The following is a 576716-nucleotide window of genomic DNA, read 5'->3' on the forward strand; positions in this document are numbered from 1 at the left end:
ATGCAGGCACCCCAACGTCAACTCCCTACGAGCTGCTATCGAGTCAGAATTCGCGACAATTAAACGCGACCAGTTGAAGTCAGCGTGCTCGCGCTTTAGAGCAAGAATAGAGCAGGTCATAGAGGCAGAGGGTGGTTACATAGAATAAAAGTTCTCAGCAAGGACCCTTTAAATGAGATATAACAACATTTTCATGTGTTTTTGTGTATTGACTTAAATAAACAACTTTCTGCACAAAACTTCTTTTGTCCGGATTCTAACGGCGCACCCTGTATAACGTTACACGTTAGCACGAAATAGTATATAACGTTATACGTTAGCACGTGATAGTATATAACGTTATACGTTAGTACGTATTAGTTTATAACGTTATACGTTAGTGCGTAATAGTATATAACGTTATACGTCATTGCGTAATAGTATATAACGTTATACGTTAGTACGTAATAGTATATAACGTTATTCGTCATTACGTATTAGTTTATAACGTTATACGTTAGTACGTAATAGTATATAGCGTTATACGTCATTACGTATTAGTATATAACGTTATACGTTAGTACGTAATAGTATATAACATTATACGTTAGTACGTAATAGTATATAACGTTATACGTCATTATGTAATAGTATATAACGTTATACGTTATTACGTAATAGTATATAACGTTTTACGTTAGTACGTAATAGTATATAACGTTATACGTTATTACGTATTAGTATATAACGTTATACGTCTTTACATAATAGTGTATAACGTTATACGTTAGTACGTAATACTATATAACGTTACACGTTAGTACGTAATAGTATATAGCGTTATACGTCATTACGTAATAGTATATAACGTTACACGTTAGCACGAAATAGTATATAACGTTATACGTTAGCACGTAATAGTATATAACGTTATACGTTAGTACGTAATAGTATATAGCGTTATACGTCATTGCGTAATAGTATATAACGTTATACGTCATTGCGTAATAGTATATAACGTTATACGCTAGTACGTAATAGTATATAGCGTTATACGTCATTGCGTAATAGTATATAGCGTTATACGTCATTACGTATTAGTATATAACGTTATACGTTAGTACGTAATAGTATATAACATTATACGTTAGTACGTAATAGTATATAACGTTATACGTCATTACGTATTAGTTTATAACGTTATACGTCATTGCGTAATAGTTTATAACGTTATACGTTAGTACGTAATAGTATATAACGTTATACGTTAGTACGTAATACTATATAACGTTATTCGTCATTACGTATTAGTTTATAACGTTATACGTTAGTACGTAATAGTATATAGCGTCATACGTCATTACGTAATAGTATATAACGTTATACGTTAGTACGTAATAGTATACAACGTTATACGTTATTACGTATTAGTATATAACGTTATACGTCTTTACGTAATGGTGTATAACGTTATACGTTAGTACGTATTAGTTTATAACGTTATATGTTAGTACGTAATAGTATATAACGTTACTCGTCATTACGTATTAGTTTATAACGTTATACGTCATTACGTATTATTTTATAACGTTATACGTTAGCACGTCATACGATATAACGTTATACGTTATTACGTATTAGTATATAACGTTATACGTCATTACGTAATAGTATATAACGTTATACGTTATTACGTAATAGTATATAACGTTATACGTTAGTACGTAATAGTATATAGCGTTATACGTCATTGCGTAATAGTATATAACGTTATACGTCATTGTGTAATAGTATATAACGTTATACGTTAGTACGTAATAGTATATAGCGTTATACGTCATTGCGTAATAGTATACAACGTTATACGTCATTACGTATTAGTATATAACGTTATACGTTAGTACGTAATAGTATATAACATTATACGTCATTACGTAATAGTATATAACGTTGTACGTTAGTACGTAATAGTATATAACGATATACGTCATTACGTATTAGTATATAACGTTATACGTCATTACGTAATAGTATATAACGTTTTACGATATTACGTATTAGTATATAACGTTATACGCTATAAGGTAATACTCAATAACGTTATTCGTTAGTACGTATTAGTTTATAACGTTATACGTTAGTACGTAATAGTATATAACGTTATACGTTAGCACGTAATACGATATAACGTTATACGTTATTACGTATTAGTATATAACGTTATACGTCATTACGTAATAGTATATAACGTTATACGTTATTACGTATTAGTATATAACGTTACACGTTATTACGTAGTAGTATATAACGTTATACGTCATTACGAATTAGTTTATATCATTATACGTTAGTACGTAATAGTATATAACATTATTCGTTAGTACGTATTAGTTTATAACGTTATACGTTAGTACGTAATAGTATATAACGTTATACGTCATTACGTATTAGTTTATAACGTTATACGTTAGTACGTAATAGTATATAGCGTTATACGTCATTGCGTAATAGTATATAACGTTATACGTCATTGCTTAATAGTGTATAACGTTATACGTTAGTACGTAATACTATATAACGTTACACGTTAGTACGTAATAGTAAATAGCGTTATACGTCATTACGTAATAGTATATAACGTTACACGTTAGCACGAAATAGTATATAGCGTTATACGTTAGCACGTAATAGTATATAACGTTATACGTTAGTACGTATTAGTTTATAACGTTATACGTTAGTGCGTAATAGTATATAACGTTATACGTCATTGCGTAATAGTATATAACGTTATACGTTAGTACGTAATAGTATATAACGTTATTCGTCATTACATATTAGTTTATAACGTTATACGTTAGTACGTAATAGTATATAGCGTTATACGTCATTACGTAATAGTATATAACGTTGTACGTTAGTACGTAATAGTATATAACGTTATACGTCATTACGTATTAGTATATAACGTTATACGTCTTTACGTAATAGTATATAACGTTATACGTTAGTACGTAATACTATATAACGTTATTCGTCATTACGTATTAGTTTATAACGTTATACGTTAGTACGTAATAGTATATAGCGTTATACGTCATTACGTAATAGTATATAACGTTATACGTTAGTACGTAATAGTATACAACGTTATACGTTATTACGTATTACTATATAACGTTATACGTCTTTACGTAATGGTGTATAACGTTATACGTTAGTACGTATTAGTTTATAACGTTATACGTTAGTACGTAATAGTATATAACGTTACTCGTCATTACGTATTAGTTTATAACGTTATACGTCATTACGTATTAGTTTATAATGTTATACTTTAGTACGTAATAGTATATAGCGTTATACGTCATTGCGTAATAGTATATAACGTTATACGTCATTGCGTAATAGTATATAACGTTATACGTTAGTACGTAATAGTATATAACGTTATTCGTCATTACGTATTAGTTTATAACGTTATACGTTAGTACGTAATAGTATATAGCGTTATACGTCATTACGTAATAGTATATAACGTTATACGTTAGTACGTTATAGTATACAACGTTATACGTTATTACGTATTAGTATATAACGTTATACGTCTTTACCTAATGGTGTATAACGTTATACGTTAGTACGTATTAGTTTATAACGTTATACGTTAGTACGTAATAGTATATAACGTTACTCGTCATTACGTAATAGTTTATAACGTTATACGTCATTACGTATTAGTTTATAACGTTATACGTTAGTACGTAATAGTATATAACGTTACTCGTCATTACGTAATAGTTTATAACGTTATACGTCATTACGTATTAGTTTATAACGTTATACGTTAGTACGTAATAGTATATAACGATATACGTCCTTACGTATTAGTTTATAACATTACACGTTAGTACGTAATAGTATATAACGTTACACGTTAGTACGTAATAGTATATAACGTTATACGTTAGCACGTAATACGATATAACGTTTTACGTTATTACGTATTAGTATATAACGTTATACGTCTTTACGTATTAGTTTATAACGTTATACGTTAGTACGTAATAGTATATAACGTTATACGTTAGCACGTAATAGTATATAACGTTATTCGTCATTACGTATTAGTATATAACGTTATACGTATTTACGTAATAGTATATAACGTTATACGTTAGTACGTAATACTATATAACATTATTCGTCATTACGTATTAGTTTATAACGTTATACGTTAGGACGTCATAGTATATAGCGTTATACGCCATTACGTATTAGTTTATAACGTTATACGTTATTACGTAATAGTATATAACGTTATACGTCATTACGTATTAGTTTATAACATTATACGTTAGTACGTAATATTATATAACGTTATTCGTTAGTACGTATTAGTTTATAACGTTACACGTTATTACGTAATAGTATATAACGATATACGTCCTTACGTATTAGTTTATAACATTACACGTTAGTACGTAATAGTATATAACGTTACACGTTAGTACGTAATAGTATATAACGTTATACGTCATTGCGTAATAGTATATAACGTTATACGTTAGTACGTAATATTATATAACGTAATTCGTCATTACGTATTAGTTTATAACGTTATACGTCATTACGTATTATTTTATAACGTTATACGTTAGTACGTAATAGTATATAACGTTATTCGTCATTACGTATTAGTTTATAACGTTATACTTTAGTACGTAATAGTGTATAACGTTATACGTCATTACGTAATAGTATATAACGTTATACGTTATTACGTAATAGTATATAACGTTTTACGTTATTACGTATTAGTATATAACGTTATACGGTATAAGGTAATACTCAATAACGTTATATATTAGTACGTATTAGTTTATAACGTTGTACGTTAGTACGTAATAGTACATAACGTTATTCGTCATTACGTATTAGTTTATAACGTTATACGTCATTACGTATTAGTATATAACGTTATACGTTAGTACGTAATAGTATATAACATTATACGTGAGTACGTAATAGTATATAACGTTATACGTTAGTACGTAATAGTATATAACGTTATACGTTAGTACGTAATGGTATATAACGTTATACTTTATTACGTAATAGGATATAACGTTATACGTTAGTACGTAATAGTATATAACGTTATACGTCATCAGGTAATACTATATAACGTTACACGTTAGTACGTAATAGTATATAACGTTATACGTTAGCACGTAATACGATATAACGTTATACGTTAGCACGTAATACGATATAACGTTATACGTCATTACGTAATAGTATATAACGTTATACGTTATTACGTAATAGTATATAACGTTATACGTTAGTACGTAATAGTATATAGCGTTATACGTCATTGCGTAATAGTATATAACGTTATACGTCATTGCGTAATAGTATATAACGTTATACGTTAGTACGTAATAGTATATAACGTTATACGTCATTACGTATTAGTATATAACGTTATACGGTATAAGGTAATACTCAATAACGTTATTCGTCATTACGTATTAGTTTATAACGTTATACGTTAGTACGTAATAGTATATAGCGTTATACGACATTACGTAATAGTATATAACGTTGTACGTTAGTACGTAATAGTATATAACGTTATACGTCATTACGTATTAGTTTATAACGTTACACGTTAGTACGTAATAGTATATAACGTTATACGTTAGCACGTAATACGATATAACGTTGTACGTTGCTACGTATTAGTAAATAACGTTATACGTCTTTACGTAATAGTATATAACGTTATACGTTAGTACGTAATACTATATAACGTTATTCGTCATTACGTATTAGTTTATAACGTTATACGTTAGTACGTAATAGTATATAGCGTTATACGTCATTACGTAATAGTATATAACGTTATACGTTAGTACGTAATAGTATACAACGTTATACGTTATTTCGTATTAGTATATAACGTTATAAGTCTTTACGTAATGGTGTATAACGTTATACGTTAGTACGTATTAGTTTATAACGTTATACGTTAGTACGTAATAGTATATAACGTTACTCGTCATTACTTATTAGTTTATAACGTTATACGTCATTACGTATTAGTTTATAACGTTATACGTTAGTACGTAATAGTATATAACGTTATTCGTCATTACGTATTAGTTTATAACGTTATACTTTAGTACGTAATAGTATATAGCGTTATACGTCATTGCGTAATAGTATATAACGTTATACATCATTGCGTAATAGTATATAACGTTGTGCGTTATTACGTATTAGTATATAACGTTATACGTTAGTGCGTAATAGTATATAACGTTATACGTCATTGCGTAATAGTTTATAACGTTATACGTCATTACGTAATAGTATATAACGTTATACGGTAGTACGTAATAGTATACAACGTTATACGTTATTACGTTTTAGTATATAACGTTATACGTCTTTACGTAATAGTGTATAACGTTATACGTCATTACGTAATAGTATATAACGTTATACGTTATTACGTAATAGTATATAACGTTTTACGTTATTACGTATTAGTATATAACGTTATACGGTATAAGGTAATACTCAATAACGTTATACATTAGTACGTATTAGTTTATAACGTTATTCGTTAGTACGTATTAGTTTATAACGTTACACGTTATTACGTAATAGTATATAACGATATACGTCCTTACGTATTAGTTTATAACATTACACGTTAGTACGTAATAGTATATAACGTTACACGTTAGTACGTAATAGTATATAACGTTATACGTTAGCACGTAATACGATATAACGTTGTACGTTATTACGTATTAGTATATAACGTTATACGTCTTTACGTATTAGTTTATAACTTTATACGTTAGTACGTAATAGTATATAACGTTATACGTTAGCACGTAATAGTATATAACGTTATTCGTCATTACGTATTAATTTATAACGTTATACGTTAGTACGTAATAGTATATAGCGTTATACGTCATTACGTAATAGTATATAACGTTGTACGTTAGTACGTAATAGTATATAACGTTACACGTCATTACGTATTAGTTTATAACGTTACACGTTAGTACGTAATAGTATATAACGTTATACGTTAGCACGTAATACGATATAACGTTGTACGTTATTACGTAACAGTATATAACGTTATTCGTCATTACGTATTAGTTTATAACGTTATACGTTAGTACGTAATAGTATATAGCGTTATACGTCATTGCGTAATAGTATATAACGTTATACGTCATTGCGTAATAGTTTATAACGTTATACGTTAGTACGTAATAGTATATAGCGTTATACGTCATTGCGTAATAGTATATAACGTTATACGTCATTGCGTAATAGTGTATAACGTTATACGTTAGTACGTAATAGTATATAGCGTTATACGTCATTACGTAATAGTATATAACGTTATACGTTAGTACGTAATAGTATACAACGTTATACGTTATTACGTATTAGTATATAACGTTATACGTCTTTACGTAATGGTGTATAACGTTATACGTTAGTACGTATTAGTTTATAACGTTATACGTTAGTACGTAATAGTATATAACGTTACTCGTCATTACGTATTAGTTTATAACGTTATACGTCATTACGTATTAGTTTATAACGTTATACGTTAGTACGTAATAGTATATAACGTTATTCGTCATTACGTATTAGTTTATAACGTTATACTTTAGTACGTAATAGTATATAGCGTTATACGTCATTGCGTAATAGTGTATAACGTTATACGTCATTGCGTAATAGTATATAACGTTATACGTCATCAGGTAATACTATATAACGTTACACATTAGTACGTATTAGTTTATAACGTTATACGTTAGTACGTATTAGTTTATAACGTTACACATTAGTACGTATTAGTTTATAACGTTATACGTAAGTACGTATTAGTTTATAACGTTATACGTTAGTACGTAATAGTATATAACGTTACTCGTCATTACGTATTAGTTTATAACGTTATACGTCATTACGTAATAGTATATAACGTTACACGTTAGCACGAAATTGTATATAACGTTATACGTTAGCACGTAATAGTATATAACGTTATACGTTAGTACGTATTAGTTTATAACGTTATACGTTAGTGCGTAATAGTATATAACGTTATACGTCATTGCGTAATAGTATATAACGTTATACGTTAGTACGTAATAGTATATAACGATATTCGTCATTACGTATTAGTATATAACGTTACACGTTATTACGTAATAGTATATAACGTTATACGTCATTGCGTAATAGTATATAACGTTATACGTTAGTACGTAATATTATATAACGTAATTCGTCATTACGTATTAGTTAATAACGTTATACGTCATTACGTATTATTTTATAACGTTATACGTTAGTACGTAATAGTATATAACGTTATTCGTCATTACGTATTAGTTTATAACGTTATACTTTAGTACGTAATAGTATATAGCGTTATACGTCATTACGTAATAGTATATAACGTTATACGTTAGTACGTAATAGTATATAACGATATACGTCATTACGTATTAGTATATAACGTTATACGTCATTACGTAATAGTATATAACGTTATACGGTAGTACGTAATAGTATACAACGTTATACGTTATTACGTTTTAGTATATAACGTTATACGTCTTTACGTAATAGTGTATAACGTTATACGTCATTACGTAATAGTATATAACGTTATACGTTATTACGTAATAGTATATAACGTTTTACGTTATTACGTATTAGTATATAACGTTATACGGTATAAGGTAATACTCAATAACGTTATACATTAGTACGTATTAGTTTATAACGTTATACGTTAGTACGTAATAGTACATAACGTTATTCGTCATTACGTATTAGTTTATAACGTTATACGTCATTACGTATTAGTATATAACGTTATACGTTAGTACGTAATAGTATATAACATTATACGTGAGTACGTAATAGTATATAACGTTATACGTTAGTACGTAATAGTATATAACGTTATACGTTAGTACGTAATGGTATATAACGTTATACTTTATTACGTAATAGGATATAACGTTATACGTTAGTACGTAATAGTATATAACGTTATACGTCATCAGGTAATACTATATAACGTTACACGTTAGTACGTAATAGTATATAACGTTATACGTTAGCACGTAATACGATATAACGTTATACGTTAGTACGTAATAGTATATAACGTTATACGTCATTACGTAATAGTATATAACGTTATACGTTATTACGTAATAGTATATAACGTTATACGTTAGTACGTAATAGTATATAGCGTTATACGTCATTGCGTAATAGTATATAACGTTATACGTCATTGCGTAATAGTATATAACGTTATACGTTAGTACGTAATAGTATATAACGTTATACGTCATTACGTATTAGTATATAACGTTATACGGTATAAGGTAATACTCAATAACGTTATTCGTCATTACGTATTAGTTTATAACGTTATACGTTAGTACGTAATAGTATATAGCGTTATACGACATTACGTAATAGTATATAACGTTGTACGTTAGTACGTAATAGTATATAACGTTATACGTCATTACGTATTAGTTTATAACGTTACACGTTAGTACGTAATAGTATATAACGTTATACGTTAGCACGTAATACGATATAACGTTGTACGTTATTACGTATTAGTAAATAACGTTATACGTCTTTACGTAATAGTATATAACGTTATACGTTAGTACGTAATACTATATAACGTTATTCGTCATTACGTATTAGTTTATAACGTTATACGTTAGTACGTAATAGTATATAGCGTTATACGTCATTACGTAATAGTATATAACGTTATACGTTAGTACGTAATAGTATACAACGTTATACGTTATTTCGTATTAGTATATAACGTTATAAGTCTTTACGTAATGGTGTATAACGTTATACGTTAGTACGTATTAGTTTATAACGTTATACGTTAGTACGTAATAGTATATAACGTTACTCGTCATTACGTATTAGTTTATAACGTTATACGTCATTGCGTATTAGTTTATAACGTTATACGTTAGTACGTAATACTATATAACATTATTCGTCATTACGTATTAGTTTATAACGTTATACTTTAGTACGTAATAGTATATAGCGTTATACGTCATTGCGTAATAGTATATAACGTTATACATCATTGCGTAATAGTATATAACGTTATACGTTAGCACGTAATAGTATATAACGTTATACGTTAGTACGTATTAGTTTATAACGTTATACGTTAGTGCGTAATAGTATATAACGTTATACGTCATTACGTATTAGTTTATAACGTTACACGTTAGTACGTAATAGTATATAACGTTATACGTTAGCACGTAATACGATATAACGTTGTACGTTAATACGTATTAGTATATAACGTTATACGTCTTTACGTAATAGTGTGTAACGTTATACGTTAGTACGTAATAGTATATAACGTTATACGTTATTACGTATTAGTATATAACGTTATACGTCTTTACGTAATAGTGTATAACGTTATACGTTAGTACGTAATACTATATAACGTTACACGTTAGTACGTAATAGTATATAGCGTTACTCGTCATTACGTATTAGTTTATAACGTTATACGTCATTACGTATTAGTTTATAACGTTATACGTTAGTACGTAATAGTATATAACGTTATTCGTCATTACGTATTAGTTTATAACGTTATACTTTAGTACGTAATAGTATATAGCGTTATACGTCATTGCGTAATAGTATATAACGTTATACATCATTGCGTAATAGTATATAACGTTATACGTTAGCACGTAATAGTATATAACGTTATACGTTAGTACGTATTAGTTTATAACGTTATACGTTAGTGCGTAATAGTATATAACGTTATACGTCATTACGTATTAGTTTATAACGTTACACGTTAGTACGTAATAGTATATAACGTTATACGTTAGCACGTAATACGATATAACGTTGTACGTTAATACGTATTAGTATATAACGTTATACGTCTTTACGTAATAGTATATAACGTCATACGTTAGTACGTAATACTATATAACGTTATTCGTCATTACGTATTAGTTTATAACGTTATACGTTAGTACGTAATAGTATATAGCGTTATACGTCATTACGTAATAGTATATAACGTTATACGTTAGTACGTAATAGTATACAACGTTATACGTTATTATGTATTAGTATATAACGTTATACGTCTTTACGTAATGGTGTATAACGTTATACGTCAGTACGTATTAGTTTATAACGTTATACGTTAGTACCTAATAGTATATAACGTTACTCGTCATTACGTATTAGTTTATAACGTTATACGTCATTACGTATTAGTTTATAACGTTATACGTTAGTACGTAATAGTATATAACGTTATTCGTCATTACGTATTAGTTTATAACGTTATACTTTAGTACGTAATAGTATATAACGTTATACGTTATTACGTATTAGTATATAACGTTATACGTCTTTACGTAATAGTGTATAACGTTATACGTTAGTACGTAATACTATATAACGTTACACGTTAGTACGTAATAGTATATAGCGTTACTCGTCATTACGTATTAGTTTATAACGTTATACGTCATTACGTATTAGTTTATAACGTTATACGTTAGTACGTAATAGTATATAACGTTATTCGTCATTACGTATTAGTTTATAACGTTATACTTTAGTACGTAATAGTATATAGCGTTATACGTCATTGCGTAATAGTATATAACGTTATACATCATTGCGTAATAGTATATAACGTTATACGTTAGCACGTAATAGTATATAACGTTATACGTTAGTACGTATTAGTTTATAACGTTATACGTTAGTGCGTAATAGTATATAACGTTATACGTCATTACGTATTAGTTTATAACGTTACACGCTAGTACGTAATAGTATATAACGTTATACGTTAGCACGTAATACGATATAACGTTGTACGTTAATACGTATTAGTATATAACGTTATACGTCTTTACGTAATAGTATATAACGTCATACGTTAGTACGTAATACTATATAACGTTATTCGTCATTACGTATTAGTTTATAACGTTATACGTTAGTACGTAATAGTATATAGCGTTATACGTCATTACGTAATAGTATATAACGTTATACGTTAGTACGTAATAGTATACAACGTTATACGTTATTATGTATTAGTATATAACGTTATACGTCTTTACGTAATGGTGTATAACGTTATACGTCAGTACGTATTAGTTTATAACGTTATACGTTAGTACCTAATAGTATATAACGTTACTCGTCATTACGTATTAGTTTATAACGTTATACGTCATTACGTATTAGTTTATAACGTTATACGTTAGTACGTAATAGTACATAACGTTATTCGTCATTACGTATTAGTTTATAACGTTATACTTTAGTACGTAATAGTACATAGCGTTATACGTCATTGCGTAATAGTATATAACGTTATACGTCATTGCGTAATAGTATATAACGTTATACGTTAGCACGTAATACGATATAACGTTGTACGTTATTACGTATTAGTATATAACGTTATAGGTCTTTACGTATTAGTTTATATCGTTATACGTTAGTACGTAATAGTATATAACCTTATACGTTAGCACGTAATAGTATATAACGTTATTCGTCATTACGTATTAGTTTATAACATTACACGTTAGTACGTAATAGTATATAACGTTACACGTTAGTACGTAATAGTATAGAACGTTATACGTTAGCACGTAATACGATATAACGTTGTACGTTATTACGTATTAGTATATAACGTTATACGTCTTTACGTATTAGTTTATAACGTTATACGTTAGTACGTAATAGTATATAACGTTATACGTTAGCACGTAATAGTATATAACGTTATTCGTCATTACGTATTAGTTTATAACGTTATACGTTAGTACGTAATAGTATATAGCGTTATACGTCATTACGTAATAGTATATAACGTTGTACGTTAGTACGTAATAGTATATAACGTTATATGTCATTACGTATTAGTTTATAACGTTATACGTCTTTACGTAATGGTGTATAACGTTATACGTTAGTACGTATTAGTTTATAACGTTATACGTTAGTACGTAATAGTATATAACGTTACTCGTCAGTACGTATTAGTTTATAACGTTATACGAAATTACGTATTAGTTTATAACGTTATACGTTAGTACGTAATAGTATATAACGTTATTCGTCATTACGTATTAGTTTATAACGTTATACTTTAGTACGTAATAGTATATAGCGTTATACGTCATTGCGTAATAGTGTATAACGTTATACGTCATTGCGTAATAGTATATAACGTTATACGTCATCAGGTAATACTATATAACGTTACACATTAGTACGTATTAGTTTATAACGTTATACGTTAGTACGTATTAGTTTATAACGTTACACATTAGTACGTATTAGTTTATAACGTTATACGTAAGTACGTATTAGTTTATAACGTTATACGTTAGTACGTAATAGTATATAACGTTACTCGTCATTACGTATTAGTTTATAACGTTATACGTCATTACGTAATAGTATATAACGTTATACGTAAGTACGTATTAGTTTATAACGTTATACGTTAGTACGTAATAGTATATAACGTTATACGTTAGTACGTAATAGTATATAACGATATACGTCATTACGTAATAGTATATAACGTTATACGTCATTACGTAATAGTATATGACGTTATACGTTAGTACGTAATAGTATACAACGTTATACGTTATTACGTATTAGTATATAACGTTATACGTCTTTACGTAATAGTGTATAACGTTATACGTCATTACGTAATAGTATATAACGTTATACGTTATTACGTATTAGTATATAACGTTATACGTCTTTACGTAATGGTGTATAACGTTATACGTTAGTACTTATTAGTTTATAAAGTTATACGTTAGTACGTAATAGTATATAACGTTACTCGTCATTACGTATTAGTTTATAACGTTATACGTCATTACGTATTAGTTTATAACGTTATACGTTAGTACGTAATAGTATATAACGTTATTCGTCATTACGTATTAGTTTATAACGTTATACGTTAGTGCGTAATAGTATATAACGATATACGTCATTACGTATTAGTACATAACGTTATACGCCATTACGTAATAGTATATAACGTTATACGTTAGTACGTAATAGTATACAACGTTATACGTTATTACGTATTAGTATATAACGTTATACGTGTTTACGTAATAGTCTATAACGTTATACGTCATTACGTAATAGTATATAACGTTATACGTTATTACGTAATAGTATATATCGTTTTACGTTATTACGTATTAATATATAACGTTACACGCTATAAGGTAATACTCAATAACGTTATACGTTAGTACGTATTAGTTTATAACGTTATACGTTAGTACGTAATACTATATAACGTTATTCGTCATTACGTATTAGTTTATAACGTTATACGTTAGTACGTAATAGTATATAGCGTTATACGTCATTACGTAATAGTATATAACGTTATACGTTAGTACGTAATAGTATACAACGTTATACGTTATTACGTATTAGTATATAACGTTATACGTCTTTACGTAATGGTGTATAACGTTATACGTTAGTACGTATTAGTTTATAACGTTATACGTTAGTACGTAATAGTATATAACGTTACTCGTCATTACGTATTAGTTTATAACGTTATACGTCATTACGTATTAGTTTATAACGTTATACGTTAGTACGTAATAGTATATAACGTTATTCGTCATTACGTATTAGTTTATAACGTTATACTTTAGTACGTAATAATATATAGCGTTATACGTCATTGCGTAATAGTATATAACGTTATACGTCATTGCGTAATAGTATATAACGTTATACGTCATTACGTATTAGTTTATAACGTTATACGTTAGTACGTAATAGTATATAACGTTATACGTTAGCACGTAATACGATATAACGTTGTACGTTATTACGTAACAGTATATAACGTTATTCGTCATTACGTATTAGTTTATAACGTTATACGTTAGTACGTAATAGTATATAGCGTTATACGTCATTGCGTAATAGTATATAACGTTATAGGTCATCAGGTAATACTATATTACGTTACACGTTATTACGTAATAGTATGCAACGTTATACGTCATCAGGTAATACTATATAACGTTACACATTAGTACGTATTAGTTTATAACGTTATACGTTAGTACGTATTAGTTTATAACGTTATACGTCTTTACGTATTAGTTTATAACGTTATACGTTAGTACGTAATAGTATATAACGTTATACGTTAGCACGTAATAGTATATAACGTTATTCGTCATTACGTATTAGTTTATAACGTTATACGTTAGTACGTAATAGTATATAGCGTTATACGTCATTACGTAATAGTATATAACGTTGTACGTTAGTACGTAATAGTATATAACGTTACACGTCATTACGTATTAGTTTATAACGTTACACGTTAGTACGTAATAGTATATAACGTTATACGTTAGCACGTAATACGATATAACGTTGTACGTTATTACGTAACAGTATATAACGTTATTCGTCATTACGTATTAGTTTATAACGTTATACGTTAGTACGTAATAGTATATAGCGTTATACGTCATTGCGTAATAGTATATAACGTTATACGTCATTGCGTAATAGTTTATAACGTTATACGTTAGTACGTAATAGTATATAGCGTTATACGTCATTGCGTAATAGTATATAACGTTATACGTCATTGCGTAATAGTGTATAACGTTATACGTTAGTACGTAATAGTATATAGCGTTATACGTCATTACGTAATAGTATATAACGTTATACGTTAGTACGTAATAGTATACAACGTTATACGTTATTACGTATTAGTATATAACGTTATACGTCTTTACGTAATAGTGTATAACGTTATACGTTAGTACGTAATAGTATATAGCGTTATACGTCATTACGTAATAGTATATAACGTTATACGTTAGTACGTAATAGTATACAACGTTATACGTTATTACGTATTAGTATATAACGTTATACGTCTTTACGTAATGGTGTATAACGTTATACGTTAGTACGTATTAGTTTATAACGTTATACGTTAGTACGTAATAGTATATAACGATATTCGTCATTACGTATTAGTATATAACGTTACACGTTATTACGTAATAGTATATAACGTTATACGTCATTGCGTAATAGTATATAACGTTATACGTTAGTACGTAATATTATATAACGTAATTCGTCATTACGTATTAGTTTATAACGTTATACGTCATTACGTATTATTTTATAACGTTATACGTTAGTACGTAATAGTATATAACGTTATTCGTCATTACGTATTAGTTTATAACGTTATACTTTAGTACGTAATAGTATATAGCGTTATACGTCATTACGTAATAGTATATAACGTTATACGTTAGTACGTAATAGTATATAACGATATACGTCATTACGTGTTAGTATATAACGTTATACGTCATTACGTAATAGTATATAACGTTATACGTTAGTACGTAATAGTATACAACGTTATACGTTATTACGTTTTAGTATATAACGTTATACGTCTTTACGTAATAGTGTATAACGTTATACGTCATTACGTAATAGTATATAACGTTATACGTTATTACGTAATAGTATATAACGTTTTACGTTATTACGTATTAGTATATAACGTTATACGGTATAAGGTAATACTCAATAACGTTATACGTTAGTACGTATTAGTTTATAACGTTATACGTTAGTACGTAATAGTACATAACGTTATTCGTCATTACGTATTAGTTTATAACGTTATACGTCATTACGTATTAGTATATAACGTTATACGTTAGTACGTAATAGTATATAACATTATACGTGAGTACGTAATAGTATATAACGTTATACGTTAGTACGTAATAGTATATAACGTTATACGTTAGTAGGTAATGGTATATAACGTTATACTTTATTACGTAATAGGATATAACGTTATACGTTAGTACGTAATAGTATATAACGTTATACGTCATCAGGTAATACTATATAACGTTACACGTTAGTACGTAATAGTATATAACGTTATACGTTAGCACGTAATACGATATAACGTTATACGTTAGTACGTAATAGTATATAACGTTATACGTCATTACGTAATAGTATATAACGTTATACGTTATTACGTAATAGTATATAACGTTATACGTTAGTACGTAATAGTATATAGCGTTATACGTCATTGCGTAATAGTATATAACGTTATACGTCATTGCGTAATAGTATATAACGTTATACGTTAGTACGTAATAGTATATAACGTTATACGTCATTACGTATTAGTATATAACGTTATACGGTATAAGGTAATACTCAATAACGTTATTCGTCATTACGTATTAGTTTATAACGTTATACGTTAGTACGTAATAGTATATAGCGTTATACGACATTACGTAATAGTATATAACGTTGTACGTTAGTACGTAATAGTATATAACGTTATACGTCATTACGTAATAGTATATAACGTTATACGTTAGTACGTAATAGTATACAACGTTATACGTTATTTCGTATTAGTATATAACGTTATAAGTCTTTACGTAATGGTGTATAACGTTATACGTTAGTACGTATTAGTTTATAACGTTATACGTTAGTACGTAATAGTATATAACGTTACTCGTCATTACGTATTAGTTTATAACGTTATACGTCATTACGTATTAGTTTATAACGTTATACGTTAGTACGTAATAGTATATAACGTTATTCGTCATTACGTATTAGTTTATAACGTTATACTTTAGTACGTAATAGTATATAGCGTTATACGTCATTGCGTAATAGTATATAACGTTATACATCATTGCGTAATAGTATATAACGTTATACGTTAGCACGTAATAGTATATAACGTTATACGTTAGTACGTATTAGTTTATAACGTTATACGTTAGTGCGTAATAGTATATAACGTTATACGTCATTACGTATTAGTTTATAACGTTACACGTTAGTACGTAATAGTATATAACGTTATACGTTAGCACGTAATACGATATAACGTTGTACGTTATTACGTATTAGTATATAACGTTATACGTCTTTACGTAATAGTATATAACGTTATACGTCTTTACGTAATGGTGTATAACGTTATACGTCAGTACGTATTAGTTTATAACGTTATACGTTAGTACCTAATAGTATATAATGTTACTCGTCATTACGTATTAGTTTATAACGTTATACGTCATTACGTATTAGTTTATAACGTTATACGTTAGTACGTAATAGTATATAACGTTATTCGTCATTACGTATTAGTTTATAACGTTATACTTTAGTACGTAATAGTACATAGCGTTATACGTCATTGCGTAATAGTATATAACGTTATACGTTAGCACGTAATACGATATAACGTTGTACGTTATTACGTATTAGTATATAACGTTATACGTCTTTACGTATTAGTTTATATCGTTATACGTTAGTACGTAATAGTATATAACGTTATACGTTAGCACGTAATAGTATATAACTTTATTCGTCATTACGTATTAGTTTATAACATTACACGTTAGTACGTAATAGTATATAACGTTACACGTTAGTACGTAATAGTATATAACGTTATACGTTAGCACGTAATACGATATAACGTTGTACGTTATTACGTATTAGTATGTAACGTTATACGTCTTTACGTATTAGTTTATAACGTTATACGTTAGTACGTAATAGTATATAACGTTATACGTTAGCACGTAATAGTATATAACGTTATATGTCATTACGTATTAGTTTATAACGTTATACGTCCTTACGTAATGGTGTATAACGTTATACGTTAGTACGTATTAGTTTATAACGTTATACGTTAGTACGTAATAGTATATAACGTTACTCGTCAGTACGTATTAGTTTATAACGTTATACGAAATTACGTATTAGTTTATAACGTTATACGTTAGTACGTAATAGTATATAACGTTATTCGTCATTACGTATTAGTTTATAACGTTATACTTTAGTACGTAATAGTATATAGCGTTATACGTCATTGCGTAATAGTGTATAACGTTATACGTCATTGCGTAATAGTATATAACGTTATACGTCATCAGGTAATACTATATAACGTTACACATTAGTACGTATTAGTTTATAACGTTATACGTTAGTACGTATTAGTTTATAACGTTACACATTAGTACGTATTAGTTTATAACGTTATACGTAAGTACGTATTAGTTTATAACGTTATACGTTAGTACGTAATAGTATATAACGTTACTCGTCATTACGTATTAGTTTATAACGTTATACGTCATTACGTATTAGTTTATAACGTTATACGTTAGTACGTAATAGTATATAACGTTATTCGTCATTACGTATTAGTTTATAACGCTATACTTTAGTACGTAATAGTATATAGCGTTATACGTCATTGCGTAATAGTATATAACGTTATACGTTATTACGTAATAGTATATAACGTTTTACGTTATTACGTATTAGTATATAACGTTATACGCTATAAGGTAATACTCAATAACGTTATACGTTAGTACGTATTAGTTTATAACGTTATACGTTAGTACGTAATAGTATATAACGTTATACGTTAGTACGTAATAGTATATAACGATATACGTCATTACGTAATAGTATATAACGTTATACGTCATTACGTAATAGTATATGACGTTATACGTTAGTACGTAATAGTATACAACGTTATAAGTTATTACATATTAGTATATAACGTTATACGTCTTTACGTAATAGTGTATAACGTTATACGTCATTACGTAATAGTATATAACGTTATACGTTATTACGTAATAGTATATAACGTTTTACGTTATTACGTATTAGTATATAACGTTATACGCTATAAGGTAATACTCAATAACGTTATACGTTAGTACGTATTAGTTTATAACGTTATACGTTAGTACGTAATAGTAAACAACGTTATACGTTATTACGTATTAGTATATAACGTTATACGTCTTTACGTAATGGTGTATAACGTTATACGTTAGTACTTATTAGTTTATAAAGTTATACGTTAGTACGTAATAGTATATAACGTTACTCGTCATTACGTATTAGTTTATAACGTTATACGTCATTACGTATTAGTTTATAACGTTATACGTTAGTACGTAATAGTATATAACGTTATTCGTCATTACGTATTAGTTTATAACGCTATACTTTAGTACGTAATAGTATATAGCGTTATACGTCATTGCGTAATAGTATATAACGTTATACGTCATTGCGTAATAGCATATAACGTTATACGTTAGTACGTAATAGTATATAACGTTATTCGTCATTACGTATTAGTTTATAACGTTATACGTTAGTACGTAATAGTATAGAGCGTTATGCGTCATTACGTAATAGTATATAACGTTATACGTTAGTACGTAATAGTATATAACGTTATTCGTCATTACGTATTAGTTTATAACGTTATACGTTAGTGCGTAATAGTATATAACGATATACGTCATTACGTATTAGTACATAACGTTATACGCCATTACGTAATAGTATATAACGTTATACGTTAGTACGTAATAGTATACAATGTTATACGTTATTACGTATTAGTATATAACGTTATACGTGTTTACGTAATAGTCTATAACGTTATACGTCATTACGTAATAGTATATAACGTTATACGTTATTACGTAATAGTATATATCGTTTTACGTTATTACGTATTAATATATAACGTTACACGCTATAAGGTAATACTCAATAACGTTATACGTTAGTACGTATTAGTTTATAACGTTATACGTTAGTACGTAATACTATATAACGTTATTCGTCATTACGTATTAGTTTATAACGTTATACGTTAGTACGTAATAGTATATAGCGTTATACGTCATTACGTAATAGTATATAACGTTATACGTTAGTACGTAATAGTATACAACGTTATACGTTATTACGTATTAGTATATAACGTTATACGTTAGTACGTAATAGTATATAACGATATACGTCATTACGTAATAGTATATAACGTTATACGTCATTACGTAATAGTATATGACGTTATACGTTAGTACGTAATAGTATACAACGTTATACATTATTACGTATTAGTATATAACGTTATACGTCTTTACGTAATAGTGTATAACGTTATACGTCATTACGTAATAGTATATAACGTTATACGTTATTACGTAATAGTATATAACGTTTTACGTTATTACGTATTAGTATATAACGTTATACGCTATAAGGTAATACTCAATAACGTTATACGTTAGTACGTATTAGTTTATAACGTTATACGTTAGTACGTAATAGTATACAACGTTATACGTTATTACGTATTAGTATATAACGTTATACGTCTTTACGTAATGGTGTATAACGTTATACGTTAGTACTTATTAGTTTATAAAGTTATACGTTAGTACGTAATAGTATATAACGTTACTCGTCATTACGTATTAGTTTATAACGTTATACGTCATTACGTATTAGTTTATAACGTTATACGTTAGTACGTAATAGTATATAACGTTATTCGTCATTACGTATTAGTTTATAACGCTATACTTTAGTACGTAATAGTATATAGCGTTATACGTCATTGCGTATTAGTTTATAACGTTATACGTTAGTGCGTAATAGTATATAACGATATACGTCATTACGTATTAGTACATAACGTTATACGCCATTACGTAATAGTATATAACGTTATACGTCATTGCGTAATAGCATATAACGTTATACGTTAGTACGTAATAGTATATAACGTTATTCGTCATTACGTATTAGTTTATAACGTTATACGTTAGTACGTAATAGTATAGAGCGTTATGCGTCATTACGTAATAGTATATAACGTTATACGTTAGTACGTAATAGTATATAACGTTATTCGTCATTACGTATTAGTTTATAACGTTATACGTTAGTGCGTAATAGTATATAACGATATACGTCATTACGTATTAGTACATAACGTTATACGCCATTACGTAATAGTATATAACGTTATACGTTAGTACGTATTAGTTTATAACGTTATACGTTAGTACGTAATACTATATAACGTTATTCGTCATTACGTATTAGTTTATAACGTTATACGTTAGTACGTAATAGTATATAGCGTTATACGTCATTACGTAATAGTACATATATAACGTTATACGTTAGTACGTAATAGTATACAACGTTATACGTTATTACGTATTAGTATATAACGTTATACGTCTTTACGTAATGGTGTATAACGTTATACGTTAGTACGTATTAGTTTATAACGTTATACGTTAGTACGTAATAGTATATAACGTTACTCGTCATTACGTATTAGTTTATAACGTTATACGTCATTACGTATTAGTTTATAACGTTATACGTTAGTACGTAATAGTATATAACGTTATTCGTCATTACGTATTAGTTTATAACGTTATACTTTAGTACGTAATAGTATATAGCGTTATACGTCATTGCGTAATAGTATATAACGTTATACGTCATTGCGTAATAGTATATAACGTTATACGTTAGTGCTTAATAGTATATAACGTTATAGGTCATCAGGTAATACTATATTATGTTACACGTTATTACGTAATAGTATGCAACGTTATACGTCATCAGGTAATACTATATAACGTTACACATTAGTACGTATTAGTTTATAACGTTATACGTTAGTACGTATTAGTTTATAACGTTATACGTTAGTACGTAATAGTATATAACGTTACTCGTCATTACGTATTAGTTTATAACGTTATACGTCATTACGTAATAGTATATAACGTTATACGTTAGTACGTAATAGTATATAACGTTATTCGTCATTACGTATTAGTTTATAACGTTATACTTTAGTACGTAATAGTATATAGCGTTATACGTCATTGCGTAATAGTATATAACGTTATACGTCATTGCGTAATAGCATATAACGTTATACGTTAGTACGTAATAGTATATAACGTTATTCGTCATTACGTATTAGTTTATAACGTTATACGTTAGTACGTAATAGTATATAGCGTTATGCGTCATTACGTAATAGTATATAACGTTATACGTTAGTACGTAATAGTATATAACGTTATTCGTCATTACGTATTAGTTTATAACGTTGTACGTTACTGCGTAATAGTATATAACGATATACGTCATTACGTATTAGTACATAACGTTATACGCCATTACGTAATGGTATATAACGTTATACGTTAGTACGTAATAGTATACAACGTTATACGTTATTACGTATTAGTATATAACGTTATACGTCTTTACGTAATAGTCTATAACGTTATACGTCATTACGTAATAGTATATAACGTTATACGTTAGTACGTAATAGTATACAACGTTATACGTTATTACGTATTAGTATATAACGTTATACGTCTTTACGTAATGGTGTATAACGTTATACGTCATTGCGTAATAGCATATAACGTTATACGTTAGTACGTAATAGTATATAACGTTATTCGTCATTACGTATTAGTTTATAACGTTATACGTTAGTACGTAATAGTATATATCGTTTTACGTTATTACGTATTAATATATAACGTTACACGCTATAAGGTAATACTCAATAACGTTATACGTTAGTACGTATTAGTTTATAACGTTATACGTTAGTACGTAATACTATATAACGTTATTCGTCATTACGTATTAGTTTATAACGTTATACGTTAGTACGTATTAGTTTATAACGTTATACGTTAGTACGTAATAGTATATAACGTTACTCGTCATTACGTATTAGTTTATAACGTTATACGTCATTACGTAATAGTATATAACGTTATACGTTAGTACGTAATAGTATATAACGTTATTCGTCATTACGTATTAGTTTATAACGTTATACTTTAGTACGTAATAGTATATAGCGTTATACGTCATTGCGTAATAGTATATAACGTTATACGTCATTGCGAAATAGCATATAACGTTATACGTTAGTACGTAATAGTATATAACGTTATTCGTCATTACGTATTAGTTTATAACGTTATACGTTAGTACGTAATAGTATATAGCGTTATGCGTCATTACGTAATAGTATATAACGTTATACGTTAGTACGTAATAGTATATAACGTTATTCGTCATTACGTATTAGTTTATAACGTTGTACGTTAGTGCGTAATAGTATATAACGATATACGTCATTACGTATTAGTACATAACGTTATACGCCATTACGTAATGGTATATAACGTTATACGTTAGTACGTAATAGTATACAACGTTATACGCTATTACGTATTAGTATATAACGTTATACGTCTTTACGTAATAGTCTATAACGTTATACGTCATTACGTAATAGTATATAACGTTATACGTTAGTACGTAATAGTATACAACGTTATACGTTATTACGTATTAGTATATAACGTTATACGTCTTTACGTAATGGTGTATAACGATATACGTCATTGCGTAATAGCATATAACGTTATACGTTAGTACGTAATAGTATATAACGTTATTCGTCATTACGTATTAGTTTATAACGTTATACGTTAGTACGTAATAGTATATATCGTTTTACGTTATTACGTATTAATATATAACGTTACACGCTATAAGGTAATACTCAATAACGTTATACGTTAGTACGTATTAGTTTATAACGTTATACGTTAGTACGTAAAAGTACATAACGTTATTCGTCATTACGTATTAGTTTATAACGTTATACGTCATTACGTATTAGTATATAACGTTATACGTTAGTACGTAATAGTATATAACATTATACGTGAGTACGTAATAGTATATAACGTTATACGTTAGTACGTAATAGTATACAGGGTGCGCCGTTAGAATCCGGACAAAAGAAGTTTTGTGCAGAAAGTTGTTTATTTAAGTCAATACACAAAAACACATGAAAATGTTGTTATATCTCATTTAAAGGGTCCTTGCTGAGAACTTTTATTCTATGTAACCACCCTCTGCCTCTATGACCTGCTCTATTCTTGCTCTAAAGCGCGAGCACGCTGACTTCAACTGGTCGCGTTTAATTGTCGCGAATTCTGACTCGATAGCAGCTCGTAGGGAGTTGACGTTGGGGTGCCTGCATTTATTAGTTTGTCTCTCGATAACGCCCCACACGTAATAGTCCAATGGGTTTAGGTCGGGACTGTTAGGAGGCCAGAAATCTTTCGACCAAAACATGTCCACATTGTCAGAGAGCCAATTTTGAACAAGATGACTTGTGTGAGCAGGTGCGCCATCTTGTTGAAATAAATACGGCCTTCCAGAAGCCGTAATTTCCATCCACGGCTTTATTACTGTCTTCAGGACCTCCAAATAAACCTCCTTTGTGATTCTTTCGCCTTTTTGGAAGAAGTGCGGAGGCATGACGTCGCCCTCACTTGAGACAACGCTGAACTTTTCTCGCCGGAGAAGGAGAACCCTTCTCGAACCACTCTGAGGCTGCGTATCTCTTAGCAATGTCGTATACCGTCGATCTTGGGTAGCTAAAGAATTTTATAATTTCGACCGGCGTTCTCCCGGCGCGAAGACTTTCTATAATCGCCGCTCTTCTATCGTATTCCGGGTTTTGCTTAACGAGTTCTGTCATTTTGAGGTTATAGAAGACTTATTGACATATTTAACTAACTTCAGAGTCAATCAGCACAAACATCTGAATTCTAATATGGTGGGAACTACAAATTGAATTCTGTCCGAATTCTAACGGCGCACCCTGTATAACGTTATACGTTAGTACGTAATGGTATATAACGTTATACTTTATTACGTAATAGGATATAACGTTATACGTTAGTACGTAATAGTATATAACGTTATACGTCATCAGGTAATACTATATAACGTTACACGTTAGTACGTAATAGTATATAACGTTATACGTTAGCACGTAATACGATATAACGTTATACGTTAGTACGTAATAGTATATAACGTTATACGTCATTACGTAATAGTATATAACGTTATACGTTAGTACGTAATATTATATAACGTAATTCGTCATTACGTATTAGTTTATAACGTTATACGTCATTACGTATTATTTTATAACGTTATACGTTAGTACGTAATAGTATATAACGTTATTCGTCATTACGTATTAGTTTATAACGTTATACTTTAGTACGTAATAGTATATAGCGTTATACGTCATTACGTAATAGTATATAACGTTATACGTTAGTACGTAATAGTATATAACGATATACGTCATTACGTATTAGTATATAACGTTATACGTCATTACGTAATAGTATATAACGTTATACGTTAGTACGTAATAGTATACAACGTTATACGTTATTACGTTTTAGTATATAACGTTAAACGTCTTTACGTAATAGTGTATAACGTTATACGTTAGTACGTAATAGTACATAACGTTATTCGTCATTACGTATTAGTTTATAACGTTATACGTCATTACGTATTAGTATATAACGTTATACGGTATAAGGTAATACTCAATAACGTTATACGTTAGTACGTATTAGTTTATAACGTTATACGTTAGTACGTAATAGTACATAACGTTATTCGTCATTACGTATTAGTTTATAACGTTATACGTCATTACGTATTAGTATATAACGTTATACGTTAGTACGTAATAGTATATAACATTATACGTGAGTACGTAATAGTATATAACGTTATACTTTATTACGTAATACGATATAACGTTATACGTTAGTACGTAATAGTATATAACGTTATACGTCATTACGTAATAGTATATAACGTTATACGTTATTACGTAATAGTATATAACGTTATACGTTAGTACGTAATAGTATATAGCGTTATACGTCATTGCGTAATAGTATATAACGTTATACGTCATTGCGTAATAGTATATAACGTTATACGTTAGTACGTAATAGTATATAACGTTATACGTCATTACGTATTAGTATATAACGTTATACGGTATAAGGTAATACTCAATAACGTTATTCGTCATTACGTATTAGTTTATAACGTTATACGTTAGTACGTAATAGTATATAGCGTTATACGACATTACGTAATAGTATATAACGTTGTACGTTAGTACGTAATAGTATATAACGTTATACGTCATTACGTATTAGTTTATAACGTTACACGTAAGTACGTAATAGTATATAACGTTATACGTTAGCACGTAATACGATATAACGTTGTACGTTATTACGTATTAGTAAATAACGTTATACGTCTTTACGTAATAGTATATAACGTTATACGTTAGTACGTAATACTATATAACGTTATTCGTCATTACGTATTAGTTTATAACGTTATACGTTATTACGTAATAGTATATAGCGTTATACGTCATTACGTAATAGTATATAACGTTATACGTTAGTACGTAATAGTATACAACGTTATACGTTATTTCGTATTAGTATATAACGTTATAAGTCTTTACGTAATGGTGTATAACGTTATACGTTAGTACGTATTAGTTTATAACGTTATACGTTAGTACGTAATAGTATATAACGTTACTCGTCATTACGTATTAGTTTATAACGTTATACGTCATTACGTATTAGTTTATAACGTTATACGTTAGTACGTAATAGTATATAACGTTATTCGTCATTACGTATTAGTTTATAACGTTATACTTTAGTACGTAATAGTATATAGCGTTATACGTCATTGCGTAATAGTATATAACGTTATACATCATTGCGTAATAGTATATAACGTTATACGTTAGCACGTAATAGTATATAACGTTATACGTTAGTACGTATTAGTTTATAACGTTATACGTTAGTGCGTAATAGTATATAACGTTATACGTCATTACGTATTAGTTTATAACGTTACACGTTAGTACGTAATAGTATATAACGTTATACGTTAGCACGTAATACGATATAACGTTGTACGTTATTACGTATTAGTATATAACGTTATACGTCTTTACGTAATAGTATATAACGTTATACGTCTTTACGTAATGGTGTATAACGTTATACGTCAGTACGTATTAGTTTATAACGTTATACGTTAGTACCTAATAGTATATAACGTTACTCGTCATTACGTATTAGTTTATAACGTTATACGTCATTACGTATTAGTTTATAACGTTATACGTTAGTACGTAATAGTATATAACGTTATTCGTCATTACGTATTAGTTTATAACGTTATACTTTAGTACGTAATAGTACATAGCGTTATACTTCATTGCGTAATAGTATATAACGTTATACGTTAGCACGTAATACGATATAACGTTGTACGTTATTACGTATTAGTATATAACGTTATACGTCTTTACGTATTAGTTTATATCGTTATTCGTTAGTACGTAATAGTATATAACGTTATACGTTAGCACGTAATAGTATATAACGTTATTCGTCATTACGTATTAGTTTATAACATTACACGTTAGTACGTAATAGTATATAACGTTACACGTTAGTACGTAATAGTATATAACGTTATACGTTAGCACGTAATACGATATAACGTTGTACGTTATTACGTATTAGTATATAACGTTATACGTCTTTACGTATTAGTTTATAACGTTATTCGTCATTACGTATTAGTTTATAACGTTATACTTTAGTACGTAATAGTATATAGCGTTATACGTCATTGCGTAATAGTGTATAACGTTATACGTCATTGCGTAATAGTATATAACGTTATACGTCATCAGGTAATACTATATAACGTTACACATTAGTACGTATTAGTTTATAACGTTATACGTTAGTACGTATTAGTTTATAACGTTACACATTAGTACGTATTAGTTTATAACGTTATACGTAAGTACGTATTAGTTTATAACGTTATACGTTAGTACGTAATAGTATATAACGTTACTCGTCATTACGTATTAGTTTATAACGTTATACGTCATTACGTAATAGTATATAACGTTCTACGTAAGTACGTATTAGTTTATAACGTTATACGTTAGTACGTAATAGTATATAACGTTATACGTTAGTACGTAATAGTATATAACGATATACGTCATTACGTAATAGTATATAACGTTATACGTCATTACGTAATAGTATATGACGTTATACGTTAGTACGTAATAGTATACAACGTTATACGTTATTACGTATTAGTATATAACGTTATACGTCTTTACGTAATAGTGTATAACGTTATACGTCATTACGTAATAGTATATAACGTTATACGTTATTACGTAATAGTATTTAACGTTTTACGTTATTACGTATTAGTATATAACGTTATACGCTATAAGGTAATACTCAATAACGTTATACGTTAGTACGTATTAGTTTATAACGTTATACGTTAGTACGTAATAGTATACAACGTTATACGTTATTACGTATTAGTATATAACGTTATACGTCTTTACGTAATGGTGTATAACGTTATACGTTAGTACTTATTAGTTTATAAAGTTATACGTTAGTACGTAATAGTATATAACGTTACTCGTCATTACGTATTAGTTTATAACGTTATACGTCATTACGTATTAGTTTATAACGTTATACGTTAGTACGTAATAGTATATAACGTTATTCGTCATTACGTATTAGTTTATAACGCTATACTTTAGTACGTAATAGTATATAGCGTTATACGTCATTGCGTAATAGTATATAACGTTATACGTCATTGCGTAATAGCATATAACGTTATACGTTAGTACGTAATAGTATATAACGTTATTCGTCATTACGTATTAGTTTATAACGTTATACGTTAGTACGTAATAGTATAGAGCGTTATGCGTCATTACGTAATAGTATATAACGTTATACGTTAGTACGTAATAGTATATAACGTTATTCGTCATTACGTATTAGTTTATAACGTTATACGTTAGTGCGTAATAGTATATAACGATATACGTCATTACGTATTAGTATATAACGTTATACGTCATTACGTAATAGTATATAACGTTATACGTTAGTACGTAATAGTATACAACGTTATACGTTATTACGTATTAGTATATAACGTTATACGTGTTTACGTAATAGTCTATAACGTTATACGTCATTACGTAATAGTATATAACGTTATACGTTATTACGTAATAGTATATATCGTTTTACGTTATTACGTATTAATATATAACGTTACACGCTATAAGGTAATACTCAATAACGTTATACGTTAGTACGTATTAGTTTATAACGTTATACGTTAGTACGTAATAGTATATAACGTTATTCGTCATTACGTATTAGTTTATAACGTTATACGTTAGTACGTAATAGTATATAGCGTTATACGTCATTACGTAATAGTATATAACGTTATACGTTAGTACGTAATAGTATACAACGTTATACGTTATTACGTATTAGTATATAACGTTATACGTTAGTACGTAATAGTATATAACGATATACGTCATTACGTAATAGTATATAACGTTATACGTCATTACGTAATAGTATATGACGTTATACGTTAGTACGTAATAGTATACAACGTTATACGTTATTACGTATTAGTATATAACGTTATACGTCTTTACGTAATAGTGTATAACGTTATACGTCATTACGTAATAGTATATAACGTTATACGTTATTACGTAATAGTATATAACGTTTTACGTTATTACGTATTAGTATATAACGTTATACGCTATAAGGTAATACTCAATAACGTTATACGTTAGTACGTATTAGTTTATAACGTTATACGTTAGTACGTAATAGTATACAACGTTATACGTTATTACGTATTAGTATATAACGTTATACGTCTTTACGTAATGGTGTATAACGTTATACGTTAGTACGTATTAGTTTATAAAGTTATACGTTAGTACGTAATAGTATATAACGTTACTCGTCATTGCGTAATAGTATATAACGTTATACGTCATTGCGTAATAGCATATAACGTTATACGTTAGTACGTAATAGTATATAACGTTATTCGTCATTACGTATTAGTTTATAACGTTATACGTTAGTACGTAATAGTATAGAGCGTTATGCGTCATTACGTAATAGTATATAACGTTATACGTTAGTACGTAATAGTATATAACGTTATTCGTCATTACGTATTAGTTTATAACGTTATACGTTAGTGCGTAATAGTATATAACGATATACGTCATTACGTATTAGTACATAACGTTATACGCCATTACGTAATAGTATATAACGTTATACGTTAGTACGTAATAGTATACAATGTTATACGTTATTACGTATTAGTATATAACGTTATACGTGTTTACGTAATAGTCTATAACGTTATACGTCATTACGTAATAGTATATAACGTTATACGTTATTACGTAATATTATATATCGTTTTACGTTATTACGTATTAATATATAACGTTACACGCTATAAGGTAATACTCAATAACGTTATACGTTAGTACGTATTAGTTTATAACGTTACACGTAAGTACGTAATAGTATATAACGTTATACGTTAGCACGTAATACGATATAACGTTGTACGTTATTACGTATTAGTAAATAACGTTATACGTCTTTACGTAATAGTATATAACGTTATACGTTAGTACGTAATACTATATAACGTTATTCGTCATTACGTATTAGTTTATAACGTTATACGTTATTACGTAATAGTATATAGCGTTATACGTCATTACGTAATAGTATATAACGTTATACGTTAGTACGTAATAGTATACAACGTTATACGTTATTTCGTATTAGTATATAACGTTATAAGTCTTTACGTAATGGTGTATAACGTTATACGTTAGTACGTATTAGTTTATAACGTTATACGTTAGTACGTAATAGTATATAACGTTACTCGTCATTACGTATTAGTTTATAACGTTATACGTCATTACGTATTAGTTTATAACGTTATACGTTAGTACGTAATAGTATATAACGTTATTCGTCATTACGTATTAGTTTATAACGTTATACTTTAGTACGTAATAGTATATAGCGTTATACGTCATTGCGTAATAGTATATAACGTTATACGTCATTGCGTAATAGTATATAACGTTATACGTTAGCACGTAATAGTATATAACGTTATACGTTAGTACGTATTAGTTTATAACGTTATACGTTAGTGCGTAATAGTATATAACGTTATACGTCATTACGTATTAGTTTATAACGTTACACGTTAGTACGTAATAGTATATAACGTTATACGTTAGCACGTAATACGATATAACGTTGTACGTTATTACGTATTAGTATATAACGTTATACGTCTTTACGTAATAGTATATAACGTTATACGTCTTTACGTAATGGTGTATAACGTTATACGTCAGTACGTATTAGTTTATAACGTTATACGTTAGTACCTAATAGTATATAACGTTACTCGTCATTACGTATTAGTTTATAACGTTATACGTCATTACGTATTAGTTTATAACGTTATACGTTAGTACGTAATAGTATATAACGTTATTCGTCATTACGTATTAGTTTATAACGTTATACTTTAGTACGTAATAGTACATAGCGTTATACTTCATTGCGTAATAGTATATAACGTTATACGTTAGCACGTAATACGATATAACGTTGTACGTTATTACGTATTAGTATATAACGTTATACGTCTTTACGTATTAGTTTATATCGTTATACGTTAGTACGTAATAGTATATAACGTTATACGTTAGCACGTAATAGTATATAACGTTATTCGTCATTACGTATTAGTTTATAACATTACACGTTAGTACGTAATAGTATATAACGTTACACGTTAGTACGTAATAGTATATAACGTTATACGTTAGCACGTAATACGATATAACGTTGTACGTTATTACGTATTAGTATATAACGTTATACGTCTTTACGTATTAGTTTATAACGTTATACGTTAGTACGTAATAGTATATAACGTTATACGTTAGCACGTAATAGTATATAACGTTATATGTCATTACGTATTAGTTTATAACGTTATACGTCCTTACGTAAGGGTGTATAACGTTATACGTTAGTACGTATTAGTTTATAACGTTATACGTTAGTACGTAATAGTATATAACGTTACTCGTCAGTACGTATTAGTTTATAACGTTATACGAAATTACGTATTAGTTTATAACGTTATACGTTAGTACGTATTAGTATATAACGTTATTCGTCATTACGTATTAGTTTATAACGTTATACTTTAGTACGTAATAGTATATAGCGTTATACGTCATTGCGTAATAGTGTATAACGTTATACGTCGTTGCGTAATAGTATATAACGTTATACGTCATCAGGTAATACTATATAACGTTACACATTAGTACGTATTAGTTTATAACGTTATACGTTAGTACGTATTAGTTTATAACGTTACACATTAGTACGTATTAGTTTATAACGTTATACGTAAGTACGTATTAGTTTATAACGTTATACGTTAGTACGTAATAGTATATAACGTTACTCGTCATTACGTATTAGTTTATAACGTTATACGTCATTACGTAATAGTATATAACGTTCTACGTAAGTACGTATTAGTTTATAACGTTATACGTTAGTACGTAATAGTATATAACGTTATACGTTAGTACGTAATAGTATATAACGATATACGTCATTACGTAATAGTATATAACGTTATACGTCATTACGTAATAGTATATGACGTTATACGTTAGTACGTAATAGTATACAACGTTATACGTTATTACGTATTAGTATATAACGTTATACGTCTTTACGTAATAGTGTATAACGTTATACGTCATTACGTAATAGTATATAACGTTATACGTTATTACGTAATAGTATATAACGTTTTACGTTATTACGTATTAGTATATAACGTTATACGCTATAAGGTAATACTCAATAACGTTATACGTTAGTACGTATTAGTTTATAACGTTATACGTTAGTACGTAATAGTATACAACGTTATACGTTATTACGTATTAGTATATAACGTTATACGTCTTTACGTAATGGTGTATAACGTTATACGTTAGTACGTAATAGTATAGAGCGTTATGCGTCATTACGTAATAGTATATAACGTTATACGTTAGTACGTAATAGTATATAACGTTATTCGTCATTACGTATTAGTTTATAACGTTATACGTTAGTACGTAATAGTATATAGCGTTATACGTCATTACGTAATAGTATATAACGTTATACGTTAGTGCGTAATAGTATATAACGATATACGTCATTGCGTAATAGTATATAACGTTATACGTCATTGCGTAATAGCATATAACGTTATACGTTAGTACGTAATAGTATATAACGTTATTCGTCATTACGTATTAGTTTATAACGTTATACGTTAGTACGTAATAGTATAGAGCGTTATGCGTCATTACGTAATAGTATATAACGTTATACGTTAGTACGTAATAGTATATAACGTTATTCGTCATTACGTATTAGTTTATAACGTTATACGTTAGTGCGTAATAGTATATAACGATATACGTCATTACGTATTAGTACATAACGTTATACGCCATTACGTAATAGTATATAACGTTATACGTTAGTACGTAATAGTATACAATGTTATACGTTATTACGTATTAGTATATAACGTTATACGTGTTTACGTAATAGTCTATAACGTTATACGTCATTACGTAATAGTATATAACGTTATACGTTATTACGTAATAGTATATATCGTTTTACGTTATTACGTATTAATATATAACGTTACACGCTATAAGGTAATACTCAATAACGTTATACGTTAGTACGTATTAGTTTATAACGTTATACGTTAGTACGTAATACTATATAACGTTATTCGTCATTACGTATTAGTTTATAACGTTATACGTTAGTACGTAATAGTATATAGCGTTATACGTCATTACGTAATAGTATATAACGTTATACGTTAGTACGTAATAGTATACAACGTTATACGTTATTACGTATTAGTATATAACGTTATACGTCTTTACGTAATAGTGTATAACGTTATACGTCATTACGTAATAGTATATAACGTTATACGTTATTACGTAATAGTATATAACGTTTTACGTTATTACGTATTAGTATATAACGTTCTACGTAAGTACGTATTAGTTTATAACGTTATACGTTAGTACGTAATAGTATATAACGTTATACGTTAGTACGTAATAGTATATAACGATATACGTCATTACGTAATAGTATATAACGTTATACGTCATTACGTAATAGTATATGACGTTATACGTTAGTACGTAATAGTATACAACGTTATACGTTATTACGTATTAGTATATAACGTTATACGTCTTTACGTAATAGTGTATAACGTTATACGTCATTACGTAATAGTATATAACGTTATACGTTATTACGTAATAGTATATAACGTTTTACGTTATTACGTATTAGTATATAACGTTATACGCTATAAGGTAATACTCAATAACGTTATACGTTAGTACGTATTAGTTTATAACGTTATACGTTAGTACGTAATAGTATACAACGTTATACGTTATTACGTATTAGTATATAACGTTATACGTCTTTACGTAATGGTGTATAACGTTATACGTTAGTACTTATTAGTTTATAAAGTTATACGTTAGTACGTAATAGTATATAACGTTACTCGTCATTACGTATTAGTTTATAACGTTATACGTCATTACGTATTAGTTTATAACGTTATACGTTAGTACGTAATAGTATATAACGTTATTCGTCATTACGTATTAGTTTATAACGCTATACTTTAGTACGTAATAGTATATAGCGTTATACGTCATTGCGTAATAGTATATAACGTTATACGTCATTGCGTAATAGCATATAACGTTATACGTTAGTACGTAATAGTATATAACGTTATTCGTCATTACGTATTAGTTTATAACGTTATACGTTAGTACGTAATAGTATAGAGCGTTATGCGTCATTACGTAATAGTATATAACGTTATACGTTAGTACGTAATAGTATATAACGTTATTCGTCATTACGTATTAGTTTATAACGTTATACGTTAGTGCGTAATAGTATATAACGATATACGTCATTACGTATTAGTACATAACGTTATACGCCATTACGTAATAGTATATAACGTTATACGTTAGTACGTAATAGTATACAATGTTATACGTTATTACGTATTAGTATATAACGTTATACGTCTTTACGTAATAGTCTATAACGTTATACGTCATTACGTAATAGTATATAACGTTATACGTTATTACGTAATAGTATATATCGTTTTACGTTATTACGTATTAATATATAACGTTACACGCTATAAGGTAATACTCAATAACGTTATACGTTAGTACGTATTAGTTTATAACGTTATACGTTAGTACGTAATAGTATATAACGTTATTCGTCATTACGTATTAGTTTATAACGTTATACGTTAGTACGTAATAGTATATAGCGTTATACGTCATTACGTAATAGTATATAACGTTATACGTTAGTACGTAATAGTATACAACGTTATACGTTATTACGTATTAGTATATAACGTTATACGTTAGTACGTAATAGTATATAACGATATACGTCATTACGTAATAGTATATAACGTTATACGTCATTACGTAATAGTATATGACGTTATACGTTAGTACGTAATAGTATACAACGTTATACGTTATTACGTATTAGTATATAACGTTATACGTCTTTACGTAATAGTGTATAACGTTATACGTCATTACGTAATAGTATATAACGTTATACGTTATTACGTAATAGTATATAACGTTTTACGTTATTACGTATTAGTATATAACGTTATACGCTATAAGGTAATACTCAATAACGTTATACGTTAGTACGTATTAGTTTATAACGTTATACGTTAGTACGTAATAGTATACAACGTTATACGTTATTACGTATTAGTATATAACGTTATACGTCTTTACGTAATGGTGTATAACGTTATACGTTAGTACTTATTAGTTTATAAAGTTATACGTTAGTACGTAATAGTATATAACGTTACTCGTCATTGCGTAATAGTATATAACGTTATACGTCATTGCGTAATAGCATATAACGTTATACGTTAGTACGTAATAGTATATAACGTTATTCGTCATTACGTATTAGTTTATAACGTTATACGTTAGTACGTAATAGTATAGAGCGTTATGCGTCATTACGTAATAGTATATAACGTTATACGTTAGTACGTAATAGTATATAACGTTATTCGTCATTACGTATTAGTTTATAACGTTATACGTTAGTGCGTAATAGTATATAACGATATACGTCATTACGTATTAGTACATAACGTTATACGCCATTACGTAATAGTATATAACGTTATACGTTAGTACGTAATACAATGTTATACGTTATTACGTATTAGTATATAACGTTATACGTGTTTACGTAATAGTCTATAACGTTATACGTCATTACGTAATAGTATATAACGTTATACGTTATTACGTAATAGTATATATCGTTTTACGTTATTACGTATTAATATATAACGTTACACGCTATAAGGTAATACTCAATAACGTTATACGTTAGTACGTATTAGTTTATAACGTTACACGTAAGTACGTAATAGTATATAACGTTATACGTTAGCACGTAATACGATATAACGTTGTACGTTATTACGTATTAGTAAATAACGTTATACGTCTTTACGTAATAGTATATAACGTTATACGTTACTACGTAATACTATATAACGTTATTCGTCATTACGTATTAGTTTATAACGTTATACGTTATTACGTAATAGTATATAGCGTTATACGTCATTACGTAATAGTATATAACGTTATACGTTAGTACGTAATAGTATACAACGTTATACGTTATTTCGTATTAGTATATAACGTTATAAGTCTTTACGTAATGGTGTATAACGTTATACGTTAGTACGTATTAGTTTATAACGTTATACGTTAGTACGTAATAGTATATAACGTTACTCGTCATTACGTATTAGTTTATAACGTTATACGTCATTACGTATTAGTTTATAACGTTATACGTTAGTACGTAATAGTATATAACGTTATTCGTCATTACGTATTAGTTTATAACGTTATACTTTAGTACGTAATAGTATATAGCGTTATACGTCATTGCGTAATAGTATATAACGTTATACATCATTGCGTAATAGTATATAACGTTATACGTTAGCACGTAATAGTATATAACGTTATACGTTAGTACGTATTAGTTTATAACGTTATACGTTAGTGCGTAATAGTATATAACGTTATACGTCATTACGTATTAGTTTATAACGTTACACGTTAGTACGTAATAGTATATAACGTTATACGTTAGCACGTAATACGATATAACGTTGTACGTTATTACGTATTAGTATATAACGTTATACGTCTTTACGTAATAGTATATAACGTTATACGTCTTTACGTAATAGTGTATAACGTTATACGTTAGTACGTATTAGTTTATAACGTTATACGTTAGTACCTAATAGTATATAACGTTACTCGTCATTACGTATTAGTTTATAACGTTATACGTCATTACGTATTAGTTTATAACGTTATACGTTAGTACGTAATAGTATATAACGTTATTCGTCATTACGTATTAGTTTATAACGTTATACTTTAGTACGTAATAGTACATAGCGTTATACTTCATTGCGTAATAGTATATAACGTTATACGTTAGCACGTAATACGATATAACGTTGTACGTTATTACGTATTAGTATATAACGTTATACGTCTTTACGTATTAGTTTATATCGTTATACGTTAGTACGTAATAGTATATAACGTTATACGTTAGCACGTAATAGTATATAACGTTATTCGTCATTACGTATTAGTTTATAACATTACACGTTAGTACGTAATAGTATATAACGTTACACGTTAGTACGTAATAGTATATAACGTTATACGTTAGCACGTAATACGATATAACGTTGTACGTTATTACGTATTAGTATATAACGTTATACGTCTTTACGTATTAGTTTATAACGTTATACGTTAGTACGTAATAGTATATAACGTTATACGTTAGCACGTAATAGTATATAACGTTATGTCATTACGTATTAGTTTATAACGTTATACGTCCTTACGTAAGGGTGTATAACGTTATACGTTAGTACGTATTAGTTTATAACGTTATACGTTAGTACGTAATAGTATATAACGTTACTCGTCAGTACGTATTAGTTTATAACGTTATACGAAATTACGTATTAGTTTATAACGTTATACGTTAGTACGTAATAGTATATAACGTTATTCGTCATTACGTATTAGTTTATAACGTTATACTTTAGTACGTAATGGTATATAGCGTTATACGTCATTGCGTAATAGTGTATAACGTTATACGTCATTGCGTAATAGTATATAACGTTATACGTCATCAGGTAATACTATATAACGTTACACATTAGTACGTATTAGTTTATAACGTTATACGTTAGTACGTATTAGTTTATAACGTTACACATTAGTACGTATTAGTTTATAACGTTATACGTAAGTACGTATTAGTTTATAACGTTATACGTTAGTACGTAATAGTATATAACGTTACTCGTCATTACGTATTAGTTTATAACGTTATACGTCATTACGTAATAGTATATAACGTTCTACGTAAGTACGTATTAGTTTATAACGTTATACGTTAGTACGTAATAGTATATAACGTTATACGTTAGTACGTAATAGTATATAACGATATACGTCATTACGTAATAGTATATAACGTTATACGTCATTACGTAATAGTATATGACGTTATACGTTAGTACGTAATAGTATACAACGTTATACGTTATTACGTATTAGTATATAACGTTATACGTCTTTACGTAATAGTGTATAACGTTATACGTCATTACGTAATAGTATATAACGTTATACGTTATTACGTAATAGTATATAACGTTTTACGTTATTACGTATTAGTATATAACGTTATACGCTATAAGGTAATACCCAATAACGTTATACGTTAGTACGTATTAGTTTATAACGTTATACGTTAGTACGTAATAGTATACAACGTTATACGTTATTACGTATTAGTATATAACGTTATACGTCTTTACGTAATGGTGTATAACGTTATACGTTAGTACTTATTAGTTTATAAAGTTATACGTTAGTACGTAATAGTATATAACGTTACTCGTCATTACGTATTAGTTTATAACGTTATACGTCATGACGTATTAGTTTATAACGTTATACGTTAGTACGTAATAGTATATAACGTTATTCGTCATTACGTATTAGTTTATAACGCTATACTTTAGTACGTAATAGTATATAGCGTTATACGTCATTGCGTAATAGTATATAACGTTATACGTCATTGCGTAATAGCATATAACGTTATACGTTAGTACGTAATAGTATATAACGTTATTCGTCATTACGTATTAGTTTATAACGTTATACGTTAGTACGTAATAGTATAGAGCGTTATGCGTCATTACGTAATAGTATATAACGTTATACGTTAGTACGTAATAGTATATAACGTTATTCGTCATTACGTATTAGTTTATAACGTTATACGTTAGTGCGTAATAGTATATAACGATATACGTCATTACGTATTAGTACATAACGTTATACGCCATTACGTAATAGTATATAACGTTATACGTTAGTACGTAATAGTATACAATGTTATACGTTATTACGTATTAGTATATAACGTTATACGTGTTTACGTAATAGTCTATAACGTTATACGTCATTACGTAATAGTATATAACGTTATACGTTATTACGTAATAGTATATATCGTTTTACGTTATTACGTATTAATATATAACGTTACACGCTATAAGGTAATACTCAATAACGTTATACGTTAGTACGTATTAGTTTATAACGTTATACGTTAGTACGTAATACTATATAACGTTATTCGTCATTACGTATTAGTTTATAACGTTATACGTTAGTACGTAATAGTATATAGCGTTATACGTCATTACGTAATAGTATATAACGTTATACGTTAGTACGTAATAGTATACAACGTTATACGTTATTACGTATTAGTATATAACGTTATACGTTAGTACGTAATAGTATATAACGATATACGTCATTACGTAATAGTATATAACGTTATACGTCATTACGTAATAGTATATGACGTTATACGTTAGTACGTAATAGTATACAACGTTATACGTTATTACGTATTAGTATATAACGTTATACGTCTTTACGTAATAGTGTATAACGTTATACGTCATTACGTAATAGTATATAACGTTATACGTTATTACGTAATAGTATATATCGTTTTACGTTATTACGTATTAGTATATAACGTTATACGCTATAAGGTAATACTCAATAACGTTATACGTTAGTACGTATTAGTTTATAACGTTATACGTTAGTACGTAATACTATATAACGTTATTCGTCATTACGTATTAGTTTATAACGTTATACGTTAGTACGTAATAGTATATAGCGTTATACGTCATTACGTAATAGTATAGAACGCTATACGTTAGTACGTAATAGTATACAACGTTATACGTTATTACGTATTAGTATATAACGTTATACGTTAGTACGTAATAGTATATAACGATATACGTCATTACGTAATAGTATATAACGTTATACGTCATTACGTAATAGTATATGACGTTATACGTTAGTACGTAATAGTATACAACGTTATACGTTATTACGTATTAGTATATAACGTTATACGTCTTTACGTAATAGTGTATAACGTTATACGTCATTACGTAATAGTATATAACGTTATACGTTATTACGTAATAGTATATAACGTTTTACGTTATTACGTATTAGTATATAACGTTATACGCTATAAGGTAATACTCAATAACGTTATACGTTATTACGTATTAGTTTATAACGTTATACGTTAGTACGTAATAGTATACAACGTTATACGTTATTACGTATTAGTATATAACGTTATACGTCTTTACGTAATGGTGTATAACGTTATACGTTAGTACTTATTAGTTTATAAAGTTATACGTTAGTACGTAATAGTATATAACGTTACTCGTCATTGCGTAATAGTATATAACGTTATACGTCATTGCGTAATAGCATATAACGTTATACGTTAGTACGTAATAGTATATAACGTTATTCGTCATTACGTATTAGTTTATAACGTTATACGTTAGTACGTAATAGTATAGAGCGTTATGCGTCATTACGTAATAGTATATAACGTTATTCGTTAGTACGTAATAGTATATAACGTTATTCGTCATTACGTATTAGTTTATAACGTTATACGTTAGTGCGTAATAGTATATAACGATATACGTCATTACGTATTAGTACATAACGTTATACGCCATTACGTAATAGTATATAACGTTATACGTTAGTACGTAATAGTATACAATGTTATACGTTATTACGTATTAGTATATAACGTTATACGTGTTTACGTAATAGTCTATAACGTTATACGTCATTACGTAATAGTATATAACGTTATACGTTATTACGTAATAGTATATATCGTTTTACGTTATTACGTATTAATATATAACGTTACACGCTATAAGGTAATACTCAATAACGTTATACGTTAGTACGTATTAGTTTATAACGTTATACGTTAGTACGTAATACTATATAACGTTATTCGTCATTACGTATTAGTTTATAACGTTATACGTTAGTACGTAATAGTATATAGCGTTATACGTCATTACGTAATAGTACATATATAACGTTATACGTTAGTACGTAATAGTATACAACGTTATACGTTATTACGTATTAGTATATAACGTTATACGTCTTTACGTAATGGTGTATAACGTTATACGTTAGTACGTATTAGTTTATAACGTTATACGTTAGTACGTAATAGTATATAACGTTACTCGTCATTACGTATTAGTTTATAACGTTATACGTCATTACGTATTAGTTTATAACGTTATACGTTAGTACGTAATAGTATATAACGTTATTCGTCATTACGTATTAGTTTATAACGTTATACTTTAGTACGTAATAGTATATAGCGTTATACATCATTGCGTAATAGTATATAACGTTATACGTCATTGCGTAATAGTATATAACGTTATACGTTAGTGCTTAATAGTATATAACGTTATAGGTCATCAGGTAATACTATATTACGTTACACGTTATTACGTAATAGTATGCAACGTTATACGTCATCAGGTAATACTATATAACGTTACACATTAGTACGTATTAGTTTATAACGTTATACGTTAGTACGTATTAGTTTATAACGTTATACGTTAGTGCGTAATAGTATATAACGTCACTCGTCATTACGTATTAGTTTATAACGTTATACGTCATTACGTAATAGTATATAACGTTATACGTTAGTACGTAATAGTATATAACGTTATTCGGCATTACGTATTAGTTTATAACGTTATACTTTAGTACGTAATAGTATATAGCGTTATACGTCATTGCGTAATAGTATATAACGTTATACGTCATTGCGTAATAGCATATAACGTTATACGTTAGTACGTAATAGTATACAACGTTATACGTTATTACGTATTAGTATATAACGTTATACGTCTTTACGTAATGGTGTATAACGTTATACGTTAGTACGTAATAGTATATAACGTTACTCGTCATTACGTATTAGTTTATAACGTTATACGTCATTACGTATTAGTTTATAACGTTATACGTTAGTACGTAATAGTATATAACGTTATTCGTCATTACGTATTAGTTTATAACGTTATACTTTAGTACGTAATAGTATATAGCGTTATACGTCATTGCGTAATAGTATATAACGTTATACGTCATTGCGTAATAGCATATAACGTTATACGTTAGTACGTAATAGTATATAACGTTATTCGTCATTACGTATTAGTTTATAACGTTATACGTTAGTACGTAATAGTATATAGCGTTATGCGTCATTACGTAATAGTATATAACGTTATACGTTAGTACGTAATAGTATATAACGTTATTCGTCATTACGTATTAGTTTATAACGTTGTACGTTAGTGCGTAATAGTATATAACGATATACGTCATTACGTATTAGTACATAACGTTATACGCCATTACGTAATGGTATATAACGTTATACGTTAGTACGTAATAGTATACAACGTTATACGTTATTACGTATTAGTATATAACGTTATACGTCATTACGTAATAGTATATGACGTTATACGTTAGTACGTAATAGTATACAACGTTATACGTTATTACGTATTAGTATATAACGTTATACGTCTTTACGTAATAGTGTATAACGTTATACGTCATTACGTAATAGTATATAACGTTATACGTTATTACGTAATAGTATATAACGTTTTACGTTATTACGTATTAGTATATAACGTTATACGCTATAAGGTAATACTCAATAACGTTATACGTTAGTACGTATTAGTTTATAACGTTATACGTTAGTACGTAATACTATATAACGTTATTCGTCATTACGTATTAGTTTATAACGTTATACGTTAGTACGTAATAGTATATAGCGTTATACGTCATTACGTAATAGTATAGAACGCTATACGTTAGTACGTAATAGTATACAACGTTATACGTTATTACGTATTAGTATATAACGTTATACGTTAGTACGTAATAGTATATAACGATATACGTCATTACGTAATAGTATATAACGTTATACGTCATTACGTAATAGTATATGACGTTATACGTTAGTACGTAATAGTATACAACGTTATACGTTATTACGTATTAGTATATAACGTTATACGTCTTTACGTAATAGTGTATAACGTTATACGTCATTACGTAATAGTATATAACGTTATACGTTATTACGTAATAGTATATAACGTTTTACGTTATTACGTATTAGTATATAACGTTATACGCTATAAGGTAATACTCAATAACGTTATACGTTAGTACGTATTAGTTTATAACGTTATACGTTAGTACGTAATAGTATACAACGTTATACGTTATTACGTATTAGTATATAACGTTATACGTCTTTACGTATTGGTGTATAACGTTATACGTTAGTACTTATTAGTTTATAAAGTTATACGTTAGTACGTAATAGTATATAACGTTACTCGTCATTGCGTAATAGTATATAACGTTATACGTCATTGCGTAATAGCATATAACGTTATACGTTAGTACGTAATAGTATATAACGTTATTCGTCATTACGTATTAGTTTATAACGTTATACGTTAGTACGTAATAGTATAGAGCGTTATGCGTCATTACGTAATAGTATATAACGTTATTCGTTAGTACGTAATAGTATATAACGTTATTCGTCATTACGTATTAGTTTATAACGTTATACGTTAGTGCGTAATAGTATATAACGATATACGTCATTACGTATTAGTACATAACGTTATACGCCATTACGTAATAGTATATAACGTTATACGTTAGTACGTAATAGTATACAATGTTATACGTTATTACGTATTAGTATATAACGTTATACGTGTTTACGTAATAGTCTATAACGTTATACGTCATTACGTAATAGTATATAACGTTATACGTTATTACGTAATAGTATATATCGTTTTACGTTATTACGTATTAATATATAACGTTACACGCTATAAGGTAATACTCAATAACGTTATACGTTAGTACGTATTAGTTTATAACGTTATACGTTAGTACGTAATACTATATAACGTTATTCGTCATTACGTATTAGTTTATAACGTTATACGTTAGTACGTAATAGTATATAGCGTTATACGTCATTACGTAATAGTACATATATAACGTTATACGTTAGTACGTAATAGTATACAACGTTATACGTTATTACGTATTAGTATATAACGTTATACGTCTTTACGTAATGGTGTATAACGTTATACGTTAGTACGTATTAGTTTATAACGTTATACGTTAGTACGTAATAGTATATAACGTTACTCGTCATTACGTATTAGTTTATAACGTTATACGTCATTACGTATTAGTTTATAACGTTATACGTTAGTACGTAATAGTATATAACGTTATTCGTCATTACGTATTAGTTTATAACGTTATACTTTAGTACGTAATAGTATATAGCGTTATACATCATTGCGTAATAGTATATAACGTTATACGTCATTGCGTAATAGTATATAACGTTATACGTTAGTGCTTAATAGTATATAACGTTATAGGTCATCAGGTAATACTATATTACGTTACACGTTATTACGTAATAGTATGCAACGTTATACGTCATCAGGTAATACTATATAACGTTACACATTAGTACGTATTAGTTTATAACGTTATACGTTAGTACGTATTAGTTTATAACGTTATACGTTAGTGCGTAATAGTATATAACGTCACTCGTCATTACGTATTAGTTTATAACGTTATACGTCATTACGTAATAGTATATAACGTTATACGTTAGTACGTAATAGTATATAACGTTATTCGGCATTACGTATTAGTTTATAACGTTATACTTTAGTACGTAATAGTATATAGCGTTATACGTCATTGCGTAATAGTATATAACGTTATACGTCATTGCGTAATAGCATATAACGTTATACGTTAGTACGTAATAGTATATAACGTTATTCGTCATTACGTATTAGTTTATAACGTTATACGTTAGTACGTAATAGTATATAGCGTTATGCGTCATTACGTAATAGTATATAACGTTATACGTTAGTACGTAATAGTATATAACGTTATTCGTCATTACGTATTAGTTTATAACGTTGTACGTTAGTGCGTAATAGTATATAACGATATACGTCATTACGTATTAGTACATAACGTTATACGCCATTACGTAATGGTATATAACGTTATACGTTAGTACGTAATAGTATACAACGTTATACGTTATTACGTATTAGTATATAACGTTATACGTCTTTACGTAATAGTCTATAACGTTATACGTCATTACGTAATAGTATATAACGTTATACGTTAGTACGTAATAGTATACAACGTTATTCGTTATTACGTATTAGTATATAACGTTATACGTCTTTACGTAATGGTGTATAACGTTATACGTCATTGCGTAATAGCATATAACGTTATACGTTAGTACGTAATAGTATATAACGTTATTCGTCATTACGTATTAGTTTATAACGTTATACGTTAGTACGTAATAGTATATATCGTTTTACGTTATTACGTATTAATATATAACGTTACACGCTATAAGGTAATACTCAATAACGTTATACGTTAGTACGTATTAGTTTATAACGTTATACGTTAGTACGTAATACTATATAACGTTATTCGTCATTACGTATTAGTTTATAACGTTATACGTTAGTACGTATTAGTTTATAACGTTATACGTTAGTACGTAATAGTATATAACGTTACTCGTCATTACGTATTAGTTTATAACGTTATACGTCATTACGTAATAGTATATAACGTTATACGTTAGTACGTAATAGTATATAACGTTATTCGTCATTACGTATTAGTTTATAACGTTATACTTTAGTACGTAATAGTATATAGCGTTATACGTCATTGCGTAATAGTATATAACGTTATACGTCATTGCGTAATAGCATATAACGTTATACGTTAGTACGTAATAGTATATAACGTTATTCGTCATTACGTATTAGTTTATAACGTTATACGTTAGTACGTAATAGTATATAGCGTTATGCGTCATTACGTAATAGTATATAACGTTATACGTTAGTACGTAATAGTATATAACGTTATTCGTCATTACGTATTAGTTTATAACGTTGTACGTTAGTGCGTAATAGTATATAACGATATACGTCATTACGTATTAGTACATAACGTTATACGCCATTACGTAATGGTATATAACGTTATACGTTAGTACGTAATAGTATACAACGTTATACGTTATTACGTATTAGTATATAACGTTATACGTCTTTACGTAATAGTCTATAACGTTATACGTCATTACGTAATAGTATATAACGTTATACGTTAGTACGTAATAGTATATAACGTCACTCGTCATTACGTATTAGTTTATAACGTTATACGTCATTACGTAATAGTATATAACGTTATACGTTAGTACGTAATAGTATATAACGTTATTCGGCATTACGTATTAGTTTATAACGTTATACTTTAGTACGTAATAGTATATAGCGTTATACGTCATTGCGTAATAGTATATAACGTTATACGTCATTGCGTAATAGCATATAACGTTATACGTTAGTACGTAATAGTATATAACGTTATTCGTCATTACGTATTAGTTTATAACGTTATACGTTAGTACGTAATAGTATATAACGTTATACGTTATTACGTATTAGTATATAACGTTATACGTCTTTACGTAATAGTGTATAACGTTATACGTTAGTACGTAATACTATATAACGTTATACGTTAGTACGTAATAGTATACAACGTTATACGTTATTGCGTATTAGCATATAACGTTATACGTCTTTACGTAATGGTGTATAACGTTATACGTTAGTACGTATTAGTTTATAACGTTATACGTTAGTACGTAATAGTATATAACGTTACTCGTCATTACGTATTAGTTTATAACGTTATACGTCATTACGTATTAGTTTATAACGTTATACGTTAGTACGTAATAGTATATAACGTTATTCGTCATTACGTATTAGTTTATAACGTTATACGTTATTACGTATTAGTATATAACGTTATACGTCCTTACGTAATAGTGTGTAACGTTATACGTTAGTACGTAATACTATATAACGTTACACGTTAGTACGTAATAGTATATAGCGTTATACGTTATTACGTAATAGTATATAACGTTACACGTTAGCACGAAATAGTATATAACGTTATACGTTAGTACGTAATAGTATATAACGTTATACGTTAGTTCGTATTAGCTTATAACGTTATACGTTAGTGCGTAATAGTATATAACGTTATACGTCATTGCGTAATAGTATATAACGTTATACGTTAGCACGTAATAGTATATAACGTTATACGTTAGTACGTATTAGTTTATAACGTTATACGTTAGTGCGTAATAGTATATAACGTTATACGTCATTGCGTAATAGTATATAACGTTATACGTTAGTACGAAATAGTATATAACGTTATTCGTCATTACGTATTAGTTTATAACGTTACACGTTAGCACGAAATAGTATATAACGTTATACGTTAGCACGTAATAGTATATAACGTTATACGTTAGTACGTATTAGTTTATAACGTTATACGTTAGTGCGTAATAGTATATAACGTTATACGTCATTACGTATTAGTTTATAACGTTACACGTTAGTACGTAATAGTATATAACGTTATACGTTAGCACGTAATACGATATAACGTTGTACGTTATTACGTATTAGTATATAACGTTATACGTCTTTACGTAATAGTATATAACGTCATACGTTAGTACGTAATACTACAGGGTGCGCCGTTAGAATTCGGACAGAATTCAATTTGTAGTTCCCACCATATTAGAATTCAGATGTTTGTGCTGATTGACTCTGAAGTTAGTTAAATATGTCAATAAGTCTTCTATAACCTCAAAATGACAGAACTCGTTAAGCAAAACCCGGAATACGATAGAAGAGCGGCGATTATAGAAAGTCTTCGCGCCGGGAGAACGCCGGTCGAAATTATAAAATTCTTTAGCTACCCAAGATCGACGGTAATTTAATTTTGTTGTGGGCAAAACCAAATTTCCAGCAAGTGTTCACGTTTTGAGCGTTGTCTCAAGTGAGGGCGACGTCATGCCTCCGCACTTCTTCCAAAAAGGCGAAAGAATCACAAAGGAGGTTTATTTGGAGGTCCTGAAGACAGTAATAAAGCCGTGGATGGAAATTACGGCTTCTGGAAGGCCGTATTTATTTCAACAAGATGGCGCACCTGCTCATACAAGTCATCTTGTTCAAAATTGGCTCTCTGACAATGTGGACATGTTTTGGTCGAAAGATTTCTGGCCTCCTAACAGTCCCGACCTAAACCCATTGGACTATTACGTGTGGGGCGTTATCGAGAGACAAACTAATAAATGCAGGCACCCCAACGTCAACTCCCTACGAGCTGCTATCGAGTCAGAATTCGCGACAATTAAACGCGACCAGTTGAAGTCAGCGTGCTCGCGCTTTAGAGCAAGAATAGAGCAGGTCATAGAGGCAGAGGGTGGTTACATAGAATAAAAGTTCTCAGCAAGGACCCTTTAAATGAGATATAACAACATTTTCATGTGTTTTTGTGTATTGACTTAAATAAACAACTTTCTGCACAAAACTTCTTTTGTCCGGATTCTAACGGCGCACCCTGTATATAACGTTATTCGTCATTACGTATTAGTTTATAACGTTATACGTTAGTACGTAATAGTATATAGCGTTATACGTCATTACGTAATAGTATATAACGTTATACGTTAGTACGTAATAGTATGCAACGTTATACGTTATTATGTATTAGTATATAACGTTATACGTCTTTACGTAATGGTGTATAACGTTATACGTTAGTACGTATTAGTTTATAACGTTATACGTTAGTACGTAATAGTATATAACGTTACTCGTCATTACGTATTAGTTTATAACGTTATACGTCATTACGTATTAGTTTATAACGTTATACGTTAGTACGTAATAGTATATAACGTTATTCGTCATTACGTATTAGTTTATAACGTTATACTTTAGTACGTAATAGTATATAACGTTATACGTCATCAGGTAATACTATATTACGTTATACGTTATTACGTAATAGTATACAACGTTATACGTCATCAGGTAATACTATATAACGTTACACATTAGTACGTATTAGTTTATAACGTTATACGTTAGTACGTATTAGTTTATAACGTTATACGTTAGTACGTAATAGTATATAACGTTACTCGTCATTACGTATTAGTTTATAACGTTATACGTCATTACGTAATAGTATATAACGTTACACGTTAGAACGAAATAGTATATAACGTTATACGTTAGCACGTAATAGTATATAACGTTATACGTTAGTACGTATTAGTTTATAACGTTATACGTTAGTGCGTAATAGTATATAACGTTATACGTCATTGCGTAATAGTATATAACGTTATACGTTAGTACGTAATAGTATATAACGATATTCGTCATTACGTATTAGTTTATAACGTTATACGTTAGTACGTAATAGTATATAGCGTTATACGTCATTACGTAATAGTATATAACGTTATACGTTAGTACGTAATAGTATATAACAATATACGTCATTACGTATTAGTATATAACGTTATACGTCATTACGTAATAGTATATAACGTTATACGTTAGTACGTAATAGTATACAACGTTATACGTTATTACGTATTAGTATATAACGTTATACGTCTTTACGTAATAGTGTATAACGTTATACGTTAGTACGTAATAGTATATAGCGTTATACGTCATTACGTAATAGTATATAACGTTATACGTTAGTACGTAATAGTATATAACGTTATACGTCATTACGTATTAGATTATAACGTTATACGTTAGTACGTAATAGTATATAACGATATACGTTAGTACGTAATAGTACATAACGTTATACGTTAGTACGTATTAGTTTATAACGTTATACGTAAGTACGTAATATTATATAACGTTATTCGTCATTACGTATTAGTTTATAACGTTATACGTCATTACGTAATAGTATATAACGTTATACGTTAGTACGTAATAGTATATAACGATATACGTCATTACGTATTAGTATATAACGTTATACGTCATTACGTAATAGTATATAACGTTATACGTTAGTACGTAATAGTATACAACGTTATACCTTATTACGTATTAGTATATAACGTTATTCGTCTTTACGTAATAGTGTATAACGTTATACGTTAGTACGTAATAATATATAACGTTATACGTTAGTACGTAATAGTATATAACGTTATACGTTATTACGTATTAGTATATAACGTTACACGTTAGCACGAAATAGTATATAACGTTATCCGTTAGCACGTAATACTATATAACGTTATACGTTAGTACGTAATAGTATACAACGTTATACCTTATTACGTATTAGTATATAACGTTATACGTCTTTACGTAATAGTGTATAACGTTATACGTTAGTACGTAATACTATATAACGTTACACGTTAGTACGTAATAGTATATAGCGTTATACGTCATTACGTAATAGTATATAACGTTACACGTTAGCACGAAATAGTATATAACGTTATACGTTAGCACGTAATAGTATATAACGTTATACGTTAGTACGTATTAGTTTATAACGTTATACGTTAGTACGTAATAGTATATAACGTTATACGTTAGCACGTAATACGATATAACGTTATACGTTATTACGTATTAGTATATAACGTTATACGTCATTACGTAATAGTATATAACGTTATACGTTAGTACGTATTAGTTCATAACGTTATACGTTAGTACGTAATAGTATACAACGTTATACGTTATTACGTATTAGTATATAACGTTATACGTCTTTACGTAATGGTGTATAACGTTATACGTTAGTACGTATTAGTTTATAAAGTTATACGTTAGTACGTAATAGTATATAACGTTACTCGTCATTACGTATTAGTTTATAACGTTATACGTCATTACGTATTAGTTTATAACGTTATACTTTAGTACGTAATAGTATATAGCGTTATACGTCATTGCGTAATAGTATATAACGTTATACGTCATTGCGTAATAGTATATAACGTTATACGTTAGTGCGTAATAGTATATAACGTTATACGTCATCAGGTAATACTATATTACGTTACACGTTATTACGTAATAGTATACAACGTTATACGTCATCAGGTAATACTATATAACGTTACACATTAGTACGTATTAGTTTATAACGTTATACGCTATAAGGTAATACTCAATAACGTTATACGTTAGTACGTATTAGTTTATAACGTTATACGTTAGTACGTAATAGTATATAACGTTACTCGTCATTACGTATTAGTTTATAACGTTATACGTCATTACGTATTAGTTTATAACGTTATACGTTAGTACGTAATAGTATATAACGTTATTCGTCATTACGTATTAGTTTATAACGTTATACGTTATTACGTATTAGTATATAACGTTATACGTCTTTACGTAATAGTGTATAACGTTATACGTCATCACGCAATAGTATATAACGTTATACGTTATTACGTAATAGTATATAACGTTTTACGTTATTACGTATTAGTATATAACGTTATACGCTATAAGGTAATACTCAATAACGTTATACGTTAGTACGTATTAGTTTATAACGTTATACGTTAGTACGTAATAGTACATAACGTTATTCGTCATTACGTATTAGTTTATAACGTTATACGTCATTACGTATTAGTTTATAACATTATACGTTAGTACGTAATAGTATATAACGTTATTCGTTAGTACGTATTAGTTTATAACGTTATACGTTAGTGCGTAATAGTATATAACGTTATACGTTATTACGTATTAGTTTATAACGTTATACGTTAGTACGTAATAGTATATAGCGTTATACGTCATTGCGTAATAGTATATAACGTTATATGTCATTGCGTAATAGTTTATAACGTTATACGTTAGTACGTAATAGTATATAGCGTTTTACGTCCTTGCGTAATAGTATATAACGTTATACGTCATTGCGTAATAGTATATAACGTTATACGTTAGTACGTAATAGTATATAACGTTATTCGTCATTACGTAATAGTGTATAACGTTATACGTTAGTACGTAATACTATATAACGTTATACGTTAGTACGTAATAGTATACAACGTTATACGTTTTTACGTATTAGCATATAACGTTATACGTCTTTACGTAATGGTGTATAACGTTATACGTTAGTACGTATTAGTTTATAACGTTATACGTTAGTACGTAATAGTATATAACGTTACTCGTCATTACGTATTAGTTTATAACGTTATACGTCATTACGTATTAGTTTATAACGTTATACGTTAGTACGTAATAGTATATAACGTTATTCGTCATTACGTATTAGTTTATAACGTTATACGTTATTACGTATTAGTATATAACGTTATACGTCTTTACGTAATAGTGTGTAACGTTATACGTTAGTACGTAATACTATATAACGTTATACGTTAGTACGTAATAGTATATAACGTTATACGTCATCAGGTAATACTATATTACGTTACACGTTATTACGTAATAGTATACAACGTTATACGTCATCAGGTAATACTATATAACGTTACACATTAGTACGTATTAGTTTATAACGTTATACGTTAGTACGTATTAGTTTATAACGTTATACGTTAGTACGTAATAGTATATAACGTTACTCGTCATTACGTATTAGTTTATAACGTTATACGTCATTACGTAATAGTATATAACGTTACACGTTAGCACGAAATAGTATATAACGTTATACGTTAGCACGTAATAGTATATAACGTTATACGTTAGTACGTATTAGTTTATAACGTTATACGTTAGTGCGTAATAGTATATAACGTTATACGTCACTGCGTAATAGTATATAACGTTATACGTTAGTACGTAATAGTATATAACGTTATTCGTCATTACGTATTAGTTTATAACGTTATACGTCATTACGTATTAGTTTATAACGTTATACGTTATTACGTATTAGTATATAACGTCATACGTCTTTACGTAATAGTGTGTAACGTTATACGTTAGTACGTAATACTATATAACGTTATACGTTAGTACGTAATAGTATATAACGTTATACGTCATCAGGTAATACTATATTACGTTACACGTTATTACGTAATAGTATACAACGTTATACGTCATCAGGTAATACTATATAACGTTACACATTAGTACGTATTAGTTTATAACGTTATACGTTAGTACGTATTAGTTTATAACGTTATACGTTAGTACGTAATAGTATATAACGTTACTCGTCATTACGTATTAGTTTATAACGTTATACGTCATTACGTAATAGTATATAACGTTACACGTTAGAACGAAATAGTATATAACGTTATACGTCATTGCGTAATAGTATATAACGTTATACGTTAGTACGTAATAGTATATAACGATATTCGTCATTACGTATTAGTTTATAACGTTATACGTTAGTACGTAATAGTATATAGCGTTATACGTAATTACGTAATAGTATATAACGTTATACGTTAGTACGTAATAGTATATAACAATATACGTCATTACGTATTAGTATATAACGTTATACGTCATTACGTAATAGTATATAACGTTATACGTTAGTACGTAATAGTATACAACGTTATACGTTATTACGTATTAGTATATAACGTTATACGTCTTTACGTAATAGTGTATAACGTTATACGTTAGTACGTAATAGTATATAGCGTTATACGTCATTACGTAATAGTATATAACGTTATACGTTAGTACGTAATAGTATATAACGTTATACGTCATTACGTATTAGATTATAACGTTATACGTTAGTACGTAATAGTATATAACGATATACGTTAGTACGTAATAGTACATAACGTTATACGTCATCAGGTAATACTATATTACGTTACACGTTATTACGTAATAGTATACAACGTTATACGTCATCAGGTAATACTATATAACGTTACACATTAGTACGTATTAGTTTATAACGTTATACGTTAGTACGTATTAGTTTATAACGTTATACGTTAGTACGTAATAGTATATAACGTTACTCGTCATTACGTATTAGTTTATAACGTTATACGTCATTACGTAATAGTATATAACGTTACACGTTAGAACGAAATAGTATATAACGTTATACGTTAGCACGTAATAGTATATAACGTTATACGTTAGTACGTATTAGTTTATAACGTTATACGTTAGTGCGTAATAGTATATAACGTTATACGTCATTGCGTAATAGTATATAACGTTATACGTTAGTACGTAATAGTATATAACGATATTCGTCATTACGTATTAGTTTATAACGTTATACGTTAGTACGTAATAGTATATAGCGTTATACGTAATTACGTAATAGTATATAACGTTATACGTTAGTACGTAATAGTATATAACAATATACGTCATTACGTATTAGTATATAACGTTATACGTCATTACGTAATAGTATATAACGTTATACGTTAGTACGTAATAGTATACAACGTTATACGTTATTACGTATTAGTATATAACGTTATACGTCTTTACGTAATAGTGTATAACGTTATACGTTAGTACGTAATAGTATATAGCGTTATACGTCATTACGTAATAGTATATAACGTTATACGTTAGTACGTAATAGTATATAACGTTATACGTCATTACGTATTAGATTATAACGTTATACGTCATTACGTAATAGTATATAACGTTATACGTTAGTACGTAATAGTATACAACGTTATACGTTATTACGTATTAGTATATAACGTTATACGTCTTTACGTAATAGTGTATAACGATATACGTTAGTACGTAATAGTACATAACGTTATACGTTAGTACGTATTAGTTTATAACGTTATACGTAAGTACGTAATAGTATATAACGTTATTCGTCATTACGTATTAGTTTATAACGTTATACGTCATTACGTAATAGTATATAACGTTATACGTTAGTACGTAATAGTATATAACGATATACGTCATTACGTATTAGTATATAACGTTATACGTCATTACGTAATAGTATATAATGTTATACGTTAGTACGTAATAGTATACAACGTTATACCTTATTACGTATTAGTATATAACGTTATACGTCTTTACGTAATAGTGTATAACGTTATACGTTAGTACGTAATAATATATAACGTTATACGTTAGTACGTAATAGTATATAACGTTATACGTTATTACGTATTAGTATATAACGTTACACGTTAGCACGAAATAGTATATAACGTTATCCGTTAGCACGTAATAGTATATAACGTTATACGTTAGTACGTAATAGTATACAACGTTATACCTTATTACGTATTAGTATATAACGTTATACGTCTTTACGTAATAGTGTATAACGTTATACGTTAGTACGTAATACTATATAACGTTACACGTTAGTACGTAATAGTATATAGCGTTATACGTCATTACGTAATAGTATATAACGTTACACGTTAGCACGAAATAGTATATAACGTTATACGTTAGCACGTAATAGTATATAACGTTATACGTTAGTACGTATTAGTTTATAACGTTATACGTTAGTACGTAATAGTATATAACGTTATACGTTAGCACGTAATACGATATAACGTTATACGTTATTACGTATTAGTATATAACGTTATACGTCATTACGTAATAGTATATAACGTTATACGTTAGCACGTATTAGTTTATAACGTTATACGTTAGTACGTAATAGTATACAACGTTATACGTTATTACGTATTAGTATATAACGTTATACGTCTTTACGTAATGGTGTATAACGTTATACGTTAGTACGTATTAGTTTATAAAGTTATACGTTAGTACGTAATAGTATATAACGTTACTCGTCATTACGTATTAGTTTATAACGTTATACGTCATTACGTATTAGTTTATAACGTTATACTTTAGTACGTAATAGTATATAGCGTTATACGTCATTGCGTAATAGTATATAACGTTATACGTCATTGCGTAATAGTATATAACGTTATACGTTAGTGCGTAATAGTATATAACGTTATACGTCATCAGGTAATACTATATTACGTTACACGTTATTACGTAATAGTATACAACGTTATACGTCATCAGGTAATACTATATAACGTTACACATTAGTACGTATTAGTTTATAACGTTATACGCTATAAGGTAATACTCAATAACGTTATACGTTAGTACGTATTAGTTTATAACGTTATACGTTAGTACGTAATAGTATATAACGTTACTCGTCATTACGTATTAGTTTATAACGTTATACGTCATTACGTATTAGTTTATAACGTTATACGTTAGTACGTAATAGTATATAACGTTATTCGTCATTACGTATTAGTTTATAACGTTATACGTTATTACGTATTAGTATATAACGTTATACGTCTTTACGTAATAGTGTATAACGTTATACGTCATTACGCAATAGTATATAACGTTATACGTTATTACGTAATAGTATATAACGTTTTACGTTATTACGTATTAGTATATAACGTTATACGCTATAAGGTAATACTCAATAACGTTATACGTTAGTACGTATTAGTTTATAACGTTATACGTTAGTACGTAATAGTACATAACGTTATTCGTCATTACGTATTAGTTTATAACGTTATACGTCATTACGTATTAGTTTATAACATTATACGTTAGTACGTAATAGTATATAACGTTATTCGTTAGTACGTATTAGTTTATAACGTTATACGTTAGTGCGTAATAGTATATAACGTTATACGTCATTGCGTAATAGTTTATAACGTTATACGTTAGTACGTAATAGTATATAGCGTTTTACGTCCTTGCGTAATAGTATATAACGTTATACGTCATTGCGTAATAGTATATAACGTTATACGTTAGTACGTAATAGTATATAACGTTATTCGTCATTACGTAATAGTGTATAACGTTATACGTTAGTACGTAATACTATATAACGTTATACGTTAGTACGTAATAGTATACAACGTTATACGTTATTACGTATTAGCATATAACGTTATACGTCTTTACGTAATGGTGTATAACGTTATACGTTAGTACGTATTAGTTTATAACGTTATACGTTAGTACGTAATAGTATATAACCTTACTCGTCATTACGTATTAGTTTATAACGTTATACGTCATTACGTATTAGTTTATAACGTTATACGTTAGTACGTAATAGTATATAACGTTATTCGTCATTACGTATTAGTTTATAACGTTATACGTTATTACGTATTAGTATATAACGTTATACGTCTTTACGTAATAGTGTGTAACGTTATACGTTAGTACGTAATACTATATAACGTTATACGTTAGTACGTAATAGTATATAACGTTATACGTCATCAGGTAATACTATATTACGTTACACGTTATTACGTAATAGTATACAACGTTATACGTCATCAGGTAATACTATATAACGTTACACATTAGTACGTATTAGTTTATAACGTTATACGTTAGTACGTATTAGTTTATAACGTTATACGTTAGTACGTAATAGTATATAACGTTACTCGTCATTACGTATTAGTTTATAACGTTATACGTCATTACGTAATAGTATATAACGTTATTCGTCATTACGTATTAGTTTATAACGTTATACGTCATTACGTAATAGTATACAACGTTATACGTTATTACGTATTAGCATATAACGTTATACGTCTTTACGTAATGGTGTATAACGTTATACGTTAGTACGTATTAGTTTATAACGTTATACGTTAGTACGTAATAGTATATAACGTTACTCGTCATTACGTATTAGTTTATAACGTTATACGTCATTACGTAATAGTATATAACGTTACACGTTAGAACGAAATAGTATATAACGTTATACGTTAGCACGTAATAGTATATAACGTTATACGTTAGTACGTATTAGTTTATAACGTTATACGTTAGTGCGTAATAGTATATAACGTTATACGTCATTGCGTAATAGTATATAACGTTATACGTTAGTACGTAATAGTATATAACGATATTCGTCATTACGTATTAGTTTATAACGTTATACGTTAGTACGTAATAGTATATAGCGTTATACGTCATTACGTAATAGTATATAACGTTATACGTTAGTACGTAATAGTATATAACAATATACGTCATTACGTATTAGTATATAACGTTATACGTCATTACGTAATAGTATATAACGTTATACGTTAGTACGTAATAGTATACAACGTTATACGTTATTACGTATTAGTATATAACGTTATACGTCTTTACGTAATAGTGTATAACGTTATACGTTAGTACGTAATAGTATATAGCGTTATACGTCATTACGTAATAGTATATAACGTTATACGTTAGTACGTAATAGTATATAACGTTATACGTCATTACGTATTAGATTATAACGTTATACGTTAGTACGTAATAGTATATAACGATATACGTTAGTACGTAATAGTACATAACGTTATACGTTAGTACGTATTAGTTTATAACGTTATACGTAAGTACGTAATAGTATATAACGTTATTCGTCATTACGTATTAGTTTATAACGTTATACGTCATTACGTAATAGTATATAACGTTATACGTTAGTACGTAATAGTATATAACGATATACGTCATTACGTATTAGTATATAACGTTATACGTCATTACGTAATAGTATATAATGTTATACGTTAGTACGTAATAGTATACAACGTTATACCTTATTACGTATTAGTATATAACGTTATACGTCTTTACGTAATAGTGTATAACGTTATACCTTATTACGTATTAGTATATAACGTTATACGTCTTTACGTAATAGTGTATAACGTTATACGTTAGTACGTAATACTATATAACGTTACACGTTAGTACGTAATAGTATATAGCGTTATACGTCATTACGTAATAGTATATAACGTTACACGTTAGCACGAAATAGTATATAACGTTATACGTTAGCACGTAATAGTATATAACGTTATACGTTAGTACGTATTAGTTTATAACGTTATACGTTAGTACGTAATAGTATATAACGTTATACGTTAGTACGTAATACGATATAACGTTATACGTTATTACGTATTAGTATATAACGTTATACGTCATTACGTAATAGTATATAACGTTATACGTTAGTACGTATTAGTTTATAACGTTATACGTTAGTACGTAATAGTATACAACGTTATACGTTATTACGTATTAGTATATAACGTTATACGTCTTTACGTAATGGTGTATAACGTTATACGTTAGTACGTATTAGTTTATAAAGTTATACGTTAGTACGTAATAGTATATAACGTTACTCGTCATTACGTATTAGTTTATAACGTTATACGTCATTACGTATTAGTTTATAACGTTATACTTTAGTACGTAATAGTATATAGCGTTATACGTCATTGCGTAATAGTATATAACGTTATACGTCATTGCGTAATAGTATATAACGTTATACGTTAGTGCGTAATAGTATATAACGTTATACGTCATCAGGTAATACTATATTACGTTACACGTTATTACGTAATAGTATACAACGTTATACGTCATCAGGTAATACTATATAACGTTACACATTAGTACGTATTAGTTTATAACGTTATACGCTATAAGGTAATACTCAATAACGTTATACGTTAGTACGTATTTGTTTATAACGTTATACGTTAGTACGTAATAGTATATAACGTTATTCGTTAGTACGTATTAGTTTATAACGTTATACGTTAGTGCGTTATAGTATATAACGTTATACGTTATTACGTATTAGTTTATAACGTTATACGTTAGTACGTAATAGTATATAGCGTTATACGTCATTGCGTAATAGTATATAACGTTATACGTCATTGCGTAATAGTTTATAACGTTATACGTTAGTACGTAATAGTATATAGCGTTTTACGTCCTTGCGTAATAGTATATAACGTTATACGTCATTGCGTAATAGTATATAACGTTATACGTTAGTACGTAATAGTATATAACGTTATTCGTCATTACGTAATAGTGTATAACGTTATACGTTAGTACGTAATACTATATAACGTTATACGTTAGTACGTAATAGTATACAACGTTATACGTTATTACGTATTAGCATATAACGTTATACGTCTTTACGTAATGGTGTATAACGTTATACGTTAGTACGTATTAGTTTATAACGTTATACGTTAGTACGTAATAGTATATAACCTTACTCGTCATTACGTATTAGTTTATAACGTTATACGTCATTACGTATTAGTTTATAACGTTATACGTTAGTACGTAATAGTATATAACGTTATTCGTCATTACGTATTAGTTTATAACGTTATACGTTATTACGTATTAGTATATAACGTTATACGTCTTTACGTAATAGTGTGTAACGTTATACGTTAGTACGTAATACTATATAACGTTATACGTTAGTACGTAATAGTATATAACGTTATACGTCATCAGGTAATACTATATTACGTTACACGTTATTACGTAATAGTATACAACGTTATACGTCATCAGGTAATACTATATAACGTTACACATTAGTACGTATTAGTTTATAACGTTATACGTTAGTACGTATTAGTTTATAACGTTATACGTTAGTACGTAATAGTATATAACGTTACTCGTCATTACGTATTAGTTTATAACGTTATACGTCATTACGTAATAGTATATAACGTTACACGTTAGCACGAAATAGTATATAACGTTATACGTTAGCACGTAATAGTATATAACGTTATACGTTAGTACGTATTAGTTTATAACGTTATACGTTAGTGCGTAATAGTATATAACGTTATACGTCACTGCGTAATAGTATATAACGTTATACGTTAGTACGTAATAGTATATAACGTTATTCGTCATTACGTATTACTTTATAACGTTATACGTCATTACGTATTAGTTTATAACATTACACGTTAGTACGTAATAGTATATAACGTTATTCGTTAGTACGTATTAGTTTATAACGTTATACGTTAGTGCGTAATAGTATATAACGTTATACGTTATTACGTATTAGTTTATAACGTTATACGTTAGTACGTAATAGTATATAGCGTTATACGTCATTGCGTAATAGTATATAACGTTATACGTCATTGCGTAATAGTTTATAACGTTATACGTTAGTACGTAATAGTATATAGCGTTATACGTCCTTGCGTAATAGTATATAACGTTATACGTCATTGCGTAATAGTATATAACGTTATACGTCATTACGTATTAGTATATAACGTTATACGTCATTACGTAATAGTATATAACGTTATACGTTAGTACGTAATAGTATACAACGTTATACCTTATTACGTATTAGTATATAACGTTATACGTCTTTACGTAATAGTGTATAACGTTATACGTTAGTACGTAATACTATATAACGTTACACGTTAGTACGTAATAGTATATAGCGTTATACGTCATTACGTAATAGTATATAACGTTACACGTTAGCACGAAATAGTATATAACGTTATACGTTAGCACGTAATAGTATATAACGTTATACGTTAGTACGTATTAGTTTATAACGTTATACGTTAGTACGTAATAGTATATAACGTTATACGTTAGCACGTAATACGATATAACGTTATACGTTATTACGTATTAGTATATAACGTTATACGTCATTACGTAATAGTATATAACGTTATACGTTAGTACGTATTAGTTTATAACGTTATACGTTAGTACGTAATAGTATACAACGTTATACGTTATTACGTATTAGTATATAACGTTATACGTCTTTACGTAATGGTGTATAACGTTATACGTTAGTACGTATTAGTTTATAAAGTTATACGTTAGTACGTAATAGTATATAACGTTACTCGTCATTACGTATTAGTTTATAACGTTATACGTCATTACGTATTAGTTTATAACGTTATACTTTAGTACGTAATAGTATATAGCGTTATACGTCATTGCGTAATAGTATATAACATTATACGTCATTGCGTAATAGTATATAACGTTATACGTTAGTGCGTAATAGTATATAACGTTATACGTCATCAGGTAATACTATATTACGTTACACGTTATTACGTAATAGTATACAACGTTATACGTCATCAGGTAATACTATATAACGTTACACATTAGTACGTATTAGTTTATAACGTTATACGCTATAAGGTAATACTCAATAACGTTATACGTTAGTACGTATTAGTTTATAACGTTATACGTTAGTACGTAATAGTATATAACGTTACTCGTCATTACGTATTAGTTTATAACGTTATACGTCATTACGTATTAGTTTATAACGTTATACGTTAGTACGTAATAGTATATAACGTTATTCGTCATTACGTATTAGTTTATAACGTTATACGTTATTACGTATTAGTATATAACGTTATACGTCTTTACGTAATAGTGTATAACGTTATACGTCATTACGCAATAGTATATAACGTTATACGTTATTACGTAATAGTATATAACGTTTTACGTTATTACGTGTTAGTATATAACGTTATACGCTATAAGGTAATACTCAATAACGTTATACGTTAGTACGTATTAGTTTATAACGTTATACGTTAGTACGTAATAGTACATAAGGTTATTCGTCATTACGTATTAGTTTATAACGTTATACGTCATTACGTATTAGTTTATAACATTATACGTTAGTACGTAATAGTATATAACGTTATTCGTTAGTACGTATTAGTTTATAACGTTATACGTTAGTGCGTAATAGTATATAACGTTATACGTTATTACGTATTAGTTTATAACGTTATACGTTAGTACGTAATAGTATATAGCGTTATACGTCATTGCGTAATAGTATATAACGTTATACGTCATTGCGTAATAGTTTATAACGTTATACGTTAGTACGTAATAGTATATAGCGTTTTACGTCCTTGCGTAATAGTATATAACGTTATACGTCATTGCGTAATAGTATATAACGTTATACGTTAGTACGTAATAGTATATAACGTTATTCGTCATTACGTAATAGTGTGTAACGTTATACGTTAGTACGTAATACTATATAACGTTATACGTTAGTACGTAATAGTATACAACGTTATACGTTATTACGTATTAGCATATAACGTTATACGTCTTTACGTAATGGTGTATAACGTTATACGTTAGTACGTATTAGTTTATAACGTTATACGTTAGTACGTAATAGTATATAACGTTACTCGTCATTGCGTATTAGTTTATAACGTTATACGTCATTACGTATTAGTTTATAACGTTATACGATAGTACGTAATAGTATATAACGTTATTCGTCATTACGTATTAGTTTATAACGTTATACGTTATTACGTATTAGTATATAACGTTATACGTCTTTACGTAATAGTGTGTAACGTTATACGTTAGTACGTAATACTATATAACGTTATACGTTAGTACGTAATAGTATATAACGTTATACGTCATCAGGTAATACTATATTACGTTACACGTTATTACGTAATAGTATACAACGTTATACGTCATCAGGTAATACTATATAACGTTACACATTAGTACGTATTAGTTTATAACGTTATACGTTAGTACGTATTAGTTTATAACGTTATACGTTAGTACGTAATAGTATATAACGTTACTCGTCATTACGTATTAGTTTATAACGTTATACGTCATTACGTAATAGTATATAACGTTACACGTTAGCACGAAATAGTATATAACGTTATACGTTAGCACGTAATAGTATATAACGTTATACGTTAGTACGTATTAGTTTATAACGTTATACGTTAGTGCGTAATAGTATATAACGTTATACGTCACTGCGTAATAGTATATAACGTTATACGTTAGTACGTAATAGTATATAACGTTATTCGTCATTACGTATTAGTTTATAACGTTATACGTCATTACGTATTAGTTTATAACATTACACGTTAGTACGTAATAGTATATAACGTTATTCGTTAGTACGTATTAGTTTATAACGTTATACGTTAGTGCGTAATAGTATATAACGTTATACGTTATTACGTATTAGTTTATAACGTTATACGTTAGTACGTAATAGTATATAGCGTTATACGTCATTGCGTAATAGTATATAACGTTATACGTCATTGCGTAATAGTTTATAACGTTATACGTTAGTACGTAATAGTATATAGCGTTATACGTCCTTGCGTAATAGTATATAACGTTATACGTCATTGCGTAATAGTATATAACGTTATACGTTAGTACGTAATAGTATATAACGTTATTCGTCATTACGTATTAGTTTATAACATTATACGTTAGTACGTAATAGTATATAGCGTTATACGTCATTACGTAATAATATATAACGTTATACGTTAGTACGTAATAGTATATGACGTTATACGTTATTACGTATTAGTATATAACGTTATACGTCTTTACGTAATAGTGTATAACGTTATACGTTAGTACGTAATACTATATAACGTTATACGTTAGTACGTAATAGTATACAACGTTATACGTTATTACGTATTAGCATATAACGTTATACGTCTTTACGTAATGGTGTATAACGTTATACGTTAGTACGTATTAGTTTATAACGTTATACGTTAGTACGTAATAGTATATAACGTTACTCGTCATTACGTATTAGTTTATAACGTTATACGTCATTACGTATTAGTTTATAACGTTATACGTTAGTACGTAATAGTATATAACGTTATTCGTCATTACGTATTAGTTTATAACGTTATACGTTATTACGTATTAGTATATAACGTTATACGTCTTTACGTAATAGTGTGTAACGTTATACGTTAGTACGTAATACTATATAACGTTATACGTTAGTACGTAATAGTATATAACGTTATACGACATCAGGTAATACTATATTACGTTACACGTTATTACGTAATAGTATACAACGTTATACGTCATCAGGTAATACTATATAACGTTACACATTAGTACGTATTAGTTTATAACGTTATACGTTAGTACGTATTAGTTTATAACGTTATACGTTAGTACGTAATAGTATATAACGTTACTCGTCATTACGTATTAGTTTATAACGTTATACGTCATTACGTAATAGTATATAACGTTACACGTTAGCACGAAATAGTATATAACGTTATACGTTAGCACGTAATAGTATATATCGTTATACGTTAGTACGTATTAGTTTATAACGTTATACGTTAGTGCGTAATAGTATATAACGTTATACGTCACTGCGTAATAGTATATAACGTTATACGTTAGAACGTAATAGTATATAACGTTATTCGTCATTACGTATTAGTTTATAACGTTATACGTCATTACGTATTAGTTTATAACATTATACGTTAGTACGTAATAGTATATAACGTTATTCGTTAGTACGTATTAGTTTATAACGTTATACGTTAGTGCGTAATAGTATATAACGTTATACGTTATTACGTATTAGTTTATAACGTTATACGTTAGTACGTAATAGTACATAGCGTTATACGTCATTGCGTAATAGTATATAACGTTATACGGCATTGCGTAATAGTTTATAACGTTATACGTCATTACGTATTATTTTATAACTTTATACGTTAGTACGTAATAGTATATAACGTTATTCGTCATTACGTATTAGTTTATAACGTTATACGTTAGTACGTAATAGTATATAGTGTTATACGTCATTACGTAATAGTATATAACGTTATACGTTAGTACGTAATAGTATATAACGATATACGTCACTACGTATTAGTATATAACGTTATACGTCATTACGTAATAGTATATAACGTTATACGTTATTACGTAATAATATATAAAGTTTTACGTTATTACTTATTAGTATATAACGTTATACGCTATAAGGTAATACTCAATAACGTTAAACGTTAGTACGTACTAGTTTATAACGTTATACGTTAGTACGTAATAGTACATAACGTTATTCGTCATTACGTATTAGTTTATAACGTTATACGTCATTACGTATTAGTATATAATGTTATACGTTAGTACGTAATAGTATATAACATTATACGTTAGTACGTAATAGTATATAACGTTATACGTTAGTACGTTATAGTATATAACGTTATACGTTAGTACGTAATGGTATATAACGTTATACGTTAGTACGTAATAGTATACAACGTTATACGTTATTACGTATTAGTATATAACGTTATACGTCTCTACGTCATAGTGTATAACGTTATACGTCATTACGTAATAGTATATAACGTTATACGTTATTACGTAATAGTATATAACGTTTTACGTTATTACGTATTAGTATATAACGTTATACGTTATTACGTAATAGTATATAACGTTTTACGTTATTACGTATTAGTATATAACGTTATACGCTATAAGGTAATACTCAATAACGTTATACGTTAGTACGTATTAGTTTTTAACGTTTTACGTTAGTACGTAATAGTACATAACGTTATTCGTCATTACGTATTAGTTTATAACGTTATACGTCATTATGTATTAGTTTATAACGTTATACGTTATTACGTAATAGTATATAAAGTTTTACGTTATTACGTATTAGTATATAACGTTATACGCTATAAGGTAATACTCAATAACGTTATACGTTAGTACGTATTAGTTTATAACGTTTTACGTTATTACGTATTAGTATATAACGTTATACGTTATTACGTAATAGTATATAACGTTTTACGTTATTACGTATTAGTATATAACGTTATACGCTATAAGGTAATACTCAATAACGTTATACGTTAGTACGTATTAGTTTTTAACGTTTTACGTTAGTACGTAATAGTACATAACGTTATTCGTCATTACGTATTAGTTTATAACGTTATACGTCATTACGTATTAGTTTATAACATTATACGTTAGTACGTAATAGTATATATCGTTATTCGTTAGTACGTATTAGTTTATAACGTTATACGTTAATACGTAATAGTATATAGCGTTATACGTCATTACGTAATAATATATAACGTTATACGTTAGTACGTAATAGTATATAACGTTATACGTTATTACGTATTAGTATATAACGTTATACGTCTTTACGTAATAGTGTATAACGTTATACGTTAGTACGTAATACTATATAACGTTACACGTTAGTACGTAATAGTATATAGCGTTATACGTCATTACGTAATAGTATATAACGTTATACGTTATTACGTAATAGTATATAACGTTATACGTCATTACGTAATAGTATATAACGTTATACGTTAGTACGTAATAGTATACAACGTTATACGTTATTACGTATTAGTATATAACGTTATACGTCTTTACGTAATAGTGTATAACGTTATACGTCATTACGTAATAGTATATAACGTTATACGTTATTACGTAATAGTATATAACGTTTTACGTTATTACGTATTAGTATATAACGTTATACGCTATAAGGTAATACTCAATAACGTTATACGTTAGTACGTATTAGTTTATAACGTTATACGTTAGTACGTAATAGTACATACCGTTATTCGTCATTACGTATTAGTTTATAACGTTATACGTCATTACGTATTAGTATATAACGTTATACGTTAGTACGTAATAGTATATAACATTATACGTTAGTACGTAATAGTATATAACGTTATACGTTAGTACGTAATAGTATATAACGTTATACGTCATTACGTATTAGTTTATAACATTATACGTTAGTACGTAATAGTATATAACGTTATTCGTTAGTACGTATTAGTTTATAACGTTATACGTTATTACGTATTAGCATATAACGTTATACGTCTTTACGTAATGGTGTATAACGTTATACGTTAGTACGTATTAGTTTATAACGTTATACGTTAGTACGTAATAGTATATAACGTTACTCGTCATTACGTATTAGTTTATAACGTTATACGTCATTACGTATTAGTTTATAACGTTATACGTTAGTACGTAATAGTATATAACGTTATTCGTCATTACGTATTAGTTTATAACGTTATACATTATTACGTATTAGTATATAACGTTATACGTCTTTACGTAATAGTGTGTAACGTTATACGTTAGTACGTAATACTATATAACGTTATACGTTAGTACGTAATAGTATATAACGTTATACGTCATCAGGTAATACTATATTACGTTACACGTTATTACGTAATAGTATACAACGTTATACGTCATCAGGTAATACTATATAACGTTACACATTAGTACGTATTAGTTTATAACGTTATACGTTAGTACGTATTAGTTTATAACGTTATACGTTAGTACGTAATAGTATATAACGTTACTCGTCATTACGAATTAGTTTATAACGTTATACGTCATTACGTAATAGTATATAACGTTACACGTTAGCACGAAATAGTATATAACGTTATACGTTAGCACGTAATAGTATATAACGTTATACGTTAGTACGTATTAGTTTATAACGTTATACGTTAGTGCGTAATAGTATATAACGTTATACGTCACTGCGTAATAGTATATAACGTTATACGTTAGTACGTAATAGTATATAACGTTATTCGTCATTACGTATTAGTTTATAACGTTATACGTCATTACGTAATAGTATATAACGTTATACGTTAGTACGTAATGGTATATAACGTTATACGTTAGTACTTAATAGTATACAACGTTATACGTTATTACGTATTAGTATATAACGTTATACGTCTCTACGTCATAGTGTATAACGTTATACGTCATTACGTAATAGTATATAACGTTATACGTTATTACGTAATAGTATATAACGTTTTACGTTATTACGTATTAGTATATAACGTTATACGTTATTACGTAATAGTATATAACGTTTTACGTTATTACGTATTAGTATATAACGTTATACGCTATAAGGTAATACTCAATAACGTTATACGTTAGTACGTATTAGTTTTTAACGTTTTACGTTAGTACGTAATAGTACATAACGTTATTCGTCATTACGTATTAGTTTATAACGTTATACGTCATTACGTATTAGTTTATAACGTTATACGTTATTACGTAATAGTATATAAAGTTTTACGTTATTACGTATTAGTATATAACGTTATACGCTATAAGGTAATACTCAATAACGTTATACGTTAGTACGTATTAGTTTATAACGTTTTACGTTATTACGTATTAGTATATAACGTTATACGTTATTACGTAATAGTATATAACGTTTTACGTTATTACGTATTAGTATATAACGTTATACGCTATAAGGTAATACTCAATAACGTTATACGTTAGTACGTATTAGTTTTTAACGTTTTACGTTAGTACGTAATAGTACATAACGTTATTCGTCATTACGTATTAGTTTATATCGTTATACGTCATTACGTATTAGTTTATAACATTATACGTTAGTACGTAATAGTATATATCGTTATTCGTTAGTACGTATTAGTTTATAACGTTATACGTTAATACGTAATAGTATATAGCGTTATACGTCATTACGTAATAATATATAACGTTATACGTTAGTACGTAATAGTATATAACGTTATATGTTATTATGTATTAGTATATAACGTTATACGTCTTTACGTAATAGTGTATAACGTTATACGTTAGTACGTAATACTATATAACGTTACACGTTAGTACGTAATAGTATATAGCGTTATACGTCATTACGTAATAGTATATAACGTTATACGTTATTACGTAATAGTATATAACGTTATACGTCATTACGTAATAGTATATAACGTTATACGTTAGTACGTAATAGTATACAACGTTATACGTTATTACGTATTAGTATATAACGTTATACGTCTTTACGTAATAGTGTATAACGTTATACGTCATTACGTAATAGTATATAACGTTATACGTTATTACGTAATAGTATATAACGTTTCACGTTATTACGTATTAGTATATAACGTTATACGCTATAAGGTAATACTCAATAACGTTATACGTTAGTACGTATTAGTTTATAACGTTATACGTTAGTACGTAATAGTACATACCGTTATTCGTCATTACGTATTAGTTTATAACGTTATACGTCATTACGTATTAGTATATAACGTTATACGTTAGTACGTAATAGTATATAACATTATACGTTAGTACGTAATAGTATATAACGTTATACGTTAGTACGTAATAGTATATAACGTTATACGTCATTACGTATTAGTTTATAACATTATACGTTAGTACGTAATAGTATATAACGTTATTCGTTAGTACGTATTAGTTTATAACGTTATACGTTAGTACGTAATAGTATATAACGTTACTCGTCATTACGTATTAGTTTATAACGTTATACGTCATTACGTATTAGTTTATAACGTTATACGTTAGTACGTAATAGTATATAACGTTATTCGTCATTACGTATTAGTTTATAACGTTATACATTATTACGTATTAGTATATAACGTTATACGTCTTTACGTAATAGTGTGTAACGTTATACGTTAGTACGTAATACTATATAACGTTATACGTTAGTACGTAATAGTATATAACGTTATACGTCATCAGGTAATACTATATTACGTTACACGTTATTACGTAATAGTATACAACGTTATACGTCATCAGGTAATACTATATAACGTTACACATTAGTACGTATTAGTTTATAACGTTATACGTTAGTACGTATTAGTTTATAACGTTATACGTTAGTACGTAATAGTATATAACGTTACTCGTCATTACGAATTAGTTTATAACGTTATACGTCATTACGTAATAGTATATAACGTTACACGTTAGCACGAAATAGTATATAACGTTATACGTTAGCACGTAATAGTATATAACGTTATACGTTAGTACGTATTAGTTTATAACGTTATACGTTAGTGCGTAATAGTATATAACGTTATACGTCACTGCGTAATAGTATATAACGTTATACGTTAGTACGTAATAGTATATAACGTTATTCGTCATTACGTATTAGTTTATAACGTTATACGTCATTACGTAATAGTATATAACGTTATACGTTAGTACGTAATGGTATATAACGTTATACGTTAGTACGTAATAGTATACAACGTTATACGTTATTACGTATTAGTATATAACGTTATACGTCTCTACGTCATAGTGTATAACGTTATACGTCATTACGTAATAGTATATAACGTTATACGTTATTACGTAATAGTATATAACGTTTTACGTTATTACGTATTAGTATATAACGTTATACGTTATTACGTAATAGTATATAACGTTTTACGTTATTACGTATTAGTATATAACGTTATACGCTATAAGGTAATACTCAATAACGTTATACGTTAGTACGTATTAGTTTTTAACGTTTTACGTTAGTACGTAATAGTACATAACGTTATTCGTCATTACGTATTAGTTTATAACGTTATACGTCATTACGTATTAGTTTATAACGTTATACGTTATTACGTAAGAGTATATAAAGTTTTACGTTATTACGTATTAGTATATAACGTTATACGCTATAAGGTAATACTCAATAACGTTATACGTTAGTACGTATTAGTTTATAACGTTTTACGTTATTACGTATTAGTATATAACGTTATACGTTATTACGTAATAGTATATAACGTTTTACGTTATTACGTATTAGTATATAACGTTATACGCTATAAGGTAATACTCAATAACGTTATACGTTAGTACGTATTAGTTTTTAACGTTTTACGTTAGTACGTAATAGTACATAACGTTATTCGTCATTACGTATTAGTTTATAACGTTATACGTCATTACGTATTAGTTTATAACATTATACGTTAGTACGTAATAGTATATATCGTTATTCGTTAGTACGTATTAGTTTATAACGTTATACGTTAATACGTAATAGTATATAGCGTTATACGTCATTACGTAATAATATATAACGTTATACGTTAGTACGTAATAGTATATAACGTTATATGTTATTACGTATTAGTATATAACGTTATACGTCTTTACGTAATAGTGTATAACGTTATACGTTAGTACGTAATACTATATAACGTTACACGTTAGTACGTAATAGTATATAGCGTTATACGTCATTACGTAATAGTATATAACGTTATACGTTATTACGTAATAGTATATAACGTTATACGTCATTACGTAATAGTATATAACGTTATACGTTAGTACGTAATAGTATACAACGTTATACGTTATTACGTATTAGTATATAACGTTATACGTCTTTACGTAATAGTGTATAACGTTATACGTCATTACGTAATAGTATATAACGTTATACGTTATTACGTAATAGTATATAACGTTTCACGTTATTACGTATTAGTATATAACGTTATACGCTATAAGGTAATACTCAATAACGTTATACGTTAGTACGTATTAGTTTATAACGTTATACGTTAGTACGTAATAGTACATACCGTTATTCGTCATTACGTATTAGTTTATAACGTTATACGTCATTACGTAATAGTATATAACGTTATACGTTAGTACGTAATAGTATATAACATTATACGTTAGTACGTAATAGTATATAACGTTATACGTTAGTACGTAATAGTATATAACGTTATACGTCATTACGTATTAGTTTATAACATTATACGTTAGTACGTAATAGTATATAACGTTATTCGTTAGTACGTATTAGTTTATAACGTTATACGTTATTACGTATTAGCATATAACGTTATACGTCTTTACGTAATGGTGTATAACGTTATACGTTAGTACGTATTAGTTTATAACGTTATACGTTAGTACGTAATAGTATATAACGTTACTCGTCATTACGTATTAGTTTATAACGTTATACGTCATTACGTATTAGTTTATAACGTTATACGTTAGTACGTAATAGTATATAACGTTATTCGTCATTACGTATTAGTTTATAACGTTATACGTTATTACGTATTAGTATATAACGTTATATGTCTTTACGTAATAGTATGTAACGTTATACGTTAGTACGTAATACTATATAACGTTATACGTTAGTACGTAATAGTATATAACGTTATACGTCATCAGGTAATACTATATTACGTTACACGTTATTACGTAATAGTATACAACGTTATACGTCTACAGGTAATACTATATAACGTTACACATTAGTACGTATTAGTTTATAACGTTATACGTTAGTACGTATTAGTTTATAACGTTATACGTTAGTACGTAATAGTATATAACGTTACTCGTCATTACGTATTAGTTTATAACGTTATACGTCATTACGTAATAGTATATAACGTTACACGTTAGCACGAAATAGTATATAACGTTATACGTTAGCACGTAATAGTATATAACGTTATACGTTAGTACGTATTAGTTTATAACGTTATACGTTAGTGCGTAATAGTATATAACGTTATACGTCACTGCGTAATAGTATATAACGTTATACGTTAGTACGTAATAGTATATAACGTTATTCGTCATTACGTATTAGTTTATAACGTTATACGTCATTACGTATTAGTTTATAACATTATACGTTAGTACGTAATAGTATATAACGTTATTCGTTAGTACGTATTAGTTTATAACGTTATACGTTAGTGCGTAATAGTATATAACGTTATACGTTATTACGTATTAGTTTATAACGTTATACGTTAGTACGTAATAGTATATAGCGTTATACGTCATTGCGTAATAGTATATAACGTTATACGGCATTGCGTAATAGTTTATAAAGTTATACGTCATTACGTATTAGTTTATAACTTTATACGTTAGTACGTAATAGTATATAACGTTATTCGTCATTACGTATTAGTTTATAACGTTATACGTTAGTACGTAATAGTATATAGTGTTATACGTCATTACGTAATAGTATATAACGTTATACGTTAGTACGTAATAGTATATAACGATATACGTCACTACGTATTAGTATATAACGTTATACGTCATTACGTAATAGTATATAACGTTATACGTTATTACGTAATAATATATAAAGTTTTACGTTATTACTTATTAGTATATAACGTTATACGCTATAAGGTTATACTCAATAACGTTAAACGTTAGTACGTACTAGTTTATAACGTTATACGTTAGTACGTAATAGTACATAACGTTATTCGTCATTACGTATTAGTTTATAACGTTATACGTTAGTACGTAATGGTATATAACGTTATACGTTAGCACGTAATAGTATATAACGTTATACGTTAGTACGTATTAGTTTATAACGTTATACGTTAGTGCGTAATAGTATATAACGTTATACGTCATTACGTATTAGTTTATAACGTTATACGTTATTACGTAATAGTATATAAAGTTTTACGTTATTACGTATTAGTATATAACGTTATACGCTATAAGGTAATACTCAATAACGTTATACGTTAGTACGTATTAGTTTATAACGTTTTACGTTATTACGTATTAGTATATAACGTTATACGTTATTACGTAATAGTATATAACGTTTTACGTTATTACGTATTAGTATATAACGTTATACGCTATAAGGTAATACTCAATAACGTTATACGTTAGTACGTATTAGTTTTTAACGTTTTACGTTAGTACGTAATAGTACATAACGTTATTCGTCATTACGTATTAGTTTATAACGTTATACGTCATTACGTATTAGTTTATAACATTATACGTTAGTACGTAATAGTATCTATCGTTATTCGTTAGTACGTATTAGTTTATAACGTTATACGTTAATACGTAATAGTATATAGCGTTATACGTCATTACGTAATAATATATAACGTTATACGTTAGTACGTAATAGTATATAACGTTATACGTTATTACGTATTAGTATATAACGTTATACGTCTTTACGTAATAGTGTATAACGTTATACGTTAGTACGTAATACTATATAACGTTACACGTTAGTACGTAATAGTATATAGCGTTATACGTCATTACGTAATAGTATATAACGTTATACGTTATTACGTAATAGTATATAACGTTATACGTCATTACGTAATAGTATATAACGTTATACGTTAGTACGTAATAGTATACAACGTTATACGTTATTACGTATTAGTATATAACGTTATACGTCTTTACGTAATAGTGTATAACGTTATACGTCATTACGTAATAGTATATAACGTTATACGTTATTACGTAATAGTATATAACGTTTTACGTTATTACGTATTAGTATATAACGTTATACGCTATAAGGTAATACTCAATAACGTTATACGTTAGTACGTATTAGTTTATAACGTTATACGTTAGTACGTAATAGTACATACCGTTATTCGTCATTACGTATTAGTTTATAACGTTATACGTCATTACGTATTAGTATATAACGTTATACGTTAGTACGTAATAGTATATAACATTATACGTTAGTACGTAATAGTATATAACGTTATACGTTAGTACGTAATAGTATATAACGTTATACGTCATTACGTATTAGTTTATAACATTATACGTTAGTACGTAATAGTATATAACGTTATTCGTTAGTACGTATTAGTTTATAACGTTATACGTTATTACGTAATAGTATATAAAGTTTTACGTTATTTCGTATTAGTATATAACGTTATACGCTATAAGGTAATACTCAATAACGTTATACGTTAGTACGTATTAGTTTATAACGTTTTACGTTATTACGTATTAGTATATAACGTTATACGTTATTACGTAATAGTATATAACGTTTTACGTTATTACGTATTAGTATATAACGTTATACGCTATAAGGTAATACTCAATAACGTTATACGTTAGTACGTATTAGTTTTTAACGTTTTACGTTAGTACGTAATAGTACATAACGTTATTCGTCATTACGTATTAGTTTATAACGTTATACGTCATTACGTATTAGTTTATAACATTATACGTTAGTACGTAATAGTATCTATCGTTATTCGTTAGTACGTATTAGTTTATAACGTTATACGTTAATACGTAATAGTATATAGCGTTATACGTCATTACGTAATAATATATAACGTTATACGTTAGTACGTAATAGTATATAACGTTATACGTTATTACGTATTAGTTTATAACGTTATACGTCTTTACGTAATAGTGTATAACGTTATACGTTAGTACGTAATACTATATAACGTTACACGTTAGTACGTAATAGTATATAGCGTTATACGTCATTACGTAATAGTATATAACGTTATACGTTATTACGTAATAGTATATAACGTTATACGTCATTACGTAATAGTATATAACGTTATACGTTAGTACGTAATAGTATACAACGTTATACGTTATTACGTATTAGTATATAACGTTATACGTCTTTACGTAATAGTTTATAACGTTATACGTCATTACGTATTAGTATATAACGTTATACGTTAGTACGTAATAGTATATAACATTATACGTTAGTACGTAATAGTATATAACGTTATACGTTAGTACGTAATAGTATATAACTTTATACGTCATTACGTATTAGTTTATAACATTATACGTTAGTACGTAATAGTATATAACGTTATTCGTTAGTACGTATTAGTTTATAACGTTATACGTTAGTACGTAATAGTATATAACGTTATACGTCATTACGTATTAGTTTATAACGTTATACGTTAGTACGTAATAGTATATAGCGTTATACGACATTGCGTAATAGTATATAACGTTATACGTCATTGCGTAATAGTTTATAACGTTATACGTTAGTACGTAATAGTATATAGCGTTATACGTCATTGCGTAATAGTATATAACGTTATACGTCATTGCGTAATAGTATATAACGTTATACGTTAGTACGTAATAGTATATAACGTTATTCGTCATTACGTATTAGTTTATAACGTTATACGTTAGTACGTAATAGTATATAGCGTTATACGTCGTACGTAATAATATATAACGTTATACGTTATACGTTATTACGTATTAGTATATAACGTTATACGTCTTTACGTAATAGTGTGTAACGTTATACGTTAGTACGTAATACTATATAACGTTATACGTTAGTACGTAATAGTACATAACGTTATACGTTAGTACGTATTAGTTTATAACGTTACACGTAAGTACGTAATAGTATATAACGTTATACGTTATTACGTATTAGTATATAACGTTATACGTCTTTACGTAATAGTGTGTAACGTTATACGTTAGTACGTAATAGTATATAGCGTTATGCGTCATTACGTAATAGTATATAACGTTATACGTAAGTACGTAATAGTATATAACGTTATACGTCATTACGTATTAGATTATAACGTTATACGTTAGTACGTAATAGTATATAACGTTATACGTTAGTACGTAATAGTACATAACGTTATACGTTAGTACGTATCAGTTTATAACGTTATACGTAAGTACGTAATAGTATATAACGTTTTTCGTCATTACGTATTAGTTTATAACGTTATACGTCATTACGTAATAGTATATAACGTTATACGTTAGTACGTAATAGTATATAACGATATACGTTATTACGTATTAGTATATAACGTTATACGTCATTACGTAATAGTATATAACGTTATACGTTAGTACGTAATAGTACATAACGTTATTCGTCATTACGTATTAGTTTATAACGTTATACGTCATTACGTATTAGTTTATAACATTATACGTTAGTACGTAATGGTATATAACGTTATTCGTTAGTACGTATTAGTTTATAACGTTATACGTTAGTGCGTAATAGTATATAACGTTATACGTTATTACGTATTAGTTTATAACGTTATACGTTAGTACGTAATAGTATATAGCGTTATACGTCATTGCGTAATAGTATATAACGTTATACGTCATTGCGTAATAGTTTATAACGTTATACGTTAGTACGTAATAGTATATAGCGTTATACGTCCTTGCGTAATAGTATATAACGTTATACGTCATTGCGTAATAGTATATAACGTTATACGTTAGTACGTAATAGTATATAACGTTATACGTTATTACGTATTAGTATATAACGTTATACGTCTTTACGTAATAGTGTATAACGTTATACGTTAGTAGGTAATACTATATAACGTTATACGTTAGTACGTAATAGTATACAACGTTATACGTTATTACGTATTAGCATATAACGTTATACGTCTTTACGTAATGGTGTATAACGTTATACGTTAGTACGTATTAGTTTATAACTTTATACGTTAGTACGTAATAGTATATAACGTTATTCGTCATTACGTATTAGTTTATAACGTTATACGTTAGTACGTAATATTATATAGTGTTATACGTCATTACGTAATAGTATATAACGTTATACGTTAGTACGTAATAGTATATAACGATATACGTCACTACGTATTAGTATATAACGTTATACGTCATTACGTAATAGTATATAACGTTATACGTTATTACGTATTAGTTTATAACGTTATACGTTAGTACGTAATAGTATATAGTGTTATACGTCATTACGTAATAGTATATAACGTTATACGTTAGTACGTAATAGTATATAACGATATACGTCACTACGTATTAGTATATAACGTTATACGTCATTACGTAATAGTATATAACGTTATACGTCATTGCGTAATAGTATATAACGTTATACGTTAGTACGTAATAGTATATAACGTTATTCGTCATTACGTATTAGTTTATAACGTTATACGTTAGTGCGTAATAGTATATAACGTTATACGTTATTACGTATTAGTTTATAACGTTATACGTTAGTACGTAATAGTATATAGCGTTATACGTCATTGCGTAATAGTATATAACGTTATACGTCATTGCGTAATAGTTTATAACGTTATACGTCATTACGTATTAGTTTATAACTTTATACGTTAGTACGTAATAGTATATAACGTTATTCGTCATTACGTATTAGTTTATAACGTTATACGTTAGTACGTAATAGTATATAGTGTTATACGTCATTACGTAATAGTATATAACGTTATACGTTAGTACGTAATAGTATATAACGATATACGTCACTACGTATTAGTATATAACGTTATACGTCATTACGTAATAGTATATAACGATATACGTTATTACGTAATAGTATATAACGTTTTACGTTATTACTTATTAGTATATAACGTTATACGCTATAAGGTAATACTCAATAACGTTAAACGTTAGTACGTACTAGTTTATAACGTTATACGTTATTACGTAATAGTACATAACGTTATTCGTCATTACGTATTAGTTTATAACGTTACACGTCATTACGTATTAGTATATAATGTTATACGTTAGTACGTAATAGTATATAACATTATACGTTAGTACGTAATAGTATATAACGTTATACGTTAGTACGTTATAGTATATAACGTTATACGTTAGTACGTAATGGTATATAACGTTATACGTTAGTACGTAATAGTATACAACGTTATACGTTATTACGTATTAGTATATAACGTTATACGTCTCTACGTAATAGTGTATAACGTTATACGTCATTACGTAATAGTATATAACGTTATACGTTATTACGTAATAGTATATAACGTTTTACGTTATTACGTATTAGTATATAACGTTATACGTTATTACGTAATAGTATATAACGTTTTACGTTATTACGTATTAGTATATAACGTTATACGCTATAAGGTAATACTCAATAACGTTATACGTTAGTACGTATTAGTTTTTAACGTTTTACGTTAGTACGTAATAGTACATAACGTTATTCGTCATTACGTATTAGTTTATAACGTTATACGTCATTACGTATTAGTTTATAACGTTATACGTTATTACGTAATAGTATATAACGTTTTACGTTATTACGTATTAGTATATAACGTCATACGCTATAAGGTAATACTCAATAACGTTATACGTTAGTACGTATTAGTTTATAACGTTTTACGTTATTACGTATTAGTATATAACGTTATACGTTATTACGTAATAGTATATAACGTTTTACGTTATTACGTATTAGTATATAACGTTATACGCTATAAGGTAATACTCAATAACGTTATACGTTAGTACGTATTAGTTTTTAACGTTATACGTTATTACGTAATAGTATATAACGTTTTACGTTATTACGTATTAGTATATAACGTTATACGCTATAAGGTAATACTCAATAACGTTATACGTTAGTACGTATTAGTTTATAACGTTTTACGTTATTACGTATTAGTATATAACGTTATACGTTATTACGTAATAGTATATAACGTTTTACGTTATTACGTATTAGTATATAACGTTATACGCTATAAGGTAATACTCAATAACGTTATACGTTAGTACGTATTAGTTTTTAACGTTTTACGTTAGTACGTAATAGTACATAACGTTATTCGTCATTACGTATTAGTTTATAACGTTATACGTCATTACGTATTAGTTTATAACATTATACGTTAGTACGTAATAGTATATATCGTTATTCGTTAGTACGTATTAGTTTATAACGTTATACGTTAGTACGTAATAGTATATAGCGTTATACGTCATTACGTAATAATATATAACGTTATACGTTATTACGTATTAGTATATAACGTTATACGTCTTTACGTAATAGTGTATAACCTTATACGTCATTACGTAATAGTATATAACGTTATACGTTATTACGTAATAGTATATAACGTTTTACGTTATTACGTATTAGTATATAACGTTATACGCTATAAGGTAATACTCAATAACGTTATACGTTAGTACGTATTAGTTTATAACGTTATACGTTAGTACGTAATAGTACATACCGTTATTCGTCATTACGTATTAGTTTATAACGTTATACGTCATTACGTATTAGTATATAACGTTATACGTTAGTACGTAATAGTATATAACATTATACGTTAGTACGTAATAGTATATAACGTTATACGTTAGTACGTAATAGTATATAACGTTATACGTCATTACGTATTAGTTTATAACATTATACGTTAGTACGTAATAGTATATAACGTTATTCGTTAGTACGTATTAGTTTATAACGTTATACGTTAGTACGTATTAGTTTATAACGTTATACGTTAGTACGTAATAGTATATAGCGTTATACGTCATTACGTAATAATATATAACGTTATACGTTATTACGTATTAGTATATAACGTTATACGTCTTTACGTAATAGTGTATAACGTTATACGTCATTACGTAATAGTATATAACGTTATACGTCATTGCGTAATAGTATATAACGTTATACGTTAGTACGTAATAGTATATAACGTTATTCGTCATTACCTATTAGTTTATAACGTTATACGTTAGTGCGTAATAGTATATAACGTTATACGTTATTACGTATTACTTTATAACGTTATACGTTAGTACGTAATAGTATATAGCGTTATACGTCATTGCGTAATAGTATATAACGTTATACGTTATTACGTAATGGTATATAACGTTTTACGTTATTACTTATTAGTATATAACGTTATACGCTATAAGGTAATACTCAATAACGTTAAACGTTAGTACGTACTAGTTTATAACGTTATACGTTAGTACGTAATAGTACATAACGTTATTCGTCATTACGTATTAGTTTATAACGTTATACGTCATTACGTATTAGTATATAATGTTATACGTTAGTACGTAATAGTATATAACATTATACGTTAGTACGTAATGGTATATAACGTTATACGTTAGTACGTTATAGTATATAACGTTATACGTTAGTACGTAATGGTATATAACGTTATACGTTAGTACGTAATAGTATACAACGTTATACGTTATTACGTATTAGTATATAACGTTATACGTCTCTACGTAATAGTGTATAACGTTATACGTCATTACGTAATAGTATATAACGTTATACGTTATTACGTAATAGTATATAACGTTTTACGTTATTACGTATTAGTATATAACGTTATACGTTATTACGTAATAGTATATAACGTTTTACGTTATTACGTATTAGTATATAACGTTATACGTTATTACGTAATAGTATATAACGTTTTACGTTATTACGTATTAGTATATAACGTTATACGCTATAAGGTAATACTCAATAACGTTATACGTTAGTACGTATTAGTTTTTAACGTTTTACGTTAGTACGTAATAGTACATAACGTTATTCGTCATTACGTATTAGTTTATAACGTTATACGTCATTACGTATTAGTTTATAACGTTATACGTTATTACGTAATAGTATATAACGTTTTACGTTATTACGTATTAGTATATAACGTTATACGCTATAAGGTAATACTCAATAACGTTATACGTTAGTACGTATTAGTTTATAACGTTTTACGTTATTACGTATTAGTATATAACGTTATACGTTATTACGTAATAGTATATAACGTTTTACGTTATTACGTATTAGTATATAACGTTATACGCTATAAGGTAATACTCAATAACGTTATACGTTAGTACGTATTAGTTTTTAACGTTTTACGTTAGTACGTAATAGTACATAACGTTATTCGTCATTACGTATTAGTTTATAACGTTTTACGTCATTACGTATTAGTTTATAACATTATACGTTAGTACGTAATAGTATATATCGTTATTCGTTAGTACGTAATAGTATATAACCTTACACGTTAGTACGTAATAGTATATAACGTTATACGTTATTACGTATTAGTATATAACGTTATACGTCTTTACGTAATAGTGTATAACGTTATACGTTAGTACGTAATACTATATAACGTTACACGTTAGTACGTAATAGTATATAGCGTTATACGTCATTTCGTAATAGTATATAACGTTATACGTTATTACGTAATAGTATATAACGTTATACGTCATTACGTAATAGTATATAACGTTATACGTTAGTACGTAATAGTATACAACGTTATACGTTATTACGTATTAGTATATAACGTTATATGTCTTTACGTAATAGTGTATAACGTTATACGTCATTACGTATTAGTATATAACGTTATACGCTATAAGGTAATACTCAATAACGTTATACGTTAGTACGTATTAGTTTATAACGTTATACGATAGTACGTAATAGTACATACCGTTATTCGTCATTACGTATTAGTTTATAACGTTATACGTCATTACGTATTAGTATATAACGTTATACGTTAGTACGTAATAGTATATAACATTATACGTTAGTACGTAATAGTATATAACGTTATACGTTAGTACGTAATAGTATATAACGTTATACGTCATTACGTATTAGTTTATAACATTATACGTTAGTACGTAATAGTATATAACGTTATTCGTTAGTACGTATTAGTTTATAACGTTATACGTTAGTACGTAATAGTATATAACGTTATACGTCATTACGTATTAGTTTATAACGTTATACGTTAGTACGTAATAGTATATAGCGTTATACGACATTGCGTAATAGTATATAACGTTATACGTCATTGCGTAATAGTTTATAACGTTATACGTTAGTACGTAATAGTATATAGCGTTATACGTCATTGCGTAATAGTATATAACGTTATACGTCATTGCGTAATAGTATATAACGTTATACGTTAGTACGTAATAGTATATAACGTTATTCGTCATTACGTATTAGTTTATAACGTTATACGTTAGTACGTAATAGTATATAGCGTTATACGTCGTACGTAATAATATATAACGTTATACGTTATACGTTATTACGTATTAGTATATAACGTTATACGTCTTTACGTAATAGTGTGTAACGTTATACGTTAGTACGTAATACTATATAACGTTATACGTTAGTACGTAATAGTACATAACGTTATACGTTAGTACGTATTAGTTTATAACGTTATACGTACGTACGTAATAGTATATAACGTTATTCGTCATTACGTATTAGTTTATAACGTTATACGTCATTACGTAATAGTATATAACGTTATACGTTAGTACGTAATAGTATATAACGATATACGTCATTACGTATTAGTATATAACGTTATACGTCATTACGTAATAGTATATAACGTTATACGTTAGTACGTAATAGTATACAACGTTATACCTTATTACGTATTAGTATATAACGTTATACGTCTTTACGTAATAGTGTATAACGTTATACGTTAGTACGTAATAGTATATAGCGTTATGCGTCATTACGTAATAGTGTATAACCTTATACGTAAGTACGTAATAGTATATAACGTTATACGTCATTACGTATTAGATTATAACGTTATACGTTAGTACGTAATAGTATATAACGTTATACGTTAGTACGTAATAGTACATAACGATATACGTTAGTACGTATTAGTTTATAACGTTATACGTAAGTACGTAATAGTATATAACGTTATTCGTCATTACGTATTAGTTTATAACGTTATACGTCATTACGTAATAGTATATAACGTTATACGTTAGTACGTAATAGTATATAACGATATACGTTATTACGTATTAGTATATAACGTTATACGTCATTACGTAATAGTATATAACGTTATACGTTAGTACGTAATAGTACATAACGTTATTCGTCATTACGTATTAGTTTATAACGTTATACGTCATTACGTATTAGTTTATAACGTTATACGTTAGTACGTATTAGTTTATAACGTTATACGTTAGTACGTAATAGTATATAGCGTTATACGTCATTACGTAATAATATATAACGTTATACGTTATTACGTATTAGTATATAACGTTATACGTCTTTACGTAATAGTGTATAACGTTATACGTCATTACGTAATAGTATATAACGTTATACGTCATTGCGTAATAGTATATAACGTTATACGTTAGTACGTAATAGTATATAACGTTATACGTTAGTACGTAATAGTACATAACGATATACGTTAGTACGTATTAGTTTATAACGTTATACGTAAGTACGTAATAGTATATAACGTTATTCGTCATTACGTATTAGTTTATAACGTTATACGTCATTACGTATTAGTATATAACGTTATACGTTAGTACGTAATAGTATATAACATTATACGTTAGTACGTAATAGTATATAACGTTATACGTTAGTACGTAATAGTATATAACGTTATACGTCATTACGTATTAGTTTATAACATTATACGTTAGTACGTAATAGTATATAACGTTATTCGTTAGTACGTATTAGTATATAACGTTATACGTCATTGCGTAATAGTATATAACGTTATACGTTAGTACGTAATAGTATATAACGTTATTCGTCATTACCTATTAGTTTATAACGTTATACGTTAGTGCGTAATAGTATATAACGTTATACGTTATTACGTATTACTTTATAACGTTATACGTTAGTACGTAATAGTATATAGCGTTATACGTCATTGCGTAATAGTATATAACGTTATACGTTATTACGTAATGGTATATAACGTTTTACGTTATTACTTATTAGTATATAACGTTATACGCTATAAGGTAATACTCAATAACGTTAAACGTTAGTACGTACTAGTTTATAACGTTATACGTTAGTACGTAATAGTACATAACGTTATTCGTCATTACGTATTAGTTTATAACGTTATACGTCATTACGTATTAGTATATAATGTTATACGTTAGTACGTAATAGTATATAACATTATACGTTAGTACGTAATAGTATATAACGTTATACGTTAGTACGTTATAGTATATAACGTTATACGTTAGTACGTAGTGGTATATAACGTTATACGTTAGTACGTAATAGTATACAACGTTATACGTTATTACGTATTAGTATATAACGTTATACGTCTCTACGTAATAGTGTATAACGTTATACGTCATTACGTAATAGTATATAACGTTATACGTTATTACGTAATAGTATATAACGTTTTACGTTATTACGTATTAGTATATAACGTTATACGTTATTACGTAATAGTATATAACGTTTTACGTTATTACGTATTAGTATATAACGTTATACGTTATTACGTAATAGTATATAACGTTTTACGTTATTACGTATTAGTATATAACGTTATACGCTATAAGGTAATACTCAATAACGTTATACGTTAGTACGTATTAGTTTTTAACGTTATACGTTAGTACGTAATAGTACATAACGTTATTCGTCATTACGTATTAGTTTATAACGTTATACGTCATTACGTATTAGTTTATAACGTTATACGTTATTACGTAATAGTATATAACGTTTTACGTTATTACGTATTAGTATATAACGTTATACGCTATAAGGTAATACTCAATAACGTTATACGTTAGTACGTATTAGTTTATAACGTTTTACGTTATTACGTATTAGTATATAACGTTATACGTTATTACGTAATAGTATATAACGTTTTACGTTATTACGTATTAGTATATAACGTTATACGCTATAAGGTAATACTCAATAACGTTATACGTTAGTACGTATTAGTTTTTAACGTTTTACGTTAGTACGTAATAGTACATAACGTTATTCGTCATTACGTATTAGTTTATAACGTTATACGTCATTACGTATTAGTTTATAACATTATACGTTAGTACGTAATAGTATATATCGTTATTCGTTAGTACGTAATAGTATATAACCTTACACGTTAGTACGTAATAGTATATAACGTTATACGTTATTACGTATTAGTATATAACGTTATACGTCTTTACGTAATAGTGTATAACGTTATACGTTAGTACGTAATACTATATAACGTTACACGTTAGTACGTAATAGTATATAGCGTTATACGTCATTTCGTAATAGTATATAACGTTATACGTTATTACGTAATAGTATATAACGTTATACGTCATTACGTAATAGTATATAACGTTATACGTTAGTACGTAATAGTATACAACGTTATACGTTATTACGTATTAGTATATAACGTTATACGTCTTTACGTAATAGTGTATAACGTTTTACGTTATTACGTATTAGTATATAACGTTATACGCTATAAGGTAATACTCAATAACGTTATACGTTAGTACGTATTAGTTTATAACGTTATACGATAGTACGTAATAGTACATACCGTTATTCGTCATTACGTATTAGTTTATAACGTTATACGTCATTACGTATTAGTATATAACGTTATACGTTAGTACGTAATAGTATATAACATTATACGTTAGTACGTAATAGTATATAACGTTATACGTTAGTACGTAATAGTATATAACGTTATACGTCCTTACGTATTAGTTTATAACATTATACGTTAGTACGTAATAGTATATAACGTTATTCGTTAGTACGTATTAGTTTATAACGTTATACGTTAGTACGTAATAGTATATAACGTTATACGTCATTACGTATTAGTTTATAACGTTATACGTTAGTACGTAATAGTATATAGCGTTATACGACATTGCGTAATAGTATATAACGTTATACGTCATTGCGTAATAGTTTATAACGTTATACGTTAGTACGTAATAGTATATAGCGTTATACGTCATTGCGTAATAGTATATAACGTTATACGTCATTGCGTAATAGTATATAACGTTATACGTTAGTACGTAATAGTATATAACGTTATTCGTCATTACGTATTAGTTTATAACGTTATACGTTAGTACGTAATAGTATATAGCGTTATACGTCGTACGTAATAATATATAACGTTATACGTTATACGTTATTACGTATTAGTATATAACGTTATACGTCTTTACGTAATAGTGTGTAACGTTATACGTCATTGCGTAATAGTATATAACGTTATACGTTAGTACGTAATAGTATATAACGTTATTCGTCATTACGTATTAGTTTATAACGTTATACGTTAGTACGTAATAGTATATATCGTTATTCGTTAGTACGTAATAGTATATAACCTTACACGTTAGTACGTAATAGTATATAACGTTATACGTTATTACGTATTAGTATATAACGTTATACGTCTTTACGTAATAGTGTATAACGTTATACGTTAGTACGTAATACTATATAACGTTACACGTTAGTACGTAATAGTATATAGCGTTATACGTCATTTCGTAATAGTATATAACGTTATACGTTATTACGTAATAGTATATAACGTTATACGTCATTACGTAATAGTATATAACGTTATACGTTAGTACGTAATAGTATACAACGTTATACGTTATTACGTAATACTATATAACGTTATACGTTAGTACGTAATAGTACATAACGTTATACGTTAGTACGTATTAGTTTATAACGTTATACGTACGTACGTAATAGTATATAACGTTATTCGTCATTACGTATTAGTTTATAACGTTATACGTCATTACGTAATAGTATATAACGTTATACGTCATTGCGTAATAGTATATAACGTTATACGTTAGTACGTAATAGTATATAACGTTATTCGTCATTACGTATTAGTTTATAACGTTATACGTTAGTACGTAATAGTATATAGCGTTATACGTCGTACGTAATAATATATAACGTTATACGTTATACGTTATTACGTATTAGTATATAACGTTATACGTCTTTACGTAATAGTGTGTAACGTTATACGTTAGTACGTAATACTATATAACGTTATACGTTAGTACGTAATAGTACATAACGTTATACGTTAGTACGTATTAGTTTATAACGTTATACGTAAGTACGTAATAGTATATAACGTTATTCGTCATTACGTATTAGTTTATAACGTTATACGTCATTACGTAATAGTATATAACGTTATACGTTAGTACGTAATAGTATATAACGATATACGTCATTACGTATTAGTATATAACGTTATACGTCATTACGTAATAGTATATAACGTTATACGTTAGTACGTAATAGTATACAACGTTATACCTTATTACGTATTAGTATATAACGTTATACGTCTTTACGTAATAGTGTATAACGTTATACGTTAGTACGTAATAGTATATAGCGTTATGCGTCATTACGTAATAGTATATAACCTTATACGTAAGTACGTAATAGTATATAACGTTATACGTCATTACGTATTAGATTATAACGTTATACGTTAGTACGTAATAGTATATAACGTTATACGTTAGTACGTAATAGTACATAACGATATACGTTAGTACGTATTAGTTTATAACGTTATACGTAAGTACGTAATAGTATATAACGTTATTCGTCATTACGTATTAGTTTATAACGTTATACGTCATTACGTAATAGTATATAACGTTATACGTTAGTACGTAATAGTATATAACGATATACGTTATTACGTATTAGTATATAACGTTATACGTCATTACGTAATAGTATATAACGTTATACGTTAGTACGTAATAGTACATAACGTTATTCGTCATTACGTATTAGTTTATAACGTTATACGTCATTACGTATTAGTTTATAACATTATACGTTAGTACGTAATAGTATATAACGTTATTCGTTAGTACGTATTAGTTTATAACGTCATACGTTAGTGCGTAATAGTATATAACGTTATACGTCCTTGCGTAATAGTATATAACGTTATACGTCATTGCGTAATAGTTTATAACGTTATACGTTAGTACGTAATAGTATATAGCGTTATACGTCCTTGCGTAATAGTATATAACGTTATACGTCATTGCGTAATAGTATATAACATTATACGTTAGTACGTAATAGTATATAACGTTATTCGTCATTACGTATTAGTTTATAACGTTATACGTTAGTACGTAATAGTATATAGCGTTATACGTCATTACGTAATAATATATAACGTTATACGTTAGTACGTAATAGTATATAGCGTTATACGTCATTACGTAATAATATATAACGTTATACGTTAGTACGTAATAGTATATAACGTTATACGTTATTACGAATTAGTATATAACGTTATACGTCTTTACGTAATAGTGTATAACGTTATACGTTAGTACGTAATAGTATATAACGTTATTCGTCATTACGTATTAGTTTATAACGTTATACGTTAGTACGTAATAGTATATAGTGTTACACGTCATTACGTAATAGTATATAACGTTATACGTTAGTACGTAATAGTACAGGGTGCGCCGTTAGAATCCGGACAAAAGAAGTTTTGTGCAGAAAGTTGTTTATTTAAGTCAATACACAAAAACACATGAAAATGTTGTTATATCTCATTTAAAGGGTCCTTGCTGAGAACTTTTATTCTATGTAACCACCCTCTGCCTCTATGACCTGCTCTATTCTTGCTCTAAAGCGCGAGCACGCTGACTTCAACTGGTCGCGTTTAATTGTCGCGAATTCTGACACGATAGCAGCTCGTAGGGAGTTGACGTTGGGGTGCCTGCATTTATTAGTTTGTCTCTCGATAACGCCCCACACGTAATAGTCCAATGGGTTTAGGTCGGGACTGTTAGGAGGCCAGAAATCTTTCGACCAAAACATGTCCACATTGTCAGAGAGCCAATTTTGAACAAGATGACTTGTGTGAGCAGGTGCGCCATCTTGTTGAAATAAATACGGCCTTCCAGAAGCCGTAATTTCCATCCACGGCTTTATTACTGTCTTCAGGACCTCCAAATAAACCTCCTTTGTGATTCTTTCGCCTTTTTGGAAGAAGTGCGGAGGCATGACGTCGCCCTCACTTGAGACAACGCTCAAAACGTGAACACTTGCTGGAAATTTGGTTTTGCCCACAACAGGAACATCTTCGAGATTGTGGGCCAGCCAACGGTCGTTCCTCCGATTCACTTTGGCATCCACCCGGCGCGAAGACTTTCTATAATCGCCGCTCTTCTATCGTATTCCGGGTTTTGCTTAACGAGTTCTGTCATTTTGAGGTTATAGAAGACTTATTGACATATTTAACTAACTTCAGAGTCAATCAGCACAAACATCTGAATTCTAATATGGTGGGAACTACAAATTGAATTCTGTCCGAATTCTAACGGCGCACCCTGTATATAACGATATACGTCACTACGTATTAGTATATAACGTTATACGTCATTACGTAATAGTATATAACGTTATACGTTATTACGTATTAGTTTATAACGTTATACGTTAGTACGTAATAGTATATAGTGTTATACGTCATTACGTAATAGTATATAACGTTATACGTTTGTACGTAATAGTATATAACGATATACGTCACTACGTATTAGTATATAACGTTATACGTCATTACGTAATAGTATATAACGTTATACGTCATTGCGTAATAGTATATAACGTTATACGTTAGTACGTAATAGTATATAACGTTATTCGTCATTACGTATTAGTTTATAACGTTATACGTTAGTGCGTAATAGTATATAACGTTATACGTTATTACGTATTACTTTATAACGTTATACGTTAGTACGTAATAGTATATAGCGTTATACGTCATTGCGTAATAGTATATAACGGTATACGTCATTGCGTAATAGTTTATAACGTTATACGTCATTACGTATTAGTTTATAACTTTATACGTTAGTACGTAATAGTATATAACGTTATTCGTCATTACGTATTAGTTTATAACGTTATACGTTAGTACGTAATAGTATATAGTGTTATACGTCATTACGTAATAGTATATAACGTTATACGTTAGTACGTAATAGTATATAACGGTATACGTCACTACGTATTAGTATATAACGTTATACGTCATTACGTAATAGTATATAACGTTATACGTTATTACGTAATGGTATATAACGTTTTACGTTATTACTTATTAGTATATAACGTTATACGCTATAAGGTAATACTCAATAACGTTAAACGTTAGTACGTACTAGTTTATAACGTTATACGTTAGTACGTAATAGTACATAACGTTATTCGTCATTACGTATTAGTTTATAACGTTATACGTCATTACGTATTAGTATATAATGTTATACGTTAGTACGTAATAGTATATAACATTATACGTTAGTACGTAATAGTATATAACGTTATACGTTAGTACGTTATAGTATATAACGTTATACGTTAGTACGTAGTGGTATATAACGTTATACGTTAGTACGTAATAGTATACAACGTTATACGTTATTACGTATTAGTATATAACGTTATACGTCTCTACGTAATAGTGTATAACGTTATACGTCATTACGTAATAGTATATAACGTTATACGTTATTACGTAATAGTATATAACGTTTTACGTTATTACGTATTAGTATATAACGTTATACGTTATTACGTAATAGTATATAACGTTTTACGTTATTACGTATTAGTATATAACGTTATACGTTATTACGTAATAGTATATAACGTTTTACGTTATTACGTATTAGTATATAACGTTATACGCTATAAGGTAATACTCAATAACGTTATACGTTAGTACGTATTAGTTTTTAACGTTTTACGTTAGTACGTAATAGTACATAACGTTATTCGTCATTACGTATTAGTTTATAACGTTATACGTCATTACGTATTAGTTTATAACGTTATACGTTATTACGTAATAGTATATAACGTTTTACGTTATTACGTATTAGTATATAACGTTATACGCTATAAGGTAATACTCAATAACGTTATACGTTAGTTCGTATTAGTTTATAACGTTTTACGTTATTACGTATTAGTATATAACGTTATACGTTATTACGTAATAGTATATAACGTTTTACGTTATTACGTATTAGTATATAACGTTATACGCTATAAGGTAATACTCAATAACGTTATACGTTAGTACGTATTAGTTTTTAACGTTTTACGTTAGTACGTAATAGTACATAACGTTATTCGTCATTACGTATTAGTTTATAACGTTATACGTCATTACGTATTAGTTTATAACATTATACGTTAGTACGTAATAGTATATATCGTTATTCGTTAGTACGTAATAGTATATAACCTTACACGTTAGTACGTAATAGTATATAACGTTATACGTTATTACGTATTAGTATATAACGTTATACGTCTTTACGTAATAGTGTATAACGTTATACGTTAGTACGTAATACTATATAACGTTACACGTTAGTACGTAATAGTATATAGCGTTATACGTCATTTCGTAATAGTATATAACGTTATACGTTATTACGTAATAGTATATAACGTTATACGTCATTACGTAATAGTATATAACGTTATACGTTAGTACGTAATAGTATACAACGTTATACGTTATTACGTATTAGTATATAACGTTATACGTCTTTACGTAATAGTGTATAACGTTTTACGTTATTACGTATTAGTATATAACGTTATACGCTATAAGGTAATACTCAATAACGTTATACGTTAGTACGTATTAGTTTATAACGTTATACGTTAGTACGTAATAGTACATACCGTTATTCGTCATTACGTATTAGTTTATAACGTTATACGTCATTACGTATTAGTATATAACGTTATACGTTAGTACGTAATAGTATATAACATTATACGTTAGTACGTAATAGTATATAACGTTATACGTTAGTACGTAATAGTATATAACGTTATACGTCATTACGTATTAGTTTATAACATTATACGTTAGTACGTAATAGTATATAACGTTATTCGTTAGTACGTATTAGTTTATAACGTTATACGTTAGTACGTAATAGTATATAACGTTATACGTCATTACGTATTAGTTTATAACGTTATACGTTAGTACGTAATAGTATATAGCGTTATACGACATTGCGTAATAGTATATAACGTTATACGTCATTGCGTAATAGTTTATAACGTTATACGTTAGTACGTAATAGTATATAGCGTTATACGTCATTGCGTAATAGTATATAACGTTATACGTCATTGCGTAATAGTATATAACGTTATACGTTAGTACGTAATAGTATATAACGTTATTCGTCATTACGTATTAGTTTATAACGTTATACGTTAGTACGTAATAGTATATAGCGTTATACGTCGTACGTAATAATATATAACGTTATACGTTATACGTTATTACGTATTAGTATATAACGTTATACGTCTTTACGTAATAGTGTGTAACGTTATACGTTAGTACGTAATACTATATAACGTTATACGTTAGTACGTAATAGTACATAACGTTATACGTTAGTACGTATTAGTTTATAACGTTATACGTAAGTACGTAATAGTATATAACGTTATTCGTCATTACGTATTAGTTTATAACGTTATACGTCATTACGTAATAGTATATAACGTTATACGTCATTGCGTAATAGTATATAACGTTATACGTTAGTACGTAATAGTATATAACGTTATTCGTCATTACGTATTAGTTTATAACGTTATACGTTAGTACGTAATAGTATATAGCGTTATACGTCGTACGTAATAATATATAACGTTATACGTTATACGTTATTACGTATTAGTATATAACGTTATACGTCTTTACGTAATAGTGTGTAACGTTATACGTTAGTACGTAATACTATATAACGTTATACGTTAGTACGTAATAGTACATAACGTTATACGTTAGTACGTATTAGTTTATAACGTTATACGTAAGTACGTAATAGTATATAACGTTATTCGTCATTACGTATTAGTTTATAACGTTATACGTCATTACGTAATAGTATATAACGTTATACGTTAGTACGTAATAGTATATAACGATATACGTCATTACGTATTAGTATATAACGTTATACGTCATTACGTAATAGTATATAACGTTATACGTTAGTACGTAATAGTATATAACGTTATACGTTAGTACGTAATAGTACATAACGATATACGTTAGTACGTATTAGTTTATAACGTTATACGTAAGTACGTAATAGTATATAACGTTATTCGTCATTACGTATTAGTTTATAACGTTATACGTCATTACGTAATAGTATATAACGTTATACGTTAGTACGTAATAGTATATAACGATATACGTTATTACGTATTAGTATATAACGTTATACGTCATTACGTAATAGTATATAACGTTATACGTTAGTACGTAATAGTACATAACGTTATTCGTCATTACGTATTAGTTTATAACGTTATACGTCATTACGTATTAGTTTATAACATTATACGTTAGTACGTAATAGTATATAACGTTATTCGTTAGTACGTATTAGTTTATAACGTCATACGTTAGTGCGTAATAGTATATAACGTTATACGTCCTTGCGTAATAGTATATAACGTTATACGTCATTGCGTAATAGTTTATAACGTTATACGTTAGTACGTAATAGTATATAGCGTTATACGTCCTTGCGTAATAGTATATAACGTTATACGTCATTGCGTAATAGTATATAACGTTATACGTTAGTACGTAATAGTATATAACGTTATTCGTCATTACGTATTAGTTTATAACGTTATACGTTAGTACGTAATAGTATATAGCGTTATACGTCATTACGTAATAATATATAACGTTATACGTTAGTACGTAATAGTATATAACGTTATACGTTATTACGTATTAGTATATAACGTTATACGTCTTTACGTAATAGTGTATAACGTTATACGTTAGTACGTAATACTATATAACGTTATACGTTAGTACGTAATAGTATACAACGTTATACGTTATTACGTATTAGCATATAACGTTATACGTACTTACGTAATGGTGTATATCGTTATACGTTAGTACGTATTAGTTTATAACGTTATACGTTAGTACGTAATAGTATATAACGTTACTCGTCATTACGTATTAGTTTATAACGTTATACGTCATTACGTATTAGTTTATAACGTTATACGTTAGTACGTAATAGTATATAACGTTATTCGTCATTACGTATTAGCTTATAACGTTATACGTTATTACGTATTAGTATATAACGTTATACGTCTTTACGTAATAGTGTGTAACGTTATACGTTAGTACGTAATACTATATAACGTTACACGTTAGTACGTAATAGTATATAGCTTTATACGTCATTACGTAATAGTATATAACGTTACACGTTAGCACGAAATAGTATATAACGTTATACGTTAGCACGTAATAGTATATAATGTTATACGTTAGTTCGTATTAGTTTATAACGTTATACGTTAGTGCGTAATAGTATATAACGTTATACGTCATTGCGTAATAGTATATAACGTTATACGTTAGTACGTAATAGTATATAACGTTATTCGTCATTACGTATTAGTTTATAACGTTATACGTTAGTACGTAATAGTATATAGCGTTATACGTCATTACGTAATAGTATATAACGTTGTACGTTAGTACGTAATAGTATATAACGTTATACGTCATTACGTATTAGTTTATAACGTTACACGTTAGTACGTAATAGTATATAACGTTATACGTTAGCACGAAACATGATATAACGTTGTACGTTATTACGTATTAGTATATAACGTTATACGTCTTTACGTAATAGTATATAACGTTATACGTTAGTACGTAATACTATATAACGTTATTCGTCATTACGTATTAGTTTATAACGTTATACGTTAGTACGTAATAGTATATAGCGTTATACGTCATTACGTAATAGTATATAACGTTATACATTAGTACGTAATAGTATACAACGTTATACGTTATTACGTATTATTATATAACGTTACACGTTAGTACGTAATAGTATATAACGTTATACGTAAGTACGTAATAGTATATAACGTTATACGTCATTACGTATTAGATTATAACGTTATACGTTAGTACGTAATAGTATATAACGTTATACGTTAGTACGTAATAGTACATAACGTTATACGTTAGTACGTATTAGTTTATAACGTTATACGTAAGTACGTAATAGTATATAACGTTATTCGTCATTACGTATTAGTTTATAACGTTATACGTCATTACGTAATAGTATATAACGTTATACGTTAGTACGTAATAGTATATAACGATATACGTTATTACGTATTAGTATATAACGTTATACGTCATTACGTAATAGTATATAACGTTATACGTTAGTACGTAATAGTACATAACGTTATTCGTCATTACGTATTAGTTTATAACGTTATACGTCATTACGTATTAGTTTATAACATTATACGTTAGTACGTAATAGTATATAACGTTATTCGTTAGTACGTATTAGTTTATAACGTTATACGTTAGTGCGTAATAGTATATAACGTTATACGTTATTACGTATTAGTTTATAACGTTATACGTTAGTACGTAATAGTATATAGCGTTATACGTCATTGCGTAATAGTATATAACGTTATACGTCATTGCGTAATAGTTTATAACGTTATACGTTAGTACGTAATAGTATATAGTGTTATACGTCCTTGCGTAATAGTATATAACGTTATACGTCATTGCGTAATAGTATATAACGTTATACGTCTTTACGTAATAGTGTATAACGTTATACGTTAGTACGTAATACTATATAACGTTATACGTTAGTACGTAATAGTATACAACGTTATACGTTATTACGTATTAGTATATAACGTTATACGTCATTACGTAATAGTATATAACGTTATACGTTAGTACGTAATAGTACATAACGTTATTCGTCATTACGTATTAGTTTATAACGTTATACGTCATTACGTATTAGTTTATAACGTTATACGTTAGTACGTAATAGTATATAACGTTATTCGTTAGTACGTATTAGTTTATAACGTTATACGTTAGTGCGTAATAGTATATAACGTTATACGTCCTTGCGTAATAGTATATAACGTTATACGTCATTGCGTAATAGTTTATAACGTTATACGTTAGTACGTAATAGTATATAGCGTTATACGTCCTTGCGTAATAGTATATAACGTTATACGTCATTGCGTAATAGTATCAGTTCCCTTTCGACTGTCGAAGAGTGTAGACGTGCCTTGTGCCCGGAGCGGTCTCTCCGTCGAAATCGGACGTGGAAAAAAGTGCCCCCGAAAGTGCGAACAGCGGGGAAAACAAAACAATGCAACGAGTGCCACCGCTCAGGATATCAAACAACGGTGAAACATACGCCATATACAAAACCATGGAAACCCATGAATGCACAGAAACCGAAATGGATATGACTCAGATGAGTGACGAGAGAAACACCACCAACAACGATCTGACACAACAAGACGAAAGCTGGAAGCTCGTAACTCCCAGCAAAAGAAGAAAAATTACAACAAACGCAAATACTAGGAGGGCTGCAGAAACAGTAAGTAAGCAGTGGCTCCAAGAAATCCCACTACAAAACCCCTTCAGCATACTACCACAAGAGAAGGAACCAGAAACAACTGAAACAACTGAAAAACCAATAACACACAACCCCAAACCACCGCCAATATACATCGATGCGCAAATAATAGACCCCCTCCTCGAACTGCTAAACAATACGGCAGGCAAAGAAAACTACTGAATAAAACAATTAAAACTGGACCAGGTAAAAGTGCAAACCAACGCCCCAGAAACCTACAGAAAAGTGGTAAAAGTGCTAAAAGAAAAAAACGCCGGGTACCACACCTACCAGCTCAAAACTGACAAAAGCTATAAAGCAGTTATCAGAGGGCTACACCCAAGAACAAACACAAGCAACATATGCGACGAACTAGCCAAAATCGGACACCAGGTAAGAGCAATAAACAACATAACGAGATTTGACACCAAACAACCACTACCGCTGTTCCTAATAGAACTAGAACCGAACAAAAACAACAAGGAAATCTATGACATTAAACAAATCTTAAACACAATAATCACAGTCGAACCACCCAGACAAAAAAAAGACATACCTCAGTGCATGCGGTGCCAACAATATGGGCACACAAAAAATTACTGCAACAGAAACCCGGTGTGCGTCAAATGCGCAGGAAAGCACCTGACAACTTACTGCCCATATACGGGAAAAATAAAAGAGGTAAAGTGCTACAACTGCAACGGAAACCACCCAGCCAGCTACAAAGGCTGCCCAGCCAGAAAAATACTCCAACGTAAATTGTTTCCGCCGCTTAGAAGCAGGACATATAACTACCACCACACACAACAAGACAGGGCAGAAGCTGAGACACCAATTAAAGTACAGTACGTAATGAACAACAACCACAACAATATCAACACCACTGGCAGTCGAAGCTACGCGCAAGCAACCAAGGAAGTAACACCCGTAGCCAACCAAAACCACAACAACAACACCAACGACGCTACAGAAATAAAAGAACTATTAAAACAATCCATCAAAAGCACCGACATGTTAACAAGAACGATAAGCGAACTAAACGAAGCATTCAAGCAGCAATCATTACAAATCACAGCTATGATACAACTGATAACAACCATGCTAAGCAAAAAGTAAAAACGGACATACTAAAAATAGCTGCCTGGAACTCTAACGGTCTACAACAAAGGGCCATTGAAACCAAAGCATTCCTATACCACAACAACATAGACATACTACTTGTATCGGAGACGCATTTCACAACAAAAAGCTACACAAAAATACCGCACTATACCATATACGATACCAAGCACCCCTCAGGAAAAGCACACGGAGGAACCGCAGTGATAATAAGAAACGATATTAAACACCACCTACACAGTCAAGTTAGTAAAGAACACATACAAGCAACTACCGTTACCGTACAAACTAGCAGCAACCGTCTACAGCTGTCAGCAGTATATGCACCACCGCGACACAAAATTACAACACAAATGTGGGAAGAATACTTCCAACAACTAGGCGACAAGTTTATCGCAGCAGGAGACTACAACTCAAAGCACACAACATGGGGATCAAGAATCACTACACCTCGAGGCAGAACCCTGGAAAAACACACCAGGAAAAACAATCTCAATATATTATCCACAGGAAGACCGACATACTGGCCGACAGACCTGAGCAAAATCCCTGACCTACTCGACTTTGCAGTCACAAAGGGATTAAACGGAAATAAAATAAATATAGCATCCAGCCTCGAGCTTAGCTCCGACCATACACCCATAATAATAACATACAGAAACAAGCCAATACTCTACAACAACTCAGAGACGCTATGCAACAAATCCACTAATTGGCAAACCTTCAAAGAAATAATCGAGAGCAAAATCAACTGCAACATCCCACTGAAAACGCCCCAACACATCGAACAAGCTGTAACAACACTTACAGAAACTATACAAGAGGCAGCACGGGCAACCACAAAACCAGAAACTACCACTAGACAAACAAAACAAATCCCATCTGACATCCTCGAAAAAATTAGAGATAAAAGAAAAGCGAAAGCAAAATGGCAAAAACATAGAACAAAAGAAAACAAAAAACACCTAAACAAACTTGCAAAGGAAATAAAAAACAAAATAAAAGAGCACAACAACAACGAATTCACAAAGTTCATAGAGTCACTATCTGCACACGAGAACTACAACTACTCACTATGGAAAGCCACAAAAAAAATAAAGAAGGCGATAAAACCAGCCCCAGCAATCAGAAAAGCAGACAACACATGGGCAAGAAGCAACGAAGAGCAAGCCGAAGAATTTTCCATCCACCTATGCAACACATTTACACCACACAACATCAATAACAGCAACCACAATAGCCATACGGACGACGACGCGATAGCCACTAGCACTGCAATCGACAAGCAATACACCATACCCAAAACAACAGCACAAGAAATAAGAAACATAATAGAAAAAACAAAAAACAACAAAGCACCAGGAATCGATCTAATCAATGGCAAAATATTGAAAAACCTCCCTCCAAAAGCGATACGGTTAATTACAATAATATTCAATGCAATACTAAGAATACAATATTATCCTGCATTATGGAAACAGGCACAAATCATAATGTTACCCAAACCAGGCAAAGACCCACATGAAGCAACATCCTACAGACCAATATCACTACTCCCCGTGCTCTCCAAAATACTAGAAAAAGTAATATACGCCCGACTAAAACCAATAATAGAGAAGGAAAAACTAATACCAGACCATCAATTTGGATTCAGAAATAAACACTCCACCATAGAACAAATGCACAGGCTTGTCAACGAAATAATACACACAATAGAAAACAAACAATATTGTACAGCCCTATTCATGGACATAGAGAAAGCTTTCGACAAAATAAACCACGAAAGCCTAATACAAACAATCAAGAAACAATTCCCGGAAAAAATATACCAAATAATAAAATCATACATAAGCAACAGAACCTTCACAGTAAAAATCAAGGACGCACACTCCGAAGCAAAAGACATCAAAGCAGGTGTTCCACAAGGAAGCGTCCTAGGACCCATACTATACACATTATACACGGCCAACATTCCAACAACTACCAATAGCAAAATACTGACATTCGCGGACGACACAGCCGTGCTAGTCAGGCACACTAACCCTGTAATAGCAGCCACAATACTACAAGAGCACATCACAAAAATAGAAAAGTGGCTACAGGACAAACAAATCAAAGCTAACCCTGACAAATGCAACCACATTACATTCACATTGAGAAAACAGATAACACCAAACATCTTCCTGAACGGCACGCAAATAACACAAACAAGGCAAGTCAAATACCTTGGACTTCACATAGATACACACTTCACATGGAAACAGCACATCAAATCAATAATAGACAAGATACAGATAGCAAGGAGACAAATGTACTGGCTAACAAGCCGAAAATCCAAACTAAGCACAGAAAACAAACTGAAAATATACAAAATAATCATAAAGCCAATCTGGACATACGGAATTCCACTATGGGGAACAGCAGCAATGAGCCATATAAACAAAATAGAAACAATCCAAGCCAAAATCCTTAGAACAATGGTAAACGCCCCGTGGTACGTTAGAAACGAGGACATAAGGAAAGACCTCGGAATACCAACGGTCAAGGAGGAGATTACCAGATTCGCAACAAGATACAGAACAAGAATAGAAACACACCCGAACCATCTGGCAGCTGAAACGTGCAACACAACAAACATCGTAAGAAGACTAAAAAGGAAACACCCAATAGACCTCATAAAAGATATAACTTAGAAAAAACGAAGCTGGCACCCCGCTGGGGGTAGCCGCCCACATGCTATATTATTTTTTATTTATATTTTTTTTTCTTCACCAACAAGATATAACACTTTACCAAATGTCCGCAAGGACAAATTGTAAAATAACCAAAATAAAATAAAAAAAAAAAAAAAAAATTGCGTAATAGTATATAACGTTATACGTTAGTACGTAATAGTATATAGCGTTATACGTCATTACGTAATAATATATAACGTTATACGTTAGTACGTAATAGTATATAACGTTATACGTTATTACGTATTAGTATATAACGTTATACGTCTTTACGTAATGGTGTATATCGTTATACGTTAGTACGTATTAGTTTATAACGTTATACGTTAGTACGTAATAGTATATAACGTTACTCGTCATTACGTATTAGTTTATAACGTTATACGTCATTACGTATTAGTTTGTAACGTTATACGTTAGTACGTAATAGTATATAACGTTATTCGTCATTACGTATTAGTTTATAACGTTATACGTTATTACGTATTAGTATATAACGTTATACGTCTTTACGTAATAGTGTGTAACGTTATACGTTAGTACGTAATACTATATAACGTTACACGTTAGTACGTAATAGTATATAGCGTTATACGTCATTACGTAATAGTATATAACGTTACACGTTAGCACGAAATAGTATATAACGTTATACGTTAGCACGTAATAGTATATAATGTTATACGTTAGTTCGTATTAGTTTATAACGTTATACGTTAGTGCGTAATAGTATATAACGTTATACGTCATTGCGTAATAGTATATAACGTTATACGTTAGTACGTAATAGTATATAACGTTATTCGTCATTACGTATTAGTTTATAACGTTATACGTTAGTACGTAATAGTATATAGCGTTATACGTCATTACGTAATAGTATATAACGTTGTACGTTAGTACGTAATAGTATATAACGTTATACGTCATTACGTATTAGTTTATAACGTTACACGTTAGTACGTAATAGTATATAACGTTATACGTTAGCACGTAACATGATATAACGTTGTACGTTATTACGTATTAGTATATAACGTTATACGTCTTTACGTAATAGTATATAACGTTATACGTTAGTACGTAATACTATATAACGTTATTCGTCATTACGTATTAGTTTATAACGTTATACGTTAGTACGTAATAGTATATAGCATTATACGTCATTACGTAATAGTATATAACGTTATACATTAGTACGTAATAGTATACAACGTTATACGTTAGTACGTAATAGTATATAGCGTTATACGTCATTACGTAATAATATATAACGTTATACGTTAGTACGTAATAGTATATAACGTTATACGTTATTACGTATTAGTATATAACGTTATACGTCTTTACGTAATGGTGTATATCGTTATACGTTAGTACGTATTAGTTTATAACGTTATACGTTAGTACGTAATAGTATATAACGTTACTCGTCATTACGTATTAGTTTATAACGTTATACGTCATTACGTATTAGTTTGTAACGTTATACGTTAGTACGTAATAGTATATAACGTTATTCGTCATTACGTATTAGTTTATAACGTTATACGTTATTACGTATTAGTATATAACGTTATACGTCTTTACGTAATAGTGTGTAACGTTATACGTTAGTACGTAATACTATATAACGTTACACGTTAGTACGTAATAGTATATAGCGTTATACGTCATTACGTAATAGTATATAACGTTACACGTTAGCACGAAATAGTATATAACGTTATACGTTAGCACGTAATAGTATATAATGTTATACGTTAGTTCGTATTAGTTTATAACGTTATACGTTAGTGCGTAATAGTATATAACGTTATACGTCATTGCGTAATAGTATATAACGTTATACGTTAGTACGTAATAGTATATAACGTTATTCGTCATTACGTATTAGTTTATAACGTTATACGTTAGTACGTAATAGTATATAGCGTTATACGTCATTACGTAATAGTATATAACGTTGTACGTTAGTACGTAATAGTATATAACGTTATACGTCATTACGTATTAGTTTATAACGTTACACGTTAGTACGTAATAGTATATAACGTTATACGTTAGCACGTAACATGATATAACGTTGTACGTTATTACGTATTAGTATATAACGTTATACGTCTTTACGTAATAGTATATAACGTTATACGTTAGTACGTAATACTATATAACGTTATTCGTCATTACGTATTAGTTTATAACGTTATACGTTAGTACGTAATAGTATATAGCATTATACGTCATTACGTTATAGTATATAACGTTATACATTAGTACGTAATAGTATACAACGTTATACGTTATTACGTATTATTATATAACGTTACACGTTAGTACGTAATAGTATATAACGTTATACGTAAGTACGTAATAGTATATAACGTTATACGTCATTACGTATTAGATTATAACGTTATACGTTAGTACGTAATAGTATATAACGTTATACGTTAGTACGTAATAGTACATAACGTTATACGTTAGTACGTATTAGTTTATAACGTTATACGTAAGTACGTAATAGTATATAACGTTATTCGTCATTACGTATTAGTTTATAACGTTATACGTCATTACGTAATAGTATATAACGTTATACGTTAGTACGTAATAGTATATAACGATATACGTTATTACGTATTAGTATATAACGTTATACGTCATTACGTAATAGTATATAACGTTATACGTTAGTACGTAATAGTACATAACGTTATTCGTCATTACGTATTAGTTTATAACGTTATACGTCATTACGTATTAGTTTATAGCATTATACGTTAGTACGTAATAGTATATAACGTTATTCGTTAGTACGTATTAGTTTATAACGTTATACGTTAGTGCGTAATAGTATATAACGTTATACGTTATTACGTATTAGTTTATAACGTTATACGTTAGTACGTAATAGTATATAGCGTTATACGTCATTGCGTAATAGTATATAACGTTATACGTCATTGCGTAATAGTTTATAACGTTATACGTTAGTACGTAATAGTATATAGCGTTATACGTCCTTGCGTAATAGTATATAACGTTATACGTCATTGCGTAATAGTATATAACGTTATACGTCTTTACGTAATAGTGTATAACATTATACGTTAGTACGTAATACTATATAACGTTATACGTTAGTACGTAATAGTATACAACGTGATACGTTATTACGTATTAGCATATAACGTTATACGTCTTTACGTAATGGTGTATAACGTTATACGTTAGTACGTATTAGTTTATAACGTTATACGTTAGTACGTAATAGTATATAGCGTTATACGTCATTGCGTAATAGTATATAACGTTATACGTCATTGCGTAATAGTTTATAACGTTATACGTTAGTACGTAATGGTATATAGCGTTATACGTCCTTGCGTAATAGTATATAACGTTATACGTCATTGCGTAATAGTATATAACGTTATACGTTAGTACGTAATAGTATATAACGTTATTCGTCATTACGTATTAGTTTATAACGTTATAAGTTAGTACGTAATAGTATATAGCGTTATACGTCATTACGTAATAATATATAACGTTATACGTTAGTACGTAATAGTATATAACGTTATACGTTATTACGTATTAGTATATAACGTTATACGTCTTTACGTAATAGTGTATAACGTTATACGTTAGTACGTAATACTATATAACGTTATACGTTAGTACGTAATAGTATACAACGTTATACGTTATTACGTATTAGCATATAACGTTATACGTCTTTACGTAATAGTATATAACGTTATACATTAGTACGTAATAGTATACAACGTTATACGTTATTACGTATTATTATATAACGTTACACGTTAGTACGTAATAGTATATAACGTTATACGTAAGTACGTAATAGTATATAACGTTATACGTCATTACGTATTAGATTATAACGTTATACGTTAGTACGTAATAGTATATAACGTTATACGTTAGTACGTAATAGTACATAACGTTATACGTTAGTACGTATTAGTTTATAACGTTATACGTAAGTACGTAATAGTATATAACGTTATTCGTCATTACGTATTAGTTTATAACGTTATACGTCATTACGTAATAGTATATAACGTTATACGTTAGTACGTAATAGTATATAACGTTATTCGTCATTACGTATTAGTTTATAACGTTATACGTCATTACGTATTAGTTTATAACATTATACGTTAGTACGTAATAGTATATAACGTTATTCGTTAGTAGGTATTAGTTTATAACGTTATACGTTAGTGCGTAATAGTATATAACGTTATACGTTATTACGTATTAGTTTATAACGTTATACGTTAGTACGTAATAGTATATAACGTTATACGTCCTTGCGTAATAGTATATAACGTTATACGTCATTGCGTAATAGTATATAACGTTATACGTCTTTACGTAATAGTGTATAACGTTATACGTTAGTACGTAATACTATATAACGTTATACGTTAGTACGTATTAGTTTATAACGTTATACGTTAGTACGTAATAGTATATAACGTTATTCGTCATTACGTATTAGTTTATAACGTTATACGTTATTACGTATTAGTATATAACGTTATACGTCTTTACGTAATAGTGTGTAACGTTATACGTTAGTACGTAATACTATATAACGTTACACGTTAGTACGTAATAGTATATAGCGTTATACGTCATTACGTAATAGTATATAACGTTACACGTTAGCACGAAATAGTATATAACGTTATACGTTAGCACGTAATAGTATATAATGTTATACGTTAGTTCGTATTAGTTTATAACGTTATACGTTAGTGCGTGATAGTATATAACGTTATACGTCATTGCGTAATAGTATATAACGTTATACGTTAGTACGTAATAGTATATAACGTTATTCGTCATTACGTATTAGTTTATAACGTTATACGTTAGTACGTAATAGTATATAGCGTTATACGTTAGCACGTAACATGATATAACGTTGTACGTTATTACGTATTAGTATATAACGTTATACGTCTTTACGTAATAGTATATAACGTTATACGTACGACGTAATACTATATAACGTTATTCGTCATTACGTATTAGTTTATAACGTTATACGTTAGTACGTAATAGTATATAGCGTTATACGTCATTACGTAATAGTATATAACGTTATACATTAGTACGTAATAGTATACAACGTTATACGTTATTACGTATTATTATATAACGTTATACGTTAGTACGTAATAGTATACAACGTTATACGTTAGTACGTAATAGTATATAACGTTACTCGTCATTACGTATTAGTTTATAACGTTATACGTCATTACGTATTAGTTTATAACTTTATACGTTAGTACGTAATAGTATATAACGTTATTCGTCATTGCGTATTAGTTTATAACGTTATACGTTATTACGTATTAGTATATAACGTTATACGTCTTTACGTAATAGTATATAACGTTATACGTTAGTACGTAATACTATATAACGTTATTCGTCATTACGTATTAGTTTATAACGTTATACGTTAGTACGTAATAGTATATAGCGTTATACGTCATTACGTAATAGTATATAACGTTATACATTAGTACGTAATAGTATACAACGTTATACGTTATTACGTATTATTATATAACGTTATACGTTAGTACGTAATAGTATACAACGTTATACGTTAGTACGTATTAGTTTATAACGTTATACGTTAGTACGTAATAGTATATAACGTTACTCGTCATTACGTATTAGTTTATAACGTTATACGTCATTACGTATTAGTTTATAACTTTATACGTTAGTACGTAATAGTATATAACGTTATTCGTCATTACGTATTAGTTTATAACGTTAGACGTTAGTACGTAATAGTATATAGCGTTATACGTCATTACGTAATAGTATATAACGTTATACGTTAGTACGTAATAGTATATAACGATATACGTCACTACGTATTAGTATATAACGTTATACGTCATTACGTAATAGTATATAACGTTATACGTTATTACGTAATAGTATATAACGTTTTACGTTATTACTTATTAGTATATAACGTTATACGCTATAAGGTAATACTCAATAACGTTAAACGTTATTAGGTACTAGTTTATAACGTTATACGTTAGTACGTAATAGTACATAACGTTATTCGTCATTACGTATTAGTTTATATCGTTATACGTCATTACGTATTAGTATATAATGTTATACGTTAGTACGTAATAGTATATAACATTATACGTTAGTACGTAATAGTATATAACGTTATACGTTAGTACGTTATAGTATATAACGTTATACGTTAGTACGTAATGGTATATAACGTTATACGTTAGTACGTAATAGTATACAACGTTATACGTTATTACGTATTAGTATATAACGTTATACGTCTCTACGTAATAGTGTATAACGTTATACGTCATTACGTAATAGTATATAACGTTATACGTTATTACGTAATAGTATATAACGTTTTACGTTATTACGTATTAGTATATAACGTTATACGTTATTACGTAATAGTATATAACGTTTTACGTTATTACGTATTAGTATATAACGTTATACGCTATAAGGTAATACTCAATAACGTTATACGTTAGTACGTATTAGTTTTTAACGTTTTACGTTAGTACGTAATAGTATATAACGTTTTACGTTATTACGTATTAGTATATAACGTTATACGCTATAAGGTAATACTCAATAACGTTATACGTTAGTACGTATTAGTTTTTAACGTTTTACGTTAGTACGTAATAGTACATAACGTTATTCGTCATTACGTATTAGTTTATAACGTTATACGTCATTACGTATTAGTTTATAACGTTATACGTTATTACGTAATAGTATATAACGTTTTACGTTATTACGTATTAGTATATAACGTTATACGCTATAAGGTAATACTCAATATCGTTATACGTTAGTACGTATTAGTTTATAACGTTTTACGTTAGTACGTAATAGTACATAACGTTATTCGTCATTACGTATTAGTTTATAACGTTATACGTCATTACGTATTAGTTTATAACATTATACGTTAGTACGTAATAGTATATACCGTTATTCGTTAGTACGTATTAGTTTATAACGTTATACGTTAGTACGTAATAGTATATAGCGTTATACGTCATTACGTAATAATATATAACGTTATACGTTAGTACGTAATAGTATATAACGTTATACGTTATTACGTATTAGTATATAACGTTATACGTATTTACGTAATAGTGTATAACGTTATACGTTAGTACGTAATACTATATAACGTTACACGTTAGTACGTAATAGTATATAGCGTTATACGTCATTACGTAATAGTATATAACGTTATACGTCATTACGTAATAGTATATAACGTTATACGTCATTACGTAATAGTATATAACGTTATACGTTAGTACGTAATAGTATACAACGTTATACGTTATTACGTATTAGCATATAACGTTATACGTCTTTACGTAATATTATATAACGTTATACATTAGTACGTAATAGTATACAACGTTATACGTTATTACGTATTATTATATAACGTTACACGTTAGTACGTAATAGTATATAACGTTATACGTAAGTACGTAATAGTATATAACGTTATACGTCATTACGTATTAGATTATAACGTTATACGTTAGTACGTAATAGTATATAACGTTATACGTTAGTACGTAATAGTACATAACGTTATACGTTAGTACGTATTAGTTTATAACGTTATACGTAAGTACGTAATAGTATATAACGTTATTCGTCATTACGTATTAGTTTATAACGTTATACGTCATTACGTAATAGTATATAACGTTATACGTTAGTACGTAATAGTATATAACGTTATTCGTCATTACATATTAGTTTATAACGTTATACGTCATTACGTATTAGTTTATAACATTATACGTTAGTACGTAATAGTATATAACGTTATTCGTTAGTAGGTATTAGTTTATAACGTTATACGTTAGTGCGTAATAGTATATAACGTTATACGTTATTACGTATTAGTTTATAACGTTATACGTTAGTACGTAATAGTATATAACGTTATACGTCCTTGCGTAATAGTATATAACGTTATACGTCATTGCGTAATAGTATATAACGTTATACGTCTTTACGTAATAGTGTATAACGTTATACGTTAGTACGTAATACTATATAACGTTATACGTTAGTACGTATTAGTTTATAACGTTATACGTTAGTACGTAATAGTATATAACGTTATTCGTCATTACGTATTAGTTTATAACGTTATACGTTATTACGTATTAGTATATAACGTTATACGTCTTTACGTAATAGTGTGTAACGTTATACGTTAGTACGTAATACTATATAACGTTACACGTTAGTACGTAATAGTATATAGCGTTATACGTCATTACGTAATAGTATATAACGTTACACGTTAGCACGAAATAGTATATAACGTTATACGTTAGCACGTAATAGTATATAATGTTATACGTTAGTTCGTATTAGTTTATAACGTTATACGTTAGTGCGTGATAGTATATAACGTTATACGTCATTGCGTAATAGTATATAACGTTATACGTTAGTACGTAATAGTATATAACGTTATTCGTCATTACGTATTAGTTTATAACGTTATACGTTAGTACGTAATAGTATATAGCGTTATACGTTAGCACGTAACATGATATAACGTTGTACGTTATTACGTATTAGTATATAACGTTATACGTCTTTACGTAATAGTATATAACGTTATACGTACGACGTAATACTATATAACGTTATTCGTCATTACGTATTAGTTTATAACGTTATACGTTAGTACGTAATAGTATATAGCGTTATACGTCATTACGTAATAGTATATAACGTTATACATTAGTACGTAATAGTATACAACGTTATACGTTATTACGTATTATTATATAACGTTATACGTTAGTACGTAATAGTATACAACGTTATACGTTAGTACGTAATAGTATATAACGTTACTCGTCATTACGTATTAGTTTATAACGTTATACGTCATTACGTATTAGTTTATAACTTTATACGTTAGTACGTAATAGTATATAACGTTATTCGTCATTACGTATTAGTTTATAACGTTATACGTTATTACGTATTAGTATATAACGTTATACGTCTTTACGTAATAGTATATAACGTTATACGTTAGTACGTAATACTATATAACGTTATTCGTCATTACGTATTAGTTTATAACGTTATACGTTAGTACGTAATAGTATATAGCGTTATACGTCATTACGTAATAGTATATAACGTTATACATTAGTACGTAATAGTATACAACGTTATACGTTATTACGTATTATTATATAACGTTATACGTTAGTACGTAATAGTATACAACGTTATACGTTAGTACGTATTAGTTTATAACGTTATACGTTAGTACGTAATAGTATATAGCGTTATACGTCATTGCGTAATAGTATATAACGTTATACCTCATTGCGTAATAGTATATAACGTTATACGTTAGTACGTAATAGTATATAACGTTATTCGTTAGTACGTATTAGTTTATAACGTTATACGTTAGTACGTAATAGTATATAACGTTATTCGTCATTACGTATTAGTTTATAACGTTATACGTTAGTACGTAATAGTATATAGCGTTATACGTCGTACGTAATAATATATAACGTTATACGTTATACGTTATTACGTATTAGTATATAACGTTATACGTCTTTACGTAATAGTGTGTAACGTTATACGTTAGTACGTAATACTATATAACGTTACACGTTAGTACGTAATAGTATATAGCGTTATACGTCATTACGTAATAGTATATAACGTTACACGTTAGCACGAAATAGTATATAACGTTATTCGTTAGTACGTATTAGTTTATAACGTTATACGTTAGTACGTAATAGTATATAACGTTATACGTCATTACGTATTAGTTTATAACGTTATACGTTAGTACGTAATAGTATATAGCGTTATACGTCATTACGTAATAATATATAACGTTATACGTTAGTACGTAATAGTATATAACGTTATACGTTATTACGTATTAGTATATAACGTTATACGTCTTTACGTAATAGTGTATAACGTTATACGTTAGTACGTAATACTATATAACGTTACACGTTAGTACGTAATAGTATATAGCGTTATACGTCATTACGTAATAGTATATAACGTTATACGTCATTACGTAATAGTATATAACGTTATACGTTATTACGCAATAGTATATAACGTTTTACGTTATTACGTATTAGTATATAACGTTATACGCTATAAGGTAATACTCAATAACGTTATACGTTAGTACGTATTAGTTTATATCGTTATACGTTAGTACGTAATAGTACATACCGTTATTCGTCATTACGTATTAGTTTATAACGTTATACGTCATTACGTATTAGTATATAACGTTATACGTTAGTACGTAATAGTATATAACATTATACGTTAGTACGTAACAGTATATAACGTTATACGTTAGTACGTAATAGTATATAACGTTATACGTCATTACGTATTAGTTTATAACATTATACGTTAGTACGTAATAGTATATAACGTTATTCGTTAGTACGTATTAGTTTATAACGTTATACGTTAGTACGTAATAGTATATAACGTTATACGTCATTACGTATTAGTTTATAACGTTATACGTTAGTACGTAATAGTATATAGCGTTATACGTCATTGCGTAATAGTATATAACGTTATACGTCATTGCGTAATAGTTTATAACGTTATACGTTAGTACGTAATAGTATATAGCGTTATACGTCATTGCGTAATAGTATATAACGTTACACGTTAGCACGAAATAGTATATAACGTTATTCGTTAGTACGTATTAGTTTATAACGTTATACGTTAGTACGTAATAGTATATAACGTTATACGTCATTACGTATTAGTTTATAACGTTATACGTCATTGCGTAATAGTATATAACGTTATACGTCATTGCGTAATAGTTTATAACGTTATACGTTAGTACGTAATAGTATATAACGTTATACGTCATTGCGTAATAGTATATAACGTTATACGTTAGTACGTAATAGTATATAACGTTATTCGTCATTACGTATTAGTTTATAACGTTATACGTTAGTACGTAATAGTATATAGCGTTATACGTCGTACGTAATAATATATAACGTTATACGTTATACGTTATTACGTATTAGTATATAACGTTATACGTCTTTACGTAATAGTGTGTAACGTTATACGTTAGTACGTAATACTATATAACGTTACACGTTAGTACGTAATAGTATATAGCGTTATACGTCATTACGTAATAGTATATAACGTTACACGTTAGCACGAAATAGTATATAACGTTATTCGTTAGTACGTATTAGTTTATAACGTTATACGTTAGTACGTAATAGTATATAACGTTATACGTCATTACGTATTAGTTTATAACGTTATACGTTAGTACGTAATAGTATATAGCGTTATACGTCATTACGTAATAATATATAACGTTATACGTTAGTACGTAATAGTATATAACGTTATACGTTATTACGTATTAGTATATAACGTTATACGTCTTTACGTAATAGTGTATAACGTTATACGTTAGTACGTAATACTATATAACGTTACACGTTAGTACGTAATAGTATATAGCGTTATACGTCATTACGTAATAGTATATAACGTTATACGTCATTACGTAATAGTATATAACGTTATACGTCATTACGTAATAGTATATAACGTTATACGTTAGTACGTAATAGTATACAACGTTATACGTTATTACGTATTAGTATATAACGTTATACGTCTTTACGTAATAGTGTATAACGTTATACGTCATTACGTAATAGTATATAACGTTATACGTTATTACGCAATAGTATATAACGTTTTACGTTATTACGTATTAGTATATAACGTTATACGCTATAAGGTAATACTCAATAACGTTATACGTTAGTACGTATTAGTTTATATCGTTATACGTTAGTACGTAATAGTACATACCGTTATTCGTCATTACGTATTAGTTTATAACGTTATACGTCATTACGTATTAGTATATAACGTTATACGTTAGTACGTAATAGTATATAACATTATACGTTAGTACGTAACAGTATATAACGTTATACGTTAGTACGTAATAGTATATAACGTTATACGTCATTACGTATTAGTTTATAACATTATACGTTAGTACGTAATAGTATATAACGTTATTCGTTAGTACGTATTAGTTTATAACGTTATACGTTAGTACGTAATAGTATATAACGTTATACGTCATTACGTATTAGTTTATAACGTTATACGTTAGTACGTAATAGTATATAGCGTTATACGTCATTGCGTAATAGTATATAACGTTATACGTCATTGCGTAATAGTTTATAACGTTATACGTTAGTACGTAATAGTATATAGCGTTATACGTCATTGCGTAATAGTATATAACGTTATACGTCATTGCGTAATAGTATATAACGTTATACGTTAGTACGTAATAGTATATAACGTTATTCGTCATTACGTATTAGTTTATAACGTTATACGTTAGTACGTAATAGTATATAGCGTTATACGTCGTACGTAATAATATATAACGTTATACGTTATACGTTATTACGTATTAGTATATAACGTTATACGTCATTACGTATTAGTATATAACGTTATACGTTAGTACGTAATAGTGTGTAACGTTATACGTTAGTACGTAATACTATATAACGTTACACGTTAGTACGTAATAGTATATAGCGTTATACGTCATTACGTAATAGTATATAACGTTACACGTTAGCACGAAATAGTATATAACGTTATTCGTTAGTACGTATTAGTTTATAACGTTATACGTTAGTACGTAATAGTATATAACGTTATACGTCATTACGTATTAGTTTATAACGTTATACGTTAGTACGTAATAGTATATAGCGTTATACGTCCTTGCGTAATAGTATATAACGTTATACGTCATTGCGTAATAGTATATAACGTTATACGTTAGTACGTAATAGTATATAACGTTATTCGTCATTACGTATTAGTTTATAACGTTATACGTTAGTACGTAATAGTATATAGCGTTATACGTCATTACGTAATAATATATAACGTTATACGATAGTACGTAATAGTATATAACGTTATACGTTATTACGTATTAGTATATAACGTTATACGTCTTTACGTAATAGTGTATAACGTTATACGTTAGTACGTAATAGTATACAACGTTATACGTTATTACGTATTAGCATATAACGTTATACGTCTTTACGTAATGGTGTATAACGTTATACGTTAGTACGTATTAGTTTATAACGTTATACGTTAGTACGTAATAGTATATAACGTTACTCGTCATTACGTATTAGTTTGTAACGTTATACGTCATTACGTATTAGTTTATAACGTTATACGTTAGTACGTAATAGTATATAACGTTATTCGTCATTACGTATTAGTTTATAACGTTATACGTTATTACGTATTAGTATATAACGTTATACGTCTTTACGTAATAGTGTGTAACGTTATCCGTTAGTACGTATTACTATATAACGTTACACGTTAGTACGTAATAGTATATAGCGTTATACGTCATTACGTAATAGTATATAACGTTACACGTTAGCACGAAATAGTATATAACGTTATACGTTAGCACGTAATAGTATATAATGTTATACGTTAGTTCGTATTAGTTTATAACGTTATACGTTAGTGCGTAATAGTATATAACGTTATACGTCATTGCGTAATAGTATATAACGTTATACGTTAGTACGTAATAGTATATAACGTTATTCGTCATTACGTATTAGTTTATAACGTTATACGTTAGTACGTAATAGTATATAGCGTTATACGTCATTACGTAATAGTATATAACGTTGTACGTTAGTACGTAATAGTATATAACGTTATACGTCATTACGTATTAGTTTATAACGTTACACGTTAGTACGTAATAGTATATAACGTTATACGTTAGCACGTAACATGATATAACGTTGTACGTTATTACGTATTAGTATGTAACGTTATACGTCTTTACGTAATAGTATATAACGTTATACGTTAGTACGTAATACTATATAACGTTATTCGTCATTACGTATTAGTTTATAACGTTATACGTTAGTACGTAATAGTATACAACGTTATACGTAATTACGTATTATTATATAACGTTATACGTTAGTATGTAATAGTATACAACGTTATACGTTAGTACGTATTAGTTTATAACGTTATACGTTAGTACGTAATAGTATATAACGTTACTCGTCATTACGTATAAGTTTATAACGTTATACGTCATTACGTATTAGTTTATAACTTTATACGTTAGTACGTAATAGTATATAACGTTATTCGTCATTACGTATTAGTTTATAACGTTATACGTTAGTACGTAATAGTATATAGCGTTATACGTCATTACGTAATAGTATATAACGTTATACGTTAGTACGTAATAGTATATAACGATATACGTCACTACGTATTAGTATATAACGTTATACGTCATTACGTAATAGTATATAACGTTATACGTTATTACGTAATAGTATATAACGTTTTACGTTATTACTTATTAGTATATAACGTTATACGCTATAAGGTAATACTCAATAACGTTAAACGTTAGTACGTACTAGTTTATAACGTTATACGTTAGTACGTAATAGTACATAACGTTATTCGTCATTACGTATTAGTTTATAACGTTATACGTCATTACGTATTAGTATATAATGTTATACGTTAGTACGTAATAGTATATAACATTATACGTTAGTACGTAATAGTATATAACGTTATACGTTAGTACGTTATAGTATATAACGTTATACGTTAGTACGTAATGGTATATAACGTTATACGTTAGTACGTAATAGTATACAACGTTATACGTTATTACGTATTAGTATATAACGTTATACGTCTCTACGTAATAGTGTATAACGTTATACGTCATTACGTAATAGTATATAACGTTATACGTTATTACGTAATAGTATATAACGTTTTACGTTAGTACGTATTAGTTTTTAACGTTATACGTTAGTACGTAATAGTACATACCGTTATTCGTCATTACGTATTAGTATATAACGTTATACGTCTTTACGTAATAGTGTGTAACGTTATACGTTAGTACGTAATACTATATAACGTTACACGTTAGTACGTAATAGTATATAGCGTTATACGTCATTACGTAATAGTATATAACGTTACACGTTAGCACGAAATAGTATATAACGTTATTCGTTAGTACGTATTAGTTTATAACGTTATACGTTAGTACGTAATAGTATATAACGTTATACGTCATTACGTATTAGTTTATAACGTTATACGTTAGTACGTAATAGTATATAGCGTTATACGTCATTGCGTAATAGTATATAACGTTATACGTCATTACGTATTAGTTTATAACGTTATACGTTAGCACGTAATAGTATATAGCGTTATATGTCATTACGTAATAGTATATAACGTTATACCTTAGTACGTAATAGTATACAACGTTATACGTTATTACGTATAAGTATATAACGTTATACGTCTTTACGTAATGGTGTATAACGTTATACGTTAGTACGTATTAGTTTATAACGTTATACGCTATAAGGTAATACTCAATAACGTTATACGTTAGTACGTATTAGTTTATAACGTTTTACGTTAGTACGTAATAGTACATAACGTTATTCGTCATTACGTATTAGTTTATAACGTTATACGTCATTACGTATTAGTTTATAACGTTATACGTTATTACGTAATAGTATATAACGTTTTACGTTATTACGTATTAGTATATAACGTTATACGCTATAAGGTAATACTCAATAACGTTATACGTTAGTACGTAATAGTACATAACGTTATTCGTCATTACGTATTAGTTTATAACGTTATACGTCACTACGTATTAGTTTATAACATTATACGTTAGTACGTAATACTACATAACGTTATTCGTCATTACGTATTAGTTTATAACGTTATACGTCATTACGTATTAGTTTATAACATTATACGTTAGTACGTAATAGTATATAACGTTATTCGTTAGTACGTATTAGTTTATAACGTTATACGTTAGTACGTATTAGTTTATAACGTTATACGTTAGTACGTAATAGTATATAACGTTATACGTCATTGCGTAATGGTATATAACGTTATACGTCATTGCGTAATAGTTTATAACGTTATACGTTAGTACGTAATAGTATATAGCGTTATACGTCATTGCGTAATAGCATATAACGTTTTACGTTATTACGTATTAGTATATAACGTTATACGCTATAAGGTAATACTCAATAACGTTATACGTTAGTACGTAATAGTATATAACGTTATACGTTATTACGTATTAGTATATAACGTTATACGTCTTTACGTAATAGTGTATAACGTTATACGTTAGTACGTAATACTATATAACGTTATACGTTAGTACGTAATAGTATACAACGTTATACGTTATTACGTATTAGCATATAACGTTATACGTCTTTACGTAATGGTGTATAACGTTATACGTTAGTACGTATTAGTTTATAACGTTATACGTTAGTACGTAATAGTATATAACGTTATACGTTATTACGTATTAGTATATAACGTTATACGTTAGTACGTAATACTATATAACGTTATTCGTCATTACGTATTAGTTTCTAACGTTATACGTTAGTACGTAATAGTGTATATCGTTACACGTTAGTACGTAATAGTATATAGCGTTATACGTCATTGCGTAATAGCATATAACGTTATACGTCATTACGTATTAGTTTATAACGTTATACGTTAGCACGTAATAGTATATAGCGTTATATGTCATTACGTAATAGTATATAACGTTATACGTTAGTACGTAATAGTATACAACGTTATACGTTATTACGTATAAGTATATAACGTTATACGTCTTTACGTAATGGTGTATAACGTTATACGTTAGTACGTATTAGTTTATAACGTTATACGCTATAAGGTAATACTCAATAACGTTATACGTCATTACGTATTAGTTTATAACGTTATACGTTAGTACGTAATAGTACATAACGTTATTCGTCATTACGTATTAGTTTATAACGTTATACGTCATTACGTATTAGTTTATAACGTTATACGTTAGTACGTAATAGTACATAACGTTATTCGTCATTACGTATTAGTTTATAACGTTATTCGTCATTACGTATTAGTTTATAACGTTATACGTCACTACGTATTAGTTTATAACATTATACGTTAGTACGTAATACTACATAACGTTATTCGTCATTACGTATTAGTTTATAACGTTATACGTCATTAAGTATTAGTTTATAACATTATACGTTAGTACGTAATAGTATATAACGTTATTCGTTAGTACGTATTAGTTTATAACGTTATACGTTAGTACGTATTAGTTTATAACGTTATACGTTAGTACGTATTAGTTTATAACGTTATACGTTAGTACGTAATAGTATATAACGTTATTCGTTAGTACGTATTAGTTTATAAAGTTATACGTTAGTATGTATTAGTTTATAACGTTATACGTTAGTACGTAATAGTATATAGCGTTATACGTCAATGCGTAATAGTATATAACGTTTTACGTTATTACGTATTAGTATATAACGTTATACGCTATAAGGTAATACTCAATAACGTTATACGTTGGTACGTATTAGTTTATAACGTTATACGTCATTACGTATTAGTTTAAAACATTATACGTTAGTACGTAATAGTATATACCGTTATTCGTTAGTACGTATTAGTTTATAACGTTATACGTTAGTACGTAATAGTATATAACGTTATACGTTATTACGTATTAGTTTATAACGTTATACGTTAGTACGTAATAGTATATAGCGTTATACGTCATTGCGTAATAGTATATAACGTTATACGTCATTGCGTAATAGTTTATAACGTTATACGTTAGTACGTAATAGTATATAGCGTTATACATCCTTGCGTAATAGTATATAACGTTATACGTCATTGCGTAATAGTATATAACGTTATACGTTAGTACGTAATAGTATATAACGTTATTCATCATTACGTATTAGTTTATAACGTTATACGTTAGTACGTAATAGAATATAGCGTTATACGTCATTACGTAATAATATATAACGTTATACGTTAGTACGTAATAGTATATAACGTTATACGTTATTACGTATTAGTATATAACGTTATACGTCTTTACGTAATAGTGTATAACGTTATACGTTAGTACGTAATACTATATAACGTTATACATTAGTACGTAATAGTATACAACGTTATACGTTATTACGTATTAGCATATAACGTTATACGTCTTTACGTAATGGTGTATAACGTTATACGTTAGTACGTATTAGTTTATAACGTTATACGTTAGTACGTAATAGTATATAACGTTATACGTTAGTACGTAATAGTATATAGCGCTATACGTCATTACGTAATAATATATAACGTTATACGTTAGTACGTAATCGTATATAACGTTATACGTTCTTACGTATTAGTATATAACGTTATACGTCTTTACGTAATAGTGAATAACGTTATACGTTATTACGTAATACTATATAACGTTACACGTTAGTACGTAATAGTATATAGCGTTATACGTCATTACGTAATAGTATATAACGTTATACGTTATTACGTATTAGTATATAACGTTATACGTCTTTACGTAATAGTGCATAACGTTATACGTCATTACGTAATAGTATATAACGTTATACGTCATTACGTAATAGTATATAACGTTATACGTTAGTACGTAATAGTATACAACGTTATACGTTATTACGTATTAGTATATAACGTTATACGTCTTTACGTAATAGTGTATAACGTTATACGTCATTACGTAATAGTATATAACGTTATACGTTATTACGTAATAGTATATAACGTTTTACGTTATTACGTATTAGTATAAAACGTTATACGCTATAAGGTAATACTCAATAACGTTATACGTTAGTACGTATTAGTTTATAACGTTATACGTTAGTACGTAATAGTACATACCGTTATTCGTCATTACGTATTAGTTTATAACGTTATACGTCATTACGTATTAGTATATAACGTTATACGTTAGTACGTAATAGTATATAACATTATACGTTAGTACGTAATAGTATATAACGTTATACGTTAGTACGTAATAGTATATAACGTTATACGTCATTACGTATTAGTTTATAACATTATACGTTAGTACGTAATAGTATATAACGTTATTCGTTAGTACGTATTAGTTTATAACGTTAGACGTTAGTACGTAAAAGTATATAACGTTATACGTCATTACGTATTAGTTTATAACGTTATACGTTAGTACGTAATAGTATATAGCGTTATACGTCATTGCGTAATAGTATATAACGTTATACGTCATTGCGTAATAGTTTATAACGTTATACGTTAGTACGTAATAGTATATAGCGTTATACATCCTTGCGTAATAGTATATAACGTTATACGTCATTGCGTAATAGTATATAACGTTATACGTTAGTACGTAATAGTATATAACGTTATTCATCATTACGTATTAGTTTATAACGTTATACGTTAGTACGTAATAGTATATAGCGTTATACGTCATTACGTAATAATATATAACGTTATACGTTAGTACGTAATAGTATATAACGTTATACGTCATTGCGTAATAGTATAAAACGTTATACGTTAGTACGTAATAGTATATAACGTTATTCGTTAGTACGTATTAGTTTATAACGTTATACGTTAGTACGTATTAGTTTATAACGTTATACGTTAGTACGTATTAGTTTATAACGTTATACGTTAGTACGTAATAGTATATAACGTTATTCGTTAGTACGTATTAGTTTATAACGTTATACGTTAGTACGTAATAGTATATAGCGTTATACGTCATTGCGTAATAGTATATAACGTTTTACGTTATTACGTATTAGTATATAACGTTATACGCTATAAGGTAATACTCAATAACGTTATACGTTAGTACGTATTAGTTTATAACGTTATACGTCATTACGTATTAGTTTATAACATTATACGTTAGTACGTAATAGTATATACCGTTATACGTTAGTACGTAATAGTATATAACGTTATACGTTATGACGTATTAGTTTATAACGTTATACGTTAGTACGTAATAGTATATAGCGTTATACGTCATTGCGTAATAGTATATAACGTTATACGTCATTGCGTAATAGTTTATAACGTTATACGTTAGTACGTAATAGTATATAGCGTTATACATCCTTGCGTAATAGTATATAACGTTATACGTCATTGCGTAATAGTATATAACGTTATACGTTAGTACGTAATAGTATATAACGTTATTCATCATTACGTATTAGTTTATAACGTTATACGTTAGTACGTAATAGTATATAGCGTTATACGTCATTACGTAATAATATATAACGTTATACGTTAGTACGTAATAGTATATAGCGTTATACGTCATTGCGTAATAGTATATAACGTTATACGTCATTGCGTAATAGTTTATAACGTTATACGTTAGTACGTAATAGTATATAGCGTTATACATCCTTGCGTAATAGTATATAACGTTATACGTCATTGCGTAATAGTATATAACGTTATACGTTAGTACGTAATAGTATATAACGTTATTCATCATTACGTATTAGTTTATAACGTTATACGTTAGTACGTAATAGTATATAGCGTTATACGTCATTACGTAATAATATATAACGTTATACGTTAGTACGTAATAGTATATAACGTTATACGTTATTACGTATTAGTATATAACGTTATACGTCTTTACGTAATAGTGTATAACGTTATACGTTAGTACGTAATACTATATAACGTTATTCATCATTACGTATTAGTTTATAACGTTATACGTTAGTACGTAATAGTATACAACGTTATACGTTATTACGTATTAGCATATAACGTTATACGTCTTTACGTAATGGTGTATAACGTTATACGTTAGTACGTATTAGTTTACAACGTTATACGCTATAAGGTAATACTCAATAACGTTATACGTTAGTACGTATTAGTTTATAACGTTTTACGTTAGTACGTAATAGTACATAACGTTATTCGTCATTACGTATTAGTTTATAACGTTATACGTCATTCCGTATTAGTTTATAACGTTATACGTTATTACGTAATAGTATATAACGTTTTACGTTATTACGTATTAGTATATAACGTTATACGCTATAAGGTAATACTCAATAACGTTATACGTTAGTACGTATTAGTTTATAACGTTTTACGTTAGTACGTAATAGTACATAACGTTATTCGTCATTACGTATTAGTTTATAACGTTATACGTCATTACGTATTAGTTTATAACATTATACGTTAGTACGTAATAGTATATATCGTTATTCGTTAGTACGTATTAGTTTATAACGTTATACGTTAGTACGTAATAGTATATGGCGTTATACGTCATTACGTAATAATATATAACGTTATACGTTAGTACGTAATAGTATATAACGTTATACGTTATTACGTATTAGTCTATAACGTTATACGTCTTTACGTAATAGTGTATAACGTTATACGTTATTACGTAATACTATATAACGTTACACGTTAGTACGTAATAGTATATAGCGTTATACGTCATTACGTAATAGTATATAACGTTATACGTTATTACGTATTAGTATATAACGTTATACGTCTTTACGTAATAGTGCATAACGTTATACGTCATTACGTAATAGTATATAACGTTATACGTCATTACGTAATAGTATATAACGTTATACGTTAGTACGTAATAGTATATAGCGTTATACGTCATTGCGTAATAGTATATAACGTTATACGTCATTGCGTAATAGTTTATAACGTTATACGTTAGTACGTAATAGTATATAACGTTATACGTTATTACGTAATAGTATATAACGTTTTACGTTATTACGTATTAGTATATAACGTTATACGCTATAAGGTAATACTCAATAACGTTATACGTTAGTACGTATTAGTTTATAACGTTATACGTTAGTACGTAATAGTACATACCGTTATTCGTCATTACGTATTAGTTTATAACGTTATACGTCATTACGTATTAGTATATAACGTTATACGTTAGTACGTAATAGTATATAACATTATACGTTAGTACGTAATAGTATATAACGTTATACGTTAGTACGTAATAGTATATAACGTTATACGTCATTACGTATTAGTTTATAACATTATACGTTAGTACGTAATAGTATATAACGTTATTCGTTAGTACGTATTAGATTATAACGTTATACGTTAGTACGTAATAGTATATAACGTTATACGTCATTACGTATTAGTTTATAACGTTATACGTTAGTACGTAATAGTATATAGCGTTATACGTCATTGCGTAATAGTATATAACGTTATACGTCATTGCGTAATAGTTTATAACGTTATACGTTAGTACGTAATAGTATATAGCGTTATACGTCATTGCGTAATAGTATATAACGTTATACGTCATTGCGTAATAGTATATAACGTTATACGTTAGTACGTAATAGTATATAACGTTATTCGTTAGTACGTATTAGTTTATAACGTTATACGTTAGTACGTATTAGTTTATAACGTTATACGTTAGTACGTATTAGTTTATAACGTTATACGTTAGTACGTAATAGTATATAACGTTATTCGATAGTACGTATTAGTTTATAACGTTATACGTTAGTACGTATTAGTTTATAACGTTATACGTTAGTACGTAATAGTATATAGCGTTATACGTCATTGCGTAATAGTATATAACGTTATACGTTAGTACGTAATAGTATATAACGTTATTCATCATTACGTATTAGTTTATAACGTTATACGTTAGTACGTAATAGTATATAGCGTTATACGTCATTACGTAATAGTATATAACGTTATACGTCATTGCGTAATAGTTTATAACGTTATACGTTCGTACGTAATAGTATATAGCGTTATACGTCATTGCGTAATAGTATATAACGTTATACGTCATTGCGTAATAGTTTATAACGTTATACGTTAGTACGTAATAGTATATAGCGTTATACATCCTTGCGTAATAGTATATAACGTTATACGTCATTACGTATTAGTTTATAACGTTATACGTCTTTACGTAATAGTGTATAACGTTATACGTTAGTACGTAATACTATATAACGTTATACATTAGTACGTAATAGTATACAACGTTATACGTTATTACGTATTAGCATATAACGTTATACGTCTTTACGTAATGGTGTATAACGTTATACGTTAGTACGTATTAGTTTATAACGTTATACGTTAGTACGTAATAGTATATAACGTTACTCGTCATTACGTATTAGTTTATAACGTTATACGTCATTACGTATTAGTTTATAACGTTATACGTTAGTACGTAATAGTATATAACGTTATTCGTCATTACGTATTAGTTTATAACGTTATACGTTATTACGTAATAGTATATAGCGTTATACGTCATTACGTAATAGTATATAACGTTATACGTTAGAACGTAATAGTATATAACGATATACGTCACTACGTATTAGTATATAACGTTATACGTCATTACGTAATAGTATATAACGTTATACGTTATTACGTAATAGTATATAACGTTTTACGTTAGTACGTAATAGTACATAACGTTATTCGTCATTACGTATTAGTTTATAACGTTATACGTCATTCCGTATTAGTTTATAACGTTATACGTTATTACGTAATAGTATATAACGTTTTACGTTATTACGTATTAGTATATAACGTTATACGCTATAAGGTAATACTCAATAACGTTATACGTTAGTACGTATTAGTTTATAACGTTTTACGTTAGTACGTAATAGTACATAACGTTATTCGTCATTACGTATTAGTTTATAACGTTATACGTCATTACGTATTAGTTTATAACATTATACGTTAGTACGTAATAGTATATATCGTTATTCGTTAGTACGTATTAGTTTATAACGTTATACGTTAGTACGTAATAGTATATAGCGTTATACGTCATTACGTAATAATATATAACGTTATACGTTAGTACGTAATAGTATATAACGTTATACGTTATTACGTATTAGTATATAACGTTATACGTCTTTACGTAATAGTGTATAACGTTATACGTTATTACGTAATACTATATAACGTTACACGTTAGTACGTAATAGTATATAGCGTTATACGTCATTACGTAATAGTATATAACGTTATACGTTATTACGTATTAGTATATAACGTTATACGTCTTTACGTAATAGTGCATAACGTTATACGTCATTACGTAATAGTATATAACGTTATACGTCATTACGTAATAGTATATAACGTTATACGTTAGTACGTAATAGTATACAACGTTATACGTTATTACGTATTAGTATATAACGTTATACGTCTTTACGTAATAGTGTATAACGTTATACGTCATTACGTAATAGTATATAACGTTATACGTTATTACGTAATAGTATATAACGTTTTACGTTATTACGTATTAGTATATAACGTTATACGCTATAAGGTAATACTCAATAACGTTATACGTTAGTACGTATTAGTTTATAACGTTATACGTTAGTACGTAATAGTACATACCGTTATTCGTCATTACGTATTAGTTTATAACGTTATACGTCATTACGTATTAGTATATAACGTTATACGTTAGTACGTAATAGTATATAACATTATACGTTAGTACGTAATAGTATATAACGTTATACGTTAGTACGTAATAGTATATAACGTTATACGTCATTACGTATTAGTTTATAACATTATACGTTAGTACGTAATAGTATATAACGTTATTCGTTAGTACGTATTAGTTTATAACGTTATACGTTAGTACGTATTAGTTTATAACGTTATACGTTAGTACGTAATAGTATATAGCGTTATACGTCATTGCGTAATAGTATATAACGTTTTACGTTATTACGTATTAGTATATAACGTTATACGCTATAAGGTAATACTCAATAACGTTATACGTTAGTACGTATTAGTTTATAACGTTATACGTCATTACGTATTAGTTTATAACATTATACGTTAGTACGTAATAGTATATACCGTTATTCGTTAGTACGTATTAGTTTATAACGTTATACGTTAGTACGTTATAGTATATAACGTTATACGTTATTACGTATTAGTTTATAACGTTATACGTTAGTACGTAATAGTATAAAGCGTTATACGTCATTGCGTAATATTATATAACGTTATACGTCATTGCGTAATAGTTTATAACGTTATACGTTAGTACGTAATAGTATATAGCGTTATACATCCTTGCGTAATAGTATATAACGTTATACGTCATTGCGTAATAGTATATAACGTTATACGTTAGTACGTAATAGTATATAACGTTATTCATCATTACGTATTAGTTTATAACGTTATACGTTAGTACGTAATAGTATATAGCGTTATACGTCATTACGTAATAGTATATAACGTTATACGTTAGTACGTAATAGTATATAACGTTATACGTTATTACGTATTAGTATATAACGTTATACGTCTTTACGTAATAGTGTATAACGTTATACGTTAGTACGTAATACTATATAACGTTATACATTAGTACGTAATAGTATACAACGTTATACGTTATTACGTATTAGCATATAACGTTATACGTCTTTACGTAATGGTGTATAACGTTATACGTTAGTACGTATTAGTTTATAACGTTATACGTTAGTACGTAATAGTATAAACGTTATTCGTCATTACGTATTAGTTTATAACGTTATACGTTATTACGTATTAGTATATAACGTTATAAGTCTTTACGTAATAGTGTGTAACGTTATACGTTAGTACGTAATACTATATAACGTTACACGTTAGTACGTAATAGTATATAGCGTTATACGTCATTACGTAATAGTATATAACGTTACACGTTAGCACGAAATAGTATATAACGTTATACGTTAGCACGTAATAGTATATAACGTTATACGTTAGAACGTAATAGTATATAACGATATACGTCACTACGTATTAGTATATAACGTTATACGTCATTACGTAATAGTATATAACGTTATACGTTAGTACGTAATAGTATATAGCGTTATACGTCATTGCGTAATAGTATATAACGTTTTACGTTATTACGTATTAGTATATAACGTTATACGCTATAAGGTAATACTCAATAACGTTATACGTTAGTACGTATTAGTTTATAACGTTATACGTCATTACGTATTAGTTTATAACATTATACGTTAGTACGTATTCGTATATACCGTTATTCGTTAGTACGTATTAGTTTATAACGTTATACGTTAGTACGTAATAGTATATAACGTTATACGTTATTACGTATTAGTTTATAACGTTATACGTTAGTACGTAATAGTATATAGCGTTATACGTCATTGCGTAATAGTATATAACGTTATACGTCATTGCGTAATAGTTTATAACGTTATACGTTAGTACGTAATAGTATATAGCGTTATACATCCTTGCGTAATAGTATATAACGTTATACGTCATTGCGTAATAGTATATAACGTTATACGTTAGTACGTAATAGTATATAACGTTATTCATCATTACGTATTAGTTTATAACGTTATACGTTAGTACGTAATAGTATATAGCGTTATACGTCATTACGTAATAGTATATAACGTTATACGTTAGTACGTAATAGTATATAACGTTATACGTTATTACGTATTAGTATATAACGTTATACGTCTTTACGTAATAGTGTATAACGTTATACGTTAGTACGTAATACTATATAACGTTATACATTAGTACGTAATAGTATACAACGTTATACGTTATTACGTATTAGCATATAACGTTGTACGTCTTTACGTAATGGTGTATAACGTTATACGTTAGTACGTATTAGTTTATAACGTTATACGTTAGTACGTAATAGTATATAACGTTATTCGTCATTACGTATTAGTTTATAACGTTATACGTTATTACGTATTAGTATATAACGTTATACGTCTTTACGTAATAGTGTGTAACGTTATACGTTAGTACGTAATACTATATAACGTTACACGTTAGTACGTAATAGTATATAGCGTTATACGTCATTACGTAATAGTATATAACGTTACACGTTAGCACGAAATAGTATATAACGTTATACGTTAGCACGTAATAGTATATAATGTTATACGTTAGTTCGTATTAGTTTATAATGTTATACGTTAGTGCGTAATAGTATATAACGTTATACGTCATTGCGTAATAGTATATAACGTTATACGTTAGTACGTAATAGTATATAACGTTATTCGTCATTACGTATTATTATATAACGTTATACGTTAGTACGTAATAGTATACAACGTTATACGTTAGTACGTATTAGTTTATAACGTTATACGTTAGTACGTAATAGTATATAACGTTACTCGTCATTACGTATTAGTTTATAACGTTATACGTCATTACGTATTAGTTTATAACGTTATACGTTAGTACGTAATAGTATATAACGTTATTCGTCATTACGTATTAGTTTATAACGTTATACGTTATTACGTAATAGTATATAGCGTTATACGTCATTACGTAATAGTATATAACGTTATACGTTAGAACGTAATAGTATATAACGACATACGTCACTACGTATTAGTATATAACGTTATACGTCATTACGTAATAGTATATAACGTTATACGTTATTACGTATTAGTATATAACGTTATACGTTATTACGTAATAGTACATATATAACGTTTTACGTTATTACGTATTAGTATATAACGTTATACGCTATAAGGTAATACTCAATAACGTTATACGTTAGTACGTATTAGTTTATAACGTTTTACGTTAGTACGTAATAGTGTATAACGTTATACGTCATTACGTAATAGTATATAACGTTATACGTTATTACGTAATAGTATATAACGTTTTACGTTATTACGTATTAGTATATAACGTTATACGCTATAAGGTAATACTCAATAACGTTATACGTTAGTACGTATTAGTTTATAACGTTATACGTTAGTACGTAATAGTATATAACGTTATTCGTCATTACGTATTAGTTTATAACGTTATACGTCATTACGTATTAGTTTATAACGTTATACGTTAGTACGTAATAGTATACAACGTTATACGTTATTACGTATTAGTATATAACGTTATACGTCTTTACGTAATAGTGTGTAACGTTATACGTTAGTACGTAATACTATATAACGTTACACGTTAGTACGTAATAGTATATAGCGTTACACGTCAATGCGTAATAGTATATAACGTTTTACGTTATTACGTATTAGTATATAACGTTATACGCTATAAGGTAATACTCAATAACGTTATACGTTGGTACGTATTAGTTTATAACGTTATACGTCATTACGTATTAGTTTAAAACATTATACGTTAGTGCGTAATAGTATATACCGTTATTCGTTAGTACGTATTAGTTTATAACGTTATACGTTAGTACGTAATAGTATATAACGTTATACGTTATTACGTATTAGTTTATAACGTTATACGTTAGTACGTAATAGTATATAGCGTTATACGTCATTGCGTAATAGTATATAACGTTATACGTCATTGCGTAATAGTTTATAACGTTATACGTTAGTACGTAATAGTATATAGCGTTATACATCCTTGCGTAATAGTATATAACGTTATACGTCATTGCGTAATAGTATATAACGTTATACGTTAGTACGTAATAGTATATAACGTTATTCATCATTACGTATTAGTTTATAACGTTATACGTTAGTACGTAATAGAATATAGCGTTATACGTCATTACGTAATAATATATAACGTTATACGTTAGTACGTAATAGTATATAACGTTATACGTTATTACGTATTAGTATATAACGTTATACGTTAGTACGTAATAGTATATAGCGTTATACGTCATTGCGTAATAGTATATAACGTTATACGTCATTGCGTAATAGTTTATAACGTTATACGTTAGTACGTAATAGTATATAACGTTATACGTTATTACGTAATAGTATATAACGTTTTACGTTATTACGTATTAGTATATAACGTTATACGCTATAAGGTAATACTCAATAACGTTATACGTTAGTACGTATTAGTTTATAACGTTATACGTTAGTACGTAATAGTACATACCGTTATTCGTCATTACGTATTAGTTTATAACGTTATACGTCATTACGTATTAGTATATAACGTTATACGTTAGTACGTAATAGTATATAACATTATACGTTAGTACGTAATAGTATATAACGTTATACGTTAGTACGTAATAGTATATAACGTTATACGTCATTACGTATTAGTTTATAACATTATACGTTAGTACGTAATAGTATATAACGTTATTCGTTAGTACGTATTAGATTATAACGTTATACGTTAGTACGTAATAGTATATAACGTTATACGTCATTACGTATTAGTTTATAACGTTATACGTTAGTACGTAATAGTATATAGCGTTATACGTCATTGCGTAATAGTATATAACGTTATACGTCATTGCGTAATAGTTTATAACGTTATACGTTAGTACGTAATAGTATATAGCGTTATACGTCATTGCGTAATAGTATATAACGTTATACGTCATTGCGTAATAGTATATAACGTTATACGTTAGTACGTAATAGTATATAACGTTATTCGTTAGTACGTATTAGTTTATAACGTTATACGTTAGTACGTATTAGTTTATAACGTTATACGTTAGTACGTATTAGTTTATAACGTTATACGTTAGTACGTAATAGTATATAACGTTATTCGATAGTACGTATTAGTTTATAACGTTATACGTTAGTACGTATTAGTTTATAACGTTATACGTTAGTACGTAATAGTATATAGTGTTATACGTCATTGCGTAATAGTATATAACGTTATACGTTAGTACGTAATAGTATATAACGTTATTCATCATTACGTATTAGTTTATAACGTTATACGTTAGTACGTAATAGTATATAGCGTTATACGTCATTACGTAATAGTATATAACGTTATACGTCATTGCGTAATAGTTTATAACGTTATACGTTCGTACGTAATAGTATATAGCGTTATACGTCATTGCGTAATAGTATATAACGTTATACGTCATTGCGTAATAGTTTATAACGTTATACGTTAGTACGTAATAGTATGTAGCGTTATACATCCTTGCGTAATAGTATATAACGTTATACGTCATTACGTATTAGTTTATAACATTATACGTTAGTACGTAATAGTATATACCGTTATTCGTTAGTACGTATTAGTTTATAACGTTATACGTTAGTACGTAATAGTATATAACGTTATACGTTATTACGTATTAGTATATAACGTTATACGTCTTTACGTAATAGTGTATAACGTTATACGTTAGTACGTAATACTATATAACGTTATACATTAGTACGTAATAGTATACAACGTTATACGTTATTACGTATTAGCATATAACGTTATACGTCTTTACGTAATGGTGTATAACGTTATACGTTAGTACGTATTAGTTTATAACGTTATACGTTAGTACGTAATAGTATATAACGTTACTCGTCATTACGTATTAGTTTATAACGTTATACGTCATTACGTATTAGTTTATAACGTTATACGTTAGTACGTAATAGTATATAACGTTATTCGTCATTACGTATTAGTTTATAACGTTATACGTTATTACGTAATAGTATATAGCGTTATACGTCATTACGTAATAGTATATAACGTTATACGTTAGAACGTAATAGTATATAACGATATACGTCACTACGTATTAGTATATAACGTTATACGTCATTACGTAATAGTATATAACGTTATACGTTATTACGTAATAGTATATAACGTTTTACGTTAGTACGTAATAGTACATAACGTTATTCGTCATTACGTATTAGTTTATAACGTTATACGTCATTCCGTATTAGTTTATAACGTTATACGTTATTACGTAATAGTATATAACGTTTTACGTTATTACGTATTAGTATATAACGTTATACGCTATAAGGTAATACTCAATAACGTTATACGTTAGTACGTATTAGTTTATAACGTTTTACGTTAGTACGTAATAGTACATAACGTTATTCGTCATTACGTATTAGTTTATAACGTTATACGTCATTACGTATTAGTTTATAACATTATACGTTAGTACGTAATAGTATATATCGTTATTCGTTAGTACGTATTAGTTTATAACGTTATACGTTAGTACGTAATAGTATATAGCGTTATACGTCATTACGTAATAATATATAACGTTATACGTTAGTACGTAATAGTATATAACGTTATACGTTATTACGTATTAGTATATAACGTTATACGTCTTTACGTAATAGTGTATAACGTTATACGTTATTACGTAATACTATATAACGTTACACGTTAGTACGTAATAGTATATAGCGTTACACGTCATTACGTAATAGTATATAACGTTATACGTTATTACGGATTAGTATATAACGTTATACGTCTTTACGTAATAGTGCATAACGTTATACGTCATTACGTAATAGTATATAACGTTATACGTCATTACGTAATAGTATATAACGTTATACGTTAGTACGTAATAGTATACAACGTTATACGTTATTACGTATTAGTATATAACGTTATACGTCTTTACGTAATAGTGTATAACGTTATACGTCATTACGTAATAGTATATAACGTTATACGTTATTACGTAATAGTATATAACGTTTTACGTTATTACGTATTAGTATATAACGTTATACGCTATAAGGTAATACTCAATAACGTTATACGTTAGTACGTATTAGTTTATAACGTTATACGTTAGTACGTAATAGTACATACCGTTATTCGTCATTACGTATTAGTTTATAACGTTATACGTCATTACGTATTAGTATATAACGTTATACGTTAGTACGTAATAGTATATAACATTATACGTTAGTACGTAATAGTATATAACGTTATACGTTAGTACGTAATAGTATATAACGTTATACGTCATTACGTATTAGTTTATAACATTATACGTTAGTACGTAATAGTATATAACGTTATTCGTTAGTACGTATTAGTTTATAACGTTATACGTTAGTACGTATTAGTTTATAACGTTATACGTTAGTACGTAATAGTATATAGCGTTATACGTCATTGCGTAATAGTATATAACGTTTTACGTTATTACGTATTAGTATATAACGTTATACGCTATAAGGTAATACTCAATAACGTTATACGTTAGTACGTATTAGTTTATAACGTTATACGTCATTACGTATTAGTTTATAACATTATACGTTAGTACGTAATAGTATATACCGTTATTCGTTAGTACGTATTAGTTTATAACGTTATACGTTAGTACGTTATAGTATATAACGTTATACGTTATTACGTATTAGTTTATAACGTTATACGTTAGTACGTAATAGTATATAGCGTTATACGTCATTGCGTAATATTATATAACGTTATACGTCATTGCGTAATAGTTTATAACGTTATACGTTAGTACGTAATAGTATATAGCGTTATACATCCTTGCGTAATAGTATATAACGTTATACGTCATTGCGTAATAGTATATAACGTTATACGTTAGTACGTAATAGTATATAACGTTATTCATCATTACGTATTAGTTTATAACGTTATACGTTAGTACGTAATAGTATATAGCGTTATACGTCATTACGTAATAGTATATAACGTTATACGTTAGTACGTAATAGTATATAACGTTATACGTTATTACGTATTAGTATATAACGTTATACGTCTTTACGTAATAGTGTATAACGTTATACGTTAGTACGTAATACTATATAACGTTATACATTAGTACGTAATAGTATACAACGTTATACGTTATTACGTATTAGCATATAACGTTATACGTCTTTACGTAATGGTGTATAACGTTATACGTTAGTACGTATTAGTTTATAACGTTATACGTTAGTACGTAATAGTATAAACGTTATTCGTCATTACGTATTAGTTTATAACGTTATACGTTATTACGTATTAGTATATAACGTTATAAGTCTTTACGTAATAGTGTGTAACGTTATACGTTAGTACGTAATACTATATAACGTTACACGTTAGTACGTAATAGTATATAGCGTTATACGTCATTACGTAATAGTATATAACGTTACACGTTAGCACGAAATAGTATATAACGTTATACGTTAGCACGTAATAGTATATAATGTTATACGTTAGTTCGTATTAGTTTATAATGTTATACGTTAGTGCGTAATAGTATATAACGTTATACGTCATTGCGTAATAGTATATAACGTTATACGTTAGTACGTAATAGTATATAACGTTATTCGTCATTACGTATTATTATATAACGTTATACGTTAGTACGTAATAGTATACAACGTTATACGTTAGTACGTATTAGTTTATAACGTTATACGTTAGTACGTAATAGTATATAACGTTATTCGTCATTACGTATTAGTTTATAACGTTATACGTTATTACGTAATAGTATATAGCGTTATACGTCATTACGTAATAGTATATAACGTTATACGTTAGAACGTAATAGTATATAACGATATACGTCACTACGTATTAGTATATAACGTTATACGTCATTACGTAATAGTATATAACGTTATACGTTAGTACGTAATAGTATATAGCGTTATACGTCATTGCGTAATAGTATATAACGTTTTACGTTATTACGTATTAGTATATAACGTTATACGCTATAAGGTAATACTCAATAACGTTATACGTTAGTACGTATTAGTTTATAACGTTATACGTCATTACGTATTAGTTTATAACATTATACGTTAGTACGTATTAGTATATACCGTTATTCGTTAGTACGTATTAGTTTATAACGTTATACGTTAGTACGTAATAGTATATAACGTTATACGTTATTACGTATTAGTTTATAACGTTATACGTTAGTACGTAATAGTATATAGCGTTATACGTCATTGCGTAATATTATATAACGTTATACGTCATTGCGTAATAGTTTATAACGTTATACGTTAGTACGTAATAGTATATAGCGTTATACATCCTTGCGTAATAGTATATAACGTTATACGTCATTGCGTAATAGTATATAACGTTATACGTTAGTACGTAATAGTATATAACGTTATTCATCATTACGTATTAGTTTATAACGTTATACGTTAGTACGTAATAGTATATAGCGTTATACGTCATTACGTAATAGTATATAACGTTATACGTTAGTACGTAATAGTATATAACGTTATACGTTATTACGTATTAGTATATAACGTTATACGTCTTTACGTAATAGTGTATAACGTTATACGTTAGTACGTAATACTATATAACGTTATACATTAGTACGTAATAGTATACAACGTTATACGTTATTACGTATTAGCATATAACGTTATACGTCTTTACGTAATGGTGTATAACGTTATACGTTAGTACGTATTAGTTTATAACGTTATACGTTAGTACGTAATAGTATATAACGTTATTCGTCATTACGTATTAGTTTATAACGTTATACGTTATTACGTATTAGTATATAACGTTATACGTCTTTACGTAATAGTGTGTAACGTTATACGTTAGTACGTAATACTATATAACGTTACACGTTAGTACGTAATAGTATATAGCGTTATACGTCATTACGTAATAGTATATAACGTTACACGTTAGTACGTATTAGTATATAACGTTATACGTTAGTACGTAATAGTATATAATGTTATACGTTAGTTCGTATTAGTTTATAATGTTATACGTTAGTGCGTAATAGTATATAACGTTATACGTCATTGCGTAATAGTATATAACGTTATACGTTAGTACGTAATAGTATATAACGTTATTCGTCATTACGTATTATTATATAACGTTATACGTTAGTACGTAATAGTATACAACGTTATACGTTAGTACGTATTAGTTTATAACGTTATACGTTAGTACGTAATAGTATATAACGTTACTCGTCATTACGTATTAGTTTATAACGTTATACGTCATTACGTATTAGTTTATAACGTTATACGTTAGTACGTAATAGTATATAACGTTATTCGTCATTACGTATTAGTTTATAACGTTATACGTTATTACGTAATAGTATATAGCGTTATACGTCATTACGTAATAGTATATAACGTTATACGTTAGAACGTAATAGTATATAACGACATACGTCACTACGTATTAGTATATAACGTTATACGTCATTACGTAATAGTATATAACGTTATACGTTATTACGTATTAGTATATAACGTTATACGTTATTACGTAATAGTACATATATAACGTTTTACGTTATTACGTATTAGTATATAACGTTATACGCTATAAGGTAATACTCAATAACGTTATACGTTAGTACGTATTAGTTTATAACGTTTTACGTTAGTACGTAATAGTGTATAACGTTATACGTCATTACGTAATAGTATATAACGTTATACGTTATTACGTAATAGTATATAACGTTTTACGTTATTACGTATTAGTATATAACGTTATACGCTATAAGGTAATACTCAATAACGTTATACGTTAGTACGTATTAGTTTATAACGTTTTACGTTAGTACGTATTAGTATATAACGTTATACGCTATAAGGTAATACTTAATAACGTTATACGTTAGTACGTATTAGTTTATAACGTTTTACGTTAGTACGTAATAGTGTATAACGTTATACGTCATTACGTAATAGTATATAACGTTATACGTTATTACGTAATAGTATATAACGTTTTACGTTATTACGTATTAGTATATAACGTTATACGCTATAAGGTAATACTCAATAACGTTATACGTTAGTACGTATTAGTTTATAACGTTTTACGTTAGTACGTAATAGTACATAACGTTATTCGTCATTACGTATTAGTTTATAACGTTATACGTCATTACGTATTAGTTTATAACATTATACGTTAGTACGTAATAGTATATATCGTTATTCGTTAGTACGTATTAGTTTATAACGTTATACGTTAGTACGTAATAGTATATAGCGTTATACGTCATTACGTAATAATATATAACGTTATACGTTAGTACGTAATAGTATATAACGTTATACGTTATTACGTAGTAGTATATAACGTTATACGTCTTTACGTAATAGTGCATAACGTTATACGTCATTACGTAATAGTATATAACGTTATACGTCATTACGTAATAGTATATAACGTTATACGTTAGTACGTAATAGTATACAACGTTATACGTTATTACGTATTAGTATATAACGTTATACGTCTTTACGTAATAGTGTATAACGTTATACGTCATTACGTAATAGTATATAACGTTATACGTTATTACGTAATAGTATATAACGTTTTGCGTTATTACGTATTAGTATATAACGTTATACGCTATAAGGTAATACTCAATAACGTAATACGTTAGTACGTATTAGTTTATAACGTTATACGTTAGTACGTAATAGTACATACCGTTATTCGTCATTACGTATTAGTTTATAACGTTATACGTCATTACGTATTAGTATATAACGTTATACGTTAGTACGTAATAGTATATAACATTATACGTTAGTACGTAATAGTATATAACGTTATACGTTAGTACGTAATAGTATATAACGTTATACGTCATTACGTATTAGTTTATAACATTATACGTTAGTACGTAATAGTATATAACGTTATTCGTTAGTACGTATTAGTTTATAACGTTATACGTTAGTACGTATTAGTTTATAACGTTATACGTTAGTACGTTATAGTATATAGCGTTATACGTCATTGCGTAATAGTATATAACGTTTTACGTTATTACGTATTAGTATATAACGTTATACGCTATAAGGTAATACTCAATAACGTTATACGTTAGTACGTAATAGTATATAACGTTATTCATCATTACGTATTAGTTTATAACGTTATACGTTAGTACGTAATAGTATATAGCGTTATACGTCATTACGTAATAATATATAACGTTATACGTTAGTACGTAATAGTATATAACGTTATACGTTATTACGTATTAGTATATAACGGTATACGTCTTTACGTAATAGTGTATAACGTTATACGTTAGTACGTAATACTATATAACGTTATACATTAGTACGTAATAGTATACAACGTTATACGTTATTACGTATTAGCATATAACGTTATACGTCTTTACGTAATGGTGTATAACGTTATACGTTAGTACGTATTAGTTTATAACGTTATACGTTAGTACGTAATAGTATATAACGTTATTCGTCATTACGTATTAGTTTATAACGTTATACGTCATTACGTATTAGTTTATAACGTTATACGTTAGTACGTAATAGTATACAACGTTATACGTTATTACGTATTAGTATATAACGTTATACGTCTTTACGTAATAGTGTGTAACGTTATACGTTAGTACGTAATACTATATAACGTTACACGTTAGTACGTAATAGTATATAGCGTTACACGTCATTACGTAATAGTATATAACGTTACACGTTAGCACGAAATAGTATATAACGTTATACGTTAGCACGTAATAGTATATAATGTTATACGTTAGTTCGTATTAGTTTATAACGTTATACGTTAGTGCGTAATAGTATATAACGTTATACGTCATTGCGTAATAGTATATAACGTTATACGTTAGTACGTAATAGTATATAACGTTATTCGTCATTACGTATTATTATATAACGTTATACGTTAGTACGTAATAGTATACAACGTTATACGTTAGTACGTATTAGTTTATAACGTTATACGTTAGTACGTAATAGTATATAACGTTACTCGTCATTACGTATTAGTTTATAACGTTATACGTCATTACGTATTAGTTTATAACGTTATACGTTAGTACGTAATAGTATATAACGTTATTCGTCATTACGTATTAGTTTATAACGTTATACGTTATTACGTAATAGTATATAGCGTTATACGTCATTACGTAATAGTATATAACGTTATACGTTAGAACGTAATAGTATATAACGATATACGTCACTACGTATTAGTATATAACGTTATACGTCATTACGTAATAGTATATAACGTTATACGTTATTACGTAATAGTATATAACGTTTTACGTTATTACGTATTAGTATATAACGTTATACGTCTCTACGTAATAGTGTATAACGTTATACGTCATTACGTAATAGTATATAACGTTATACGTTATTACGTAATAGTATATAACGTTTTACGTTATTACGTATTAGTATATAACGTTATACGTTATTACGTAATAGTATATAACGTTTTACGTTATTACGTATTAGTATATAACGTTATACGCTATAAGGTAATACTCAATAACGTTATACGTTAGTACGTATTAGTTTATAACGTTTTACGTTAGTACGTAATAGTACATAACGTTATTCGTTATTACGTATTAGTTTATAACGTTATACGTCATTCCGTATTAGTTTATAACGTTATACGTTATCACGTAATAGTATATAACGTTTTACGTTATTACGTATTAGTATATAACGTTATACGCTATAAGGTAATACTCAATAACGTTATACGTTAGTACGTATTAGTTTATAACGTTTTACGTTAGTACGTAATAGTACATAACGTTATTCGTTTATTACGTATTAGTTTATAACGTTATACGTCATTACGTATTAGTTTATAACATTATACGTTAGTACGTAATAGTATATATCGTTATTCGTTAGTACGTATTAGTTTATAACGTTATACGTTAGTACGTAATAGTATATAGCGTTATACGTCATTACGTAATAATATATAACGTTATACGTTAGTACGTAATAGTATATAACGTTATACGTTATTACGTATTAGTATATAACGTTATACGTCTTTACGTAATAGTGTATAACGTTATACGTTATTACGTAATACTATATAACGTTACACGTTAGTACGTAATAGTATATAGCGTTATACATCATTACGTAATAGTATATAACATTATACGTTATTACGTATTAGTATATAACGTTATACGTCTTTACGTAATAGTGCATAACGTTATACGCCATTACGTAATAGTATATAACGTTATACGTCATTACGTAATAGTATATACCGTTATACGTTAGTACGTAATAGTATATAACGTTATACGTTATTACGTATTAGTATATAACGTTATACGTCTTTACGTAATAGTCTATAACGTTATACGTTATTACGTAATACTATATAACGTTACACGTTAGTACGTAATAGTATATAGCGTTATACGTCATTACGTAATAGTATATAACGTTATACATTAGTACGTAATAGTATACAACGTTATACGTTATTACGTATTAGCATATAACGTTATACGTCTTTACGTAATGGTGTATAACGTTATACGTTAGTACGTATTAGTTTATAACGTTATACGTTAGTACGTAATAGTATATAACGTTATTCGTCATTACGTATTAGTTTATAACGTTATACGTTATTACGTATTAGTATATAACGTTATACGTCTTTACGTAATAGTGTGTAACGTTATACGTTAGTACGTAATACTATATAACGTTACACCTTAGTACGTAATAGTATATAGCGTTATACGTCATTACGTAATAGTATATAACGTTACACGTTAGCACGAAATAGTATATAACGTTATACGTTAGCACGTAATAGTATACAACGTTATACGTTAGTACGTATTAGTTTATAACGTTATACGTTAGTACGTAATAGTATATAACGTTATACGTTATTACGTATTAGTTTATAACGTTATACGTTAGTACGTAATAGTATATAGCGTTATACGTCATTGCGTAATAGTATATAACGTTATACGTTAGTACGTAATAGTATATAGCGTTATACGTCATTGCGTAATAGTATATAACGTTATACGTTAGTTCGTATTAGTTTATAACGTTATACGTTAGTGCGTAATAGTATATAACGTTATACGTCATTGCGTAATAGTATATAACGTTATACGTTAGTACGTAATAGTATATAACGTTATTCGTCATTACGTATTATTATATAACGTTATACGTTAGGACGTAATAGTATACAACGTTATACGTTAGTACGTATTAGTTTATAACGTTATACGTTAGTACGTAATAGTATATAACGTTATACGTTATTACGTATTAGTTTATAACGTTATACGTTAGTACGTAATAGTATATAGCGTTATACGTCATTGCGTAATAGTATATAACGTTATACGTCATTGCGTAATAGTTTATAACGTTATACGTTAGTACGTAATAGTATATAGCGTTATACATCCTTGCGTAATAGTATATAACGTTATACGTAATTGCGTAATAGTATATAACGTTATACGTTAGTACGTAATAGTATATAACGTTATTCATCATTACGTATTAGTTTATAACGTTATACGTTAGTACGTAATAGTATATAGCGTTATACGTCATTACGTAATAATATATAACGTTATACGTTAGTACGTAATAGTATATAACGTTATACGTTATTACGTATTAGTATATAACGTTATACGTCTTTACGTAATAGTGTATAACGTTATACGTTAGTACGTAATACTATATAACGTTATACATTAGTACGTAATAGTATACAACGTTATACGTTATTACGTATTAGCATATAACGTTATACGTCTTTACGTAATGGTGTATAACGTTATACGTTAGTACGTATTAGTTTATAACGTTATACGTTAGTACGTAATAGTATATAACGTTATACGTTAGTACGTAATAGTATACAACGTTATACGTTAGTACGTATTAGTTTATAACGTTATACGTCATTACGTAATAGTATATAACGTTTTACGTTATTACGTATTAGTATATAACGTTATACGTTATTACGTAATAGTATATAACGTTTTACGTTATTACGTATTAGTATATAACGTTATACGCTATAAGGTAATACTCAATAACGTTATACGTTATTACGTATTAGTATATAACGTTATACGTCTTTACGTAATAGTGTGTAACGTTATACGTTAGTACGTAATACTATATAACGTTACACCTTAGTACGTAATAGTATATAGCGTTATACGTCATTACGTAATAGTATATAACGTTACACGTTAGCACGAAATAGTATATAACGTTATACGTTAGCACGTAATAGTATACAACGTTATACGTTAGTACGTATTAGTTTATAACGTTATACGTTAGTACGTAATAGTATATAACGTTATACGTTATTAAGTATTAGTTTATAACGTTATACGTTAGTACGTAATAGTATATAGCGTTATACGTCATTGCGTAATAGTATATAACGTTATACGTTAGTACGTAATAGTATATAGCGTTATACGTCATTGCGTAATAGTATATAACGTTATACGTTAGTTCGTATTAGTTTATAACGTTATACGTTAGTGCGTAATAGTATATAACGTTATACGTCATTGCGTAATAGTATATAACGTTATACGTTAGTACGTAATAGTATATAACGTTATTCGTCATTACGTATTATTATATAACGTTATACGTTAGTACGTAATAGTATACAACGTTATACGTTAGTACGTATTAGTTTATAACGTTATACGTTAGTACGTAATAGTATATAACGTTATACGTTATTACGTATTAGTTTATAACGTTATACGTTAGTACGTAATAGTATATAGCGTTATACGTCATTGCGTAATAGTATATAACGTTATACGTCATTGCGTAATAGTTTATAACGTTATACGTTAGTACGTAATAGTATATAGCGTTATACATCCTTGCGTAATAGTATATAACGTTATACGTAATTGCGTAATAGTATATAACGTTATACGTTAGTACGTAATAGTATATAACGTTATTCATCATTACGTATTAGTTTATAACGTTATACGTTAGTACGTAATAGTATATAGCGTTATACGTCATTACGTAATAATATATAACGTTATACGTTAGTACGTAATAGTATATAACGTTATACGTTATTACGTATTAGTATATAACGTTATACGTCTTTACGTAATAGTGTATAACGTTATACGTTAGTACGTAATACTATATAACGTTATACATTAGTACGTAATAGTATACAACGTTATACGTTATTACGTATTAGCATATAACGTTATACGTCTTTACGTAATGGTGTATAACGTTATACGTTAGTACGTATTAGTTTATAACGTTATACGTTAGTACGTAATAGTATATAACGTTATTCGTCATTACGTATTAGTTTATAACGTTATACGTCATTCCGTATTAGTTTATAACGTTATACGTTATTACGTAATAGTATATAACGTTATACGTCATTGCGTAATAGTATATAACGTTATACGTTAGTACGTAATAGTATATAACGTTATTCGTCATTACGTATTATTATATAACGTTATACGTTAGTACGTAATAGTATACAACGTTATACGTTAGTACGTATTAGTTTATAACGTTATACGTCATTACGTAATAGTATATAACGTTATACGTTATTACGTAATAGTATATAACGTTTTACGTTATTACGTATTAGTATATAACGTTATACGTCTCTACGTAATAGTGTATAACGTTATACGTCATTACGTAATAGTATATAACGTTATACGTTATTACGTAATAGTATATAACGTTTTACGTTATTACGTATTAGTATATAACGTTATACGTTATTACGTAATAGTATATAACGTTTTACGTTATTACGTATTAGTATATAACGTTATACGCTATAAGGTAATACTCAATAACGTTATACGTTAGTACGTATTAGTTTATAACGTTTTACGTTAGTACGTAATAGTACATAACGTTATTCGTCATTACGTATTAGTTTATAACGTTATACGTCATTACGTAATAGTATATAACGTTATACGTTATTACGTAATAGTATATAACGTTTTACGTTATTACGTATTAGTATATAACGTTATACGTCTCTACGTAATAGTGTATAACGTTATACGTCATTACGTAATAGTATATAACGTTATACGTTATTACGTAATAGTACATAACGTTATTCGTCATTACGTATTAGTTTATAACGTTATACGTCATTACGTATTAGTTTATAACATTATACGTTAGTACGTAATAGTATATATCGTTATTCGTTAGTACGTATTAGTTTATAACGTTATACGTTAGTACGTAATAGTACATACCGTTATTCGTCATTACGTATTAGTTTATAACGTTATACGTCATTACGTATTAGTATATAACGTTATACGTTAGTACGTAATAGTATATAACATTATACGTTAGTACGTAATAGTATATAACGTTATACGTTAGTACGTAATAGTATATAACGTTATACGTCATTACGTATTAGTTTATAACATTATACGTTAGTACGTAATAGTATATAACGTTATTCGTTAGTACGTATTAGTTTATAACGTTATACGTTAGTACGTAATAGTATATAACGTTATACGTCATTACGTATTAGTTTATAACGTTATACGTTAGTACGTAATAGTATATAGCGTTATACGTCATTGCGTAATAGTATATAACGTTATACGTCATTGCGTAATAGTTTATAACGTTATACGTTAGTACGTAATAGTATATAGCGTTATACGTCATTGCGTAATAGTATATAACGTTATACGTCATTGCGTAATAGTATATAACGTTATACGTTAGTACGTAATAATATATACCGTTATTCGTCATTACGTATTAGTTTATAACGTTATACGTTAGTACGTAATAGTATATAGCGTTATACGTCATTACGTAATAATATATAACGTTATACGTTATACGTTATTACGTATTAGTATATAACGTTATACGTCTTTACGTAATAGTGTGTAACGTTATACGTTAGTACGTAATACTATATAACGTTACACGTTAGTACGTAATAGTATATATCGTTATACGTCATTACGTAATAGTATATAACGTTACACGTTAGTACGAAATAGTATATAACGTTATTCGTTAGTACGTATTAGTTTATAACGTTATACGTTAGTACGTAATAGTATATAACGTTATACGTCATTACGTATTAGTTTATAACGTTATACGTTAGTACGTAATAGTATATAGCGTTATACGTCATTGCGTAATAGTATATAACGTTATACGTCTTTACGTAATGGTGTATAACGTTATACGTTAGTACGTATTAGTTTATAACGTTATACGCTATAAGGTAATACTCAATAACGTTATACGTTAGTACGTATTAGTTTATAACGTTTTACGTTAGTACGTAATAGTACATAACGTTATTCGTCATTACGTATTAGTTTATAACGTTATACGTCATTACGTATTAGTTTATAACGTTATACGTTATTACGTAATAGTATATAACGTTTTACGTTATTACGTATTAGTATATAACGTTATACGCTATAAGGTAATACTCAATAACGTTATACGTTAGTACGTATTAGTTTATAACGTTTTACGTTAGTACGTAATAGTACATAACGTTATTCGTCATTACGTATTAGTTTATAACGTTATACGTCATTACGTATTAGTTTATAACATTATACGTTAGTACGTAATAGTACATAACGTTATTCGTCATTACGTATTAGTTTATAACGTTATACGTCATTACGTATTAGTTTATAACATTATACGTTAGTACGTAATAGTATATAACGTTATTCGTTAGTACGTATTAGTTTATAACGTTATACGTTAGTACGTATTAGTTTATAACGTTATACGTTAGTACGTAATAGTATATAACGTTATACGTCATTGCGTAATAGTATATAACGTTATACGTCATTGCGTAATAGTTTATAACGTTATACGTTAGTACGTAATAGTATATAGCGTTATACGTCATTGCGTAATAGTATATAACGTTTTACGTTATTACGTATTAGTATATGACGTTATACGCTATAAGGTAATACTCAATAACGTTATACGTTAGTACGTATTAGTTTATAACGTTATACGTTAGTACGTAATAGTACATAACGTTATTCGTCATTACGTATTAGTTTATAACGTTATACGGCATTACGTATTAGTTTATAACATTATACGTTAGTACGTAATAGTATATAACGTTATTCGTTAGTACGTATTAGTTTATAACGTTATACGTTAGTACGTAATAGTATATAACGTTATACGTTATTACGTATTAGTTTATAACGTTATACGTTAGTACGTAATAGGATATAGCGTTATACGTCGTGCGTAATAGTATATAACGTTATACGTCATTGCGTAATAGTATATAACGTTATACGTTAGTACGTAATAGTATATAACGTTATTCGTCATTACGTATTAGTTTATAACGTTATACGTTAGTACGTAATAGTATATAGCGTTATACGTCATTACGTAATAATATATAACGTTATACGTTAGTACGTAATAGTATATAACGTTATACGTTATTACGTATTAGTATATAACGTTATACGTCTTTACGTAATAGTGTATAACGTTATACGTTAGTACGTAATACTATATAACGTTATACGTTAGTACGTAATAGTATACAACGTTATACGTTATTACGTATTAGCATATAACGTTATACGTCTTTACGTAATGGTGTATAACGTTATACGTTAGTACGTATTAGTTTATAACGTTATACGTTAGTACGTAATAGTATATAACGTTATTCGTCATTACGTATTAGTTTATAACGTTATACGTTATTACGTATTAGTATATAACGTTATACGTCTTTACGTAATAGTGTGTAACGTTATACGTTAGTACGTAATACTATATAACGTTACACGTTAGTACGTAATAGTATATAGCGTTATACGTCATTACGTAATAGTATATAACGTTACACGTTAGCACGAAATAGTATATAACGTTATACGTTAGCACGTAATAGTATATAATGTTATACGTTAGTTCGTATTAGTTTATAACGTTATACGTTAGTGCGTAATAGTATATAACGTTATACGTCATTGCGTAATAGTATATAACGTTATACGTTAGTACGTAATAGTATATAACGTTGTTCGTCATTACGTATTAGTTTATAACGTTATACGTCATTACGTATTAGTTTATAACATTATACGTTAGTACGTAATAGTACATAACGTTATTCGTCATTACGTATTAGTTTATAACGTTATACGTCATTACGTATTAGTTTATAACATTATACGTTAGTACGTAATAGTATATAACGTTATTCGTTAGTACGTATTAGTTTATAACGTTATACGTTAGTACGTATTAGTTTATAACGTTATACGTTAGTACGTAATAGTATATAACGTTATACGTCATTGCGTAATAGTATATAACGTTATACGTCATTGCGTAATAGTTTATAACGTTATACGTTAGTACGTAATAGTATATAGCGTTATACGTCATTGCGTAATAGTATATAACGTTTTACGTTATTACGTATTAGTATATGACGTTATACGCTATAAGGTAATACTCAATAACGTTATACGTTAGTACGTATTAGTTTATAACGTTATACGTTAGTACGTAATAGTACATAACGTTATTCGTCATTACGTATTAGTTTATAACGTTATTCGTCATTACGTATTAGTTTATAACGTTATACGTCATTACGTATTAGTTTATAACATTATACGTTAGTACGTAATAGTATATAACGTTATTCGTTAGTACGTATTAGTTTATAACGTTATACGTTAGTACGTAATAGTATATAACGTTATACGTTATTACGTATTAGTTTATAACGTTATACGTTAGTGCGTAATAGTATATAGCGTTATACGTCATTGCGTAATAGTATATAACGTTATACGACATTGCGTAATAGTTTATAACGTTATACGTTAGTACGTAATAGGATATAGCGTTATACGTCGTGCGTAATAGTATATAACGTTATACGTCATTGCGTAATAGTATATAACGTTATACGTTAGTACGTAATAGTATATAACGTTATTCGTCATTACGTATTAGTTTATAACGTTATACGTTAGTACGTAATAGTATATAGCGTTATACGTCATTACGTAATAATATATAACGTTATACGTTAGTACGTAATAGTATATAACGTTATACGTTATTACGTATTAGTATATAACGTTATACGTCTTTACGTAATAGTGTATAACGTTATACGTTAGTACGTAATACTATATAACGTTATACGTTAGTACGTAATAGTATACAACGTTATACGTTATTACGTATTAGCATATAACGTTATACGTCTTTACGTAATGGTGTATAACGTTATACGTTAGTACGTATTAGTTTATAACGTTATACGTTAGTACGTAATAGTATATAACGTTATTCGTCATTACGTATTAGTTTATAACGTTATACGTTATTACGTATTAGTATATAACGTTATACGTCTTTACGTAATAGTGTGTAACGTTATACGTTAGTACGTAATACTATATAACGTTACACGTTAGTACGTAATAGTATATAGCGTTATACGTCATTACGTAATAGTATATAACGTTACACGTTAGCACGAAATAGTATATAACGTTATACGTTAGCACGTAATAGTATATAATGTTATACGTTAGTTCGTATTAGTTTATAACGTTATACGTTAGTGCGTAATAGTATATAACGTTATACGTCATTGCGTAATAGTATATAACGTTATACGTTAGTACGTAATAGTATATAACGTTGTTCGTCATTACGTATTAGTTTATAACGTTATACGTTAGTACGTAAAGTATATAGCGTTATACGTTATTACGTAATAGTATATAACGTTGTACGTTAGTACGTAATAGTATATAACGTTATACGTCATTACGTATTAGTTTATAACGTTACACGTTAGTACGTAATAGTATATAACGTTATACGTTAGCACGTAATATGATATAACGTTGTACGTTATTACGTATTAGTATATAACGTTATACGTCTTTACGTAATAGTATATAACGTTATACGTTAGTACGTAATAGTATATAACGATATACGTCACTACGTATTAGTATATAACGTTATACGTTATTACGTAATAGTATATAACGTTTTACGTTATTACTTATTAGTATATAACGTTATACGTTAGTACGTATTAGTTTATAACGTTATACGTTAGTACGTAATAGTATATAACGTTAGTCGTCATTACGTATTAGTTTATAACGTTATACGTCATTACGTATTAGTTTATAACGTTATACGTTAGTACGTAATAGTATATAACGTTATTCGTCATTACGTATTAGTATATAACGTTTTACGTTATTACTTATTAGTATATAACGTTATACGCTATAAGGTAATACTCAATAACGTTAAACGTTAGTACGTACTAGTTTATAACGTTATACGTTAGTACGTAATAGTACATAACGTTATTCGTCATTACGTATTAGTTTATAACGTTATACGTCATTACGTATTAGTATATAACGTTATACGTTAGTACGTAATAGTATATAACATTATACATTAGTACGTAATAGTATATAACGTTATACGTTAGTACGTAATAGTATATAACGTTATACGTTAGTACGTAATGGTATATAACGTTATACGTTAGTACGTAATAGTATACAACGTTATACGTTATTACGTATTAGTATATAACGTTATACGTCTCTACGTAATAGTGTATAACGTTATACGTCATTACATAATAGTATATAACGTTATACGTTATTACGTAATAGTATATAACGTTTTACGTTATTACGTATTAGTATATAACGTTATACGTTATTACGTAATAGTATATAACGTTTTACGTTATTACGTATTAGCATATAACGTTATACGCTATAAGGTAATACTCAATAACGTTATACGTTAGTACGTATTAGTTTATAACGTTTTACGTTAGTACGTAATAGTACATAACGTTATTCGTCATTACGTATTATTTTATAACGTTATACGTCATTACGTATTAGTTTATAACGTTATACGTTATTACGTAATAGTATATAACGTTTTACGTTATTACGTATTAGTATATAACGTTATACGCTATAAGGTAATACTCAATAACGTTATACGTTAGTACGTATTAGTTTATAACGTTTTACGTTAGTACGTAATAGTACATAACGTTATTCGTCATTACGTATTAGTTTATAACGTTATACGTCATTACGTATTAGTTTATAACATTATACGTTAGTACGTAATAGTATATATCGTTATTCGTTAGTATGTATTAGTTTATAACGTTATACGTTAGTACGTAATAGTATATAGCGTTATACGTCATTACGTAATAATATATAACGTTATACGTTAGTACGTAATAATATATAACGTTATACGTTATTACGTATTAGTATATAACGTTATACGTCTTTACGTAATAGTGTATAACGTTATACGTTAGTACGTAATACTATATAACGTTACACGTTAGTACGTAATAGTATATAGCGTTATACGTCATTACGTAATAGTATATAACGTTATACGTTATTACGTATTAGTATATAACGTTATACGTCTTTACGTAATAGTGTATAACGTTATACGTCATTACGTAATAGTATATAACGTTATACGACATTACGTAATAGTATATAACGTTATACGTTAGTACGTAATAGTATACAACGTTATACGTTATTACGTATTAGTATATAACGTTATACGTCTTTACGTAATAGTGTATAACGTTATACGTCATTACGTAATAGTATATAACGTTATACGTTATTACGTAATAGTATATAACGTTTTACGTTATTACGTATTAGTATATAACGTTATACGCTATAAGGTAATACTCAATAACGTTATACGTTAGTACGTAATAGTACATACCGTTTTTCGTCATTACGTATTTGTTTATAACGTTATACGTCATTACGTATTAGTATATAACGTTATACGTTAGTACGTAATAGTATATAACATTATACGTTAGTACGTAATAGTATATAACGTTATACGTTAGTACGTAATAGCATATAACGTTATACGTCATTACGTATTAGTTTATAACATTATACGTTAGTACGTAATAGTATATAACGTTATTCGTTAGTACGTATCAGTTTATAACTTTATACGTTAGTACGTAATAGTATATAACGTTATACGTCATTACGTATTAGTTTATAACGTTATACGTTAGTACGTAATAGTATATAGCGTTATACGTCATTGCGTAATAGTATATAACGTTATACGTCATTGCGTAATAGTTTATAACGTTATACGTTAGTACGTAATAGTACATAGCGTTATACGTCATTGCGTAATAGTATATAACGTTATACGTCATTGCGTAATAGTATATAACGTTATACGTTAGTACGTAATAGTATATAACGGTATTCGTCATTACGTATTAGTTTATAACGTTATACGTTAGTACGTAATAGTATATAGCGTTATACGTCATTACGTAATAATATATAACGTTATACGTTATACGTTATTACGTATTAGTATATAACGTTATACGTCTTTACGTAATATTGTGTAACGTTATACGTTAGTACGTAATACTATATAACGTTACACGTTAGTACGTAATAGTATATAGCGTTATACGTCATTACGTAATAGCATATAACGTTACACGTTAGCACGAAATAGTATATAACGTTATTCGTTAGTACGTATTAGTTTATAACGTTATACGTTAGTACGTAATAGTATATAACGTTATACGTCATTACGTATTAGTTTATAACGTTATACGTTAGTACGTAATAGTATATAGCGTTATACGTCATTGCGTAATAGTATATAACGTTATACGTCATTACGTATTAGTTTATAACGTTATACGTCAGTACGTAATAGTATATAGCGTTATACGTCATTACGTAATAGTATATAACGTTATACGTTAGTACGTAATAGTATACAACGTTATACGTTGTTACGTATTAGTATATAACGTTATACGTCTTTACGTAATGGTGTATAACGTTATACGTTAGTACCTATTAGTTTATAACGTTATACGCTATAAGGTAATACTCAATAACGTTATACGTTAGTACGTATTAGTTTATAACGTTTTACGTTAGTACGTAATAGTACATAACGTTATTCGTCATTACGTATTAGTTTATAACGTTATACGTCATTACGTATTAGTTTATAACGTTATACGTTATTACGTAATAGTATATAACGTTTTACGTTATTACGTATTAGTATATAACGTTATACGCTATAAGGTAATACTCAATAACGTTATACGTTAGTACGTATTAGTTTATAACATTATACGTTAGTACGTAATAGTATATAACGTTATTCGTTAGTACGTATTAGTTTATAACTTTATACGTTAGTACGTAATAGTATATAACGTTATACGTCATTACGTATTAGTTTATAACGTTATACGTTAGTACGTAATAGTATATAGCGTTATACGTCATTACGTAATAGTATATAACGTTATACGTTAGTACGTAATAGTATACAACGTTATACGTTGTTACGTATTAGTATATAACGTTATACGTCTTTACGTAATGGTGTATAACGTTATACGTTAGTACGTATTAGTTTATAACGTTATACGCTATAAGGTAATACTCAATAACGTTATACGTTAGTACGTATTAGTTTATAACGTTTTACGTTAGTACGTAATAGTACATAACGTTATTCGTCATTACGTATTAGTTTATAACGTTATACGTCATTACGTATTAGTTTATAACGTTATACGTTATTTCGTAATAGTATATAACGTTTTACGTTATTGCGTATTAGTATATAACGTTATACGCTATAAGGTAGTACTCAATAACGTTATACGTTAGTACGTATTAGTTTATATCGTTTTACGTTAGAACGTAATAGTACATAACGTTATTCGTCATTACGTATTAGTTTATAACGTTATACGTCATTACGTATTAGTTTATAACATTACACGTTAGTACGTAATAGTATATAACGTTATGCGTTAGTACGTATTAGTTTATAACGTTATACGTTAGTACGTAATAGTATATAGCGTTATACGTCATTACGAAATAATATATAACGTTATACGTTAGTACGTAATAGTATATAACGTTATACGTTATTACGTATTAGTATATAACGTTATACGTCTTTACGTAATAGTGTATAACGTTATACGTTAGTACGTAATACTATATAACGTTACACGTTAGTACGTAATAGTATATAGCGTTATACGTCATTGCGTAATAGTATATAACGTTATACGTCATTGCATAATAGTATATAACGTTATACGTTAGTACGTAATAGTATATAACGTTATACTTCATCAGGTAATACTATATTACGTTACACGTTATTACGTAAGAGTATACAACGTTATACGTCATCAGGTAATACTATATAACGTTACACATTAGTACGTATTAGTTTATAACGTTATACGTTAGTACGTATTAGTTTATAACGTTATACGTTAGTACGTAATAGTGTATAACGTTACTCGTCATTACGTATTAGTTTATAACGTCATACGTCATTACGTAATAGTATATAACGTTACACGTTAGCACGAAATAGTATATAACGTTATACGTTAGCACGTAATAGTATATAACGTTATACGTTAGTACGTATTAGTTTATAACGTTATACGTTAGTGCGTAATAGTATATAACGTTATACGTCATTGCGTAATAGTATATAACGTTATACGTTAGTACGTAATAGTATATAACGTTATTCTTCATTACGTATTAGTTTATAACGTTATACGTTAGTGCGTAATAGTATATAACGATATACGTCATTACGTATTAGTATATAACGTTATACGCTATAAGGTAATACTCAATAACGTTATACGTTAGTACGTATTAGTTTATAACGTTATACGTTAGTACGTAATAGTATATAACGTTATTCGTCATTACGTATTAGTTTATAACGTTATACTTTAGTACGTAATAGTATATAGCGTTATACGTCATTGCGTAATAGTATATAACGTTATACGTCATTGCGTAATAGTAAATAACGTAATACGTTAGTACTTAATAGTATATAACGTTATACGTCTTTACGTAATAGTGTATAACGTTACTCGTCATTACGTATTAGTTTATAACGTTATACGTCATTACGTATTAGTTTATAACGTTATACGTTAGTACGTAATAGTATATAACGTTATTCGTCATTACGTATTAGTTTATAACGTTATACGTTAGTGCGTAATAGTATACAACGTTATACGTTATTACGTATTAGTATATAACGTTATACGTCATTGCGTAATAGTAAATAACGTTATACGTTAGTACTTAATAGCATATAACGTTATACGTCATCAGGTAATACTATATTACGTTACACGTTATTACGTAATAGTATACAACGTTAAACGTCATCAGGTAATACTATATAACGTTACACATTAGTACATATTAGGTTATAACGTTATACGTTAGTACGTATTAGTTTATAACGTTATACGTTAGTACGTAATAGTATATAACGTTACTCGTCATTACGTATTAGTTTATAACGTTATAAGTCATTACGTAATAGTATATAACGTTACACGTTAGCACGTAATAGTATATAACGTTATACGTTAGTACGTATTAGTTTATAACGTTATACGTTAGTGCGTAATAGTATATAACGATATACGTCATTACGTAATAGTATATAACGTTATACGTCATTACGTAATAGTATATAACGTTATACGTTAGTACGTAATAGTATACAACGTTATACGTTATCACGTATTAGTATATAACGTTATACGTCTTTACGTAATAGTGTATAACGTTATACGTCATTACGTAATAGTATATAACGTTATACGTTATTACATAATAGTATATAACGTTTTACGTTATTACGTATTAGTATATAACGTTATACGCTATAAGGTAATACTCAATAACGTTATACGTTAGTACGTATTAGTTTATAACGTTATACGTTAGTACGTAATAGTACATAACGTTATTCGTCATTACGTATTAGTTTATAACGTTATACGTCATTACGTATTAGTTTATAACATTATACGTTAGTACGTAATAGTATATAGCGTTATTCGTTAGTACGTATTAGTTTATAACGTTATACGTTAGTACGTAATAGTATATAGCGTTATACGTCATTGCGTAATAGTATATAACGTTATACGTCATTGCGTAATAGTTTATAACGTTATACGTTAGTACGTAGTAGTATATAGCGTTATACGTCCTTGCGTAATAGTATATAACGTTATACGTCATTGCGTAATAGTATATAACGTTATACGTTAGTACGTAATAGTATATAACGTTATTCGTCATTACGTATTAGTTTATAACGTTATACGTTAGTACGTAATAGTATATAGCGTTATACGTCATTACGTAATAGTATATAACGTTATACGTTAGTACGTAATAGTATACAACGTTATACGTTATTACGTATTAGCATATAACGTTATACGTCTTTGCGTAATGGTGTATAACGTTATACGTTAGTACGTATTAGTTTATAACGTTATACGTTAGTACGTAATAGTATATAACGTTACTCGTCATTACGTATTAGTTTATAACGTTATACGTCATTACGTATTAGTTTATAACTTTATACGTTAGTACGTAATAGTATATAACGTTATTCGTCATTACGTATTAGTTTATAACGTTATACGTTATTACGTATTAGTATATAACGTTATACGTCTTTACGTAATAGTATATAACGTTACACGTTAGCACGAAATAGTATATAACGTTATACGTTAGCACGTAAAAGTATATAACGTTATACGTTAGTACGTATTAGTTTATAACGTTATACGTTAGTACGTAATACTATATAACGTTATTCGTCATTACGTATTAGTTTATAACGTTATACGTTAGTACGTAATAGTATATAGCGTTATACGTCATTGCGTAATAGTATATAACGTTATACGTCATTGCGTAATAGTAAATAACGTTATACGTTAGTACTTAATAGTATATAACGTTATACGTCATCAGGTAATACTATATTACGTTACACGTTGTTACGTAATAGTATACAACGTTAAACGTCATCAGGTAATACTATATAACGTTACACATTAGTACGTATTAGGTTATAACGTTATACGTTAGTACGTATTAGTTTATAACGTTATACGTTAGCACGTAATAGTATATAACGTTATGCGTTAGTACATATTAGTTTATAACGTTATAAGTTAGTGCGTAATAGTATACAACGTTATACGTTATTACGTATTAGTATATAACGTTATACGTCTTTACGTAATGGTGTATAACGTTATACGTTAGTACGTATTAGTTTATAACGTTATACGTTAGTACGTAATAGTATATAACGTTACTCGTCATTACGTATTAGTTTATAACGTTATACGCCATTACGTATTAGTTTATAACGTTATACGTTAGTACGTAATAGTATATAACGTTATTCGTCATTACGTATTAGTTTATAACGTTATACTTTAGTACGTAATAGTATATAGCGTTATACGTCATTGCGTAATAGTATATAACGTTATACGTCATTGCGTAATAGTAAATAACGTAATACGTTAGTACTTAATAGTATATAACGTTATACGTTAGTACGTAATAGTATACAACGTTATACGTTATTACGTATTAGTATATAACGTTATACGTCTTTACGTAATAGTGTATAACGTTATACGTCATTACGTAATAGTATATAACGTTATACGTTATTACGTAATAGTATATAACGTTTTACGTTATTACGTATTAGTATATAACGTTATACGCTATAAGGTAATACTCAATAACGTTATACGTTAGTACGTATTAGTTTATAACGTTATACGTTAGTACGTAATAGTACATAACGTTATTCGTCATTACGTATTAGTTTATAACGTTATACGTCATTACGTATTAGTTTATAACTTTATACGTTAGTACGTAATAGTATATAACGTTATTCGTCATTACGTATTAGTTTATAACGTTATACGTTATTACGTATTAGTATATAACGTTATACGTTAGTACGTAATTGTATATAGCGTTATACGTCATTACGTAATAGTATATAACGTTACACGTTAGCACGAAATAGTATATAACGTTATACGTTAGCACGTAAAAGTATATAACGTTATACGTTAGTTCGTATTAGTTTATAACGTTATACGTTAGTGCGTAATAGTATATAACGTTATACGTCTTTACGTAATAGTATATAACGTTATACGTTAGTACGTAATACTATATAACGTTATTCGTCATTACGTATTAGTCTATAACGTTATACGTTAGTACGTAATAGTATATAGCGTTATACGTCATTACGTAATAGTATATAACGTTATACGTTAGTACGTAATAGTATACAACGTTATACGTTATTACGTATTAGTATATAACGTTATACGTTAGTACGTAATAGTATACAACGTTATACGTTATTACGTAATAGTATATAACGTTATACGTTAGTACGTAATAGTATATAACGTTATACGTTAGTACGTAATAGTATATAACGTTATTCGTCATTACGTATTAGTTTATAACGTTATACGTTAGTACGTAATAGTATATAGCGTTATACGTCATTACGTAATAATATATAACGTTATACGTTATACGTTATTACGTATTAGTATATAACGTTATACGTCTTTACGTAATAGTGTGTAACGTTATACGTTAGTACGTAATACTATATAACGTTACACGTTAGTACGTAATAGTATATAGCGTTATACGTCATTACGTAATAGTATATAACGTTACACGTTAGCACGAAATAGTATATAACGTTATACGTTAGCACGTAAAAGTATATAACGTTATACGTTAGTACGTATTAGTTTATAACGTTATACGTTAGTACGTAATACTATATAACGTTATTCGTCATTACGTATTAGTTTATAACGTTATACGTTAGTACGTAATAGTATATAACGTTATACGTCATTACGTATTAGTTTATAACGTTACACGTTAGTACGTAATAGTATATAACGTTATACGTTAGCACGTAATACGATATAACGTTGTACGTTATTACGTATTAGTATATAACGTTATACGTCTTTACGTAATAGTATATAACGTTATACGTTAGTACGTAATACTATATAACATTATTCGTCATTAAGTATTAGTTTATAACGTTATACGTTAGTACGTAATAGAATATAGCGTTATACGTCATTACGTAATAGTATATAACGTTATACGTTAGTACGTAATAGTATACAACGTTATACGTTATTACGTATTAGTATATAACGTTATACGTTAGTACGTAATAGTATACAACGTTATACGTTATTACGTAATAGTATATAACGTTATACGTTAGTACGTAATAGTATATAACGTTATACGTTAGTACGTAATAGTATATAACGTTATTCGTCATTACGTATTAGTTTATAACGTTATACGTTAGTACGTAATAGTATATAGCGTTATACGTCATTACGTAATAATATATAACGTTATACGTTATACGTTATTACGTATTAGTATATAACGTTATACGTCTTTACGTAATAGTGTGTAACGTTATACGTTAGTACGTAATACTATATAACGTTACACGTTAGTACGTAATTGTATATAGCGTTATACGTCATTACGTAATAGTATATAACGTTACACGTTAGCACGAAATAGTATATAACGTTATACGTTAGCACGTAATAGTATATAACGTTATACGTTAGTACGTATTAGTTTATAACGTTATACGTTAGTGCGTAATAGTATATAACGTTATACGTCATTGCGTAATAGTATATAACGTTATACGTTAGTACGTAATAGTATATAACGTTATTCGAAATTACGTATTAGTTTATAACGTTATACGTTAGTACGTAATAGTATATAGCGTTATACGTCATTACGTAATAGTATATAACGTTGTACGTTAGTACGTAATAGTATATAACGTTATACGTCATTACGTATTAGTTTATAACGTTACACGTTAGTACGTAATAGTAAATAACGTTATACGTTAGCACGTAATACGATATAACGTTGTACGTTATTACGTATTAGTATAAAACGTTATACGTCTTTACGTAATAGTATATAACGTTATACGTTAGTACGTAATACTATATAACATTATTCGTCATTAAGTATTAGTTTATAACGTTATACGTTAGTACGTAATAGTATATAGCACTATACGTCATTACGTAATAGTATATAACGTTATACGTTAGTACGTAATAGTATACAACGTTATACGTTATTACGTATTAGTATATAACGTTATACGTTAGTACGTAATATTATACAACGTTATACGTTAGTACGTATTAGTTTATAACGTTATACGTTAGTACGTTATAGTATATAGCGTTATATGTCATTACGTAATAGTATATAACGTTATACGTTAGTACGTAATAGTATACAACGTTATACGTTATTACGTATTAGTATATAACGTTATACGTTAGTACGTAATAGTATATAACGTTATACGTTAGTACGTATTAGTTTATAACGTTATAAGTTAGTGCGTAATATTATATAACGTTATACGTCATTGCGTAATAGTATATAACGTTATACGTTAGTACGTAATAGTATATAACGTTATACGTCATCAGGTAATACTATATAACGTTTCACGTTAGTACGTAATAGTATATAACGTTATACGTTAGCACGTAATAGTATATAACGTTATACGTTAGTACGTATTAGTTTATAACGTTATACGTTAGTGCGTAATAGTATATAACGTTATACGTCATTGCGTAATAGTATATAACGTTATACGTTAGTACGTAATAGTATATAACGTTATTCGAAATTACGTATTAGTTTATAACGTTATACGTCATTACGTATTAGTTTATAACGTTATACGTCATTACGTAATAGTATATAACGTTGTACGTTAGTACGTAATAGTATATAACGTTATACGTCATTACGTATTAGTTTATAACGTTACACGTTAGTACGTAATAGTAAATAACGTTATACGTTAGCACGTAATACGATATAACGTTATACGTTATTACGTATTAGTATATAACGTTATATGTCATTACGTAATAGTATATAACGTTATACGTTATTACGTAATAGTATATAACGTTTTACGTTATTACGTATTAGTATATAACGTTACACGTTAGTACGTAATAGTATATAACGTTATACGTCATCAGGTAATACTATATAACGTTTCACGTTAGTACGTAATAGTATATAACGTTATTCGTCATTACGTATTAGTTTATAACGTTATACGTTAGTACGTAATAGTATATAGCGTTATACGTCATTACGTAATAGTATATAACGTTGTACGTTAGTACGTAATAGTTTATAACGTTATACGTCATTACGTATTATTTTATAACGTTATACGTTAGCACGTAATAGTATATAACGTTATACGTTAGTACGTATTAGTTTATAACGTTATACGTTAGTGCGTAATAGTATATAACGTTATACGTCATTGCGTAATAGTATATAACGTTATACGTTAGTACGGATTGTATATAACGTTATTCATCATTACGTATTAGTTTATAACTTTATACGTTAGTACGTAATAGTATATAGCGTTATACGTCATTACGTAATATAATATAACGTTATACGTTAGTACGTAATAGTATATAACGTTATACGTCATTACGTATTAGTATATAACGTTATACGTCTTTACGTAATAGTGTATAACGTTATACGTCATTACGTAATAGTATATAACGTTACACGTTAGCACGAAATAGTATATAACGTTATACGTTAGTACGTAATAGTATATAACGTTATACGTTATTACGTAATAGTATATAACGTTTTACGTTATTACGTATTAGTATATAACGTTATACGTTAGCACGTAATACGATGTAACGTTATACGTTATTACGTATTAGTATATAACGTTATACGTCATTACGTAATAGTATATAACGTTATACGTTATTACGTAATAGTATATAATGTTTTACGTTATTAGGTATTAGTATATAACGTTACACGTTAGTACGTAATAGTATATAACGTTATACGTCATCAGGTAATACTATATAACGTTTCACGTTAGTACGTAATAGTATATAACGTTATACGTTATTACGTAATAGTATATAGCGTTATACGTCATTACGTAATACTATATAACGTTACACGTTAGTACGTAATAGTATATAACGTTATACGTCATCAGGTAATACTATATAACGTTTCACGTTAGTACGTAATAGTATATAACGTTATACGTTAGTACGTATTAGTTTATAACGTTATACGTTAATACGTATTAGTTTATAACGTTATACGTTAGTACGTAATAGTATATAACGTTATACGTCATTACGTATTAGTTTATAACGTTATACGTTAGTACGTAATAGTATATAGCGTTATACCTCATTGCGTAATAGTATATAACGTTATACGTCATTGCGTAATAGTTTATAACGTTATACGTTAGTACGTAATAGTATATAGCGTTATACGTCATTTCGTAATAGTATTTAACGTTATACGTTATTGCGTAATAGTATATAACGTTATACGTTAGTACGTAATATTATATAACGTTATTCGTCATTACGTATTAGTTTATAACGTTATACGTTAGTACGTAATAGTATATAGCGTTATACGTCATTACGTAATAATATATAACGTTATACGTTAGTACGTAATAGTATATAACGTTATACGTTATTACGTATTAGTATATAACGTTATACGTCTTTACGTAATAGTGTATAACGTTATACGTCATTGCGTAATAGTATATAACGTTACACGTTAGCACGAAATAGTATATAACGTTATACGTTAGCACGTAATAGTATATAACGTTATACGTCATTGCGTAATAGTATATAACGTTATACGTTAGTACGTAATAGTATATAACGTTATTCGTCATTACGTATTAGTTTATAACGTTATACGTTAGTACGTAATAGTATATAGCGTTATACGTCATTACGTAATAGTATATAACGTTGTACGTTAGTACGTAATAGTTTATAACGTTATACGTCATTACGTATTATTTTAAAACGTTATACGTTAGCACGTAATAGTATATAACGTTATACGTTAGTACGTATTAGTTTATAACGTTATACGTTAGTGCGTAATAGTATATAACGTTATACGTCATTGCGTAATAGTATATAACGTTATACGTTAGTACGGATTGTATATAACGTTTTTCATCATTACGTATTAGTTTATAACGTTATACGTTAGTACGTAATAGTATATAGCGTTATACGTCATTACGTAATATAATATAACGTTAAACGTTAGTACGTAATAGTATATAACGATATACGTCATTACGTATTAGTATATAACGTTATACGTCTTTACGTAATAGTGTATAACGTTATACGTCATTACGTAATAGTATATAACGTTACACGTTAGCACGAAATAGTATATAACGTTATACGTTAGCACGTAATACGATATAACGTTGTACGTTATGACGTATTAGTATATAACGTTATACGTCTTTACGTAATAGTATATAACGTTATACGTTAGTACGTAATACTATATAACGTTATTCGTCATTACGTATTAGTTTATAACGTTATACGTTAGTACGTAATAGTATATAGCGTTATACGTCATTACGTAATAGTATATAACGTTATACGTTAGTACGTAATAGTATACAACGTTATACGTTATTATGTATTAGTATATAACGTTATACGTCTTTACGTAATGGTGTATAACGTTATACGTTAGTACGTATTAGTTTATAACGTTATACGTTAGTACGTAATTGTATATAACGTTACTCGTCATTACGTATTAGTTTATAACGTTATATGTCATTACGTATTTGTTTATAACGTTATACGTTAGTACGTAATAGTATATAACGTTATTCGTCATTACGTATTAGTTTATAACGTTATACTTTAGTACGTAATAGTATATAGCGTTATACGTCATTGCGTAATAGTATATAACGTTATACGTCATTGCGTAATAGTATATAACGTTATACGTTAGTACGTAATAGTATATAACGTTATACGTCATCAGGTAATACTATATTACGTTACACGTTATTACGTAATAGTATACAACGTTATACGTCATCAGGTAATACTATATAACGTTACACATTAGTACGTATTAGTTTATAACGTTATACGTTAGTACGTATTAGTTTATAACGTTATACGTTAGTACGTAATAGTATATAACGTTACTCGTCATTACGTATTAGTTTATAACGTTATACGTCATTACGTAATAGTATATAACGTTACAGGTTAGCACGAAATAGTATATAACGTTATACGTTAGCACGTAATAGTATATAACGTTATACGTTAGTACGTATTAGTTTACAACGTTATACGTTAGTGCGTAATAGTATATAACGTTATACGTTAGTACGTATTAGTTTATAACGTTATACGTTAGTGCGTAATAGTATATAACGTTATACGTCATTGCGTAATAGTATATAACGTTATACGTTAGTACGTAATAGTATATAACGTTATTCGTCATTACGTATTAGTTTATAACGTTATACGTTAGTACGTAATAGTATATAGCGTTATACGTCATTACGTAATAGTATATAACGTTATACGTTATTACGTATTAGTATATAACGTTATACGTTAGCACGTAATAGTATATAACGTTACACATTAGTACGTATTAGTTTATAACGTTATACGTTAGTACGTATTAGTTTATAACGTTATACGTTAGTACGTAATAGTATATAACGTTATTCGTCATTACGTATTAGTTTATAACGTTATACTTTAGTACGTAATAGTATATAGCGTTATACGTCATTGCGTAATAGTATATAACGTTACACGTTAGCACGTAATAGTATATAACGTTATACGTTAGTACGTATTAGTTTATAACGTTATACGTTAGTGCGTAATAGTATATAACGTTATACGTCATTGCGTAATAGTATATAACGGTATACGTTAGTACGTAATAGTATATAACGTTATTCGTCATTACGTATTAGTTTATAACGTTATACGTTAGTACGTAATAGTATATAGCGTTATACGTCATTGCGTAATAGTATATAACGTTATACGTTAGTACGTATTAGTTTATAACGTTATACGTTAGTGCGTAATAGTATATAACGTTATACGTCATTGCGTAATAGTATATAACGTTATACGTTAGTACGTAATAGTATATAACGTTATTCGTCATTACGTATTAGTTTATAACGTTATACGTTAGTACGTAATAGTATATAGCGTTATACGTCATTGCGTAATAGTATATAACGTTATACGTCATTGCGTAATAGTTTATAACGTTATACGTTAGTACGTAATAGTATATAGCGTTATACGTCATTACGTAATAATATATAACGTTATACGTTAGTACGTAATAGTATATAACGTTATTCGTCATTACGTATTAGTTTATAACGTTATACGTTAGTACGTAATAGTATATAGCGTTATACGTCATTACGTAATAATATATAACGTTATACGTTAGTACGTAATAGTATATAACGTTATATCGTTATTACGTATTAGTATATAACGTTATACGTCTTTACGTAATAGTGTATAACGTTATACGTTAGTACGTAATACTATATAACGTTACACGTTAGTACGTAATAGTGTATAGCGTTATACGTCATTACGTAATAGTATATAACGTTACACGTTAGCACGAAATAGTATATAACGTTATACGTTAGCACGTAATAGTATATAACGTTATACGTTAGTATGTATTAGTTTATAACGTTATACGTTAGAGCGTAATAGTATATAACGTTATACGTCATTGCGTAATAGTATATAACGTTATACGTTAGTACGTAATAGTATATAACGATATACGTCATTACGTATTAGTATATAACGTTATACGTCTTTACGTAATAGTGTATAACGTTATACGTCATTACGTAATAGTATATAACGTTACACGTTAGCACGAAATAGTATATAACGTTATACGTTAGCACGTAATACGATATAACGTTGTACGTTATTACGTATTTGTATATAACGTTATACGTCTTTACGTAATAGTATATAACGTTATTCGTTAGTACGTAATACTATATAACGTTATTCGTCATTACGTATTAGTTTATAACGTTATACGTTAGTACGTAATAGTATATAGCGTTATACGTCATTACGTAATAGTATATAACGTTATACGTTATTACGTATTAGTATATAACGTTATACGTCTTTACGTAATGGTGTATAACGTTATACGTTAGTACGTATTAGTTTATAACGTTATACGTTAGTACGTAATAGTATATAACGTTACTCGTCATTACGTATTAGTTTATAACGTTATATGTCATTACGTATTAGTTTATAACGTTATACGTTAGTACGTAATAGTATATAACGTTATTCGTCATTACGTATTAGTTTATAACGTTATACTTTAGTACGTAATAGTATATAGCGTTATACGTCATTGCGTAATAGTATATAACGTTATACGTTAGTACGTAATAGTATATAACGTCATTCGTCATTACGTATTAGTTTATAACGTTATACGTTAGTACGTAATAGTATATAGCGTTATACGTCATTACGTATTAGTATATAACGTTATACGTTAGTACGTAATAGTATACAACGTTATACGTTAGTACGTATTAGTTTATAACGTTATACGTTAGTACGTAATATTATATAACGTTACTCGTCATTACGTATTAGTTTATAACGTTATACGTCATTACGTATTAGTTTATAACGTTATACGTTACTACGTAATAGTATATAACGTTATTCGTCATTACGTATTAGTTTATAACGTTATGCTTTAGTACATAATAGTATATAGCGTTATACGTCATTGCGTAATAGTATATAACGTTACACGTTAGCACGAAATAGTATATAACGTTATACGTTAGCACGTAATAGTATATAACGTTATACGTTAGTACGTATTAGTTTATAACGTTATACGTTAGTGCGTAATAGTATATAACGTTATACGTCATTGCGTAATAGTATATAACGTTATACGTTAGTACGTAATAGTATATAACGTTATTCGTCATTACGTATTAGTTTATAACGTTATACGTTAGTACGTAATAGTATATAGCGTTATACGTAATTACGTAATAGTATATAACGTTATACGTTAGTACGTAATAGTATATAACGATATACGTCATTACGTATTAGTATATAACGTTATACGTCATTACGTAATAGTATATAACGTTATACGTTAGTACGTAATAGTATACAACGTTATACGTTATTACGTATTAGTATATAACGTTATACGTCTTTACGTAATAGTGTATAACGTTATACGTCATTACGTAATAGTATATAACGTTATACGTTATTACGTAATAGTATATAACGTTTTACGTTATTACGTATTAGTATATAACGTTACACGTTATTACGTAATAGTATATAACGTTATACGTCATTACGTATTAGTTTATAACCTTATACGTTAGTACGTAATAGTATATAACGTTATTCGATAATACGTATTAGTTTATAACGTTATACGTTAGTACGTAATAGTATATAACGTTATACGTCATTACGTATTAGTTTATAACGTTATACGTTAGTACGTAATAGTATATAGCGTTATACGTCATTGCGTAATAGTATATAACGTTATACGTCATTTCGTAATAGTATATAACGTTACACGTTAGCACGAAATAGTATATAACGTTATACGTTAGCACGTAATAGTATATAACGTTATACGTTAGTACGTATTAGCTTATAACGTTATACGTTAGTGCGTAATAGTATATAACGTTATACGTCATTGCGTAATAGTGTATAACGTTGTACGTTAGTACGTAATAGTATATAACGTTATACGTCATTACGTATTAGTTTATAACGTTATACGTTAGTACGTAATAGTATATAACGTTATACGTCATTACGTATTAGTTTATAACGTTATACGTTAGTACGTAATAGTATATAGCGTTATACGTCATTGCGTAAGAGTATATAACGTTATACGTCATTACGTATTAGTTTATAACGTTATACGTTACTACGTAATAGTATATAACGTTATTCGTCATTACGTATTAGTTTATAACGTTATGCTTTAGTACGTAATAGTATATAGCGTTATACGTCATTGCGTAATAGTATATAACGTTATACGTCTTTACGTAATAGTGTATAACGTTATACGTCATTACGTATTAGTATATAACGTTATACGCTATAAGGTAATACTCAATAACGTTATACGTTAGTACGTATTAGTTTATAACGTTATACGTTAGTACGTAATAGTACATAACGTTATACGTTAGTACGTAATAGTATATAACGTTTTACGTTATTACATATTAGTATATAACGTTACACGTTATTACGTAATAGTATATAACGTAATACGTCATTACGTATTAGTTTATAACATTATACGTTAGTACGTTATAGTATATAGCGTTAGACGTCATTGCGTAATAGTATATAACGTTATACGTCATTGCGTAATAGTGTATAACGTTGTACGTTAGTACGTAATAGTATATAACGTTATACGTCATTACGTATTAGTTTATAACGTTATACGTTAGTACGTAATAGTATATAGCGTTATACGTCATTGCGTAATAGTATATAACGTTATACGTCATTGCGTAATAGTTTATAACGTTATACGTTAGTACGTAATAATATATAGCGTTATACGTCATTGCGTAATAGTATATAGCGTTATACGTCATTACGTAATAATATATAACGTTATACGTTAGTACGTAATAGTATATAACGTTTTACGTTATTACATATTAGTATATAACGTTACACGTTATTACGTAATAGTATATAACGTAATACGTCATTACGTATTAGTTTATAACATTATACGTTAGTACGTAATAGTATATAACGTTATTCGTTAATACGTATTAGTTTATAACGTTATACGTTAGTACGTAATAGTATATAACGTTATACGTCATTACGTAATAGTATATAACGTTACACGTTAGCACGAAATAGTATATAACGTTATACGTTAGCACGTAATAGTATATAACGTTATACGTTAGTATGTATTAGTTTATAACGTTATACGTCATTACGTAATAGTATATAACGTTACACGTTAGCACGAAATAGTATATAACGTTATACGTTAGCACGTAATAGTATATAACGTTATACGTTAGTATGTATTAGTATATAACGTTATACGTTAGTACGTAATAGTATATAGCGTTATACGTCATTACGTAATAGTATATAACGTTGTACGTTAGTACGTAATAGTATATAACGTTATACGTCATTACGTATTAGTTTATAACGTTATACGTTAGCACGTAATAGTATATAACGTTATACGTTAGTACGTATTGGTTTATAACGTTATACGTTAGTGCGTAATAGTATATAACGTTATACGTCATTGCGTAATAGTATATAACGTTATACGTTAGTACGTAATAGTATATAACGTTATTCATCATTACGTATTAGTTTATAACGTTATACGTTAGTACGTAATAGTATATAGCGTTATACGTCATTACGTAATATAATATAACGTTATACGTTACTACGTAATAGTATATAACGATATACGTCATTACGTATTAGTATATGACGTTATACGTCTTTACGTAATAGTGTATAACGTTATACGTCATTACGTAATAGTATATAACGTTACACGTTAGCACGAAATAGTATATAACGTTATACGTTAGCACGTAATACGATATAACGTTGTACGTTATTACGTATTAGTATATAACGTTATACGTCTTTACGTAATAGTATATAACGTTATACGTTAGTACGTAATACTATATAACGTTATTCGTCATTACGTATTAGTTTATAACGTTATACGTTAGTACGTAATAGTATATAGCGTTATACGTCATGACGTAATAGTATATAACGTTATACGTTAGTACGTAATAGTATACAACATTATACGTTATTACGTATTAGTATATAACGTTATACGTCTTTACGTAATGGTGTATAACGTTATACGTTAGTACGTATTAGTTTATAACGTTATACGTTAGTACGTAATAGTATATAACGTTACTCGTCATTACGTATTACTTTATAACGTTATATGTCATTACGTATTAGTTTATAACGTTATACGTTAGTACGTAATAGTATATAACGTTATTCGTCATTACGTATTAGTTTATAACGTTATACTTTAGTACGTAATAGTATATAGCGTAATACGTCATTGCGTAATAGTATATAACGTTATACGTCATTGCGTAATAGTATATAACGTTATACGTTAGTACGTAATAGTATATAACGTTATACGTCATCAGGTAATACTATATTACGTTACACGTTATTACGTAATAGTATACAACGTTATACGTCATCAGGTAATACTATATAACGTTACACATTAGTACGTATTAGTTTATAACGTTATACGTTAGTACGTATTAGTTTATAACGTTATACGTTAGTACGTAATAGTATATAACGTTACTCGTCATTACGTATTAGTTTATAACGTTATACGTCATTACGTAATAGTATATAACGTTACACGTTAGCACGAAATAGTATATAACGTTATACGTTAGCACGTAATAGTATATAACGTTATACGTTAGTACGTATTAGTTTATAACGTTATACGTTAGTGCGTAATAGTATATAACGTTATACGTCATTGCGTAATAGTATATAACGTTATACGTTAGTACGTAATAGTATATAACGTTATTCGTCATTACGTATTAGTTTATAACGTTATACGTTAGTACGTAATAGTATATAGCGTTATACGTCATTACGTATTAGTATATAACGTTATACGTAAGTACGTAATAGTATACAACGTTATACGTTAGTACGTATTAGTTTATAACGTTATACGTTAGTACGTAATAGTATATAACGTTACTCGTCATTACGTATTAGTTTATAACGTTATACGTCATTACGTATTAGTTTATAACGTTATACGTTACTACGTAATAGTATACAACGTTATTCGTCATTACGTATTAGTTTATAACGTTATACTTTAGTACGTAATAGTATATAGCGTTATACGTCATTGCGTAATAGTATATAACGTTACACGTTAGCACGAAATAGTATATAACGTTATACGTTAGCACGTAATAGTATATAACGTTATACGTTAGTACGTATTAGTTTATAACGTTATACGTTAGTGCGTAATAGTATATAACGTTATACGTCATTGCGTAATAGTATATAACGTTATACGGTAGTACGTAATAGTATATTACGTTATTCGTCATTACGTATTAGTTTATAACGTTATACGTTAGTACGTAATAGTATATAGCGTTATACGTCCTTACGTATTAGTTTATAACGTTATACGTCATTACGTAATAGTATATAACGTTACACGTTAGCACGAAATAGTATATAACGTTATACGTTAGCACGTAATAGTATATAACGTTATACGTTAGTACGTATTAGTTTATAACGTTATACGTTAGTGCGTAATAGTATACAACGTTATACGTTATTACGTATTAGTATATAACGTTATACGTCTTTACGTAATAGTGTATAATGTTATACGTCATTACGTAATAGTATATAACGTTATACGTTATTACGTAATAGTATATAACGTTTTACGTTATTACGTATTAGTATATAACGTTATACGCTATAAGGTAATACTCAATAACGTTATACGTTAGTACGTATTAGTTTATAACGTTATACGTTAGTACGTAATAGTACATAACGTTATACGTTAGTACGTAATAGTATATAACGTTATACGTCATCAGGTAATACTATATAACGTTACACGTTAGTACGTAATAGTATATAACGTTATACGTTAGCACGTAATACGATATAACGTTATACGTTATTACGTATTAGTATATGACGTTATACGTCATTACGTATTAGTTTATAACATTATACGTTAGTACGTAATAGTATATAACGTTATTCGTTAATACGTATTAGTTTATAACGTTATACGTTAGTACGTAATAGTATATAACGTTATACGTCATTACGTATTAGTTTATAACGTTATACGTTAGTACGTAATAGTATATCGCGTTATACGTCATTGCGTAATAGTATATAACGTTATACGTCATTGCGTAATAGTTTATAACGTTATACGTTAGTACGTAATAATATATAACGTTATTCGTCATTACGTATTAGTTTATAACGTTATACGTTAGTACGTAATAGTATATAGCGTTATACGTCATTACGTAATAATATATAACGTTATACGTTAGTACGTAATAGTATATAACGTTATACGTTATTACGTATTAGTATATAACGTTATACGTCTTTACGTAATAGTGTATAACGTTATACGTTAGTACGTAATACTATATAACGTTACACGTTAGTACGTAATAGTATATAGCGTTATACGTCATGACGTAATAGTATATAACGTTATACGTTAGTACGTAATAGTATACAACATTATACGTTATTACGTATTAGTATATAACGTTATACGTCTTTACGTAATGGTGTATAACGTTATACGTTAGTACGTATTAGTTTATAACGTTATACGTTAGTACGTAATAGTATATAACGTTACTCGTCATTACGTATTACTTTATAACGTTATATGTCATTACGTATTAGTTTATAACGTTATACGTTAGTACGTAATAGTATATAACGTTATTCGTCATTACGTATTAGTTTATAACGTTATACTTTAGTACGTAATAGTATATAGCGTAATACGTCATTGCGTAATAGTATATAACGTTATACGTCATTGCGTAATAGTATATAACGTTATACGTTAGTACGTAATAGTATATAACGTTATACGTCATCAGGTAATACTATATTACGTTACACGTTATTACGTAATAGTATACAACGTTATACGTCATCAGGTAATACTATATAACGTTACACATTAGTACGTATTAGTTTATAACGTTATACGTTAGTACGTATTAGTTTATAACGTTATACGTTAGTACGTAATAGTATATAACGTTACTCGTCATTACGTATTAGTTTATAACGTTATACGTCATTACGTAATAGTATATAACGTTACACGTTAGCACGAAATAGTATATAACGTTATACGTTAGCACGTAATAGTATATAACGTTATGCGTTAGTACGTATTAGTTTATAACGTTATACGTTAGTGCGTAATAGTATATAACGTTATACGTCATTGCGTAATAGTATATAACGTTATACGTTAGTACGTAATAGTATATAACGTTATTCGTCATTACGTATTAGTTTATAACGTTATACGTTAGTACGTAATAGTATATAGCGTTATACGTCATTACGTATTAGTATATAACGTTATACGTAAGTACGTAATAGTATACAACGTTATACGTTAGTACGTATTAGTTTATAACGTTATACGTTAGTACGTAATAGTATATAACGTTACTCGTCATTACGTATTAGTTTATAACGTTATACGTCATTACGTATTAGTTTATAACGTTATACGTTACTACGTAATAGTATACAACGTTATTCGTCATTACGTATTAGTTTATAACGTTATACTTTAGTACGTAATAGTATATAGCGTTATACGTCATTGCGTAATAGTATATAACGTTACATGTTAGCACGAAATAGTATATAACGTTATACGTTAGCACGTAATAGTATATAACGTTATACGTTAGTACGTATTAGTTTATAACGTTATACGTTAGTGCGTAATAGTATATAACGTTATACGTCATTGCGTAATAGTATATAACGTTATACGGTAGTACGTAATAGTATATTACGTTATTCGTCATTACGTATTAGTTTATAACGTTATACGTTAGTACGTATTAGTTTATAACGTTATACGTTAGTACGTAATAGTATATAACGTTACTCGTCATTACGTATTAGTTTATAACGTTATACGTCATTACGTAATAGTATATAACGTTACACGTTAGCACGAAATAGTATATAACGTTATACGTTAGCACGTAATAGTATATAACGTTATACGTTAGTACGTATTAGTTTATAACGTTATACGTTAGTGCGTAATAGTATATAACGTTATACGTCATTGCGTAATAGTATATAACGTTATACGTTAGTACGTAATAGTATATAACGTTATTCGTCATTACGTATTAGTTTATAACGTTATACGTTAGTACGTAATAGTATATAGCGTTATACGTCATTACGTATTAGTATATAACGTTATACGTAAGTACGTAATAGTATACAACGTTATACGTTAGTACGTATTAGTTTATAACGTTATACGTTAGTACGTAATAGTATATAACGTTACTCGTCATTACGTATTAGTTTATAACGTTATACGTCATTACGTATTAGTTTATAACGTTATACGTTACTACGTAATAGTATACAACGTTATTCGTCATTACGTATTAGTTTATAACGTTATACTTTAGTACGTAATAGTATATAGCGTTATACGTCATTGCGTAATAGTATATAACGTTACACGTTAGCACGAAATAGTATATAACGTTATACGTTAGCACGTAATAGTATATAACGTTATACGTTAGTACGTATTAGTTTATAACGTTATACGTTAGTGCGTAATAGTATATAACGTTATACGTCATTGCGTAATAGTATATAACGTTATACGGTAGTACGTAATAGTATATTACGTTATTCGTCATTACGTCTTAGTTTATAACGTTATACGTTAGTACGTAATAGTATATAGCGTTATACGTCCTTACGTATTAGTTTATAACGTTATACGTCATTACGTAATAGTATATAACGTTACACGTTAGCACGAAATAGTATATAACGTTATACGTTAGCACGTAATAGTATATAACGTTATACGTTAGTACGTATTAGTTTATAACGTTATACGTTAGTGCGTAATAGTATACAACGTTATACGTTATTACGTATTAGTATATAACGTTATACGTCTTTACGTAATAGTGTATAATGTTATACGTCATTACGTAATAGTATATAACGTTATACGTTATTACGTAATAGTATATAACGTTTTACGTTATTACGTATTAGTATATAACGTTATACGCTATAAGGTAATACTCAATAACGTTATACGTTAGTACGTATTAGTTTATAACGTTATACGTTAGTACGTAATAGTACATAACGTTATACGTTAGTACGTAATAGTATATAACGTTATACGTCATCAGGTAATACTATATAACGTTACACGTTAGTACGTAATAGTATATAACGTTACACGTTAGCACGAAATAGTATATAACGTTATACGTTAGCACGTAATAGTATATAACGTTATACGTTAGTACGTATTAGTTTATAACGTTATACGTTAGTGCGTAATAGTATATAACGTTATACGTCATTGCGTAATAGTATATAACGTTATACGTTAGTACGTAATAGTATATAACGTTATTCGTCATTACGTATTAGTTTATAACGTTATACGTTAGTACGTAATAGTATATAGCGTTATACGTCATTACGTATTAGTATATAACGTTATACGTAAGTACGTAATAGTATACAACGTTATACGTTAGTACGTATTAGTTTATAACGTTATACGTTAGTACGTAATAGTATATAACGTTACTCGTCATTACGTATTAGTTTATAACGTTATACGTCATTACGTATTAGTTTATAACGTTATACGTTACTACGTAATAGTATACAACGTTATTCGTCATTACGTATTAGTTTATAACGTTATACTTTAGTACGTAATAGTATATAGCGTTATACGTCATTGCGTAATAGTATATAACGTTACACGTTAGCACGAAATAGTATATAACGTTATACGTTAGCACGTAATAGTATATAACGTTATACGTTAGTACGTATTAGTTTATAACGTTATACGTTAGTGCGTAATAGTATATAACGTTATACGTCATTGCGTAATAGTATATAACGTTATACGTTAGTACGTAATAGTATATTACGTTATTCGTCATTACGTATTAGTTTATAACGTTATACGTTAGTACGTAATAGTATATAGCGTTATACGTCCTTACGTATTAGTTTATAACGTTATACGTCATTACGTAATAGTATATAACGTTACACGTTAGCACGAAATAGTATATAACGTTATACGTTAGCACGTAATAGTATATAACGTTATACGTTAGTACGTATTAGTTTATAACGTTATACGTTAGTGCGTAATAGTATACAACGTTATACGTTATTACGTATTAGTATATAACGTTATACGTCTTTACGTAATAGTGTATAATGTTATACGTCATTACGTAATAGTATATAACGTTATACGTTATTACGTAATAGTATATAACGTTTTACGTTATTACGTATTAGTATATAACGTTATACGCTATAAGGTAATACTCAATAACGTTATACGTTAGTACGTATTAGTTTATAACGTTATACGTTAGTACGTAATAGTACATAACGTTATACGTTAGTACGTAATAGTATATAACGTTATACGTCATCAGGTAATACTATATAACGTTACACGTTAGTACGTAATAGTATATAACGTTATACGTTAGCACGTAATACGATATAACGTTATACGTTATTACGTATTAGTATATGACGTTATACGTCATTACGTATTAGTTTATAACATTATACGTTAGTACGTAATAGTATATAACGTTATTCGTTAATACGTATTAGTTTATAACGTTATACGTTAGTACGTAATAGTATATAGCGTTATACGTCATTACGTAATAGTATATAACGTTATACGTTAGTACGTAATAGTATACAACGTTATACGTTATTACGTATTAGTATATAACGTTATACGTCTTTACGTAATGGTGTATAACGTTATACGTTAGTACGTATTAGTTTATAACGTTATACGTTAGTACGTAATAGTATATAACGTTACTCGTCATTACGTATTAGTTTATAACGTTATACGTCATTACGTATTAGTTTATAACGTTATACGTTAGTACGTAATAGTATATAACGTTATTCGTCATTACGTATTAGTTTATAACGTTATACTTTAGTACGTAATAGTATATAGCGTTATACGTCATTGCGTAATAGTATATAACGTTATACGTCATTGCGTAATAGTATATAACGTGATACGTTAGTACGTAATAGTATATAACGTTATACGTCATCAGGTAATACTATATTACGTTACACGTTATTACGTAATAGTATACAACGTTATACGTCATCAGGTAATGCTATATAACGTTACACATTAGTACGTATTAGTTTATAACGTTATACGTTAGTACGTATTAGTTTATAACGTTATACGTTAGTACGTAATAGTATATAACGTTACTCGTCATTACGTATTAGTTTATAACGTTATACGTCATTACGTAATAGTATATAACGTTACACGTTAGCACGAAATAGTATATAACGTTATACGTTAGCACGTAATAGTATATAACGTTATACGTTAGTACGTATTAGTTTATAACGTTATACGTTAGTGCGTAATATTATATAACGTTATACGTCATTACGTATTAGTATATAACGTTATACGTCATTACGTAATAGTATATAACGTTATACGTTAGTACGTAATAGTATACAACGTTATACGTTATTACGTATTAGTATATAACGTTATACGTCTTTACGTAATAGTGTATAACGTTATGCGTTAGTACGTAATGGTATATAACGTTATACGTTAGTACGTAATAGTATACAACGTTTTACGTTATTCCGTATTAGTATATAACGTTATACGCTATAAGGTAATACTCAATAACGCTATACGTTAGTACGTATTAGTTTATAACGTTATACGTTAGTACGTAATACGATATAACGTTATACGCCATTACGTATTAATATATAACGTTATACGTCATTACGTAATAGTATATAACGTTATACGTTATTACGTAATAGTATATAACGTTTTACGTTATTACGTAATAGTATATAACGTTATATGTTAGTACGTAATAGTATATAACGTTATACGTTAGTACGTAATGGTATATAACGTTATACGTTATTACGTAATAGGATATAACGTTATACGTTAGTACGTAATAGTATATAACATTATACGTCATCAGGTAATACCATATAACGTTACACGTTAGTACGTAATAGTATATAACGTTATACGTTAGCACGTAATACGATATAACGTTATACGTTATTACGTATTAGTATATAACGTTATACGTCATTACGTAATAGTATATAACGTTATACATTATTACGTAATAGTATATAACGTTTTACGTCATTACGTATTAGTATATAACGTTACACGTTATTACGTAATAGTATATAACGTTATACGTCATTACGTATTAGTTTATAACATTATACGCTAGTACGTAATAGTATATAACGTTATTCGTTTGTACGTATTAGTTTATAACGTTATACGTTAGTACGTAATACTATATAACGTTATACGTCATTACGTAATAGTTTATAACGTTATACGTTAGTACGTAATAGTATATAGCGTTATACGTCATTGCGTAATAGTATATAACGTTATACGTTAGCACGTAATAGTATATAACGTTATACGTTAGTACGTAATAGTATATAGCGTTATACGTCATTGCGTAATAGTATATAACGTTATACGTCATTGCGTAATAGTATATAACGTTATACGTTAGTACGTAATAGTATATAACGTTATTCGTCATTACGTATTAGTTTATAACGTTATACGTTAGTACGTAATAGTATATAGCGTTATACGTCATTACGTAATAGTATATAACGTTATACGTTAGTACGTAATAGTATATAACGATATACGTCATTACGTATTAGTATATAACGTTATACGTCTTTACGTAATAGTGTATAACGTTATACGTCATTACTTAATAGTATATAACGTTACACGTTAACACGAAATAGTATATAACGTTATACGTTAGCACGTAATACGATATAACGTTGTACGTTATTACGTATTAGTATATAGCGTTATACGTCATTACGTAATAGTATATAACGTTATACGTTAGTACGTAATAGTATACAACGTTATACGTTATTACGTATTAGTATATAACGTTATACGTTAGTACGTAATAGTATACAACGTTATACCTTAGTACGTGTTAGTTTATAACGTTATACGTTAGTACGTAATAGTATATAACGTTACTCGTCATTACGTATTAGTTTATAACGTTATACGTCATTACGTATTAGTTTATAACGTTATACGTTAGTACGTAATAGTATATAACGTTATTCGTCATTTCGTATTAGTCTATAACGTTATACTTTAGTACGTAATAGTACATAGCGTTATACGTCATTGCGTAATAGTATATAACGTTATACGTCATTGCGTAATAGTATATAACGTTATACGTTAGTACGTAATAGTGTATAACGTTATACGTCATCAGGTAATACTATATTACGTTACACGTTATTACGTAATAGTATACAACGTTATACGTCATCAGGTAATACTATATAACGTTACACATTAGTACGTATTAGTTTATAACGTTATACGTTAGTACGTATTAGTTTATAACGTTATACGTCATTATGTAATAGTATATAACGTTACACGTTAGCACGAAATAGTATATAACGTTATACGTTAGCACGTAATAGTATATAACGTTATACGTTAGTACGTATTAGTTTATAACGTTATACGTTAGTGCGTAATAGTATATAACGTTATACGTCATTGCGTAATAGTATATAACGTTATACGTTAGTACGTAATAGTATATAACGTTATTCGTCATTACGTATTAGTTTATAGCGTTATACGTTAGTACGTAATAGTATATAGCGTTATCCGTCATTACGTAATAGTATATAACGTTATACGTTAGTACGTAATAGTATACAACGTTATACGTTATTACGTATTAGTATATAACGTTATACCATAGTACGTAATAGTAGACAACGTTATACCTTAGTACGTATTAGTTTATAACGTTATACGTTAGTACGTAATAGTATATAACGTTACTCGTCATTACGTATTAGTTTATAACGTTATACGTCATTACGTATTAGTTTATAACGTTATACGTTAGTACGTAATAGTATATAACGTTATTCGTCATTTCGTATTAGTCTATAACGTTATACTTTAGTACGTAATAGTATATAGCGTTATACGTCATTGCGTAATAGTATATAACGTTATACGTCATTGCGTAATAGTATATAACGTTATACGTTAGTACGTAATAGTGTATAACGTTATACGTCATCAGGTAATACTATATTACGTTACACGTTATTACGTAATAGTATACAACGTTATACGTCATCAGGTAATACTATATAACGTTACACATTAGTACGTATTAGTTTATAACGTTATACGTTAGTACGTATTAGTTTATAACGTTATACGTCATTACGTAATAGTATATAACGTTACACGTTAGCACGAAATAGTATATAACGTTATACGTTAGCACGTAATAGTATATAACGTTATACGTTAGTACGTATTAGTTTATAACGTTATACGTTAGTGCGTAATAGTATATAACGTTATACGTCATTGCGTAATAGTATATAACGTTATACGTTAGTACGTAATAGTATATAACGTTATTCGTCATTACGTATTAGTTTATAACGTTATACGTTAGTACGTAATAGTATATAGCGTTATACGTCATTACGTAATAGTATATAACGTTATACGTTAGTACGTAATAGTATATAACGATATACGTCATTACGTATTAGTATATAACGTTATACGTCATTACGTAATAGTTATAACGTTATACGTTAGTACGTAATAGTATACAACGTTATACGTTATTACGTATTAGTATATAACGTTATACGTCTTTACGTAATAGTGTATAACGTTATACGTCATTACGTAATAGTATATAACGTTATACGTTATTAGGTAATAGTATATAACGTTTTACGTTATTACGTAATAGTATATAACGTTATACGCTATAAGGTAATACTCAATAACGTTATACGTTAGTACGTATTAGTTTATAACGTTATACGTTAGTACGTAATACGATATAACGTTATACGTGATTACGTATTAGTATATAACGTTATACGTCATTACGTAATAGTATATAACGTTATACGTTATTACGTAATAGCATATAACGTTTTACGTTATTACGTAATAGTATATAACGTTATACGTTAGTACGTAATAGTATATAACGTTATACGTTAGTACGTAATGGTATATAACGTTATACGTTATTACGTAATAGGATATAACGTTATACGTTAGTACGTAATAGTATATAACATTATACGTCATCAGGTAATACTATATAACGTTACACGTTAGTACGTAATAGTATATAACGTTATACGTTAGCACGTAATACGATATAACGTTATACGTTATTACGTATTAGTATATAACTATATACGTCATTACGTAATAGTATATAACGTTATACGTTATTACGTAATAGTATATAACGTTTCACGTAATTACGTATTAGTATATAACGTTATACGCTATAAGGTAATACTCAATAACGTTATACGTTAGTACGTATTAGTTTAGAACGTTATACGTTAGTACGTAATACGATATAACGTTATACGTGATTACGTATTAGTATATAACGTTATACGTCATTACGTAATAGTATATAACGTTATACGTCATTGCGTAATAGTATATAACGTTATACGTCATTGCGTAATAGTTTATAACGTTATACGTTAGTACGTAATAGTATATAGCGTTATACGTCATTGCGTAATAGTATATAACGTTATACGTCATTGCGTAATAGTATATAACGTTATACGTTAGTACGTAATAGTATATAACGTTATTCGTCTTTACGTATTAGATTATAACGATATACGTTAGTACGTAATAGTATATAGCGTTATACGTCATTACGTAATAATATATAACGTTATACGTTAGTACGTAATACTATATAACGTTACACGTTAGTACGTAATAGTATATAGCGTTATACGTCATTACGTAATAGTATATAACGTTATTCGTCATTACGTATTAGTTTATAACGTTATACGTTAGTACGTAATAGTATATAGCGTTATACGTCATTACGTAATAGTATATAACGTTATACGTTAGTACGTAATAGTATATAACGATATACGTCTTTACTTATTAGTATATAACGTTATACGTCATTACGTAATAGTATAAAACGTTATACGTTAGTACGTAATAGTATACAACGTTATACGTTATTACGTATTAGTATATAACGTTATACGTCTTTACGTAATAGTGTCTAACGTTATACGTCATTACGTAATAGTATATAACGTTATACGTTATTACGTAATAGTATATAACGTTTTACGTTATTACGTATTAGTATATAACGTTATACGCTATAAGGTAATACTCAATAACGTTATACGTTAGTACGTATTAGTTTATAACGTTATACGTTAGTACGTAATACGATATAACGTTATACGTCATTACGTATTAATATATAACGTTATACGTCATTACGTAATAGTATATAACGTTATACGTTATTACGTAATAGTATATAACGTTTTACGTTATTACGTAATAGTATATAACGTTATACGTCATTACGTATTAGTTTATAACGTTATACGTTAGTACGTAATAGTATATAGCGTTATACGTCATTGCGTAATAGTATATAACGTTATACGTTAGTACGTAATAGTATATAACGTTATACGTCTTTACGTAATAGTGTATAACGTTATACGTCATTACGTAATAGTATATAACGTTATACGTTATTACGTAATAGTATATAACGTTTTACGTTATTACGTATTAGTATATAACGTTATACGCTATAAGGTAATACTCAATAACGTTATACGTTAGTACGTATTAGTTTATAACGTTATACGTTAGTACGTAATAGTACATAACGTTATTCGTCATTACGTATTACTTTATAACGTTATACGTCATTACGTATTAGTATATAACGTTATACGTTAGTACGTAATAGTATATAACATTATACGTTAGTACGTAATAGTATATAACTTTATACGTTAGTACGTAAAAGTATATAACGTTATACGTTAGTACGTAATGGTTTATAACGTTATACGTTATTACGTAATAGGATATACCGTTATACGTTAGTACGTAATAGTATATAACGTTATACGTCATCAGGTAATACTATATAACGTTACACGTTAGTACGTAATAGTATATAACGTTATACGTTAGCACGTAATACGATATAACGTTATACGTTATTACGTATTAGTATATAACGTTATACGTCATTACGAAATAGTATATAACGTTATACGTTATTACGTAATAGTATATAACGTTTTACGTTATTACGTATTAGTATATAACGTTACACGTTATTACGTAATAGTACATAACGTTATACGTCATTACGTATTAGTTTATAACATTATACGTTAGTACGTAATAGTATATAACGTTATACGTTAGTGCGTAATAGTATATAACGTTATACGTTAGTACGTAATAGTATATAACGTTATACGTTAGTACGTAATAGTATATAACGTTATACGTCATTACGTATTAGTTTATAACGTTATACGTTAGTACGTAATAGTATATAGCGTTATACGTCATTGCGTAATAGTATATAACGTTATACGTCATTGCGTAATAGTTTATAACGTTATACGTTAGTACGTAATAGTATATAGCGTTATACGTCATTGCGTAATAGTATATAACGTTATACGTTAGTACGTAATAGTATATAACGTTATACGTCATTACGTATTAGTTTATAACGTTACACGTTAGTACGTAATAGTATATAACGTTATACGTTAGCACGTAATACGATATAACGTTGTACGTTATTACGTATTAGTATATAACGTTATACGTCTTTACGTAATAGTATATAACGTTATACGTTAGTACGTAATACTATATAACGTTATTCGTCATTACGTATTAGTTTATAACGTTATACGTTAGTACGTAATAGTATATAGCGTTATACGTCATTACGTAATAGTATATAACGTTATACGTTAGTACGTAATAGTATACAACGTTATACGTTATTACGTATTAGTATATAACGTTATACGTCTTTACGTAATGGTGTATAACGTTATACGTTAGTACGTATTAGCTTATAACATTATACGTTAGTACGTAATAGTATATAACGTTACTCGTCATTACGTATTAGTTTATAACGTTATACGGCATTACGTATTAGTTTATAACGTTATACGTTAGTACGTAATAGTATATAACGTTATTCGTCATTACGTATTAGTTTATAACGTTATACTTTAGTACGTAATAGTATATAGCGTTATACGTCATTGCGTAATAGTATATAACGTTATACGTCATTGCGTAATAGTATATAACATTATACGTCTTTACGTAATAGTGTATAACGTTATACGTTAGTACGTAATACTATATAACGTTACACGTTAGTACGTAATAGCATACAGCGTTATACGTCATTACGTAATAGTATATAACGTTACACGTTAGCACGAAATAGTATATAACGTTATACGTTAGCACGTAATAGTATATAACGTTATACGTTAGTACGTATTAGTTTATAACGTTATACGTTAGTGCGTAATAGTATATAACGTTATACGTCATTGCGTAATAGTATATAACGTTATACGTTAGTACGTAATAGTATATAACGTTGTACGTTAGTACGTAATAGTACATAACGTTATTCGTCATTACGTATTAGTTTATAACGTTATACGTTATTACGTAATAGTGTATAACGTTATACGTTAGTACGTAATACTATATAACGTTACACGTTAGTACGTAATAGTATATAGCGTTATACGTCATTACGTAATAGTATATAACGTTACACGTTAGCACGAAATAGTATATAACGTTATACGTTAGCACGTAATAGTATATAACGTTATACGTTAGTACGTATTAGTTTATAACGTTATACGTTAGTGCGTAATAGTATGTAACGTTATACGTCATTACGTATTAGTTTATAACATTATACGTTAGTACGTAATAGTATATAACGTTATTCGTTAGTACGTATTAGTTTATAACGTTATACGTTAGTACGTAATAGTATACAACGTTATACGTTATTACGGATTAGTATATAACGTTATACGTCTTTACGTAATGGTGTATAACGTTATACGTTAGTACGTATTAGTTTATAACGTTATACGTTAGTACGTAATAGTATATAACGTTACTCGTCATCACGTATTAGTTTATAACGTTATACGTCATTACGTATTAGTTTATAACGTTATACGTTAGTACGTATTAGTTTATAACGTTATACGTTAGTACATAATAGTATATAACGTTACTCGTCATTACGTATTAGTTTATAACGTTATACGTCATTACGTAATAGTATATGACGTTACACATTAGCACGAAATAGTACATAACGTTATACGTCATTACGTATTAGTTTATAACGTTATACGTTAGTACGTAATAGTATATAGCGTTATACGTCATTGCGTAATAGTATATAACGTTATACGTCATTGCGTAATAGTATATAACGTTATACGTTAGTACGTAATAGTATATAACGTTATTCGTCATTACGTATTAGTTTATAACGTTATACGTTAGTACGTAATAGTATATAGCGTTATACGTCATTGCGTAATAGTATATAACGTTATACGTCATTGCGTAATAGTTTATAACGTTATACGTTAGTACGTAATAGTATATAGCGTTATACGTCATTGCGTAATAGTATATAACGTTATACGTCATTGCGTAATAGTATATAACGTTATACGTTAGTACGTTATAGTATATAACGTTATTCGTCATTACGTATTAGTTTATAACGTTATACGTTAGTACGTAATAGTATATAGCGTTATACGTCATTACGTAATAATATATAACGTTATACGTTAGTACGTAATAGTATATAACGTTATACGTTATTACGTACTAGTATATAACGTTATAGGACTTTACGTAATAGTATATAACGTTATACGTCATTACGTAATAGTATATAACGTTATACGTTAGTACGTAATAGTATACAACGTTATACGTTATTACGTATTAGTATATAACGTTATACGCCTTTACGTAATAGTGTATAACGTTATACGTTAGTACGTAATGGTATATAACGTTATACGTTATTACGTAATAGGATATAACGTTATACGTTAGTACGTAATAGTATATAACGTTATACGTCATCAGGTAATACTATATAACGTTACACGTTAGTACGTAATAGTATATAACGTTATACGTCATTGCGTAATAGTATATAACGTTATACGTTAGTACGTTATAGTATATAACGTTATTCGTCATTACGTATTAGTTTATAACGTTACACGTTAGTACGTAATAGTATATAGCGTTATACGTCATTACGTAATAGTATATAACGTTACACGTTAGCACGAAATAGTATATAACGTTATACGTTAGCACGTAATAGTATATAACGTTATACGTTAGTACGTAATAGTATATAGCGTTATACGTCATTGCGTAATAGTATATAACGTTATACGTCATTGCGTAATAGTATATAACGTTATACGTTAGTACGTAATAGTATATAACGTTATTCGTCATTACGTATTAGTTTATAACGTTATACGTTAGTACGTAATAGTATATAACGTTACTCGACATTACGTATTAGTTTATAACTTTATACGTCATTACGTAATAGTATATAACGTTACACGTTAGCACGAAATAGTATATAACGTTATACGTTAGCACGTAATAGTATATAGCGTTATACGTCATTACGTAATAGTATATAACGTTATACGTTAGTACGTAATAGTATATAACGGGATACGTCATTACGTATTAGTATATAACGTTATACGTCATTACGTAATAGTATATAACGTTATACGTTAGTACGTAATAGTATACAACGTTATACGTTATTACGTATTAGTATATAACGTTATACGCCTTTACGTAATAGTGTATAACGTTATACGTTAGTACGTAATGGTATATAACGTTATTCGTCATTACGTATTAGTTTATAACGTTACACGTTAGTACGTAATACGATATAACGTTATACGTTATTACGTAATAGTATATAACGTTATACGTTAGTACGTATTAGTTTATAACATTATACGTTAGTACGTAATTGTACATAACGTTATTCGTCATTACGTATTAGTTTATAACGTTATACGTCATTACGTATTAGTATATAACGTTATACGTTAGTACGTAATGGTATATAACGTTATACGTTATTACGTAATAGGATATAACGTTATACGTTAGTACGTAATAGTATATAACGTTATACGTCATCAGGTAATACTATATAACGTTACACGTTAGTACGTAATAGTATATAACGTTATACGTCATTGCGTAATAGTATATAACGTTATACGTTAGTACGTTATAGTATATAACGTTATTCGTCATTACGTATTAGTTTATAACGTTACACGTTAGTACGTAATAGTATATAGCGTTATACGTCATTACGTAATAATATATAACGTTACACGTTAGCACGAAATAGTATATAACGTTATACGTTAGCACGTAATAGTATATAACGTTATACGTTAGTACGTAATAGTATATAGCGTTATACGTCATTGCGTAATAGTATATAACGTTATACGTCATTGCGTAATAGTATATAACGTTATACGTTATTACGTAATAGTATACAACGTTATACGTCATCAGGTAATGCTATATAACGTTACACATTAGTACGTATTAGTTTATAACGTTATACGTTAGTACGTATTAGTTTATAACGTTATACGTTAGTACGTAATAGTATATAACGTTACTCGTCATTACGTATTAGTTTATAACGTTATACGTCATTACGTAATAGTATATAACGTTACACGTTAGCACGAAATAGTATATAACGTTATACGTTAGCACGTAATAGTATATAACGTTATACGTTAGTACGTATTAGTTTATAACGTTATACGTTAGTGCGTAATAGTATATAACGTTATACGTCATTACGTATTAGTATATAACGTTATACGTCATTACGTAATAGTATATAACGTTATACGTTAGTACGTAATAGTATACAACGTTATACGTTATTACGTATTAGTATATAACGTTATACGTCTTTACGTAATAGTGTATAACGTTATGCGTTAGTACGTAATGGTATATAACGTTATACGTTAGTACGTAATAGTATACAACGTTTTACGTTATTCCGTATTAGTATATAACGTTATACGCTATAAGGTAATACTCAATAACGCTATACGTTAGTACGTATTAGTTTATAACGTTATACGTTAGTACGTAATACGATATAACGTTATACGTCATTACGTATTAATATATAACGTTATACGTCATTACGTAATAGTATATAACGTTATACGTTATTACGTAATAGTATATAACGTTTTACGTTATTACGTAATAGTATATAACGTTATACGTTAGTACGTAATAGTATATAACGTTATACGTTAGTACGTAATGGTATATAACGTTATACGTTATTACGTAATAGGATATAACGTTATACGTTAGTACGTAATAGTATATAACATTATACGTCATCAGGTAATACCATATAACGTTACACGTTAGTACGTAATAGTATATAACGTTATACGTTAGCACGTAATACGATATAACGTTATACGTTATTACGTATTAGTATATAACGTTATACGTCATTACGTAATAGTATATAACGTTATACATTATTACGTAATAGTATATAACGTTTTACGTCATTACGTATTAGTATATAACGTTACACGTTATTACGTAATAGTATATAACGTTATACGTCATTACGTATTAGTTTATAACATTATACGCTAGTACGTAATAGTATATAACGTTATTCGTTAGTACGTATTAGTTTATAACGTTATACGTTAGTACGTAATACTATATAACGTTATACGTCATTACGTATTAGTTTATAACGTTATACGTTAGTACGTAATAGTATATAGCGTTATACGTCATTGCGTAATAGTATATAACGTTATACGTTAGCACGTAATAGTATATAACGTTATACGTTAGTACGTAATAGTATATAGCGTTATACGTCATTGCGTAATAGTATATAACGTTATACGTCATTGCGTAATAGTATATAACGTTATACGTTAGTACGTAATAGTATATAACGTTATTCGTCATTACGTATTAGTTTATAACGTTATACGTTAGTACGTAATAGTATATAGCGTTATACGTCATTACGTAATAGTATATAACGTTATACGTTAGTACGTAATAGTATATAACGATATACGTCATTACGTATTAGTATATAACGTTATACGTCTTTACGTAATAGTGTATAACGTTATACGTCATTACGTAATAGTATATAACGTTACACGTTAACACGAAATAGTATATAACGTTATACGTTAGCACGTAATACGATATAACGTTGTACGTTATTACGTATTAGTATATAACGTTATACGTCTTTACGTAATAGTATATAACGTTATACGTTAGTACGTAATACTATATAACGTTATTCGTCATTACGTATTAGTTTATAACGTTATACGTTAGTACGTAATAGTATATAGCGTTATACGTCATTACGTAATAGTATATAACGTTATACGTTAGTACGTAATAGTATACAACGTTATACGTTATTACGTATTAGTATATAACGTTATACGTCTTTACGTAATGGTGTATAACGTTATACGTTAGTACGTATTAGTTTATAACGTTATACGTTAGTACGTAATAGTATATAACGTTACTCGTCATTACGTATTAGTTTATAACGTTATACGTCATTACGTATTAGTTTATAACGTTATACGTTAGTACGTAATAGTATATAACGTTATTCGTCATTACGTATTAGTTTATAACGTTATACTTTAGTACGTAATAGTATATAGCGTTATACGTCATTGCGTAATAGTATATAATGTTATACGTCATTGCGTAATAGTATATAACGTTATACGTTAGTACGTAATAGTATATAACGTTATACGTCATCAGGTAATACTATATTACGTTACACGTTATTACGTAATAGTATACAACGTTATACGTCATCAGGTAATGCTATATAACGTTACACATTAGTACGTATTAGTTTATAACGTTATACGTTAGTACGTATTAGTTTATAACGTTATACGTTAGTACGTAATATTATATAACGTTACTCGTCATTACGTATTAGTTTATAACGTTATACGTCATTACGTAATAGTATATAACGTTACACGTTAGCACGAAATAGTATATAACGTTATACGTTAGCACGTAATAGTATATAACGTTATACGTTAGTACGTATTAGTTTATAACGTTATACGTTAGTGCGTAATAGTATATAACGTTATACGTCATTACGTATTAGTATATAACGTTATACGTCATTACGTAATAGTATATAACGTTATACGTTAGTACGTAATAGTATACAACGTTATACGTTATTACGTATTAGTATATAACGTTATACGTCTTTACGTAATAGTGTATAACGTTATGCGTTAGTACGTAATGGTATATAACGTTATACGTTAGTACGTAATAGTATAAAACGTTATACGTTAGTACGTAATAGTATACAACGTTATACGTTATTACGTATTAGTATATAACGTTATACGTCTTTACGTAATAGTGTCTAACGTTATACGTCATTACGTAATAGTATATAACGTTATACGTTATTACGTAATAGTATATAACGTTTTACGTTATTACGTATTAGTATATAACGTTATACGCTATAAGGTAATACTCAATAACGTTATACGTTAGTACGTATTAGTTTATAACGTTATACGTTAGTACGTATTAGTTTATAACGTTATACGTCATTACGTAATAGTATATAACGTTACACGTTAGCACGAAATAGTATATAACGTTATACGTTAGCACGTAATAGTATATAACGTTATACGTTAGTACGTATTAGTTTATAACGTTATACGTTAGTGCGTAATAGTATATAACGTTATACGTCATTACGTATTAGTATATAACGTTATACGTCATTACGTAATAGTATATAACGTTATACGTTAGTACGTAATAGTATACAACGTTATACGTTATTACGTATTAGTATATAACGTTATACGTCTTTACGTAATGGTGTATAACGTTATGCGTTAGTACGTAATACGATATAACGTTATACGTCATTACGTATTAATATATAACGTTATACGTCATTACGTAATAGTATATAACGTTATACGTTATTACGTAATAGTATATAACGTTTTACGTTATTACGTAATAGTATATAACGTTATACGTCATTACGTATTAGTTTATAACGTTATACGTTAGTACGTAATAGTATATAGCGTTATACGTCATTGCGTAATAGTATATAACGTTATACGTTAGTACGTAATAGTATATAACGTTATACGTCATTACGTATTAGTTTATAACGTTATACGTTAGTACGTAATAGTATATAGCGTTATACGTCATTGCGTAATAGTATATAACGTTGTACGTTATTACGTATTAGTATATAACGTTATACGTCTTTACGTAATAGTATATAACGTTATACGTTAGTACGTAATACTATATAACGTTATTCGTCATTACGTATTAGTTTATAGCGTTATACGTTAGTACGTAATAGTATATAGCGTTATCCGTCATTACGTAATAGTATATAACGTTATACGTTAGTACGTAATAGTATACAACGTTATACGTTATTACGTATTAGTATATAACGTTATACGTTAGTACGTAATAGTAGACAACGTTATACCTTAGTACGTATTAGTTTATAACGTTATACGTTAGTACGTAATAGTATATAACGTTACTCGTCATTACGTATTAGTTTATAACGTTATACGTCATTACGTATTAGTTTATAACGTTATACGTTAGTACGTAATAGTATATAACGTTATTCGTCATTTCGTATTAGTCTATAACGTTATACTTTAGTACGTAATAGTATATAGCGTTATACGTCATTGCGTAATAGTATATAACGTTATACGTCATTGCGTAATAGTATATAACGTTATACGTTAGTACGTAATAGTGTATAACGTTATACGTCATCAGGTAATACTATATTACGTTACACGTTATTACGTAATAGTATACAACGTTATACGTCATCAGGTAATACTATATAACGTTACACATTAGTACGTATTAGTTTATAACGTTATACGTTAGTACGTATTAGTTTATAACGTTATACGTCATTATGTAATAGTATATAACGTTACACGTTAGCACGAAATAGTATATAACGTTATACGTTAGCACGTAATAGTATATAACGTTATACGTTAGTACGTATTAGTTTATAACGTTATACGTTAGTGCGTAATAGTATATAACGTTATACGTCATTGCGTAATAGTATATAACGTTATACGTTAGTACGTAATAGTATATAACGTTATTCGTCATTACGTATTAGTTTATAGCGTTATACGTTAGTACGTAATAGTATATAGCGTTATCCGTCATTACGTAATAGTATATAACGTTATACGTTAGTACGTAATAGTATACAACGTTATACGTTATTACGTATTAGTATATAACGTTATACCATAGTACGTAATAGTAGACAACGTTATACCTTAGTACGTATTAGTTTATAACGTTATACGTTAGTACGTAATAGTATATAACGTTACTCGTCATTACGTATTAGTTTATAACGTTATACGTCATTACGTATTAGTTTATAACGTTATACGTTAGTACGTAATAGTATATAACGTTATTCGTCATTTCGTATTAGTCTATAACGTTATACTTTAGTACGTAATAGTATATAGCGTTATACGTCATTGCGTAATAGTATATAACGTTATACGTCATTGCGTAATAGTATATAACGTTATACGTTAGTACGTAATAGTGTATAACGTTATACGTCATCAGGTAATACTATATTACGTTACACGTTATTACGTAATAGTATACAACGTTATACGTCATCAGGTAATACTATATAACGTTACACATTAGTACGTATTAGTTTATAACGTTATACGTTAGTACGTATTAGTTTATAACGTTATACGTCATTACGTAATAGTATATAACGTTACACGTTAGCACGAAATAGTATATAACGTTATACGTTAACACGTAATAGTATATAACGTTATACGTTAGTACGTATTAGTTTATAACGTTATACGTTAGTGCGTAATAGTATATAACGTTATACGTCATTGCGTAATAGTATATAACGTTATACGTTAGTACGTAATAGTATATAACGTTATTCGTCATTACGTATTAGTTTATAACGTTATACGTTAGTACGTAATAGTATATAGCGTTATACGTCATTACGTAATAGTATATAACGTAATACGTTAGTACGTAATAGTATATAACGATATACGTCATTACGTATTAGTATATAACGTTATACGTCATTACGTAATAGTTATAACGTTATACGTTAGTACGTAATAGTATACAACGTTATACGTTATTACGTATTAGTATATAACGTTATACGTCTTTACGTAATAGTGTATAACGTTATACGTCATTACGTAATAGTATATAACGTTATACGTTATTAGGTAATAGTATATAACGTTTTACGTTATTACGTATTAGTATATAACGTTATACGCTATAAGGTAATACTCAATAACGTTATACGTTAGTACGTATTAGTTTATAACGTTATACGTTAGTACGTAATACGATATAACGTTATACGTGATTACGTATTAGTATATAACGTTATACGTCATTACGTAATAGTATATAACGTTATACGTTATTACGTAATAGCATATAACGTTTTACGTTATTACGTAATAGTATATAACGTTATACGTTAGTACGTAATAGTATATAACGTTATACGTTAGTACGTAATGGTATATAACGTTATACGTTATTACGTAATAGGATATAACGTTATACGTTAGTACGTAATAGTATATAACATTATACGTCATCAGGTAATACTATATAACGTTACACGTTAGTACGTAATAGTATATAACGTTATACGTTAGCACGTAATACGATATAACGTTATACGTTATTACGTATTAGTATATAACTATATACGTCATTACGTAATAGTATATAACGTTATACGTTATTACGTAATAGTATATAACGTTTCACGTAATTACGTATTAGTATATAACGTTATACGCTATAAGGTAATACTCAATAACGTTATACGTTAGTACGTATTAGTTTACAACGTTATACGTTAGTACGTAATACGATATAACGTTATACGTGATTACGTATTAGTATATAACGTTATACGTCATTACGTAATAGTATATAACGTTATACGTCATTGCGTAATAGTATATAACGTTATACGTCATTGCGTAATAGTATATAACGTTATACGTTAGTACGTAATAGTATATAACGTTATACGTCTTTACGTAATAGTGTATAACGTTATACGTCATTACGTAATAGTATATAACGTTATACGTTATTACGTAATAGTATATAACGTTTTACGTTATTACGTATTAGTATATAACGTTATACGCTATAAGGTAATACTCAATAACGTTATACGTTAGTACGTATTAGTTTATAACGTTATACGTTAGTACGTAATAGTATATAACATTATACGTTAGTACGTAATAGTATATAACTTTATACGTTAGTACGTAAAAGTATATAACGTTATACGTTAGTACGTAATGGTTTATAACGTTATACGTTATTACGTAATAGGATATACCGTTATACGTTAGTACGTAATAGTATATAACGTTATACGTCATCAGGTAATACTATATAACGTTACACGTTAGTACGTAATAGTATATAACGTTATACGTTAGCACGTAATACGATATAACGTTATACGTTATTACGTATTAGTATATAACGTTATACGTCATTACGAAATAGTATATAACGTTATATGTTATTACGTAATAGTATATAACGTTTTACGTTATTACGTATTAGTATATAACGTTACACGTTATTACGTAATAGTACATAACGTTATACGTCATTACGTATTAGTATATAACGTTATACGTCTTTACGTAATGGTTTATAACGTTATACGTTAGTACGTATTAGCTTATAACATTATACGTTAGTACGTAATAGTATATAACGTTACTCGTCATTACGTATTAGTTTATAACGTTATACGGCATTACGTATTAGTTTATAACGTTATACGTTAGTACGTAATAGTATATAACGTTATTCGTCATTACGTATTAGTTTATAACGTTATACTTTAGTACGTAATAGTATATAGCGTTATACGTCATTGCGTAATAGTATATAACGTTATACGTCATTGCGTAATAGTATATAACATTATACGTCTTTACGTAATAGTGTATAACGTTATACGTTAGTACGTAATACTATATAACGTTACACGTTAGTACGTAATAGCATACAGCGTTATACGTCATTACGTAATAGTATATAACGTTACACGTTAGCACGAAATAGTATATAACGTTATACGTTAGCACGTAATAGTATATAACGTTATACGTTAGTACGTATTAGTTTATAACGTTATACGTTAGTGCGTAATAGTATATAACGTTATACGTCATTGCGTAATAGTATATAACGTTATACGTTAGTACGTAATAGTATATAACGTTGTACGTTAGTACGTAATAGTACATAACGTTATTCGTCATTACGTATTAGTTTATAACGTTATACGTTATTACGTAATAGTGTATAACGTTATACGTTAGTACGTAATACTATATAACGTTACACGTTAGTACGTAATAGTATATAGCGTTATACGTCATTACGTAATAGTATATAACGTTACACGTTAGCACGAAATAGTATATAACGTTATACGTTAGCACGTAATAGTATATAACGTTATACGTTAGTACGTATTAGTTTATAACGTTATACGTTAGTGCGTAATAGTATGTAACGTTATACGTCATTACGTATTAGTTTATAACATTATACGTTAGTACGTAATAGTATATAACGTTATTCGTTAGTACGTATTAGTTTATAACGTTATACGTTAGTACGTAATAGTATACAACGTTATACGTTATTACGGATTAGTATATAACGTTATAGGTCTTTACGTAATGGTGTATAACGTTATACGTTAGTACGTATTAGTTTATAACGTTATACGTTAGTACGTAATAGTATATAACGTTACTCGTCATCACGTATTAGTTTATAACGTTATACGTCATTACGTATTAGTTTATAACGTTATACGTTAGTACGTATTAGTTTATAACGTTATACGTTAGTACATAATAGTATATAACGTTACTCGTCATTACGTATTAGTTTATAACGTTATACGTCATTACGTAATAGTATATAACGTTACACATTAGCACGAAATAGTACATAACGTTATACGTCATTACGTATTAGTTTATAACGTTATACGTTAGTACGTAATAGTATATAGCGTTATACGTCATTGCGTAATAGTATATAACGTTATACGTCATTGCGTAATAGTATATAACGTTATACGTTAGTACGTAATAGTATATAACGTTATTCGTCATTACGTATTAGTTTATAACGTTATACGTTAGTACGTAATAGTATATAGCGTTATACGTCATTGCGTAATAGTATATAACGTTATACGTCATTGCGTAATAGTTTATAACGTTATACGTTAGTACGTAATAGTATATAGCGTTATACGTCATTGCGTAATAGTATATAACGTTATACGTCATTGCGTAATAGTATATAACGTTATACGTTAGTACGTAATAGTATATAGCGTTATACGTCATTGCGTAATAGTATATAACGTTATACGTCATTGCGTAATAGTATATAACGTTATACGTTAGTACGTTATAGTATATAACGTTATTCGTCATTACGTATTAGTATATAACGTTATACGTCTCTACGTAATAGTGTATAACGTTATACGTCATTACGTAATAGTATATAACGTTATACGTTATTACGTAATAGTATATAACGTTTTACGTTATTACGTATTAGTATATAACGTTATACGTTATTACGTAATAGTATATAACGTTTTACGTTATTACGTATTAGTATATAACGTTATACGCTATAAGGTAATACTCAATAACGTGATACGTTAGTACGTATTAGTTTATAACGTTTTACGTTAGTACGTAATAGTACATAACGTTATTCGTCATTACGTATTAGTTTATAACGTTATACGTCATTCCGTATTAGTTTATAACGTTATACGTTATTACGTAATAGTATATAACGTTTTACGTTATTACGTATTAGTATATAACGTTATACGCTATAAGGTAATACTCAATAACGTTATACGTTAGTACGTATTAGTTTATAACGTTTTACGTTAGTACGTAATAGTACATAACGTTATTCGTCATTACGTATTAGTTTATAACGTTATACGTCATTACGTATTAGTTTATAACATTATACGTTAGTACGTAATAGTATATATCGTTATTCGTTAGTACGTATTAGTTTATAACGTTATACGTTAGTACGTAATAGTATATAGCGTTATACGTCATTACGTAATAATATATAACGTTATACGTTAGTACGTAATAGTATATAACGTTATACGTTATTACGTATTAGTATATAACGTTATACGTCTTTACGTAATAGTGTATAACGTTATACGTTATTACGTAATACTATATAACGTTACACGTTAGTACGTAATAGTATATAGCGTTATACGTCATTACGTAATAGTATATAACGTTATACGTTATTACGTATTAGTATATAACGTTATACGTCTTTACGTAATACTGTATAACGTTATACGTCATTACGTAATAGTATATAACGTTATACGTCATTACGTAATAGTATATAACGTTATACGTTAGTACGTAATAGTATACAACGTTATACGTTATTACGTATTAGTATATAACGTTATACGCTATAAGGTAATACTCAATAACGTTATACGTTAGTACGTATTAGTTTATAACGTTATACGTTAGTACGTAATAGTACATACCGTTATTCGTCATTACGTATTAGTTTATAACGTTATATGTCATTACGTATTAGTATATAACGTTATACGTTAGTACGTAATAGTATATAACATTATACGTTAGTACGTAATAGTATATAACGTTATACGTTAGTACGTAATAGTATATAGCGTTATACGTCATTACGTAATAATATATAACGTTATACGTTATACGTTATTACGTATTAGTATATAACGTTATACGTCTTTACGTAATAGTGTGTAACGTTATACGTTAGTACGTAATACTATATAACGTTACACGTTAGTACGTAATAGTATATAGCGTTATACGTCATTACGTAATAGTATATAACGTTACACGTTAGTACGAAATAGTATATAACGTTATTCGTTAGTACGTATTAGTTTATAACGTTATACGTTAGTACGTAATAGTATATAACGTTATACGTCATTACGTATTAGTTTATAACGTTATACGTTAGTACGTAATAGTATATAGCGTTATACGTCATTGCGTAATAGTATATAACGTTATACGTCTTTACGTAATGGTGTATAACGTTATACGTTAGTACGTATTAGTTTATAACGTTATACGCTATAAGGTAATACTCAATAACGTTATACGTTAGTACGTATTAGTTTATAACGTTTTACGTTAGTACGTAATAGTACATAACGTTATTCGTCATTACGTATTAGTTTATAACGTTATACGTCATTACGTATTAGTTTATAACGTTATACGTTATTACGTAATAGTATATAACGTTTTACGTTATTACGTATTAGTATATAACGTTATACGCTATAAGGTAATACTCAATAACGTTATACGTTAGTACGTATTAGTATATAACGTTATTCGTTAGTACGTGTTAGTTTATAACGTTATACGTTAGTACGTATTAGTTTATAACGTTTTACGTTAGTACGTAATAGTACATAACGTTATTCGTCATTACGTATTAGTTTATAACGTTATACGTCATTACGTATTAGTTTATAACATTATACGTTAGTACGTAATAGTACATAACGTTATTCGTCATTACGTATTAGTTTATAACGTTATACGTCATTACGTATTAGTTTATAACATTATACGTTAGTACGTAATAGTATATAACGTTATTCGTTAGTACGTATTAGTTTATAACGTTATACGTTAGTACGTATTAGTTTATAACGTTATACGTTAGTACGTAATAGTATATAACGTTATACGTCATTGCGTAATAGTATATAACGTTATACGTCATTGCGTAATAGTTTATAACGTTATACGTTAGTACGTAATAGTATATAGCGTTATACGTCATTGCGTAATAGTATATAACGTTTTACGTTATTACGTATTAGTATATAACGTTATACGCTATAAGGTAATACTCAATAACGTTATACGTTAGTACGTATTAGTTTATAACGTTATACGTTAGTACGTAATAGTACATAACGTTATTCGTCATTACGTATTAGTTTATAACGTTATACGTCATTACGTATTAGTTTATAACATTATACGTTAGTACGTAATAGTATATAACGTTATTCGTTAGTACGTATTAGTTTATAACGTTATACGTTAGTACGTAATAGTATATAACGTTATACGTTATTACGTATTAGTTTATAACGTTATACGTTAGTACGTAATAGTATATAGCGTTGTACGTCATTGCGTAATAGTATATATAATGTTATACGTCATTGCGTAATAGTTTATAACGTTATACGTTAGTACGTAATAGGATATAGCGTTATACGTCGTGCGTAATAGTATATAACGTTATACGTCATTGCGTAATAGTATATAACGTTATACGTTAGTACGTAATAGTATATAACGTTATTCGTCATTACGTATTAGTTTATAACGTTATACGTTAGTACGTAATAGTATATAGCGTTATACGTCATTACGTAATAATATATAACGTTATACGTTAGTACGTATTAGTTTATAACGTTATACGTTATTACGTATTAGTATATAACGTTATACGTCTTTACGTAATAGTGTGTAACGTTATACGTTAGTACGTAATACTATATAACGTTACACGTTAGTACGTAATAGTATATAGCGTTATACGTCATTACGTAATAGTATATAACGTTACACGTTAGCACGAAATAGTATATAACGTTATACGTTAGCACGTAATAGTATATAATGTTATACGTTAGTTCGTATTAGTTTATAACGTTATACGTTAGTGCGTAATAGTATATAACGTTATACGTCATTGCGTAATAGTATATAACGTTATACGTTAGTACGTAATAGTATATAACGTTGTTCGTCATTACGTATTAGTTTATAACGTTATACGTTAGTACGTAAAGTATATAGCGTTATACGTCATTACGTAATAGTATATAACGTTGTACGTTAGTACGTAATAGTATATAACGTTATACGTCATTACGTATTAGTTTATAACGTTATACGTCTTTACGTAATAGTATATAACGTTATACGTTAGTACGTAATACTATATAACGTTATTCGTCATTACGTATTAGTTTATAACGTTATACGTTAGTACGTAATAATATATAGCGTTATACGTCATTACGTAATAGTATATAACGTTATACATTTGTACGTAATAGTATACAACGTTATACGTTATTCCGTATTATTATATAACGTTATACGTTAGTACGTATTAGTTTATAACGTTATACGTTAGTGCGTAATAGTATATAACGTTATACGTCATTGCGTAATAGTATATAACGTTATACGTTAGTACGTAATAGTATATAACGTTATTCGTCATTACGTATTATTATATAACGTTATACGTTAGTACGTAATAGTATACAACGTTATACGTTAGTACGTAATAGTATATAGCGTTATACATCCTTGCGTAATAGTATATAACGTTATACGTCATTGCGTAATATTATATAACGTTATACGTTAGTACGTAATAGTATATAACGTTATTCATCATTACGTATTAGTTTATAACGTTATACGTTAGTACGTAATAGTATATAGCGTTATACGTCATTACGTAATAATATATAACGTTATACGTTAGTACGTAATAGTATATAACGTTATACGTTATTACGTATTAGTATATAACGTTATACGTCTTTACGTAATAGTGTATAACATTATACGTTAGTACGTAATACTATATAACGTTATACATTAGTACGTAATAGTATACAACGTTATACGTTATTACGTATTAGCATATAACGTTATACGTCTTTACGTATTACTATATAACGTTATACGTTAGTACGTAATAGTATACAACGTTATACGTTAGTACGTATTAGTTTATAACGTTATACGTCATTACGTAATAGTATATAACGTTATACGTTATTACGTAATAGTATATAACGTTTTACGTTATTACGTATTAGTATATAACGTTATACGTCTCTACGTAATAGTGTATAACGTTATACGTCATTACGTAATAGTATATAACGTTATACGTTATTACGTAATAGTATATAACGTTTTACGTTATTACGTATTAGTATATAACGTTATACGTTATTACGTAATAGTATATAACGTTTTACGTTATTACGTATTAGTATATAACGTTATACGATATAAGGTAATACTCAATAACGTTATACGTTAGTACGTAATAGTTTATAACGTTTTACGTTAGTACGTAATAGTACATAACGTTATTCGTCATTACGTATTAGTTTATAACGTTATACGTCATTCCGTATTAGTTTATAACGTTATACGTTATTACGTAATAGTATATAACGTTTTACGTTATTACGTATTAGTATATAACGTTATACGCTATAAGGTAATACTCAATAACGTTATACGTTAGTACGTATTAGTTTATAACGTTTTACGTTAGTACGTAATAGTACATAACGTTATTCGTCATTACGTATTAGTTTATAACGTTATACGTCATTACGTATTAGTTTATAACATTATACGTTAGTACGTAATAGTATATATCGTTATTCGTTAGTACGTATTAGTTTATAACGTTATACGTTAGTACGTAATAGTATATAGCGTTATACGTCATTACGTAATAATATATAACGTTATACGTTAGTACGTAATAGTATATAACGTTATACGTTATTACGTATTAGTATATAACGTTATACGTCTTTACGTAATAGTGTATAACGTTATACGTTATTACGTAATACTATATAACGTTACACGTTAGTACGTAACAGTATATAGCGTTATACGTCATTACGTAATAGTATATAACGTTATACGTTATTACGTATTAGTATATAACGTTATACGTCTTTACGTAATAGTGTATAACGTTATACGTCATTACGTAATAGTATATAACGTTATACGTCATTACGTAATAGTATATAACGTTATACGTTAGTACGTAATAGTATACAACGTTATACGTCATTACGTATTAGTATATAACGTTATACGCTATAAGGTAATACTCAATAACGTTATACGTTAGTACGTATTAGTTTATAACGTTATACGTTAGTACGTAATAGTACATACCGTTATTCGTCATTACGTATTAGTTTATAACGTTATACGTCATTACGTATTAGTATATAACGTTATACGTTATTACGTAATAGTATATAACGTTATACGTTAGTACGTAATAGTATATAACGTTATACGTCATTACGTATTAGTTTATAACATTATACGTTAGTACGTAATAGTATATAACGTTATTCGCTAGTACGTATTAGTTTATAACCTTATACGTTAGTACGTAATAGTATATAACGTTATACGTCATTACGTATTAGTTTATAACGTTATACGTTAGTACGTAATAGTATATAGCGTTATACGTCATTGCGTAATAGTATATAACGTTATACGTCATTGCGTAATAGTTTATAACGTTATACGTTAGTACGTAATAGTATATAGCGTTATACGTCATTGCGTAATAGTATATAACGTTATACGTCATTGCGTAATAGTATATAACGTTATACGTTAGTACGTAATAGTATATACCGTTATTCGTCATTACGTATTAGTTTATAACGTTACACGTTAGTACGAAATAGTATATAACGTTATTCGTTAGTACGTATTAGTTTACAACGTTATACGTTAGTACGTAATAGTATATAACGTTATACGTCATTACGTATTAGTTTATAACGTTATACGTTAGTACGTAATAGTATATAGCGTTATACGTCATTGCGTAATAGTATATAACGTTATACGTCTTTACGTAATGGTGTATAACGTTATACGTTAGTACGTATTAGTTTATAACGTTATACGCTATAAGGTAATACTCAATAACGTTATACGTTAGTACGTATTAGTTTATAACGTTTTACGTTAGTACGTAATAGTACATAACGTTATTCGTCATTACGTATTAGTTTATAACGTTATACGTCATTACGTACTAGTTTATAACGTTATACGTTATTACGTAATAGTATATAACGTTTTACGTTATTACGTATTAGTATATAACGTTATACGCTATAAGGTAATACTCAATAACGTTATACGTTAGTACGTATTAGTATATAACGTTATTCGTTAGTACGTATTAGTTTATAACGTTATACGTTAGTACGTATTAGTTTAACGTATTAGTATAACGTTTTACGTTAGTACGTAATAGTACATAACGTTATTCGTCATTACGTATTAGTTTATAACGTTATACGTCATTACGTATTAGCTTATAACATTATACGTTAGTACGTAATAGTACATAACGTTATTTGTCATTACGTATTAGTTTATAACGTTATACGTCATTACGTATTAGTTTATAACATTATACGTTAGTACGTAATAGTATATAACGTTATACGTCATTGCGTAATAGTATATAACGTTATACGTCATTGCGTAATAGTTTATAACGTTATACGTTAGTACGTAATAGTATATAGCGTTATACGTCATTGCGTAATAGTATATAACGTTTTACGTTATTACGTATTAGTATATAACGTTATACGCTATAAGGTAATACTCAATAACGTTATACGTTAGTACGTATTAGTTTATAACGTTATACGTTAGTACGTAATAGTACATAACGTTATTCGTCATTACGTATTAGTTTATAACGTTATACGTCATTACGTATTAGTTTATAACATTATACGTTAGTACGTAATAGTATATAACGTTATTCGTTAGTACGTATTAGTTTATAACGTTATACGTTAGTACGTAATAGTATATAACGTTATACGTTATTACGTATTAGTTTATAACGTTATACGTTAGTACGTAATAGTATATAGCGTTGTACGTCATTGCGTAATAGTATATAACGTTATACGTCATTGCGTAATAGTTTATAACGTTATACGTTAGTACGTAATAGGATATAGCGTTATACGTCGTGCGTAATAGTATATAACGTTATACGTCATTGCGTAATAGTATATAACGTTATACGTTAGTACGTAATAGTATATAACGTTATTCGTCATTACGTATTAGTTTATAACGTTATACGTTAGTACGTAATAGTATATAGCGTTATACGTCATTACGTAATAATATATAACGTTATACGTTAGTACGTAATAGTATATAACGTTATACGTTATTATGTATTAGTATATAACGTTATACGTCTTTACGTAATAGTGTATAACGTTATACGTTAGTACGTAATACTATATAACGTTATACGTTAGTACGTAATAGTATACAACGTTATACGTTACTACGTATTAGCATATAACGTTATACGTCTTTACGTAATGGTGTATAACGTTATACGTTAGTACGTATTAGTTTATAACGTTATACGTTAGTACGTAATAGTATATAACGTTACTCGTCATTACGTATTAGTTTATAACGTTATACGTCATTACGTATTAGTTTATAACGTTATACGTTAGTACGTAATAGTATATAACGTTATTCGTCATTACGTATTAGTTTATAACGTTATACGTTATTACGTATTAGTATATAACGTTATACGTCTTTACGTAATAGTGTGTAACGTTATACGTTAGTACGTAATACTATATAACGTTACACGTTAGTACGTAATAGTATATAGCGTTATACGTCATTACGTAATAGTATATAACGTTACACATTAGCACGAAATAGTATATAACGTTATACGTTAGCACGTAATAGTATATAATGTTATACGTTAGTTCGTATTAGTTTATAACGTTATACGTTAGTGCGTAATAGTATATAACGTTATACGTCATTGCGTAATAGTATATAACGTTATACGTTAGTACGTAATAGTATATAACGTTGTTCGTCATTACGTATTAGTTTATAACGTTATACGTTAGTACGTAAAGTATATAGCGTTATACGTCATTACGTAATAGTATATAACGTTGTACGTTAGTACGTAATAGTATATAACGTTATACGTCATTACGTATTAGTTTATAACGTTACACGTTAGTACGTAATAGTATATAACGTTATACGTTAGCACGTAATATGATATAACGTTGTACGTTATTACGTATTAGTATATAACGTTATACGTCTTTACGTAATAGTATATAACGTTATACGTTAGTACGTAATACTATATAACGTTATTCGTCATTACGTATTAGTTTATAACGTTATACGTTAGTACGTAATAGTATATAGCGTTATACGTCATTACGTAATAGTATATAACGTTATACATTTGTACGTAATAGTATACAACGTTATACGTTATTCCGTATTATTATATAACGTTATACGTTAGTACGTAATAGTATACAACGTTATACGTTAGTACGTATTAGTTTATAACGTTATACGTTAGTACGTAATAGTATATAACGTTAGTCGTCATTACGTATTAGTTTATAACGTTATACGTCATTACGTATTAGTTTATAACGTTATACGTTAGTACGTAATAGTATATAACGTTATTCGTCATTACGTATTAGTTTATAACGTTATACGTTATTACGTAATAGTATATAGCGTTATACGTCATTACGTAATAGTATATAACGTTATACGTTAGTACGTAATAGTATATAACGATATACGTCACTACGTATTAGTATATAACGTTATACGTTATTACGTAATAGTATATAACGTTTTACGTTATTACTTATTAGTATATAACGTTATACGCTATAAGGTAATACTCAATAACGTTAAACGTTAGTACGTACTAGTTTATAACGTTATACGTTAGTACGTAATAGTACATAACGTTATTCGTCATTACGTATTAGTTTATAACGTTATACGTCATTACGTATTAGTATATAACGTTATACGTTAGTACGTAATAGTATATAACATTATACATTAGTACGTAATAGTATATAACGTTATACGTTAGTACGTAATAGTATATAACGTTATACGTTAGTACGTAATGGTATATAACGTTATACGTTAGTACGTAATAGTATACAACGTTATACGTTATTACGTATTAGTATATAACGTTATACGTTAGTACGTACTAGTATATAGCGTTATACGTCATTACGTAATAATATATAACGTTATACGTTAGTACGTAATAATATATAACGTTATACGTTATTACGTATTAGTATATAACGTTATACGCTATAAGGTAATACTCAATAACGTTATACGTTAGTACGTATTAGTTTATAACGTTATACGTTAGTACGTAATAGTACATACCGTTATACGTCATTACGTATTAGTTTATAACGTTATACGTTATTACGTAATAGTATATAACGTTTTACGTTATTACGTATCAGTATATAACGTTATACGCTATAAGGTAATACTCAATAACGTTATACGTTAGTACGTATTAGTATATAACGTTATACGTTAGTACGTAATAGTATATAACATTATACATTAGTACGTAATAGTATATAACGTTATACGTTAGTACGTAATAGTATATAACGTTATACGTTATTACGTATTAGTATATAACGTTATACGTCTTTACGTAATAGTGTATAACGTTATACTTCATTACGTAATAGTATATAACGTTATACGTCATTACGTAATAGTATATAACGTTATACGTTAGTACGTAATAGTATACAACGTTATACGTTATTACGTATTAGTATATAACGTTATACGTCTTTACGTAATAGTGTATAACGTTCTACGTCATTACGTAATAGTATATAACGTTATACGTTATTACGTAATAGTATATAACGTTTTACGTTATTACGTATTAGTATATAACGTTATACGCTATAAGGTAATACTCAATAACGTTATACGTTAGTACGTATTAGTTTATAACGTTATACGTTAGTACGTAATAGTACATACCGTTATTCGTCATTACGTATTTGTTTATAACGTTATACGTCATTACGTATTAGTATATAACGTTATACGTTAGTACGTAATAGTATATAACATTATACGTTAGTACGTAATAGTATATAACGTTATACGTTAGTACGTAATAGTATATAACGTTATACGTCATTACGTATTAGTTTATAACATTATACGTTAGTACGTAATAGTATATAACGTTATTCGTCATTACGTATTAGTTTATAACGTTATACGTCATTACGTATTAGTATATAACGTTATACGTTAGTACGTAATAGTATATAACATTATACATTAGTACGTAATAGTATATAACGTTATACGTTAGTACGTAATAGTATATAACGTTATACGTTAGTACGTAATGGTATATAACGTTATACGTTAGTACGTAATAGTATACAACGTTATACGTTATTACGTATTAGTATATAACGTTATACGTTAGTACGTACTAGTATATAGCGTTATACGTCATTACGTAATAATATATAACGTTATACGTTAGTACGTAATAATATATAACGTTATACGTTATTACGTATTAGTATATAACGTTATACGCTATAAGGTAATACTCAATAACGTTATACGTTAGTACGTATTAGTTTATAACGTTATACGTTAGTACGTAATAGTACATACCGTTATACGTCATTACGTATTAGTTTATAACGTTATACGTTATTACGTAATAGTATATAACGTTTTACGTTATTACGTATCAGTATATAACGTTATACGCTATAAGGTAATACTCAATAACGTTATACGTTAGTACGTATTAGTATATAACGTTATACGTTAGTACGTAATAGTATATAACATTATACATTAGTACGTAATAGTATATAACGTTATACGTTAGTACGTAATAGTATATAACGTTATACGTTATTACGTATTAGTATATAACGTTATACGTCTTTACGTAATAGTGTATAACGTTATACTTCATTACGTAATAGTATATAACGTTATACGTCATTACGTAATAGTATATAACGTTATACGTTAGTACGTAATAGTATACAACGTTATACGTTATTACGTATTAGTATATAACGTTATACGTCTTTACGTAATAGTGTATAACGTTCTACGTCATTACGTAATAGTATATAACGTTATACGTTATTACGTAATAGTATATAACGTTTTACGTTATTACGTATTAGTATATAACGTTATACGCTATAAGGTAATACTCAATAACGTTATACGTTAGTACGTATTAGTTTATAACGTTATACGTTAGTACGTAATAGTACATACCGTTATTCGTCATTACGTATTTGTTTATAACGTTATACGTCATTACGTATTAGTATATAACGTTATACGTTAGTACGTAATAGTATATAACATTATACGTTAGTACGTAATAGTATATAACGTTATACGTTAGTACGTAATAGTATATAACGTTATACGTCATTACGTATTAGTTTATAACATTATACGTTAGTACGTAATAGTATATAACGTTATTCGTTAGTACGTATTAGTTTATAACTTTATACGTTAGTACGTAATAGTATATAACGTTATACGTCATTACGTATTAGTTTATAACGTTATACGTTAGTACGTAATAGTATATAGCGTTATACGTCATTGCGTAATAGTATATTACGTTATACGTCATTGCGTAATAGTTTATAACGTTATACGTTAGTACGTAATAGTATATAGCGTTATACGTCATTGCGTAATAGTATATAACGTTATACGTCATTGCGTAATAGTATATAACGTTATACGTTAGTACGTAATAGTATATAACGGTATTCGTCATTACGTATTAGTTTATAACGTTATACGTTAGTACGTAATAGTATATAGCGTTATACGTCATTACGTAATAATATATAACGTTATACGTTATACGTTATTACGTATTAGTAATATAACGTTATACGTCTTTACGTAATAGTGTGTAACGTTATACGTTAGTACGTAATACTATATAACGTTACACGTTAGTACGTAATAGTATATAGCGTTATACGTCATTACGTAATAGTATATAACGTTACACGTTAGCACGAAATAGTATATAACTTTATTCGTTAGTACGTATTAGTTTATAACGTTATACGTTAGTACGTAATAGTATATAACGTTATACGTCATTACGTATTAGTTTATAACGTTATACGTTAGTACGTAATAGTATATAGCGTTATACGTCATTGCGTAATAGTATATAACGTTATACGTCATTACGTATTAGTTTATAACGTTATACGTCAGTACGTAATAGTATATAGCGTTATACGTCATTACGTAATAGTATATATCGTTATTCGTTAGTACGTATTAGTTTATAACGTTATACGTTAGTACGTAATAGTATATAGCGTTGTACGTCATTGCGTAATAGTATATAACGTTATACGTCATTGCGTAATAGTTTATAACGTTATACGTTAGTACGTAATAGGATATAGCGTTATACGTCGTGCGTAATAGTATATAACGTTATACGTCATTGCGTAATAGTATATAACGTTATACGTTAGTACGTAATAGTATATAACGTTATTCGTCATTACGTATTAGTTTATAACGTTATACGTTAGTACGTAATAGTATATAGCGTTATACGTCATTACGTAATAATATATAACGTTATACGTTAGTACGTAATAGTATATAACGTTATACGTTATTATGTATTAGTTTATAACGTTATACGTTAGTACGTATTAGTTTATAACTTTATACGTTAGTACGTAATAGTATATAACGTTATACGTCATTACGTATTAGTTTATAACGTTATACGTTAGTACGTAATAGTATATAGCGTTATACGTCATTGCGTAATAGTATATTACGTTATACGTCATTGCGTAATAGTTTATAACGTTATACGTTAGTACGTAATAGTATATAGCGTTATACGTCATTGCGTAATAGTATATAACGTTATACGTCATTGCGTAATAGTATATAACGTTATACGTTAGTACGTAATAGTATATAACGGTATTCGTCATTACGTATTAGTTTATAACGTTATACGTTATTACGTATTAGTATATAACGTTATACGTCTTTACGTAATAGTGTGTAACGTTATACGTTAGTACGTAATACTATATAACGTTACACGTTAGTACGTAATAGTATATAGCGTTATACGTCATTACGTAATAGTATATAACGTTACACATTAGCACGAAATAGTATATAACGTTATACGTTAGCACGTAATAGTATATAATGTTATACGTTAGTTCGTATTAGTTTATAACGTTATACGTTAGTGCGTAATAGTATATAACGTTATACGTCATTGCGTAATAGTATATAACGTTATACGTTAGTACGTAATAGTATATAACGTTGTTCGTCATTACGTATTAGTTTATAACGTTATACGTTAGTACGTAAAGTATATAGCGTTATACGTCATTACGTAATAGTATATAACGTTGTACGTTAGTACGTAATAGTATATAACGTTATACGTCATTACGTATTAGTTTATAACGTTACACGTTAGTACGTAATAGTATATAACGTTATACGTTAGCACGTAATATGATATAACGTTGTACGTTATTACGTATTAGTATATAACGTTATACGTCTTTACGTAATAGTATATAACGTTATACGTTAGTACGTAATACTATATAACGTTATTCGTCATTACGTATTAGTTTATAACGTTATACGTTAGTACGTAATAGTATATAGCGTTATACGTCATTACGTAATAGTATATAACGTTATACATTTGTACGTAATAGTATACAACGTTATACGTTATTCCGTATTATTATATAACGTTATACGTTAGTACGTAATAGTATACAACGTTATACGTTAGTACGTATTAGTTTATAACGTTATACGTTAGTACGTAATAGTATATAACGTTAGTCGTCATTACGTATTAGTTTATAACGTTATACGTCATTACGTATTAGTTTATAACGTTATACGTTAGTACGTAATAGTATATAACGTTATTCGTCATTACGTATTAGTTTATAACGTTATACGTTATTACGTAATAGTATATAGCGTTATACGTCATTACGTAATAGTATATAACGTTATACGTTAGTACGTAATAGTATATAACGATATACGTCACTACTTATTAGTATATAACGTTATACGTTATTACGTAATAGTATATAACGTTTTACGTTATTACTTATTAGTATATAACGTTATACGCTATAAGGTAATACTCAATAACGTTAAACGTTAGTACGTACTAGTTTATAACGTTATACGTTAGTACGTAATAGTACATAACGTTATTCGTCATTACGTATTAGTTTATAACGTTATACGTCATTACGTATTAGTATATAACGTTATACGTTAGTACGTAATAGTATATAACATTATACATTAGTACGTAATAGTATATAACGTTATACGTTAGTACGTAATAGTATATAACGTTATACGTTAGTACGTAATGGTATATAACGTTATACGTCTTTACGTAATAGTGTATAACGTTATACTTCATTACGTAATAGTATATAACGTTATACGTCATTACGTAATAGTATATAACGTTATACGTTAGTACGTAATAGTATACAACGTTATACGTTATTACGTATTAGTATATAACGTTATACGTCTTTACGTAATAGTGTATAACGTTCTACGTCATTACGTAATAGTATATAACGTTATACGTTATTACGTAATAGTATATAACGTTTTACGTTATTACGTATTAGTATATAACGTTATACGCTATAAGGTAATACTCAATAACGTTATACGTTAGTACGTATTAGTTTATAACGTTATACGTTAGTACGTAATAGTACATACCGTTATTCGTCATTACGTATTTGTTTATAACGTTATACGTCATTACGTATTAGTATATAACGTTATACGTTAGTACGTAATAGTATATAACATTATACGTTAGTACGTAATAGTATATAACGTTATACGTTAGTACGTAATAGTATATAACGTTATACGTCATTACGTATTAGTTTATAACATTATACGTTAGTACGTAATAGTATATAACGTTATTCGTCATTACGTATTAGTTTATAACGTTATACGTCATTACGTATTAGTATATAACGTTATACGTTAGTACGTAATAGTATATAACATTATACATTAGTACGTAATAGTATATAACGTTATACGTTAGTACGTAATAGTATATAACGTTATACGTTAGTACGTAATGGTATATAACGTTATACGTTAGTACGTAATAGTATACAACGTTATACGTTATTACGTATTAGTATATAACGTTATACGTTAGTACGTACTAGTATATAGCGTTATACGTCATTACGTAATAATATATAACGTTATACGTTAGTACGTAATAATATATAACGTTATACGTTATTACGTATTAGTATATAACGTTATACGCTATAAGGTAATACTCAATAACGTTATACGTTAGTACGTATTAGTTTATAACGTTATACGTTAGTACGTAATAGTACATACCGTTATACGTCATTACGTATTAGTTTATAACGTTATACGTTATTACGTAATAGTATATAACGTTTTACGTTATTACGTATCAGTATATAACGTTATACGCTATAAGGTAATACTCAATAACGTTATACGTTAGTACGTATTAGTATATAACGTTATACGTTAGTACGTAATAGTATATAACATTATACGTTAGTACGTAATAGTATATAACGTTATACGTTAGTACGTAATAGTATATAACGTTATACGTTATTACGTATTAGTATATAACGTTATACGTCTTTACGTAATAGTGTATAACGTTATACTTCATTACGTAATAGTATATAACGTTATACGTCATTACGTAATAGTATATAACGTTATACGTTAGTACGTAATAGTATACAACGTTATACGTTATTACGTATTAGTATATAACGTTATACGTCTTTACGTAATAGTGTATAACGTTCTACGTCATTACGTAATAGTATATAACGTTATACGTTATTACGTAATAGTATATAACGTTTTACGTTATTACGTATTAGTATATAACGTTATACGCTATAAGGTAATACTCAATAACGTTATACGTTAGTACGTATTAGTTTATAACGTTATACGTTAGTACGTAATAGTACATACCGTTATTCGTCATTACGTATTTGTTTATAACGTTATACGTCATTACGTATTAGTATATAACGTTATACGTTAGTACGTAATAGTATATAACATTATACGTTAGTACGTAATAGTATATAACGTTATACGTTAGTACGTAATAGTATATAACGTTATACGTCATTACGTATTAGTTTATAACATTATACGTTAGTACGTAATAGTATATAACGTTATTCGTTAGTACGTATTAGTTTATAACTTTATACGTTAGTACGTAATAGTATATAACGTTATACGTCATTACGTATTAGTTTATAACGTTATACGTTAGTACGTAATAGTATATAGCGTTATACGTCATTGCGTAATAGTATATTACGTTATACGTCATTGCGTAATAGTTTATAACGTTATACGTTAGTACGTAATAGTATATAGCGTTATACGTCATTGCGTAATAGTATATAACGTTATACGTCATTGCGTAATAGTATATAACGTTATACGTTAGTACGTAATAGTATATAACGGTATTCGTCATTACGTATTAGTTTATAACGTTATACGTTAGTACGTAATAGTATATAGCGTTATACGTCATTACGTAATAATATATAACGTTATACGTTATACGTTATTACGTATTAGTAATATAACGTTATACGTCTTTACGTAATAGTGTGTAACGTTATACGTTAGTACGTAATACTATATAACGTTACACGTTAGTACGTAATAGTATATAGCGTTATACGTCATTACGTAATAGTATATAACGTTACACGTTAGCACGAAATAGTATATAACTTTATTCGTTAGTACGTATTAGTTTATAACGTTATACGTTAGTACGTAATAGTATATAACGTTATACGTCATTACGTATTAGTTTATAACGTTATACGTTAGTACGTAATAGTATATAGCGTTATACGTCATTGCGTAATAGTATATAACGTTATACGTCATTACGTATTAGTTTATAACGTTATACGTCAGTACGTAATAGTATATAGCGTTATACGTCATTACGTAATAGTATATATCGTTATTCGTTAGTACGTATTAGTTTATAACGTTATACGTTAGTACGTAATAGTATATAGCGTTGTACGTCATTGCGTAATAGTATATAACGTTATACGTCATTGCGTAATAGTTTATAACGTTATACGTTAGTACGTAATAGGATATAGCGTTATACGTCGTGCGTAATAGTATATAACGTTATACGTCATTGCGTAATAGTATATAACGTTATACGTTAGTACGTAATAGTATATAACGTTATTCGTCATTACGTATTAGTTTATAACGTTATACGTTAGTACGTAATAGTATATAGCGTTATACGTCATTACGTAATAATATATAACGTTATACGTTAGTACGTAATAGTATATAACGTTATACGTTATTATGTATTAGTTTATAACGTTATACGTTAGTACGTATTAGTTTATAACTTTATACGTTAGTACGTAATAGTATATAACGTTATACGTCATTACGTATTAGTTTATAACGTTATACGTTAGTACGTAATAGTATATAGCGTTATACGTCATTGCGTAATAGTATATTACGTTATACGTCATTGCGTAATAGTTTATAACGTTATACGTTAGTACGTAATAGTATATAGCGTTATACGTCATTGCGTAATAGTATATAACGTTATACGTCATTGCGTAATAGTATATAACGTTATACGTTAGTACGTAATAGTATATAACGGTATTCGTCATTACGTATTAGTTTATAACGTTATACGTTATTACGTATTAGTATATAACGTTATACGTCTTTACGTAATAGTGTGTAACGTTATACGTTAGTACGTAATACTATATAACGTTACACGTTAGTACGTAATAGTATATAGCGTTATACGTCATTACGTAATAGTATATAACGTTACACATTAGCACGAAATAGTATATAACGTTATACGTTAGCACGTAATAGTATATAATGTTATACGTTAGTTCGTATTAGTTTATAACGTTATACGTTAGTGCGTAATAGTATATAACGTTATACGTCATTGCGTAATAGTATATAACGTTATACGTTAGTACGTAATAGTATATAACGTTATTCGTCATTACGTATTAGTTTATAACGTTATACGTTAGTACGTAAAGTATATAGCGTTATACGTCATTACGTAATAGTATATAACGTTGTACGTTAGTACGTAATAGTATATAACGTTATACGTCATTACGTATTAGTTTATAACGTTACACGTTAGTACGTAATAGTATATAACGTTATACGTTAGCACGTAATATGATATAACGTTGTACGTTATAACGTATTAGTATATAACGTTATACGTCTTTACGTAATAGTATATAACGTTATACGTTAGTACGTAATACTATATAACGTTATTCGTCATTACGTATTAGTTTATAACGTTATACGTTAGTACGTAATAGTATATAGCGTTATACGTCATTACGTAATAGTATATAACGTTATACATTTGTACGTAATAGTATACAACGTTATACGTTATTCCGTATTATTATATAACGTTATACGTTAGTACGTAATAGTATACAACGTTATACGTTAGTACGTATTAGTTTATAACGTTATACGTTAGTACGTAATAGTATATAACGTTAGTCGTCATTACGTATTAGTTTATAACGTTATACGTCATTACGTATTAGTTTATAACGTTATACGTTAGTACGTAATAGTATATAACGTTATTCGTCATTACGTATTAGTTTATAACGTTATACGTTATTACGTAATAGTATATAGCGTTATACGTCATTACGTATTAGTTTATAACGTTATACGTTAGTACGTAATAGTATATAACGATATACGTCACTACTTATTAGTATATAACGTTATACGTTATTACGTAATAGTATATAACGTTTTACGTTATTACTTATTAGTATATAACGTTATACGCTATAAGGTAATACTCAATAACGTTAAACGTTAGTACGTACTAGTTTATAACGTTATACGTTAGTACGTAATAGTACATAACGTTATTCGTCATTACGTATTAGTTTATAACGTTATACGTCATTACGTATTAGTATATAACGTTATACGTTAGTACGTAATAGTATATAACATTATACATTAGTACGTAATAGTATATAACGTTATACGTTAGTACGTAATAGTATATAACGTTATACGTTAGTACGTAATGGTATATAACGTTATACGTTAGTACGTAATAGTATACAACGTTATACGTTATTACGTATTAGTATATAACGTTATACGTTAGTACGTACTAGTATATAGCGTTATACGTCATTACGTAATAATATATAACGTTATACGTTAGTACGTAATAATATATAACGTTATACGTTATTACGTATTAGTATATAACGTTATACGCTATAAGGTAATACTCAATAACGTTATACGTTAGTACGTATTAGTTTATAACGTTATACGTTAGTACGTAATAGTACATACCGTTATACGTCATTACGTATTAGTTTATAACGTTATACGTTATTACGTAATAGTATATAACGTTTTACGTTATTACGTATCAGTATATAACGTTATACGCTATAAGGTAATACTCAATAACGTTATACGTTAGTACGTATTAGTATATAACGTTATGCGTTAGTACGTAATAGTATATAACATTATACATTAGTACGTAATAGTATATAACGTTATACGTTAGTACGTAATAGTATATAACGTTATACGTTATTACGTATTAGTATATAACGTTATACGTCTTTACGTAATAGTGTATAACGTTATACTTCATTACGTAATAGTATATAACGTTATACGTCATTACGTAATAGTATATAACGTTATACGTTAGTACGTAATAGTATACAACGTTATACGTTATTACGTATTAGTATATAACGTTATACGTCTTTACGTAATAGTGTATAACGTTCTACGTCATTACGTAATAGTATATAACGTTATACGTTATTACGTAATAGTATATAACGTTTTACGTTATTACGTATTAGTATATAACGTTATACGCTATAAAGTAATACTCAATAACGTTATACGTTAGTACGTATTAGTTTATAACGTTATACGTTAGTACGTAATAGTACATACCGTTATTCGTCATTACGTATTTGTTTATAACGTTATACGTCATTACGTATTAGTATATAACGTTATACGTTAGTACGTAATAGTATATAACATTATACGTTAGTACGTAATAGTATATAACGTTATACGTTAGTACGTAATAGTATATAACGTTATACGTCATTACGTATTAGTTTATAACATTATACGTTAGTACGTAATAGTATATAACGTTATTCGTTAGTACGTATTAGTTTATAACTTTATACGTTAGTACGTAATAGTATATAACGTTATACGTCATTACGTATTAGTTTATAACGTTATACGTTAGTACGTAATAGTATATAGCGTTATACGTCATTGCGTAATAGTATATTACGTTATACGTCATTGCGTAATAGTTTATAACGTTATACGTTAGTACGTAATAGTATATAGCGTTATACGTCATTGCGTAATAGTATATAACGTTATACGTCATTGCGTAATAGTATATAACGTTATACGTTAGTACGTAATAGTATATAACGGTATTCGTCATTACGTATTAGTTTATAACGTTATACGTTAGTACGTAATAGTATATAGCGTTATACGTCATTACGTAATAATATATAACGTTATACGTTATACGTTATTACGTATTAGTATTATAACGTTATACGTCTTTACGTAATAGTGTGTAACGTTATACGTTAGTACGTAATACTATATAACGTTACACGTTAGTACGTAATAGTATATAGCGTTATACGTCATTACGTAATAGTATATAACGTTACACGTTAGCACGAAATAGTATATAACTTTATTCGTTAGTACGTATTAGTTTATAACGTTATACGTTAGTACGTAATAGTATATAACGTTATACGTCATTACGTATTAGTTTATAACGTTATACGTTAGTACGTAATAGTATATAGCGTTATACGTCATTGCGTAATAGTATATAACGTTATACGTCATTACGTATTAGTTTATAACGTTATACGTCAGTACGTAATAGTATATAGCGTTATACGTCATTACGTAATAGTATATATCGTTATTCGTTAGTACGTATTAGTTTATAACGTTATACGTTAGTACGTAATAGTATATAGCGTTATACGTCATTACGTAATAATATATAACGTTATACGTTAGTACGTAATAATATAAAACGTTATACGTTATTACGTATTAGTATATAACGTTATACGTCTTTACGTAATAGTGTATAACGTTATACGTTAGTACGTAATACTATATAACGTTACACGTTAGTACGTAATAGTATATAGCGTTATACGTCATTACGTAATAGTATATAACGTTATACGTTATTACGTATTAGTATATAACGTTATACGTCTTTACGTAATAGTGTATAACGTTATATGTCATTACGTAATAGTATATAACGTTATACGTCATTACGTAATAGTATATAACGTTATACGTTAGTACGTAATAGTATACAACGTTATACGTTATTACGTATTAGTATATAACGTTATACGTCTTTACGTAATAGTGCATAACGTTATACGTCATTACGTAATAGTATATAACGTTATACGTTATTACGTAATAGTATATAACGTTTTACGTTATTACGTATTAGTATATAACGTTATACGCTATAAGGTAATACTCAATAACGTTATACGTTAGTACGTATTAGTTTATAACGTTATACGTTAGTACGTAATAATACATACCGTTATTCGTCATTACGTATTTGTTTATAACGTTATACGTCATTACGTATTAGTATATAACGTTATACGTTAGTACGTAATAGTATATAACATTATACGTTAGTACGTAATAGTATATAACGTTATACGTTAGTACGTAATAGTGTATATAATTTTATACGTCATTACGTATTAGTTTATAACATTATACGTTAGTACGTAATAGTATATAACGTTATTCGTTAGTACGTATTAGTTTATAACTTTATACGTTAGTACGTAATAGTATATAACGTTATACGTCATTACGTATTAGTTTATAACGTTATACGTTAGTACGTAATAGTATATAGCGTTATACGTCATTGCGTAATAGTATATTACGTTATACGTCATTGCGTAATAGTTTATAACGTTATACGTTAGTACGTAATAGTATATAGCGTTATACGTCATTGCGTAATAGTATATAACGTTATACGTCATTGCGTAATAGTATATAACGTTATACGTTAGTACGTAATAGTATATAACGGTATTCGTCATTACGTATTAGTTTATAACGTTATACGTTAGTACGTAATAGTATATAGCGTTATACGTCATTACGTAATAATATATAACGTTATACGTTATACGTTATTACGTATTAGTATATAACGTTATACGTCTTTACGTAATAGTGTGTAACGTTATACGTTAGTACGTAATACTATATAACGTTACACGTTAGTACGTAATAGTATATAGCGTTATACGTCATTACGTAATAGTATATAACGTTACACGTTAGCACGAAATAGTATGTAACGTTATACGTTAGCACGTAATAGTATATAACGTTATACGTTAGTACGTATTAGTTTATAACGTTATACGTTAGTACGTAATAGTATATAACATTATACGTTAGTACGTAATAGTATATAACGTTATACGTTAGTACGTAATAGTATATAACGTTATACGTCATTACGTATTAGTTTATAACATTATACGTTAGTACGTAATAGTATATAACGTTTTACGTTATTACGTATTAGTATATAACGTTATACGCTATAAGGTAATACTCAATAACGTTATACGTTAGTACGTATTAGTTTATAACGTTATACGTTAGTACGTAATAGTACATACCGTTATTCGTCATTACGTATTTGTTTATAACGTTATACGTCATTACGTATTAGTATATAACGTTATACGTTAGTACGTAATAGTATATAACATTATACGTTAGTACGTAATAGTATATAACGTTATACGTTAGTACGTAATAGTATATAACGTTATACGTCATTACGTATTAGTTTATAACATTATACGTTAGTACGTAATAGTATATAACGTTATTCGTTAGTACGTATTAGTTTATAACTTTATACGTTAGTACGTAATAGTATATAACGTTATACGTCATTACGTATTAGTTTATAACGTTATACGTTAGTACGTAATAGTATATAGCGTTATACGTCATTGCGTAATAGTATATTACGTTATACGTCATTGCGTAATAGTTTATAACGTTATACGTTAGTACGTAATAGTATATAGCGTTATACGTCATTGCGTAATAGTATATAACGTTATACGTCATTACGTATTAGTTTATAACGTTATACGTCAGTACGTAATAGTATATAGCGTTATACGTCATTACGTAATAGTATATATCGTTATTCGTTAGTACGTATTAGTTTATAACGTTATTCGTTAGTACGTAATAGTATATAGCGTTATACGTCATTGCGTAATAGTATATAACGTTATACGTCATTACGTATTAGTTTATAACGTTATACGTCAGTACGTAATAGTATATAGCGTTATACGTCATTACGTAATAGTATATATCGTTATTCGTTAGTACGTATTAGTTTATAACGTTATACGTTAGTACGTAATAGTATATAGCGTTATACGTCATTACGTAATAATATATAACGTTATACGTTAGTACGTAATAATATATAACGTTATACGTTATTACGTATTAGTATTATAACGTTATACGTCTTTACGTAATAGTGTGTAACGTTATACGTTAGTACGTAATACTATATAACGTTACACGTTAGTACGTAATAGTATATAGCGTTATACGTCATTACGTAATAGTATATAACGTTACACGTTAGCACGAAATAGTATATAACTTTATTCGTTAGTACGTATTAGTTTATAACGTTATACGTTAGTACGTAATAGTATATAACGTTATACGTCATTACGTATTAGTTTATAACGTTATACGTTAGTACGTAATAGTATATAGCGTTATACGTCATTGCGTAATAGTATATAACGTTATACGTCATTACGTATTAGTTTATAACGTTATACGTCAGTACGTAATAGTATATAGCGTTATACGTCATTACGTAATAGTATATATCGTTATTCGTTAGTACGTATTAGTTTATAACGTTATACGTTAGTACGTAATAATACATACCGTTATTCGTCATTACGTATTTGTTTATAACGTTATACGTCATTACGTATTAGTATATAACGTTATACGTTAGTACGTAATCGTATATAACATTATACGTTAGTACGTAATAGTATATAACGTTATACGTTAGTACGTAATAGTATATAACGTTATACGTCATTACGTATTAGTTTATAACATTATACGTTAGTACGTAATAGTATATAACGTTATTCGTTAGTACGTATTAGTTTATAACTTTATACGTTAGTACGTAATAGTATATAACGTTATACGTCATTACGTATTAGTTTATAACGTTATACGTTAGTACGTAATAGTATATAGCGTTATACGTCATTGCGTAATAGTATATTACGTTATACGTCATTGCGTAATAGTTTATAACGTTATACGTTAGTACGTAATAGTATACAACGTTATACGTTGTTACGTATTAGTATATAACGTTATACGTCTTTACGTAATGGTCTATAACGTTATACGTTAGTACGTATTAGTTTATAACGTTATACGCTATAAGGTAATACTCAATAACGTTATACGTTAGTACGTATTAGTTTATAACGTTTTACGTTAGTACGTAATAGTACATAACGTTATTCGTCATTACGTATTAGTTTATAACGTTATACGTCATTACGTATTAGTTTATAACGTTACACGTTAGCACGAAATAGTATATAACTTTATTCGTTAGTACGTATTAGTTTATAACGTTATACGTTAGTACGTAATAGTATATAACGTTATACGTCATTACGTATTAGTTTATAACGTTATACGTTAGTACGTAATAGTATATAGCGTTATACGTCATTGCGTAATAGTATATAACGTTATACGTCATTACGTATTAGTTTATAACGTTATTCGTTAGTACGTAATAGTATATAGCGTTATACGTCATTACGTAATAGTATATAACGTTTTACGTTATTACGTATTAGTATATAACGTTATACGCTATAAGGTAATACTCAATAACGTTATACGTTAGTACGTATTAGTTTATAACGTTATACGTTAGTACGTAATAATACATACCGTTATTCGTCATTACGTATTTGTTTATAACGTTATACGTCATTACGTATTAGTATATAACGTTATACGTTAGTACGTAATAGTATATAACATTATACGTTAGTACGTAATAGTATACAACGTTATACGTTAGTACGTAATAGTATATAACGTTATACGTCATTACGTATTAGTTTATAACATTATACGTTAGTACGTAATAGTATATAACGTTATATGTCATTACGTAATAGTATATAACGTTATACGTCATTACGTAATAGTATATAACGTTATACGTTAGTACGTAATAGTATACAACGTTATACGTCATTACGTAATAGTATATAACGTTATACGTTAGTACGTAATAGTATACAACGTTATACGTTATTACGTATTAGTATATAACGTTATACGTCTTTACGTAATAGTGTATAACGTTATACGTCATTACGTAATAGTATATAACGTTATACGTTATCACGTAATAGTATATAACGTTTTACGTTATTACGTATTAGTATATAACGTTATACGTCTTTACGTAATAGTGTATAACGTTATACGTTAGTACGTAATACTATATAACGTTACACGTTAGTACGTAATAGTATATAGCGTTATACGTCATTACGTAATAGTATATAACGTTATACGTTATTACGTATTAGTATATAACGTTATACGTCTTTACGTAATAGTGTATAACGTTATATGTCATTACGTAATAGTATATAACGTTATACGTCATTACGTAATAGTATATAACGTTATACGTTAGTACGTAATAGTATACAACGTTATACGTTATTACGTATTAGTATATAACGTTATACGTCTTTACGTAATAGTGTATAACGTTATACGTCATTACGTAATAGTATATAACGTTATACGTTATCACGTAATAGTATATAACGTTTTACGTTATTACGTATTAGTATATAACGTTATACGCTATAAGGTAATACTCAATAACGTTATACGTTAGTACGTATTAGTTTATAACGTTATACGTTAGTACGTAATAATACATACCGTTATTCGTCATTACGTATTTGTTTATAACGTTATACGTCATTACGTATTAGTATATAACGTTATACGTTAGTACGTAATAGTATATAACATTATACGTTAGTACGTAATAGTATACAACGTTATACGTTAGTACGTAATAGTATATAACGTTATACGTCATTACGTATTAGTTTATAACATTATACGTTAGTACGTAATAGTATATAACGTTATTCGTTAGTACGTATTAGTTTATAACTTTATACGTTAGTACGTAATAGTATATAACGTTATACGTCATTACGTATTAGTTTATAACGTTATACGTTAGTACGTAATAGTATATAGCGTTATACGTCATTGCGTAATAGTATATTACGTTATACGTCATTGCGTAATAGTTTATAACGTTATACGTTAGTACGTAATAGTATATAGCGTTATACGTCATTGCGTAATAGTATATAACGTTATACGTCATTGCGTAATAGTATATAACGTTATACGTTAGTACGTAATAGTATATAACGGTATTCGTCATTACGTATTAGTTTATAACGTTATTCGTTAGTACGTAATAGTATATAGCGTTATACGTCATTACGTAATAATATATAACGTTATACGTTATACGTTATTACGTATTAGTATATAACGTTATACGTCTTTACGTAATAGTGTGTAACGTTATACGTTAGTACGTAATACTATATAACGTTACACGTTAGTACGTAATAGTATATAGCGTTATACGTCATTACGTAATAGTATATAACGTTACACGTTAGCACGAAATAGTATATAACTTTATTCGTTAGTACGTATTAGTTTATAACGTTATACGTTAGTACGTAATAGTATATAACGTTATACGTCATTACGTATTAGTTTATAAAGTTATACGTTAGTACGTAATAGTATATAGCGTTATACGTCATTGCGTAATAGTATATAACGTTATACGTCATTACGTATTAGTTTATAACGTTATACGTCAGTACGTAATAGTATATAGCGTTATACGTCATTACGTAATAGTATATAACGTTATACGTTAGTACGTAATAGTATACAACGTTATACGTTGTTACGTATTAGTATATAACGTTATACGTCTTTACGTAATGGTCTATAACGTTATACGTTAGTACGTATTAGTTTATAACGTTATACGCTATAAGGTAATACTCAATAACGTTATACGTTAGTACGTATTAGTTTATAACGTTTTACGTTAGTACGTAATAGTACATAACGTTATTCGTCATTACGTATTAGTTTATAACGTTATACGTCATTACGTATTAGTTTATAACGTTATACGTTATTACGTAATAGTATATAACGTTATACGTTAGTACGTATTAGTTTATAACGTTATACGCTATAAGGTAATACTCAATAACGTTATACGTTAGTACGTATTAGTTTATAACGTTTTACGTTAGTACGTAATAGTACATAACGTTATTCGTCATTACGTATTAGTTTATAACGTTATACGTCATTACGTATTAGTTTATAACGTTACACGTTAGCACGAAATAGTATATAACTTTATTCGTTAGTACGTATTAGTTTATAACGTTATACGTTAGTACGTAATAGTATATAACGTTATACGTCATTACGTATTAGTTTATAACGTTATACGTTAGTACGTAATAGTATATAGCGTTATACGTCATTGCGTAATAGTATATAACGTTATACGTCATTACGTATTAGCTTATAACGTTATACGTCAGTACGTAATAGTATATAGCGTTATACGTCATTACGTAATAGTATATATCGTTATTCGTTAGTACGTATTAGTTTATAACGTTATACGTGAGTACGTAATAGTATATAGCGTTATACGTCATTACGTAATAATATATAACGTTATACGTTAGTACGTAATAATATATAACGTTATACGTTATTACGTATTAGTATATAACGTTATACGTCTTTACGTAATAGTGTATAACGTTATACGTTAGTACGTAATACTATATAACGTTACACGTTAGTACGTAATAGTATATAGCGTTATACGTCATTACGTAATAGTATATAACGTTATACGTTATTACGTATTAGTATATAACGTTATACGTCTTTACGTAATAGTGTATAACGTTATATGTCATTACGTAATAGTATATAACGTTATACGTCATTACGTAATAGTATATAACGTTATACGTTAGTACGTAATAGTATACAACGTTATACGTTATTAGTATTAGTATATAACGTTATACGTCTTTACGTAATAGTGTATAACGTTATACGTCATTACGTAATAGTATATAACGTTATACGTTATCACGTAATAGTATATAACGTTTTACGTTATTACGTATTAGTATATAACGTTATACGCTATAAGGTAATACTCAATAACGTTATACGTTAGTACGTATTAGTTTATAACGTTATACGTTAGTACGTAATAATACATACCGTTATTCGTCATTACGTATTTGTTTATAACGTTATACGTCATTACGTATTAGTATATAACGTTATACGTTAGTACGTAATAGTATATAACATTATACGTTAGTACGTAATAGTATACAACGTTATACGTTAGTACGTAATAGTATATAACGTTATACGTCATTACGTATTAGTTTATAACATTATACGTTAGTACGTAATAGTATATAACGTTATTCGTTAGTACGTATTAGTTTATAACTTTATACGTTAGTACGTAATAGTATATAACGTTATACGTCATTACGTATTAGTTTATAACGTTATACGTTAGTACGTAATAGTATATAGCGTTATACGTCATTGCGTAATAGTATATAACGTTATACGTCATTACGTATTAGTTTATAACGTTATACGTCAGTACGTAATAGTATATAGCGTTATACGTCGTTACGTAATAGTATATAACGTTATACGTTAGTACGTAATAATACATACCGTTATTCGTCATTACGTATTTGTTTATAACGTTATACGTCATTACGTATTAGTATATAACGTTATACGTCTTTACGTAATAGTGTGTAACGTTATACGTTAGTACGTAATACTATATAACGTTACACGTTAGTACGTAATAGTATATAGCGTTATACGTCATTACGTAATAGTATATAACGTTACACGTTAGCACGAAATAGTATATAACTTTATTCGTTAGTACGTATTAGTTTATAACGTTATACGTTAGTACGTAATAGTATATAACGTTATACGTCATTACGTATTAGTTTATAACGTTATACGTTAGTACGTAATAGTATATAGCGTTATACGTCATTGCGTAATAGTATATAACGTTATACGTCATTACGTATTAGTTTATAACGTTATACGTCAGTACGTAATAGTATATAGCGTTATACGTCATTACGTAATAGTATATAACGTTATACGTTAGTACGTAATAGTATACAACGTTATACGTTGTTACGTATTAGTATATAACGTTATACGTCTTTACGTAATGGTCTATAACGTTATACGTTAGTACGTATTAGTTTATAACGTTATACGCTATAAGGTAATACTCAATAACGTTATACGTTAGTACGTATTAGTTTATAACGTTTTACGTTAGTACGTAATAGTACATAACGTTATTCGTCATTACGTATTAGTTTATAACGTTATACGTCATTACGTATTAGTTTATAACGTTATACGTTATTACGTAATAGTATATAACGTTATACGTTAGTACGTATTAGTTTATAACGTTATACGCTATAAGGTAATACTCAATAACGTTATACGTTAGTACGTATTAGTTTATAACGTTTTACGTTAGTACGTAATAGTACATAACGTTATTCGTCATTACGTATTAGTTTATAACGTTATACGTCATTACGTATTAGTTTATAACATTATACGTTAGTACGTAATAGTATATATCGTTATTCGTTAGTACGTATTAGTTTATAACGTTATACGTTAGTACGTAATAGTATATAGCGTTATACGTCATTACGTAATAATATATAACGTTATACGTTAGTACGTAATAATATATAACGTTATACGTTATTACATATTAGTATATAACGTTATACGTCTTTACGTAATAGTGTATAACGTTATACGTTAGTACGTAATACTATATAACGTTACACGTTAGTACGTAATAGTATATAGCGTTATACGTCATTACGTAATAGTATATAACGTTATACGTTATTACGTATTAGTATATAACGTTATACGTCTTTACGTAATAGTGTATAACGTTATATGTCATTACGTAATAGTATATAACGTTATACGTCATTACGTAATAGTATATAACGTTATACGTTAGTACGTAATAGTATACAACGTTATACGTTATTACGTATTAGTATATAACGTTATACGTCTTTACGTAATAGTGTATAACGTTATACGTCATTACGTAATAGTATATAACGTTATACGTTATTACGTAATAGTATATAACGTTTTACGTTATTAGGTATTAGTATATAACGTTATACGCTATAAGGTAATACTCAATAACGTTATACGTTAGTACGTATTAGTTTATAACGTTATGCGTTAGTACGTAATAGTACATACCGTTATTCGTCATTACGTATTTGTTTATAACGTTATACGTCATTACGTATTAGTATATAACGTTATACGTTAGTACGTAATAGTATATAACATTATACGTTAGTACGTAATAGTATATAACGTTATACGTTAGTACGTAATAGTATATAACGTTATACGTCATTACGTATTAGTTTATAACATTATACGTTAGTACGTAATAGTATATAACGTTATTCGTTAGTACGTATTAGTTTATAACTTTATACGTTAGTACGTAATAGTATATAACGTTATACGTCATTACGTATTAGTTTATAACGTTATACGTTAGTACGTAATAGTATATAGCGTTATACGTCATTGCGTAATAGTATATAACGTTATACGTCATTGCGTAATAGTTTATAACGTTATACGTTAGTACGTAATAGTATATAGCGTTATACGTCATTGCGTTATAGTATATAACGTTATACGTCATTGCGTAATAGTATATAACGTTATACGTTAGTACGTAATAGTATATAACGGTATTCGTCATTACGTATTAGTTTATAACGTTATACGTTAGTACGTAATAGTATATAGCGTTATACGTCATTACGTAATAATATATAACGTTATACGTTATACGTTATTACGTATTAGTATATAACGTTATACGTCTTTACGTAATAGTGTGTAACGTTATACGTTAGTACGTAATACTATATAACGTTACACGTTAGTACGTAATAGTATATAGCGTTATACGTCATTACGTAATAGTATATAACGTTACACGTTAGCACGAAATAGTATATAACGTTATTCGTTAGTACGTATTAGTTTATAACGTTATACGTTAGTACGTAATAGTATATAACGTTATACGTCATCACGTATTAGTTTATAACGTTATACGTTAGTACGTAATAGTATATAGCGTTATACGTCATTGCGTAATATTATATAACGTTATACGTCATTACGTATTAGTTTATAACGTTATACGTCAGTACGTAATAGTATATAGCGTTATACGTTATTACGTAATAGTATATAACGTTATACGTTAGTACGTAATAGTATACAACGTTATACGTTGTTACGTATTAGTATATAACGTTATACGTCTTTACGTAATGGTGTATAACGTTATACGTTAGTACGTATTAGTTTATAACGTTATACGCTATAAGGTAATACTCAATAACGTTATACGTTAGTACGTATTAGTTTATTACGTTTTACGTTAGTACGTAATAGTACATAACGTTATTCGTCATTACGTATTAGTTTATAACGTTATACGTCATTACGTATTAGTTTATAACGTTATACGTTATTACGTAATAGTATATAACGTTTTACGTTATTGCGTATTAGTATATAACGTTATACGCTATAAGGTAATACTCAATAACGTTATACGTTAGTACGTATTAGTTTATAACGTTTTACGTTAGAACGTAATAGTACATAACGTTATTCGTCATTACGTATTAGTTTATAACGTTATACGTCATTACGTATTAGTTTATAACATTATACGTTAGTACGTAATAGTATATAACGTTATTCGTTAGTACGTATTAGTTTATAACGTTATACGTTAGTACGTAATAGTGTATAGCGTTATACGTCATTACGTAATAATATATAACGTTATACGTTAGTACGTAATAGTATATAACGTTATACGTTATTACGTATTAGTATATAACGTTATACGTCTTTACGTAATAGTGTATAACGTTATACGTTAGTACGTAATACTATATAACGTTACACGTTAGTACGTAATAGTATATAGCGTTATACGTCATTGCGTAATAGTATATAACGTTATACGTCATTGCATAATAGTATATAACGTTATACGTTAGTACGTAATAGTATATAACGTTATACTTCATCAGGTAATACTATATTACGTTACACGTTATTACGTAAGAGTATACAACGTTATACGTCATCAGGTAATACTATATAACGTTACACATTAGTACGTATTAGTTTATAACGTTATACGTTAGTACGTATTAGTTTATAACGTTATACGTTAGTACGTAATAGTGTATAACGTTACTCGTCATTACGTATTAGTTTATAACGTTATACGTCATTACGTAATAGTATATAACGTTACACGTTAGCACGAAATAGTATATAACGTTATACGTTAGCACGTAATAGTATGTAACGTTATACGTTAGTACGTATTAGTTTATAACGTTATACGTTAGTGCGTAATAGTATATAACGTTATACGTCATTGCGTAATAGTATATAACGTTATACGTTAGTACGTAATAGTATATAACGTTATTCTTCATTACGTATTAGTTTATAACGTTATACGTTAGTTCGTAATAGTATATAACGATATACGTCATTACGTATTAGTATATAACGTTATACGTCATTACGTAATAGTATATAACGTTATACGTTAGTACGTAATAGTATACAACGTTATACGTTATTACGTATTAGTATATAACGTTATACGTCTTTACGTAATAGTGTATAACGTTATACGTCATTACGTAATAGTATATAACGTTATACGTTATTACGTAATAGTATATATCGTTTTACGTTATTACGTATTAGTATATAACGTTATACGCTATAAGGTAATACTCAATAACGTTATACGTTAGTACGTATTAGTTTATAACGTTATACGTTAGTACGTAATACTATATAACGTTATTCGTCATTACGTGTTAGTTTATAACGTTATACGTTAGTACGTAATAGTATATAGCGTTATACGTCATTGCGTAATAGTATATAACGTTATACGTCATTGCGTAATAGTAAATAACGTTATACGTTAGTACTTAATAGTATATAACGTTATACGTCATCAGGTAATACTATATTACGTTACACGTTATTACGTAATAGTATACAACGTTAAACGTCATCAGGTAATACTATATAACGTTACACATTAGTACGTATTAGGTTATAACGTTATACGTTAGTACGTATTAGTTTATAACGTTATACGTTAGCACGTAATAGTATATAACGTTATACGTTAGTACGTATTAGTTTATAACGTTATACGTTAGTGCGTAATAGTATACAACGTTATACGTTATTACGTATTAGTATATAACGTTATACGTCTTTACGTAATGGTGTATAACGTTATACGTTAGTACGTATTAGTTTATAACGTTATACGTTAGTACGTAATAGTATATAACGTTACTCGTCATTACGTATTAGTTTATAACGTTATACGTCATTACGTATTAGTTTATAACTTTATACGTTAGTACGTAATAGTATATAACGTTATTCGTCATTACGTATTAGTTTATAACGTTATACGTTATTACGTATTAGTATATAACGTTATACGTCTTTACGTAATAGTGTGTAACGTTATACGTTAGTACGTAATACTATATAACGTTACACGTTAGTACGTAATAGTATATAGCGTTATACGTCATTACGTAATAGTATATAACGTTACACGTTAGCACGAAATAGTATATAACGTTATACGTTAGCACGTAAAAGTATATAACGTTATACGTTAGTACGTATTAGTTTATAACGTTATACGTTAGTACGTAATACTATATAACGTTATTCGTCATTACGTATTAGTTTATAACGTTATACGTTAGTACGTAATAGTATATAGCGTTATACGTCATTGCGTAATAGTATATAACGTTATACGTCATTGCGTAATAGTAAATAACGTTATACGTTAGTACTTAATAGTATATAACGTTATACGTCATCAGGTAATACTATATTACGTTACACGTTATTACGTAATAGTATACAACGTTAAACGTCATCAGGTAATACTATATAACGTTACACATTAGTACGTATTAGGTTATAACGTTATACGTTAGTACGTATTAGTTTATAACGTTATACGTTAGCACGTAATAGTATATAACGTTATACGTTAGTACGTATTAGTTTATAACGTTATACGTTAGTGCGTAATAGTATACAACGTTATACGTTATTACGTATTAGTATATAACGTTATACGTCTTTACGTAATGGTGTATAACGTTATACGTTAGTACGTATTAGTTTATAACGTTATACGTTAGTACGTAATAGTATATAACGTTACTCGTCATTACGTATTAGTTTATAACGTTATACGTCATTACGTATTAGTTTATAACGTTATACGTTAGTACGTAATAGTATATAACGTTATTCGTCATTACGTATTAGTTTATAACTTTATACGTTAGTACGTAATAGTATATAACGTTATTCGTCATTACGTATTAGTTTATAACGTTATACGTTATTACGTATTAGTATATAACGTTATACGTCTTTAGGTAATAGTGTGTAACGTTATACGTTAGTACGTAATACCTTATAACGTTACACGTTAGTACGTAATAGTATATAGCGTTATACGTCATTACGTAATAGTATATAACGTTACACGTTAGCACGAAATAGTATATAACGTTATACGTTAGCACGTAAAAGTATATAACGTTATACGTTAGTACGTATTAGTTTATAACGTTATACGTTAGTACGTAATAGTATATAACGTTATACGTCTTTACGTAATAGTGTATAACGTTATACGTCATTACGTAATAGTATATAACGTTATACGTTATTACGTAATAGTATATAACGTTTTACGTTATTACTTATTAGTATATAACGTTATACGCTATAAGGTAATACTCAATAACGTTATACGTTAGTACGTATTAGTTTATAACGTTATACGTTAGTACGTAATAGTACATAACGTTATTCGTCATTACGTATTAGTTTATAACGTTATACGTCATTACGTATTAGTTTATAACATTATACGTTAGTACGTAATAGTATATAGCGTTATTCGTTAGTACGTATTAGTTTATAACGTTATACGTTAGTACGTAATAGTATATAGCGTTATACGTCATTGCGTAATAGTATATAACGTTATACGTCATTGCGTAATAGTTTATAACGTTATACGTTAGTACGTAATAGTATATAGCTTTATACGTCCTTGCGTAATAGTATATAACGTTATACGTCATTGCGTAATAGTATATAACGTTATACGTTAGTACGTAATAGTATATAACGTTATTCGTCATTACGTATTAGTTTATAACGTTATACGTTAGTACGTAATAGTATATAGCGTTATACGTCATTACGTAATAGTATATAACGTTATACGTTAGTACGTAATAGTATACAACGTTATACGTTATTACGTATTAGCATATAACGTTATACGTCTTTGCGTAATGGTGTATAACGTTATACGTTAGTACGTATTAGTTTATAACGTTATACGTTAGTACGTAATAGTATATAACGTTACTCGTCATTACGTATTAGTTTATAACGTTATACGTCATTACGTATTAGTTTATAACTTTATACGTTAGTACGTAATAGTATATAACGTTATTCGTCATTACGTATTAGTTTATAACGTTATACGTTATTACGTATTAGTATATAACGTTATACGTCTTTACGTAATAGTGTGTAACGTTATACGTTAGTACGTAATACTATATAACGTTACACGTTAGTACGTAATAGTATATAGCGTTATACGTCATTACGTAATAGTATATAACGTTACACGTTAGCACGAAATAGTATATAACGTTATACGTTAGCACGTAAAGGTATATAACGTTATACGTTAGTACGTATTAGTTTATAACGTTATACGTTAGTACGTAATACTATATAACGTTATTCGTCATTACGTATTAGTTTATAACGTTATACGTTAGTACGTAATAGTATATAGCGTTATACGTCATTGCGTAATAGTATATAACGTTATACGTCATTGCGTAATAGTAAATAACGTTATACGTTAGTACTTAATAGTATATAACGTTATACGTCATCAGGTAATACTATATTACGTTACACGTTATTACGTAATAGTATACAACGTTAAACGTCATCAGGTAATACTATATAACGTTACACATTAGTACGTATTAGGTTATAACGTTATACGTTAGTACGTATTAGTTTATAACGTTATACGTTAGCACGTAATAGTATATAACGTTATACGTCTTTACGTAATAGTGTGTAACGTTATACGTTAGTACGTAATACTATATAACGTTACACGTTAGTACGTAATAGTATATAGCGTTATACGTCATTACGTAATAGTATATAACGTTACACGTTAGCACGAAATAGTATATAACGTTATACGTTAGCACGTAAAAGTATATAACGTTATACGTTAGTACGTATTAGTTTATAACGTTATACGTTAGTACGTAATAGTATATAACGTTATACGTCTTTACGTAATAGTGTATAACGTTATACGTCATTACGTAATAGTATATAACGTTATACGTTATTACGTAATAGTATATAACGTTTTACGTTATTACGTATTAGTATATAACGTTATACGCTATAAGGTAATACTCAATAACGTTATACGTTAGTACGTATTAGTTTATAACGTTATACGTTAGTACGTAATAGTACATAACGTTATTCGTCATTACGTATTAGTTTATAACGTTATACGTCATTACGTATTAGTTTATAACATTATACGTTAGTACGTAATAGTATATAGCGTTATTCGTTAGTACGTATTAGTTTATAACGTTATACGTTAGTACGTAATAGTATATAGCGTTATACGTCATTGCGTAATAGTATATAACGTTATACGTCATTGCGTAATAGTTTATAACGTTATACGTTAGTACGTAATAGTATATAGCGTTATACGTCCTTGCGTAATAGTATATAACGTTATACGTCATTGCGTAATAGTATATAACGTTATACGTTAGTACGTAATAGTATATAACGTTATTCGTCATTACGTATTAGTTTATAACGTTATACGTTAGTACGTAATAGTATATAGCGTTATACGTCATTACGTAATAGTATATAACGTTATACGTTAGTACGTAATAGTATACAACGTTATACGTTATTACGTATTAGCATATAACGTTATACGTCTTTGCGTAATGGTGTATAACGTTATACGTTAGTACGTATTAGTTTATAACGTTATACGTTAGTACGTAATAGTATATAACGTTACTCGTCATTACGTATTAGTTTATAACGTTATACGTCATTACGTATTAGTTTATAACTTTATACGTTAGTACGTAATAGTATATAACGTTATTCGTCATTACGTATTAGTTTATAACGTTATACGTTATTACGTATTAGTATATAACGTTATACGTCTTTACGTAATAGTGTGTAACGTTATACGTTAGTACGTAATACTATATAACGTTACACGTTAGTACGTAATAGTATATAGCGTTATACGTCATTACGTAATAGTATATAACGTTACACGTTAGCACGAAATAGTATATAACGTTATACGTTAGCACGTAAAAGTATATAACGTTATACGTTAGTCCGTATTAGTTTATAACGTTATACGTTAGTACGTAATACTATATAACGTTATTCGTCATTACGTATTAGTTTATAACGTTATACGTTAGTACGTAATAGTATATAGCGTTATACGTCATTGCGTAATAGTATATAACGTTATACGTCATTGCGTAATAGTAAATAACGTTATACGTTAGTACTTAATAGTATATAACGTTATACGTCATCAGGTAATACTATATTACGTTACACGTTATTACGTAATAGTATACAACGTTAAACGTCATCAGGTAATACTATATAACGTTACACATTAGTACGTATTAGGTTATAACGTTATACGTTAGTACGTATTAGTTTATAACGTTATACGTTAGCACGTAATAGTATATAACGTTATACGTTAGTACGTATTAGTTTATAACGTTATACGTTAGTGCGTAATAGTATACAACGTTATACGTTATTACGTATTAGTATATAACGTTATACGTCTTTACGTAATGGTGTATAACGTTATACGTTAGTACGTATTAGTTTATAACGTTATACGTTAGTACGTAATAGTATATAACGTTACTCGTCATTACGTATTAGTTTATAACGTTATACGTCATTACGTATTAGTTTATAACGTTATACGTTTGTACGTAATAGTATATAACGTTATTCGTCATTACGTATTAGTTTATAACGTTATACTTTTGTACGTAATAGTATATAGCGTTATACGTCATTGCGTAATAGTATATAACGTTATACGTCATTGCGTAATAGTAAATAACGTTATACGTTAGTACTTAATAGTATATAACGTTATACGTCATCAGGTAATACTATATTACGTTACACGTTATTACGTAATAGTATACAACGTTAAACGTCATCAGGTAATACTATATAACGTTACACATTAGTACGTATTAGGTTATAACGTTATACGTTAGTACGTATTAGTTTATAACGTTATACGTTAGTACGTAATAGTATATAACGTTACTCGTCATTACGTATTAGTTTATAACGTTATACGTCATTACGTAATAGTATATAACGTTACACGTTAGCACGAAATAGTATATAACGTTATACGTTAGCACGTAATAGTATATAACGTTATACGTTAGTACGTATTAGTTTATAACGTTATACGTTAGTGCGTAATAGTATATAACGATATACGTCATTACGTAATAGTATATAACGTTATACGTCATTACGTAATAGTATATAACGTTATACGTTAGTACGTAATAGTATACAACGTTATACGTTATTACGTATTAGTATATAACGTTATACGTCTTTACGTAATAGTGTATAACGTTATACGTCATTACGTAATAGTATATAACGTTATACGTTATTACGTAATAGTATATAACGTTTTACGTTATTACGTATTAGTATATAACGTTATACGCTATAAGGTAATACTCAATAACGTTATACGTTAGTACGTATTAGTTTATAACGTTATACGTTAGTACGTAATAGTACATAACGTTATTCGTCATTACGTATTAGTTTATAACGTTATACGTCATTACGTATTAGTTTATAACATTATACGTTAGTACGTAATAGTATATAGCGTTATTCGTTAGTACGTATTAGTTTATAACGTTATACGTTAGTACGTAATAGTATATAGCGTTATACGTCATTGCGTAATAGTATATAACGTTATACGTCATTGCGTAATAGTTTATAACGTTATACGTTAGTACGTAATAGTATATAGCGTTATACGTCCTTGCGTAATAGTATATAACGTTATACGTCATTGCGTAATAGTATATAACGTTATACGTTAGTACGTAATAGTATATAACGTTATTCGTCATTACGTATTAGTTTATAACGTTATACGTTAGTACGTAATAGTATATAGCGTTATACGTCATTACGTAATAGTATATAACGTTATACGTTAGTACGTAATAGTATACAACGTTATACGTTATTACGTAATAGCATATAACGTTATACGTCTTTGCGTAATGGTGTATAACGTTATACGTTAGTACGTATTAGTTTATAACGTTATACGTTAGTACGTAATAGTATATAACGTTACTCGTCATTACGTATTAGTTTATAACGTTATACGTCATTACGTATTAGTTTATAACTTTATACGTTAGTACGTAATAGTATATAACGTTATTCGTCATTACGTATTAGTATATAACGTTATACGTTATTACGTATTAGTATATAACGTTATACGTCTTTACGTAATATTGTGTAACGTTATACGTTAGTACGTAATACTATATAACGTTACACGTTAGTACGTAATAGTATATAGCGTTATACGTCATTACGTAATAGTATATAACGTTACACGTTAGCACGAAATAGTATATAACGTTATACGTTAGCACGTAAAAGTATATAACGTTATACGTTAGTTCGTATTAGTTTATAACGTTATACGTTAGTGCGTAATAGTATATAACGTTATACGTCATTGCGTAATAGTATATAACGTTATACGTTAGTACGTAATAGTATATAACGTTATTCGTCATTACGTATTAGTTTATAACGTTATACGTTAGTACGTAATAGTATATAGCGTTATACGTCATTACGTAATAGTATATAACGTTGTACGTTAGTACGTAATAGTATATAACGTTATACGTCTTTACGTAATAGTGTATAACGTTATACGTCATTACGTAATAGTATATAACGTTATACGTTATTACGTAATAGTATATAACGTTTTACGTTATTACTTATTATTATATATCGTAATACGCTATAAGGTAATACTCAATAACGTTATACGTTAGTAAGTACTAGTTTATAACGTTATACGTTAGTACGTAATAGTACATAACGTTATTCGTCATTACGTATTAGTTTATAACGTTATACGTCATTACGTATTAGTATATAACGTTATACGTTAGTACGTAATAGTATATAACATTATACGTTAGTACGTAATAGTATATAACGTTATACGTTAGTACGTAATAGTATATAACGTTATACGTTAGTACGTAATGGTATATAACGTTATACGTTAGTACGTAATAGTATACAACGTTATACGTTATTACGTATTAGTATATAACGTTATACGTCTTTACGTAATAGTGTATTACGTTATACGTCATTACGTAATAGTATATAACGTTATACGATATTACGTAATAGTATATAACGTTTTACGTTATTACGTATTAGTATATAACGTTATACGTTATAAGGTAATACTCAATAACGTTATACGTTAGTACGTATTAGTTTATAACGTTTTACGTTAGTACGTAATAGTACATAACGTTATTCGTCATTACGTATTAGTTTATAACGTTATACGTCATTACGTATTAGTTTATAACGTTATACGTTATTACGTAATAGTATATAACGTTTTACGTTATTACGTATTAGTATATAACGTTATAGGCTATAAGGTAATACTCAATAACGTTATACGTTAGTACGTATTAGTTTATAACGTTTTACGTTAGTACGTAATAGTACATAACGTTATTCGTCATTACGTATTAGTTTATAACGTTATACGTCATTACGTATTAGTTTATAACATTATACGTTAGTACGTAATAGTATATAACGTTATTCGTTAGTACGTATTAGTTTATAACGTTATACGTTAGTACGTAATAGTATATAGCGTTATACGTCATTACGTAATAATATATAACGTTATACGTTAGTACGTAGTAGTATATAACGTTATACGATATTACGTATTAGTATATAACGTTATACGTCTTTACGTAATAGTGTATAACGTTATACGTTTGTACGTAATACTATATAACGTTACACGTTAGTACGTAATAGTATATAGCGTTATACGTCATTACGTAATAGTATATAACGTTATACGTTATTACGTATTAGTATATAACGTTATACGTCTTTACGTAATAGTGTATAACGTTATACGTCATTACGTAATAGTATATAACGTTATACGTCATTATGTAATAGTATATAACGTTATACGTTAGTACGTAATAGTATACAACGTTATACGTTATTACGTATTAGTATATAACGTTATACGTCTTTACGTAATAGTGTATAACGTTCTACGTCATTACGTAATAGTATATAACGTTATACGTTATTACGTAATAGTATATAACGTTTTACGTTATTACGTATTAGTATATAACGTTATACGCTATAAGGTAATACTCAATAACGTTATACGTTAGTACGTATTAGTTTATAACGTTATACGTTAGTACGTAATAGTACATAACGTTATTTGTCATTACGTATTAGTTTATAACGTTATACGTCATTACGTATTAGTATATAACGTTATACGTTAGTACGTAATAGTATATAACATTATACATCATTACGTATTAGTTTATAACATTATACGTTAGTAAGTAATAGTATATAACGTTATTCGTTAGTACGTATTAGTTTATAACGTTATACGTTAGTACGTAATAGTATATAACGTTATACGTCATTACGTATTAGTTTATAACGTTATACGTTAGTACGTAATAGTATATAGCGTTATACGTCATTGAGTAATAGTATATACCGTTATACGTTATTACGTAATAGTATATAACGATTTACGTTATTACGTAATAGTATATAACGTTATACGTTAGTACGTAATAGTATATAACGTTATACGTTAGTACGTAATAGTATATAACGTTATTCGTCATTACGTATTAGTTTATAACGTTATACGTTAGTACGTAATAGTATATAGCGTTATACGTCATTACGTAATAATATATAACGTTATACGTTATACGTTATTACGTATTAGTATATAACGTTATACGTCTTTACGTAATAGTGTGTAACGTTATACGTTAGTACGTAATAGTATATAACGTTATACGTTAGTACGTAATAGTATATAACGTTATTCGTCATTACGTATTAGTTTATAACGTTATACGTTAGTACGTAATAGTATATAACGTTATACGTCATTACGTATTAGTTTATAACGTTACACGTTAGTACGTAATAGTATATAACGTTATACGTTAGCACGTAATACGATATAACGTTGTACGTTATTACGTATTAGTATATAACGTTATACGTCTTTACGTAATAGTATATAACGTTATACGTTAGTACGTAATACTATAGAACATTATTCGTCATTAAGTATTAGTTTATAACGTTATACGTTAGTACGTAATAGTATATAGCGTTATACGTCATTACGTAATAGTATATAACGTTATACGTTAGTACGTAATAGTATACAACGTTATACGTTATTACGTATTAGTATATAACGTTATACGTTAGTACGTAATAGTATACAACGTTATACGTTATTACGTAATAGTATATAACGTTATACGTTAGTACGTAATAGTATATAACGTTATACGTTAGTACGTAATAGTATATAACGTTATTCGTCATTACGTATTAGTTTATAACGTTATACGTTAGTACGTAATAGTATATAGCGTTATACGTCATTACGTAATAATATATAACGTTATACGTTATACGTTATTACGTATTAGTATATAACGTTATACGTCTTTACGTAATAGTGTGTAACGTTATACGTTAGTACGTAATACTATATAACGTTACACGTTAGTACGTAATTGTATATTGCGTTATACGTCATTACGTGATAGTATATAACGTTACACGTTAGCACGAAATAGTATATAACGTTATACGTTAGCACGTAATAGTATATAACGTTATACGTTAGTACGTATTAGTTTATAACGTTATACGTTAGTGCGTAATAGTATATAACGTTATACGTCATTGCGTAATAGCATATAACGTTATACGTTAGTACGTAATAGTATATAACGTTATTCGAAATTACGTATTAGTTTATAACGTTATACGTTAGTACGTAATAGTATATAGCGTTATACGTCATTACGTAATAGTATATAACGTTGTACGTTAGTACGTAATAGTATATAACGTTATACGTCATTACGTATTAGTTTATAACGTTACACGTTAGTACGTAATAGTAAATAACGTTATACGTTAGCACGTAATACGATATAACGTTGTACGTTATTACGTATTAGTATATAACGTTATACGCTATAAGGTAATACTCAATAACGTTATACGTTAGTACGTATTAGTTTATAACGTTATACGTTAGTACGTAATAGTACATAACGTTATTTGTCATTACTTATTAGTTTATAACGTTATACGTCATTACGTATTAGTATATAACGTTATACGTTAGTACGTAATAGTATATAACATTATACGTTAGTACGTAATAGTATATATCGTTATACGTTAGTACGTAATAGTATATAACGTTATTCGAAATTACGTATTAGTTTATAACGTTATACGTTAGTACGTAATAGTATATAGCGTTATACGTCATTACGTAATAGTATATAACGTTGTACGTTAGTACGTAATAGTATATAACGTTATACGTCATTACGTATTAGTTTATAACGTTACACGTTAGTACGTAATAGTAAATAACGTTATACGTTAGCACGTAATACGATATAACGTTGTACGTTATTACGTATTAGTATATAACGTTATACGCTATAAGGTAATACTCAATAACGTTATACGTTAGTACGTATTAGTTTATAACGTTATACGTTAGTACGTAATAGTACATAACGTTATTTGTCATTACTTATTAGTTTATAACGTTATACGTCATTACGTATTAGTATATAACGTTATACGTTAGTACGTAATAGTATATAACATTATACGTTAGTACGTAATAGTATATATCGTTATACGTTAGTACGTAATAGTATATAACGTTATACGTCATTACGTATTAGTTTATGACATTATACGTTAGTAAGTAATAGTATATAACGTTATTCGTTAGTACGTATTAGTTTATAACGTTATACGTTAGTACGTAATAGTATATAACGTTATACGTCATTACGTATTAGTTTATAACGTTATACGTTAGTACGTAATAGTATATAGCGTTATACGTCATTGCGTAATAGTATATACCGTTATACGTTATTACGTAATAGTATATAACGTTTTACGTTATTACGTAATAGTATATAACGTTATACGTTAGTACGTAATAGTATATAACGTTATACGTTAGTACGTAATAGTATATAACGTTATTCGTCATTACGTATTAGTTTATAACGTTATACGTTAGTACGTAATAGTATATAGCGTTATACGTCATTACGTAATAATATATAACGTTATACGTTATACGTTATTACGTATTAGTATATAACGTTATACGTCTTTACGTAATAGTGTGTAACGTTATACGTTAGTACGTAATAGTATATAACGTTATACGTTAGTACGTAATAGTATATAACGTTATTCGTCATTACGTATTAGTTTATAACGTTATACGTTAGTACGTAATAGTATATAACGTTATACGTCATTACGTATTAGTTTATAACGTTACACGTTAGTACGTAATAGTATATAACGTTATACGTTAGCACGTAATACGATATAACGTTGTACGTTATTACGTATTAGTATATAACGTTATACGTCTTTACGCAATAGTATATAACGTTATACGTTAGTACGTAATACTATATAACATTATTCGTCATAAAGTATTAGTTTATAACGTTATACGTTAGTACGTAATAGTATATAGCGTTATACGTCATTACGTAATAGTATATAACGTTATACGTTAGTACGTAATAGTATACAACGTTATACGTTATTACGTATTAGTATATAACGTTATACGTTAGTACGTAATAGTATACAACGTTATACGTTATTACGTAATAGTATATAACGTTATACGTTAGTACGTAATAGTATATAACGTTATACGTTAGTACGTAATAGTATATAACGTTATTCGTCATTACGTATTAGTTTATAACGTTATACGTTAGTACGTAATAGTATATAGCGTTATACGTCATTACGTAATAATATATAACGTTATACGTTATACGTTATTACGTATTAGTATATAACGTTATACGTCTTTACGTAATAGTGTGTAACGTTATACGTTAGTACGTAATACTATATAACGTTACACGTTAGTACGTAATTGTATATAGCGTTATACGTCATTACGTAATAGTATATAACGTTACACGTTAGCACGAAATAGTATATAACGTTATACGTTAGCACGTAATAGTATATAACGTTATACGTTAGTACGTATTAGTTTATAACGTTATACGTTAGTGCGTAATAGTATATAACGTTATACGTCATTGCGTAATAGTATATAACGTTATACGTTAGTACGTAATAGTATATAACGTTATTCGAAATTACGTATTAGTTTATAACGTTATACGTTAGTACGTAATAGTATATAGCGTTATACGTCATTACGTAATAGTATATAACGTTGTACGTTAGTACGTAATAGTATATAACGTTATACGTCATTACGTATTAGTTTATAACGTTACACGTTAGTACGTAATAGTAAATAACGTTATACGTTAGCACGTAATACGATATAACGTTGTACGTTATTACGTATTAGTATATAACGTTATACGTCTTTACGTAATAGTATATAACGTTATACGTTAGTACGTAATACTATATAACATTATTCGTCATTAAGTATTAGTTTATAACGTTATACGTTAGTACGTAATAGTATATAGCGTTATACGTCATTACGTAATAGTATATAACGTTATACGTTAGTACGTAATAGTATACAACGTTATACGTTATTACGTATTATTATATAACGTTATACGTTAGTACGTAATAGTATACAACGTTATACGTTAGTACGTATTAGTTTATAACGTTATACGTTAGTACGTAATAGTATATAGCGTTATACGTCATTACGTAATAGTATATAACGTTATACGTTAGTACGTAATAGTATATAACGTTATACGTTAGTACGTATTAGTTTATAACGTTATAAGTTAGTGCGTAATATTATATAACGTTATACGTAATTGCGTAATAGTATATAACGTTGTACGTTATTACGTATTAGTATATAACGTTATACGTCTTTACGTAATAGTATATAACGTTATACGTTAGTACGTAATACTATATAACATTATTCGTCATTAAGTATTAGTTTATAACGTTATACGTTAGTACGTAATAGTATATAGCGTTATACGTCATTACGTAATAGTGTGTAACGTTATACGTTAGTACGTAATACTATATAACGTTACACGTTAGTACGTAATTGTATATAGCGTTATACGTCATTACGTAATAGTATATAACGTTACACGTTAGCACGAAATAGTATATAACGTTATACGTTAGCACGTAATAGTATACAACGTTATACGTTATTACGTATTAGTATATAACGTTATACGTTAGTACGTAATAGTATACAACGTTATACGTTAGTACGTATTAGTTTATAACGTCATACGTTATTACGTATTAGTATATAACGTTATACGTCTTTACGTAATAGTGTATAACGTTATACGTCATTACGTAATAGTATATAACGTTATACGTCATTACGTATTAGTATATAACGTTATACGTTAGTACGTAATAGTATATAACATTATACGTTAGTACGTAATAGTATATATCGTTATACGTTAGTACGTAATAGTATATAACGTTATACGTCATTACGTATTAGTTTATAACATTATACGTAAGTAAGTAATAGTATATAACGTTATTCGTTAGTACGTATTAGTTTATAACGTTATACGTTAGTACGTAATAGTATATAACGTTATACGTCATTACGTATTAGTTTATAACGTTATACGTTAGTACGTAATAGTATATAGCGTTATACGTCATTGCGTAATAGTATATACCGTTATACGTTATTACGTAATAGTATATAACGTTTTACGTTATTACGTAATAGTATATAACGTTATACGTTAGTACGTAATAGTATATAGCGTTATACGTCATTACGTAATAATATATAACGTTATACGTTATACGTTATTACGTATTAGTATATAACGTTACACGTTAGTACGTAATAGTATATAACGTTATACGTTAGCACGTAATACGATATAACGTTGTACGTTATTACGTATTAGTATATAACGTTATACGTCTTTACGTAATAGTATATAACGTTATACGTTAGTACGTAATACTATAGAACATTATTCGTCATTAAGTATTAGTTTATAACGTTATACGTTAGTACGTAATAGTATATAGCGTTATACGTCATTACGTAATAGTATATAACGTTATACGTTAGTACGTAATAGTATACAACGTTATACGTTATTACGTATTAGTATATAACGTTATACGTTAGTACGTAATAGTATATAACGTTATACGTTAGTACGTAATAGTATATAACGTTATTCGTCATTACGTATTAGTTTATAACGTTATACGTTAGTACGTAATAGTATATAGCGTTATACGTCATTACGTAATAATATATAACGTTATACGTTATACGTTATTACGTATTAGTATATAACGTTATATGTCTTTACGTAATAGTGTGTAACGTTATACGTTAGTACGTAATACTATATAACGTTACACGTTAGTACGTAATTGTATATAGCGTTATACGTCATTACGTGATAGTATATAACGTTACACGTTAGCACGAAATAGTATATAACGTTATACGTTAGCACGTAATAGTATATAACGTTATACGTTAGTACGTATTAGTTTATAACGTTATACGTTAGTGCGTAATAGTATATAACGTTATACGTCATTGCGTAATAGTATATAACGTTATACGTTAGTACGTAATAGTATATAACGTTATTCGAAATTACGTATTAGTTTGTAACGTTATACGTTAGTACGTAATAGTATATAGCGTTATACGTCATTACGTAATAGTATATAACGTTGTACGTTAGTACGTAATAGTATATAACGTTATACGTCATTACGTATTAGTTTATAACGTTACACGTTAGTACGTAATAGTAAATAACGTTATACGTTAGCACGTAATACGATATAACGTTGTACGTTATTACGTATTAGTATATAACGTTATACGTCTTTACGTAATAGTATATAACGTTATACGTTAGTACGTAATACTATATAACATTATTCGTCATTAAGTATTAGTTTATAACGTTATACGTTAGTACGTAATAGTATATAGCGTTATACGTCATTACGTAATAGTATATAACGTTATACGTTAGTACGTAATAGTATACAACGTTATACGTTATTACGTATTAGTATATAACGTTATACGTTAGTACGTAATAGTATACAACGTTATACGTTATTACGTAATAGTATATAACGTTATACGTTAGTACGTAATAGTATATAACGTTATACGTTAGTACGTAATAGTATATAACGTTATTCGTCATTACGTATTAGTTTATAACGTTATACGTTAGTACGTAATAGTATATAGCGTTATACGTCATTACGTAATAATATATAACGTTATACGTTATACGTTATTACGTATTAGTATATAACGTTATACGTCTTTACGTAATAGTGTGTAACGTTATACGTTAGTACGTAATACTATATAACGTTACACGTTAGTACGTAATTGTATATAGCGTTATACGTCATTACGTGATAGTATATAACGTTACACGTTAGCACGAAATAGTATATAACGTTATACGTGAGCACGTAATAGTATATAACGTTATACGTTAGTACGTATTAGTTTATAACGTTATACGTTAGTGCGTAATAGTATATAACGTTATACGTCATTGCGTAATAGTATATAACGTTATACGTTAGTACGTAATAGTATATAACGTTATTCGAAATTACGTATTAGTTTATAACGTTATACGTTAGTACGTAATAGTATATAGCGTTATACGTCATTACGTAATAGTATATAACGTTGTACGTTAGTACGTAATAGTATATAACGTTATACGTCATTACGTATTAGTTTATAACGTTACACGTTAGTACGTAATAGTAAATAACGTTATACGTTAGCACGTAATACGATATAACGTTGTACGTTATTACGTATTAGTATATAACGTTATACGTCTTTACGTAATAGTATATAACGTTATACGTTAGTAGGTAATACTATATAACATTATTCGTCATTAAGTATTAGTTTATAACGTTATACGTTAGTACGTAATAGTATATAGCGTTATACGTCATTACGTAATAATATATAACGTTATACGTTATACGTTATTACGTATTAGTATATAACGTTATACGTCTTTACGTAATAGTGTGTAACGTTATACGTTAGTACGTAATAGTATATAACGTTATACGTTAGTACGTAATAGTATATAACGTTATTCGTCATTACGTATTAGTTTATAACGTTATACGTTAGTACGTAATACTATATAACATTATTCGTCATTAAGTATTAGTTTATAACGTTATACGTTAGTACGTAATAGTATATAGCGTTATACGTCATTACGTAATAGTATATAACGTTATACGTTAGTACGTAATAGTATACAACGTTATACGTTATTACGTATTAGTATATAACGTTATACGTTAGTACGTAATAGTATACAACGTTATACGTTATTACGTAATAGTATATAACGTTATACGTTAGTACGTAATAGTATATAACGTTATACGTTAGTACGTAATAGTATATAACGTTATTCGTCATTACGTATTAGTTTATAACGTTATACGTTAGTACGTAATAGTATATAGCGTTATACGTCATTACGTAATAATATATAACGTTATACGTTATACGTTATTACGTATTAGTATATAACGTTATACGTCTTTACGTAATAGTGTGTAACGTTATACGTTAGTACGTAATACTATATAACGTTACACGTTAGTACGTAATTGTATATAGCGTTATACGTCATTACGTAATAGTATATAACGTTACACGTTAGCACGAAATAGTATATAACGTTATACGTTAGCACGTAATAGTATATAACGTTATACGTTAGTACGTATTAGTTTATAACGTTATACGTTAGTGCGTAATAGTATATAACGTTATACGTCATTGCGTAATAGTATATAACGTTATACGTTAGTACGTAATAGTATATAACGTTATTCGAAATTACGTATTAGTTTATAACGTTATACGTTAGTACGTAATAGTATATAGCGTTATACGTCATTACGTAATAGTATATAACGTTGTACGTTAGTACGTAATAGTATATAACGTTATACGTCATTACGTATTAGTTTATAACGTTACACGTTAGTACGTAATAGTAAATAACGTTATACGTTAGCACGTAATACGATATAACGTTGTACGTTATTACGTATTAGTATATAACGTTATACGCTATAAGGTAATACTCAATAACGTTATACGTTAGTACGTATTAGTTTATAACGTTATACGTTAGTACGTAATAGTACATAACGTTATTTGTCATTACGTATTAGTTTATAACGTTATACGTCATTACGTATTAGTATATAACGTTATACGTTAGTACGTAATAGTATATAACATTATACGTTAGTACGTAATAGTATATATCGTTATACGTTAGTACGTAATAGTATATAACGTTATACGTCATTACGTATTAGTTTATAACATTATACGTTAGTAAGTAATAGTATATAACGTTATTCGTTAGTACGTATTAGTTTATAACGTTATACGTTAGTACGTAATAGTATATAACGTTATACGTCATTACGTATTAGTTTATAACGTTATACGTTAGTACGTAATAGTATATAGCGTTATACGTCATTGCGTAATAGTATATACCGTTATACGTTATTACGTAATAGTATATAACGTTTTACGTTATTACGTAATAGTATATAACGTTATACGTTAGTACGTAATAGTATATAACGTTATACGTTAGTACGTAATAGTATATAACGTTATTCGTCATCTCGTATTAGTTTATAACGTTATACGTTAGTACGTAATAGTATATAGCGTTATACGTCATTACGTAATAATATATAACGTTATACGTTATACGTTATTACGTATTAGTATATAACGTTATACGTCTTTACGTAATAGTGTGTAACGTTATACGTTAGTACGTAATAGTATATAACGTTATACGTTAGTACGTAATAGTATATAACGTTATTCGTCATTACGTATTAGTTTATAACGTTATACGTTAGTACGTAATAGTATATAACGTTATACGTCATTACGTATTAGTTTATAACGTTACACGTTAGTACGTAATAGTATATAACGTTATACGTTAGCACGTAATACGATATAACGTTGTACGTTATTACGTATTAGTATATAACGTTATACGTCTTTACGTAATAGTATATAACGTTATACGTTAGTACGTAATACTATATAACATTATTCGTCATTAAGTATTAGTTTATAACGTTATACGTTAGTACGTAATAGTATATAGCGTTATACGTCATTACGTAATAGTATATAACGTTATACGTTAGTACGTAATAGTATACAACGTTATACGTTATTACGTAATAGTATATAACGTTATACGTTAGTACGTAATAGTATATAACGTTATACGTTAGTACGTAATAGTATATAACGTTATTCGTCATTACGTATTAGTTTATAACGTTATACGTTAGTACGTAATAGTATATAGCGTTATACGTCATTACGTAATAATATATAACGTTATACGTTATACGTTATTACGTATTAGTATATAACGTTATAGGCTATAAGGTAATACTCAATAACGTTATACGTTAGTACGTATTAGTTTATAACGTTTTACGTTAGTACGTAATAGTACATAACGTTATTCGTCATTACGTATTAGTTTATAACGTTATACGTCATTACGTATTAGTTTATAACATTATACGTTAGTACGTAATAGTATATAACGTTATTCGTTAGTACGTATTAGTTTATAACGTTATACGTTAGTACGTAATAGTATATAGCGTTATACGTCATTACGTAATAATATATAACGTTATACGTTAGTACGTAGTAGTATATGACGTTATACGTTATTACGTATTAGTATATAACGTTATACGTCTTTACGTAATAGTGTATAACGTTATACGTTTGTACGTAATACTATATAACGTTACACGTTAGTACGTAATAGTATATAGCGTTACACGTCATTACGTAATAGTATATAACGTTATACGTTATTACGTATTAGTATATAACGTTATACGTCTTTACGTAATAGTGTATAACGTTATACGTCATTACGTAATAGTATATAACGTTATACGTCATTATATAATAGTATATAACGTTATACGTTAGTACGTAATAGTATACAACGTTATACGTTATTACGTATTAGTATATAACGTTATACGTCTTTACGTAATAGTGTATAACGTTCTACGTCATTACGTAATAGTATATAACGTTATACGTTATTACGTAATAGTATATAACGTTTTACGTTATTACGTATTAGTATATAACGTTATACGCTATAAGGTAATACTCAATAACGTTATACGTTAGTACGTATTAGTTTATAACGTTATACGTTAGTACGTAATAGTACATAACGTTATTTGTCATTACGTATTAGTTTATAACGTTATACGTCATTACGTATTAGTATATAACGTTATACGTTAGTACGTAATAGTATATAACATTATACGTTAGTACGTAATAGTATATATCGTTATACGTTAGTACGTAATAGTATATAACGTTATACGTCATTACGTATTAGTTTATAACATTATACGTTAGTAAGTAATAGTATATAACGTTATTCGTTAGTACGTATTAGTTTATAACGTTATACGTTAGTACGTAATAGTATATAACGTTATACGTCATTACGTATTAGTTTATAACGTTATACGTTAGTACGTAATAGTATATAGCGTTATACGTCATTGCGTAATAGTATATACCGTTATACGTTATTACGTAATAGTATATAACGTTTTACGTTATTACGTAATAGTATATAACGTTATACGTTAGTACGTAATAGTATATAGCGTTATACGTCATTACGTAATAATATATAACGTTATACGTTATACGTTATTACGTATTAGTATATAACGTTACACGTTAGTACGTAATAGTATATAACGTTATACGTTAGCACGTAATACGATATAACGTTGTACGTTATTACGTATTAGTATATAACGTTATACGTCTTTACGTAATAGTATATAACGTTATACGTTAGTACGTAATACTATAGAACATTATTCGTCATTAAGTATTAGTTTAAAACGTTATACGTTAGTACGTAATAGTATATAGCGTTATACGTCATTACGTAATAGTATATAACGTTATACGTTAGTACGTAATAGTATACAACGTTATACGTTATTACGTATTAGTATATAACGTTATACGTTAGTACGTAATAGTATATAGCGTTATACGTCATTACGTAATAGTATATAACGTTATACGTTAGTACGTAATAGTATACAACGTTATACGTTATTACGTATTAGTATATAACGTTATACGTTAGTACGTAATAGTATACAACGTTATACGTTATTACGTAATAGTATATAACGTTATACGTTAGTACGTAATAGTATATAACGTTATACGTTAGTACGTAATAGTATATAACGTTATTCGTCATTACGTATTAGTTTATAACGTTATACGTTAGTACGTAATAGTATATAGCGTTATACGTCATTACGTAATAATATATAACGTTATACGTTATACGTTATTACGTATTAGTATATAACGTTATACGTCTTTACGTAATAGTGTGTAACGTTATACGTTAGTACGTAATACTATATAACGTTACACGTTAGTACGTAATTGTATATAGCGTTATACGTCATTACGTGATAGTATATAACGTTATACGTTAGTACGTAATAGTATACAACGTTATACGTTATTACGTATTAGTATATAACGTTATACGTTAGTACGTAATAGTATACAACGTTATACGTTATTACGTAATAGTATATAACGTTATACGTTAGTACGTAATAGTATATAACGTTATACGTTAGTACGTAATAGTATATAACGTTATTCGTCATTACGTATTAGTTTATAACGTTATACGTTAGTACGTAATAGTATATAGCGTTATACGTCATTACGTAATAATATATAACGTTATACGTTATACGTTATTACGTATTAGTATATAACGTTATACGTCTTTACGTAATAGTGTGTAACGTTATACGTTAGTACGTAATACTATATAACGTTACACGTTAGTACGTAATTGTATATAGCGTTATACGTCATTACGTGATAGTATATAACGTTACACGTTAGCACGAAATAGTATATAACGTTATACGTCATTACGTATTAGTTTATAACGTTACACGTTAGTACGTAATAGTATATAACGTTATACGTTAGCACGTAATACGATATAACGTTGTACGTTATTACGTATTAGTATATAACGTTATACGTCTTTACGTAATAGTATATAACGTTATACGTTAGTACGTAATACTATATAACATTATTCGTCATTAAGTATTAGTTTATAACGTTATACGTTAGTACGTAATAGTATATAGCGTTATACGTCATTACGTAATAGTATATAACGTTATACGTTAGTACGTAATAGTATACAACGTTATACGTTATTACGTATTAGTATATAACGTTATACGTTAGTACGTAATAGTATACAACGTTATACGTTATTACGTAATAGTATATAACGTTATACGTTAGTACGTAATAGTATATAAAGTTATACGTTAGTACGTAATAGTATATAACGTTATTCGTCATTACGTATTAGTTTATAACGTTATACGTTAGTACGTAATAGTATATAGCGTTATACGTCATTACGTAATAATATATAACGTTATACGTTATACGTTATTACGTATTAGTATATAACGTTATACGTCTTTACGTAATAGTGTGTAACGTTATACGTTAGTACGTAATACTATATAACGTTACACGTTAGTACGTAATTGTATATAGCGTTATACGTCATTACGTAATAGTATATAACGTTACACGTTAGCACGAAATAGTATATAAAGTTATACGTTAGCACGTAATAGTATATAACGTTATACGTTAGTACGTATTAGTTTATAACGTTATAGGTTAGTGCGTAATAGTATATAACGTTATACGTCATTGCGTAATAGTATATAACGTTATACGTTAGTACGTAATAGTATATAACGTTATTCGAAATTACGTATTAGTTTATAACGTCATACGTTAGTACGTAATAGTATATAGCGTTATACGTCATTACCTAATAGTATATAACGTTGTACGTTAGTACGTAATAGTATATAACGTTATACGTCATTACGTATTAGTTTATAACGTTACACGTTAGTACGTAATAGTAAATAACGTTATACGTTATACGTTATTACGTATTAGTATATAACGTTATACGTCTTTACGTAATAGTGTGTAACGTTATACGTTAGTACGTAATACTATATAACGTTACACGTTAGTACGTAATTGTATATAGCGTTATACGTCATTACGTGATAGTATATAACGTTACACGTTAGCACGAAATAGTATATAACGTTATACGTTAGCACGTAATAGTATATAACGTTATACGTTAGTACGTATTAGTTTATAACGTTATACGTTAGTGCGTAATAGTATATAACGTTATACGTCATTGCGTAATAGTATATAACGTTATACGTTAGTACGTAATAGTATATAACGTTATTCGAAATTACGTATTAGTTTATAACGTTATACGTTAGTACGTAATAGTATATAGCGTTATACGTCATTACGTAATAGTATATAACGTTGTACGTTAGTACGTAATAGTATATAACGTTATACGTCATTACGTATTAGTTTATAACGTTACACGTTAGTACGTAATAGTAAATAACGTTATACGTTAGCACGTAATACGATATAACGTTGTACGTTATTACGTATTAGTATATAACGTTATACGTCTTTACGTAATAGTATATAACGTTATACGTTAGTAGGTAATACTATATAACATTATTCGTCATTAAGTATTAGTTTATAACGTTATACGTTAGTACGTAATAGTATATAGCGTTATACGTCATTACGTAATAATATATAACGTTATACGTTATACGTTATTACGTATTAGTATATAACGTTATACGTCTTTACGTAATAGTGTGTAACGTTATACGTTAGTACGTAATAGTATATAACGTTATACGTTAGTACGTAATAGTATATAACGTTATTCGTCATTACGTATTAGTTTATAACGTTATACGTTAGTACGTAATACTATATAACATTATTCGTCATTAAGTATTAGTTTATAACGTTATACGTTAGTACGTAATAGTATATAGCGTTATACGTCATTACGTAATAGTATATAACGTTATACGTTAGTACGTAATAGTATACAACGTTATACGTTATTACGTATTAGTATATAACGTTATACGTTAGTACGTAATAGTATACAACGTTATACGTTATTACGTAATAGTATATAACGTTATACGTTAGTTCGTAATAGTATATAACGTTATACGTTAGTACGTAATAGTATATAACGTTATTCGTCATTACGTATTAGTTTATAACGTTATACGTTAGTACGTAATAGTATATAGCGTTATACGTCATTACGTAATAATATATAACGTTATACGTTATACGTTATTACGTATTAGTATATAACGTTATACGTCTTTACGTAATAGTGTGTAACGTTATACGTTAGTACGTAATACTATATAACGTTACACGTTAGTACGTAATTGTATATAGCGTTATACGTCATTACGTAATAGTATATAACGTTACACGTTAGCACGAAATAGTATATAACGTTATACGTTAGCACGTAATAGTATATAACGTTATACGTTAGTACGTATTAGTTTATAACGTTATACGTTAGTGCGTAATAGTATATAACGTTATACGTCATTGCGTAATAGTATATAACGTTATACGTTAGTACGTAATAGTATATAACGTTATTCGAAATTACGTATTAGTTTATAACGTTATACGTTAGTACGTAATAGTATATAGCGTTATACGTCATTACGTAATAGTATATAACGTTGTACGTTAGTACGTAATAGTATATAACGTTATACGTCATTACGTATTAGTTTATAACGTTACACGTTAGTACGTAATAGTAAATAACGTTATACGTTAGCACGTAATACGATATAACGTTGTACGTTATTACGTATTAGTATATAACGTTATACGCTATAAGGTAATACTCAATAACGTTATACGTTAGTACGTATTAGTTTATAACGTTATACGTTAGTACGTAATAGTACATAACGTTATTTGTCATTACGTATTAGTTTATAACGTTATACGTCATTACGTATTAGTATATAACGTTATACGTTAGTACGTAATAGTATATAACATTATACGTTAGTACGTAATAGTATATATCGTTATACGTTAGTACGTAATAGTATATAACGTTATACGTCATTACGTATTAGTTTATAACATTATACGTTAGTAAGTAATAGTATATAACGTTATTCGTTAGTACGTATTAGTTTATAACGTTATACGTTAGTACGTAATAGTATATAACGTTATACGTCATTACGTATTAGTTTATAACGTTATACGTTAGTACGTAATAGTATATAGCGTTATACGTCATTGCGTAATAGTATATACCGTTATACGTTATTACGTAATAGTATATAACGTTTTACGTTATTACGTAATAGTATATAACGTTATACGTTAGTACGTAATAGTATATAACGTTATACGTTAGTACGTAATAGTATATAACGTTATTCGTCATTACGTATTAGTTTATAACGTTATACGTTAGTACGTAATAGTATATAGCGTTATACGTCATTACGTAATAATATATAACGTTATACGTTATTACGTATTAGTATATAACGTTATACGTCTTTACGTAATAGTGTGTAACGTTATACGTTAGTACGTAATAGTATATAACGTTATACGTTAGTACGTAATAGTATATAACGTTATTCGTCATTACGTATTAGTTTATAACGTTATACGTTAGTACGTAATAGTATATAACGTTATACGTCATTACGTATTAGTTTATAACGTTACACGTTAGTACGTAATAGTATATAACGTTATACGTTAGCACGTAATACGATATAACGTTGTACGTTATTACGTATTAGTATATAACGTTATACGTCTTTACGTAATAGTATATAACGTTATACGTTAGTACGTAATACTATATAACATTATTCGTCATTAAGTATTAGTTTATAACGTTATACGTTAGTACGTAATAGTATATAGCGTTATACGTCATTACGTAATAGTATATAACGTTATACGTTAGTACGTAATAGTATACAACGTTATACGTTATTACGTAATAGTATATAACGTTATACGTTAGTACGTAATAGTATATAACGTTATACGTTAGTACGTAATAGTATATAACGTTATTCGTCATTACGTATTAGTTTATAACGTTATACGTTAGTACGTAATAGTATATAGCGTTATACGTCATTACGTAATAATATATAACGTTATACGTTATACGTTATTACGTATTAGTATATAACGTTATAGGCTATAAGGTAATACTCAATAACGTTATACGTTAGTACGTATTAGTTTATAACGTTTTACGTTAGTACGTAATAGTACATAACGTTATTCGTCATTACGTATTAGTTTATAACGTTATACGTCATTACGTATTAGTTTATAACATTATACGTTAGTACGTAATAGTATATAACGTTATTCGTTAGTACGTATTAGTTTATAACGTTATACGTTAGTACGTAATAGTATATAGCGTTATACGTCATTACGTAATAATATATAACGTTATACGTTAGTACGTAGTAGTATATGACGTTATACGTTATTACGTATTAGTATATAACGTTATACGTCTTTACGTAATAGTGTATAACGTTATACGTTTGTACGTAATACTATATAACGTTACACGTTAGTACGTAATAGTATATAGCGTTACACGTCATTACGTAATAGTATATAACGTTATACGTTATTACGTATTAGTATATAACGTTATACGTCTTTACGTAATAGTGTATAACGTTATACGTCATTACGTAATAGTATATAACGTTATACGTCATTATATAATAGTATATAACGTTATACGTTAGTACGTAATAGTATACAACGTTATACGTTATTACGTATTAGTATATAACGTTATACGTCTTTACGTAATAGTGTATAACGTTCTACGTCATTACGTAATAGTATATAACGTTATACGTTATTACGTAATAGTATATAACGTTTTACGTTATTACGTATTAGTATATAACGTTATACGCTATAAGGTAATACTCAATAACGTTATACGTTAGTACGTATTAGTTTATAACGTTATACGTTAGTACGTAATAGTACATAACGTTATTTGTCATTACGTATTAGTTTATAACGTTATACGTCATTACGTATTAGTATATAACGTTATACGTTAGTACGTAATAGTATATAAGATTATACGTTAGTACGTAATAGTATATATCGTTATACGTTAGTACGTAATAGTATATAACGTTATACGTCATTACGTATTAGTTTATAACATTATACGTTAGTAAGTAATAGTATATAACGTTATTCGTTAGTACGTATTAGTTTATAACGTTATACGTTAGTACGTAATAGTATATAACGTTATACGTCATTACGTATTAGTTTATAACGTTATACGTTAGTACGTAATAGTATATAGCGTTATACGTCATTGCGTAATAGTATATACCGTTATACGTTATTACGTAATAGTATATAACGTTTTACGTTATTACGTAATAGTATATAACGTTATACGTTAGTACGTAATAGTATATAGCGTTATACGTCATTACGTAATAATATATAACGTTATACGTTATACGTTATTACGTATTAGTATATAACGTTACACGTTAGTACGTAATAGTATATAACGTTATACGTTAGCACGTAATACGATATAACGTTGTACGTTATTACGTATTAGTATATAACGTTATACGTCTTTACGTAATAGTATATAACGTTATACGTTAGTACGTAATACTATAGAACATTATTCGTCATTAAGTATTAGTTTAAAACGTTATACGTTAGTACGTAATAGTATATAGCGTTATACGTCATTACGTAATAGTATATAACGTTATACGTTAGTACGTAATAGTATACAACGTTATACGTTATTACGTATTAGTATATAACGTTATACGTTAGTACGTAATAGTATACAACGTTATACGTTATTACGTAATAGTATATAACGTTATTCGTCATTACGTATTAGTTTATAACGTTATACGTTAGTACGTAATAGTATATAGCGTTATACGTCATTACGTAATAATATATAACGTTATACGTTATACGTTATTACGTATTAGTATATAACGTTATACGTCTTTACGTAATAGTGTGTAACGTTATACGTTAGTACGTAATACTATATAACGTTACACGTTAGTACGTAATTGTATATAGCGTTATACGTCATTACGTGATAGTATATAACGTTATACGTTAGTACGTAATAGTATACAACGTTATACGTTATTACGTATTAGTATATAACGTTATACGTTAGTACGTAATAGTATACAACGTTATACGTTATTACGTAATAGTATATAACGTTATACGTTAGTACGTAATGGTATATAACGTTATACGTTAGTACGTAATAGTATATAACGTTATTCGTCATTACGTATTAGTTTATAACGTTATACGTTAGTACGTAATAGTATATAGCGTTATACGTCATTACGTAATAATATATAACGTTATACGTTATACGTTATTACGTATTAGTATATAACGTTATACGTCTTTACGTAATAGTGTGTAACGTTATACGTTAGTACGTAATACTATATAACGTTACACGTTAGTACGTAATTGTATATAGCGTTATACGTCATTACGTGATAGTATATAACGTTACACGTTAGCACGAAATAGTATATAACGTTATACGTCATTACGTATTAGTTTATAACGTTACACGTTAGTACGTAATAGTATATAACGTTATACGTTAGCACGTAATACGATATAACGTTGTACGTTATTACGTATTAGTATATAACGTTATACGTCTTTACGTAATAGTATATAACGTTATACGTTAGTACGTAATACTATATAACATTATTCGTCATTAAGTATTAGTTTATAACGTTATACGTTAGTACGTAATAGTATATAGCGTTATACGTCATTACGTAATAGTATATAACGTTATACGTTAGTACGTAATAGTATACAACGTTATACGTTATTACGTATTAGTATATAACGTTATACGTTAGTACGTAATAGTATACAACGTTATACGTTATTACGTAATAGTATATAACGTTATACGTTAGTACGTAAAAGTATATAAAGTTATACGTTAGTACGTAATAGTATATAACGTTATTCGTCATTACGTATTAGTTTATAACGTTATACGTTAGTACGTAATAGTATATAGCGTTATACGTCATTACGTAATAATATATAACGTTATACGTTATACGTTATTACGTATTAGTATATAACGTTATACGTCTTTACGTAATAGTGTGTAACGTTATACGTTAGTACGTAATACTATATAACGTTACACGTTAGTACGTAATTGTATATAGCGTTATACGTCATTACGTAATAGTATATAACGTTACACGTTAGCACGAAATAGTATATAAAGTTATACGTTAGCACGTAATAGTATATAACGTTATACGTTAGTACGTATTAGTTTATAACGTTATACGTTAGTGCGTAATAGTATATAACGTTATACGTCATTGCGTAATAGTATATAACGTTATACGTTAGTACGTAATAGTATATAACGTTATTCGAAATTACGTATTAGTTTATAACGTCATACGTTAGTACGTAATAGTATATAGCGTTATACGTCATTACCTAATAGTATATAACGTTGTACGTTAGTACGTAATAGTATATAACGTTATACGTCATTACGTATTAGTTTATAACGTTACACGTTAGTACGTAATAGTAAATAACGTTATACGTTAGCACGTAATACGATATAACGTTGTACGTTATTACGTATTAGTATATAACGTTATACGCTATAAGGTAATACTCAATAACGTTATACGTTAGTACGTATTAGTTTATAACGTTATACGTTAGTACGTAATAGTACATAACGTTATTTGTCATTACGTATTAGTTTATAACGTTATACGTCATTACGTATTAGTATATAACGTTATACGTTAGTACGTAATAGTATATAACGTTATACGTCATTACGTATTAGTTTATAACATTATACGTTAGTAAGTAATAGTATATAACGTTATTCGTTAGTACGTATTAGTTTATAACGTTATACGTTAGTACGTAATAGTATATAACGTTATACGTCATTACGTATTAGTTTATAACGTTATACGTTAGTACGTAATAGTATATAGCGTTATACGTCATTGCGTAATAGTATATACCGTTATACGTTATTACGTAATAGTATATAACGTTTTACGTTATTACGTAATAGTATATAACGTTATACGTTAGTACGTAATAGTATATAACGTTATACGTTAGTACGTAATAGTATATAACGTTATTCGTCATTACGTATTAGTTTATAACGTTATACGTTAGTACGTAATAGTATATAGCGTTATACGTCATTACGTAATAATATATAACGTTATACGTTATACGTTATTACGTATTAGTATATAACGTTATACGTCTTTACGTAATAGTGTGTAACGTTATACGTTAGTACGTAATAGTATATAACGTTATACGTTAGTACGTAATAGTATATAACGTTATTCGTCATTACGTATTAGTTTATAACGTTATACGTTAGTACGTAATAGTATATAACGTTATACGTCATTACGTATTAGTTTATAACGTTACACGTTAGTACGTAATAGTATATAACGTTATACGTTAGCACGTAATACGATATAACGTTGTACGTTATTACGTATTAGTATATAACGTTATACGTCTTTACGTAATAGTATATAACGTTATACGTTAGTACGTAATACTATATAACATTATTCGTCATTAAGTATTAGTTTATAACGTTATACGTTAGTACGTAATAGTATATAGCGTTATACGTCATTACGTAATAGTATATAACGTTATACGTTAGTACGTAATAGTATACAACGTTATACGTTATTACGTATTAGTATATAACGTTATACGTTAGTACGTAATAGTATACAACGTTATACGTTATTACGTAATAGTATATAACGTTATACGTTAGTACGTAATAGTATATAACGTTATACGTTAGTACGTAATAGTATATAACGTTATTCGTCATTACGTATTAGTTTATAACGTTATACGTTAGTACGTAATAGTATATAGCGTTATACGTCATTACGTAATAGTATATAACGTTATTCGTCATCAGGTAATACTATATAACGTTTCACGTTAGTACGTAATAGTATATAACGTTATACGTTAGCACGTAATACGATATAACGTTATACGTTATTACGTATTAGTATATAACGTTATACGTCATTACGTAATAGTATATAACGTTATACGTTATTACATAATAGTATATAACGTTTTACGTTATTACGTATTAGTTTATAACGTTATACGTTATAACGTAATAGTATATAGCGTTATACGTCATTACGTAATAGTATATAACGTTATACGTTAGTACGTAATAGTATATAACGATATACGTCATTACGTATTAGTATATAACGTTATACGTCATTACGTATTAGTATATAACGATATACGTCATTACGTATTAGTATATAACGTTATACGTCATTACGTAATAGTATATAACGTTATACGTCATTACGTAATAGTATATAACGTTATACGTTAGTACGTAATAGTATACAACGTTATACGTTATTACGTATTAGTATATAACGTTATACGTCTTTACGTAATAGTGTATAACGTTATACGTCATTACGTAATAGTATATAACGTTATACGTTATTACGTAATAGTATATAACGTTTTACGTTATTACGTATTAGTATATAACGTTATACGCTATAAGGTAATACTCAATAACGTTATACGTTAGTACGTAATAGTATATAACGTTATACGTCATCAGGTAATACTATATAACGTTTCACGTTAGTACGTAATAGTATATAACGTTATACGTTAGCACGTAATACGATATAACGTTATACGTTATTACGTATTAGTATATAACGTTATACGTCATTACGTAATAGTATATAACGTTATACGTTATTACGTAATAGTATATAACGTTTTACCTTATTACGTATTAGTATATAACGTTACACGTTATTACGTAATAGTATATAACGTTATACGTCATTACGTAATAGTATATAACGTTATACGTTAGCACGTAATACGATATAACGTTATACGTTATTACGTATTAGTATATAACGTTATATGTCATTACGTAATAGTATATAACGTTATACGTTATTACGTAATAGTATATAACGTTTTACGTTATTACGTATTAGTATATAACGTTACACGTTAGTACGTAATAGTATATAACGTTATACGTCATCAGGTAATACTATATAACGTTTCACGTTAGTACGTAATAGTATATAACGTTATTCGTCATTACGTATTAGTTTATAACGTTATACGTTAGTACGTAATAGTATATAGCGTTATACGTCATTACGTAATAGTATATAACGTTATACGTTAGTACGTAATAGTATATAACGATATACGTTATTACGTATTAGTATATAACGTTATACGTCTTTACGTAATAGTGTATAACGTTATACGTCATTACGTAATAGTATATAACGTTACACGTTAGCACGAAATAGTATATAACGTTATACGTTATTACGTAATAGTATATAACGTTTTACGTTATTACGTATTAGTATATAACGTTATACGTTATTACGTATTAGTATATAACGTTATACGTCTTTACGTAATAGTGTATAACGTTATACGTCATTGCGTAATAGTATATAACGTTACACGTTAGCACGAAATAGTATATAACGTTATACGTTAGCACGTAATAGTATATAACGTTATACGTTATTACGTAATAGTATATAACGTTTTACGTTATTACGTATTAGTATATAACGTTACACGTTATTACGTAATAGTATATAACGTTATACGTCATTACGTAATAGTATATAACGTTACACGTTAGCACGAAATAGTATATAAAGTTATACGTTAGCACGTAATAGTATATAACGTTATACGTTAGTACGTATTAGTTTATAACGTTATACGTTAGTGCGTAATAGTATATAACGTTATACGTCATTGCGTAATAGTATATAACGTTATACGTTAGTACGTAATAGTATATAACGTTATTCGAAATTACGTATTAGTTTATAACGTCATACGTTAGTACGTAATAGTATATAGCGTTATACGTCATTACCTAATAGTATATAACGTTGTACGTTAGTACGTAATAGTATATAACGTTATACGTCATTACGTATTAGTTTATAACGTTACACGTTAGTACGTAATAGTAAATAACGTTATACGTTAGCACGTAATACGATATAACGTTGTACGTTATTACGTATTAGTATATAACGTTATACGCTATAAGGTAATACTCAATAACGTTATACGTTAGTACGTATTAGTTTATAACGTTATACGTTAGTACGTAATAGTACATAACGTTATTTGTCATTACGTATTAGTTTATAACGTTATACGTCATTACGTATTAGTATATAACGTTATACGTTAGTACGTAATAGTATATAACGTTATACGTCATTACGTATTAGTTTATAACATTATACGTTAGTAAGTAATAGTATATAACGTTATTCGTTAGTACGTATTAGTTTATAACGTTATACGTTAGTACGTAATAGTATATAACGTTATACGTCATTACGTATTAGTTTATAACGTTATACGTTAGTACGTAATAGTATATAGCGTTATACGTCATTGCGTAATAGTATATACCGTTATACGTTATTACGTAATAGTATATAACGTTTTACGTTATTACGTAATAGTATATAACGTTATACGTTAGTACGTAATAGTATATAACGTTATACGTTAGTACGTAATAGTATATAACGTTATTCGTCATTACGTATTAGTTTATAACGTTATACGTTAGTACGTAATAGTATATAGCGTTATACGTCATTACGTAATAATATATAACGTTATACGTTATACGTTATTACGTATTAGTATATAACGTTATACGTCTTTACGTAATAGTGTGTAACGTTATACGTTAGTACGTAATAGTATATAACGTTATACGTTAGTACGTAATAGTATATAACGTTATTCGTCATTACGTATTAGTTTATAACGTTATACGTTAGTACGTAATAGTATATAACGTTATACGTCATTACGTATTAGTTTATAACGTTACACGTTAGTACGTAATAGTATATAACGTTATACGTTAGCACGTAATACGATATAACGTTGTACGTTATTACGTATTAGTATATAACGTTATACGTCTTTACGTAATAGTATATAACGTTATACGTTAGTACGTAATACTATATAACATTATTCGTCATTAAGTATTAGTTTATAACGTTATACGTTAGTACGTAATAGTATATAGCGTTATACGTCATTACGTAATAGTATATAACGTTATACGTTAGTACGTAATAGTATACAACGTTATACGTTATTACGTATTAGTATATAACGTTATACGTTAGTACGTAACAGTATACAACGTTATACGTTATTACGTAATAGTATATAACGTTATACGTTAGTACGTAATAGTATATAACGTTATACGTTAGTACGTAATAGTATATAACGTTATTCGTCATTACGTATTAGTTTATAACGTTATACGTTAGTACGTAATAGTATATAGCGTTATACGTCATTACGTAATAATATATAACGTTATACGTTATACGTTATTACGTATTAGTATATAACGTTATACGTCTTTACGTAATAGTGTGTAACGTTATACGTTAGTACGTAATAGTATATAACGTTATACGTTAGTACGTAATAGTATATAACGTTATTCGTCATTACGTATTAGTTTATAACGTTATACGTTAGTACGTAATAGTATATAACGTTATACGTCATTACGTATTAGTTTATAACGTTACACGTTAGTACGTAATAGTATATAACGTTATACGTTAGCACGTAATACGATATAACGTTGTACGTTATTACGTATTAGTATATAACGTTATACGTCTTTACGTAATAGTATATAACGTTATACGTTAGTACGTAATACTATATAACATTATTCGTCATTAAGTATTAGTTTATAACGTTATACGTTAGTACGTAATAGTATATAGCGTTATACGTCATTACGTAATAGTATATAACGTTATACGTTAGTACGTAATAGTATACAACGTTATACGTTATTACGTATTAGTATATAACGTTATACGTTAGTACGTAATAGTATACAACGTTATACGTTATTACGTAATAGTATATAACGTTATACGTTAGTACGTAATAGTATATAACGTTATACGTTAGTACGTAATAGTATATAACGTTATTCGTCATTACGTATTAGTTTATAACGTTATACGTTAGTACGTAATAGTATATAGCGTTATACGTCATTACGTAATAATATATAACGTTATACGTTATACGTTATTACGTATTAGTATATAACGTTATACGTCTTTACGTAATAGTGTGTAACGTTATACGTTAGTACGTAATACTATATAACGTTACACGTTAGTACGTAATTGTATATAGCGTTATACGTCATTACGTAATAGTATATAACGTTACACGTTAGCACGAAATAGTATATAACGTTATACGTTATCACGTAATAGTATATAACGTTATACGTTAGTACGTATTAGTCTATAACGTTATACGTTAGTGCGTAATAGTATATAACGTTATACGTCATTGCGTAATAGTATATAACGTTATACGTTAGTACGTAATAGTATATAACGTTATTCGAAATTACGTATTAGTTTATAACGTTATACGTTAGTACGTAATAGTATATAGCGTTATACGTCATTACGTAATAGTATATAACGTTGTACGTTAGTACGTAATAGTATATAACGTTATACGTCATTACGTATTAGTTTATAACGTTACACGTTAGTACGTAATAGTAAATAACGTTATACGTTAGCACGTAATACGATATAACGTTGTACGTTATTACGTATTAGTATATAACGTTATACGTCTTTACGTAATAGTATATAACGTTATACATTAGTACGTAATACTATATAACATTATTCGTCATTAAGTATTAGTTTATAACGTTATACGTTAGTACGTAATAGTATATAGCGTTATACTTCATTACGTAATAGTATATAACGTTATACGTTAGTACGTAATAGTATACAACGTTATACGTTATTACGTATTAGTATATAACGTTATACGTTAGTACGTAATAGTATACAACGTTATACGTTAGTACGTATTAGTTTATAACGTTATACGTTAGTACGTAATAGTATATAGCGTTATACGTCATTACGTAATAGTATATAACGTTATTCGTCATCAGGTAATACTATATAACGTTTCACGTTAGTACGTAATAGTATATAACGTTATACGTTAGCACGTAATACGATATAACGTTATACGTTATTACGTATTAGTATATAACGTTATACGTCATTACGTAATAGTATATAACGTTATACGTTATTACGTAATAGTATATAACGTTTTACGTTATTACGTATTAGTTTATAACGTTATACGTTATAACGTAATAGTATATAGCGTTATACGTCATTACGTAATAGTATATAACGTTATACGTTAGTACGTAATAGTATATAACGATATACGTCATTACGTATTAGTATATAACGTTATACGTCATTACGTATTAGTATATAACGATATACGTCATTACGTATTAGTATATAACGTTATACGTCATTACGTAATAGTATATAACGTTATACGTCATTACGTAATATTATATAACGTTATACGTTAGTACGTAATAGTATACAACGTTATACGTTATTACGTATTAGTATATAACGTTATACGTCTTTACGTAATAGTGTATAACGTTATACGTCATTACGTAATAGTATATAACGTTATACGTTATTACGTAATAGTATATAACGTTTTACGTTATTACGTATTAGTATACAACGTTATACGCTATAAGGTAATACTCAATAACGTTATACGTTAGTACGTAATAGTATATAACGTTATACGTCATCAGGTAATACTATATAACGTTTCACGTTAGTACGTAATAGTATATAACGTTATACGTTAGCACGTAATACGATATAACGTTATACGTTATTACGTATTAGTATATAACGTTATACGTCATTACGTAATAGTATATAACGTTATACGTTATTACGTAATAGTATATAACGTTTTACCTTATTACGTATTAGTATATAACGTTACACGTTATTACGTAATAGTATATAACGTTATACGTCATTACGTAATAGTATATAACGTTATACGTTAGCACGTAATACGATATAACGTTATACGTTATTACGTATTAGTATATAACGTTATATGTCATTACGTAATAGTATATAACGTTATACGTTATTACGTAATAGTATATAACGTTTTACGTTATTACGTATTAGTATATAACGTTACACGTTAGTACGTAATAGTATATAACGTTATACGTCATCAGGTAATACTATATAACGTTTCACGTTAGTACGTAATAGTATATAACGTTATTCGTCATTACGTATTAGTTTATAACGTTATACGTTAGTACGTAATAGTATATAGCGTTATACGTCATTACGTAATAGTATATAACGTTATACGTTAGTACGTAATAGTATATAACGATATACGTTATTACGTATTAGTATATAACGTTATACGTCTTTACGTAATAGTGTATAACGTTATACGTCATTACGTAATAGTATATAACGTTACACGTTAGCACGAAATAGTATATAACGTTATACGTTATTACGTAATAGTATATAACGTTTTACGTTATTACGTATTAGTATATAACGTTATACGTTATTACGTATTAGTATATAACGTTATACGTCTTTACGTAATAGTGTATAACGTTATACGTCATTGCGTAATAGTATATAACGTTACACGTTAGCACGAAATAGTATATAACGTTATACGTTAGCACGTAATAGTATATAACGTTATACGTTATTACGTAATAGTATATAACGTTTTACGTTATTACGTATTAGTATATAACGTTACACGTTATTACGTAATAGTATATAACGTTATACGTCATTACGTAATAGTATATAACGTTACACGTTAGCACGAAATAGTATATAAAGTTATACGTTAGCACGTAATAGTATATAACGTTATACGTTAGTACGTATTAGTTTATAACGTTATACGTTAGTGCGTAATAGTATATAACGTTATACGTCATTGCGTAATAGTATATAACGTTATACGTTAGTACGTAATAGTATATAACGTTATTCGAAATTACGTATTAGTTTATAACGTCATACGTTAGTACGTAATAGTATATAGCGTTATACGTCATTACCTAATAGTATATAACGTTGTACGTTAGTACGTAATAGTATATAACGTTATACGTCATTACGTATTAGTTTATAACGTTACACGTTAGTACGTAATAGTAAATAACGTTATACGTTAGCACGTAATACGATATAACGTTGTACGTTATTACGTATTAGTATATAACGTTATACGCTATAAGGTAATACTCAATAACGTTATACGTTAGTACGTATTAGTTTATAACGTTATACGTTAGTACGTAATAGTACATAACGTTATTTGTCATTACGTATTAGTTTATAACGTTATACGTCATTACGTATTAGTATATAACGTTATACGTTAGTACGTAATAGTATATAACGTTATACGTCATTACGTATTAGTTTATAACATTATACGTTAGTAAGTAATAGTATATAACGTTATTCGTTAGTACGTATTAGTTTATAACGTTATACGTTAGTACGTAATAGTATATAACGTTATACGTCATTACGTATTAGTTTATAACGTTATACGTTAGTACGTAATAGTATATAGCGTTATACGTCATTGCGTAATAGTATATACCGTTATACGTTATTACGTAATAGTATATAACGTTTTACGTTATTACGTAATAGTATATAACGTTATACGTTAGTACGTAATAGTATATAACGTTATACGTTAGTACGTAATAGTATATAACGTTATTCGTCATTACGTATTAGTTTATAACGTTATACGTTAGTACGTAATAGTATATAGCGTTATACGTCATTACGTAATAATATATAACGTTATTCGTCATTAAGTATTAGTTTATAACGTTATACGTCATTACGTATTAGTATATAACGTTATACGTTAGTACGTAATAGTATATAACGTTATACGTCATTACGTATTAGTTTATAACATTATACGTTAGTAAGTAATAGTATATAACGTTATTCGTTAGTACGTATTAGTTTATAACGTTATACGTTAGTACGTAATAGTATATAACGTTATACGTCATTACGTATTAGTTTATAACGTTATACGTTAGTACGTAATAGTATATAACGTTATTCGTCATTACGTATTAGTTTATAACGTTATACGTTAGTACGTAATAGTATATAACGTTATACGTCATTACGTATTAGTTTATAACGTTACACGTTAGTACGTAATAGTATATAACGTTATACGTTAGCACGTAATACGATATAACGTTGTACGTTATTACGTATTAGTATATAACGTTATACGTCTTTACGTAATAGTATATAACGTTATACGTTAGTACGTAATACTATATAACATTATTCGTCATTAAGTATTAGTTTATAACGTTATACGTTAGTACGTAATAGTATATAGCGTTATACGTCATTACGTAATAGTATATAACGTTATACGTTAGTACGTAATAGTATACAACGTTATACGTTATTACGTATTAGTACGAGGGTGACTCAAATATAAACGAGACTTTATTTTTAAAATAATTTTATTCAGTGAAATAACATAGCCAAGCACATATTATTTTTCAACATAGTCTCCTGCTTTGGAAATGCATTTTTCCCAGCGGATTGGGAGATTTTTGATCCCAGCATCGTAAAAAGAAGAGTGCTGTGTCAGAAGCCAATTGCGCACAAAGGCCTCCACCGCCGCGTCGTCTTGGAATCGTTGTCCTCCTAGTGCTTCTTTAAGCGGTCCGAAGAGATGGAAATCGCAGGGCGATAGGTCAGGACTGTAGGGAGGATGATCAAGTGGAGTCCACCTTATTTCCTCTAATGTTGTGCAGGTTAGAGCTGCTGTATGAGGCCTGGCGTTGTCGTGGAGGAGAATGACGTCTCGAATCGGTTGGTTACGCCTTTTCGAACGATAAGCAACCTTTGCCTCCCTCAAAAGCTCACAGTAATAAGCAGCATTTATTGTGCGAATGTTCTCCTCCGTAATGCTGGTTCGAGGACGACGATCATGTTCCACATTTTCAACCAGTTCACGTCCTTCCTTGAACTTCTTATGCCAGGCAAACACGCGAGCCCTTGACAGTGTCTGATCCCCGAACTGTGCAGTCAATCTTTGCAGAATTTCTATTGGTTTGACGCCTTCATGTGTGAGAAATTTAATAATAATGCGTTGCGCAACTGAGAGGTGTACTTGTTGCTCTGACATCTTGAATACTACCGCCAAACGTGTCTGAACTGGACAACGGCCTGCTCTCCCCACTCCTGACATCCCAACCAATGCACACTAGAAGCGGCCGCTCGCTCCCTTTAAATTTACGCGCTCAGAAACAAAAGTCTCGTTTATATTTGAGTCACCCTCGTATATAACGTTATACGTTAGTACGTAATAGTATACAACGTTATACGTTAGTACGTATTAGTTTATAACGTTATACGTTAGTACGTAATAGTATATAGCGTTATACGTCATTACGTAATAGTATATAACGTTATTCGTCATCAGGTAATACTATATAACGTTTCACGTTAGTACGTAATAGTATATAACGTTATACGTTAGCACGTAATACGATATAACGTTATACGTTATTACGTATTAGTATATAACGTTATACGTCATTACGTAATAGTATATAACGTTATACGTTATTACGTAATAGTATATAACGTTTTACGTTATTACGTATTAGTTTATAACGTTATACGTTATAACGTAATAGTATATAGCGTTATACGTCATTACGTAATAGTATATAACGTTATACGTTAGTACGTAATAGTATATAACGATATACGTCATTACGTATTAGTATATAACGTTATACGTCATTACGTATTAGTATATAACGATATACGTCATTACGTATTAGTATATAACGTTATACGTCATTACGTAATAGTATATAACGTTATACGTCATTACGTAATAGTATATAACGTTATACGTTAGTACGTAATAGTATACAACGTTATACGTTATTACGTATTAGTATATAACGTTATACGTCTTTACGTAATAGTGTATAACGTTATACGTCATTACGTAATAGTATATAACGTTATACGTTATTACGTAATAGTATATAACGTTTTACGTTATTACGTATTAGTATATAACGTTATACGCTATAAGGTAATACTCAATAACGTTATACGTTAGTACGTAATAGTATATAACGTTATACGTCATCAGGTAATACTATATAACGTTTCACGTTAGTACGTAATAGTATATAACGTTATACGTTAGCACGTAATACGATATAACGTTATACGTTATTACGTATTAGTATATAACGTTATACGTCATTACGTAATAGTATATAACGTTATACGTTATTACGTAATAGTATATAACGTTTTACCTTATTACGTATTAGTATATAACGTTACACGTTATTACGTAATAGTATATAACGTTATACGTCATTACGTAATAGTATATAACGTTATACGTTAGCACGTAATACGATATAACGTTATACGTTATTACGTATTAGTATATAACGTTATATGTCATTACGTAATAGTATATAACGTTATACGTTATTACGTAATAGTATATAACGTTTTACGTTATTACGTATTAGTATATAACGTTACACGTTAGTACGTAATAGTATATAACGTTATACGTCATCAGGTAATACTATATAACGTTTCACGTTAGTACGTAATAGTATATAACGTTATTCGTCATTACGTATTAGTTTATAACGTTATACGTTAGTACGTAATAGTATATAGCGTTATACGTCATTACGTAATAGTATATAACGTTATACGTTAGTACGTAATAGTATATAACGATATACGTTATTACGTATTAGTATATAACGTTATACGTCTTTACGTAATAGTGTATAACGTTATACGTCATTACGTAATAGTATATAACGTTACACGTTAGCACGAAATAGTATATAACGTTATACGTTATTACGTAATAGTATATAACGTTTTACGTTATTACGTATTAGTATATAACGTTATACGTTATTACGTATTAGTATATAACGTTATACGTCTTTACGTAATAGTGTATAACGTTATACGTCATTGCGTAATAGTATATAACGTTACACGTTAGCACGAAATAGTATATAACGTTATACGTTAGCACGTAATAGTATATAACGTTATACGTTATTACGTAATAGTATATAACGTTTTACGTTATTACGTATTAGTATATAACGTTACACGTTATTACGTAATAGTATATAACGTTATACGTCATTACGTAATAGTATATAACGTTATACGTTAGCACGTAATACGCTGTAACGTTATACGTTATTACGTATTAGTATATAACGTTATACGTCATTACGTAATAGTATATAACGTTATACGTTATTACGTAATAGTATATAACGTTTTACGTTATTACGTATTAGTATATAACGTTACACGTTAGTACGTAATAGTATATAACGTTATACGTCATCAGGTAATACTATATAACGTTTCACGTTAGTACGTAATAGTATATAACGTTATACGTTATTACGTAATAGTATATAACGTTTTACGTTATTACGTATTAGTATATAACGTTACACGTTAGTACGTAATAGTATATAACGTTATACGTCATCAGGTAATACTATATAACTTTTCACGTTAGTACGTAATAGTATATAACGTTATACGTTAGCACGTAATACGATATAATCTTATACGTTATTACGTATTAGTATATAACGTTATACGTCATTACGTAATAGTATATAACGTTATACGTCAGTACGTATTAGTTTATAACGTTATACGTTAATACGTATTAGTTTATAACGTTATACGTTAGTACGTAATAGTATATAACGTTATACGTCATTACGTATTAGTTTATAACGTTATACGTTAATACGTATTAGTTTATAACGTTATACGTTAGTACGTAATAGTATACAACGTTATACGTTAGTACGTAATAGTATATAACGTTATACGTTATTACGTATTAGTATATAACGTTCTACGTCTTTACGTAATAGTGTATAACGTTATACGTCATTGCGTAATAGTATATAACGTTACACGTTAGCACGAAATAGTATATAACGTTATACGTTAGCACGTAATAGTATATAACGTTATACGTCATTGCGTAATAGTATATAACGTTATACGTTAGTACGTAATAGTATATAACGTTATTCGTCATTACGTATTAGTTTATAACGTTATACGTTAGTACGTAATAGTATATAGCGTTATACGTCATTACGTAATAGTATATAACGTTGTACGTTAGTACGTAATAGTATATAACGTTATACGTCATTACGTATTAGTTTATAACGTTACACGTTAGTACGTAATAGTAAATAACGTGATACGTTAGCACGTAATACGATATAACGTTGTACGTTATTACGTATTAGTATATAACGTTATACGTCTTTACGTAATAGTATATAACGTTATACGTTAGTACGTAATACTATATAACATTATTCGTCATTAAGTATTAGTTTATAACGTTATACGTTAGTACGTAATAGTATATAGCGTTATACTTCATTACGTAATACTATATAACGTTATACGTTAGTACGTAATAGTATACAACGTTATACGTTATTACGTATTAGTATATAACGTTATACGTTAGTACGTAATAGTATACAATGTTATACGTTAGTACGTATTAGTTTATAACGTTATACGTTAGTACGTAATAGTATATAGCGTTATACGTCATTACGTAATAGTATATAACGTTATACGTTAGTACGTAATAGTATACAACGTTATACGTTATTACGTATTAGTATATAACGTTATACGTTAGTACGTAATAGTATATAACGTTATACGTTAGTACGTATTAGTTTATAACGTTATAAGTTAGTGCGTAATATTATATAACGTTATACGTCATTGCGTAATAGTATATAACGTTATACGTTAGTACGTAATAGTATATAACGTTATACGTCATCAGGTAATACTATATAACGTTTCACGTTAGTACGTAATAGTATATAACGTTATACGTTAGCACGTAATACGATATAACGTTATACGTTATTACGTATTAGTATATAACGTTATACGTCATTACGTAATAGTATATAACGTTATACGTTATTACGTAATAGTATATAACGTTTTACGTTATTACGTATTAGTTTATAACGTTATACGTTATAACGTAATAGTATATAGCGTTATACGTCATTACGTAATAGTATATAACGTTATACGTTAGTACGTAATAGTATATAACGATATACGTCATTACGTATTAGTATATAACGTTATACGTCATTACGTATTAGTATATAACGATATACGTCATTACGTATTAGTATATAACGTTATACGTCATTACGTAATAGTATATAACGTTATACGTCATTACGTAATAGTATATAACGTTATACGTTAGTACGTAATAGTATACAACGTTATACGTTATTACGTATTAGTATATAACGTTATACGTCTTTACGTAATAGTGTATAACGTTATACGTCATTACGTAATAGTATATAACGTTATACGTTATTACGTAATAGTATATAACGTTTTACGTTATTACGTATTAGTATATAACGTTACACGTTATTACGTAATAGTATATAACGTTATACGTCATTACGTAATAGTATATAACGTTATACGTTAGCACGTAATACGATATAACGTTATACGTTATTACGTATTAGTATATAACGTTATATGTCATTACGTAATAGTATATAACGTTATACGTCATTACGTATTAGTTTATAACATTATACGTTAGTAAGTAATAGTATATAACGTTATTCGTTAGTACGTATTAGTTTATAACGTTATACGTTAGTACGTAATAGTATATAACGTTATACGTCATTACGTATTAGTTTATAACGTTATACGTTAGTACGTAATAGTATATAGCGTTATACGTCATTGCGTAATAGTATATACCGTTATACGTTATTACGTAATAGTATATAACGTTTTACGTTATTACGTAATAGTATATAACGTTATACGTTAGTACGTAATAGTATATAACGTTATACGTTAGTACGTAATAGTATATAACGTTATTCGTCATTACGTATTAGTTTATAACGTTATACGTTAGTACGTAATAGTATATAGCGTTATACGTCATTACGTAATAATATATAACGTTATACGTTATACGTTATTACGTATTAGTATATAACGTTATACGTCTTTACGTAATAGTGTGTAACGTTATACGTTAGTACGTAATAGTATATAACGTTATACGTAAGTACGTAATAGTATATAACGTTATTCGTCATTACGTATTAGTTTATAACGTTATACGTTAGTACGTAATAGTATATAACGTTATACGTCATTACGTATTAGTTTATAACGTTACACGTTAGTACGTAATAGTATATAACGTTATACGTTAGCACGTAATACGATATAACGTTGTACGTTATTACGTATTAGTATATAACGTTATACGTCTTTACGTAATAGTATATAACGTTATACGTTAGTACGTAATACTATATAACATTATTCGTCATTAAGTATTAGTTTATAACGTTATACGTTAGTACGTAATAGTATATAGCGTTATACGTCATTACGTAATAGTATATAACGTTATACGTTAGTACGTAATAGTATACAACGTTATACGTTATTACGTATTAGTATATAACGTTATACGTTAGTACGTAATAGTATACAACGTTATACGTTATTACGTAATAGTATATAACGTTATACGTTAGTACGTAATAGTATATAACGTTATTCGTTAGTACGTAATAGTATATAACGTTATTCGTCATTACGTATTAGTTTATAACGTTATACGTTAGTACGTAATAGTATATAGCGTTATACGTCATTACGTAATAATATATAACGTTATACGTTATACGTTATTACGTATTAGTATATAACGTTATACGTCTTTACGTAATAGTGTGTAACGTTATACGTTAGTACGTAATACTATATAACGTTACACGTTAGTACGTAATTGTATATAGCGTTATACGTCATTACGTAATAGTATATAACGTTACACGTTAGCACGAAATAGTATATAACGTTATACGTTATCACGTAATAGTATATAACGTTATACGTTAGTACGTATTAGTCTATAACGTTATACGTTAGTGCGTAATAGTATATAACGTTATACGTCATTGCGTAATAGTATATAACGTTATACGTTAGTACGTAATAGTATATAACGTTATTCGAAATTACGTATTAGTTTATAACGTTATACGTTAGTACGTAATAGTATATAGCGTTATACGTTATTACGTAATAGTATATAACGTTTTACGTTATTACGTAATAGTATATAACGTTATACGTTAGTACGTAATAGTATATAACGTTATACGTTAGCACGTAATACGATATAACGTTGTACGTTATTACGTATTAGTATATAATGTTATACGTCTTTACGTAATAGTATATAACGTTATACATTAGTACGTAATACTATATAACATTATTCGTCATTAAGTATTAGTTTATAACGTTATACGTTAGTACGTAATAGTATATAGCGTTATACTTCATTACGTAATAGTATATAACGTTATACGTTAGTACGTAATAGTATACAACGTTATACGTTATTACGTATTAGTATATAACGTTATACGTTAGTACGTAATAGTATACAACGTTATACGTTAGTACGTATTAGTTTATAACGTTATACGTTAGTACGTAATAGTATATAGCGTTATACGTCATTACGTAATAGTATATAACGTTATTCGTCATCAGGTAATACTATATAACGTTTCACGTTAGTACGTAATAGTATATAACGTTATACGTTAGCACGTAATACGATATAACGTTATACGTTATTACGTATTAGTATATAACGTTATACGTCATTACGTAATAGTATATAACGTTATACGTTATTACGTAATAGTTTATAACGTTTTACGTTATTACGTATTAGTTTATAACGTTATACGTTATAACGTAATAGTATATAGCGTTATACGTCATTACGTAATAGTATATAACGTTATACGTTAGTACGTAATAGTATATAACGATATACGTCATTACGTATTAGTATATAACGTTATACGTCATTACGTATTAGTATATAACGATATACGTCATTACGTATTAGTATATAACGTTATACGTCATTACGTAATAGTATATAACGTTATACGTCATTACGTAATAGTATATAACGTTATACGTTAGTACGTAATAGTATACAACGTTATACGTTATTACGTATTAGTATATAACGTTATACGTCTTTACGTAATAGTGTATAACGTTATACGTCATTACGTAATAGTATATAACGTTATACGTTATTACGTAATAGTATATAACGTTTTACGTTATTACGTATTAGTATATAACGTTATACGCTATAAGGTAATACTCAATAACGTTATACGTTAGTACGTAATAGTATATAACGTTATACGTCATCAGGTAATACTATATAACGTTTCACGTTAGTACGTAATAGTATATAACGTTATACGTTAGCAAGTAATACGATATAACGTTATACGTTATTACGTATTAGTATATAACGTTATACGTCATTACGTAATAGTATATAACGTTATACGTTATTACGTAATAGTATATAACGTTTTACCTTATTACGTATTAGTATATAACGTTACACGTTATTACGTAATAGTATATAACGTTATACGTCATTACGTAATAGTATATAACGTTATACGTTAGCACGTAATACGATATAACGTTATACGTTATTACGTATTAGTATATAACGTTATATGTCATTACGTAATAGTATATAACGTTATACGTTATTACGTAATAGTATATAACGTTTTACGTTATTACGTATTAGTATATAACGTTACACGTTAGTACGTAATAGTATATAACGTTATACGTCATCAGGTAATACTATATAACGTTTCACGTTAGTACGTAATAGTATATAACGTTATTCGTCATTACGTATTAGTTTATAACGTTATACGTTAGTACGTAATAGTATATAGCGTTATACGTCATTACGTAATAGTATATAACGTTATACGTTAGTACGTAATAGTATATAACGATATACGTTATTACGTATTAGTATATAACGTTATACGTCTTTACGTAATAGTGTATAACGTTATACGTCATTACGTAATAGTATATAACGTTACACGTTAGCACGAAATAGTATATAACGTTATACGTTATTACGTAATAGTATATAACGTTTTACGTTATTACGTATTAGTATATAACGTTATACGTTATTACGTATTAGTATATAACGTTATACGTCTTTACGTAATAGTGTATAACGTTATACGTCATTGCGTAATAGTATATAACGTTACACGTTAGCACGAAATAGTATATAACGTTATACGTTAGCACGTAATAGTATATAACGTTATACGTTATTACGTAATAGTATATAACCTTTTACTTTATTACGTATTAGTATATAACGTTACACGTTATTACGTAATAGTATATAACGTTATACGTCATTACGTAATAGTATATAACGTTATACGTTAGCACGTAATACGCTGTAACGTTATACGTTATTACGTATTAGTATATAACGTTATACGTCATTACGTAATAGTATATAACGTTATACGTTATTACGTAATAGTATATAACGTTTTACGTTATTACGTATTAGTATATAACGTTACACGTTAGTACGTAATAGTATATAACGTTATACGTCATCAGGTAATACTATATAACGTTTCACGTTAGTACGTAATAGTATATAACGTTATACGTTATTACGTAATAGTATATAACGTTTTACGTTATTACGTATTAGTATATAACGTTACACGTTAGTACGTAATAGTATATAACGTTATACGTCATCAGGTAATACTATATAACTTTTCACGTTAGTACGTAATAGTATATAACGTTATACGTTAGCACGTAATGCGATATAATGTTATACGTTATTACGTATTAGTATATAACGTTATACGTCATTACGTAATAGTATATAACGTTATACGTTAGTACGTATTAGTTTATAACGTTATACGTTAATACGTATTAGTTTATAACGTTATACGTTAGTACGTAATAGTATATAACGTTATACGTCATTACGTATTAGTTTATAACGTTATACGTTAATACGTATTAGTTTATAACGTTATACGTTAGTACGTAATAGTATACAACGTTATACGTTAGTACGTAATAGTATATAACGTTATACGTTATTACGTATTAGTATATAACGTTCTACGTCTTTACGTAATAGTGTATAACGTTATACGTCATTGCGTAATAGTATATAACGTTACACGTTAGCACGAAATAGTATATAACGTTATACGTTAGCACGTAATAGTATATAACGTTATACGTCATTGCGTAATAGTATATAACGTTATACGTTAGTACGTAATAGTATATAACGTTATTCGTCATTACGTATTAGTTTATAACGTTATACGTTAGTACGTAATAGTATATAGCGTTATACGTCATTACGTAATAGTATATAACGTTGTACGTTAGTACGTAATAGTATATAACGTTATACGTCATTACGTATTAGTTTATAACGTTACACGTTAGTACGTAATAGTAAATAACGTTATACGTTAGCACGTAATACGATATAACGTTGTACGTTATTACGTATTAGTATATAACGTTATACGTCTTTACGTAATAGTATATAACGTTATACGTTAGTACGTAATACTATATAACATTATTCGTCATTAAGTATTAGTTTATAACGTTATACGTTAGTACGTAATAGTATATAGCGTTATACTTCATTACGTATTAGTTTATAACGTTATACGTTAGTACGTAATAGTATATAGCGTTATACGTCATTACGTAATAGTATATAACGTTATACGTTAGTACGTAATAGTATACAACGTTATACGTTATTACGTATTAGTATATAACGTTATACGTTAGTACGTAATAGTATATAACGTTATACGTTAGTACGTATTAGTTTATAACGTTATAAGTTAGTGCGTAATATTATATAACGTTATACGTCATTGCGTAATAGTATATAACGTTATACGTTAGTACGTAATAGTATATAACGTTATACGTCATCAGGTAATACTATATAACGTTTCACGTTAGTACGTAATAGTATATAACGTTATACGTTAGCACGTAATACGATATAACGTTATACGTTATTACGTATTAGTATATAACGTTATACGTCATTACGTAATAGTATATAACGTTATACGTTATTACGTAATAGTATATAACGTTTTACGTTATTACGTATTAGTTTATAACGTTATACGTTATAACGTAATAGTATATAGCGTTATACGTCATTACGTAATAGTATATAACGTTATACGTTAGTACGTAATAGTATATAACGATATACGTCATTACGTATTAGTATATAACGTTATACGTCATTACGTATTAGTATATACCGATATACGTCATTACGTATTAGTATATAACGTTATACGTCATTACGTAATAGTATATAACGTTATACGTCATTACGTAATAGTATATAACGTTATACGTTAGTACGTAATAGTATACAACGTTATACGTTATTACGTATTAGTATATAACGTTATACGTCTTTACGTAATAGTGTATAACGTTATACGTCATTACGTAATAGTATATAACGTTATACGTTATTACGTAATAGTATATAACGTTTTACGTTATTACGTATTAGTATATAACGTTACACGTTATTACGTAATAGTATATAACGTTATACGTCATTACGTAATAGTATATAACGTTATACGTTAGCACGTAATACGATATAACGTTATACGTTATTACGTATTAGTATATAACGTTATATGTCATTACGTAATAGTATATAACGTTATACGTTATTACGTAATAGTATATAACGTTTTACGTTATTACGTATTAGTATAGAACGTTACACGTTAGTGCGTAATAGTATATAACGTTATACGTCATCAGGTAATACTATATAACGTTTCACGTTAGTACGTAATAGTATATAACGTTATTCGTCATTACGTATTAGTTTATAACGTTATACGTTAGTACGTAATAGTATATAGCGTTATACGTCATTACGTAATAGTATATAACGTTGTACGTTAGTACGTAATAGTTTATAACGTTATACGTCATTACGTATTATTTTATAACGTTATACGTTAGCACGTAATAGTATATAACGTTATACGTTAGTACGTATTAGTTTATAACGTTATACGTTAGTGCGTAATAGTATATAACGTTATACGTCATTGCGTAATAGTATATAACGTTATACGTTAGTACGGATTGTATATAACGTTATTCATCATTACGTATTAGTTTATAACTTTATACGTTAGTACGTAATAGTATATAGCGTTATACGTCATTACGTAATATAATATAACGTTATACGTTAGTACGTAATAGTATATAACGATATACGTTATTACGTATTAGTATATAACGTTATACGTCTTTACGTAATAGTGTATAACGTTATACGTCATTACGTAATAGTATATAACGTTACACGTTAGCACGAAATAGTATATAACGTTATACGTTAGTACGTAATAGTATACAACGTTATACGTTAGTACGTAATAGTATATAACGTTATACGTTATTACGTATTAGTATATAACGTTATACGTCTTTACGTAATAGTGTATAACGTTATACGTCATTGCGTAATAGTATATAACGTTACACGTTAGCACGAAATAGTATATAACGTTATACGTTAGCACGTAATAGTATATAACGTTATACGTTATTACGTAATAGTATATAACGTTTTACGTTATTACGTATTAGTATATAACGTTACACGTTATTACGTAATAGTATATAACGTTATACGTCATTACGTAATAGTATATAACGTTATACGTTAGCACGTAATACGCTGTAACGTTATACGTTAATACGTATTAGTTTATAACGTTATACGTTAGTACGTAATAGTATACAACGTTATACGTTAGTACGTAATAGTATATAACGTTATACGTTATTACGTATTAGTATATAACGTTATACGTCTTTACGTAATAGTGTATAACGTTATACGTCATTGCGTAATAGTATATAACGTTACACGTTAGCACGAAATAGTATATAACGTTATACGTTAGCACGTAATAGTATATAACGTTATACGTCATTGCGTAATAGTATATAACGTTATACGTTAGTACGTAATAGTATATAACGTTATTCGTCATTACGTATTAGTTTATAACGTTATACGTTAGTACGTAATAGTATATAGCGTTATACGTCATTACGTAATAGTATATAACGTTGTACGTTAGTACGTAATAGTTTATAACGTTATACGTCATTACGTATTATTTTATAACATTATACGTTAGCACGTAATAGTATATAACGTTATACGTTAGTACGTATTAGTTTATAACGTTATACGTTAGTGCGTAATAGTATATAACGTTATACGTCATTGCGTAATAGTATATAACGTTATACGTTAGTACGGATTGTATATAGCGTTATTCATCATTACGTATTAGTTTATAACGTTATACGTTAGTACGTAATAGTATATAGCGTTATACGTCATTACGTAATATAATATAACGTTATACGTTAGTACGTAATAGTATATAACGATATACGTCATTACGTATTAGTATATAACGTTATACGTCTTTACGTAAGAGTGTATAACGTTATACGTCATTACGTAATAGTATATAACGTTACACGTTAGCACGAAATAGTATATAACGTTATACGTTAGCACGTAATACGATATAACGTTGTACGTTATGACGTATTAGTATATAACGTTATACGTCTTTACGTAATAGTATATAACGTTATACGTTAGTACGTAATACTATATAACGTTATTCGTCATTACGTATTAGTTTATAACGTTACACGTTATTACGTAATAGTATACAACGTTATACGTCATCAGGTAATACTATATAACGTTACACATTAGTACGTATTAGTTTATAACGTTATACGTTAGTACGTATTAGTTTATAACGTTATACGTTAGTACGTAATAGTATATAACGTTACTCGTCATTACATATTAGTTTATAACGTTATACGTCATTACGTAATAGTATATAACGTTACAGGTTAGCACGAAATAGTATATAACGTTATACGTTAGCACGTAATAGTATATAACGTTATACGTTAGTACGTATTAGTTTATAACGTTATACGTTAGTGCGTAATAGTATATAACGTTATACGTCATTGCGTAATAGTATATAACGTTATACGTTAGTACGTAATAGTATATAACGTTATTCGTCATTACGTATTAGTTTATAACGTTATACGTTAGTACGTAATAGAATATAGCGTTATACGTCATTACGTATTAGTATATAACGTTATACGTTAGTACGTAATAGTATACAACGTTATACGTTAGTACGTATTAGTTTATAACGTTATACGTTAGTACGTAATAGTATATAACGTTACTCGTCATTACGTATTAGTTTATAACGTTATACGTCATTACGTATTAGTTTATAACGTTATACGTTACTACGTAATAGTATATAACGTTATTCGTCTTTACGTATTAGTTTATAACGTTATACTTTAGTACGTAATAGTATATAGCGTTATACGTCATTGCGTAATAGTATATAACGTTACACGTTAGCACGTAATAGTATATAACGTTATACGTTAGTACGTATTAGTTTATAACGTTATACGTTAGTGCGTAATAGTATATAACGTTATACGTCATTGCGTAATAGTATATAACGTTATACGTTAGTACGTAATAGTATATAACGTTATACGTTAGTACGTAATAGTATATAACGTTACTCGTCATTACGTATTAGTTTATAACGTTATATGTCATTACGTATTAGTTTATAACGTTATACGTTAGTACGTAATAGTATATAACGTTATTCGTCATTACGTATTAGTTTATAACGTTATACTTTAGTACGTAATAGTATATAACGTTATACGTTAGTACGTAATAGTATATAACGTTATACGTCATTACGTAATAGTATATAACGTTATACGTTAGTACGTAATAGTATACAACGTTATACGTTATTATGTATTAGTATATAACGTTATACGTCTTTACGTAATGGTGTATAACGTTATACGTTAGTACGTATTAGTTTATAACGTTATACGTTAGTACGTAATAGTATATAACGTTACTCGTCATTACGTATTAGTTTATAACGTTATATGTCATTACGTATTAGTTTATAACGTTATACGTTAGTACGTAATAGTATATAACGTTATTCGTCATTACGTATTAGTTTATAACGTTATACTTTAGTACGTAATAGTATATAGCGTTATACGTCATTGCGTAATAGTATATAACGTTATACGTCATTGCGTAATAGTATATAACGTTATACGTTAGTACGTAATAGTATATAACGTTATACGTCATCAGGTAATACTATATTACGTTACACGTTATTACGTAATAGTATACAACGTTATACGTCATCAGGTAATACTATATAACGTTACACATTAGTACGTATTAGTTTATAACGTTATACGTTAGTACGTATTAGTTTATAACGTTATACGTTAGTACGTAATAGTATATAACGTTACTCGTCATTACATATTAGTTTATAACGTTATACGTCATTACGTAATAGTATATAACGTTACAGGTTAGCACGAAATAGTATATAACGTTATACGTTAGCACGTAATAGTATATAACGTTATACGTTAGTACGTATTAGTTTATAACGTTATACGTTAGTGCGTAATAGTATATAACGTTATACGTCATTGCGTAATAGTATATAACGTTATACGTTAGTACGTAATAGTATATAACGTTATTCGTCATTACGTATTAGTTTATAACGTTATACGTTAGTACGTAATAGAATATAGCGTTATACGTCATTACGTATTAGTATATAACGTTATACGTTAGTACGTAATAGTATACAACGTTATACGTTAGTACGTATTAGTTTATAACGTTATACGTTAGTACGTAATAGTATATAACGTTACTCGTCATTACGTATTGGTTTATAACGTTATACGTTAGTACGTAATAGTATATAACGTTATTCGTCATTACGTATTAGTTTATAACGTTATACGTTAGTACGTAATAGTATATAGCGTTATACGTCATTGCGTAATAGTATATAACGTTATACGTTAGTACGTATTAGTTTATAACGTTATACGTTAGTGCGTAATAGTATATAACGTTATAGGTCATTGCGTAATAGTATATAACGTTATACGTTAGTACGTAATAGTATATAACGTTATTCGTCATTACGTATTAGTTTATAACGTTATACGTTAGTACGTAATAGAATATAGCGTTATACGTCATTACGTATTAGTATATAACGTTATACGTTAGTACGTAATAGTATATAGCGTTATACGTCATTGCGTAATAGTATATAACGTTACTCGTCATTACGTATTAGTTTATAACGTTATATGTCATTACGTAATAGTATATAACGTTATACGTTAGTACGTAATAGTATATAACGTTATTCGTCATTACGTATTAGTTTATAACGTTATACTTTAGTACGTAATAGTATATAGCGTTATACGTCATTGCGTAATAGTATATAACGTTATACGTTAGTACGTAATAGTATATAACGTTATTCGTCATTACGTATTAGTTTATAACGTTATACGTTAGTACGTAATAGTATATAGCGTTATACGTCATTACGTATTAGTATATAACGTTATACGTTAGTACGTAATAGTATACAACGTTATACGTTAGTACGTATTAGTTTATAACGTTATACGTTAGTACGTAATATTATATAACGTTACTCGTCATTACGTATTAGTTTATAACGTTATACGTCATTACGTATTAGTTTATAACGTTATACGTTACTACGTAATAGTATATATCGTTATACGTCATTGCGTAATAGTATATAACGTTACACGTTAGCACGAAATAGTATATAACGTTATACGTTAGCACGTAATAGTATATAACGTTATACGTTAGTACGTATTAGTTTATAACGTTATACGTTAGTGCGTAATAGTATATAACGTTATACGTCATTGCGTAATAGTATATAACGTTATACGTTAGTACGTAATAGTATATAACGTTATTCGTCATTACGTATTAGTTTATAACGTTATATATTATTACGTAATAGTATATAGCGTTATGCGTCATTACGTATTAGTTTATAACGTTATACGTCATTTCGTAATAGTATATAACGTTACACGTTAGCACGAAATAGTATATAACGTTATACGTTAGCACGTAATAGTATATAACGTTATACGTTAGTACGTATTAGTATATAACGTTATACGTTAGTGCGTAATAGTATATAACGTTATACGTCATTGCGTAATAGTATATAACGTTATACGTTAGTACGTAATAGTATATAACGATATACGTCATTACGTATTAGTATATAACGTTATACGTCATTACGTAATAGTATATAACGTTATACGTTAGTACGTAATAGTATACAACGTTATACGTCATTTCGTAATAGTATATAACGTTATACGTCATTGCGTAATAGTATATAACGTTATACGTTAGTACGTAATAGTATATAACGTTATTCGTCATTACGTATTAGTTTATAACGATATACGTCATTACGTATTAGTATATAACGTTATACGTCATTACGTAATAGTATATAACGTTATACGTTAGTACGTAATAGTATACAACGTTATACGTTATTACGTATTAGTATATAACGTTATACGTCTTTACGTAATAGTGTATAACGTTATACGTCATTACGTAATAGTATATAACGTTATGCGTTATTACGTAATAGTATATAACGTTTTACGTTATTACGTATTAGTATATAACGTTACACGTTATTACGTAATAGTATATAACGTTATACGTCATTACGTATTAGTTTATAACCTTATACGTTAGTACGTAATAGTATATAACGTTATTCGATAATACGTATTAGTTTATAACGTTATACGTTAGTACGTAATAGTATATAACGTTATACATCATTACGTATTAGTTTATAACGTTATACGTTAGTACGTAATAGTATATAGCGTTATACGTCATTGCGTAATAGTATATAACGTTATACGTCATTGCGTAATAGTGTATAACGTTGTACGTGTCACGTACGAAATACCGCAGACAAAATCCGACTAAACAAAGCGATAAGATAACGAAATTCCAAGCGCCTTAGCATAAGTAAGCAACGGATAATATCCGGTCACTCTATACGTTCTCAGAAATATATGACCGAAGCCTTTTCCCACTCTCACTCTATACGTTCTCAGAAATATATGACCGAAGCCTTTTCCCACTCCCACGAACAAAAGAATTTAAATACTCACCCTAAAATCATCCAAGTCAGTCTTGAATAATCACGCCTAGAGCTCGGAAGTGTATCGCAAATAAATAAAAGTTCCTTTTTTTAATTACTTCTCCTTTTTCTTTATTATTTTACGTGACATTTTGGCGATCCTGCCAGGATCCATTCGCTTCAGTGAAAACGAAATTACGATTTCGGCGTACGCGCATCATTGAAGATTGAAGGATCAGCGGACCACTGCGAATCTTTGCTACTACAACGCCCTGCAGCAACTTTCAACGTTCCACTACGGTGAAACTAGACGAGAGGACTACGGTCAGCGCAGAACAAGCCTACGAATAAGATTCGGAATCTGGAACCAACCAGAGAGGAAAACATCCCAGAGACTCCTCAACGGCCATAGCTACTACGGTAAGCCGAAAATCTGGATTCATTTGTACACTACCGTACGAGAAAATCAAGTTTCTCAAGCGTTTCGAGCGTTTCGAGCTCAAATAGCAACAATAGTTCGGACTCAGTAAACTTAAATAGAATCATGTCCGCGCCGAGAAAGGATAAAATCGAAACCGTTAATACTGCCTCTGCAACCGAAGTTATGGACAATTCAACCCGTGCCACACTCGAGCGATTCGAACTTCTTGTGCGACGAATAGAAGAGGCGCAACGAATAGCCGATACCGAAAACAAAAAACGTGCAGCGGAGATAGAACTATTAGGAAAACATATCACTAAATTAAGTTTAGGACGTGACGGTACTACCGAGTTAGGCTCCCTTGTTACGATGGATGAGTCTAATACCAGCAATATTCAGAGAAAGCAACCACCTGTAAAACCTAACGAAGCGGACGATACGGACAGTGAAGAAGAATCAGTAAGATGTAACAACCCCATGTACGATGCAAAAACCTGCTTAGACTTTATCCCCATACTCAATGGACAAGATGATATAGGAGTAGAAGGGTTCATTAGACGGGTAAGGGAAGCTCGAGCCGAATGTAGAGAAAAACGCACATTACTACGACTAATTTTGACGCAAAGAATCATCGGAGAAGCGGAACGTAGTATCCGTCACTCTGAAATGGAGAACTACGAGGACCTATTTGAAAGCCTCAGAAAATTTGTATCTGTAAGTATTACTTCCAATGGAGCTCGTGATAAGTTGCAACGTACGCGACAAACCGAATCGGTACACAATTATGTGAAGAGGTTTCGACACAACCTCAACGAACTGATATACGCGCTCCAACATGAAATTCGCGATCCAGTGCGCCGAGCAGTCGCCATAGATCTTGAAACCGAACGAGCGACCAAAATTTTCGTGCTGAATTTAAAACCCGAAATAGAGATACGCACATCAGCTACAAGGCCAAAGAATCTTCAAGAAGCGCAAGATGCAGCTTTCGAGGCGGAGTTAGTCATAGGGGAGATCGAACGCAACAAAAGATTAGGAAGAACAATATATCAACCAATTGGGAGAGCTAAAGCCCGATTCCAAGGAATACCTAAACCAATGCCAAGAAACTTCCAGCAAGCTGAGCGAACGCCACTTACCCAAAGAACTCAACTGAAGTGCTTCAAATGCAGCCAAATCGGACATGTCTCCAATCAGTGTAAAAATTTTCAAACACCCAGCCAACACCCGAGACCACCAGCAGTCTACAATCTCGAAACACACAACACAGAAACGGAAACTTACGACAAAACAACGGAAGACCAAGGAAAATTCCAAGAGTCAACACCACGACAGGCAAGCTTCTCACAATACGGTTTAACACAAGGACTGGACACGAGACACACCTCATCGACACAGGAGCAGGAATCAACCTATTGAAAAGGGACAAGGTAGACTGTCAAACCTTCAAGACCGACGAACCTCGAATGTTCTCCATGGGACAAGACAGATATACCACTAACGAATTTATTATATCTAAATTGTTTGGCAAGGAACATAAATTTTATATAGTACCGGATGACTTTCCCCTAATAGAAGATGGAATAATAGGTCTACCTTGTTTAGAGAAGTATCAATATGAAATCTCCAACGATAGATTAAAACTTGACAATAATATTTTGTACTTTCAGAAACCGGAAACGATACAACCAGGCGAAAAAAGAGTTCGAACCATCTACCTCGAAGGCAAACCAACGCGAGTATGTTTCTTCAATTCTGGTGAGACAAACCATGAAATTTCTAACGACATTGATAACAGTAAAGAATTAGATCAAATTGCTAGATTTAAAACCGTAGTGAGAACAAATCATATTGAACGCGAACTCCGCGAACCCATAGAGAAAATATTAATGCATTACGTCGACGTATTCAATTTAGAAACAGACCTTTTACCATGTACTAATCTGACAAAACATACAATCACATTAAAACAAGACAAAATCATAAACACCAAATCATACAGACCACCAGAGTGCCACAAACGAGAAATCGAGGAACAAGTAACAGACATGCTAAATAAAAACATTATAGAAGAATCAGACTCTCCTTTCAATTCACCAGTATGGGTTGTTCCCAAGAAGTTAGACGCGTCAGGAAAACAGAAATGGAGAATAGTTATTGACTTTAGAAAACTAAACGAACTGACTGACCAAGACGCCTACCCATTACCCGACATAGAAGACATATTAAGCCAACTAGGTGACGCGAAGTTTTTCTCAGCACTCGATCTATCATCCGGTTTTCATCAAATCCCTATGGACGAAGACTCAAAGAAATACACCGCTTTCTCAACACCACAAGGACATTTCCAATTTAACAGAATGCCTTTTGGACTCAAAAACGCACCAGCCACATTCCAAAGAATGATGGATACAGCGCTTCGCGGATTAATTAATAAACATTGCTTTGCATATTTAGACGACATTATTATATTTGGAAGCACTATTCAAAAACATAATGAGAACTTAGCCATAGTATTACAAAGACTAAGAGAATTAGGACTAAAAATCCAACCAGATAAATGTGAATTTCTAAAACCAGAACTCGAATATTTAGGACACATAGTAACGTCAGAAGGAGTAAAACCCAACCCGAAGAAAATAGAAGCAGTCGAGAACTTTAAAATTCCTAGAAACCTTACCGAAGTCAAATCATTCTTAGGACTCGTGGGATACTACCGGAAATTTATACGTAACTTCTCTAAAATAGCCAAACCCCTGACGGACCTAAACAAAAAAGACACCAACTTCCATTGGACGGACAAACAACAAAACAGTTTCGATACACTCAAACGAAAACTTTGTCAAGCACCTGTTCTGTCATACCCAGATTTCTCTAAAACATTCGTATTAACGACAGACGCTAGTAACGAAGGACTAGGAGCCGTACTATCACAAGACGGACACCCGTGCTGCTACATCTCTCGAACACTAAACCCTCCAGAGAAAAATTATACGACTACAGAAAAAGAATTATTAGCTATCGTATGGGCATTAAAACGACTACGACAATACTTGTTAGGAAGAAAATTTGTTATTAGAACAGACCATCAAGCCTTGAAATGGTTGAATAATTGCAAAGACCCGTCATCTAGATTAATGCGATGGAGACTAAAACTAGAGGAGTACGAATACACGATCGAATACGTTAAAGGCAAAGAAAACCCAGTCGCAGATAGCTTATCTAGAATTCACGCGATTCAAAAGGTAGAAATCCCTGAGGGAACAGTAACATTAGATTTCTTACAACATTTTAATACATGGAAAAAGAAGTCAGAAATCCCAAAGCGATTAGAAATAAAACCTAACGACCAATCCTTCTATCAATTAACTAAAACAGAATTAGGAGAGTTCGACGAGGCAATATGGTTACGGAAAATCGACAACATATTACGAAATAACAAGAAAGTAGGTATAGGAGACAATACGTTTACAGAATTAGAAAAAAACCAGATCAAACTCATACTTATATATTTCAATGATACCCGATACCCTGTCATTTTCGCGTGGGACCTAATCCAAGAATTAACCGAGGAAGAGATAGAGAAAATAATTCACGAAAATCATAACGGTACGATAGGACATTTAGGGGTACAAAAGACCTACCAAAGAATAAAGGAGCGATATAAAATTCCATATTTATTGAATAAAGTCGAAGAGTTTATAAAGAAATGTGAAGCTTGTCAAAAGGAGAAATTAACGCGTATTAGACCGAAAGAAGAACCAATAATATCTGACACACCATTACAACCTAACGACAAAATTGCTATGGACATCATAGGACCTATGACCAAAACTAAGAAAGGAAACCAATTTATACTCTCAATACATGACGAACTGACAAAATACTTGATCCTAGTACCACTAAAAACACAACGGACAGAATCCATAATAAATGCACTCTTAGAACACTACATTTACATATTTTCTGCACCCAAGACAATTCTAACAGACCAGGGACAAAACTTCATTAGTGAACTTATGTTAAAATTCGAAGAGGCATTTAAGATTAAACACATTAAAACCACTAGCTTTCACCCTCAGTCAAACGGATCTCTAGAAAGAACACACGCCGTAGTAAAAGATTTAATCCGTACAAGTCTGCATGATAACAATGATAAAGAATGGGATGAGATATTAAACTTCATATGTTTGGGTTATAATACAGCCGTACACGAAGGTACCGGATTTTCACCTTTTAAACTAACGTTCGGTAGAGACGCAAACCTACCATCGGCAATCGCGAAAACTTCGAATTTAACTTACAATGATATGTTCTCACTCTGGCAAAAGCAGTTAAATAAATATTTAGATATCGCGAGAAAAACATTAATAAACAGTAAGAAACGATACCTTCGAGACCAAAAGAGAAAGATAGTTCGAATTCAAACGGTATTTAAAGAAGGAGATTTTGTATTAATCCATAATGATCACAAAAGGGACAAATTGGACACTGAATGGTTAGGACCATACAGAATCCACTCTGTCAAAACCCCTTATTACGAAATCTTAATTGATAACATTATAAAGAAAATACACGGTAATCGTTTAAAACCTTACTTTCCAGGTCGACGCTCCTCTTTATCAGAATAATGTCCGCGCAAATAAGTATTACACCACTAGAACTTAAAGGATTCGTGTTTAAATAATGTCTGACACAGAAGTTTCTACTGTTTCAAATTTCTCTTCTGATCGAAAAAGAGAGAATTAAAAGTTACGCTATTCGTGCTTTCTATGTTGATATTCTTTGTAAATTTATTTTATGACAAATTTTGAGGTTGAGTATCTAATATTAACGCACGTGTACTAACTCCAATTCATTTGCAGCATCGCAAAACTATCGTATATAAAATTGAAGGTTTATAGAAGAGGAAATGAAACATTGGAAATTCACATTACCCGTAATTATAATAGTATTCCGTAAACATAATACAGCGGCATTTTATGAGACGGAAACATAGGTTTTCTACGTTGCTGACAGGATGATAATATGGTACTGATTTTTTAATAGAACCTTGCGTTACTTGGCTTTCGATTATACATTTTGTGTTTGTTTCTATAAACTCTTAACAAAATATTTATTTTATAAACTAATAAGGATGTACGTGAAAAATTTCATTTTTATTTGATGAAAATCTCAAATGCGAAATGTGATGCCAGGACTAACATGCATATGTATTCAAGATAAGAAACAGAAGAAAATAATTCCCTATGATTCAATCTGTTGAAGTGAATTTCTAGAATTTAATGTTACTCTGTAATAAAATTGAGATACTAGAAGGAAAGGATATTTGTATAGCGATACTGCCAATATTATTATAGGATTAGACATTAGCACGCCACGAAAGCCTTCGATAGTCAATCAAAGTACGAGAAACTTCGACGATGCACATAGATTGTAGTATAACTATAGGGTTTCATTATAGGGGATGCTTCGGAGTAGGCACAGTTTGATATGTAATGCTTTTTCAAGCACGTTAGAAAAAAAAAAATAATTGGTAAACTGTGGATATTTATGCAATTTTATGACTAACCTAACACCAATCTAACTAGAAATTAAGATTTATAATAGACGTTGTACTTGAAATATCGTTTTATACTTCTGTATATTATATGCATTCTGCAGATATTTGGATCCTAAATTTATCAAAAATGCATAAGCACCCACGGTCGAATAATTGGTATGTAAAAATGAGATTGGCGATCTTTTTCTTTTTTTTTATCATTCATGTAAAACACACGAATCTAATTGTACACGGCCTAAACAAGATAGGAGTATTCAAATGCGTCAAGAAATGTATACCAAATAATCCATGTATTAATTTATTTTGCTGTCGAAATGAAACCGTGATCAATAGCCACGATGCTACATCCCCACCAAGCGCCCCGGTCGCCACATCCAACGACTATACCCCAACCGACTCATACCACTTCGAAGAAAGAGAGGGATCAGCTGTGATTTTCGAGCCACGCCGAGTCCAATTCCACAAGAGTCTCCTGAGGAAAACTTGAGGGACCAAGTTCAATCTAAGAAGGGGGGAATGTCACGTACGAAATACCGCAGACAAAATCCGACTAAACAAAGCGATAAGATAACGAAATTCCAAGCGCCTTAGCATAAGTAAGCAACGGATAATATCCGGTCACTCTATACGTTCTCAGAAATATATGACCGAAGCCTTTTCCCACTCTCACTCTATACGTTCTCAGAAATATATGACCGAAGCCTTTTCCCACTCCCACGAACAAAAGAATTTAAATACTCACCCTAAAATCATCCAAGTCAGTCTTGAATAATCACGCCTAGAGCTCGGAAGTGTATCGCAAATAAATAAAAGTTCCTTTTTTTAATTACTTCTCCTTTTTCTTTATTATTTTACGTGACATACGTTAGTACGTAATAGTATATAACGTTATACGTCATTACGTATTAGTTTATAACGTTATACGTTAGTACGTAATAGTATATAGCGTTATACGTCATTGCGTAATAGTATATAACGTTATTCGTCATTGCGTAATAGTATATAACGTTATACGTTAGTACGTAATAGTATACAACGTTATACGTCATCAGGTAATACTATATAACGTTACACGTTAGTACGTAATAGTATATAACGTTATATCGTTATTACGTATTAGTATATAACGTTATACGTCTTTACGTAATAGTGTATAACGTTATACGTCATTACGTAATAGTATATAACGTTACACGTTAGCACGAAATAGTATATAACGTTATACGTTAGCACGTAATACGATATAACGTTGTACGTTATTACGTATTTGTATATAACGTTATACGTCTTTACGTAATAGTATATAACGTTATTCGTTAGTACGTAATACTATATAACGTTATTCGTCATTACGTATTAGTTTATAACGTTATACGTTAGTGCGTAATAGTATATAGCGTTATACGTCATTACGTAATTGTATATAACGTTATACGTTATTACGTATTAGTATATAACGTTATACGTCTTTACGTAATGGTGTATAACGTTATACGTTAGTACGTATTAGTTTATAACGTTATACGTTAGTACGTAATAGTATATAACGTTACTCGTCATTACGTATTAGTTTATAACGTTATATGTCATTACGTATTAGTTTATAACGTTATACGTTAGTACGTAATAGTATATAACGTTATTCGTCATTACGTATTAGTTTATAACGTTATACTTTAGTACGTAATAGTATATAGCGTTATACGTCATTGCGTAATAGTATATAACGTTATACGTTAGTACGTAATAGTATATAACGTTATTCGTCATTACGTATTAGTTTATAACGTTATACGTTAGTACGTAATAGTATATAGCGTTATACGTCATTACGTATTAGTATATAACGTTATACGTTAGTACGTAATAGTATACAACGTTATACGTTAGTACGTATTAGTTTATAACGTTATACGTTAGTACGTAATATTATATAACGTTACTCGTCATTACGTATTAGTTTATAACGTTATACGTCATTACGTATTAGTTTATAACGTTATACGTTACTACGTAATAGTATATATCGTTATACGTCATTGCGTAATAGTATATAACGTTACACGTTAGCACGAAATAGTATATAACGTTATACGTTAGCACGTAATAGTATATAACGTTATACGTTAGTACGTATTAGTTTATAACGTTATACGTTAGTGCGTAATAGTATATAACGTTATACGTCATTGTGTAATAGTATATAACGTTATACGTTAGTACGTAATAGTATATAACGTTATTCGTCATTACGTATTAGTTTATAACGTTATATGTTAGTACGTAATAGTATATAGCGTTATACGTCATTACGTATTAGTTTATAACGTTATACGTCATTTCGTAATAGTATATAACGTTACACGTTAGCACGAAATAGTATATAACGTTATACGTTAGCACGTAATAGTATATAACGTTATACGTTAGTACGTATTAGTTTATAACGTTATACGTTAGTGCGTAATAGTATATAACGTTATACGTCATTGCGTAATAGTATATAACGTTATACGTTAGTACGTAATAGTATATAACGATATACGTCATTACGTATTAGTATATAACGTTATACGTCATTACGTAATAGTATATAACGTTATAAGTTAGTACGTAATAGTATACAACGTTATACGTCATTTCGTAATAGTATATAACGTTATACGTCATTGCGTAATAGTATATAACGTTATACGTTAGTACGTAATAGTATATAACGTTATTCGTCATTACATATTAGTTTATAACGATATACGTCATTACGTATTAGTATATAACGTTATACGTCATTACGTAATAGTATATAACGTTATACGTTAGTACGTAATAGTATACAACGTTATACGTTATTACGTATTAGTATATAACGTTATACGTCTTTACGTAATAGTGTATAACGTTATACGTCATTACGTAATAGTATATAACGTTATGAGTTATTACGTAATAGTATATAACGTTTTACGTTATTACGTATTAGTATATAACGTTACACGTTATTACGTAATAGTATATAACGTTATACGTCATTACGTATTAGTTTATAACCTTATACGTTAGTACGTAATAGTATATAACGTTATTCGATAATACGTATTAGTTTATAACGTTATACGTTAGTACGTAATAGTATATAACGTTATACGTCATTACGTATTAGTTTATAACGTTATACGTTAGTACGTAATAGTATATAGCGTTATACGTCATTGCGTAATAGTATATAACGTTACACGTTAGCACGTAATAGTATATAACGTTATACGTTAGTACGTATTAGTTTATAACGTTATACGTTAGTGCGTAATAGTATATAACGTTATACGTCATTGCGTAATAGTATATAACGTTATACGTTAGTACGTAATAGTATATAACGTTATACGTTAGTACGTAATAGTATATAACGTTACTCGTCATTACGTATTAGTTTATAACGTTATATGTCATTACGTATTAGTTTATAACGTTATACGTTAGTACGTAATAGTATATAACGTTATTCGTCATTACGTATTAGTTTATAACGTTATACTTTAGTACGTAATAGTATATAACGTTATACGTTAGTACGTAATAGTATATAGCGTTATACGTCATTACGTAATAGTATATAACGTTATACGTTAGTACGTAATAGTATACAACGTTATACGTTATTATGTATTAGTATATAACGTTATACGTCTTTACGTAATGGTGTATAACGTTATACGTTAGTACGTATTAGTTTATAACGTTATACGTTAGTACGTAATAGTATATAACGTTACTCGTCATTACGTACTAGTTTATAACGTTATATGTCATTACGTATTAGTTTATAACGTTATACGTTAGTACGTAATAGTATATAACGTTATTCGTCATTACGTATTAGTTTATAACGTTATACTTTAGTACGTAATAGTATATAGCGTTATACGTCATTGCGTAATAGTATATAACGTTATACGTTAGTACGTAATAGTATACAACGTTATACGTTATTATGTATTAGTATATAACGTTATACGTCTTTACGTAATGGTGTATAACGTTATACGTTAGTACGTATTAGTTTATAACGTTATACGTTAGTACGTAATAGTATATAACGTTATTCGTCATTACGTATTAGTTTATAACGTTATACTTTAGTACGTAATAGTATATAACGTTATACGTTAGTACGTAATAGTATATAACGTTATTCGTCATTACGTATTAGTTTATAACGTTATACTTTAGTACGTAATAGTATATAACGTTATACGTTAGTACGTAATAGTATATAGCGTTATACGTCATTACGTAATAGTATATAACGTTATACGTTAGTACGTAATAGTATACAACGTTATACGTTATTATGTATTAGTATATAACGTTATACGTCTTTACGTAATGGTGTATAACGTTATACGTTAGTACGTATTAGTTTATAACGTTATACGTTAGTACGTAATAGTATATAACGTTACTCGTCATTACGTATTAGTTTATAACGTTATATGTCATTACGTATTAGTTTATAACGTTATACGTTAGTACGTAATAGTATATAACGTTATTCGTCATTACGTATTAGTTTATAACGTTATACTTTAGTACGTAATAGTATATAGCGTTATACGTCATTGCGTAATAGTATATAACGTTATACGTCATTGCGTAATAGTATATAACGTTATACGTTAGTACGTAATAGTATATAACGTTATACGTCATCAGGTAATACTATATTACGTTACACGTTATTACGTAATAGTATACAACGTTATACGTCATCAGGTAATACTATATAACGTTACACATTAGTACGTATTAGTTTATAACGTTATACGTTAGTACGTATTAGTTTATAACGTTATACGTTAGTACGTAATAGTATATAACGTTACTCGTCATTACATATTAGTTTATAACGTTATACGTCATTACGTAATAGTATATAACGTTACAGGTTAGCACGAAATAGTATATAACGTTATACGTTAGCACGTAATAGTATATAACGTTATACGTTAGTACGTATTAGTTTATAACGTTATACGTTAGTGCGTAATAGTATATAACGTTATACGTCATTGCGTAATAGTATATAACGTTATACGTCATTGCGTAATAGTATATAACGTTATACGTTAGTACGTAATAGTATATAACGTTATACGTCATCAGGTAATACTATATTACGTTACACGTTATTACGTAATAGTATACAACGTTATACGTCATCAGGTAATACTATATAACGTTACACATTAGTACGTATTAGTTTATAACGTTATATGTCATTACGTATTAGTTTATAACGTTATACGTTAGTACGTAATAGTATATAACGTTATTCGTCATTACGTATTAGTTTATAACGTTATACTTTAGTACGTAATAGTATATAGCGTTATACGTCATTGCGTAATAGTATATAACGTTACACGTTAGCACGTAATAGTATATAACGTTATACGTTAGTACGTATTAGTTTATAACGTTATACGTTAGTGCGTAATAGTATATAACGTTATACGTCATTGCGTAATAGTATATAACGTTATACGTTAGTACGTAATAGTATATAACGTTACTCGTCATTACGTATTAGTTTATAACGTTATATGTCATTACGTATTAGTTTATAACGTTATACGTTAGTACGTAATAGTATATAACGTTATTCGTCATTACGTATTAGTTTATAACGTTATACTTTAGTACGTAATAGTATATAGCGTTATACGTCATTGCGTAATAGTATATAACGTTATACGTCATTGCGTAATAGTATATAACGTTATACGTTAGTACGTAATAGTATATAACGTTATACGTCATCAGGTAATACTATATTACGTTACACGTTATTACGTAATAGTATACAACGTTATACGTCATCAGGTAATACTATATAACGTTACACATTAGTACGTATTAGTTTATAACGTTATACGTTAGTACGTATTAGTTTATAACGTTATACGTTAGTACGTAATAGTATATAACTTTACTCGTCATTACATATTAGTTTATAACGTTATACGTCATTACGTAATAGTATATAACGTTACAGGTTAGCACGAAATAGTATATAACGTTATACGTTAGCACGTAATAGTATATAACGTTATACGTTAGTACGTATTAGTTTATAACGTTATACGTTAGTGCGTAATAGTATATAACGTTATACGTCATTGCGTAATAGTATATAACGTTATACGTTAGTACGTAATAGTATATAACGTTATTCGTCATTACGTATTAGTTTATAACGTTATACGTTAGTACGTAATAGAATATAGCGTTATACGTCATTACGTATTAGTATATAACGTTATACGTTAGTACGTAATAGTATACAACGTTATACGTTAGTACGTATTAGTTTATAACGTTATACGTTAGTACGTAATAGTATATAACGTTACTCGTCATTACGTATTAGTTTATAACGTTATACGTCATTACGTATTAGTTTATAACGTTATACGTTACTACGTAATAGTATATAACGTTATTCGTCATTACGTATTAGTTTATAACGTTATACTTTAGTACGTAATAGTATATAGCGTTATACGTCATTGCGTAATAGTATATAACGTTACACGTTAGCACGTAATAGTATATAACGTTATACGTTAGTACGTATTAGTTTATAACGTTATACGTTAGTACGTAATAGTATATAGCGTTATACGTCATTGCGTAATAGTATATAACGTTACTCGTCATTACGTATTAGTTTATAACGTTATATACTATTACGTAATAGTATATAACGTTATACGTTAGTACGTAATAGTATATAACGTTATTCGTCATTACGTATTAGTTTATAACGTTATACTTTAGTACGTAATAGTATATAGCGTTATACGTCATTGCGTAATAGTATATAACGTTATACGTTAGTACGTAATAGTATATAACGTTATTCGTCATTACGTATTAGTTTATAACGTTATACGTTAGTACGTAATAGTATATAGCGTTATACGTCATTACGTATTAGTATATAACGTTATACGTTAGTACGTAATAGTATACAACGTTATACGTTAGTACGTATTAGTTTATAACGTTATACGTTAGTACGTAATATTATATAACGTTACTCGTCATTACGTATTAGTTTATGACGTTATACGTCATTACGTATTAGTTTATAACGTTATACGTTACTACGTAATAGTATATATCGTTATACGTCATTGCGTAATAGTATATAACGTTACACGTTAGCACGAAATAGTATATAACGTTATACGTTAGCACGTAATAGTATATAACGTTATACGTTAGTACGTATTAGTTTATGACGTTATACGTTAGTGCGTAATAGTATATAACGTTATACGTCATTGCGTAATAGTATATAACGTTATACGTTAGTACGTAATAGTATATAACGTTATTCGTCATTACGTATTAGTTTATAACGTTATATGTTAGTACGTAATAGTATATAGCGTTATGCGTCATTACGTATTAGTTTATAACGTTATACGTCATTTCGTAATAGTATATAACGTTACACGTTAGCACGAAATAGTATATAACGTTATACGTTAGCACGTAATAGTATATAACGTTATACGTTAGTACGTATTAGTATATAACGTTATACGTTAGTGCGTAATAGTATATAACGTTATACGTCATTGCGTAATAGTATATAACGTTATACGTTAGTACGTAATAGTATATAACGATATACGTCATTACGTATTAGTATATAACGTTATACGTCATTACGTAATAGTATATAACGTTATACGTTAGTACGTAATAGTATACAACGTTATACGTCATTTCGTAATAGTATATAACGTTATACGTCATTGCGTAATAGTATATAACGTTATACGTTAGTACGTAATAGTATATAACGTTATTCGTCATTACGTATTAGTTTATAACGATATACGTCATTACGTATTAGTATATAACGTTATACGTCATTACGTAATAGTATATAACGTTATACGTTAGTACGTAATAGTATACAACGTTATACGTTATTACGTAATAGTATATAACGTTATACGTTAGTACGTAATAGTATATAACGTTATTCGTCATTACGTAATAGTATATAACGTTATGCGTTATTACGTAATAGTATATAACGTTATACGTCATCAGGTAATACTATATTACGTTACACGTTATTACGTAATAGTATACAACGTTATACGTCATCAGGTAATACTATATAACGTTACACATTAGTACGTATTAGTTTATAACGTTATACGTTAGTACGTATTAGTTTATAACGTTATGCGTTAGTACGTAATAGTATATAACGTTACTCGTCATTACATATTAGTTTATAACGTTATACGTCATTACGTAATAGTATATAACGTTACAGGTTAGCACGAAATAGTATATAACGTTATACGTTAGCACGTAATAGTATATAACGTTATACGTTAGTACGTATTAGTTTATAACGTTATACGTTAGTGCGTAATAGTATATAACGTTATACGTCATTGCGTAATAGTATATAACGTTATACGTCATTGCGTAATAGTATATAACGTTATACGTTAGTACGTAATAGTATATAACGTTATACGTCATCAGGTAATACTATATTACGTTACACGTTATTACGTAATAGTATACAACGTTATACGTCATCAGGTAATACTATATAACGTTACACATTAGTACGTATTAGTTTATAACGTTATATGTCATTACGTATTAGTTTATAACGTTATACGTTAGTACGTAATAGTATATAACGTTATTCGTCATTACGTATTAGTTTATAACGTTATACTTTAGTACGTAATAGTATATAGCGTTATACGTCATTGCGTAATAGTATATAACGTTACACGTTAGCACGTAATAGTATATAACGTTATACGTTAGTACGTATTAGTTTATAACGTTATACGTTAGTGCGTAATAGTATATAACGTTATACGTCATTGCGTAATAGTATATAACGTTATACGTTAGTACGTAATAGTATATAACGTTACTCGTCATTACGTATTAGTTTATAACGTTATATGTCATTACGTATTAGTTTATAACGTTATACGTTAGTACGTAATAGTATATAACGTTATTCGTCATTACGTATTAGTTTATAACGTTATACTTTAGTACGTAATAGTATATAGCGTTATACGTCATTGCGTAATAGTATATAACGTTATACGTCATTGCGTAATAGTATATAACGTTATACGTTAGTACGTAATAGTATATAACGTTATACGTCATCAGGTAATACTATATTACGTTACACGTTATTACGTAATAGTATACAACGTTATACGTCATCAGGTAATACTATATAACGTTACACATTAGTACGTATTAGTTTATAACGTTATACGTTAGTACGTATTAGTTTATAACGTTATACGTTAGTACGTAATAGTATATAACTTTACTCGTCATTACATATTAGTTTATAACGTTATACGTCATTACGTAATAGTATATAACGTTACAGGTTAGCACGAAATAGTATATAACGTTATACGTTAGCACGTAATAGTATATAACGTTATACGTTAGTACGTATTAGTTTATAACGTTATACGTTAGTGCGTAATAGTATATAACGTTATACGTCATTGCGTAATAGTATATAACGTTATCCGTTAGTACGTAATAGTATATAACGTTATTCGTCATTACGTATTAGTTTATAACGTTATACGTTAGTACGTAATGGAATATAGCGTTATACGTCATTACGTATTAGTATATAACGTTATACGTTAGTACGTAATAGTATACAACGTTATACGTTAGTACGTATTAGTTTATAACGTTATACGTTAGTACGTAATAGTATATAACGTTACTCGTCATTACGTATTAGTTTATAACGTTATACGTCATTACGTATTAGTTTATAACGTTATACGTTACTACGTAATAGTATATAACGTTATTCGTCATTACGTATTAGTTTATAACGTTATACTTTAGTACGTAATAGTATATAGCGTTATACGTCATTGCGTAATAGTATATAACGTTACACGTTAGCACGTAATAGTATATAACGTTATACGTTAGTACGTATTAGTTTATAACGTTATACGTTAGTACGTAATAGTATATAGCGTTATACGTCATTGCGTAATAGTATATAACGTTACTCGTCATTACGTATTAGTTTATAACGTTATATACTATTACGTAATAGTATATAACGTTATACGTTAGTACGTAATAGTATATAACGTTATTCGTCATTACGTATTAGTTTATAACGTTATACTTTAGTACGTAATAGTATATAGCGTTATACGTCATTGCGTAATAGTATATAACGTTATACGTTAGTACGTAATAGTATATAACGTTATTCGTCATTACGTATTAGTTTATAACGTTATACGTTAGTACGTAATAGTATATAGCGTTATACGTCATTACGTATTAGTATATAACGTTATACGTTAGTACGTAATAGTATACAACGTTATACGTTAGTACGTATTAGTTTATAACGTTATACGTTAGTACGTAATATTATATAACGTTACTCGTCATTACGTATTAGTTTATGACGTTATACGTCATTACGTATTAGTTTATAACGTTATACGTTACTACGTAATAGTATATATCGTTATACGTCATTGCGTAATAGTATATAACGTTACACGTTAGCACGAAATAGTATATAACGTTATACGTTAGCACGTAATAGTATATAACGTTATACGTTAGTACGTATTAGTTTATAACGTTATACGTTAGTGCGTAATAGTATATAACGTTATACGTCATTGCGTAATAGTATATAACGTTATACGTTAGTACGTAATAGTATATAACGTTATTCGTCATTACGTATTAGTTTATAACGTTATATGTTAGTACGTAATAGTATATAGCGTTATGCGTCATTACGTATTAGTTTATAACGTTATACGTCATTTCGTAATAGTATATAACGTTACACGTTAGCACGAAATAGTATATAACGTTATACGTTAGCACGTAATAGTATATAACGTTATACGTTAGTACGTATTAGTATATAACGTTATACGTTAGTGCGTAATAGTATATAACGTTATACGTCATTGCGTAATAGTATATAACGTTATACGTTAGTACGTAATAGTATATAAAGATATACGTCATTACGTATTAGTATATAACGTTATACGTCATTACGTAATAGTATATAACGTTATACGTTAGTACGTAATAGTATACAACGTTATACGTCATTTCGTAATAGTATATAACGTTATACGTCATTGCGTAATAGTATATAACGTTATACGTTAGTACGTAATAGTATATAACGTTATTCGTCATTACGTATTAGTTTATAACGATATACGTCATTACGTATTAGTATATAACGTTATACGTCATTACGTAATAGTATATAACGTTATACGTTAGTACGTAATAGTATACAACGTTATACGTTATTACGTATTAGTATATAACGTTATACGTCTTTACGTAATAGTGTATAACGTTATACGTCATTACGTAATAGTATATAACGTTATGCGTTATTACGTAATAGTATATAACGTTTTACGTTATTACGTATTAGTATATAACGTTACACGTTATTACGTAATAGTATATAACGTTATACGTCATTACGTATTAGTTTATAACCTTATACGTTAGTACGTAATAGTATATAACGTTATTCGATAATACGTATTAGTTTATAACGTTATACGTTAGTACGTAATAGTATATAACGTTATACATCATTACGTATTAGTTTATAACGTTATACGTTAGTACGTAATAGTATATAGCGTTATACGTCATTGCGTAATAGTATATAACGTTATACGTCATTGCGTAATAGTGTATAACGTTGTACGTTAGTACGTAATAGTATATAACGTTATACGTCATTACGTAATGGTGTATAACGTTATACGTTAGTACGTATTAGTTTATAACGTTATACGTTAGTACGTAATAGTATATAACGTTATTCGTCATTACGTATTAGTTTATAACGTTATACGTTAGTACGTAATAGTATATAACGTTATTCGTCATTACGTATTAGTTTATAACGTTATACTTTAGTACGTAATAGTATATAACGTTATACGTTAGTACGTAATAGTATATAACGTTATTCGTCATTACGTATTAGTTTATAACGTTATACTTTAGTACGTAATAGTATATAACGTTATACGTTAGTACGTAATAGTATATAGCGTTATACGTCATTACGTAATAGTATATAACGTTATACGTTAGTACGTAATAGTATACAACGTTATACGTTATTATGTATTAGTATATAACGTTATACGTCTTTACGTAATGGTGTATAACGTTATACGTTAGTACGTATTAGTTTATAACGTTATACGTTAGTACGTAATAGTATATAACGTTACTCGTCATTACGTATTAGTTTATAACGTTATATGTCATTACGTATTAGTTTATAACGTTATACGTTAGTACGTAATAGTATATAACGTTATTCGTCATTACGTATTAGTTTATAACGTTATACTTTAGTACGTAATAGTATATAGCGTTATACGTCATTGCGTAATAGTATATAACGTTATACGTCATTGCGTAATAGTATATAACGTTATACGTTAGTACGTAATAGTATATAACGTTATACGTCATCAGGTAATACTATATTACGTTACACGTTATTACGTAATAGTATACAACGTTATACGTCATCAGGTAATACTATATAACGTTACACATTAGTACGTATTAGTTTATAACGTTATACGTTAGTACGTATTAGTTTATAACGTTATACGTTAGTACGTAATAGTATATAACGTTACTCGTCATTACATATTAGTTTATAACGTTATACGTCATTACGTAATAGTATATAACGTTACAGGTTAGCACGAAATAGTATATAACGTTATACGTTAGCACGTAATAGTATATAACGTTATACGTTAGTACGTATTAGTTTATAACGTTATACGTTAGTGCGTAATAGTATATAACGTTATACGTCATTGCGTAATAGTATATAACGTTATACGTCATTGCGTAATAGTATATAACGTTATACGTTAGTACGTAATAGTATATAACGTTATACGTCATCAGGTAATACTATATTACGTTACACGTTATTACGTAATAGTATACAACGTTATACGTCATCAGGTAATACTATATAACGTTACACATTAGTACGTATTAGTTTATAACGTTATATGTCATTACGTATTAGTTTATAACGTTATACGTTAGTACGTAATAGTATATAACGTTATTCGTCATTACGTATTAGTTTATAACGTTATACTTTAGTACGTAATAGTATATAGCGTTATACGTCATTACGTAATAGTATATAACGTTACACGTTAGCACGTAATAGTATATAACGTTATACGTTAGTACGTATTAGTTTATAACGTTATACGTTAGTGCGTAATAGTATATAACGTTATACGTCATTGCGTAATAGTATATAACGTTATACGTTAGTACGTAATAGTATATAACGTTACTCGTCATTACGTATTAGTTTATAACGTTATATGTCATTACGTATTAGTTTATAACGTTATACGTTAGTACGTAATAGTATATAACGTTATTCGTCATTACGTATTAGTTTATAACGTTATACTTTAGTACGTAATAGTATATAGCGTTATACGTCATTGCGTAATAGTATATAACGTTATACGTCATTGCGTAATAGTATATAACGTTATACGTTAGTACGTAATAGTATATAACGTTATACGTCATCAGGTAATACTATATTACGTTACACGTTATTACGTAATAGTATACAACGTTATACGTCATCAGGTAATACTATATAACGTTACACATTAGTACGTATTAGTTTATAACGTTATACGTTAGTACGTATTAGTTTATAACGTTATACGTTAGTACGTAATAGTATATAACTTTACTCGTCATTACATATTAGTTTATAACGTTATACGTCATTACGTAATAGTATATAACGTTACAGGTTAGCACGAAATAGTATATAACGTTATACGTTAGCACGTAATAGTATATAACGTTATACGTTAGTACGTATTAGTTTATAACGTTATACGTTAGTGCGTAATAGTATATAACGTTATACGTCATTGCGTAATAGTATATAACGTTATCCGTTAGTACGTAATAGTATATAACGTTATTCGTCATTACGTATTAGTTTATAACGTTATACGTTAGTACGTAATGGAATATAGCGTTATACGTCATTACGTATTAGTATATAACGTTATACGTTAGTACGTAATAGTATATAACGTTATACGTTAGTACGTATTAGTTTATAACGTTATACGTTAGTACGTAATAGTATATAACGTTACTCGTCATTACGTATTAGTTTATAACGTTATACGTCATTACGTATTAGTTTATAACGTTATACGTTACTACGTAATAGTATATAACGTTATTCGTCATTACGTATTAGTTTATAACGTTATACTTTAGTACGTAATAGTATATAGCGTTATACGTCATTGCGTAATAGTATATAACGTTACACGTTAGCACGTAATAGTATATAACGTTATACGTTAGTACGTATTAGTTTATAACGTTATACGTTAGTACGTAATAGTATATAGCGTTATACGTCATTGCGTAATAGTATATAACGTTACTCGTCATTACGTATTAGTTTATAACGTTATATGTCATTACGTAATAGTATATAACGTTATACGTTAGTACGTAATAGTATATAACGTTATTCGTCATTACGTATTAGTTTATAACGTTATACTTTAGTACGTAATAGTATATAGCGTTATACGTCATTGCGTAATAGTATATAACGTTATACGTTAGTACGTAATAGTATATAACGTTATTCGTCATTACGTATTAGTTTATAACGTTATACGTTAGTACGTAATAGTATATAGCGTTATACGTCATTACGTATTAGTATATAACGTTATACGTTAGTACGTAATAGTATACAACGTTATACGTTAGTACGTATTAGTTTATAACGTTATACGTTAGTACGTAATATTATATAACGTTACTCGTCATTACGTATTAGTTTATGACGTTATACGTCATTACGTATTAGTTTATAACGTTATACGTTACTACGTAATAGTATATATCGTTATACGTCATTGCGTAATAGTATATAACGTTACACGTTAGCACGAAATAGTATATAACGTTATACGTTAGCACGTAATAGTATATAACGTTATACGTTAGTACGTATTAGTTTATAACGTTATACGTTAGTGCGTAATAGTATATAACGTTATACGTCATTGCGTAATAGTATATAACGTTATACGTTAGTACGTAATAGTATATAACGTTATTCGTCATTACGTATTAGTTTATAACGTTATATATTATTACGTAATAGTATATAGCGTTATACGTCATTACGTATTAGTTTATAACGTTATACGTCATTTCGTAATAGTATATAACGTTACACGTTAGCACGAAATAGTATATAACGTTATACGTTAGCACGTAATAGTATATAACGTTATACGTTAGTACGTATTAGTATATAACGTTATACGTTAGTGCGTAATAGTATATAACGTTATACGTCATTGCGTAATAGTATATAACGTTATACGTTAGTACGTAATAGTATATAACGATATACGTCATTACGTAATAGTATATAACGTTATACGTTATTACGTAATAGTATATAACGTTATACGTTAGTACGTAATAGTATACAACGTTATACGTCATTTCGTAATAGTATATAACGTTATACGTCATTGCGTAATAGTATATAACGTTATACGTTAGTACGTAATAGTATATAACGTTATTCGTCATTACGTATTAGTTTATAACGATATACGTCATTACGTATTAGTATATAACGTTATACGTCATTACGTAATAGTATATAACGTTATACGTTAGTACGTAATAGTATACAACGTTATACGTTATTACGTATTAGTATATAACGTTATACGTCTTTACGTAATAGTGTATAACGTTATACGTCATTACGTAATAGTATATAACGTTATACGTTATTACGTAATAGTATATAACGTTTTACGTTATTACGTATTAGTATATAACGTTACACGTTATTACGTAATAGTATATAACGTTATACGTCATTACGTATTAGTTTATAACCTTATACGTTAGTACGTAATAGTATATAACGTTATTCGATAATACGTATTAGTTTATAACGTTATACGTTAGTACGTAATAGTATATAACGTTATACATCATTACGTATTAGTTTATAACGTTATACGTTAGTACGTAATAGTATATAGCGTTATACGTCATTGCGTAATAGTATATAACGTTATACGTCATTGCGTAATAGTGTATAACGTTGTACGTTAGTACGTAATAGTATATAACGTTATACGTCATTACGTATTAGTTTATAACGTTATACGTTAGTACGTAATAGTATATAGCGTTATACGTCATTGCGTAATAGTATATAACGTTATTCGTCATTGCGTAATAGTATATAACGTTATACGTTAGTACGTAATAGTATACAACGTTATACGTCATCAGGTAATACTATATAACGTTACACGTTAGTACGTAATAGTATATAACGTTATATCGTTATTACGTATTAGTATATAACGTTATACGTCTTTACGTAATAGTGTATAACGTTATACGTCATTACGTAATAGTATATAACGTTACACGTTAGCACGAAATAGTATATAACGTTATACGTTAGCACGTAATACGATATAACGTTGTACGTTATTACGTATTTGTATATAACGTTATACGTCTTTACGTAATAGTATATAACGTTATTCGTTAGTACGTAATACTATATAACGTTATTCGTCATTACGTATTAGTTTATAACGTTATACGTTAGTGCGTAATAGTATATAGCGTTATACGTCATTACGTAATTGTATATAACGTTATACGTTATTACGTATTAGTATATAACGTTATACGTCTTTACGTAATGGTGTATAACGTTATACGTTAGTACGTATTAGTTTATAACGTTATACGTTAGTACGTAATAGTATATAACGTTACTCGTCATTACGTATTAGTTTATAACGTTATATGTCATTACGTATTAGTTTATAACGTTATACGTTAGTACGTAATAGTATATAACGTTATTCGTCATTACGTATTAGTTTATAACGTTATACTTTAGTACGTAATAGTATATAGCGTTATACGTCATTGCGTAATAGTATATAACGTTATACGTTAGTACGTAATAGTATATAACGTTATTCGTCATTACGTATTAGTTTATAACGTTATACGTTAGTGCGTAATAGTATATAGCGTTATACGTCATTACGTAATAGTATATAACGTTACACGTTAGCACGAAATACGATATAACGTTGTACGTTATTACGTATTTGTATATAACGTTATACGTCTTTACGTAATAGTATATAACGTTATTCGTTAGTACGTAATATTATATAACGTTACTCGTCATTACGTATTAGTTTATAACGTTATACGTCATTACGTATTAGTTTATAACGTTATACGTTACTACGTAATAGTATATATCGTTATACGTCATTGCGTAATAGTATATAACGTTACACGTTAGCACGAAATAGTATATAACGTTATACGTTAGCACGTAATAGTATATAACGTTATACGTTAGTACGTATTAGTTTATAACGTTATACGTCAGTGCGTAATAGTATATAACGTTATACGTCATTGCGTAATAGTATATAACGTTATACGTTAGTACGTAATAGTATATAACGATATACGTCATTACGTATTAGTATATAACGTTATACGTCATTACGTAATAGTATATAACGTTATACGTTAGTACGTAATAGTATACAACGTTATACGTCATTTCGTAATAGTATATAACGTTATACGTCATTGCGTAATAGTATATAACGTTATACGTTAGTACGTAATAGTATATAACGTTATTCGTCATTACGTATTAGTTTATAACGATATACGTCATTACGTATTAGTATATAACGTTATACGTCATTACGTAATAGTATATAACGTTATACGTTAGTACGTAATAGTATACAACGTTATACGTTATTACGTATTAGTATATAACGTTATACGTCTTTACGTAATAGTGTATAACGTTATACGTCATTACGTAATAGTATATAACGTTATGCGTTATTACGTAATAGTATATAACGTTTTACGTTATTACGTATTAGTATATAACGTTACACGTTATTACGTAATAGCATATAACGTTATACGTCATTACGTATTAGTTTATAACCTTATACGTTAGTACGTAATAGTATATAACGTTATTCGATAATACGTATTAGTTTATAACGTTATACGTTAGTACGTAATAGTATATAACGTTATACGTCATTACGTATTAGTTTATAACGTTATACGTTAGTACGTAATAGTATATAGCGTTATACGTCATTGCGTAATAGTATATAACGTTATACGTCATTGCGTAATAGTGTATAACGTTGTACGTTAGTACGTAATAGTATATAACGTTATACGTCATTACGTATTAGTTTATAACGTTATACGTTAGTACGTAATAGTATATAGCGTTATACGTCATTGCGTAATAGTATATAACGTTATTCGTCATTGCGTAATAGTATATAACGTTATACGTTAGTACGTAATAGTATACAACGTTATACGTCATCAGGTAATACTATATAACGTTACACGTTAGTACGTAATCGTATATAACGTTATACGTTAGTACGTAATAGTATACAACGTTATACGTTATTACGTATTAGTATATAACGTTATACGTTAGTACGTAATAGTATATAACGTTATACGTTAGTACGTATTAGTTTATAACGTTATACGTTAGTGCGTAATAGTATATAACGTTATACGTCATTGCGTAATAGTATATAACGTTATACGTTAGTACGTAATAGTATATAACGTTATTCGTCATTAAGTATTAGTTTATAACGTTATACGTTAGTACGTAATAGTATATAGCGTTATACGTCATTACGTATTACTTTATAACGTTATACGTCATTACGTAATAGTATATAACGTTACACGTTAGCACGAAATAGTATATAACGTTATACGTTAGCACGTAATAGTATATAACGTTATACGTTAGTACGTATTAGTTTATAACGTTATACGTTAGTGCGTAATAGTATATAACGTTATACGTCATTGCGTAATAGTATATAACGTTATACGTTAGTACGTAATAGTATATAACGTTATTCGTCATTACGTATTAGTTTATAAAGTTATACGTTAGTAGATAATAGTATATAGCGTTATACGTCATTACGTAATAGTATATAACGTTATACGTTAGTAAGTAATAGTATATAACGATATACGTCATTACGTATTAGTATATAACGTTATACGTCATTACGTAATAGTATATAACGTTATACGTTAGTACGTAATAGTATACAACGTTATACGTCATTTCGTAATAGTATATAACGTTATACGTCATTGCGTAATAGTATATAACGTTATACGTTAGTACGTAATAGTATATAACGTTATTCGTCATTACGTATTAGTTTATAACGTTATACGTTAGTACGTAATAGTATATAGCGTTATACGTCATTACGTAATAACGTATAACGTTATACGTTAGTACGTAATAGTATATAACGTTATACGTTATTACGTATTAGTATATAACGTTATGCGTCTTTACGTAATAGTGTATAACGTTATACGTCATTGCGTAATAGTATATAACGTTACACGTTAGCACGAAATAGTATATAACGTTATACGTTAGCACGTAATAGTATATAACGTTATACGTCATTGCGTAATAGTATATAACGTTATACGTTAGTACGTAATAGTATATAACGTTATTCGTCATTACGTATTAGTTTATAACGTTATACGTTAGTACGTAATAGTATATAACGTTATACGTCATTACGTAAGAGTATATAACGTTATACGTTAGTACGTAATAGTTTATAACGTTATACGTCATTACGTATTATTTTATAACGTTATACGTTAGCACGTAATAGTATATAACGTTATACGTTAGTACGTATTAGTTTATAACGTTATACGTTAGTGCGTAATAGTATATAACGTTATACGTCATTGCGTAATAGTATATAACGTTATACGTTAGTACGTAATAGTATATAACGTTATTCGTCATTACGTATTAGTTTATAACCTTATACGTTAGTACGTAATAGTACATAACGTTATTCGATAATACGTATTAGTTTATAACGTTATACGTTAGTACGTAATAGTATATAACGTTATACGTCATTGCGTAATAGTGTATAACGTTGTACGTTAGTACGTAATAGTATATAACGTTATACGTCATTACGTATTAGTTTATAACGTTATACGTTAGTACGTAATAGTATATAGCGTTATACGTCATTGCGTAATAGTATATAACGTTATTCGTCATTGCGTAATAGTATATAACGTTATACGTTAGTACGTAATAGTATACAACGTTATACGTCATCAGGTAATACTATATAACGTTACACGTTAGTACGTAATAGTATATAACGTTACTCGTCATTACGTATTAGTTTATAACGTTATACGTAATTACGTATTAGTTTATAACGTTATACGTTACTACGTAATAGTATATAACGTTATTCGTCATTACGTATTAGTTTATAACGTTATACGTTAGTACGTAATACTATATAACATTATTCGTCATTACGTATTAGTTTATAACGTTATACGTTAGTACGTAATAGTATATAGCGTTATACGTCATTACGTAATAGTATATAACGTTATACGTTAGTACGTAATAGTATACAACGTTATACGTTATTACGTATTAGTATATAACGTTATACGTTAGTACGTAATAGTATATAACGTTATACGTTAGTACGTAATAGTATATAACGTTATACGTTAGTGCGTAATAGTTTATAACGTTATACGTTAGTGCGTAATAGTATATAACGTTATACGTCATTGCGTAATAGTATATAACGTTATACGTTAGTACGTAATAGTATATAACGTTATTCGTCATTACGTATTAGTTTATAACGTTATACGTTAGTACGTAATAGTATATAACGTTATACGTTAGTACGTAATAGTATACAACGTTATACGTTATTACGTATTAGTATATAACGTTATACGTCTTTACGTAATAGTGTATAACGTTATACGTTAGTATGTAATACTATATAACGTTACACGTTAGTACGTAATAGTATATAGCGTTATACGTCATTACGTAATAGTATATAACGTTACACGTTAGCACGAAATAGTATATAACGTTATACGTTAGCACGTAATAGTATATAACGTTATACGTTAGTATGTATTAGTTTATAACGTTATACGTCATTACGTAATAGTATATAACGTTACACGTTAGCACGAAATAGTATATAACGTTATACGTTAGCACGTAATAGTATATAGCGTTATACGTCATTACGTAATAGTATATAACGTTGTACGTTAGTACGTAATAGTATATAACGTTATACGTCATTACGTATTAGTTTATAACGTTATACGTTAGCACGTAATAGTATATAACGTTATACGTTAGTACGTATTAGTTTATAACGTTATACGTTAGTGCGTAATAGTATATAACGTTATACGTCATTGCGTAATAGTATATAACGTTATACGTTAGTACGTAATAGTATATAACGTTATTCATCATTACGTATTAGTTTATAACGTTATACGTTAGTACGTAATAGTATATAGCGTTATACGTCATTACGTAATATAATATAACGTTATGCGTTACTACGTAATAGTATATAACGATATACGTCATTACGTATTAGTATATGACGTTATACGTCTTTACGTAATAGTGTATAACGTTATACGTCATTACGTAATAGTATATAACGTTACACGTTAGCACGTAATAGTATATAACGTTATACGTTAGTACGTATTAGTTTATAACGTTATACGTCAGTGCGTAATAGTATATAACGTTATACGTCATTGCGTAATAGTATATAACGTTATACGTTAGTACGTAATAGTATATAACGATATACGTCATTACGTATTAGTATATAACGTTATACGTTATTACGTATTAGTATATAACGTTATACGTCTTTACGTAATAGTGTATAACGTTATACGTCATTACGTAATAGTATATAACGTTATGCGTTATTACGTAATAGTATATAACGTTTTACGTTATTACGTATTAGTATATAACGTTACACGTTATTACGTAATAGTATATAACGTTATACGTCATTACGTATTAGTTTATAACCTTATACGTTAGTACGTAATAGTATATAACGTTATTCGATAATACGTATTAGTTTATAACGTTATACGTTAGTACGTAATAGTATATAACGTTATACGTCATTACGTATTAGTTTATAACGTTATACGTTAGTACGTAATAGTATATAGCGTTATACGTCATTGCGTAATAGTATATAACGTTATACGTAATTGCGTAATAGTGTATAACGTTGTACGTTAGTACGTAATAGTATATAACGTTATACGTCATTACGTATTAGTTTATAACGTTATACGTTAGTACGTAATAGTATATAGCGTTATACGTCATTGCGTAATAGTATATAACGTTATTCGTCATTGCGTAATAGTATATAACGTTATACGTTAGTACGTAATAGTATACAACGTTATACGTCATCAGGTAATACTATATAACGTTACACGTTAGTACGTAATCGTATATAACGTTATACGTTAGTACGTAATAGTATACAACGTTATACGTTATTACGTATTAGTATATAACGTTATACGTTAGTACGTAATAGTATATAACGTTATACGTTAGTACGTATTAGTTTATAACGTTATACGTTAGTGCGTAATAGTATATAACGTTATACGTCATTGTGTAATAGTATATAACGTTATACGTTAGTACGTAATAGTATATAACGTTATTCGTCATTACGTATTAGTTTATAACGTTATATGTTAGTACGTAATAGTATATAGCGTTATGCGTCATTACGTATTAGTTTATAACGTTATACGTCATTTCGTAATAGTATATAACGTTATACGTTAGCACGTAATAGTATATAACGTTATACGTTAGTACGTATTAGTTTATAACGTTATACGTCAGTGCGTAATAGTATATAACGTTATACGTCATTGCGTAATAGTATATAACGTTATACGTTAGTACGTAATAGTATATAACGATATACGTCATTACGTATTAGTATATAACGTTATACGTCATTACGTAATAGTATATAACGTTATACGTTAGTACGTAATAGTATACAACGTTATACGTCATTTCGTAATAGTATATAACGTTATACGTCATTGCGTAATAGTATATAACGTTATACGTTAGTACGTAATAGTATATAACGTTATTCGTCATTACGTATTAGTTTATAACGATATACGTCATTACGTATTAGTATATAACGTTATACGTCATTACGTAATAGTATATAACGTTATACGTTAGTACGTAATAGTATACAACGTTATACGTTATTACGTATTAGTATATAACGTTATACGTCTTTACGTAATAGTGTATAACGTTATACGTCATTACGTAATAGTATATAACGTTATGCGTTATTACGTAATAGTATATAACGTTTTACGTTATTACGTATTAGTATATAACGTTACACGTTATTACGTAATAGTATATAACGTTATACGTCATTACGTATTAGTTTATAACCTTATACGTTAGTACGTAATAGTATATAACGTTATTCGATAATACGTATTAGTTTATAACGTTATACGTTAGTACGTAATAGTATATAACGTTATACGTCATTACGTATTAGTTTATAACGTTATACGTTAGTACGTAATAGTATATAGCGTTATACGTCATTGCGTAATAGTATATAACGTTATACGTCATTGCGTAATAGTGTATAACGTTGTACGTTAGTACGTAATAGTATATAACGTTATACGTCATTACGTATTAGTTTATAACGTTATACGTTAGTACGTAATAGTATATAGCGTTATACGTCATTGCGTAATAGTATATAACGTTATTCGTCATTGCGTAATAGTATATAACGTTATACGTTAGTACGTAATAGTATACAACGTTATACGTCATCAGGTAATACTATATAACGTTACACGTTAGTACGTAATCGTATATAACGTTATACGTTAGTACGTAATAGTATACAACGTTATACGTTATTACGTATTAGTATATAACGTTATACGTTAGTACGTAATAGTATACAACGTTATACGTTAGTACGTATTAGTTTATAACGTTATACGTTAGTGCGTAATAGTATATAACGTTATACGTCATTGCGTAATAGTATATAACGTTATACGTTAGTACGTAATAGTATATAACGTTATTCGTCATTAAGTATTAGTTTATAACGTTATACGTTAGTACGTAATAGTATATAGCGTTATACGTCATTACGTATTACTTTATAACGTTATACGTCATTACGTAATAGTATATAACGTTACACGTTAGCACGAAATAGTATATAACGTTATACGTTAGCACGTAATAGTATATAACGTTATACGTTAGTACGTATTAGTTTATAACGTTATACGTTAGTGCGTAATAGTATATAACGTTATACGTCATTGCGTAATAGTATATAACGTTATACGTTAGTACGTAATAGTATATAACGTTATTCGTCATTACGTATTAGTTTATAAAGTTATACGTTAGTACGTAATAGTATATAGCGTTATACGTCATTACGTAATAGTATATAACGTTATACGTTAGTACGTAATAGTATATAACGATATACGTTATTACGTATTAGTATATGACGTTATACGTCATTACGTAATAGTATATAACGTTATACGTTAGTACGTAATAGTATACAACGTTATACGTCATTTCGTAATAGTATATAACGTTATACGTCATTGCGTAATAGTATATAACGTTATACGTTAGTACGTAATAGTATATAACGTTATTCGTCATTACGTATTAGTTTATAACGTTATACGTTAGTACGTAATAGTATATAGCGTTATACGTCATTACGTAATAATATATAACGTTATACGTTAGTACGTAATAGTATATAACGTTATACGTTATTACGTATTAGTATATAACGTTATACGTCTTTACGTAATAGTGTATAACGTTATACGTCATTGCGTAATAGTATATAACGTTACACGTTAGCACGAAATAGTATATAACGTTATACGTTAGCACGTAATAGTATATAACGTTATACGTCATTGCGTAATAGTATATAACGTTATACGTTAGTACGTAATAGTATATAACGTTATTCGTCATTACGTATTAGTTTATAACGTTATACGTTAGTACGTAATAGTATATAGCGTTATACGTCATTACGTAATAGTATATAACGTTGTACGTTAGTACGTAATAGTTTATAACGTTATACGTCATTACGTATTATTTTATAACGTTATACGTTAGCACGTAATAGTATATAACGTTATACGTTAGTACGTATTAGTTTATAACGTTATACGTTAGTGCGTAATAGTATATAACGTTATACGTCATTGCGTAATAGTATATAACGTTATACGTTAGTACGTAATAGTATATAACGTTATTCGTCATTACGTATTAGTTTATAACCTTATACGTTAGTACGTAATAGTACATAACGTTATTCGATAATACGTATTAGTTTATAACGTTATACGTTAGTACGTAATAGTATATAACGTTATACGTCATTGCGTAATAGTGTATAACGTTGTACGTTAGTACGTAATAGTATATAACGTTATACGTCATTACGTATTAGTTTATAACGTTATACGTTAGTACGTAATAGTATATAGCGTTATACGTCATTGCGTAATAGTATATAACGTTATTCGTCATTGCGTAATAGTATATAACGTTATACGTTAGTACGTAATAGTATACAACGTTATACGTCATCAGGTAATACTATATAACGTTACACGTTAGTACGTAATAGTATATAACGTTACTCGTCATTACGTATTAGTTTATAACGTTATACGTAATTACGTATTAGTTTATAACGTTATACGTTACTACGTAATAGTATATAACGTTATTCGTCATTACGTATTAGTTTATAACGTTATACGTTAGTACGTAATACTATATAACATTATTCGTCATTACGTATTAGTTTATAACGTTATACGTTAGTACGTAATAGTATATAGCGTTATACGTCATTACGTAATAGTATATAACGTTATACGTTAGTACGTAATAGTATACAACGTTATACGTTATTACGTATTAGTATATAACGTTATACGTTAGTACGTAATAGTATATAACGTTATACGTTAGTACGTATTAGTTTATAACGTTATACGTTAGTGCGTAATAGTATATAACGTTATACGTCATTGCGTAATAGTATATAACGTTATACGTTAGTACGTAATAGTATATAACGTTATTCGTCATTAAGTATTAGTTTATAACGTTATACGTTAGTACGTAATAGTATATAGCGTTATACGTCATTACGTATTACTTTATAACGTTATACGTCATTACGTAATAGTATATAACGTTACACGTTAGCACGAAATAGTATATAACGTTATACGTTAGCACGTAATAGTATATAACGTTATACGTTAGTACGTATTAGTTTATAACGTTATACGTTAGTGCGTAATAGTATATAACGTTATACGTCATTGCGTAATAGTATATAACGTTATACGTTAGTACGTAATAGTATATAACGTTATTCGTCATTACGTATTAGTTTATAACGTTATACGTTAGTACGTAATAGTATATAGCGTTATACGTCATTACGTAATAGTATATAACGTTATACGTTAGTAAGTAATAGTATATAACGATATACGTCATTACGTATTAGTATATAACGTTATACGTCATTACGTAATAGTATATAACGTTATACGTTAGTACGTAATAGTATACAACGTTATACGTTATTACGTATTAGTATATAACGTTATACGTCTTTACGTAATAGTGTATAACGTTATACGTTAGTATGTAATACTATATAACGTTACACGTTAGTACGTAATAGTATATAGCGTTATACGTCATTACGTAATAGTATATAACGTTACACGTTAGCACGAAATAGTATATAACGTTATACGTTAGCACGTAATAGTATATAACGTTATACGTTAGTATGTATTAGTTTATAACGTTATACGTCATTACGTAATAGTATATAACGTTACACGTTAGCACGAAATAGTATATAACGTTATACGTTAGCACGTAATAGTATATAGCGTTATACGTCATTACGTAATAGTATATAACGTCGTACGTTAGTACGTAATAGTATATAACGTTATACGTCATTACGTATTAGTTTATAACGTTATACGTTAGCACGTAATAGTATATAACGTTATACGTTAGTACGTATTAGTTTATAACGTTATACGTTAGTGCGTAATAGTATATAACGTTATACGTCATTGCGTAATAGTATATAACGTTATACGTTAGTACGTAATAGTATATAACGTTATTCATCATTACGTATTAGTTTATAACGTTATACGTTAGTACGTAATAGTATATAGCGTTATACGTCATTACGTAATATAATATAACGTTATGCGTTACTACGTAATAGTATATAACGATATACGTCATTACGTATTAGTATATGACGTTATACGTCTTTACGTAATAGTGTATAACGTTATACGTCATTACGTAATAGTATATAACGTTACACGTTAGCACGTAATAGTATATAACGTTATACGTTAGTACGTATTAGTTTATAACGTTATACGTCAGTGCGTAATAGTATATAACGTTATACGTCATTGCGTAATAGTATATAACGTTATACGTTAGTACGTAATAGTATATAACGATATACGTCATTACGTATTAGTATATAACGTTATACGTCATTACGTAATAGTATATAACGTTATACGTTAGTACGTAATAGTATACAACGTTATACGTCATTTCGTAATAGTATATAACGTTATACGTCATTGCGTAATAGTATATAACGTTATACGTTAGTACGTAATAGTATATAACGTTATTCGTCATTACGTATTAGTTTATAACGATATACGTCATTACGTATTAGTATATAACGTTATACGTCATTACGTAATAGTATATAACGTTATACGTTAGTACTTAATAGTATACAACGTTATACGTTATTACGTATTAGTATATAACGTTATACGTCTTTACGTAATAGTGTATAACGTTATACGTCATTACGTAATAGTATATAACGTTATGCGTTATTACGTAATAGTATATAACGTTTTACGTTATTACGTATTAGTATATAACGTTACACGTTATTACGTAATAGTATATAACGTTATACGTCATTACGTATTAGTTTATAACCTTATACGTTAGTACGTAATAGTATATAACGTTATTCGATAATACGTATTAGTTTATAACGTTATACGTTAGTACGTAATAGTATATAACGTTATACGTCATTACGTATTAGTTTATAACGTTATACGTTAGTACGTAATAGTATATAGCGTTATACGTCATTGCGTAATAGTATATAACGTTATACGTCATTGCGTAATAGTGTATAACGTTGTACGTTAGTACGTAATAGTATATAACGTTATACGTCATTACGTATTAGTTTATAACGTTATACGTTAGTACGTAATAGTATATAGCGTTATACGTCATTGCGTAATAGTATATAACGTTATTCGTCATTGCGTAATAGTATATAACGTTATACGTTAGTACGTAATAGTATACAACGTTATACGTCATCAGGTAATACTATATAACGTTACACGTTAGTACGTAATCGTATATAACGTTATACGTTAGTACGTAATAGTATACAACGTTATACGTTATTACGTATTAGTATATAACGTTATACGTTAGTACGTAATAGTATATAACGTTATACGTTAGTACGTATTAGTTTATAACGTTATACGTTAGTGCGTAATAGTATATAACGTTATACGTCATTGCGTAATAGTATATAACGTTATACGTTAGTACGTAATAGTATATAACGTTATTCGTCATTAAGTATTAGTTTATAACGTTATACGTTAGTACGTAATAGTATATAGCGTTATACGTCATTACGTATTACTTTATAACGTTATACGTCATTACGTAATAGTATATAACGTTGCACGTTAGCACGAAATAGTATATAACGTTATACGTTAGCACGTAATAGTATATAACGTTATACGTTAGTACGTATTAGTTTATAACGTTATACGTTAGTGCGTAATAGTATATAACGTTATACGTCATTGCGTAATAGTATATAACGTTATACGTTAGTACGTAATAGTATATAACGTTATTCGTCATTACGTATTAGTTTATAAAGTTATACGTTAGTACGTAATAGTATATAGCGTTATACGTCATTACGTAATAGTATATAACGTTATACGTTAGTACGTAATAGTATATAACGATATACGTCATTACGTATTAGTATATAACGTTATACGTCATTACGTAATAGTATATAACGTTATACGTTAGTACGTAATAGTATACAACGTTATACGTCATTTCGTAATAGTATATAACGTTATACGTCATTGCGTAATAGTATATAACGTTATACGTTAGTACGTAATAGTATATAACGTTATTCGTCATTACGTATTAGTTTATAACGTTATACGTTAGTACGTAATAGTATATAGCGTTATACGTCATTACGTAATAATATATAACGTTATACGTTAGTACGTAATAGTATATAACGTTATACGTTATTACGTATTAGTATATAACGTTATACGTCTTTACGTAATAGTGTATAACGTTATACGTCATTACGTAATAGTATATAACGTTACACGTTAGCACGAAATAGTATATAACGTTATACGTTAGCACGTAATAGTATATAACGTTATACGTCATTGCGTAATAGTATATAACGTTATACGTTAGTACGTAATAGTATATAACGTTATTCGTCATTACGTATTAGTTTATAACGTTATACGTTAGTACGTAATAGTATATAGCGTTATACGTCATTACGTAAGAGTATATAACGTTGTACGTTAGTACGTAATAGTTTATAACGTTATACGTCATTACGTATTATTTTATAACGTTATACGTTAGCACGTAATAGTATATAACGTTATACGTTAGTACGTATTAGTTTATAACGTTATACGTTAGTGCGTAATAGTATATAACGTTATACGTCATTGCGTAATAGTATATAACGTTATACGTTAGTACGTAATAGTATATAACGTTATTCGTCATTACGTATTAGTTTATAACCTTATACGTTAGTACGTAATAGTACATAACGTTATTCGATAATACGTATTAGTTTATAACGTTATACGTTAGTACGTAATAGTATATAACGTTATACGTCATTGCGTAATAGTGTATAACGTTGTACGTTAGTACGTAATAGTATATAACGTTATACGTCATTACGTATTAGTTTATAACGTTATACGTTAGTACGTAATAGTATATAGCGTTATACGTCATTGCGTAATAGTATATAACGTTATACGTCATTGCGTAATAGTATATAACGTTATACGTTAGTACGTAATAGTATACAACGTTATACGTCATCAGGTAATACTATATAACGTTACACGTTAGTACGTAATAGTATATAACGTTACTCGTCATTACGTATTAGTTTATAACGTTATACGTAATGACGTATTAGTTTATAACGTTATACGTTACTACGTAATAGTATATAACGTTATTCGTCATTACGTATTAGTTTATAACGTTATACGTTAGTACGTAATACTATATAACATTATTCGTCATTACGTATTAGTTTATAACGTTATACGTTAGTACGTAATAGTATATAGCGTTATACGTCATTACGTAATAGTATATAACGTTATACGTTAGTACGTAATAGTATACAACGTTATACGTTATTACGTATTAGTATATAACGTTATACGTTAGTACGTAATAGTATATAACGTTATACGTTAGTACGTATTAGTTTATAACGTTATACGTTAGTGCGTAATAGTATATAACGTTATACGTCATTGCGTAATAGTATATAACGTTATACGTTAGTACGTAATAGTATATAACGTTATTCGTCATTAAGTATTAGTTTATAACGTTATACGTTAGTACGTAATAGTATATAGCGTTATACGTCATTACGTATTACTTTATAACGTTATACGTCATTACGTAATAGTATATAACGTTACACGTTAGCACGAAATAGTATATAACGTTATACGTTAGCACGTAATAGTATATAACGTTATACGTTAGTACGTATTAGTTTATAACGTTATACGTTAGTGCGTAATAGTATATAACGTTATACGTCATTGCGTAATAGTATATAACGTTATACGTTAGTACGTAATAGTATATAACGTTATTCGTCATTACGTATTAGTTTATAACGTTATACGTTAGTACGTAATAGTATATAGCGTTATACGTCATTACGTAATAGTATATAACGTTATACGTTAGTAAGTAATAGTATATAACGATATACGTCATTACGTATTAGTATATAACGTTATACGTCATTACGTAATAGTATATAACGTTGCACGTTAGCACGAAATAGTATATAACGTTATACGTTAGCACGTAATAGTATATAACGTTATACGTTAGTACGTAATAGTATATAACGTTATACGTCATTGCGTAATAGTATATAACGTTATACGTTAGTACGTAATAGTATATAACGTTATTCGTCATTACGTATTAGTTTATAAAGTTATACGTTAGTACGTAATAGTATATAGCGTTATACGTCATTACGTAATAGTATATAACGTTATACGTTAGTACGTAATAGTATATAACGATATACGTCATTACGTATTAGTATATAACGTTATACGTCATTACGTAATAGTATATAACGTTATACGTTAGTACGTAATAGTATACAACGTTATACGTCATTTCGTAATAGTATATAACGTTATACGTCATTGCGTAATAGTATATAACGTTATACGTTAGTACGTAATAGTATATAACGTTATTCGTCATTACGTATTAGTTTATAACGTTATACGTTAGTACGTAATAGTATATAGCGTTATACGTCATTACGTAATAATATATAACGTTATACGTTAGTACGTAATAGTATATAACGTTATACGTTATTACGTATTAGTATATAACGTTATACGTCTTTACGTAATAGTGTATAACGTTATACGTCATTACGTAATAGTATATAACGTTACACGTTAGCACGAAATAGTATATAACGTTATACGTTAGCACGTAATAGTATATAACGTTATACGTCATTGCGTAATAGTATATAACGTTATACGTTAGTACGTAATAGTATATAACGTTATTCGTCATTACGTATTAGTTTATAACGTTATACGTTAGTACGTAATAGTATATAGCGTTATACGTCATTACGTAAGAGTATATAACGTTGTACGTTAGTACGTAATAGTTTATAACGTTATACGTCATTACGTATTATTTTATAACGTTATACGTTAGCACGTAATAGTATATAACGTTATACGTTAGTACGTATTAGTTTATAACGTTATACGTTAGTGCGTAATAGTATATAACGTTATACGTCATTGCGTAATAGTATATAACGTTATACGTTAGTACGTAATAGTATATAACGTTATTCGTCATTACGTATTAGTTTATAACCTTATACGTTAGTACGTAATAGTACATAACGTTATTCGATAATACGTATTAGTTTATAACGTTATACGTTAGTACGTAATAGTATATAACGTTATACGTCATTGCGTAATAGTGTATAACGTTGTACGTTAGTACGTAATAGTATATAACGTTATACGTCATTACGTATTAGTTTATAACGTTATACGTTAGTACGTAATAGTATATAGCGTTATACGTCATTGCGTAATAGTATATAACGTTATTCGTCATTGCGTAATAGTATATAACGTTATACGTTAGTACGTAATAGTATACAACGTTATACGTCATCAGGTAATACTATATAACGTTACACGTTAGTACGTAATAGTATATAACGTTACTCGTCATTACGTATTAGTTTATAACGTTATACGTAATTACGTATTAGTTTATAACGTTATACGTTACTACGTAATAGTATATAACGTTATTCGTCATTACGTATTAGTTTATAACGTTATACGTTAGTACGTAATACTATATAACATTATTCGTCATTACGTATTAGTTTATAACGTTATACGTTAGTACGTAATAGTATATAGCGTTATACGTCATTACGTAATAGTATATAACGTTATACGTTAGTACGTAATAGTATACAACGTTATACGTTATTACGTATTAGTATATAACGTTATACGTTAGTACGTAATAGTATATAACGTTATACGTTAGTACGTATTAGTTTATAACGTTATACGTTAGTGCGTAATAGTTTATAACGTTATACGTCATTGCGTAATAGTATATAACGTTATACGTTAGTACGTAATAGTATATAACGTTATTCGTCATTAAGTATTAGTTTATAACGTTATACGTTAGTACGTAATAGTATATAGCGTTATACGTCATTACGTATTACTTTATAACGTTATACGTCATTACGTAATAGTATATAACGTTACACGTTAGCACGAAATAGTATATAACGTTATACGTTAGCACGTAATAGTATATAACGTTATACGTTAGTACGTATTAGTTTATAACGTTATACGTTAGTGCGTAATAGTATATAACGTTATACGTCATTGCGTAATAGTATATAACGTTATACGTTAGTACGTAATAGTATATAACGTTATTCGTCATTACGTATTAGTTTATAACGTTATACGTTAGTACGTAATAGTATATAGCGTTATACGTCATTACGTAATAGTATATAACGTTATACGTTAGTAAGTAATAGTATATAACGATATACGTCATTACGTATTAGTATATAACGTTATACGTCATTACGTAATAGTATATAACGTTATACGTTAGTACGTAATAGTATACAACGTTATACGTTATTACGTATTAGTATATAACGTTATACGTCTTTACGTAATAGTGTATAACGTTATACGTTAGTATGTAATACTATATAACGTTACACGTTAGTACGTAATAGTATATAGCGTTATACGTCATTACGTAATAGTATATAACGTTACACGTTAGCACGAAATAGTATATAACGTTATACGTTAGCACGTAATAGTATATAACGTTATACGTTAGTATGTATTAGTTTATAACGTTATACGTCATTACGTAATAGTATATAACGTTACACGTTAGCACGAAATAGTATATAACGTTATACGTTAGCACGTAATAGTATATAGCGTTATACGTCATTACGTAATAGTATATAACGTTGTACGTTAGTACGTAATAGTATATAACGTTATACGTCATTACGTATTAGTTTATAACGTTATACGTTAGTACGTAATAGTATATAGCGTTATACGTCATTGCGTAATAGTATATAACGTTATTCGTCATTGCGTAATAGTATATAACGTTATACGTTAGTACGTAATAGTATACAACGTTATACGTCATCAGGTAATACTATATAACGTTACACGTTAGTACGTAATAGTATATAACGTTATATCGTTATTACGTATTAGTATATAACGTTATACGTCTTTACGTAATAGTGTATAACGTTATACGTCATTACGTAATAGTATATAACGTTACACGTTAGCACGAAATAGTATATAACGTTATACGTTAGCACGTAATACGATATAACGTTGTACGTTATTACGTATTTGTATATAACGTTATACGTCTTTACGTAATAGTATATAACGTTATTCGTTAGTACGTAATACTATATAACGTTATTCGTCATTACGTATTAGTTTATAACGTTATACGTTAGTGCGTAATAGTATATAGCGTTATACGTCATTACGTAATTGTATATAACGTTATACGTTATTACGTATTAGTATATAACGTTATACGTCTTTACGTAATGGTGTATAACGTTATACGTTAGTACGTATTAGTTTATAACGTTATACGTTAGTACGTAATAGTATATAACGTTACTCGTCATTACGTATTAGTTTATAACGTTATATGTCATTACGTATTAGTTTATAACGTTATACGTTAGTACGTAATAGTATATAACGTTATTCGTCATTACGTATTAGTTTATAACGTTATACTTTAGTACGTAATAGTATATAGCGTTATACGTCATTGCGTAATAGTATATAACGTTATACGTTAGTACGTAATAGTATATAACGTTATTCGTCATTACGTATTAGTTTATAACGTTATACGTTAGTACGTAATAGTATATAGCGTTATACGTCATTACGTATTAGTATATAACGTTATACGTTAGTACGTAATAGTATACAACGTTATACGTTAGTACGTATTAGTTTATAACGTTATACGTTAGTACGTAATATTATATAACGTTACTCGTCATTACGTATTAGTTTATAACGTTATACGTCATTACGTATTAGTTTATAACGTTATACGTTACTACGTAATAGTATATATCGTTATACGTCATTGCGTAATAGTATATAACGTTACACGTTAGCACGAAATAGTATATAACGTTATACGTTAGCACGTAATAGTATATAACGTTATACGTTAGTACGTATTAGTTTATAACGTTATACGGTAGTGCGTAATAGTATATAACGTTATACGTCATTGTGTAATAGTATATAACGTTATACGTTAGTACGTAATAGTATATAACGTTATTCGTCATTACGTATTAGTTTATAACGTTATATGTTAGTACGTAATAGTATATAGCGTTATGCGTCATTACGTATTAGTTTATAACGTTATACGTCATTTCGTAATAGTATATAACGTTACACGTTAGCACGAAATAGTATATAACGTTATACGTTAGCACGTAATAGTATATAACGTTATACGTTAGTACGTATTAGTTTATAACGTTATACGTTAGTGCGTAATAGTATATAACGTTATACGTCATTGCGTAATAGTATATAACGTTATATGTTAGTACGTAATAGTATATAACGATATACGTCATTACGTATTAGTATATAACGTTATACGTCATTACGTAATAGTATATAACGTTATAAGTTAGTACGTAATAGTATACAACGTTATACGTCATTTCGTAATAGTATATAACGTTATACGTCATTGCGTAATAGTATATAACGTTATACGTTAGTACGTAATAGTATATAACGTTATTCGTCATTACATATTAGTTTATAACGATATACGTCATTACGTATTAGTATATAACGTTATACGTCATTACGTAATAGTATATAACGTTATACGTTAGTACGTAATAGTATACAACGTTATACGTTATTACGTATTAGTATATAACGTTATACGTCTTTACGTAATAGTGTATAACGTTATACGTCATTACGTAATAGTATATAACGTTATGCGTTATTACGTAATAGTATATAACGTTTTACGTTATTACGTATTAGTATATAACGTTACACGTTATTACGTAATAGTATATAACGTTATACGTCATTACGTATTAGTTTATAACCTTATACGTTAGTACGTAATAGTATATAACGTTATTCGATAATACGTATTAGTTTATAACGTTATACGTTAGTACGTAATAGTATATAACGTTATACGTCATTACGTATTAGTTTATAACGTTATACGTTAGTACGTAATAGTATATAGCGTTATACGTCATTGCGTAATAGTATATAACGTTACACGTTAGCACGTAATAGTATATAACGTTATACGTTAGTACGTATTAGTTTATAACGTTATACGTTAGTGCGTAATAGTATATAACGTTATACGTCATTGCGTAATAGTATATAACGTTATACGTTAGTACGTAATAGTATATAACGTTATACGTTAGTACGTAATAGTATATAACGTTACTCGTCATTACGTATTAGTTTATAACGTTATATGTCATTACGTATTAGTTTATAACGTTATACGTTAGTACGTAATAGTATATAACGTTATTCGTCATTACGTATTAGTTTATAACGTTATACTTTAGTACGTAATAGTATATAACGTTATACGTTAGTACGTAATAGTATATAGCGTTATACGTCATTACGTAATAGTATATAACGTTATACGTTAGTACGTAATAGTATACAACGTTATACGTTATTATGTATTAGTATATAACGTTATACGTCTTTACGTAATGGTGTATAACGTTATACGTTAGTACGTATTAGTTTATAACGTTATACGTTAGTACGTAATAGTATATAACGTTACTCGTCATTACGTATTAGTTTATAACGTTATATGTCATTACGTATTAGTTTATAACGTTATACGTTAGTACGTAATAGTATATAACGTTATTCGTCATTACGTATTAGTTTATAACGTTATACGTTAGTACGTAATAGTATATAGCGTTATACGTCATTGCGTAATAGTATATAACGTTATACGTCATTGCGTAATAGTATATAACGTTATACGTTAGTACGTAATAGTATATAACGTTATACGTCATCAGGTAATACTATATTACGTTACACGTTATTACGTAATAGTATACAACGTTATACGTCATCAGGTAATACTATATAACGTTACACATTAGTACGTATTAGTTTATAACGTTATACGTTAGTACGTATTAGTTTATAACGTTATACGTTAGTACGTAATAGTATATAACGTTACTCGTCATTACATATTAGTTTATAACGTTATACGTCATTACGTAATAGTATATAACGTTACAGGTTAGCACGAAATAGTATATAACGTTATACGTTAGCACGTAATAGTATATAACGTTATACGTTAGTACGTATTAGTTTATAACGTTATAAGTTAGTGCGTAATAGTATATAACGTTATACGTCATTGCGTAATAGTATATAACGTTATACGTCATTGCGTAATAGTATATAACGTTATACGTTAGTACGTAATAGTATATAACGTTATACGTCATCAGGTAATACTATATTACGTTACACGTTATTACGTAATAGTATACAACGTTATACGTCATCAGGTAATACTATATAACGTTACACATTAGTACGTATTAGTTTATAACGTTATATGTCATTACGTATTAGTTTATAACGTTATACGTTAGTACGTAATAGTATATAACGTTATTCGTCATTACGTATTAGTTTATAACGTTATACTTTAGTACGTAATAGTATATAGCGTTATACGTCATTGCGTAATAGTATATAACGTTACACGTTAGCACGTAATAGTATATAACGTTATACGTTAGTACGTATTAGTTTATAACGTTATACGTTAGTGCGTAATAGTATATAACGTTATACGTCATTGCGTAATAGTATATAACGTTATACGTTAGTACGTAATAGTATATAACGTTACTCGTCATTACGTATTAGTTTATAACGTTATATGTCATTACGTATTAGTTTATAACGTTATACGTTAGTACGTAATAGTATATAACGTTATTCGTCATTACGTATTAGTTTATAACGTTATACTTTAGTACGTAATAGTATATAGCGTTATACGTCATTGCGTAATAGTATATAACGTTATACGTCATTGCGTAATAGTATATAACGTTATACGTTAGTACGTAATAGTATATAACGTTATACGTCATCAGGTATTACTATATTACGTTACACGTTATTACGTAATAGTATACAACGTTATACGTCATCAGGTAATACTATATAACGTTACACATTAGTACGTATTAGTTTATAACGTTATACGTTAGTACGTATTAGTTTATAACGTTATACGTTAGTACGTAATAGTATATAACGTTACTCGTCATTACATATTAGTTTATAACGTTATACGTCATTACGTAATAGTATATAACGTTACAGGTTAGCACGAAATAGTATATAACGTTATACGTTAGCACGTAATAGTATATAACGTTATACGTTAGTACGTATTAGTTTATAACGTTATACTTTAGTGCGTAATAGAATATAACGTTATACGTCATTGCGTAATAGTATATAACGTTATACGTTAGTACGTAATAGTATATAACGTTATTCGTCATTACGTATTAGTTTATAACGTTATACGTTAGTACGTAATAGAATATAGCGTTATACGTCATTACGTATTAGTATATAACGTTATACGTTAGTACGTAATAGTATACAACGTTATACGTTAGTACGTATTAGTTTATAACGTTATACGTTAGTACGTAATAGTATATAACGTTACTCGTCATTACGTATTAGTTTATAACGTTATACGTCATTACGTATTAGTTTATAACGTTATACGTTACTACGTAATAGTATATAACGTTATTCGTCATTACGTATTAGTTTATAACGTTATACTTTAGTACGTAATAGTATATAGCGTTATACGTCATTGCGTAATAGTATATAACGTTACACGTTAGCACGTAATAGTATATAACGTTATACGTTAGTACGTATTAGTTTATAACGTTATACGTTAGTACGTAATAGTATATAGCGTTATACGTCATTGCGTAATAGTATATAACGTTACTCGTCATTACGTATTAGTTTATAACGTTATATGTCATTACGTAATAGTATATAACGTTATACGTTAGTACGTAATAGTATATAACGTTATTCGTCATTACGTATTAGTTTATAACGTTATACTTTAGTACGTAACAGTATATAGCGTTATACGTCATTGCGTAATAGTATATAACGTTATACGTTAGTACGTAATAGTATATAACGTTATTCGTCATTACGTATTAGTTTATAACGTTATACGTTAGTACGTAATAGTATATAGCGTTATACGTCATTACGTATTAGTATATAACGTTATACGTTAGTACGTAATAGTATACAACGTTATACGTTAGTACGTATTAGTTTATAACGTTATACGTTAGTACGTAATATTATATAACGTTACTCGTCATTACGTATTAGTTTATGACGTTATACGTCATTACGTATTAGTTTATAACGTTATACGTTACTACGTAATAGTATATATCGTTATACGTCATTGCGTAATAGTATATAACGTTACACGTTAGCACGAAATAGTATATAACGTTATACGTTAGCACGTAATAGTATATAACGTTATACGTTAGTACGTATTAGTTTATAACGTTATACGTTAGTGCGTAATAGTATATAACGTTATACGTCATTGCGTAATAGTATATAACGTTATACGTTAGTACGTAATAGTATATAACGTTATTCGTCATTACGTATTAGTTTATAACGTTATATGTTAGTACGTAATAGTATATAGCGTTATACGTCATTACGTATTAGTTTATAACGTTATACGTCATTTCGTAATAGTATATAACGTTACACGTTAGCACGAAATAGTATATAACGTTATACGTTAGCACGTAATAGTATATAACGTTATACGTTAGTACGTATTAGTATATAACGTTATACGTTAGTGCGTAATAGTATATAACGTTATACGTCATTGCGTAATAGTATATAACGTTATACGTTAGTACGTAATAGTATATAACGATATACGTCATTACGTATTAGTATATAACGTTATACGTCATTACGTAATAGTATATAACGTTATACGTTAGTACGTAATAGTATACAACGTTATACGTCATTGCGTAATAGTATATAACGTTATACGTCATTGCGTAATAGTATATAACGTTATACGTTAGTACGTAATAGTATATAACGTTATTCGTCATTACGTATTAGTTTATAACGATATACGTCATTACGTATTAGTATATAACGTTATACGTCATTACGTAATAGTATATAACGTTATACGTTAGTACGTAATAGTATACAACGTTATACGTTATTACGTATTAGTATATAACGTTATACGTCTTTACGTAATAGTGTATAACGTTATACGTCATTACGTAATAGTATATAACGTTATGCGTTATTACGTAATAGTATATAACGTTTTACGTTATTACGTATTAGTATATAACGTTACACGTTATTACGTAATAGTATATAACGTTATACGTCATTACGTATTAGTTTATAACCTTATACGTTAGTACGTAATAGTATATAACGTTATTCGATAATACGTATTAGTTTATAACGTTATACGTTAGTACGTAATAGTATATAACGTTATACATCATTACGTATTAGTTTATAACGTTATACGTTAGTACGTAATAGTATATAGCGTTATACGTCATTGCGTAATAGTATATAACGTTATACGTCATTGCGTAATAGTGTATAACGTTGTACGTTAGTACGTAATAGTATATAACGTTATACGTCATTACGTATTAGTTTATAACGTTATACGTTAGTACGTAATAGTATATAGCGTTATACGTCATTGCGTAATAGTATATAACGTTATTCGTCATTGCGTAATAGTATATAACGTTATACGTTAGTACGTAATAGTATACAACGTTATACGTCATCAGGTAATACTATATAACGTTACACGTTAGTACGTAATAGTATATAACGTTATATCGTTATTACGTATTAGTATATAACGTTATACGTCTTTACGTAATAGTGTATAACGTTATACGTCATTACGTAATAGTATATAACGTTACACGTTAGCACGAAATAGTATATAACGTTATACGTTAGCACGTAATACGATATAACGTTGTACGTTATTACGAATTTGTATATAACGTTATACGTCTTTACGTAATAGTATATAACGTTATTCGTTAGTACGTAATACTATATAACGTTATTCGTCATTACGTATTAGTTTATAACGTTATACGTTAGTGCGTAATAGTATATAGCGTTATACGTCATTACGTAATTGTATATAACGTTATACGTTATTACGTATTAGTATATAACGTTATACGTCTTTACGTAATGGTGTATAACGTTATACGTTAGTACGTATTAGTTTATAACGTTATACGTTAGTACGTAATAGTATATAACGTTACTCGTCATTACGTATTAGTTTATAACGTTATATGTCATTACGTATTAGTTTATAACGTTATACGTTAGTACGTAATAGTATATAACGTTATTCGTCATTACGTATTAGTTTATAACGTTATACTTTAGTACGTAATAGTATATAGCGTTATACGTCATTGCGTAATAGTATATAACGTTATACGTTAGTACGTAATAGTATATAACGTTATTCGTCATTACGTATTAGTTTATAACGTTATACGTTAGTGCGTAATAGTATATAGCGTTATACGTCATTACGTAATAGTATATAACGTTACACGTTAGCACGAAATATTATATAACGTTATACGTTAGCACGTAATACGATATAACGTTGTACGTTATTACGTATTTGTATATAACGTTATACGTCTTTACGTAATAGTATATAACGTTATTCGTTAGTACGTAATATTATATAACGTTACTCGTCATTACGTATTAGTTTATAACGTTATACGTCATTACGTATTAGTTTATAACGTTATACGTTACTACGTAATAGTATATATCGTTATACGTCATTGCGTAATAGTATATAACGTTACACGTTAGCACGAAATAGTATATAACGTTATACGTTAGCACGTAATAGTATATAACGTTATACGTTAGTACGTATTAGTTTATAACGTTATACGTTAGTGCGTAATAGTATATAACGTTATACGTCATTGTGTAATAGTATATAACGTTATACGTTAGTACGTAATAGTATATAACGTTATTCGTCATTACGTATTAGTTTATAACGTTATATGTTAGTACGTAATAGTATATAGCGTTATGCGTCATTACGTATTAGTTTATAACGTTATACGTCATTTCGTAATAGTATATAACGTTATACGTTAGCACGTAATAGTATATAACGTTATACGTTAGTACGTATTAGTTTATAACGTTATACGTCAGTGCGTAATAGTATATAACGTTATACGTCATTGCGTAATAGTATATAACGTTATACGTTAGTACGTAATAGTATATAACGATATACGTCATTACGTATTAGTATATAACGTTATACGTCATTACGTAATAGTATATAACGTTATACGTTAGTACGTAATAGTATACAACGTTATACGTCATTTCGTAATAGTATATAACGTTATACGTCATTGCGTAATAGTATATAACGTTATACGTTAGTACGTAATAGTATATAACGTTATTCGTCATTACGTATTAGTTTATAACGATATACGTCATTACGTATTAGTATATAACGTTATACGTCATTACGTAATAGTATATAACGTTATACGTTAGTACGTAATAGTATACAACGTTATACGTTATTACGTATTAGTATATAACGTTATACGTCTTTACGTAATAGTGTATAACGTTATACGTCATTACGTAATAGTATATAACGTTATGCGTTATTACGTAATAGTATATAACGTTTTACGTTATTACGTATTAGTATATAACGTTACACGTTATTACGTAATAGTATATAACGTTATACGTCATTACGTATTAGTTTATAACCTTATACGTTAGTACGTAATAGTATATAACGTTATTCGATAATACGTATTAGTTTATAACGTTATACGTTAGTACGTAAAAGTATATAACGTTATACGTCATTACGTATTAGTTTATAACGTTATACGTTAGTACGTAATAGTATATAGCGTTATACGTCATTGCGTAATAGTATATAACGTTATACGTTAGTACGTAATAGTATATAGCGTTATACGTCATTGCGTAATAGTATATAACGTTATTCGTCATTGCGTAATAGTATATAACGTTATACGTTAGTACGTAATAGTATACAACGTTATACGTCATCAGGTAATACTATATAACGTTACACGTTAGTACGTAATCGTATATAACGTTATACGTTAGTACGTAATAGTATACAACGTTATACGTTATTACGTATTAGTATATAACGTTATACGTTAGTACGTAATAGTATATAACGTTATACGTTAGTACGTATTAGTTTATAACGTTATACGTTAGTGCGTAATAGTATATAACGTTATACGTCATTGCGTAATAGTATATAACGTTATACGTTAGTACGTAATAGTATATAACGTTATTCGTCATTAAGTATTAGTTTATAACGTTATACGTTAGTACGTAATAGTATATAGCGTTATACGTCATTACGTATTACTTTATAACGTTATACGTCATTACGTAATAGTATATAACGTTACACGTTAGCACGAAATAGTATATAACGTTATACGTTAGCACGTAATAGTATATAACGTTATACGTTAGTACGTATTAGTTTATAACGTTATACGTTAGTGCGTAATAGTATATAACGTTATACGTCATTGCGTAATAGTATATAACGTTATACGTTAGTACGTAATAGTATATAACGTTATTCGTCATTACGTATTAGTTTATAAAGTTATACGTTAGTACGTAATAGTATATAGCGTTATACGTCATTACGTAATAGTATATAACGTTATACGTTAGTACGTAATAGTATATAACGATATACGTCATTACGTATTAGTATATAACGTTATACGTCATTACGTAATAGTATATAACGTTATACGTTAGTACGTAATAGTATACAACGTTATACGTCATTTCGTAATAGTATATAACGTTATACGTCATTGCGTAATAGTATATAACGTTATACGTTAGTACGTAATAGTATATAACGTTATTCGTCATTACGTATTAGTTTATAACGTTATACGTTAGTACGTAATAGTATATAGCGTTATACGTCATTACGTAATAATATATAACGTTATACGTTAGTACGTAATAGTATATAACGTTATACGTTATTACGTATTAGTATATAACGTTATACGTCTTTACGTAATAGTGTATAACGTTATACGTCATTGCGTAATAGTATATAACGTTACACGTTAGCACGAAATAGTATATAACGTTATACGTTAGCACGTAATAGTATATAACGTTATACGTCATTGCGTAATAGTATATAACGTTATACGTTAGTACGTAATAGTATATAACGTTATTCGTCATTACGTATTAGTTTATAACGTTATACGTTAGTACGTAATAGTATATAGCGTTATACGTCATTACGTAAGAGTATATAACGTTGTACGTTAGTACGTAATAGTTTATAACGTTATACGTCATTACGTATTATTTTATAACGTTATACGTTAGCACGTAATAGTATATAACGTTATACGTTAGTACGTATTAGTTTATAACGTTATACGTTAGTGCGTAATAGTATATAACGTTATACGTCATTGCGTAATAGTATATAACGTTATACGTTAGTACGTAATAGTATATAACGTTATTCGTCATTACGTATTAGTTTATAACGTTATACGTTAGTACGTAATAGTACATAACGTTATTCGATAATACGTATTAGTTTATAACGTTATACGTTAGTACGTAATAGTATATAACGTTATACGTCATTGCGTAATAGAATATAACGTTGTACGTTAGTACGTAATAGTATATAACGTTATACGTCATTACGTATTAGTTTATAACGTTATACGTTAGTACGTAATAGTATATAGCGTTATACGTCATTGCGTAATAGTATATAACGTTATTCGTCATTGCGTAATAGTATATAACGTTATACGTTAGTACGTAATAGTATACAACGTTATACGTCATCAGGTAATACTATATAACGTTACACGTTAGTACGTAATAGTATATAACGTTACTCGTCATTACGTATTAGTTTATAACGTTATACGTAATTACGTATTAGTTTATAACGTTATACGTTACTACGTAATAGTATATAACGTTATTCGTCATTACGTATTAGTTTATAACGTTATACGTTAGTACGTAATACTATATAACATTATTCGTCATTACGTATTAGTTTATAACGTTATACGTTAGTACGTAATAGTATATAGCGTTATACGTCATTACGTAATAGTATATAACGTTATACGTTAGTACGTAATAGTATACAACGTTATACGTTATTACGTATTAGTATATAACGTTATACGTTAGTACGTAATAGTATATAACGTTATACGTTAGTACGTATTAGTTTATAACGTTATACGTTAGTGCGTAATAGTATATAACGTTATACGTCATTGCGTAATAGTATATAACGTTATACGTTAGTACGTAATAGTATATAACGTTATTCGTCATTAAGTATTAGTTTATAACGTTATACGTTAGTACGTAATAGTATATAGCGTTATACGTCATTACGTATTACTTTATAACGTTATACGTCATTACGTAATAGTATATAACGTTACACGTTAGCACGAAATAGTATATAACGTTATAAGTTAGCACGTAATAGTATATAACGTTATACGTTAGTACGTATTAGTTTATAACGTTATAGGTTAGTGCGTAATAGTATATAACGTTATACGTCATTGCGTAATAGTATATAACGTTATACGTTAGTACGTAATAGTATATAACGTTATTCGTCATTACGTATTAGTTTATAACGTTATACGTTAGTACGTAATAGTATATAGCGTTATACGTCATTACGTAATAGTATATAACGTTATACGTTAGTAAGTAATAGTATATAACGATATACGTCATTACGTATTAGTATATAACGTTATACGTCATTACGTAATAGTATATAACGTTATACGTTAGTACGTAATAGTATACAACGTTATACGTTATTACGTATTAGTATATAACGTTATACGTCTTTACGTAATAGTGTATAACGTTATACGTTAGTATGTAATACTATATAACGTTACACGTTAGTACGTAATAGTATATAGCGTTATACGTCATTACGTAATAGTATATAACGTTACACGTTAGCACGAAATAGTATATAACGTTATACGTTAGCACGTAATAGTATATAACGTTATACGTTAGTATGTATTAGTTTATAACGTTATACGTCATTACGTAATAGTATATAACGTTACACGTTAGCACGAAATAGTATATAACGTTATACGTTAGCACGTAATAGTATATAGCGTTATACGTCATTACGTAATAGTATATAACGTTGTACGTTAGTACGTAATAGTATATAACGTTATACGTCATTACGTATTAGTTTATAACGTTATACGTTAGCACGTAATAGTATATAACGTTATACGTTAGTACGTATTAGTTTATAACGTTATACGTTAGTGCGTAATAGTATATAACGTTATACGTCATTGCGTAATAGTATATAACGTTATACGTTAGTACGTAATAGTATATAACGTTATTCATCATTACGTATTAGTTTATAACGTTATACGTTAGTACGTAATAGTATATAGCGTTATACGTCATTACGTAATATAATATAACGTTATACGTTACTACGTAATAGTATATAACGATATACGTCATTACGTATTAGTATATGACGTTATACGTCTTTACGTAATAGTGTATAACGTTATACGTCATTACGTAATAGTATATAACGTTACACGTTAGCACGTAATAGTATATAACGTTATACGTTAGTACGTATTAGTTTATAACGTTATACGTCAGTGCGTAATAGTATATAACGTTATACGTCATTGCGTAATAGTATATAACGTTATACGTTAGTACGTAATAGTATATAACGATATACGTCATTACGTATTAGTATATAACGTTATACGTCATTACGTAATAGTATATAACGTTATACGTTAGTACGTAATAGTATACAACGTTATACGTCATTTCGTAATAGTATATAACGTTATACGTCATTGCGTAATAGTATATAACGTTATACGTTAGTACGTAATAGTATATAACGTTATTCGTCATTACGTATTAGTTTATAACGATATACGTCATTACGTATTATTATATAACGTTATACGTCATTACGTAATAGTATATAACGTTATACGTTAGTACGTAATAGTATACAACGTTATACGTTATTACGTATTAGTATATAACGTTATACGTCTTTACGTAATAGTGTATAACGTTATACGTCATTACGTAATAGTATATAACGTTATGCGTTATTACGTAATAGTATATAACGTTTTACGTTATTACGTATTAGTATATAACGTTACACGTTATTACGTAATAGTATATAACGTTATACGTCATTACGTATTAGTTTATAACCTTATACGTTAGTACGTAATAGTATATAACGTTATTCGATAATACGTATTAGTTTATAACGTTATACGTTAGTACGTAATAGTATATAACGTTATACGTCATTACGTATTAGTTTATAACGTTATACGTTAGTACGTAATAGTATATAGCGTTATACGTCATTGCGTAATAGTATATAACGTTATACGTCATTGCGTAATAGTGTATAACGTTATACGTTAGTACGTAATAGTATATAACGTTATACGTCATTACGTATTAGTTTATAACGTTATACGTTAGTACGTAATAGTATATAGCGTTATACGTCATTGCGTAATAGTATATAACGTTATTCGTCATTGCGTAATAGTATATAACGTTATACGTTAGTACGTAATAGTATACAACGTTATACGTCATCAGGTAATACTATATAACGTTACACGTTAGTACGTAATCGTATATAACGTTATACGTTAGTACGTAATAGTATACAACGTTATACGTTATTACGTATTAGTATATAACGTTATACGTTAGTACGTAATAGTATATAACGTTATACGTTAGTACGTATTAGTTTATAACGTTATACGTTAGTGCGTAATAGTATATAACGTTATACGTCATTGCGTAATAGTATATAACGTTATACGTTAGTACGTAATAGTATATAACGTTATTCGTCATTAAGTATTAGTTTATAACGTTATACGTTAGTACGTAATAGTATATAATGTTATACGTCATTACGTATTACTTTATAACGTTATACGTCATTACGTAATAGTATATAACGTTACACGTTAGCACGAAATAATATATAACGTTATACGTTAGCACGTAATAGTATATAACGTTATACGTTAGTACGTATTAGTTTATAACGTTATACGTTAGTGCGTAATAGTATACAACGTTATACGTCATTGCGTAATAGTATATAACGTTATACGTTAGTACGTAATAGTATATAACGTTATTCGTCATTACGTATTAGTTTATAAAGTTATACGTTAGTACGTAATAGTATATAGCGTTATACGTCATTACGTAATAGTATATAACGTTATACGTTAGTACGTAATAGTATATAACGATATACGTCATTACGTATTAGTATATAACGTTATACGTCATTACGTAATAGTATATAACGTTATACGTTAGTACGTAATAGTATACAACGTTATACGTCATTTCGTAATAGTATATAACGTTATACGTCATTGCGTAATAGTATATAACGTTATACGTTAGTACGTAATAGTATATAACGTTATTCGTCATTACGTATTAGTTTATAACGTTATACGTTAGTACGTAATAGTATATAGCGTTATACGTCATTACGTAATAATATATAACGTTATACGTTAGTACGTAATAGTATATAACGTTATACGTTATTACGTATTAGTATATAACGTTATACGTCTTTACGTAATAGTGTATAACGTTATACGTCATTGCGTAATAGTATATAACGTTACACGTTAGCACGAAATAGTATATAACGTTATACGTTAGCACGTAATAGTATATAACGTTATACGTCATTGCGTAATAGTATATAACGTTATACGTTAGTACGTAATAGTATATAACGTTATTCGTCATTACGTATTAGTTTATAACGTTATACGTTAGTACGTAATAGTATATAGCGTTATACGTCATTACGTAAGAGTATATAACGTTGTACGTTAGTACGTAATAGTTTATAACGTTATACGTCATTACGTATTATTTTATAACGTTATACGTTAGCACGTAATAGTATATAACGTTATACGTTAGTACGTATTAGTTTATAACGTTATACGTTAGTGCGTAATAGTATATAACGTTATACGTCATTGCGTAATAGTATATAACGTTATACGTTAGTACGTAATAGTATATAACGTTATTCGTCATTACGTATTAGTTTATAACCTTATACGTTAGTACGTAATAGTACATAACGTTATTCGATAATACGTATTAGTTTATAACGTTATACGTTAGTACGTAATAGTATATAACGTTATACGTCATTGCGTAATAGTGTATAACGTTGTACGTTAGTACGTAATAGTATATAACGTTATACGTCATTACGTATAATTTATAACGTTATACGTTAGTACGTAATAGTATATAGCGTTATACGTCATTGCGTAATAGTATATAACGTTATTCGTCATTGCGTAATAGTATATAACGTTATACGTTAGTACGTAATAGTATACAACGTTATACGTTATTACGTATTAGTATATAACGTTATACGTCTTTACGTAATAGTGTATAACGTTATACGTTAGTATGTAATACTATATAACGTTACACGTTAGTACGTAATAGTATATAGCGTTATACGTCATTACGTAATAGTATATAACGTTACACGTTAGCACGAAATAGTATATAACGTTATACGTTAGCACGTAATAGTATATAACGTTATACGTTAGTATGTATTAGTTTATAACGTTATACGTCATTACGTAATAGTATATAACGTTACACGTTAGCACGAATTAGTATATAACGTTATACGTTAGCACGTAATAGTATATAGCGTTATACGTCATTACGTAATAGTATATAACGTTGTACGTTAGTACGTAATAGTATATAACGTTATACGTCATTACGTATTAGTTTATAACGTTATACGTTAGCACGTAATAGTATATAACGTTATACGTTAGTACGTATTAGTTTATAACGTTATACGTTAGTGCGTAATAGTATATAACGTTATACGTCATTGCGTAATAGTATATAACGTTATACGTTAGTACGTAATAGTATATAACGTTATTCATCATTACGTATTAGTTTATAACGTTATACGTTAGTACGTAATAGTATATAGCGTTATACGTCATTACGTAATATAATATAACGTTATGCGTTACTACGTAATAGTATATAACGATATACGTCATTACGTATTAGTATATGACGTTATACGTCTTTACGTAATAGTGTATAACGTTATACGTCATTACGTAATAGTATATAACGTTACACGTTAGCACGAAATAGTATATAACGTTATACGTTAGCACGTAATACGATATAACGTTGTACGTTATTACGTATTAGTATATAACGTTATACGTTAGTACGTATTAGTTTATAACGTTATACGTTAGTACGTAATACTATATAACGTTATTCGTCATTACGTATTAGTTTATAACGTTATACGTTAGTACGTAACAGTATATAACGTTATACGTTAGTACGTAATGGTATATAACGTTATACGTTATTACGTAATAGGATATAACGTTATACGTTAGTACGTAATAGTATATAACATTATACGTCATCAGGTAATACTATATAACGTTACACGTTAGTACGTAATGGTATATAACGTTTTACGTTATTACGTATTAGTATATAACGTTACACGTTATTACGTAATAGTATATAACGTTATACGTCATTACGTATTAGTTTATAACATTATACGTTAGTACGTAATAGTATATAACGTTATTCGTTAGTACGTATTAGTTTATAACGTTATACGTTAGTACGTAATAGTATATAACGTTATACGTCATTACGTATTAGTTTATAACGTTATACGTTAGTACGTAATAGTATATAGCGTTATACGTCATTGCGTAATAGTATATAACGTTATACGTCATTGCGTAATAGTTTATAACGTTATACGTTAGTACGTATTAGTTTATAACGTTATACGTTAGTACGTAATAGTATATAACGTTATGCGTCATTACGTATTAGTTTATAACGTTATACGTTAGTACGTAATAGTATATAGCGTTATACGTCATTACGTAATAATATATAACGTTATACGTTAGTACGTAATCCTATATAACGTTACACGTTAGTTCGTAATACTATATAGCGTTATACGTCATTACGTAATAGTATATAACGTTACACGTTAGCACGAAATAGTATATAACGTTGTATGTTATTACGTATTAGTATATAACGTTATACGTCTTTACGTAATAGTATATAACGTTATACGTTAGTACGTAATACTATATAACGTTATTCGTCATTACGTATTAGTTTATAGCGTTATACGTTAGTACGTAATAGTATATAGCGTTATCCGTCATTACGTAATAGTATATAACGTTATACGTTAGTACGTAATAGTATACAACGTTATACGTTATTACGTATTAGTATATAACGTTATACGTTAGTACGTAATAGTATACAACGTTATACCTTAGTACGTATTAGTTTATAACGTTATACGTTAGTACGTAATAGTATATAACGTTACTCGTCATTACGTATTAGTTTATAACGTTATACGTCATTACGTAATAGTATATAACGTTACACGTTAGTACGTAATAGTATATAACGTTATTCGTCATTACGTATTAGTTTATAACGATATACGTTAGTACGTAATAGTATATAGCGTTATACGTCATTACGTAATAGTATATAACGTTATACGTTAGTACGTAATAGTATATAACGATATACGTCATTACGTATTAGTATATAACGTTATACGTCATTACGTAATAGTTATAACGTTATACGTTAGTACGTAATAGTATACAACGTTATACGTTATTACGTATTAGTATATAACGTTATACGTCTTTACGTAATAGTGTATAACGTTATACGTCATTACGTAATAGTATATAACGTTATACGTTATTAGGTAATAGTATATAACGTTTTACGTTATTACGTATTAGTATATAACGTTATACGCTATAAGGTAATACTCAATAACGTTATACGTTAGTACGTATTAGTTTATAACGTTATACGTTAGTACGTAATACGATATAACGTTATACGTGATTACGTATTAGTATATAACGTTATACGTCATTACGTAATAGTATATAACGTTATACGTTATTACGTAATAGTATATAACGTTTTACGTTATTACGTAATAGTATATAACGTTATACGTTAGTACGTAATAGTATATAACGTTATACGTTAGTACGTAATGGTATATAACGTTATACGTTATTACGTAATAGGATATAACGTTATACGTTAGTACGTAATAGTATATAACATTATACGTCATCAGGTAATACTATATAACGTTACACGTTAGTACGTAATAGTATATAACGTTATACGTTAGCACGTAATACGAAATAACGTTATACGTTATTACGTATTAGTATATAACGTTATACGTTAGTACGTAATAGTATATAACGTTATTCGTCTTTACGTATTAGATTATAACGATATACGTTAGTACGTAATAGTATATAGCGTTATACGTCATTACGTAATAATATATAACGTTATACGTTAGTACGTAATACTATATAACGTTACACGTTAGTACGTAATAGTATATAGCGTTATACGTCATTACGTAATAGTATATAACGTTATTCGTCACTACGTATTAGTTTATAACGTTATACGTTAGTACGTAATAGTATATAGCGTTATACGTCATTACGTAATAGTATATAACGTTATACGTTAGTACGTAATAGTATATAACGATATACGTCATTACGTATTACTATATAACGTTATACGTCATTACGTAATAGTATAAAACGTTATACGTTAGTACGTAATAGTATACAACGTTATACGTTATTACGTATTAGTATATAACGTTATACGTCTTTACGTAATAGTGTATAACGTTATACGTCATTACGTAATAGTATATAACGTTATACGTTAGTACGTAATAGTATACAACGTTATACGTTATTACGTATTAGTATATAACGTTATACGTCTTTACGTAATGGTGTATAACGTTATACGTTAATACGTATTAGTTTATAACGTTATTCGTCATTACGTATTAGTTTATAACGTTACACGTTAGCACGAAATAGTATATAACGTTATACGTTAGCACGTAATACGATATAACGTTGTACGTTATTACGTATTAGTATATAACGTTATACGTCTTTACGTAATAGTATATAACGTTATACGTTAGTACGTAATACTATATAACGTTATTCGTCATTACGTATTAGTTTATAACGTTATACGTTAGTACGTAATATTATATAGCGTTATACGTCATGACGTAATAGTATATAACGTTATACGTTAGTACGTAATAGTATACAACGTTATACGTTATTACGTATTAGTATATAACGTTATACGTCTTTACGTAATGGTGCATAACGTTATACGTTAATACGTATTAGTTTATAACGTTATACGTTAGTACGTAATAGTATATAACGTTACTCGTCATTACGTATTAGTTTATAACGTTATATGTCATTACGTATTAGTTTATAACGTTATACGTTAGTACGTAATAGTATATAACGTTATTCGTCATTACGTATTAGTTTATAACGTTATACTTTAGTACGTAATAGTATATAGCGTTATACGTCATTGCGTAATAGTATATAACGTTATACGTTAGTACGTAATGGTATATAACGTTATACGTTATTACGTAATAGGATATAACGTTATACGTTAGTACGTAATAGTATATAACATTATACGTCATCAGGTAATACTATATAACGTTACACGTTAGTACGTAATAGTATATAACGTTATACGTCATCAGGTAATACTATATAACGTTACACGTTAGTACGTAATAGTATATAACGTTATACGTTAGCACGTAATACGATATAACGTTATACGTTATTACGTATTAGTATATGACGTTATACGTCATTACGTATTAGTTTATAACATTATACGTTAGTACGTAATAGTATATAACGTTATTCGTTAATACGTATTAGTTTATAACGTTATACGTTAGTACGTAATAGTATATAACGTTATACGTCATTACGTATTAGTTTATAACGTTATACGTTAGTACGTAATAGTATATAGCGTTATACGTCATTGCGTAATAGTATATAACGTTATACGCCATTGCGTAATAGTTTATAACGTTATACGTTAGTACGTAATAATATATAGCGTTATACGTCATTGCGTAATAGTATATAACGTTATTCGTCATTGCGTAATAGTATATAACGTTATACGTTAGTACGTAATAGTATATAACGTTATTCGTCATTACGTATTAGTTTATAACGTTATACGTTAGTACGTAATAGTATATAGCGTTATACGTCATTACGTAATAATATATAACGTTATACGTTAGTACGTAATAGTATATAACGTTATACGTTATTACGTATTAGTATATAACGTTATACGTCTTTACGTAATAGTGTATAACGTTATACGTTAGTACGTAATACTATATAACGTTACACGTTAGTACGTAATAGTATATAGCGTTATACGTCATTACGTAATAGTATATAACGTTACACGTTAGCACGAAATAGTATATAACGTTATACGTTAGCACGTAATAGTATATAACGTTATACGTTAGTATGTATTAGTTTATAACGTTATACGTTAGAGCGTAATAGTATATAACGTTATGCGTCATTGCGTAATAGTATATAACGTTATACGTTAGTAAGTAATAGTATATAACGTTATTCGTCATTACGTATTAGTTTATAACGTTATACGTTAGTACGTAATAATATATAGCGTTATACGTCATTACGTAATAGTATATAACGTTCTACGTTAGTACGTAATAGTATATAACGTTATACGTCATTACGTATTAGTTTATAACGTTATACGTTAGCACGTAATAGTATATAACGTTATACGTTAGTACGTATTAGTTTATAACGTTATACGTTAGTGCGTAATAGTATATAACGTTATACGTCATTGCGTAATAGTATATAACGTTATACGTTAGTACGTAATAGTATATAACGTTATTCGTCATTACGTATTAGTTTATAACGTTATACGTTAGTACGTAATAGTATATTGCGTTATACGTCATTACGTAATAGTATATAACGTTATACGTTAGTACGTAATAGTATATAACGATATACGTCATTACGTATTAGTATATAACGTTATACGTCTTTACGTAATAGTGTATAACGTTATACGTCATTACGTAATAGTATATAACGTTACACGTTAACACGAAATAGTATATAACGTTATACGTTAGCACGTAATACGATATAACGTTGTACGTTATTACGTATTAGTATATAACGTTATACGTCTTTACGTAATAGTATATAACGTTATACGTTAGTACGTAATACTATATAACGTTATTCGTCATTACGTATTAGTTTATAACGTTATACGTTAGTACGTAATAGTATATAGCGCTATACGTCATTACGTAATAGTATATAACGTTATACGTTAGTACGTAATAGTATACAACGTTATACGTTATTACGTATTAGTATATAACGTTATACGTCTTTACGTAATGGTGTATAACGTTATACGTTAGTACGTATTAGTTTATAACGTTATACGTTAGTACGTAATAGTATATAACGTTACTCGTCATCACGTATTAGTTTATAACGTTATACGTCATTACGTAATAGTATATAACGTTACTCGTCATCACGTATTAGTTTATAACGTTATACGTCATTACGTATTAGTTTATAACGTTATACGTTAGTACGTAACAGTATATAACGTTATTCGTCATTACGTATTAGTTTATAACGTTATACGTCATTGCGTAATAGTATATAACGTTATACGTCATTACGTATTAGTTTATAACGTTATACGTCATCAGGTAATACTATATTACGTTACACGTTATTACGTAATAGTATACAACGTTATACGTCATCAGGTAATGCTATATAACGTTACACATTAGTACGTATTAGTTTATAACGTTATACGTTAGTACGTAACAGTATATAACGTTATTCGTCATTACGTATTAGTTTATAACGTTATACTTTAGTACGTAATAGTATATAGCGTTATACGTCATTGCGTAATAGTATATAACGTTATACGTCATTGCGTAATAGTATATAACGTTATACGTTAGTACGTAATAGTATATAACGTTATACGTCATCAGGTAATACTATATTACGTTACACGTTATTACGTAATAGTATACAACGTTATACGTCATCAGGTAATGCTATATAACGTTACACATTAGTACGTATTAGTTTATAACGTTATACGTTAGTACGTATTAGTTTATAACGTTATACGTTAGTACGTAATAGTATATAACGTTACTCGTCATTACGTATTAGTTTATAACGTTATACGTCATTACGTAATAGTATATAACGTTACACGTTAGCACGAAATAGTATATAACGTTATACGTTAGCACGTAATAGTATATAACGTTATACGATAGTACGTATTAGTTTATAACGTTATACGTTAGTGCGTAATAGTATACAACGTTATACGTCATTACGTATTAGTATATAACGTTATACGTCATTACGTAATAGTATATAACGTTATACGTTAGTACGTAATAGTATACAACGTTATACGTTATTACGTATTAGTATATAACGTTATACGTCTTTACGTAATAGTGTATAACGTTATGCGTTAGTACGTAATGGTATATAACGTTATACGTTAGTACGTAATAGTATACAACGTTTTACGTTATTCCGTATTAGTATATAACGTTATACGTCTTTACGTAATAGTGTATAACGTTATACGTCATTACGTAATAGTATATAACGTTATACGTTATTACGTAATAGTATATAACGTCTTACGTTATTACGTATTAGTATATAACGTTATACGCTATAAGGTAATACTCAATAACGTTATACGTTAGTACGTATTAGTTTATAACGTTATACGTTAGTACGTAATACGATATAACGTTATACGTCATTACGTATTAGTATATAACGTTATACGTCATTACGTAATAGTATATAACGTTATACGTTATTACGTAATAGTATATAACGTTTTACGTTATTACGTAATAGTATATAACGTTATACGTTAGTACGTAATAGTATATAACGTTATACGTTAGTACGTAATCGTATATAACGTTATACGTTATTACGTAATAGGATATAACGTTATACGTTAGTACGTAATAGTATATAACATTATACGTCATCAGGTAATACTATATAACGTTACACGTTAGTACGTAATGGTATATAACGTTTTACGTTATTACGTATTAGTATATAACGTTACACGTTATTACGTAATAGTATATAACGTTATACGTCATTACGTATTAGTTTATAACATTATACGTTAGTACGTAATAGTATATAACGTTATTCGTTAGTACGTATTAGTTTAGAACGTTATACGTTAGTACGTAATAGTATATAACGTTATACGTCATTACGTATTAGTTTATAACGTTATACGTTAGTACGTAATAGTATATAGCGTTATACGTCATTGCGTAATAGTATATAACGTTATACGTCATTGCGTAATAGTTTATAACGTTATACGTTAGTACGTATTAGTTTATAACGTTATACGTTAGTACGTAATAGCATATAACGTTATTCGTCATTACGTATTAGTTTATAACGTTATACGTTAGTACGTAATAGTATATAGCGTTATACGTCATTACGTAATAATATATAACGTTATACGTTAGTACGTAATCCTATATAACGTTACACGTTAGTACGTAATAGTATATAGCGTTATACGTCATTACGTAATAGTATATAACGTTACACGTTAGCACGAAATAGTATATAACGTTGTACGTTATTACGTATTAGTATATAACGTTATACGTCTTTACGTAATAGTATATAACGTTATACGTTAGTACGTAATACTATATAACGTTATTCGTCATTACGTATTAGTTTATAGCGTTATACGTTAGTACGTAATAGTATATAGCGTTATCCGTCATTACGTAATAGTATATAACGTTATACGTTAGTACGTAATAGTATACAACGTTATACGTTATTGCGTATTAGTATATAACGTTATACGTTAGTACGTAATAGTATACAACGTTATACCTTAGTACGTATTAGTTTATAACGTTATACGTTAGTACGTAATAGTATATAACGTTACTCGTCATTACGTATTAGTTTATAACGTTATACGTCATTACGTAATAGTATATAACGTTATACGTTATTACGTAATAGTATATAACGTTTCACGTAATTACGTATTAGTATATAACGTTATACGCTATAAGGTAATACTCAATAACGTTATACGTTAGTACGTATTAGTTTACAACGTTATACGTTAGTACGTAATACGATATAACGTTATACGTGATTACGTATTAGTATATAACGTTATACGTCATTACGTAATAGTATATAACGTTATACGTCATTGCGTAATAGTATATAACGTTATACGTCATTGCGTAATAGTTTATAACGTTATACGTTAGTACGTAATAGTATATAGCGTTATACGTCATTGCGTAATAGTATATAACGTTATTCGTCATTACGTATTAGTTTATAACGTTATACGTTAGTACGTAATAGTATATAGCGTTATACGTCATTACGTAATAGTATATAACGTTATACGTTAGTACGTAATAGTATATAACGATATACGTCATTACGTATAAGTATATAACGTTATACGTCATTACGTAATAGTATAAAACGTTATACGTTAGTACGTAATAGTATATAACGTTATACGTTATTACGTAATAGTATATAACGTTTTACGTTATTACGTATTAGTATATAACGTTATACGCTATAAGGTAATACTCAATAACGTTATACGTTAGTACGTATTAGTTTATAACGTTATACGTTAGTACGTAATACGATATAACGTTATACGTCATTACGTATTAGTATATAACGTTATACGTCATTACGTAATAGTATATAACGTTATACGATATTACGTAATAGTATATAACGTTTTACGTGATTACGTAATAGTATATAACGTTATACGTTAGTACGTAATAGTATATAACGTTATACGTTAGTACGTAATGGTATATAACGTTATACGTTATTACGTAATAGGATATAACGTTATACGTTAGTACGTAATAGTATATAACATTATACGTCATCAGGTAATACTATACAACGTTACACGTTAGTACGTAATAGTATATAACGTTTTACGTTATTACGTATTAGTATATAACGTTACACGTTATTACGTAATAGTATATAACGTTATACGTCATTACGTATTAGTTTATAACATTATACGTTAGTACGTAATAGTATATAACGTTATTCGTTAGTACGTATTAGTTTATAACGTTATACGTTAGTACGTAATAGTATATAACGTTATACGTCATTACGTATTAGTTTATAACGTTATACGTTAGTACGTAATAGTATATAGCGTTATACGTCATTGCGTAATAGTATATAACGTTATACGTCATTGCGTAATAGTTTATAACGTTATACGTTAGTACGTAAATATGTATATAGCGTTATACGGCATTACGTATTAGTATATAACGTTATACGTCTTTACGTAATAGTATATAACGTTATACGTTAGTACGTAATACTATATCACGTTATTCGTCATTACGTATTAGTTTATAGCGTTATACGTTAGTACGTAATAGTATATAGCGTTATCCGTCATTACGTAATAGTATATAACGTTATACGTTAGTACGTAATAGTATACAACGTTATACGTTATTACGTATTAGTATATAACGTTATACGCTATAAGGTAATACTCAATAACGTTATACGTTAGTACGTATTAGTTTATAACGTTATACGTTAGTACGTAATACGATATAACGTTATACGTGATTACGTATTAGTATATAACGTTATACGTCATTACGTAATAGTATATAACGTTATACGTTATTACGTAATAGTATATAACGTTTTACGTTATTACGTAATAGTATATAACGTTATACGTTAGTACGTAATAGTATATAACGTTATACGTTAGTACGTATTAGTATATAACGTTATACGTCATTACGTAATAGTATATAACGTTATACGTTATTACGTAATAGTATATAACATTATACGTCATCAGGTAATACTATATAACGTTACACGTTAGTACGTAATAGTATATAACGTTATACGTTAGCACGTAATACGATATAACGTTATACGTTATTACGTATTAGTATATAACGTTATACGTCATTACGTAATAGTATATAACGTTATACGTTATTACGTAATAGTATATAACGTTTTACGTTATTACGTATTAGTATATAACGTTATACGCTATAAGGTAATACTCAATAACGTTATACGTTAGTACGTAATAGTATATAACGTTATACGTCATTACGTATTAGTTTATAACGTTATACGTTAGTACGTAATAGTATATAGCGTTATACGTCATTGCGTAATAGTATATAACGTTATACGTCATTGCGTAATAGTTTATAACGTTATAAGTTAGTACGTAATAGTATATAGCGTTATACGTCATTGCGTAATAGTATATAACGTCATACGTCATTGCGTAATAGTATATAACGTTATACGTTAGTACGTAATTGTATATAACGTTATTCGTCATTACGTATTAGTTTATAACGTTATACGTTAGTACGTAATTGTATATAGCGTTATACGTCATTACGTAATAATATGTAACGTTATACGTTAGTACGTAATAGTATATAAAGTTATACTTTATTACGTATTAGTATATAACGTAATACGTCTTTTCGTAATAGTGTATAACGTTATACGTTAGTACGTAATACTATATAACGTTACACGTTAGTACGTAATAGTATATAGCGTTATACGTCATTACGTAATAGTATATAACGTTACACGTTAGCACGAAATAGTATATAAAGTTATACGTTATTACGTATTAGTATATAACGTTATACGTCTTTACGTAATAGTGTATAACGTTATACGTTAGTACGAAATACTATATAACGTTACACGTTAGTAGGTAATAGTATATAGCGTTATACGTCATTACGTAATAGTATATAACGTTATTCGTCATTACGTATTAGTTTATAACGTTATACGTAAGTACGTAATAGTATATAGCGTTATACGTCATTACGTAATAATATGTAACGTTATACGTTAGTACGTAATAGTATACAAAGTTATACGTTATTACGTATTAGTATATAACGTTATACGTTAGTACGTAATTGTATATAACGTTATTCGTCATTACGTATTAGTTTATAACGTTATACGTTAGTACGTAATAGTATATAGCGTTATACGTCATTACGTAATAATATGTAACGTTATACGTTAGTACGTAATAGTATATAACGTTATACGTTAGTACGTAATAGTATATAACGTTATACGTTAGTACGTAATGGTATATAACGTTATACGTTATTACGTAATAGGATATAACGTCATACGTTAGTACGTAATAGTATATAACATTATACGTCATCAGGTAATACTATATAACGTTACACGTTAGTACGTAATAGTATATAACGTTATACGTTAGCACGTAATACGATATAACGTTATACGTTATTACGTATTAGTATATAATGTTATACGTCATTACGTAATAGTATATAACGTTATACGTTATTACGTAATAGTATATAACGTTTCACGTAATTACGTATTAGTATATAACGTTATACGCTATAAGGTAATACTCAATAACGTTATACGTTAGTACGTATTAGTTAATAACGTTATACGTTAGTACGTAATACGATATAACGTTATACGTGATTACGTATTAGTATATAACGTTATACGTCATTACGTAATAGTATATAACGTTATACGTCATTGCGTAATAGTATATAACGTTATACGTCATTGCGTAATAGTTTATAACGTTATACGTTAGTACGTAATAGTATATAGCGTTATACGTCATTGCGTAATAGTATATAACGTTATACGTCATTGCGTAATAGTATGTAACGTTATACGTTAGTACGTAATAGTATATATCGTTATTCGTCTTTACGTATTAGTCTATAACGATATACGTTAGTACGTAATAGTATATAGCGTTATACGTCATTACGTAATAATATATAACGTTATACGTTAGTACGTAATACAATATAACGTTACACGTTAGTACGTAATAGTATATAGCGTTATACGTCACTACGTAATAGTATATAACGTTATTCGTCATTACGTATTAGTTTATAACGTTATACGTTAGTACGTAATAGTATATAGCGTTATACGTCATTACGTAATAGTATATAACGTTATACGTTAGTACGTAATAGTATATAACGATATACGTCATTACGTATTAGTATATAACGTTATACGTCATTACGTAATAGTATATAACGTTATACGTCATTGCGTAATAGTATATAACGTTATACGTCATTGCGTAATAGTTTATAACGTTATACGTTAGTACGTAATAGTATATAGCGTTATACGTCATTGCGTAATAGTATATAACGTTATACGTCATTGCGTAATAGTATGTAACGTTATACGTTAGTACGTAATAGTATATAACGTTTTACGTTATTACGTAATAGTATATAACGTTATACGTTAGTACGTAATACGATATAACGTTATACGTCATTACGTAATAATATATAACGTTATACGTCATTGCGTAATAGTATATAACGTTATACGTCATTGCGTAATAGTTTATAACGTTATACGTTAGTACGTAATAGTATATAGCGTTATACGTCATTGCGTAATAGTATATAACGTTATACGTCATTGCGTAATAGTATGTAAAGTTATACGTTAGTACGTAATAGTATATATCGTTATTCGTCTTTACGTATTAGTTTATAACGATATACGTTAGTACGTAATAGTATATAGCGTTATACGTCATTACGTAATAATATATAACGTTATACGTTAGTACGTAATACTATATAACGTTACACGTTAGTACGTAATAGTATATAGCGTTATACGTCATTACGTAATAGTATATAACGTTATTCGTCATTACGTATTATTTTATAACGTTATACGTTAGTACGTAATAGTATATAGCGTTATACGTCATTACGTAATAGTATATAACGTTATACGTTATTACGTAATAGTATATAACGTTTCACGTAATTACGTATTAGTATATAACGTTATACGCTATAAGGTAATACTCAATAACGTTATACGTTAGTACGTATTAGTTTATAACGTTATACGTTAGTACGTAATACGATATAACGTTATACGTGATTACGTATTAGTATATAGCGTTATACGTCATTACGTAATAATATATAACGTTATACGTTAGTACGTAATACTATATAACGTTACACGTTAGTACGTAATAGTATATAGCGTTATACGTCATTACGTAATAGTATATAACGTTATTCGTCATTACGTATTATTTTATAACGTTATACGTTAGTACGTAATAGTATATAACGTTATACGTCATTACGTAATAATATATAACGTTATACGTCATTGCGTAATAGTATATAACGTTATACGTCATTGCGTAATAGTTTATAACGTTATACGTTAGTACGTAATAGTATATAGCGTTATACGTCATTGCGTAATAGTATATAACATTATACGTCATTGCGTAATAGTATGTAACGTTATACGTTAGTACGTAATAGTATATATCGTTATTCGTCTTTACGTATTAGTTTATAACGATATACGTTAGTACGTAATAGTATATAGCGTTATACGTCATTACGTAATAATATATAACGTTATACGTTAGTACGTAATACTATATAACGTTACACGTTAGTACGTAATAGTATATAGCGTTATACGTCATTACGTAATAGTATATAACGTTATTCGTCATTACGTAGTATTTTATAACGTTATACGTTAGTACGTAATAGTATATAGCGTTATACGTCATTACGTAATAGTATATAACGTTATACGTTAGTACGTAATAGTATATAACGATATACGTCATTACGTATTAGTATATAACGTTAGACGTCATTACGTAATAGTATAAAACGTTATACGTTAGTACGTAATAGTATACAACGTTATACGTTATTACGTATTAGTATATAACGTTAAACGTCTTTACGTAATAGTGTATAACGTTATACGTCATTACGTAATAGTATATAACGTTATACGTTATTACGTAATAGTATATAACGTTTTACGTTATTACGTATTAGTATATAACGTTATACGCTATAAGGTAATACTGAATAACGTTATACGTTAGTACGTATTAGTTTATAACGTTATACGTTAGTACGTAATACGATATAACGTTATACGTCATTACGTATTAGTATATAACGTTATACGTCATTACGTAATAGTATATAACGTTATACGTTATTACGTAATAGTATATAACGTTTTACGTTATTACGTAATAGTATATAACGTTATACGTTAGTACGTAATAGTATATAACGTTATACGTTAGTACGTAATGGTATATAACGTTATACGTTATTACGTAATAGGATATAACGTTATACGTTAGTACGTAATAGTATATAACATTATACGTCATCAGGTAATACTATATAACGTTACACGTTAGTACGTAATAGTATATGACGTTATACGTCATCAGGTAATACTATATAACGTTACACATTAGTACGTATTAGTTTATAACGTTATACGTTAGTACGTATTAGTTTATAACGTTATACGTCATTACGTAATAGTATATAACGTTACACGTTAGCACGAAATAGTATATAACGTTATACGTTAGCACGTAATAGTATATAACGTTATACGTTAGTACGTATTAGTTTATAACGTTATACGTTAGTGCGTAATAGTATATAACGTTATACGTCATTGCGTAATAGTATATAACGTTATACGTTAGTACGTAATAGTATATAACGTTATTCGTCATTACGTATTAGTTTATAACGTTATACGTTAGTACGTAATAGTATATAGCGTTATACGTCATTACGTAATAGTATATAACGTTATACGTTATTACGTAATAGTATATAACGTTTTACGTTATTACGTAATAGTATATAACGTTATACGTTAGTACGTAATAGTATATAACGTTATACGTTAGTACGTAATGGTATATAACGTTATACGTTATTACGTAATAGGATATAACGTTATACGTTAGTACGTAATAGTATATAACATTATACGTCATCAGGTAATACTATATAACGTTACACGTTAGTACGTAATAGTATATAACGTTATACGTTAGCACGTAATACGATATAACGTTATACGTTATTACGTATTAGTATATAACGTTATACGTTATAAGGAAATACCACATAACGTTATACGTCATAAGGTAATTCTATATAACGCTATACGTTATAGGGTAATACTATATAACGTTTTACGTTATTACGTATTAGTATATAACGTTATACGCTATAAGGTAATACTCAATAACGTTATACGTTAGTACGTATTAGTTTATAACGTTATACGTTAGTACGTAATACGATATAACGTTATACGTGATTACGTATTAGTATATAACGTTATACGTCATTACGTAATAGTATATAACGTTACACGTTAGTACGTAATAGTATATAACGTTATACGTCATCAGGTAATACTATATAACGTTACACATTAGTACGTATTAATTTATAACGTTATACGTTAGTACGTATTAGTTTATAACGTTATACGTCATTACGTAATAGTATATAACGTTACACGTTAGCACGAAATAGTATATAACGTTATACGTTAGCACGTAATAGTATATAACGTTATACGTTAGTACGTATTAGTTTATAACGTTATACGTTAGTACGTAATAGTATATAACGTTTTACGTTATTACGTAATAGTATATAACGTTATACGTTAGTACGTAATAGTATATAACGTTATACGTTAGTACGTAATGGTATATAACGTTATACGTTATTACGTAATAGGATATAACGTTATACGTTAGTACGTAATAGTATATAACATTATACGTCATCAGGTAATACTATATAACGTTACACGTGAGTACGTAATAGTATATAACGTTATACGTTAGCACGTAATACGATATAACGTTATACGTTATTACGTATTAGTATATAACGTTATACGTCATTACGTAATAGTATATAACGTTATACGTTATTACGTAATAGTATATAACGTTTTACGTTATTACGTATTAGTATATAACGTTATACGCTATAAGGTAATACTCAATAACGTTATACGTTAGTACGTAATAGTATATAACGTTGTACGTCATTACGTATTAGTTTATAACGTTATACGTTAGTGCGTAATAGTATATAACGTTATGCGTCATTGCGTAATAGTTTATAACGTTATACGTTAGTACGTAATAGTATATAGCGTTATACGTCATTGCGTAATAGTATATAGCGTTATACGTCATTGAGTAATAGTATATAACGTTATACGTCATTGCGTAATAGTTTATAACGTTATACGTTAGTACGTAATAGTATATAGCGTTATACGTCATTGCGTAATAGTATATAACGTCATACGTCATTGCGTAATAGTATATAACGTTATACGTTAGTACGTAATTGTATATAACGTTATGCGTCATTACGTATTAGTTTATAACGTTATACGTTAGTACGTAATTGTATATAGCGTTATACGTCATTACGTAATAATATGTAACGTTATACGTTAGTACGTAATAGTATATAAAGTTATACGTTATTACGTATTAGTATATAACGTAATACGTCTTTACGTAATAGTGTATAACGTTATACGTTAGTACGTAATACTATATAACGTTACACGTTAGTACGTAATAGTATATAGCGTTATACGTCATTACGTAATAGTATATAACGTTACACGTTAGCACGAAGTAGTATATAAAGTTATACGTTATTACGTATTAGTATATAACGTTATACGTCTTTACGTAATAGTGTATAACGTTATACGTTAGTACGAAATACTATATAACGTTACACGTTAGTACGTAATAGTATATAGCGTTATACGTCATTACGTAATAGTATATAACGTTATTCGTCATTACGTATTAGTTTATAACGTTATACGTTAGTACGTAATAGTATATAGCGTTATACGTCATTACGTAATAATATGTAACGTTATACGTTAGTACGTAATAGTATATAAAGTTATACGTTATTACGTATTAGTATATAACGTTATACGTTAGTACGTAATTGTATATAACGTTATTCGTCATTACGTATTAGTTTATAACGTTATACGTTAGTACGTAATAGTATATAGCGTTATACGTCATTACGTAATAATATGTAACGTTATACGTTAGTACGTAATAGTATATAACGTTATACGTTAGTACGTAATAGTATATAACGTTATACGTTAGTACGTAATGGTATATAACGTTATACGTTATTACGTAATAGGATATAACGTTATACGTTAGTACGTAATAGTATATAACATTATACGTCATCAGGTAATACTATATAACGTTACACGTTAGTACGTAATAGTATATAACGTTATACGTTAGCACGTAATACGATATAACGTTATATGTTATTACGTATTAGTATATAACGTTATACGTCATTACGTAATAGTATATAACGTTATACGTTATTACGTAATAGTATATAACGTTTCACGTAATTACGTATTAGTATATACCGTTATACGCTATAAGGTAATACTCAATAACGTTATACGTTAGTACGTATTAGTTTATAACGTTATACGTTAGTACGTAATACGATATAACGTTATACGTGATTACGTATTAGTATATAACGTTATACGTCATTACGTAATAGTATATAACGTTATACGTCATTGCGTAATAGTATATAACGTTATACGTCATTGCGTAATAGTTTATAACGTTATACGTTAGTACGTAATAGTATATAGCGTTATACGTCATTGCGTAATAGTATATAACGGTATACGTCATTGCGTAATAGTATATAACGTTATACGTTAGTACGTAATAGTATATATCGTTATTCGTCTTTACGTATTAGTTTATAACGATATACGTTAGTACGTAATAGTATATAGCGTTATACGTCATTACGTAATAATATATAACGTTATACGTTAGTACGTAATACTATATAACGTTACACGTTAGTACGTAATAGTATATAGCGTTATACGTCATTACGTAATAGTATATAACGTTATTCGTCATTACGTATTAGTTTATAACGTTATACGTTAGTACGTAATAGTATATAGCGTTATACGTCATTACGTAATAGTATATAACGTTATACGTTAGTACGTAATAGTATATAACGATATACGTCATTACGTATTAGTATATAACGTTATACGCTATAAGGTAATACTGAATAACGTTATACGTTAGTACGTATTAGTTTATAACGTTATACGTTAGTACGTAATACGATATAACGTTATACGTCATTACGTATTAGTATATAACGTTATACGTCATTACGTAATAGTATATAACGTTATACGTTATTACGTAATAGTATATAACGTTTTACGTCATTACGTAATAGTATATAACGTTATACGTTATTACGTAATAGTATATAACGTTTCACGTAATTACGTATTAGTATATAACGTTATACGTTAGTACGTAATTGTATATAACGTTATTCGTCATTACGTATTAGTTTATAACGTTATACGTTAGTACGTAATAGTATATAGCGTTATACGTCATTACGTAATAATATGTAACGTTATACGTTAGTACGTAATAGTATATAACGTTATACGTTAGTACGTAATAGTATATAACGTTATACTTTAGTACGTAATGGTATATAACGTTATACGTTATTACGTAATAGTATATAACGTTTTACGTTATTACGTAATAGTATATAACGTTATACGTTAGTACGTAATAGTATATAACGTTATACGTTAGTACGTAATGGTATATAACGTTATACGTTATTACGTAATAGGATATAACGTTATACGTTAGTACGTAATAGTATATAACATTATACGTCATCAGGTAATACTATATAACGTTACACGTTAGTACGTAATAGTATATAACGTTATACGTTAGCACGTAATACGATATAACGTTATACGTTATTACGTATTAGTATATAACGTTATACGTCGTTACGTAATAGTATATAACGTTATACGTTATTACGTAATAGTATATAACGTTTTACGTTATTACGTATTAGTATATAACGTTATACGCTATAAGGTAATACTCAATAACGTTATACGTTAGTACGTAATAGTATATAACGTTGTACGTCATTACGTATTAGTTTATAACGTTATACGTTAGTACGTAATAGTATATAGCGTTATACGTCATTGCGTAATAGTATATAACGTTATACGTCATTGCTTAATAGTTTATAACGTTATACGTTAGTACGTAATAGTATATAGCGTTATACGTCATTGCGTAATAGTATACAACGTCATACGTCATTGCGTAATAGTATATAACGTTATACGTTAGTACGTAATTGTATATAACGTTATTCGTCATTACGTATTAGTTTATAACGTTATACGTTAGTACGTAATTGTATATAGCGTTATACGTCATTACGTAATAATATGTAACGTTATACGTTAGTACGTAATAGTATATAAAGTTATACGTTATTACGTATTAGTATATAACGTAATACGTCTTTACGTAATAGTGTATAACGTTATACGTTAGTACGTAATACTATATAACGTTACACGTTAGTACGTAATAGTATATAGCGTTATACGTCATTACGTAATAGTATATAACGTTACACGTTAGCACGAAATAGTATATAAAGTTATACGTTATTACGTATTAGTATATAACGTTATACGTCTTTACGTAATAGTGTATAACGTTATACGTTAGTACGAAATACTATATAACGTTACACGTTAGTACGTAATAGTATATAGCGTTATACGTCATTACGTAATAGTATATAACGTTATTCGTCATTACGTATTAGTTTATAACGTTATACGTTAGTACGTAATAGTATATAGCGTTATACGTCATTACGTAATAATATGTAACGTTATACGTTAGTACGTAATAGTATATAAAGTTATACGTTATTACGTATTAGTATATAACGTTATACGTTAGTACGTAATTGTATATAACGTTATTCGTCATTACGTATTAGTTTATAACGTTATACGTTAGTACGTAATAGTATATAGCGTTATACGTCATTACGTAATAATATGTAACGTTATACGTTAGTACGTATTAGTTTATAACGTTATACGTTAGTACGTAATAGTATATAGCGTTATACGTCATTACGTAATAGTATATAACGTTATACGTTAGTACGTAATAGTATATAGCGATATACGTCATTACGTATTAGTATATAACGTTATACGCTATAAGGTAATACTGAATAACGTTATACGTTAGTACGTATTAGTTTATAACGTTATACGTTAGTACGTAATACGATATAACGTTATACGTCATTACGTATTAGTATATAACGTTATACGTCATTACGTAATAGTATATAACGTTATTCGTCATTACGTATTAGTTTATAACGTTATACGTTAGTACGTAATAGTATATAGCGTTATACGTCATTACGTAATAGTATATAACGTTATACGTTAGTACGTAATAGTATATAGCGATATACGTCATTACGTATTAGTATATAACGTTATACGCTATAAGGTAATACTGAATAACGTTATACGTTAGTACGTATTAGTTTATAACGTTATACGTTAGTACGTAATACGATATAACGTTATACGTCATTACGTATTAGTATATAACGTTATACGTCATTACGTAATAGTGTATAACGTTATACGTCATTACGTAATAGTATATTACGTTATACGTTATTACGTATTAGTATATAACGTTTTACGTTATTACGTATTAGTATATAACGTTATACGCTATAAGGTAATACTCAATAACGTTATACGTTAGTACGTATTAGTTTATAACGTTATACGTTAGTACGTAATAGTACATAACGTTATTCGTCATTACGTATTACTTTATAACGTTATACGTCATTACGTATTAGTATATAACGTTATACGTTAGTACGTAATAGTATATAACATTATACGTTAGTACGTAATAGTATATAACTTTATACGTTAGTACGTAATAGTATATAACGTTATACGTTAGTACGTAATGGTTTATAACGTTATACGTTATTACGTAATAGGATATACCGTTATACGTTAGTACGTAATAGTATATAACGTTATACGTCATCAGGTAATACTATATAACGTTACACGTTAGTACGTAATAGTATATAACGTTATACGTTACCACGTAATACGATATAACGTTATACGTTATTACGTATTAGTATATAACGTTATAAGTCATTACGAAATAGTATATAACGTTATACGTTATTACGTAATAGTATATAACGTTTTACGTTATTACGTATTAGTATATAACGTTACACGTTATTACGTAATAGTACATAACGTTATACGTCATTACGTATTAGTTTATAACATTATACGTTAGTACGTAATAGTATATAACGTTATTCGTTAGTACGTATTAGTTTATAACGTTATACGTTAGTACGTAATAGTATATAACGTTATACGTCATTACGTATTAGTTTATAACGTTATACGTTAGTACGTAGTAGTATATAACGATATACGTCATTACGTATTAGTATATAACGTTATACGCTATAAGGTAATACTGAATAACGTTATACGTTAGTACGTAATACGATATAACGTTATACGTCATTACGTATTAGTATATAACGTTATACGTCATTACGTAATAGTATATAACGTTATACGTTATTACGTAATAGTATATAACGTTTTACGTTATTACGTAATAGTATATAACGTTACACGTTATTACGTAATACTATATAACGTTACACGTTAGTACGTAATAGTATATAGCGTTATACGTCATTACGTAATAGTATATAACGTTATTCGTCATTACGTATTAGTTTATAACGTTATACGTTAGTACGTAATAGTATATAGCGTTATACGTCATTACGTAATAGTATATAACGTTATACGTTAGTACGTAATAGTATATAACGATATACGTCATTACGTATTAGTATATAACGTTATTCGTCATTACGTATTAGTTTATAACGTTATACGTTAGTACGTAATAGTATATAGCGTTATACGTCATTACGTAATAGTATATAACGTTATTCGTCATTACGTATTAGTTTATAACGTTATACGTTAGTACGTAATAGTATATAGCGTTATACGTCATTACGTAATAGTATATAACGTTATACGTTATTACGTATTAGTATATAACGTTATACGTCATTACGTAATAGTATATAACGTTATACGTTATTACGTATTAGTGTATAACATTATACGTTAGTACGTAATAGTATATAACGTTATTCGTTAGTACGTATTAGTTTATAACGTTATACGTTAGTACGTAATAGTATATAAAGTTATACGTTATTACGTATTAGTATATAACGTAATACGTCTTTACGTAATAGTGTATAACGTTATACGTTATTACGTAATACTATATAACGTTATACATCATTGCGTAATAGTTTATAACGTTATACGTTAGTACGTAATAGTATATAGCGTTATACGTCATTGCGTAATAGTATATAACGTCATACGTCATTGCGTAATAGTATATAACGTTATACGTCATCGGGTAATACTATATAACGTTACTCGTCATTACGTATTAGTTTATAGCGTTATACGTCATTATGTAATAGTATATAACGTTATACGTTAGTACGTAATAGTATATAACGATATACGTCATTACGTATTAGTATATAACGTTATACGACATTACGTAATAGTATATAACGTTATACGTCATTACGCAATAGTATATAACGTTATACGTCTTTACGTAATAGTATATAACGTTATACGTTAGTACGTAATACTATATAACGTTATTCGTCATTACGTATTAGTTTATCGCGTTATACGTTAGTACGTAATAGTATATAGCGTTATACGTCATTACGTAATAGTATATAACGTTATACGTTAGTACGTAATAGTATACAACGTTATACGTTATTACGTATTAGTATATAACGTTATACGTCTTTACGTAATGGTGCATAACGTTATACGTTAGTACGTATTAGTTTATAACGTTATACGTTAGTACGTAATAGTATATAACGTTACTCGTCATTACGTATTAGTTTATAACGTTATACGTCATTTCGTATTAGTTTATAACGTTATACGTTAGTACGTAATGGTATATAACGTTATTCGTCATTACGTATTAGTTTATAACGTTATACTTTAGTACGTAATAGTATATAGCGTTATACGTCATTGCGTAATAGTATATAACGTTATACGTCATTGCGTAATAGTATATAACGTTATACGTTAGTACGTAATAGTATATAACGTTATACGTTAGTACGTAATGGTATATAACGTTATACGTTATTACGTAATAGGATATAACGTTATACGTTAGTACGTAATAGTATATAACGTTATACGTCATCAGGTAATACTATATAACGTTACACGTTAGTACGTAATAGTATATAACGTTATACGTTAGCACATAATACGATATAACGTTATACGTTATTACGTATTAGTATATAACGTTATACGTCATTACGTAATATTATATAACGTTATACGTTATTACGTAATAGTATATAACGTTTTACGTTATTACGTATTAGTATATAACGTTACCCGTTATTACGTAATAGTATATAACGTTACACGTTAGCACGAAATAGTATATAACGTTATACGTTAGCACGTAATAGTATATAACGTTATACGTTAGTACGTATTAGTTTATAACGTTATACGTTAGTATGTAATAGTATATAACGTTATACGTCATTGCGTAATAGTATATAGCGTTATGCGTCATTGCGTAATAGTATATAACGTTATACGTCATTGCGTAATAGTTTATAACGTTATACGTTAGTACGTAATAGTATATAGCGTTATACGTCATTGCGTAATAGTATATAACGTTATACGTCATCAGGTAATACTATATAACGTTACACGTTAGTACGTAATAGTATATAACGTTATACGTTAGCACATAATACGATATAACGTTATACGTTATTACGTATTAGTATATAACGTTATACGTCATTACGTAATAGTATATAACGTTATACGTTATTACGTAATAGTATATAACGTTATACGTTAGTACGTAATAGTATATAAGGTTATACGTTATTACGTATTAGTATATATCGTTATACGTCTTTACGTAATAGTGTATAACGTTATACCTTAGTACGTAATACTATATAACGTTACACGTTAGTACGTAATAGAATATAACGTTATACGTTAGTACGTAATAGTATATAACGTTATTCGTCATTACGTATTAGTTTATAACGTTATACGTCATTACGTATTAGTATATAACGTTATACGTTAGTACGTAATAGTATATAACATTATACGTTAGTACGCAATAGTATATAACGTTATACGTTAGTACGTAATAGTATATAACGTTATACGTTAGTACGTAATGGTATATAACGTTATACGTTATTACGTAATAGGATATAACGTTATACGTTAGTACGTAATAGTATATAACGTTATACGTCATCAGGTAATACTATATAACGTTACACGTTAGTACGTAATAGTATATAACGTTATACTTTAGCACATAATACGATATAACGTTATACGTTATTACGTATTAGTATATAACGTTATACGTCATTACGTAATAGTATATAACGTTATACGTTATTACGTAATAGTATATAACGTTTTACGTTATTACGTATTAGTATATAACGTTACCCGTTATTACGTAATAGTATATAACGTTACACGTTAGCACGAAATAGTATATAACGTTATACGTTAGCACGTAATAGTATATAACGTTATACGTTAGTACGTAATAGTATATAACATTATACGTTAGTACGTAATAGTATATAACGTTATACGTTATTACGTATTAGTATATAACGTTATACGCTATAAGGTAATACTCAATAACGTTATACGTTAGTACGTATTAGTTTATAACGTTATACGTTAGTACGTAATAGTACATAACGTTATTCGTCATTACGTATTACTTTATAACGTTATACGTCATTACGTATTAGTATATAACGTTATACGTTAGTACGTAATAGTATATAACATTATACGTTAGTACGTAATGGTATATAACGTTATACGTTATTACGTAATAGGATATAACGTTATACGTTAGTACGTAATAGTATATAACGTTATACGTCATCGGGTAATACTATATAACGTTACACGTTAGTACGTAATAGTATATAACGTTATACTTTAGCACATAATACGATATAACGTTATACGTTAGTACGTATTAGTTTATAACGTTATACGTTAGTATGTAATAGTATATAACGTTATACGTCATTGCGTAATAGTATATAGCGTTATACGTCATTGCGTAATAGTATATAACGTTATACGTCATTGCGTAATAGTTTATAACGTTATACGTTAGTACGTAATAGTATATAGCGTTATACGTCATTGCGTAATAGTATATAACGTTATACGTCATTGCGTAATAGTATATAACGTTATACGTTAGTACGTAATAGTATATAACGTTATACGTTATTACGTATTAGTATATAACGTTATACGCTATAAGGTAATACTCAATAACGTTATACGTTAGTACGTATTAGTTTATAACGTTATACGTTAGTACGTAATAGTACATAACGTTATTCGTCATTACGTATTACTTTATAACGTTATACGTCATTACGTATTAGTATATAACGTTATACGTTAGTACGTAATAGTATATAACATTATACGTTAGTACGTAATAGTATATAACTTTATACGTTAGTACGTAATAGTATATAACGTTATACGTTAGTACGTAATGGTTTATAACGTTATACGTTATTACGTAATAGGATATACCGTTATACGTTAGTACGTAATAGTATATAACGTTATACGTCATCAGGTAATACTATATAACGTTACACGTTAGTACGTAATAGTATATAACATTATACGTTAGTACGTAATGGTATATAACGTTATACGTTATTACGTAATAGGATATAACGTTATACGTTAGCACGTAATACGATATAACGTTATACGTTATTACGTATTAGTATATAACGTTATACGTCATTACGAAATAGTATATAACGTTATACGTTATTACGTAATAGTATATAACGTTTTACGTTATTACGTATTAGTATATAACGTTACACGTTATTACGTAATAGTACATAACGTTATACGTCATTACGTATTAGTTTATAACATTATACGTTAGTACGTAATAGTATATAACGTTATTCGTTAGTACGTATTAGTTTATAACGTTATACGTTAGTACGTAATAGTATATAACGTTATACGTCATTACGTATTAGTTTATAACGTTATACGTTAGTACGTAATAGTATATAACGATATACGTCATTACGTATTAGTATATAACGTTATACGCTATAAGGTAATACTGAATAACGTTATACGTTAGTACGTATTAGTTTATAACGTTATACGTTAGTACGTAATACGATATAACGTTATACGTCATTACGTATTAGTATATAAAGTTATACGTCATTACGTAATAGTATATAACGTTATACGTTATTACGTAATAGTATATAACGTTTTACGTTATTACGTAATAGTATATAACGTTACACGTTATTACGTAATACTATATAACGTTACACGTTAGTACGTAATAGTATATAGCGTTATACGTCATTACGTAATAGTATATAACGTTATTCGTCATTACGTATTAGTTTATAACGTTATACGTTAGTACGTAATAGTATATAGCGTTATACGTCATTACGTAATAGTATATAACGTTATACGTTAGTACGTAATAGTATATAACGATATACGTCATTACGTATTAGTATATAACGTTATACGCTATAAGGCAATACTGAATAACGTTATACGTTAGTACGTATTAGTTTATAACGTTATACGTTAGTACGTAATACGATATAACGTTATACGTCATTACGTATTAGTATATAACGTTATACGTCATTACGTAATAGTATATAACGTTATACGTTATTACGTAATAGTATATAACGTTTTACGTTATTACGTAATAGTATATAACGTTATACGTTAGTACGTAATAGTATATAACGTTATACGTTAGTACGTAATGGTATATAACGTTATACGTTATTACGTAATAGGATATAACGTTATACGTTAGTACGTAATAGTATATAACATTATACGTCATCAGGTAATACTATATAACGTTACACGTTAGTACGTAATAGTATATAACGTTATACGTTAGCACGTAATACGATATAACGTTATACGTTATTACGTATTAGTATATAACGTTATACGTCATTACGTAATAGTATATAACGTTATACGTTATTACGTATTAGTGTATAACATTATACGTTAGTACGTAATAGTATATAACGTTATTCGTTAGTACGTATTAGTTTATAACGTTATACGTTAGTACGTAATAGTATATAAAGTTATACGTTATTACGTATTAGTATATAACGTAATACGTATTTACGTAATAGTGTATAACGTTATACGTTAGTACGTAATACTATATAACGTTATACGTCATTGCGTAATAGTTTATAACGTTATACGTTAGTACGTAATAGTATATAACGTTATACGCTATAAGGTAATACTCAATAACGTTATACGTTAGTACGTATTAGTTTATAACGTTATACGTTAGTACGTAATAGTACATAACGTTATTCGTCATTACGTATTACTTTATAACGTTATACGTCATTACGTATTAGTATATAACGTTATACGTTAGTACGTAATTGTATATAACGTTATTCGTCATTACGTATTAGTTTATAACGTTATACGTTAGTACGTAATAGTATATAGCGTTATACGTCATTACGTAATAATATGTAACGTTATACGTTAGTACGTAATAGTATATAACGTTATACGTTAGTACGAAATAGTATATAACGTTATACGTTAGTACGTAATGGTATATAACGTTATACGTTATTACGTAATAGGATATAACGTTATACGTTAGTACGTAATAGTATATAACATTATACGTCATCAGGTAATACTATATAACGTTACACGTTAGTACTTAATAGTATATAACGTTATACGTTAGCACGTAATACGATATAACGTTATACGTTATTACGTATTAGTATATAACGTTATACGTCATTACGTAATAGTATATAACGTTATACGTTATTACGTAATAGTATATAACGTTTCACGTAATTACGTATTAGTATATAACGTTATACGCTATAAGGTAATACTCAATAACGTTATACGTTAGTACGTATTAGTTTATAACGTTATACGTTAGTACGTAATACGATATAACGTTATACGTGATTACGTATTAGTATATAACGTTATACGTCATTACGTAATAGTATATAACGTTATACGTCATTGCGTAATAGTATATAACGTTATACGTCATTGCGTAATAGTTTATAACGTTATACGTTAGTACGTAATAGTATATAGCGTTATACGTCATTGCGTAATAGTATATAACGTTATACGTCATTGCGTAATAGTATATAACGTTATACGTTAGTACGTAATAGTATATATCGTTATTCGTCTTTACGTATTAGTTTATAACGATATACGTTAGTACGTAATAGTATATAGCGTTATACGTCATTACGTAATAATATATAACGTTATACGTTAGTACGTAATACTATATAACGTTACACGTTAGTACGTAATAGTATATAGCGTTATACGTCATTACGTAATAGTATATAACGTTATTCGTCATTACGTATTAGTTTATAACGTTATACGTTAGTACGTAATAGTATATAGCGTTATACGTCATTACGTAATACGATATAACGTTATACGTCATTACGTATTAGTATATAACGTTATACGTTAGTACGTAATAGTATATAACGTTATTCGTTATTACGTATTAGTTTATAACGTTATACGTTAGTACGTAATAGTATATAAAGTTATACGTTATTACGTATTAGTATATAACGTAATACGTATTTACGTATTAGTATATAACGTTATACGACATTACGTAATAGTATATAACGTTATACGTTAGTACGTAATAGTATACAACGTTATACGTTATTACGTATTAGTATATAACGTTATACGTCTTTACGTAATAGTGTATAACGTTATACGTCATTACGTAATAGTATATAACGTTATACGTTATTACGTAATAGTATATAACGTTTTACGTTATTACGTAATAGTATATAACGTCATACGTCATTGCGTAATAGTATATAACGTTATACGTCATCGGGTAATACTATATAACGTTACTCGTCATTACGTATTAGTTTATAGCGTTATACGTCATTACGTAATAGTATATAACGTTATACGTTAGTACGTAATAGTATATAACGATATACGTCATTACGTATTAGTATATAACGTTATACGACATTACGTAATAGTATATAACGTTATACGTTAGTACGTAATAGTATACAACGTTATACGTTATTACGTATTAGTATATAACGTTATACGTCTTTACGTAATAGTGTATAACGTTATACGTCATTACGTAATAGTATATAACGTTATACGTTATTACGTAATAGTATATAACGTTTTACGTTATTACGTAATAGTATATAACGTTATACGCTATAAGGTAATACTCAATAACGTTATACGTTAGTACGTATTAGTTTATAACGTTATACGTTAGTACGTAATAGTACATAACGTTATTCGTCATTACGTATTACTTTATAACGTTATACGTCATTACGTATTAGTATATAACGTTATACGTCATTACGTAATAGTATATAACGTTATACGTTATTACGTAATAGTATATAACGTTTCACGTAATTACGTATTAGTATATAACGTTATACGCTATAAGGTAATACTCAATAACGTTATACGTTAGTACGTATTAGTTTATAACGTTATACGTTAGTACGTAATACGATATAACGTTATACGTTATTACGTATTAGTATATAACGTTATACGTCATTACGTAATAGTATATAACGTTATACGTTATTACGTAATAGTATATAACGTTTCACGTAATTACGTATTAGTATATAACGTTATACGCTATAAGGTAATACTCAATAACGTTATACGTTAGTACGTATTAGTTTATAACGTTATACGTTAGTACGTAATACGATATAACGTTATACGTGATTACGTATTAGTATATAACGTTATACGTCATTACGTAATAGTATATAACGTTATACGTCATTGCGTAATAGTATATAACGTTATACGTCATTGCGTAATAGTTTATAACGTTATACGTTAGTACGTAATAGTATATAGCGTTATACGTCATTGCGTAATAGTATATAACGTTATACGTCATTGCGTAATAGTATATAACGTTATACGTTAGTACGTAATAGTATATATCGTTATTCGTCTTCACGTATTAGTTTATAACGATATACGTTAGTACGTAATAGTATATAGCGTTATACGTCATTACGTAATAATATATAACGTTATACGTTAGTACGTAATACTATATAACGTTACACGTTAGTACGTAATAGTATATAGCGTTATACGTCATTACGTAATAGTATATAACGTTATTCGTCATTACGTATTAGTTTATAACGTTATACGTTAGTACGTAATAGTATATAGCGTTATACGTCATTACGTAATAGTATATAACGTTATACGTTAGTACGTAATAGTATATAGCGTTATACGTTATTACGTATTAGTGTATAACGTTTTACGTTATTACGTAATAGTATATAACGTTATACGTTAGTACGTAATAGTATATAACGTTATACGTTAGTACGTAATACGATATAACGTTATACGTCATTACGTATTAGTATATAACGTTATACGTCATTACGTAATAGTATATAACGTTATACGTTATTACGTAATAGTATATAACGTTTTACGTTATTACGTAATAGTATATAACGTTATACGTTAGTACGTAATAGTATATAACGTTATACGTTAGTACGTAATGGTATATAACGTTATACGTTATTACGTAATAGGATATAACGTTATACGTTAGTACGTAATAGTATATAACATTATACGTCATCAGGTAATACTATATAACGTTACACGTTAGTACGTAATAGTATATAACGTTTTACGTTAGCACGTAATACGATATAACGTTATACGTTATTACGTATTAGTATATAACGTTATACGTCATTACGTAATAGTATATAGCGTTATACGTTATTACGTATTAGTGTATAACATTATACGTTAGTACGTAATAGTATATAACGTTCTTCGTTAGTACGTATTAGTTTATAACGTTATACGTTAGTACGTAATAGTATATAAAGTTATACGTTATTACGTATTAGTATATAGCGTAATACGTCTTTACGTAATAGTGTATAACGTTATACGTTAGTACGTAATACTATATAACGTTATACGTCATTGCGTAATAGTTTATAACGTTATACGTTAGTACGTAATAGTATATAGCGTTATACGTCATTGCGTAATAGTATATAACGTCATACGTCATTGCGTAATAGTATATAACGTTATACGTCATCGGGTAATACTATATAACGTTACTCGTCATTACGTATTAGTTTATAGCGTTATACGTCATTACGTAATAGTATATAACGTTATACGTTAGTACGTAATAGTATATAACGATATATGTCATTACGTATTAGTATATAACGTTATACGTCATTACGTAATAGTATATAACGTTATACGTTAGTACGTAATAGTATACAACGTTATACGTTATTACGTATTAGTATATAACGTTATACGTCTTTACGTAATAGTGTATAACGTTATACGTCATTACGTAATAGTATATAACGTTATACGTTATTACGTAATAGTATATAACGTTTTACGTTATTACGTATTAGTATATAACGTTATACGTCATTACGTAATAGTATATAGCGTTATACGTTATTACGTATTAGTGTATAACATTATACGTTAGTACGTAATAGTATATAACGTTCTTCGTTAGTACGTATTAGTTTATAACGTTATACGTTAGTACGTAATAGTATATAAAGTTATACGTTATTACGTATTAGTATATAGCGTAATACGTCTTTACGTAATAGTGTATAACGTTATACGTTAGTACGTAATACTATATAACGTTATACGTCATTGCGTAATAGTTTATAACGTTATACGTTAGTACGTAATAGTATATAGCGTTATACGTCATTGCGTAATAGTATATAACGTCATACGTCATTGCGTAATAGTATATAACGTTATACGTCATCGGGTAATACTATATAACGTTACTCGTCATTACGTATTAGTTTATAGCGTTATACGTCATTACGTAATAGTATATAACGTTATACGTTAGTACGTAATAGTATATAACGATATACGTCATTACGTATTAGTATATAACGTTATACGTCATTACGTAATAGTATATAACGTTATACGTTAGTACGTAATGGTTTATAACGTTATACGTTATTACGTAATAGGATATACCGTTATACGTTAGTACGTAATAGTATATAACGTTATACGTCATCAGGTAATACTATATAACGTTACACGTTAGTACGTAATAGTATATAACGTTATACGTTAGCACGTAATACGATATAACGTTATACGTTATTACGTATTAGTATATAACGTTATACGTCATTACGAAATAGTATATAACGTTATACGTTATTACGTAATAGTATATAACGTTTTACGTTATTACGTATTAGTATATAACGTTACACGTTATTACGTAATAGTACATAACGTTATACGTCATTACGTATTAGTTTATAACATTGTACGTTAGTACGTAATAGTATATAACGTTATTCGTTAGTACGTATTAGTTTATAACGTTATACGTTAGTACGTAATAGTATATAACGTTATACGTCATTACGTATTAGTTTATAACGTTATACGTTAGTACGTAATAGTATATAACGATATACGTCATTACGTATTAGTATATAACGTTATACGCTATAAGGTAATACTGAATAACGTTATACGTTAGTACGTATTAGTTTATAACGTTATACGTTAGTACGTAATACGATATAACGTTATACGTCATTACGTATTAGTATATAACGTTATACGTCATTACGTAATAGTATATAACGTTATACGTCATCGGGTAATACTATATAACGTTACTCGTCATTACGTATTAGTTTATAGCGTTATACGTCATTACGTAATAGTATATAACGTTATACGTTAGTACGTAATAGTATATAACGATATACGTCATTACGTATTAGTATATAACGTTATACGTCATTACGTAATAGTATATAACGTTATACGTTAGTACGTAATAGTATATAACGATATACGTCATTACGTATTAGTATATAACGTTATACGTCATTACGTAATAGTATATAACGTTATACGTTAGTACGTAATAGTATACAACGTTATACGTTATTACGTATTAGTATATAACGTTATACGTCTTTACGTAATAGTGTATAACGTTATACGTCATTACGTAATAGTATATAACGTTATACGTTATTACGTAATAGTATATAACGTTTTACGTTATTACGTATTAGTATATAACGTTATACGCTATAAGGTAATACTCAATAACGTTATACGTTAGTACGTATTAGTTTATAACGTTATACGTTAGTACGTAATGGTACATAACGTTATTCGTCATTACGTATTACTTTATAACGTTATACGTCATTACGTATTAGTATATAACGTTATACGTTAGTACGTAATAGTATATAACATTATACGTTAGTACGTAATAGTATATAACTTTATACGTTAGTACGTAATAGTATATAACGTTATACGTTAGTACGTAATGGTTTATAACGTTATACGTTATTACGTAATAGGATATACCGTTATACGTTAGTACGTAATAGTATATAACGTTATACGTCATCAGGTAATACTATATAACGTTACACGTTAGTACGTAATAGTATATAACGTTATACGTTAGCACGTAATACGATATAACGTTATACGTTATTACGTATTAGTATATAACGTTATACGTCATTACGAAATAGTATATAACGTTATACGTTATTACGTAATAGTATATAACGTTTTACGTTATTACGTATTAGTATATAACGTTACACGTTATTACGTAATAGTACATAACGTTATACGTCATTACGTATTAGTTTATAACATTATACGTTAGTACGTAATAGTATATAACGTTATTCGTTAGTACGTATTAGTTTATAACGTTATACGTTAGTACGTAATAGTATATAACGTTATACGTCATTACGTATTAGTTTATAACGTTATACGTTAGTACGTAATAGTATATAACGATATACGTCATTACGTATTAGTATATAACGTTATACGCTATAAGGTAATACTGAATAACGTTATACGTTAGTACGTATTAGTTTATAACGTTATACGTTAGTACGTAATACGATATAACGTTATACGTCATTACGTATTAGTATATAACGTTATACGTCATTACGTAATAGTATATAACGTTATACGTTATTACGTAATAGTATATAACGTTTTACGTTATTACGTAATAGTATATAACGTTACACGTTATTACGTAATACTATATAACGTTACACGTTAGTAAGTAATAGTATATAGCGTTATACGTCATTACGTAATAGTATATAACGTTATTCGTCATTACGTATTAGTTTATAACGTTATACGTTAGTACGTAATAGTATATAGCGTTATACGTCATTACGTAATAGTATATAACGTTATACGTTAGTACGTAATAGTATATAACGATATACGTCATTACGTATTAGTATATAACGTTATACGCTATAAGGTAATACTGAATAACGTTATACGTTAGTACGTATTAGTTTATAACGTTATACGTTAGTACGTAATACGATATAACGTTATACGTCATTACGTATTAGTATATAACGTTATACGTCATTACGTAATAGTATATAACGTTATACGTTATTACGTAATAGTATATAACGTTTTACGTTATTACGTAATAGTATATAACGTTATACGTTAGTACGTAATAGTATATAACGTTATACGTTAGTACGTAATGGTATATAACGTTATACGTTATTACGTAATAGGATATAACGTTATACGTTAGTACGTAATAGTATATAACATTATACGTCATCAGGTAATACTATATAACGTTACACGTTAGTACGTAATAGTATATAACGTTATACGTTAGCACGTAATACGATATAACGTTATACGTTATTACGTATTAGTATATAACGTTATACGTCATTACGTAATAGTATATAACGTTATACGTTATTACGTATTAGTATATAACGTAATACGTCTTTACGTAATAGTGTATAACGTTATACGTTAGTACGTAATACTATATAACGTTATACGTCATTGCGTAATAGTTTATAACGTTATACGTTAGTACGTAATAGTATATAGCGTTATACGTCATTGCGTAATAGTATATAACGTCATACGTCATTGCGTAATAGTATATAACGTTATACGTCATCGGGTAATACTATATAACGTTACTCGTCATTACGTATTAGTTTATAGCGTTATACGTCATTACGTAATAGTATATAACGTTATACGTTAGTACGTAATAGTATATAACGATATACGTCATTACGTATTAGTATATAACGTTATACGACATTACGTAATAGTATATAACGTTATACGTCATTACGTAATAGTATATAACGTTATACGTCTTTACGTAATAGTATATAACGTTATACGTTAGTACGTAATACTATATAACGTTATTCGTCATTACGTATTAGTTTATCGCGTTATACGTTAGTACGTAATAGTATATAGCGTTATACGTCATTACGTAATAGTATATAACGTTATACGTTAGTACGTAATAGTATACAACGTTATAAGTTATTACGTATTAGTATATAACGTTATACGTCTTTACGTAATGGTGCATAACGTTATACGTTAGTACGTATTAGTTTATAACGTTATACGTTAGTACGTAATAGTATATAACGTTACTCGTCATTACGTATTAGTTTATAACGTTATACGTCATTTCGTATTAGTTTATAACGTTATACGTTAGTACGTAATGGTATATAACTTTATTCGTCATTACGTATTAGTTTATAACGTTATACTTTAGTACGTAATAGTATATAGCGTTATACGTCATTGCGTAATAGTATATAACGTTATACGTCATTGCGTAATAGTATATAACGTTATACGTTAGTACGTAATAGTATATAACGTTATACGTTAGTACGTAATGGTATATAACGTTATACGTTATTACGTAATAGGATATAACGTTATACGTTAGTACGTAATAGTATATAACGTTATACGTCATCAGGTAATACTATATAACGTTACACGTTAGTACGTAATAGTATATAACGTTATACGTTAGCACATAATACGATATAACGTTATACGTTATTACGTATTAGTATATAACGTTATACGTCATTACGTAATATTATATAACGTTATACGTTATTACGTAATAGTATATAACGTTTTACGTTATTACGTATTAGTATATAACGTTACCCGTTATTACGTAATATTATATAACGTTACACGTTAGCACGAAATAGTATATAACGTTATACGTTAGCACGTAATAGTATATAACGTTATACGTTAGTACGTATTAGTTTATAACGTTATACGTTAGTATGTAATAGTATATAACGTTATACGTCATTGCGTAATAGTATATAGCGTTATGCGTCATTGCGTAATAGTATATAACGTTATACGTCATTGCGTAATAGTTTATAACGTTATACGTTAGTACGTAATAGTATATAGCGTTATACGTCATTGCGTAATAGTATATAACGTTATACGTCATCAGGTAATACTATATAACGTTACACGTTAGTACGTAATAGTATATAACGTTATACGTTAGCACATAATACGATATAACGTTATACGTTATTACGTATTAGTATATAACGTTATACGTCATTACGTAATAGTATATAACGTTATACGTTATTACGTAATAGTATATAACGTTATACGTTAGTACGTAATAGTATATAAGGTTATACGTTATTACGTATTAGTATATATCGTTATACGTCTTTACGTAATAGTGTATAACGTTATACCTTAGTACGTAATACTATATAACGTTACACGTTAGTACGTAATAGAATATAACGTTATACGTTAGTACGTAATAGTATATAACGTTATTCGTCATTACGTATTAGTTTATAACGTTATACGTCATTACGTATTAGTATATAACGTTATACGTTAGTACGTAATAGTATATAACATTATACGTTAGTACGCAATAGTATATAACGTTATACGTTAGTACGTAATAGTATATAACGTTATACGTTAGTACGTAATGGTATATAACGTTATACGTTATTACGTAATAGGATATAACGTTATACGTTAGTACGTAATAGTATATAACGTTATACGTCATCAGGTAATACTATATAACGTTACACGTTAGTACGTAATAGTATATAACGTTATACGTTATTACGTAATAGTATATAACGTTTTACGTTATTACGTATTAGTATATAACGTTACCCGTTATTACGTAATAGTATATAACGTTACACGTTAGCACGAAATAGTATATAACGTTATACGTTAGCACGTAATAGTATATAACGTTATACGTTAGTACGTATTAGTTTATAACGTTATACGTTAGTATGTAATAGTATATAACGTTATACGTCATTGCGTAATAGTATATAGCGTTATACGTCATTGCGTAATAGTATATAACGTTATACGTCATTGCGTAATAGTTTATAACGTTATACGTTAGTACGTAATAGTATATAGCGTTATACGTTATTACGTAATAGTATATAACGTTTTACGTTATTACGTATTAGTATATAACGTTACACGTTATTACGTAATAGTACATAACGTTATACGTCTTTACGTATTAGTTTATAACATTATACGTTAGTACGTAATAGTATATAACGTTATTCGTTAGTACGTATTAGTTTATAACGTTATACGTTAGTACGTAATAGTATATAACGTTATACGTCATTACGTATTAGTTTATAACGTTATACGTTAGTACGTAATAGTATATAACGATATACGTCATTACGTATTAGTATATAACGTTATACGCTATAAGGTAATACTGAATAACGTTATACGTTAGTACGTATTAGTTTATAACGTTATACGTTAGTACGTAATACGATATAACGTTATACGTCATTACGTATTAGTATATAACGTTATACGTCATTACGTAATAGTATATAACGTTATACGTTATTACGTAATAGTATATAACGTTTTACGTTATTACGTAATAGTATATAACGTTACACGTTATTACGTAATACTATATAACGTTACACGTTAGTACGTAATAGTATATAGCGTTATACGTCATTACGTAATAGTATATAACGTTATTCGTCATTACGTATTAGTTTATAACGTTATACGTTAGTACGTAATAGTATATAGCGTTATACGTCATTACGTAATAGTATATAACGTTATACGTTAGTACGTAAGAGTATATAACGATATACGTCATTACGTATTAGTATATAACGTTATACGCTATAAGGTAATACTGAATAACGTTATACGTTAGTACGTATTAGTTTATCACGTTATACGTTAGTACGTAATACGATATAACGTTATACGTCATTACGTATTAGTATATAACGTTATACGTCATTACGTAATAGTATATAACGTTATACGTTATTACGTAATAGTATATAACGTTTTACGTTATTACGTAATAGTATATAACGTTATACGTTAGTACGTAATAGTATATAACGTTATACGTTAGTACGTAATGGTATATAACGTTATACGTTATTACGTAATAGGATATAACGTTATACGTTAGTACGTAATAGTATATAACATTATACGTCATCAGGTAATACTATATAACGTTACACGTTAGTACGTAATAGTATATAACGTTATACGTTAGCACGTAATACGATATAACGTTATACGTTATTACGTATTAGTATATAACGTTATACGTCATTACGTAATAGTATATAACGTTATACGTTATTACGTATTAGTGTATAACATTATACGTTAGTACGTAATAGTATATAACGTTATTCGTTAGTACGTATTAGTTTATAACGTTATACGTTAGTACGTAATAGTATATAAAGTTATACGTTATTACGTATTAGTATATAACGTAATACGTCTTTACGTAATAGTGTATAACGTTATACGTTAGTACGTAATACTATATAACGTTATACGTCATTGCGTAATAGTTTATAACGTTATACGTTAGTACGTAATAGTATATAGCGTTATACGTCATTGCGTAATAGTATATAACGTCATACGTCATTGCGTAATAGTATATAACGTTATACGTCATCGGGTAATACTATATAACGTTACTCGTCATTACGTATTAGTTTATAGCGTTATACGTCATTACGTAATAGTATATAACGTTATACGTTAGTACGTAATAGTATATAACGATATACGTCATTACGTATTAGTATATAACGTTATACGACATTACGTAATAGTATATAACGTTATACGTTAGTACGTAATAGTATACAACGTTATACGTTATTACGTATTAGTATATAACGTTATACGTCTTTACGTAATAGTGTATAACGTTATACGTCATTACGTAATAGTATATAACGTTATACGTTATTACGTAATAGTATATAACGTTTTACGTTATTACGTATTAGTATATAACGTTATACGCTATAAGGTAATACTCAATAACGTTATACGTTAGTACGTATTAGTTTATAACGTTATACGTTAGTACGTAATAGTACATAACGTTATTCGTCATTACGTATTACTTTATAACGTTATACGTCATTACGTATTAGTATATAACGTTATACGTTAGTACGTAATAGTATATAACATTATACGTTAGTACGTAATAGTATATAACTTTATACGTTAGTACGTAATAGTATATAACGTTACACGTTAGTACGTAATGGTTTATAACGTTATACGTTATTACGTAATAGGATATACCGTTATACGTTAGTACGTAATAGTATATAACGTTATACGTCATCAGGTAATACTATATAACGTTACACGTTAGTACGTAATAGTATATAACGTTATACGTTAGCACGTAATACGATATAACGTTATACGTTATTACGTATTAGTATATAACGTTATACGTCATTACGAAATAGTATATAACGTTATACGTTATTACGTAATAGTATATAACGTTTTACGTTATTACGTATTAGTATATAACGTTACACGTTATTACGTAATAGTACATAACGTTATACGTCATTACGTATTAGTTTATAACATTATACGTTAGTACGTAATAGTATATAACGTTATTCGTTAGTACGTACTAGTTTATAACGTTATACGTTAGTACGTAATAGTATATAACGTTATACGTCATTACGTATTAGTTTATAACGTTATACGTTAGTACGTAATAGTATATAGCGTTATACGTCATTGCGTAATAGTACATAACGTTATACGTCATTGCGTAATAGTATATAACGTTATACGTTAGTACGTAATAGTATATAACGTTATACGTCATTACGTATTAGTTTATAACGTTATACGTTAGTACGTAATAGTATATAGCGTTATACGTCATTGCGTAATAGTATATAACGTTATACGTCATTGCGTAATAGTTTATAACGTTATACGTTAGTACGTAATAGTATATAGCGTTATACGTCATTGCGTAATAGTATATAACGTTATACGTCATTGCGTAATAGTATGTAACGTTATACGTTAGTACGTAATAGTATATAACGTTATTCGTCATTACGTATTAGTTTATAACGTTATACGTTAGTACGTAATAGTATATAGCGTTATACGTCATTACGTAATAATATATAACGTTATACGTTAGTACGTAATAGTATATAACGTTATACGTTATTACGTATTAGTATATAACGTTATACGTCTTTACGTAATAGTGTATAACGTTATACGTTACTACGTAATACTATATAACGTTACACGTTAGTACGTAATAGTATACAGCGTTATACGTCATTACGTAATAGTATATAACGTTACACGTTAGCACGAAATAGTATATAACGTTATACGTTAGCACGTAATAGTATATAACGTTATACGTTAGTACGTATTAGTTTATAACGTTATACGTTAGTGCGTAATAGTATATAACGTTATACGTTAGCACGTAATACGATATAACGTTGTACGTTATTACGTATTAGCATATAACGTTATACGTCTTTACGTAATAGTATATAACGTTATACGTCATTACGTAATAGTATATAACGTTATACGTTAGTACGTAATAGTATACAACGTTATACGTTATTACGTAATAGTATACAACGTTATACGTTATTACGTATTAGTATATAACGTTATACGCCTTTACGTAATAGTGTATAACGTTATACGTTAGTACGTAATACTATATAACGTTATTCGTCATTACGTATTAGTTTATAACGTTATACGTTAGTACGTAATAGTATATAGCGTTATACGTCATTACGTAATAGTATATAACGTTATACGTTAGTACGTAATAGTATACAACGTTATACGTTATTACGTATTAGTATATAACGTTATACGTCTTTACGTAATGGTGTATAACGTTATACGTTAGTACGTATTAGTTTATAACATTATACGTTAGTACGTAATAGTATATAACGTTATACGTTAGTACGTAATAGTATATAACGATATACGTCATTACGTATTAGTATATAACGTTATACGTCATTACGTAATAGTATATAACGTTATACGTTAGTACGTAATAGTATACGACGTTATACGTTATTACGTATTAGTATATAACGTTATACGCCTTTACGTAATAGTGTATAACGTTATACGTTAGTACGTAATGGTATATAACGTTATACGTTATTACGTAATAGGATATAACGTTATACGTTAGTACGTAATAGTATATAACGTTATACGTCATCAGGTAATACTATATAACGTTACACGTTAGTACGTAATAGTATATAAAGTTATACGTTAGCACGTAATACGATATAACGTTATACGTTATTACGTAATAGTATATAACGTTATACGTTAGTACGTATTAGTTTATAACATTATACGTTAGTACGTAATAGTACATAACGTTATTCGTCATTACGTATTAGTTTATAACGTTATACGTCATTACGTATTAGTATATAACGTTATACGTTAGTACGTAATAGTATATAATGTTATACGTTATTACGTAATAGTATATAACGTTTTACGTTATTACGTATTAGTATATAACGTTATACGCTATAAGGTAATACTCAATAACGTTATACGTTAGTACGTATTAGTTTATAACGTTATACGTTAGTACGTAATAGTACATAACGTTATTCGTCATTACGTATTAGTTTATAACGTTATACGTCATTACGTATTAGTATATAACGTTATACGTTAGTACGTAATAGTATATAACATTATACGTTAGTACGTAATACTATATTACGTTACACGTTAATACGTAATAGTATATAACGTAATACGTTAGCACGTAATACGATATAACGTTATACGTTATTACGTAATAGTATATAACGTTATACGTTAGTACGTATTAGTTTATAACATTATACGTTAGTACCGAATAGTATATAACGTTATTCGTTAGTACGTATTAGTTTATAACGTTATACGTTAGTACGTAATATTATATAACGTTATACGTCATTACGTATTAGTTTATAACGTTATACGTTAGTACGTAATAGTATATAGCGTCATACGTCTTTACGTAATAATATATAACGTTATACGTTAGTACGTAATAGCATATAACGTTATACGTTATTACGTATTAGTATATAACGTTATACGTCTTTACGTAATAGTGTATAACGTTATACGTTAGTACGTAATAGTATATAACGTTATACGTCATTACGTAATAGTATATAACGTTATACGTCTTTACGTAATAGTGTATAACGTTATACGTTAGTGCGTAATAGTATATGTATAACGTCATACGTCATTGCGTAATAGTATATAACGTTATACGTTAGTACGTAATAGTATATAACGTTATTCGTCATTACGTATTAGTTTATAACGTTATACGTTAGTACGTAATAGTATATAGCGTTATACGTCATTACGTAATAGTATATAACGTTGTACGTTAGTACGTAATAGTATATAACGTTATACGTCATTACGTATTAGTTTATAACGTTACACGTTAGTACGTAATAGTATATAACGTTATACGTTAGCACGTAATACGATATACCGTTGTACGTTATTACGTATTAGTATATAACGTTATACGTCTTTACGTAATAGTATATAACGTTATACGTTAGTACGTAATAGTATATAACATTATACGTTAGTACGTAATACTATATTACGTTACACGTTAATACGTAATAGTATATAACGTAATACGTTAGCACGTAATACGATATAACGTTATACGTTATTACGTAATAGTATATAACGTTATACGTTAGTACGTATTAGTTTATAACATTATACGTTAGTACCGAATAGTATATAACGTTATTCGTCATTACGTATTAGTTTATAACGTTATACGTTAGTACGTAATAGTATATAGCGTTATACGTCATTACGTAATAATATATAACGTTATACGTTAGTACGTAATAGTATATAACGTTATACGTTATTACGTATTAGTATATAACGTTATACGTCTTTACGTAATAGTGTATAACGTTATACGTTACTACGTAATACTATATAACGTTACACGTTAGTACGTAATAGTATACAGCGTTATACGTCATTACGTAATAGTATATAACGTTACACGTTAGCACGAAATAGTATATAACGTTATACGTTAGCACGTAATAGTATATAACGTTATACGTTAGTACGTATTAGTTTATAACGTTATACGTTAGTGCGTAATAGTATATAACGTTATACGTTAGCACGTAATACGATATAACGTTGTACGTTATTACGTATTAGCATATAACGTTATACGTCTTTACGTAATAGTATATAACGTTATACGTCATTACGTAATAGTATATAACGTTATACGTTAGTACGTAATAGTATACAACGTTATACGTTATTACGTAATAGTATACAACGTTATACGTTATTACGTATTAGTATATAACGTTATACGCCTTTACGTAATAGTGTATAACGTTATACGTTAGTACGTAATACTATATAACGTTATTCGTCATTACGTATTAGTTTATAACGTTATACGTTAGTACGTAATAGTATATAACGTTACTCGTCATTACGTAATAGTATATAACGTTATACGTTAGTACGTAATAGTATACAACGTTATACGTTATTACGTATTAGTATATAACGTTATACGTCTTTACGTAATGGTGTATAACGTTATACGTTAGTACGTATTAGTTTATAACATTATACGTTAGTACGTAATAGTATATAACGTTATACGTTAGTACGTAATAGTATATAACGATATACGTCATTACGTATTAGTATATAACGTTATACGTCATTACGTAATAGTATATAACGTTATACGTTAGTACGTAATAGTATACGACGTTATACGTTATTACGTATTAGTATATAACGTTATACGCCTTTACGTAATAGTGTATAACGTTATACGTTAGTACGTAATGGTATATAACGTTATACGTTATTACGTAATAGGATATAACGTTATACGTTAGTACGTAATAGTATATAACGTTATACGTCATCAGGTAATACTATATAACGTTACACGTTAGTACGTAATAGTATATAAAGTTATACGTTAGCACGTAATACGATATAACGTTATACGTTATTACGTAATAGTATATAACGTTATACGTTAGTACGTATTAGTTTATAACATTATACGTTAGTACGTAATAGTACATAACGTTATTCGTCATTACGTATTAGTTTATAACGTTATACGTCATTACGTATTAGTATATAACGTTATACGTTAGTACGTAATAGTATATAATGTTATACGTTATTACGTAATAGTATATAACGTTTTACGTTATTACGTATTAGTATATAACGTTATACGCTATAAGGTAATACTCAATAACGTTATACGTTAGTACGTATTAGTTTATAACGTTATACGTTAGTACGTAATAGTACATAACGTTATTCGTCATTACGTATTAGTTTATAACGTTATACGTCATTACGTATTAGTATATAACGTTATACGTTAGTACGTAATAGTATATAACATTATACGTTAGTACGTAATACTATATTACGTTACACGTTAATACGTAATAGTATATAACGTAATACGTTAGCACGTAATACGATATAACGTTATACGTTATTACGTAATAGTATATAACGTTATACGTTAGTACGTATTAGTTTATAACATTATACGTTAGTACCGAATAGTATATAACGTTATTCGTTAGTACGTATTAGTTTATAACGTTATACGTTAGTACGTAATATTATATAACGTTATACGTCATTACGTATTAGTTTATAACGTTATACGTTAGTACGTAATAGTATATAGCGTCATACGTCTTTACGTAATAATATATAACGTTATACGTTAGTACGTAATAGCATATAACGTTATACGTTATTACGTATTAGTATATAACGTTATACGTCTTTACGTAATAGTGTATAACGTTATACGTTAGTACGTAATAGTATATAACGTTATACGTCATTACGTAATAGTATATAACGTTATACGTCTTTACGTAATAGTGTATAACGTTATACGTTAGTGCGTAATAGTATATGTATAACGTCATACGTCATTGCGTAATAGTATATAACGTTATACGTTAGTACGTAATAGTATATAACGTTATTCGTCATTACGTAATAGTTTATAACGTTATACGTTAGTACGTAATAGTATATAGCGTTATACGTCATTACGTAATAGTATATAACGTTGTACGTTAGTACGTAATAGTATATAACGTTATACGTCATTACGTATTAGTTTATAACGTTACACGTTAGTACGTAATAGTATATAACGTTATACGTTAGCACGTAATACGATATACCGTTGTACGTTATTACGTATTAGTATATAACGTTATACGTCTTTACGTAATAGTATATAACGTTATACGTTAGTACGTAATACTATATACCGTTATTCGTCATTACGTATTAGTTTATAACGTTATACGTTAGTACGTAATAGTATATAGCGTTATACGTCATTACGTAATAGTATATAACGTTATACGTTAGTACGTAATAGTATACAACGTTATACGTTATTACGTATTAGTATATAACGTTATACGTCTTTACGTAATGGTGTATAACGTTATACGTTAGTACGTATTAGTTTATAACGTTATACGTCATTGCGTAATAGTATATAACGTTATACGTCATTGCGTAATAGTATATAACGTTATACGTTAGTACGTAATAGTATATAACGTTATACGTCATCAGGTAATACTATATTACGTTACACGTTATTACGTAATAGTATACAACGTTTTACGTCATCAGGTAATACTATATAACGTTACACATTAGTACGTATTAGTTTATAACGTTATACGTTAGTACGTATTAGTTTATAACGTTATACGTTAGTACGTAATAGTACATAACGTTATTCGTCATTACGTATTAGTTTATAACGTTATACGTCATTACGTATTAGTATATAACGTTATACGTTAGTACGTAATAGTATATAACGTTATACGTTATTACGTAATAGTATATAACGTTTTACGTTATTACGTATTAGTATATAACGTTATACGCTATAAGGTAATACTCAAAAACGTTATACGTTAGTACGTATTAGTTTATAACGTTATACGTTAGTACGTAATAGTACATAACGTTATTCGTCATTACGTATTAGTTTATAACGTTATACGTCATTACGTATTAGTATATAACGTTATACGTTAGTACGTAATAGCATATAACATTATACGTTAGTACGTAATAGTATATAACGTTATACGTTAGTACGTAATAGTATATAACGTTATACGTTAGTACGTAATGGTATATAACGTTATACGTTATTACGTAATAGGATATAACGTTATACGTTAGTACGTAATAGTATATAACGTTATACGTCATCAGGTAATACTATATAACGTTACACGTTAGTACGTAATAGTATATAACGTTATACGTTAGCACGTAATACGATATAACGTTATACGTTATTACGTAATAGTATATAACGTTATACGTTAGTACGTATTAGTTTATAACATTATACGTTAGTACGTAATAGTATATAGCGTTATACGTCATAACGTATTAGTATATAACGTTATACGTCATTACGTATTAGTATATAACGTTATACGTTAGTACGTAATAGTATATAACATTATACGTTAGTACGTATTAGTTTATAACGTTATACGTCATTACGTATTAGTATATAACGTTATACGTCATTACGTATTAGTATATAACGTTATACGTTAGTACGTAATAGTATATAACATTATACGTTAGTACGTATTAGTTTATAACGTTATACGTTAGTACGTAATAGTATATAACGTTATACGTCATTACGTATTAGTTTATAACGTTATACGTTAGTACGTAATAGTATATAGCGTTATACGTCATTGCGTAATAGTATATAACGTTATACGTCATTGCGTAATAGTTTATAACGTTATGCGTTAGTACGTAATAGTATATAGCGTTATACGTTAGTACGTAATAGTATATAACGTTATACGTTATTACGTATTAGTATATAACGTTATACGTCTTTACGTAATAGTGTATAACGTTATACGTTACTACGTAATACTATATAACGTTACACGTTAGTACGTAATAGTATACAGCGTTATACGTCATTACGTAATAGTATATAACGTTACACGTTAGCACGAAATAGTATATAACGTTATACGTTAGCACGTAATAGTATATAACGTTATACGTTAGTTCGTATTAGTTTATAACGTTATACGTTAGTGCGTAATAGTATATAACGTTATACGTTAGCACGTAATACGATATAACGTTGTACGTTATTACGTATTGGTATATAACGTTATACGTCTTTACGTAATAGTATATAACGTTATACGTTAGTACGTAATACTATATAACGTTATTCGTCATTACGTATTAGTTTATAACGTTATACGTTAGTACGTAATAGTATATAGCGTTATACGTCATTACGTAATAGTATATAACGTTATACGTTAGTACGTAATAGTATACAACGTTATACGTTATTACGTATTAGTATATAACGTTATACGTCTTTACGTAATGGTGTATAACGTTATACGTTAGTACGTATTAGTTTATAACATTATACGTTAGTACGTAATAGTATATAACGTTATACGTTAGTACGTAATAGTATATAACGATATACGTCATTACGTATTAGTATATAACGTTATACGTCATTACGTAATAGTATATAACGTTATACGTTAGTACGTAATAGTATACAACGTTATTCGTTATTACGTATTAGTATATAACGTTATACGCCTTTACGTAATAGTGTATAACGTTATACGTTAGTACGTAATGGTATATAACGTTATACGTTATTACGTAATAGGATATAACGTTATACGTTAGTACGTAATAGTATATAACGTTATACGTCATCAGGTAATACTATATAACGTTACACGTTAGTACGTAATAGTATATAACGTTATACGTTAGCACGTAATACGATATAACGTTATACGTTATTACGTAATAGTATATAACGTTATACGTTAGTACGTATTAGTTTATAACGTTATACGTTAGTACGTAATAGTACATAACGTTATTCGTCATTACGTATTAGTTTATAACGTTATACGTCATTACGTATTAGTATATAACGTTATACGTTAGTACGTAATAGTATATAACATTATACGTTAGTACGTAATACTATATTACGTTACACGTTAATACGTAATAGTATATAACGTAATACGTTAGCACGTAATACGATATAACGTTATACGTTATTACGTAATAGTATATAACGTTATACGTTAGTACGTATTAGTTTATAACATTATACGTTAGTACCGAATAGTATATAACGTTATTCGTTAGTACGTATTAGTTTATAACGTTATACGTTAGTACGTAATAGTATATAACGTTATACGTCATTACGTATTAGTTTATAACGTTATACGTTTGTACGTAATAGTATATAGCGTCATACGTCTTTACGTAATAATATATAACGTTATACGTTAGTACGTAATAGCATATAACGTTATACGTTATTACGTATTAGTATATAACGTTATACGTCTTTACGTAATAGTGTATAACGTTATACGTTAGTACGTAATAGTATATAACGTTATACGTCATTACGTAATAGTATATAACGTTATACGTCTTTACGTAATAGTGTATAACGTTATACGTTAGTGCGTAATAGTATATAACGTTATACGTCATTGCGTAATAGTATATAACGTTATACGTTAGTACGTAATAGTATATAACGTTATTCGTCATTACGTATTAGTTTATAACGTTATACGTTAGTACGTAATAGTATATAGCGTTATACGTCATTACGTAATAGTATATAACGTTGTACGTTAGTACGTAATAGTATATAACGTTATACGTCATTACGTATTAGTTTATAACGTTACACGTTAGTACGTAATAGTATATAACGTTATACGTTAGCACGTAATACGATATACCGTTGTACGTTATTACGTATTAGTATATAACGTTATACGTCTTTACGTAATAGTATATAACGTTATACGTTATTACGTAATACTATATACCGTTATTCGTCATTACGTATTAGTTTATAACGTTATACGTTAGTACGTAATAGTATATAGCGTTATACGTCATTACGTAATAGTATATAACGTTATACGTTAGTACGTAATAGTATACAACGTTATACGTTATTACGTATTAGTATATAACGTTATACGTCTTTACGTAATGGTGTATAACGTTATACGTTAGTACGTATTAGTTTATAACGTTATACGTCATTGCGTAATAGTATATAACGTTATACGTCATTGCGTAATAGTATATAACGTTATACGTTAGTACGTAATAGTATATAACGTTATACGTCATCAGGTAATACTATATTACGTTACACGTTATTACGTAATAGTATACAACGTTTTACGTCATCAGGTAATACTATATAACGTTACACATTAGTACGTATTAGTTTATAACGTTATACGTTAGTACGTATTAGTTTATAACGTTATACGTTAGTACGTAATAGTACATAACGTTATTCGTCATTACGTATTAGTTTATAACGTTATACGTCATTACGTATTAGTATATAACGTTATACGTTAGTACGTAATAGTATATAACGTTATACGTTATTACGTAATAGTATATAACGTTTTACGTTATTACGTATTAGTATATAACGTTATACGCTATAAGGTAATACTCAAAAACGTTATACGTTAGTACGTATTAGTTTATAACGTTATACGTTAGTACGTAATAGTACATAACGTTATTCGTCATTACGTATTAGTTTATAACGTTATACGTCATTACGTATTAGTATATAACGTTATACGTTAGTACGTAATAGTATATAACATTATACGTTAGTACGTAATAGTATATAACGTTATACGTTAGTACGTAATAGTATATAACGTTATACGTTAGTACGTAATGGTATATAACGTTATACGTTATTACGTAATAGGATATAACGTTATACGTTAGTACGTAATAGTATATAACGTTATACGTCATCAGGTAATACTATATAACGTTACACGTTAGTACGTAATAGTATATAACGTTATACGTTAGCACGTAATACGATATAACGTTATACGTTATTACGTAATAGTATATAACGTTATACGTTAGTACGTATTAGTTTATAACATTATACGTTAGTACGTAATAGTATATAGCGTTATACGTCATAACGTATTAGTATATAACGTTATACGTCATTACGTATTAGTATATAACGTTATACGTTAGTACGTAATAGTATATAACATTATACGTTAGTACGTATTAGTTTATAACGTTATACGTCATTACGTATTAGTATATAACGTTATACGTCATTACGTATTAGTATATAACGTTATACGTTAGTACGTAATAGTATATAACATTATACGTTAGTACGTATTAGTTTATAACGTTATACGTTAGTACGTAATAGTATATAACGTTATACGTCATTACGTATTAGTTTATAACGTTATACGTTAGTACGTAATAGTATATAGCGTTATACGTCATTGCGTAATAGTATATAACGTTATACGTCATTGCGTAATAGTTTATAACGTTATGCGTTAGTACGTAATAGTATATAGCGTTATACGTCATTGCGTAATAGTATATAACGTTATACGTCATTGCGTAATAGTATATAACGTTATACGTTAGTACGTAATAGTATATAGCGTTATACGTCATTACGTAATAATATATAACGTTATACGTTAGTACGTAATAGCATATAACGTTATACGTTATTACGTATTAGTATATAACGTTATACGTCTTTACATAATAGTGTATAACGTTATACGTTAGCACGTAATAGTATATAACGTTATACGTTAGTACGTATTAGTTTATAACGTTATACGTTAGTGCGTAATAGTATATGACGTTATACGTCATTGCCTAATAGTATATAACGTTATACGTTAGTACGTAATAGTATATTACGTTATTCGTCATTACGTATTAGTTTATAAAGTTACACGTTAGTACGTAATAGTATATAACGTTATACGTTAGCACGTAATACGATATAACGTTGTACGTTATTACGTATTAATATATAACGTTATACGTCTTTACGTAATAGTATATAACGTTATACGTTAGTACGTAATACTATATAACGTTATTCGTCATTACGTATTAGTTTATAACGTTATACGTTAGTACGTAATAGTATATAACGTTATACGTCATTGCGTAATAGTATATAACGTTATACGTTAGTACGTAATAGTATATAACGTTATACGTCATCAGGTAATACTATATTACGTTACACGTTATTACGTAATAGTATACAACGTTATACGTCATCAGGTAATACTTTATAACGTTACACATTAGAACGTATTAGTTTATAACTTTATACGTTAGCACGTATTAGTTTATAACGTTATACGTTAGTACGTAATAGTATGTAACGTTACTCGTCATTACGTATTAGTTTATAACGTTATACGTCATTACGTAATAGTATATAACGTTACACGTTAGCACGAAATAGTATATAACGTTATACGTTAGCACGTAATAGTATATAACATTATACGTTAGTACGTATTAGTTTATAACGTTATACGTTAGTGCGTAATAGTATATAACGTTATACGTCATTGCGTAATAGTATATAACGTTATACGTTAGTACGTAATAGTATATTACGTTATTCGTCATTACGTATTAGTTTATAACGTTACACGTTAGTACGTAATAGTATATAACGTTATACGTTAGCACGTAATAAGATATAACGTTGTACGTTATTACGTATTAATATATAACGTTATACGTCTTTACGTAATAGTATATAACGTTATACGTTAGTACGTAATACTATATAACGTTATTCGTCATTACGTATTAGTTTATAACGTTATACGTTAGTACGTAATAGTATATAACGTTATACGTCATTGCGTAATAGTATATAACGTTATACGTTAGTACGTAATAGTATATAACGTTATACGTCATCAGGTAATACTATATTACGTTACACGTTATTACGTAATAGTATACAACGTTATACGTCATCAGGTAATACTATATAACGTTACACATTAGAACGTATTAGTTTATAACTTTATACGTTAGCACGTAATAGTTTATAACGTTATACGTTAGTACGTAATAGTATGTAACGTTACTCGTCATTACGTGTTAGTTTATAACGTTATACGTCATTACGTAATAGTATATAACGTTACACGTTAGCACGAAATAGTATATAACGTTATACGTTAGCACGTAATAGTATATAACATTATACGTTAGTACGTATTAGTTTATAACGTTATACGTTAGTGCGTAATAGTATATAACGTTATACGTCATTGCGTAATAGTATATAACGTTATACGTTAGTACGTAATAGTATATAGCGTTATACGTCATTGCGTAATAGTATATAACATTATACGTCATTACGTATTAGTTTATAACGTTACACGTTAGTACGTAATAGTATATAACGTTATACGTTAGCACGTAATACGATATAACGTTATACGTTAGCACGTAATACGATATAACGTTGTACGTTATTACGTATTAGTATATAACGTTATACGTCTTTACGTAATAGTATATAACGTTATACGTTAGTACGTAATACTATATAACGTTATTCGCCATTACGTATTAGTTTATAACGTTATACGTTAGTACGTAATAGTATATAGCGTTATACGTCATTACGTAATAGTATATAACGTTATACGATAGTACGTAATAGTATACAACGTTATACGTTAGCACGTAATAGTATATAACGTTATACGTTAGTACGTAATAGTATATAACGTTATACGTCATCAGGTAATACTATATTACGTTACACGTTATTACGTAATAGTATACAACGTTATACTTCATCAGGTAATATTATATAACGTTACACATTAGTACGTATTAGTTTATAACGTTATACGTTAGTACGTATTAGTTTATAACGTTATACGTAAGTACGAAATAGTATATAACGTTACTCGTCATTACGTATTAGTTTATAACGTTATACGTCATTACGTAATAGTATATAACGTTACACGTTAGCACGAAATAGTATATAACGTTATACGTTAGCACGTAATAGTATATAACGTTATACGTTAGTACGTATTAGTTTATAACGTTATACGTTAGTGCGTAATAGTATATAACGTTATACGTCATTGCGTAATAGTATATAACGTTATACGTTAGTACGTAATAGTATATAACGTTATTCGTCATTACGTATTAGTTTATAACGTTATACGTTAGTACGTAATAGTATATAGCGTTATACGTCATTACGTAATAGTATATAACATTATACGTTAGTACGTAATAGTATACAACGATATACGTCATTACGTATTAGTATATAACGTTATACGTCATTACGTAATTGTATATAACGTTATACGTTAGTACGTAATAGTATACAACGTTATACGTTATTACGTATTAGTATATAACGTTATACGTCTTTACGTAATAGTGTATAACGTTATACGTCATTACGTAATAGTATATAACGTTATACGTTATTACGTAATAGTATATAACGTTTTACGTTATTACGTATTAGTATATAACGTTATACGCTATAAGGTAATACTCAATAACGTTATACGTTAGTACGTATTAGTTTATAACGTTATACGTTAGTACGTAATAGTATATAGCGTTATACGTCATTGCGTAATAGTATATAACGTTATACGTCATTGCGTAATAGTATATAACGTTATACGTTAGTACGTAATAGTATATAACGTTATACGTTAGTACGTAATAGTATATAACGTTATACGTTAGTACGTAATGGTATATAACGTTATACGTTATTACGTAATAGGATATAACGTTATACGTTAGTACGTATTAGTATATAACGTTATACGTTAGTACGTAATAGTATATAACGTTATTCGTCATTACGTATTAGTTTATAACGTTATACGTTAGTACGTAATAGTATATAGCGTTATACGTCATTACGTAATAGTATATAACATTATACGTTAGTACGTAATAGTATACAACGATATACGTCATTACGTATTAGTATATAACGTTATACGTCATTACGTAATTGTATATAACGTTATACGTTAGTACGTAATAGTATACAACGTTATACGTTATTACGTATTAGTATATAACGTTATACGTCTTTACGTAATAGTGTATAACGTTATACGTCATTACGTAATAGTATATAACGTTATACGTTATTACGTAATAGTATATAACGTTTTACGTTATTACGTATTAGTATATAACGTTATACGCTATAAGGTAATACTCAATAACGTTATACGTTAGTACGTATTAGTTTATAACGTTATACGTTAGTACGTAATAGTATATAGCGTTATACGTCATTGCGTAATAGTATATAACGTTATACGTCATTGCGTAATAGTATATAACGTTATACGTCATTGCGTAATAGTATATAACGTTATACGTTAGTACGTAATAGTATATAACGTTATACGTTAGTACGTAATAGTATATAACGTTATACGTTAGTACGTAATGGTATATAACGTTATACGTTATTACGTAATAGGATATAACGTTATACGTTAGTACGTATTAGTTTATAACGTTATACGTCATTACGTATTAGTATATAACGTTATACGTTAGTACGTAATAGTATATAACATTATACGTTAGTACGTATTAGTTTATAACGTTATACGTCATTACGTATTAGTATATAACGTTATACGTTAGTACGTAATAGTATATAACATTATACGTTAGTACGTAATAGTATATAACGTTATACGTTAGTACGTAATAGTATATAGCGTTATACGTCATTGCGTAATAGTATATAACGTTATACGTCATTGCGTAATAGTTTATAACGTTATACGTTAGTACGTATTAGTTTATAACGTTATACGTCATTACGTATTAGTATATAACGTTATACGTTAGTACGTAATAGTATATAACATTATACGTTAGTACGTAATGGTATATAACGTTATACGTTATTACGTAATAGGATATAACGTTATACGTTAGTACGTAATAGTATATAACGTTATACGTCATCAGGTAATACTATATAACGTTACACGTTAGTACGTAATAGTATATAACGTTATACGTTAGCACATAATACGATATAACGTTATACGTTATTACGTAATAGGATATAACGTTATACGTTAGTACGTAATAGTATATAACGTTATACGTCATCAGGTAATACTATATAACGTTACACGTTAGTACGTAATAGTATATAACGTTATACGTTAGCACATAATACGATATAATGTTATACGTTATTACGTATTAGTATATAACGTTATACGTCATTACGTAATAGTATATAACGTTATACGTCTTTACGTAATAGTATATAACGTTATACGTTAGTACGTAATACTATATAACGTTATTCGTCATTACGTATTAGTTTATCGCGTTATACGTTAGTACGTAATAGTATATAGCGTTATACGTCATTACGTAATAGTATATAACGTTATACGTTAGTACGTAATAGTATACAACGTTATACGTTATTACGTATTAGTATATAACGTTATACGTCTTTACGTAATGGTGCATAACGTTATACGTTAGTACGTATTAGTTTATAACGTTATACGTTAGTACGTAATAGTATATAACGTTACTCGTCATTACGTATTAGTTTATAACGTTATACGTCATTTCGTATTAGTTTATAACGTTATACGTTAGTACGTAATGGTATATAACGTTATTCGTCATTACGTATTAGTTTATAACGTTATACTTTAGTACGTAATAGTATATAGCGTTATACGTCATTGCGTAATAGTATATAACGTTATACGTCATTGCGTAATAGTATATAACGTTATACGTTAGTACGTAATAGTATATAACGTTATACGTTAGTACGTAATGGTATATAACGTTATACGTTATTACGTAATAGGATATAACGTTATACGTTAGTACGTAATAGTATATAACGTTATACGTCACCAGGTAATACTATATAACGTTACACGTTAGTACGTAATAGTATATAACGTTATACGTTAGCACATAATACGATATAACGTTATACGTTATTACGTATTAGTATATAACGTTATACGTCATTACGTAATATTATATAACGTTATACGTTATTACGTAATAGTATATAACGTTTTACGTTATTACGTATTAGTATATAACGTTACCCGTTATTACGTAATAGTATATAACGTTTCACGTTAGCACGAAATAGTATATAACGTTATACGTTAGCACGTAATAGTATATAACGTTATACGTTAGTACGTATTAGTTTATAACGTTATACGTTAGTATGTAATAGTATATAACGTTATACGTCATTGCGTAATAGTATATAGCGTTTTACGTCATTGCGTAATAGTATATAACGTTATACGTCATTGCGTAATAGTTTATAACGTTATACGTTAGTACGTAATAGTATATAGCGTTATACGTCATTGCGTAATAGTATATAACGTTATACGTCATCAGGTAATACTATATAACGTTACACGTTAGTACGTAATAGTATATAACGTTATACGTTAGCACATAATACGATATAACGTTATACGTTATTACGTATTAGTATATAACATTATACGTCATTACGTAATAGTATATAACGTTATACGTTATTACGTAATAGTATATAACGTTATACGTTAGTACGTAATAGTATATAAGGTTATACGTTATTACGTATTAGTATATATCGTTATACGTCTTTACGTAATAGTGTATAACGTTATACCTTAGTACGTAATACTATATAACGTTACACGTTAGTACGTAATAGAATATAACGTTATACGTTAGTACGTAATAGTATATAACGTTATTCGTCATTGCGTAATAGTTTATAACGTTATACGTTAGTACGCAATAGTATATAACGTTATACGTTAGTACGTAATAGTATATAACGTTATACGTTAGTACGTAATGGTATATAACGTTATACGTTATTACGTAATAGGATATGACGTTATACGTTAGTACGTAATAGTATATAACGTTATACGTCATCAGGTAATACTATATAACGTTACACGTTAGTACGTAATAGTATATAACGTTATTCGTCATTACGTATTAGTTTATAACGTTATACTTTAGTACGTAATAGTATATAGCGTTATACGTCATTGCGTAATAGTATATAACGTTATACGTCATTGCGTAATAGTATATAACGTTATACGTTAGTACGTAATAGTATATAACGTTATACGTCATCAGGTAATACTATATTACGTTACACGTTATTACGTAATAGTATACAACGTTATACGTCATCAGGTAATACTATATAACGTTACACATTAGTACGTATTAGTTTATAACGTTATACGTTAGTCCGTATTAGTTTATAACGTTATACGTTAGTACGTAATAGTATATAACGTTACTCGTCATTACGTATTAGTTTATAACGTTATACGTCATTACGTTATAGTATATAACGTTATTCGTCATTACGTATTAGTTTATAACGTTATACGTCATTACGTATTAGTATATAACGTTATACGTTATTACGTAATAGTATATAACATTATACGTTAGTACGTAATAGTATATAACGTTATACGTTAGTACGTAATAGTATATAACGTTATACGTTAGTACGTAATGGTATATAACGTTATACGTTATTACGTAATAGGATATAACGTTATACGTTAGTACGTAATAGTATATAACGTTATACGTCATCAAGTAATACTATATAACGTTACACGTTAGTACGTAATAGTATATAACGTTATACGTTAGCACGTAATACGATATAACGTTATACGTTATTACGTAATAGTATATAACGTTATACGTTAGTACGTATTAGTTTATAACATTATACGTTAGTACGTAATATTATATAACGTTATTCGTTAGTACGTATTAGTCTATAACGTTATACGTTAGTACGTAATAGTACATAACGTTATACGTCATTACGTATTAGTTTATAACGTTATACGTTAGTACGTAATAGTATATAGCGTTATACGTCATTGCGTAATAGTATATAACGTTATACGTCATTGCGTAATAGTTTATAACGTTATACGTTAGTACGTAATAGTATATAGCGTTATACGTCATTGCGTAATAGTATATAACGTTATACGTCATTGCGTAATAGTATATAACGTTATACGTTAGTACGTAATAGTATATAACGTTATTCGTCATTACGTATTAGTTTATAACGTTATACGTTAGTACGTAATAGTATATAGCGTTATACGTCATTACGTAATAATATATAACGTTATACGTTAGTACGTAATAGTATATAACGTTATACGTTATTACGTATTAGTATATAACGTTATACGTCTTTACGTAATAGTGTATAACGTTATACGTTAGTACGTAATACTATATAACGTTACACGTTAGTACGTAATAATATATAGCGTTATACGTCATTACGTAATAGTATATAACGTCACACGTTAGCACGAAATAGTATATAACGTTATACGTTAGCACGTAATAGTATATAACGTTATACGTTAGTACGTATTAGTTTATAACGTTATACGTTAGTGCGTAATAGTATATAACGTTATACGTCATTGCGTAATAGTATATAACGTTATACGTTAGTACGTAATAGTATATAACGTTATACGTTAGTATGTAATGGTATATAACGTTATACGTTATTACGTAATAGGATATAACGTTATACGTTAGTACGTAATAGTATATAACGTTATACGTCATCAAGTAATACTATATAACGTTACACGTTAGTACGTAATAGTATATAACGTTATACGTTAGCACGTAATACGATATAACGTTATACGTTATTACGTAATAGTATATAACGTTATACGTTAGTACGTATTAGTTTATAACATTATACGTTAGTACGTAATATTATATAACGTTATTCGTTAGTACGTATTAGTCTATAACGTTATACGTTAGTACGTAATAGTATATAACGTTATACGTCATTACGTATTAGTTTATAACGTTATACGTTAGTACGTAATAGTATATAGCGTTATACGTCATTGCGTAATAGTATATAACGTTATACGTCATTGCGTAATAGTTTATAACGTTATACGTTAGTACGTAATAGTATATAGCGTTATACGTCATTGCGTAATAGTATATAACGTTATACGTCATTGCGTAATAGTATATAACGTTATACGTTAGTACGTAATAGTATATAACGTTATTCGTCATTACGTATTAGTTTATAACGTTATACGTTAGTACGTAATAGTATATAGCGTTATACGTCATTACGTAATAATATATAACGTTATACGTTAGTACGTAATAGTATATAACGTTATACGTTATTACGTATTAGTATATAACGTTATACGTCTTTACGTAATAGTGTATAACGTTATACGTTAGTACGTAATACTATATAACGTTACACGTTAGTACGTAATAGTATATAACGTTATTCGTCATTACGTATTAGTTTATAACGTTATACGTTAGTACGTATTAGTATATAACGTTATACGTCATTACGTAATAGTATATAACGTTATACGTTATTACGTAATAGTATATAACGTTTTACGTTATTACGTATTAGTATATAACGTTACCCGTTATTACGTAATAGTATATAACGTTATACGTCATTACGTATTAGTTTATAACATTATACGTTAGTACGTAATATTATATAACGTTATTCGTTAGTACGTATTAGTTTATAACGTTATACGTTAGTACGTAATAGTATATAACGTTATACGTTAGTGCGTAATAGTATATAACGTTATACGTCATTGCGTAATAGTATATAGCGTTATACGTCATTGCGTAATAGTATATAACGTTATACGTCATTGCGTAATAGTTTATAACGTTATACGTTAGTACGTAATAGTATATAGCGTTATACGTCATTGCGTAATAGTATATAACGTTATACGTCATTGCGTAATAGTATATAACGTTATACGTTAGTACGTAATAGTATATAACGTTATACGTCATTACGTAATAATATATAACGTTATACGTTAGTACGTAATAGTATATAAGGTTATACGTTATTACGTATTAGTATATAACGTTATACGTCTTTACGTAATAGTGTATAACGTTATACCTTAGTACGTAATACTATATAACGTTACACGTTAGTACGTAATAGTATATAGCGTTATACGTCATTACGTAATAGTATATAACGTTACATGTTAGCACGAAATAGTATATAACGTTACACGTTAGCACGAAGTAGTATATAACGTTATACGTTATTACGTAATAGTATATAACGTTTTACGTTATTACGTATTAGTATATAACGTTACCCGTTATTACATAATAGTATATAACGTTATACGTCATTACGTATTAGTTTATAACATTATACGTTAGTACGTAATAGTATATAAAGTTATTCGTTAGTACGTATTAGTTTATAACGTTATACGTTAGTACGTAATAGTATATAACGTTATACGTTAGTGCGTAATAGTATATAACGTTATACGTCATTGCGTAATAGTATATAGCGTTATACGTCATTGCGTAATAGTATATAACGTTATACGTCATTGCGTAATAGTTTATAACGTTATACGTTAGTACGTAATAGTATATAGCGTTATACGTCATTGCGTAATAGTATATAACGTTATACGTCATTGCGTAATAGTATATAACGTTATACGTTAGTACGTAATAGTATATAGCGTTATACGTCATTGCGTAATAGTATATAACGTTATACGTCATTGCGTAATAGTATATAACGTTATACGTTAGTACGTAATAGTATATAACGTTATTCGTCATTACGTATTAGTTTATAACGTTACACGTTAGTACGTAATAGTATATAGCGTTACACGTCATTACGTAATAGTATATAACGTTACACGTTAGCACGAAATAGTATATAACGTTATACGTTAGCACGTAATAGTATATAACGTTATACGTTAGTACGTAATAGTATATAACGTTACTCGTCATTACGTATTAGTTTATAACGTTATACGTCATTACGTTATAGTATATAACGTTATTCGTCATTACGTATTAGTTTATAACGTTATACGTCATTACGTATTAGTATATAACGTTATACGTTAGTACGTAATAGTATATAACATTATACGTTAGTACGTAATAGTATATAACGTTATACGTTAGTACGTAATAGTATATAACGTTATACGTTAGTACGTAATGGTATATAACGTTATACGTTATTACGTAATAGGATATAACGTTATACGTTAGTACGTAATAGTATATAACGTTATACGTCATCAGGTAATACTATATAACGTTACACGTTAGTACGTAATAGTATATAACGTTATACGTTAGCACGTAATACGATATAACGTTATACGTTATTACGTAATAGTATATAACGTTATACGTTAGTACGTATTAGTTTATAACATTATACGTTAGTACGTAATATTATATAACGTTATTCGTTAGTACGTATTAGTCTATAACGTTATACGTTAGTACGTAATAGTATAATAACGTTATACGTCATTACGTATTAGTTTATAACGTTATACGTTAGTACGTAATAGTATATAGCGTTATACGTCATTGCGTAATAGTATATAACGTTATACGTCATTGCGTAATAGTTTATAACGTTATACGTTAGTACGTAATAGTATATAGCGTTATACGTCATTGCGTAATAGTATATAACGTTATACGTCATTGCGTAATAGTATATAACGTTATACGTTAGTACGTAATAGTATATAACGTTATTCGTCATTACGTATTAGTTTATAACGTTATACGTTAGTACGTAATAGTATATAGCGTTATACGTCATTACGTAATAATATATAACGTTATACGTTAGCACGAAATAGTATATAACGTTATACGTTAGCACGTAATAGTATATAACGTTATACGTTAGTACGTATTAGTTTATAACGTTATACGTTAGTGCGTAATAGTATATAACGTTATACGTCATTGCGTAATAGTATATAACGTTATACGTTAGTACGTATTAGTTTATAACGTTATACGTTAGTACGTAATAGTACATAACGTTATACGTTAGCACGTAATAGTATATAACGTTATACGTTAGTACGTATTAGTTTATAACGTTATACGTTAGTGCGTAATAGTATATAACGTTATACGTCATTGCGTAATAGTATATAACGTTATACGTTAGTACGTAATAGTGTATAACGTTATTCGTCATTACGTATTAGTTTATAACGTTATACGTTAGTACGTAATAGTACATAACGTTACTCGTCATTACGTATTAGTTTATAACGTTATACGTCATTACGTTATAGTATATAACGTTATTCGTCATTACGTATTAGTTTATAACGTTATACGTCATTACGTATTAGTATATAACGTTATACGTTATTACGTAATAGTATATAACATTATACGTTAGTACGTAATAGTATATAACGTTATACGTTAGTACGTAATAGTATATAACGTTATACGTTAGTATGTAATGGTATATAACGTTATACGTTATTACGTAATAGGATATAACGTTATACGTTAGTACGTAATAGTATATAACGTTATACGTCATCAAGTAATACTATATAACGTTACACGTTAGTACGTAATAGTATATAACGTTATACGTTAGCACGTAATACGATATAACGTTATACGTTATTACGTAATAGTATATAACGTTATACGTTAGTACGTATTAGTTTATAACATTATACGTTAGTACGTAATATTATATAACGTTATTCGTTAGTACGTATTAGTCTATAACGTTATACGTTAGTACGTAATAGTATATAACGTTATACGTCATTACGTATTAGTTTATAACGTTATACGTTAGTACGTAATAGTATATAGCGTTATACGTCATTGCGTAATAGTATATAACGTTATACGTCATTGCGTAATAGTTTATAACGTTATACGTTAGTACGTAATAGTATATAGCGTTATACGTCATTGCGTAATAGTATATAACGTTATACGTCATTGCGTAATAGTATATAACGTTATACGTTAGTACGTAATAGTATATAACGTTATTCGTCATTACGTATTAGTTTATAACGTTATACGTTAGTACGTAATAGTATATAGCGTTATACGTCATTACGTAATAATATATAACGTTATACGTTAGTACGTAATAGTATATAACGTTATACGTTATTACGTATTAGTATATAACGTTATACGTCTTTACGTAATAGTGTATAACGTTATACGTTAGTACGTAATACTATATAACGTTACACGTTAGTACGTAATAGTATATAACGTTATTCGTCATTACGTATTAGTTTATAACGTTATACGTTAGTACGTATTAGTATATAACGTTATACGTCATTACGTAATAGTATATAACGTTATACGTTATTACGTAATAGTATATAACGTTTTACGTTATTACGTATTAGTATATAACGTTACCCGTTATTACGTAATAGTATATAACGTTATACGTCATTACGTATTAGTTTATAACATTATACGTTAGTACGTAATAGTATATAACGTTATTCGTTAGTACGTATTAGTTTATAACGTTATACGTTAGTACGTAATAGTATATAACGTTATACGTTAGTGCGTAATAGTATATAACGTTATACGTCATTGCGTAATAGTATATAGCGTTATACGTCATTGCGTAATAGTATATAACGTTATACGTCATTGCGTAATAGTTTATAACGTTATACGTTAGTACGTAATAGTATATAGCGTTATACGTCATTGCGTAATAGTATATAACGTTATACGTCATTGCGTAATAGTATATAACGTTATACGTTAGTACGTAATAGTATATAACGTTATACGTCATTACGTAATAATATATAACGTTATACGTTAGTACGTAATAGTATATAAGGTTATACGTTATTACGTATTAGTATATAACGTTATACGTCTTTACGTAATAGTGTATAACGTTATACCTTAGTACGTAATACTATATAACGTTACACGTTAGTACGTAATAGTATATAGCGTTATACGTCATTACGTAATAGTATATAACGTTACATGTTAGCACGAAATAGTATATAACGTTACACGTTAGCACGAAGTAGTATATAACGTTATACGTTATTACGTAATAGTATATAACGTTTTACGTTATTACGTATTAGTATATAACGTTACCCGTTATTACATAATAGTATATAACGTTATACGTCATTACGTATTAGTTTATAACATTATACGTTAGTACGTAATAGTATATAAAGTTATTCGTTAGTACGTATTAGTTTATAACGTTATACGTTAGTACGTAATAGTATATAACGTTATACGTTAGTGCGTAATAGTATATAACGTTATACGTCATTGCGTAATAGTATATAGCGTTATACGTCATTGCGTAATAGTATATAACGTTATACGTCATTGCGTAATAGTTTATAACGTTATACGTTAGTACGTAATAGTATATAGCGTTATACGTCATTGCGTAATAGTATATAACGTTATACGTCATTGCGTAATAGTATATAACGTTATACGTTAGTACGTAATAGTATATAGCGTTATACGTCATTGCGTAATAGTATATAACGTTATACGTCATTGCGTAATAGTATATAACGTTATACGTTAGTACGTAATAGTATATAACGTTATTCGTCATTACGTATTAGTTTATAACGTTACACGTTAGTACGTAATAGTATATAGCGTTACACGTCATTACGTAATAGTATATAACGTTACACGTTAGCACGAAATAGTATATAACGTTATACGTTAGCACGTAATAGTATATAACGTTATACGTTAGTACGTAATAGTATATAACGTTACTCGTCATTACGTATTAGTTTATAACGTTATACGTCATTACGTTATAGTATATAACGTTATTCGTCATTACGTATTAGTTTATAACGTTATACGTCATTACGTATTAGTATATAACGTTATACGTTAGTACGTAATAGTATATAACATTATACGTTAGTACGTAATAGTATATAACGTTATACGTTAGTACGTAATAGTATATAACGTTATACGTTAGTACGTAATGGTATATAACGTTATACGTTATTACGTAATAGGATATAACGTTATACGTTAGTACGTAATAGTATATAACGTTATACGTCATCAGGTAATACTATATAACGTTACACGTTAGTACGTAATAGTATATAACGTTATACGTTAGCACGTAATACGATATAACGTTATACGTTATTACGTAATAGTATATAACGTTATACGTTAGTACGTATTAGTTTATAACATTATACCTTAGTACGTAATAGTATATAACGTTATTCGTTAGTACGTATTAGTTTATAACGTTATACGTTAGTACGTAATAGTATATAACGTTATACGTCATTACGTATTAGTTTATAACGTTATACGTTAGTACGTAATAGTATATAGCGTTATACGTCATTGCGTAATAGTATATAACGTTATACGTCATCAGGTAATACTATATAACGTTACACGTTAGTACGTAATAGTATATAACGTTATACGTTAGTACGTAATGGTATATAACGTTATACGTTATTACGTAATAGGATATAACGTTATACGTTAGTACGTAATAGTATATAACGTTATACGTCATCAGGTAATACTATATTACGTTACACGTTATTACGTAACAGTATACAACGTTATACGTCATCAGGTAATACTATATAACGTTACACATTAGTACGTATTAGTTTAAAACGTTATACGTTAGTCCGTATTAGTTTATAACGTTATACGTTAGTACGTAATAGTATATAACGTTACTCGTCATTACGTATTAGTTTATAACGTTATACGTCATTACGTTATAGTATATAACGTTATTCGTCATTACGTATTAGTTTATAACGTTATACGTCATTACGTATTAGTATATAACGTTATACGTTAGTACGTAATAGTATATAACATTATACGTTAGTACGTAATAGTATATAACGTTATACGTTAGTACGTAATAGTATATAACGTTATACGTTAGCACGTAATACGATATAACGTTGTACGTTATTACGTATTAGTATATAATGTTATACGTTAGTACGTAATAGTATATAACGTTATACGTCATCAGGTAATACTATATAACGTTACACGTTAGTACGTAATAGTATATAACGTTATACGTTAGCACGTAATACGATATAACGTTATACGTTATTACGTAATAGTATATAACGTTATACGTTAGTACGTATTAGTTTATAACATTATACGTTAGTACGTAATAGTATATAACGTTATTCGTTAGTACGTATTAGTTTATAACGTTATACGTTAGTACGTAATAGTATATAACGTTATACGTCATTACGTATTAGTTTATAACGTTATACGTTAGTACGTAATAGTATATAGCGTTATACGTCATTGCGTAATAGTATATAACGTTATACGTCATTGCGTAATAGTTTATAACGTTATACGTTAGTACGTAATAGTATATAGCGTTATACGTCATTGCGTAATAGTATATAACGTTATACGTCATTGCGTAATAGTATATAACGTTATACGTTAGTACGTAATAGTATATAACGTTATTCGTCATTACGTATTAGTTTATAACGTTATACGTTAGTACGTAATAGTATATAGCGTTATACGTCATTACGTAATAATATATAACGTTATACGTTAGTACGTAATAGTATATAACATTATACGTTATTACGTATTAGTATATAACGTTATACGTCTTTACGTAATAGTGTATAACGTTATACGTTAGTACGTAATACTATATAACGTTACACGTTAGTACGTAATAGTATATAGCGTTATACGTCATTACGTAATAGTATATAACGTTACACGTTAGCACGAAATAGTATATAACGTTATACGTTGCACGTAATAGTATATAACGTTATACGTTAGTACGTATTATTTTATAACGTTATACGTTAGTGCGTAATAGTATATAACGTTATACCTCATTGCGTAATAGTATATAACGTTATACGTTAGTACGTAATAGTATATAGCGTTATACGTCATTACGTAATAATATATAACGTTATACGTTAGTACGTAATAGTATATAACGTTACACGTTAGCACGAAATAGTATATAACGTTATACGTTAGCACGTAATAGTATATAACGTTATACGTTAGTACGTATTAGTTTATAACGTTATACGTTAGTGCGTAATAGTATATAACGTTATACGTCATTGCGTAATAGTATATAACGTTATACGTTAGTACGTAATAGTGTATAACGTTATTCGTCATTACGTATTAGTTTATAACGTTATACGTTAGTACGTAATAGTATATAGCGTTATACGTCATTACGTAATAGTATATAACGTTGTACGTTAGTACGTAATAGTATATAACGTTATACGTCATTACGTGTTAGTTTATAACGTTACACGTTAGTACGTAATAGTATATAACGTTATACGTTAGCACGTAATACGATATAACGTTGTACGTTATTACGTATTAGTATATAACGTTATACGTCTTTACGTAATAGTATATAACGTTATACGTTAGTACGTAATACTATATAACGTTATTCGTCATTACGTATTAGTTTATAACGTTATACGTTAGTACGTATTAGTATATAGCGTTATACGTCATCAGGTAATACTATATAACGTTACACATTAGTACGTATTAGTTTATAACGTTATACGTTAGTCCGTATTAGTTTATAACGTTATACGTTAGTACGTAATAGTATATGACGTTATTCGTCATTACATATTAGTTTATAACGTTATACGTCATTACGTATTAGTATATAACGTTATACGTTAGTACGTAATAGTATATAACATTATACGTTAGTACCTAATAGTATATAACGTTATACGTTAGTACGTAATAGTATATAACGTTATACGTTAGTACGTAATGGTATATAACGTTATTCGTCATTACATATTAGTTTATAACGTTATACGTCATTACGTATTAGTATATAACGTTATACGTTAGTACGTAATAGTATATAACGTTATTCGTCATTACGTATTAGTTTATAACGTTATACGTTAGTACGTAATAGTATATAGCGTTATACGTCATTACGAAATAATATATAACGTTATACGTTAGTACGTAATAGTATATAACATTACACGTTATTACGTATTAGTATATAACGTTATACGTCTTTACGTAATAGTGTATAACGTTATACGTTAGTACGTAATACTATATAACGTTACACGTTAGTACGTAATAGTATATAGCGTTATACGTCATTACGTAATAGTATATAACGTTGTACGTTAGTACGTAATAGTATATAACGTTATACGTCATTACGTATTAGTTTATAACGTTACACGTTAGTACGTAATAGTATATAACGTTATACGTTAGCACGTAATACGATATAACGTTGTACGTTATTACGTATTAGTATATAACGTTATACGTCTTTACGTAATAGTATATAACGTTATACGTTAGTACGTAATACTATATAACGTTATTCGTCATTACGTATTAGTTTATCGCGTTATACGTTAGTACGTAATAGTATATAGCGTTATACGTCATTACGTAATAGTATATAACGTTATACGTCATTACGTATTAGTTTATAACGTTATACGTTAGTACGTAATAGTATATAGCGTTATACGTCATTGCGTAATAGTATATAACGTTATACGTCATTGCGTAATAGTATATAACGTTATACGTTAGTACGTAATAGTATATAACGTTATTCGTCATTACGTATTAGTTTATAACGTTATACGTTTGTACGTAATAGTATATAGCGTTATACGTCATTACGTAATAATATATAACGTTATACGTTAGTACGTAATAGTATATAACGTTATACGTTATTACGTAATAGGATATAACGTTATACGTTAGTACGTAATAGTATATAACGTTATTCGTCATCAGGTAATACTATATTACGTTACACGTTATTACGTAACAGTATACAACGTTATACGTCATCAGGTAATACTATATAACGTTACACATTAGTACGTATTAGTTTAAAACGTTATACGTTAGTCCGTATTAGTTTATAACGTTATACGTCATTACGTATTAGTATATAACGTTATACGTTAGTACGTAATAGTATATAACATTATACGTTAGTACGTAATAGTATATAACGTTATACGTTAGTACGTAATAGTATATAACGTTATACGTTAGTACGTAATGGTATATAACGTTATACGTTATTACGTAATAGGATATAACGTTATACGTTAGTACGTAATAGTATATAACGTTATACGTCATCAGGTAATACTATATAACGTTACACGTTAGTACGTAATAGTATATAACGTTATACGTTAGCACGTAATACGATATAACGTTATACGTTATTACGTAATAGTATATAACGTTATACGTTAGTACGTATTAGTTTATAACATTATACGTTAGTACGTAATAGTATATAACGTTATTCGTTAGTACGTATTAGTTTATAACGTTATACGTTAGTACGTAATAGTATATAACGTTATACGTCATTACGTATTAGTTTATAACGTTATACGTTAGTACGTAATAGTATATAACATTATACGTTAGTACCTAATAGTATATAACGTTATACGTTAGTACGTAATAGTATATAACGTTATACGTTATTACGTAATAGTATATAACGTTATACGTTAGTACGTATTAGTTTATAACATTATACGTTAGTACGTAATAGTATATAACGTTATTCGTTAGTACGTATTAGTTTATAACGTTATACGTTAGTACGTAATAGTATATAACGTTATACGTCATTACGTATTAGTTTATAACGTTATACGTTAGTACGTAATAGTATATAACATTATACGTTAGTACCTAATAGTATATAACGTTATACGTTAGTACGTAATAGTATATAACGTTATTCGTCATTACGTATTAGTTTATAACGTTATACGTTAGTACGTAATAGTATATAACGTTATTCGTCATTACGTATTAGTTTATAACGTTATACGTTAGTACGTAATAGTATATAGCGTTATACGTCATTACGTAATAATATATAACGTTATACGTTAGTACGTAATAGTATATAACATTATACGTTATTACGTATTAGTATATAACGTTATACGTCTTTACGTAATAGTGTATAACGTTATACGTTAGTACGTAATACTATATAACGTTACACGTTAGTACGTAATAGTATATAGCGTTATACGTCATTACGTAATAGTATATAACGTTACACGTTAGCACGAAATAGTATATAACGTTATACGTTGCACGTAATAGTATATAACGTTATACGTTAGTACGTATTAGTTTATAACGTTATACGTTAGTGCGTAATAGTATATAACGTTATACCTCATTGCGTAATAGTATATAACGTTATACGTTAGTACGTAATAGTGTATAACGTTATTCGTCATTTCGTATTAGTTTATAACGTTATACGTCTTTACGTAATAGTATATAACGTTATACGTTAGTACGTAATACTATATAACGTTATTCGTCATTACGTATTAGTTTATAACGTTATTCGTCATTACGTATTAGTTTATAACGTTATACGTTAGTACGTAATAGTATATAACGTTATTCGTTAGTACGTATTAGTTTATAACGTTATACGTTAGTACGTAATAGTATATAACGTTATACGTCATTACGTATTAGTTTATAACGTTATACGTTAGTACGTAATAGTATATAGCGTTATACGTCATTGCGTAATAGTATATAACGTTATACGTCATTGCGTAATAGTTTATAACGTTATACGTTAGTACGTAATAGTATATAGCGTTATACGTCATTGCGTAATAGTATATAACGTTATACGTCATTGCGTAATAGTTTATAACGTTATACGTTAGTACGTAATAGTATATAGCGTTATACGTCATTACGTAATAATATATAACGTTATACGTTAGTACGTAATAGTATATAACGTTACACGTTAGCCCGAAATAGTATATAACGTTATACGTTAGCACGTAATAGTATATAACGTTATACGTTAGTACGTATTAGTTTATAACGTTATACGTTAGTGCGTAATAGTATATAACGTTATACGTCATTGCGTAATAGTATATAACGTTATACGTTAGTACGTAATAGTGTATAACGTTATTCGTCATTACGTATTAGTTTATAACGTTATACGTTAGTACGTAATAGTATATAACGTTATTCGTCATTACATATTAGTTTATAACGTTATACGTCATTACGTATTAGTATATAACGTTATACGTTAGTACGTAATAGTATATAACATTATACGTTAGTACCTAATAGTATATAACGTTATACGTTAGTACGTAATAGTATATAACGTTATACGTTAGTACGTAATGGTATATAACGTTATTCGTCATTACATATTAGTTTATAACGTTATACGTCATTACGTATTAGTATATAACGTTATACGTTAGTACGTAATAGTATATAACGTTATTCGTCATTACGTATTAGTTTATAACGTTATACGTTAGTACGTAATAGTATATAGCGTTATACGTCATTACGTAATAATATATAACGTTATACGTTAGTACGTAATAGTATATAACATTACACGTTATTACGTATTAGTATATAACGTTACACGTTAGTACGTAATAGTATATAACGTTATACGTTAGCACGTAATACGATATAACGTTGTACGTTATTACGTATTAGTATATAACGTTATACGTCATTACGTATTAGTATATAACGTTATACGTTAGTACGTAATAGTATATAACGTTATTCGTCTTTACGTAATAGTATATAACATTATACGTTAGTACCTAATAGTATATAACGTTATACGTTAGTACGTAATAGTATATAACGTTACACGTTAGTACGTAATGGTATATAACGTTATTCGTCATTACATATTAGTTTATAACGTTATACGTCATTACGTATTAGTATATAACGTTATACGTTAGTACGTAATAGTATATAACGTTATTCGTCATTACGTATTAGTTTATAACGTTATACGTTAGTACGTAATAGTATATAGCGTTATACGTCATTACGTAATAATATATAACGTTATACGTTAGTACGTAATAGTATATAACATTATACGTTATTACGTATTAGTATATAACGTTATACGTCTTTACGTAATAGTGTATAACGTTATACGTTAGTACGTAATACTATATAACGTTACACGTTAGTACGTAATAGTATATAGCGTTATACGTCATTACGTAATAGTATATAACGTTACACGTTAGCACGAAATAGTATATAACGTTATACGTTGCACGTAATAGTATATAACGTTATACGTTAGTACGTATTAGTTTATAACGTTATACGTTAGTGCGTAATAGTATATAACGTTATACCTCATTGCGTAATAGTATATAACGTTATACGTTAGTACGTAATAGTGTATAACTTTATTCGTCATTACGTATTAGTTTATAACGTTATACGTCTTTACGTAATAGTATATAACGTTATACGTTAGTACGTAATAGTATATAACGTTATACGTCATTACGTATTAGTTTATAACGTTATACGTTAGTACGTAATAGTATATAGCGTTATACGTCATTGCGTAATAGTATATAACGTTATACGTCATTGCGTAATAGTTTATAACGTTATACGTTAGTACGTAATAGTATATAGCGTTATACGTCATTGCGTAATAGTATATAACGTTATACATCATTGCGTAATAGTTTATAACGTTATACGTTAGTACGTAATAGTATATAGCGTTATACGTCATTACGTAATAATATATAACGTTATACGTTAGTACGTAATAGTATATAACGTTATACGTTAGCACGTAATACGATATAACTTTGTACGTTATTACGTATTAGTATATAACGTTATACGTCTTTACGTAATAGTATATAACGTTATACGTTAGTACGTAATAGTGTATAACATTATTCGTTATTACGTATTAGTTTATAACGTTATACGTTAGTACGTAATAGTATATAGCGTTATACGTCATTACGTAATAGTATATAACGTTGTACGTTAGTACGTAATAGTATATAACGTTATACGTCATTACGTGTTAGTTTATAACGTTACACGTTAGTACGTAATAGTATATAACGTTATACGTTAGCACGTAATACGATATAACTTTGTACGTTATTACGTATTAGTATATAACGTTATACGTCTTTACGTAATAGTATATAACGTTATACGTTAGTACGTAATACTATATAACGTTATTCGTCATTACGTATTAGTTTATAACGTTATACGTTAGTACATAATAGTATATAGCGTTATACGTCATCAGGTAATACTATATAACGTTACACATTAGTACGTATTAGTTTATAACGTTATACGTTAGTCCGTATTAGTTTATAACGTTATACGTTAGTACGTAATAGTATATAACATTATACGTTAGTACCTAATAGTATATAACGTTATACGTTAGTACGTAATAGTGTATAACATTATTCGTTATTACGTATTAGTTTATAACGTTATACGTTAGTACGTAATAGTATATAGCGTTATACGTCATTACGTAATAGTATATAACGTTGTACGTTAGTACGTAATAGTATATAACGTTATACGTCATTACGTGTTAGTTTATAACGTTACACGTTAGTACGTAATAGTATATAACGTTATACGTTAGCACGTAATACGATATAACTTTGTACGTTATTACGTATTAGTATATAACGTTATACGTCTTTACGTAATAGTATATAACGTTATACGTTAGTACGTAATACTATATAACGTTATTCGTCATTACGTATTAGTTTATAACGTTATACGTTAGTACATAATAGTATATAGCGTTATACGTCATCAGGTAATACTATATAACGTTACACATTAGTACGTATTAGTTTATAACGTTATACGTTAGTCCGTATTAGTTTATAACGTTATACGTTAGTACGTAATAGTATATAACATTATACGTTAGTACCTAATAGTATATAACGTTATACGTTAGTACGTAATAGTATATAACGTTATACGTTAGTACGTAATGGTATATAACGTTATTCGTCATTACATATTAGTTTATAACGTTATACGTCATTACGTATTAGTATATAACGTTATACGTTAGTACGTAATAGTATATAACATTATACGTTAGTACCTAATAGTATATAACGTTATACGTTAGTACGTAATAGTATATAACGTTATACGTTAGTACGTAATGGTATATAACGTTATACGTTATTACGTAATAGGATATAACGTTATACGTTAGTACGTAATAGTATATAACGTTATACGTCATCAGGTAATACTATATAACGTTACACGTTAGTACGTAATAGTATATAACGTTATACATTAGTACGTAATAGTATATAACGTTATACGTTAGTACGTAATGGTATACAACGTTATACGTTATTACGTAATAGGATATAACGTTACACGTTAGTACGTAATAGTATATAACGTTATTCGTCATTACATATTAGTTTATAACGTTATACGTCATTACGTATTAGTATATAACGTTATACGTTAGTACGTAATAGTATATAACGTTATACGTTAGTACGTAATAGTATATAACGTTATACGTTAGTACGTAATGGTATATAACGTTATACGTTATTACGTAATAGGATATAACGTTATACGTTAGTGCGTAATAGTATATAACATTATACGTTAGTACGTAATAGTATATAACGTTATACGTTAGTACGTAATAGTATATAACGTTATACGTTAGTACGTAATGGTATATAACGTTATACGTTAGTACGTAATAGTATATAACGTTATACGTTAGTACGTAATAGTATATAACGTTATACGTTAGTACGTAATAGTATATAACGTTATACGTTATTACGTAATAGGATGTAACGTTAAACGTTAGTACGTAATAGTATATAACGTTATACGTCATCAGGTAATACTATATAACGTTACACGTTAGTACGTAATAGTATATAACGTTATACGTTAGCACGTAATACGATATAACGTTATACGTTATTACGTAATAGTATATAACGTTATTCGTCATTACGTATTAGTTTATAACGTTATACGTTAGTACGTAATAGTATATAGCGTTGTACGTCATTACGTAATAATATATAACGTTATACGTTAGTACGTAATAGTATATAACGTTATACGTCATCAGGTAATACTATATTACGTTACACGTTATTACGTAATAGTATATAACGTTATACGTCATTACGTATTAGTTTATAACGTTATACGTTAGTACGTAATAGTATATAACGTTATACGTCATCAGGTAATACTATATAACGTTACACGTTAGTACGTAATAGTATATAACGTTATACGTTAGCACGTAATACGATATAACGTTATACGTTATTACGTAATAGTATATAACGTTATTCGTCATTACGTATTAGTTTATAACGTTATACGTCATTACGTATTAGTATATAACGTTATACGTTAGTACGTAATAGTATATAACGTTATACGTTAGTACGTAATAGTATATAACGTTATACGTTAGTACGTAATGGTATATAACGTTATACGTTATTACGTAATAGGATATAACGTTATACGTTAGTGCGTAATAGTATATAACATTATACGTTAGTACGTAATAGTATATAACGTTATACGTTAGTACGTAATAGTATATAACGTTATACGTTAGTACGTAATGGTATATAACGTTATACGTTAGTACGTAATAGTATATAACGTTATACGTTAGTACGTAATAGTATATAACGTTATACGTTAGTACGTAATGGTATATAACGTTATACGTTATTACGTAATAGGATGTAACGTTAAACGTTAGTACGTAATAGTATATAACGTTATACGTCATCAGGTAATACTATATAACGTTACACGTTAGTACGTAATAGTATATAACGTTATACGTTAGCACGTAATACGATATAACGTTATACGTTATTACGTAATAGTATATAACGTTATTCGTCATTACGTATTAGTTTATAACGTTATACGTTAGTACGTAATAGTATATAGCGTTGTACGTCATTACGTAATAATATATAACGTTATACGTTAGTACGTAATAGTATATAACGTTATACGTCATCAGGTAATACTATATTACGTTACACGTTATTACGTAATAGTATATAACGTTATACGTCATTACGTATTAGTTTATAACGTTATACGTTAGTACGTAATAGTATATAGCGTTATACGTCATTGCGTAATAGTATATAACGTTATACGTCATTGCGTAATAGTTTATAACGTTATACGTTAGTACGTAATAGTATATAGCGTTATACGTCATTACGTATTAGTATATAACGTTATACGTTAGTACGTAATAGTATATAACACTATACGTTAGTACGTAATAGTATATAACGTTATACGTTAGTACGTAATAGTATATAACGTTATACGTTAGTACGTAATGGTATATAACGTTATACGTTATTACGTAATAGGATATAACGTTATACGTTAGTACGTAATAGTATATAACGTTATACGTCATCAGGTAATACTATATAACGTTACACGTTAGTACGTAATAGTATATAACGTTATACGTTAGCACGTAATACGATATAACGTTATACGTTATTACGTAATAGTATATAACGTTATTCGTCATTACGTATTAGTTTATAACGTTATACGTTAGTACGTAATAGTATATAGCGTTATACGTCATTACGTAATAATATATAACGTTATACGTTAGTACGTAATAGTATATAACATTATACGTTATTACGTATTAGTATATAACGTTATACGTCTTTACGTAATAGTGTATAACGTTATACGTTAGTACGTAATACTATATAACGTTACACGTTAGTACGTAATAGTATATAGCGTTATACGTCATTACGTAATAGTATATAACGTTACACGTTAGCACGAAATAGTATATAACGTTATACGTTGCACGTAATAGTATATAACGTTATACGTTAGTACGTATTAGTTTATAACGTTATACGTTAGTGCGTAATAGTATATAACGTTATACCTCATTGCGTAATAGTATATAACGTTATACGTTAGTACGTAATAGTGTATAACGTTATTCGTCATTACGTATTAGTTTATAACGTTATACGTCTTTACGTAATAGTATATAACGTTATACGTTAGTACGTAATACTATATAACGTTATTCGTCATTACGTATTAGTTTATAACGTTATTCGTCATTACGTATTAGTTTATAACGTTATACGTTAGTACGTAATAGTATATAACGTTATTCGTTAGTACGTATTAGTTTATAACGTTATACGTTAGTACGTAATAGTATATAACGTTATACGTCATTACGTATTAGTTTATAACGTTATACGTTAGTACGTAATAGTATATAGCGTTATACGTCATTGCGTAATAGTATATAACGTTATACGTCATTGCGTAATAGTTTATAACGTTATACGTTAGTACGTAATAGTATATAGCGTTATACGTCATTGCGTAATAGTATATAACGTTATACGTCATTGCGTAATAGTTTATAACGTTATACGTTAGTACGTAATAGTATATAGCGTTATACGTCATTACGTAATAATATATAACGTTATACGTTAGTACGTAATAGTATATAACGTTACACGTTAGCACGAAATAGTATATAACGTTATACGTTAGCACGTAATAGTATATAACGTTATACGTTAGTACGTATTAGTTTATAACGTTATACGTTAGTGCGTAATAGTATATAACGTTATACGTCATTGCGTAATAGTATATAACGTTATACGTCATTACGTGTTAGTTTATAACGTTACACGTTAGTACGTAATAGTATATAACGTTATACGTTAGCACGTAATACGATATAACGTTGTACGTTATTACGTATTAGTATATAACGTTATACGTCTTTACGTAATAGTATATAACGTTATACGTTAGTACGTAATACTATATAACGTTATTCGTCATTACGTATTAGTTTATAACGTTATACGTTAGTACGTAATAGTATATAGCGTTATACGTCATCAGGTAATACTATATAACGTTACACATTAGTACGTATTAGTTTATAACGTTATACGTTAGTCCGTATTAGTTTATAACGTTATACGTTAGTACGTAATAGTATATAACGTTATTCGTCATTACATATTAGTTTATAACGTTATACGTCATTACGTATTAGTATATAACGTTATACGTTAGTACGTAATAGTATATAACATTATACGTTAGTACCTAATAGTATATAACGTTATACGTTAGTACGTAATAGTATATAACGTTATACGTTAGTACGTAATGGTATATAACGTTATTCGTCATTACATATTAGTTTATAACGTTATACGTCATTACGTATTAGTATATAACGTTATACGTTAGTACGTAATAGTATATAACGTTATTCGTCATTACGTATTAGTTTATAACGTTATACGTTAGTACGTAATAGTATATAGCGTTATACGTCATTACGTAATAATATATAACGTTATACGTTAGTACGTAATAGTATATAACATTATACGTTATTACGTATTAGTATATAACGTTATACGTCTTTACGTAATAGTGTATAACGTTATACGTTAGTACGTAATACTATATAACGTTACACGTTAGTACGTAATAGTATATAGCGTTATACGTCATTACGTAATAGTATATAACGTTACACGTTAGCACGAAATAGTATATAACGTTATACGTTGCACGTAATAGTATATAACGTTATACGTTAGTACGTATTAGTTTATAACGTTATACGTTAGTGCGTAATAGTATATAACGTTATACCTCATTGCGTAATAGTATATAACGTTATACGTTAGTACGTAATAGTGTATAACTTTATTCGTCATTACGTATTAGTTTATAACGTTATACGTCTTTACGTAATAGTATATAACGTTATACGTTAGTACGTAATAGTATATAACGTTATACGTCATTACGTATTAGTTTATAACGTTATACGTTAGTACGTAATAGTATATAGCGTTATACGTCATTGCGTAATAGTATATAACGTTATACGTCATTGCGTAATAGTTTATAACGTTATACGTTAGTTCGTAATAGTATATAGCGTTATACGTCATTGCGTAATAGTATATAACGTTATACATCATTGCGTAATAGTTTATAACGTTATACGTTAGTACGTAATAGTGTATAACATTATTCGTTATTACGTATTAGTTTATAACGTTATACGTTAGTACGTAATAGTATATAGCGTTATACGTCATTACGTAATAGTATATAACGTTGTACGTTAGTACGTAATAGTATATAACGTTATACGTCATTACGTGTTAGTTTATAACGTTACACGTTAGTACGTAATAGTATATAACGTTATACGTTAGCACGTAATACGATATAACTTTGTACGTTATTACGTATTAGTATATAACGTTATACGTCTTTACGTAATAGTATATAACGTTATACGTTAGTACGTAATACTATATAACGTTATTCGTCATTACGTATTAGTTTATAACGTTATACGTTAGTACATAATAGTATATAGCGTTATACGTCATCAGGTAATACTATATAACGTTACACATTAGTACGTATTAGTTTATAACGTTATACGTTAGTCCGTATTAGTTTATAACGTTATACGTTAGTACGTAATAGTATATAACATTATACGTTAGTACCTAATAGTATATAACGTTATACGTTAGTACGTAATAGTATATAACGTTATACGTTAGTACGTAATGGTATATAACGTTATTCGTCATTACATATTAGTTTATAACGTTATACGTCATTACGTATTAGTATATAACGTTATACGTTAGTACGTAATAGTATATAACATTATACGTTAGTACCTAATAGTATATAACGTTATACGTTAGTACGTAATAGTATATAACGTTATACGTTAGTACGTAATGGTATATAACGTTATACGTTATTACGTAATAGGATATAACGTTATACGTTAGTACGTAATAGTATATAACGTTATACGTCATCAGGTAATACTATATAACGTTACACGTTAGTACGTAATAGTATATAACGTTATATACTAATACGTAATAGTATATAACGTTATACGTTAGTACGTAATGGTATACAACGTTATACGTTATTACGTAATAGGATATAACGTTACACGTTAGTACGTAATAGTATATAACGTTATTCGTCATTACATATTAGTTTATAACGTTATACGTCATTACGTATTAGTATATAACGTTATACGTTAGTACGTAATAGTATATAACGTTATACGTTAGTACGTAATAGTATATAACGTTATACGTTAGTACGTAATGGTATATAACGTTATACGTTAGTACGTATTAGTTTATAACGTTATACGTTAGTGCGTAATAGTATATAACATTATACGTTAGTACGTAATAGTATATAACGTTATACGTTAGTACGTAATAGTATATAACGTTATACGTTAGTACGTAATGGTATATAACGTTATACGTTAGTACGTAATAGTATATAACGTTATACGTTAGTACGTAATAGTATATAACGTTATACGTTAGTACGTAATAGTATATAACGTTATACGTTATTACGTAATAGGATGTAACGTTAAACGTTAGTACGTAATAGTATATAACGTTATACGTCATCAGGTAATACTATATAACGTTACACGTTAGTACGTAATAGTATATAACGTTATACGTTAGCACGTAATACGATATAACGTTATACGTTATTACGTAATAGTATATAACGTTATTCGTCATTACGTATTAGTTTATAACGTTATACGTTAGTACGTAATAGTATATAGCGTTGTACGTCATTACGTAATAATATATAACGTTATACGTTAGTACGTAATAGTATATAACGTTATACGTCATCAGGTAATACTATATTACGTTACACGTTATTACGTAATAGTATATAACGTTATACGTCATTACGTATTAGTTTATAACGTTATACGTTAGTACGTAATAGTATATAGCGTTATACGTCATTGCGTAATAGTATATAACGTTATACGTCATTGCGTAATAGTTTATAACGTTATACGTTAGTACGTAATAGTATATAGCGTTATACGTCATTACGTATTAGTATATAACGTTATACGTTAGTACGTAATAGTATATAACACTATACGTTAGTACGTAATAGTATATAACGTTATACGTTAGTACGTAATAGTATATAACGTTATACGTTAGTACGTAATGGTATATAACGTTATACGTTATTACGTAATAGGATATAACGTTATACGTTAGTACGTAATAGTATATAACGTTATACGTCATCAGGTAATACTATATAACGTTACACGTTAGTACGTAATAGTATATAACGTTATACGTTAGCACGTAATACGATATAACGTTATACGTTATTACGTAATAGTATATAACGTTATTCGTCATTACGTATTAGTTTATAACGTTATACGTTAGTACGTAATAGTATATAGCGTTATACGTCATTACGTAATAATATATAACGTTATACGTTAGTACGTAATAGTATATAACATTATACGTTATTACGTATTAGTATATAACGTTATACGTCTTTACGTAATAGTGTATCACGTTATACGTTAGTACGTAATACTATATAACGTTACACGTTAGTACGTAATAGTATATAGCGTTATACGTCATTACGTAATAGTATATAACGTTACACGTTAGCACGAAATAGTATATAACGTTATACGTTGCACGTAATAGTATATAACGTTATACGTTAGTACGTATTAGTTTATAACGTTATACGTTAGTGCGTAATAGTTTATAACGTTATACCTCATTGCGTAATAGTATATAACGTTATACGTTAGTACGTAATAGTGTATAACGTTATTCGTCATTACGTATTAGTTTATAACGTTATACGTCTTTACGTAATAGTATATAACGTTATACGTTAGTACGTAATACTATATAACGTTATTCGTCATTACGTATTAGTTTATAACGTTATTCGTCATTACGTATTAGTTTATAACGTTATACGTTAGTACGTAATAGTATATAACGTTATTCGTTAGTACGTATTAGTTTATAACGTTATACGTTAGTACGTAATAGTATATAACGTTATACGTCATTACGTATTAGTTTATAACGTTATACGTTAGTACGTAATAGTATATAGCGTTATACGTCATTGCGTAATAGTATATAACGTTATACGTCATTGCGTAATAGTTTATAACGTTATACGTTAGTACGTAATAGTATATAGCGTTATACGTCATTGCGTAATAGTATATAACGTTATACGTCATTGCGTAATAGTTTATAACGTTATACGTTAGTACGTAATAGTATATAGCGTTATACGTCATTACGTAATAATATATAACGTTATACGTTAGTACGTAATAGTATATAACGTTACACGTTAGCACGAAATAGTATATAACGTTATACGTTAGCACGTAATAGTATATAACGTTATACGTTAGTACGTATTAGTTTATAACGTTATACGTTAGTGCGTAATAGTATATAACGTTATACGTCATTGCGTAATAGTATATAACGTTATACGTCATTACGTGTTAGTTTATAACGTTACACGTTAGTACGTAATAGTATATAACGTTATACGTTAGCACGTAATACGATATAACGTTGTACGTTATTACGTATTAGTATATAACGTTATACGTCTTTACGTAATAGTATATAACGTTATACGTTAGTACGTAATACTATATAACGTTATTCGTCATTACGTATTAGTTTATAACGTTATACGTTAGTACGTAATAGTATATAGCGTAATACGTCATCAGGTAATACTATATAACGTTACACATTAGTACGTATTAGTTTATAACGTTATACGTTAGTCCGTATTAGTTTATAACGTTATACGTTAGTACGTAATAGTATATAACGTTATTCGTCATTACATATTAGTTTATAACGTTATACGTCATTACGTATTAGTATATAACGTTATACGTTAGTACGTAATAGTATATAACATTATACGTTAGTACCTAATAGTATATAACGTTATACGTTAGTACGTAATAGTATATAACGTTATACGTTAGTACGTAATGGTATATAACGTTATTCGTCATTACATATTAGTTTATAACGTTATACGTCATTACGTATTAGTATATAACGTTATACGTTAGTACGTAATAGTATATAACGTTATTCGTCATTACGTATTAGTTTATAACGTTATACGTTAGTACGTAATAGTATATAGCGTTATACGTCATTACGTAATAATATATAACGTTACACGTTAGCACGAAATAGTATATAACGTTATACGTTGCACGTAATAGTATATAACGTTATACGTTAGTACGTATTAGTTTATAACGTTATACGTTAGTGCGTAATAGTATATAACGTTATACCTCATTGCGTAATAGTATATAACGTTATACGTTAGTACGTAATAGTGTATAACTTTATTCGTCATTACGTATTAGTTTATAACGTTATACGTCTTTACGTAATAGTATATAACGTTATACGTTAGTACGTAATAGTATATAACGTTATACGTCATTACGTATTAGTTTATAACGTTATACGTTAGTACGTAATAGTATATAGCGTTATACGTCATTGCGTAATAGTATATAACGTTATACGTCATTGCGTAATAGTTTATAACGTTATACGTTAGTTCGTAATAGTATATAGCGTTATACGTCATTGCGTAATAGTATATAACGTTATACATCATTGCGTAATAGTTTATAACGTTATACGATAGTACGTAATAGTATATAGCGTTATACGTCATTACGTAATAATATATAACGTTATACGTTAGTACGTAATAGTATATAACGTTACACGTTAGCACGAAATAGTATATAACGTTATACGTTAGCACGTAATAGTATATAACGTTATACGTTAGTACGTAATAGTGTATAACATTATTCGTTATTACGTATTAGTTTATAACGTTATACGTTAGTACGTAATAGTATATAGCGTTATACGTCATTACGTAATAGTATATAACGTTGTACGTTAGTACGTAATAGTATATAACGTTATACGTCATTACGTGTTAGTTTATAACGTTACACGTTAGTACGTAATAGTATATAACGTTATACGTTAGCACGTAATACGATATAACTTTGTACGTTATTACGTATTAGTATATAACGTTATACGTCTTTACGTAATAGTATATAACGTTATACGTTAGTACGTAATACTATATAACGTTATTCGTCATTACGTATTAGTTTATAACGTTATACGTTAGTACATAATAGTATATAGCGTTATACGTCATCAGGTAATACTATATAACGTTACACATTAGTACGTATTAGTTTATAACGTTATACGTTAGTCCGTATTAGTTTATAACGTTATACGTTAGTACGTAATAGTATATAACATTATACGTTAGTACCTAATAGTATATAACGTTATACGTTAGTACGTAATAGTATATAACGTTATACGTTAGTACGTAATGGTATATAACGTTATTCGTCATTACATATTAGTTTATAACGTTATACGTCATTACGTATTAGTATATAACGTTATACGTTAGTACGTAATAGTATATAACATTATACGTTAGTACCTAATAGTATATAACGTTATACGTTAGTACGTAATAGTATATAACGTTATACGTTAGTACGTAATGGTATATAACGTTATACGTTATTACGTAATAGGATATAACGTTATACGTTAGTACGTAATAGTATATAACGTTATACGTCATCAGGTAATACTATATAACGTTACACGTTAGTACGTAATAGTATATAACGTTATACATTAGTACGTAATAGTATATAACGTTATACGTTAGTACGTAATGGTATACAACGTTATACGTTATTACGTAATAGGATATAACGTTACACGTTAGTACGTAATAGTATATAACGTTATTCGTCATTACATATTAGTTTATAACGTTATACGTCATTACGTATTAGTATATAACGTTATACGTTAGTACGTAATAGTATATAACATTATACGTTAGTACCTAATAGTATATAACGTTATACGTTAGTACGTAATAGTATATAACGTTATACGTTAGTACGTAATGGTATATAACGTTATTCGTCATTACATATTAGTTTATAACGTTATACGTCATTACGTATTAGTATATAACGTTATACGTTAGTACGTAATAGTATATAGCGTTATACGTCATTGCGTAATAGTATATAACGTTATACGTCATTGCGTAATAGTTTATAACGTTATACGTTAGTACGTAATAGTATATAGCGTTATACGTCATTGCGTAATAGTATATAACGTTATACGTCATTGCGTAATAGTTTATAACGTTATACGTTAGTACGTAATAGTATATAGCGTTATACGTCATTACGTAATAATATATAACGTTATACGTTAGTACGTAATAGTATATAACGTTACACGTTAGCACGAAATAGTATATAACGTTATACGTTAGCACGTAATAGTATATAACGTTATACGTTAGTACGTATTAGTTTATAACGTTATACGTCATTACGTAATAATATATAACGTTATACGTTAGTACGTAATAGTATATAACATTATACGTTATTACGTATTAGTATATAACGTTATACGTCTTTACGTAATAGTGTATAACGTTATACGTTAGTACGTAATACTATATAACGTTACACGTTAGTACGTAATAGTATATAGCGTTATACGTCATTACGTAATAGTATATAACGTTACACGTTAGCACGAAATAGTATATAACGTTATACGTTGCACGTAATAGTATATAACGTTATACGTTAGTACGTATTAGTTTATAACGTTATACGTTAGTGCGTAATAGTATATAACGTTATACCTCATTGCGTAATAGTATATAACGTTATACGTTAGTACGTAATAGTGTATAACGTTATTCGTCATTACGTATTAGTTTATAACGTTATACGTCTTTACGTAATAGTATATAACGTTATACGTTAGTACGTAATAGTATATAACGTTATACGTCATTACGTATTAGTTTATAACGTTATACGTTAGTACGTAATAGTATATAGCGTTATACGTCATTGCGTAATAGTATATAACGTTATACGTCATTGCGTAATAGTTTATAACGTTATATGTTAGTACGTAATAGTATATAGCGTTATACGTCATTGCGTAATAGTTTATAACGTTATTCGTCATTACGTATTAGTTTATAACGTTATACGTTAGTACGTAATAGTATATAACGTTATTCGTTAGTACGTATTAGTTTATAACGTTATACGTTAGTACGTAATAGTATATAACGTTATACGTCATTACGTATTAGTTTATAACGTTATACGTTAGTACGTAATAGTATATAGCGTTATACGTCATTGCGTAATAGTATATAACGTTATACGTCATTGCGTAATAGTTTATAACGTTATATACTATTACGTAATAGTATATAGCGTTATACGTCATTGCGTAATAGTATATAACGTTATACGTCATTGCGTAATAGTTTATAACGTTATACGTTAGTACGTAATAGTATATAGCGTTATACGTCATTACGTAATAATATATAACGTTATACGTTAGTACGTAATAGTATATAACGTTACACGTTAGCACGAAATAGTATATAACGTTATACGTTAGCACGTAATAGTATATAACGTTATACGTTAGTACGTATTAGTTTATAACGTTATACGTTAGTGCGTAATAGTATATAACGTTATACGTCATTGCGTAATAGTATATAACGTTATACGTCATTACGTGTTAGTTTATAACGTTACACGTTAGTACGTAATAGTATATAACGTTATACGTTAGCACGTAATACGATATAACGTTGTACGTTATTACGTATTAGTATATAACGTTATACGTCTTTACGTAATAGTATATAACGTTATACGTTAGTACGTAATACTATATAACGTTATTCGTCATTACGTATTAGTTTATAACATTATACGTTAGTACGTAATAGTATATAGCGTTATACGTCATCAGGTAATACTATATAACGTTACACATTAGTACGTATTAGTTTATAACGTTATACGTTAGTCCGTATTAGTTTATAACGTTATACGTTAGTACGTAATAGTATATAACGTTATTCGTCATTACATATTAGTTTATAACATTATACGTTAGTACCTAATAGTATATAACGTTATACGTTAGTACGTAATAGTATATGACGTTATACGTTAGTACGTAATGGTATATAACGTTATTCGTCATTACATATTAGTTTATAACGTTATACGTCATTACGTATTAGTATATAACGTTATACGTTAGTACGTAATAGTATATAACGTTATTCGTCATTACGTATTAGTTTATAACGTTATACGTTAGTACGTAATAGTATATAGCGTTATACGTCATTACGTAATAATATATAACGTTATACGATAGTACGTAATAGTATATAGCGTTATACGTCATTACGTAATAATATATAACGTTATACGTTAGTACGTAATAGTATATAACGTTACACGTTAGCACGAAATAGTATATAACGTTATACGTTAGCACGTAATAGTATATAACGTTATACGTTAGTACGTAATAGTGTATAACATTATTCGTTATTACGTATTAGTTTATAACGTTATACGTTAGTACGTAATAGTATATAGCGTTATACGTCATTACGTAATAGTATATAACGTTGTACGTTAGTACGTAATAGTATATAACGTTATACGTCATTACGTGTTAGTTTATAACGTTACACGTTAGTACGTAATAGTATATAACGTTATACGTTAGCACGTAATACGATATAACTTTGTACGTTATTACGTATTAGTATATAACGTTATACGTCTTTACGTAATAGTATATAACGTTATACGTTAGTACGTAATACTATATAACGTTATTCGTCATTACGTATTAGTTTATAACGTTATACGTTAGTACATAATAGTATATAGCGTTATACGTCATCAGGTAATACTATATAACGTTACACATTAGTACGTATTAGTTTATAACGTTATACGTTAGTCCGTATTAGTTTATAACGTTATACGTTAGTACGTAATAGTATATAACATTATACGTTAGTAGCTAATAGTATATAACGTTATACGTTAGTACGTAATAGTATATAACGTTATACGTTAGTACGTAATGGTATATAACGTTATTCGTCATTACATATTAGTTTATAACGTTATACGTCATTACGTATTAGTATATAACGTTATACGTTAGTACGTAATAGTATATAACATTATACGTTAGTACCTAATAGTATATAACGTTATACGTTAGTACGTAATAGTATATAACGTTATACGTTAGTACGTAATGGTATATAACGTTATACGTTATTACGTAATAGGATATAACGTTATACGTTAGTACGTAATAGTATATAACGTTATACGTCATCAGGTAATACTATATAACGTTACACGTTAGTACGTAATAGTATATAACGTTATACATTAGTACGTAATAGTATATAACGTTATACGTTAGTACGTAATGGTATACAACGTTATACGTTATTACGTAATAGGATATAACGTTACACGTTAGTACGTAATAGTATATAACGTTATTCGTCATTACATATTAGTTTATAACGTTATACGTCATTACGTATTAGTATATAACGTTATACGTTAGTACGTAATAGTATATAACATTATACGTTAGTACCTAATAGTATATAACGTTATACGTTAGTACGTAATAGTATATAACGTTATACGTTAGTACGTAATGGTATATAACGTTATTCGTCATTACATATTAGTTTATAACGTTATACGTCATTACGTATTAGTATATAACGTTATACGTTAGTACGTAATAGTATATAGCGTTATACGTCATTGCGTAATAGTATATAACGTTATACGTCATTGCGTAATAGTTTATAACGTTATACGTTAGTACGTAATAGTATATAGCGTTATACGTCATTGCGTAATAGTATATAACGTTATACGTCATTGCGTAATAGTTTATAACGTTATACGTTAGTACGTAATAGTATATAGCGTTATACGTCATTACGTAATAATATATAACGTTATACGTTAGTACGTAATAGTATATAACGTTACACGTTAGCACGAAATAGTATATAACGTTATACGTTAGCACGTAATAGTATATAACGTTATACGTTAGTACGTATTAGTTTATAACGTTATACGTCATTACGTAATAATATATAACGTTATACGTTAGTACGTAATAGTATATAACATTATACGTTATTACGTATTAGTATATAACGTTATACGTCTTTACGTAATAGTGTATAACGTTATACGTTAGTACGTAATACTATATAACGTTACACGTTAGTACGTAATAGTATATAGCGTTATACGTCATTACGTAATAGTATATAACGTTACACGTTAGCACGAAATAGTATATAACGTTATACGTTGCACGTAATAGTATATAACGTTATACGTTAGTACGTATTAGTTTATAACGTTATACGTTAGTGCGTAATAGTATATAACGTTATACCTCATTGCGTAATAGTATATAACGTTATACGTTAGTACGTAATAGTGTATAACGTTATTCGTCATTACGTATTAGTTTATAACGTTATACGTCTTTACGTAATAGTATATAACGTTATACGTTAGTACGTAATAGTATATAACGTTATACGTCATTACGTATTAGTTTATAACGTTATACGTTAGTACGTAATAGTATATAGCGTTATACGTCATTGCGTAATAGTATATAACGTTATACGTCATTGCGTAATAGTTTATAACGTTATATGTTAGTACGTAATAGTATATAGCGTTATACGTCATTGCGTAATAGTTTATAACGTTATACGTCATTACGTATTAGTTTATAACGTTATACGTTAGTACGTAATAGTATATAACGTTATTCGTTAGTACGTATTAGTTTATAACGTTATACGTTAGTACGTAATAGTATATAACGTTATACGTCATTACGTATTAGTTTATAACGTTATACGTTAGTACGTAATAGTATATAGCGTTATACGTCATTGCGTAATAGTATATAACGTTATACGTCATTGCGTAATAGTTTATAACGTTATATGTTAGTACGTAATAGTATATAGCGTTATACGTCATTGCGTAATAGTATATAACGTTATACGTCATTGCGTAATAGTTTATAACGTTATACGTTAGTACGTAATAGTATATAGCGTTATACGTCATTACGTAATAATATATAACGTTATACGTTAGTACGTAATAGTATATAACGTTACACGTTAGCACGAAATAGTATATAACGTTATACGTTAGCACGTAATAGTATATAACGTTATACGTTAGTACGTATTAGTTTATAACGTTATACGTTAGTGCGTAATAGTATATAACGTTATACGTCATTGCGTAATAGTATATAACGTTATACGTCATTACGTGTTAGTTTATAACGTTACACGTTAGTACGTAATAGTATATAACGTTATACGTTAGCACGTAATACGATATAACGTTGTACGTTATTACGTATTAGTATATAACGTTATACGTCTTTACGTAATAGTATATAACGTTATACGTTAGTACGTAATACTATATAACGTTATTCGTCATTACGTATTAGTTTATAACATTATACGTTAGTACGTAATAGTATATAGCGTTATACGTCATCAGGTAATACTATATAACGTTACACATTAGTACGTATTAGTTTATAACGTTATACGTTAGTCCGTATTAGTTTATAACGTTATACGTTAGTACGTAATAGTATATAACGTTATTCGTCATTACATATTAGTTTATAACATTATACGTTAGTACCTAATAGTATATAACGTTATACGTTAGTACGTAATAGTATATGACGTTATACGTTAGTACGTAATGGTATATAACGTTATTCGTCATTACATATTAGTTTATAACGTTATACGTCATTACGTATTAGTATATAACGTTATACGTTAGTACGTAATAGTATATAACGTTATTCGTCATTACGTATTAGTTTATAACGTTATACGTTAGTACGTAATAGTATATAGCGTTATACGTCATTACGTAATAATATATAACGTTATACGTTAGTACGTAATAGTATATAACATTATACGTTATTACGTATTAGTATATAACGTTATACGTCTTTACGTAATAGTGTATAACGTTATACGTTAGTACGTAATACTATATAACGTTACACGTTAGTACGTAATAGTATATAGCGTTATACGTCATTACGTAATAGTATATAACGTTACACGTTAGCACGAAATAGTATATAACGTTATACGTTGCACGTAATAGTATATAACGTTATACGTTAGTACGTATTAGTTTATAACGTTATACGTTAGTGCGTAATAGTATATAACGTTATACCTCATTGCGTAATAGTATATAACGTTATACGTTAGTACGTAATAGTGTATAACTTTATTCGTCATTACGTATTAGTTTATAACGTTATACGTCTTTACGTAATAGCATATAACGTTATACGTTAGTACGTAATAGTATATAACGTTATACGTCATTACGTATTAGTTTATAACGTTATACGTTAGTACGTAATAGTATATAGCGTTATACGTCATTGCGTAATAGTATATAACGTTATACGTCATTGCGTAATAGTTTATAACGTTATACGTTAGTTCGTAATAGTATATAGCGTTATACGTCATTGCGTAATAGTATATAACGTTATACATCATTGCGTAATAGTTTATAACGTTATACGTTAGTACGTAATAGTATATAGCGTTATACGTCATTACGTAATAATATATAACGTTATACGTTAGTACGTAATAGTATATAACGTTACACGTTAGCACGAAATAGTATATAACGTTATACGTTAGCACGTAATAGTATATAACGTTATACGTTAGTACGTAATAGTGTATAACATTATTCGTTATTACGTATTAGTTTATAACGTTATACGTTAGTACGTAATAGTATATAGCGTTATACGTCATTACGTAATAGTATATAACGTTGTACGTTAGTACGTAATAGTATATAACGTTATACGTCATTACGTGTTAGTTTATAACGTTACACGTTAGTACGTAATAGTATATAACGTTATACGTTAGCACGTAATACGATATAACTTTGTACGTTATTACGTATTAGTATATAACGTTATACGTCTTTACGTAATAGTATATAACGTTATACGTTAGTACGTAATACTATATAACGTTATTCGTCATTACGTATTAGTTTATAACGTTATACGTTAGTACATAATAGTATATAGCGTTATACGTCATCAGGTAATACTATATAACGTTACACATTAGTACGTATTAGTTTATAACGTTATACGTTAGTCCGTATTAGTTTATAACGTTATACGTTAGTACGTAATAGTATATAACATTATACGTTAGTACGTAATAGTATATAACGTTATACGTTAGTACGTAATAGTATATAACGTTATGTACATAACGTTATTCGTCATTACATATTAGTTTATAACGTTATACGTCATTACGTATTAGTATATAACGTTATACGTTAGTACGTAATAGTATATAACATTATACGTTAGTACGTAATAGTATATAACGTTATACGTTAGTACGTAATAGTATATAACGTTATACGTTAGTACGTAATGGTATATAACGTTATACGTTATTACGTAATAGGATATAACGTTATACGTTAGTACGTAATAGTATATAACGTTATACGTCATCAGGTAATACTATATAACGTTACACGTTAGTACGTAATAGTATATAACGTTATACATTAGTACGTAATAGTATATAACGTTATACGTTAGTACGTAATGGTATACAACGTTATACGTTATTACGTAATAGGATATAACGTTACACGTTAGTACGTAATAGTATATAACGTTATTCGTCATTACATATTAGTTTATAACGTTATACGTCATTACGTATTAGTATATAACGTTATACGTTAGTACGTAATAGTATATAACATTATACGTTAGTACCTAATAGTATATAACGTTATACGTTAGTACGTAATAGTATATAACGTTATACGTTAGTACGTAATGGTATATAACGTTATTCGTCATTACATATTAGTTTATAACGTTATACGTCATTACGTATTAGTATATAACGTTATACGTTAGTACGTAATAGTATATAGCGTTATACGTCATTGCGTAATAGTATATAACGTTATACGTCATTGCGTAATAGTTTATAACGTTATACGTTAGTACGTAATAGTATATAGCGTTATACGTCATTGCGTAATAGTATATAACGTTATACGTCATTGCGTAATAGTTTATAACGTTATACGTTAGTACGTAATAGTATATAGCGTTATACGTCATCAGGTAATACTATATAACGTTACACATTAGTACGTATTAGTTTATAACGTTATACGTTAGTCCGTATTAGTTTATAACGTTATACGTTAGTACGTAATAGTATATAACATTATACGTTAGTACCTAATAGTATATAACGTTATACGTTAGTACGTAATAGTATATAACGTTATACGTTAGTACGTAATGGTATATAACGTTATTCGTCATTACATATTAGTTTATAACGTTATACGTCATTACGTATTATTATATAACGTTATACGTTAGTACGTAATAGTATATAACATTATACGTTAGTACCTAATAGTATATAACGTTATACGTTAGTACGTAATAGTATATAACATTATACGTTAGTACGTAATGGTATATAACGTTATACGTTATTACGTAATAGGATATAACGTTATACGTTAGTACGTAATAGTATATAACGTTATACGTCATCAGGTAATACTATATAACGTTACACGTTAGTACGTAATAGTATATAACGTTATACATTAGTACGTAATAGTATATAACGTTATACGTTAGTACGTAATGGTATACAACGTTATACGTTATTACGTAATAGGATATAACGTTACACGTTAGTACGTAATAGTATATAACGTTATTCGTCATTACATATTAGTTTATAACGTTATACGTCATTACGTATTAGTATATAACGTTATACGTTAGTACGTAATAGTATATAGCGTTATACGTCATTGCGTAATAGTATATAACGTTATACGTCATTGCGTAATAGTTTATAACGTTATACGTTAGTACGTAATAGTATATAGCGTTATACGTCATTGCGTAATAGTATATAACGTTATACGTCATTGCGTAATAGTTTATAACGTTATACGTTAGTACGTAATAGTATATAGCGTTATACGTCATTACGTAATAATATATAACGTTATACGTTAGTACGTAATAGTATATAACGTTACACGTTAGCACGAAATAGTATATAACGTTATACGTTAGCACGTAATAGTATATAACGTTATACGTTAGTACGTATTAGTTTATAACGTTATACGTTAGTGCGTAATAGTATATAACGTTATACGTCATTGCGTAATAGTATATAACGTTATACGTCATTACGTGTTAGTTTATAACGTTACACGTTAGTACGTAATAGTATATAACGTTATACGTTAGCACGTAATACGATATAACGTTGTACGTTATTACGTATTAGTATATAACGTTATACGTCTTTACGTAATAGTATATAACGTTATACGTTAGTACGTAATACTATATAACGTTATTCGTCATTACGTATTAGTTTATAACGTTATACGTTAGTACGTAATAGTATATAGCGTTATACGTCATCAGGTAATACTATATAACGTTACACATTAGTACGTATTAGTTTATAACGTTATACGTTAGTCCGTATTAGTTTATAACGTTATACGTTAGTACGTAATAGTATATAACGTTATTCGTCATTACATATTAGTTTATAACGTTATACGTCATTACGTATTAGTATATAACGTTATACGTTAGTACGTAATAGTATATAACATTATACGTTAGTACCTAATAGTATATAACGTTATACGTTAGTACGTAATAGTATATAACGTTATACGTTAGTACGTAATGGTATATAACGTTATTCGTCATTACATATTAGTTTATAACGTTATACGTCTTTACGTATTAGTATATAACGTTATACGTTAGTACGTAATAGTATATAACGTTATTCGTCATTACGTATTAGTTTATAACGTTATACGTTAGTACGTAATAGTATATAGCGTTATACGTCATTACGTAATAATATATAACGTTATACGTTAGTACGTAATAGTATATAACGTTATACGTTATTACGTATTAGTATATAACGTTATACGTCTTTACGTAATAGTGTATAACGTTATACGTTAGTACGTAATACTATATAACGTTACACGTTAGTACGTAATAGTATATAGCGTTATACGTCATTACGTAATAGTATATAACGTTACACGTTAGCACGAAATAGTATATAACGTTATACGTTGCACGTAATAGTATATAACGTTATACGTTAGTACGTATTAGTTTATAACGTTATACGTTAGTGCGTAATAGTATATAACGTTATACCTCATTGCGTAATAGTATATAACGTTATACGTTAGTACGTAATAGTGTATAACGTTATTCGTCATTACGTATTAGTTTATAACGTTATACGTCTTTACGTAATAGTATATAACGTTATACGTTAGTACGTAATAGTATATAACGTTATACGTCATTACGTATTAGTTTATAACGTTATACGTTAGTACGTAATAGTATATAGCGTTATACGTCATTGCGTAATAGTATATAACGTTATACGTCATTGCGTAATAGTTTATAACGTTATACGTTAGTACGTAATAGTATATAGCGTTATACGTCATTGCGTAATAGTATATAACGTTATACATCATTGCGTAATAGTTTATAACGTTATACGTTAGTACGTAATAGTATATAGCGTTATACGTCATTACGTAATAATATATAACGTTATACGTTAGTACGTAATAGTATATAACGTTACACGTTAGCACGAAATAGTATATAACGTTATACGTTAGCACGTAATAGTATATAACGTTATACGTTAGTACGTAATAGTGTATAACATTATTCGTTATTACGTATTAGTTTATAACGTTATACGTTAGTACGTAATAGTATATAGCGTTATACGTCATTACGTAATAGTATATAACGTTGTACGTTAGTACGTAATAGTATATAACGTTATACGTCATTACGTGTTAGTTTATAACGTTACACGTTAGTACGTAATAGTATATAACGTTATACGTTAGCACGTAATACGATATAACTTTGTACGTTATTACGTATTAGTATATAACGTTATACGTCTTTACGTAATAGTATATAACGTTATACGTTAGTACGTAATACTATATAACGTTATTCGTCATTACGTATTAGTTTATAACGTTATACGTTAGTACATAATAGTATATAGCGTTATACGTCATCAGGTAATACTATATAACGTTACACATTAGTACGTATTAGTTTATAACGTTATACGTTAGTCCGTATTAGTTTATAACGTTATACGTTAGTACGTAATAGTATATAACATTATACGTTAGTACCTAATAGTATATAACGTTATACGTTAGTACGTAATAGTATATAACGTTATACGTTAGTACGTAATGGTATATAACGTTATTCGTCATTACATATTAGTTTATAACGTTATACGTCATTACGTATTAGTATATAACGTTATACGTTAGTACGTAATAGTATATAACATTATACGTTAGTACCTAATAGTATATAACGTTATACGTTAGTACGTAATAGTATATAACGTTATACGTTAGTACGTAATGGTATATAACGTTATACGTTATTACGTAATAGGATATAACGTTATACGTTAGTACGTAATAGTATATAACGTTATACGTCATCAGGTAATACTATATAACGTTACACGTTAGTACGTAATAGTATATAACGTTATACATTAGTACGCAATAGTATATAACGTTATACGTTAGTACGTAATGGTATACAACGTTATACGTTATTACGTAATAGGATATAACGTTACACGTTAGTACGTAATAGTATATAACGTTATTCGTCATTACATATTAGTTTATAACGTTATACGTCATTACGTATTAGTATATAACGTTATACGTTAGTACGTAATAGTATATAACGTTATACGTTAGTACGTAATAGTATATAACGTTATACGTTAGTACGTAATGGTATATAACGTTATACGTTATTACGTAATAGGATATAACGTTATACGTTAGTGCGTAATAGTATATAACATTATACGTTAGTACGTAACAGTATATAACGTTATACGTTAGTACGTAATAGTATATAACGTTATACGTTAGTACGTAATGGTATATAACGTTATACGTTAGTACGTAATAGTATATAACGTTATACGTTAGTACGTAATAGTATATAACGTTATACGTTAGTACGTAATGGTATATAACGTTATACGTTATTACGTAATAGGATGTAACGTTAAACGTTAGTACGTAATAGTATATAACGTTATACGTCATCAGGTAATACTATATAACGTTACACGTTAGTACGTAATAGTATATAACGTTATACGTTAGCACGTAATACGATATAACGTTATACGTTATTACGTAATAGTATATAACGTTATTCGTCATTACGTATTAGTTTATAACGTTATACGTTAGTACGTAATAGTATATAGCGTTGTACGTCATTACGTAATAATATATAACGTTATACGTTAGTACGTAATAGTATATAACGTTATACGTTATTACGTATTAGTATATAACGTTATACGTCTTTACGTAATAGTGTATAACGTTATACGTTAGTACGTAATACTATATAACGTTACACGTTAGTGCGTAATAGTATATAACGTTATACGTCATTGCGTAATAGTATATAACGTTATACGATAGTACGTAATAGTGTATAACGTTATTCGTCATTACGTATTAGTTTATAACGTTATACGTTAGTACGTAATACTATATAACGTTATTCGTCATTACGTATTAGTTTATAACGTTATACGTTAGTACGTAATAGTATATAGCGTTATACGTCATTACGTAATAGTATATAACGTTATACGTTAGTACGTAATAGTATACAACGTTATACGTTATTACGTATTAGTATATAACGTTATACGTCTTTACGTAATGGTGTATAACGTTATACGTTAGTACGTATTAGTTTATAACGTTATACGTCATTGCGTAATAGTATATAACGTTATACGTCATTGCGTAATAGTATATAACGTTATACGTTAGTACGTAATAGTATATAACGTTATACGTCATCAGGTAATACTATATTACGTTACACGTTATTACGTAATAGTATACAACGTTATACGTCATCAGGTAATACTATATAACGTTACACATTAGTACGTATTAGTTTATATCGTTATACGTTAGTACGTATTAGTTTCTAACGTTATACGTTAGTACGTAATAGTATATAACGTTACTCGCCATTACGTATTAGTTTATAACGTTATACGTCATTACGTAATAGTATATAACGTTACACGTTAGCACGAAATACTATATAACGTTACACGTTAGTACGTAATAGTATATAGCGTTATACGTCATTACGTAATAGTATATAACGTTACACGTTAGCACGAAATAGTATATAACGTTATACGTTAGCACGTAATAGTATATAACGTTATACGTGAGTACGTATTAGTTTATAACGTTATACGTTAGTGCGTAATATTATATAACGTTATACGTCATTGCGTAATAGTATATAACGTTATACGTTAGTACGTATTAGTATATAACGTTATTCGTTATTACGTATTATTTTATAACGTTATACGTTAGTACGTAATAGTATATGGCGTTATACGTCATTACGTAATAGTATATAACGTTATACGTTAGTACGTAATAGTATATAACGATATACGTCATTTCGTATTAGTATATAACGTTATAAGTCATTACGTAATAGTATATAACGTTATACGTTAGTACGTAATAGTATACAACGTTATAAGTTATTACGTATTAGTATATAACGTTATACGTCTTTACGTAATAGTGTATAACGTTATACGTCATTACGTAATAATATATAACGTTATACGTTATTACGTAATAGTATATAACGTTTTACGTTATTACGTATTAGTATATAACGTTATACGCTATAAGGTAATACTCAATAACGTTATACGTTAGTACGTATTAGTTTATAACGTTATACGTTAGTACGTAATAGTACATAACGTTATTCGTCATTACGTATTAGTTTATAACGTTATACGTCATTACGTATTAGTATATAACGTTATACGTTAGTACGTAATAGGATATAACGTTATACGTTAGTACGTAATAGTATATAACGCTATACGTCATCAGGTAATACTATATAACGTTATACGTTAGTACGTAATAGTATATAACGTTATACGTTAGTACGTAATAGTGTATAACGTTATTCGTCATTACGTATTAGTTTATAACGTTATACGTTAGAACGTAATAGTATATAACATTATACGTTAGTACGTAATAGTATATAACGTTATACGTTATTACGTAATAGTATATAACGTTTTACGTTATTATGTATTAGTATATAACGTTATACGCTATAAGGTAATACTCAATAACGTTATACGTTAGTAGGTATTAGTTTATTACGTTATACGTTAGTACGTAATAGTACATAACGTTATTCGTCTTTACGTAATAGTGTATAACGTTATACGTCATTACGTAATAGTAAATAACGTTATACGTTATTACGTAATAGTATATAACGTTATACGTTAGTACGTAATAGTGTATAACGTTATTCGTCATTACGTATTAGTTTATAACGTTATACGTTAGAACGTAATAGTATATAGCGTTATACGTCATCAGGTAATACTATATAACGTTACACATTAGTACGTATTAGTTTATAACGTTATACGTTAGTCCGTATTAGTTTATAACGTTATACGTTAGTACGTAATAGTATATAACGTTATTCGTCATTACATATTAGTTTATAACGTTATACGTCATTACGTATTAGTATATAACGTTATACGTTAGTACGTAATAGTATATAACATTATACGTTAGTACGTAATAGTATATAACGTTATACGTTAGTACGTAATAGTATATAACGTTATACGTTAGTACGTAATGGTATATAACGTTATACGTTATTACGTAATAGGATATAACGTTATACGTTAGTACGTAATAGTATATAACGTTATACGTCATCAGGTAATACTATATAACGTTACACGTTAGTACGTAATAGAATATAACGTTATTCGTTAGCACGTAATACGATATAACGTTATACGTTATTACGTAATAGTATATAACGTTATACGTTAGTACGTATTAGTTTATAACATTATACGTTAGTACGTAATAGTATATAACGTTATTCGTTAGTACGTATTAGTTTATAACGTTATACGTTAGTACTTAATAGTATATAACGTTATACGTTAGTACGTAATAGTATATAACATTATACGTTAGTACGTAATAGTATATAACGTTATACGTTAGTACGTAATAGTATATAACGTTATACGTTAGTACGTAATAGTATATAGCGTTATACGTCATTACGTAATAATATATAACGTTATACGTTAGTACGTAATAGTATATAACGTTACACGTTAGCACGAAATAGTATATAACGTTATACGTTAGCACGTAATAGTATATAACGTTATACGTTAGTACGTATTAGTTTATAACGTTATACGTTAGTGCGTAATAGTATATAACGTTATACGTCATTGCGTAATAGTATATAACGTTATACGTTAGTACGTAATAGTGTATAACGTTATTCGTCATTACGTATTAGATTATAACGTTATACGTTAGTACGTAATAGTATATAACGTTATACGTTAGTACGTATTAGTTTATAACATTATACGTTACTACGTAATAGTATATAACGATATTCGTCATTACGTGTTAGTTTATATTGTTATACGTTAGTACGTAATAGTATATAGCGTTATACGTTAGTACGTAATAGTATATAGCGTTATACGTCATTACGTAATAATATATAACGTTATACGTTAGTACGTAATAGTATATAACGTTATACGTTATTACGTATTAGTATATAACGTTATACGTCTTTACGTAATAGTGTATAACGTTATACGTTAGTACGTAATACTATATAACGTTACACGTTAGTACGTAATAGTATATAGCGTTATACGTTAGTACGTAATAGTATATAACGTTATACGTTAGTACGTAATGGTATATAACGTTATACGTTAGTACGTAATGGTATATAACGTTATACGTTAGTACGTAATAGTATATAACGTTATACGTTAGTACGTAATAGTATATAACGTTATACGTCATCAGGTAATACTATATAACGTTACACGTTAGTACGTAATAGTATATAACGTTATACGTTAGCACGTAATACGATATAACGTTATACGTTATTACGTAAAGGTATATAACGTTATTCGTCATTACGTATTAGTTTATAACGTTATACGTTAGTACGTAATAGTATATAGCGTTATACGTCATTACGTAATAATATATAACGTTATACGTTAGTACGTAATAGTATATAACGTTATACGTTAGTACGTATTAGTTTATAACGTTATACGTTAGTGCGTAATAGTATATAACATTATACGTCTTTACGTAATAGTGTATAACGTTATACGTTAGTACGTAATACTATATAACGTTACACGTTAGTACGTAATAGTATATAGCGTTATACGTTAGTACGTAATAGTATATAACGTTATACGTTAGTACGTAATGGTATATAACGTTATACGTTAGTACGTAATGGTATATAACGTTATACGTTAGTACGTAATAGTATATAACGTTATACGTTATTACGTATTAGTATATAACGTTATACGTCTTTACGTAATAGTGTATAACGTTATACGTTAGTACGTAATACTATATAACGTTACACGTTAGTACGTAATAGTATATAGCGTTATACGTCATTACGTAATAGTATATAACGTTACACGTTAGCACGAAATAGTATATAACGTTATACGTTAGTACGTAATACTATATAACGTTATTCGTCATTACGTATTAGTTTATAACGTTATACGTTAGTACGTAATAGTATATAGCGTTATACGTCATTACGTAATAGTATATAACGTTATACGTTAGTACGTAATAGTATACAACGTTATACGTCTTTACGTAATGGTGTATAACGTTATACGTTAGTACGTATTAGTTTATAACGTTATACGTCATTGCGTAATAGTATATAACGTTATACGTCATTGCGTAATAGTATATAACGTTATACGTTAGTACGTAATAGTATATAACGTTATACGTCATCAGGTAATACTATATTACGTTACACGTTATTACGTAATAGTATACAACGTTATACGTCATCAGGTAATACTATATAACGTTACACATTAGTACGTATTAGTTTATATCGTTATACGTTAGTACGTATTAGTTTATAACGTTATACGTTAGTACGTAATAGTATATAACGTTACTCGTCATTACGTATTAGTTTATAACGTTATACGTCATTACGTAATAGTATATAACGTTACACGTTAGCACGAAATACTATATAACGTTACACGTTAGTACGTAATAGTATATAGCGTTATACGTCATTACGTAATAGTATATAACGTTACACGTTAGCACGAAATAGTATATAACGTTATACGTTAGCACGTAATAGTATATAACGTTATACGTTAGTACGTATTAGTTTATAACGTTATACGTTAGTGCGTAATAGTATATAACGTTATACGTCATTGCGTAATAGTATATAACGTTATACGTTAGTACGTATTAGTATATAACGTTATTCGTCATTACGTATTATTTTATAACGTTATACGTTACTACGTAATAGTATATAGCGTTATACGTCATTACGTAATAGTATATAACGTTATACGTTAGTACGTAATAGTATATAACGATATACGTCATTTCGTATTAGTATATAACGTTATACGTCATTACGTAATAGTATATAACGTTATACGTTAGTACGTAATAGTATACAACGTTATAAGTTATTGCGTATTAGTATATAACGTTATACGTCTTTACGTAATAGTGTATAACGTTATACGTCATTACGTAATAGTATATAACGTTATACGTTATTACGTAATAGTATATAACGTTTTACGTTATTACGTATTAGTATATAACGTTATACGCTATAAGGTAATACTCAATAACGTTATACGTTAGTACGTATTAGTTTATAACGTTATACGTTAGTACGTAATAGTACATAACGTTATTCGTCATTACGTATTAGTTTATAACGTTATACGTCATTACGTATTAGTATATAACGTTATACGTTAGTACGTAATATGATATAACGTTATACGTTAGTACGTAATAGTATATAACGCTATACGTCATCAGGTAATACTATATAACGTTATACGTTAGTACGTAATAGTATATAACGTTATACGTTAGTACGTAATGGTATATATCGTTATACGTTATTACGTAATAGGATATAACGTTATACGTTAGTACGTAATAGTATATAACGCTATACGTCATCAGGTAATACTATATAACGTTATACGTTAGCACGTAATAGTATATAACGTTATACGTTAGTACGTATTAGTTTATAACGTTATACGTTAGTGCGTAATAGTATATAACGTTATACGTCATTGCGTAATAGTATATAACGTTATACGTTAGTACGTAATAGTATATAACGTTATTCGTCATTACGTATTAGTTTATAACGTTATACGTTAGTACGTAATAGTATATAGCGTTATACGTCATTACGTAATAGTATATAACGTTATACGTTAGTACGTTATAGTATATAACGATATACGTCATTACGTATTAGTATATAACGTTATACGTCATTACGTAATAGTATATAACGTTATACGTTAGTACGTAATAGTATACAACGTTATGCGTTATTACGTATTAGTATATAACGTTATACGTCTTTACGTAATAGTGTATAACGTTATACTTTAGTACGTAATAGTATATAGCGTTATACGTCATTGCGTAATAGTATATAACGTTATACGTCATTGCGTAATAGTATATAACGTTATACGTTAGTACGTAATATTATACAACGTTATACGTTATTACGTATTAGTATATAACGTTATACGTCTTTACGTATTGGTGTATAACGTTATACGTTAGTACGTATTAGTTTATAACGTTATACGTTAGTGCGTAATAGTATATAACGTTATACGTCATTACGTATTAGTATATAACGTTATACGTCATTACGTAATAGTATATAACGTTATACGTTAGTATGTAATAGTATACAACGTTATACGTTATTACGTATTAGTATATAACGTTATACGTCTTTACGTATTGGTGTATAACGTTATACGTTAGTACGTATTAGTATATAACGTTATTCGTTATTACGTATTAGTTTATAACGTTATACTTTAGTACGTAATAGTATATAGCGTTATACGTCATTGCGTAATAGTATATAACGTTATACGTCATTGCGTAATAGTATATAACGTTATACGTTAGTACGTAATAGTATATAACGTTATACGTCATCAGGTAATACTATATTACGTTACACGTTATTACGTAATAGTATACAACGTTATACGTCATCAGGTAATACTATATAACGTTACACATTAGTACGTATTAGTTTATAACGTTATACGTTAGTACGTATTAGTTTATAACGTTATACGTTAGTACGTAATAGTATATAACGTTACTCGTCATTACGTATTAGTTTATAACGTTATACGTCATTACGTAATAGTATATAACGTTACACGTTAGCACGAAATAGTATATAACGTTATACGTTAGCACGTAATAGTATATAACGTTATACGCTATAAGGTAATACTCAATAACGTTATACATTAGTACGTATTAGTTTATAACGTTATACGTTAGTACGTAATAGTACATAACGTTATTCGTCATTACGTATTAGTTTATAACGTTATACGTCATTACGTATTAGTAAATAACGTTATACGTTAGTACGTAATAGTATATAACATTATACGTTAGTACGTAATAGTATATAACGTTATACGTTAGTACGTAATAGTATATAACGTTATACGTTAGTACGTAATGGTATATATCGTTATACGTTATTACGTAATAGGATATAACGTTATACGTTAGTACGTAATAGTATATAACGTTATACGTCATCAGGTAATACTATATAACGTTACACGTTAGTACGTAATAGTATATAACGTTATACGTTAGCACGTAATACGATATAACGTTATACGTTATTACGAATTAGTATATAACGTTATACGTCATTACGTAATAGTATATAACGTTATACGTTATTACGTAATAGTATATAACGTTTTACGTTATTACGTATTAGTATATAACGTTACACGTTATTACGTAATAGTATATAACGTTATACGTCATTACGTATTAGTTTATAACATTATACGTTAGTACGTAATAGTATATAACGTTATTCGTCATTACGTATTAGTTTATAACGTTATACGTTAGTACGTAATAGTATATAGCGTTATACGTCATTACGTAATAATATATAACGTTATACGTTAGTACGTAATAGTATATAACGTTATACGTTAGCACGTAATACGATATAACGTTATACGTTATTACGAATTAGTATATAACGTTATACGTCATTACGTATTAGTTTATAACGTTATACGTCATTACGTATTAGTTTATAACGTTATACGTTAGTACGTAGTAGTATATAGCGTTATACGTCATTACGTAATAATATATAACGTTATACGTTAGTACGTAATAGTATATAACGTTATACGTTATTACGTATTAGTATATAACGTTATACGTCTTTACGTAATAGTGTATAACGTTATAACGTTAGTACGTAATACTATATAACGTTACACGTTAGTACGTAATAGTATATAGCGTTATACGTCATTACGTAATAGTATATAACGTTACACGTTAGCACGAAATAGTATATAACGTTATACGTTAGCACGTAATAGTATATAACGTTATACGTTAGTACGTATTAGTTTATAACGTTATACGTTAGTGCGTAATAGTATATAGCGTTATACGTCATTACGTAATAGTATATAACGTTGTACGTTAGTACGTAATAGTATATAACGTTATACGTCATTACGTATTAGTTTATAACGTTACACGTTAGTACGTAATAGTTTATAACGTTACACGTTAGCACGTAATACGATATAACGTTGTACGTTATTACGTATTAGTATATAACGTTATACGTCTTTACGTAATAGTCTATAACGTTATACGTTAGTACGTAATACTATATAACGTTATTCGTCATTACGTATTAGTTTATAACGTTATACGTTAGTACGTAATAGTATATAGCGTTATACGTCATTACGTAATAGTATATAACGTTATACGTTAATACGTAATAGTATACAACGTTATACGTTATTACGTATTAGTATATAACGTTATACGTCTTTACGTATTGGTGTATAACGTTATACGTTAGTACGTATTAGTTTATAACGTTATACGTTAGTACGTAATAGTATATAACTTTACTCGTCATTACGTATTAGTTTATAACGTTATACGTCATTACGTATTAGTTTATAACGTTATACGTTAGGACGTAATAGTATATAACGTTATTCGTTATTACGTATTAGTTTATAACGTTATACTTTAGTACGTAATAGTATATAGCGTTATACGTCATTGCGTAATAGTATATAACGTTATACGTCATTGCGTAATAGTATATAACGTTATACGTTAGTACGTAATAGTATATAACGTTATACGTCATCAGGTAATACTATATTACGTTACACGTTATTACGTAATAGTATACAACGTTATACGTCATCAGGTAATACTATATAACGTTACACATTAGTACGTATTAGTTTATAACGTTATACGTTAGTACGTATTAGTTTATAACGTTATACGTTAGTACGTAATAGTATATAACGTTACTCGTCATTACGTATTAGTTTATAACGTTATACGTCATTACGTAATAGTATATAACGTTACACGTTAGCACGAAATAGTATATAACGTTATACGTTAGCACGTAATAGTATATAACGTTATACGCTATAAGGTAATACTCAATAACGTTATACATTAGTACGTATTAGTTTATAACGTTATACGTCAGTACGTAATAGTACATAACGTTATTCGTCATTACGTATTAGTTTATAACGTTATACGTCATTACGTATTAGTATATAACGTTATACGTTAGTACGTAATAGTATATAACATTATACGTTAGTACGTAATAGTATATAACGTTATACGTTAGTACGTAATAGTATATAACGTTATACGTTAGTACGTAATGGTATATATCGTTATACGTTATTACGTAATAGGATATAACGTTATACGTTAGTACGTAATAGTATATAACGTTATACGTCATCAGGTAATACTATATAACGTTACACGTTAGTACGTAATAGTATATAACGTTATACGTTAGCACGTAATACGATATAACGTTATACGTTATTACGAATTAGTATATAACGTTATACGTCATTACGTAATAGTATATAACGTTATACGTTAGCACGTAATACGATATAACGTTATACGTTATTACGAATTAGTATATAACGTTATACGTCATTACGTATTAGTTTATAACGTTATACGTCATTACGTATTAGTTTATAACGTTATACGTTAGTACGTAGTAGTATATAGCGTTATACGTCATTACGTAATAATATATAACGTTATACGTTAGTACGTAATAGTACATAACGTTATACGTTATTACGTATTAGTATATAACGTTATACGTCTTTACGTAATAGTGTATAACGTTATAACGTTAGTACGTAATACTATATAACGTTACACGTTAGTACGTAATAGTATATAGCGTTATACGTCATTACGTAATAGTATATAACGTTACACGTTAGCACGAAATAGTATATAACGTTATACGTTAGCACGTAATAGTATATAACGTTATACGTTAGTACGTATTAGTTTATAACGTTATACGTTAGTGCGTAATAGTATATAGCGTTATACGTCATTACGTAATAGTATATAACGTTGTACGTTAGTACGTAATAGTATATAACGTTATACGTCATTACGTATTAGTTTATAACGTTACACGTTAGCACGTAATACGATATAACGTTGTACGTTATTACGTATTAGTATATAACGTTATACGTCTTTACGTAATAGTCTATAACGTTATACGTTAGTACGTAATACTATATAACGTTATTCGTCATTACGTATTAGTTTATAACGTTATACGTTAGTACGTAATAGTATATATCGTTATACGTCATTACGAAATAGTATATAACGTTATACTTTAGTACGTAATAGTATACAACGTTATACGTTATTACGTATTAGTATATAACGTTATACGTCTTTACGTAATGGTGTATAACGTTATACGTTAGTACTTATTAGTTTATAACGTTATACGTTTTGTACGTAATAGTATATAACGTTACTCGTCATTACGTATTAGTTAAAACGTTATACGTCATTGCGTAATAGTATATAACGTTATACGTCATTGCGTAATAGTATATAACGTTATACGTTAGTACGTAATAGTATATAACGTTATACGTCATCAGGTAATACTATATTACGTTACACGTTATTACGTAAGAGTATACAACGTTATACGTCATCAGGTAATACTATATAACGTTACACATTAGTACGTATTAGTTTATAACGTTATACGTTAGTACGTATTAGTTTATAACGTTATACGTTAGTACGTAATAGTATATAACGTTACTCGTCATTACGTATTAGTTTATAACGTTATACGTCATTACGTAATAGTATATAACGTTACACGTTAGCACGAAATAGTATATAACGTTATACGTTAGCACGTAATAGTATATAACGTTATACGCTATAAGGTAATACTCAATAACGTTATACATTAGTACGTATTAGTTTATAACGTTATACGTCAGTACGTAATAGTACATAACGTTATTCGTCATTACGTATTAGTTTATAACGTTATACGTCATTACGTATTAGTATATAACGTTATACGTTAGTACGTAATAGTATATAACATTATACGTTAGTACGTAATAGTATATAACGTTATACGTTAGTACGTAATAGTATATAACGTTATACGTTAGTACGTAATGGTATATATCGTTATACCTTATTACGTAATAGGATATAACGTTATACGTTAGTACGTAATAGTATATAACGTTATACGTCATCAGGTAATACTATATAACGTTACACGTTAGTACGTAATAGTATATAACGTTATACGTTAGCACGTAATACGATATAACGTTATACGTTATTACGAATTAGTATAATACGTTATACGTCATTACGTAATAGTATATAACGTTATACGTTAGCACGTAATACGATATAACGTTATACGTTATTACGAATTAGTATATAACGTTATACGTCATTACGTATTAGTTTATAACGTTATACGTCATTACGTATTAGTTTATAACGTTATACGTTAGTACGTAGTAGTATATAGCGTTATACGTCATTACGTAATAATATATAACGTTATACGTTAGTACGTAATAGTATATAACGTTATACGTTATTACGTATTAGTATATAACGTTATACGTCTTTACGTAATAGTGTATAACGTTATAACGTTAGTACGTAATACTATATAACGTTACACGTTAGTACGTAATAGTATATAGCGTTATACGTCATTACGTAATAGTATATAACGTTACACGTTAGCACGAAATAGTATATAACGTTATACGTTAGCACGTAATAGTATATAACGTTATACGTAAGTACGTATTAGTTTATAACGTTATACGTTAGTGCGTAATAGTATATAGCGTTATACGTCATTACGTAATAGTATATAACGTTGTACGTTAGTACGTAATAGTATATAACGTTATACGTCATTACGTATTAGTTTATAACGTTACACGTTAGCACGTAATACGATATAACGTTGTACGTTATTACGTATTAGTATATAACGTTATACGTCTTTACGTAATAGTCTATAACGTTATACGTTAGTACGTAATACTATATAACGTTATTCGTCATTACGTATTAGTTTATAACGTTATACGTTAGTACGTAATAGTATATATCGTTATACGTCATTACGAAATAGTATATAACGTTATACGTTAGTACGTAATAGTATACAACGTTATACGTTATTACGTATTAGTATATAACGTTATACGTCTTTACGTAATGGTGTATAACGTTATACGTTAGTACTTATTAGTTTATAACGTTATACGTTTTGTACGTAATAGTATATAACGTTACTCGTCATTAGGTATTAGTTAAAACGTTATACGTCATTGCGTAATAGTATATAACGTTATACGTCATTGCGTAATAGTATATAACGTTATACGTTAGTACGTAATAGTATATAACGTTATACGTCATCAGGTAATACTATATTACGTTACACGTTATTACGTAATAGTATACAACGTTATACGTCATCAGGTAATACTATATAACGTTACACATTAGTACGTATTAGTTTATAACGTTATACGTTAGTACGTATTAGTTTATAACGTTATACGTTAGTACGTAATAGTATATAACGTTACTCGTCATTACGTATTAGTTTATAACATTATACGTCATTACGTAATAGTATATAACGTTACACGTTAGCACGAAATAGTATATAACGTTATACGTTAGCACGTAATAGTATATAACGTTATACGCTATAAGGTAATACTCAATAACGTTATACATTAGTACGTATTAGTTTATAACGTTATACGTCAGTACGTAATAGTACATAACGTTATTCGTCATTACGTATTAGTTTATAACGTTATACGTCATTACGTATTAGTATATAACGTTATACGTTAGTACGTAATAGTATATAACATTATACGTTAGTACGTAATAGTATATAACGTTATACGTTAGTACGTAATAGTATATAACGTTATACGTTAGTACGTAATGGTATATATCGTTATACGTTATTACGTAATAGGATATAACGTTATACGTTAGTACGTAATAGTATATAACGTTATACGTCATCAGGTAATACTATATAACGTTACACGTTAGTACGTAATAGTATATAACGTTATACGTTAGCACGTAATACGATATAACGTTATACGTTATTACGAATTAGTATAATACGTTATACGTCATTACGTAATAGTATATAACGTTATACGTTAGCACGTAATACGATATAACGTTATACGTTATTACGAATTAGTATATAACGTTATACGTCATTACGTATTAGTTTATAACGTTATACGTCATTACGTATTAGTTTATAACGTTATACGTTAGTACGTAGTAGTATATAGCGTTATACGTCATTACGTAATAATATATAACGTTATACGTTAGTACGTAATAGTATATAACGTTATACGTTATTACGTATTAGTATATAACGTTATACGTCTTTACGTAATAGTGTATAACGTTATAACGTTAGTACGTAATACTATATAACGTTACACGTTAGTACGTAATAGTATATAGCGTTATACGTCATTACGTAATAGTATATAACGTTACACGTTAGCACGAAATAGTATATAACGTTATACGTTAGCACGTAATAGTATATAACGTTATACGTTAGTACGTATTAGTTTATAACGTTATACGTTAGTGCGTAATAGTATATAGCGTTATACGTCATTACGTAATAGTATATAACGTTGTACGTTAGTACGTAATAGTATATAACGTTATACGTCATTACGTATTAGTTTATAACGTTACACGTTAGCACGTAATACGATATAACGTTGTACGTTATTACGTATTAGTATATAACGTTATACGTCTTTACGTAATAGTCTATAACGTTATACGTTAGTACGTAATACTATATAACGTTATTCGTCATTACGTATTAGTTTATAACGTTATACGTTAGTACGTAATAGTATATATCGTTATACGTCATTACGAAATAGTATATAACGTTATACGTTAGTACGTAATAGTATACAACGTTATACGTTATTACGTATTAGTATATAACGTTATACGTCTTTGCGTAATGGTGTATAACGTTATACGTTAGTACTTATTAGTTTATAACGTTATACGTTTTGTACGTAATAGTATATAACGTTACTCGTCATTACGTATTAGTTAAAACGTTATACGTCATTACGTATTAGTTTATAACGTTATACGTTAGGACGTAATAGTATATAACGTTATTCGTCATTACGTATTAGTTTATAACGTTATACTTTAGTACGTAATAGTATATAGCGTTATACGTCATTGCGTAATAGTATATAACGTTATACGTCATTGCGTAATAGTATATAACGTTATACGTCTTTGCGTAATGGTGTATAACGTTATACGTTAGTACTTATTAGTTTATAACGTTATACGTCATTACGTAATAGTATATAACGTTATACGTTATTACGTAATAGTATATAACGTTTTACGTTATTACGTATTAGTTTATAACGTTATACGTTAGTACGTAATAGTACATAACGTTATTCGTCATTACGTATTAGTTTATAACGTTATACGTCATTACGTATTAGTATATAACGTTATACGTTATTACGTATTAGTATATAACGTTATACGTCTTTACGTAATAGTGTATAACGTTATACGTTAGTACGTAATACTATATAACGTTTTACGTTATTACGTATTAGTATATAACGTTACACGTTATTACGTAATAGTATATAACGTTATACGTCATTACGTATTAGTTTATAACATTATACGTTAGTACGTAATAGTATATAACGTTATTCGTCATTACGTATTAGTTTATAACGTTATACGTCATTACGTATTAGTATATAACGTTATACGTTAGTACGTAATAGTATATAACATTATACGTTAGTACGTAATAGTATATAACGTTATTCGTTAGTACGTAATAGTATATAACGTTATACGTTAGTACGTAATGGTATATATCTTTATACGTTATTACGTAATAGGATATAACGTTATACGTTAGTACGTAATAGTATATAACGTTATACGTCATCAGGTAATACTATATAACGTTACACGTTAGTACGTAATAGTATATAACGTTATACGTACGCACGTAATACGATATAACGTTATACGTTAGTACGTATTAGTTTATAACGTTATACGTTAGTACGTAATAGTACATAACGTTATTCGTCATTACGTATTAGTTTATAACGTTATACGTCATTACGTATTAGTATATAACGTTATACGTTAGTACGTAATAGTATATAACATTATACGTTAGTACGTAATAGTATATAACGTTATTCGTTAGTACGTAATAGTATATAACGTTATACGTTAGTACGTAATGGTATATATCTTTATACGTTATTACGTAATAGGATATAACGTTATACGTTAGTACGTAATAGTATATAACGTTATACGTCATCAGGTAATACTATATAACGTTACACGTTAGTACGTAATAGTATATAACGTTATACGTACGCACGTAATACGATATAACGTTATACGTTATTACGTATTAGTTTATAACGTTATACGTTAGTACGTAATAGTATATAGCGTTATACGTCATTACGTAATAGTATATAAAGTTATACGTTAGTACGTAATAGTATATAACGATATACGTCATTACGTATTAGTATATAACGTTATACGTCATTACGTAATAGTATATAACGTTATACGTTAGTACGTAATAGTATACAACGTTATACGTTGTTACGTATTAGTATATAACGTTATACGTCTTTACGTAATAGTGTATAACGTTATACGTCATTACGTAATAGTATATAACGTTATACGTTATTACGTAATAGTATAAAACGTTTTACGTTGTTACGTATTAGTATATAACGTTATACGCTATAAGGTAATACTCAATAACGTTATAAGTTAGTACGTATTAGTTTATAACGTTATACCTTACTACGTAATAGTACATAACGTTATTCGTCATTACGTATTAGTTTATAACGTTATACGTCATTACGTATTAGTATATAACGTTAAACGTTAGTACGTAATAGTATATAACATTATACGTTAGTACGTAATAGTATATAACGTTATACGTTAGTACGTAATAGTATATAACGTTATAGGTTAGTACGTAATAGTATACAACGTTATACGTTATTACGTATTAGTATATAACGTTATACGTCTTTACGTAATAGTGTATAACGTTATACGTTATTACGTAATAGGATATAACGTTATACGTTAGTACGTAATAGTATATAACGTTATACGTCATCAGGTAATACTATATAACGTTACACGTTAGTACGTAATAGTATATAACGTTATACGTTAGCACGTAATACGATATAACGTTATACGTTATTACGTATTAGTATATAACGTTATACGTCATTACGTAATAGTATATAACGTTATACGTTATTACGTAATAGTATATAACGTTTTACGTTATTACGTATTAGTATATAACGTTACACGTTATTACGTAATAGTATATAACGTTATACGTTAGCACGTAATAGTATATAACGTTATACGTTAGTACGTATTAGTTTATAACGTTATACGTTAGTGCGTAATAGTATATAGCGTTATACGTCATTACGTAATAGTATATAACGTTGTACGTTAGTACGTAATAGTATGTAACGTTATACGTCATTACGTATTAGTTTATAACGTTACACTTTAGTACGTAATAGTATATAACGTTATACGTTAGCACGTAATACGATATAACGTTGTACGTTATTACGTATTAGTATATATCGTTATACGTCTTTACGTAATAGTCTATAACGTTATACGTTAGTACGTAATACTATATAACGTTATTCGTCATTACGTATTAGTTTATAACGTTATACCTTAGTACGTTATAGTATATAGCGTTATACGTCATTACGTAATAGTATATAACGTTATAAGTTAGTACGTAATAGTATACAACGTTATACGTTATTACGTATTAGTATATAACGTTATACGTCTTTACGTAATGGTGTATAACGTTATACGTTAGTACGTATTAGTTTATAACGTTATACGTTAGTACGTAATAGTATATAACGTTACTCGTCATTACGTATTAGTTTATAACGTTATACGTCATTACGTATTAGTTTATAACGTTATACGTTAGTACGTAATAGTATATAACGTTATTCGTCATTACGTATTAGTTTATAACGTTATACGTTAGTACGTAATAGTATACAACGTTATACGTTATTACGTATTAGTATATAACTTTATACGTCTTTACGTAATAGTATATAACGTTATACGTCATCAGGTAATACTATATAACGTTACACGTTAGTACGTAATAGTATATAACGTTATACGTTAGCACGTAATACGATATAACGTTATACGTTATTACGTATTAGTATATAACGTTATACGTCATTACGTAATAGTATATAACGTTATACGTTATTACGTAATAGTATATAACGTTTTACGTTATTACGTATTAGTATATAACGTTACACGTTATTACGTAATAGTATATAACGTTATACGTTAGCACGTAATAGTATATAACGTTATACGTTAGTACGTATTAGTTTATAACGTTATACGTTAGTGCGTAATAGTATATAGCGTTATACGTCATTACGTAATAGTATATAACGTTGTACGTTAGTACGTAATAGTATGTAACGTTATACGTCATTACGTATTAGTTTATAACGTTACACGTTAGTACGTAATAGTATATAACGTTATACGTTAGCACGTAATACGATATAACGTTGTACGTTATTACGTATTAGTATATAACGTTATACGTCTTTACGTAATAGTCTATAACGTTATACGTTAGTACGTAATACTATATAACGTTATTCGTCATTACGTATTAGTTTATAACGTTATACCTTAGTACGTAATAGTATATAGCGTTATACGTCATTACGTAATAGTATATAACGTTAGACGTTAGCACGAAATAGTATATAACGTTACACGTTAGCACGAAATAGTATATAACGTTATACGTTAGCACGTAATAGTATATAACGTTATACGTTAGTACGTATAAGTTTATAACGTTATACGTTAGTGCGTAATAGTACATAACGTTACTCGTCATTACGTATTAGTTTATAACGTTATACGTCATTACGTAATAGTACATAACGTTACACGTTAGCACGAAATAGTATATAACGTTATACGTTAGCACGTAATAGTATATAACGTTATACGTTAGTACGTATTAGTTTATAACGTTATACGTCATTACGTAATAGTACATAACGTTACACGTTAGCACGAAATAGTATATAACGTTATACGTTAGCACGTAATAGTATATAACGTTATACGTTAGTACGTATTAGTTTATAACGTTATACGTTAGTGCGTAATAGTATATAACGTTATACGTCATTGCGTAATAGTATATAATGTTATACGTTAGTACGTAATAGTATATAACGTTATTCGTCATTACGTATTAGTTTATAACGTTATACGTTAGTACGTAATAGTATATAGCGTTATACGTCATTACGTAATAGTATATAACGTTATACGTTAGTACGTAATAGTATATAACGTTATACGTTAGTACGTAATAGTATATAACGTTATACGGCATTACGTAATAGTTTATAACGTTATACGTTAGTACGTAATAGTATATAGCGTTATACGTCATTGCGTAACAGCATATAACGTTATACGTCATTGCGTAATAGTTTATAACGTTATACGTTAGTACGTAATAGTATATAGCGTTATACGTCATTGCGTAATAGTATATAACGTTATACGTCATTGCGTAATAGTATATGACGTTATACGTTAGTACGTAATAGTATATAACGTTATACGTCATTACGTAATAATATATAACGTTATACGTTAGTACGTAATAGTATATAACGTTGTACGTTAGTACGTAATAGTATATAGCGTTATACGTCATTACGTAATAGTATATAACGTTGTACGTTAGTACGTAATAGTATATAACGTTATACGTCATTACGTATTAGTTTATAACGTTACACGTTAGTACGTAATAGTATATAACGTTATACGTTAGCACGTAATACGATATAACGTTGTACGTTATTACGTATTAGTATATAACGTTATACGTCTTTACGTAATAGTCTATAACGTTATACGTTAGTACGTAATACTATATAACGTTATTCGTCATTACGTATTAGTTTATAACGTTATCCGTTAGTACGTAATAGTATATAGCGTTATACGTCATTACGTAATAGTATATAACGTTGTACGTTAGTACGTAATAGTATGTAACGTTATACGTCATTACGTATTAGTTTATAACGTTACACGTTAGTACGTAATAGTATATAACGTTATACGTTAGCACGTAATACGATATAACGTTGTACGTTATTACGTATTAGTATATAACGTTATACGTCTTTACGTAATAGTCTATAACGTTATACGTTAGTACGTAATACTATATAACGTTATTCGTCATTACGTATTAGTTTATAACGTTATACCTTAGTACGTAATAGTATATAGCGTTATACGTCATTACGTAATAGTATATAACGTTAGACGTTAGCACGAAATAGTATATAACGTTACACGTTAGCACGAAATAGTATATAACGTTATACGTTAGCACGTAATAGTATATAACGTTATACGTTAGTACGTATAAGTTTATAACGTTATACGTTAGTGCGTAATAGTACATAACGTTACTCGTCATTACGTATTAGTTTATAACGTTATACGTCATTACGTAATAGTACATAACGTTACACGTTAGCACGAAATAGTATATAACGTTATACGTTAGCACGTAATAGTATATAACGTTATACGTTAGTACGTATTAGTTTATAACGTTATACGTTAGTGCGTAATAGTATATAACGTTATACGTCATTGCGTAATAGTATATAACGTTATACGTTAGTACGTAATAGTATATAACGTTATTCGTCATTACGTATTAGTTTATAACGTTATACGTTAGTACGTAATAGTATATAGCGTTATACGTCATTACGTAATAGTATATAACGTTATACGTTAGTACGTAATAGTATATAACGTTATACGTTAGTACGTAATAGTATATAACGTTATACGGCATTACGTAATAGTTTATAACGTTATACGTTAGTACGTAATAGTATATAGCGTTATACGTCATTGCGTAACAGCATATAACGTTATACGTCATTGCGTAATAGTTTATAACGTTATACGTTAGTACGTAATAGTATATAGCGTTATACGTCATTGCGTAATAGTATATAACGTTATACGTCATTGCGTAATAGTATATGACGTTATACGTTAGTACGTAATAGTATATAACGTTATACGTCATTACGTAATAATATATAACGTTATACGTTAGTACGTAATAGTATATAACGTTGTACGTTAGTACGTAATAGTATATAGCGTTATACGTCATTACGTAATAGTATATAACGTTGTACGTTAGTACGTAATAGTATATAACGTTATACGTCATTACGTATTAGTTTATAACGTTACACGTTAGTACGTAATAGTATATAACGTTATACGTTAGCACGTAATACGATATAACGTTGTACGTTATTACGTATTAGTATATAACGTTATACGTCTTTACGTAATAGTCTATAACGTTATACGTTAGTACGTAATACTATATAACGTTATTCGTCATTACGTATTAGTTTATAACGTTATACGTTAGTACGTAATAGTATATAGCGTTATACGTCATTACGTAATAGTATATAACGTTATCCGTTAGTACGTAATAGTTTATAACGTTATACGTTAGTACGTAATAGTATATAACGTTACTCGTCATTACGTATTACTTTATAACGTTATACTTTAGTACGTAATAGTATATAGCGTTATACGTCATTGCGTAATAGTATATAACGTTACACGTCATTGCGTAATAGTATGTAACGTTATGCGTTAGTACGTAATAGTATATAACGTTATACGTCATCAGGTAATACTATATTACGTTACACGTTATTACGTAATAGTATACAACGTTATACGTCATCAGGTAATACTATATAATGTTACACATTAGTACGTATTAGTTTATAACGTTATACGTTAGTACGTATTAGTTTATAACGTTATACGTTAGTACGTAATAGTATATAACGTTACTCGAAATTACGTATTAGTTTATAACGTTATACGTCATTACGTAATAGTATATAACGTTACACGTTAGCACGAAATAGTATATAACGTTATACGTTAGCACGTAATAGTATATAACGTTATACGTTAGTACGTATTAGTTTATAACGTTATACGTTAGTGCGTAATAGTATATAACGTTATACGTCATTGCGTAATAGTATATAACGTTATACGTTAGTACGTAATATTTTATAACGTTATTCGTCATTACGTATTAGTTTATAACGTTATACGTTAGTACGTAATAGTATATAGCGTTATACGTCATTGCGTAATAGTATATAACGTTACACGTCATTGCGTAATAGTATGTAACGTTATGCGTTAGTACGTAATAGTATATAACGTTATACGTCATCAGGTAATACTATATTACGTTACACGTTATTACGTAATAGTATACAACGTTATACGTCATCAGGTAATACTATATAACGTTACACATTAGTACGTATTAGTTTATAACGTTATACGTTAGTACGTATTAGTTTATAACGTTATACGTTAGTACGTAATAGTATATAACGTTACTCGAAATTACGTATTAGTTTATAACGTTATACGTCATTACGTAATAGTATATAACGTTACACGTTAGCACGAAATAGTATATAACGTTATACGTTAGCACGTAATAGTATATAACGTTATACGTTAGTACGTATTAGTTTATAACGTTATACGTTAGTGCGTAATAGTATATAACGTTATACGTCATTGCGTAATAGTATATAACGTTATACGTTAGTACGTAATATTTTATAACGTTATTCGTCATTACGTATTAGTTTATAACGTTATACGTTAGTACGTAATAGTATATAGCGTTATACGTCATTACGTAATAGTATATAACGTTATACGTTAGGACGTAATATTATATAACGATATACGTCATTACGTATTAGTATATAACGTTATACGTTATTCCGTATTAGTATATAACGTTATACGTTAGTCCGTAATGGTATATAACGTTATACGTTATTACGTAATAGGATATAACGTTATACGTTAGTACGTAATAGTATATAACGTTATACCTCATCAAGTAATACTATATAACGTTACACGTTACTACGTAATAGTATATAAAGTTATACGTTAGCACGTAATACGATATAACGTTATACGTTATTACGTATTAGTATATAACGTTATACGTCATTACGTAATAGTATATAACGTTATACGTTATTACGTAATAGTATATAACGTTTTACGTTATTACGTATTAGTATATAACGTTACACGTTATTACGTAATACTATATAACGTTATACGTCATTACGTATTAGTTTATAACATTATACGTTAGTACGTAATAGTATATAACGTTATTCGTCATTGCGTAACAGTATATAACGTTATACGTCATTACGTAATAGTATATAACGTTATACGTAGGTACGTAATAGTATATAGCGTTATACGTTATTACGTAATAGTATATAACGTTTTACGTTATTACGAATTAGTATATAACGTTATACGCTATAAGGTAATACTCAATAACGTTATACGTTATTACGTAATAGGATATAACGTTATACGTTAGTACGTAATAGTATATAACGTTATACCTCATCAAGTAATACTATATAACGTTACACGTTAGTACGTAATAGTATATAACGTTATACGTTAGCACGTAATACGATATAACGTTATACGTTATTACGTATTAGTATATAACGTTATACGTCATTACGTAATAGTATATAACGTTATACGTTATTACGTAATAGTATATAACGTTTTACGTTATTACGTATTAGTATATAACGTTACACGTTATTACGTAATACTATATAACGTTATACGTCATTACGTATTAGTTTATAACATTATACGTTAGTACGTAATAGTATATAACGTTATTCGTCATTGCGTAACAGTATATAACGTTATACGTCATTACGTAATAGTATATAACGTTATACGTTAGTACGTAATAGTATATAGCGTTATACGTTATTACGTAATTGTATATAACGTTTTACGTTATTACGTATTAGTATATAACGTTATACGCTATAAGGTAATACTCAATAACGTTATTCGTCATTACGTATTAGTTTATAACGTTATACGTTAGTACGTAATAGTATATAACGTTATACTTCATTACGTAATAGTTTATAACGTTATACGTTAGTACGTAATAGTATATAGCGTTATACGTCATTGCGTAACAGTATATAACGTTATACGTCATTGCGTAATAGTTTATAACGTTATACGTTAGTACGTAATAGTATATAGCGTTATACGCCATTGCGTAATAGTATATAACGTTATACGTCATTGCGTAATAGTATATAACGTTATACGTTAGTACGTAATAGTATATAACGTTATACGTCATTACGTATTAGTTTATAACGTTACACGTTAGTACGTAATAGTATATAACGTTTACGTTAGCACGTAATACGATATAACGTTGTACGTTATTACGTATTAGTAAATAACGTTATACGCCTTTACGTAATAGTATATAACGTTATACGTTAGTACGTAATACTATATAACGTTATTCGTCATTACGTATTAGTTTATAACGTTATACGTTAGTACGTAATAGTATATAGCGTTATACGTCATTACGTAATAGTATATAACGTTATACGTTAGTACGTAATAGTATACAACGTTATACGTTATTACGTATTAGTATATAACGTTATACTTTAGTACGTAATAGTATATAGCGTTATACGTCATTGCGTAATAGTATATAACGTTATACGTCATCAGGTAATACTATATAACGTTACACATTAGTACGTATTAGTTTATAACGTTATACGTTAGTACGTATTAGTTTATAACGTTATACGTTAGTACGTAATAGTATATAACGTTACTCGAAATTACGTATTAGTTTATAACGTTATACGTCATTACGTAATAGTATATAACGTTACACGTTAGCACGAAATAGTATATAACGTTATACGTTAGCACGTAATAGTACAGGGTGCGCCGTTAGAATCCGGACAAAAGAAGTTTTGTGCAGAAAGTTGTTTATTTAAGTCAATACACAAAAACACATGAAAATGTTGTTATATCTCATTTAAAGGGTCCTTGCTGAGAACTTTTATTCTATGTAACCACCCTCTGCCTCTATGACCTGCTCTATTCTTGCTCTAAAGCGCGAGCACGCTGACTTCAACTGGTCGCGTTTAATTGTCGCGAATTCTGACTCGATAGCAGCTCGTAGGGAGTTGACGTTGGGGTGCCTGCATTTATTAGTTTGTCTCTCGATAACGCCCCACACGTAATAGTCCAATGGGTTTAGGTCGGGACTGTTAGGAGGCCAGAAATCTTTCGACCAAAACATGTCCACATTGTCAGAGAGCCAATTTTGAACAAGATGACTTGTGTGAGCAGGTGCGCCATCTTGTTGAAATAAATACGGCCTTCCAGAAGCCGTAATTTCCATCCACGGCTTTATTACTGTCTTCAGGACCTCCAAATAAACCTCCTTTGTGATTCTTTCGCCTTTTTGGAAGAAGTGCGGAGGCATGACGTCGCCCTCACTTGAGACAACGCTGAACTTTTCTCGCCGGAGAAGGAGAACCCTTCTCGAACCACTCTGAGGCTGCGTATCTCTTAGCAATGTCGTATACCGTCGATCTTGGGTAGCTAAAGAATTTTATAATTTCGACAGGCGTTCTCCCGGCGCGAAGACTTTCTATAATCGCCGCTCTTCTATCGTATTCCGGGTTTTGCTTAACGAGTTCTGTCATTTTGAGGTTATAGAAGACTTATTGACATATTTAACTAACTTCAGAGTCAATCAGCACAAACATCTGAATTCTAATATGGTGGGAACTACAAATTGAATTCTGTCCGAATTCTAACGGCGCACCCTGTATATAACGTTATACGTTAGTACGTATTAGTTTATAACGTTATACGTTAGTGCGTAATATTTTATAACGTTATTCGTCATTACGTATTAGTTTATAACGTTATACGTTAGTACGTAATAGTATATAGCGTTATACGTCATTGCGTAATAGTATATAACGTTACACGTCATTGCGTAATAGTATGTAACGTTATGCGTTAGTACGTAATAGTATATAACGTTATACGTCATCAGGTAATACTATATTACGTTACACGTTATTACGTAATAGTATACAACGTTATACGTCATCAGGTAATACTATATAACGTTACACATTAGTACGTATTAGTTTATAACGTTATACGTTAGTACGTATTAGTTTATAACGTTATACGTTAGTACGTAATAGTATATAACGTTACTCGAAATTACGTATTAGTTTATAACGTTATACGTCATTACGTAATAGTATATAACGTTACACGTTAGCACGAAATAGTATATAACGTTATACGTTAGCACGTAATAGTATATAACGTTATACGTTAGTACGTATTAGTTTATAACGTTATACGTTAGTGCGTAATAGTATATAACGTTATACGTCATTGCGTAATAGTATATAACGTTATACGTTAGTACGTAATATTTTATAACGTTATTCGTCATTACGTATTAGTTTATAACGTTATACGTTAGTACGTAATAGTATATAGCGTTATACGTCAGTACGTAATAGTATATAACGTTATACGTTAGGACGTAATATTATATAACGATATACGTCATTACGTATTAGTATATAACGTTATACGTTATTACGTATTAGTATATAACGTTATACGTTAGTACGTAATGGTATATAACGTTATACGTTATTACGTAATAGGATATAACGTTATACGTTAGTACGTAATAGTATATAACGTTATACCTCATCAAGTAATACTATATAACGTTACACGTTACTACGTAATAGTATATAAAGTTATACGTTAGCACGTAATACGATATAACGTTATACGTTATTACGTATTAGTATATAACGTTATACGTCATTACGTAATAGTATATAACGTTATACGTTATTACGTAATAGTATATAACGTTTTACGTTATTACGTATTAGTATATAACGTTACACGTTATTACGTAATACTATATAACGTTATACGTCATTACGTATTAGTTTATAACATTATACGTTAGTACGTAATAGTATATAACGTTATTCGTCATTGCGTAACAGTATATAACGTTATACGTCATTACGTAATAGTATATAACGTTATACGTTAGTACGTAATAGTATATAGCGTTATACGTTATTACGTAATAGTATATAACGTTTTACGTTATTACGAATTAGTATATAACGTTATACGCTATAAGGTAATACTCAATAACGTTATACGTTATTACGTAATAGGATATAACGTTATACGTTAGTACGTAATAGTATATAACGTTATACCTCATCAAGTAATACTATATAACGTTACACGTTAGTACGTAATAGTATATAACGTTATACGTTAGCACGTAATACGATATAACGTTATACGTTATTACGTATTAGTATATAACGTTATACGTCATTACGTAATAGTATATAACGTTATACGTTATTACGTAATAGTATATAACGTTTTACGTTATTACGTATTAGTATATAACGTTACACGTTATTACGTAATACTATATAACGTTATACGTCATTACGTATTAGTTTATAACATTATACGTTAGTACGTAATAGTATATAACGTTATTCGTCATTGCGTAACAGTATATAACGTTATACGTCATTACGTAATAGTATATAACGTTATACGTTAGTACGTAATAGTATATAGCGTTATACGTTATTACGTAATTGTATATAACGTTTTACGTTATTACGTATTAGTATATAACGTTATACGCTATAAGGTAATACTCAATAACGTTATTCGTCATTACGTATTAGTTTATAACGTTATACGTTAGTACGTAATAGTATATAACGTTATACGTCATTACGTAATAGTTTATAACGTTATACGTTAGTACGTAATAGTATATAGCGTTATACGTCATTGCGTAACAGTATATAACGTTATACGTCATTGCGTAATAGTTTATAACGTTATACGTTAGTACGTAATAGTATATAGCGTTATACGCCATTGCGTAATAGTATATAACGTTATACGTCATTGCGTAATAGTATATAACGTTATACGTTAGTACGTAATAGTATATAACGTTATACGTCATTACGTAATAATATATAACGTTATACGTTAGTACGTAATAGTATATAACGTTATACGTTATTACGTATTAGTATATAACGTTATACGTCATTGCGTAATAGTATATAACGTTATACGTTAGTACGTAATAGTATATAACGTTATTCGTCGTTACGTATTAGTTTATACCGTTATACGTTAGTACGTAATAGTATATAGCGTTATACGTCATTACGTAATACTATATAACGTTGTACGTTAGTACGTAATAGTATATAACGTTATACGTCATTACGTATTAGTTTATAACGTTACACGTTAGTACGTAATAGTATATAACGTTTACGTTAGCACGTAATACGATATAACGTTGTACGTTATTACGTATTAGTATATAACGTTATACGCCTTTACGTAATAGTATATAACGTTATACGTTAGTACGTAATACTATATAACGTTATTCGTCATTACGTATTAGTTTATAACGTTATACGTTAGTACGTAATAGTATATAGCGTTATACGTCATTACGTAATAGTATATAACGTTATACGTTAGTACGTAATAGTATACAACGTTATACGTTATTACGTATTAGTATATAACGTTATACTTTAGTACGTAATAGTATATAGCGTTATACGTCATTGCGTAATAGTATATAACGTTACACGTCATCAGGTAATACTATATTACGTTACACGTTATTACGTAATAGTATACAACGTTATACGTCATCAGGTAATACTATATAACGTTACACATTAGTACGTATTAGTTTATAACGTTATACGTTAGTACGTATTAGTTTATAACGTTATACGTTAGTACGTAATAGTATATAACGTTACTCGAAATTACGTATTAGTTTATAACGTTATACGTCATTACGTAATAGTATATAACGTTACACGTTAGCACGAAATAGTATATAACGTTATACGTTAGCACGTAATAGTATATAACGTTATACGTTAGTACGTATTAGTTTATAAAGTTATACGTTAGTGCGTAATAGTATATAACGTTATACGTCATTGCGTAATAGTATATAACGTTATACGTTAGTACGTAATATTTTATAACGTTATTCGTCATTACGTATTAGTTTATAACGATATACGTCATTACGTATTAGTATATAACGTTATACGTCATTACGTAATAGTATATAACGTTATACGTTAGTACGTAATAGTATACAACGTTATACGTTATTACGTATTAGTATATAACGTTATACGTCATTGCGTAATAGTATATAACGTTATACGTTAGTACGTAATATTTTATAACGTTATTCGTCATTACGTATTAGTTTATAACGTTATACGTTAGTACGTAATAGTATATAGCGTTATACGTCATTACGTAATAGTATATAACGTTATACGTTAGGACGTAATATTATATAACGATATACGTTAGTACGTAATAGTATATAGCGTTATACGTTATTACATAATAGTATATAACGTTTTACGTTATTACGTATTAGTATATAACGTTATACGCTATAAGGTAATACTCAATAACGTTATACGTTATTACGTAATAGGATATAACGTTATACGTTAGTACGTAATAGTATATAACGTTATACCTCATCAAGTAATACTATATAACGTTACACGTTAGTACGTAATAGTATATAACGTTATACGTTAGCACGTAATACGATATAACGTTATACGTTATTACGTATTATTATATAACGTTATACGTCATTACGTAATAGTATATAACGTTATACGTTATTACGTAATAGTATATAACGTTTTACGTTATTACGTATTAGTATATAACGTTACACGTTATTACGTAATACTATATAACGTTATACGTCATTACGTATTAGTTTATAACATTATACGTTAGTACGTAATAGTATATAACGTTATTCGTCATTGCGTAACAGTATATAACGTTATACGTCATTACGTAATAGTATATAACGTTATACGTTAGTACGTAATAGTATATAGCGTTATACGTTATTACGTAATAGTATATAACGTTTTACGTTATTACGTATTAGTATATAACGTTATACGCTATAAGGTAATACTCAATAACGTTATTCGTCATTACGTATTAGTTTATAACGTTATACGTTAGTACGTAATAGTATATAACGTTATACTTCATTACGTAATAGTTTATAACGTTATACGTTAGTACGTAATAGTATATAGCGTTATACGTCATTGCGTAACAGTATATAACGTTATACGACATTGCGTAATAGTTTATAACGTTATACGTTAGTACGTAATAGTATATAGCGTTATACGCCATTGCGTAATAGTATATAACGTTATACGTCATTGCGTAATAGTATATAACGTTATACGTTAGTACGTAATAGTATATAACGTTATACGTCATTACGTAATAATATATAACGTTATACGTTAGTACGTAATAGTATATAACGTTATACGTTATTACGTATTAGTATATAACGTTATACGTCATTGCGTAATAGTATATAACGTTATACGTTAGTACGTAATAGTATATAACGTTATTCGTCGTTACGTATTAGTTTATACCGTTATACGTTAGTACGTAATAGTATATAGCGTTATACGTCATTACGTAATACTATATAACGTTGTACGTTAGTACGTAATAGTATATAACGTTATACGTCATTACGTATTAGTTTATAACGTTACACGTTAGTACGTAATAGTATATAACGTTTACGTTAGCACGTAATACGATATAACGTTGTACGTTATTACGTATTAGTATATAACGTTATACGCCTTTACGTAATAGTATATAACGTTATACGTTAGTCCGTAATACTATATAACGTTATTCGTCATTACGTATTAGTTTATAACGTTATACGTTAGTACGTAATAGTATATAGCGTTATACGTCATTACGTAATAGTATATAACGTTATACGTTAGTACGTAATAGTATACAACGTTATACGTTATTACGTATTAGTATATAACGTTATACGTCTTTACGTAATGGTGTATAACGTTATACGTTAGTACGTATTAGTTTATAACGTTATACGTTAGTACGTATTAGTTTATAACGTTATACGTTAGTACGTAATAGTATATAACGTTACTCGTCATTACGTATTAGTTTATAACGTTATACGTCATTACGTAATAGTACATAACGTTGCACGTTAGTACGTAATAGTATATAACGTTATACGTTAGCACGTAATACGATATAACGTTGTACGTTATTACGTATTAGTATATAACGTTATACGTCTTTACGTAATAGTCTATGACGTTATACGTTAGTACGTAATACTATATAACGTTATTCGTCATTACGTATTAGTTTATAACGTTATACGTTAGTACGTAATAGTATATAGCGTTATACGTCATTACGTAATAGTATATAACGTTATCCGTTAGTACGTAATAGTTTATAACGTTATACGTTAGTACGTAATAGTATATAACGTTACTCGTCATTACGTATTAGTTTATAACGTTATACTTTAGTACGTAATAGTATATAGCGTTATACGTCATTGCGTAATAGTATATAACGTTACACGTCATTGCGTAATAGTATGTAACGTTATACGTTAGTACGTAAAAGTATATAACGTTATACGTCATCAGGTAATACTATATTACGTTACACGTTATTACGTAATAGTATACAACGTTATACGTCATCAGGTAATACTATATAACGTTGTACGTTAGTACGTAATAGTATATAACGTTATACGTCATTACGTATTAGTTTATAACGTTACACGTTAGTACGTAATAGTATATAACGTTATACGTCATTACGTATTAGTTTATAACGTTACACGTTAGTACGTAATAGTATATAACGTTATACGTTAGCACGTAATACGATATAACGTTGTACGTTATTACGTATTAGTATATAACGTTATACGTCTTTACGTAATAGTCTATAACGTTATACGTTATTACGTATTAGTATATAACGTTATACGTCATTGCGTAATAGTATATAACGTTATACGTTAGTACGTAATAGTATATAACGTTATTCGTCATTACGTATTAGTTTATAACGTTATACGTTAGTACGTAATAGTATATAGCGTTATACGTCATTACGTAATAGTATATAACGTTGTACGTTAGTACGTATTAGTTTATAACATTATACGTTAGTACGTAATAGTATATAGCGTTATACGTCATTACGTAATAGTATATAACGTAACACGTTAGCACGAAATAGTATATAACGTTATACGTTAGCACGTAATTGTATATAACGTTATACGTTAGTACGTATTAGTTTATAACGTTATACGTTAGTGCGTAATAGTATATAGCGTTATACGTCATTACGTAATAGTATATAACGTTGTACGTCATTACGTAATAGTATATAACGTTATACTTCATTACGTAATAGTTTATAACGTTATACGTTAGTACGTATTAGTTTATAACGTTATACGTTAGTGCGTAATAGTATATAGCGTTATACGTCATTACGTAATAGTGTATAACGTTGTACGTTAGTACGTAATAGTATATAACGTTATACGTCATTACGTATTAGTTTATAACGTTACACGTTAGTACGTAATAGTATATAACGTTATACGTTAGCACGTAATACGATATAACGTTGTACGTTATTACGTATTAGTATATAACGTTATACGTCTTTACGTAATAGTCTATAACGTTATACGTAAGTACGTAATACTATATAACGTTATTCGTCATTACGTATTAGTTTATAACGTTATACGTTAGTACGTAATAGTATATAGCGTTATACGTCATTACGTAATAGTATATAACGTTATACGTTAGTACGTAATAGTATACAACGTTATACGTTATTACGTATTAGTATATAACGTTATACGTCTTTACGTAATGGTGTATAACGTTATACGTTAGTACGTATTAGTTTATAACGTTATACGTTAGTACGTAATAGTATATAACGTTACTCGTCATAACGTATTAGTTTATAACGTTATACGTCATTACGTATTAGTTTATAACGTTATACGTTAGGACGTAATAGTATATAACGTTATTCGTCATTACGTATTAGTTTATAACGTTATACTTTAGTACGTAATAGTATATAACGTTATACGTCATTGCGTAATAGTATATGACGTTATACGTTAGTACGTAATAGTGTATAACGTTATACGTCATTACGTAATAGTATATAACGTTATACGTTATTACGTAATAGTATATAACGTTTTACGTTATTACGTATTAGTATATAACGTTATACGCTATAAGGTAATACTCAATAACGTTATACGTTAGTACGTATTAGTTTATAACGTTATACGTTAGTACGTAATAGTACATAACGTTATTCGTCATTACGTATTAGTTTATAACGTTATACGTCATTACGTATTAGTATATAACGTTATACGTTAGTACGTAATAGTATATAACATTATACGTTAGTACGTAATAGTATATAACGATATACGTTAGTACGTAATAGTATATAACGTTATACGTTAGTACGTAATGGTATATAACGTTATACGTTATTACGTAATAGGATATAACGTTATACGTTAGTACGTAATAGTATATAACGTTATACCTCATCAAGTAATACTATATAACGTTACACGTTAGTACGTAATAGTATATAACGTTATACGTTAGCACGTAATACGATATAACGTTATACGTTATTACGTATTAGTATATAACGTTATACGTCATTACGTAATAGTATATAACGTTATACGTTATTACGTAATAGTATATAACGTTTTACGTTATTACGTATTAGTATATAACGTTACACGTTATTACGTAATACTATATAACGTTATACGTCATTACGTATTAGTTTATAACATTATACGTTAGTACGTAATAGTATATAACGTTATTCGTCATTGCGTAACAGTATATAACGTTATACGTCATTACGTAATAGTATATAACGTTATACGTTAGTACGTAATAGTATATAGCGTTATACGTTATTACGTAATAGTATATAACGTTTTACGTTATTACGTATTAGTATATAACGTTATACGCTATAAGGTAATACTCAATAACGTTATTCGTCATTACGTATTAGTTTATAACGTTATACGTTAGTACGTAATAGTATATAACGTTATACGTCATTACGTAATAGTTTATAACGTTATACGTTAGTACGTAATAGTATATAGCGTTATACGTCATTGCGTAACAGTATATAACGTTATACGTCATTGCGTAATAGTTTATAACGTTATACGTTAGTACGTAATAGTATATAGCGTTATACGCCATTGCGTAATAGTATATAACGTTATACGTCATTGCGTAATAGTATATAACGTTATACGTTAGTACGTAATAGTATATAACGTTATACGTCATTACGTCATAATATATAACGTTATACGTTAGTACGTAATAGTATATAACGTTATACGTTATTACGTATTAGTATATAACGTTATACGTCATTGCGTAATAGTATATAACGTTAAACGTTAGTACGTAATAGTATATAACGTTATTCGTCGTTACGTATTAGTTTATACCGTTATACGTTAGTACGTAATAGTATATAGCGTTATACGTCATTACGTAATACTATATAACGTTGTACGTTAGTACGTAATAGTATATAACGTTATACGTCATTACGTATTAGTTTATAACGTTACACGTTAGTACGTAATAGTATATAACGTTATACGTTAGCACGTAATACGATATAACGTTGTACGTTATTACGTATTAGTATATAACGTTATACGCCTTTACGTAATAGTATATAACGTTATACGTCATTACGTAATAATATATAACGTTATACGTTAGTACGTAATAGTATATAACGTTATACGTTATTACGTATTAGTATATAACGTTATACGTCATTGCGTAATAGTATATAACGTTATACGTTAGTACGTAATAGTATATAACGTTATTCGTCATTACGTATTAGTTTATAACGTTATACGTTAGTACGTAATAGTATATAGCGTTATACGTCATTACGTAATAGTATATAACGTTGTACGTTAGTACGTATTAGTTTATAACATTATACGTTAGTACGTAATAGTATATAGCGTTATACGTCATTACGTAATAGTATATAACGTTACACGTTAGCACGAAATAGTATATAACGTTATACGTTAGCACGTAATAGTATATAACGTTATACGTTAGTACGTATTAGTTTATAACGTTATACGTTAGTGCGTAATAGTATATAGCGTTATACGTCATTACGTAATAGTATATAACGTTGTACGTCATTACGTATTAGTTTATAACATTATACGTTAGTACGTAATAGTATATAACGTTATTCGTCATTACGTATTAGTTTATAACGTTATACGTTAGTACGTAATAGTATATAGCGTTATACGTTATTACGTAATAGTATATAACGTTATACGTTATTACGTAATAGTATTTAACATTTTACGTTATTACGTATTAGTATATAACGTTACACGTTATTACGTAATAGTATATAACGTTATACGTCATTACGTATTAGTTTATAACATTATACGTTAGTACGTAATAGTATATAACGTTATTCGTCATTACGTATTAGTTTATAACGTTATACGTTAGTACGTAATAGTATATAGCGTTATACGTCATTACGTAAAAATATATAACGTTATACGTTAGTACGTAATAGTATATAACGTTATACGTTATTACGTATTAGTATATAACGATATACGTCATTACGTAATAGTGTATAACGTTATACGTTAGTACGTAATACTATATGACGTTACACGTTAGTACGTAATAGTATATAGCGTTATACGTCATTACGTAATAGTATATAACGTTACACGTTAGCACGAAATAGTATATAACGTTATACGTTAGCACGTAATAGTATATAACGTTATACGTTAGTACGTATTAGTTTATAACGTTATACGTTAGTGCGTAATAGTATATAGCGTTATACGTCATTACGTAATTATATATAACGTTGTACGTTAGTACGTAATAGTATATAACGTTATACGTCATTACGTATTAGTTTATAACGTTACACGTTAGTACGTAATAGTATATAACGTTATACGTTAGCACGTAATACGATATAACGTTGTACGTTATTACGTATTAGTATATAACGTTATACGTCTTTACGTAATAGTCTATAACGTTATACGTTAGTACGTAATACTATATAACGTTATTCGTCATTACGTATTAGTTTATAACGTTATACGTTAGTACGTAATAGTATATAGCGTTATACGTCATTACGTAATAGTATATAACGTTATACGTTAGTACGTAATAGTATACAACGTTATACGTTATTACGTATTAGTATATAACGTTATACGTCTTTACGTAATGGTGTATAACGTTATACGTTAGTACGTATTAGTTTATAACGTTATACGTTAGTACGTAATAGTATATAACGTTACTCGTCATTACGTATTAGTTTATAACGTTATACGTCATTACGTATTAGTTTATAACGTTATACGTTAGGACGTAATAGTATATAACGTTATTCGTCATTACGTATTAGTTTATAACGTTATACTTTAGTACGTAATAGTATATAGCGTTATACGTCATTGCGTAATAGTATATAACGTTATACGTCATTGCGTAATAGTATATAACGTTATACGTTAGTACGTAATAGTATATAACGTTTTACGTTATTACGTATTAGTATATAACGTTACACGTTATTACGTAATAGTATATAACGTTATACGTCATTACGTATTAGTTTATAACTTTATACGATAGTACGTAATAGTATATAACGTTATTCGTCATTACGTATTAGTTTATAACGTTATACGTTAGTACGTAATAGTATATAGCGTTATACGTCATTACGTAATACTATATAACGTTATACGTTAGTACGTAATAGTATATAACGTTATACGTTATTACGTATTAGTATATAACGTTATACGTCTTTACGTAATAGTGTATAACGATATACGTTAGTACGTAATACTATATAACGTTACACGTTAGTACGTAATAGTATATAGCGTTATACGTCATTACGTAATAGTATATAACGTTACACGTTAGCACGAAATAGTATATAACGTTATACGTTAGCACGTAATAGTATATAACGTTATACGTTAGTACGTATTAGTTTATAACGTTATACGTTAGTGCGTAATAGAATATAGCGTTATACGTCATTACGTAATAGTATATAACGTTGTACGTTAGTACGTAATAGTATATAACGTTATACGTCATTACGTATTAGTTTATAACGTTACACGTTAGTACGTAATAGTATATAACGTTATACGTTAGCACGTAATACGATATAACGTTGTACGTTATTACGTATTAGTATATAACCTTATACGTCTTTACGTAATAGTCTATAACGTTATACGTTAGTACGTAATACTATATAACGTTATTCGTCATTACGTATTAGTTTATAACGTTATACGTTAGTACGTATTAGTTTATAACGTTATACGTTAGTACGTAATAGTATATAACGTTACTCGTCATTACGTATTAGTTTATAACGTTATACGTCATTGCGTAATAGTATATAATGTTATACGTTAGTACGTAATAGTATATAACGTTATAGGTCATTACGTAATAATATATAACGTTATACGTTAGTACGTAATAGTATATAACGTTTTACGTTATTACGTATTAGTATATAACGTTATACGTCATTGCGTAATAGTATATAACGTTATACGTTAGTACGTAATAGTATATAACGTTATTCGTCGTTACGTATTAGTTTATACCGTTATACGTTAGTACGTAATAGTATATAGCGTTATACGTCATTACGTAATACTATATAACGTTGTACGTTAGTACGTAATAGTATATAACGTTATACGTCATTACGTATTAGTTTATAACGTTACACGTTAGTACGTAATAGTATATAACGTTATACGTTAGCACGTAATACGATATAACGTTGTACGTTATTACGTATTAGTATATAACGTTATACGCCTTTACGTAATAGTATATAACGTTATACGTTAGTACGTAATACTATATAACGTTATTCGTCATTACGTATTAGTTTATAACGTTATACGTTAGTACGTAATAGTATATAACATTATACGTTAGTACGTAATAGTATACAACGTTATACGTTATTACGTATTAGTATATAACGTTATACGTCTTCACGTAATGGTGTATAACGTTATACGTTAGTACGTATTAGTTTATAACGTTATACGATAGTACGTATTAGTTTATAACGTTATACGTTAGTACGTATTAGTTTATAACGTTATACGTTAGTACGTAATAGTATATAACGTTACTCGTCATTACGTATTAGTTTATAACGTTATACGTCATTACGTAATAGTATATAACGTTACACGTTAGCACGAAATAGTATATAACGTTATACGTTAGCACGTAATAGTATATAACGTTATACGTTAGTACGTATTAGTTTATAACGTTATACGTTAGTGCGTAATAGTATATAGCGTTATACGTCATTACGTAATAGTATATAACGTTATACGTCATTACGTAATAGTATATAACGTTATACGTTAGTACGTAATAGTATACAACGTTATACGTTATTACGTATTAGTATATAACGTTATACGTCTTTACGTAATGGTGTATAACGTTATACGTTAGTACGTATTAGTTTATAACGTTATACGTTAGTACGCATTAGTTTATAACGTTATACGTCGTTACGTATTAGTTTATACCGTTATACGTTAGTACGTAATAGTATATAGCGTTATACGTCATTACGTAATACTATATAACGTTGTACGTTAGTACGTAATAGTATATAACGTTATACGTCATTACGTATTAGTTTATAACGTTACACGTTAGTACGTAATAGTATATAACGTTATACGTTAGCACGTAATAGTATATAGCGTTATACGTCATTACGTAATAGTATATAACGTTATACGTTAGTACGTAATAGTATATAACGTTACTCGTCATTACGTATTAGTTTATAACGTTATACGTCATTACGTAATAGTACATAACGTTACACGTTAGCACGAAATAGTATATAACGTTATACGTTAGCACGTAATAGTATATAACGTTATACGTTAGTACGTATTAGTTTATAACGTTATACGTTAGTGCGTAATAGTATATAACGTTACTCGTCATTACGTATTAGTTTATAAAGTTATACGTCATTACGTAATAGTATATAACGTTACACGTTAGCACGAAATAGTATATAACGTTATTCGTCATTACGTATTAGTTTATAACGTTATACGTTAGTACGTAATAGTATATAGCGTTATACGTCATTACGTAATAGTATATAACGTTATACGTTAGTACGTAATAGTATATAACGTTACTCGTCATTACGTATTAGTTTATAACGTTATACGTCATTACGTAATAGTACATAACGTTACACGTTAGCACGAAATAGTATATAACGTTATACGTTAGCACGTAATAGTATATAACGTTATACGTTAGTACGTATTAGTTTATAACGTTATACGTTAGTGCGTAATAGTATATAACGTTATACGTCATTGCGTAATAGTATATAACGTTATACGTTAGTACGTAATAGTATATAACGTTATTCGTCATTACGTTTTAGTTTATAACGTTATACGTTAGTACGTAATAGTATATAGCGTTATACGTCATTACGTAATAGTATATAACGTTATACGTTAGTACATAATAGTATATAACGATATACGTCATTACGTATTAGTATATAACGTTATACGCCATTACGTAATAGTATATAACGTTATACGTTAGTACGTAATAGTATACAACGTTATACGTTATTACGTATTAGTATATAACGTTATTCGTCTTTACGTAATAGTGTATAACGTTATACGTCATTACGTAATACTATATAACGTTATACGTTATTACGTAATAGTATATAAAGTTTTACGTTATTACGTATTAGTATATAACGTTATACGCTATAAGGTAATACTCAATAACGTTATACGTTAGTATGTTTTAGTTTATAACGTTATACGTTAGTACGTAATAGTACATAACGTTATTCGTCATTACGTATTAGTTTATAACGTTATACGTCATTACGTATTAGTATATAACGTTATACGTTAGTACGTAATAGTATATAACATTATACGTTAGTACGTAATAGTATATAACGTTATACGTTAGTACGTAATGGTATATATCGTTATACGTTATTACGTAATAGGATATAACGTTATACGTTAGTACGTAATAGTATATAACGTTATACGTCATCAGGTAATACTATATAACGTTACACGTTAGTACGTAATAGTATATAACGTTATACGTTAGCACGTAATACGATATAACGTTATACGTCATTACGTATTAGTTTATAACATTATACGTTAGTACGTAATAGTATATAACGTTATTCGTCATTACGTATTAGTTTATAACGTTATACGTTAGTACGTAATAGTATATAGCGTTATACGTCATTACGTAATACTATATAACGTTATACGTTAGTACGTAATAGTATATAACGTTATACGTTATTACGTATTAGTATATAACGTTATACGTCTTTACGTAATAGTGTATAACGATATACTTTAGTACGTAATACTATATAACGTTACACGTTAGTACGTAATAGTATATAGCGTTATACGTCATTACGTATTAGTTTATAACGTTACACGTTAGTACGTAATAGTATATAACGTTATACGTTAGCACGTAATACGATATAACGTTGTACGTTATTACGTATTAGTATATAACCTTATACGTCTTTACGTAATAGTCTATAACGTTATACGTTAGTACGTAATACTATATAACGTTATTCGTCATTACGTATTAGTTTATAACGTTATACGTTAGTACGTATTAGTTTATAACGTTATACGTTAGTACGTAATAGTATATAACGTTACTCGTCATTACGTATTAGTTTATAACGTTATACGTCATTGCGTAATAGTATATAACGTTATACGTTAGTACGTAATAGTATATAACGTTATAGGTCATTACGTAATAATATATAACGTTATACGTTAGTACGTAATAGTATATAACGTTATACGTTATTACGTATTAGTATATAACGTTATACGTTATTACGTATTAGTATATAACGTTATAGCCTTTACGTAATAGTATATAATGTTATACGTTAGTACGTAATACTATATAACGTTATTCGTCATTACGTATTAGTTTATAACGTTATACGTTAGTACGTAATAGTATATAGCGTTATACGTCATTACGTAATACTATATAACGTTATACGTTAGTACGTAATAGTATACAACGTTATACGTTATTACGTATTAGTATATAACGTTATACGTCTTTACGTAATGGTGTATAACGTTATACGTTAGTACGTATTAGTTTATAACGTTATACGTTAGTACGTATTAGTTTATAACGTTATACGTTAGTACGTAATAGTATATAACGTTACTCGTCATTACGTAATAGTATATAACGTTATACGTCATCAGGTAATACTATATAACGTTACACGTTAGTGCGTAATAGTATATAACGTTATACCTTAGTACGTAATGGTATATATCGTTATACGTTATTACGTAATAGGATATAACGTTATACGTTATTACGTAATAGTATATAACATTTTACGTTATTACGTATTAGTATATAACGTTACACGTTATTACGTAATAGTATATAACGTTATACGTCATTACGTATTAGTTTATAACATTATACGTTAGTACGTAATAGTATATAGCGTTATACGTCATTACGTAATAGTATATAACGTTGTACGTCATTACGTATTAGTTTATATCATTATACGTTAGTACGTAATAGTATATAACATTACACGTTAGCACGAAATAGTATATAACGTTACACGTTAGTACGTAATAGTGTATAACGTTATACGTTAGCACGTAATACGATATAACGTTATACGTTATTACGTATTAGTATATAACGTTATACGTCATTACGTAATAGTATATAACGTTATACGTTATTACGTAATAGTATATAACGTTTTACGTTATTACGTATTAGTATATAACGTTACACGTTATTACGTAATAGTATATAACGTTATACGTCATTACGTATTAGTATATAACGTTATACGTCTTTACGTAATAGTGTATAACGTTATACGTTAGTACGTAATACTATATAACGTTACACGTTAGTACGTAATAGTATATAGCGTTATACGTCATTACGTAATAGTATATAACGTTACACGTTAGCACGAAATAGTATATAACGTTATACGTTAGCACGTAATAGTATATAACGTTATACGTTAGTACGTATTAGTTTATAACGTTATACGTTAGTGCGTAATAGTATATAACGTTATACCTTAGTACGTAATGGTATATATCGTTATACGTTATTACGTAATAGGATATAACGTTATACGTTATTACGTAATAGTATATAACATTTTACGTTATTACGTATTAGTATATAACGTTACACGTTATTACGTAATAGTATATAACGTTATACGTCATTACGTATTAGTTTATAACATTATACGTTAGTACGTAATAGTATATAGCGTTATACGTCATTACGTAATAGTATATAACGTTATACGTCATTACGTATTAGTTTATAACATTATACGTTAGTACGTAATAGTATATAACGTTACACGTTAGCACGAAATAGTATATAACGTTATACGTTAGCACGTAATAGTATATAACGTTATACGTTAGTACGTATTAGTTTATAACGTTATACGTTAGTACGTAATAGTATATAGCGTTATACGTCATTACGTAATAGTATATAACGTTGTACGTCATTACGTATTAGTTTATAACATTATACGTTAGTACGTAATAGTATATAACGTTACACGTTAGCACGAAATAGTATATAACGTTACACGTTAGTACGTAATAGTGTATAACGTTATACGTTAGCACGTAATACGATATAACGTTATACGTTATTACGTATTAGTATATAACGTTATACGTCATTACGTAATAGTATATAACGTTATACGTTATTACGTAATAGTATATAACGTTTTACGTTATTACGTATTAGTATATAACGTTACACGTTATTACGTAATAGTATATAACGTTATACGTCATTACGTATTAGTATATAACGTTATACGTCTTTACGTAATAGTGTATAACGTTATACGTTAGTGCGTAATAGTATATAACGTTATACCTTAGTACGTAATGGTATATAACGTTACACGTTAGTACGTAATAGTGTATAACGTTATACGTTAGCACGTAATACGATATAACGTTATACGTTATTACGTATTAGTATATAACGTTATACGTCATTACGTAATAGTATATAACGTTATACGTTAGTACGTATTAGTTTATAACGTTATACGTTAGTACGTATTAGTTTATAACGTTATACGTTAGTACGTAATAGTATATAACGTTACTCGTCATTACGTAATAGTATATAACGTTATACGTCATCAGGTAATACTATATAACGTTACACGTTAGTGCGTAATAGTATATAACGTTATACCTTAGTACGTAATGGTATATATCGTTATACGTTATTACGTAATAGGATATAACGTTATACGTTATTACGTAATAGTATATAACACTTTACGTTATTACGTATTAGTATATAACGTTACACGTTATTACGTAATAGTATATAACGTTATACGTCATTACGTATTAGTTTATAACATTATACGTTAGTACGTAATAGTATATAGCGTTATACGTCATTACGTAATAGTATATAACGTTGTACGTCATTACGTATTAGTTTATAACATTATACGTTAGTACGTAATAGTATATAACGTTACACGTTAGCACGAAATAGTATATAACGTTACACGTTAGTACGTAATAGTGTATAACGTTATACGTTAGCACGTAATACGATATAACGTTATACGTTATTACGTATTAGTATATAACGTTATACGTCATTACGTAATAGTATATAACGTTATACGTTATTACGTAATAGTATATAACGTTTTACGTTATTACGTATTAGTATATAACGTTACACGTTATTACGTAATAGTATATAACGTTATACGTCATTACGTATTAGTATATAACGTTATACGTCTTTACGTAATAGTGTATAACGTTATACGTTAGTACGTAATACTATATAACGTTACACGTTAGTACGTAATAGTATATAGCGTTATACGTCATTACGTAATAGTATATAACGTTACACGTTAGCACGAAATAGTATATAACGTTATACGATAGCACGTAATAGTATATAACGTTATACGTTAGTACGTATTAGTTTATAACGTTATACGTTAGTGCGTAATAGTATATAACGTTATACCTTAGTACGTAATGGTATATATCGTTATACGTTATTACGTAATAGGATATAACGTTATACGTTATTACGTAATAGTATATAACATTTTACGTTATTACGTATTAGTATATAACGTTACACGTTATTACGTAATAGTATATAACGTTATACGTCATTACGTATTAGTTTATAACATTATACGTTAGTACGTAATAGTATATAGCGTTATACGTCATTACGTAATAGTATATAACGTTATACGTCATTACGTATTAGTTTATAACATTATACGTTAGTACGTAATAGTATATAACGTTACACGTTAGCACGAAATAGTATATAACGTTATACGTTAGCACGTAATAGTATATAACGTTATACGTTAGTACGTATTAGTTTATAACGTTATACGTTAGTACGTAATAGTATATAGCGTTATACGTCATTACGTAATAGTATATAACGTTGTACGTCATTACGTATTAGTTTATAACATTATACGTTAGTACGTAATAGTATATAACGTTACACGTTAGCACGAAATAGTATATAACGTTACACGTTAGTACGTAATAACGTATAACGTTATACGTTAGCACGTAATACGATATAACGTTATACGTTATTACGTATTAGTATATAACGTTATACGTCATTACGTAATAGTATATAACGTTATACGTTATTACGTAATAGTATATAACGTTTTACGTTATTACGTATTAGTATATAACGTTACACGTTATTACGTAATAGTATATAACGTTATACGTCATTACGTATTAGTATATAACGTTATACGTCTTTACGTAATAGTGTATAACGTTATACGTTAGTGCGTAATAGTATATAACGTTATACCTTAGTACGTAATGGTATATATCGTTATACGTTATTACGTAATAGGATATAACGTTATACGTTATTACGTAATAGTATATAACATTTTACGTTATTACGTATTAGTATATAACGTTACACGTTATTACGTAATAGTATATAACGTTATACGTCATTACGTATTAGTTTATAACGTTATACGTTAGTGCGTAATAGTATATAACGTTATACGTCATTACGTAATAGTATATAACGTTGTACGTCATTACGTATTAGTTTATAACATTATACGTTAGTACGTAATAGTATATAACGTTACACGTTAGCACGAAATAGTATATAACGTTATACGTTAGCACGTAATAGTATATAACGTTATACGTTAGTACGTATTAGTTTATAACGTTATACGTTAGTACGTAATAGTATATAGCGTTATACGTCATTACGTAATAATATATAACGTTATACGTTAGTACGTATTAGTTTATAACGTTATACGTTAGTGCGTATTAGTATATAACGTTATACCTTATTACGTAATGGTATATATCGTTATACGTTATTACGTAATAGGATATAACGTTATACGTTATTACGTAATAGTATATAACGTTACACGTTAGCACGAAATAGTATATAACGCTATACGTTAGCACGTAATAGTATATAACGTTATACGTTAGTACGTATTAGTTTATAACGTTATACGTTAGTGCGTAACAGTATATAGCGTTATACGTCATTACGTAATAGTATATAACGTTGTACGTCATTACGTATTAGTTTATAACATTATACGTTAGTACGTAATAGTATAGAACGTTATTCGTCATTACGTATTAGTTTATAACGTTATACGTTAGTACGTAATAGTATATAGCGTTATACGTCATTACGTAATAGTATATAACGTTATACGTTATTACGTAATAGTATATAACATTTTACGTTATTACGTATTAGTATATAACGTTACACGTTATTACGTAATAGTATATAACGTTATACGTCATTACGTATTAGTTTATAACATTATACGTTAGTACGTAATAGTATATAACGTTATTCGTCATTACGTATTAGTTTATAACGTTATACGTTAGTACGTAATAGTATATAGCGTTATACGTCATTACGTAATAATATATAACGTTATACGTTAGTACGTAATAGTATATAACGTTACACGTTAGCACGAAATAGTATATAACGTTACACGTTAGTACGTAATAGTGTATAACGTTATACGTTAGCACGTAATACGATATAACGTTATACGTTATTACGTATTAGTATATAACGTTATACGTCATTACGTAATAGTATATAACGTTATACGTTATTACGTAATAGTATATAACGTTTTACGTTATTACGTATTAGTATATAACGTTACACGTTATTACGTAATAGTATATAACGTTATACGTCATTACGTATTAGTATATAACGTTATACGTCTTTACGTAATAGTGTATAACGTTATACGTTAGTACGTAATACTATATAACGTTACACGTTAGTACGTAATAGTATATAGCGTTATACGTCATTACGTAATAGTATATAACGTTACACGTTAGCACGAAATAGTATATAACGTTATACGTTAGCACGTAATAGTATATAACGTTATACGTTAGTACGTATTAGTTTATAACGTTATACGTTAGTGCGTAATAGTATATAACGTTATACCTTAGTACGTAATGGTATATATCGTTATACGTTATTACGTAATAGGATATAACGTTATACGTTATTACGTAATAGTATATAACATTTTACGTTATTACGTATTAGTATATAACGTTACACGTTATTACGTAATAGTATATAACGTTATACGTCATTACGTATTAGTTTATAACATTATACGTTAGTACGTAATAGTATATAGCGTTATACGTCATTACGTAATAGTATATAACGTTATACGTCATTACGTATTAGTTTATAACATTATACGTTAGTACGTAATAGTATATAACGTTATTCGTTAGCACGAAATAGTATATAACGTTATACGTTAGCACGTAATAGTATATAACGTTATACGTTAGTACGTATTAGTTTATAACGTTATACGTTAGTACGTAATAGTATATAGCGTTATACGTCATTACGTAATAGTATATAACGTTGTACGTCATTACGTATTAGTTTATAACATTATACGTTAGTACGTAATAGTATATAACGTTACACGTTAGCACGAAATAGTATATAACGTTACACGTTAGTACGTAATAGTGTATAACGTTATACGTTAGCACGTAATACGATATAACGTTATACGTTATTACGTATTAGTATATAACGTTATACGTCATTACGTAATAGTATATAACGTTATACGTTATTACGTAATAGTATATAACGTTTTACGTTATTACGTATTAGTATATAACGTTACACGTTATTACGTAATAGTATATAACGTTATACGTCATTACGTATTAGTATATAACGTTATACGTCTTTACGTAATAGTGTATAACGTTATACGTTAGTGCGTAATAGTATATAACGTTATACCTTAGTACGTAATGGTATATATCGTTATACGTTATTACGTAATAGGATATAACGTTATACGTTATTACGTAATAGTATATAACATTTTACGTTATTACGTATTAGTATATAACGTTACACGTTATTACGTAATAGTATATAACGTTATACGTCATTACGTATTAGTTTATAACGTTATACGTTAGTGCGTAATAGTATATAACGTTATACGTCATTACGTAATAGTATATAACGTTGTACGTCATTACGTATTAGTTTATAACATTATACGTTAGTACGTAATAGTATATAACGTTACACGTTAGCACGAAATAGTATATAACGTTATACGTTAGCACGTAATAGTATATAACGTTATACGTTAGTACGTATTAGTTTATAACGTTATACGTTAGTACGTAATAGTATATAGCGTTATACGTCATTACGTAATAATATATAACGTTATACGTTAGTACGTATTAGTTTATAACGTTATACGTTAGTGCGTATTAGTATATAACGTTATACCTTATTACGTAATGGTATATATCGTTATACGTTATTACGTAATAGGATATAACGTTATACGTTATTACGTAATAGTATATAACGTTACACGTTAGCACGAAATAGTATATAACGCTATACGTTAGCACGTAATAGTATATAACGTTATACGTTAGTACGTATTAGTTTATAACGTTATACGTTAGTGCGTAACAGTATATAGCGTTATACGTCATTACGTAATAGTATATAACGTTGTACGTCATTACGTATTAGTTTATAACATTATACGTTAGTACGTAATAGTATAGAACGTTATTCGTCATTACGTATTAGTTTATAACGTTATACGTTAGTACGTAATAGTATATAGCGTTATACGTCATTACGTAATAGTATATAACGTTATACGTTATTACGTAATAGTATATAACATTTTACGTTATTACGTATTAGTATATAACGTTACACGTTATTACGTAATAGTATATAACGTTATACGTCATTACGTATTAGTTTATAACATTATACGTTAGTACGTAATAGTATATAACGTTATTCGTCATTACGTATTAGTTTATAACGTTATACGTTAGTACGTAATAGTATATAGCGTTATACGTCATTACGTAATAATATATAACGTTATACGTTAGTACGTAATAGTATATAACGTTATACGTTATTACGTATTAGTATATAACGTTATACGTCTTTACGTAATAGTGTATAACGTTATACGTTAGTACGTAATACTATATAACGTTACACGTTAGTACGTAATAGTATATAGCGTTATACGTCATTACGTAATAGTATATAACGTTACACGTTAGCACGAAATAGTATATAACGTTATACGTTAGCACGTAATAGTATATAACGTTATACGTTAGTACGTATTAGTTTATAACGTTATACGTTAGTGCGTAATAGTATATAGCGTTATACATCATTACGTAATAGTATATAACGTTGCACGTTAGTACGTAATAGTATATAACGTTATACGTCATTACGTATTAGTTTATAACGTTACACGTTAGTACGTAATAGTATATAACGTTATACGTTAGCACGTCATACGATATAACGTTGTACGTTATTACGTATTAGTATATAACGTTATACGTCTTTACGTAATAGTCTATAACGTTATACGTTAGTACGTAATACTATATAACGTTATTCGTCATTACGTATTAGTTTATAACGTTATACGTTAGTACGTAATAGTATATAGCGTTATACGTCATTACGTAATAGTATATAACGTTATACGTTAGTACGTAATAGTATACAACGTTATACGTTATTACGTATTAGTATATAACGTTATACGTCTTTACGTAATGGTGTATAACGTTATACGTTGGTACGTATTAGTTTATAACGTTATACGTTAGTACGTAATAGTATATAACGTTACTCGTCATTACGTATTAGTTTATAACGTTATACGTCATTACGTATTAGTTTATAACGTTATACGTTAGGACGTAATAGTATATAACGTTATTCGTCATTACGTATTAGTTTATAACGTTATACTTTAGTACGTAATAGTATATAGCGTTATACGTCATTGCGTAATAGTATATAACGTTATACGTCATTGCGTAATAGTATATAACGTTATACGTTATTACGTATTAGTATATAACGTTACACGTTATTACGTAATAGTATATAACGTTATACGTCATTACGTATTAGTTTATAACATTATACGTTAGTACGTAATAGTATATAACGTTATTCGTCATTGCGTAACAGTATATAACGTTATACGTCATTACGTAATAGTATATAACGTTATACGTTAGTACGTAATAGTATATAGCGTTATACGTTATTACGTAATAGTATATAACGTTTTACGTTATTACGTATTAGTATATAACGTTATACGCTATAAGGTAATACTCAATAACGTTATTCGTCATTACGTATTAGTTTATACCGTTATACGTTAGTACGTAATAGTATATAGCGTTATACGTCATTACGTAATACTATATAACGTTGTACGTTAGTACGTAATAGTATATAACGTTATACGTCATTACGTAGTAGTTTATAACGTTACACGTTAGTACGTAATAGTATATAACGTTATACGTTAGCACGTAATACGATATAACGTTGTACGTTATTACGTATTAGTATATAACGTTATACGCCTTTACGTAATAGTATATAACGTTATACGTTAGTACGTAATACTATATAACGTTATTCGTCATTACGTATTAGTTTATAACGTTATACGTTAGTATGTAATAGTATATAGCGTTATACGTCATTACGTAATAGTATATAACGTTATACTTTAGTACGTAACAGTATACAACGTTATACGTTATTATGTATTAGTATATAACGTTATACGTCTTTACGTAATGGTGTATAACGTTATACGTTAGTACGTATTAGTTTATAACGTTATACGTTAGTACGTAATAGTACATAACGTTACTCGTCATTACGTATTAGTTTATAACGTTATACGTCATTACGTAATAGTACATAACGTTACACGTTAGCACGAAATAGTATATAACGTTATACGTTAGTACGTATTAGTTTATAACGTTATACGTTAGTGCGTAATAGTATATAACGTTATACGTCATTGCGTAATAGTATATAACGTTATACGTTAGTACGTAATAGTATATAACGTTATTCGTCATTACGTATTAGTTTATAACGTTATACGTTAGTACGTAATAGTATATAGCGTTATACGTCATTACGTAATAGTATATAACGTTATACGTTAGTACGTAATAGTATATAACGATATACGTCATTACGTATTAGTATATAACGTTATACGTCATTACGTAATAGTATATAACGTTATACGTTAGTACGTAATAGTATACAACGTTATACGTTATTACGTATTAGTATATAACGTTATACGTCTTTACGTAATAGTGTATAACGTTATACGTCATTACGTAATACTATATAACGTTATACGTTATTACGTAATAGTATATAAAGTTTTACGTTATTACGTATTAGTATATAACGTTATACGCTATAAGGTAATACTCAATAACGTTATACGTTAGTATGTTTTAGTTTAGAACGTTATACGTTAGTACGTAATAGTACATAACGTTATTCGTCATTACGTATTAGTTTATAACGTTATACGTCATTACGTATTAGTATATAACGTTATACGTTAGTACGTAATAGTATATAACATTATACGTTAGTACGTAATAGTATATAACGTTATACGTTAGTACGTAATGGTATATATCGTTATACGTTATTACGTAATAGGATATAACGTTATACGTTAGTACGTAATAGTATATAACGTTATACGTCATCAGGTAATACTATATAACGTTACACGTTAGTACGTAATAGTATATAACGTTATACGTTAGCACGTAATACGATATAACGTTATACGTTACTACGTATTAGTATATAACGTTATACGTCATTACGTAATAGGATATAACGTTATACGTTATTACGTAATAGTATATAACATTTTACGTTATTACGTATTAGTATATAACGTTATACTTTAGTACGTAATAGTATACAACGTTATACGTTATTATGTATTAGTATATAACGTTATACGTCTTTACGTAATGGTGTATAACGTTATACGTTAGTACGTATTAGTTTATAACGTTATACGTTAGTACGTAATAGTACATAACGTTACTCGTCATTACGTATTAGTTTATAACGTTATACGTCATTACGTAATAGTACATAACGTTACACGTTAGCACGAAATAGTATATAACGTTATACGTTAGTACGTATTAGTTTATAACGTTATACGTTAGTGCGTAATAGTATATAACGTTATACCTTAGTACGTAATGGTATATATCGTTATACGTTATTACGTAATAGGATATAACGTTATACGTTATTACGTAATAGTATATAACATTTTACGTTATTACGTATTAGTATATATCGTTACACGTTATTACGTAATAGTATATAACGTTATACGTCATTACGTATTAGTTTATAACGTTATACGTTAGTGCGTAATAGTATATAGCGTTATACGTCATTACGTAATAGTATATAACGTTGTACGTTAGTACGTAATAGTATATAACGTTATACGTCATTACGTATTAGTTTATAACGTTACACGTTAGTACGTAATAGTATATAACGTTATACGTTAGCACGTAATACGATATAACGTTGTACGTTATTACGTATTAGTATATAACGTTATACGTCTTTACGTAATACTCTATAACGTTATACGTTAGTACGTAATACTATATAACGTTATTCGTCATTACGTATTAGTTTATAACGTTATACGTTAGTACGTAATAGTATATAGCGTTATACGTCATTACGTAATAGTATATAACGTTATACGTTAGTACGTAATAGTATACAACGTTATACTTTATTACGTATTAGTATATAACGTTATACGTCTTTACGTAATGGTGTATAACGTTATACGTTAGTACGTATTAGTTTATAACGTTATACGTTAGTACGTAATAGTATATAACGTTACTCGTCATTACGTATTAGTTTATAACGTTATACGTCATTACGTATTAGTTTATAACGTTATACGTTAGGACGTAATAGTATATAACGTTATTCGTCATTACGTATTAGTTTATAACGTTATACTTTAGTACGTAATAGTATATAGCGTTATACGTCATTGCGTAATAGTATATAACGTTATACGTCATTGCGTAATAGTATATAACGTTATACGTTATTACGTAATAGGATATAACGTTATACGTTATTACGTAATAGTATATAACGTTACTCGTCATTACGTATTAGTTTATAACGTTATACGTCATTACGTAATAGTATATAACGTTACTCGTCATTACGTATTAGTTTATAACGTTATACGTCATTACGTAATAGTACATAACGTTACACGTTAGCACGAAATAGTATATAACGTTATACGTTGGCACGTAATAGTATATAACGTTATACGTTAGTACGTATTAGTTTATAACGTTATACGTTAGTGCGTAATAGTATATAACGTTATACGTCATTGCGTAATAGTATATAACGTTATACGTTAGTACGTAATAGTATATAACGTTATTCGTCATTACGTATTAGTTTATAACGTTATACGTTAGTACGTAATAGTATATAGCGTTATACGTCATTACGTAATAGTATATAACGTTATACGTTAGTACGTAATAGTATATAACGATATACGTCATTACGTATTAGTATATAACGTTATACGTCATTACGTAATAGTATATAACGTTATACGTTAGAACGTAATAGTATACAACGTTATACGTTATTACGTATTAGTATATAACGTTATACGTCTTTACGTAATAGTACATAACGTTACACGTTAGCACGAAATAGTGTATAACGTTATACGTCATTACGTAATACTATATAACGTTATACGTTATTACGTAATAGTATATAAAGTTTTACGTTATTACGTATTAGTATATAACGTTATACGCTATAAGGTAATACTCAATAACGTTATACGTTAGCATGTTTTAGTTTATAACGTTATACGTTAGTACGTAATAGTACATAACGTTATTCGTCATTACGTATTAGTTTATAACGTTATACGTCATTACGTATTAGTATATAACGTTATACGTTAGTACGTAATGGTATATATCGTTATACGTTAGCACGTAATACGATATAACGTTATACGTTATTACGTATTAGTATATAACGTTATACGTCATTACGTAATAGTATATAACGTTATACGTTATTACGTAATAGTATATAACGTTTTACGTTATTACGTATTAGTATATAACGTTACACGTTATTACGTAATAGTATATAACGTTATACGTCATTACGTATTAGTTTATAACGTTATACGTTAGTACGTAATAGTATATAACGTTATTCGTCATTACGTATTAGTTTATAACGTTATACGTTAGTACGTAATAGTATATAGCGTTATACGTCATTACGTAATAATATATAACGTTATACGTTAGTACGTAATAGTATATAACGTTATACGTTATTACGTATTAGTATATAACGTTATACGTCTTTACGTAATAGTGTATAACGTTATACGTTAGTACGTAATACTATATAACGTTACACGTTAGTACGTAATAGTATATAGCGTTATACGTCATTACGTACTAACGTATAACGTTATACGTTAGTACGTAATAGTATATAACGTTATACGTTATTACGTATTAGTATATAACGTTATACGTCTTTACGTAATAGTGTATAACGTTATACGTTAGTACGTAATACTATATAACGTTACACGTTAGTACGTAATAGTATATAGCGTTATACGTCATTACGTAATAGTATATAACGTTACACGTTAGCACGAAATAGTATATAACGTTATACGTTAGCACGTAATAGTATATAACGTTATACGTTAGTACGTATTAGTTTATAACGTTATACGTTAGTGCGTAATAGTATATGACGTTATACCTTAGTACGTAATGGTATATATCGTTATACGTTATTACGTAATAGGATATAACGTTATACGTTATTACGTAATAGTATATAACATTTTACGTTAGTACGTATTAGTATATAACGTTACACGTTATTACGTAATAGTATATAACGTTATACGTCATTACGTATTAGTTTATAACATTATACGTTAGTACGTAATAGTATATAGCGTTATACGTCATTACGTAATAGTATATAACGTTACACGTTAGCACGAAATATTATATAACGTTATACGTTAGCACGTATTAGTATATAACGTTATACGTCTTTACGTAATAGTGTATAACGTTATACGTTAGTACGTAATACTATATAACGTTATACGTTAGTACGTAATAGTATACAACGTTATACGTTATTACGTATTAGTATATAACGTTATACGTCTTTACGTAATGGTGTATAACGTTATACGTTAGTAGGTATTAGTTTATAACGTTATACGTTAGTACGTAATAGTATATAGCGTTATACGTCATTACGTAATAGTATATAACGTTATACGTTAGTACGTAATAGTATACAACGTTATACGTTATTACGTATTAGTATATAACGTTATACGTCTTTACGTAATGGTGTATAACGTTATACGTTAGTAGGTATTAGTATATAACGTTATACGTTAGCACGTATTAGTTTATAACGTTATACGTTAGTGCGTAATAGTATATAGCGTTATACGTCATTACGTAATAGTATATAACGTTGTATGTTAGTACGTAATAGTATATAACGTTATACGTCATTACGTATTAGTTTATAACGTTACACGTTAGTACGTAATAGTATATAACGTTATACGTTAGCACGTAATACGATATAACGTTGTACGTTATTACGTATTAGTATATAACGTTATACGTCTTTACGTAATAGTCTATAACGTTATACGTTAGTACGTAATACTATATAACGTTATTCGTCATTACGTATTAGTTTATAACGTTATACGTTAGTACGTAATAGTATATAGCGTTATACGTCATTACGTAATAGTATATAACGTTATACGTTAGTACGTAATAGTATACAACGTTATACGTTATTACGTATTAGTATATAACGTTATACGTCTTTACGTAATGGTGTATAACGTTATACGTTAGTAGGTATTAGTTTATAACGTTATACGTTAGTACGTAATAGTATATAACGTTACTCGTCATTACGTATTAGTTTATAACGTTATACGTCATTACGTATTAGTTTATAACGTTATACGTTAGGACGTAATAGTATATAACGTTATTCGTCATTACGTATTAGTTTATAACGTTATACTTTAGTACGTAATAGTATATAGCGTTATACGTCATTGCGTGATAGTATATAACGTTATACGTCATTGCGTAATAGTATATAACGTTATACGTTATTACGTATTAGTATATAACGTTACACGTTATTACGTAATAGTATATAACGTTATACGTCATTACGTATTAGTTTATAACATTATACGTTAGTACGTAATAGTATATAACGTTATTCGTCATTGCGTAACAGTATATAACGTTATACGTCATTACGTAATAGTATATAACGTTATACGTTAGTACGTAATAGTATATAGCGTTATACGTTATTACGTAATAGTATATAACGTTTTACGTTATTACGTATTAGTATATAACGTTATACGCTATAAGGTAATACTCAATAACGTTATTCGTCATTACGTATTAGTTTATACCGTTATACGTTAGTACGTAATAGTATATAGCGTTATACGTCATTACGTAATACTATATAACGTTGTACGATAGTACGTAATAGTATAAAACGTTATACGTCATTACGTATTAGTTTATAACGTTACACGTTAGTACGTAATAGTATATAACGTTATACGTTAGCACGTAATACGATATAACGTTGTACGTTATTACGTATTAGTATATAACGTTATACGCCTTTACGTAATAGTATATAACCTTATACGTTAGTACGTAATACTATATAACGTTATTCGTCATTACGTATTAGTTTATAACGTTATACGTTAGTACGTAATAGTATGTAGCGTTATACGTCATTACGTAATAGTATATAACGTTATACTTTAGTACGTAATAGTATACAACGTTATACGTTATTACGTATTAGTATATAACGTTATACGTCTTTACGTAATGGTGTATAACGTTATACGTTAGTACGTATTAGTTTATAACGTTATACGTTAGTACGTAATAGTATATAACGTTACTCGTCATTACGTATTAGTATATAACGTTATACGTCTTTACGTAATGGTGTATAACGTTATACGTTAGTACGTATTAGTTTATAACGTTATACGTTAGTACGTAATAGTATATAACGTTACTCGTCATTACGTATTAGTTTATAACGTTATACGTCATTACGTAATAGTACATAACGTTACACGTTAGCACGAAATAGTATATAACGTTATACGTTAGCACGTAATAGTATATAACGTTATACGTTAGTACGTATTAGTTTATAACGTTATACGTTAGTGCGTAATAGTATATAACGTTATACGTCATTGCGTAATAGTATATAACGTTATACGTTAGTACGTAATAGTATATAACGTTATTCGTCATTACGTATTAGTTTATAACGTTATACGTTAGTACGTAATAGTATATAGCGTTAAACGTCATTACGTAATAGTATATAACGTTATACGTTAGTACGTAATAGTATATAACGATATACGTCATTACGTATTAGTATATAACGTTATACGTCATTACGTAATAGTATATAACGTTATACGTTAGTACGTAATAGTATACAACGTTATACGTTATTACGTATTAGTATATAACGTTATACGTCTTTACGTAATAGTGTATAACGTTATACGTCATTACGTAATACTATATAACGTTATACGTTATTACGTAATAGTATATAAAGTTTTACGTTATTACGTATTAGTATATAACGTTATACGCTATAAGGTAATACTCAATAACGTTATACGTTAGCATGTTTTAGTTTATAACGTTATACGTTAGTACGTAATAGTACATAACGTTATTCGTCATTACGTATTAGTTTATAACGTTATACGTCATTACGTATTAGTATATAACGTTATACGTTAGTACGTAATAGTATATAACATTATACGTTAGTACGTAATAGTATATAACGTTATACGTTAGTACGTAATGGTATATATCGTTATACGTTATTACGTAATAGGATATAACGTTATACGTTAGTACGTAATAGTATATAACGTTATACGTCATCAGGTAATACTATATAACGTTACACGTTAGTACGTAATAGTATATAACGTTATACGTTAGCACGTAATACGATATAACGTTATACGTTATTACGTATTAGTATATAACTTTATACGTCATTACGTAATAGTATATAACGTTATACGTTATTACGTAATAGTATATAACGTTTTACGTTATTACGTATTAGTATATAACGTTACACGTCTTTACGTAATAGTGTATAACGTTATACGTTAGTACGTAATACTATATAACGTTACACGTTAGTACGTAATAGTATATAGCGTTATACGTCATTACGTAATAGTATATAACGTTACACGTTAGCACGAAATAGTATATAACGTTATACGTTAGCACGTAATAGTATATAACGTTATACGTTAGTACGTATTAGTTTATAACGGTATACGTTAGTGCGTAATAGTATATAACGTTATACCTTAGTACGTAATGGTATATATCGTTATACGTTATTACGTAATAGGATATAACGTTATACGTTATTACGTAATAGTATATAACATTTTACGTTATTACGTATTAGTATATAACGTTACACGTTATTACGTAATAGTATATAACGTTATACGTCATTACGTATTAGTTTATAACATTATACGTTAGTACGTAATAGTATATAGCGTTATACGTCATTACGTAATAGTATATAACGTTACACGTTAGCACGAAATAGTATATAACGTTATACGTTAGCACGTAATAGTATATAACGTTATACGTTAGTACGTATTAGTTTATAACGTTATACGTTAGTGCGTAATAGTATATAGCGTTATACGTCATTACGTAATAGTATATAACGTTGTACGTCATTACGTATTAGTTTATAACATTATACGTTAGTACGTAATAGTATATAACGTTATTCGTCATTACGTATTAGTTTATAACGTTATACGTTAGTACGTAATAGTATATAGCGTTATACGTCATTACGTAATAGTATATAACGTTATACGTTATTACGTAATAGTATATAACATTTTACGTTATTACGTATTAGTATATAACGTTACACGTTATTACGTAATAGTATATAACGTTATACGTCATTACGTATTAGTTTATAACATTATACGTTAGTACGTAATAGTATATAACGTTATTCGTCATTACGTATTAGTTTATAACGTTATACGTTAGTACGTAATAGTATATAGCGTTATACGTCATTACGTAATAATATATAACGTTATACGTTAGTACGTAATAGTATATAACGTTATACGTTATTACGTATTAGTATATAACGTTATACGTCTTTACGTAATAGTGTATAACGTTATACGTCATTACGTAATAGTATATAACGTTATACGTTATTACGTAATAGTATATAACGTTTTACGTTATTACGTATTAGTATATAACGTTATACGCTATAAGGTAATACTCAATAACGTTATACGTTAGTACGTATTAGTTTATAACGTTATACGTTAGTACGTAATAGTACATAACGTTATTCGTCATTACGTATTAGTTTATAACGTTATACGTCATTACGTATTAGTTTATAACTTTATACGTTAGTACGTAATAGTATATAACGTTATTCGTCATTACGTATTAGTTTATAACGTTATACGTTATTACGTATTAGTATATAACGTTATACGTTAGTACGTAATAGTATATAGCGTTATACGTCATTACGTAATAGTATATAACGTTACACGTTAGCACGAAATAGTATATAACGTTATACGTTAGCACGTAAAAGTATATAACGTTATACGTTAGTTCGTATTAGTTTATAACGTTATACGTTAGTGCGTAATAGTATATAACGTTATACGTCTTTACGTAATAGTATATAACGTTATACGTTAGTACGTAATACTATATAACGTTATTCGTCATTACGTATTAGTCTATAACGTTATACGTTAGTACGTAATAGTATATAGCGTTATACGTCATTACGTAATAGTATATAACGTTATACGTTAGTACGTAATAGTATACAACGTTATACGTTATTACGTATTAGTATATAACGTTATACGTTAGTACGTAATAGTATACAACGTTATACGTTAGTATGTATTAGTTTATAACGTTATACGTTAGTACGTAATAGTATATAACGTTACTCGTCATTACGTATTAGTTTATAACGTTATACGTCATTACGTATTAGTTTATAACGTTATACGTTAGTACGTAATAGTATATAACGTTATTCGTCATTACGTATTAGTTTATAACGTTATACGTTAGTACGTAATAGTATATAGCGTTATACGTCATTACGTAATAGTACAGGGTGCGCCGTTAGAATCCGGACAAAAGAAGTTTTGTGCAGAAAGTTGTTTATTTAAGTCAATACACAAAAACACATGAAAATGTTGTTATATCTCATTTAAAGGGTCCTTGCTGAGAACTTTTATTCTATGTAACCACCCTCTGCCTCTATGACCTGCTCTATTCTTGCTCTAAAGCGCGAGCACGCTGACTTCAACTGGTCGCGTTTAATTGTCGCGAATTCTGACTCGATAGCAGCTCGTAGGGAGTTGACGTTGGGGTGCCTGCATTTATTAGTTTGTCTCTCGATAACGCCCCACACGTAATAGTCCAATGGGTTTAGGTCGGGACTGTTAGGAGGCCAGAAATCTTTCGACCAAAACATGTCCACATTGTCAGAGAGCCAATTTTGAACAAGATGACTTGTGTGAGCAGGTGCGCCATCTTGTTGAAATAAATACGGCCTTCCAGAAGCCGTAATTTCCATCCACGGCTTTATTACTGTCTTCAGGACCTCCAAATAAACCTCCTTTGTGATTCTTTCGCCTTTTTGGAAGAAGTGCGGAGGCATGACGTCGCCCTCACTTGAGACAACGCTGAACTTTTCTCGCCGGAGAAGGAGAACCCGTCTCGAACCACTCTGAGGCTGCGTATCTCTTAGCAATGTCGTATACCGTCGATCTTGGATAGCTAAAGAATTTTATAATTTCGACCGGCGTTCTCCCGGCGCGAAGACTTTCTATAATCGCCGCTCTTCTATCGTATTCCGGGTTTTGCTTAACGAGTTCTGTCATTTTGAGGTTATAGAAGACTTATTGACATATTTAACTAACTTCAGAGTCAATCAGCACAAACATCTGAATTCTAATATGGTGGGAACTACAAATTGAATTCTGTCCGAATTCTAACGGCGCACCCTGTATATAACGTTATACGTTAGTACGTACTAGTTTATAACGTTATACGTTAGTGCGTAATAGTATATAGCGTTATACGTCATTACGTAATAGTATATAACGTTGTACGTTAGTACGTAATAGTATATAACGTTATACGTCATTACGTATTAGTTTATAACGTTACACGTTAGTACGTAATAGTATATAACGTTATACGTTAGCACGTAATACGATATAACGTTGTACGTTATTACGTATTAGTATATAACGTTATACGTCTTTACGTAATAGTCTATAACGTTATACGTTAGTACGTAATACTATATAACGTTATTCGTCATTACGTATTAGTTTATAACGTTATACGTTAGTACGTAATAGTATATAGCGTTATACGTCATTACGTAATAGTATATAACGTTATACGTTAGTACGTAATAGTATACAACGTTATACGTTATTACGTATTAGTATATAACGTTATACGTCTTTACGTAATGGTGTATAACGTTATACGTTAGTACGTATTAGTTTATAACGTTATACGTTAGTACGTAATAGTATATAACGTTACTCGTCATTACGTATTAGTTTATAACGTTATACGTCATTACGTATTAGTTTATAACGTTATACGTTAGGACGTAATAGTATATAACGTTATTCGTCATTACGTATTAGTTTATAACGTTATACTTTAGTACGTAATAGTATATAGCGTTATACGTCATTGCGTAATAGTATATAACGTTATACGTCATTGCGTAATAGTATATAACGTTATACGTTATTACGTATTAGTATATAACGTTACACGTTATTACGTAATAGTATATAACGTTATACGTCATTACGTATTAGTTTATAACATTATACGTTAGTACGTAATAGTATATAACGTTATTCGTCATTGCGTAACAGTATATAACGTTATACGTCATTACGTAATAGTATATAACGTTATACGTTAGTACGTAATAGTATATAGCGTTATACGTTATTACGTAATAGTATATAACGTTTTACGTTATTACGTATTAGTATATAACGTTATACGCTATAAGGTAATACTCAATAACGTTATTCGTCATTACGTATTAGTTTATACCGTTATACGTTAGTACGTAATAGTATATAGCGTTATACGTCATTACGTAATACCATATAACGTTGTACGTTAGTACGTAATAGTATATAACGTTATACGTCATTACGTATTAGTTTATAACGTTACACGTCATTACGTAATAGTATATAACGTTATACGTTAGTACGTAATAGTATATAGCGTTATACGTTATTACGTAATAGTATATAACGTTTTACGTTATTACGTATTAGTATATAACGTTATACGCTATAAGGTAATACTCAATAACGTTATTCGTCATTACGTATTAGTTTATACCGTTATACGTTAGTACGTAATAGTATATAGCGTTATACGTCATTACGTAATACTATATAACGTTGTACGTTAGTACGTAATAGTATATAACGTTATACGTCATTACGTATTAGTTTATAACGTTACACGTCATTACGTAATAGTATATAACGTTATACGTTAGTACGTAATAGTATATAGCGTTATACGTTATTACGTAATAGTATATAACGTTTTACGTTATTACGTATTAGTATATAACGTTATACGCTATAAGGTAATACTCAATAACGTTATTCGTCATTACGTATTAGTTTATACCGTTATACGTTAGTACGTAATAGTATATAGCGTTATACGTCATTACGTAATACTATATAACGTTATACGTTATTACGTAATAGTATATAAAGTTTTACGTTATTACGTATTAGTATATAACGTTATACGCTATAAGGTAATACTCAATAACGTTATACGTTAGCATGTTTTAGTTTATAACGTTATACGTTAGTACGTAATAGTACATAACGTTATTCGTCATTACGTATTAGTTTATAACGTTATACGTCATTCCGTATTAGTATATAACGTTATACGTTAGTACGTAATAGTATATAACATTATACGTTAGTACGTAATAGTATATAACGTTATACGTTAGTACGTAATGGTATATATCGTTATACGTTATTACGTAATAGGATATAACGTTATACGTTAGTACGTAATAGTATATAACGTTATACGTCATCAGGTAATACTATATAACGTTACACGTTAGTACGTAATAGTATATAACGTTATACGTTAGCACGTAATACGATATAACGTTATACGTTATTACGTATTAGTATATAACGTTATACGTCATTACGTAATAGTATATAACGTTATACGTTATTACGTAATAGTATATAACGTTTTACGTTATTACGTATTAGTATATAACGTTACACGTTATTACGTAATAGTATATAACGTTATACGTCATTACGTATTAGTTTATAACGTTATACGTTAGTACGTAATAGTATATAACGTTATTCGTCATTACGTATTAGTTTATAACGTTATACGTTAGTACGTAATAGTATATAGCGTTATACGTCATTACGTAATAATATATAACGTTATACGTTAGTACGTAATAGTATATAACGTTATACGTTATTACGTATTAGTATATAACGTTATACGTCTTTACGTAATAGTGTATAACGTTATACGTTAGTACGTAATACTATATAACGTTACACGTTAGTACGTAATAGTATATAGCGTTATACGTCATTACGTAATAATATATAACGTTATACGTTAGTACGTAATAGTATATAACGTTATACGTTATTACGTATTAGTATATAACGTTATACGTCTTTACGTAATAGTGTATAACGTTATACGTTAGTACGTAATACTATATAACGTTACACGTTAGTACGTAATAGTATATAGCGTTATACGTCATTACGTAATAGTATATAACGTTACACGTTAGCACGAAATAGTATATAACGTTATACGTTAGCACGTAATAGTATATAACGTTATACGTTAGTACGTATTAGTTTATAACGTTATACGTTAGTGCGTAATAGTATATGACGTTATACCTTAGTACGTAATGGTATATATCGTTATACGTTATTACGTAATAGGATATAACGTTATACGTTATTACGTAATAGTATATAACATTTTACGTTAGTACGTATTAGTATATAACGTTACACGTTATTACGTAATAGTATATAACGTTATACGTCATTACGTATTAGTTTATAACATTATACGTTAGTACGTAATAGTATATAGCGTTATACGTCATTACGTAATAGTATATAACGTTACACGTTAGCACGAAATATTATATAACGTTATACGTTAGCACGTATTAGTATATAACGTTATACGTCTTTACGTAATAGTGTATAACGTTATACGTTAGTACGTAATACTATATAACGTTATACGTTAGTACGTAATAGTATACAACGTTATACGTTATTACGTATTAGTATATAACGTTATACGTCTTTACGTAATGGTGTATAACGTTATACGTTAGTAGGTATTAGTTTATAACGTTATACGTTAGTACGTAATAGTATATAGCGTTATACGTCATTACGTAATAGTATATAACGTTATACGTTAGTACGTAATAGTATACAACGTTATACGTTATTACGTATTAGTATATAACGTTATACGTCTTTACGTAATGGTGTATAACGTTATACGTTAGTAGGTATTAGTATATAACGTTATACGTTAGCACGTATTAGTTTATAACGTTATACGTTAGTGCGTAATAGTATATAGCGTTATACGTCATTACGTAATAGTATATAACGTTGTATGTTAGTACGTAATAGTATATAACGTTATACGTCATTACGTATTAGTTTATAACGTTACACGTTAGTACGTAATAGTATATAACGTTATACGTTAGCACGTAATACGATATAACGTTGTACGTTATTACGTATTAGTATATAACGTTATACGTCTTTACGTAATAGTCTATAACGTTATACGTTAGTACGTAATACTATATAACGTTATTCGTCATTACGTATTAGTTTATAACGTTATACGTTAGTACGTAATAGTATATAGCGTTATACGTCATTACGTAATAGTATATAACGTTATACGTTAGTACGTAATAGTATACAACGTTATACGTTATTACGTATTAGTATATAACGTTATACGTCTTTACGTAATGGTGTATAACGTTATACGTTAGTAGGTATTAGTTTATAACGTTATACGTTAGTACGTAATAGTATATAACGTTACTCGTCATTACGTATTAGTTTATAACGTTATACGTCATTACGTATTAGTTTATAACGTTATACGTTAGGACGTAATAGTATATAACGTTATTCGTCATTACGTATTAGTTTATAACGTTATACTTTAGTACGTAATAGTATATAGCGTTATACGTCATTGCGTAATAGTATATAACGTTATACGTCATTGCGTAATAGTATATAACGTTATACGTTATTACGTATTAGTATATAACGTTACACGTTATTACGTAATAGTATATAACGTTATACGTCATTACGTATTAGTTTATAACATTATACGTTAGTACGTAATAGTATATAACGTTATTCGTCATTGCGTAACAGTATATAACGTTATACGTCATTACGTAATAGTATATAACGTTATACGTTAGTACGTAATAGTATATAGCGTTATACGTTATTACGTAATAGTATATAACGTTTTACGTTATTACGTATTAGTATATAACGTTATACGCTATAAGGTAATACTCAATAACGTTATTCGTCATTACGTATTAGTTTATACCGTTATACGTTAGTACGTAATAGTATATAGCGTTATACGTCATTACGTAATACTATATAACGTTGTACGATAGTACGTAATAGTATAAAACGTTATACGTCATTACGTATTAGTTTATAACGTTACACGTTAGTACGTAATAGTATATAACGTTATAAGTTAGCAACGTAATACGATATAACGTTGTACGTTATTACGTATTAGTATATAACGTTATACGCCTTTACGTAATAGTATATAACCTTATACGTTAGTACGTAATACTATATAACGTTATTCGTCATTACGTATTAGTTTATAACGTTATACGTTAGTACGTAATAGTATGTAGCGTATACGTCATTACGTAATAGTATATAACGTTATACTTTAGTACGTAATAGTATACACGTTTATACGTTATTACGTATTAGTATATAACGTTATACGTCTTTACGTAATGGTGTATAACGTTATACGTTAGTACGTATTAGTTTATAACGTTATACGTTAGTACGTAATAGTATATAACGTTACTCGTCATTACGTATTAGTATATAACGTTATACGTCTTTACGTAATGGTGTATAACGTTATACGTTAGTACGTATTAGTTTATAACGTTATACGTTAGTACGTAATAGTATATAACGTTACTCGTCATTACGTATTAGTTTATAACGTTATACGTCATTACGTAATAGTACATAACGTTACACGTTAGCACGAAATAGTATATAACGTTATACGTTAGCACGTAATAGTATATAACGTTATACGTTAGTACGTATTAGTTTATAACGTTATACGTTAGTGCGTAATAGTATATAACGTTATACGTCATTGCGTAATAGTATATAACGTTATACGTTAGTACGTAATAGTATATAACGTTATTCGTCATTACGTATTAGTTTATAACGTTATACGTTAGTACGTAATAGTATATAGCGTTAAACGTCATTACGTAATAGTATATAACGTTATACGTTAGTACGTAATAGTATATAACGATATACGTCATTACGTATTAGTATATAACGTTATACGTCATTACGTAATAGTATATAACGTTATACGTTAGTACGTAATAGTATACAACGTTATACGTTATTACGTATTAGTATATAACGTTATACGTCTTTACGTAATAGTGTATAACGTTATACGTCATTACGTAATACTATATAACGTTATACGTTATTACGTAATAGTATATAAAGTTTTACGTTATTACGTATTAGTATATAACGTTATACGCTATAAGGTAATACTCAATAACGTTATACGTTAGCATGTTTTAGTTTATAACGTTATACGTTAGTACGTAATAGTACATAACGTTATTCGTCATTACGTATTAGTTTATAACGTTATACGTCATTACGTATTAGTATATAACGTTATACGTTAGTACGTAATAGTATATAACATTATACGTTAGTACGTAATAGTATATAACGTTATACGTTAGTACGTAATGGTATATATCGTTATACGTTATTACGTAATAGGATATAACGTTATACGTTAGTACGTAATAGTATATAACGTTATACGTCATCAGGTAATACTATATAACGTTACACGTTAGTACGTAATAGTATATAACGTTATACGTTAGCACGTAATACGATATAACGTTATACGTTATTACGTATTAGTATATAACTTTATACGTCATTACGTAATAGTATATAACGTTATACGTTATTACGTAATAGTATATAACGTTTTACGTTATTACGTATTAGTATATAACGTTACACGTCTTTACGTAATAGTGTATAACGTTATACGTTAGTACGTAATACTATATAACGTTACACGTTAGTACGTAATAGTATATAGCGTTATACGTCATTACGTAATAGTATATAACGTTACACGTTAGCACGAAATAGTATATAACGTTATACGTTAGCACGTAATAGTATATAACGTTATACGTTAGTACGTATTAGTTTATAACGGTATACGTTAGTGCGTAATAGTATATAACGTTATACCTTAGTACGTAATGGTATATATCGTTATACGTTATTACGTAATAGGATATAACGTTATACGTTATTACGTAATAGTATATAACATTTTACGTTATTACGTATTAGTATATAACGTTACACGTTATTACGTAATAGTATATAACGTTATACGTCATTACGTATTAGTTTATAACGTTACACGTTAGTACGTAATAGTATATAGCGTTATACGTCATTACGTAATAGTATATAACGTTACACGTTAGCACGAAATAGTATATAACGTTATACGTTAGCACGTAATAGTATATAACGTTATACGTTAGTACGTATTAGTTTATAACGTTATACGTTAGTGCGTAATAGTATATAGCGTTATACGTCATTACGTAATAGTATATAACGTTGTACGTCATTACGTATTAGTTTATAACATTATACGTTAGTACGTAATAGTATATAACGTTATTCGTCATTACGTATTAGTTTATAACGTTATACGTTAGTACGTAATAGTATATAGCGTTATACGTCATTACGTAATAGTATATAACGTTATACGTTATTACGTAATAGTATATAACATTTTACGTTATTACGTATTAGTATATAACGTTACACGTTATTACGTAATAGTATATAACGTTATACGTCATTACGTATTAGTTTATAACATTATACGTTAGTACGTAATAGTATATAACGTTATTCGTCATTACGTATTAGTTTATAACGTTATACGTTAGTACGTAATAGTATATAGCGTTATACGTCATTACGTAATAATATATAACGTTATACGTTAGTACGTAATAGTATATAACGTTATACGTTATTACGTATTAGTATATAACGTTATACGTCTTTACGTAATAGTGTATAACGTTATACGTCATTACGTAATAGTATATAACGTTATACGTTATTACGTAATAGTATATAACGTTTTACGTTATTACGTATTAGTATATAACGTTATACGCTATAAGGTAATACTCAATAACGTTATACGTTAGTACGTATTAGTTTATAACGTTATACGTTAGTACGTAATAGTACATAACGTTATTCGTCATTACGTATTAGTTTATAACGTTATACGTCATTACGTATTAGTTTATAACTTTATACGTTAGTACGTAATAGTATATAACGTTATTCGTCATTACGTATTAGTTTATAACGTTATACGTTATTACGTATTAGTATATAACGTTATACGTTAGTACGTAATAGTATATAGCGTTATACGTCATTACGTAATAGTATATAACGTTACACGTTAGCACGAAATAGTATATAACGTTATACGTTAGCACGTAAAAGTATATAACGTTATACGTTAGTTCGTATTAGTTTATAACGTTATACGTTAGTGCGTAATAGTATATAACGTTATACGTCTTTACGTAATAGTATATAACGTTATACGTTAGTACGTAATACTATATAACGTTATTCGTCATTACGTATTAGTCTATAACGTTATACGTTAGTACGTAATAGTATATAGCGTTATACGTCATTACGTAATAGTATATAACGTTATACGTTAGTACGTAATAGTATACAACGTTATACGTTATTACGTATTAGTATATAACGTTATACGTTAGTACGTAATAGTATACAACGTTATACGTTAGTATGTATTAGTTTATAACGTTATACGTTAGTACGTAATAGTATATAACGTTACTCGTCATTACGTATTAGTTTATAACGTTATACGTCATTACGTATTAGTTTATAACGTTATACGTTAGTACGTAATAGTATATAACGTTATTCGTCATTACGTATTAGTTTATAACGTTATACGTTAGTACGTAATAGTATATAGCGTTATACGTCATTACGTAATAGTACAGGGTGCGCCGTTAGAATCCGGACAAAAGAAGTTTTGTGCAGAAAGTTGTTTATTTAAGTCAATACACAAAAACACATGAAAATGTTGTTATATCTCATTTAAAGGGTCCTTGCTGAGAACTTTTATTCTATGTAACCACCCTCTGCCTCTATGACCTGCTCTATTCTTGCTCTAAAGCGCGAGCACGCTGACTTCAACTGGTCGCGTTTAATTGTCGCGAATTCTGACTCGATAGCAGCTCGTAGGGAGTTGACGTTGGGGTGCCTGCATTTATTAGTTTGTCTCTCGATAACGCCCCACACGTAATAGTCCAATGGGTTTAGGTCGGGACTGTTAGGAGGCCAGAAATCTTTCGACCAAAACATGTCCACATTGTCAGAGAGCCAATTTTGAACAAGATGACTTGTGTGAGCAGGTGCGCCATCTTGTTGAAATAAATACGGCCTTCCAGAAGCCGTAATTTCCATCCACGGCTTTATTACTGTCTTCAGGACCTCCAAATAAACCTCCTTTGTGATTCTTTCGCCTTTTTGGAAGAAGTGCGGAGGCATGACGTCGCCCTCACTTGAGACAACGCTGAACTTTTCTCGCCGGAGAAGGAGAACCCGTCTCGAACCACTCTGAGGCTGCGTATCTCTTAGCAATGTCGTATACCGTCGATCTTGGATAGCTAAAGAATTTTATAATTTCGACCGGCGTTCTCCCGGCGCGAAGACTTTCTATAATCGCCGCTCTTCTATCGTATTCCGGGTTTTGCTTAACGAGTTCTGTCATTTTGAGGTTATAGAAGACTTATTGACATATTTAACTAACTTCAGAGTCAATCAGCACAAACATCTGAATTCTAATATGGTGGGAACTACAAATTGAATTCTGTCCGAATTCTAACGGCGCACCCTGTATATAACGTTATACGTTAGTACGTACTAGTTTATAACGTTATACGTTAGTGCGTAATAGTATATAGCGTTATACGTCATTACGTAATAGTATATAACGTTGTACGTTAGTACGTAATAGTATATAACGTTATACGTCATTACGTATTAGTTTATAACGTTACACGTTAGTACGTAATAGTATATAACGTTATACGTTAGCACGTAATACGATATAACGTTGTACGTTATTACGTATTAGTATATAACGTTATACGTCTTTACGTAATAGTCTATAACGTTATACGTTAGTACGTAATACTATATAACGTTATTCGTCATTACGTATTAGTTTATAACGTTATACGTTAGTACGTAATAGTATATAGCGTTATACGTCATTACGTAATAGTATATAACGTTATACGTTAGTACGTAATAGTATACAACGTTATACGTTATTACGTATTAGTATATAACGTTATACGTCTTTACGTAATGGTGTATAACGTTATACGTTAGTACGTATTAGTTTATAACGTTATACGTTAGTACGTAATAGTATATAACGTTACTCGTCATTACGTATTAGTTTATAACGTTATACGTCATTACGTATTAGTTTATAACGTTATACGTTAGGACGTAATAGTATATAACGTTATTCGTCATTACGTATTAGTTTATAACGTTATACTTTAGTACGTAATAGTATATAGCGTTATACGTCATTGCGTAATAGTATATAACGTTATACGTCATTGCGTAATAGTATATAACGTTATACGTTATTACGTATTAGTATATAACGTTACACGTTATTACGTAATAGTATATAACGTTATACGTCATTACGTATTAGTTTATAACATTATACGTTAGTACGTAATAGTATATAACGTTATTCGTCATTGCGTAACAGTATATAACGTTATACGTCATTACGTAATAGTATATAACGTTATACGTTAGTACGTAATAGTATATAGCGTTATACGTTATTACGTAATAGTATATAACGTTTTACGTTATTACGTATTAGTATATAACGTTATACGCTATAAGGTAATACTCAATAACGTTATTCGTCATTACGTATTAGTTTATACCGTTATACGTTAGTACGTAATAGTATATAGCGTTATACGTCATTACGTAATACCATATAACGTTGTACGTTAGTACGTAATAGTATATAACGTTATACGTCATTACGTATTAGTTTATAACGTTACACGTCATTACGTAATAGTATATAACGTTATACGTTAGTACGTAATAGTATATAGCGATATACGTTATTACGTAATAGTATATAACGTTTTACGTTATTACGTATTAGTATATAACGTTATACGCTATAAGGTAATACTCAATAACGTTATTCGTCATTACGTATTAGTTTATACCGTTATACGTTAGTACGTAATAGTATATAGCGTTATACGTCATTACGTAATACTATATAACGTTGTACGTTAGTACGTAATAGTATATAACGTTATACGTCATTACGTATTAGTTTATAACGTTACACGTCATTACGTAATAGTATATAACGTTATACGTTAGTACGTAATAGTATATAGCGTTATACGTTATTACGTAATAGTATATAACGTTTTACGTTATTACGTATTAGTATATAACGTTATACGCTATAAGGTAATACTCAATAACGTTATTCGTCATTACGTATTAGTTTATACCGTTATACGTTAGTACGTAATAGTATATAGCGTTATACGTCATTACGTAATACTATATAACGTTATACGTTATTACGTAATAGTATATAAAGTTTTACGTTATTACGTATTAGTATATAACGTTATACGCTATAAGGTAATACTCAATAACGTTATACGTTAGCATGTTTTAGTTTATAACGTTATACGTTAGTACGTAATAGTACATAACGTTATTCGTCATTACGTATTAGTTTATAACGTTATACGTCATTCCGTATTAGTATATAACGTTATACGTTAGTACGTAATAGTATATAACATTATACGTTAGTACGTAATAGTATATAACGTTATACGTTAGTACGTAATGGTATATATCGTTATACGTTATTACGTAATAGGATATAACGTTATACGTTAGTACGTAATAGTATATAACGTTATACGTCATCAGGTAATACTATATAACGTTACACGTTAGTACGTAATAGTATATAACGTTATACGTTAGCACGTAATACGATATAACGTTATACGTTATTACGTATTAGTATATAACGTTATACGTCATTACGTAATAGTATATAACGTTATACGTTATTACGTAATAGTATATAACGTTTTACGTTATTACGTATTAGTATATAACGTTACACGTTATTACGTAATAGTATATAACGTTATACGTCATTACGTATTAGTTTATAACATTATACGTTAGTACGTAATAGTATATAACGTTATTCGTCATTACGTATTAGTTTATAACGTTATACGTTAGTACGTAATAGTATATAGCGTTATACGTCATTACGTAATAATATATAACGTTATACGTTAGTACGTAATAGTATATAACGTTATACGTTATTACGTATTAGTATATAACGTTATACGTCTTTACGTAATAGTGTATAACGTTATACGTTAGTACGTAATACTATATAACGTTACACGTTAGTACGTAATAGTATATAGCGTTATACGTCATTACGTAATAGTATATAACGTTACACGTTAGCACGAAATAGTATATAACGTTATACGTTAGCACGTAATAGTATATAACGTTATACGTTAGTACGTATTAGTTTATAACGGTATACGTTAGTGCGTAATAGTATATAACGTTATACCTTAGTACGTAATGGTATATATCGTTATACGTTATTACGTAATAGGATATAACGTTATACGTTATTACGTAATAGTATATAACATTTTACGTTATTACGTATTAGTATATAACGTTACACGTTATTACGTAATAGTATATAACGTTATACGTCATTACGTATTAGTTTATAACATTATACGTTAGTACGTAATAGTATATAACGTTATACGTCATTACGTAATAGTATATAACGTTACACGTTAGCACGAAATAGTATATAACGTTATACGTTAGCACGTAATAGTATATAACGTTATACGTTAGTACGTATTAGTTTATAACGTTATACGTTAGTGCGAAATAGTATATAGCGTTATACGTCATTACGTAATAGTATATAACGTTGTACGTCATTACGTATTAGTTTATAACATTATACGTTAGTACGTAATAGTATATAACGTTATTCGTCATTACGTATTAGTTTATAACGTTATACGTTAGTACGTAATAGTATATAGCGTTATACGTCATTACGTAATAGTATATAACGTTATACGTTATTACGTAATAGTATATAACATTTTACGTTATTACGTATTAGTATATAACGTTACACGTTATTACGTAATAGTATATAACGTTATACGTCATTACGTATTAGTTTATAACATTATACGTTAGTACGTAATAGTATATAACGTTATTCGTCATTACGTATTAGTTTATAACGTTATACGTTAGTACGTAATAGTATATAGCGTTATACGTCATTACGTAATAATATATAACGTTATACGTTAGTACGTAATAGTATATAACGTTATACGTTATTACGTATTAGTATATAACGTTATACGTCTTTACGTAATAGTGTATAACGTTATACGTTAGTACGTAATACTATATAACGTTACACGTTAGTACGTAATTGTATATAGCATTATACGTCATTACGTAATAGTATATAACGTTACACGTTAGCACGAAATAGTATATAACGTTATACGTTAGCACGTAATAGTATATAACGTTATACGTTAGTACGTATTAGTTTATAACGTTATACGTTAGTGCGTAATAGTATATAGCGTTATACGTCATTACGTAATAGTATATAACGTTGTACGTTAGTACGTAATAGTATATAACGTTATACGTCATTACGTATTAGTTTATAACGTTACACGTTAGTACGTAATAGTATATAACGTTATACGTTAGCACGTAATACGATATAACGTTGTACGTTATTACGTATTAGTATATAACGTTATACGTCTTTACGTAATAGTCTATAACGTTATACGTTAGTACGTAATACTATATAACGTTATTCGTCATTACGTATTAGTTTATAACGTTATACGTTAGTACGTAATAGTATATAGCGTTATACGTCATTACGTAATAGTATATAACGTTATACGTTAGTACGTAATAGTATACAACGTTATACGTTATTACGTATTAGTATATAACGTTATACGTCTTTACGTAATGGTGTATAACGTTATACGTTAGTACGTATTAGTTTATAACGTTATACGTTAGTACGTAATAGTATATAACGTTACTCGTCATTACGTATTAGTTTATAACGTTATACGTCATTACGTATTAGTTTATAACGTTATACGTTAGGACGTAATAGTATATAACGTTATTCGTCATTACGTATTAGTTTATAACGTTATACTTTAGTACGTAATAGTATATAGCGTTATACGTCATTGCGTAATATTATATAACGTTATACGTCATTGCGTAATAGTATATAACGTTATACGTTATTACGTATTAGTATATAACGTTATACGCTATAAGGTAATACTCAATAACGTTATACGTTAGCATGTTTTAGTTTATAACGTTATACGTTAGTACGTAATAGTATATAACGTTATACGTCATCAGGTAATACTATATAACGTTACACGTTAGTACGTAATAGTATATAACGTTATACGTTAGCACGTAATACGATATAACGTTATACGTTATTACGTATTAGCATATAACGTTATACGCTATAAGGTAATACTCAATAACGTTATACGTTAGCATGTTTTAGTTTATAACGTTATACGTTAGTACGTAATAGTACATAACGTTATTCGTCATTACGTATTAGTTTATAACGTTATACGTCATTACGTATTAGTATATAACGTTATACGTTAGTACGTAATAGTATATAACATTATACGTTAGTACGTAATAGTATACAACGTTATACGTTATTACGTATTAGTATATAACGTTATACGTCTTTACGTAATAGTGTATAACGTTATACGTGATTACGTAATACTATATAACGTTATACGTTATTACGTAATAGTATATAAAGTTTTACGTTATTACGTATTAGTATATAACGTTATACGCTATAAGGTAATACTCAATAACGTTATACGTTAGCATGTTTTAGTTTATAACGTTATACGTTAGTACGTAATAGTACATAACGTTATTCGTCATTACGTATTAGTTTATAACGTTATACGTCATTACGTATTAGTATATAACGTTATACGTTAGTACGTAATAGTATATAACATTATACGTTAGTACGTAATAGTATATAACGTTATACGTTAGTACGTAATGGTATATATCGTTATACGTTATTACGTAATAGGATATAACGTTATACGTTAGTACGTAATAGTATATAACGTTATACGTCATCAGGTAATACTATATAACGTTACACGTTAGTACGTAATAGTATATAACGTTATACGTTAGCACGTAATACGATATAACGTTATACGTTATTACGTATTAGTATATAACGTTATACGTCTTTACGTAATAGTGTATAACGTTACACGTGATTACGTAATACTATATAACGTTATACGTTATTACGTAATAGTATATAAAGTTTTACGTTATTACGTATTAGTATATAACGTTATACGCTATAAGGTAATACTCAATAACGTTATACGTTAGCATGTTTTAGTTTATAACGTTATACGTTAGTACGTAATAGTACATAACGTTATTCGTCATTACGTATTAGTTTATAACGTTATACGTCATTACGTATTAGTATATAACGTTATACGTTAGTACGTAATAGTATATAACATTATACGTTAGTACGTAATAGTATATAACGTTATACGTTAGTACGTAATGGTATATATCGTTATACGTTATTACGTAATAGGATATAACGTTATACGTTAGTACGTAATAGTATATAACGTTATACGTCATCAGGTAATACTATATAACGTTACACGTTAGTACGTAATAGTATATAACGTTATACGTTAGCACGTAATACGATATAACGTTATACGTTATTACGTATTAGTATATAACGTTATACGTCATTACGTAATAGTATATAACGTTATACGTTATTACGTAATAGTATATAACGGTTTACGTTATTACGTATTAGTATATAACGTTACACGTTATTACGTAATAGTATATAACGTTATACGTCATTACGTATTAGTTTATAACATTATACGTTAGTAAGTAATAGTATATAACGTTATTCGTCATTACGTATTAGTTTATAACGTTATACGTTAGTACGTAATAGTATATAGCGTTATACGTCATTACGTAATAATATATAACGTTATACGTTAGTACGTAATAGTATATAGCGTTATACGTCATTACGTAATAGTATATAACATTACACGTTAGCACGAAACAGTATATAACGTTATACGTTAGCACGTAATAGTATATAACGTTATACGTTAGTACGTATTAGTTTATAACGTTATACGTTAGTGCGTAATAGTATATAGCGTTATACGTCATTACGTAATAGTATATAACGTTGTACGTTAGTACGTAATAGTATATAACGTTATACGTCATTACGTATTAGTTTATAACGTTACACGTTAGTACGTAATAGTATATAACGTTATACGTTAGCACGTAATACGATATAACGTTGTACGTTATTACGTATTAGTATATAACGTTATACGTCTTTACGTAATAGTCTATAACGTTATACGTTAGTACGTAATACTATATAACGTTATTCGTCATTACGTATTAGTTTATAACGTTATACGTTAGTACGTAATAGTATATAGCGTTATACGTCATTACGTAATACTATATAACGTTATACGTTAGTACGTAATAGTATACAACGTTATACGTTATTACGTATTAGTATATAACGTTATACGTCTTTACGTAATGGTGTATAACGTTATACGTTAGTACGTATTAGTTTATAACGTTACACGTTAGTACGTAATAGTATATAACGTTACTCGTTATTACGTATTAGTTTATAACGTTATACGTCATTACGTATTAGTTTATAACGTTATACGTTAGGACATAATAGTATATAACGTTATTCGTCATTACGTATTAGTTTATAACGTTATACTTTAGTACGTAATAGTATATAGCGTTATACGTCATTGCGTAATAGTATATAACGTTATACGTCATTGCGTAATAGTATATAACGTTATACGTTATTACGTATTAGTATATAACGTTACACGTTATTACGTAATAGTATATAACGTTATACGTCATTACGTATTAGTTTATAACATTATACGTTAGTACGTAATAGTATATAACGTTATTCGTCATTACGTAATACTATATAACGTTGTACGTTAGTACGTAATAGTATATAACGTTATACGTCATTACGTATTAGTTTATAACGTTACACGTTAGTACGTAATAGTATATAACGTTATACGTTAGCACGTAATACGATATAACGTTGTACGTTATTACGTATTAGTATATAACGTTATACGCCTTTACGTAATAGTATATAACGTTATACGTTAGTACGTAATACTATATAACGTTATTCGTCATTACGTATTAGTTTATAACGTTATACGTTAGTACGTAATAGTATATAGCGTTATACGTCATTACGTAATAGTATATAACGTTATACTTTAGTACGTAATAGTATACAACGTTATACGTTATTACGTATTAGTATATAACGTTATACGTCTTTACGTAATGGTGTATAACGTTATACGTTAGTACGTATTAGTTTATAACGTTATACGTTAGTACGTAATAGTATATAACGTTACTCGTCATTACGTATTAGTATATAACGTTATACGTCTTTACGTAATGGTGTATAACGTTATACGTTAGTACGTATTAGTTTATAACGTTATACGTTAGTACGTAATAGTATATAACGTTACTCGTCATTACGTATTAGTTTATAACGTTATACGTCATTACGTAATAGTACATAACGATACACGTTAGCACGAAATAGTATATAACGTTATACGTTAGCACGTAATAGTATATAACGTTATACGTTAGTACGTATTAGTTTATAACGTTATACGTTAGTGCGTAATAGTATATAACGTTATACGTCATTGCGTAATAGTATATAACGTTATACGTTAGTACGTAATAGTATATAACGTTATTCGTCATTACGTATTAGTTTATAACGTTATACGTTAGTACGTAATAGTATATAGCGTTATACGTCATTACGTAATAATATATAACGTTATACGTTAGTACGTAATAGTATATAACGTTATACGTTATTACGTATTAGTATATAACGTTATACGTCTTTACGTAATAGTGTATAACGTTATACGTTAGTACGTAATACTATATAACGTTACACGTTAGTACGTAATAGTATATAGCGTTATACGTCATTACGTAATAGTATATAACGTTACACGTTAGCACGAAATAGTATATAACGTTATACGTTAGCACGTAATAGTATATAACGTTAAACGTTAGTACGTATTAGTTTATAACGTTATACGTTAGTGCGTAATAGTATATAACGTTATACCTTAGTACGTAATGGTATATATCGTTATATGTTATTACGTAATAGGATATAACGTTATACGTTATTACGTAATAGTATATAACATTTTACGTTATTACGTATTAGTATATAACGTTACACGTTATTACGTAATAGTATATAACGTTATACGTCATTACGTATTAGTTTATAACATTATACGTTAGTACGTAATAGCATATAGCGTTATACGTCATTACGTAATAGTATATAACGTTACACGTTAGCACGAAATAGTATATAACGTTATACGTTAGTACGTAATAGTATATAGCGTTATACGTCATTACGTAATAGTATATAACGTTATACGTTAGTACGTAATAGTATATAACGATATACGTCATTACGTATTAGTATATAACGTTATACGTCATTACGTAATAGTATATAACGTTATACGTTAGTACGTAATAGTATACAACGTTATACGTTATTACGTATTAGTATATAACGTTATACGTCTTTACGTAACAGTGTATAACGTTATACGTGATTACGTAATACTATATAACGTTATACGTTATTACGTAATAGTATATAAAGTTTTACGTTATTACGTATTAGTATATAACGTTATACGCTATAAGGTAATACTCAATAACGTTATACGTTAGCATGTTTTAGTTTATAACGTTATACGTTAGTACGTAATAGTACATAACGTTATTCGTCATTACGTATTAGTTTATAACGTTATACGTCATTACGTATTAGTATATAACGTTATACGTTAGTACGTAATAGTATATAACATTATACGTTAGTACGTAATAGTATATAACGTTATACGTTAGTACGTAATGGTATATATCGTTATACGTTATTACGTAATAGGATATAACGTTATACGTTAGTACGTAATAGTATATAACGTTATACGTCATCAGGTAATACTATATAACGTTACACGTTAGTACGTAATAGTATATAACGTTATACGTTAGCACGTAATACGATATAACGTTATACGTTATTACGTATTAGTATATAACGTTATACGTCATTACGTAATAGTATATAACGTTATACGTTAGCACGTAATAGTATATAACGTTATACGTTAGTACGTATTAGTTTATAACGTTATACGTTAGTGCGTAATAGTATATAACGTTATACGTCATTGCGTAATAGTATATAACGTTATACGTTAGTACGTAATAGTATATAACGTTATTCGTCATTACGTATTAGTTTATAACGTTATACGTTAGTACGTAATAGTATATAGCGTTATACGTCATTACGTAATAATATATAACGTTATACGTTAGTACGTAATAGTATATAACGTTATACGTTATTACGTATTAGTATATAACGTTATACGTCTTTACGTAATAGTGTATAACGTTATACGTTAGTACGTAATACTATATAACGTTACACGTTAGTACGTAATAGTATATAGCGTTATACGTCATTACGTAATAGTATATAACGTTACACGTTAGCACGAAATAGTATATAACGTTATACGTTAGCACGTAATAGTATATAACGTTAAACGTTAGTACGTATTAGTTTATAACGTTATACGTTAGTGCGTAATAGTATATAACGTTATACCTTAGTACGTAATGGTATATATCGTTATATGTTATTACGTAATAGGATATAACGTTATACGTTATTACGTAATAGTATATAACATTTTACGTTATTACGTATTAGTATATAACGTTACACGTTATTACGTAATAGTATATAACGTTATACGTCATTACGTATTAGTTTATAACATTATACGTTAGTACGTAATAGTATATAGCGTTATACGTCATTACGTAATAGTATATAACGTTACACGTTAGCACGAAATAGTATATAACGTTATACGTTAGCACGTAATAGTATATAACGTTATACGTTAGTACGTATTAGTTTATGACGTTATTCGTCATTACGTATTAGTTTATAACGTTATACGTTAGTACGTAATAGTATATAGCGTTATACGTCATTACGTAATAGTATATAACGTTATACTTTAGTACGTAATAGTATACAACGTTATACGTTATTACGTATTAGTATATAACGTTATACGTCTTTACGTAACAGTGTATAACGTTATACGTGATTACGTAATACTATATAACGTTATACGTTATTACGTAATAGTATATAAAGTTTTACGTTATTACGTATTAGTATATAACGTTATACGCTATAAGGTAATACTCAATAACGTTATACGTTAGCATGTTTTAGTTTATAACGTTATACGTTAGTACGTAATAGTACATAACGTTATTCGTCATTACGTATTAGTTTATAACGTTATACGTCATTACGTATTAGTATATAACGTTATACGTTAGTACGTAATAGTATATAACATTATACGTTAGTACGTAATAGTATATAACGTTATACGTTAGTACGTAATGGTATATATCGTTATACGTTATTACGTAATAGGATATAACGTTATACGTTAGTACGTAATAGTATATAACGTTATACGTCATCAGGTAATACTATATAACGTTACACGTTAGTACGTAATAGTATATAACGTTATACGTTAGCACGTAATACGATATAACGTTATACGTTATTACGTATTAGTATATAACGTTATAAGTCATTACGTAATAGTATATAACGTTATACGTTATTACGTAATAGTATATAACGTTTTACGTTATTACGTATTAGTATATAACGTTACACGTTATTACGTAATAGTATATAACGTTATACGTCATTACGTATTAGTTTATAACATTATACGTTAGTACGTAATAGTATATAACGTTATTCGTCATTACGTATTAGTTTATAACGTTATACGTTAGTACGTAATAGTATATAGTGTTATACGTCATTACGTAATAATATATAACGTTATACGTTCGTACGTAATAGTATATAACGTTATACGTTATTACGTATTAGTATATAACGTTATACGTCTTTACGTAATAGTGTATAACGTTATACGTTAGTACGTAATACTATATAACGTTACACGTTAGTACGTAATAGTATATAGCGTTATACGTCATTACGTAATAATATATAACGTTATACGTTAGTACGTAATAGTATATAACGTTATACGTTATTACGTATTAGTATATAACGTTATACGTCTTTACGTAATAGTGTATAACGTTATACGTTAGTACGTAATACTATATAACGTTACACGTTAGTACGTAATAGTATATAGCGTTATACGTCATTACGTAATAGTATATAACGTTACACGTTAGCACGAAATAGTATATAACGTTATACGTTAGCACGTAATAGTATATAACGTTATACGTTAGTACGTATTAGTTCATAACGTTATACGTTAGTGCGTAATAGTATATAGCGTTATACGTCATTACGTAATAGTATATAACGTTGTACGTTAGTACGTAATAGTATATAACGTTATACGTCATTACGTATTAGTTTATAACGTTACACGTTAGTACGTAATAGTATATAGCGTTATACGTCATTACGTAATAATATATAACGTTATACGTTAGTACGTAATAGTATATAACGTTATACGTTATTACGTATTAGTATATAACGTTATACGTCTTTACGTAATAGTGTATAACGTTATACGTTAGTACGTAATACTATATAACGTTACACGTTAGTACGTAATAGTATATAGCGTTATACGTCATTACGTAATAGTATATAACGTTACACGTTAGCACGAAATAGTATATAACGTTATACGTTAGCACGTAATAGTATATAACGTTATACGTTAGTACGTATTAGTTCATAACGTTATACGTTAGTGCGTAATAGTATATAGCGTTATACGTCATTACGTAATAGTATATAACGTTGTACGTTAGTACGTAATAGTATATAACGTTATACGTCATTACGTATTAGTTTATAACGTTACACGTTAGTACGTAATAGTATATAGCGTTATACGTCATTACGTAATAATATATAACGTTATACGTTAGTACGTAATAGTATATAACGTTATACGTTATTACGTATTAGTATATAACGTTATACGTCTTTACGTAATAGTGTATAACGTTATACGTTAGTACGTAATACTATATAACGTTACACGTTAGTACGTAATAGTATATAGCGTTATACGTCATTACGTAATAGTATATAACGTTACACGTTAGCACGAAATAGTATATAACGTTATACGTTAGCACGTAATAGTATATAACGTTATACGTTAGTACGTATTAGTTCATAACGTTATACGTTAGTGCGTAATAGTATATAGCGTTATACGTCATTACGTAATAGTATATAACGTTGTACGTTAGTACGTAATAGTATATAACGTTATACGTCATTACGTATTAGTTTATAACGTTACACGTTAGTACGTAATAGTATATAACGTTATACGTTAGCACGTAATACGATATAACGTTGTACGTTATTACGAATTAGTATATAACGTTATACGTCTTTACGTAATAGTCTATAACGTTATACGTTAGTACGTAATACTATATAACGTTATTCGTCATTACGTATTAGTTTATAACGTTATACGTTAGTACGTAATAGTATATAGCGTTATACGTCATTACGTAATACTATATAACGTTATACGTTAGTACGTAATAGTATACAACGTTATACGTTATTACGTATTAGTATGTCGGGTTTGCGTTAGGGACGTTTAATGAATCTTCACCAATGTTGTTCATGGTTGTCGCACCGATATTTATTACACAAGTATGGCTGATACAAGATTGACAATCGGACGCGGTAGCTGGACGCTAATGACAATGGCCCTAGGTTCGATAAAGCGAATCCACGGTCCACGGGATAACGAATATACTTTGCTTCGAAGTCTAAGTCGGATTCGACTCGTAGATTATTCACCGATCGTACAAGCACACTAGGCGTATAGCTAATGAGACTGCCAGAAAGGGAATGACTTTCCGTCACGACGACGCTGCAGAGGAAGACTATGATGGGATGTGCCTAAGGGCACGAGATCATCGGATTCGTCAAAGAAAGCCTCCACACGGAGGGTGAGGGAAATGGGCGTTGCTGTTAATTGGTTAATTTCTATATCGGCGGTTAGCAAAAGATGCTAACCGCCTTTGAGAGAGAGTTCCTGGCGGGAAGCGTCGCACGTGAAGAAATCTGATCTCCCATATCTTTCCGCAATAGGTGACAGATTTACGGGCGGATAGAACAAAGACTGTTTGTCAATCGGAAGGACTAAGTCCTAAGATTTGTAGCGGCTCCTCAGACTATCTGAACATAAACTGTGAATGATGCATCGGCATCTGGCGATCATCTTACTCAAAGAATGCGGTCTCTGTGTGACGAGCCGCGGAACTGTTACAATGTTTTATTGTCAAGTGTCGGTACTGCCAATTCTTTAAAGGAAAGCTATGTAACTTCATATCTCTGTTAAGCGGAACGTTCATCCCGCGACCGTGGCCACGCTTCGGCGACCGATGGTCGCCTCGAGCCCAAAGGCTCATTGTCACAAATTTCGAATGACTGTGTTGGGTTATTTCTTAAATGTTACGGTATTGAGGTTTTCCAAGCAACTCCAACGGAAACCCGGTGTCCTTTCATCTCCGACACGGCCATCCTGACTATCACACGTCCTCGGGTGTATCTAGAATATTGGATTTTCCCAATGTTAGACTCAATATAACTGTCGTTATTTACAATTTAGTTAAGTGTCAGAATAGGTCAAGGGTCCAGTTTGACAGCAAAAATTCTGGTCGGACGTTTGATAACGAAAGAGTTAAAAGAGAGTGGAAACCCGTAACGTTACGATTGATATTCGAAGTGCTAGTCGCATTTTGTGAATCATCAGTCTGGGCGTAATGACATGATGGACCATTCTCGATCTCGCACCTGGACGACCCTCAGTTCTCTGGATCATGATACCACACTGAGCTTTTGTTCAAACACTATGTTAGATGTTATCTCCGTAGTGTTAACGATACTTGAATTGAATTCGGTAACGGTGTGTTGATCCCACACTTACTTCGTTTGGGCCGTATGCCCCCCGTAAGCGTGTGTGTGCCACTATGTTCGATCCGACACCTGATTACCGCACTGGACATGTATGAAGACATTGTCCTTTGCCATATCGCCACACTACGTTAGATGTTACTTCCATGATACTTGAATCGAATTCGGTAACGGTGTGTTGATCCCGCACTTACTTTGTTTGGGCCGTATGCCCCCCGTAAGGCGTATGTGAGCCACTATGTTCGATCCGACACCTGATTACCGCACTGGACATGTATGAAGACATTGTCCTTTGCCATATCGCCACACTGGCATATGCAAACTCTTTCTGCTAAGTGCTGTGGTCAGCATGATCCTCTGGAACCGAGGTACTCGCATCGTCATGGTCACTGTTCTCGTCATCACCGCAGACGTCCAACTCAATAGGAACGCGACTATCTGGCATTTTCTTTAACCTATCATGGCTGTATTTATATGACCGTTTGCCGTCTAGTGTTTTTAAAATGTACCTATCTCCTTCCAGAATTTCCGCTATCACAAATGGACCGCTAAATTTCGGATCTAGTTTCGTTTGGTTCCTTTCCTCGTTTTTCTTTAATACAAAGTCACCGAGATTGAATTTAACTACTTTGGCTTTCGCTTTATCGAATCTTTCCTTATCATACTTAGCGCTATCTTCCATATTTCGTATGGCCTGTTGTCTTACGTTGCAGATATCTATTTCCTTTTCTTCGGTATTTTCAGATAGTAGTAACCCGTAGGGTCTCGCTGTTTTACCAATTAATAATTCTAGCGGACTCGATTTAGTCACACGATGAGTGGTGCAATTTAAAGCTAACTGTATTTCGCCGATCGCGTCTTGCCATGATCGCCCAGTCGTTTCTACTGTTGTAAACATATTCTTTAATGTACCCATAGTACGCTCTACTTGTCCATTCGCTCTACTAGCACCGGTTGCTATTAGGTGGAGTTTAATTTGTCTATCCTTACAAAAATCTTGAAATTCTTTGCCGGTAAAACATCGCCCTTGATCCGCTATTATCCGAGAGGGACTGCCGAATAGAAATATGGCGGACTTAAGTGCCTTAACGGTGCTAAGGGAGTCTATTTTACGAGTGTGGTGTAAGTATACAAATTTGGTAAAGGCATCGATCAGAACAATGACGTATTCTTTCGAGTCGTTCTTGCCGCTCAGCTTTCCCGTTATGTCTACGTGAATGGTATGTCAAGGTATGCTGGTCTTAGGTATGGGATGTAATTCAACTTGCACTTTGCCTGAATTCGCCTTAGAAATCTGACAAGCATGACAGTTCTCTACGAATTTGCGAACATATTTCGCCATCCCTTCGAACCAGTAATACTCGTACAGTTTCTCGAGCGTTTTATCCCAACCTAAGTGCATAATTGACTGGTGTATGTGGTTAATGACGGACCACCTAAACCCTCTTGGTACGATGGGCAGGCAGAGGGTCTTGCCTCTCCTTTGTATTTTACGGTAAAGGGTACCGGATCGTAACTCATACGTACTCGCAATGTCTTCCGCGAGCTCGTCGTTTCGCAGTTTGTTGACGATTTCAGAAATTTGAGGGTCGCGACGTTGTTCCGCTAGTAGCCAATCTTCCGAGATTTCGGCCAGATTAATTTTCTTTTCTTCGATCTTGTTGGTGGGGGCGCGGTCGGTGTCTACAGGATTACGCGAGAAGAAATCTACGTGGGCCATTCGTTTGCCTTCTCGGTACATAATGTCGAAAGTGAAAGTTTGCAAGTAAGCCCACCACCTATGAACCCTGTCACTTAGACTTACTTTATTACGAGCTGCTTTTAACGAGTTACAATCAGTGACAACGAGAAATTCCCGTCCGTGTAAATAGTGGCGAAACTGTTTAACGGCGTTTACGACTGCCAGGGTCTCTAGTTCATATGAATGATATCTGGATTCCGCGGGGCTCGTTCTCTTACTGTAATATTCTATTACTCGGTTTCTGCCGTCGATTTTGTGCATTAAAATAGCGCCGTATCCGTCCGAACTAGCGTCAGTATGTAATTCTATCGGGTAATTCGGGTCAAATATCATCAACACCGGCTCGTTGGTCAGGATGGAAATTATTTTTTGCCTTATGGTTTCGTGTCTATCTGTCCAAGTTAGGTTTTTAATACCGGAGGTAAGTGCGTACAATGGTTTCATTACCTGCGAAAATTTAGGGACGAATTTTCGGAAATAGGAGGCTAAACCTATGAACTGCCTAAGTTGAGCGACGGTCGTTGGTGCCGGTAGAGAACTCAAGGCTTGTATTTTACCCGGATTTGGGCGAACTTCTCCGTTATGAACTACGTACCCGAGATAAAGTACAGACGTCTTGAGAAAGGAACACTTCGAAAAATTGAAGGAGAACCCGGCGTTTACGAGGGTACCTAGTACGATGCGTAATCTTTCTAGAGCCTGATCTACCGATTCAGCGATGATTAGGACGTCATCCAGGTAGACAACGACGTACGAGTGGGCGAGGCCGCCCAAGGCATTGAGAATAGCCCTCTGGAAAACGGACGGTGCGTTTTTCAATCCAAACGGCATCGTCGTATACTCGTATTGCCCGTCGGGGGTGACAAACGCTGTATATTCTGTCGAATTGGGATGAATGGGGATTTGATGGAACCCGCTGGCCATGTCGAGGCTAATGAAGTACTTCGCCCTTTGCAATCTCGCGATTTGATCCGCGATAAGAGGTAGAGGATATCGGTCCGCGACCGTATTTTTGTTTAGCTCTCGAAAATCTACGCACAACCTATCCGAGCCGTCCTTCTTCTTTACGAGTAACATAGGGCTCGCGAACGGTGAGTTACTAGGCCTTATAATTTCTGCCTTAATTAATTCGCTTATTCGTTCGCGCACTATGCTTCGCTCTGCCTCGCTAAGCCTGTAGGGGCTTCTTTGTACGGTGATATTAGGATCGATCAGACGTATCTCTAACTGTCCCGTATTTACTCGTGCACGCGGGAAACCCGTAATAAATGAACTTTTGAATTCTTCGAGGATGGAGATCAATCGGTCTTTGTCTTTGCCGAACACCTCGGTGTCGACCCCATTAATATCGATTTTACTTTCGGCGGTTACATTGTAAACATTGGCAGCTTTTGCCCTGCAGATACTGAGGCTATTTTGGGTAATATTTACGTTAAAACCTTGGCTCAAAATTTCGCGGCCTATCATGATGTCGTAATTTAGGTAGCCGTCGGCAAGGATGTGAAAAATTATTTCCAACGCAAAACCATTAATACGTACTATGGATGCAATTTGAGACGTGCAATTAATACGGTGATTTCCTATCCCTCGCATTACTACTACTTCGGTCGTTCTTTTGCCGGAAAATTTCGAGGCTACGGACTCTTTGATTAGCGAACATTCGGCTCCAGAATCGAAATAAAACGAGAACGACTCACCCAGATGGCTTAATTTACCAGTTGAAGACTCCACCACGCAGGAGTTGACTCGACGTTCGTTATCGGGGTTGCGATTTGTTTTCTGCTGCAGCGGGCAGTTGGGTGCGATGTGGCCCTCTCCGCGACACTTGAAGCACGACACCTTGGACGATCCAGCCGGTCGGCTTTTCTCCTGTCTCTCGGTTCTCATTCTCGTACGACACTCCGCTATCTTATGCCCGGGAATACCACAGTGACGACACTTGATCCGGGGGTCAGGTAGCTTCTGCCGTTTAACTTCGGGGCCCGTTGATGGATTTCCTGACGAAGGCGCCAGCCTCTTCTTCGCGTAGTGGAAAGCATTCATTTCCGTCCAAAATTGGTCCAGAGTCTTGATGTCACTTGTAAGCGCTAATTTCTCGATACGTTCGTCGCGCAGACTCAGGTGATGAAGAACGGCGGCGTTGATCGTCTCGTCCACGTTCAGATGACCCCACCTTGCCCCGAGGAGGGAACGGAGACGAACACCATAGGCTCCTATGGATTCGTCCTCCTGCTGAGGTTCGGCCACCATCTTTATTAGCGCTGAGGTTGCCGTCTCTTTACCACCATAGCGCATAAAGAAAAATTCCTTAAATTTGGTCCAGGTGAAGCCCTTACCGAACGGTAACCGCGCGAACCATGGTGCGGCACTACCGCCCATTGTACGGCTTAGAATGAAAAATAGCTCGTCGCTACGGATGGGCCTTTCGTCCATGAACTGACTAACAAGTGAGCACCACGCGAGCGGATCGGCGCCCTCGACTTCGGGATTGAAATGCGGCAATGATATTTCCTTAGGATCCGCACTCACCCTTTGCTCTCTCAATTGGCACTTGATGTCCCGAAGCTCCCCCATAATTGTAGGCGGTGGTGATACTCCCTTAGGTTCCGCACCCGCCTCTTGCTCTTTCAATTCACTCGCGATGGCCAGAAGCTGCTCCTTAATTGTAGACGGTGGTGATCCCACTTCTGATGTCGGGTTTGCGTTAGGGGCGTTTAATGAATCTTCACCAATGTTGTTCATGGTTGTCGCACCGATATTTATTACACAAGTATGGCTGATACAAGATTGACAATCGGACGCGGTAGCTGGACGCTAATGACAATGGCCCTAGGTTCGATAAAGCGAATCCACGGTCCACGGGATAACGAATATACTTTGCTTCGAAGTCTAAGTCGGATTCGACTCGTAGATTATTCACCGATCGTACAAGCACACTAGGCGTATAGCTAATGAGACTGCCAGAAAGGGAATGACTTTCCGTCACGACGACGCTGCAGAGGAAGACTATGATGGGATGTGCCTAAGGGCACGAGATCATCGGATTCGTCAAAGAAAGCCTCCACACGGAGGGTGAGGGAAATGGGCGTTGCTGTTAATTGGTTAATTTCTATATCGGCGGTTAGCAAAAGATGCTAACCGCCTTTGAGAGAGAGTTCCTGGCGGGAAGCGTCGCACGTGAAGAAATCTGATCTCCCATATCTTTCCGCAATAGGTGACAGATTTACGGGCGGATAGAACAAAGACTGTTTGTCAATCGGAAGGACTAAGTCCTAAGATTTGTAGCGGCTCCTCAGACTATCTGAACATAAACTGTGAATGATGCATCGGCATCTGGCGATCATCTTACTCAAAGAATGCGGTCTCTGTGTGACGAGCCGCGGAACTGTTACAATGTTTTATTGTCAAGTGTCGGTACTGCCAATTCTTTAAAGGAAAGCTATGTAACTTCATATCTCTGTTAAGCGGAACGTTCATCCCGCGACCGTGGCCACGCTTCGGCGACCGATGGTCGCCTCGAGCCCAAAGGCTCATTGTCACAAATTTCGAATGACTGTGTTGGGTTATTTCTTAAATGTTACGGTATTGAGGTTTTCCAAGCAACTCCAACGGAAACCCGGTGTCCTTTCATCTCCGACAAGTATATAACGTTATACGTCTTTACGTAATGGTGTATAACGTTATACGTTAGTACGTATTAGTTTATAACGTTATACGTTAGTACGTAATAGTATATAACGTTACTCGTCATTACGTATTAGTTTATAACGTTATACGTCATTACGTATTAGTTTATAACGTTATACGTTAGTACGTAATAGTATATAGCGTTATACGTTATTACGTAATAGTATATAACGTTTTACGTTATTACGTATTAGTATATAACGTTATACGCTATAAGGTAATACTCAATAACGTTATTCGTCATTATGTATTAGTTTATACCGTTATACGTTAGTACGTAATAGTATATAGCGTTATACGTCATTACGTAATACTATATAACGTTGTACGTTAGTACGTAATAGTATATAACGTTATACGTCATTACGTATTAGTTTATAACGTTACACGTTAGTACGTAATAGTATATAACGTTATACGTTAGCACGTAATACGATATAACGTTGTACGTTATTACGTATTAGTATATAACGTTATACGCCTTTACGTAATAGTATATAACGTTATACGTTAGTACGTAATACTATATAACGTTATTCGTCATTACGTATTAGTTTATAACGTTATACGTTAGTACGTAATAGTATATAGCGTTATACGTCATTACGTAATAGTATATAACGTTATACTTTAGTACGTAATAGTATACAACGTTATACGTTATTACGTATTAGTATATAACGTTATACGTCTTTACGTAATGGTGTATAACGTTATACGTTAGTACGTATTAGTTTATAACGTTATACGTTAGTACGTAATAGTATATAACGTTACTCGTCATTACGTATTAGTATATAACGTTATACGTCTTTACGTAATGGTATATAACGTTATACGTTAGTACGTATTAGTTTATAACGTTATACGTTAGTACGTAATAGTATATAACGTTACTCGTCATTACGTATTAGTTTATAACGTTATACGTCATTACGTAATAGTATATAACGTTACACGTTAGCACGAAATAGTATATAACGTTATACGTTAGCACGTAATAGTATATAACGTTATACGTTAGTACGTATTAGTTTATAACGTTATACGTTAGTGCGTAATAGTATATAACGTTATACGTCATTGCGTAATAGTATATAACGTTATACGTTAGTACGTAATAGTATATAACGTTATTCGTCATTACGTATTAATTTATAACGTTATACGTTAGTACGTAATAGTATATAGCGTTATACGTCATTACGTAATAGTATATAACGTTATACGTTAGTACGTAATAGTATATAACGATATACGTCATTACGTATTAGTATATAACGTTATACGTCATTACGTAATAGTATATAACGTTATACGTTAGTACGTAATAGTATACAACGTTATACGTTATTACGTATTAGTATATAACGTTATACGTCTTTACGTAATAGTGTATAACGTTATACGTCATTACGTAATACTATATAACGTTATACGTTATTACGTAATAGTATATAAAGTTTTACGTTATTACGTATTAGTATATAACGTTATACGCTATAAGATAATACTCAATAACGTTATACGTTAGCATGTTTTAGTTTATAACGTTATACGTTAGTACGTAATAGTACATAACGTTATTCGTCATTACGTATTAGTTTATAACGTTATACGTCATTACGTATTAGTATATAACGTTATACGTTAGTACGTAATAGTATATAACATTATACGTTAGTACGTAATAGTATATAACGTTATACGTTATTACGTATTAGTATATAACGTTATACGTCTTTACGTAATAGTGTATAACGTTATACGTTAGTACGTAATACTATATAACGTTACACGTTAGTACGTAATAGTATATAGCGTTATACGTCTTTACGTAATAGTGTATAACGTTATACGTTAGTACGTAATACTATATAACGTTACACGTTAGTACGTAATAGTATATAGCGTTATACGTCATTACGTAATAGTATATAACGTTACACGTTAGCACGAAATAGTATATAACGTTATACGTTAGCACGTAATAGTATATAACGTTAAACGTTAGTACGTATTAGTTTATAACGTTATACGTTAGTGCGTAATAGTATATAACGTTATACCTTAGTACGTAATGGTATATATCGTTATATGTTATTACGTAATAGGATATAACGTTATACGTTATTACGTAATAGTATATAACATTTTACGTTATTACGTATTAGTATATAACGTTACACGTTATTACGTAATAGTATATAACGTTATACGTCATTTCGTATTAGTTTATAACATTATGCGTTAGTACGTAATAGTATATAGCGTTATACGTCATTACGTAATAGTATATAACGTTACACGTTAGCACGAAATAGTATATAACGTTATACGCTAGCACGTAATAGTATATAACGTTATACGTTAGTACGTATTAGTTTATAACGTTATACGTTAGTGCGTAATAGTATATAGCGTTATACGTCATTACGTAATAGTATATAACGTTATTCGTCATTACGTATTAGTTTATAACGTTATACGTTAGTACGTAATAGTATATAGCGTTATACGTCATTACGTAATAGTATATAACGTTATACGTTATTACGTAATAGTATATAACATTTTACGTTATTACGTATTAGTATATAACGTTACACGTTATTACGTAATAGTATATAACGTTATACGTCATTACGTATTAGTTTATAACGTTACACGTTAGTACGTAATAGTATATAACGTTATACGTTAGCACGTAATACGATATAACGTTGTACGTTATTACGTATTAGTATATAACGTTATACGCCTTTACGTAATAGTATATAACGTTATACGTTAGTACGTAATACTATATAACGTTATTCGTCATTACGTATTAGTTTATAACGTTATACGTTAGTACGTAATAGTATATAGCGTTATACGTCATTACGTAATAGTATATAACGTTATACTTTAGTACGTAATAGTATACAACGTTATACGTTATTACGTATTAGTATATAACGTTATACGTCTTTACGTAATGGTGTATAACGTTATACGTTAGTACGTATTAGTTTATAACGTTATACGTTAGTACGTAATAGTATATAACGTTACTCGTCATTACGTATTAGTATATAACGTTATACGTCTTTACGTATTAGTTTATAACATTATACGTTAGTACGTAATAGTATATAACGTTATTCGTCATTACGTATTAGTTTATAACGTTATACGTTAGTACGTAATAGTATATAGCGTTATACGTCATTACGTAATAATATATAACGTTATACGTTAGTACGTAATAGTATATAACGTTATACGTTAGCACGTAATACGATATAACGTTATACGTTATTACGTATTAGTATATAACGTTATACGTCATTACGTAATAGTATATAACGTTATACGTTATTACGTAATAGTATATAACGTTTTACGTTATTACGTATTAGTATATAACGTTACACGTTATTACGTAATAGTATATAACGTTATACGTCATTACGTATTAGTTTATAACATTATACGTTAGTACGTAATAGTATATAACGTTATTCGTCATTACGTATTAGTTTATAACGTTATACGTTAGTACGTAATAGTATATAGCGTTATACGTCATTACGTAATAATATATAACGTTATACGTTAGTACGTAATAGTATATAACGTTATACGTTATTACGTATTAGTATATAACGTTATACGTCTTTACGTAATAGTGTATAACGTTATACGTTAGTACGTAATACTATATAACGTTACACGTTAGTACGTAATAGTATATAGCGTTATACGTCATTACGTAATAATATATAACGTTATACGTTAGTACGTAATAGTATATAACGTTATACGTTATTACGTATTAGTATATAACGTTATACGTCTTTACGTAATAGTGTATAACGTTATACGTTAGTACGTAATACTATATAACGTTACACGTTAGTACGTAATAGTATATAGCGTTATACGTCATTACGTAATAGTATATAACGTTACACGTTAGCACGAAATAGTATATAACGTTATACGTTAGCACGTAATAGTATATAACGTTATACGTTAGTACGTATTAGTTCATAACGTTATACGTTAGTGCGTAATAGTATATAGCGTTATACGTCATTACGTAATAGTATATAACGTTGTACGTTAGTACGTAATAGTATATAACGTTATACGTCATTACGTATTAGTTTATAACGTTACACGTTAGTACGTAATAGTATATAGCGTTATACGTCATTACGTATTAGTTTATAACGTTATACGTTAGTACGTAATAGTATATAACGTTATACGTTATTACGTATTAGTATATAACGTTATACGTCTTTACGTAATAGTGTATAACGTTATACGTTAGTACGTAATACTATATAACGTTACACGTTAGTACGTAATAGTATATAGCGTTATACGTCATTACGTAATAGTATATAACGTTACACGTTAGCACGAAATAGTATATAACGTTATACGTTAGCACGTAATAGTATATAACGTTATACGTTAGTACGTATTAGTTCATAACGTTATACGTTAGTGCGTAATAGTATATAGCGTTATACGTCATTACGTAATAGTATATAACGTTGTACGTTAGTACGTAATAGTATATAACGTTATACGTCATTACGTATTAGTTTATAACGTTACACGTTAGTACGTAATAGTATATAACGTTATACGTTAGCACGTAATACGATATAACGTTGTACGTTATTACGAATTAGTATATAACGTTATACGTCTTTACGTAATAGTCTATAACGTTATACGTTAGTACGTAATACTATATAACGTTATTCGTCATTACGTATTAGTTTATAACGTTATACGTTAGTACGTAATAGTATATAGCGTTATACGTCATTACGTAATACTATATAACGTTATACGTTAGTACGTAATAGTATACAACGTTATACGTTATTACGTATTAGTATATAACGTTATACGTCTTTACGTAATGGTGTATAACGTTATACGTTAGTACGTATTAGTTTATAACGTTATACGTTAGTACGTAATAGTATATAACGTTACTCGTCATTACGTATTAGTTTATAACGTTATACGTCATTACGTATTAGTTTATAACGTTATACGTTAGTACGTAATAGTATATAGCGTTATACGTTATTACGTAATAGTATATAACGTTTTACGTTATTACGTATTAGTATATAACGTTATACGCTATAAGGTAATACTCAATAACGTTATTCGTCATTATGTATTAGTTTATACCGTTATACGTTAGTACGTAATAGTATATAGCGTTATACGTCATTACGTAATACTATATAACGTTGTACGTTAGTACGTAATAGTATATAACGTTATACGTCATTACGTATTAGTTTATAACGTTACACGTTAGTACGTAATAGTATATAACGTTATACGTTAGCACGTAATACGATATAACGTTGTACGTTATTACGTATTAGTATATAACGTTATACGCCTTTACGTAATAGTATATAACGTTATACGTTAGTACGTAATACTATATAACGTTATTCGTCATTACGTATTAGTTTATAACGTTATACGTTAGTACGTAATAGTATATAGCGTTATACGTCATTACGTAATAGTATATAACGTTATACTTTAGTACGTAATAGTATACAACGTTATACGTTATTACGTATTAGTATATAACGTTATACGTCTTTACGTAATGGTGTATAACGTTATACGTTAGTACGTATTAGTTTATAACGTTATACGTTAGTACGTAATAGTATATAACGTTACTCGTCATTACGTATTAGTATATAACGTTATACGTCTTTACGTAATGGTGTATAACGTTATACGTTAGTACGTATTAGTTTATAACGTTATACGTTAGTACGTAATAGTATATAACGTTACTCGTCATTACGTATTAGTTTATAACGTTATACGTCATTACGTAATAGTACATAACGTTACACGTTAGCACGAAATAGTATATAACGTTATACGTTAGCACGTAATAGTATATAACGTTATACGTTAGTACGTATTAGTTTATAACGTTATACGTTAGTGCGTAATAGTATATAAGGTTATACGTCATTGCGTAATAGTATATAACGTTATACGTTAGTACGTAATAGTATATAACGTTATTCGTCATTACGTATTAATTTATAACGTTATACGTTAGTACGTAATAGTATATAGCGTTATACGTCATTACGTAATAGTATATAACGTTATACGTTAGTACGTAATAGTATATAACGATATACGTCATTACGTATTAGTATATAACGTTATACGTCATTACGTAATAGTATATAACGTTATACGTTAGTACGTAATAGTATACAACGTTATACGTTATTACGTATTAGTATATAACGTTATACGTCTTTACGTAATAGTGTATAACGTTATACGTCATTACGTAATACTATATAACGTTATACGTTATTACGTAATAGTATATAAAGTTTTACGTTATTACGTATTAGTATATAACGTTATACGCTATAAGATAATACTCAATAACGTTATACGTTAGCATGTTTTAGTTTATAACGTTATACGTTAGTACGTAATAGTACATAACGTTATTCGTCATTACGTATTAGTTTATAACGTTATACGTCATTACGTATTAGTATATAACGTTATACGTTAGTACGTAATAGTATATAACATTATACGTTAGTACGTAATAGTATATAACGTTATACGTTAGTACGTAATGGTATATATCGTTATACGTTATTACGTAATAGGATATAACGTTATACGTTAGTACGTAATAGTATATAACGTTATACGTCATCAGGTAATACTATATAACGTTACACGTTAGTACGTAATAGTATATAACGTTATACGTTAGCACGTAATACGATATAACGTTATACGTTATTACGTATTAGTATATAACGGTATACGTCATTACGTAATAGTATATAACGTTATACGTTATTACGTAATAGTATATAACGTTTTACGTTATTACGTATTAGTATATAACGTTACACGTTATTACGTAATAGTATATAACGTTATACGTCATTACGTATTAGTTTATAACATTATACGTTAGTACGTAATAGTATATAACGTTATTCGTCATTACGTATTAGTTTATAACGTTATACGTTAGTACGTAATAGTATATAGCGTTATACGTCATTACGTAATAATATATAACGTTATACGTTAGTACGTAATAGTATATAACGTTATACGTTATTACGTATTAGTATATAACGTTATACGTCTTTACGTAATAGTGTATAACGTTATACGTTAGTACGTAATACTATATAACGTTACACGTTAGTACGTAATAGTATATAGCGTTATACGTCATTACGTAATAGTATATAACGTTACACGTTAGCACGAAATAGTATATAACGTTATACGTTAGCACGTAATAGTATATAACGTTAAACGTTAGTACGTATTAGTTTATAACGTTATACGTTAGTGCGTAATAGTATATAACGTTATACCTTAGTACGTAATGGTATATATCGTTATATGTTATTACGTAATAGGATATAACGTTATACGTTATTACGTAATAGTATATAACATTTTACGTTATTACGTATTAGTATATAACGTTACACGTTATTACGTAATAGTATATAACGTTATACGTCATTACGTATTAGTTTATAACATTATACGTTAGTACGTAATAGTATATAGCGTTATACGTCATTACGTAATAGTATATAACGTTACACGTTAGCACGAAATAGTATATAACGTTATACGCTAGCACGTAATAGTATATAACGTTATACGTTAGTACGTATTAGTTTATAACGTTATACGTTAGTGCGTAATAGTATATAGCGTTATACGTCATTACGTAATAGTATATAACGTTGTACGTCATTACGTATTAGTTTATAACATTATACGTTAGTACGTAATAGTATATAACGTTATTCGTCATTACGTATTAGTTTATAACGTTATACGTTAGTACGTAATAGTATATAACGTTATACGTCATCAGGTAATACTATATAACGTTACACGTTAGTACGTAATAGTATATAACGTTATACGTTAGCACGTAATACGATATAACGTTATACGTTATTACGTATTAGTATATAACGTTATACGTCATTACGTAATAGTATATAACGTTATACGTTATTACGTAATAGTATATAACGTTTTACGTTATTACGTATTAGTATATAACGTTACACGTTATTACGTAATAGTATATAACGTTATACGTCATTACGTATTAGTTTATAACATTATACGTTAGTACGTAATAGTATATAACGTTATTCGTCATTACGTATTAGTTTATAACGTTATACGTTAGTACGTAATAGTATATAGCGTTATACGTCATTACGTAATAATATATAACGTTATACGTTAGTACGTAATAGTATATAACGTTATACGTTAGCACGTAATACGATATAACGTTATACGTTATTACGTATTAGTATATAACGTTATACGTCATTACGTAATAGTATATAACGTTATACGTTATTACGTAATAGTATATAACGTTTTACGTTATTACGTATTAGTATATAACGTTACACGTTATTACGTAATAGTATATAACGTTATACGTCATTACGTATTAGTTTATAACATTATACGTTAGTACGTAATAGTATATAACGTTATTCGTCATTACGTATTAGTTTATAACGTTATACGTTAGTACGTAATAGTATATAGCGTTATACGTCATTACGTAATAATATATAACGTTATACGTTAGTACGTAATAGTATATAACGTTATACGTTATTACGTATTAGTATATAACGTTATACGTCTTTACGTAATAGTGTATAACGTTACACGTTAGTACGTAATAGTATATAACGTTATACGTTAGCACGTAATACGATATAACGTTATACGTTATTACGAATTAGTATATAACGTTATACGTCTTTACGTAATAGTCTATAACGTTATACGTTAGTACGTGATACTATATAACGTTATTCGTCATTACGTATTAGTTTATAACGTTATACGTTAGTACGTAATAGTATATAGCGTTATACGTCATTACGTAACACTATATAACGTTATACGTTAGTACGTAATAGTATACAACGTTATACGTTATTACGTATTAGTATATAACGTTATACGTCTTTACGTAATGGTGTATAACGTTATACGTTAGTACGTATTAGTTTATAACGTTATACGTTAGTACGTAATAGTATATAACGTTACTCGTCATTACGTATTAGTTTATAACGTTATACGTCATTACGTATTAGTTTATAACGTTATACGTTAGTACGTAATAGTATATAGCGTTATACGTTATTACGTAGTAGTATATAACGTTTTACGTTATTACGTATTAGTATATAACGTTATACGCTATAAGGTAATACTCAATAACGTTATTCGTCATTATGTATTAGTTTATACCGTTATACGTTAGTACGTAATAGTATATAGCGTTATACGTCATTACGTAATACTATATAACGTTGTACGTTAGTACGTAATAGTATATAACGTCATACGTCATTACGTATTAGTTTATAACGTTACACGTTAGTACGTAATAGTATATAACGTTATACGTTAGCACGTAATACGATATAACGTTGTACGTTATTACGTATTAGTATATAACGTTATACGCCTTTACGTAATAGTATATAACGTTATACGTTAGTACGTAATACTATATAACGTTATTCGTCATTACGTATTAGTTTATAACGTTATACGTTAGTACGTAATAGTATATAGCGTTATACGTCATTACGTAATAGTATATAACGTTATACTTTAGTACGTAATAGTATACAACGTTATACGTTATTACGTATTAGTATATAACGTTATACGTCTTTACGTAATAGTGTATAACGTTATACGTTAGTACGTATTAGTTTATAACGTTATACGTTAGTACGTAATAGTATATAACGTTACTCGTCATTACGTATTAGTATATAACGTTATACGTCTTTACGTAATGGTGTATAACGTTATACGTTAGTACGTATTAGTTTATAACGTTATACGTTAGTACGTAATAGTATATAACGTTACTCGTCATTACGTATTAGTTTATAACGTTATACGTCATTACGTAATAGTACATAACGTTACACGTTAGCACGAAATAGTATATAACGTTATACGTTAGCACGTAATAGTATATAACGTTATACGTTAGTACGTATTAGTTTATAACGTTATACGTTAGTGCGTAATAGTATATAACGTTATACGTCATTGCGTAATAGTATATAACGTTATACGTTAGTACGTAATAGTATATAACGTTATTCGTCATTACGTATTAATTTATAACGTTATACGTTAGTACGTAATAGTATATAGCGTTATACGTCATTACGTAATAGTATATAACGTTATACGTTAGTACGTAATAGTATATAACGATATACGTCATTACGTATTAGTATATAACGTTATACGTCATTACGTAATAGTATATAACGTTATACGTTAGTACGTAATAGTATACAACGTTATACGTTATTACGTATTAGTATATAACGTTATACGTCTTTACGTAATAGTGTATAACGTTATACGTCATTACGTAATACTATATAACGTTATACGTTATTACGTAATAGTATATAAAGTTTTACGTTATTACGTATTAGTATATAACGTTATACGCTATAAGATAATACTCAATAACGTTATACGTTAGCATGTTTTAGTTTATAACGTTATACGTTAGTACGTAATAGTACATAACGTTATTCGTCATTACGTATTAGTTTATAACGTTATACGTCATTACGTATTAGTATATAACGTTATACGTTAGTACGTAATAGTATATAACGTTATACGTTAGTACGTATTAGTTTATAACGTTATACGTTAGTGCGTAATAGTATATAGCGTTATACGTCATTACGTAATAGTATATAACGTTGTACGTCATTACGTATTAGTTTATAACATTATACGTTAGTACGTAATAGTATATAACGTTATTCGTCATTACGTATTAGTTTATAACGTTATACGTTAGTACGTAATAGTATATAGCGTTATACGTCATTACGTAATAGTATATAACGTTATACGTTATTACGTAATAGTATATAACATTTTACGTTATTACGTATTAGTATATAACGTTACACGTTATTACGTAATAGTATATAACGTTATACGTCATTACGTATTAGTTTATAACGTTACACGTTAGTACGTAATAGTATATAACGCTATACGTTAGCACGTAATACGATATAACGTTGTACGTTATTACGTATTAGTATATAACGTTATACGCCTTTACGTAATAGTATATAACGTTATACGTTAGTACGTAATACTATATAAAGTTATTCGTCATTACGTATTAGTTTATAACGTTATACGTTAGTACGTAATAGTATATAGCGTTATACGTCATTACGTAATAGTATATAACGTTATACTTTAGTACGTAATAGTATACAACGTTATACGTTATTACGTATTAGTATATAACGTTATACGTCTTTACGTAATGGTGTATAACGTTATACGTTAGTACGTATTAGTTTATAACGTTATACGTTAGTACGTAATAGTATATAACGTTACTCGTCATTACGTATTAGTATATAACGTTATACGTCTTTACGTATTAGTTTATAACATTATACGTTAGTACGTAATAGTATATAACGTTATTCGTCATTACGTATTAGTTTATAACGTTATACGTTAGTACGTAATAGTATATAGCGTTATACGTCATTACGTAATAATATATAACGTTATACGTTAGTACGTAATAGTATATAACGTTATACGTTAGCACGTAATACGATATAACGTTATACGTTATTACTTATTAGTATATAACGTTATACGTCATTACGTAATAGTATATAACGTTATACGTTATTACGTAATAGTATATAACGTTTTACGTTATTACGTATTAGTATATAACGTTACACGTTATTACGTAATAGTATATAACGTTATACGTCATTACGTATTAGTTTATAACATTATACGTTAGTACGTAATAGTATATAACGTTATTCGTCATTACGTATTAGTTTATAACGTTATACGTTAGTACGTAATAGTATATAGCGTTATACGTCATTACGTAATAATATATAACGTTATACGTTAGTACGTAATAGTATATAACGTTATACGTTATTACGTAATAGTATATAACGTTATTCGTCATTACGTATTAGTTTATAACGTTATACGTTAGTACGTAATAGTATATAGCGTTATACGTCATTACGTAATAATATATAACGTTATACGTTAGTACGTAATAGTATATAACGTTATACGTTATTACGTATTAGTATATAACGTTATACGTCTTTACGTAATAGTGTATAACGTTATACGTTAGTACGTAATACTATATAACGTTACACGTTAGTACGTAATAGTATATAACGTTATACGTCATTACGTATTAGTTTATAACATTATACGTTAGTACGTAATAGTATATAACGTTATTCGTCATTACGTATTAGTTTATAACGTTATACGTTAGTACGTAATAGTATATAGCGTTATACGTCATTACGTAATAATATATAACGTTATACGTTAGTACGTAATAGTATATAACGTTATACGTTATTACGTATTAGTATATAACGTTATACGTCTTTACGTAATAGTGTATAACGTTACACGTTAGTACGTAATAGTATATAACGTTATACGTTAGCACGTAATACGATATAACGTTGTACGTTATTACGAATTAGTATATAACGTTATACGTCTTTACGTAATAGTCTATAACGTTATACGTTAGTACGTGATACTATATAACGTTATTCGTCATTACGTATTAGTTTATAACGTTATACGTTAGTACGTAATAGTATATAGCGTTATACGTCATTACGTAACACTATATAACGTTATACGTTAGTACGTAATAGTATACAACGTTATACGTTATTACGTATTAGTATATAACGTTATACGTCTTTACGTAATGGTGTATAACGTTATACGTTAGTACGTATTAGTTTATAACGTTATACGTTAGTACGTAATAGTATATAACGTTACTCGTCATTACGTATTAGTTTATAACGTTATACGTCATTACGTATTAGTTTATAACGTTATACGTTAGTACGTAATAGTATATAGCGTTATACGTTATTACGTAATAGTATATAACGTTTTACGTTATTACGTATTAGTATATAACGTTATACGCTATAAGGTAATACTCAATAACGTTATTCGTCATTATGTATTAGTTTATACCGTTATACGTTAGTACGTAATAGTATATAGCGTTATACGTCATTACGTAATACTATATAACGTTGTACGTTAGTACGTAATAGTATATAACGTCATACGTCATTATGTATTAGTTTATAACGTTACACGTTAGTACGTAATAGTATATAACGTTATACGTTAGCACGTAATACGATATAACGTTGTACGTTATTACGTATTAGTATATAACGTTATACGCCTTTACGTAATAGTATATAACGTTATACGTTAGTACGTAATACTATATAACGTTATTCGTCATTACGTATTAGTTTATAACGTTATACGTTAGTACGTAATAGTATATAGCGTTATACGTCATTACGTAATAGTATATAACGTTATACTTTAGTACGTAATAGTATACAACGTTATACGTTATTACGTATTAGTATATAACGTTATACGTCTTTACGTAATGGTGTATAACGTTATACGTTAGTACGTATTAGTTTATAACGTTATACGTTAGTACGTAATAGTATATAACGTTACTCGTCATTACGTATTAGTATATAACGTTATACGTCTTTACGTAATGGTGTATAACGTTATACGTTAGTACGTATTAGTTTATAACGTTATACGTTAGTACGTAATAGTATATAACGTTACTCGTCATTACGTATTAGTTTATAACGTTATACGTCATTACGTAATAGTACATAACGTTACACGTTAGCACGAAATAGTATATAACGTTATACGTTAGCACGTAATAGTATATAACGTTATACGTTAGTACGTATTAGTTTATAACGTTATACGTTAGTGCGTAATAGTATATAACGTTATACGTCATTGCGTAATAGTATATAACGTTATACGTTAGTACGTAATAGTATATAACGTTATTCGTCATTACGTATTAATTTATAACGTTATACGTTAGTACGTAATAGTATATAGCGTTATACGTCATTACGTAATAGTATATAACGTTATACGTTAGTACGTAATAGTATATAACGATATACGTCATTACGTATTAGTATATAACGTTATACGTCATTACGTAATAGTATATAACGTTATACGTTAGTACGTAATAGTATACAACGTTATACGTTATTACGTATTAGTATATAACGTTATACGTCTTTACGTAATAGTGTATAACGTTATACGTCATTACGTAATACTATATAACGTTATACGTTATTACGTAATAGTATATAAAGTTTTACGTTATTACGTATTAGTATATAACGTTATACGCTATAAGATAATACTCAATAACGTTATACGTTAGCATGTTTTAGTTTATAACGTTATACGTTAGTTCGTAATAGTACATAACGTTATTCGTCATTACGTATTAGTTTATAACGTTATACGTCATTACGTATTAGTATATAACGTTATACGTTAGTACGTAATAGTATATAACATTATACGTTAGTACGTAATAGTATATAACGTTATACGTTAGTACGTAATGGTATATATCGTTATACGTTATTACGTAATAGGATATAACGTTATACGTTAGTACGTAATAGTATATAACGTTATACGTCATCAGGTAATACTATATAACGTTACACGTTAGTACGTAATAGTATATAACGTTATACGTTAGCACGTAATACGATATAACGTTATACGTTATTACGTATTAGTATATAACGGTATACGTCATTACGTAATAGTATATAACGTTATACGTTATTACGTAATAGTATATAACGTTTTACGTTATTACGTATTAGTATATAATGTTACACGTTATTACGTAATAGTATATAACGTTATACGTCATTACGTATTAGTTTATAACATTATACGTTAGTACGTAATAGTATATAACTTTATTCGTCATTACGTATTAGTTTATAACGTTATACGTTAGTACGTAATAGTATATAGCGTTATACGTCATTACGTAATAATATATAACGTTATACGTTAGTACGTAATAGTATATAACGTTATACGTTATTACGTATTAGTATATAACGTTATACGTCTTTACGTAATAGTGTATAACGTTATACGTTAGTACGTAATACTATATAACGTTACACGTTAGTACGTAATAGTATATAGCGTTATACGTCATTACGTAATAGTATATAACGTTACACGTTAGCACGAAATAGTATATAACGTTATACGTTAGCACGTAATAGTATATAACGTTAAACGTTAGTACGTATTAGTTTATAACGTTATACGTTAGTGCGTAATAGTATATAACGTTATACCTTAGTACGTAATGGTATATATCGTTATATGTTATTACGTAATAGGATATAACGTTATACGTTATTACGTAATAGTATATAACATTTTACGTTATTACGTATTAGTATATAACGTTACACGTTATTACGTAATAGTATATAACGTTATACGTCATTACGTATTAGTTTATAACATTATACGTTAGTACGTAATAGTATATAGCGTTATACGTCATTACGTAATAGTATATAACGTTACACGTTAGCACGAAATAGTATATAACGTTATACGCTAGCACGTAATAGTATATAACGTTATACGTTAGTACGTATTAGTTTATAACGTTATACGTTAGTGCGTAATAGTATATAGCGTTATACGTCATTACGTAATAGTATATAACGTTGTACGTCATTACGTATTAGTTTATAACATTATACGTTAGTACGTAATAGTATATAACGTTATTCGTCATTACGTATTAGTTTATAACGTTATACGTTAGTACGTAATAGTATATAGCGTTATACGTCATTACGTAATAGTATATAACGTTATACGTTATTACGTAATAGTATATAACATTTTACGTTATTACGTATTAGTATATAACGTTACACGTTATTACGTAATAGTATATAACGTTATACGTCATTACGTATTAGTTTATAACGTTACACGTTAGTACGTAATAGTATATAACGCTATACGTTAGCACGTAATACGATATAACGTTGTACGTTATTACGTATTAGTATATAACGTTATACGCCTTTACGTAATAGTATATAACGTTATACGTTAGTACGTAATACTATATAAAGTTATTCGTCATTACGTATTAGTTTATAACGTTATACGTTAGTACGTAATAGTATATAGCGTTATACGTCATTACGTAATAGTATATAACGTTATACTTTAGTACGTAATAGTATACAACGTTATACGTTATTACGTATTAGTATATAACGTTATACGTCTTTACGTAATGGTGTATAACGTTATACGTTAGTACGTATTAGTTTATAACGTTATACGTTAGTACGTAATAGTATATAACGTTACTCGTCATTACGTATTAGTTTATAACGTTATACGTCTTTACGTATTAGTTTATAACATTATACGTTAGTACGTAATAGTATATAACGTTATTCGTCATTACGTATTAGTTTATAACGTTATACGTTAGTACGTAATAGTATATAGCGTTATACGTCATTACGTAATAATATATAACGTTATACGTTAGTACGTAATAGTATATAACGTTATACGTTAGCACGTAATACGATATAACGTTATACGTTATTACTTATTAGTATATAACGTTATACGTCATTACGTAATAGTATATAACGTTATACGTTATTACGTAATAGTATATAACGTTTTACGTTATTACGTATTAGTATATAACGTTACACGTTATTACGTAATAGTATATAACGTTATACGTCATTACGTATTAGTTTATAACATTATACGTTAGTACGTAATAGTATATAACGTTATTCGTCATTACGTATTAGTTTATAACGTTATACGTTAGTACGTAATAGTATATAGCGTTATACGTCATTACGTAATAATATATAACGTTATACGTTAGTACGTAATAGTATATAACGTTATACGTTATTACGTAATAGTATATAACGTTATTCGTCATTACGTATTAGTTTATAACGTTATACGTTAGTACGTAATAGTATATAGCGTTATACGTCATTACGTAATAATATATAACGTTATACGTTAGTACGTAATAGTATATAACGTTATACGTTATTACGTATTAGTATATAACGTTATACGTCTTTACGTAATAGTGTATAACGTTATACGTTAGTACGTAATACTATATAACGTTACACGTTAGTACGTAATAGTATATAGCGTTATACGTCATTACGTAATAATATATAACGTTATACGTTAGTACGTAATAGTATATAACGTTATACGTTATTACGTATTAGTATATAACGTTATACGTCTTTACGTAATAGTGTATAACGTTATACGTTAGTACGTAATACTATATAACGTTACACGTTAGTACGTAATAGTATATAGCGTTATACGTCATTACGTAATAGTATATAACGTTACACGTTAGCACGAAATAGTATATAACGTTATACGTTAGCACGTAATAGTATATAACGTTATACGTTAGTACGTATTAGTTTATAACGTTATACGTTAGTGCGTAATAGTATATAGCGTTATACGTCATTACGTAATAGTATATAACGTTGTACGTTAGTACGTAATAGTATATAACGTTATACGTCATTACGTATTAGTTTATAACATTATACGTTAGTACGTAATAGTATATAACGTTATTCGTCATTACGTATTAGTTTATAACGTTATACGTTAGTACGTAATAGTATATAGCGTTATACGTCATTACGTAATAATATATAACGTTATACGTTAGTACGTAATAGTATATAACGTTATACGTTATTACGTATTAGTATATAACGTTATACGTCTTTACGTAATAGTGTATAACGTTACACGTTAGTACGTAATAGTATATAACGTTATACGTTAGCACGTAATACGATATAACGTTGTACGTTATTACGAATTAGTATATAACGTTATACGTCTTTACGTAATAGTCTATAACGTTATACGTTAGTACGTGATACTATATAACGTTATTCGTCATTACGTATTAGTTTATAACGTTATACGTTAGTACGTAATAGTATATAGCGTTATACGTCATTACGTAACACTATATAACGTTATACGTTAGTACGTAATAGTATACAACGTTATACGTTATTACGTATTAGTATATAACGTTATACGTCTTTACGTAATGGTGTATAACGTTATACGTTAGTACGTATTAGTTTATAACGTTATACGTTAGTACGTAATAGTATATAACGTTACTCGTCATTACGTATTAGTTTATAACGTTATACGTCATTACGTATTAGTTTATAACGTTATACGTTAGTACGTAATAGTATATAGCGTTATACGTTATTACGTAATAGTATATAACGTTTTACGTTATTACGTATTAGTATATAACGTTATACGCTATAAGGTAATACTCAATAACGTTATTCGTCATTATGTATTAGTTTATACCGTTATACGTTAGTACGTAATAGTATATAGCGTTATACGTCATTACGTAATACTATATAACGTTGTACGTTAGTACGTAATAGTATATAACGTCATACGTCATTACGTATTAGTTTATAACGTTACACGTTAGTACGTAATAGTATATAACGTTATACGTTAGCACGTAATACGATATAACGTTGTACGTTATTACGTATTAGTATATAACGTTATACGCCTTTACGTAATAGTATATAACGTTATACGTTAGTACGTAATACTATATAACGTTATTCGTCATTACGTATTAGTTTATAACGTTATACGTTAGTACGTAATAGTATATAGCGTTATACGTCATTACGTAATAGTATATAACGTTATACTTTAGTACGTAATAGTATACAACGTTATACGTTATTACGTATTAGTATATAACGTTATACGTCTTTACGTAATGGTGTATAACGTTATACGTTAGTACGTATTAGTTTATAACGTTATACGTTAGTACGTAATAGTATATAACGTTACTCGTCATTACGTATTAGTATATAACGTTATACGTCTTTACGTAATGGTGTATAACGTTATACGTTAGTACGTATTAGTTTATAACGTTATACGTTAGTACGTAATAGTATATAACGTTACTCGTCATTACGTATTAGTTTATAACGTTATACGTCATTACGTAATAGTACATAACGTTACACGTTAGCACGAAATAGTATATAACGTTATACGTTAGCACGTAATAGTATATAACGTTATACGTTAGTACGTATTAGTTTATAACGTTATACGTTAGTGCGTAATAGTATATAACGTTATACGTCATTGCGTAATAGTATATAACGTTATACGTTAGTACGTAATAGTATATAACGTTATTCGTCATTACGTACTAACGTATAACGTTATACGTTAGTACGTAATAGTATATAGCGTTATACGTCATTACGTAATAGTATATAACGTTATACGTTAGTACGTAATAGTATATAACGATATACGTCATTACGTATTAGTATATAACGTTATACGTCATTACGTAATAGTATATAACGTTATACGTTAGTACGTAATAGTATACAACGTTATACGTTATTACGTATTAGTATATAACGTTATACGTCTTTACGTAATAGTGTATAACGTTATACGTCATTACGTAATACTATATAACGTTATACGTTATTACGTAATAGTATATAAAGTTTTACGTTATTACGTATTAGTATATAACGTTATACGCTATAAGATAATACTCAATAACGTTATACGTTAGCATGTTTTAGTTTATAACGTTATACGTTAGTACGTAATAGTACATAACGTTATTCGTCATTACGTATTAGTTTATAACGTTATACGTCATTACGTATTAGTATATAACGTTATACGTTAGTACGTAATAGTATATAACATTATACGTTAGTACGTAATAGTATATAACGTTATACGTTAGTACGTAATGGTATATATCGTTATACGTTATTACGTAATAGGATATAACGTTATACGTTAGTACGTAATAGTATATAACGTTATACGTCATCAGGTAATACTATATAACGTTACACGTTAGTACGTAATAGTATATAACGTTATACGTTAGCACGTAATACGATATAACGTTATACGTTATTACGTATTAGTATATAACGGTATACGTCATTACGTAATAGTATATAACGTTATACGTTATTACGTAATAGTATATAACGTTTTACGTTATTACGTATTAGTATATAATGTTACACGTTATTACGTAATAGTATATAACGTTATACGTCATTACGTCTTAGTTTATAACATTATACGTTAGTACGTAATAGTATATAACTTTATTCGTCATTACGTATTAGTTTATAACGTTATACGTTAGTACGTAATAGTATATAGCGTTATACGTCATTACGTAATAATATATAACGTTATACGTTAGTACGTAATAGTATATAACGTTATACGTTATTACGTATTAGTATATAACGTTATACGTCTTTACGTAATAGTGTATAACGTTATACGTTAGTACGTAATACTATATAACGTTACACGTTAGTACGTAATAGTATATAGCGTTATACGTCATTACGTAATAGTATATAACGTTACACGTTAGCACGAAATAGTATATAACGTTATACGTTAGCACGTAATAGTATATAACGTTAAACGTTAGTACGTATTAGTTTATAACGTTATACGTTAGTGCGTAATAGTATATAACGTTATACCTTAGTACGTAATGGTATATATCGTTATATGTTATTACGTAATAGGATATAACGTTATACGTTATTACGTAATAGTATATAACATTTTACGTTATTACGTATTAGTATATAACGTTACACGTTATTACGTAATAGTATATAACGTTATACGTCATTACGTATTAGTTTATAACATTATACGTTAGTACGTAATAGTATATAGCGTTATACGTCATTACGTAATAGTATATAACGTTACACGTTAGCACGAAATAGTATATAACGTTATACGCTAGCACGTAATAGTATATAACGTTATACGTTAGTACGTATTAGTTTATAACGTTATACGTTAGTGCGTAATAGTATATAGCGTTATACGTCATTACGTAATAGTATATAACGTTGTACGTCATTACGTATTAGTTTATAACATTATACGTTAGTACGTAATAGTATATAACGTTATTCGTCATTACGTATTAGTTTATAACGTTATACGTTAGTACGTAATAGTATATAGCGTTATACGTCATTACGTAATAGTATATAACGTTATACGTTATTACGTAATAGTATATAACATTTTACGTTATTACGTATTAGTATATAACGTTACACGTTATTACGTAATAGTATATAACGTTATACGTCATTACGTATTAGTTTATAACGTTACACGTTAGTACGTAATAGTATATAACGCTATACGTTAGCACGTAATACGATATAACGTTGTACGTTATTACGTATTAGTATATAACGTTATACGCCTTTACGTAATAGTATATAACGTTATACGTTAGTACGTAATACTATATAAAGTTATTCGTCATTACGTATTAGTTTATAACGTTATACGTTAGTACGTAATAGTATATAGCGTTATACGTCATTACGTAATAGTATATAACGTTATACTTTAGTACGTAATAGTATACAACGTTATACGTTATTACGTATTAGTATATAACGTTATACGTCTTTACGTAATGGTGTATAACGTTATACGTTAGTACGTATTAGTTTATAACGTTATACGTTAGTACGTAATAGTATATAACGTTACTCGTCATTACGTATTAGTATATAACGTTATACGTCTTTACGTATTAGTTTATAACATTATACGTTAGTACGTAATAGTATATAACGTTATTCGTCATTACGTATTAGTTTATAACGTTATACGTTAGTACGTAATAGTATATAGCGTTATACGTCATTACGTAATAATATATAACGTTATACGTTAGTACGTAATAGTATATAACGTTATACGTTAGCACGTAATACGATATAACGTTATACGTTATTACTTATTAGTATATAACGTTATACGTCATTACGTAATAGTATATAACGTTATACGTTATTACGTAATAGTATATAACGTTTTACGTTATTACGTATTAGTATATAACGTTACACGTTATTACGTAATAGTATATAACGTTATACGTCATTACGTATTAGTTTATAACATTATACGTTAGTACGTAATAGTATATAACGTTATTCGTCATTACGTATTAGTTTATAACGTTATACGTTAGTACGTAATAGTATATAGCGTTATACGTCATTACGTAATAATATATAACGTTATACGTTAGTACGTAATAGTATATAACGTTATACGTTATTACGTAATAGTATATAACGTTATTCGTCATTACGTATTAGTTTATAACGTTATACGTTAGTACGTAATAGTATATAGCGTTATACGTCATTACGTAATAATATATAACGTTATACGTTAGTACGTAATAGTATATAACGTTATACGTTATTACGTATTAGTATATAACGTTATACGTCTTTACGTAATAGTGTATAACGTTATACGTTAGTACGTAATACTATATAACGTTACACGTTAGTACGTAATAGTATATAGCGTTATACGTCATTACGTAATAATATATAACGTTATACGTTAGTACGTAATAGTATATAACGTTATACGTTATTACGTATTAGTATATAACGTTATACGTCTTTACGTAATAGTGTATAACGTTATACGTTAGTACGTAATACTATATAACGTTACACGTTAGTACGTAATAGTATATAGCGTTATACGTCATTACGTAATAGTATATAACGTTACACGTTAGCACGAAATAGTATATAACGTTATACGTTAGCACGTAATAGTATATAACGTTATACGTTAGTACGTATTAGTTTATAACGTTATACGTTAGTGCGTAATAGTATATAGCGTTATACGTCATTACGTAATAGTATATAACGTTGTACGTTAGTACGTAATAGTATATAACGTTATACGTCATTACGTATTAGTTTATAACGTTACACGTTAGTACGTAATAGTATATAACGTTATACGTTAGCACGTAATACGATATAACGTTGTACGTTATTACGAATTAGTATATAACGTTATACGTCTTTACGTAATAGTCTATAACGTTATACGTTAGTACGTAATACTATATAACGTTATTCGTCATTACGTATTAGTTTATAACGTTATACGTTAGTACGTAATAGTATATAGCGTTATACGTCATTACGTAATACTATATAACGTTATACGTTAGTACGTAATAGTATACAACGTTATACGTTATTACGCATTAGTATATAACGTTATACGTCTTTACGTAATGGTGTATAACGTTATACGTCATTACGTAATAATATATAACGTTATACGTTAGTACGTAATAGTATATAACGTTATACGTTATTACGTATTAGTATATAACGTTATACGTCTTTACGTAATAGTGTATAACGTTATACGTTAGTACGTAATACTATATAACGTTACACGTTAGTACGTAATAGTATATAGCGTTATACGTCATTACGTAATAGTATATAACGTTACACGTTAGCACGAAATAGTATATAACGTTATACGTTAGCACGTAATAGTATATAACGTTAAACGTTAGTACGTATTAGTTTATAACGTTATACGTTAGTGCGTAATAGTATATAACGTTATACCTTAGTACGTAATGGTATATATCGTTATATGTTATTACGTAATAGGATATAACGTTATACGTTATTACGTAATAGTATATAACATTTTACGTTATTACGTATTAGTATATAACGTTACACGTTATTACGTAATAGTATATAACGTTATACGTCATTACGTATTAGTTTATAACATTATACGTTAGTACGTAATAGTATATAGCGTTATACGTCATTACGTAATAGTATATAACGTTACACGTTAGCACGAAATAGTATATAACGTTATACGCTAGCACGTAATAGTATATAACGTTATACGTTAGTACGTATTAGTTTATAACGTTATACGTTAGTGCGTAATAGTATATAGCGTTATACGTCATTACGTAATAGTATATAACGTTGTACGTCATTACGTATTAGTTTATAACGTTATACGTTAGTACGTAATAGTATATAACGTTATTCGTCATTACGTATTAGTTTATAACGTTATACGTTAGTACGTAATAGTATATAACGTTATACGTCATCAGGTAATACTATATAACGTTACACGTTAGTACGTAATAGTATATAACGTTATACGTTAGCACGTAATACGATATAACGTTATACGTTATTACGTATTAGTATATAACGTTATACGTCATTACGTAATAGTATATAACGTTATACGTTATTACGTAATAGTATATAACGTTTTACGTTATTACGTATTAGTATATAACGTTACACGTTATTACGTAATAGTATATAACGTTATACGTCATTACGTATTAGTTTATAACATTATACGTTAGTACGTAATAGTATATAACGTTATTCGTCATTACGTATTAGTTTATAACGTTATACGTTAGTACGTAATAGTATATAGCGTTATACGTCATTACGTAATAACGTATAACGTTATACGTTAGTACGTAATAGTATATAACGTTATACGTTAGCACGTAATACGATATAACGTTATACGTTATTACGTATTAGTATATAACGTTATACGTCATTACGTAATAGTATATAACGTTATACGTTATTACGTAATAGTATATAACGTTTTACGTTATTACGTATTAGTATATAACGTTACACGTTATTACGTAATAGTATATAACGTTATACGTCATTACGTATTAGTTTATAACATTATACGTTAGTACGTAATAGTATATAACGTTATTCGTCATTACGTATTAGTTTATAACGTTATACGTTAGTACGTAATAGTATATAGCGTTATACGTCATTACGTAATAATATATAACGTTATACGTTAGTACGTAATAGTATATAACGTTATACGTTATTACGTATTAGTATATAACGTTATACGTCTTTACGTAATAGTGTATAACGTTACACGTTAGTACGTAATAGTATATAACGTTATACGTTAGCACGTAATACGATATAACGTTGTACGTTATTACGAATTAGTATATAACGTTATACGTCTTTACGTAATAGTCTATAACGTTATACGTTAGTACGTGATACTATATAACGTTATTCGTCATTACGTATTAGTTTATAACGTTATACGTTAGTACGTAATAGTATATAGCGTTATACGTCATTACGTAACACTATATAACGTTATACGTTAGTACGTAATAGTATACAACGTTATACGTTATTACGTATTAGTATATAACGTTATACGTCTTTACGTAATGGTGTATAACGTTATACGTTAGTACGTATTAGTTTATAACGTTATACGTTAGTACGTAATAGTATATAACGTTACTCGTCATTACGTATTAGTTTATAACGTTATACGTCATTACGTATTAGTTTATAACGTTATACGTTAGTACGTAATAGTATATAGCGTTATACGTTATTACGTAATAGTATATAACGTTATACGTTATTACGTATTAGTATATAACGTTATACGCTATAAGGTAATACTCAATAACGTTATTCGTCATTATGTATTAGTTTATACCGTTATACGTTAGTACGTAATAGTATATAGCGTTATACGTCATTACGTAATACTATATAACGTTGTACGTTAGTACGTAATAGTATATAACGTCATACGTCATTACGTATTAGTTTATAACGTTACACGTTAGTACGTAATAGTATATAACGTTATACGTTAGCACGTAATACGATATAACGTTGTACGTTATTACGTATTAGTATATAACGTTATACGCCTTTACGTAATAGTATATAACGTTATACGTTAGTACGTAATACTATATAACGTTATTCGTCATTACGTATTAGTTTATAACGTTATACGTTAGTACGTAATAGTATATAGCGTTATACGTCATTACGTAATAGTATATAACGTTATACTTTAGTACGTAATAGTATACAACGTTATACGTTATTACGTATTAGTATATAACGTTATACGTCTTTACGTAATGGTGTATAACGTTATACGTTAGTACGTATTAGTTTATAACGTTATACGTTAGTACGTAATAGTATATAACGTTACTCGTCATTACGTATTAGTATATAACGTTATACGTCTTTACGTAATGGTGTATAACGTTATACGTTAGTACGTATTAGTTTATAACGTTATACGTTAGTACGTAATAGTATATAACGTTACTCGTCATTACGTATTAGTTTATAACGTTATACGTCATTACGTAATAGTACATAACGTTACACGTTAGCACGAAATAGTATATAACGTTATACGTTAGCACGTAATAGTATATAACGTTATACGTTAGTACGTATTAGTTTATAACGTTATACGTTAGTGCGTAATAGTATATAACGTTATACGTCATTGCGTAATAGTATATAACGTTATACGTTAGTACGTAATAGTATATAACGTTATTCGTCATTACGTATTAATTTATAACGTTATACGTTAGTACGTAATAGTATATAGCGTTATACGTCATTACGTAATAGTATATAACGTTATACGTTAGTACGTAATAGTATATAACGATATACGTCATTACGTATTAGTATATAACGTTATACGTCATTACGTAATAGTATATAACGTTATACGTTAGTACGTAATAGTATACATCGTTATACGTTATTACGTATTAGTATATAACGTTATACGTCTTTACGTAATAGTGTATAACGTTATACGTCATTACGTAATACTATATAACGTTATACGTTATTACGTAATAGTATATAAAGTTTTACGTTATTACGTATTAGTATATAACGTTATACGCTATAAGATAATACTCAATAACGTTATACGTTAGCATGTTTTAGTTTATAACGTTATACGTTAGTACGTAATAGTACATAACGTTATTCGTCATTACGTATTAGTTTATAACGTTATACGTCATTACGTATTAGTATATAACGTTATACGTTAGTACGTAATAGTATATAACATTATACGTTAGTACGTAATAGTATATAACGTTATACGTTAGTACGTAATGGTATATATCGTTATACGTTATTACGTAATAGGATATAACGTTATACGTTAGTACGTAATAGTATATAACGTTATACGTCATCAGGTAATACTATATAACGTTACACGTTAGTACGTAATAGTATATAACGTTATACGTTAGCACGTAATACGATATAACGTTATACGTTATTACGTATTAGTATATAACGGTATACGTCATTACGTAATAGTATATAACGTTATACGTTATTACGTAATAGTATATAACGTTTTACGTTATTACATATTAGTATATAATGTTACACGTTATTACGTAATAGTATATAACGTTATACGTCATTACGTATTAGTTTATAACATTATACGTTAGTACGTAATAGTATATAACTTTATTCGTCATTACGTATTAGTTTATAACGTTATACGTTAGTACGTAATAGTATATAGCGTTATACGTCATTACGTAATAATATATAACGTTATACGTTAGTACGTAATAGTATATAACGTTATACGTTATTACGTATTAGTATATAACGTTATACGTCTTTACGTAATAGTGTATAACGTTATACGTTAGTACGTAATACTATATAACGTTACACGTTAGTACGTAATAGTATATAGCGTTATACGTCATTACGTAATAGTATATAACGTTACACGTTAGCACGAAATAGTATATAACGTTATACGTTAGCACGTAATAGTATATAACGTTAAACGTTAGTACGTATTAGTTTATAACGTTATACGTTAGTGCGTAATAGTATATAACGTTATACCTTAGTACGTAATGGTATATATCGTTATATGTTATTACGTAATAGGATATAACGTTATACGTTATTACGTAATAGTATATAACATTTTACGTTATTACGTATTAGTATATAACGTTACACGTTATTACGTAATAGTATATAACGTTATACGTCATTACGTATTAGTTTATAACATTATACGTTAGTACGTAATAGTATATAGCGTTATACGTCATTACGTAATAGTATATAACGTTACACGTTAGCACGAAATAGTATATAACGTTATACGCTAGCACGTAATAGTATATAACGTTATACGTTAGTACGTATTAGTTTATAACGTTATACGTTAGTGCGTAATAGTATATAGCGTTATACGTCATTACGTAATAGTATATAACGTTGTACGTCATTACGTATTAGTTTATAACATTATACGTTAGTACGTAATAGTATATAACGTTATTCGTCATTACGTATTAGTTTATAACGTTATACGTTAGTACGTAATAGTATATAGCGTTATACGTCATTACGTAATAGTATATAACGCTATACGTTATTACGTAATAGTATATAACATTTTACGTTATTACGTATTAGTATATAACGTTACACGTTATTACGTAATAGTATATAACGTTATACGTCATTACGTATTAGTTTATAACGTTACACGTTAGTACGTAATAGTATATAACGCTATACGTTAGCACGTAATACGATATAACGTTGTACGTTATTACGTATTAGTATATAACGTTATACGCCTTTACGTAATAGTATATAACGTTATACGTTAGTACGTAATACTATATAACGTTATTCGTCATTACGTATTAGTTTATAACGTTATACGTTAGTACGTAATAGTATATAGCGTTATACGTCATTACGTAATAGTATATAACGTTATACTTTAGTACGTAATAGTATACAACGTTATACGTTATTACGTATTAGTATATAACGTTATACGTCTTTACGTAATGGTGTATAACGTTATACGTTAGTACGTATTAGTTTATAACGTTATACGTTAGTACGTAATAGTATATAACGTTACTCGTCATTACGTATTAGTATATAACGTTATACGTCTTTACGTATTAGTTTATAACATTATACGTTAGTACGTAATAGTATATAACGTTATTCGTCATTACGTATTAGTTTATAACGTTATACGTTAGTACGTAATAGTATATAGCGTTATACGTCATTACGTAATAATATATAACGTTATACGTTAGTACGTAATAGTATATAACGTTATACGTTAGCACGTAATACGATATAACGTTATACGTTATTACTTATTAGTATATAACGTTATACGTCATTACGTAATAGTATATAACGTTATACGTTATTACGTAATAGTATATAACGTTTTACGTTATTACGTATTAGTATATAACGTTACACGTTATTACGTAATAGTATATAACGTTATACGTCATTACGTATTAGTTTATAACATTATACGTTAGTACGTAATAGTATATAACGTTATTCGTCATTACGTATTAGTTTATATCGTTATACGTTAGTACGTAATAGTATATAGCGTTATACGTCATTACGTAATAATATATAACGTTATACGTTAGTACGTAATAGTATATAACGTTATACGTTATTACGTATTAGTATATAACGTTATACGTCTTTACGTAATAGTGTATAACGTTATACGTTAGTACGTAATACTATATAACGTTACACGTTAGTACGTAATAGTATATAGCGTTATACGTCATTACGTAATAATATATAACGTTATACGTTAGTACGTAATAGTATATAACGTTATACGTTATTACGTATTAGTATATAACGTTATACGTCTTTACGTAATAGTGTATAACGTTATACGTTAGTACGTAATACTATATAACGTTACACGTTAGTACGTAATAGTATATAGCGTTATACGTCATTACGTAATAGTATATAACGTTACACGTTAGCACGAAATAGTATATAACGTTATACGTTAGCACGTAATAGTATATAACGTTATACGTTAGTACGTATTAGTTTATAACGTTATACGTTAGTGCGTAATAGTATATAGCGTTATACGTCATTACGTAATAGTATATAACGTTGTACGTTAGTACGTAATAGTATATAACGTTATACGTCATTACGTATTAGTTTATAACGTTACACGTTAGTACGTAATAGTATATAACGTTATACGTTAGCACGTAATACGATATAACGTTGTACGTTATTACGAATTAGTATATAACGTTATACGTCTTTACGTAATAGTCTATAACGTTATACGTTAGTACGTAATACTATATAACGTTATTCGTCATTACGTATTAGTTTATAACGTTATACGTTAGTACGTAATAGTATATAGCGTTATACGTCATTACGTAATACTATATAACGTTATACGTTAGTACGTAATAGTATACAACGTTATACGTTATTACGTATTAGTATATAACGTTATACGTCTTTACGTAATGGTGTATAACGTTATACGTTAGTACGTATTAGTTTATAACGTTATACGTTAGTACGTAATAGTATATAACGTTACTCGTCATTACGTATTAGTTTATAACGTTATACGTCATTACGTATTAGTTTATAACGTTATACGTTAGTACGTAATAGTATATAGCGTTATACGCCTTTACGTAATAGTATATAACGTTATACGTTAGTACGTAATACTATATAACGTTATTCGTCATTACGTATTAGTTTATAACGTTATACGTTAGTACGTAATAGTATATAGCGTTATACGTCATTACGTAATAGTATATAACGTTATACTTTAGTACGTAATAGTATACAACGTTATACGTTATTACGTATTAGTATATAACGTTATACGTCTTTACGTAATGGTGTATAACGTTATACGTTAGTACGTATTAGTTTATAACGTTATACGTTAGTACGTAATAGTATATAACGTTACTCGTCATTACGTATTAGTATATAACGTTATACGTCTTTACGTAATGGTGTATAACGTTATACGTTAGTACGTATTAGTTTATAACGTTATACGTTAGTACGTAATAGTATATAACGTTACTCGTCATTACGTATTAGTTTATAACGTTATACGTCATTACGTAATAGTACATAACGTTACACGTTAGCACGAAATAGTATATAACGTTATACGTTAGCACGTAATAGTATATAACGTTATACGTTAGTACGTATTAGTTTATAACGTTATACGTTAGTGCGTAATAGTATATAACGTTATACGTCATTGCGTAATAGTATATAACGTTATACGTTAGTACGTAATAGTATATAACGTTATTCGTCATTACGTATTAATTTATAACGTTATACGTTAGTACGTAATAGTATATAGCGTTATACGTCATTACGTAATAGTATATAACGTTATACGTTAGTACGTAATAGTATATAACGATATACGACATTACGTATTAGTATATAACGTTATACGTCATTACGTAATAGTATATAACGTTATACGTTAGTACGTAATAGTATACAACGTTATACGTTATTACGTATTAGTATATAACGTTATACGTCTTTACGTAATAGTGTATAACGTTATACGTCATTACGTAATACTATATAACGTTATACGTTATTACGTAATAGTATATAAAGTTTTACGTTATTACGTATTAGTATATAACGTTATACGCTATAAGATAATACTCAATAACGTTATACGTTAGCATGTGTTAGTTTATAACGTTATACGTTAGTACGTAATAGTACATAACGTTATTCGTCATTACGTATTAGTTTATAACGTTATACGTCATTACGTATTAGTATATAACGTTATTCGTCATTACGTATTAGTTTATAACGTTATACGTTAGTACGTAATAGTATATAACGTTATACGTCATCAGGTAATACTATATAACGTTACACGTTAGTACGTAATAGTATATAACGTTCTACGTTAGCACGTAATACGATATAACGTTATACGTTATTACGTATTAGTATATAACGTTATACGTCATTACGTAATAGTATATAACGTTATACGTTATTACGTAATAGTATATAACGTTTTACGTTATTACGTATTAGTATATAACGTTACACGTTATTACGTAATAGTATATAACGTTATACGTCATTACGTATTAGTTTATAACATTATACGTTAGTACGTAATAGTATATAACGTTATTCGTCATTACGTATTAGTTTATAACGTTATACGTTAGTACGTAATAGTATATAGCGTTATACGTCATTACGTAATAATATATAACGTTATACGTTAGTACGTAATAGTATATAACGTTATACGTTAGCACGTAATACGATATAACGTTATACGTTATTACGTATTAGTATATAACGTTATACGTCATTACGTAATAGTATATAACGTTATACGTTATTACGTAATAGTATATAACGTTTTACGTTATTACGTATTAGTATATAACGTTACACGTTATTACGTAATAGTATATAACGTTATACGTCATTACGTATTAGTTTATAACATTATACGTTAGTACGTAATAGTATATAACGTTATTCGTCATTACGTATTAGTTTATAACGTTATACGTTAGTACGTAATAGTATATAGCGTTATACGTCATTACGTAATAATATATAACGTTATACGTTAGTACGTAATAGTATATAACGTTATACGTTATTACGTATTAGTATATAACGTTATACGTCTTTACGTAATAGTGTATAACGTTACACGTTAGTACGTAATAGTATATAACGTTATACGTTAGCACGTAATACGATATAACGTTGTACGTTATTACGAATTAGTATATAACGTTATACGTCTTTACGTAATAGTCTATAACGTTATACGTTAGTACGTGATACTATATAACGTTATTCGTCATTACGTATTAGTTTATAACGTTATACGTTAGTACGTAATAGTATATAGCGTTATACGTCATTACGTAACAGTATATAACGTTATACGTTAGTACGTAATAGTATACAACGTTATACGTTATTACGTATTAGTATATAACGTTATACGTCTTTACGTAATGGTGTATAACGTTATACGTTAGTACGTATTAGTTTATAACGTTATACGTTAGTACGTAATAGTATATAACGTTACTCGTCATTACGTATTAGTTTATAACGTTATACGTCATTACGTATTAGTTTATAACGTTATACGTTAGTACGTAATAGTATATAACGTTATACGTTAGTACGTAATAGTATATAACGTTTTACGTTATTACGTATTAGTATATAACGTTATACGCTATAAGGTAATACTCAATAACGTTATTCGTCATTATGTATTAGTTTATACCGTTATACGTTAGTACGTAATAGTATATAGCGTTATACGTCATTACGTAATACTATATAACGTTGTACGTTAGTACGTAATAGTATATAACGTCATACGTCATTACGTATTAGTTTATAACGTTACACGTTAGTACGTAATAGTATATAACGTTATACGTTAGCACGTAATACGATATAACGTTGTACGTTATTACGTATTAGTATATAACGTTATACGCCTTTACGTAATAGTATATAACGTTATACGTTAGTACGTAATACTATATAACGTTATTCGTCATTACGTATTAGTTTATAACGTTATACGTTAGTACGTAATAGTATATAGCGTTATACGTTATTACGTAATAGTATATAACGTTTTACGTTATTACGTATTAGTATATAACGTTATACGCTATAACGTATTAGTATATAACGTTATACGTCTTTACGTAATGGTGTATAACGTTATACGTTAGTACGTATTAGTTTATAACGTTATACGTTAGTACGTAATAGTATATAACGTTACTCGTCATTACGTATTAGTATATAACGTTATACGTCTTTACGTAATGGTGTATAACGTTATACGTTAGTACGTATTAGTTTATAACGTTATACGTTAGTACGTAATAGTATATAACGTTACTCGTCATTACGTATTAGTTTATAACGTTATACGTCATTACGTAATAGTACATAACGTTACACGTTAGCACGAAATAGTATATAACGTTATACGTTAGCACGTAATAGTATATAACGTTATACGTTAGTACGTATTAGTTTATAACGTTATACGTTAGTGCGTAATAGTATATAACGTTATACGTCATTGCGTAATAGTATATAACGTTATACGTTAGTACGTAATAGTATATAACGTTATTCGTCATTACGTACTAACGTATAACGTTATACGTTAGTACGTAATAGTATATAGCGTTATACGTCATTACGTAATAGTATATAACGTTATACGTTAGTACGTAATAGTATATAACGATATACGTCATTACGTATTAGTATATAACGTTATACGTCATTACGTAATAGTATATAACGTTATACGTTAGTACGTAATAGTATATAACGTTATACGTTATTACGTATTAGTATATAACGTTATACGTCTTTACGTAATAGCGTATAACGTTATACGTCATTACGTAATACTATATAACGTTATACGTTATTACGTAATAGTATATAAAGTTTTACGTTATTACGTATTAGTATATAACGTTATACGCTATAAGATAATACTCAATAACGTTATACGTTAGCATGTTTTAGTTTATAACGTTATACGTTAGTACGTAATAGTACATAACGTTATTCGTCATTACGTATTAGTTTATAACGTTATACGTCATTACGTATTAGTATATAACGTTATACGTTAGTACGTAATAGTATATAACATTATACGTTAGTACGTAATAGTATATAACATTATACGTTAGTACGTAATGGTATATATCGTTATACGTTATTACGTAATAGGATATAACGTTATACGTTAGTACGTAATAGTATATAACGTTATACGTCATCAGGTAATACTATATAACGTTACACGTTAGTACGTAATAGTATATAACGTTATACGTTAGCACGTAATACGATATAACGTTATACGTTATTACGTATTAGTATATAACGTTATACGTCATTACGTAATAGTATATAACGTTATACGTTATTACGTAATAGTATATAACGTTTTACGTTATTACGTATTAGTATATAATGTTACACGTTATTACGTAATAGTATATAACGTTATACGTCATTACGTATTAGTTTATAACATTATACGTTAGTACGTAATAGTATATAACTTTATTCGTCATTACGTATTAGTTTATAACGTTATACGTTAGTACGTAATAGTATATAGCGTTATACGTCATTACGTAATAATATATAACGTTATACGTTAGTACGTAATAGTATATAACGTTATACGTTATTACGTATTAGTATATAACGTTATACGTCTTTACGTAATAGTGTATAACGTTATACGTTAGTACGTAATACTATATAACGTTACACGTTAGTACGTAATAGTATATAGCGTTATACGTCATTACGTAATAGTATATAACGTTACACGTTAGCACGAAATAGTATATAACGTTATACGTTAGCACGTAATAGTATATAACGTTAAACGTTAGTACGTATTAGTTTATAACGTTATACGTTAGTGCGTAATAGTATATAACGTTATACCTTAGTACGTAATGGTATATATCGTTATATGTTATTACGTAATAGGATGTAACGTTATACGTTATTACGTAATAGTATATAACATTTTACGTTATTACGTATTAGTATATAACGTTACACGTTATTACGTAATAGTATATAACGTTATACGTCATTACGTATTAGTTTATAACATTATACGTTAGTACGTAATAGTATATAGCGTTATACGTCATTACGTAATAGTATATAACGTTACACGTTAGCACGAAATAGTATATAACGTTATACGCTAGCACGTAATAGTATATAACGTTATACGTTAGTACGTATTAGTTTATAACGTTATACGTTAGTGCGTAATAGTATATAGCGTTATACGTCATTACGTAATAGTATATAACGTTGTACGTCATTACGTATTAGTTTATAACATTATACGTTAGTACGTAATAGTATATAACGTTATTCGTCATTACGTATTAGTTTATAACGTTATACGTTAGTACGTAATAGTATATAGCGTTATACGTCATTACGTAATAGTATATAACGTTATACGTTATTACGTAATAGTATATAACATTTTACGTTATTACGTATTAGTATATAACGTTACACGTTATTACGTAATAGTATATAACGTTATACGTCATTACGTATTAGTTTATAACGTTACACGTTAGTACGTAATAGTATATAACGTTATACGTTAGCACGTAATACGATATAACGTTGTACGTTATTACGTATTAGTATATAACGTTATACGCCTTTACGTAATAGTATATAACGTTATACGTTAGTACGTAATACTATATAACGTTATTCGTCATTACGTATTAGTTTATAACGTTATACGTTAGTACGTAATAGTATATAGCGTTATACGTCATTACGTAATAGTATATAACGTTATACTTTAGTACGTAATAGTATACAACGTTATACGTTATTACGTAATGGTGTATAACGTTATACGTTAGTACGTATTAGTTTATAACGTTATACGTTAGTACGTAATAGTATATAACGTTACTCGTCATTACGTATTAGTATATAACGTTATACGTCTTTACGTATTAGTTTATAACATTATACGTTAGTACGTAATAGTATATAACGTTATTCGTCATTACGTATTAGTTTATAACGTTATACGTTAGTACGTAATAGTATATAGCGTTATACGTCATTACGTAATAATATATAACGTTATACGTTAGTACGTAATAGTATATAACGTTATACGTTAGCACGTAATACGATATAACGTTATACGTTATTACTTATTAGTATATAACGTTATACGTCATTACGTAATAGTATATAACGTTATACGTTATTACGTAATAGTATATAACGTTTTACGTTATTACGTATTAGTATATAACGTTACACGTTATTACGTAATAGTATATAACGTTATACGTCATTACGTATTAGTTTATAACATTATACGTTAGTACGTAATAGTATATAACGTTATTCGTCATTACGTATTAGTTTATAACGTTATACGTTAGTACGTAATAGTATATAGCGTTATACGTCATTACGTAATAATATATAACGTTATACGTTAGTACGTAATAGTATATAACGTTATACGTTATTACGTATTAGTATATAACGTTATACGTTAGTACGTAATAGTATATAGCGTTATACGCTATAAGATAATACTCAATAACGTTATACGTTAGCATGTTTTAGTTTATAACGTTATACGTTAGTACGTAATAGTACATAACGTTATTCGTCATTACGTATTAGTTTATAACGTTATACGTCATTACGTATTAGTATATAACGTTATACGTTAGTACGTAATAGTATATAGCGTTATACGTCATTACGTAATAGTATATAACGTTATACGTCATTACGTAATAGTATATAACGTTATACGTTATTACGTAATAGTATATAACGTTTTACGTAATTACGTATTAGTATATAACGTTACACGTTATTACGTAATAGTATACAACGTTATACGTCATTACGTATTAGTTTATAACATTATACGTTAGTACGTAATAGTATATAACGTTATTCGTCATTACGTATTAGTTTATAACGTTACACGTTATTACGTAATAGTATATAACGTTATACGTCATTACGTATTAGTATATAACGTTATACGTCTTTACGTAATGGTGTATAACGTTATACGTTAGTACGTATTAGTTTATAACGTTATACGTTAGTACGTAATAGTATATAACGTTACTCGTCATTACGTATTAGTTTATAACGTTATACGTCATTACGTATTAGTTTATAACGTTATACGTTAGTACGTAATAGTATAGAGCGTTATACGCCTTTACGTAATAGTATATAACGTTATACGTTAGTACGTAATACTATATAACGTTATTCGTCATTACGTATTAGTTTATAACGTTATACGTTAGTACGTAATAGTATATAGCGTTATACGTCATTACGTAATAGTATATAACGTTATACTTTAGTACGTAATAGTATACAACGTTATACGTTATTACGTATTAGTATATAACGTTATACGTCTTTACGTAATGGTGTATAACGTTATACGTTAGTACGTATTAGTTTATAACGTTATACGTTAGTACGTAATAGTATATAACGTTACTCGTCATTACGTATTAGTATATAACGTTATACGTCTTTACGTAATGGTGTATAACGTTATACGTTAGTACGTATTAGTTTATAACGTTATACGTTAGTACGTAATAGTATATAACGTTACTCGTCATTACGTATTAGTTTATAACGTTATACGTCATTACGTAATAGTACATAACGTTACACGTTAGCACGAAATAGTATATAACGTTATACGTTAGCACGTAATAGTATATAACGTTATACGTTAGTACGTATTAGTTTATAACGTTATACGTTAGTGCGTAATAGTATATAACGTTATACGTCATTGCGTAATAGTATATAACGTTATACGTTAGTACGTAATAGTATATAACGTTATTCGTCATTACGTATTAATTTATAACGTTATACGTTAGTACGTAATAGTATATAGCGTTATACGTCATTACGTAATAGTATATAACGTTATACGTTAGTACGTAATAGTATATAACGATATACGTCATTACGTATTAGTATATAACGTTATACGTCATTACGTAATAGTATATAACGTTATACGTTAGTACGTAATAGTATACAACGTTATACGTTATTACGTATTAGTATATAACGTTATACGTCTTTACGTAATAGTGTATAACGTTATACGTCATTACGTAATACTATATAACGTTATACGTTATTACGTAATAGTATATAAAGTTTTACGTTATTACGTATTAGTATATAACGTTATACGCTATAAGATAATACTCAATAACGTTATACGTTAGCATGTTTTAGTTTATAACGTTATACGTTAGTACGTAATAGTACATAACGTTATTCGTCATTACGTATTAGTTTATAACGTTATACGTCATTACGTATTAGTATATAACGTTATACGTTAGTACGTAATAGTATATAACATTATACGTTAGTACGTAATAGTATATAACGTTATACGCTAGTACGTAATGGTATATATCGTTATACGTTATTACGTAATAGGATATAACGTTATACGTTAGTACGTAATAGTATATAACGTTATACGTCATCAGGTAATACTATATAACGTTACACGTTAGTACGTAATAGTATATAACGTTATACGTTAGCACGTAATACGATATAACGTTATACGTTATTACGTATTAGTATATAACGGTATACGTCATTACGTAATAGTATATAACGTTATACGTTATTACGTAATAGTATATAACGTTTTACGTTATTACGTATTAGTATATAACGTTACACGTTATTACGTAATAGTATATAACGTTATACGTCATTACGTATTAGTTTATAACATTATACGTTAGTACGTAATAGTATATAACGTTATTCGTCATTACGTATTAGTTTATAACGTTATACGTTAGTACGTAATAGTATATAGCGTTATACGTCATTACGTAATAATATATAACGTTATACGTTAGTACGTAATAGTATATAACGTTATACGTTATTACGTATTAGTATATAACGTTATACGTCTTTACGTAATAGTGTATAACGTTATACGTTAGTACGTAATACTATATAACGTTACACGTTAGTACGTAATAGTATATAGCGTTATACGTCATTACGTAATAGTATATAACGTTACACGTTAGCACGAAATAGTATATAACGTTATACGTTAGCACGTAATAGTATATAACGTTAAACGTTAGTACGTATTAGTTTATAACGTTATACGTTAGTGCGTAATAGTATATAACGTTATACCTTAGTACGTAATGGTATATATCGTTATATGTTATTACGTAATAGGATATAACGTTATACGTTATTACGTAATAGTATATAACATTTTACGTTATTACGTATTAGTATATAACGTTACACGTTATTACGTAATAGTATATAACGTTATACGTCATTACGTATTAGTTTATAACATTATACGTTAGTACGTAATAGTATATAGCGTTATACGTCATTACGTAATAGTATATAACGTTACACGTTAGCACGAAATAGTATATAACGTTATACGCTAGCACGTAATAGTATATAACGTTATACGTTAGTACGTATTAGTTTATAACGTTATACGTTAGTGCGTAATAGTATATAGCGTTATACGTCATTACGTAATAGTATATAACGTTGTACGTCATTACGTATTAGTTTATAACATTATACGTTAGTACGTAATAGTATATAACGTTATTCGTCATTACGTATTAGTTTATAACGTTATACGTTAGTACGTAATAGTATATAGCGTTATACGTCATTACGTAATAGTATATAACGTTATACGTTATTACGTAATAGTATATAACATTTTACGTTATTACGTATTAGTATATAACGTTACACGTTGTTACGTAATAGTATATAACGTTATACGTCATTACGTATTAGTTTATAACGTTACACGTTAGTACGTAATAGTATATAACGTTATACGTTAGCACGTAATACGATATAACGTTGTACGTTATTACGTATTAGTATATAACGTTATACGCCTTTACGTAATAGTATATAACGTTATACGTTAGTACGTAATACTATATAACGTTATTCGTCATTACGTATTAGTTTATAACGTTATACGTTAGTACGTAATAGTATATAGCGTTATACGTCATTACGTAATAGTATATAACGTTATACTTTAGTACGTAATAGTATACAACGTTATACGTTATTACGTATTAGTATATAACGTTATACGTCTTTACGTAATGGTGTATAACGTTATACGTTAGTACGTATTAGTTTATAACGTTATACGTTAGTACGTAATAGTATATAACGTTACTCGTCATTACGT

The sequence above is a fragment of the Bombus pascuorum genome, chromosome 10 (assembly GCF_905332965.1).
Source record: "Bombus pascuorum chromosome 10, iyBomPasc1.1, whole genome shotgun sequence".
NCBI classification, from domain to species: domain Eukaryota; kingdom Metazoa; phylum Arthropoda; class Insecta; order Hymenoptera; family Apidae; genus Bombus; species Bombus pascuorum.